Source organism: Felis catus, chromosome B3 (assembly GCF_018350175.1).
Source record: "Felis catus isolate Fca126 chromosome B3, F.catus_Fca126_mat1.0, whole genome shotgun sequence".
Classification (NCBI taxonomy): Eukaryota; Metazoa; Chordata; class Mammalia; order Carnivora; family Felidae; genus Felis; species Felis catus.
In genome coordinates, this window is record NC_058373.1 from 74,092,786 (window position 1) to 74,643,739 (window position 550,954).

General features: G+C 48.2%; 35 protein-coding genes, 3 long non-coding RNA genes and 1 pseudogene across 111 annotated transcripts in view; 20 read left to right on the forward strand and 19 right to left on the reverse strand.

Moving 5' to 3' along the window:
* Positions 1–131,460: 131,460 nt before the first annotated feature.
* LOC109500771 lies at positions 131,461–134,125 on the forward strand. Its single transcript, XR_006599423.1, has 3 exons — positions 131,461–131,975; positions 133,680–133,841; positions 133,937–134,125. It is a non-coding gene; the product is annotated as an uncharacterized LOC109500771 (long non-coding RNA).
* A 5,905-nt stretch (positions 134,126–140,030) lies between these two features.
* Positions 140,031–142,434, reverse strand: LOC111560861 (annotated as a pseudogene).
* Positions 142,435–142,915: 481 nt separating this feature from the next.
* On the reverse strand, positions 142,916–164,058 carry LOC105260637. Its single transcript, XR_890426.3, has 4 exons — positions 163,916–164,058; positions 163,486–163,608; positions 145,740–145,922; positions 142,916–142,975 (listed from the first exon to the last, which is right to left on the reverse strand). It is a non-coding gene; the product is annotated as an uncharacterized LOC105260637 (long non-coding RNA).
* On the forward strand, positions 163,953–174,430 carry LOC101098145 (dehydrogenase/reductase SDR family member 4). 3 transcript variants are annotated; one of them, XM_045059702.1, is made up of 9 exons: positions 163,953–164,086; positions 165,199–165,376; positions 169,104–169,205; positions 171,223–171,293; positions 171,391–171,442; positions 171,746–171,880; positions 172,304–172,359; positions 172,876–173,050; positions 173,913–174,430. In XM_045059702.1, exons 1-8 carry the CDS (start codon positions 163,956–163,958, stop codon positions 173,045–173,047), a joined length of 897 nt encoding a protein of 298 aa, XP_044915637.1. In that variant the 5' UTR covers positions 163,953–163,955; the 3' UTR covers positions 173,048–173,050; positions 173,913–174,430. The 3 variants fall into 3 exon arrangements, with proteins under 3 accessions (XP_044915637.1, XP_003987542.1, XP_044915638.1); XM_003987493.5 differs by lacking the exon at positions 172,876–173,050; XM_045059703.1 differs by lacking the exons at positions 171,223–171,293; positions 171,391–171,442.
* Positions 174,431–174,576: 146 nt separating this feature from the next.
* Positions 174,577–192,084, forward strand: CARMIL3 (capping protein regulator and myosin 1 linker 3). The gene is given in 41 exon segments (XM_011283152.4): positions 174,577–175,295; positions 176,805–176,899; positions 177,239–177,289; positions 177,392–177,451; positions 177,537–177,652; positions 177,868–177,965; positions 178,206–178,276; positions 178,375–178,448; positions 178,670–178,745; positions 178,829–178,917; positions 179,391–179,485; positions 179,712–179,798; positions 180,011–180,120; positions 180,257–180,334; positions 180,878–180,954; positions 181,036–181,140; positions 181,235–181,304; positions 181,762–181,843; positions 181,961–182,057; positions 182,220–182,274; positions 182,355–182,527; positions 182,797–182,865; positions 183,079–183,172; positions 183,259–183,357; positions 183,780–183,908; positions 184,084–184,197; positions 184,616–184,791; positions 185,570–185,657; positions 185,796–185,933; positions 186,223–186,286; positions 186,428–186,601; positions 186,604–186,635; positions 187,021–187,121; positions 187,774–188,089; positions 188,454–188,582; positions 189,243–189,309; positions 189,412–189,501; positions 190,999–191,117; positions 191,201–191,381; positions 191,540–191,650; positions 191,767–192,084. Coding segments are annotated over 41 exon segments (4,116 nt in total). The 5' UTR covers positions 174,577–175,255; the 3' UTR covers positions 191,793–192,084.
* Positions 192,085–193,887: 1,803 nt separating this feature from the next.
* On the forward strand, positions 193,888–200,440 carry CPNE6 (copine 6). The gene is made up of 17 exons (XM_006932755.5): positions 193,888–194,001; positions 195,344–195,515; positions 195,933–196,112; positions 196,449–196,523; positions 196,688–196,762; positions 196,909–196,992; positions 197,084–197,173; positions 197,531–197,635; positions 197,862–197,948; positions 198,169–198,228; positions 198,493–198,626; positions 198,713–198,767; positions 198,861–198,912; positions 199,241–199,374; positions 199,519–199,755; positions 199,962–200,136; positions 200,253–200,440. Exons 2-16 carry the CDS (start codon positions 195,348–195,350, stop codon positions 200,097–200,099), a joined length of 1,674 nt encoding a protein of 557 aa, XP_006932817.1. The 5' UTR covers positions 193,888–194,001; positions 195,344–195,347; the 3' UTR covers positions 200,100–200,136; positions 200,253–200,440.
* A 1,749-nt stretch (positions 200,441–202,189) lies between these two features.
* On the reverse strand, positions 202,190–231,744 carry NRL (neural retina leucine zipper). 4 transcript variants are annotated; one of them, XM_045059706.1, is made up of 4 exons: positions 231,610–231,744; positions 207,658–207,735; positions 204,508–204,915; positions 202,190–203,597 (listed from the first exon to the last, which is right to left on the reverse strand). In XM_045059706.1, the coding sequence occupies exons 3-4, from the start codon at positions 204,886–204,888 to the stop codon at positions 203,265–203,267; spliced, it is 714 nt and encodes a 237-aa protein (XP_044915641.1). In that variant the 5' UTR covers positions 204,889–204,915; positions 207,658–207,735; positions 231,610–231,744; the 3' UTR covers positions 202,190–203,264. The 4 variants fall into 4 exon arrangements, with proteins under 4 accessions (XP_044915641.1, XP_023111367.1, XP_023111368.1 ...); XM_023255599.2 differs by lacking the exon at positions 207,658–207,735 and having other exon boundaries at positions 231,610–231,738; XM_023255600.2 differs by lacking the exons at positions 207,658–207,735; positions 231,610–231,744 and adding an exon at positions 216,380–216,516.
* Positions 214,145–222,890, forward strand: PCK2 (phosphoenolpyruvate carboxykinase 2, mitochondrial). 2 transcript variants are annotated; one of them, XM_019832846.3, is made up of 10 exons: positions 214,145–214,385; positions 216,396–216,641; positions 217,091–217,275; positions 217,363–217,566; positions 217,946–218,133; positions 218,441–218,603; positions 218,851–219,069; positions 221,491–221,628; positions 221,907–222,002; positions 222,202–222,446. In XM_019832846.3, the coding sequence occupies exons 1-10, from the start codon at positions 214,357–214,359 to the stop codon at positions 222,309–222,311; spliced, it is 1,578 nt and encodes a 525-aa protein (XP_019688405.3). In that variant the 5' UTR covers positions 214,145–214,356; the 3' UTR covers positions 222,312–222,446. The 2 variants fall into 2 exon arrangements, with proteins under 2 accessions (XP_019688405.3, XP_003987545.3); XM_003987496.6 differs by having other exon boundaries at positions 214,148–214,385; positions 222,243–222,890.
* DCAF11 (DDB1 and CUL4 associated factor 11) lies at positions 230,767–240,048 on the forward strand. 9 transcript variants are annotated; one of them, XM_006932758.5, is made up of 15 exons: positions 230,767–230,923; positions 232,310–232,677; positions 233,563–233,690; positions 233,946–234,073; positions 234,351–234,415; positions 234,724–234,824; positions 235,054–235,200; positions 235,413–235,467; positions 235,824–235,892; positions 236,224–236,281; positions 236,380–236,565; positions 237,002–237,155; positions 237,559–237,711; positions 238,987–239,093; positions 239,189–240,048. In XM_006932758.5, the coding sequence occupies exons 2-15, from the start codon at positions 232,523–232,525 to the stop codon at positions 239,321–239,323; spliced, it is 1,641 nt and encodes a 546-aa protein (XP_006932820.1). In that variant the 5' UTR covers positions 230,767–230,923; positions 232,310–232,522; the 3' UTR covers positions 239,324–240,048. The 9 variants fall into 9 exon arrangements, 8 of the variants coding, with proteins under 8 accessions (XP_006932820.1, XP_019688406.1, XP_044915640.1 ...); XM_019832847.3 differs by having other exon boundaries at positions 230,769–230,923; positions 232,471–232,677; XM_045059705.1 differs by lacking the exon at positions 230,767–230,923 and adding an exon at positions 231,213–231,417.
* Positions 240,049–244,830: 4,782 nt separating this feature from the next.
* On the forward strand, positions 244,831–246,128 carry FITM1 (fat storage inducing transmembrane protein 1). The gene is made up of 2 exons (XM_003987500.3): positions 244,831–245,111; positions 245,491–246,128. The coding sequence occupies exons 1-2, from the start codon at positions 244,846–244,848 to the stop codon at positions 246,101–246,103; spliced, it is 879 nt and encodes a 292-aa protein (XP_003987549.1). The 5' UTR covers positions 244,831–244,845; the 3' UTR covers positions 246,104–246,128.
* Positions 246,129–248,801: 2,673 nt separating this feature from the next.
* On the forward strand, positions 248,802–251,597 carry PSME1 (proteasome activator subunit 1). The gene is made up of 11 exons (XM_003987501.5): positions 248,802–248,972; positions 249,599–249,631; positions 249,776–249,838; positions 249,954–250,064; positions 250,153–250,198; positions 250,314–250,411; positions 250,656–250,724; positions 250,810–250,877; positions 250,980–251,034; positions 251,112–251,198; positions 251,372–251,597. The coding sequence occupies exons 1-11, from the start codon at positions 248,934–248,936 to the stop codon at positions 251,450–251,452; spliced, it is 750 nt and encodes a 249-aa protein (XP_003987550.1). The 5' UTR covers positions 248,802–248,933; the 3' UTR covers positions 251,453–251,597.
* On the reverse strand, positions 251,594–253,861 carry EMC9 (ER membrane protein complex subunit 9). The gene is made up of 5 exons (XM_003987502.6): positions 253,355–253,861; positions 253,136–253,212; positions 252,171–252,240; positions 251,987–252,081; positions 251,594–251,833 (listed from the first exon to the last, which is right to left on the reverse strand). The coding sequence occupies exons 1-5, from the start codon at positions 253,550–253,552 to the stop codon at positions 251,653–251,655; spliced, it is 621 nt and encodes a 206-aa protein (XP_003987551.1). The 5' UTR covers positions 253,553–253,861; the 3' UTR covers positions 251,594–251,652.
* Positions 253,862–254,867: 1,006 nt separating this feature from the next.
* Positions 254,868–258,614, reverse strand: PSME2 (proteasome activator subunit 2). Its single transcript, XM_003987503.6, has 11 exons — positions 258,456–258,614; positions 258,113–258,145; positions 257,635–257,697; positions 257,312–257,398; positions 257,177–257,207; positions 256,993–257,090; positions 255,909–255,977; positions 255,685–255,752; positions 255,468–255,522; positions 255,084–255,170; positions 254,868–254,992 (listed from the first exon to the last, which is right to left on the reverse strand). Exons 1-11 carry the CDS (start codon positions 258,501–258,503, stop codon positions 254,912–254,914), a joined length of 720 nt encoding a protein of 239 aa, XP_003987552.1. The 5' UTR covers positions 258,504–258,614; the 3' UTR covers positions 254,868–254,911.
* Position 258,615: 1 nt separating this feature from the next.
* Positions 258,616–271,053, forward strand: RNF31 (ring finger protein 31). 5 transcript variants are annotated; one of them, XM_006932761.5, is made up of 22 exons: positions 258,616–258,728; positions 259,399–259,812; positions 259,900–260,046; positions 260,199–260,354; positions 260,589–260,657; positions 260,758–260,833; positions 261,063–261,240; positions 261,906–262,308; positions 262,505–262,795; positions 263,052–263,300; positions 263,409–263,594; positions 263,706–263,912; positions 266,846–267,019; positions 267,103–267,201; positions 267,298–267,387; positions 268,552–268,666; positions 268,782–268,900; positions 269,173–269,286; positions 269,436–269,493; positions 270,213–270,309; positions 270,639–270,807; positions 270,917–271,053. In XM_006932761.5, exons 2-22 carry the CDS (start codon positions 259,621–259,623, stop codon positions 270,968–270,970), a joined length of 3,243 nt encoding a protein of 1,080 aa, XP_006932823.2. In that variant the 5' UTR covers positions 258,616–258,728; positions 259,399–259,620; the 3' UTR covers positions 270,971–271,053. The 5 variants fall into 5 exon arrangements, 4 of the variants coding, with proteins under 4 accessions (XP_006932823.2, XP_044915642.1, XP_006932825.2 ...); XM_045059707.1 differs by having other exon boundaries at positions 263,103–263,300; XM_006932763.5 differs by having other exon boundaries at positions 262,508–262,795.
* Positions 271,054–271,738: 685 nt separating this feature from the next.
* On the forward strand, positions 271,739–276,734 carry IRF9 (interferon regulatory factor 9). Of its 2 annotated transcripts, none has more exons than XR_006599424.1 (9): positions 271,739–272,211; positions 272,480–272,660; positions 272,975–273,158; positions 273,411–273,541; positions 273,632–273,713; positions 273,817–273,888; positions 274,768–275,109; positions 275,207–275,404; positions 276,030–276,145. XR_006599424.1 is itself a non-coding variant. In XM_006932767.5 (9 exons), the coding sequence occupies exons 1-9, from the start codon at positions 272,099–272,101 to the stop codon at positions 276,427–276,429; spliced, it is 1,350 nt and encodes a 449-aa protein (XP_006932829.1). In that variant the 5' UTR covers positions 271,747–272,098; the 3' UTR covers positions 276,430–276,734. The 2 variants fall into 2 exon arrangements, 1 of the variants encoding a protein (XP_006932829.1); XM_006932767.5 differs by lacking the exon at positions 275,207–275,404 and adding an exon at positions 276,301–276,734 and having other exon boundaries at positions 271,747–272,211.
* A 4,807-nt stretch (positions 276,735–281,541) lies between these two features.
* REC8 (REC8 meiotic recombination protein) lies at positions 281,542–288,738 on the forward strand. Of its 4 annotated transcripts, none has more exons than XM_045059708.1 (19): positions 281,542–283,056; positions 283,151–283,219; positions 283,351–283,493; positions 283,579–283,654; positions 283,976–284,096; positions 285,008–285,092; positions 285,433–285,512; positions 285,765–285,855; positions 285,985–286,057; positions 286,137–286,222; positions 286,367–286,416; positions 286,733–286,882; positions 287,228–287,294; positions 287,400–287,545; positions 287,728–287,776; positions 288,019–288,085; positions 288,180–288,311; positions 288,389–288,495; positions 288,590–288,738. In XM_045059708.1, exons 1-19 carry the CDS (start codon positions 283,001–283,003, stop codon positions 288,679–288,681), a joined length of 1,740 nt encoding a protein of 579 aa, XP_044915643.1. In that variant the 5' UTR covers positions 281,542–283,000; the 3' UTR covers positions 288,682–288,738. The 4 variants fall into 4 exon arrangements, with proteins under 4 accessions (XP_044915643.1, XP_003987613.1, XP_044915644.1 ...); XM_003987564.5 differs by having other exon boundaries at positions 286,736–286,882; XM_045059709.1 differs by lacking the exon at positions 283,579–283,654 and having other exon boundaries at positions 283,151–283,493.
* Positions 288,739–288,782: 44 nt separating this feature from the next.
* On the reverse strand, positions 288,783–297,443 carry IPO4 (importin 4). The gene is made up of 30 exons (XM_003987507.6): positions 297,180–297,443; positions 297,013–297,099; positions 296,806–296,885; positions 296,679–296,720; positions 296,100–296,229; positions 295,826–296,005; positions 295,533–295,598; positions 295,326–295,427; positions 295,156–295,239; positions 294,749–294,913; positions 294,608–294,661; positions 294,341–294,450; positions 293,928–294,036; positions 293,635–293,764; positions 293,297–293,410; positions 293,075–293,188; positions 292,704–292,824; positions 292,437–292,548; positions 292,214–292,326; positions 292,027–292,104; positions 291,893–291,950; positions 291,691–291,796; positions 291,406–291,599; positions 291,208–291,252; positions 290,744–290,869; positions 290,435–290,643; positions 290,197–290,329; positions 290,004–290,108; positions 289,246–289,315; positions 288,783–289,146 (listed from the first exon to the last, which is right to left on the reverse strand). The coding sequence occupies exons 1-30, from the start codon at positions 297,246–297,248 to the stop codon at positions 289,016–289,018; spliced, it is 3,237 nt and encodes a 1,078-aa protein (XP_003987556.5). The 5' UTR covers positions 297,249–297,443; the 3' UTR covers positions 288,783–289,015.
* Positions 297,444–297,597: 154 nt separating this feature from the next.
* On the reverse strand, positions 297,598–303,216 carry TM9SF1 (transmembrane 9 superfamily member 1). Of its 3 annotated transcripts, none has more exons than XM_011283157.4 (6): positions 303,079–303,216; positions 302,292–302,653; positions 300,871–301,492; positions 300,399–300,584; positions 298,840–299,113; positions 297,598–298,264 (listed from the first exon to the last, which is right to left on the reverse strand). In XM_011283157.4, the coding sequence occupies exons 2-6, from the start codon at positions 302,634–302,636 to the stop codon at positions 297,871–297,873; spliced, it is 1,821 nt and encodes a 606-aa protein (XP_011281459.1). In that variant the 5' UTR covers positions 302,637–302,653; positions 303,079–303,216; the 3' UTR covers positions 297,598–297,870. The 3 variants fall into 3 exon arrangements, with proteins under 3 accessions (XP_011281459.1, XP_011281458.1, XP_011281457.1); XM_011283156.4 differs by having other exon boundaries at positions 302,949–303,081; XM_011283155.4 differs by lacking the exon at positions 303,079–303,216 and adding an exon at positions 302,912–303,061.
* A 93-nt stretch (positions 303,217–303,309) lies between these two features.
* On the forward strand, positions 303,310–310,225 carry TSSK4 (testis specific serine kinase 4). 6 transcript variants are annotated; one of them, XM_023255606.2, is made up of 5 exons: positions 303,310–303,461; positions 307,203–308,173; positions 308,525–308,739; positions 309,125–309,518; positions 309,944–310,225. In XM_023255606.2, the coding sequence occupies exons 2-5, from the start codon at positions 307,949–307,951 to the stop codon at positions 310,124–310,126; spliced, it is 1,017 nt and encodes a 338-aa protein (XP_023111374.1). In that variant the 5' UTR covers positions 303,310–303,461; positions 307,203–307,948; the 3' UTR covers positions 310,127–310,225. The 6 variants fall into 6 exon arrangements, with proteins under 6 accessions (XP_023111374.1, XP_006932832.1, XP_003987557.1 ...); XM_006932770.5 differs by having other exon boundaries at positions 303,329–303,957; positions 309,871–310,225; XM_003987508.5 differs by having other exon boundaries at positions 303,329–303,957.
* An 859-nt stretch (positions 310,226–311,084) lies between these two features.
* Positions 311,085–315,631, reverse strand: CHMP4A (charged multivesicular body protein 4A). Of its 8 annotated transcripts, none has more exons than XM_045059713.1 (7): positions 315,394–315,536; positions 315,060–315,198; positions 313,286–313,435; positions 313,020–313,197; positions 312,171–312,279; positions 311,865–312,000; positions 311,398–311,668 (listed from the first exon to the last, which is right to left on the reverse strand). In XM_045059713.1, the coding sequence occupies exons 2-7, from the start codon at positions 315,169–315,171 to the stop codon at positions 311,589–311,591; spliced, it is 765 nt and encodes a 254-aa protein (XP_044915648.1). In that variant the 5' UTR covers positions 315,172–315,198; positions 315,394–315,536; the 3' UTR covers positions 311,398–311,588. The 8 variants fall into 8 exon arrangements, with proteins under 8 accessions (XP_011281461.1, XP_019688419.1, XP_044915648.1 ...); XM_045059717.1 differs by lacking the exon at positions 315,060–315,198 and adding an exon at positions 314,746–314,833 and having other exon boundaries at positions 315,394–315,523; XM_045059715.1 differs by lacking the exon at positions 315,394–315,536 and adding an exon at positions 314,746–314,833 and having other exon boundaries at positions 315,060–315,206.
* Positions 315,612–317,689, reverse strand: MDP1 (magnesium dependent phosphatase 1). Of its 2 annotated transcripts, none has more exons than XM_003987512.6 (6): positions 316,953–317,689; positions 316,779–316,839; positions 316,599–316,709; positions 316,151–316,258; positions 315,975–316,060; positions 315,612–315,814 (listed from the first exon to the last, which is right to left on the reverse strand). In XM_003987512.6, the coding sequence occupies exons 1-6, from the start codon at positions 316,987–316,989 to the stop codon at positions 315,723–315,725; spliced, it is 495 nt and encodes a 164-aa protein (XP_003987561.1). In that variant the 5' UTR covers positions 316,990–317,689; the 3' UTR covers positions 315,612–315,722. The 2 variants fall into 2 exon arrangements, with proteins under 2 accessions (XP_003987561.1, XP_019688422.2); XM_019832863.3 differs by having other exon boundaries at positions 315,965–316,060.
* A 140-nt stretch (positions 317,690–317,829) lies between these two features.
* Positions 317,830–327,398, reverse strand: NEDD8 (NEDD8 ubiquitin like modifier). Its single transcript, XM_003987511.6, has 4 exons — positions 327,259–327,398; positions 319,184–319,231; positions 318,934–319,016; positions 317,830–318,193 (listed from the first exon to the last, which is right to left on the reverse strand). The coding sequence occupies exons 1-4, from the start codon at positions 327,274–327,276 to the stop codon at positions 318,097–318,099; spliced, it is 246 nt and encodes an 81-aa protein (XP_003987560.1). The 5' UTR covers positions 327,277–327,398; the 3' UTR covers positions 317,830–318,096.
* Positions 327,399–327,688: 290 nt separating this feature from the next.
* Positions 327,689–334,264, forward strand: GMPR2 (guanosine monophosphate reductase 2). Of its 5 annotated transcripts, none has more exons than XM_003987513.6 (10): positions 327,694–327,860; positions 328,237–328,357; positions 328,495–328,614; positions 330,781–330,864; positions 331,240–331,413; positions 332,164–332,245; positions 332,334–332,440; positions 332,625–332,667; positions 333,268–333,427; positions 333,630–334,264. In XM_003987513.6, the coding sequence occupies exons 2-10, from the start codon at positions 328,271–328,273 to the stop codon at positions 333,817–333,819; spliced, it is 1,047 nt and encodes a 348-aa protein (XP_003987562.1). In that variant the 5' UTR covers positions 327,694–327,860; positions 328,237–328,270; the 3' UTR covers positions 333,820–334,264. The 5 variants fall into 5 exon arrangements, with proteins under 5 accessions (XP_023111372.1, XP_003987562.1, XP_044915646.1 ...); XM_045059711.1 differs by lacking the exon at positions 327,694–327,860 and adding an exon at positions 327,901–328,062; XM_023255604.2 differs by lacking the exon at positions 328,495–328,614 and having other exon boundaries at positions 327,689–327,860.
* On the reverse strand, positions 331,675–337,768 carry TINF2 (TERF1 interacting nuclear factor 2). Of its 4 annotated transcripts, none has more exons than XM_006932775.5 (9): positions 336,860–337,764; positions 336,618–336,722; positions 336,402–336,503; positions 336,215–336,322; positions 336,033–336,129; positions 335,410–335,872; positions 335,253–335,320; positions 335,064–335,155; positions 331,675–332,700 (listed from the first exon to the last, which is right to left on the reverse strand). In XM_006932775.5, the coding sequence occupies exons 1-9, from the start codon at positions 337,049–337,051 to the stop codon at positions 332,614–332,616; spliced, it is 1,314 nt and encodes a 437-aa protein (XP_006932837.2). In that variant the 5' UTR covers positions 337,052–337,764; the 3' UTR covers positions 331,675–332,613. The 4 variants fall into 4 exon arrangements, with proteins under 4 accessions (XP_006932837.2, XP_003987563.3, XP_019688417.2 ...); XM_019832858.3 differs by lacking the exon at positions 331,675–332,700 and adding an exon at positions 332,704–334,071 and having other exon boundaries at positions 336,860–337,766; XM_006932774.5 differs by lacking the exon at positions 331,675–332,700 and adding an exon at positions 334,692–334,934 and having other exon boundaries at positions 336,860–337,768.
* An 8,386-nt stretch (positions 337,769–346,154) lies between these two features.
* On the reverse strand, positions 346,155–361,156 carry TGM1 (transglutaminase 1). Of its 3 annotated transcripts, none has more exons than XM_019832869.3 (15): positions 360,290–361,156; positions 359,347–359,676; positions 359,031–359,219; positions 357,789–358,037; positions 357,291–357,409; positions 357,076–357,183; positions 356,449–356,623; positions 355,929–356,067; positions 355,693–355,796; positions 352,775–352,863; positions 352,076–352,229; positions 351,687–351,968; positions 351,403–351,563; positions 350,893–351,029; positions 346,155–346,558 (listed from the first exon to the last, which is right to left on the reverse strand). In XM_019832869.3, exons 2-15 carry the CDS (start codon positions 359,672–359,674, stop codon positions 346,330–346,332), a joined length of 2,463 nt encoding a protein of 820 aa, XP_019688428.1. In that variant the 5' UTR covers positions 359,675–359,676; positions 360,290–361,156; the 3' UTR covers positions 346,155–346,329. The 3 variants fall into 3 exon arrangements, with proteins under 3 accessions (XP_019688428.1, XP_003987564.1, XP_044915653.1); XM_003987515.5 differs by having other exon boundaries at positions 360,351–361,148; XM_045059718.1 differs by lacking the exon at positions 346,155–346,558 and adding an exon at positions 346,861–349,050 and having other exon boundaries at positions 360,351–361,152.
* A 1,687-nt stretch (positions 361,157–362,843) lies between these two features.
* Positions 362,844–369,240, reverse strand: RABGGTA (Rab geranylgeranyltransferase subunit alpha). Of its 5 annotated transcripts, none has more exons than XM_011283162.4 (17): positions 369,090–369,240; positions 368,710–368,775; positions 368,450–368,560; positions 367,980–368,104; positions 367,607–367,794; positions 367,166–367,369; positions 366,785–366,868; positions 366,613–366,695; positions 366,422–366,523; positions 366,211–366,316; positions 366,061–366,112; positions 365,821–365,909; positions 365,594–365,682; positions 365,383–365,499; positions 364,161–364,274; positions 363,808–363,895; positions 362,844–363,053 (listed from the first exon to the last, which is right to left on the reverse strand). In XM_011283162.4, exons 2-17 carry the CDS (start codon positions 368,719–368,721, stop codon positions 362,905–362,907), a joined length of 1,713 nt encoding a protein of 570 aa, XP_011281464.1. In that variant the 5' UTR covers positions 368,722–368,775; positions 369,090–369,240; the 3' UTR covers positions 362,844–362,904. The 5 variants fall into 5 exon arrangements, with proteins under 5 accessions (XP_011281464.1, XP_011281467.1, XP_003987566.1 ...); XM_011283165.4 differs by having other exon boundaries at positions 368,719–368,775; positions 369,090–369,239; XM_003987517.6 differs by lacking the exon at positions 369,090–369,240 and adding an exon at positions 368,942–369,082 and having other exon boundaries at positions 368,719–368,775.
* A 12,126-nt stretch (positions 369,241–381,366) lies between these two features.
* DHRS1 (dehydrogenase/reductase 1) lies at positions 381,367–387,230 on the reverse strand. Of its 2 annotated transcripts, none has more exons than XM_006932779.5 (9): positions 387,011–387,230; positions 386,409–386,583; positions 385,097–385,240; positions 384,857–384,936; positions 383,410–383,542; positions 382,954–383,100; positions 382,343–382,412; positions 381,947–382,027; positions 381,367–381,762 (listed from the first exon to the last, which is right to left on the reverse strand). In XM_006932779.5, exons 2-9 carry the CDS (start codon positions 386,556–386,558, stop codon positions 381,626–381,628), a joined length of 942 nt encoding a protein of 313 aa, XP_006932841.1. In that variant the 5' UTR covers positions 386,559–386,583; positions 387,011–387,230; the 3' UTR covers positions 381,367–381,625. The 2 variants fall into 2 exon arrangements, with proteins under 2 accessions (XP_006932841.1, XP_003987567.1); XM_003987518.6 differs by having other exon boundaries at positions 386,808–387,230.
* Positions 387,231–387,275: 45 nt separating this feature from the next.
* On the forward strand, positions 387,276–392,541 carry NOP9 (NOP9 nucleolar protein). 3 transcript variants are annotated; one of them, XM_003987519.5, is made up of 10 exons: positions 387,276–387,646; positions 387,860–388,318; positions 389,080–389,190; positions 389,434–389,575; positions 389,692–389,884; positions 390,573–390,713; positions 391,102–391,227; positions 391,382–391,618; positions 391,831–391,936; positions 392,270–392,541. In XM_003987519.5, the coding sequence occupies exons 1-10, from the start codon at positions 387,412–387,414 to the stop codon at positions 392,425–392,427; spliced, it is 1,908 nt and encodes a 635-aa protein (XP_003987568.1). In that variant the 5' UTR covers positions 387,276–387,411; the 3' UTR covers positions 392,428–392,541. The 3 variants fall into 3 exon arrangements, with proteins under 3 accessions (XP_003987568.1, XP_044915664.1, XP_006932842.1); XM_045059729.1 differs by having other exon boundaries at positions 389,080–389,106; XM_006932780.4 differs by having other exon boundaries at positions 387,520–387,662.
* CIDEB (cell death inducing DFFA like effector b) lies at positions 392,524–398,285 on the reverse strand. 3 transcript variants are annotated; one of them, XM_019832873.3, is made up of 6 exons: positions 397,340–398,285; positions 396,678–396,825; positions 394,714–394,858; positions 393,717–393,866; positions 393,274–393,464; positions 392,524–393,107 (listed from the first exon to the last, which is right to left on the reverse strand). In XM_019832873.3, the coding sequence occupies exons 3-6, from the start codon at positions 394,843–394,845 to the stop codon at positions 392,969–392,971; spliced, it is 612 nt and encodes a 203-aa protein (XP_019688432.1). In that variant the 5' UTR covers positions 394,846–394,858; positions 396,678–396,825; positions 397,340–398,285; the 3' UTR covers positions 392,524–392,968. The 3 variants fall into 3 exon arrangements, with proteins under 3 accessions (XP_019688432.1, XP_019688433.1, XP_003987569.1); XM_019832874.3 differs by lacking the exons at positions 396,678–396,825; positions 397,340–398,285 and adding an exon at positions 395,154–396,316 and having other exon boundaries at positions 392,524–392,937; XM_003987520.5 differs by lacking the exons at positions 396,678–396,825; positions 397,340–398,285 and adding an exon at positions 395,154–395,376.
* On the forward strand, positions 397,827–399,654 carry LTB4R2 (leukotriene B4 receptor 2). The gene is given in 3 exon segments (XM_023255609.2): positions 397,827–397,929; positions 398,278–398,390; positions 398,393–399,654. Coding segments are annotated over 2 exon segments (1,074 nt in total). The 5' UTR covers positions 397,827–397,929; positions 398,278–398,284; the 3' UTR covers positions 399,361–399,654.
* Positions 399,655–403,210: 3,556 nt separating this feature from the next.
* LTB4R (leukotriene B4 receptor) lies at positions 403,211–405,856 on the forward strand. The gene has a single exon (XM_045059733.1). The coding sequence runs from the start codon at positions 403,211–403,213 to the stop codon at positions 404,207–404,209; it is 999 nt and encodes a 332-aa protein (XP_044915668.1). The 3' UTR covers positions 404,210–405,856.
* A 661-nt stretch (positions 405,857–406,517) lies between these two features.
* On the reverse strand, positions 406,518–422,197 carry ADCY4 (adenylate cyclase 4). Of its 10 annotated transcripts, XM_045059722.1 has the most exons (26): positions 422,054–422,197; positions 421,540–421,749; positions 420,065–420,262; positions 419,787–419,948; positions 418,978–419,127; positions 418,392–418,540; positions 418,203–418,314; positions 417,382–417,509; positions 417,070–417,228; positions 416,679–416,811; positions 416,303–416,476; positions 413,521–413,564; positions 413,316–413,402; positions 413,045–413,114; positions 412,584–412,681; positions 411,828–411,912; positions 411,594–411,731; positions 410,668–410,778; positions 410,225–410,409; positions 409,945–410,029; positions 409,314–409,472; positions 407,859–408,005; positions 407,457–407,564; positions 407,249–407,363; positions 406,812–406,936; positions 406,518–406,725 (listed from the first exon to the last, which is right to left on the reverse strand). In XM_045059722.1, exons 2-26 carry the CDS (start codon positions 421,696–421,698, stop codon positions 406,573–406,575), a joined length of 3,234 nt encoding a protein of 1,077 aa, XP_044915657.1. In that variant the 5' UTR covers positions 421,699–421,749; positions 422,054–422,197; the 3' UTR covers positions 406,518–406,572. The 10 variants fall into 10 exon arrangements, 8 of the variants coding, with proteins under 8 accessions (XP_044915657.1, XP_044915660.1, XP_044915658.1 ...); XM_045059725.1 differs by lacking the exon at positions 420,065–420,262; XM_045059723.1 differs by lacking the exons at positions 421,540–421,749; positions 422,054–422,197 and having other exon boundaries at positions 416,303–416,422; positions 420,065–420,634.
* Positions 422,198–423,364: 1,167 nt separating this feature from the next.
* Positions 423,365–427,363, reverse strand: RIPK3 (receptor interacting serine/threonine kinase 3). Of its 5 annotated transcripts, none has more exons than XM_045059730.1 (10): positions 427,220–427,363; positions 426,826–426,966; positions 426,378–426,482; positions 425,783–425,922; positions 425,610–425,656; positions 425,232–425,399; positions 425,056–425,123; positions 424,451–424,813; positions 424,247–424,307; positions 423,365–423,693 (listed from the first exon to the last, which is right to left on the reverse strand). In XM_045059730.1, exons 2-10 carry the CDS (start codon positions 426,859–426,861, stop codon positions 423,545–423,547), a joined length of 1,137 nt encoding a protein of 378 aa, XP_044915665.1. In that variant the 5' UTR covers positions 426,862–426,966; positions 427,220–427,363; the 3' UTR covers positions 423,365–423,544. The 5 variants fall into 5 exon arrangements, with proteins under 5 accessions (XP_044915665.1, XP_006932847.3, XP_003987615.3 ...); XM_006932785.5 differs by having other exon boundaries at positions 424,592–424,813; positions 426,378–426,687; XM_003987566.6 differs by having other exon boundaries at positions 426,378–426,687.
* Positions 427,364–453,042: 25,679 nt separating this feature from the next.
* NFATC4 (nuclear factor of activated T cells 4) lies at positions 453,043–462,206 on the forward strand. The gene is made up of 10 exons (XM_023255611.2): positions 453,043–453,279; positions 454,379–455,474; positions 456,890–457,052; positions 457,640–457,839; positions 458,170–458,342; positions 458,805–458,945; positions 459,846–459,901; positions 460,179–460,305; positions 460,498–461,079; positions 461,830–462,206. The coding sequence occupies exons 1-10, from the start codon at positions 453,180–453,182 to the stop codon at positions 461,895–461,897; spliced, it is 2,706 nt and encodes a 901-aa protein (XP_023111379.2). The 5' UTR covers positions 453,043–453,179; the 3' UTR covers positions 461,898–462,206.
* Positions 462,207–482,292: 20,086 nt separating this feature from the next.
* Positions 482,293–505,471, forward strand: NYNRIN (NYN domain and retroviral integrase containing). Of its 2 annotated transcripts, XM_045059734.1 has the most exons (9): positions 482,293–482,380; positions 483,003–483,216; positions 493,705–494,372; positions 494,494–496,056; positions 497,019–497,149; positions 497,292–497,388; positions 499,046–499,147; positions 499,360–499,461; positions 500,783–505,471. In XM_045059734.1, exons 2-9 carry the CDS (start codon positions 483,019–483,021, stop codon positions 503,631–503,633), a joined length of 5,712 nt encoding a protein of 1,903 aa, XP_044915669.1. In that variant the 5' UTR covers positions 482,293–482,380; positions 483,003–483,018; the 3' UTR covers positions 503,634–505,471. The 2 variants fall into 2 exon arrangements, with proteins under 2 accessions (XP_044915669.1, XP_011281473.2); XM_011283171.4 differs by lacking the exon at positions 482,293–482,380 and having other exon boundaries at positions 482,464–483,216.
* Positions 505,472–515,559: 10,088 nt separating this feature from the next.
* CBLN3 (cerebellin 3 precursor) lies at positions 515,560–519,219 on the reverse strand. The gene is made up of 3 exons (XM_003987522.5): positions 518,137–519,219; positions 517,710–517,829; positions 515,560–517,353 (listed from the first exon to the last, which is right to left on the reverse strand). Exons 1-3 carry the CDS (start codon positions 518,434–518,436, stop codon positions 517,156–517,158), a joined length of 618 nt encoding a protein of 205 aa, XP_003987571.1. The 5' UTR covers positions 518,437–519,219; the 3' UTR covers positions 515,560–517,155.
* Positions 519,220–519,316: 97 nt separating this feature from the next.
* KHNYN (KH and NYN domain containing) lies at positions 519,317–528,179 on the forward strand. Of its 4 annotated transcripts, none has more exons than XM_003987523.6 (8): positions 519,317–519,418; positions 520,193–520,413; positions 521,516–522,627; positions 522,755–522,885; positions 522,971–523,067; positions 525,881–525,988; positions 526,198–526,299; positions 526,852–528,179. In XM_003987523.6, exons 2-8 carry the CDS (start codon positions 520,213–520,215, stop codon positions 527,102–527,104), a joined length of 2,004 nt encoding a protein of 667 aa, XP_003987572.2. In that variant the 5' UTR covers positions 519,317–519,418; positions 520,193–520,212; the 3' UTR covers positions 527,105–528,179. The 4 variants fall into 4 exon arrangements, with proteins under 4 accessions (XP_003987572.2, XP_006932850.2, XP_023111381.2 ...); XM_006932788.5 differs by having other exon boundaries at positions 519,370–520,082; XM_023255613.2 differs by having other exon boundaries at positions 519,370–519,555.
* A 1,213-nt stretch (positions 528,180–529,392) lies between these two features.
* On the reverse strand, positions 529,393–532,542 carry SDR39U1 (short chain dehydrogenase/reductase family 39U member 1). Of its 2 annotated transcripts, none has more exons than XM_045059735.1 (6): positions 532,446–532,542; positions 532,000–532,106; positions 531,823–531,905; positions 531,313–531,434; positions 530,389–530,532; positions 529,393–530,141 (listed from the first exon to the last, which is right to left on the reverse strand). In XM_045059735.1, exons 1-6 carry the CDS (start codon positions 532,525–532,527, stop codon positions 529,729–529,731), a joined length of 951 nt encoding a protein of 316 aa, XP_044915670.1. In that variant the 5' UTR covers positions 532,528–532,542; the 3' UTR covers positions 529,393–529,728. The 2 variants fall into 2 exon arrangements, with proteins under 2 accessions (XP_044915670.1, XP_003987573.2); XM_003987524.5 differs by having other exon boundaries at positions 532,418–532,526.
* A 17,303-nt stretch (positions 532,543–549,845) lies between these two features.
* The window catches only part of LOC123386021, a 20,339-nt gene continuing 19,230 nt past the window's right edge, over positions 549,846–550,954 (forward strand). The window contains exon 1 of the long non-coding RNA XR_006599428.1: positions 549,846–549,909. This is a non-coding gene — a long non-coding RNA (uncharacterized LOC123386021). The remainder of the gene's footprint in view (positions 549,910–550,954) is intronic.

The following is a 550,954-nucleotide window of genomic DNA, read 5'->3' on the forward strand; positions in this document are numbered from 1 at the left end:
GTGTGCAGGATGTAAGGAGATGTGCACAGGATGTTGACAGCAGCATTTTATGGAATAGGTAAAAATTAAAGCAATGCAAATGTCCATCAACATGAAAATGGATAATTGTGTCTGTGCATACAATAAGATGCTCTGCTGTATGCAGTGAAAGTGAGTGGACTAGAGATGCGAGGGTTGCGTATGGTACAATTCCAAAAACGTAAAGTTGATGAAAAGCAACAAATTGCAGCATGATAGGTACAGTGTGGTAATACTGTTTTTGTTAAAGTGTAAAAACAAGCAAAACAATCCATATGATTTATGAATGTAAGTGTAATAAAAATGTAAAAACGTGGACAAGAAGTATGCACACAATTTTAGGATGGCAGCCTCTTCTGGGGAGAGTGGAGGGACGGGAACAGTATCTTAGAGAAGCACAAAAGGGGATTTCTACTCAATTTGTAATATTTTACTTTTTTTTTTTTTAAGTAGGTTTGGTGCCCAGTGTGGAGCCCAACACAGGGATCAAACTCATAACCCTGAGATCCAGACCTGAGCTGAGATCAAGAGTCAGACACTTCACCAAATGAGCCATCCAGGCACCCCTGTAATGTTTTACTTTTTTAAAAAAATGTATGAAATAGGGAAAAATGCTAATATTTGTGAAATATGGGTGTTGGTTGTATTACACTGTTCTTTTCCATTCATTTGAAATATTTTACAATAGAAAAGTCCATGGCATATGTAAGATGACAGCACTTTCAGAGATCAGATAAACATATTTTTAAGGCTCATGTAATCCCGCTGTTCAGCAACAATCTGTCAATTTGTAAGGACTTCTGGAGCACCTAAAAATTGCATAACAGTGCTCCTGGTGTCAGGACAGCCACAGAGGATGAGCAGAATTTGCAAACAGATGTCAGGAATATGAACCTGCCACTTGTGGAAACACAGAATTCATCATGACAAATGTACATCAAGAGGAGATGGTACTGGTAGCTTGGTCTAGAATGGGCTGAAATGGACAAAAACCTACTGAAAGATTTCTCTGTGGCCACAGCTCTCCAGTGCTCCAGTCTGTGACTCTCCTTTCCCCTCAGGCTCTCTCTAGGCCATTCACGGGCATTTGGATACTTGCCTCTCCTTTTTCTGTGTGACATATAAATATTTATTTAACAAATAGATACTTTTGGCTTCCTGTCAGTCTTGTGCGTGTGCACACACACAGCCCATGCACTGTGCACTCCCCTTCCTGGGTCCTCTCCCTATTACTGCAACTATTACCCCATGCCCCCTGTCTGCACTCTCCTGGGAATGTGAACCCCTGTCTTCCTCCAGGACTTTTTGCTACTAGGAATCTAGTTGGAGATGCAGGACCTTGCCCTAGGAGGGGTTATTCAGGGATATTACAGGTGACACTAAGGATATCACATTTTGATTAGCGTTTTCATGACTCAAAAAAGGGCTAGGGAATGTGGTGGGCAGGGAACAGGGTGAGCTTAAGGGGAGTGTCCCAAAAGGTGAGAGGAAATGGGATGAAGCTCTTTTTTTTTTTTTTAATGAAATTTATTGTCAAATTGGTTTCCATACAACACCCAGTGCTCATCCCAACAGGTGCCCTCCTCAATACCCATCACTCACCCACCCCTCCCTCCCACCCCCCATAAACCCTCAGTTTGTTCTCAGTTTTTAGGAGTCTCTTATGTTTTGGCTCCCTGCCTCTCTAACCACTTTTTTTTCTTCTCCTCCCCTATGGTCTTCTGTTAAGTTTCTCAGGATCCACATAGAAGTGGAAACATATGGAATCTGTCCTTCTCCGTATGACTTATTTCACTTAGCATAACACTCTCCAGTTCCATCCACGTTGCTACTAAAGGCCATATTTCATTCTTTCTCATTGCCACGTAGTATTCCATGGTGTATATAAACCACAATTTCTTTATCCATTCATCAGTTGATGGACATTTAGGCTCTTTCCATAATTTAGCTATTGTTGAGAGTGCTGCTATAAACATTGGGGTACAAGTGGCCCTATGCATCAGTACTCCTGTATCCCTTGGGTAAATTCCTAGCAGTGCTACTGCTGGGTCATAGGGTAGGTCTATTTTTAATTTTCTGAGGAACCTCCACACTGTTTTCCAGAGCAACTGCACCAGTTTGCATTCCCACCAACAGTGCAAGAGGGTTCCCATTTCTCCACATCCTCTCTAGCATCTATAGGCTCCTGTTTTGTTCATTTTAGCCACTCTGACTGGCATGAGGTGATATCTGAGTGTGGTTTTGATTTGTATTTCCCTGATGAGGAGCAATGTTGAGCATCTTTTCATGTGCCTGTTGGCCATCTGGATGTCTTCTTTAGAGAAGTGTCTATTCATGTTTTCTGCTCATTTCTTCACTGGATTATTTGTTTTTCGGGTGTGGAGTTTGGTGAGCTCTTTATAGGTTTTGGATACTAGCCCTTTGTCTGAAATGTCATTTGCAAATATCTTTTCCCATTCCGTTGGTTGCCTTTGAGTTTTGTTGATTGTTTCCTTTGCTGTGCAGAAGCTTTTTATCTTCATGAGGTCCCAATAGTTCATTTTTGCTTTTAATTCCCTTGCCTTTGGGGATGTGTCAAGTAAGAAATTGCTGTGGCTGAGGTCAGAGAGGTTTTTTCCTGCTTTCTCCTCTAGGGTTTTGATGGTTTCCTGTCTCACATTTAGGTCCTTTATCCATTTTGAGTTTGTTTTTGTGAATGGTGTGAGAAAGTGGTCTAGTTTCATCCTTCTGCATGTTGCTGTTCAGTTCTCCCAGCACCATTTGTTAAAGAGACTCTCTTTTTTCCATTGATGTTCTTTCCTGCTTTGTCAAAGATTAGTTGGCCATACTTTTGTGGGTCTAGTTCTGGGGCTTCTATTCTATTCCATTGGTCTATGTGTCTGTTTTTGTGCCAATACCATGCTGTCTTGATGATTACAGCTTTGTAGGAGAGGTTAAAGTCTGGAATTGTGATGCTTCCTGCTTTGGTCTTCTTCTTCAAAATTACTTTGGCTATTTGGGGCCTTTTGTGGTTCCATACAAATTTTAGGATTGCTTGTTCTAGCTTCGAGAAGAATGCTGGTGCAATTTTGATTGGGATTGCATTGAATGTGTAGATACCATGCATACTTTCAGACCATAATGTGATGAAGCTTGAAATCAACCACAAGAAAAAGTCTGGAAAACCTCCAAAAGCATGGAGGTTAACACCCTACTACAGAATGAATGGGTCAACCAGGCAATTAGAGAAGAAATTAAGAAATATATGGAAACAAATGAAAATGAAAATACAACAATCCAAACACTTTGGGATGCAGCAAAGGCAGTCCGGAAAGGAAAATACATTGCAATCCAGGCCTATCACCAGAAACAAGAAAAACCCCAAATACAAAATCTAACAGCACACCTAAAGGAAATAGAAGCAGAACAGCAAAGACACCCCAAACCCAGCAGAAGAAGATAAATAATAAAGATCAGAGCAGAAGTAAACCATATAGAATCTAAAAAAACTATAGAACAGATCAATGAAACCAAGAGTTGTTTTTTTGAAAAAATAAACAAAATTGATAAACTTCTAGCCAGGCTTCTCAAAAAGAAAAGGGAGATGACCCAAACAGATAAAATCATGAATGAAAATGGAATTATTACAACCAATCCCTCAGAAATACAAGCAATTATCAGGGAATACTATGAAAATTATATGCCAACAAACTGGACAACCTGGAAGAAATGGACAAATTCCTAAACACCCACACACTTCCAAAACTCAAACAGGAAGAAATAGAAAGCTTGAACAGACCCATCACCAGCAAAGAAATGGAATCAGTTATCAAAAATCTCCCAACAAATAAGAGTCCAGGACCAGATGGCTTCCCAGGGGAATTCTACCAGACATTTAAAGCAGAGATAATACCTATCCTTCTCAAGCTATTCCAAAAAATAGAAAGGGAAGGAAAACTTCAAGACTCATTCTATGAAGCCAGCATTACTTTGATTCCTAAACCAGACAGAGACCCAGTAAAAAAAGAGAACTACAGGCCAATATCCCTGATGAATATGGATGAAAAAATTCTTGATAAGATACTAGCAAATCGAATTCAAAAGCATATAAAAAGAATTATTCACCATGATCAAGTGGGATTCATTCCTGGGCTGCAGGGCTGGTTCAACATTCGCAAATCAATCAATGTTATACATCCCATTAATAAAAGAAAAGATAAGAACCATATGATCCTGTCAATCGATGCAGAAAAAGCATTTGACAAAATTCAGCATCCTTTCTTAATAAAAGCCCTCGAGAAAGTTGGGATAGAAGGAACATACGTAAACATCATAAAAGCCATTTATGAAAAGCCCACAGCTAATATCATCCTCAATGGGGAAAAACTGAGAACTTTCTCCCTGAGATCAGGAACACGACAGGGATGTCCATTCTCACCGCTGTTGTTTAACATAGTGTTGGAGGTTCTAGCATCAGCAATCCGACAACAAACAAATCAGACAACAAAATGACAACAAAAAAATCAAAGGCATAAAAATTGGCAAAGATGGAAGTTAAGCTTTCACTTTTTGCAGATGACATGATATTATACATGGAAAACCCGATAGACTCCACCAAAAGTCTGCTAGAACTGATACATGAATTCAGCAAAGTTGCAGGATACAAAATCAATGTACAGAAATCAGTTGCATTCTTATACACTAATAATGAAGCAACAGAAAGACAAATAAAGAAACTGATCCCATTCGCAGTTGCACCAAGAATCATAAAATACCTAGGAATAAACCTGACCAAGGATGTAAAAGATCTGTATGCTGAAAACTATAGAAAGCTTATGAAGGAAATTGAAGAAGATATAAAGAAATGGAAAAACATTCCGTGCTCATGGATTGGAAGAATAAATATTGTTAAAATGTCAATACTACCCAAAGCTATCTACACATTGAATGCAATCCCAATCAAAATTGCACCGGGATGAAGCTCTTAAATAGCAGAATACTCAGGGTGATCAGCAGAGTTTCATGACTGCTATAGCCCCAGGCTTCTGTTCAAGGATCAGAGAAAGGCACCTGAGTTCATCGGCCCCAGGAGCCTCTATTTCATCCACCAATATCCCTGAAGACAAAGGGCTATAGAGACTGGAGAGGCCAGAACCTCATCTCAGCACAACCCCTGCTTTGAAACGCTTAAGATTGGCTGGATTGGTGGGTGGGCTGGTGGGCATTGGTCACCACCAGGAGGGCCAGACTCAAGTCCTTATCAGAGGAAGAGCTAACCTCCTTATTTCTAGTGTACCCAGAGATATCAGCTCAAAACCCTACTCCCTGTTGTGGCAGCAAGTATCAGCCATGCCAGAGACACCAGAGGGCCAATTGTCCCCATCCTCAGCATGCCAGGAGGGCTCCTGCATGGGAGGAAGGAGAAGGTTCCATCTGAGCCCTTCTGTGAATCCTGCCGCCTTGGAATTATGTCTAGATGTTTCCATGGTGTAACGGGAGCATATTATTTCAGAAAGTTTAGGAACAGTCCAATTTTCATGAAAGTTACCTAGAATCTCTAAATGTACAGCTAATTTAAAGCTGTAAAATTTTAGTAACAGATTTTTACTATTCATAGCTTTAATAATCATTGCCAAATTCTATATTCAAAATCCTCTAAGGTATGTATAGTTGGTAAAAAAAAAAGTTTTTTTTAATTAGCTTCTTATTTTGGAATAATTTTAGATTTACGGAAAAGTTGCAAAGCTAGTACACAGAGTTCCTGTACACTCTTCATTTGGTTCCTCTAATGTTAACATTTTATGTAAAACAATGGCACATTCATAAAAATTAAGAAATTCACACTGGTACAGTATCACACTAAACTACCTGCTTTATAGGTAGCTCTCCAATTTTTCCACTAATGTCCTTTAATTATGCCAGGATCGGATCCAGGATGCCACATTGTATTTAATCCTCATGTCTCCTTAGTCCTCTCCTTTCCCAGACATTTCCTCAGTCTTATTTTTCATGACCTTAACAGTTTTGAAGAGTATTGTTCAAGACATTGTAGAATGTACCTCAGTTTGGGTTTGTGTGATGTTTTCCTCATCATTAGGCAGAGATGATGGGCTTGGGGGAAGAATACCCTGAAGGTGAAGTGCCCTTCATATCTCATCATATCAGGGAGTACATGACAGCGCATGACTTACATGATGATGTTAACCTTGATCACTTGGTTAGGGCAGTGTCTGCTGTGTTTCTGTACCGTGAAGTTAATATTGTTCCTTTTCTACATTTGATTCTTTGGAAGCAAGACTCCAAGTCCAGCCTATCATCAAGCTGGGGGAGGAGGGATTCCTCTTCAGCTCATGCAAAGGAAATATTATTTAGAATTCCCCTAGATAAGGGTGCCTGGGTGGCTCAGTCGGATGAGCATCTGACTTCGACTCAGGTCATGATCTCATGGTTAGAGAGTTTGAGCCCCATGTCGGGCTCTGTGCTGACAGCTCGGAGCCTGGATCCTGCTTCGGATTCTGTGTCTCCCTCTCTCTCTGCCCCTCCTCCACTCATAGTCTGTCTCTCTCTCAAAAATAAATCAACATTAAAAAAAATGTTTAAAAAATAATTCCTCTAGATAGAAGTCTTTTTCTTCTTCATCATTTAGTTATTTACTTAGTCATTTTTTGGTATCAATATGGACACACATATATATATTTATTTTATATATTAGATTAAAATTCAATACATTATTTTAAAAAATTTTTTTAATGTTTATTTATTTTTGAGACAGAGAGAGACAGAGTGTGAGCAGGGGAGGGGCAGAGAGAGAGGGAGACAGAATCCAAAGCAGGCTCCAGGCTCTGAGCTGTCAGTGCAGAGCCCGATGCAGGACTTGAACTCACAAACCGCAAGATCATGACCTGAGCCGAAGTTGGACACTCAACTGATGGAGCCACCCAGGCGCCCCAATACTACATGATTTATTTTGTTGCTCATCTGTTTCAGCTTTGGTCACTGGGGGCTCTTTCAATTTGACTCCTTTGCCCTTTGACATCCCTCCAACCTTTTTTTCTTACTTTCCCTTTTTTTTCCCCTCTCTTTTTATTTTATTATTATTATTTTTTGCAATTGTTTACTTTCTGACAGAACACAATGCTGCAGGCTCACCTTGTATTTTTCTTGCTCCAGCCCTAGCATCAGCCATTTCTCTAAGAAGGAACTGGGTATTTTATTTTATTATTATTTTTAGTGTTTATATGTATTTTTGAGACAGAGACAGAGATAGAGCACAAGTAAGGGAGGGGCAGAAAGAGAGGGAGACACAGAACCCAAAGCAGGCTCCAGGCTCTGAGCTGTCAGCACAGAGACTGATGTAAGGCTCGAACCCTGAACCGTGAGATCATGACCTGAGCCAAAGTTGGACACTCAACCAATTGAGCCACCCAGGCGCCTTAGAACTGGGCATTTAAAAATAGTCGACTTCTAAATATAAAAGCAATGTATACTTTTTATAAAAAATTCTGGGAAGTAGATAAGAGTAAAAAATTCAAGTGGAAAAAAAAATCACAGTCCTACTACCAAAGGAAAACCATCTTTAGAATTTGGTGTATTTCTTTTCCATTCACTTGTTGATTTTCTTTATTTTCAATTTCATAATTTCTGCTTTTGTTTATTTATTTTTGCTTTTATTTATTTATTTTTTATTCTTGCCACTTTGGGTTTATTGGTGTTTTTCTTTTACTATCGTCTTGAGTTGAAAGCTTATGCCATTATTTTCAACTATCTCCTGTCTGAAAAATTGTGCTTTGTCCTCCGACTAATGCTTTGACCATATTCCATAGGGTTTTGTTCTTCTGCAAAGTGCTGATGTTATTGTTCATTTCTAAATAGTGATTTCTGCTTTGATTTCCCCATTTTTTTTTAAGGAACACATTTTATTAAAGTTTATGGATTATTTTATGGAAGACAAAGATAGGAAGGTCTTTCAAGGGATGGAGCCAGATCCTGGAAAATCCTTTTTTTTTTTTTTTTTTAAATAAATTCTTCTTTACTAGTGTTTTCCTTTTCCTTTAATTTTAATTTTAATTTTATTTTTTATTTTTCAAAATTTACATCCAAATTAGTTAGCATACAGTGCAATAATGATTTCAGGAGTAGATTCCTTAATGGCCCTTACCCATTTAGCCCATCCCCCCTCCCACAACCCCTCCAGTAACCCTCAGTTTGTTCTCCATATTTATGAGTCTCTTCTGTTTTGTCCCCCTCCCTGTTTTTATATTATTTTTGTTTCTCTTCCCTTATGTTCATCTGTTTTGTCTCTTAAAGTCTTCACATGAGTGAAGTCATATGACTTTGTCTTTCTCTGACTAATTTCACTTAGCATTATACCCTCCAGTTCCATCCACGTAGTTGCAAATGGCAAGATTTTATTCTTTCTGATTGCCGAATAATACTCCATTGTGTGTGTGTGTGTGTGTGTGTGTGTGTGTGTGTGTGTGTGTATATATATATATATATACCACATCTTCTTTACCCATTCATCCATCGATGGACATTTGGACTCTTTCCATACTTTGGCTATTGTTGATAGCGCTGCTATAAACATGGGGGAGCATGTGTCCCTTCGAAACAGCACACCTGTATCCCTTGGATAAATGCCTAGTAGTGCAATTACTGGGTTGTAGGGTAGTTCTATTTTTAGTTTTTTGAGGAACCTCCATGCTGTTTTCCAGAGTGGCTACACCAGCTTGCATTCCCAGATTTCCTCTTCTGAAAGTCATTTTAAAAGGGGACTTAAAATTGTTATCCATATAATATTTGGGGGGGGGGTGGTTAATTTCTGTATTTATTGCATGTAGTGAATGTGGATGACCCACATGATTTCTGCTCTTCAGAATTTATTAAGATTTCTCTGTCAATTATTATTTAAATTCCTCTATATTTTCTTACTTATATCTTGTCTATTGAAGTGTGATTTCAGAAACATACATGTTACAGTTACTAACCTTGTGAATTTGCCAATTTTAAACTTACATGTTAAGGACATAAAGGTTAATGACTATTATAATTTTTATTTCTTATATATTTTATTAATATCAATTATTAATCAGTTTCCATCTTAATGTTTTTTGCCTTGAATTATATTTTGTCTAATTATACTATTGTCATACTTGTTTGCCTTTTGATATTTGCCTACGATTCCTTTCTTGTCAATCTTGTGTCAATCGTGTCAATCTTCCTATGCCATTTTGTTCCAGCTGTGTCTCTTGTGAACTATATTTAGCTGGGTTTCAAAAAGATTTCATATGGGGGGCACCTGGATGGCTCAGTCGGTTAAGTGTCCAACTTCAGCTCAGGTCACAATCTCATGGTTTGTGAGTTTGAGCCCTATGTCAGGCTCTCTGATGTCAGTACAGAGCCCACTTCAGATCCTCTGTCTCCCTTTGTCTCTGCTCCCCCCTCCCCTCAAGAATAAATATTTAAAAATAAAAAAAAATTAAAAAAAATATCTCATTTGAGAAATGTAACTTTTAAATAGAGGAATTTAACCCATGCTCATTTATTGTGAATATTCACATACATTCAGAATTATTCCCTTTTTTTGTTTTTTTGAGAGAGAGAGAGAGCACACGTGAGCATGAGCAGGGAGAGGGGCAGAGGGAAACAGTGAGAATCCCAAGCAGGTTCCATGCTCAGCACTGAGCCTAATGTAGGGCTTGAACCAATGACCCTGGGATCATGACCTGAGCTGAAATCAAGAGTCAGACACTCAACCCACTGAGCCACCCAGTAGGCCATCCAGGTGCCCCTGGACTTATTCTTAAAATCTTTTTTTTTTTTAATTTATTTATTTTGAGAGAAAGAGAGAGAGCATGAATCGGGCAGGAGTAGAGAGAGAGGGAGAGAGGGAGAATCCCAAGCAGGCTCCAGTGAGGTCAGTGACTGACAGGGGGCTCCAAACCATGAAACCATGAGATCATGACCTGAGCTGAAATCAAGAATTAGAAGCCTAATTGACTGAGCCACCCAGGTGCCCCTATCTTATTTTGTGCTTTGCATTATGCTTTTTATTTCTTCTTTCATTCCTTTAATTGTGTTAACCAAATTGCTTCTGGCCTTCTTATGATTACCTTCTTAGCATTGATGTTTTTTCTGAAGAGGTGCTTGGCAAAATGGCAGTGATTTGGAGAAGAGATCTAATGGCCTGGCTTCTCCAAATCCAAGTACCTGTGTTGTGACAGTTGCCTAGGCCCCTCCTCCTCTGTCTGTTGCCTCTGAGCTTGGAGCTCCTACAGCTGCTCCTGCTGTTTACTATTGTCCTCCCTGAAGGCAAGTTGGACTGTGGTTTTCACTTGCAAGGTGACCCCATCTATCTTTCAAGAATTCTTCATAATTTTTATAAAGTTTTTTTAAACTGTATTGCTTTGGATTTGTTTTCTTTCTTTCTTAAAAATATCTTTTCATCTAGTGATTTGTGGTGAAGGGGGAGGCGAAGTACATATTTAATCTGTCACTTTTATTCCATCACAGCTTATTTACTTTCAAGCCTTTTTCTACGTAGACATTTATGTTAATATAATTTCAGTCATTCTGTATATAAAAGTTTGTGTCGTGATTTTTCAGCTAGCGTTTTAACCGAAGCATTTCCATATTATTATAAACTACTTATAAACACCATTTTTTAATGGCTGCATATATCCCATCAAGTGACATACCATATTCAGCATTTAAATTTTATCTATTTTTCACCTGTTACAAATAAGACAATAAATGTTCCTGTTCATAAATCTATTTTTTACATAGAAAATGTTTTGGGTGGATGTCAAGATTTTTGCAGATTCCCAGCAAATCCCAGTTAGGTCATTACAGATCTACTAACAAACAACATGTAAAGACATGTCATATATTACACATATTTGTGCATTTATGTACATTACATGTACATAGCATGCATAAAACCTATACACATATTTCTCAGAACATACAAATCTCTGTATGTTATCATGGTTCTTCTGGATTCTATGTCTTTGAAAACTAACATAGTAAATCAACTCTATACTAGGCAGAGTCCAAGAGTGAGAATGAGAAATATTATATCGAATGAATGAACCAGCAACCACTGGTTATGTCATTCTCTTTGGGAGGGGGAGATGCAGCAATAGTGACCACATTTTCTGGACCAAAAATGGGGACACGTATTTTTATGATCAGTGTCAGAAGATCAGGGATGGAATTTGAAAACACAGATATGTTTGCTTTCTACCACCTCTTGCCATATACCTTTGACATTCTGATCCTATTCTATACTATGGAAGCTCAGTCCATTTTACTTGCATCACCAGAGATACCTTTGCTTTCTTCAAATTTGTGAATCTGAGGCTCACAGTTTCCTTTCTTTCTTTTTTTAAAAAAGTTTATTTATTTATGTTGAGAGAGAGAGGGAGAGGGGCAGCGAGAGAGTCCAAAGCAGGCTCCACACTCTCAGTGCAGAGACTGAGTCGGGGCTTGAATCCACAAACCATGAGATCATGACCTGAGCTGAAATCAAGAGCCAGACACTTAACTGACTGAGCCACCCAGGAGACCTTCCTTTCTATTCTCTATCTCCTGGATTCTTTTTGTTTGTCAGAAACCTGTAGTGTACCTTTTTCATTAAGAGAAAGGTTGAGGGAGATTAACTGGTAATAACGTAAGGTTATTATAATATTAAGGAATATTATTGAGATTTGTTCTTATATTAGTCTCCTAGGGCCGCCATAATGAAAATGCCACAGATGGGGCTTAAACAACAGAAATTTATTTCTCATAGTTCTGGAGGCTGGAAATCCAAGATCAAGGTGTTGGCAGATTTGGTTTCTCCTGAGGCCCCTCTCCTTGGCTTGCAGATGGCTGCTTCTCACTGTGTCCTCACATGGCCTTTTCTTTGTGTGTGCACACATCCCTGGTGTCTCTTTTGTGTGTCCAAATGTCCTCTTCTTACAAGGACAGCAGTCAGATTGGATTAAAGCCTATCCCAGTGGCCCCATTTTAACTTAATCACCTCTTTAAAGACCCCATCTCCAAACACAGTCACACTCTGAGGTAATGGAGGTTAGGGCCTCGACATATGAATTTGGGGGTGGGGGTGGGGGGGGACACAATTCAGTCCATAACACTCTTGAAATCAAGATTGTACTTGTTTCAAAACCCAGAGATTTAAGGAGAAAGCACATGGTTGTTTCAAGCTTTTATGTTGAATACAAATGTGACCTTGTCTGTTCTCAGAGTCCTATGATTTTATTCCCTAAGAAGGGTTAGGTTAGCTATCTGCATTAATGCTCCACTTGTGTAGGAGTTTCATGCTGGTAGAAAGTCTGTGACAAACCACTCAGAAAGTGGAATAAGAATTAAGACTAAAGAAGGAGCACCAGAGAAACAAGTATTAGCTATTTCAGCCATATGCCTCCTCGAGTGTGATCATTTATATAAAATCATTTATCGATTTTTAAAACCTCCATGAGCTTTTTTTTTGTCCACCAGAGAAAGCCCCAAATCCCATGGCCTTACCTCAGCATCCTACCTTACCTAGGCCCTCTGCTGTATCTCTGCTGGCTGCCTCTCCATCCCACCTCAGGTCCACTCTAACTAGACTCTTCTTGGAGCATTCTCAGCCCTGGCTACCAGGATTAGGTGGCTCATAGCTTCAAGCTCCACCCCATTTCTTTTCACACGTGCTTTCTTACCCCTTCTGGCTCTGGGTGCTCACTCTGAGTCTCACTTCATCTGCTGGAGACCAGGCGCTTGTTTGTATGGTGCTATGTTTCAACAGCCCAGCCTGTGCCTCATTTCCCAGCTCTGTCAAATTGTAAAGACTCACAATTAATGGGGTTCTTCCCCTGTTAAGAGGCAGGGGCTAAATATTGCAGAGTTGATGTCTGCTTTAATAAACTAGTTGCTTTAAAATGATTCTAGAAATATAAAAATAGCCCCGATGGATGAATTTGTATTTTATTCTTCTATAGATCTTAGTTCAGTTGTTTCCTATAAGTCAAAGCCAAGTGCATTTCTTTAGAAGCTTTTAGTTTGAAATAGTTTTAGATTCAGGAGAAGTTGCAAAAATAGTACAGAGAGGTCCTGTGTACCCTTCATCCAAAATTTCCTATTTTCTATCCATCTTCTAAATGATAGTACAGTATTTAAAAAATATTTTTTTTAATGTTGGGGTGCCTGGGTGTCTCAGCTGGTTAAGCGTCCGACTTCGGCTCAGGTCATGATCTCACCGTTCGTTTGTGAGTTCAATCCTAGTGTCGGGCTCTGTCCTGACAGCTCGCAGCTCAGAGCCTGGAGCCTGCTTCAGATTCTGTCTCCATCTCTCTGCCCCTCTCCTGCTCGCACTCTCTCTCTCTTGCAAATATAAATAAAACATTAAAAAAAAGTTCTGGGGAGATCAAGGAATAATTGTCTTAGGTTGGCCCTGCCAAAAATTTTTAATGTTTTATTTATCTTTGAGGGGGGGGAGGGGCAGAGAGAGAGGGAGACACAGAATCCAAAGCACTCTCCAGGCTCCGAGCTGTCACCACAGAGTCCAACACGGAACTCGAACTCATGAAGGGTGAGATCATGACCTGAGCCAAAGTCAGATGCTTGACCGAATGAGCCACCCAGGTGCCTAAATGATAGTACAGTATTAAAACCAGGAAATGGACACTGATACAATCCACAGATCTTATTCAGATTTCACCAGCTTCATGTGCAATCATTTGCATGTGTAACGCTGGCCTATCATCACACGCAGATTTGTGAAGCCACCAGTACAACTGAGATACAGAATTGTTCCAGCAGCACAAAGATCCCTCACGCTACCTCTTTATAGCCATACCCATCTGCCTCATCCTTAACCCCATCCTTAACCTCTGGCAATCACAAATCTCTTCTCCATATGTATAATTTTGTCCTTCGAGAATGCTATATTAATGGGATCATTAATGGAACTGCCTTTTTCACTCAGCATAATTTCCTTGAGCTATATCCAAATTGTTGCTCCTATCAGTAATGTGTTCCTTTTTATTGCTCTGGAGTGTTTTCTCACACCAACCAATTCTGCTGGGTGTCCAATAATCTAATTCAATTGTGACATTAACTAGTTAGTGTCAGATGCCACAGGTTTAAGGGTTTGGTCCCACACAACTGCCTCTAGTTTAGAAACCAACTGCAAGTCCCAAGTCTCTCATGCTTCTGACCAACCAGCTATAAATCAGGAATCTCCTTGGGGTGCCTGGGTGGCGCAGTCGGTTAAGCGTCCGACTTCAGCCAGATCACGATCTCGCGCTCCGTGAGTTCGAGCCCCGCGTCAGGCTCTGGGCTGATGGCTCAGAGCCTGGAGCCTGTTTCCAATTCTGTGTCTTCCTCTCTTTCTGCCCCTCCCCCGTTCATGCTCTGTCTCTCTCTGTCCCCAAAATAAATAAACGTTGAAAAAAAAATTAAAAATAAATCAGGAATCTCCATAACATCCTCCTCAGGTCTGATGATTTGCTGATATGACCCTGCAAAGCTCAGGAGAACACTTTACTTACTTGTGTTTATTGGTTTATTATAAAGGATACAACTTAGGAACAGCCATATGGAATTTATGTACAGGGCAAGGTACAGGTGAGTGAGTGAGTGTTTAGTTTTAATATCTTTTTCTGGAAGCTCTCTGAATCTCATTATTCAAGAGTTTTTATAGAGCTCCTCCTCCAGCTCCTCTCTCTCTCTTCCTGAGGTGGGTGGGTGGAGGTGCCGTTTCCAACTTTCTCATTGTAGATCTTTCTGGTGACCAGCCCCATCCTAAGGCTATCTAGGACCTCCACCTTAAGTCACCTGACTAGCATGAACTCAGGTTGTGATTGGAAAGGGACTCCTATGAATAACAAAAGATATCCCTATCACTCAAAAAAAAAAAAAAAAATCCCAACGGTTTTAGGAACTCTGTCCCAGAACCAAGGATAGAGACCAAATATATTTTCTTTTTTACCATTGGGTAGATGTACCACACTTGGCTCAACCATTCATTGAAGGACTTTTGAGTCATCTCCAGTTTTGGTTAATACAAATAAAGCTTCTATAAATGTTCATGTGCATGATGTTGTGTGGACATATGTTTTCATTTCTCCGGGATAAATGCCCAGGAGTACAATTGTTGGTCATATGGTAAGTATATGTTCATTTTTAAAGTTTGAGGGTAGCCAAGACAAATATATAAGTTCTGTGGGCTCAGAACAAGTGGCCCCTCCCGTAGAACTTAGATATTAAAATTGCAAACTATATTCAGTAGACTTGGTTTTGAACCTGAGGTTTCTCTTTCTGGTGGGAGATTGAACAATTTATCTCTTTGTTTCTGTTCACAGTTCTGCAACATGTGGAAGATAACTGTCCTTCACTCAAAATGCTATCATGAGTATTAAACTTAAAAAATCATATAAAGTACATAGCACTATGCTTATGGTGTAACGATCCATAGATGTGACCTATGTAACAGACGCTGTTGGTGCCCTGCTTACGTCCCCTCAGCACTCACCTTGCTGTACATGGAAGCCCAAAGTCCAACAGCAAGCAGCTATGACTTTTCCTGAAGGTTTCTGAGCACAGGAGGGGCAGGTTGAAAGTGCTATGGGATTAATGCTGCTCAGGAACAGTCCTCAACAAATGACTGACAGGAGTTGGATATAAGCTCTCATGAGATTAACCAAATGTCCTGGTTTGACTAGGACTGAGCAGTTCCATGGAATATGGGTCTTTCCGTGCTAAAACTTGCAGTGCTGGGAAACTGGAATGGTTGGTCACCCTAAGTCCTCATTGCCCATGCCTTTTGGGTGGGATAACTCTGAAACTCAAAACTATCGCTCGGAGTTCCTCAGCCCAATTGACTTTCAGATCCCCATCGAGGTAACTAATTTGATAAGGCACCTCTTATGGACAATCTTCCCTTCTGTCTCTCTCCCTCCATTCCCCTAACATTGCTTCCCCAGGCCATCTGCAGAGCCAACCTAAGACAATTATTCCTTGATCTCCCCAGAAGGGGGTGAAGGATATGGACTGAGCGAAAGTTGTGGGAGAAACGATGTGTTGCTGATGCACTTGCAATGACGTAGGTGTCATGGGATCTTTGGCAGGTGGACCAGAACTGTAATGGAGGAGGGGTGAGGGTAGAGACTCCACAGAAGTTTTGGAACCAGAAGATAGTGGTTTTATCTACAGTTCGATAAGAGTCATTTGTGATTGGGGGGGGGGGGGAACCAACTTGCCTGTCAAATGCTGACAAGTTTGGTAAACCTGGTGCAGGGGCTAAAGCTGTTACTTCAGTCGGGAGCTGAGAAAAGAGGAGGCTGGGGCAGATTGGAGAGATGACAAGAGCTTGGGCCATGTGGTTGCAGCAGGCTGGGGAAAGTTGAGAAAAAGTTCAAAGCTGTTTTTTGTGGAAGAATGGATGTGTGGAGGGAAGTACAGAGGTGACTCTAAGAAAAATACAGTGATATTCCTTGTTTGGGGGTGTGGAGGAGTTAGGCAAGTATCACTCAGGCATCTACCAGGATCCCAGTACCATGGCTAGCCACATGTGCTGTGGCGGTGTGATGCACTGTGACGACGAAGCCCACTAGGGGATAAGTAGTGGAAAGGCATGAGATGCTCTACCACCCTGGGAAGTTTGAAGGATAGGTAGACATCTATCAGAGACGTCAGTGGAGCCCTCCTAATGTATTGCACAATGTGATTGTCTTCCCAGGTTTGTCCTTAGTGTGGGTACAGATGGAGAAAGGCCAATGATCACCATGTTCAGAGAGCTGTGTCGTGGGCCTTCAGGGGTCTTCATCGCTTCTCGGCCCCTCTCCCAGCAAGAACAAGCAGCAATATGGCAGACAGGAGCTGTGCTCCAGCCGAGAAAGTGGCTGTGATCACTGGGTCCACAAAGGGGCGAGCAAATAGGAATCCCTCACTGGTGTACCACCACAAGATGTTAGCATCCCCATCCCAGAGCAAGCTCCAAAGTCAATGGCCTTCTCACACATCCCTGCCTGACACCCCCACAGCACTAGCATTTACAATGAACTCTTCCCTTATCACCAGCTCTCACCTCTGAGACCTTACCCCCTCCTCCTTTCCTTCTCACCCTTCCCAGGGAAATCAGAAATTGAGCAGGATACTTTCTATCTGCCCCTGCTTTATTTTTTACCTTTCAGGTCTCAGATCAAACAGAACCTTCTCTGAGATACTTTCCCGTGATCACCCTATGTAATGTTGCTCCCACTTTCTATGTCACTTTCTATGACATCATCTGCTTTCTTTTCTTCACAGCATTTTTAACTCTTTGACTTTACTCGAATGTTTGCTTGTTTGTTATATACTTTATTCATTCAAATGTAGGTTCCGTAAGACCAGGCATCTTGTCGGTTGTGTTCATAGAAATGAACACTTTGCATAAAAAGATGCTCAATAAATATTTGTTGAATGAATTCACTGCCATCTTCCATTCTGGCTCAGGGTTTCTCCTTCTCGTGTTTCAGACTGAGGCTCATCCATCTACTCAAGTCATCTACTAAAGGTCATCACAAATAGATGAAACACTCATTTCTGGATTGGCCAAGATTTTTCTTTCTCTGATGTCCCACCTTCCAATATAATTTTGACTTCTAATATCATCTGGCAATCTTTCTACATGGTCTTACTCAGGACCATCTCCCTTTCCCTTCAACGTGTGTTGAAACAACAGATATTTTTTTCCCCTCACAGTTTTGGAAGTTAAAAGTCTGAGATCAAGGTGTCAGCGGGATTGATTTCTTCAGAGGCCCCTCTCCTTGCCTTGCAAATGGCTGCCTCTTCCCTCTGTCTTCACATAGTCTTTCCTCAGTGCACCTCTGTGTCCTAATCTCTCCCGATAAGGACACTGGTCATCTTCGGTTATGCCCCCCCCCCCTCCCAAGACCTCCTTTTACCTTATTTCCCCTTTAAAGACCCTATCTCTGAATATGCTCACACCTAGAGGTGCTACGGGTTAGGACCTCACCATAGGAATTGGAGGTGGGGACACAGTTTAACCTACAACCTCAATCTCCTCAAGTCCACTGCTGTACCACCCCAACCCCATATGCATAGAGGAGGCAGAAACAATGACTTGGGAACTCCAACTTCTTGTCCCTCCTGCTGCCTTATGAATTCGTCTGTGAGAAGCTCTCTCCCTTCCCCCCTCCCCTCAGTGAAGGGCGCCCTCCCCCATTCCGCCCTAACCCAAGGTGGCTCCCGTCTCTGCTCTAGCTGGTCTTCTCTTCCCATCCCCTTGAGGTGAGTGAGCTGCCAGTTACTCTCTTAAGTGTTTCTTCAGGACCTCAACTGGCAAATTTCAGCCAGAGTGCTTGATCTACCGCACCTGGCTCCACAGATCTCTGCACCCACAAAGGGCCCTTTTCATGTTATTTTGTGTTTCGGACGCTGCTGTGGGCTATGGGCTTCTTGCCTGGAGCAGGTGTTCCATGCAGTTATTTCCCCACAGTGTCTCGGAGTGGAAGGAAGCTCACCTAATGGCTTTTCCCTTCCAGTGCCTATATTCGCTCTCCCTTTGGGGATGGGGGTAGGTGGGGAGGCCCAGCTGGGCAGTTCAGTAAGTACTAGCTCACTCCTGGTTTGGGGGGCCTCTGGCAGTCACTCTTCTTCCTGAGTCAGGAGGAAGAGCTGTGGGCTCCCAGAACTTTTTGCTCCCTTCTTGGCTTCCTCGTTTCCAGAACCAGCCACACTATCCCCTCCCGTACAAAACCGTGTTCATTCCATGTCAGAAAAATCATTTGAAATTTGCAAATAGGCAGAAGAGCTGGCAGGATATTTTCTGTGCACTGCTGGGCTTGACTTACTGTCATCTCTGAGCAAAGGATAACGTGGAGGTTTTTATCAGAGATGAAAATCATTCTATTAGAACAGATGATCCCAAAAGTTACGGTTTATTGTCTTGTTGGACATCAAGCAGTTTTCTGTCTAACCCCAAAATGTTATTCTAACATTCTCTATAAGACCCTAGCTTCTCAAATGTTCTTTGAATTAATCTTAACATTTTATTGGTTCTCCCACTAATTGATGAGGTGAAGAAGATTTTGACACCTGTTCATTTTATATTTGTATGAGAGTCATGATATTATTATTATTTTTTTTGGAAAATTACGTTAACACTGTTTTATTGTATTCAGGGATAAACAAAAAGGAGAGGGTTAGACTTTGCAGTATAACCATTTTTATAAATTATGCTGCTGAACTTCTCTCTTCCTATTATTTACTTTTCACATGAAAAATTGTTTAGGGGCACCTGGGTGGCTCAGTCGGTTAAGCAGCCGACTTCGGCTCAGGTCATGATCTCACGGTCCGTGAGTTCGAGCCCACGTCGGACTCTGTGCTGACAGCTCAGAGCCTGAAGCCTGTTTCAGATTCTGTGTCTCCCTCTCTCTGACCCTCCCCCGTTCATGCTCTGTCTCTCTCTGTCTCAAAAATAAATAAGCGTTAAAAAAAAAAATTAAAAAAAAAAAAGAAAAATTGTTCAAATCCTCCTTTCATTTATAAAGAGAAAGCCCCCAGTAATCTTCTACCATTCTGTAGCTGCCATATAATACTCCCTTTGTTCGACAAAGTGGTTTTAAAAAGTTGTGTGAGTTGTTTAAAAAGTTGTCTCAGACCAAAATCTAAGGCAATCCATGAAAAATATCATTGAATATACAAAGTTAGTGGTAGATGGGTGTGAAAATTTTCATGCCTACGTGAGGTAATTACAACGACAAGAAAGGAGTTCTTAATGCTTTCCCACTGACTCTGCTGCAAAGTTTTGACCTCAGCTGGATAGTTTCAGGATCTCCACTGACCCTTTACCTCAGTCAGTTTTAACTACCTCTCATAGTAAGTGAAAGTTTCCAGTTGCAACACCTCTGCACAGACTTTCTCTTGTATCACCATAGAAACAAGACCCTCACTGTAGGGGAAAAAAGAATCCACATTATAATGAGGAAGACTGCTGTAAGATATGGATTAATGAGCTGAACAGCAAACACAGTGGAAGTTGTAGCAGGAGGGAACCGAGTGACAGCAAGGACGGTTGGAGGAAGGAGACAGGATGTTTTGTTGACCTCGGAAGAGAGAGACAAGATGTAGAGTCTAACTCCTGTGCGCCTGAGTTCTCACACATCGTGATACTTACAAGGAGGCTCCCGCTATGGTGATGGACCAGTGATAGCAAGAAGCATACTCATGACCCTGAGTGGCTTCACATTATTTTGGGGGATCCGGCAAAACTGATACATGCGATTTAATAAGTGTTATGGACTGAATGTTTGCGTTCCCCCAAAATTACATGTTGAAATCTAATCCCCAGTGTGGTGGTATTTTGGAGGTGGAGGCTTTCAGAGGTAATTTGGTCCTCCTGGTGAAGCCCCCACAATGGGCTCAGTGCCCTCTAAGAAGAGGACAGAAGGCTAGCTTGTTCTCTTTCTACCCTGTGAAGGCACAATGAGAAGTCAGCAATCCGTAACTGCAAATAGGGTTTTCACCAGAACCTGACCATGCTGGCACCCTGATCTCAGACCAACAGCCTCCAGAAATGGGAGAAGTAAGTTTCTGTTGTTTGTAAGTGACCCAGTCTATAGCTACTTTCTTATGGCAGCCCAAATGAAGATAATAAGCTTAACAAAGAGAGTGTGCAAATTAACAAGAAAAATAATTTTTAAGCAGACAAGTGGGCAAAATTTATGAAAAACAGTGCATAACGAGAAAACGTAACTGGCCAACAAACATATGAAAAAATTCAACTTAATTAATAATTAAGGAACTATAAGTAAAACTCACAATGCTTTACCATTTTGCCCAACAAATCGACAAAGATTTTAAAAGGATAATATTTAACCGTGACGAGGGATGAGATGAGTACATTCCTACATTTTTGGTGGAGATGGAATCTCTGCAACTTTTTGGGAAAGTGATTTAGTATTATAAGTCAAGAACTTCAATCCACTTATTTGTTTGTTTAAAAGTTTATTTATTTTGAGGGGCACCTGGGTGGCTTAGTCGGTTGAGCATCCAACTTTGGCTCAGGTCATGATCTCTTCGGTTTGTGAGTTTGAGCCCTGCGTCGAGCTCTGTGCTGATAGCTTGGAGCCTAGAGCCCGCTTGGGATTCTGTGTCTCCTCCTCTCTCTGCCCCTCCCATGCTCATGCTCTGTCTCTGTCTCTCAGTAATAAATAAACGTTTTAAAAAAAAAAGGTTTATTTATTTTGAGAGAGAGAGAGAGTGTGTGTGTGTGTGCATGCACTCGTGCACACATGCAGGGGAAGGATAGAGAGAGGGAGAGAGAGACTCCCAAGCAGGCTCCACTGAGCTGCAAGCGCAGAGTCCAATGGGGGGCTCAAACTCACAAGCCATGAGATCATGACCTGAGTTGCAATCGCTTTGGAGACTCAATCGACTGAGCCACCTAGGCGCCCCCAAAACTTCAATCCATTTAATCTAGGATTTCCACTTATGGGAGCCTATACTAGAGAAATAATTTATGAACTGTTGAGTGTAAAAATTATTTATAAAATCAAAATATTGGTAAAAGCCTGAGTGCTCCCAAATAGGGAAACTGTTCATTGTGTATATTTGCCAGTCTCCCCTGGCTCACTTCACTTCAACCACGTTGCGCCCCAGCTTCTCTGTGAGCAGGACAGGCTTGCTCCAACATTAAGATAATTGCTCTTGCTGTTCGCTTTCCTTGGAATACTCTCCCCCACAGATACCTGTGTGGTTGGCAACCTTCCCTCATCCAGGTCTTCATTCAAATGTCATTTTCTATGTGACACCCTTTTAAAAACTGCACCCCTCTACTATAGTCCTTTCCCTGGCTTCATTTTTCTTCCTAGCCTTTATCCCCATCTAACATGCTATGTAAGACTTCGATTACAAGTCAATCTATCTACAAAGTTCATCATTGTCTAGTAGCCTTGAAAAAGGTTTTAAATTTTAAAGCCCAATTAAATTCTACATTTCATTGCACTGCAAGTTATTGCATGTTTCTAAAAATAAGCCAGAAAGATGGACCTTTGAGTCAAATCAAGATTTAAAAGGGCAGAGACTCCAAAATGTGAAATTGGCTGAGTGAGAAGCCATCTTTCCTTGTGATGTGATAGTGACGTAGCTGGTTAAACTATTCCTTGCTGCAGTCCAGGATATTAGAAAATACTGGCTGCGTAGAGGAGGAAAAATAAATTTCCCTCTATCCTCCTAGGTTTTCGGCTGAGATACCCCCCTGGAACAAAAGAGAGATTAACAGGAGAAAAACAAATTTAATTTCATACCTACAGGACCCCAGAGATATGAGGCCCAAAGAAGTGGCCAAAGCAGGCAGCTTTTATTTTATGTGTTGACAAGTAAAGGATAAATTTGTGAAGAATGGACAAGACAGAGAAGTTAGAGCTTGGGGTAAATTAGAGAGAAAGTAAAAAGGTTTGTTTACACAGTCTTCTCAGCTCCAAATTCCCTGTCTCTGGTGATAAGGACGTTCCCTTTCCTCCTGGCACAAAGAGGGTACATTTCCCAGGGGAGATTTCTTTTCTGCTTTTAGGGAGACAATGGACGGTCAGAGTGTCCTTCTTATATGGGCTGTTTCTTACGCAACTCTAATTCAAACTAATCAATATGCACATTTTGGGGTGGCCTGCCCTGAATCCCCTCAGCTGTTTCTTGCCGCTTTTAGAAAGGTCTTACAAAACAGAAACAAGCTTTGATCTGAACTGACCTGGTTGAAAGCAAAAAGGAGACAGCACACAGCTTTGTTAATAGAGACCCCTCTGCCCATGGCAAGATTGCTAAGGCTCAGTGAGTTACTTATGCTTCTTGTGGAACTGCAAAACCCAGACTTTCTGCCCTGTTCTAAAATTAGCATAAAAGGCAAGCGGTGGGGGGAATACCACAGGGACACCTGAGAGGCCAGAGAAATGAAGGAAGCCAGATTCCTTGGGCCCTTCCCACATACCTTCTTCTTGGAATATGATTTAGGTAATCCTTCCTGCTGTCAGGGTCAGACAGTGGGCTATAGCCTGATCACAGGCACAGATTATTCTGCCTTGGCTATTGTTTCACAATGCCAAGAGAGAAACAGTTGGATTTATAAGAGCTCCTCCCAACTCCCCCTTTCCTCCATAAAAGAGTGTTCCTCTCTTTCGTTCTCCAGACTTGCTGATGGTTTTGCTGTAGCTTGCATGTACCAAACTGCAATTCTCTGTTATTCCCCAATAAACCCATCTTGCTGGTCGAATAACTGTCAGTTTTATTTTGATAAATTTTCATAAATTTTATAAACTTGTTTTCTAATAAATCCCTTTCTTGGTAAATAAATATGAGTTGGATTTCTGATACTTGTAAGAGAAAGGCTCCTGCCTCATACAGTAACTGACCATCCGATCTTCCATGTACCACAACCTGGCTTTGGTCCCAGGATGTCCACAACTGCTTTTGCCATTCACATTGACTTTCTGGTTTCTAAATCTGATGAACCCTTTTCGATCTTTAACTCCCTGGATCTATTTATTGAGTTTGATGCTATTTATGACTTTTTTTTCTTCCTTGAAATTCTCCTCCATTGACTTTGAAGAGACATTGGCTTTTTTTTTTTTTTTTTTTTTTTTTTTTTTTTTGGTGGTTGTTCCTACTTTTTTGTTTCTCCTTAATTTATTTTCCAGACCAGTGCTTTTCTCTAAAATGATTTGCTCCCAGTGTTATGCTCTTGACCTTTTTATTGTCTCATGAGACAAGTTCTCTCTGGGTGACACCGCTCATGTCCAGAGCTTCAGGATCTTTACCTTTTGACTCTTGACTTCTAGACTCATATAGTCCACTGCCAACTGGAGGTCTCCTCTCAACTTGCCTCAGACATCCTCAAAAGTAACATCTCTCAAATCCAATCTCACTGTTTATCAACCCAAATACGCCCTTCTTCTTGCGTTCCAGTCACAGTGACTGGTACCACATTTAAGTATTTGTCTTTGTTAGAAATCTGAGTGTTGTTGCTGGCTCTACCTCTTCTTTAGCCTTTCATCCAATTCTGTCAAATATTTCTCAAATCTGTAGCTGAATCTCTTACTGTTTTTGCCTTAGTTTGGTCCAGGACTATGTAGGCTCTGCATCGCATGACTCCAGGAGCATCAAGGTAACCTCACCGTGAATGGAGTTATGATGGTAATGGCCCTGATTTAGGCCCTCATAATTTCTCACTTGGGCTTCTACTGCTTCTTTCTAATGTTCTCCTCACCTCCAGGCTCATTTCTCTTTAACCCTTTATCCAGGTGGGGTGAAAGATTTCTTCTAAATGCAAATGGGTGTATATTAATTTTCTGCTACAAATTTCACTGCTTGCCATACTTTTCTACCTTAATCTTTCACCAGTTCAACTTTCTTTCAGTGCTTTAGTCTTACCAAGTATTTGGATTTCCCCAAATGTTCCCTGCTTTTTTCTGCTCGATGCATTTGCATGTATGCCCCTAGTGCTTTGAAAATACATCCTTCCATCTTGCTAACTTATTTAACTACCTTCCTGATTCAGTCAAGGATTAGTGTCCCAGACCACCCCAGTTTGAATTGGTAACCTTTCCTATCTATGTTTTACATTTATCTCCATCATGCACACATCACACTGTGTTGAAATATGTAGTTACTTATCAGTCTTGTCCATTAGATGTAGAGGGAAGAGACCTTGTGTTATTTATCTGAGTTATTTATTCTCAGGTCTTGGTATGTCACTTGGTGCCTATTAAATGTTCAATAATTTTTAAAAAATAGTAAAAAGTTAACAATTTTTGGCATCTGGCATCTAGCCAGTCCAGTCACATATGTTGTGAATATATGTATGAAATTATCTATATCTATATCTATATATCTATATGACAAAATCCATAAAATTTAAAGATAAAAATATAAACAAAATTAAAATCTAGAGTAATATTTAGGGATAACCTTAAATTGGATGAGATTTTTTAAAAAAGATTTTATCTTTAAGTAATATCTACACCCAACTTGGGGCTCGAACTCATAACCCCAAGATCAAGAGTCACACGCTTCACTGACTGAGCCAACCAGGTACCTCTGGATGAGATATTCTTAAATATGGCATGAAACCCAGAGCTCATGAATGAGAAAGATAAATGCAAAAGATAAATATATTTGGCTACATAACAGTTCAACATTTTTGCATAGCAAAAGACACCATAAACAAAGACAAATGATAGCCCTGGAGCAAATATGTGCAACACATACAACTGATTATATAACGAGCTCCTATAAATCGATTCCCCCCAGACCCCAAACAGTTCAATAGAATAATGGGGAAAATATGAAATAAAAAACTCACAGAAGCATATAATCAAAATGATCAATAAACATGAAAAGATATTAATTTCTAGCAGTAAAGAAAATTCAAATTTAAGTAAATATGCAATACCAGTTTTTTTGAGATATATATTTTACTTCTCCTTCCTGATAAAAGCATCCTCCTCCTCAGCCTGCTTTTCTTTTTTTATATTGCCTTTTATCTTATTTTTCCTTCCATTCCCCTATGTTCATCTGTTTTGTTTCTTAAATTTCAGAGATGACTGAAATGATATTTATCTTTCTCTGACTGACTTATTTTGCTTAGCATAATACCCTCAAGGTTTCATTCTTTTTGATTATGCAATAACACTATTAATGTATGGCATAATCTTCACCCTCTTTCCTAAATAAAAAGGAATCTGAAACTAAAAGCCTGGTGTCTACCTTTTGCAACTTTCTCTATGTTCAAAAATATATGCAAAGTATGATTACAAATACATAGAGTTTTGTTGCTGATTTTTTTTTAGTCGTAAGGATTTATTCGGTGTCTCATATTATCTTTTTTATTGAGGTATGGTCTATATACAATATTATATTAATTTCAGTGTACAACATAGTGATTCAACTTTTTTTTGAGAGAGAGAGAGAAAGAAAGAGAGTACGTGCGAGCATGAGAGGGGCAGAGTCAGAGGTAGAGAGAGAATCTCAAGCAGGCTCTAGCCCAGGGTGGAGCCCAACACAGGGCTTGATCTCATAACCATGAGACCATGACCTGAGCCAAAATTAGGAGTCAGGTACTTAACTGACTGAGCCGCCCAGGTGCTCCATGATTCAACATTTATATACATTACAAAATGATTCCCATAATAAGGTACATACCATCTGCACCATACAAACTTATTATATTACTGACTATCTTCCTCATGATGTACTTCACATCCTCGTGATTTATTTATTCTATAACCAGAAATTCATATCCTTTAATCCCCTTTATCTATTTCACACACCTCCCCACACCCTCACATCTGGCAACCACCTGTTTGTCTCTGTATTTATGACTCTGTTTCTGTTTTTTTGTTTTGTTTTGTTTTTGTTCTTTCAATTCCACATGTAAGTGAAGTCATAATGGTATTTGTTTTTCTCTATCAGATATTTGTTTTTGTAAAAATGGTACCCATGTCTCTGCAATTTGCTTTTCTCACTTGATAATATATAAGGAACATCCTTATATATAAGGAAATATATAAAGAAATAATATATGCATGATTCATTATTTTGAAATCCTGCATAATAATCTCTTGAGTGGATATGTTACAGTGTATTTAGCTTTTTGTTAATTTATCCACAGAAAAAAGAGTAAGTAGTTTACAAAAAATAAGAATTAGATTGGCATCAGATTTGTCAGCAATAATGGATGCTAGAAGACAATGTGTTTAAGGAAGGATGTTTTCAACAGATAAAATTTTACAGTTCCTGAAGAAGCTGCAACAGTTATGAACGTTTATGCCCCCAATACAATGGCAGCCTAGTGACTTTTGCAAGGCCATGTAACCCAGACATGACCATACTGGGCTTGCATACTCTGAATTTCTGTGCACATCAATACCAAAATAAGCAAAATTTGAATAGCCAGTGTTACAAATAGTAAAGGAAATGGGTCCTGTTTCCTGTTTTCACTGCTGTTAAGGATAAAATGGTACATGGGGCGCCTTGGTGGCTCAGTTGGTTAAGCGTCCGACTTCGGCTCAGGTCATTATCTCACAGTTCCTGGGTTTGAGCCCTGCATAGGGCTCTGTGCTGACAGCTCAGAGCCTGGAGCCTGTTTCAGATTCTGTGTCTCCCTCTCTATCTCTGCCCCTCCCCTGATCATGCTGTGTCTCTGTCTCAAAAATAAACATTAAAAAAAATTTTTTAAAGGATAAAATGGTACAGGCTTTCTGAAAAGTAGTTGGACAGCTGCTTCAAGACTTTAAACTATTCATACCTGTCTCCTAGAAGTTCTACTTATCTGTCTTTAGCCTAAAGATTTAATTAGGTGGAGAAGCAAAGCTTTATCAACAAAGATGAGCACAGCATATATGTAATAAGGAAAAACTGAAAAAATGTAAATAATTCAACAACAGGGCAATTGCTAATTGCAGATCATTTATGAGGTGGCATATACATCTTCTAAAAACCATATTTTTTAAGACTGTCGAATGCTGTGAAGACTGCTCAGGGTACAATATTAATGGTAAAAAGAGCAAAACCAAAAACAAACATGGGTTTCATGGTAAAATATTCTGTACCCTGTAAGTATGTTACTGTAATATCTACTTAATACTTGGTTATAAAATTAAACAAACCATCACAGAACACTAGGACCAACCGCAAACTTAGAAAAACTAGATATTCAAGGAGAAGGTGTTGGAAAATTTCATTGCATATGAAGGTACATTGATTGGTGTTTCTGCAGAGAACAAGAGGGCCCCTTTCACTGAATTGTAGTTTGTTCTGTTAATCTGTTAAGCAGCTAGAAGTGCATAACAATGTTCTGGGTATGGTGCTAACACCACACACAAAAAGCAGTCACTGTCTCAAAGGCATTTAATGTCAAATGTCAGAAATACAGATGAGTATGTTACCAACTGAAATAAGTAGTTATAGTCTTTACAAACATGCACTGAGTGAAATAGACAATTACGGTTGTGTTGGTGGCTTGAACATGAAATGACACTCCTGATGCGGGACTCACATAGCTTCTAAAATCTTCCCATCATTACCATTTTCCTCCCCTAACTTTGCACTTATTCCCACTTGGGGCTCTCCCACTATGAATATGAAGCAGGCTCCAAGCTGTCAGCACATAGCCTGATGTGGGGCTTGAACTCATGAACTGCAAGATCATGACCAGAGCCGAAGTCTGACGCTCAACTGACTGAGCCACCCAGGCACCGCATGAGACAGGCTTCAAGCATAGAATACAGACTAGTTTCCAAGACTCAGTATGCAAAATGAATCATTTTTATATTCATTATATATTTAAATGGTAACATTTTGGATATAATTAAATAAAACATTAAATTTCATATGCTTCTTTTGTTTTTTAATGTAGCTGTCAGAAAAATTTTAATTACATATGTGTTTCCATTTCTGGATCACATTAATCTATAGCCGTTTTAAAATTTGAACTATTAATTTCAGAGATAGGTGTGTTAAATTAATCTGCTAAGATTGGGATTTAACAACTTTGAAGTTACACTGCCAGGTCCCAAAAGATTCGTAACATATTACCTTGGGGGGGGTGTACCTTTTACTAATATAAAAAACTATCCTTATTTGTCCCTTTTTAGTGCTTCTTGCCTTGAATTCTGTTTTCTCTGATTTTAACATTTCTATTTGCTTTCTTTTGGTTAGCATTTTACGTAGTTATCTTTCCCTATTCCTTTTCAAATGTCCTGCATCATTTTGTTTTAGGTATATGTTTTGTAAACTGCATACAATTATTATTTTTAAATACAATTTGACAGGCTCTTCTTTTCAATCTATTAATTCAATTCATTTGCCTTTCTTGTGATTATTAACGCATTACAACTGGTTCCTGAACATTCCTTTTGCGTTTCTGATTACAGAGGCATTGTTCCCTCTTTCCTGACTTCTGATTTATTGGATCAGTGCCCTTCCCTTCTCATTCTTACATTGGAACTGACACCTGTGCTCCTGGCTGCCTGGCAGAAGGGCAGAGACTAGAGAAGAAACATCCTTCCAATACAGCATCTGCACAGTCACCCTAACTACTGGCCTCTCCTGCTGCCTCCCATGTCTGCTGCTTCCTGGCTCAGAGCACCATAACCTTCTCACCTTTTGACAGAGTCCTCTTTTCTGGGACTTGGGACTATGGTTCCATCTTTAAGATGGCTCCTCATTCCTCACAAATTCTAGATCATCAAGAACACCACTTCATATTTATATGTGCTTCTATTGATTTTGTTAACCTTAAAAATAAAACTGCCTGGGGCGCCTGGGTGGCGCAGTCGGTTAAGCGTCTGACTTCAGCCAGGTCACGATCTCGCGGTCCGTGAGTTCGAGCCCCGCGTCAGGCTCTGGGCTGATGGCTCAGAGCCTGGAGCCTGTTTCCGATTCTGTGTCTCCCTCTCTCTGACCCTCCCCCGTTCATGCTCTGTCTCTCTCTGTCCCCAAAATAAATAAACATTGAAAAAAAAATTAAAAAAAAATAAAACTGCCTGTTATTTATCAGCAACAGTGGGTTTATTCAGGAATAGTAGAGAATTGCAACTCGGGACATGTAAACTACTACAAAACCACTGGGAAATCCCAGGAACAAGAAAGGAACACTCTTTTATACAGGAAAGGGGGAAGTTGGGAGCAGTTGGAAGTATCGTGGCTTCTCATTGGCTGAGTTGTGACTGTCTCTCATTGGCTGCACCATTACTGGGGGAAAAGAAAATCTTCCTTCTGGTGGGGTTGTAAAGTAGCATAGGCTTGCAAGGTAAGTCTCTTCCTGTTGGTGTCTACAATTGTCAGTGAGTGGTAGGGCTGAGAGTTTCCCTTCTGGCCTCCTGACTCCTCTTTAGTGAGGTTTCCTTTATTAATTTTCCCAATTTTTTCTTTGTTCTCTTAATATTTTTCACAATATCTAGTGATTTCATGTGGAGAGACAAGCAGAAGTATGGTTTAATTTATTGTCATCTCACTATGATATATTTACTTTCTGCTTTTTTCCTGTATCTGTTTTTTGTCTTAATATAATTTTAGTCCAATATTTGCATACATAATTTTGTGTCTTGATTTTCCACTTAGTATTTTAAGTTAACTATTTTCCCCATACTATTATACATATTTTAAAACTTCATTTTAAATGTCTGTATAATAAATACAGGGCACCTGGGTGGCTCTGATTCTTGGTTTCATCTGATTCTTGGCATCTGATTCTTGGTTTCAGCTCAGGTCATGATCTCAAGGTTGATGAGATTGAGCCCCACATCAGGCTCTGTGCTGACAGCATGGAGCCTGCTTGGGATTCATTCTCTCCCTCCCTCTCTGCCCCTCCCCAGCTCTCACCCTTTATCTATCTCTCTCAAAAATAAAAAAATAATATATGTTTGTCTAATGCCTCATTAAGGAAAAATATCCAACATTTCCCTGTTATTAGGAATTAAGGTTATTTGCATTTATCTGCTGTTAAAAATGATAAAGTTACTGGTACATATAGCTATATTTTATATTTTGAATTGCAGTCTTGGGTGGGGTGCTAAGGTTCGTATAATTGCTAGCAAAGAGTTTAGGTCTTTCCAGATTTACTCTAATTTTAACAATTAGACAATATATGTGTGTGCTTAGAGCATGCAGGTTTCTCTGTGCTATTGCAGTTCTTTTAGATCACCTGTCACTGAACACCAGGAGATGAGAACAACACCTCCATAGGCATAGATCTGGATTTGGGATATAGTATTCAATCTATGTGGATGCCCATGGGTGCAGAGTGTTCTCTGTTTCAAAACTCTCAGAAGGGTGAGTTATAGCAACGTTGACCACATTTTTCTGGACCACAACAGGAACACATCTCATATATTGTCCTGGTCTGACAAATGTTCTATATCTGTACTATTCAATAGGATAGTCATTAACCACATGTGCCTAGTGAGTGCTTGAAATGTGGCCAGGATGAGTTCAGAACTGGGGTAAATGTAAACTACATACTGGATTTCAAAGAGTTGGTATGAAAAAAAGTAAATTGTATCATTAATAACTTTTTACATTGATTACATATTGAAATAATAATATGTGGCTCACCTTGTAGTTCCATTGCCAACATTTTTCTATTTCATGCCATTTGGGATCAGGGATGTGTGAAACTATGGATACAGCGGTTTCTTATCTCTTCTTGCCATAACACTTTGTCATTAATTTCCTGAAACTCCCAGTCCACACTGCAGAGGCTCACTCTATCTCACTTACATCAGGGTCAGCTTCTGCTAGCCCCACCCCACCCCCACCCCTGCTTTTTTTTGAGAGAGAGAGAAAAGCATGCTCACATGCACACACATGCACTTGGGGGGGGTGGGCAGAAGAGGGGAGAGGGGAGAGAGAGAGAGAGAGAGAGAGAGAGAGAGAGAGAGAGAGAGAGAGAGAATCTTAAGCAGGCTCCATGCTCAGTGTGGAGCTTGATGTGGGGCTTGATCCCAAGACCCTTGGGATCATGACCTGAGCCAAAAATCAAGAGTCAGACACTCAACCAACTGTGCCACGCAAATGCCCCTCTTCTGCTAGCCTTTTAGCTTGAGCATTTGAGAATTTGAGAATCTAAGGATCATGACTTCCCTCCTGCCCTTGACTTCCTAGCATTCCTGCTTGCTGAAGGTCAGTGCAGGAAGTTAGTGGGCCCTAATGTTAGGTGCTGAGGAGCATTCTTAAGTTTTTCTCCCTGAGGTATACAAGTTTGAAATAACTGAAATTGAGAGCTTTAGATTAAAAGTGCACAAATACAGAAAGCTCTTGTATAGGAATATGTAGATTGGCCCATTCATTTATTCATTCACTTATTCATTCAACAAATATTTATTAAATGCATACTCTGTGTCAGTCACTGTTCTAGGCACTTGGGATACATCAGTCAACAAGACAAAGAGCTTACTTTCTAGCAGGAGATATAGACAATAAACAGGAGACATTATAAATAAGTAAATTAAATAGTATGTTGGAAATATAGTATAGTGGAAAAGAAAAAGTAAAGTGGTTTAAGAGGGATCCAGTGCACTAGAAGGAGAGAGGAATACAGAGTGGCCAGGCTTGGCTTCATTGAGAAGTGACATTTCAGCAAAGACTTGCAGAAGGGGAAGGTGATAAGTGTGAAGATATCTTGGGGAATGGCATTTCAGGAAGAGGGAACAGTCAATGAAGAAGGCTTAAGGCAGAAGTATGTTTGTCATGTTTGAGGAACACAAGGCCAGTGTGGCTGGGAGGATAGTAGCAATGAAGTCAGAGAAGTAAGGAGACAGCACAGTACATTTAGACCCTTCTAGAACATGGTAAGAATTTGGACTTTGCTATGATGTGAATGTTTGTGACTCCTCAAAATTCATATGTTGAGATGAACCCCAAGTTGATGGTATGAGGAGGTGAGGCATTTGGGATGTCCTCAGGTCATGAGGGTAGAGCCCTCACTCTCATGAATGGGACTAGTGCCCTTATGAAAGAAGCCTGAGAAAGCTGTCTATGAACCAGCAGGCTAGCCATTACCAGACACCAAATTTGCCAGCACCTTGATCTTGAACTTCCCAGCATCCCAATGGCAGAAAATGAATGTTTTGTCACTTAGAAACCACTAGTCAATGGTAATTTTGGTATAGCAGTCCAAGTGGACTAAGAAAGACTTCTACGCTGAATGATAAAACTGCAAGTCTTTAAGAAAAGGAATCACCTGGGGGTATCTGGGTGGATCATTTGGTTAAGTGTCTGACTCTTGATTTCAGCTCAGGTCATGATCTCACAGTTCATGGATTAGAGCCCCGCTTTGGGCTCTGTGGGTGCTGGTAGCATGCAGCCTGCTTGGGATTTGCTCTCTGCCCCACCCCCACTTACACGTGCCTTTTCTCTCTCTCTCAGAATAGATAAACATTTAAAAGAAAGAAGGAAAGAAGGAAAGAAGGAAAGAAAGAAAGAAAGAAAGAAAGAAAGAAAGAAAGAAAGAAAGAGAAAAAGAAAGAGAAAAAGAAAAAGAAAAAGAAAAAGAAAGAAAGGGAAGGAGGGAGGAAAGAAAGAAAAGGAATCATGTGCTCTGGCTGATGTGTTTAAGGATAACTAGACCCCTGTGTCGAGGAGGGACTTTAGACAGGCTAGGACAGAAGGGAGAGAGCTAGCGGTGGCTCCTACCAGCTGGTAGCAGTGCAAGTGGTGACAGTATTACATTTCGATAGAGAGAGAGGGGTAGAATCAATAGGATTTCCTGACAGAGTGGATGTGAGGTATGAGACAGAGAGGCTGTTGACATCCTGACGTCCACCTTATAAGAACACCCGAGCCAGAACCACCAGGTTAGCCACTCCTGAATTCTTGCCCCATGAGACTCTGAGATAATAAATGATTGTTGTCCAAAGTCACCAAATATCAGTGTATTTTGTTATGTGGAAATTGGATAATTAATACGGTCTCCAAACCAAACTCCTCCTTTTTCCCCCAAACGTGTTCTAGCTGCAGTTTTCTCTACCTCAGATGATGGTGATGTCATTCTTACAATTGCCCACGCTTCAGACTCTGGAGTCATTCTTGGTCCCTCTCTTTGTAGCTGGCATCTGAAGTGGGCAGTCTGGTGGGGCCGAGTCCTTACCTCGTAGGGTCTGCGCTAACTCCTGTTCATGTCAAAATTGGATTGAATTGTTGGACACACAGTTGGTGTCAGAGAACTGGAGATTGGTGTGGAAGAATGACAAGTGTTTGGTGTTGGAAAAAACCACAAGTTCAGCGTCAGAAAACATCGCACATTTCCCACCGGGGAAGGGGGAGTCTTTGGTCCCAGCTGGTAATTTGTCCAGGCAGCCAAGAGTGGGGTCCCATGACCATTTTCAGACAATGAACTTGTTATATGACAAGCGTAGCTTTCCTCCTGGGCAGGGTTCTTGAGAGCACTGTAAAAGACTAGGACGGACCATCCAGAAAGGGGAAGAAAATTAAATGTATAAAAGATGGACTACAGAAGAAGAGTGATTAGCCACTTCTATTAACTGGGACCTAGAATAAATTTTGAGTATGATGATTTGTCATTTATCACACTGAAGGAGATCAGCGCTTCCCTGACAAGGATCATGCCTTACTACGTCTGTTCGAGGTGCTATAACAAAATACCATAAACAGGACTGATTAAAAACAGCAGAAATGTATTTCTCACCATTCTGGGGGCTACAAGTCTTGAGATCAGGGGCTAGTGTGGTCGGGTTCCAGCGAGGGCCTACCTCCCCACTGCAGGGGACTGACGTCTCATATCCTCAGAGAGCAGGGAGAGGAAGCAAGTTCTCCCATGAGTCTTACAAGGGCACTGATCCCATTCTTGAGGGTTTCTACCCTATGACCTTGTCTAATCCTATGACCTCCCAAAGGCACTCCATCCTGATCCCATCATGTTGGGGTAGGTTTCAACATATGACTTGTGGGGGGACACAGACATTCAGCCCACAGCACCCACTCCTCTGTCCTAGCTGGTGAACATTCCCACCTCACCATTCTACAAGTGAATGGTGCCTGGAGGGCCCCACAGCCCTCTCCACCAAAATATATCCTGCTCTTTCCTCAAGCCTCTTCCTGCATAGGTCCTTCCTGCCCTCCATCCCTGGGGGATCACACTTGGCCCTTACACTAGACATTTGGACATCTGACTAGTTACTGTCACGTTATTGTTAATCACTTCCCATGGGATCAAATGAGACCATACATGTCCCAAGGGCAGAGAGGAGGCTTTTATGTTGCTTGTCCCCAGGCACCACCTGTTGAATCTCACAGACAAAAGACTGAGCATGAGCCTGGTTTCTTAAGAAGCAGGAGTTGAATGGTACAAAAGAATAGATGCTTCTTCAAACTAAAAAATGGCTTAAATAGATTTTAGAAATATCAGTCAACCCTTTAAATGAAATTTTATAAGGATTTTCTTTGATAGATTTTTTTTTTTTTAACCCACAAGTGTTCTACACGTCAAAAGTAAGTGACTTCTTAGGGTAACAAGGATAGAAAGATCATTTGTAGGTCTTCAGGAAAGGTTGACCCAAGGATTGCACTGCCAGGAGTGAGAGGACGTATTGAACCTGAATTCTGACTGGCCTCTGGCTGAGTTAGTGCTCCTCCCCTTATGGCTTTGAGAGCTTGAGCAAGTTAGCAAACTTCTCTGAGCCTCAGTATCCTCATCTTTGAAATGGGAGTGATAATAACAATGTCTACCTCACAGGACCAAGGAGAAGATGACAGAAGAAAATGCATGTGGAATGCTTAGCACGACGGCCCCTCCCAGGGAAAATGCTCAATAGAAGAGAGCCATTATTATCGTTATTACTATTTTCCAATCTTCTCCAGGAGGCAGGGGAAGCTGGAAGGAGAGGGAGTGGAGCCAGGGCGGCATTAGGAGGGAGACTTGTTTTGAGACAAGGCTGTGAGAAGGACAGCAAACTCCCAGTGGGATCTTGGAGCAATGGGCCTGAGCTGTTCCAAGGGCATGGCCTGGGGTCAGTGGGGGTGGGGGTAGGGAGGAGAGGCCTGGAGGGCTGCCTGGAGCACCCCTAGGAAAGTCTACAAGCCAAGGGGAGTGGCTGGGCTTTGTCCACAGCTGGATGAGAGCCATCAGAGAGGAGGGGATAACGTGGCCCCTGAGGCCCATAGAGAAGACACGTCTGGGGTCCGGGCTGAGGTGAGGATGGTGGGAAGAGGAAGTTGCCATAACATGAGGAGAAAATGAAGACAGGGGCTGGGGCGATGGCTACACAATGTAGAGGAAGGATAGAAACAAGAGATAAGCAGAACAAGGGATGTGGTCAGGTAATGCGGTGGGGGGGTGGCGGGGGTGAGAAGGAATGGAGAAGTGAGCTCTGCTCCTTGCATGGGACTTTGGTGACCCTCTAAACAAGAACCACTTGGGTGTGACCATGTTCGCTCTGATGATGGAGTGGTCCACTGAGAAGTGGGAAGCTGGTCTGAGGGCTGGGTTGAGGACCACTCTGCATATTCCCTGTGAGACTGCAGGGAGTTTAGGGGATCCATGGGAGATACCACAGAGACACCACCATAAAGACACAGCTTCCACCATGCCAACTGCCTTCCTGGGGTTGGGTTCAGCAAGAGGGAGGCCTGACAACTGGCCACCATGCCTGGGGCTGCGTCACGGACTTTAGGGCTCTTCGTTGCTCCTTGGCCTCTCTCTCAGTGAGCATGCACAGCAGCAAGGCAGGCAGGAGTGGTGTGCTGGCTGATAAAGTGGCTGTGGTCACTGGGCCCACAAAGGGGTGAGTAAATGGGGGACCCTGGCTGGCGTGTGCCAAAGGATGCAGTGTCCCCATTACAGGGTGGGCTCTGCCATCAACTCCCTTCTCCCACGTCCCTGTCCAATCCCCCCATTCCATCACCAGCTCTGGTAATCATCATCTTTCCAAGGGTGAGCCCTCTCATTAAACTCTCCTGTATCCCAGGAGCCAAGTAAGAAGGTGGAAAGAGCAGGTGCTTCGGACTCAGACCTGGATTTGAATGGGCTCCACATTTATTTACCTGAGCAATTTTGACTTTACTTGACCACTTCTGTAAAATATGATAGTAATTGGATAATAATGCCTTTATGATAAGAGTGGATAATAGGATGGTGTGAAGGCCTATAAATGTTAGTTCTTCTTTCCTGCTCAAAAGATTTGGAGGCTGGGACGCAGGAGAATGTATTAAGATCAGGATCCCAGGAGGAGGGTGGGAGGGGTTTTGCACATGGCTTGGGATGGGTCACGTGGTGGTCAGCAGCTGGAAGCAGCAGAACGTGGACCAGGCAGTGGCGGCACTGCAGGAGGAGGGGCTGAGCGTGGTGGGCACCGTGCGCCACGTGGGGAAGGCCAAAGGCTGGGAGCAGCTGATGGCCACGGTGAGGGGCCACAAGGGCCTGGGGGTTGAGATGAAAACACACAGATCCAGTCTGGGGGAGGAGGGCTCTAAGTTAAAATGCTCCTCTCCTTAACATATTTTTGAATATTTACTATGTGCCAGGCATATACTAACACCCTGTCACATTAGTATGTGAAGCACTCGATGTTGTTATAACAGCTTTATGGTGGGAAACAGACCTGGAAAGGTTAGGTGGCAGGGATAATTTTGAACCAAGGTCTGCCTGACTCCCAAACCCACGTTCCTAACCACCACTGTGGCTCTGCACCTGGGGGACACTGCAGGGAACCGACACTGGAAGCCCAGTGAAGCTGGGACGACGTCTGTGACAGGGGCAGGTCTGTGGGCTGGACCAAGGGAGATGCCAGGTTGGGGAGCCCATCGTGGTCACGGCGGGAGTGGGGATTGTCCAGATATGTTTTCCAGAGAAGAGACTCCAGGTGTATGGGGCTTGGAGAGTGAAGATTTTCAGAAATGAGGGAGAGTTAAGAAGAGCCGTCTGCCTGGAAGGACAGAGGGGCAGAGGAGAGAGCTCAGCAGGGCTGGGAACATGGAGCTCAGGTCAAGTACAGGGTGGTGACTTAGGCACTGTCCATTTTTCTCTCAGAGTTAAGTGTTAGGGTGAGAGAAATCAGCATGAGGCCCCATTGGAGGCTGCAGAAATGCTGCTCAGTGTTCTAGGACCCATCCGACAGGGAGCCTTCTCAGATGACTGTGGAGGGAAGGAGAAGGTTTCTGGTCCAGAGTTTCGACTCTTCCTCATCCTCTGTGCTTCCTCTGCCTCGTCCCAGGCCCAGGAGCACTGTGGGGGTGTGTAACACTGAGGTCAACCCCCTGGTGTGGGGGTACCCTGGGGGCCATGGGCAAGTATGGGACAAATTGAGGCCTGGGGAGCATGGAGCTGGGAGGTTTTTCCCTGTCTCCCATCTCTGCTCACACACCTGCAATGTTCCCAGCTGGTACCCGTGTATCTTGGGAGCCCACAGTCCCTGGTTCCGTTGGGTGGAGCGCACCTGGGTCAGTCTGCCCAGGTGGCCAATGATACCGCAGATCTCTTCCAAGATCTGAAGGGACACACCCTGCTCTGGGCCAGAGCTTCTCTGCTGCCTCAGGGTTCTGAGGCTGTCTCAGTCTGGACTCACCAACACCCACTCTGATCTACCCTGGCTGTTCCAGGGACGCCTTACCCATCCACAGACACAGCAGAGAGGAGGGACCCCCATCCACACCTGCCATCCCACTGGAGCCCACCAAGCATTCTAGGGGCTCCTGCTGCTCCTGCTGTATGAAGGCCCCCTGAAGGGGGGTCTGCACAGTCCTGGCCCACCCCCTCTCAGACCCTGTCAGTAGAGATGGGTCCAATGGTCAGGGTGAGCCATTTCCTCCTCATGGAGTCTTGTTCTTCTGACCAGCCCTGCTGTTCTGTTCTTAGACCCTGACCCACCTTCTCTGTTCAGTTCTCACATTCCCTGGCCTTCCTGGCTTAGCTTCTTGCTCACCCTCCTCAGCCCAGCCTCCAGCTTCTATAGGATACTCATATTTCAGCACCAGCCTTGAACAGTGCCCCACACAGAACTGGTATTTACACAGTGTGAATTCTCACTCTCCTTATGAAAGCAGACGTTAATACACCAGCTTTCCTAATGTCCTTTCCTGATACTATTTTCACCAATGTGCTTTTCTGGAGAGTGATGTGCCCTGCAGAGAATCTGTGCAGTGAATAACAGTGAGGGGGTTCTTAGGCTAAGAATTCCTGGTGGACAGAGCAGGCCCCTCAGCCCCCTTCTCTTCTTCCACTCTGGGGCCACATGGAGAAGAGCAGTGCACACCCCCAGCTCCCTTCCACAGCCAATCTGGCCTGTGGAACTGCAGGACAGAGAGGCCAGGGTACCTCACAGATCCCCTCTGCCCCCTCCTCTGATTTCAGATCCCAGACATGAAGGTGAAAGCCCAGTCCCGCTGCCGAGCTGGCTGCTGCCATACATGGACAAGAGGAAGTAAGGGTAGGGAGGGTCCATGGAGTTGGGGTGACTGCCTTGATTTCCTCTACGCCAAGGGGACCCTTGGAGAAGGGGCCACTAAGTAGAGTAGCCCAAAGATAGCAGGTCTGGATGCCAGACCCGTCTCCTGTCACCTCCTGAACCACATCTTTGGGGTCCCCAGGGGATGTGGCCAACACAGTGAAAGGGAACATTTGGAGGGAACGTGGAGGGAAGATTCCAAACCCACAGAGGAGCCCCTGGTCATCTCTGATGTGCTCTGTCCTTGAGAATGGCAGAGGCAGCTGCAAGAGACAGGGGACTCATGGTATAACCCAGAGTGCTTAACCCCTCCAAAGAGGCCAGAGGAAGTATTTCCCCTGCTCGCCAACTTTCTCCCTACTTTTGCTCTTCATCTCTTCCTGTGACCATCAGCAACTAGTTCCTGCTCTTGCTCTCAATTCAGACTTGGAACTTGGGTGACTCTACATGCATTTCCCTCCTATGGAAGTGGCCTTCCCTGGGGCTGCTCTGACCTTGTACATGGCTGATTCCATGTTCCTGGATCTGTTCTCCAGAGATCTAGCTGCTTATTGATCTCTGCTCACGGGACTGGTTCCAGCGAGTCCTGGATTTCCCAGCCAGGGAAACTGTGGCAGCACCCTCCCAGGTCCTACCTCCCCAGAGACCCTGGCACCATCTCCACTCTCCCTTCTTCTCATGCCTCAGTTCTGCCTCCTCAGCACTTGGGAGCCCATTTTCTGGAAGCATTGGGCTTCTCGGTTATGCCTACCTTCTACCTCGTCACACCTGTCTGTCTCCTCACAGGGAAGGCTCTGTGGTGCTGATCACCACTGCTCACCTCAAACAGTGAGTGGGGAGCTTTGGAAAGGGCGGTGTGGTAGATGCCATGGCATAGGGGAAGTGAATACTAATCCTGTGTTGTAATAAAATTCAAATGAATTGAATGCCATCCTGCCCACATTTAAAATTATGCTCATTGCCTTTATCTCATCCAGTCCCCACAACCCCAGGATGACTACATATGATTATGAGGCTGTTCACCATGCAAGAGAATCAAACCCAGGGACAAGCCGGGGCTGAAATCCAGTCTATGCTCTCCCTGCTGAGCCATGCACTGTGAGCGGGCACTACATTTGCCGGAAGGAAGGAGATGTCTTTAACATTTGTATTTACCAAGTCAGGCTTCTGTGGAGCTGTAGTGTACATTAGAGAGTTCTTTTTAAAATTCACACGAGGGGAAAAACAGGAAAAAAAAAAAAAAAAAAGGAAAGGAAAGGAAATTCACACCAGGGGGCAGTATAGGCTCTCAGTGTCCCTACAAAACACTCTTGTGACTATCTGTAGCAGAGCTCACATATTCCATGTGGCAGATGAGGAAATTGAGCCCTAGGTTGGCCGGTTCCTGGTACAGCAGGGATCCGGCCTCAGGGCTTTGCAGCCCAGTTTCCCTGACCTGGCCCGGGGAAGCTCCTCTCTCTGGGTCAAGGAAACATGGGCAAACATGGCCTCTGCCTGGCTGACTTTTCTTTAAGCCCAGGCTTCACCCAGCTCCTGCTCAGAGTTTGTTCCTTGGTACTTCCCAGGGGCAGATTGGGAGAAAGGTCTGAGCAGGGCCTAGAAGTGAGCAGGTTCATCCTCCACAGCCCAGGAGGTCTGGCCGGAGCCTCTCCTCCCACCTATTGTGTATTTGTTCCGATTCATGTTCCTTCCTAGATGTTGGGGGCATGCACTGCCAGCAAAACTGCCCTGCTATTTACCAAGTCCTTGGCTGTGGAGCTGGCACCAAAGGGGATGCCGGTGAACTGCCCATCTCTAGGACTTCAGCCTTGTTGTGAGGATTCAGTAGCTCCCAGGCCAAACACCCTGTGCGTTTCCTGGCCTAGCCACACTCCCTGAGACACACGCTTAGGCTGCTCACTCTGAGACCCAGGCCTGCAGACACTGAGACCGGCCACTTCTCACTTCTCTGTACAGAATCACACTTCTGCCAAGGGCAGTCTCTCTTTTGCCCTTCACAACCTTATCTAGTACTGACCCTCTGAATTTTTTCAGGTTGAAGATAACTTGGCACTGCAAAATTCTTTTAAAGAAAAATCTCTATAGATGTAGTAGGGGGGTGCCTGGGTGGCTCAGTCGGTTAAAGCATCCGATTTTGGCTCAGGGTCATGATCTCGTGGTTTGTGAGTTCAAGTCCTGCATGGGGCTCTGTGCCGACAGCTCAGAGCCTGGAGCCTGCTTTGGATTCTGTGTCTCTCTCTCTCTCTGCCCCTCTCCTGCTCGCACTCTGTGTCTCTCAAAAATAAATAAACATTAAAAAAAAAATCTCTATGGATGCAGTGGAAGGTGGTCTCTGCAGAGGAGACAGGACTGTCTGACTGCATGCTTGTTCATTGGCCCTTCCTCTCACAGTATCTGGGGTTGCACAGCCCAGGATCTGGGATCTGGAGGGCAGGAAGGGCCCCACTATATCCCTTGAAATGGGATCCAGGGGTGGAGGGTATGCTGGGCCTCCAGCCAAGTTAGCGGGGCCACAGGTCAGAGTTCATTAGCACAAGAGCCAAGACCTCAGGGCTGTCCTCCTTCCATGGAGGCAGGGCAGCCAGAGGACCATGGGGACTTATGCCCTTCCTGGGCTCTCTAGGCACCAGCTACATCATCTGTAGAACATTGTGAGGGTTGGCTTCTCCTTGAGGCCTTGATGTCCCCCACCAGGACTGGAAGCTCTCACTCTGGGTATAGATACCACATTTTGCCCTGGGAACCAGATGGTGATTGGATAGGAGAACAAAGTCCACCTAGGGGGTGTCCCAGCCCCAGGCGCTAGTTGACAAACAGAATTCTGAGACAGATCTAGTGTAGGACATGATAGGTTATGGGACAGAATTGCTGCTGAGCAGTTACTGTGGTATAATCTATCTGATCTTTTTTTACTGGCCATTAACTTGTTTTGAAACTCTTAACCTTGTCTTCCTGTGAGGCTGGCAAATACAAGCAGCTGCTTTGCCTACAAATGCTGGCCCTACGTCAGTGTTCCCTTTCCTCCACTGTCCCCATCCTTAGGAAGCCCTTCCTCCACCCTTGTTACCAGCACTTGAGCATCCTGAGAAGTGGGAGAAGAGAGGTTTTTTTGTTTGTTTGTTTTTTGGTTTTTGTGTGTGTGTGTGTGATTTTGTGTTTTGTTTTGTTTTGTTTTGTTTGTTTTTTGTTTTTTTGGCCTGAGAAGCTGAGGCGTGGATAAGTAAATGTCATGCCCACTGGCCCACCCAGGAGCATGAACAAGAGCTTGTCCCTTGGAAGGCTGGTGGCTCTAAGAAGAGATTCACCCAGTTCTCTCCCTCCCCATACCCAGCCTGGGAGCCATAGAAATAATCCTGGGTTAGGAAAGGGCCATCTTCTGAGAGTCCCTTCTGCTACCGCCTTTACCTCTCTGGGCCTCAGTGTCCTCAGCTCTCAAACAAGGGGTTGGATTGATAACCTCCACGCCCGCTTCTCTGGCTTTCTGTCAGACTCACTCAGTGTTGCCTGATCCTGTAACCTCTAGGTCATGATAGTCTCAGTTCTGGCTCCCTTTGGCACATGCCACTTAGTCTTGCCATCATTATGAGGTGATGGCCTCTCTCAGAATCAGGTTTCTGTCAGGGAGCAAAGAAAATGGGGGAAATCTGGGGCTGTCAAAGGGCAGCTGGCTCAGACCCCCAGCCTCACCCCACATAGGGTTGCCCTTCTGGTCCAGGCGCTGTGAAACTCCAGCCCTTGTCCAGTTCCTCCCCTGAGCTCTCACCACCGGCCCCACCACTTTGCACTAATGCCTTGCTGTGACCCTTCCCTCACGCCCCTCCCTTGGCTGGCTCAGCCCCTCAGGTCTCTCACTGTTTTCCCCAATGGCCTTTTAAAACTGCCATCGCTTCCCCACAGCTTCACTTCTGCTCACTTTAAGCAATGACCTTGTTACATACTTCACAGAGAGAACAGTGGCAATAAGATGCTACGTGTCAACTTTCCCCACTCTGTTCAAGACATACTGGTGTTTGCTTCTATTCTTCTCTGGAAGGCATCAGTGGGAATAGGTGTATCTTTCCTCTGCAAGGGAACCCTTCCATATCCCCTGGGGATCCTACCCTCTCTACCCCCTCTGCACACCTCATTCCACAAACCATCTTCTCCCTTATCTGCAACTTGATTGATCGATTGATTGGTTTCACTTTAGAGAGAGAGCTCAAGCAGGGGAGGGGCAGAGGGAGAAGAAAAGGGAGAATCCTAAACAGGCTCCACGTTCCACAGAGCCCAAGGCAGGGCTCAATCCCATGCATTAGCTGAGCTGAAATCAAGAGTTGGACAATCAACCGACTGAGCCGCCCACACGCCACCCACCCCCCCACATCTGTAGCTTTAAAGACAAAAGCAACCAACAAACAAAACTCAGACTCTCATCTCTCTATCCTAGAGCTGCTATATTGCTTCCCCCCTTCTTGTAAGTAGTCCCTCTCTCTTGTGCCTCTGTAGGTTTCTTCATTATCAACGTACATGCTGAGGTTCCATTTTCCTGCCTTTGGGGCATTTAGGAATTTAACAAGCAGGTCCTTGCTGCTCTCCACATGCTCAAATACTCAGTAGGGTCTTCAAGGATTCTTCCCCAATTGTAGCCTCCATCTAGCCTCCAAGCCTGTTGCTCTCTTATTTTTTTTTTTCTCTTCCATCCCCAAAATTGGTCATTTCTGCACTATGTCTACAGTGTGGCTGCTATCATGGGCTTAACTGCCTGCCCAATCGCCTATTCTATCATTTCAGTCCCACTCCAAGGAAACTTTTCCTAGGTCTCTGGGGAGTGAGGGAGAGGATGTCTGCAAAGGATTTCCTTTGTGGAGACAAGTTAGTGTCCATAAATGTCACTTTCCAGATGAGCTTCCAAGATATACTCCTGATCCTTCTGAAGAGAGTGTAAATCATCCCACCCCTTAGCTCAGTAGGCTCCTCTGCCTGATGTTTCAGGGCCTCAGTGGTCCATCCCTGGGCTCCAACTAGGCAAAGAGGTTTCCCCTACTCTCCCCTGGTTGGCATCTTGAGACTCATGAAAGGGCAGTCTGAATCCTAGGGCCCCAGCGATAAAGCATTTTGTCACCATGATTAGGAGTCATGCCTGAAACTGAGAAGCAGGAAATCTCACAGCCACCTGGGAAGCACCGGAATTTACAATGTTAGAATCCCTTCGGTAGGGCCTCCAAAATATGGACTGGGATTTCGAAGCTATCTAGATGTCTGTGTGTAGAAGAAGGGTCGTAACAAGAGTCACAAATCATTATTTCTTTGGCTCTACCCTATCAGCTCCCAAGATGCTCCATGGGCCTCACAGACTTATACAGGAGGGACCTTTCTCATCTTTTCTACATACTCCTGCTTTTGTTCATAAAAGAGGACACACTGTACAGTAATTCAGCCCTTTCACAAATGTTGGTGAGGAAACATCCACCCTTCACTCCACTGCCTTGTTTATCTCTCCCTGTAGTCTGAGGAATAGCTAAACTGATTGGTCCACTTTACTGGTGGGGGCTTACACAAGCAAGGCAGAGTGCCCTGTCTCCTTCCCTTGGGCCACCTGCACTTAGACGTGGCAGGCTCAAGTAACGTTTCGAGTCTCCGGCCAGCAGGGCTTGCTTCTGCTCTATCCATCCAGGTCTCTGCTCTGGGTTAGAGACATTTTACCTAAAACTTGCTGGGTACATCAGGTCAACTCTACTCTGCCAATTACCTTCAATTTAGAGAGGCAGTGGTAGCAAGCTTTGCTCTCCAATTCAGTACTAACGGTGTGAAGGTGACCTTGGCTTTGATTCTGTCTCCTCTTAGCTACTTAGAACCCACTAGGGAAGGAGGTAAGTGACTAGCTCCTTCTATGACTATCCTGTGGTAGGACACATTCCTCTCTGCTCCATTTTGATGTTGTAAGAACTCCTGGCTCTGCCAAGGTTGTCCAAAGATGAAACTCCTGCTGGAGCCACCTCTGCTTGTGGCCACAGGCATTGGCACAAATGTGAGGTATGCATGTCTGAGCTAAGTGTTCTACTTCTCATTTGCTGCCAAAACGTTTCATGCAGTCTCTTATTTTTGTGAAAGCCAAAGGACTTGGCTTCCATTGCCAATGGATACCAGTTCTTGGGAGGGATTGTGTTCTCACACACAGCACCTCGATTTATTTATTTGTTTCTTTATTTGTTATCACATTGCTTCAGAAATTATATAGCTTCATTTCTGGAATTCCTTGAAGTTTTCAGGAGTGTCTGGCCTTAGATTGGAGGAAAGCTAATCAGTGCCGCCCAGGATCAGTGGGAAGTCAAAGTTCTTCTAAGACTGCTTGTTCAACTGGGCATAATCATTGCTCTTTAGATGATGAGTCTGCTTCCTTTGGGCTGGCCTGCTTGCTTTTCCAGAATTATATGTTAATCTGAATGTTTTTAACAACAAGGATGTCCCAGCTCCATCTTGATTTTTCTGTCCTGTAAGGCAGCACTTGGAGAAGCTATGATTCTTGCAGTAAAATACAATGAAATGCAATGGGCTGCAGGGATGCTGCAGAGGCACATATGAACACATGGTGCTGAGAAAAATAAGAAGCAGAGTGAAATCTATATCACTGTATCATTTATGTAATAAAAAATATGGATAGAAAGTGACAATACAGATTTTAATAAGAATGTATACAAATCCAGAGCTACAAATCAAGTATATTAGATTAGAATCCTAGGGGTGCCTAGGTGGCTCATTCCTGTTAAGTGTCCTGCTCTTGATTTTAGCTCGGGTCAGGATCTTATGGTCAGTCGTGAGATTGAGCCCTGTGACACTTAAGATTCTCTCTCTCCCTCTACCCCCCCTCTGCTTGCACATGCATTCATGCTCTCGAAAGAAAGAAAGAAAGAAAGAAAGAAAGAAAGAAAGAAAGAAAAAGAAAGAAACAGAATGAAATCGTTTGAGGAGAGGGAAATGGGAGTGGAGGTTGGGGATTAAAAAAAAGAAGTAAATAAGTAAAAGAACAGTGGAGCCATGGACAGACCAGTGGTAAGAATGCACCCCAAAGTCAGGAAAATGAATGCTAACCCTCTCTTCCTGTGATTTAAAAAAGTTGGAAAGACAGAATAAACCCTGAGTCCTGGGATTGGACATTACAGCCAAATGAGGTCCCCAAACAGTGGAACCATAGAACTTACAACTCCTCCCCTCAGTCCCTCAGGAAGTAAGGATCCTGTTGCTTGGCTGTGGGGCCACTGCTGTACCATGAGAGTTCTAGCAGAACTGTGAAGTGAGAGGAGACAGACTGTCCCATAAGCAGAAGGCAGGGAGCTACTGCAGAAATAAAAGCAAACAGCCAGACGTTGAGAAAAGTTCGCGGGGAATGGGGAGGGGAGAGAGAGAGAGAGAGAGAGAGTTGTATATATGTGAGAGAGAGCCATCAGTTGTACATATGTGAGAAAATACTGATATGTAGAACTTGAAGTTGCTGGGCCCCAGAGAGCAAGGACCCCAGGAGCATTCTGGGAGGAGAGCAGTAAGACCCACATTCCTTCTTGATGGATTTAAAATCAGGCTACCCAAGACAACTTAACCAAAGCCCAATAAAGCTTCTAGCATATAATATAGGAGAATATATTCATGATCTCCTGGTAAGAAAAGATTTCTTTAATGGGATAGAAGAATACCAACCATACAGAAAAGACTAAAACATCTGATTACATTAAAAGTGAGAACTTCTTTTCATCGAAAGACAGTAGTAAGACGGTAAAAAATAAGCCCCTGCATGGGAGAAAACACAACCAAGAAACAACTCAAGGGGCACCTGGGTGGCTCAGTCAGTTAAGCATCCAACGTCAGCTCAGGTCATGATCTCACAGTCTGGTCTGTGGGTTCGAGCCCACATCAGGCTCTGTGCTGACAGCTCAGAGGCTGGAACCTGCTTTGTATTCTGTGTCTGCCTCTCTCTCTGCGCCTCCCCTGCTCATGTTCTGTCCCTGTCTCTCTCAAAAATAAATAAACAAACACTAAGAAACAACTCAAAAGAAAATGGGCAAAAGATTCAAACACTTTACAAATTAGGATTTCCAAATGACCCACAAACATATGGAAAAGTACTCAGCCACATTGGTAATCAGGAAAATTCAAATAAAAAAAACACAATGAGGGGCACCTGGAAGGCTCTGTCGGTGCACGTCAGACTCTTGATATCAGCTCAGGTCATGATCTCATGGTTGTGAGATGAAGCCCACTGTTAGGCTCCATGCTTGGTATTCTCTCTCCCTCCTCTCTGCCCCTCCCTTCCTCACTGCCTCTTTCTCTCTCAAACTAAATAAATAAACTTAAAAAAAAAAAGCGCACAGAATGAGATGAAAGTTAGAAAAAACCTGACAATTTCAAGTGTTGGTAGAGCAACCAGAATGCAAATACACTTGGGCCAGTTTAAATTGATGCCACCACGGAAAACAATATAGCATTGTCCACCGAAGTTGAACATTCCTTATGGAACAGTGATTCCACTTCTAGGTACATAAACAACAGAAATGTGTGCACCTATGTAGCTTTGTCTGTAATAGGCCTAAACTGAAACAACCCATGCCTATCAAGAGTGGAATGTAGAAATCAATTGTGGTCTAGCCATATAATGGCATACTCCACAGACATGAAATGAAATGAACATGGACTGTTCCTTAACAAGGAAAGAACATATAGTAACATGGACTCTGTATTTTCTCAAATGTAACATTGAGTCGAATTAGTGAGTCACAAAAGAGTACATATTGTATGATTCCATTTATGTGAAGTTAAAAGAAAAAATGCAAAACTAAACCACAGGGTTTAAAGATGCACTGAGGGCTTAGATGGTAGAAATATAAAGAGAAGCAAGTCAGGGCACCTGGGTGGCTCAGTCTGTTAAGTGCCCACCTTCAGCTCAGGTCATGATCTCACGTTTCGTGAGTTTGAGCCCCACATTGGGCTCTCTGCTGTCAGCACAGAGCCTGCTTTCGATCCTCTGTTTCCCCTTCTCTCTCTCTGCCCCCGACTCCTGGTACCCTCTCTCTCAGGATAAAACAAACAAATTAAAAAAAAGAGAGAAGCAAAGTAATGACTGCCATAGCCCTCAGAACACTGAGGGAGTTGTTGTGGAAAGAAGGGGTGCAAAGTGCTTAGGAAGGAAGATTCAAGGGCTTTTGGGGTGCTGGCAATTTCTGTTTATTGGCCTGGGTGGTAGTTGTTTGAACTTGATTGTTCATTGTGCTTGCTGTGTATTTTTATCCTGGGCTCTCCTTTTGTATGTGTGCTCTACTTGGCAATTTAAAAGTAAAAAAAATTACTTTACCTTAATAACAAAGGAAATACAGTTGCTTGTAGTGGACCTGCTTACAAAACTCTGGTAGTTGTAGGTTTTTGTTTTTTGTTTTTCTTGCGGGTTGGTAGGAGAAAGTGGTGGCACTTTATTCTTGGGAGCTGCAGTTGGAGTCACTTTTCTCTCCACCATCTTTCTGTTGGGGCTTTTCAGCACCCATTTGTGGCCTGGAAATCTGGCTCTGAGTGAGCATAAAGGACCTGGTTATACACCTAAAGAAAATGATCCATTCTGACCATGTTCAGAGTATACATCAAGGATTCAAGTTCTCTAGACATGGCATTATACTCCATAAATGCTGCTCCAAAGTGTCTATAAAGAAACCAAAGCCATTCTCCCAGAGCCCAAGAATAGTGTATGGACATGGAAGCTTGTTGCCTTATAGCATGGCTGCAAATGTTGATTCTGTTGGTTTACATTGGGTCTCAGATCTGGTGCTCTGAGACAATAGACTTTGAAATCAAAACTGCTAAAGAAGATGGTAAATCATTTTTAAAGGCTGTACGGTATAGGATTCTTGGAAGTATGGGCTAGCTTTCATGTTTGTCCCGAATGACAAATTGTAGAAAGTAGATATGGAAAGAGAACAAATTGATTGGGTTTAATACTTACCATACATCATTAGGAACCACTGACCAAAAAGAAATTCCTCTGTGTCTTTATTCCGGTCATATCATGTTTACACAGTGTTTAGGGGAAACTCCATAAGAGAGGACTGTTATCAATTGTTTATACATTTTAACTAATGGCCCGGAATACTTCTTATATTTCACTTTGGGAGAAAGTGATAAATAATAACTGTGACTCCATGGGGGCAGATTAACTCAGGCAAGTTGATAAGCCATCACATTTATGAGCTATTTTACAAAACCCTAAGATGTACTTATAGATTATTTAAAAATAAAATATCCTATTTGTACTTAAGTGGTATATACAATTTTGTACAGTTCAATTACTAACAGTTCAGTACTATTAGAGATTTTGTTATAAGTGTTGAAGTGAGAGTAGGTTAGGAATAGGGTTGGTGGCATGGATTGGCTGTCATGAGTGCTGATGTTGGTCTCATGGACTTCTGCCCATCTCATTTTTTGGTCCTTGATCTCCCTCAGACCAGCCTTTGCTACTAGAAAGAGGCACATGTGCCTTAAATAACTGATGTATTGTCAAAATAAATATAATTGATCTGTACATGCCTAACTTACCACTTCTTTGTTTTTATATCTACCTACCTATGCATATTTCTTTTTTTTTAATTTTTTTTAATGTTTATTTATTTTTGAGACAGAGGGAGACAGAACGCGAGTGGGGGAGGGGCAGAGAGAGAGGGAGACACAGAATGTGAAACAGGCTCCAGGCTCTGAGCGGTCAGCACAGAGCCCAATGCAGAGCTCGAACCCATGAACTGTGAGATGATGACCTGAGCTGAAGTCAGATGCTTAACCGACTGAGCCACCCAGGAGCCCCAGCATATTTCTTTTTTAATTTTTTTTTAATTAAAAAAAATTTTTTTTAAACAGGCCTCAAGCCCAGCATAAGCCCAACACAGGCCTCTGAGATCAGGACCTGAGCTGAGATCAAGAGTTGAATGCTTAACTGACTGAGCCACACAGGCACTCTTACCCAACAATCATATCTATCTTTTTATCTATTTATCTTCTAGATAACTGGCAACTTCCTATGGTTCAGCTAAATGTCTATCCTTAATCCATCCTGCTATTTGTTCAGATAAGGACCTGTTCCCTTTAGGACCCACATGCTCCAAACAGCCATCTCATCCCCTCCTAAAAGGGGTTGTGGAGGGGGGTGATAAAGGCCTGTCTGAGTCTGAGCTCCAGGGCCGCTGCACCTGTCCGTCTTACACCTCACCCTGCCAAGCATGTGTTTGGCGCTGAGGGTGACAAGTAATCCACCAGAAGTGCCCAGAACAAGTGGGGAGGGATTCACAGGCTGGATGGCTCTGGGAAGAGGAAGTGAGGGTATGTGTGAAAGGAAAAGGGGTGGGTGGAAATGTCTCCAAACTTCAATTCTGTTCCTGAATGGCTTACCCTGTGGGGTCCAGATCCTAACAGAGGCTCTCTTTGCTTCCTTCTCTTCTGCTCCTGGCTATTCCTGGGGGCAGGCAGTCACATCCCCAACAACAGCCAGATGAACGAACAGGAGCCACTACCCACCCCCCTCTCCAAGTATCCCCTGTCTTCCTAACCTGACCTGGGGCTCCCACCACATGAGCACTGGGAATGTTGTTGTAACATTTGGAGGTGAAGATACCTCAGTCTTAAGCGTCCTCCTATCTTTCTTGCTAAAAGTAAGGTCAAATATTCCATTATGATTTTGGGTAAGAGGCAAAAGACTAGCCCTATTTGTGCCAAATTAGTCAGAATGAGTAGCTGATTGACAATGAGGTTTTTTGTTGTTTTTTGTTTTTTAATGTTTATTTATTTTTGAGAGAGAGAAAGACAAAGCACGAGCAGGGGAGGGGCAGGGAGAGGAGGGTAAGATACAGAATCTGAAGCAGGCTCCAGGCCCTGAGCCATCAGCACAGAGCCCAATGCGGGGCTCGAACTCACGAACCGAATGGTGAGATCATGACCTGAGCCAGTCAGATGCTCAACGGACTGAGCCACTCGGGTGCCCCAAGACAAGCCCCAAGTTTAAGGAAGGCATTTTACTCATCTTTACTAATACAACTTCAACAATTGCAGTTAAATCTTACATGTAGTCAAATGGAGATACAAACTTTAAAAATTGTAGGTGCTGTGAAATTTCTAAATGTTTACAATAGTGATACATTTTTAAACGTTTTTAGGTCAGATGCTTGGTTAAATATAAGGCTGCTTATCATGAACCTAACATAGCAGTCAGGGCTGAAATTGGATATTTAACAACACTCACATTTTCTTAAACAAAATAGAGACATATGGTTCAAAAACTGTATGCTTATTTGTGGGGAAAATGGAACAAACACTGGAAAGTGGAACTTTTCTGGGAAAACTGGGTCATATAGTTGTGTATTTTTTAGAGGATCCAGGTGCCATCAGCAGAACCCAAATGGTCTAAGAACTGAGCCTTCCCACTTGGCTTTGTGCTGAGCAAGCCCAAGTGCTCCTGCTGCTCTGGGCTAAGGTGCAGCTGAGGATAGGTTGGCTTCAAAGGCGAAAGAAATTAACATTCTCTACCCGCTACTAAAAATTCAAATCCAATATAAGTTATATGTAGTTCTTTTAAATCAAACATCCATAAATAAGAGTAAAACAACTCTTCTACACATGTAGTTGTTGTTATATTCACTAGGGCTTGGATTCTTAGCAATTCACTGAGCCATTTACCAGTTTCTATTGAGAACCAAATTAAGTGCCAAGTACTGCCATGAGGTTTAGGGATATGGAATACAGACTGGTCCCTGACCCTGGGGTGCACCCAATGTACTAGGTAAACAGATATCTTGGCACATCAGAGTAAGTGTTGCAACTGAGGAGTGTGCTGGGTTTGAAGGACAAGCACGTAGGAGGGAGTACCACCTCCTACTCCAGGTGGCACAAGAAGAGTTGGAAGGTAAAAGGTGCAGGCATTCAGCCAGGGAAACAAGGCAGAGAATGGCACTCCTACAGAGGAAACATCACGTGTGAAATCACGAGGCATTTATGGAACTTGCTTTGGTATACCTGGGGCTCAAACACAACGTAAAAGGGGCAGTGGGAAATAAGGATACAGATGAGAGCAGAAGCCAGAGCAAGAAATCCCTTAATGTCAAGCCAGGGATGTTGGACCCAGTCTTGAGGACAATGAAGAGCCAATGGAGGGTTTCTCTTATCTTTGTTTCATGCATGAGACAACCCTCGGGGGCTCCCAATTTTATGCAAGGAGCTCAGATTGAGTTCTTGGCCATGCTCAGGCCTGAAACATGATCTTCTGCCCCATAGGGTTGTTAAAGCACTAGCCTCTATGTTTCTAGGCTCTCCATTCATTCATCATTGAGTATCTACTCTGTGCTTGGCATCACACTGGATACTGTTGATACAAGATTAATAAGAAAAGTGAATTGACTAAAGTAGTACTCTGCTATAGTATACAAACTCTAAAACTGTAATAGCTTTTTCAAAAAAATGTTTGTATATTTTTCAGAGACAGAGCATGAGTGGGACAGGAGCAGAGAGACAGGGAGATAGAATTCGAAGCAAGCCCCAGGCTCTGAGCTGTCAGCACAGAGCCCAGCACGGGGCTTAAACCCATGAACTACAAGATCGTGACCTGAGCCAAAGTTGGACACTTAACCGACTGAGCCACTCAGGCACTCTGAACACTGCAGTAGCTTAATACAGGGGTCTGTCTATTTCTATAGATAAAGATTTATGGAACATGGCCATCTATGCTCATGCATTTATGTAATGTCTGTGGTTGTTTTCACATGATGATGGCAGAGTTGAGTAGTTGCAGCTGAGATTGCATAGCTTGCAAAACCTAAATATTTACCATCTGGCCCTTTACAGAAAAAGGTTGCTAACCCTTGCCTTAATACGATCTTAATATGATAGAAGTTTATTTTTCTTTCATGGAAAGTCCAATTGGAGTCAGAGAGTAGTTCTGCTCCACAAAATCACTCAGAGATCAACTGGGCTGATGGGAGCCATTGTCAACATGTCAACACTTCCAAGCTAGCACTGACACCAACGTCTGGGAAGCCAAGAAGTGAGAAGGGGAGAGGAGGACAACGTGTGAAGGTTTTATAGGCCCTCCCCTGATAGGTGCTTCTGGGGTGAAGCTGACTCAAGCTGAGAAGGGAAGAAGCATTCACTTGGAATAGATTCCAGAAGTTTTATTATTATATTGGACTGAAGCAATCAATTACTAAAGTGAGACTATGCTGTGACTGATGGGGACTGGAGGGCTTTATTAAGAGGCACTCCATCCAGCATCATCAATGCTGTGCCTCTGAAAGCCAGCTGTCTCTGCAGCCACAGTAGCGGCAAAATGAGGAACTTGTGCGTGCTTATTTCATTCACATCTGGATGGAAGTCTTGCACGGGGTCCTCTGATTGGCAGGGCCAATGCCCATGTCCTACTGCAAAGGAGGCAGGGACGTTGTTTTCTGGCTCATTGGTCAGAAATTCTCCAAACATTAGAAGAGTCTTCAAAAGGTGCCAGGCATCCAGAAAGACTTCAGTGGTCCAAGTTTTAATATGAGTTTAAAAAAATAAGTGTTTATCCAGGATATGCTGGACACAGTTGGTATAGTACAAAGATCAGTGACTCTGCACTCAGAAGTAGTTTAATCTATTAAAAGGAGAGACTGAGCTAAATAATTTCATCCTATCTTCAGAAGGAAAGAGCTGTATGTGCACTTGTCAAACACTTTTAAGCCAATCAGAACCTGAGGACAGGCTTGTGTCCTCCCACAAGTTTGGAAAGGGGACTTGGGGCCTAATGCAGAAATGGGGACAACTTCATCAAAGATTAGTCTAATCTCAGAGAATATGACAGTGAATTATAAGGACTCACCAAATTCTGATTTGCACTTTGAGATGTCACTTAATTTGCATTTGGGCATATCTTTACTGCACTTTTTTTTTTAAATTTCTTATTTACATTTGACATGTGGAGAGAGAGAGAGAGAGAGAGAGAGAGAGAGAGAGAGAGAAAGGGGGTGAGGGGCAGAGAGAGAGAGGGAGACACAGAATCTGAAGCAGAGTCCAGGCTCTAAGCTGTCAGCACAGAGTCTGACATGGCACCGAACCCACAAACCGTGAGATCATGACCTGAGCCGAAGTCAGACGCTTAACCGACTGAGTCACCCAGGCGCCCCTGCAGTGTCTCTTCCACTCACTGCTGGTGAAGACGGTGGTGGCTAACCCACTGAAAACAGAATCAGACTGAACCTTGTTGAGCTTGGTTTTCTCCTCCTCCATCCCCACTCCACCTCCCAGTTTCCGTCACCTTCTCCCACTCCCCAGGAGACCTCTGTTCCCTCAGGTAATTTTAGCTGTTGATTGCTAGAAACTCAGAATTATATGACATGCCTTCAAAGATTATCTTAAAGCAGTATAGCAGAATTCCTTAGGAATAGGGGCAAGTGCTCCTATAAATGCCAGTGGTATCCCAGAAAGGGCTGACCTTTGATTTTGTTTTTGTTTTTTAAATAAAATCATGCTGGACCTTCCTGGTTCTAGAACAGTTCCCTTAGGTCAACAATGGTGATGCCCATTGGTCTCTGAGTCTTTGGACAGGAGGGTACTGATGTGGCAAATGAGTTTCTGACATGCAGTCCCCATCCTCCCTCATGTACCTTCAATTTCACACTTGAACTATGGGTCTAGAGGAGTAAGTGCATTGAATGTGCAAGGGGAAGGCACAAGTGACCAAGACCCACTTTTTATGGTCAGGAGGACATTTAATGTTCTGAGTAAGGATGAGATGTCAAACTGATTTTTACCATCAAATCAGTTGCCCAGCAGTGTGGGAAGCAGCAGAGAAGTAATGTTGGAATATGTAAAAGCCTCTTAGGAAGGTGGAAGTCCATTTTAAAAACGAGTTAATTGGGGGTGCCTGGTGGCTCACTCTGTTGATCATCTGACTTCAGCTCAGGTCATGATCTCATGGGTGAGTTCAAGCCCCACATTGGGCTTGCTGCTGTCAGCATAGAGCTCACTTCATATCCTCTGTCCCCCTCTTTCTCTGCCCCTCCTCTGCTCATGCTCTGTCTCTCAAAAATTAAAAAATAAATAAACAGTGAATTCGAATAACTTAGTGGCAAGTGGGGACCTTAGAATTATAAGACACAGAGATGAATTTAGCAAACCACTTTCCTTGATGAAAGTAACTGTAGTAACTTATGTTCAGTGCATTTCGAATGAGTAGAAATCTAGTAATACCGTCTAAGATATCATGTCCACAGGAAAGTCATGGGAACTAGAAATCCAAGACTCCATAGTTAATTGGGCTCAAATTATTTCTACATTTTTTGCACTTCCAATGAAAGGCCTTTAGATAAGAAAGAGGAGCTTAGTGGATTTGGGGTTTGCAAAGAATGGACAAATATATATGCTGGGAGCATTGGTAAATGCAAGGGGTTGTTGGTACTTCCTCTGAAGTCATTATTTGCCTTTGAAAGAATTTATCATATGACTCAAACCAATGGCAAGAGATATGTCATTGACAATGTCTTCAAGAAGATTCCTACAAGAAATGGAGTATCTGGTTTTATAACCCCCAGTCTGCTGATTGATCACAGAAGAAAGACCAGATCTGAAGTATAAACATAGAAAAGATATATGCTTATTAGAGGTGTTTGTCAAACAATTCTGGTAGGGAGATAAAATAAGTGAAAGGTGGGATAAGTCCTTCCACACTCATAAAACTGGCCGTTGTGCTCCCAATGATTTCTGTTACTCAGCTCTTTCTGGCCGGTCAGGCAATGCTTGTCAGTCCCTGCCCAATCTCAACTATTCCCATCTTCCCTCCCATGTCTCAATCCTGCTGGTCCATGGATGCATGTGGCCAGCTCTCCCACCATCTTTCAACCCTCCAAGTTGGCTCAGCCAACAGCCAGGGCCTCTAGGTTCAGGATCGAAATCTAGGACTTGCCCTGAACCCCACATAGGTAGATAAGATCCTTCTGCCCATGGATAGATAGCCTAGGTCACAATCATGTGACCCATGAAACAATTAAAACAATCAGGATAATCCCTACTGATGACCGCACCCCCCCCCCCAACTAGAAATGCCACTGCAAGCCCTGGTGTGACTCACATCTTCATTTGCTGTGTTCTTTGCACACTTTACTTCACACACGGAGCTGAACTTTCAGAGTCCCCTTTGGACAGTTTGGTCATGTCAAGAACTTACCCATCATTGCCTTCTAATTACATCAGATATATTTTGCAGGCTTATGAAAAATTTCTTAAAGACTATGGAGAAGTGAGATCTGCAACAGATTCCACCTGCTCTGTGTTTACCTACAGTTGTTCACCACCTTTAGCAAAGGAGGAACCTGTAAATCCTCTGCCCTGTTTGAGAAATGGATCAATGGCCCAGCTGCCAACATCATTCCAGATTGAGCCAAACAGGTGTCAGCTGGTAGTCATTAAAATAAGGCCTCCCTGTTTGACAATTGTCATTCTATGTAGCTGCTTTCTATTAAAGAATCCATTTGCCCCCTCTCCTCTTATCCATAATTCCAATATTCAGAATTGAAAAGGAATGGAAAAAGCAAGAAAACAATTCAAGAGAAGCTGTTAAATTTGGAGACTGAATTCTCAAATATAAGGGGTTTCCAACAGTGGGGGGGAAAGGATCAAAATCAATACTCAAAGAAAACAAGAGAAAACATATTATGTTTGAAAAAAATTCAGAGGGTATGTCCAAAGTCCCAGGCAAAATCAATAACAAAAGCAACACTATGACATAGTTTCATAAAAATTTTAAACTATAAGGGGAAAAAAAAGAATTCTGCAAGTCTCCAAGCAGAAAAAGTAGGTCATTTTCAAAGAGCAAAATATGAGACTAGCTTAGGCTTTTTCCACTGCACTGAGCAATACCAGATGACAATGCGATGACATCTTCCATGGGAGGGGTAAGCTGCAGCTCAAGAATAATGGGCAACATCAAGCCCCTTGTACAGGGAGGCAACAGAAGGACATTCTCAGACAAGCCCGGTTTCAAAAACTGTGGCAGCTGGGGGCCCTTTTTTGAAAAGATTGCTCAAAGCTACAATACATATAGTATGCAAGGCTAAAATTAGAGAAAGAAATTTGAATGGATAATGGCTAGAAAAATGAACCCATGATAATTATTGATACCAACTATTGTTTAAGAAGTAAGGATAACAGTGGAAGAGTTATTTCTGATACCAGGGCAATCATTTGAAGAAAAGTAAGACACAGAAAGCATGAAAGAAACATGAAAGAGAAAAAAGTGAGAACTATCACATTTAATTATGAATGTGAAATTAGAGTAGGCAGTAAAAAGAGCCGACAAAGAGCAGTGTCCTTTGTCTTCTGTACAGGAAAGCAGAGGAGGCTTTTGATTAGGAAAAGAGACCTAGAATACTTATAGAATGTTTTAAGATATTGAACACATATGGCTTTAAAATGGGGGCTTTTTGGGGGCACCTGGGTGGTTCAGTCGGTTAAGTGTCCAACTTTGGCTTGGGTTGTGATCTACAGTTCGTGGGTTAGAGCCCCGCACTGGGCTCTGTGCTCACAGCTCAGAGCCTGGAGCCTGCTTTGGATTCTGTGTTTCCCTTGCTCTCTGCTCCTCCCCCACTCGTGCTCTGTCTCTCTCTGTCTTTCAAAATAAATAAACATTAATTTTTTTTTTAAATAGGGGCTTTTTGTCCTCCAAAACATATTAAAAGATAAAGGGGAAAATAGAGTCCATATAACTTAAGAGATAATAAAGATACCTATTATACTTCAAAAGGATCAAAGCCAAGTATACCAAATACTAGGTTTACTATAAATAATTAAAACCCACTATTAACAGGCTGCTTCTGCCTAAATCATAAGCAAAATTAATACCCCAAAAGGTGATAGCTAGAAAGGTTGGTGCAAGATAGGTCGTTTCAAAACAGTAAAGAAAGTAACAACAGAGAAAAAAAGAAATTAAAGTTGATAAAAAAATATCAGATAATAGAGCTGAGAACAAAACTGATTAAACACGATGGAAAGTTTCAATAATGAAAGCTACAAATATCCAATTAAATGGAACTGTAAGACAACAAACGTTAGGAATACAAGAAATTTTCCATTGCTATATTCTACCCTATAGTAAACTAAACCAAGCACAGCAAAAGATTGCTTTTTACTTTCATTGGTCTGTTATACACCTCTTTTGTGATTCTATGGGCAGAAACTAATTATATGAACAAGATGTTATTCTTGGCTATTAATATTTCTGCAAACTTGTATGCTAAGCTCAATACAGTTGTGAGGGTCAGGAGGTGGACACACATAAAGACTACAATTGAGTCACGTTGATTAAAGATGGTTAATTTTATAAACTATTAAAAACATCATAGAGTGATGTTCACCAGGCTTTTGGTAAACTTGATAAGTATTTCCATGAACTCTGGTTTAGTTTAGTGAAATGGCCAAAGTGAATATTGAGGTTAGAAATAGATCTTTCTTGGGTATCATTGTATAGGCACTACTTTTCTCATTTGGGTTAATATTAAGGTAACTGGAAAGACAGTATCACTCATTCATAGCTTTTTTGTGTTTTTCTGGGTGGGTGGCGTGGTTGGATAGAAGAATAATATATCCTCACAGGAACAACCCCATTCCATTTACAGAGATTACCAGAAAATAGAGACTCTGCAAAAGAATGACCCTGCTTCTCAAATAAGAAAAACTTTAATTTGAAAGGGTAAATGGTCCTGAAACGCATCATTTATGAAGCCCTGAGGCATGTTCCGAAAGAAGCAGTGTGAACAAAGGGGACCATCCAGGGTTCTACATAACAAAGAGCCAGGTCTGGCTTGGGTCAGGGTGAAGGAGCTAAGGGAACATTCTGCTTAAGAATCTTCATTTAGGCTGTAAAGTCTTGAGCTATAACGTCTCCTTGGGAGGTGTGTGTGTGTGTGTCCGCGCGCGCATGCACGTGCGGTCAGTAGTTACCCATGGCATGGTTAGCATTAATGAGAAGATATATAGGCTTCACAATGCAAGAGCCTCCGGGAGGACAGGCTTTGGAGGTGAATCTCACCCAGACATTTCTACTAGACTTCCTGCTACTAGAAGTGCTTGTGATTATTGACACAGCATAGCCAGCCTTTGGAAAGTGGGCTGTGGGGTTATTACTGTGTCTCACTGATAGGGGGAGAGGGAGTTAGGCCATTAGATCCGGCTTTCTAATAAACATTAAAAATCCAGAGGTAGTAAAAAGATACCAAAAAACAAGCAAACCAGGGCTCCCAGGAGAAATGGTTGATTCCAGGACCGGGATAGGGAAAATACACAATGATCCTGTAATATGTTGCTGGGACAGTAAGAAAGTTATTAAATAAAAGAAAGTTGGAAATATTTTGAAAGGACACAGAAGCCCACCTGAAAGGGCTCCCAGTGGCCAAAGCTGGATTAATCTGAACATCAATGCTGATAGCATTAGATTACAACCCATAGTATAAAATATATGTCCATGAGTCCATATTGATACCAATGAATGACTGAATAAATAAGTTAGGGGGGAGAAACAGGAAAGTGCAATTATTAAATGTAGGAGTGAAGAAATAGAGACTTATCACCAGGCAAACAGCACAGTATAATTGTTGCAGGCATGATCCGTTTACAGATTCTAAAATTAGTGGGGCGCCTGGGTGGCTCAGTCGGTTAAGCGTCCGACTTCGGCTCAGGTCATGATCTCGCGGTCCGTGAGTTCGATCCCCGCGTCCGGCTCTGTGTTGCCGGCTCAGAGCCTGGAGCCTGTTTCAGATTCTGTGTCTCCCTCTCTCTCTGACCCTCCCCCGTTCATGCTCTGTCTCTCTCTGTCTCAAAAATACGTTAAAAATTTGTTTAAATTAGTGAGCAAGAGTTTCAAGAAAAACTGGATATTTGCATAGTTTCAAAGATTCTCTGCACAAGACAATTGTGAATTACAAAGGGGAAAATAACAAAGGGGAAAATATTCTCTGTAATTGGAGAGAAATTTGGCAGACACCATCTTAACCAAGTGATCAAGGTTAACATCACCAGTAACAAGACATTGACATCACACACAACCTGTTAGGATGCACTGGAAAGGGCACAACATCACATCCACGGTATTCTTGCTAAAAAGCATAACTTTAGCCTAAGAAAGCATCAGACAGACCCAAACTGATAGGCATTCTACAAAACCACTGAACAGTACTCTTCAAAAGTATCAAGGTTGTGAAAGGCCAAGAAAGACTGAGGAATTGTTAGAGAGTATAAGGCACTAAGGAAACTAGATCAACTGAATGCAGTATGGGATCCTGAGTAGGATCCTGGGCCAGAAAAATCTGGTAAATTTTGAATAAGCTATGCAGTTTAGTGAATAGTACTGCATCAATGACAATTTCTTAGTATTGATCCTTGTACCATGGTTATGTAAGATATTAAGATCAGGAAAAGGTAGGTACGGGCATATATGAACTCTGTAATAGTCTTGCAATTCTTCTGAAAATTTGAAATAATTTGAAAATAAAAAGTTAGAAATCTAAAGGCATAAACTCTTCTAACTGCCTTTTGAAAACAGCATTAGGGGCGCCTGGGTGGCACAGTCGGTTAAGCGTCCGACTTCAGCCAGGTCACGATCTCGCGGTCCGGGAGTTCGAGCCCCGTGTCAGGCTCTGGGCTGATGGCTCGGAGCCTGGAGCCTGTTTCCGATTCTGTGTCTCCCTCTCTCTCTGCCCCTCCCCCGTTCATGCTCTGTCTCTCTCTGTCCCAAAAATAAATAAACGTTGAAAAAAAAATAAAAAATAAATAAAAAATAAAAACAGCATTAATATATTAAGCACCTATAAATGAGAAGAACAAGAAATTCAAAGATTTATAAAAATCCTTTCTATTTCTTATACTTTAAATATGTAGTTCTTTAAGGAAATTTATCTCCATAAAACTGTAACAAAAAAGAGATTTTAATTGTGAGTTTAATTAAAAGTCTCAGTTACTAAAGAAGTAAATATAAATAACTTTAAAGCTTTAATATCTGCTATATAATTGCACACAAAACATGCAATATTCCTAATTGAGATATCTCTTTGGACAAATTAAACTGATTTACTAATTTTGATTTAAAAGCTATTCTACATCTTCTCCCTGACTTACACCCTGTCAAAATGTTAACACATTCTAGTTTACGAAAGTCCTGGGTTTATTTTCTCATGAAAAGCTTTAGTAATTTGAATTTCCTGAATTTCCTCTACTAATTTTGCTGGTCAAATAAACTAACATCATTTTACATTTATAAAACTGCAAAAGTATGTGTTCAACTCAATTACTTGATAATATGTAATGTCCTTCTAAAAAGAGGTTAATTTTTATGATCCTACAAATGACTTAACACGTCAACTAAAACTGTAGATTCTAAGTTAATTTTCAGTCCTTAAGCCAATGTAAATTTGTGTTAACTAATAAATAATCTTTGGACAACATAATTTTAATAAACCTGTGCTCTTTAATTCTTTATACGGTAGCATCAATCACTAGATTTAAAAGGATGTTAAAATACCTTTGGGTTAAAAACAGATACTTGTTTTTATAATGGGCCTTCTTGGGGCGCCTGGGTGGCTCAGTCGGTTGAGCATCTGACTTTGGCTCAGGCCATGATCTCACGGTTCATGGGTTCGAGTCCCGTGTTGGGCTCTGTGCTGAATGCTTGCTTAGAGCCTGGAGCCTGCTTCGGATTCTGTGTCTCCTTCTCTCTCTGCCCTTCCCCTGCTCATGCTCTGTCTCACTGTATCTCTCAAAAATAAATAAATGTATAATGGACCTTGTTCGTCACCACGAGTTAGTACCTGAGACTAGATCTGCCCCCACATCTTTCATTTATATTCCTGACTAGAATGTAAAACAGTCGTATAACTTGAGATTTTTGATGTGTGGAGGCTGGATTTGGGAGGACGCACAAGTATTTAAAATAATACATGATATCAGGAAGTTTGTAGTGATTGACTGGAGATATTTGGAAGCAAATTTTGGCTTTTGCTTCATTAGAGTATCAAAGAAGAGTTACGGCTCCTACTACATGAATACCAAAAGCTTCTCTTCCTGAAAACAGGTGCTACACACCCCAGTGCTGGAGGGAAGGTGGTATAGCGTTTGTAGGGAGTCATTTGGCAATATTTATTCTAACCGGTTTGTTGAATATGCTGGTCTTAGTGGGATGCAAGCTGCAGGAGAAAAATCATGATATTTATTTATTCACAACACTAACTTTCTTCCATGCTACATTGAATCTCCATTCTGTCCACTCTCCACTCTAATGAAATCTTGGGTAGATTCAATAGCTTTTCCAATCACTTCCAGTTATTAGTTGAAATAGTCTCATTTTCCAGGTGTTAACAGGTTTGGTCCAGTTTCATATCAAAGCTTTAATCTTGTCCAGCTTAAAATTTCTCCTCAAGCTCTGGCTTAGTCCTGACTCAGGCTCAGAAACCTGAAGCCAAAAAAGGGGGTCTTGGTCTGCTTTTCACTCTTTCCCTCTTGTCATTTTCCTCTATTTCTTCCTTACTCACTCTGTGACCTCTGGCTCCCTGAGGGTTGGTGCCTGGGGAGCAGGACAAGCAAAGGGTGGGAAATGTCCTCAGTGACCGGGATAGGCATGGTGTGGCTCTGGTGCCCTTTGGGTGTGGCCAGCGTCCAAATGCTTCTCTTTTATGGGATGATTTTGGGTTCGTTGGAGATGGACATTCACCTGAATGTTCCTGACCCTTCCAACACACCACCCTGTTGACTGTTAATGACTCTCACACTCAAACCTTGGCACTCTGCTCCCCTCCCCACACGAACGCCCCTAGTCTGTTCTTGGTGGGATCCTTGGTGATTCCAGCTCCCTTTCGTAGCACCCACATCAGGTCACAGGAAACACACACCTTGGCCCCATGGTTGGAGGAGATACAGCTGCTCCCACACTGCCCACAGAGGTAGCTTTACCACAGATCATGGCCATAGGGTATTCACACAGCAGTGACTCAGGCACTAGTCCCTACATTCCCCACATTCCACGGGAAACACAACAAGTTCTCTGAGTGGCTCTTATGAACCCCCTCCTTGAGTTTAAACTAAGAGGGCAACAAGCTCTGGAGAGGAGAAAGCACATTCCTGACAGCTCTCCACTGTCTCCTCTCTCCTTCTAACCTTCCGCCCTCCAGGAATTCCTAGCCTTGTCTTAGGTAAGCTGGAGGCAGAGGGGACGCTAAGGGTGGAGGCAGAACTGGTACAGGTACCCCCCGCTTTTTGGAAGTTCACATTACAGTCCCTTCCATATATGAAAGATCTACATTAGTATCTGTTTTCACTAAATGACAGAAATAGGTGGTCTGTTAGTTTGGTCTTTGACACCTTTGCTGAAAATCTAAAACAACAGGAAAAGTCAAGACTAATATCCTATCACTCTATGAAAATTTAAAATGCGCACTTCCAGGGCACCTGGGTGGCTCAGTTGGTTGAGTGTTGAGTGTCAACTCTTGATTTTGGCTCAGGACATGATCCCAGGGTCATGGGATTGAGCCCCTCCTCCCTGCCCCTCTCCCCTACTCATGCCCTCTTTCTCTAAAGTAAAAAATAGATTTAAAATAAAAAGAAAAATTAAAATGCACATCCTTGAGTATAACAAGGATAAAATGTTATCCTTGAGTATAACAATTCTACTATGCATTTATATTACAGACACATATGTATATGTATAGAAAGACATATGTACAAAGATACTCATTGTAGAGACACCTGGCTGGCTCAGTTGGTAAAACATGTGACTCTTGATCTCAGGGTTGTGAGTTCAAGCCCCACGCTGGGCATAGAGATTACTTAAAAAAAAAAAAAGTATATTTACTGTAGCTCTATTTATAAAATCAAGCGTTTGGAAACAATGTGAATGTCTATTGATAGAGAATGTATTCAATAGAGAACAATAGAGAATGTTCAATAGAATACTATGTATGCATTAAAAAGAAAGAGGCAGCCTTAGCTTTTGTCTGGGCTGCCCACACACCATCCAGACTGAGGAAGACCCAGAAACTTCAGGGCCACCAGAGCCACAGCCACATCAGCAAGCGCCAGAAGCATGCAGGAGGCCAGGGTACTGCTGGTAGCATGCATCACTACAGGATCACCCAGGTTACTGTGGAAAAGTTGGTATAAGGCATCACCACTCAAACAGAAACCAGAGCTTCTGCTCATCTGTCAACCTTGACAATCAAAACTGTGGACCTTGGTCAGTAAGCAGACATGCGTAAACATTGCTCCTATCACTGATGTGGTGATATCCAGCTACTGCAAAGTTTGGGGTAAGGGAAAGCTCCCCCAACAGCCTGTCATTGTGGAGGCCAAGTTCTTGAGTAGAAGAGCTGAGGAGAGGGGCTCCTGGGTGGCTCAGTTGGTTAAGTGTCCGACTTCGGCTCAGGTCATGATCTCATGGTTTGTGAGTTTGAGCTCCACATCAGGATCTGCTCAGCAAAAAGCCTACTTCACTTTGGTTCTTCTGCCCCTCCCCCACTTGTGTGCACACGCACGTGCGCACGCTCGCGCTCTCTCTCTCAAAAAAAATTAAATAAAAAAAAAAAAAAGAGCTGAGGAGAGGATTAAGAGGGGTGGGGGGCTGTGTCCTGGTAGCCTGAAGCCAGGTGGAGGGAGGTCCATTAAATGCTAACAAGAGAAACAAATGAACAAACAAATAGAAAAGAAAAAAGCAGCTTTAACCTACCAATATAGTATAATCTCCAAGATACATATTTAAGTGGAAAAAGCAAGAGAGTAACAGGAAAACATTTGTGCAACCACCTGTGTATATGAGTGTATGTTGGTAAATACACAGAAAATCATTGAAAAGATAAATAAGAATTTGGTAACAGAGCTTGTCACTGAAAGGGGGAAATAGGGAGGATGTAAAAAGGTGATTTATTTTTCACAATGTACAGTTTGTTATGTTTTAAATTTTTTACCATGTACATCTATTACCCTTTTAACATCTAAATTAATGGCTTCCCCTCCTGTCCCTTGCTAAGCTAACCCTTGTAAGGTTCTGCACTCTATTTAGTAGCAGAACTGTTTGCTTATGATTCCTGTTTATTTTCCTACCCTCCTGACCTAAGCCAGCTAACGTAGAAAGAGGCCTCAAAGTCCACTTCTTCCTTCTGTCTAAAAGCCTAGCTTCTAGGACAATTATAATCAACCCAGTTGGTGGGCTCCCCTGCTACATTCCAGAGTTCTACAGATATGTGTACCCCTAAATTGTCCCCTCTCCCTATACTTTATCACTCCAGAAGGCAAAGAGAAGGAAAGTAGAGAAGGTCCTTATAATCTCTTGCTCCAAGGGTGTCCAACTCTCAACTCTTCAGGCTGTCATTGTCCATTAGTGACTTTCCTGTACGTTCTGGATGCCAGAATAATTCTTTCCTCCTCTCCTTAGGAAGGAAGGAAGGTAGAGGATGAAGGAATAGACTAGGAAGCCAAGTCTTGGTTCTAGTCCTGGCTCTGTCTTGAGTTAGCGACAAGTCCTCGTTAGTAACGGTAATAATAGCATATTGTCACAGAAACCCACCCGGGCCAAGCAGTACACCAGGTGTCTTATATATATTACTCATTGAATCCTCACATGGACCCCATGAAATAGGCACCATTATTAATTCTGTGTTATAGACAAGTTGACGACCTTGCCCAGGGTCGCAAGGCAGAGGTACTCATCAGACGTCTGAAACTGTTTCCCCACACTCTCTTGTACTGTCATCGTGTTTGTATGATGCCAGCCTTCTGGGCTGAGCAGGAGAGTCCCATATCTAATATTTGGGAGGCCTCCAGTGACAGAGAAGCGAGACAAAGCCCAAGCTCTAGGGGTCTTTGCATTAAGGTCTTGGCATCGTCTGGGCCGGGAAGGGCCAGGGAAAGCCTTAATGGCTCAGCCCAGACTTCATTCCTCTGACACTTCCCTCTGCACTGCTGACTCTCAGTTTAGAACTCCAGCTTGGCTTGTTTGTTAACTGTGTCTCGGTGGCTTTTTCTTCCCTTTCCCACCAGGTCTGCGGCAGATCTCACATCCCCTCAGGCCCCCCAACCCGCCCCACCGCAAGGTCCCCACCCTCTCGTGTATGGGCCCTGGGTGTGTGGAGATGTTTGAGGCAATCCCCTGGGAGGTGCTTCAAGGACCTCCTCCCCTGAACTTGTCCATGAATTTTTCTGATTACCCAGGCAGAATTAGGTGTTCCTTCCTCTATGACATTTGGCACGTCTCATTCTGTAAGGAAGGCCCTAGAGATCATTCCCTGCATCACAGTGAATTCTGGCTGTTTGTCTTTGTCTTCATCAGATTAAGAGATAATTGAGGGCAGAGACAGGGTCATGTTTACCATCCTATCACAGCAAATTAGCACGGGGCCCCATACACGGCACAGCCTCAACGGTTGTGGCAGGGATTTGTGCAGCATAAAAGCTCAGTAATAAATGCGTCTTAGAAGGATCATTCTGGCTGCAACGTGGAGAGTGAAATGAGAGGAGATGAGAGACAAGAACAGCCAAAAGGCCATCACCCAGGCCCCACATACCTGGACCTGATTAGGTTAGTGAAATGAGGGAGAAGAGTAGAGGGTAGATATAGCAGGATGGAAACATTGACAATTCTTGGAATTAATTTGATTTTGAGGCTGAGGGAGGTGGAGCTTTCTACACTGATGCTGTGGTCTCTAGTTTGCGCATTGGATGGATGTGCTTGCCACTAATTGAGATAAGAAAAAGCAAATTTACAAAAAATATCAAGTTCAGTTTTAGTCAGGTTGATTTTGAAGTTACCTTTTCAGTAGAAAATTAGCTATTTGGATTTAAAACAGGAGGGGCACCTGGGTGGCTCAGTCAGTTAAGCATCTGACTCTTAATTTCAGCTCAGGTCATAATTTCAGAGTTCGTGGGATTGAGCCCTGCATTGGGCTCCACACTGACAGTGCAGGACCTGCTTGGGATTCTCTCTCTCTTCCTCTCTCTCTCTGCCTCTCCCCTGTTCATGCTCTCTCTGTCTTTCTCAAAATAAATAAACTTTAAAAATAAAAATAAAAGTAAAACAGGAGAGAGGTTCAGGTTAATATATTTGAAAGTCACCAGTACCTGCAAAAATAATGCTATCAGTAAGAATTTTTAAGGCAGAAGAAAACAAAACCATGAAGTCATGATTGATAGTATTTGATGAAAAAACAAAAAACTAGGCCCTTAGGAAGAGTTTTCTGTTGCCTTATTCCTTTATTGGACAGTCTGCCATTCCTATAAGCTTCTGGCATAAATCATCTAAAACTATGAGAAATGGGTGTCTCTCACCTGAAACAGTTCTTCAGGGACCCAGTCAGATTCCCTTTGCTGGATAGGAGATGTCAGACAGTAACCCAGAGCTCCAGTGAAAAGGCACTTGTCACTAGAGATTCAAAGAATCTCCTTCACAAAAGGAAGGAAGCTAGATTCTGATAAACCAAGTAAGCTTTAATGCTGAAAAGGTTTTTCTGGCTATAAATGTGAAGAAAATGAAAGGATAAATCCTGGCTGACCGTGTGGTTACTTTGCAACGATGACACAATGTTGTAGCCAGCGGGTTGTCCCAGACACTTTGTGTACCCCGGACTGTAGCAAGCTTTAAAATGTACTCAAAAAACTTAAATTCCAGTCTTAGCAAATCTGTCTAAAATTAGGCCCATCATTTAGAAGTTGTTGGGACAGACGTCTCCTATCAGTAAGTGGTATCTTGGTTCCAGTACAGAAAAAGTTCAGAGTATTTGACTTTGGCCAGAATGGACCACCACCCCCAACAAAATGCCCATGACATTTCCTTGCATGTATGGGACAGAACACCCACATTTCCAGAATCTGAAGATAGGGAAGTAGATGAGTTGTTAGAAAACAATGCACATAATCTTTTGAATGTCTACACCAATACCCACTTATCTGTCCATCCTCCACAAAGGGAAGTTAAGTCATCAGTTAAGAGGAAGAGGATCCTGACTAGCTAGAAGACTCTTAAAATTGCAGAATTTAGAAGCACAGAGAAATGATGAGATTGTGGGCTCTCTTTGCCATGAATCATGGATGAACTACTGAAAATTGAATCATCTCTTGGAACTGTTTGTAAAAAAGTTAAGGACAGAGAATTTATTTATTTAAGGAGAATTTATTTAGAAATTTTAAACAGCCAACATGCATGGCCTTAATTTTATTACTATGTCAGTAGACAAAGTAGCAAAACTCAAAGAAAGAAGAATTTGATGCACCAACGGATGATTTTGGTGGAAAGCAAGATGTGACAACAAATGTGTATTGTTAAATTATTGTGAGAGGAATTTTCAGAAGCAGATCATTTCACTAGCAGAACATTATAAGCACCAACAACTGAAAAGAAATGGCAAATATGGTGCCAGGCACAAATAGTGGAATGGCATTCCAAGTGCAGTTTCTAGAGCTGTTATTTCTTTTAATTTTTTTAATATTTAAATTTTTAAAAATGTTTATTTTTGAGATAGAGAGAGAGAGAGAGAGAGAGAGAGAGAGAGAGCACAAGCAGGATAGGGGCAGAGAGAGAGGGAGACACAGAATCGGAAGCAGGCTCTAGGCTCTGAGCTGTCAGCACAGAGCCAGATGCGGGGCTCGAACTCACGAACTGTTAGATCATGACCTGAGCCGAAGCCTGACACTTAACCAACTGAGCCACCCAGGAGCCTCCTGTTATTTCTTTCAAATTACAAGTTTCTCTTATGGTCTCATGTACAACAGTTCAAGTATTCTTAGTGCCAGCTGATACCCCTTCCATACAGGGACACACCTAGCTTGAGCTGCCCATATTTTACTACAAAAGAGGTCTTGCCCTCTATAAGGCTGAAATGACTTTCATCTTGTTACATTCTGTATATACAAAGGATGTTTTCTGGTGTTTCTTCAGCTTTACCCCCCCCCCCCCCAACAAATGGATACAAGTAAACATATTGCTTTGCAACTTGATTATGTAGTATCTGGCTACATGGATACCTTAAGTTACTAAAACTTTTATCCATTGTTACATGTTCAGGTTGTTTCTATATTCTGCTATTGTGAAAAAGCTGCCATGAATATCCTCATATATACATCTTTACACACACACACACACACACACACACACACACGCATGCACACATGCAAGCACCTGCGTGTGCATTACTGTAGGATAAATTCTGAGATGGGGCGCTTGGGTGGCTCAGTTGGTTAAGCATCTGACTTCAGCTCAGGTCATGATTTCACGGTTTGTGAGTTCCAGCCCTGCATCAGGCCCGGTGCTGATGGCTCAGAGCCTGAAGCCTGCTTCGGATTCTGTGTCTCCCTCTCTCTCTGCCCCTTCCCCGCTTGTGCTCTGTCTCTCTCTGTCTCTCTGTCTAAAAAATAAATACTTTAAAATAAATAAATAAATTCTGAGAACAGAGATTCTGAGTGACATGTTAGTCATATGCATTTTGACACAAAATAATTGAGTAATATTTGCTTTAAATTCTTTAAGGATTTTGCATTTGAAATATTCTTTGTTTATATAAGGATTTTGCTGCTATAAATACAAGTGGGTTTTTTTTCCAATCACTCCCATGCCCTAGTTTTGACTAATTAAGAATTACACAAACTTTCTAATAGTATGCTCAGAAATATGTAAAGCGTATATTTTTCTTTTAAGAAATACTTAAAAAACAAGACTATTAAAACAACGACAGGGGCGCCTGGGTGGCGCAGTCGGTTAAGCGTCCGACTTCAGCCAGGTCACGATCTCGCAGTCCGTGAGTTCCAGCCCCGCGTCGGGCTCTGGGCTGATGGCTCAGAGACTGGAGCCTGTTTCCGTTTCTGTGTCTCCCTCTCTCTCTGCCCCTCGCCTGTTCATGCTCTGTCTCTCTCTGTCCCAAAAATAAATAAACGTTGAAAAAAAAAATTTAAAAATAAATAAATAAATAAATAAAACGACAGAGATATGATCTGTCATTTGGTATTAAGCTTATAGCCTATTATGTTTTGTTTTTAAATGTAAAAAAGAAAAATAACAGCTTTAGTTGTAGATGCATTAATTAAATAATTCTCCAATGAGGAGTTGCAATAAATTCTAATAATACCTCCAGATTGAAGGTCTCAAACATTTTTCTCTAACTTCATTTTTCCAAAGCTTACACATTTTACTTGATTTTCTTTTACTTGATTTAAAAATAAGTAAATAGGGGGACCTGGGTGGCTCAGTCAGTTAAGCATCTGACTTTGGCTCAGGTCATGATCTCACAGTTTGTGAGTTCAAACCCCACATCTGGTTCTGTGCTGACAGCTCAGAGCCTGGAGCCTGCTTCAGATTTCATGTCTCCCTCCCACTCTCTCTCTGACTCTCCCCAGCTCGCTCGCTCTCTCTCTCTCTCTCTCTCTCTCTCTCTCTCTCAAAATTAAATAAACATTAAAAAAAATTTTTTTTAATAAAACAAGTAAATAAATTCAGGGGAGATACAGGTCCAGAATTACTGGCATTTAGTGTTTAAACAAAAGCTGATACAATACAAATATTGTTAATTGTCTTCATCAACAATAATGAAATTGCTTTCAGTAATTAAAGTATATTATCCTATAATAAATCCAAAAACTACCTCTATTTACTTTTATAAAAAGATGACTTTTCTAGTAGTACCCTTGAAAGGAGATGCTGAAGAAATAGTGGTAGCGGGTAGATATGTGAATGTTGCAGTATAAAAATATTCACATGCTTAAATTAATCTTTCATTGCACAGGAAATGCAAAAGTGAAATCATGTTATTTCATACATAAATTTCAATAAGTAAGATTGAGGGGCTAAACTTTTAAATGGAAGAAATCACAGTAAAAGTTTAACTTTTAAAATATTCAAAACTTCTATATGTCAAAAACCCATAAATAATAAAACAGTCTGATATTGGTAGAGAAATAGAAAAGTATAACCATCAGAACAGTCAAGAAACAGACCCAGGTGGATATGGGAATCTAACAAATGATGAAAGTAGTATTTTAAATCAGTGAGGCAGGAATGAGTTCTTTGGGGAAACTGACCACTGAATGGAAAATCAATGGAGTTAGATCCTTACTTCACATCATTTGTACAAGTAAGTCCAAATAGATTAAATATTTAAATGTAAAAAAATCATAGATGTGCTAGGTAAAAATATAGGAACATGTTTTTATAATCCTCAAATGGGCAAGAAATTTCTAAGTATAAATTCAACGCCCAAAATCAAAAAAATAAAAGATGTATAAGATTTGATTGTAACAAAATTTAAAACTTCTACATATTAGAAAATAAGCAAAATAAAAAGACAAATGACCAACCTGTAACACATGTAAGTGTTAGCTACTATTACAATATAGAAAAGTCATCCTCATTAGTGCTCACAGCAAGTCAAAAGGAGATGAGACATGCAAACTCATTGCAATTTCCATGTACACTTATTTGCTTGGTGTATGCTAAGTGCCAATCATGGTCCAAGGCACTGGTGATACACACCTTGTTAAGACATTGAACTGTATGGTGAGGGCAATAGGGTACCATTAAAGGATTTAAAGGATTCAGCGAGGTTCATGTTTGGATTCGAATTTTTAGAACAATTGTGCTGGCTGTGGTGGTTCAGAGGGTGGTTAGGAAAGGAGGTTTGAGGATTGGAAAACCAACTGAGAAGCTGTGACAATAACCTAGGTGGAGATGATGGTGGCTTATATGGGACTAAGTATGGGATGTGGGGGTGGGGAGAGAATGGTGTGAGCTGTTCAGATGGTAAACTAGACAAGACCTTGTGGATTGCATATGGGGGTTGATGTAGACCCAGGAAGAAAATATGATACACAAGTTTCTGGCTTGAGCAACTGGGAGGAAGTGGTGCTGTTTTATTAAGATGAGGAAGCCGGGTGGAGAAGCGTGTAGGGGAAGATAATGAGTTCAATTGCTGTCCTGTTGAGTTTTTGGTCACGTGGAACATCTAAGTAGACAGGTCCCGAGTATCGCTTAGTAGAGAATCTGAGCTGGAGAGTGATATATCCCAAGTGTCTCAGGTTTCAGCATCCAGGGGGAATAGATTTAGTCCCATTATTATTATTTCCCACATTTCATGTGTTCTACCATACACATCTATCATCTGTATGCTTATAGGAATTCTAGGCTCCAGTACTAACTCCATCTCCAAGAATCTCCAGGAATTCTCATGGGATGCTTACAAGTGCCCAATAATTGAACCTATATGTGCTTTTCAGAGTTAGAACTATTCTCATTACCCACTCCTACCACACATATAGTTGGCTGATAGGGAATTCACAACACACAATGCTGGAGAAACTGGGAACTCCAAGAGCTACACTGCAACACGGTCCACACTCAGGCTGCGACTGGGTATTTGAGCATGTCTGTTTCAGTGTCCACACTGAATTATTCAGTGTTTCAGTGTCTCTCCTGTAGCACACACACTCTGGAAAGGTGATCAGATGAGGAGTTCCAGTGTCACCTGCTATTCTCCTTCCAGACCCAGCCCTTCCCTCTGATCTGAGGCACCAATACTGATCCCACTCCTCTTTGCCTGACTCCATGCTATATACAGTGAATTCTCTTCTGGCTTTTTTGATGTCTGTCCCTGCAACCCACCTCTGAGGCTCCCCTGGCCGTCAGACATTTTTCTATATATCTGAATCAGGGAGCCCTTCAATCCTTATGGAAATAAATGGCTACAAGTAGATAGGGGAAGAACTGTCATTCAATCTACTTCACCTGCAACATCTGAGCTCAGACTGTTGCCAGGACAACATTGTTTTGTAATTAGTATGACAATGCCTTTGTCTAAGAGTCCTGCTTAAAAACTTCGGAGCCTCCAAAAGTTTCATTCAAGAACTTCCACATTCTGGGGGTCCGTGGTGGCCCAGTCGGTTAAGCATCTGATTTGGGCTCGGGTCATGACCTCCCAGTTTGTGAGTTCGAGCCCCGCATCAGGCTCTCTGCTGTCAGTACAGAGCCAGCTTCAGAGCCTTTGCCTCCCTCTCCCTCTGTCCCTCCCCTGCTCTCTCTCTCACTCTTTCTCAAAAACAAATAAAAACGTTAAAAACAAGAAAAGAACTTCCACATTCTGGCAGGGGTCTATGTTTACAACCATCCATCCATTTCACATCCATCTGCTGTCCATCAACCCCAGATCACATCCTTTTCACTAATGTGTCTCAGACTCTTGATGTGTCCGTGGCCATGGACAGCATCATCCTACTGTGTCTGTTCCTCTGACAGCTACATATAGAGCCAAACGCTCTCATTTCATAGGCCTACAGCACTTAGCTTGAACTTGAGTCACCTTCTCATTTATTCGTGCCACAAATATTCATCAAACAAAATTATTAAAGGCAATTAGTATAGCGGCCAAGAACGCTGTAGTAACATTGTCTGGGTCCACAGCCTGATTTTGCCAATTGCCGGTTATATAAGGTCTGGCAAGTTCTTCATCTCTCTGTGCCTCAGTTTCCTGATATGTAAAAATGGGAATAACAAAACACTTCCCTTTCTGGGTTATTATGAGAATTAAATCAATTCATTCATGCAAAGCACTTACAGTAGTGCCCACACAACTAAGTACTCAGCAAATTTTAGTTGTTGTTATATATTGTATGTTTAAAATACAGCACAGCACCTGCTATACTAAATTGCCCCTTGGTCACTTTCTCTGGGTCAGCATGTAGGACAAATACAAAAGCTTAACATCTGCCTCTGATTGTACTGAACCTGACATGCTTTCTTGAGGAATCCTGTGACACCTTCATTTTTAACAATTTTTACCCTGCAGAGAATTGTCCCAGAATGAGCTGATTTTTTTTTTTGTTCTGACTGCATCAACTTTTTCTGGCTTCAAATCTCATTGAATGGTAATTATTTGAAACATGCTACATGCCAGGGCTCTGCCAAGACTAGATATGCCATTATTGCAAAACGTCTGTGATCCTGTCCTCTGTAACACTTAAGGGAGACAAGCATCAAATAAATATAAAAATAATCACACAAATAAATATATAACAAAACCGTAGTGAGCACTTGAAGCAACAGGGTAAGAAGGGAGCAAAAGAAGGAGCAACTAATTTATGTCGGTAGAGGTAGGGGGGTTAGGCTTAGGTCATGATCTCAGGGTTTGTGAGTTCAAGCCCCACTTCGGGCTCTCTGCTGTCAAGCCTGTCAAGTGCAAAGCCCTCCATATCTTCTGTCTCGTCTCTCTGCCCCTCCCCCACTCGTGCTTTCCAATAAGTAAGTAAGTAAGTAAGTAAGTAAGTAAGTAAGTAAATAAATACATAAATAAATAAGATGTTTAATAAGAAACCTGAAGTTTGAGCAGGAATAGCCAGGTGAGGGACGAAAAGGGGCATCCAGGCATGCGGGAAGTCCATAAGGAAAACAAGAGCTTACTGGGATCAAGGAAATGGATCTCAGCCCAGGGAATGAGATGAGACCCTAGAGGGAGGTGGGGTCAGATGACATGGGGGCTCTGGGCCATGCCAGGGATTTGTGGTTCTATTCTAAGGGTTGTGGAATGCCTGAAGGGTTTTATGCAGAGGAGTAACAAATAATTGGGTTTAGATCTTTAGAAATTGCTCTGGCTCTGGTATGGAATATGGATTGGAAAGCAGGGAAAACAGATGAATTACAGCTCCCTGCAACAATGGATATGGCTTCCAAGACATATAGCTAAGAAAAAAAGCAAATCACAAAATGCATTCAGATTGACCCCATTTATATAAAGAGCAAAAAACAAAAAACCATCAAGGATCTGTATATATATGCTAAAAATCTAAAGAAATGCAAGGAAACAGTTATCTCAAAAATCAGGATAGTGGTCACTTCTGAGAGGACATGGCAGAGTTCCCGATTTGGAAGGGGCATATGGGAAAGTTTAAAGGCATGGAAATATCCTATTTCTTAAGCTGAGTAGAGAGCAGAGGAGTATTTGTTCTTTAAAGTGTTCATTCACACTATATATACTCTTCTCTATGAGTGATATATTTCATAATAAACATTTAGGTTACCTAACTCCAAAAATTTGTGTAAAATGTCAAAATACAAAAAAGTTTGGCAATGGACACATGAGTATATGTTATATTACTCTTTATAGTTGTCTGTGGGCTTGAAATATTCCAAAAATTATAGTAAATAGTAAAGGGAAAATAGATACAAGAAGGGAGAGCAGCAGGAGCAGTGTTGCTCAACTCCCAGGGCACCTTGTTGTTGTAACCATTGTGCAGGTGGAGGTGTGAGCCCGGAGTGCTGACACAGGCTGTACGATGTCAGTGCTGCTCCCCAGGGCTCTGCCAGGCAATGGCTCTTTTCACTAGTGAGGATGCCACTAGTGAAGACTAGACTAGAAGTCTAGTCTTTAGATAACAATGACTTGGGTTGGAATGGCAGCATAGAGAAAGAGAGCCATATCCCAGTTATATTTAGGAGGTAGAAGAATGGAATTGATAACAAGTTGGATGTCTCACTATATCAAAGGGGCAGGAGACACACCTGCTTTGTGTCACCTGGCTTTGCATAAAATGTTATTCCAAGAGCTGGGAGCTACTAGGTCACGAATGCTTCACAGAGGCTACCTTGGAGGCTTTGAAACTTTGATACAACTCTCCCAGGCTGTGGCTTTTCCAGTCACCCCAAAGACCTGTGAATTCTGTCCTTGGGCCAGATTTCCCAAAAGCAACTGCCAAACAGTTGTGGAGGGAGTGTGAAACAGAGAAGGGACTCCCACAGGACCCCAGAGGCTGGACCGACTTCAAAATACCTATGGAACTCCACCTGTGTGTCCATTCCTGCTAAGCACCATAGTTTATACTCACATACTTAACATCATTAGGTTGTAGGCTTCAATCATTCACACAGGCATGTACTGCAATTCCTGCCCCCCGCCCCCCACTCCGCATGTGCACCCCACAGTTGGTTATCACCTAGTCCTGCTTCCTGAGCCCAAGGCAGCCAGCCCTAGCAGCCATTCCATTAAAGTCAAGACAAAGACACTGAAGGGTACTATCACTGCTATTTAAATTGTGCATGTTCACAGGCTGGAAGACTCAGAATGTCATTTCTTCCCAAACTGATCTATAGACTCAATGCAATCCAATAAAAATCCCAACAGCTTTTTTGGTAGAAATTGACAAGCTGACTCTAAAGTCCATATGGAAATGCAAATGACCTGGAAAGCCTAACAACTTTGTAAAAGAACAAAATTGGAGGACTAACACTACCAGATTTCAAGGCTTACATAAAGCTATAGTAATTAATACAGTGTGGAGTCGGTGTAAAGATAAACATGGGGCGCCTGGGTGGCGCAGTCGGTTAAGCGTCCGACTTCAGCCAGGTCATGATCTCGCGGTCCGGGAGTTCGAGCCCCGCGTCAGGCTCTGGGCTGATGGCTCAGAGCCTGGAGCCTGTTTCCGATTCTGTGTCTCCCTCTCTCTCTGCCCCTCCCCCGTTCATGCTCTGTCTCTCTCTGTCCCAAAAATAAATAAACGTTGAAAAAAAAAAATTTTTTTTAAAGATAAACAAATAGATCAGTGGAGCAGACTAGAGAGTCCAGAAATAGACCCACTTATACGAAGACAACTGCTTTTTGACCAAGATGTAAAGGCAATATAGAGGGAAAAGGGTAGCCTTTTGGCAAATCGTGTTGGAACAAGTAGATACCTATATGCAAAAAAAAAAAAAAAGGAAGGAAGGAAGGAAGAAAGAAAAAGAACTCTAAGCCATACTTCACAACATATGCAAACATTAACTCAAAATGGATCACAGACCTAAGTGTGAGGCCTAAAACTATATCATTCTAAAAGAAAATATTCTAAATTCTAAAAGAAAATCCCTGGGACCTTGGGTTAGGCAAAGATTTCTTAGATACATGCCCCAAATGCTTACAATAATCATCTCTTCTGGGAAGCCCTGACTAATTCCTGGACAGTTTTTTGTTGTTGTTCCATTCTGTTCTTCCTTAGCACTTTATATATGATAGCCATCAAATTATATTGCAAATATCTGTTCATATTTCCCTCCTCCACAGAGCACATGTGGAATAAAGATTATGTCTTAATTATTTTAACGTCTCCAGAGTCCAATAATGCTACCTACATGATGTCCCCAACTCCAAGCTTAATCAGGGAGAAAATCTTTCCTAGAAGCCATCCAGTATAACTCCCTATTGTCCCATTGGCCAAAACCAGGTCATGGGGTTACCTCTAAGCAAATCACTAGTTAATGGAATGACCATGATTTACTTGGAACAATTATGCTTCACCCTTTTGGGATAGGTTTCCTTTCCCCAAGGAGCAATGGCTGTTGGGCAGGCTAGCTGCTTAGAACTCAGCAAAAGTATGGTGATGGTGGAGTCGGTAACACTAACCAGGCTGCTTCACTTTCCATTGTGACAGTGTAATTCACAAGCAACCTTGCCTTATGTCTAGATTTCGGAAGGAAAAACTGTTAGATATTACTTTATTTAAAAATAAAAAGAACAACATAGCTCCACTACAGTAGGAAGGAGGAAATTATTCATCTGAAACAGCAAAATTTTGCACGGAGCTTTTTATAGCTTTTTAGATAATGCATCTATAGAAAGAAGCAGGGTAAGCTTTACTGCTGAATCATTTACATGAACTCATACCATTTTGAATATTCATTATTTTTCACAATAGCCATTGTCTTAGAACATATGCTATTATATAAACATTCTTCACAAACCTTAAAGCTAATTCAAATAGAAGTATTTTTATTGTAAGTGTCAGCAGCAAAAAAAAAAAAAAAAAAAAAAAAAAAAAGAAAGAAAAAAAAAATCTAGCCAGTGTTGTGAGTATGGGAGTTTGTATTTTCTCTGTGAATATAGGAGCTTGGAGAAAACAGAGTGCAAGAAAAAAAAAATGTGTACATGTTGAGAGTTGTTTCTAGCCTCACAAATCTGGCCAGCAAGCATTTCCCTGAGAAAAACTGGTTTCTTAAAGGAAAAATTCTTATTTCTGATTTTATGTGTTTTTGTTAGTTGGTTTTGTTTTGTTAAATAGGATCTTATATTTTTCTTCCACACTCTGAATCTCAGGCATTATCTCAACCAGCTCAGGCTATGGAAGCACCAGAAACAACCTCTCAGACCAGAGAACAGAAAGAACAGTTTTCAAGTCTGGGAACAAGCAAATGCGGGAGAAGAAAAGACTCTGGAGCTCCGTTTTCCATCCCCTCGTTCTACAATGATTTACATTTTTGTGCCTTGAGAAAAAAATGTGGATAATCTGTATTCAGCTGCTCTTCCTCCAAGACACATGTCAAAGGGAAATCTCCTAGCTCCAAGACTGAACTTCCTGGCTACTTAGTTCTCCTCAGAACCATCTGGAAGCTCGCAGATGGGTTGAAACTGCCATCAGATTCACCCTAGTGGATCCACAAGGTTTGACAGGCCCTTCTTGTTTTGACCTGAGCAGCATCAGTAGCCAGGAGTGCTGACCTCACAACAGGTCTACATGCAGCACCACTCTAGAGTGGTCCTCTTGGGACTAAAGGGTCAGCAGTAAGTAGGATTTGTAGCTTCAGCTGTCTCTGAGGAGTTGGGAGAAGGCACAACCTCAAGTAGGAAGACCATGGAAGACTTTCTAGCTAACTGGCCATTCCTTTTGCTGAAGTTCAGGACAGCATTATCTGAGGCTGGAGTCTAGAGGACAAAAGTGGTACTGCCGAGTACCATGTTTCTCCATGGACCCCAGCCAGTGCCATAAGATATCTGGAGCTGTAGGGCCCCAATAGTTGAATGTGTGCTAGACCCTTCACCCAGAGCAGCAGAGCCAGAGGCCAGACCTCATCAGTTATCAGTTTATTCACTGATCATCCAGGATTAGGAAATGGTAGACTGATCATATCATACTCTCCAGATGCTTACAAAGCATCACTGTGGCTGCATTTTTTTCAAAGCTCTAAGGCTTTCAGGATGTCATACTGTAGGATCCTGGGTTCTGGAGGGAAGATGGACTGGACAGTGAATCTGGAAAGCCCTGGACAATGATATCCGGACAGGTGTAATTGGTTGTAATTGTTGCACAGTTATCTTATATTCCCTACGGTAACCAAAGGCTTGTAAAAATAATTTGCAGTATTTGCATAATCCAGATGTAAGCTGAAATAACTCTGCCATTTCAGAGGAAAATAAAATTATATTGAGGGTCACAGCATAAAAACTTGCCTCATTCCTAAAACTATAGTTCTCAATAAAGGTGACTTAGTCAGTGAAAACAAAAACAAAAACTTTCCTCAAATCCTTGGCTATCTCTAGAACTGTGCATGAACAACGCAAAAATCTAAGAAACTCAATGGAAATCAACCACTTGGGTTTATGGCACAGATTTCAACAGTTGTCTGGTGCTCAGGAGAGGGGTTTTCCATTGACCTCCAGAAAGGCCATGTCTTAAGAATATGCTCAAAGACTAAGGACTTTACTCTAGGACAAAGGGTAAAACTGAAATAGCCTTATCCCAATAAAGTTTAAAACCAAACTTCTATAAGATCAAGGTAATCTTCCAATGACTTAACTGCTACTAGAACAAACCCAGCGCTCTTCAAAAACCATAAGAGAATCCACAGTCTCTTACAATATATCACCCATAATGTAAAATAATATTCAGTCAAAAGTTAGCAGATACGTGAAGAAGCAGAATGTGACCCATAGTGAAAAGAAAAAGTGGAAAAAGTCATTAGAAATGGACCCACAGACAACCCGGATGTTTGGATTAGCAGATAAAAATTTTGAAATGACTATGAAAAGTATGTCAAAGAACTTATGGAAAAAGGTGAATAGAATGGGTGAAAACTGGGAACTCTAAAAAAGAATCAAATAGAACTCTTAGTACTGAAAGATACAATATATAAATTTTAAAAATCATTTCATGGATGAGATTAGCATCAGATTAAACAATGCAGGGGAACAGATTGATAACCTTGAAGATAAATCAATAAAAATCATTCCAATTGAAGTACAGAAAGAAAAAACATTGAAAAAAAAAAAAAAAGAAGACATGTCTCAAAGACCCGTGGAACAATCTTAAGTAGTCATAACTGGACTCTCAGAAGGAGAAGAGAAAATATATTTGAAGAAATAATAGACAAAATTTTACAAATTTGATGAAAAACATCAAGTCATAGATCCAAGAAGTTTGATAAACTCCAAGCACAATAATTGCAAAGAAAATGACATCTATGTACATCATAACCAAACTACTAAAAACCAAAGATCAAGAGAAAACCTTGAAAGCAGCCAGAGGAAAAAAACACATTATGTACAAAGAAACAACAATAAGAATTAAAGCTGACTTCTTTTTTTTTTTTTTAATTTTTGAAGTTTATTTATTTTTGAGAGAGAGAGAGAGCATGAGCGCCAGAGCATAAGTGGAGAGGGGCAGAGAGAAAAGGGAGACACAGAAACTGCAGCAGGCTCCAGGCTCTGAGCTGTCAGCACAGAGCCCGATGCAGGGCTCAAACCCACAAACCGCACATGACCTGAGCCCAAGTTGGACGCTTAACCGACTAAGCCATCTAGGCACCCCAAAGTTGACTTCTCATCAGAAATAACAGAGGCCAGAAGAACAGCCTCCTCAGAGACCTGGACGAAAAACAACAGCAAAACTATCAACTTAGAAGTAAAAACACCCTTTGAAATGGAGGGAAAAGTAAAGACATCCAGATAGTCAAAAGCTGAGAATTCATCCTTGGAAAACTTGTACTACAAGAAATGCTAAGGAAAATTCTGGCTGAAGGCAAACAGTACCAGATGGAAACTTAGCACTACAGGAAGGAAAGAAGATCACTGGAAATTATAGATATATGGGTAAATATAAACACTACTTTTTCTTACTTTTGTTCAATTCTTTATGAAGTAGTTGAGCTCTCAAAGGAAAAAAAAAACAATAACCTGAGGTTTATGATTTATGTAGAAGTAAAATATATGATCACAATTGCACAGAGGATGGAAGGATAAGTTAAACAAATTATAAATAAAATTATACAGTAAAGTGGAATAATATAAAATTAAGCTACACTATCATAAGTTAATACAGAGTATAATCACTATAGCAATCACTAAAAACATAATACAAAAAAAATTTTTTTCTGGTAGGTTCTACACTCAATATGGGACCTGAACTCACAACCCTTAGATCAAGAGCTGCATGCTCTACTGACTGAGCCAGCCAGGCATCTCCTCTTACCCCCCTGCCAAAATTTTTTTTTTGTTTAAAAGCTAATAGAAGAAATAGAATTGAATAGTTTAAAAAAATACTTGACTAACCCAAGATATGGGGGAAGGAGGAAAGTAGGCAGGAACAGAAAGGACAAATAGAAATCAAACAGTGAGTTGGCAGACTTGACTCCAGTCATTTCTATATCTATGTTAAATGTATAGGAATTAGTCACACCATTTAAAAAGCAGAGATGGTCAGATAAGTAAAAAAAACCAAAAACCAAAAAACAAAAAACAAAAAAACCCACAAGACCCAATTATACATTTATAAAAGACACAAATACAAAGGCAAATTACATTGAAAGCAAAAGGATAGCAAAAGATATATCTTTAAAATACTAAGCCTAAGAAAGCTGGTGTGGCAATGTTAATATCATACAAAGTAGACTTCAAATAAAGAGTATTATAAGAAATAAAAGGATTATTTCACAGTGATAAAAGGATCCATTTATTCAGTAAATATAACAACCCTAAATTATATGAACCTAAAAACAGCTTCACAATACATGGAAATAAAAGCCATAAAGCTACTTGAATTAATAACTAACAAGTAAGTCAATGTTTATGGAATCTCTGGATGGTAAAGCCTTTTAAACAAACAAGCACAGACAGACACTCCATAAAGGAAGATCTGACCTCAAATATTTAAACTCTGATAATAAAAAATAACCATAAACAACAGATGAAAAATTACGAATTAGGTGGGAAAACTGTAACATCTATAAATGGCAAAAGATCTATGAGCAAAGTCTAGGGATATTGCCAAATGTAGGCTTTTGTCATTTTAGGAAAAATAAATTTCAAAGTGAAGATCTGCACCTGATTCCATCTTAGGCAGGTAATGTCATTACTTCTTTAGTGGTGACAGTACTCACTTGACCACCTAAGAATCATCACAAAAATTTTATCAGTTAGCTACTGCCATGTAACAGACCATCCCAAAACTTAGTCACTTAAAACAACAATCATTTATTATTTCTCAGGAATATACAGCATGAATGAGTGATTCTGCAAGTCTGGGCTGGTGTGACTGATCTTACCGAGGCTCATTCACATGTCTGTAGTCATTTGGCAGGTCAGTTGTGAGCCATCCTGGATCATTGAGCCCCAGCCAAATCAGCAGAGACTGGAATGGCCAATCCAGCCAACACACAAAATTGTGAGATAAATCATAAATGTTTATTGGCTAAAGCCACTTAGTTTTGAGATGGTGTGTTATGCAGCAACAGTTAACTAATACACCCTGTCAGAAAAAGCTTTTTGACTATCCACAAGTTATATGATGAACAGGATGATGATACATGAGAGAAAATAAGCATGTCCCTTCTTTAAAGACCCTTACAACATTCCAGGAGACATAAGAATTAACATGTAGTTAGCTGAGATATTTTATTAGAGTCTTTACAAAAGTACATTCTAGAGATAGAAGTGAGCCAGAGATTCTCTTGATTACTTGGAGTATGGGTTAGACTTTATAGAACCATCCATAGGCCGCTAATATATTTCATGCTGGGCTCCCCGCAACCTCACTTGAAGCCCTGCAAACTTCTTTTAGAATAGGAAGAGCTAAGTAAACTCAGGAGAGACTTAAAATCATCCATTAGAATGCAGAGAAAACTATAACTCCTTTTTTACATTTATTTTTATTGCATCTCTTTAAAATTTATGTTTTTGCTTAAATTTCATTATATACAAAATGTATCAGTACAGTACTATAAACATAAAATGTAAAAATTTATAAATGCTCAAAATAACTTTAATTGATAGCATTATAGACATCCAGAGACCCCTAATATAGACACATCCCTAAATTTTTATATTCCAGACATCCCAGCACATAGAATATATAGCTTGCTGTAATCTATCTTCAAGAAAATGCTCTTCAGTTACTATAGCCATCACATACCGCCCTCCTGTGCACCTTCTTCTTCTCATGGGTCTTAGAGCTTTTCCTTTATCAGTAATTAATTGAACACATGTTATGTGCTAGGCATTGCGTAATGGTGAGTAAGAGTCACAGCCTCTACCCTAATGGAACTTATAAGCTGTTTAGCCTGTTTGGGCTACTATAACGGAATACGGCAGAAAGAGTGGCTTATAAACAACAGAAAATTATTGATCACAGTTCTGGAGGTGGGGAAGTCCAAGATCAAGTCTCCAGAAGATTCAGTATCTGGTGAGGTTCTGCTTCCTGGTTCATAGACAACTGTCTTCTCACTGTGTCCTCACATGACAGGAGGGCAAAGAAGAAGAAAGCATTCTTGTGGCCTTTATAAAGGGTACACATTCATCCACGAGGGCCCCACCCTAATGACCTCATTCAATCTTAATCACTTCCCAAAGGCACCACCTCCTAATACCATCATATTGGAGGTAGGGTTTCAATATAGGACTTCGGGAGGGACATGAGAATTCAGACTGTCTCTGATCACAGAACCCCATGTCTCTTCCTGGGAAAGGCAATATATCCATCTTCGTGATGCAGAATTGTGCCTTCTGATCTCTGATCCTGAGAGGGAAGAACACCACATGGTTTCTGTGGAAAATTCAGATCAATTTTGATGCTCTAATGAACCAGCAAACAGGATGCAGAGAGAAAACATAAAGGGAAATTGCCTGAAGGAAGAGAGCAAATAAAACACTCTCACTGTCTGACACTGTCTCACTGTATACCTGGAAGCAGGCTTTCCCTGGTTGCTGTGGACAGGCAGGGGGCAGGGGAATGTTAGGGTTGTCAGAGGACAAGCAAAGATGCTAGCTCCCCCACTCCCATCTCTTTCTGCTCTCATGGGAGGGTGATGCCAGAGGAGCTCACTGAGCACCTGAGTATACCCACAAGCTGAATACCCGATGGTGAAAGATAACTCATACGTGCACATAACTGAGCAGAAGAAAGGAAAGATATGAACGTGGTACCATGAAAGAAGGAGAAAAGTGCTTCCCTTTTTGATGGCGTCAATTTTACTGTCTCTTTTTGAAGGTCAAATGGCTTCTGAACCACTCAATCACTTCTTCCCTCTCTTCCTTGCCTTTTACCTGTTATTTTCCTTTCTTCTGTATTGTCCCCCAAACCCAAAGCTATACAGGAATGGAAGAAGGAAAACATGGGTTTTATAGGATGCATTTAATGAATATTGGTAGGAAAAAAGACAAATCACTTTGTTTCATTTTCTTCCCACATGCCAAGGGGAGTAAACAACAGAGCAGAGGTGACTTTATATTATAGTATTTAAGTACTGTTAACTTTACATCATGGTGTTTGATTTACAGAGTATCAAAGAGAAGAGTAAACATCAGCCAGGGACTTTGCATCCTCTTCTGGGTAAACAATTAGTTGTGTTTTTGATTATACACAAGATAGTTGTGTCATGTCAGGTGGAAGTATGACCTTGTCATTGTCTTTATTTAGAGATTAAGTATGGTTAAAGGAGACCTGTATGGGGTACCAAGTTAACAAAAGACAGGCTTGTGATTATTAATTGTATGTGTCATCTTGGTTGGGCCATGGTGTCCGGATATTTGGTCAAATATCATTCTGGATGTTTCTGTGAAGGTGTCTTTTGGATGAGATTAACAGTTAAATTGGTGGACTTTATTTATTTATTTATTTTTTCAACGTTTATTTATTTTTGGGACAGAGAGAGACAGAGCATGAACGAGGGAGGGGCAGAGAGAGGGAGACACAGAATCGGAAACAGGCTCCAGGCTCTGAGCCATCAGCCCAGAGCCTGACGCGGGGCTCGAACTCACAGACCGCGAGATCATGACCTGGCTGAAGTCGGACGCTTAACCGACTGCACCACCCAGGCGCCCCTAAATTGGTGGACTTTAAGTAAGGCGTATTATTCTCCATAATATGGGTGGGCCTTGTCCAATCAGTTGAAGGTCTTGAAAGAACAAAGCAACAAGGGATTCTGCCAGCAGACAACATTTGAACTTAAACAGCAATTCTTCCCTGGGTCTCTAGCCTGCTTGCCTACCTCATCAAATTTTAACTTTCCAAGCTCCACAATCATGTGAGTATATTCCATACAATAAATCTCCTTTTGACATACTTGGCAAGATGCATAAAGAATTTCTGAAAACCCCACACTTGTGTGAGCTGCCCTCCCAGTCTGCACTGGGTTGCAGGTGCCCACCTGTCTTCACCAAAGGAGAGGTAAGCCTTGGGGTCTGCATGGAAAGAAGACAGGATAGGTCAATTCTCAACCCCTTCTAATTTCTTGTCTTGCCAGTCAAATATCAACAAATGATTCTTAAAGCTTCTTGCTTATTCATTACAAATCTGCCAAGTTTCACCATTTCCTAACCATTTCAGAATTTTTTAAGAAATTAATAAAGGATACAAAAATATTTTGGGAGATGTTGTCAACATAGAAATACAACAAAAAGGGACACCTGAGTGATTTAGTCAATTAAGCATCTGACTCTTGACCTTGGCTCAGGTCATGGACTCACAGTTTGTGAGATCAAGTCCCACGTTGGGTTCTGCACTGACAGCGCAGAGCCTGCTTGCAATTGTCTCTCTTTCCCTCTCTGCCCCTTCCCTGCTTGCACTCTGTCTCTCAAAATAAATAAATAAACTTAAAAAAAAAAAACAAAAAGATGAATCATCAATCAGCAGAAGCTTGCAAAAAGATAACACAGGAACAAAAGAAGTAGAACTTCCTTAAATAAAAAAAAGAAAAACTCCAGAATTGCAAAAAAGAGATCACAGACTGAAAATCATACTAACAGAGTCTCTGGAAAAGTTAACATCACAAGAAACGCTAAGACATAATTTGTTCAACATTTTAAACTTCAAGGAAAGATAAACTGACACATTTCCAGGCAGGAAAATAGGGGTCATGTTCAAAGGAGCAAGCCCTCAGGCTTAGCTGTGGATTTCCCACCTCTCACAGCAATGCCAGAAGATGGTGGGTGATATCTTCCACTCAGGACTGAGTGCCAAGGTGTGACCCACTATACCTAGTTTACATTTTTGTTGGAAGGCAACAGAGAGAGTCTTCATACTGTCTTAACAGAACCTTGGTTGCCTAGCAGCCTTATGCCAAGGGTGCTCAAAGAAGCACGATAAGATGCTTAAGTTAGTAATTAGTTAGATAACATACCTTGGCATAGTTATTTTTACTGAAAAGAATGTGTAGGGGAGCCTGGCTGGTTCAGTCAGTGGAGCATGCAACTCTTGATCTCCGGGTTGTGGGTTCGAGCCCCACACTGGATGTAGAGATTGCTTAAAAAAATAATATCTTTTAAAAAAAATAAAGGAAAGAATGTGTAATAACTTCCAAATACCATCAGAAAAGGAATTGATTTTGCGTTAAATGTTGAAATCAATAAAGGTGAAAGGCAAATAAACCAATTTAAAGAAGGGGCGCCTGGCTGATTCAGCTGGAAGAGTGCCGGACTCTTGATCTCAGGGTCTTGAGCTCAAGCTCCACGTGGGGTGTAGAAATTACTTAAATAAATAAAACTTAAAAAAAAAAAGGCAACCTAAAGGAGAAAAAAAAAGGGAGATGAGGAGATACTCAGGTTCTTTTTAAATGTTTTTTTTTTTTGAGAGAGAGACAGAATGCGAATGGGGGAGGGGCAGAGAGAGGGAGACAGAATCTGAAGCAGCCTCCAGGTTCTGAGCGTCAGCACAGAAACCAACCAGGGGCTCCATCTCATGAACCGTGAGATCATGACCTGAGCAGAAATCAAGAGTCAGACGCTTAACCAACTAACCCATCCAGGTACCCCAATTCTCAGGTTCTTAAATTATAAAGAGGAAAGTGAAGAGAAGTGACAAAGTGTTGACCAAATGGGCAATGTTGCTTGTATTCCTAAAAAGAAGTGCCCCAGATTGCAACTAATTCAGTAGCTATAAAATTAAGAATGATTATGAAATATTTTAAGATATTAATCAGAATTTGGAGGATTTTTTCCTTCAAATGCTTCATAAGGCTAAAGGGAACAGCCAGTCAATGCCCAGCCTAAGAGTCCAAAAGTGAGCAGGAGGGTGGCCTCAAAGCCACTGCTGGTAGCTTCACTTTACACAGACAAGAAACATCGCCAGATTTGCATTTTAAAATGTCATGAGTGTGCAGAAGAATGAAACTGGACCACTTTCTTACACCATACACAAAAATAAACTCAAAATGGATGAAAGACCTAAATGTGAGAAAGGAAACCATCAAAACCCTAGGAGGAGAAAATAGGCAACAACCTCTTTGACCTCAGCCATAGCAATTTCTTGCTCGACATGTCTTCAAACAAGGGAAATAAAAGCTTTTAATGAACTATTGGGACCTCATCAAGATAAAAAGCTTCTGCACTGCAAAGAAAACAATCAACAGAACTAAAAGGCAACCAATGGAATAGGAAAAGATATTTGCAAATGACATATCGCATAAAGATTTAGTATCCAAAATCTATAAAGAACTTACCAAACCCACCACTCAAAAAACAAATAATCCAGTGAAGAAATGGGCAGAAGACACGAATAGACATTTTTCCAAAGGAGACATCCAGATGGCCAAGACACATGAAAACATGCTCAATGTCACTCATCATCAGAGAAATACAAATGAAAACCACACTGAGGTACCACCTCACACTGGTCAGAGTGGCTAAAATTAACAATTCAGGAAACAACAGATGCTGGTGAGGATGTAGAGAAATGGAAACCCTCTTGCACTGTTGGTGGGAATGCAGACTGGTGCAGCCACTCTGGAAAAGTGTGGAGTTTCCTCAAAAAATTAAAAATAGAACTACTTTACAACCCAGCAATAGCACTACTAGCAATTTATCCAAAGGATACAGGAGTGCTGATTCATAGGGGCACACGTACCCCAATGTTAATAGCAGTGCTTTCAACAATAGCCAAATTATGGAAAGAGCCTAAATGTACATCAACTGATGAATGGATAAAGAAAATGTGGTTAATATATACAATGGAATACTACTTTGGCAATGAGAAAGAATGAAATCCTGCCATTTGCAGCAACGTGGATGGAACTGGAGGTTTTTATGCTAAGTGAAATAAGTCAGTCAGAGAAAGATATCGTTTTCACTCATATGTGGAACTTGAGACACTTAACAGAAGACCTTGGAGGAAGGGAAGGGGAAAAATAGTTTCAGAGAGGGAGGGAGGCAAACCATAAGAGACTCTTAAATGAGAACAAACTGAGGGTTGACGGGGGGGGGCGGGGAAGAGGGGGAAATGGGTGATGGGCATTGAGGAAGGCACTTGTTGGGATGAGCACTGGGTATTGTATGTAAGCAATGAATCACGGAATCTACACCCAAAACCAAGAGCACACTGTGTACACTGTATGTTAGCTAACTTGACAATTAATTATACTTTAAAAATAAATAAATAAAATGTCACAAGTGGACACCGATCATTCCTATTGCTTCATTCATGCTCCTGGTCTCTCACTTAAGCTAATATTGAGATAAGCATGTTTCCTGAATCAGAATATGTATGCATGTTGGCAGCATATCTCTGGGAAAGGTACCCTTTGCCAGTCTGTGGGGCAGCAGTGTCCTTATTGTCACAAAAGATAAACAGTAAAACCTCGGATGGCAAGTAACTTGTTCTGCGAGTGTTCTGCAAGACGAGCAAATATTTCTAATAAATTTTAACTTGATAAATGAGTGATATCTTGTAATACGAGTAGTTATATGACACCAAATGTCACATGATCACAACTGAGCCAATGGTTCTCCTCTCTCTCTCTCTCTCTCTCTCTCTCTCTCTCTCTCTCTCTCGCTGAGGAATTGTGGGTGATCATCTACCATGCTCAGATGCTCAGTCTCAGGCTGTGGTGTTTGGCAGAAATCAGTGATTTTTCAGAAGGTTGGAAGGTGCCCACAACTGGCACTAGTGTATTTTTTGTCATTTCAAAGCACCTATGGGCAGTCCTTTGCTTTTCCATATAAGAGTGAGCTTAGGAATGCTGCGCTTCATTCTAGGTCAGGCTGCCTGCAGATATAGACCCTTTCCTCTGCTGCCTTATTGCAAGTTACATTAAATACAGTATGTGACAAGAGTTTATTAATACTGTACTGTAGTCAACATCCCTGCGAGCATATACAATGGCCCCCATGCAGAAAAAGATTCCATTGAGCCAATAGACTGCAATGATTCCATCAGTGATAATGAAAGTTATCCTACACAATAACCCTCCTCTCTCTTGTCTGCCTCATACCAGCCATGAAGGTCCAAAGGTAAGTGCAGATTAATTTGTTTTTCTTTATATTTTGTATTTTCTTTATTATTTTGTATTATATTACAGTATTGTGATCATTTTTATATGAACATTTTTGGGTTGTGGAATGAATCCTCTCAGTTTCCATTATTTCTTATGGGGAAATTCACTTTGACATACAAGTGCTTTAGATGATAAACCTGTTTCCGGAAAGAATTATGCTCACAAACCAAGGTTTTACTGTATTGCCTTTAACAACATTGGCCAGTAAGATCTGATTCCAAGATCACCAAACAACCTTTGGATTATAACTAACTTCCCTTATAGATTTGTCCCTACCAAGATAGTAAACTGATCAATAAACATTATTTTTCACTGTAAATCAAAACATAGCATATGGTTTTATTTTTTTTAAGTGGGCATTTCTATAAATCCCCAATCTGCTGTTTTTCTTTATTATTTTGATACAGGGCTATAATCTCTTATCCACTACTCTGAAATCCAAAAAGAAAGTTGTTTTTTTCATTTGGCAGCAAATCTTGACATGAACAGATGCAAAGCTATTTATAGTCTCTATCCTACTCAATGAGAATACTGGTATATTTTGCTGCAGAAATATAATGTGTTTGATTACAAAGTATCTTTAATCTGTATATACTGAGACATGGCTTTTGTCTTTTTTTCTGCATCTATTGAGATAATGTAGTGTTTGTCCTTTATTATGCTTCATGGTAAATTATGTTGATCGATTTCTTAATGTTTGACTGCACCCTTCCCCCAATTTTTGCCTCTTCTACACCTCTATAGTCCATCAATTGTAGTGAACGTTCTTGAATTAAAGGTACAAATGTGTTTAATGAGACTTCTCACAATACCTGAGTCAGATGCCTTTTCTGTCCAAATCTAGCCTGCATCATCAAGGAACAGGATGTGGCTGTGATTCAGGAAGACTAGGGATGCGTCTGAGCATCTCTATACAAAGCTCTACAGGCATTGCTGACATGCTCCTCCAGCTGAGAACCACTGCTCCAGAGAACTCTGTATCTGCTTCTCCCTGTGTCTCTGCTCCAGGCCCCTCACTACCAATCAGACATTCCCGCATTCCATCTAGCAAAGGACATTCCATCTAGCAAAGTGGGCAAAAGACTCACCATCCAAGAACCACCTTGGTTCTGGGGTAAATCCCACATTGGGTGAAAGTGTCCTTTGCAATCAGAAAAGCTTAAGTAACACAACTAGTATGCTGTGATGGCTAATTTTATGTGTCAGCTTGGTTAGGCCATGGTACTCAGATACTTGGTCAAACACCAGTCTGGATGTTGCTGTAGAGGCATTTGGACATGGGAGTAACATTTGAGTTAATGGTACTGTGGCTACAGGCTCTAATGTATTCCCAGAATAACCGTGTGGGAGACTTGCTGCCTCCAACACTCAGGAACCTGTCCCTAGCTTCTCAGCCTGATGGGGAATGCTGGGGAAGCAAGGATTTCACTGTATGTGTCTGCTTCTCACTGACCTTCCTAGAGCTCCCACTGCAGACGATAGCCCTTCTCACCTCACCCAGTGATTCAGTCATCACGAAGTCCAATCTACCTGCATGAAACACTTTGTCAAAAGGGCAAGGAAGACAAAACTCTCCATTTTTTATTTCCGCTGGAACAGGATCATAAACATTCCAACTTCTAGCCTTCTTACTTAAGTGCAGTGAGTTAGTGTTCTGATGATCTAGACAGAAGCTCATTTGTACCTAAATCAAGTCAGTGATATACATCCAGCACCTTCACCATCACACTTTTAAAACGAAAACCTGGCCTTTCTATGACCTCAACTATCTTGATGCAGTAGCAAGAAAATTGCGACTCACACTAAAAGCTACCTTCACATACATCAGATATGTTTACCTTCACCCATTCCTGCCACAATGAGGCTTTGGGAGTTGAGTTGTGGTCCTGTGATATCTAATGCATACATGACCTGGAAATTTAAACAAAGCCCTTTGAGGAAGGGATTGCATGATAGGTTTGGAAAGCCAAGGCTTTAAGGGAAAGCAGTGCTTGCTTAAATTACAAAAAAAAAAAAAAAAAAAAAAAAGATGAAGAACCTCCTTCCTCTTCCTAAGATTCAGGGTGGGTTGGGTATTAACAGTAAGAGATCATCTCTTTTAAAGAAACATCTTCACGAATCTCGTCAGAAATGGAGTATTTGCCTCCCCATATTCTGATCCCTTTTTTATGTCCTCAAACTCGGAGAAAGCTTTTTAAAGTCACAGAACAGGTTTTTGATTAAACATTTTTAAAAAAATATTTGCATATGGTGACCTGGCTTTGGAATTTCTCATCCGCATTATCTTGGTGCCTTGATCAAAATCTCAATTTTAATATCCTGTTAGATAGATAGATAGATATAAACAGATACAGATATATAGAACCTATCTATAAATAAAGGTGAACCCATAAACATAGGAGGAGATCTTAACACATTTTTTGGAAACTGACATCAAGTAGACAACATCAATAAATATAAAATATTTAGAAATAAACAACAAAATATGCACAAAATCTTTATAGGAACAAATAAAAAATCAATAAATATATATAAAATATTTAGAAATAAACAACAAAATATGCACAAAATCTTTATAGGAACAAATAAAAAACCTTACCAAAAGATATAGAACAAAAGGTGAGTGTAAACAGATGTTTCTGGATGAGAAAACTTAACATTGTAAAGATATCAATTATCCCTCACATTAGTCTATTAATTCAATGCATTATCAATTGAAACCTCAGCAGGATTTTTAGGGAACTTAATTAGACTGTTCTAAAATGGCAGTGGGAGGGAAAAGGCACACTAATAGTTTAGACAATATTAAAAGAGAAGAACACAGGTATGTGTGTGGGAGGGAGGTCTGCGTGCCCCATTACACCAGACATATTGAAGGCTCTAGAATTTAAAACAGAGCAGTATCATCATGAGAGAAGAGAAATAGTTTAGTGGAACAAAATAGCCTGATGTGGGGCTCAAACTCACAAACTGTGAGATCATGACCCAAGCCAAAGTCGGAAGCTTAACTGACAGAGCCACCCAGGTGCCCCTAGAATGACCAAAATTTAAAAGATTGCTACTACAAATGCTGGCAAAGATATGGCAGTTATGGGCTACAAATTAATACAATATTTTTGGAAAACAATTTGACACCACTTAAAACTTTAAATGTTTTTACCCTTCAATAGAAGGAACCATCCATTCTATGAACATCTAGTTAATTCCTCGTCCAAACCAGGACACCCTTGAAGGCCTGCTGACTCTCTTCTTTCAATTTCTGTGACTCAACCTAGACCAGTGGAACTTGATACCTTTCCTTACCTGTCCTGGCCCTGGCCCAGGGCCTTGGAAAGTATAGAACTGTGTCTGGCCTTCACTTGCCCGAAATGCAAAGCACCATTTGTCTGTATGATTCCAGGCCTGATAGCCACAAAGGTGTCTTCCTGTTGATCAAAAGTATGACCTGGTTCTCTATTCTCAGATCCTAAGCATTAAGGGGAATGTTATCAGGTAATTGGTTTATCTCTCTCTAGACTAGGCAGGGACAGGGTGTTTACATCACCCCCATTCTGCCTCTCTACTCCAAATTCTTCTCTTACACCTGCTCATGGGAGTTTTCTAGCCTATTCTATTGGCTTGCATCTTTTTTTGATCTTTTCTTGGTCTAAGACCAGGATGATCAGCCAGAGTCTAAAAATGTGGTGCTTTATTCACTGAACCTTCCTAATTTCTACTTCCTCACTAGGTGCTGTTTCAAAATATGTTCATAGTTTCATTGACACACCTTCCCTCAAATGGTAGAGCAGAATTCCCAACCCTTCAAGTGTGGGCTGGGCTTAGTAACTTGCTCCTAATGAATGGAATAAAGTGGAAGACAATGTGCAAACTGGGAGAGCAGTTCACAAAAAGTAGAGCCACTTTCTGCTCACTCTCCTTTGAATAACTTACTCTGCAGCCAGCCAACTGCCATATTGTGAAGTCATTCATTCAAGCAGCCTATGGCAAAGGCCATGTGGTGAGAACTGAGGCCTCCTCCCAATAGCCATGAAAGCGAGCCATCTTGGAGCACATTACTTTAACTCCTTTTAGTCCCAGTGGTCATCCTGATCACAACAACACAAGAGATTATGAGGCAGACTACACAGATAAATTGACCTACAGAAACAGTGAGCTAATAAATATTCTTTTAATCCACTAAATTTGGGAGTAATTTGTTATGCAACAATATATAACTAATAACACTGGGGGAACTGGCAACATCTTGTCTCATGGCCAGAATGGAGGTAATCAAAAGGAGAAGAGAACCCAGACTGATATTTTTTATGAGCTGGATTGCGTTCTCCCTCCAAATTCATAGTTTGAAGTTCTAAACCCCAATACCTTAGAATGTGACTACATTTGGAGACAGGGTCTCTAAACAGGTAATTAAAGTTAAATGAGGTCTTTGAGGTGAGTCATAATCCAGTGTGACTTATAAGTGTCACTTATAGTGTCCTTATAAGGAGAGATTAGGACACAGATACACACAGAGGAAAGACCATGTGAAGACACAGGGAGAAGACTGCCATTTCCAAGCCAAGAGAGAGACCTCTGAATGAAACTAAACCTGCTGGCGCCTTGATCTTGGACTTCTAAGCTTCCAGAACTGTGAGGAAATAAATTTCTGTTAAGACACCCAGCCCATGGTATTTTATTATGGCAGCTCTAGAAAACTGATGGAATATTTCAAATTGTTATTATATCATATTCTTCTGTTGGTAAATTTTTGCCTCACAATGTAAAGAACACTTATTCTCATACAGAAAGTTCTAAACTACCTTCCAAACAGTTAAAAATTAAGTCTTTGTCTAAAACTGTACTGTCTAATAGATTAGCCACTAACCACATGACTACTGAGAACCTGAACTGTGCTCAGTTTAACTGAGAAACTAAATTTTTAATTTTAATTAATTTTAATTTTAACTTATAACTGAAAGTTGTTATTGGAAAACTTTTAGGTGTGTTTGGAACAGCTTGGATATGTGAATCTACTTTTTCAACAATAGATTTTATTAAATCTAAACACATGCCAAGTATTCCCGGTGAAATTTAGCATCTGAATTGAGATGTACTGTAAGTATAAAATATATCCTAGATTTCAAAAAATTAAGATGAAAAAAATAAATGTGAAGTACCCCATTAAAATTCTTATATTGATTACATGTTGAAATAATATTTTAGATAAATTAAGTGAAACAACATGTATTCTTTTATTTTATTTTGTATTCCTTTAATTCTATAAATTATCATGTTTCTTTTTAATTTTTTTAATATGACCACTAGAAAATTGTAAATTATATATGCAGTTTATGTTATATTTACATTTTTCTCATTGGTTAAATATTGCCCCACAGGGCATGATCTTCTTCCACCTCTTACTACTAATTGTGTCACTTGGTTCCTCTGGGCAGTGGCACAGCAATACAGCACTTTATCTGGGTCCAGAAGTGATGAGTAAAGCCAGGGCCGTGTTTAGTCATAACCCGGAAATCTCTTGGCACAAGCAGAGCATCAGAAGGCAGAAACGAGATTCAACCCAGAGAATCTTCTGGCCATAGACTAGAACATAGGCAGAACTGTGGACCCTGGTGCAGGTCAAGTTGCAGCTGCTCATCAGACTGGGTGTAGGAGGTGTGGTGCATCTGCCCAAATTTGCTACCCACCTGCTGCTTGAGAAGCCACTGCCCAGCCACAGCCCTCACGCACTGGCAGTACCCTCCATGCAGCTGATGGGTATTCACCCAACTTGGTGTGGGATGAGATGAGGAGGACAGTATTTCATTTAGCAGAGGCCTAGGTCTGCAGACAGTGAGACTGAATGAGTCCTGGAGGGGGGTGCCCAACTGGCTGTAGTACGTCCTATGACACATCAATTCCATTTAGAGGCATATACTCTAAAGAATTCTTCATACATATGCATGAAATAGTATGTTAATTACAATATTACCATAATAAAGGGAAGCTGGAAACATTTATCTTTGTCCATCAATAGATTGTGTGTATTCATACAATGAACACTATACAGCAGCTCAAATAAGCAAATTAACCAAATGGAAATTTTAGAACCAAAAAATCAATAACTGGAGACTAAAAACTCATTTTGATGGACTCAATAGCAGAATGGTGATAACAGAGGAAAGAATCAAGGAACTTGAAGACAGTCCTGGAAGGAAAAGAGAAAGAGATCAGTGCTAGGAAAAAAAAAAAATGTTTAAAGAAATAATGGCTAAAATTTCCCAGATTTGACCAGAGACATAAATCCACAGATTCAGGAAGATGAGAGAATCCACCAATAGGAAATCAGCAAACAACAAACAAGGAAATCTACACCCAGGCATATCATAATCCAACTGATGTAAACTAGACAAAGAAACAAATTCTGAAAGCAGCCAGAAGAAAACAATGTATTTATTACCTAGAGGGGACAACAACTCAAATAACCATAGATTTCTCATCAGAAACCATGGAGCCAAAGGAAGTGAAACAGCATTTTTAAAGTGCTGAAGAGTGTAACCATCAACCCAGAATTCTGTTTTCAGTGAAAACATCTTTCAGGAACAAAGGTGAAATAAAGATATTCTCAGATGAAGAAAAACTAAGAATTCACAGCCTGCAGATTGGCTCTAAGAGAATTTTGAAAGAAGTTCTTCAGACAGAAGATAAATTATGTAAGAAGGAAACCTGGAACATCAGGAATGAAGTAAGAGCAACAGGAAAGATACTGTATAAATATATTAGACTATTCTTCTTCTTTTAAATTCTGCAAAATATGTTTGGGGTGCCTGGGTGGCTCAGTTGGTTGAGCATCTGACTTCAGCTCAGGTCATGATCCCACAGTTTGTGAGTTATAACCCCACGTCAGGCTTTGTGCTGACAGCATGGAGCTTCAGATTCTCTGTCTCGCTCTCTCTCTCTGCCTCTTCCCACCACCCCCCCCCCCACTCTCTCTCTCTCTCTCTCACTCAAAAGTAAATAAACATTTTAAAAATTCTGCAAAGTATGTTTGATGGCTGAAAGCATAAATCATAACATTGTTTAGTGGGATTTTTCATGTATATACAAGTAATACATAAGGCAACTATAGCATAAAGTAAGGAGTGTAGGGGTCTTGTAAGGTAGTAAGTTTTCTATATTCCAATTAATGTGGTAAAATAATGATTCTAAGTAGAGCAAAAGAAGTTATGTATTTTGTAATCCTTAGAGCAACCAAAAAAAAAATACAAGGAGATATAATCAAAATCATGATAGAGGAACTGAAATAGAATATTTAAAAGATATTCAAATAACTCAAAAGAAGGTAAATATAAGAAAACTAGTTTCTTCCACATGCAGACCATTCTGACAAAATGTATGATGTTTTGTCTCCAATCAGTTTTCCAATTCTCTGGGAATGCCAACTGGGTATCCTACAATTTAATTCAATTCAGACATTAACTACCCCAAATAAGTAAGTGCAGACCCTACAGGTTAAAGACTCGGTCCTACAAACTGCCCCACTTGGGATGCAGACCACAAGTCGAGCCCTCCCATACTTCTGACCGACTGGCTATAAGTCAGGGGTTCCCACATTCCTCTCCCAAGTTTCAGAAATATGCTGTAAGAGTTCATAGAACTCAGGGGAAACTTTACAATTACTGGTTTATTATAAAGGAGACAATTCAGGAATAGCCAAAAGGGAGGGCAAGGTATGTGGGAAGGAGCATGGAGCTTCCATGCCCTCTCAGGGCATGCCACCCTCCTAGCACCTTCATGGATTCACCAACCAGGAAGTTCTCTGAACCCTTTTGGTTAGGGTTTTTATGAAAGTCCCATTATGTAGGCACAATCAATTAAATCATTGGCCACTGGTGATTAAGTCAACTTCCTCCAATCCCCCTCCAGGTGTGGGGTGGGACTGAAAGTTCCAATCCTCTAATCACTAGGTTGTTCCACTGGCAACCAGTCCCCAACCTCCATGGGTGATCTCATTAGCACACAAAAAGACACTTATCACCATGGAGATCCCCAAGAGTTTTAGGAGCTCTGAGCCAAGAACTGGGGAAGATGATCAACTTTGTATTTCTTACATCACAACATCACAGCAAACAGGGGGAGACAGAACAAGCAAAAACACATTTATAAAATGATATACCTAAGCCCAAACATATCAATAATTACATTAAAAAGAGTGACATATGTCTATATGCACTAATGCAGAAAAATCTCTATGACATATAATGTAAGAAACTAGTTACAAAACAAAATGTTATAACAAATTTTTAACATATTCCTATATATTCATGTACGTGTATATTTTCAGCACAACACAAATGTATTAGAAAAGGTCTGGAAGTAGGGCGTCTGGGTGGCTCAGTCAGTTAAGTGTCCGACTTCGGCCCAGGTCATGATCTCACAGTTTGTGTTTGAGCCCCACGTCAGGCTCTGTGCTGACAGCTTGGAGCCTGGAGCCTGCTTCGGATTTTGTGTCTGCCTCTCTTTCTGCCCTCCCCAGCTCATGCTCACACTCTGTCTCTGTCAAAAATAAATAAACTTAAAAAAAAAAATTTTTTTTTAAACAAAAGGTCTGGAAGTATCTTCAAATTTAAATCATTCTTGAAAAGTCAGTGTGATTGAAGAGAAACAGTATCAAGAGGAACTTTTTTCTGTATAATTTTAATTTTTAGGACAAGAATGTATTTATGTATTACTTTGTCAATGAAAATAAATGAAATTGAATTAAATTTAAAAGAACATATTGTTTCACAGTGTGCTGGTGATACCATCTGGGAATCAGACATTTTTAGGTCCCCTGACTCAGGAATGTACCCAACTGTTATCAGCAGAATTTGTGAAATGGAGTTATCGGTGTTTCAATCTATTTCCTATCTGTGCCATTTATCTTCTATTCCCATTCTTATTCCCCTTCCCAGATTTAAACCCTACAACCCAAGGGTGATGGGTTTGATCTTCCTTTCCTTCACCCACCCCAACATCATGCCACTTTTCTAGAATTTAATATATTCAAAATTTTAAATATTCCTAGGTATGGCATTTATATTAAATATATTAAGCAGTCTTCCAACTAACATTTTTAAAGTAACTTTAGAACAGTGTTTTTCAAATTGTAGGCCTTGATCAGTAGTGGGTCATAAAACTAATGTAGTAGGTCTCAATTCACATTTACTTCTAAGAAATGAAATAGAATAGAAAATATCCAAGTTAACTGAAACTGTAGTGAAGCTGAAAATTGTTTTGTGAAATGTTTGTTTCCTTGGTGTAGGTGTGTGTGTGTGTGTGGTTGTGTGTGTGAGGGGGGCTGGGAGGTGTGGAGGGTGAGGGTAGGGCTGGGTGGGTAAGGGTGGGGGTAGGGGTGTGTGTGAGGTGGCTGTAGAGGAGGGGAGATGTGTGGGGTGGGGATGTGTAGGGGTGGGGGGTAGGGATAGGGAGTGTGGATGTGTGTGGGGGGTGGGTTGCAGTAGAAAATGTACTTCTTTCTCTGGGTTGAGGTAAAGGAGGAAGCAGAAGGAAAAAGGTGAAAAAAAACACTGTTTCAGTGAAAACATTTTATTTATTTATTTATTTATTTATTTAGGAGGGGGAGAGAGAGAAAGAGTGAGTGAGAGTGAGAGAGAGAGAAAACATACTGTCAGTGCAGAGCCCAATGGGGGGCTTGATCCCAATGAACCATGAGATCCTGACCTGAGCCAAAATCAAGAGTCCGATATTTAACCCACTGAGTCAGTGAGGCAACCGTTAGTGAAAACATTTAAAAGGTACTTGATGCAGGGTGCCTGGGTGGCTCAGTCATTTAAGTATCAGACTCTTGATTTTGGCTCAGGTCAGGATCCCAGAGTCATGGGACTGAGCCTCACATAAGGCTCTGCACTGGGTGTGGAGCCTGCTTGGGATTCTCTCTCTGTCTCCCTCTGCCCCTCCCCCGCTCATGCTCTTGTGTTCTCTCTCTCTCTCTCAATAAATAAAAATTTAAAAAAAAAGAAATAAACTTGATGCAATTTACCTTTCCTTCTGATACTGGCACAATTGTAGATACTCAAACATTAAACAAATGACTAGCCAAAAGATTCTTCTTTGTGGGGGCCTACAGATGTTAACTGAAATTTTTATGAACAATGCCATTTAGTCATTCTTTCATTCAACATTTATTTAGCATCTATTATGTGATAGGCCTCAGTGAAAGAATCTTTGGAAATTTCAGGGGGAGAAAATAAATCTCCTGCATAGAATAATGAACAAAAATAAATAAGGAGTTTGCATAGGGATTTAAGCTGGTTTTGTTTTGGTTTTTTGTAAATGGATGTTTTTAGGATGTAGTCTAATTCTTTTTTTTTTTATGTTTATTTATTTATTTTTGAGAGAGCGAGCACAAGCTGAAGAGGGGCAGAGAGAGGGTGACACAAAATCCGAAGTGGGCTCTGGGCTGTCATCACAAAGCCCAATGTGGGACTCAAAGTCACAAACTGTGAGATCATGACCTGAGCCAAAGTTGATGCTTAACTGACTGAGCCACTCAGGTGCCCCGTAAGCTAGTTTTGTAATACAGATGTAGCACAGTGAGCAGAGGCATGACCCCTGAGAGAAAAAAGGAGCAATCAAGCATTCATACCCAGACTCCCTGTCTCTGCATGGAACAGGTGGGTGGCCAGAAAGGACTGTGGGAGAAGAACGGGTGCCATGGTGGAACCGCAGCTCCATGCAGCATAGACCCCCTGGGCCAGGATGTGGATCTGCTGGAGCCAGAGAAGATTCTCTCCACCAGGACAGGTGTGGCTCTTGCTTACAAGGCTGACTCAAAAGGGTGAGAAACCATGATGATTGGGACCATCATTTGGAGAGGTGAGTTTTGAAAATAAAGGAAAGGTGAGGGTAGTGAAGAAAGGGAGACAAACCCACAAGGGAGGTAATGTTGTAGGGATGTGGAAAAGAATTACTCCTGAGAACGGCCTGTGTCATGCCACCATTGTTCTCCCACGGTGACCCAAGGTGAGCCATTACAAGGTTGGCAAAATATGCCAGTTCGTAGCTGAGTTGAAAGATATAGAAAAGGGACGGTCTTGGAATGACTTCAGTGTGGGAAGACGAAAGAAGTTCTGGAGACGGACAGGGGTGATGGTTGCACAGCAATGTGAATATACTTCATGCCCCTGAACCAAACACCTAAGAATCATGCTACAACAGCAACCATAAAAAAACAATGAGATCTTGCCATTTGTGAGAGCATGGTTCGACCTAGAGGGATTATGCTAAGTGAAATAAGTCAGACTGAGAAAGACAAATACCATATAAATTCACTCATATGTGGACTCTAAAAAACAAAACAAACAAACAAAAAGCAGAATCAGACCTATAAATACAGAGAACCAATGGTTGCCAGAAGGAAGTGGGAGGATGGACAAAATGGAGAAGGGGAGTGGGAGACACAAGCTCCCAGTCATGTAATGAACAAGCCATGGGAATGAAAGGCACAGCATAGGGAAGAGACTCAATGATTTTCGAATAACTTTGCATGGTGACAGATGGCAGCTACACTTATGGTGAGTACAACATAACAGAGACTTGTCTGATCACTGCGTTGTACATCTGAAACGAATGTAACACTGTATGTCAACTATACTGAAAATTTAAAAAACTCAGTCATCACTATAGTAAATTTTATGTTCTATGTATCTTGCTACAACAACAAAAAAATAATAAGCTGAGGCTTGAAAGATGAAAGTGTAAGGCAGACAAGGAAGGGGGACACAAAGAGACTTTTAGGCAGGGGAACGGAATATGCAGCCTTGCGTGAAGTCTTTCGATTATGAGAAGAAAAAAAAAAGGTCAGTGCCACTGGAGGGTGGTGTTGGCAGAAGGCAGGGGATAGGGTGACAAATGAGGCTGGGAGGTAGTTACTCTTGGAACCAATCAGTCACTAAACCTCACAGACCAAACCAGAGAAATATACCCTGGATCCCTGCTGCCCCTGCTTTAATGGGGACCCTAAACAGTTTTTGGTGGTAGAAATAAAACCATCTCTTAACTGGGCTCCTCCTGCCTTCCAGTCTCTCCTCACTTGGCTACCAGTGGATGTGACCACAGGCTCTGGAGGTAGATGGCCTGGGCTCGAATCCTGGATTTACCACTTGCTAACTATGACCTTGGGCAAATAACTTGGCATTCTTTTTTTTTTAATTTTTTTTTCCAACGTTTATTTATTTTTGGGACAGAGAGAGACAGAGCATGAACAGGGGAGGGGCAGAGAGAGAGGGAGACACAGAATCAGAAACAGGCTCCAGGCTCCGAGCCATCAGCCCAGAGCCTGACGCGGGGCTCGAACTCACGGACCGCGAGATCATGACCTGGCTGAAGTCGGACGCTTAACCGACTGCGCCACCCAGGCGCCCCAACTTGGCATTCTTAAATGGCCACGGGTAAGAGTGGCAAATATTAGTTCCTGTGCCATAGTGGTTTTGTGAAGACTCAAAAGCCAATACAAACATATATAAAACTCAGGCAACAAATTCAGGTCTACAAAAAATGCAACTTTATTCTCCTGTCATCAAACTTCTTATCTTAAGCAATCATTCTAATAGTTGCCAGAAAGTTAAGTTGTCAATACAAGGCATCTCCGAGGCTTTCATTTCAGAGACTTCCCAGAGCCACAGCATTGGTCTGGCAGAAGCCATCTGATCACACTCTTGAGAGCAGGACTGAGGGAGAGAGGTGACTTCCCTGAAGAACCAACAAGTGAGGGTGATGTGGGTCACAGAAAGGAAGAAAGACAGGGTGCCCCAATGAGCAAGTAACTGATTTGGGCTCCTGGTAGGTTTTGCCAGATAAAATACAGAACTCTCAGTTAAATTTGAATTTTGGATAAACCATAAATAAGTTTTTAGTATGTCCGTGTTCCAAATATTGCAAGGGACATAATTTTACAAAAAAGATATTTATCATTTATCTGAAATTAAAATTTAACTGGATGTCCTGTATTTTTATCTGCTAAATCTGGCAACCTTAGCTACTGGGGCTCAGTCCCCATGAGAACCTCTCATGGGGTATGCTGCAGAGATGGAATATGACCCAGAGTTGTCCTCAGTGAAAGGTAAAGCAGATGGGGGTATTTATCCCCCCAGCCCCATTCACCCTTGTTTGAAGCCTCCCCCAGCATTTCTGGCCTCCCTTGCTCCCAAGCTGAACATCCTCTGGTTGGCCAAAGCTGTCAGGCGTCGTCACCAGAATGCTGGGTGCTGCCACAATGGTCCTTACAATGTGACAAGGCACTGAGTCATTGCATCCCTATGTTTTCCTTTGGCCCCCAAGGCCAACTTACCCATATGTTTGTGCTAAAATATATATATATATATATATATATATATATATATATATATATATATATATATATATAAATAAATATTTAGGAAGGAATTGTGGGCCCATGATAATGGACAAGAGTTCTTGCATGACATATACATTCACACCTGTTCTCTCGAGGAAGCAGTCCCCATCCCACCCAGACACTAGCAGTGGCCGTCTGTCCCTCTCCTTTGGTATCATCCACTGCAGTAATCTTAGACTACAGCCACATCACTCATCAGCCAATCAGCCCATCTTAAGTAGAGGGCCTCAGTCAGGCTGGGATCCAGCAAAACAAAGAAGGCTATGAGAGGAGAGGCAGTAGGAACTGACTCTAGTTGTCCTGTTCCATTAGAAGTGACTGTCATTGTACAAGAAGGACCTCTGGTCACAGAGCTGGAGGAATTATCCAGAAGCTGCCTGGCCTGCTATATTAATCAATCTGTCAGGAGTGAGGGTTGCCCTCTACCACCCTGGGACCACCCTCGTGGAAGGCAAGGGGGCACTGCAGCATTGGTCATTAGTCAGGGCTCTCGGCAGAGGAGAAGCACCTCTGTATCCCAAGGAGAAAGGTCTTAGAAGCTTGCACAATGGTTGGAAGGTGTGGGAAGCAATATGGAGACTGTGGCTGGTTCATGAAATCAGGAAGGGGGTTAGCCTAGGGAAGCTGCTGACAGTAATCCAGCTGTCTACACCAAAGCAGGTGCTTCTTAGGAGGTCGCTGGAGGCTACAGCAAATCGTATGTCTACCATATGTCCAAGCATCTGTTCACAATGGCCAACAGAGACAATGACTTGTCTTCTGCCTTCCAAATGTCCTGTGTGTACCTTTAATCGGCAGACTGTAACTCAGAGGCATATAGGAAAGTGATAGGGGAGAATGGAGCTCCAGACTTCCCTACAGTGCCAAGGACAACGGGGAAAGGGACAGGGATGACACCAAGTTGACCAAGAAAACTTGGTGCAAATAAATTAAGCCATATACCCATATCAAGGGTGGAATGCACTCAGGATGCCGTCAAAGCCCATGGCTCCTCATGTATTAGGGCAGAATCCCTAGAGCAAATTAAGCCCAGGCCAACGTGGTGGCTTTGTAATTCTGCCAGCTTCTATTTCCCTCTCAAATGTCAAACTGCCTGAAAGTCTCAGATACGGATCTACCACACACATAATTCCCATGTGGCACAGGCCTTCTTTCCCTCGGCCTGGTAGTGATCTCAAGTATGACTAGACTCTTCAAAGCCTGTGCCCAAGAGACCAAGGTCCAGAAAGAGAAAAGAGTTTTCCTCTCCCCCACCTAAGTACTCCCTAGGGCATTCCTTTGCAGGGCCCAGAGCCTCCCTGATAATTGACGTAAATACCCAAAGCCATCTGCTCTCAGTGACACCAGAGGGGTATGGCCTGAACCCGTGGCCGCACAGGACAGCCACGTCATTGTGCAAACACATAACAAGTCACCATAGAAGACATAAGCATACACAGTAGCAGGGAGTTTATTTTGTTACTCTCTCAGAGGTCTCACAGGGAAGATGGTGGAAAATGAGCCCAAGAGAGGAAGGAGATTCAGAGGAGGAAGGTGAATTCAGGGGGCATGCTGAGATACAGCTGTCTGCAGAAGAGCCAGGCAGGTATTAGCAGCAATAGCTTTCTGGAGCCAGGATTCTGGGCATTCTTCTTGCTGAGAATGCACAGTAAGCTCACTCACCACCCTGCAAGTTCCTTAGTCTTCCAGATTCCCTCTTGTTCCTCCAGGAGTTTCCCACCCTAGGGGAGCCCCTGCAGATCTGTCTCATCTCCACCACCCCTTCCCCCATCTCCCCTGCCTTAACAATAGCCATTCACGGATGCACTGAGCATGTGCTAGGCCTAGGGTACTGAGTATGATAACTTGGTCATCAAAGACCGGCCACTTGATAAATATTAGTTGATTGAATTGAACTGATGGGAAAGGCTCAAGTTGATTAAATTATTTTTATTTAAAAAAAATTTTTTTAAATGAAATTTATTGTCAAATTGGTTTCCATACAACACTCAGTGCTCATCCCAACAGGTGCCCTCCTCAATGCCCATCACCCACTTTCCCCTCTTTCCCACCCCCCAACAACCCTCAGTTTATTCTCAGTTATTAAGAGTCTCTTATGGTTTGGCTCCCTCCCTAACTTTTTTTTCCCTTCCCCTCCCCCATGGTCTTCTGTTCAGTTTCTCAGGATCCACATAAGAGTGGATATGGTATCTGTTCAAACATACGGTATCTGTTCAAGTTGTTTAAATTATTATACCTTATGCTGTTTCCAGTCAGGGTCAGACTGAACCAAAAGCAGGAAGAGACCAGTTATGCCTGGGATGTAGGCCCTATACTCTCAAAGTTCCCGTTTGTGCTGCCACATCCAAATCTACCAGCTAGCTGGTCCTAATCCACCAGCTAACTGCTGTGATGTCAAGAGAAGAATGACATCAGGTGACACCAAGGACTGTGGTCATTTCTAGAGGCATGAAGTTCTGGCTCGGGAGGAAGCAAGTCACTCCTCCCCCTCCCCTGCCATACACACTGGCCTGGTTATGCTTTCTCCATGCCTGAGACAAAATGTGGTTAGTAATCTTGGTCCTCTGCCTCCCTTTTAACTTGATTAGAAGGCCATCTCTGTGGTTCTGGGCTGGCTTTTCCTCCCTGAATATAATCAAGAGAAAAGATCCTTACTGGTCTCCACTGTAGGAAGGCAAACCCCAGAGGCCTGAGCTAGACTGAGACTGGCTAGGCTGAGCTCCCTCTGTGAGCCTGGCCCTTGAAGGTACAGAAGCACTGACCATCTAGTACCTCTCTGCCTCTTTTGGGCGTCTGAAACTCACAGGACAGAACTGAGCAGGACAGAACTTGAAGGCTGTGATTTTGCTTTGTCATTATGTTGAGAATCCAAATCCCAGCCAATACCTGTTATCCCACTATGTCTTGATGGGAGCCTTAGAAATCGGAACTCAAGGCAAAGCTTACATGCTAACACTTTATTGAATGGCAAGGCAGAGAAAGTGAAGGACAAAGGGCAGTGAACGGGGGACGGAGGGCAAGCAAACTCAAGACGGTGTGTTGCAGAACTGTCCACAGCCTCACAGAGAACATTGACAGTTGCTCAGTCATGCACAACAATTGGGAGAGGCTGCAGAGAATCACAATGCTTCAGAACCATCTGTCTGGGACAGAAAGGACAACAACTTTATCTGTCAGCTCCTGTCTCTTACTGGTCCAAGTTCACCCCAAGAGGTATGAACTCTCCTCTATTTCCTGGTTTGTTAGCAGCTTCTGGGGAAGCCAGAGCACCACCACCCCCAGGTCTGATAGAATCAGGTTGATTTTCTAGAATTCTTGTGGTCATATAATATGGGACAAAGAACAACATAGTCTTGCTTCCCTTTGCTTTCACCATATTTTTTTAACTGAGCATAATATGGGGTGTGCTTGTGATGATATAAGAGTCTCCTCCAATAGATTCTTGGTCTAAAGTGTCTGGAGTATTTCTCAAGTACTTGAAAGTACTTAAGTTTTAAGTAACAGGATAAAAATATTAAAGAATCTATTATTTTATAATATATTTAGGTATTTTTAAATAATACGTATTAAAGAAAAAATTTTTTAAGTACAAAGATGGGGCACCTGGGTGGCTCAGTCGGTTAAGCATCTGACTTCAGCTCAGGTCACAATCTCATGGGTCATGAGCCCCACATCAGGCTTTGTGTTGACAGCTCGGAGCCTGGAGCTGCTTCAGATTCTGGGTCTCCCTCTCTTTCTGCCCCTCCCCCACTCATGCTCTGTCTCTGTCTCAAAAATAAATAAATGTTAAAAAAAATTTTTTTAAGTATAAAGATAACCACAAAGTGCCAGAGAGCTGTACACAAGCTCTTTACTCCTCTTTATTCTTTCCGTTGCTGCAGCAATAAGTGTCATGCAGGTGTAAACTGACACCACCTCCCTCAGCTGCACCACATCCCTCTTGCTCTCTTCCCAGTGTGTTCCTAATGCTGTAGCATGGGACTCATGGATAGTCTGAAACTGCAAGGAGGTTAACAAGCCCTGGGACAACCCTTAATCCATGGGGAAGGGAGCTGGTGGATAACTGATCCTGCTCCCAGCTTTTGAGTGGAGATTCAGTGGATCCCAGTGGCTCAAGCCCCAGCCTCCCACAGTATAATCTGGGAGACTATGTATAAGTGGCTCTTGAGGGTGTTGGACCAAGAGGAGAAAGACAACGTTGGACAGGGGGCAGTTTATGGATTTGGGAGCACTCTTCCATAACTCAGATTTAACATCCTGGCAAGGTCACCTAGTGCTGATTCTATACATTGCTGGGATGGCTCCTTGAAGCTTGGACATGACAATTAGCCTACAATAAGTGTGGTGAAGATGCTGGAACTGCTTGGCCAGTACTGAGAAAGGAGTCAGAGGCTCTGATAGGTGGGAATTTGAGAACAGATTATTACATGAGGCCAGAGAACTACCACCTAGCATCCCAAGCCAAAGTGTGAGTCACTAACGGGGCTTGACTGAGAGTTCTGCGTCAATAGCTAATAGCTATAGTGTCCTGTGGTCAATAGAGATAAACATCCAAGTAGAGTGTTATTTGTCCTGTATAATTCAGCAGGAAGTGTGGGGTGGGGTGGAGGAAGGAAGAGGGAAGAACTGTTGAGCAATCACCACAGCGAAAAATCACAATCACTTATTAGTTTCTAGACCCAAAGCCCATTGATTGAAGGAATAACCCATTGTGGAAAGACATGCCATAGCATGCAAACATACATAAGTATTTCCTAAATTCTTCCCCAGTAGGAACTGCAACCATTTACAAAAAGAAAAAAAAAGGCATTGACAAAAAGGGAATACCCACAACTTTTGAGGGCTATTGAATTCAAGGGGTGAGCTGACACTGAACCAGGGAATCCAAAATACCATCATGGTACTCCTGTTAGAGGGGGAGAACATCTGCTGTAGAGAAGCGTTATGGAGGCCAGGTGATATATTGGTGACCACCACCTCACTGTGTCGCCCTTCAGGACAGTGGTGAGGGATGTTCTCCCAGCGGACAGTTCTTCAAACAATACTCTTGGATGTCAATTTGGTATAGACAGAGAAGTGTCATGAGGTAAGATTCTTGGATGATGAATGGCCTGCCTAGTTGGTCAGGGACCTGGAGGTCCCTGTTCATTGTTCTTTGTTCAGCCCTTCCAGAGCAAACTGTCTCAACAACTCTCCTTTTCTCCCTTCACTGAAGACATTTTAATCAATGATCTCAAGACTAAAATATCTAATCTTCCAAGCCACGAAAGACTGGCCAATTTGTGAAAAAATGTAGAATTTCTGGTTGGTAATGACAAAACAAACTGAGACAGAATATTCAAAACGCGGACAATAAAAGGACTAATTTCTTCAATGTATGGAAGTGAGGCAAGTGGAAAGCATTAACAGCAATGTAGTAATGCACTATGAACTGAAGTACCACATTGTGGTTTAAGGGGCCATTCTACATGTCACAAAGTGGCAAATCTAAGTACAACCCAAATTTTTATATACAAACTTGAAAAATTATAACAAGTTATGAAGTATTGAAAGACATGGTTGATAGTGGGAAAAATGCAAAAGATTCTCAAGCAATCTGTAAGGAGGAAGACAATAGAAACATGTGGCCCCCATGGAAAATCTCTTACTTGAAATGGATGACAAACTGGCATTCAATTTGAACAAAATGTCTCCTAAAATAATCCAATCCCATATGGTAAGTTCATATTTCCCAAACAAATTTCTGATTAGAATTAGGTTCTCAGGGGTAAAAGGTTCTGACTTGGCTGACATGACATCATCAACCCTTTAGTTGGTAAATTTACTGGAGCAAAATATCCTGCCACAAATCCATTTCAGTAAATTTATAAGCCGGGGCATTTGCCAATGGTCCGAACATCATGAGTAAGAGGACAGTGAGGACCTGGGCCTGCTGAGCTAAAGACTTCAGACTGGTAGTAATCCTACTAAGGTAAGATGTTTCAGGAATCCCAGCGCCAAGCAGAACAGGTGGTCCCACGTGCTCATGACTTCTCCCTTGGAGACATTTTAGTTCATTCTGTTGCTGTTATGAAAGAAGGCAGGAAGTCCAGGCTCTCTTTCCAGCCACATGCCTTTCCCATCAGATGGAAGTACAGCTTCTTCACATAGGGGAATGGCCAGTGAGGCTTTGCAGAGGTAAGAAAGGTGACAGGAGTAAGCACTGACGATAGTGAAAAGGGACAGGAAGAGGATAACCACTCTGAACCTCTTCTTTGTATTTGTTTTATGGGCCACATTCATATAAACCAAAATACATTTTCAGGTGATTCTGAAAGATGAAATGGTAATCTCAAGGGCTTTCAGGTACAATGACCTAGTACGTGTCACAATATCTGAAGGAGTAACTGTAACAGTGCCAAAGTCTCTGTGGACTATGAGAAAGGAGTATCTCTGTATATTGGGTGTGTATGGACATAAGGATTGGGGCCAGTAGAGTTCTTTTCTAGGGGAGACACTAGAAGACATTTGTATTAGTTGCCCTGAGACAAGTTCTAGGACATTTGACCACTACAGTGGATTATTACCTAATATAAATTCAAATATTTGAAAGTACAAGATGTCAAGAACATGATTCATGCCATCAACTCCAAACATCCTTGCAGTAGAAAACAAATATTCACACCCTCTGTGCCTGAGACTGAGCAGTGGAAGACAGGAAGTTTTCCCAATACTACCTATTTACAAGCTATAACAGAAGAACACAGATACTCTTCCTTCCTCTAAAACTAGATCTGTGTCCTCCTCTGACACACTCTCTTAGTACACGGGCACCTCCTTTCTTCTCCTCCCCTTTCCCTTCCTCAAACAGACCCCTAGACTGGCAGTATGTCAATCAGATGTATTTTGTAGACCCAAACAATTGTTTTAAAAGTTGAATTGGTTGTCAACATTTTAGAAAGCACATAAACCCCCATAAAACTCTAGATTTCCAGCCCATTTTATTTTTTAGAATACCTGCCTGAACCCTCTGAAATATTAGAGTTTGAAATCTCTACCCCTGTGGCCGTGTTTGCCTCACCCAAAAGACAAAGTCTGCCTTCTTGTTTTGTTTTGGTTTTTTTTCCTACTTACTGTTAGCGTCATAGACCATTGGGATGGGAAGACTCCAGAATATTTGTCATCACTCTTTACTTCTTTTAACAGATGAGGAAATTGATGGGTAGGAGATCAGAGAACATGGTCAAGGTTATACACTGATTGGGAGTAAAAGCAGGGGAGAGTTTAGAACCTTGTTTTCTGAGTCCATAGCATGTTCCTTAATGTACCCATCATGTTTCAGAGGTGGGAAGTAAGGAAACATTTTTCATATCTCTCTTCATCTCTTATATCCATTTGACATCTGCTGTGCCCCAACCCAAAGCTACCTTTGCTGCCAAATTTAGGCACCAATAATCTACCAACATATGGCCCACTATTGGGTAATTAAGCAATTATTTTTAGATGTAACCCAGATATTCCTACCTTCTCTAGCTACCAGGGATCATGCTTCCCTTGGTATGAGAACCCTGAATCCCCATCCTGCCTACTTATAGAAAAATCTCATCTTTTACCAGGTTTCCAAAACCTTCCTAAATATTTCTGATTATGCCCGAAGAATGCTTAAAGATGCCACAAATCCATCCCAATTGTCCCTTGTCCCCCTTGCCTGTGTCTGGACTCCTGCCCATCTCTGCCACAGGTCCATCTTTTCATATTATCACTAGCTTCTCCACATAGATAATTCTCCCCTCAAATCACTTTCTTCCAAGTCTGTGTCTGTCCACTATTACATTCCTCAGGTATAACACAAAATTATTCCTCAGGTATAATTTCACAAAACTATGCTTTTTATGAAAACAAGATCCAGTAACACTGCAGAAAAGAAAATGTAAACTAGTAACTAGTTGCATCTTCTCTAGATTCCCTAGGTTAACCATTCAGAGGAGATTACCCATTGACCAGTGCTCTTCTTTGCACCGCCACCCCCCACCCCACCCCCCTGCAGTACAGTTGCAGGGGCCAATGATTTCTCTGCCTGGGAACTAGACCTTCTAGCTCCTCCGAGCCCAGTGAAAAAGAAAATCTAAGTTTAAGGCCAGCTTTCCACCAAATATGGTCATCTGCAATAAGAAGTCTACCCACAGGGAAAACAAACTGCAGAGTTACTTGCTTAAGTTTGTTTCTTTGCTCTCTTGTACCTCTCCACTCCAGAATGGTATTTTAGCTTGGCTTCACAGAATCAAAAAGCCCACTGAAATTTTTTCACAATATCAAACAAGCAAGCCCTCTGCTTCCCAAAGATGAATTCTAACTTGCACCTTTAACAGAACAGAAAAATTGCTGGCATTTTAAAATATTTTCCTTTATACTTCTAGCCAATTAGTTTTGTTGTTGGTGTTGCTTTTCAATTTAGGGTTTGAACCTTAACTAGAAGAACCAAGAAAAAAAACGTCTTACACAATTTCCTGGGAAGCAAAAGTTTATATTTTTAATATTTCAAGGTCAACATGGTTTGTGGGGAGTCAGTGATCCCTGAAAGAAATAATCAATAAGGTGGACTTAGTTAAAATAAAAAATTTCTGCTCCACAAAACACAATATCAAAAGAATTAGAAGACAAGGCACCCACTGGGAGAAAATATTTGCAAAAGCACATCTGATAGAGGACTGTTATCCAAAATATACAAAGAACTCTTAAAATTCAACAGTAAGAAAACAAACAACCCAATTAAAAATGGACCAGGGAGGAGACAAGATGGCAGAACAGCATGGAAGTTTTTTGTGTCTCACGTGCATGAAATACAGCCAGATCAACATTAAACCATCCTGCACACCTAGAAAACTGATTTGAGGATTAACACAATAATCTGCAGAACCTGAACCACAGAACTCACCAGGTACACGGTGCCGGAGAGGTGAACTGGGGGAGGGAGAAGCCATGGAAGACAGGGGCAGTTTTTGCATGTGGAAAAAGGACTGAGCCGGTGGGGAGAATATGGGAAAAGCACCTCCCCCCACCCCCCCCCACCCCCGCCAAAAGCAGTTGGAGAGAAAGTGGAAAAGTTGAAACAGCCGCAGGCACTGAACTAAAAAAGGAGAAAGGAGAAAAGAGAGGGTTTAAGTTCCATTAAGACTCTACAAACGGGGAGCGCAAAGCCTGAAACTCCACAGCTCAATACCTGGTGGTGCTCTGGTGGGAAGGGCGAATCCCCAGGAGCAGAGTGAAGTCTGGTGGTCTTCAGGCCACGCGGGGACAGGTGATTCTCCTGCTGGGAGCACATCTGGTAGAGGCTGTGTGGACCCCACAGGAAAAGGCCCCAGGGAACCCCGGAGAACAATCACATTTGCTGGTGCTGGAACAAAGTCGTTGGGGGTGAAGCCTGATCCCAGATGCATGTTGTGATTTGCCATAATCCCTGAAACACTGCTGCTATACTATCTCACAAACTTTTTCTGGGGTGGGCTGGCACCCCGCCACAGTCTCTGGGCACCGGCAGCAGCCCGGTCCCGCAAATATTCCTGGGTGCCGCTGGCAGACGGCCATTTCTCGGTGAGACCCTCCCGCAGGAGGGCAGAACGGGTCAAAACCGCAGTTCCTCACAAGTAAGGGGCCGGGGGAAAACAGCCGCACCAGAGACAAAAATCAGGAGGGAGGTGCTGCCTGGGGCTTGGTCAGGAACAGTGTAAAAGCGCTGAGTGGACAGAAGACAAAGGATGGGTGCGTTATTGCTGGGTCGGGGAGAGCACAGTTCCAATACTAGAGAACGGGTAGCTGGGCGGCGCCATGTTTATCGGTCTCGCGCATGCGCATACGCACCTACAAGCGCCGCAAGAATCCACCCCATTAAGCTAAGCAGCGCCATCTACTGGAGAACAAAGTTGTTACACTAAGCCCCGCCCAACTAGGCCAACCTCTCTCTTCAGGAACAAAAGTCTCTCCGCATGCTTAGTTTATGCACTATAAAGCATTTCATAGTTTGACTTCTAGGGGAAAACGAAGTAATTTCAGTAGTATTTCAGTCTGTTCACTGGTCCATCTACACAACTTTGTTTCTTTTCTTTTTTTTCTTTTTATTTCTCTTTTGTATTTCTTTTCTTTTTCCTGAATACAGAAAGAGAAAAAATTCATGTTTATTTCCAGTTTTTATTAAAAATATTTTTCTTTAATTTTTTTCCACTATATTTTTTACTTTTGTGTAAATTTTTTCAAATTCTATGTTACTGCCATAATTTCATTTTAGTCTACTTCAGTGTATTCAATTTTCAAATTCTCAGACGATTTCCTTTTTTTCTCCCCCCCTTTTTTCCTCTAATCTCTCAAACCACTTTCAACACCCAGACCAAAACACACCTAGGATCTACCATCATTTATTTGATTTGTGTGTGTGTGTGTGTGTTTTTAATTTTTTAATTTTAATATTTTTAAAATTTTAATTGTTTTTAATTTTAGGGTTTTTTTTACCTCATTAATTCCTTTTCTCCCTTCAAAATGATGAAACGAAGTAATTCACCCCAAAAGAAAGAGCAGGAAGAAATGACAGCCAGGGACTTAACTAACACAGACACAAGCAACATGTCTGAACCAGAATTTAAATTTAAAATCATGATAATAAGAATACTAGCAGGAGTCGAAAATAGATTAGAATCCTTTTCTGTGTAGATAAAAGAAGTAAAAGCTAGTCAGAATGAAATAAAAAATGCTATAACTGAGCTGCAATCTCAGTTGCCACAGTGGCAAGGATGGATGAGGCAGAGAATCAGTGACATAGAGGACAAACTTATGGAGAATAATGAAGCAGAAAAAAAGAGGGAGACTAAGGCAAAAAAGCACGATTTAAGAATTAGAGAAATCAGGGACTCATTAAAAAGGAGCAACATCAGAATCATAGGGGTCTCAGAAGATGAAGAGAGATAAAAGGGGTAGAAGGGTTATGAAAGCAAATCATAGCAGAAAACTTTCCTAACCTGGGGAAAGACACAGACATCAAAATCCAGGAAGCACAGAGGACCCCCATTAGATTAAACAAAAACCGACCATCAACAAGGCATATCACAGTCAACTTCACAAATACTCAGGCAAGAAAGAATCATGAAAGCAGCAAGGGAAAAAAAGTCCTTAACCTGCAAGGGAAGACAGATCAGGCTTTCAGCAGACCTATCCACAGAAACTTGGCAGGCCAGAAAGGAGTGGCAGGATACATTCAGTGTGCTGAATCAGGAAAATAGGCAGCCAAGAATTCTTTCTCCAGCAAGGCTGTCATTCAAAATAGAAGGAGAGATTAAAAGTTTCCCAGACAAACAAAAATTAAAGGAGTTTCTGACCACTAAACCAACCCTGCAAGAAATTTTAAGGGGGACTCTCTGAGGGGAGAAAAGATGAAAATAAATAAGTAAATAAATGAATAAATGAATAAATAAATAAATAAATAAATAAATAAATAAATAAATAAATACCAAAAGCAACAAAGACTAGAAACGACCAGAGAACACCACCAGAAACTCCAACTCTACAAGCAACATAATGGCAATAAATTCATATCTTTCAGTACTCACTCTAAAGTCAGTGGACTAAATGCTCCAATCAAAAGACATAGGGTAACAGAATGGATAAGAAAACAAGATCCATCTATATGCTGTTTACAAGAGATCCACCTTAGACCTAAAGACACCTTCAGATTGAAAGTAAGAGGAAGGAGAACCATCTATCATGCTAATGGTTGACAAAAGAAAGCCAGAGTAGCCATGCTTATATCACAAAATCTAGACCTTAAAATAAAGACTGTTACAAGAGATGAAGAAGGGCATTATATCATCATTAAGGGGTCTATCCACCAAGAAGACCTAACAATTGTAAACATTTATGTGCCAAATGTGGCAGCACCCAAATATATAAGTCAATTAATCATAAACATAAAGAAACTCATTGATAATAATACCGTAATAGTAGGGGACTTCAACACTCCACTTATAGCAATGCACAGATCATCTAGTCAGAAAATCAACAAGGAAACAATGGCTTTGAATGACACACTGGACCAGATAGATTTAACAGATATATTCAGAACATTTCATCCTAAAGCAGCAGAATATACATTCTTCTTCAGTGCAATGGAATATTCTCCAGAATAGACAACATACTGGGACACAAATCAGGCCTCAACAAGTACAAAAAGATGGAGATGATACCGTGCATATTTTCAGACCACAATGCTATGAAGCTCAAAATCAACCACAAGAAAAAATTTGGAAAAGTAACAAATACTTGGAGACTAAAGAACATCATCCTACTAGAGAATGAATGGGCTAACCAAGAAGTTAAAGAGGAAATTAAAAAGTACATGGAAACCAATGAAAATGATAACACCACAACCCAAAATCTCTGGGACACAGCAAAGGCAGTCATAAGAGGAAAGTATATAGCAATCCAGGCCTTCCTAAAGAAGGAAGAAAGGTCTCAGGTACACAACCTAAACTTACACCTTAAAGAGCTAGAAAAAGAACAGCAAATAAAACCCAAAACCAGCAGAAGACAAGAAATAATAAAGATTACAGCAGAAATTAATGCTATCAAAATGAAAAAAAGAAAAAAAAAAAACAGTAGAACAGATCAATGAAACCAGAAGCTGGTTCTTTGAAAGAATTAACAAAATTGATAAACCACTAGCCAGTCTGATCAAAAAGAAAAAGGAAAGGACCCAAATAAGTAAAATCAAGAATGAAAGAGGAGAGATCACAACCAACACAGAAGAAATAAAAACAATAATAAGAGAATATTATGATAAATTATACACCAATAAAATGGGCAATCTGGAAGAAATGGACAAATTCCTAGAAACATATACATTACCAAAACTGAAACAGGAAGAAATAGAAAATTTGAATAGACCCATAACCAGTAAGGAAATCGAATTAGTAATAAAAAAATCTCCCAAGAAACAAGAGTCCAAGGCCAGATGGCTTTCCGGGGGAATTCTACCAAACATTTAAGGAAGAGTTAACACCTATTCTCTTGAAGCTATTCCAAAAAATAGAAATGGAAGGAAAACTTCCAAACTCTTTCTATGAAGGCACCATTACCTTGATTTCAAAACCAGACAAAGACCACACTAAAAAGGAGAAATTTCCCTGATGAACATGGATGCAAAAATCCTCAATAAGGTATTAGCCAACCGGCACCAACAATATATTAAAAAAATTATTCACCACGACCAAGTGGGATTTATACCTGGGGTGCAGGGCTGGTTCAATATCTGCAAAACAATCAATGTGATTCATCACATCAATAAAAGAAAGGACAAGAACCACATGATCCTCTCAATAGATGCAGAGAAAGCATTTGACAAAATACAACATCCTTTCTTTAAAAACCTTCAAGAAAGTAGGGATAGAAGGATCATACCCCAAGATCATAAAAGCCATATATGAAAGACCCAATGCTAATATCATCCTCAATGGGGAAAAACTGAGAGCTTTCCCCCTAAGGTCAGGAACAAGACAGGGATGTCCACTGTCACCACTGTTATTCAACATAGTATTGGAAGTCTTAACCTCTGCAATCAGACAACACAAAGAAATAAAAGGCATCCAAATCGGCCAGGAGGAGGTCAAACTTTCACACTTTGCAGATGACAGGATACTATATATGGAAAACCCAAAATATTCCACCAAAAAACTGTTTGAACTGATTCATGAATTCAGCAAATTGCAGGATATAAAATCAATGCACAAAAAGTTGGTTGCATTCCTATACACCAACAATGAAGCAACAGAAAGAGAAATCAAGGAATCCATCCTATTTACAATTGCACCAAAAACCATAAAGTACCCAGGAATAAATCTAACCAAAGAGGTGAAAAATCTATACACTGAAAACTATAGAAAGCTTATGAAAGAAATTGAAGAAGACACACAAAAAAATGGAAAAATATTCCAGGCTCCTGGATAAAAAGGACAAATATTGTTAAAATGTCAATACTATTCAAAGCAATCTATATATTCAATACAATCCCTATCAAATTAACACCAGCATTCTTCACAAAGCTAGAACAAGCAATCCTAAAATTTGTATGGAACCAGAAAAGACCCTAAATAGCCAAAGCAATCTTGAAAAAGAAAACCAAAGCAAGAGGCATCACAACCCCAGAGTTCAAGCTGTATTACAAAGCTATAATTATCAAGACAGTATGGTACTGGCACAAAAACAGACACTCAGATCAATGGAACAGAATAGAGAACCCAGAAATGGACCCACAAACATATGGGCAACTAATCTTTGACAAAGTAGGAAAGAATATTCGGTGGAATAAAGACAGTCTCTCCAGCAAGTGGTGCTGGGAAAACTGGACAGCAACATGCAGAAAAATGAACCTGGACCACTTTCTTACACCAGACACAAAAATAAACTCAAAATGGATGAAAGACCTAAATGTAAGATAGGAAGCATCAAAATCCTCGAGGAGAAAGCAGGCAAAAACCTCTTTGATCTTGGCCGCAGCAACTTCTTACTCAACACGTCTCCAGAGGCAAGGGAAACAAAAGCAAAAATGAACTATTGGGACCTGATCAAAATAAAAAGCTTCTGCACAGCAAAGGAAACAATCAGCAAAACTAAAAGGCAACCGACAGAATAGGAGAAGATATTTGCAAACAACATATCAGACAAAGGGTTACTATCCAAAATCTATAAAGAACTGATCAAACTCAAAACCCAAAAAACAAATAATCCAGTGAAGAAATGGGCAAAAGACATGAATAGACACTTCTCCAAAGAAGGCATCCAGATGGCTAACCGACACATGAAAAAATGCTCAACATCACTCATCATCAGGGAAATACAAATCAAAACCACAATGAGATACCACCTCACACCTGTCAGAATGGCTAACATTAACACCTCAGGCAACAATAGATGTTGGCGAGGATGCAGAGAAAGGATCTCTTTTGGACTGCTGGTGGGAATGCAAACTGGTGCAGCCACTCTGAAAACAGTATGGAGGTTCCTCAAAAAATTAAAAATAGAACTACCCTACAACCCAGCAATTGTACTACTAGGTATTTATCCACAAGATACAGGTATGCTATTTCCAAGATACACATGCACCCCCATATTTATAGCAGCACTATCAACAATAGCCAAAGTATGGAAAGAGCCCAAGTGTCCACTGATGGATGAATGGATAAAGAAGATGTGATATATATATATATATATATATATATATATATATATATACACACACACACACACACATACACACACACACACACACACACACACACACACAATGGAGTATTACTCGGCAATCAAAAAGAATGAAATCTTGCCATTTGCAACTACGTGGATGGAACTAGGTTATTATGCTAAGTGAAATTAGTCAGAGAAAGACAAATATCACATGACTTCACTCATATGAGGACTTTTAAGACACAGAACAGATGAACACAAGGGAAGGGAAGCAAAAGTAATGTAAAAACAGGGAGGGGGACAAAACATAAGAGACTCTTAAATATGGAGAACAGAGGGTTACTGGAGGGGTTGTCGGAGGGGGGGATGGGCTAAATGGGTAAGGGGCATTAAGGAATCTACTCCTGAAATCATTATTGCACTATATGCTAACTAACTGGGGTGTAATTTTTTTTAATTTATATTAAATTTTTAAAAAACATTAAAAAAAATAAAGTTGAAAAATCTAAAAAAGAAAAAAAACCAAAATGGACCAAAGATCTTAACAGACCCCTCACCAAAGAAGATATACAGAAGGCAAATAAGCAAATGAAAAGATGCTCCACATCGTGTATCATCAGGGAAATGCAAATTAAACCAATGAGACACCACTATACACCTTTTAGAACGGCCAAAATCTGGAACACTGACAATAGCAAATGCTGGAAGGATATGGGATAACAAGAACTCTCATTGCTGGAAGACCGCAAAATGGAACAGCCACTTTGGAAGACAGTTTGGCAGTCGCTTGCAAAACTAAACATACTCTTACGATAATGATCCAGCAACTGTACTCCTCGATATTTACCCAGAGGAGCTGAAAACTTATGTCCACACAAAAACTTGACCATAGGTGTTTAATTTTTTTTTTTCAACGTTTATTTATTTTTGGGACAGAGAGATACAGAGCATGAACGGGGGAGGGGCAGAGAGAGAGGGAGACACAGAATCGGAAACAGGCTCCAGGCCCTGAGCCATCAGCCCAGAGCCTGACGCGGGGCTCGAACTCACGGACCGCGAGATCGTGACCTGGCTGAAGTCGGACGCTTAACCGACTGCGCCACCCAGGCGCCCCGACCATAGGTGTTTAAAGCAGATTTATTTATTATTGCCAAAACTTGGAAGCAACCAAGATGTTCTTCTGTAGGTGAATGGATAAATAAACAGTGGCATATCCAGACAACGGAATATTAGCCAGTGTTAAAAAGAAATGAGCTATCAATTTATAAAAAGGCAGGAAGGATCCTTAGAGGAATATTACTAAAGGAAAGAAGCCAATTTGAAAAGGCTACATACTGTATAATTCCAATAATAGGACATTCTGGGGGCGCCTGGGTGGCTCAGTCAGTTAAGCGTTGGACTTCAGCTCAGGTCATGATCTCACAGTTTGTGAGTTTGAGCCCCACATCGGGTTCCACGCTGATAGCTCAGAGCCTGGAGCCTACTTTGGGTTCTGTCTCCCTCTCTCTCTGGCCCTCCCCCATTCATGCTCTGTCTCTCTATCTCCCTCAAAATTAAATAAACAGTAAGAAAAAAAAATTTTTTAAATAGGACATTCTGAAAAAGGCAAAACTATGGAGATAATAAAAAGATCAGCAGTTGTCAGGGCTTAAGGGTTGGGAGAGATATGAACAGGCAGAGCACAGAGAATTTTTAGGGCAATGAAAATACTCTATATGACATTATAATGATGGATACATATCATACTTTTGTCCAAATCCGTTAAATGTACAACACCAAGAGTTAACTCTAAGGTAAACCACAGACTTTGGGTGCTTAGAATGTGTCAAGGTAGGTTCATCCTTGGATGAAAAAAAAAAAAGTAACATTATGATAAGTGAAGCTGATAATTGGAGAGGCCATGCAAGTGTGGGGTCAGAAGCTATATACGAAATCTCTGATTCTTCCTCTCAACTTTATTGTAAACCTAAAACTGCTCTAAAAAAATAAAATCTGTTTTTAAAAAAAACAACCAATATAATTCACCATATGATTCAAGGAGAAAAATCACATTATAAAAATTAATGTAGAAAAATCATTTGCTAGAATTCAACATTTATTCATGACAAATAGCAAACTAAGAATAAAACTTCCTTAACCTCATAAATAGTACCTACAAAAAAAAAAAAGAAAAACAACACACAGATAATGAAGCCATTTGAAAGCTTTCCATTTGAAGTCAGAATAAGACAGATACCTGATATTATCACTTCTATTTGAAATTATAATAGAAAAAGTAGAAGGCAAAAATAGATAAATATGAAATATGATATGGTCAAATGTATCAACCTTTCCTTTTATGGCTTCAGTTATTGAGTCATGCTTAGGAAAGTGTCACACATTAAGAATATTTTTCAAAATATGTTTTTTCTTATGTTTTCCTCTAGTACTTTTATAGTTTCATTTTTATGCCAACTTGACTTATGCGTAATTAATTTTGCTATAAAAAAATGAAGTAGTGATCCAGCTTTCTTGTTTTTCCTAATCTCTAGCCTCTGGAAGAACTGAAAATATAAGGGGGCTAGAGATTTTATTTTTCTTTTAAAGAAAAAAATTTTTAATGTCTATTTTTGAAGGAGAAAGAGACAGAGCATGAGCAGGGGAAGGGCAGAGAGAGAGGGAGACAGAATCCAAAGCAGGCTCCAAGTTCTGAGCTGTCCGCACAGAGCCTGATGTGGGCTCAAACTCATGAGAGCATGGCCTGAGCCAAAGTCCGACCCTTAACCGACTGAGACACCCAGGTGCCCCAAGATTTTACTTTTCACTTGATATTTTTCTGGATTATTTCATTTTTTATTTAAAAAAACATTTTTTTTTTTTAAGTAGGCCCCATTCCCAGCGTGGAGCCCAACACAGGGCCTGAACTCATGACACTGAGATCAGGACCTGAGCTGAGATCAAGAATCTGACGCTTAACTGACTATGACACCCAGGTGCCCCATGGGCTATTTCATTTTTAAAACTGGATATATATATCTTTTATAATTTTTAAACCCAATTTTTAAAAACGATTCCCATGCTTTTCATATTCTTTACTTGAATGTGGCTAATCTAAGATTTTACATCTCCTGTGACAGTTTTAAAAAGTTTTTTTTCCATACCTCCTCTCACATGATGGATCTACTAGTTCCCCTGACTCCTTTCATTAGCCCTCCTACTAATGTGAATGCTGAGAAGATGTAGATGAGAGAGATCCGGATGGAAGTCAGGTGGAGGAGAATGAGTCAGGTAGAGGTAGGGGGCCAGAATGCAGACACCATGTCCTAAATCAGGGGTGGGAGGTGCATGCTATTTCCATGGACATGAAACAAAGGCAGAGCTAGGACCTTTCCCCAGATTTTTTCTGCAGGGAGCCCAGAAGGCCAACTTCAGCATGATTGACTTGCTCAAAGGTTGTGCTAACTCAGGAAGAAAGATGCATCCAGAAGAACTGAGAAAATCTTCCATGAGACACATAAATTCACCTCCTCTTGATGAAGCAAGCAGCTGCATAGGACTAAGAGTCATGGGAACAGGCCACTGCAACTGCACGCAGTAACATTCATTCTAGTTAAACAGCAGAAAACCCTAGATCCCAAGATCCCATGGTAGTGGAGTGGTTTGAAATATGTGAAGCACTTCAGTCAGCTGGAGCTTCAGTGCAGAGAAGAGGATGTTTGTGACAGAGGATTAAAGCATTTAGCCCTATTGTCTTATTCTTCTCAGAAGCTGGTTTTGGTACAATGTGGTCTCAGGTCACAGAGCTGAAAAAATGAATCATCAAGAAAGTGCCCCAGTTGTGGTGGCACTAGATGTGGCCTCAGCACCCATAACAACACTGGTGAATTTGTGGACCTGTACATTCAGCAGAAATGGTCAGCCAGCAACCACATCATTGGCACAAAGGGCCATGTGTCCATCCTGATGAATTAGGCCAAGGTTGACAAGCTGATGGGCAGGTTCCAAAGCCAGATTAAACCCTATGCTATCTGTGGGGCCATTCACAGGATGAATGCGTCAGATGACTTCATTCTCCAACTACCCAAGGCCAACAGCTCTCATTCTGACTGGAGAGGATCACAGATGTGGAATATTTGTCAATAAATAAATAGTGAGACACCCTCCGCCAACAAAAGACAAGAAACTGCTCAGTTCATCACACTAACAAATATTCCAGGAATAATGAGAGACACCCTTCCCCAGACTACAACCATCAGCAGCAGACAGGAGGAGGTGAGTGAATAGTACACACAAGCAAAGGCCACACCAAAGAGAGGTAAACAGGACCTCATCAAGTCCCAGGGTTTTACATTTATTGATAAAGCTCCTTATTGACAATAATGGTAAAGAAGCAGGAAGCACAGGAATAGCAGGAAGCAGGAGCAGGAATATCAGATGTGTTGATAATTCAGGCAGCCACTAAATGGTTTATAACTCAGCACCTATTGGGGTCAGGTTTATGCTGGGACCCCAGCCTGGCCAGGCTCAGGCTACCTCAGGCCTCAGATACCCACCCTCTCTCTGCAGTGACGATGATCAGCAAGGATCTGTTTGGTTGATCCAGAGAAGCAAGGCCAGGTCAACACACACAGAGACAAACAGAATCAAACAGGGGGCTGAGGACTGCTGTAATTAACCCTGGGTTGGCTCAAACACAGGGAATCATCACCAGGCCCATGTGCAAGGCTGGCAATGAAAAAAGTTGCCACCTTTAAGCCAGAACTCCATGCTTCTATAGTTGACCACAGTTCTTCATGTTCTGTGGACTCACTGTACCACAGCCAGATTCCAAAGGATAAGGATTTCTGGGGGCATCTCTGGGCACAGGCAGAACTGAAAGTCTCTTCTTGCCTTTAGCTCAGTCTGACCCCTGAGACTGGCTTTTCTTCAAATCTGATGTGGAGACACCTAAATCCAAACATCCTTAGCCTTCTCCATTAATTCAATTAAATATTATGGAACAACGACTATGTGGTGGCCATGTTGAGACCTCAGATCTCAATTGTTTATGTGCCACTAGTAAACCAGTACCATTAAGGTTTGAAAACATCAAGAAAGCTGGTAGACTGTGATGGGGAGAGAGAGAGAGAGAGCTGCATGAGTGCCTGAAAAACTGGAAGCAGTTGCAGTAACCATGGGGGGTAAAGCCCTGCGTGAACACGACAAAGACTGGATCTGCACTCACCAATCCCATTTCTTCTCCTGCAAAGGTACAAAGGATAGAGCTCCAGCCTTCGGGGCAATTCTGTTGAAGCTATAACAATTTCTGCCTGTGCCTGACCTCTAAAATTTCCTACAAAAACCTTGGCTCATCTTCTCCCTCCTATTAGTGTGGTTGGAAGTGAAGGATTCTGAAATGATTAAGTTGCAAGATGGAAGCAGCCAGAGTCCTTGAGTTGGTATTTGAAGAAAAGCTGCCTGGGAGTGCCACAGAGCCTGCACTGACACAGGCAATCAATTCTTATTGAGTTAAGTCACTAAGATTTGGGGATTGTTGATTACCCAGCACAGCCTGGCCTGCCCTTTTACCATGGACAAGTGTAGAGCAGGGAGGGTCAGGCAGCCACTTTCCCCCGCCAGTGGTAGTGACTTCAAGAATAAATAGACTCCTTGAAGCCCAGAAAAAGGAAGGAATTAGATTCCCAAGGCAGGTCTTAGAGGGCAGGCACCTCTGCATGGCCATTTCCATGAGCCTCCATGGTCATTGTCACTGGGATGGTCATGGCTTCCCCTCCTGTTTATAGGGCTATGGACTCCTTAATTGCCCTCACTGATATATGGCAGCACCACCTGCCACCAACTGCAGGAGAAAGAACAGCTTTAGGGGAGAAGCAAATTCAGAGACTCAAATGTCGTACTACTACAATAGACAGCTATCCACCAGAACACTGTAGCTAGGAGGCTATTTCCAGAGGTCATCCGAGGCATAAATTAAGTAGATTTCTTTATCCCACCTGTTTAGAACTTTCCCTGATCCTCCCAGCTCCATCCTAACTATCCTGTGACTTCATGCCCTGTAGGCATTGGAGCTATAAACAGATTCTCAGGTACACTCTGATGCCCCTGGACACCTGCCTGGTTTTTTTCACTGTTTACCAATAGCATATATACTTTCTAAGCTTAAGGCAGTGTGGGATCATTTGACCATCATAGAGTTGCCAATCCTGTTGAGTTAATATGAACAACTGAGAGAACATGAGTTAAAGGCACACCCTTAGTACCTTCAAATCAAATCTGAAGAGGAGTCACTGGCCATACTAATCCCAAGGCAGAAAGAGAATAGCCCAGACCCACAATAGGACCAGGGGTACCATGGTCAACTGCAGAGTCATGAAGTTCTGGGTTAGAAGGAAGAAAATGCTCTTCCTTTCCCCAGCCCCTTACACAGTCCTCTTGTGTTTTCTGTGTCTGAACCAAAATGCTGGAGATGTAGCATCATTAATACCCTGTGCTCCTGAAAAATTGGCACTTTCTGGGAAGACATGAATTTTCCAGGGAGAGTAAGAGAGACAGAACCCAAAGGCACTGCCCAAACCTGGTAATTTTGTGAGGAACCAATCCCGGTTACCAGGAACGTAACAAGATTTGACAGCGGAGCGATCCATCCCTTTGTGAGTTATATGCATAGCAGTAGAAGGGTATTAAACTGAATGGGGGCTTGGGTTCAGACTCTATAGACAAATGGAGTTGCATCAGCCCTCCCCAGATGTACCAAATGGAATATGACATATGGTTCCTGAACGCTACCCAGAATCCAAACAAACCCAAACATAACTCTCTTTGCTCTCATACATTTACATGGAAACAGAGCTCCTAAGAGGAGAGAACCAGAGTCCCTCTGACAGCCAAAGTCACTACAGCATGCCTGAGCAGGTGGAGTATCCCTGACTGAGACCAGCTGGCAGGACCACTATTGAGACCATGAGAGAGAATCCAGAGTGGAAAACAAGGAGGAGGAGCCACTGGGGAGCTCAGTCGGGTTAAGGGGTTAAGCGTTCAACTTCGGCTCAGGTCATGATCTCGCAGTTCACAGGTTCCAGCCCCACGCCGGGCTCTGTGCTGACTGCTCAGAGCTTGGATCCTGCTTTGGATTCTGTGTCTCCCTCTCTCTCTCTGTTCCTCCCCCACTCACACTCTGTCTCTCTGTCTGAAAAATAAAGAATAAAAAAATTAAAAAGAAAGAAAGAAAGAAAAGAAAGAAAGAAAAAGAAAGAAAGAAAGAAAGAAAGAAGGAAAGAAAGAAAGAAAACAAGGAGGAAGTCACAGTGATTCTGACAGCCCGAAATCAGGCTTATTCCTGAGGCTCAGGGCTGCTCTGAGTGGTAATATGGGAAGACTGTGCCCATTGTTATATGCTACTCCTTTGGCCAGGTATAATCCAGGACACACACACACACACACACACACATAACTATACATAACCCAGTAAGAAGTGGCTCCTCTTACTGGGAATGCGGAGGTGGTGAGGTAAGGGATTAAGGAGTTTCCGGGCAATGACACGTAAATGGATTCTTCACTAGGCTGCTTTTTCTGAAGTCCTACAATGTAATTCACAAATGATTTGAAGCCCAAAAGCGGGGAGAAAATATTAACCTACTCTCCACTTCTTTTCCTGATTTCTGGATGTTAAGTAGCATGCAATAATTTGTAAGACAAAAATTGGAAAGAATAAAATTTTAATGGCCTACCACTTCTCAGACATTTGCTATTATATATAAGTGAAAGCAATAAAATACATGGATATGGTTAGATAAGTCAAATATTACAGAAAGATATAAAAAAAAAATTTTTAACCTGCCAATTTCACTCCCTAAAGGCAACCACTACTTTTAAAAAACGTTTATGTATCACTCGGAAAAATACTGTGTGCGCCTATATCAGCATGCATATTTATATTTTTTTCTTTATATCAAAAGATTTATGTAGACTACTCTGCACATTACTTTTTGCACTGTATGTCTTGGGAGATGAACACACAGAGATCTACTTCATTCTCTTAATAGATGCATATGATCCATAATAAGAGTAGATATAATCTACTGAACTAACTCCCTATTAATTAGTATTAGTTATTCTGTTTTGTTCTGAGTCTTGCAATATAAATAATTCTAACATATATAAAAGAATGTATATATAAGGTAAATTTCTGTAACAAATAGAGTAAGGTTTGTATTTGAAGAGACTTCCCATTGCCTCTCAATGTGATCCTTCCCACTCCCACTGTGTAATAGTAGCTCTGTCTTGCCTAATGATCAGGATCAGTTAGTCCTGTCAGGATGGTGAATCCTCTATTTGCCTGCTGTTCCTTGTCACAAGTAGCCCAAAGTTTCCAGATGGCAGCCATAACTTACAGTTCAATAGAATGTTTGCCTTTTCCCAAATCGAAGAATTTCCTCCTTGGGAATGCTTTATATTCACAGAAGCCAGAGGTGTAGGAGTGGGAAAGAGATTGTTCCCAAGTTGGTCACCAAGAGTGATGGCAAAAAGGGCCACTCCTGCTTCTACCCATTGGTTCCCAGGGAAAAATGAGGATTCATAATTCTGGGCTATCACCTCTGACAGCCTATCTCATGTACAGGGTCCCATTCTTTCCCATCAAAGGTCTGTCCTTGGCATAGCAGACTTTCCTCAGTTGGGAGTCAAACCTTCTTTGGAGCTCCTCTACTCTTGTGGTTAAGCTCCAAGCCTGATTCTCAGCTTTCTCTGCCCTCTCACTGCAGGAGATAAGAGCCTCTTTACATGCCTCCAAAGAGGTCCTCCAGGTCTGACACTTAGCTTTTAATAACAACTGACTGATTACCCTCAGCTTTTGTATCCTTCTCCAGAGCATCAATATAGTTGCTATTTTCCCTATGTGTGTCAAATGGCTTGCAACAGCTGACGCATTCCCTTCCACCAGCACACGATCACAGTTCATAACCAGAGGACGATTGCACTGCCACCTTCTATCAGTGTTCTGTCTACCACACGTGACACCAGCTGGGTGCCAGTCATCCAACTCTAAAACCTCACCTCATCCTCATCTGCTTTCTTAGAATATTCCATCCCTGCTTGGGTTTCCCAGGAAGCAGACTCTAAGATTGAGACTAACATGCAGGAGGTTTATTAGCAAGTCCTTCCAGTACCAATACCTGTTAAAGGGATGAGTGGGGAGGCAGAGTGGGCAGAGGATGGAGTCTAGCTGCAATGCAGTCTTAGCGGAATGCCTCAGGCAATCCTGCAGGGGAATCTGAAGATGGCATACCCTGCAGAGCTCTCCTGAGCTGGGGAGAGAGGGCTGGGCTCCATACCACTCATTCGTCAATCATCAGATGTGGGCTGTGAGAAGGGGTCAAGACCTTGGGCATGGTGTCTCCTTCAGCTAAAGAAATCCTGAAGGGTTTGACTGTTGAGGGTTTTCTGCCAGTAGCACTCCCAGCAACCGAAGTAATAAATCCTCTCCTCCTGGAGGATAGTACTAGCAGCAAGTATCAGAAACCACCACATAACCCGAGCTCTGGAAGTAGACATGCCTATTATATAAACCCTTAGGGACTCTTTATCAATAGAAAAGCACACCTGGGGAATATGTGCTCTTATTTCCAAGAGAGGGAAACCCTGAGGAGCACAGTGCCTGACATCAGAGAGCCTGTACCCTCAGAGGTGGTAGAATCTATTAGAGTCATTTCTTAATGGCTCAATCATATGGCTGTTGGCAGGAGGCCTCAGTTCCCCACCACACGGGCCTCTCATTAGGTCCACTGGAGTGTCCTCACAACAGAACAGCTGGCTTGCCCCAGAGCAGGTGGTCCAAGAGAGTGACAAAGAGAAAGACCTAATAACACTCAAGTCCTAATCTCAGACATCACAAACCATCATTTCCACCATATTTCATGCTTTAAAAGCAAGTCACTAAGTACATCCTCCACTTAAGGTGAGGGGAATTAGGCTCCACCATTTGAAGGAAGTAGGATCAAATATTGTGGACATATTTTCAAACCACCACATATACAGAGAAGGATATTTCCCAAACCAACAATAATAGATTCTCCCTTCTTAGGAAGGGGTAGACTGGAGGAGTCAAGTAAAATAGGTTTTTGTTCTTTCCTCTGTTTTTTTTTTTTTTTAATAATAACAGTGTGTATTCTTGTCATACTTTTGTAATCAAACAACAGAAACATTATTGACAATTGAAAATATGGCAACCAGTGAGACTGGAAAAGAAGCCAGATGCTCATCAAAGGGTCAGACTGTGATGAGCTGCCCATCTCTGTCAAGGTCTCTTCTGCCTGTCCCCACGCAAATAGACACAGACAACAAGGAACAAAACGATCATTGCTAAGAGCCTCTCAGAGAAGTCATCATTTCCTAGCACACAAACAAGGAGTCAGATGACTGTACTTTATTGAGTAGTGAAAGTTGAGGAAAAAGCATTAGAACCATTAATCTGTTTCCTGCATCCCCATTCTTCATCCACAATTTCATTTTATGCGGAAATCATCCTATTAGCTTTGATGGCTTGATTACAGGCTCTGGCTAGGACATGGACATCCCAGGGGAAGTATCCAAGAGGGCAGAGCTGGGGGATTCTACACCGACGTGGCTCTCCTCAGTCGGGGGCCTTGGGCCCACCGCCTTTCCCGTATCCCACACAGACTCCCATTCTCCAACATCCAAGGCCTGCCCCAATATCTCCAGGCAGTTAGGGGAACACTGTGGGAGGATCTGTCTATGTGCAAGCAGAAAAACTAATAACACAGCAGCTCAGTAGGGACTGTCTCCTGGACCTGATGGCCTATTAGGAATGGTCTCTCCTGGGAGTCAAGATGTCTCTACCCTTCCTGGGCCTTTGCTGACCCCTTCAGGCAAGGGAAGGAACTTCAGCTGTGTCCACACTAGGATAACATTTTTCATCTCCCTTACCTGACCCTTTGCATAGGACAGACCACCAGAATCCCCAGGCTACATGCTGCATGGAGGAAATCCAGCATGTTACGGCAGCAAAAGGAACAAATAGGACCATCTCCCCTGCTTTAGGAGAGTATTTTGTAGATGGAAGCTACCCCTCTCATTTTACAGCCTGAGAACCATCCTCTGGGCCCCAAAGGCATTGCACCCAAGTTTCAACCACAAACTTCCTAGTCTAGATTCAAGTCTTGCCATTTGTCTGCCTTTTGGAGGCAATCGTACATTGGAGAACTCCCAGTTTGGAGATATTTTTTGATTGAGTAGATTTAGGCCTCCTGTGGGTGTAGGCCAGAGTGCAGATCTGAGGCAGCCACTCCAGAGGCTGTGAGCAGCAAGCAACAGCATCTCTCTGATTCCATCCGCTGCCCCGTGGGGGGGGGGGGGGGGGGGGGGGGGGGAGGGGCTTCTTAAAAGGCAAAGTCTCTTCCTGACCTCACTCCCTAGCACACCAAACCCTATCCACAGCCTCTCCACTCCTCTGAGAAAGCTCCAAGAGGCTAGGGTTGAGGGTCAGCAGAGCCCAAGGGTCCATCCTTTTTTAGGAATGACAGCTCCATCTCAGCAGCTTCTCTAGAAGCATCTCTACAAATGGGCCCTGATGTCTGCTTCCTACAGAGAGTGAGGTGGGGAGCATTTTCCTAGCACCTCACCAGTCAGACTGGAAAAGATAGTATGTTAAAGAGGGGGGTATGATTAGAGACGAGTTAACAAAGGGCAGATAGGAGCCTGTAAAATAGGGAATAGCTTTGGGCAGAATGGCAACATTTGTCTAAAGGATCATCCTTCCCGTAGCCATCTGAGCCCCTCTCTGCAACAATGCATGGCCCACGCAAGAATGGGTTTGAGAGGTTTAGGCTGCTACACTGGGGATGCCTAGTATTGTGCACAGAAGTAACACAGTTAGTGATTCCTGCCCAGTGAGATTTTCAGGGAGTATCCAACCTGGAAATTATCCTCTTCAAGAGCCAGGGCTACTTATAAATACTTCAGTGCAAAACAGAAAGAGAGAAGCTATTCCCAGACACTAAGCAACATGAATTTTTGCAGAGCAAACAGTACACCATCTGAGGCAGGCTTAGTAATGGTCCCCAAAGATATGGATGTCCTAATCCCCAGAACCTGTAAATGTTTCCTTATATGGCAAAGATCACATTGCAGATGTGATTAAGAATCTTGAGATGAGGAAGCGCCTGGGTGGCTCAGTTGGTTAAGCATCCAACTCTTGATTCCAGCTTAGGTCATGATCTCATAGTTCATGGGATTGAGCCCCACATGGGGCTCTGTGCTCTGTACTGACAGTGTGGAGCCTGCTTGGGATTATCTCTCTCCCTCTCTCTCCACCCCTTTTCCACTCATGTGCGTGCACATGCACTCTCTCTCACACAAAATAAGTAAATAAATAAATTTTTTAAAAAAAGATCTTGGGCACCTGGGTGGCTCAGTCTGTTAAGCATCTGACTCTTGATTTTTGCTCAGGTCATGATCTCACAGTTTGTGAGTTCCAGCCCTGCACTGGACTCTGTGCTGACAGTGCAGAGCCTGCTTGGTATTTTCTCTCTCCCCATTGTTCACGTTCTCTCTCTCTCTCTCTCTCTCTCTCTCTCTCTCTCTCTCCCTCTCTCTCTCTCAATGAATAAATAAACTTAAAAAAAAATTTTTAAAGGATCTTGAGAAAGGGAGATTATCCTGAGTTATCGGGATGGGCCCTAAATGTGATCACAAGTGTACTTATAAGAGGGAGGCAGAGAGAGCTCTTACTACAGAGAAGGTGATGTGATGATGATAGCAGAGATTGGAGCGATGCCCTTTGATGGTGGAGGAAGGGGCCACAAGTCAAGAGACACAGATAACCATTAGAAGCTGAAAAACACAAGGAAATGGATTCTCCTCTGAAAACCTCCAAAAGGAACCAACTATCTGAAACCACCAGAACTATCAGAGAGTAAATTTATACTATTTTAAACCACTACATCTATGGTAATTGGTTAATAATAGACCATCTTTAAGCCCATCACTGTGTGTTATTTTTAACAGCTTTATTGAGGTATAACCGCACATATTTAAAGTGCACAATTTGATAAGTTTTGACATGCATACATTTGTGAAACCATCATAACAAGTTGGTGAACATATTCATTACTTCCAAAAGTTAACCCATGCACCTCTATAATCCCTCTCTCCTGGCCTCTCTCAGCCCCCTGCCACCTTCAGGCAACCACCAATCTGTTTTCTGTCACTTAGTTCATTTTATATAGATTAAATCCTACAGGATGCACCTTTTTTGTCTGGCATCTTTCACACCACCTAGTTATTTCTAAAATTTTTTAAAAATGTTTATTTATTTTTGAGACACACACACACACACACACACACACACACACACACACAGAGTGCAAGTGGGGAGGGGCAGAGAGAGAAGAAGACACAGAATCCAAAGCAGGCTCCAGGCTCTGAACTGTCAGCACAGAGCCTAATGTGGCACTCAAACCCACGATCATGACCTGAGCCAAAGCTGGACGCTCAACCGACTGAGCCACCCAGGCGCCCCTCAACCTAGTTACTTCAAGACTCATCCGTGTTGTGTATATCTCAATGGTTCATTCCCTTTGGCTGCTAAGTAGTATTCCATTGCATAGATATCCTACAATTTGTTATACACTCACCTACTGGCAGATATTTGAGTTGTTTCCATTTTTGGCTATTATAAGTAAAAATGCTATGGATACTCATGTAAAATCCTTTCTTTGCTTTCAATTGGGGGTGAGGGTGGCAAATAATTATCAATGGAATGGCTAGATCATATTATAAATGTGTGTTTTACTTTTCAGGAAACCGCCAGACTGCTTCTCAAAGTGGTTATACCATTTTACATACCCGGTAGCAAGAACAGCTTGCTTTTATATTTTTCAAAACTATTTAAGATTTTCATTAAGTGAAACTCATCTCCACCCCCCGAAATAAGGTAAATAATGCAGTATTACTGTAATGAAAAGCATGAATATAAGTGTCAGAGAGAAAAAGAGAAAATGAAGATCAGGGAAAAGAGATATGCATAGAAATTAAGAATGGTAGTCAGAGGGAGGAAATTAGGGAAGAGGAAAGGGTCAAAGGTGAATGAGAGACAGCAAAAAGAGAGAGAGGGGAACACAAAGAATGGCATCAGACCCATCTAGAAACAGATGGCTCATGCAAAACCAGGCTAGTTGAGATTTTGATAAAGGGACTATTTACAGAGGCTTAGGCAGGGCTTATGAAACCAACAATGGAAACTTCCTACCTTGGTTACCACCTTCTAGGCCTGAAGGGTCTCAGGAAAGGGAGATTCTGAGTACCCACAGAGCACAGCTATAGGGAAAGGGCCACTCATTGGAAGCAGGATGCAGCCATCCCTCTTGAACTAGAAGGAAGCAAGCCTCTGGAATACACCTCCACCGCTTTTGCACCCATCATCTCTGTCTCCTGATGATGGCTTCCTTTAGCCAAACCCACCCAGAGCCAGAAGGCATCAGAGTATGTTGATGACATCCATATGGACCAGCCTCCCTGGTTGGGAATGGATAGGTCTGGAGGGGCAAAAAGAAGACCCCGGGTATAGGAGCCAACAGAAGAAAGGGACAAGGAGCTAAGCTGTTTTTCCATCTTCCTCTATTAGTGACACGCACAAACTGAGAACACCATCTATAACTATTTAGAAATATGGCAAGGGAAGACAGCGCCTTGTGATGTGCAGGGCTGTGCACCAGAATTTTGAGTACAATTGGTCCATTCCGTTTTGAGATCTATTTTGAAGGGGCTATTAACTTGGGCTTTAAAAACAAAACAAACAAAATGATTAATTCTAAAACTGCTGCTGTTGCTGATCTTATTCTGATTGGATCCTTGTTAAAAAGGGAAAAACTCTTCTAAATCATGAAACACAGTACCTGTGGATTTGTGTGAATATGAACAAAGGAAGCAGGTATCTCCGGCATGAAGGCTTGAGTCTGAAGACTCTGGAGAGGCTTCATGAGAAAGACACAAATGTCTTTAAACCTTAGAGGAGATGCAGAAGGTTTAGTAGGACAGGTCCTCTTGGCAGATGGTTATTCCTCCTCTTTGTCAGATGACCTGCCTATTTCTGAGTTAATCATCTCCATTCTATTCGTTTCAACATGAGGACTGCTGGCTAAAGAACAAGATAATCAAGGGAAGAACTCAAGCATCCATCAGATTGACTGGAAGAGCTGGAGGCTTTCTGTGCATCCTTGTTTTTTAATCTCATACAACTTGGAACTACATCTCCCTTAAATTATATCCACATCCCATCTTTTATGGAATCTTTTGGGTGTCCATAAGCAAGTAATTTAAAATAAGATGTTTTTAGAACACTCTCTTTTCTCAGAAGGGAAAACTGAGGTCTTCTTTCTCACTCATTTTTAAAATAGAAGGTATAAACATCAGCGCCTGGTATGGATGAATTCACCAGCCACTTTTTACAAAGTGGACACTGAAGAGAAACCTCTGGATAATTGGTAGCAGTTTTGTTATCTGGATATGCAGTCAAGTTCCCTTAATTGGCACTTTTGGGTGATCTGGATCCTTTGCTGTCTTTGCTCAGAACCTCTAAAGGGGAACGTTAAGAAAAATCGAGCTTATTGCTATTAAGTTCTTCTTCCGTTTCTTGCAGTTCCCAGAATCTAATGAGGTGACACTAACAGGACAAGTAGTTTGCTCTGGTTCCACACATTTTGAGAGAGGTGGGAAGACTGTCAACAAAATGTTTCTGTTCATTTAACTCACAAATGTGAGACAGTTCACGGGTAGAGTGGAAAGCAGAGTTAAACATGAGGTAAGAGCTTGATATTCAAATTTCACTTATTTTACCAACTAGCTATATGTGCTCAGGTAGAATTTACCTAATTCCTCTGCATCTGTTTCCTTTAGCTTCCCAACAGAATGATTATACTTGACAAGACTAATCCACCTGACAGTTGACATAAGACCATTTAATGAAAGCAGCCCCGGGGCGGCTCCAGACAGGACAGATTTAATGGGATGAACAAGAAGTCTCACAAAATGCAGGTAAGAAATAGCCTCAGATAGCACAGCCGTTAAAAAAAAAAAAAAAAAGGATAGAATCGAGCACAGAAGGGTCAATGCAGAATAGCAGCATGGGCAGAGTCCTCACACCTACAAAGAGTCAGAAACCATCCCCACGCTGACAAATTAGCAGCAGGCATCTTGTAGGACATCTTAGAGTCTCCTCAGGAATACAACTGGCAAAGACTCTAGAAAAGCAAACTCTGAGGAAGTGCATAAGCAAAGGCACTGTATTAGTCTGCTAAGGCTGCCATAACAAAATATCACAGACTGGGTCCTTAAATAACAGAAATTGTATTTCTCACAGTTCCAGAGGCTGGAAGTCCAAGATCAGGGTATTAGAAGGTCTGCTGTTCCCTGACACCTCTCTCCTTGGCTTGCAGATGGCCCTCTTCTTGCTGGGTCATCATATGGACTTTTCTCTGTGTGCTGGCTACAGTTTAGAAGACCTATCGGAACCCTCTGTATATCATTTAAAGTTCATTATACAGAAATATGCCCATATCACCTGTCTTCTCATGCTATAACAGAGTTTGTCTGGTCTTTGTCCCAGGTTCCTGACACAGAGCTTCTACAATCCTGGGAATTTCCCAAGTAATAGAAGTGTACTTGTTAGTCATGAGCCCCTGGATCACACCTGAGTTTATGCTAATAAGATGACGAGCTGGGGGGGGGGCGGGGGGGCGGGGGCAGCTTGTGGATAGCTTCAGGATGAAGGTTAGTCACTAGAAAGACCAACCACCTCATTAGAAGGTTGGGACTTTGAATAATAGCCCTACCTCCAGGGTGAGGAGGAGGGCTGCAGATCACATTCAATCACTTGGTCAATGATTTAATCAATCACACCTACGTAATAAAATCCCAATAAAAACTGTACACTGAAGCTCAGGAGGGCTTCCTGGCTGATGAGCACATGGCTGGGCCAGGAGGGTGACAGCTTCTGATTCTCCCAGAGAAGGCAGGGAAACTGCACTCAGGACCCTCTAGACCTTGCACCACATGTCTCCTCATTTGGCTGGTCTTGTTCTGTATCCTTTTATAATAAATGTGTAGTCCTTAATTATAGTGCTTTGGGCAAATTATCAAGCCTGAGGGGGCTGTGGGAACCTCCCAAATTTGTAACCGGTTGGTCAATAGCACGGGTGGCCTGGGAACCCCAAAGTGTGCCTGGCGTCTGAAGTGGGAGCACCCTTATGGAGGATCGAGCCCTCAACTCATGGAGTCTGCACTAATTCTGGGTGGCGGGTGCCAGAACTGGATGACAGTACACCAGGTGGGGTCAGACTAATAGGGGATGAAACAGAATCCAGGCCATGTTTTGTTTTAGTTATCCTTAATTTCATATCAAAGAACCTCTTGTCAAAGGGAGTAAAACATCTTGTCCCAAAGCTAAGATATAGGCAGATGTGTCCACATTTGAGAAAAACCACAGGCTTTGGGCAGCTCAAAATTCAGATCTTGTTACCTGGTGGCCAGGTAGACCCCATGTAGCCCCCAGAGACTTAGTGCCATTCACGCTTTCTGCATGGGCCCTAACACCACTTGAGGGTGAAGCCTTGATATTCCCACTCCTCGGCACAGTGCAGCCACTGGTCATGTGTGTCTGGGAAACATCACCTTCCCTGACCTCAACGTCAGCACATCTGTCACCTCATAATATCCTGCCACAAACTTCCTCCTCAACAACCAATGTGCGCTCGATGTTTAGTGACTTCTGAAATGAAACCACAGCCTTTTATACTCTTCCAAAACCAGCTGATGACAGAAGCAGCATTCACCAACACAAACCCCTCCTTTCACACCCCTTCTGGATCAGCACACTCCGTAGCTTCCCTGCTAACAAACTAGCAAACGTTGAGTTGCGCTTGAGATCGGTTCATCTAAGAAATTTTGTTGAGTATATTTTAGGATTGATTACAGTAAAACTTCAAGTCAGGGGTGCCTGACTGGCTCAGTCAGTGGAGCGTGTGACTCTTGATCTCAGAGTTGTGGTTTCAAGCCCCACATTGGGTGTAGAGATTACTTAAAATTTTTTTAAAAATCTAAAAAACAGACAAACAAAAACTTCAAAGCAGTAGTGAGCAGGGGGAAACCTCCTTTTCCAAAATGCTGTCTTAATAAGGCCTGTTTGAGTCCAGATGGATCATAGTTTACATATTCAATATTGCCCAAGCAAGGCACATGAATTAGAAAGATCTGGTATTCATGAATACATCATTTACCAAATTCTGCCATTAACACTCTTTAGGCCTTTTTAATCATTTGTATTGTGAATTTGGTTATCAAATTTTTTATAACCAGAAGTAAAATCCCATTACAAATGACTCTTAATAATGCTTCTCTTTCAAGCCATCCACAAGTGGCAATGCTTTGGATCCCACTGGTAGTCCGTGTAATAGTAATTGTCCAGGAGGAAAATCCCCAATTGTGTATTCTCTTTATCATAGATACAGCTGGAAGAACTCAACCAGCCATGCACCGAGCAATTCAATTTTTCTCCCATCGCTTTGTAGCAAATGCTTTCTTAACCACTTTCCTCTGTCCCTGACCACGTCAGGCATCCCAACCATTCTTCCAAGAAAAACACATTAAAACCTAATGTGTTTCAATGTTCAGAAGTTGGAGAAAGAAAAGACATGGTGTGGCTAGCACTTTCCTCCTTGTTGTACTGGGTGCTGAGCTCCTGATCATGCACTTCAGGGTCTGAAGCCTCGTCCTGATTCAGCCCCAGGTTCTATAACCCTGTCACCGCTGTCTTCTGCCTGAACTGGTTTTATAAGAACCACATAAAACCACAGGGTACAGAAAGAGCTAGTAGACCCTCCCTGAGCTTCTTGAAATCTCTCCTTTATTTTGAATAAAGATGAAGTTTATCTACAGGTTCCCATTCTTGGTTGACCTTATCAAGATGTCTAGAGCTCTTTAAAAATCCATCATTACTAATTGTGTTCCTGAGTATATAAGAATAATATTCTCTATTGCAGAGTGGATGGTAGAAAATATATGGCATATATAATTTACACACACACACATACACACACACACACACACACACACAATCTTATTTACATATTTTGCCTCTGTTTTATTTCTATGAGATTTGGGATTATGCACCTTCTCATATAACTTTCCACTTTTTTCAAAACATTTTCCCTTAACATAGTATTCAGAGATATTTTTAGGTAGCAGTTGCCAGAAAAGAAGGAAGTCAAAGTGCTTTAATAAGCATTTACAGTTTTCATCAAAATGGGTGTTTTTATATACAACTGGTCCTTCTAAGTATATAAATGTAGTCATACTAAACCTGAAAATGTCATTGATGAGATTTTTTTATCCACCAATAATTGGACCCACTACGAAGCCAACTAAGATTGTTAAGCATAATTTTTTATTCTCCAAGAAAAAATAATTTTTTTTAAAAGATAAAAACCTCTTGGTCACAGCAAGAACCCAAAGGACTACTCTACCTGCCTCTTTGCATGTATTTTCCCTCAAACACACACATACAGAAACCTACTTCAAACAAACCACTACCATTAACTCAAACCTGATCAATAAAGTCAGCAGAAGAGGGCCTATGTCCATGCCATTAGAGAGAAAATACACCACCATTATTTGGGAGGCCTGGGGAGAAAAAGATCTAAAAAATCCCCCCCCCCCCCCCAGAAATAGTTAGAAAAGTAAATACCAGTCTCTTAGATTCTGGGAATGGGGCAATGTGGGGTGGAACTTATTATACAGGATCTTCATAAAATCCTTGTGCTACTTTAAATTTAACGTTAGAGTTTTGTTAAATCTGGTGGTAGAAAGAGCTAAAACACATGCATTGTGAGATGAAACAGTAAATTTTGCTCTGCTCGCTGCAGTGGACTTCAGAGCTGTCGGCCACAGGCCAATTTGTCTTTTCATCTACAGAAAGCACTTGTTATTTCCTCAGGAGCTGGAATAAGACAACATGGCAGTTCTGTAAAGGGCTCAGGATGGACACCAACCAGCATCATTTGATGCAGGTGGAACAGGGGGTGGAGTCAGCAGGGCCAGCGGCCTGCCCTGCCAGCCTCCTGTTGGAGCAATGTGTGTTGGGGCCAGATGAATGGAATGTGCTGTGGAGATGTCCAGCACAGTGCCCACCCCTTGTTCTCTGCCATTTTAGGAGAGGTGTATAAAAGTGGCGGCATGTGGGGAAATAAACATTTTTTTTTCTGAGAGAGAATGAGAGAGAGAGAGAGAGAGCACAAGCAGGGGAGGAGCAGAAAGAGAGGGAGACACAGAATCCGAAGCAAGCTCCAGGCTCTGAGCCATCAGCACAGAGCCCAATGTGGGGCTCTAACTCAGGAAGCACAAGATCATAACCTGAACCGAAGTCAGACGCTTAACCCACTGAGTCACCCAGGCAACCCAGAATAAATACTTTAGATATGCACACCGAACAGTTTTCATCTTAAGTGCCTACTGTTTAGGGGGATTCTCTAATATGCCTCAGCTTCCTTCGAAAACTTGAGAGCCCTCAGTCCTGTGGACAGTGAGTCTGCTAGCTGGCTCATTGCCACACAACTTAAAGATTCCAGAGGCAGGATCCCACCCTAGATGGTCCTGTTTGTCTCCACTGCAGATAGCTGTACACAGTTGTATATGCATATAATCACAATGTATACTAGTATACACTTGTATCGAGTTTTTTTTAACTAACAGATTTTATATTTTAGAGTAATTTTAGATTCACGAGTTGTAACAAATGTGCTACTCTGGTGGCTGATGTTGACAGTGGGAGAGGTTGTGGCAGGGGGGACGGGGTGGGGAAGTAGAGGGTATAAGGGAAATCTCCAGACTTTCCATTCAGTTGTGTATTCATAGTGTTCATAGTTCAATAGTTAAACACATATGCTTATACTTGCCCCTTCCAGAGATGTCCCATCATACACATGACCTAAAATAATACAGGTGATCATTGCAACGTGATTTCTTTAATCCTACCTTGAAACTGAAACTCTGGGTCCCCTCAAAGACTCAGAAGAGTTGATCAGCAGCATTAACGATGACAGCCTTGTTTTCAGGCAAAATTCTGAGAAGAAAAATTCATTTATGCCCACTGAGCACTTCATACTGTGGTGGTGTCCTAGATGTTAGCATATTGGTTCTTCCCCCTTGTTTCTTTCAATTTTTAATAGCTTTGCCATCACCCTAGCTAGAAATCATAAAGCCATCTTTGCTTTGTCTTCATTCATCAGTGCCCCCACCACAGCCAGTCACCTAAAGGTCTAATTTTACAAGTCTCAAATGTGGTCACCTCCTCCCAAGCCCCAATGCTCCCCTTGCTCACACGCTCAGCGCCCCCACCTGGCCTCCTTAGTGGTCTCCCTCAGACCCATCTATCCTCCATAGCCACCACTGCTGTCTTTCATTCATTTACCAAATGTGGATTTCTTACCATGAATAAAATTGTACATCTCTTACTAAAGACACAAGGGTAGATAAGACACTTCCTCTGCTCTCAAGACACCTGGGTGGTTCAATTGGTTGAGTGGCCAACTGTTGATTTCAGTTCAGGTGATGATCTTAGGGTCACAGGATCGAGGCACACATTGGGCTCCGCACTGGCCATGGAGCCTCCTTGGGATTCTCTCCCTCTACTCCTCCCTCTACCTCTGTCTCTCACTTTCTCTCTCTTTCTCAAAAAGAAAAAAAAAAAAAAAAACACCTCTCAGACTCTCAAGGATCTCACATCTAAAATGCAAATTCCTGGGGCACCTGGGTGGCTCAGTCAGTTAAGTGTCCAACTTCCGCTCAGGTCATGATCTCACATGATCATGAAGCCTGCTTTGGATTCTGTGTTTCCCTTTCTGCCCCTCCCCTGCTCATGCTCTGTCTCTCTCAAAAATAACTAAACATTTAAAAAACTAAATAAATAAATAAAATGCAAATTCCTTTTTGTCACTCACCTGCCTGAAATTCTTCAGGGGATCCCCATTGCCTGTAGGATGAAATCAAAACCTATTAGCACAGCACAATTTGTCATTGTTCATACTCATGGGATCTGGCCCCCATCAGATGGTTCTGCCTCATCTCCCAGCATTCTGACACACACACCCAGGCTGCAGCCACCTCAGCTCCCTGTAGCCTGTTCACCCCTCCAAGACTCACGAAAACCACCTCCTCCATCTGGAAGCTCCTCCCTCTAGGAAACTCCTGGAATTTTCTTCAAAACAAACAAAATCTCCCCCCTGCCTCCCTCCTCTGATACAATAGAGTCCTCCTTCCTCTTCATATGTGGCTGTACAATTTCCGCACATGTCTGTCTCCCTGGGGACTGCCAGCCCCGGAAGAAGGGATGAGCAGGCAATTTCATTCATTCATTTATCATGTATCATTTATGCCTGCTGTCTGCAAGGGCTTACAGACATCCCGTCCAGCCCTCTCAACAGTCCCGAGTGGCATTAAGATGTGGAAGAAAGGAAAGAACGCAGGAGGCAAGCAGAGGCAGCCCTCTGGGTCACTGCCTACGGTCCCCACAAGGCATTACTTTGGAGAAGTCACCATGGCTGAATGTCTTCCTCAGACTTATAGGCTCAGAAACCTGATTCTACCAGCACAGAGAGAATGGGACAGCCTCTCAGGGGTGCCAGCATCTCCGAGACTCTAAGCTCCCAGCGTGCAATGTGGATAAACAAGAGTGCCAAGTCAGTCATTTCCCACATGTACCACAGCATGTGCACAGCACCTACTATGCGCCACGCGCTGAGTACTCTTACATGATTTACCACACTATTCCTCACAAGTAGGAGCCAAGTACTATTAACATCTCCATTTTATAGATGAGAAAACTGAGGCACAGGAAGGTCCAGTCACCTGTCCAAGGTCAACAGCTAGGAAGAAGCAGAGCCAGAATTTTTTTTAACACTTCCGCTTCTTACTGAACAGGCTACAGAAGAAGTTTAGTCAGACAGACCAAAGCACACGTCCTCCTCAGACTCCTCAGCTTCTTCTTCTTTGCTTCCACTCCCTCCTCAGCTGAGACGGCAGCAGTGCAGGGCACAGGTCCACCAGCCCTGAACTACGCAGATGGGGCTCCCGATGTTGACATCAGCCAGGGCCTTTGCAGACAAGCCTGGCCAAAAAGGCTGAAACCTTTACACCCGCTGCTTCAATAAGGGCACTGATCCTCTCCTCCATGACTGTCACCTCATTGTCGTGCAGGATGAGGGCCGAGTACATTCAGGGGAGCTCCCAGATGAAGGCCTTGGTGCAGGCGTGCTAGGCCAGTGTACCTGGCCCAGTGCTAGTCATGGAATGAGGCAACGCCCTCACCCAACGCAGCCTTAGTTTAACTTCCTCACAAAGACCAAGCACCTTGGTGGCAGCTGAAGAAAGCAGCGAGTAGAGCTAGAACTTCGGGAACGTGGTCCCGAAGTTGCTGTTTTTAACTATTTTAGTGAACAATGAGAAACAACTTTCAAAGGGACCGGGTATTTTCCTCCTCTAATGGAAAGGCTTATGCCTGTGGGGCAGGCTATGTGGGAAGCCAAACAGTGCCACACAGAGGGTCACAAGAGGGTTACCTGCCGAGCAGGTTACCGTGACTCAAGGCTTTGAGGGGGTCAGAGAAGCCTAATGCATCCCTGTCAGCGAAAAAAAAAAACACTACACCTCTCCCTCACCCGAGCAGTGCTTAGCCAGTGTAGACACCTGCCACTCTTCAGGGCTCTGTGGTTCCTCAAATCCTGTTCTCTAACAAGTTAAGGTCTTTATTCAGGCTTCAGTCCATCTCAAGTGGCCTTTCTGCCTCCTTCATGTGACATGGCACTTCTCTGCTTCGAGCTGTTTTGTGCTGATTGTAGGTACAGCTCAGAGAGCACGTAGCTCCCCATTCCCCGGCTCACTGTTGTCCCCTCATTCTGCCTCCAGGTAATATGACCCATATTTGAGGATGACAGAACAGTGATCAAGGTCACAGAGCTGGTCCCCAAAGCAAGACTTGAACCTAGGCCTTCTGAATGCTAATCCTACTCTTTCTCCCTTGCCAACTATGTAAGAGAAGAAACTGTTAAGATCTGCAGCTACCCTAGCACCACTGGCCCCGGATCCTTGGACCCAGTCAGGTGCATCTGCTTCCTCCCACCTAGCCCTGGCCTCAGCAGCCCACCCCAGTAGGCTCCCCTTGTTCCGAGCCTCTGTGGTGTCCCTCACCTCATACCCCCAGAGGCTCTGGCTCCACTCCATGCCCTACCCTTGGTTTCTATCTGCACCATACCTCATGGGGTAGTCTTGCCTCCCTTGCCACTCGGCCCACACCTCCCTCACCTCCCTCTCCTGCCATCTGCAACACAAGCACTTTGTCACTGGCTCTGCTCACCTTCAACCTCCGCACTGCAGCTCTCTGTTCCTTGGCCTTCAACCCCAAGATTCCCAGATCTCCACCACTTCAACTGGACTCCCAGGCGGGCCCACCCCCTACCTGTTGCCCTCTGTCTACCTTCAGGATGGCTTCAACTGCTCACCCTTCCAATTATTTGGCACACTGACTGAATGCTCTGGATTTTCCAAGGCCACCCTGATTTTAACTATTCTGTCCCATCTTCCGACCATTTGGCCCAATTCTGGAATCACAAAAATAGTCAATGGAGATTTGTCGCACCTGGATATCATTTTCAAAATTGGTACCACATGCATAGGATACAAAATTCAAAAGGCATCAAAGAAGATAGAGGACGGGGTGCCTGGGTGGCCCAGTCAGTTAAGCATCCGACTTCGGCTCAGGTCATGATCTTGAGGTTCGTGAGTTCAAGTCCCGCATTGGGCTCTGCTATCAGAGCAGAGCCTGCTTTGGATCCTCTCTCTCCCTCTCTCTCTGCTCCTCCCCTGCTCGTGTGCACATGCTCTCTCTTTCTGAAAAATAAACAAACATTTAAAAATATTTTTAAAAAGAAGAAGAAGACGATGACGATGACGACGGAGGGTAAATTAGGTCTCTTCTCAGCCCTGGTCCCCAGGCCCACGGGCCTCATCTCTCCTACTCAGACACCATGCCTATGAGCACTTTCTCACCCTTCCAAAGAGGCCACAAATCTCTGACCTGGATGGGACTGGCCATGTTTCAGCAACAGCATTGGTCATTTCTTAATCATTTATAAATTAAAAAATTATTTAAAGAATGAAATTAGAAAGCTCAACTTCAATCCCACTCCCTAAATGAATTCATGTCGTTTCCCTGAATGGCATTCCACTTTTTATCTATGTGCACACGGTTTTCGTTGTTTAATCAGGGTAATGTGAAAAGTTTAGTTCTACTCCCATCGCTAATTTCATACACACATTTAATTTTCATTATTTTTTAATAGCTTACATAATATTCATGTGGGCTAAAACCCAATTACTGGGTTTTTATTTCAAGTTTTAACAACTATAAATAATATCAGTATACCCACCTATATAACTTTTTCTTCTTTGCATTATTGCTTTAGGATAAGTTCCCAGACTGGTAGTATTGAGTGTAGGGGACAGTTCCTGTCATATTTAGCCAAATAATTCTTAGAAAGTTGACAGCAGTTTGTAATGCCTCATACAGGAATGAGGATACATCTTACTCTCATTCCATCAAATACAATAATTGTACTTTATCAACAAAAAAATGCTTTCTCATACTGTTCTCATTTACATGTTTTTGTAATAGATAATGTAAAAGATAAGAATAGATAATTCAGGTCAATGCCACCTATTTAGGTTTCTGTGTTTAATGCAGACTTCTGTTAGAAGCAGTCCTCAGAACTAATTGGAAAAAGATGACTGGTTGGGTTTCTAGGACCTTGAAGAGGTCTTTGTGGCATCCCACATGGAGGGCAGTTTGGCAAGGTTATGAATGAATGGACACATTCTCTCTCACTCTGTCTCTCTCTCTCTCTCCACCCACCCTCATCCTTGGTGATATCTTTCCATATTCACCACGCTATTTTTATGTTACTAGAAAGGGCAATAGTCTTTCCAATTTGCATTCTTTTAAAAGTGATCTTTTCCAGCGGTGCCTGGGTGGCTCAGTCAGTTGAGCATCTGACTTCAGCTCAGGTCATGATCTCACAGTTCGAGAGCTCAACACCCACACTGGGCCCTGCGCTGACAGCTCCGAGCCTGGAGCCTGTGGCCTGCTTCAGAGTCTGTGTTTGCCTCTCTCTCTCTGCCCCTCCCCTGCTCATGCTCTGTCTCTCTCTCTCTCTCTCTCTCTCAAAAATAACTAAACATTTTTAAAAACATTTTTAAGTGATCTTTTCTTTTTGCATGTTATTGTAGATGTTTTTTCCTTAGTATGCAAAATGTACATAAGATCCTCCCACTTTGGAGAGCAAAACTTGGACTCTTCACTCACTAGTTATATCCCTTGGACAAACCACTCAGCCTCTCAGAGGCTAATTTCTGTCAGCAAAATGAGGGAATAATATTATCTGTCTACCTCATATAGTTGTTGTGAAGGGCAAATGAGAACACGCACGAGTGTGAGAGCTATCTCATAAATCACAAGTCGCTCTTGAAATGTTGTAAGGACTCTATGAGACCATAGGTTCTTCTCATTTCAAATCTACCCTCTTATTGGTTCTGGGGAATATATTACTGCATCTTTAATTATTGATTTAGTCCCTTTTATTTTGTCTACTTATCCGGAAAATCTAACTATGAAGAAATTGCAATGCTGAGCTCTAGTCCCCAGAATGGCCCTCCAGTTAATTTCTTAGTTCAATTTCTTGAAATTCTGGATATATCGCTGAAAGTTTTTTTAGTGTTTTTTAAACTGATTTAAGTGCAATTTCTTCTTTGTACAGCTTAAACAACAACCTCAGTTTGTCTTTGCAATGATCGTTACCTTCATTCTTTTTAATTCTGACCTTCTCTCACTTGAGAGGATATCATTATCCGTTTCTTTGAAAAGGGGCTCCAACTGTTTTCTGAATTCTTTGTGTGGTTCCCTGTGGTTGCTCTTTTTCAGGATTAATTAAAATAAAGTTTTTTGTACCTCCTTTTTTCTTTTTTGAGTGATGACACTTTTTCAGAGAGGCTACATTAATTTTTCCAGTTTAATGCATTCTCCCTTAAGTTACCTTAGTGACTGATCTCTGTGGTACTGCTGAAATTTCTTTAGTAAAATTTCTGATTGATTTTAATACAATTTGTGATGAGGAGTTTGGCTGGGTTTCTACTCACTCCACCATCTTCCTGGATAATTTTCCTACAATGTCGGGTCTTTCTATCCTCTGGTTCGATCTTTCTTTCCAGAAAGAACACAAAGACCAAAGATGGGATTAAAACCAGAAAGCCAAACATTTTCAACAGAAAACTGGAAAATGTCTTTTTGTGCTTTGTTGCTGCTGTCTTAACAGTTCAGGTGGAACCTAAGAAAAGGGGAGCAAGCATGGAATACTGAAAATCTTACCACAAACCCCTTAATAACTCGACGTATTAACTACATTCCTAAAATTTCTGAACCTTCCAGGCATCTTGCAAGCAGCAAGATGTTGGTTTCTCCAGCTATAAATGAGGGAGGTGCTAAATTATTTCCAAGGTCTTTTTCCAGCTCTGAATTTCTTCAACATTAAATAATATTTAAGCTGTAGGTTTAGGCATTGATTGATGTGACCACAATTATCCCCACTTCCTGCTACCTCACCTTCAAAATAGCCACATGTGGGGGCTCAGTCCATTGGGCAACTGACTTCTGCTCAGGTCATGATCTCATGGTTGGTGGGTTCGAGTCCCGTGTCGGACTCTGCGCCGACAGCCTGGAGCCTGTTTCGGATTCTCTGTCTCCCTCTCTCTCTTCTCCTCCTGCACTGGCACTCTGTCTCTGTCTCTTAAAAATAAATAAATGATTTAAAAAAATTCAAAATAGCCACACGTATTTATGAACATGCACAGGAGTGTACACACACACACACACACACACACACACACACACACACTTCCTACTTTGATTTCTTCATTTGTAAATGTTTTAAATCAACTGTTATTAAATGTAAAATGAACCAGCAAAAGGGACAGTGAGGAAACTGAATAGGAAATTCCTATCTCTGAATCATGGCAGCTCTGCTACTCCAGATCAGATCCAACACATGAGGTGCCTAAGTCTAGACCCCACATAGCAGCGCCCCCATGGAATATGGGTGAGGTACCAAGTCTCCACCCAGTCTGGACTCTGAGGGGAGGCCCTGTGGCCCTCTAGTGGAAACACTGTAGAATTGCAGCCTTCCATGTCTCCAAAAGGGTACATATAGGAGCCCAACTGAGAAGAAAGCCTCTCAGCCCCATTGACCTGAAACCCTAACCACGCACCTACCTGTAAGGGACAGGCTAGGTCTTTGCCTCAGAAATGGTGACCTGTGTCATTTTGAGGCAGCTATCCCTGTAGCTGCTAGATTTGAGGCTCAAGAAAACTAGGCTGGATTTCAAACTGGGTAATGTTAAACAGCCTACATCTTTACTAGTATTTTGGGTAATCCCTGCAGAACATTTTTTTAATTCAGGCAATTCAGAATGAACTAGAGCTCTTGGCTATCCTTTGAACTTCAGTTACCCTTAGCTTACACTGTCCAAACTTGCGGCTCAAGAAGACATCTGTAGCAGCTGGTAGCAGAAAAGTGAGGGGTGGGATAGTTTTGACAGGTTGTGAATGGGAGGGTGTGGCTCCCTTAAATATTGATCAGCCAATACTTAATGCATGTCTCTTTGCCTATTCATTCATTTTTTCTATTAAAAATTGTTTTATTTGTTTTTGAGACAGAGAGAGACGGAGCACAAGCAGGGGAGGGGCAGAGAGAGAAGAACACACTGAACCTGAAGCAGGCTCCAGGCCCTGAGCTATCAGCACAGAGCCTGATACGGGACTCCAACTCACAAACCACAAGATCATGACCTGAATCAAAGTCAGACGCTCAACCGACTGAGCCACCCAGGCACCCATGCCTATTCATTCATGTAAGCAACGAGTATTTGTTACTTCATATTGTGCCAGTCATTGCCTATTTGCTCTCAGATCTCTTCCCTGCCCTTCTCCTGCAAATCCTGTTCCCTCTTTACCCTCTCCAATTGCCTTCCAGTTAGAATGGCCCGTGGAAGGCAACAGTAACAGGTTGGACATTGGGAAGCAAGAGAAGCCAGGTTATTTTTCCCATCCCTCTGTACCTTGAGTATCATTTTCCTGCAATGGACCCAGCTCCTCACCACACAGCTCCTCCCATCAGGGTCCTTGGCAGTCCTCGCCATGGCACAGCCTCAGTTTCTGATTCTAGGGACACCATCCCTCTCCTGTGTTCTTCGAGTCTCCATGGTAGCAGCAGCTTTCTGCTGGCACTAATACCTGATTATTTCTCCAGCCCATTCAGCTTCTCACCTCTGTCCATTACATGTAATCAACTCCCTGGTTTGTTTTGTTTTGTTTTTTTAATGTTTATTTACTTATTTTGAGAGAGAGCAGGGGAGAGGCAGAAAGAGGGGGACAGAGAACCCCAAGCAGGCCCCATGTGGTCAGCACAGAGCCCAACACAGGGCTCGAACTCATGAACCGTGAAATCATGAGCTGAGCCAAAGTGGACTGAGCCACCCAGGCACCCCTCAATTCCATTTTAAGTCCCCTCTTTGAAGTGTCCAGGAGGAATCTGTTGTACTTGGTAATAGGGATACAGCAGTGAGCAAGATAGGCTCAGTTCCTGATCTCATGCTGCTCATACTCTACAGCAGAAAACCAGTTTAAATAAACAATCTTAGTGTAAGTATTTCAAAAGGGAAGTACATAAGAACATACAGCAAAGAGACCTGATCTAAAATAAGGATACATTTTGTAGCTCCACACTAGAAACTCTAAGTGAATCTTTACACAGAGATGCAGTCCTGCAAGCTACGGTTGCAGCATGGCAAGTTTGAATGCTACTTCTCAGCCTCCCCGGATCCAGCCAGGAAGAAAGGAAGGGTCTCTAGCCAAAGAGAGAAGCTGGGGGTTTCAAGCAGGAATGCAGTTATTCTCACAGCCTGCAGAGGCCCAAGAAAACGAGGCTCTGCCTGGTCCATTAAGGGTAGAAACCAGAATCTCAAAGGAATGTATTGTCCCCTGGCAACCTCCAAAACACAGGAGTCAGACAATGTACAGGCCAAGCCTGCATCAGAGAAAATGCTTTCCCGAACATTTAAACTCCAGCATGATAGTATTTCCTAGGCATCCTCCCAACCCAGCCCTGCATGGTGAGAGTGAGGACAGGAGAGCCAGTGGCTCCTGTGCTCTTCTGTACCGACAGGTCCCTATGCTTATCTTGTTGAGCTCAAGGCACCCTTACCTTCTCCCTCTACCCCATCAATTCTGACACATTCCAGACTCACTCAATACCTTGACTCCCCTTGCCAAATCAGAAGATCTCTTGTATATCAGATGGGGCGGACATACTTCCTTCACCTTTGTTATTTAAATCACTGTTTATAAGATCTAAAGTATGCTTTTTCTTGAAATGGAGGTTTTCCAATTCCATACTACAGAGAAGAGTCATTACTCAAATGTACGGCCATTCCAAGCCACCCTGCCTTGCAGAGCTCCCTGATACAGAAGGAGGGAGAGAGCGTGTTTGAAGAGTCTTCTCTTTCCAAGCTCACTGCCTAATCTAGGTTCATATTAGACCTTAGTACAGCTAATAACATTATAACTCAACATAATACTACCCACAGGGCTCTGGTCTCACCTTTGAACTCCAATTATTTATGGTCTACATCGTCAAAACTCATGACTCAAGAAGTCATTATGGGTCACTTATGGTAAAGGAAAGGAAGGAGCTCAGGTGTTGCTTGAGACCCTGGTCTCCATGAGAAACCTAAGTCCTAATGCCCTAGGGCAACAATTGTATGTAATAAATTAACTTGTATCTCTTTTGCTTCTAGACTGGTACTAGCTATATACCATCCTTGAGAGAACTGAGAAAATAATCCTTCAAATACTATGCTACAGGCCTCGATCCTCTTCTGGAGCCCCTGTTGAGAAAGGCCAGCACAATAGCAGAAGCTGGTTCCAGTAATACTTCTGTCACTCTCGTGAACCTGCCTTGTTCAAAGGACCACACCCAAATGATGACACTCACAGCATTAGCACTAGTCTGGGAGGAATGTTTATTTTAAGAATATGGGTATAAAGACAGAGTGTCAGAACCTGGAAAAGCAACCAAAGAAGCCCCCAAGACGTCCACACTCTGATCTCCTGATGGCCTTTTATCTTCTTTCGGCATGTGTGAGACTTCACAGATGCTCATCAATTTAATAAGGTATGCCTGACCCATCCAACGAACCAAACTCATTCAATTTTAACAGAAAATGATAAAAAACATGAGACCTATTTTTGTCCGACCCATTCACCTTTGCAGGGTCCATTTTCTGGAGATCTCTCCATACGAACCCCTACTCCCAGCCACCCCCATAGAGCCTTATGGGAAGGGAGGGGACAAAGACAGGTGGACTGAGGAGCGGGTGGGGCACAAGAGGAAGGCTTGTGTTATGTGCCTAGAGCCTCCAGAGTCCCACCCCCTGGGGCTGGGGAGAGCTTCCCTGTGGGGAGACTCAATGGAAGGGTAGGAAGAGGTGCAGATAAATAACACTTAGTTTAGCTCTTTTTTTCGGCGGTTGTTTTCTGGATGTTTCATTGACCTGTCGTAGCTCCTCAGTTAGATTGTAAATTCCTTGAGTGCAAGGACTAAGTTCATGCTGTAAATCTTTAATATCCTACAGCATTTAGCACAATGCTTCTCCTGCAGATGCTTAATCAGCATACTGTTGATTAATTAGAATCTGCTTTGGGGAAAAAATTGTGTATCTTTGCAACAATTACGGTATGAGGTTTATGTGAAAGTACTGTATGAATATTATAAAGCTTAAAATATTTAATACTTGTGCACTATGAGCCAAGGAGCCCCCCACATCCCGCCCCACCATGCCTCATAGGAGCCACCCCACCCCACCCTGAATGTCAGACAGAGATAGAACCCCTGAGCCTGGGAGCCTGTTGTCACCACTGGAATTGAGCACAGCTTCCCCTGGAGACAGAGCCCAAAAGCTTCTTTATCACTTAATTTTCCAGAAACAGTGGTCAAGACAGAAACTGAAGACCAAACTGACCCTCGCCCAACACACCTCCAATTCCACCCCTGCTCAGCTCCCTCGAGCCAAAGCTCTCTCTCACCCCACCTGCCATGTGAATGTCCTCTTATGGCTGAATTCTAGAGTCTTACCAACAGTCAGGAACCAGCTTGTAATGCCTGCCCCCAGGTTTTCAGGTCAGCTGGGCAGGGGTCTGATGCTCTTCTATGGTCTGGGAACCTATGAGATCTGACTGCACATTTCAGGCTAGGACTCTCAGGGTCCTGACCCCTGGTGTGACTCTCAGACCAATCAGCCTGGAACTTGGATAGTCAACATCTTAGTTCTTTTCTAAAACTTGTGGGGGAATATGATACTGACTCTCACAACTCAAACTCACATGAAATTGATTTAGTCTCAAAAGCCAATGGACTAGGTTTCGGTGGGGAACATTACCTCCCAGTAATGAGAAAAGGTATCATCTATGATCCACACCTCCTACCTGGAGTAAGAATCGGAAAGCAATGGAATGAATATGTAATCAGCTGGAAGGGAGTTGGCTGGTAGTGAAGGATCCTTCAACCAGACCTTGATGGTGCTAATAAGCACCCACCTCCCACACTGCAGCACACCTTTGCGGTGACCAGAATGGCCACATCTACCAGAAAGCATGGCTCTTCCCTGGGACAATAACCAGAGACCCTATAAATTCTTAACTCATGGCCATCTTCATCCAAAACTTGATAAGCTGAGATCTCTTTCCTTTTTTCTTAATCATTCCATTGAATTTTCAACACATGTTAGTTCTTTTCTAAATATGGAACCAATCTTATATCAGGTACTAACAAATAAAGGTCTTCAATTGACACCATCATGGCAGGGCTCCTGAGGCTTTTCTGGGAAGGTGGGTCTCTTGCTCTTTTTTTGCACTGCCTTCCAGATTTCATGTCTGCTATACTTTGGGAGTTGGTGCTTCCTTCTCTCCACTCATGGCCTCCCTCCAGTGGATTCTGGAAGCCACGTCTACCCTGGGATCGCTACTGATAAGACCAGCAGAAACTTGCCTGATCTCTTTGCTAGGTCTCATTGGCTGTTAGTGAGTATTGTGATATGTTATCTTCCTTTCCTTTAACTGCACTGTCTTGGGGGTAAATGCAGAGCAATTTTGTACACCCCACCTCTCTCCACCAAAGCCAGGCTTAGGGCCAGAGCTCTGGGCTGACTATCCCACCGTATGGTCAGGTATACTGTCTGGCTCTGTTACAAGGCAAACTTGGTCTTCCTATTCCTGCTAGCAGAAAATTAACAATCAAACATCATGACCTTTATACCGCATTTATCAACCTTAGCAAAGGGAAACCTGGACTTTGAAAGCTGTTCGGCAGGCTTGATGGCCCAAAGAAGTTCAAAGAACAGCCTAGTCAATTGTGTCAAAGTTGATGGTGTTCTCTAGACCCATGACTAATACATTTTTATTCAATGTATTTTAAGTCACTGTACTCAAATAGGCAGTAAGACCTGGAAAATTATCTGCAGTTGTGATTGGAGCACCCAGGAAACTTTCCAGTTCAGTGAATTCTACACAAATAGAGACAGTTTAATGTGGTATAGGACAGTGGCTTTCAAGCTTTTTGCCTCCCTCCCCAGTAAGAAATGCAAGTTAAATGGCAACCCAATACACAGACACACAGACGCACAGACACACACACACACACAAAGACACACACACACACAAAGACACATACACACACACACACACCTCTATATCACTAAAAGTTTTCTTGGAACAATACTGCCTTGGAGAAAGATACATGTGAAAAAGATTTATTAAGAAATATTTCCAGGGCGCGGTGCCTGGGTGGCTCAGTCGGTTAAGCACCCGACTCTTGATTTCATCTCAGGTCATGATCTCCAGGTCATGATCTCATGTTTATCAGGCTCTGTGCTGACAGCGTGCAGCCTGCTTGGGACTCTCTGTCTCCCCGCTCTCTCTGCCCCTCTCCTTCTCATCCTCTCTCCATTTCAAACACAAATAAATGAACATTAAAAAAAAGAAGAAGAAAAGAAGTATTTTCAGGAAAAGGTTAGAGTGAATGAGGAAGTTGGGCTCCATAAGGTGCAATATCAAGCCAAGTCACACAGAGGGTAATTTACACTCATTCCCACAGAGGGCTTGGGGGGCACTGTGGGTCATACCTCAAAAGCATCCCAGAGAGAGGACAAGATCTAGAGTATGTGTATCTCATCCCCATCAGTCATTGGTTAAGGGCTGTGGAGGGAGGGAAGGGACACAAATTCTTAGGCCCCTCTGGCTCTCCTGTACCTTCCAATAATATGCTGGCTTTGGGGAATGAGCTCACACTGGAATTCACCTGCTGTGCACAGAAGCAAAGGGATCCCAGGTGATGTGGGCAGAGCTATATTTTCTATTCTAGTTTCTCGTAGGTGTGACTGGTTTTTTATTTGCTGGCTATGGATTTGAATCTCAGTGCAGCCATTTATGATCTGTTATTTAACCTGAGTGAGGCTTTTCCTCATTGCTAAAAGAGAATAATAATAACAATCTTGCTTATCGTGGTGAGAATCAGAATTGACACAGATATTCCTAGCAAAGAGTAGGTGCTCAACTTGTAGCTATTATGGTTAATAAACATATCCTCAAAATGATTCAAATAAGTAGTACAAAAATTTATTTATGCTCTTGACTGTATTCAAGACATGCATGCATAAACTCCCAAGTGGTGGAGTATGGGCTCCTTTGCAGAGATACAACAGGCATCGGCACAAATATTCACCACCTCCTCCCTCCAAGTCTTTGTTTTTTTTATTTCCTTTGACTAAAGAAGCTCATTTAAGCTCCGTCTTAAATGTCTCTCTTTCATAAAGCTTTTCCAGACCACCCAAACTAAAAATACCTTCTCCTTCCTCTGAACTGCCATGCCATTCTACTTGAAATTATTTGATGGTACTTTTTCCACTTTCTTTTTTCCTCTCTGCAATAGCTATTAAAATCCCGACTTGAGAGCAGATAGACAAATCAATGGAATGAAACAGAATCCAGAAATAGGCTCAAAAACATATGGGAATAATAAAGAAATCAAGGCATGGGGGAATATCTCCAACAATGCTGAGATAACTGGCTAACCATTGGGGAAAACTTTTTTCACAAAGTTAACCTGGACGTCCATCTCATTTCTCATACAAGAGCAAATATCATATGGCCCAAAGATTTAAATTTTTTTACTGATGTTTATTTATTTTTGAGAGAGAGACAGAGACAGAGACAGAGACAGAGACAGAGACAGAGACAGAGTGTGGGCAGGGAAGGGGCAGAGAGTAAGGGAGACACAGAATTTGAAACAGGCTTCAGGCTCTGAGCTGTCACAGCACAGAGCCCAATGCAGGGCTCCAACCCATAAGCTGCAAGATCATGACCTGAGCTGAAGTCAGACGCTTAACCAACTGAGCCACCCAGGCGCCCCCATATGGCCCAAATACACACACGAGCGTGCACACACACAAATACTGAATAACTACATGAAAACATGAGTGAATTTTTAATACTGTTAGAGTAAGAAAGGCCTTTCTAAGAACAACATAAAACTCAGAAGCCATCAGAGAAAAGATAGAGTTGATTCCATAAAAATTTAAAACATCTAAATGACATTAAAAAGACATAAATTTATTAGGGCACCTGGGTGGCTCAGTCGGTTAAGCGTCCAACTTTGGCTCAGAGCATGATGTCAAGGTTCGTGGGTTTGAGCCCCGCATTGGGCTCTGTGCTGACAGCTCAGAGCCGGGAGCCTGCTTTGTATTCTGTGTTTCCCTCTGCCTCTGCCCCTCCCCTGCTTGCACCCTCTCTGTCTCTCTCTCTCTCTGTCTCTCTCTCTCTCTCTCTGTCTCTCTCTCAAAAATAAATAAACATTTTTTAAAAAAGACACAAATTCAGGGGCGCCTGGGTGGCTCAGTCAGTTAAGCGTCCGACTTCAGCTCAGGTCACGATCTCGCGGTCCGTGAGTTCGAGCCCGGCGTTGGGCTCTGAGCTGATGGCTCAGAGCCTGGAGCCTGCTTCCGATTCTGTGTCTCCCTCTCTCTCTGACCCTCCCCCGTTCATGCTCTGTCTCTCTCTGTCTCAAAAATAAATAAACGTTAAAAAAAAAAAATTTTTTTTTAAAGACATAAATTCAAAAGTCAAACTGAGAAAAATATTTGCAACACATCACAGTCAAATGGTTAACTTCCTTTCATAAAGAATTTATAAGAATAAATAAAAAACAAAGTAAACAACCTAATAAAAGTGGACAAAGGAGGGGCGCCTGGGTGGCGCAGTCGGTTAAGCGTCCGACTTCAGCCAGGTCACGATCTTGCGGTCCGTGAGTTCGAGCCCCGCGTCGGGCTCTGGGCTGATGGCTTAGAGCCTGGAGCCTGTTTCCGATTCTGTGTCTCCCTCTCTCTCTGCCCCTACCCCGTTCATGCTCTGTCTCTCTCTCTGTCCCAAAAATAAATAAAAATGTTGAAAAAAAAAAAGTGGACAAAGGACATGAATAAGCTGTTTATGAAACAAGAAATACAAATACCTGTAAACATATGAAAATATACTCCATCATCTTAATAAAGAAATGTAAATTTAAAAAAAAATTTATTTTCACCCAGACTGGCAAAAATTAAAATGTTTGGTGAAACTATGTGCCGTGAGGTTGTGATGAAATGGACACCTGCACAATGAATTGCCCTTTTGGAAGGTTCCCTGAGACCGGAGAAGGGCAAGCTTTTCTGGAGGTCAACTGCCAATTTCTATCAAATGTCAAAGGCACATACCCTTTGCTTTATGACTTAACTATTTACCTGGGCTTAGTACAAGTTCTTCTAGTTATGTGGACAAAGACACTATTGCATCATCAGCTGTATTAGAGAAAAGCCAAAAACAAGTAAAGCAGACATCAATAGGGGACCGACAAATGACAGTTCATCCAGATAATAAAAGAAGGAACAAGAATGAAATAAATCTATACTGCTCACTAGTCAAAGATCTCCAAAATACACCAACAAGTTATGGAGCATGTGCACACACTCACACACACACTGACACACACAAAAATGAGCGCACATAAAAAATGAACACTGTATAGGATCTTTGCCCTAGTTAGCAGTATTGTATCAATGTCAATGTCCTGGTCTTGATATTGTATTACAGATATCACCTCTGTAAGGTGTCATCATTGGGGGAAGTTGAAGGAAGTGTACACAGAGACACTGTGTACTACTTTTGAGTCTATAATTGCTCCAAAACAAAAGGTTAAAAAAAAACAAAACAAGGTGCAGAACATGTGTAGTGTATGATTCTTGGGGTTTTTTTATGAAATATCAAAAGGTAAGAACAGTCCCTATGTCCTGACATTCAAAATGAGTGGGTAGAGCACATGTACCTGGAAGGACAAAAACACCCATCCCCTTCATTCCCAAGGGTTTGCTTGAGGTGGAAGGACAATAAATTCTTAAACTACCCCCATTTCCTTTGCAGAGATTAAAAGAAGTACAGTTGTGCTCAAGAATTTGATCTGGCCCAATAAGGAGAAAGCCCTCAGAAGTACACTGCTCTGTCCCTTGGCAAGGCTTGTGACAGGGCTTATTCATGTCATACCATGGGCCTCTCACACAGTTCAAAAAGCAGGGCAAAAGGACTGAAACTGCTTTTGCATAATAATGTCCCATGTAATCTCCAGAGGGCAAGCTGGCACCTCTAGGGACACAGTCCTCTTTCTAAATGTAGCTTGGACTGCATTATCCCTAAGAATTGCTGTTGGTTCTTGGAAGCTGTGTGTGTGTGTGTGTGTGTGTGTGTGTGTGTGTGTGTGTGTGTGTGTTCAGTTCCTCACAGGAAAATGGAGTATCTCAGGAGAGGCAAGAAAACACATGGAGCTCCAGAACAGGACTTGCACTATTGTACTGGCTTGAGACAGTCAAAGCCCACCGTGCAAGTTTCTACTAATGCCCCCCCATCAGAAAAGTCAAACTGGCAGGAATTAATAGCTTCAGGAAACTTGCTTCAGAGTGCCCTGATGCTCTGATTCTAGGGCAAGGACAGATCCTCTGGGAGAACAACTGTTGTTGCATTGGAAAGATTCTGAAGACAATGTAACTATGCTTTCAGCAGCCCTAAAGGCTATCTATCTTTAACCCATTGACCTGTGCCCTCTAGTTTATAGCTTGACTAATTGTAGCTTCTTAGAGATTTCAACAGAACACTCACTCTAAGGAAATAAGGAACCAGATGTTCTAAGAAGATCAAGTTTGACCACACTAGAAATTAGCCTTCCCTGATGCTAGCCAGTCTGCTTGAGATCATATCAAGAATAATTAACTGCTGTACCATTGCTTGTGGACTCTCACCACTTCCCAGAGCTTTCCCCTTAAAAAAAAACCCCTTTGGAGATGGTCTTTGGACATTAGTCTGCCATCTTCTCAGGTTACCCGCTTCCTAAATAAAGCAACCTTTCCTTTCCAACCAACACTTGTCTCTAGAATATGGGCTTTCAAATGCCAAGCAGCCAAACTTGGGTTTTGGTAACAAAAGAGACTGCCAGTGAGACCTCAGCAAAGCAAAGCCTGGTTGGAGTCAGGAGTCAGAAGGGTTGAGTTGGAGTAATACATGTGAAAGGAGAAGGGGAGGAGGAGGAGCTGTTAGACCTCATGCAGATCTGACAGCAATGCCAGTCCAACAGGAAGCTCTAAAGCAAAGATGGCCTGTTAGAGGAGCCCCGTGTTAGGCAGAAATGGAAAGATCTTTTTCTGGACCCCAGAATTGTCTGGGGCCAGCCTAAGAAGGTGTTAACTGTCAGCTGAAGGCTGACAGCTAATCAAGCTCCCAAGAGCCAGCACGAGTGCTTTCTAGAAAGAGGATCTGAGCTGTTTTCCGCATCTCTGTGTCTGCCACAGGGACTGTCTCTGTGGGAGGAGAGGGGGAAACAACAATTTCGAAAACAGGGCTCGGAATTTGATTGTGCCCATAAGGGACCCAAGAGGAAATCATATTAGGCATCCCTTTTGCAGGATCTGTCCCTTTTTTTATATTGTAATTTGCACTACCCACAATTCCCCAGTGAATTTCTTGGTACAAAGGAATCATGACGAATGAAGGATAAGACATCTGGAGAAGTGCAGCATTCCCCATCTTGTCCCTGTCCCAAAGCCAGCATCTCAGTACCTACACGGAAACCACAGGAAAGCTATAATCCTGGAGTTCCCAGAAGTGACCAGCTGCAGAGAGCCCTGAAGCCCAGGATAGAACCAACTGCTACTTGCTGATAAGACTGGGGACCACCACCACCACCTGTTGCCAAACACAGCAGCAGAAAGCAATCCTGGGCATGAGGGAAAAACGAAGCCAATGCCTGTCTTACAAGAACCTTTTGCCCACTGCTGCAGAGTCCCTGAAAAGGATCTGTACAGTGACTGCATGAATGAAACTAAAAGGCGTTCATGAACAATTGCCTAAATACAGAGCCATCAGGGACAAAAACTGAGAAACCAGAAATTGAATAAGCTATACAATAGAGTTATGAGATTCTAGATAAATCAATTATCTCACAAAATTAATAAGCCATTGCATGTATACTTTTTTTTTTAGTTTTTTCTTTAATGTAAGCTCTACACCCAACATGGGGCTTGAACTTACAACCCTGAAATCAAGAGTCATATGCTCTACCAACTGAACCAGCCAGGTACCCCAAGACATTGCTTTTAAACAGGCACAGACCAAGTCAGTCTCTGGCACAGACAGATACATTCATTGCTTTAGTTTGGGGGTTTTTGTTTTGTTTTACCTTTAAAAAAAAAAAAAAGTAAATTAGTTGCCAACATTCAAAAATCAAACAGTTCATATTAAAATCCAGATTTCTACCTTCTGTTTAAAAAATCCTAAGATCTGGCAACACTGGCTGGCATCTTCAGTGGCAAATATGGACGGAACTGAGTATGCCTCAGGTCTGCAAGTCACAGGTCAGGAGTGCTACAGGATTTTTTTTACCTCAATATCCGGGATTCATTGTCTCACTACTTCAAAAAATGAAGAGGTGGACACAAAATAAGCAGTAGGCAAAAGTTTATAAGAGAAATAGATTAGAAAGGAAGAATAGTAGGAAAGCTCTCTTTACAGAGAGGAGACATTCGAAAGCGAATGCCTGAGGACTCCAGGTGAGGGTTCTTGTTTTATAAGGTTCTGGTTGCCCACCGCCCCCTTGTTCCTTCTCAGGTTCTATCTACCCTTACTGACTGGATAACTCTAGGTGCTTGGTTGGCTCGACTCCATTGTATGAAGGGTGGTCTATGGCCATACAGTTCCTTGTGGGTCATAGGCTTTACTCCTACTTAGTATTAATCAGGTCTTTTGTCAAAGCCCTGATGGGAACATGAGGGGGAGTAAGTGGGACCTGTTACATTCTTAAGAGGAACCTTAAGCCTGAGGGGGTTTGCTGTTCAGACACTCCCAGCATTGTTCCAAAATATGTGTTTTTCCCCACCCAGGGACCTCAAGTCCTAGTGTTTCCCTCTCTGCCTACTGAATTCTACCTTTTACTATCACAGCAGGACCCACCAATCTCTATGGGCTCCCAGCCACTTAGGCCAGGGTCTATTGCCATAATTACTGAGTTTTATGCCATCAACCAAGGTTTAAACCATTCTATATACTATGTGCAAGAGGGTAAGACAACAGGCAAACTCACTTTAGAAAAACAAATCCATCAGATCTGGTCAAACCATTTTTAAGGTAATTTGACCTTGGCCATCAATTTAAAACATTTGACCCAGGGTACAAACGCATTTGCACCAAACACAAAAAACACAGACACCCAAGGTTGTATATTATTTGAAATAGCACACGACTGAAAGTGACTTAAATGTTCATCAGTAGGAGGCTGGCTAAATAAATTATGGAATATCCACATAATGGAATACTGTACAGCTATTTTTAAAAGGGAGAGAGAGAATAAAGTAGATCTATTGTGTACCACTCAGAACATTTTCTAAGAATGTATTTTAAGAAATGAAAGAAAGGTAGAAAAAGGGAGAAAGGAAAGAAGCAAGCAGTTTGAAGGACAGCATATATAGTGTTATTCCATTCATGGGAAACATTTTTAAGGGAAAAATATACGTAACTGCATAGAAACTTCTAGAAGGATACACAAGACCAGGAGCTATGTGGGGAGCAGGCAGAAGCATAGGGAAGAGTCACTTGTTTACTTTTCACTTTAAAACCTGTCTCTTTTTAAAATCATGAACATGTGTTATTTTTATAATTTAAAGACTAGATATTTAATGATTAAAACAACAGTGCACTGGTGCTGACAGTAAAATTCCAACTCAGAGGAAATTAATTTCTATGAAATCTGTCATTCCCCAACAAAGTCAGAAAAATGAAGCATAGCTATTTAACATACACAGCAGGTTGGCTTGTCATGACTCACTCTGATTTCACAAATGGAGATAAAAATGCCTACCTTACCAGATTAGAAATGGTCTACAAAATGTATAAAAAGCACCAAACACTTGCCACACTTAGTAAGTGTTCAGTAAAGGTGGTTGTTATCCCACAGCCCTCCCCTGCTGCCCAGTCCTGACTAGTGTCAATGACCAATCGAGGATGATTATTGCAAAATGGAAGATTTAAATTCCATCCCAGGTGGGGGCACCTGGGTGGCTTAGTCTGTTAAGCATTCGACTTCGGCTCAGGTCATGATCTCGTGGTTCGTGAGTTTGAGCCCCGCATCGGGCTCTGTGCTGACAGCTCAGAACCTGGAGCCTGCTTCGGATTCTGTGTCTCCTCCTCTCTCTCTCTGCCCCACCCCCACCCCCACTTGCGCTCTTTCTCTCTCCCAAAAATAAATAAACATTAAAAAATATGTCAAAAAAAATTGCATCCCAAGTGAATGTCAGCCCTCGAGGAAGATCAGAATATACTCCTCAATAATGAAGGCATTTCCTCAGGATCTGCACATGGTATTGATGGGGTTTTGGAGTGACTGGGGATTGGAGCCGCCAGCCAAGAAAGAATTCTTGAGCTGTCTTTGGTATCAAAAAGGTGATTTTAGGGGCGCCTGGGTGGCGCAGTCGGTTAAGCGTCCAACTTCAGCCAGGTCACGATCTCGCGGTCCGTGAGTTCGAGCCCCGCGTCAGGCTCTGGGCTGATGGCTCGGAGCCTGGAGCCTGTTTCCGATTCTGTGTCTCCCTCTCTCTCTGCCCCTCCCCCGTTCATGCTCTGTGTCTCTCTGTCCCAAAAATAAATAAACGTTGAAAAAAAAAATTAAAAAAAAAAAGGTGATTTTATGAAAGCACGGGAACAGGACCCGTGAGCAGAATGAGCCTCACTGGGGTTGTGAAGAGTGACTGGCTATATACATGCTATGGAGTTTGGGGAGGTAAAGGCAAAAGTGAGGTCTCCAGAAGGACTTTCATATGCTAAAGAAGACTCCTGAAATACCACAGGCCTAGCTATTGTCAAGCTAAGGTTGTTTTCCCTCTATCAAGGCATTAACATTATGACTGTAGGGGGTGCCAGGAGAAATGCTGTACCCCATATTGGCCTCAAAGTAATTGTTAATGGGCTGCAGGTTAAAAGGAAATTTAGTTTTATGTGCCATTTCCTTTTGCCTTTGTTCCCCACATCACTACTGGGGCTCCAGGAAACTGAGTCCATATTGATGAGGGAGCATAAGGCAGGCTAAGGGCAGAGTACAAGCTAGCATCCCCCCCTCCCCAGTACCTCCAGGTGGGATATGTGTGACAATTCCTCAGGCACTCCTGGCTACCCAAGAACAAAGCAAAGGACAGAAAACAGATGGTTAAACTATTAAGAGTCTCCATCAGTTTACAAATATTTTAGGACAATGACAAAAATAAGGGGGGGGGGCAATCTTATCAATAGCCTAAAGTCCACGAACTCCCTACTGCCTTAATATGAAGGCTCTGCCAGAGGGAAAAACAACCTTAGCTTGACAACAGCTAGGCCTCCAGTAATCTGTGAGTCTTTAGCATATGAAAATCTCTTTGGAAACTTCCCTTTGGACTTTACCTCCCCCAAGTCCATAGTATATAACCAGTCACTCTTCACAACCCCAATGCAGCTCTTTCTGCCCACGGGTCCTGTCCCCATGCTTTAATAAAATCACTTTTGTACCAAAGACGTCTTCAAGAATTCTTTGTTGGCCATCAGCTCCAAACCCCCACTATCACCCCAAAGCCCCATCAATAGGTCTTGGAGATTAGCCTATTGATAAGATTGCTTTTTTTCTTATAATTTACTAAGATATTTGTAAGCTGAAGGAGACTCCTGTCCTGCATGACTGTGATCTCTATCAGTTAACCGTTTGTTTTCTCCTTTCCTTTGTTCTTGGGCAGCCAGGAGTGCCTGAGGAAATGTCATAAGTATCCCACCTGGGGGGGGGGGGGTAGCTCTGCTTTGCCCTCAGCTTGCCTTATCCTTCCTCATCAGTACCACCTCCATACATACAAAAGCAATCCCATTGCCTATTACAGTTCCCCATTTAAAGAGACTCCTACACACCCATGTTTTTCCCCCAAAGATTTCCTGTCCCCATCTCCAACAAATCAGCTTGATGAAGAGTAGCAGCTAGAGACTCCCACACTCCTTGCCTTCCCTCTACCCTTTTCAGTTCACGGATCCTCTCGCTAATGTCCCAAAAGAAATGGTGCCAGAGGTCATATATCAACCCTGCCCAGACAAGGAGGGGTCATGTGATGTTCACCAAGTTTTCTGACCAGAATTCTCTTTTCAAGACCCTTTGCTCTTTGAAGTATGGTCTCCCTCACTCTCTACCCAACCTCAGCCCCTCTGAGCAAGAGGTGAAGAGAGATCAGATATGCCCTGAAGGCCTGTCCCTTTGAATCCAAAGCCCTGAGAACCCTTCTCCAGTCCTACATACCCTCCCCACAGGCCCACAGGTGGAGAGCACTGGGAAGGGTTCCCACAGTGCATTAGCTCTGAACAGGGGAGGAGGAAGAGGAGTGTCACGCTATCCAGCCTCTGTCATCAATAATTCATGAGGTTCAGACACAGGGGCACCAGTCAGAGAGTCAGTTTTCCCCGGGCATGGGGAAAATTAGACGTAAGCTCTCTTATCTCATCAGGATATGCTGAGTACCAAAGCTGAGTACCGCAGCTGTAGCTTCTTGGTTGAGGAATATACTATAAATCCAGTGCATGCCTGATAGATCACTTGCTACCCATACATCCCCTTCTGAATGTTGAAATCCTTTATTAGCTGCTCTGCAGAACTATACATATACTAAGTGAATCTCTAGCAAGCATGAATTCTATTAAACAGCGATCCCCAGAATTTCACAGACGAGGATTCTCTCTCCTCTAATGGTATGGACTGACACAGAGTTGCCAAACTGGTGATTTCACCAGATAACAATACATTTTTCAACTTACCCATCTGCTTTCATCATCTTTTCTTAACAAAATGATGAACCCCCCCAAAAAAAAGAAGCAAAATAAAGAACTATTAAATTAAATAATATTAGTTTTATGAAACTCACTATATTATCTTTATTTGTCTCAATTTGCCTTGAACGAGTGAAAACTTTGCCATGGATCAGCACATCTCAGCCTGGCATTTTGGAGGCCACTGGGTTAAACCAATTCAGACACTAACACTTGGATCTGTTGGGGCCTTTGTACAGCATCCCACAAGCCATCCAGATTTATTAATTCTCCCAGACACCCAGAAGGGAGATCATTTCAGCCTGCTCCACAGAAGGGTAGGGTGAAGTCTTGGAACAGAATTTACAGCTAGAGAGGACTTTATTCATCATCTGCTCCAGCATCCTCTGTTTACAGATGAAGAGCCTGGCCTGTAGCAACAATAATAATTACTCCATGGTGGCAATAATAACTATGTGTTTAGTAGTTTCCAGTTTTTAAAGTGCTTTTACATTCAATAAATATTTATTGAACTAGGATGGAGGCTAAGACCAGGGGACATGGTGATTATGGAGAATTGAGTACTCCTGAGTTTGTATTTCCACCACTGGCTGGGAGATCCTCTCACCTCTTGCTACCACTTAGGCCCTGTACAATGGGTCAGTCCTCTTACGGTAGAGGGTATGAAAAGTCCTGTCCAGTCAGGATCTTTTTCCCTGCATGCTGGTTACCACAGGGATCCGAGTCAGCCCTCCAGGACTGTGAGCATGGAGGAGACCCTGAGCCAGTGTGAAGTGCTAGACCCAGCCCAGCTACTCCTCCCCATCACATCTGTCTCCCAGGCTCTTCCACCCTCATCTGAGACCCTCACCTGGTGACTCTGCGAGGACCACAGGCTTCACTTCCATGGGCAATCTCAAAGCATTTGCCCTCTTGTGAGCTATCACACACGTAGACCCAGACTTTCTTGGAGAAGGAGGTCCATCTTGAAGTTCTGGGAAAGAAAAGCAACCAATTCAAAGCTCTCTCCGCCACCCCGACAAATAATAGGGTCAAGCAGATGGGGGTGGAGAGCGTTGCCAAGGGTGGGGAAGTCTGTGCGGAAGTCTGAACGGGCCCCTGGAGGAAACCCTGACAGACAGCACTGTTCCACAGCCGCCGAGGACGGCGGGGCGCGGCGGCCGTGCGCCAGCAGGGGGCGCCCGCGGCCACAACTGGCTCCGGGTGTGAAGGGCCCACGCTGAGCCGGACTTGCCGGGCGGGGGGCGGAGAGCGGGGCGGGGAGCGGGGCGGGCAGTCACCTATCCTGAGCGGCGCAGAGCCCTTTAAGGTCCGGCGGCCATGCAGCAGGCGAGGCTGCTGCTGAACTGCTGCGCGCCGGCGTGGAAGTCTGTGCGGAAGGCCAGCTCAGGGATGGCACGCCAGGGCCCGCTCGCCAATAAGGTGGCCCTAGTAACGGCCTCCACAGACGGGTGAGTGCCCGGGCCGGAGTCTCTGAGACCCCCCACTATCTGGAAACAGGTACTATCCCCTTGATCTTTGCTTCCCGGCCCAAGTCCTCAAGCGTCACTCCCGGGAAGAGTCCGACCCCAGAAGAAAAGAACCACGTGGTCGGCCTGCAGCCTGACCGAATCCTCTTGCCTTGACTCCACTTCTGCCAGTCTCCTCCCACTGTTGCCTCTGGCTCAATTGCGCCACCTCAGTACTGCCTGCATAAATCCAGTCTCCCAGTAACTCCGGGCTGCCCCAATCAAACGGCCCCCCCTAGAGTCTGGGAAGACCAAACACCAGAAATCCAAGACAGTCAAGATTTCAAAAATCCGGTCCCTCTGCCTCCATCAACTATGGAAATGTTCCAGACTCCCCATTTGGAGCCCTTCACCTAGATGGGACACAAGACCCATGCGTCCAGGTTTTTGTTTAGCTCAGTACATTTTGCCCTTGCCCAGCCTGTTTCTCACCCACCGTTCTTGTCTATCCCTGTTTCTCATCCCCACAGGACTTTGCTAGATGCCAGCAAATCTAAAATGCAATGTATGCGAAATGCTAATAGCCAACAGTTGCAAAATGTGTAACCCTTACTCCCAGGAGAGTATTGTAAAAAATTTACATTTTTTTACTAGAGACCCACCCTTTCACATACACCCCAAAACATAATTAACAACAGAATTTTAAGATGATGTAGACTAGTAAGGAAGGTATCTGGGGGGCAGGGGCTCTTTCGAGTGAGACCCTCTAATCATTGAAGTGGCTGTTGCTACACCCCTAGCTCATTTCTCTCCCTTCAGTCCCTACAGGGCATGGGGACTGTCACTGTGAAGGTGCCTGTGGAAGGTAATGTCAGTGCCTGGGAATGTAGCCTGACAGCCAAAACCATAGGAAAAACAAGTAAATGAGTGTTAAAAACATGTGAAGCATGTCCATCTGTATGGTAATGGCTATGCCATTAGCCCTCTTACACGTAAGGTAGACACCAGGTCATACAGATGGAGAGCTGGAATTCAAGCCCGGGCATTCTGACTCCAGGGCCCATCTCTCAACCATTTCCCCCATACTGGCATTGACTCTCTCTCTCTGCCCATAGGATCGGCTTTGCCATCGCCGGGCGCCTGGCCCGGGACGGGGCCCACGTGGTGGTCAGCAGCCGGAAGCAGCAGAACGTAGACCGGGCAGTGGCGGCGCTGCAGGGGGAGGGGCTGAGCGTGGTGGGCACCGTGTGCCACGTGGGGAAGGCCGAGGACCGGGAGCGACTGGTGGCCACGGTGAGCGGCAAGGGTATGGGCAGAGAGCCAGGAGGTGGCAGAAGGGAGCCAGTCTAAGCTTACTTCCCTGCTTTCCTAGATAACACTGGTGTGATCCAAGCCCGCATTATTAACTAAAACATAACCATGCGTTATGCACCAATCCACCAGCACATTTTTGTGTGCCTTTCTATTATGTCTCTGAGAATCATCCCATCCCAGTCAGAGAATCAAAAACCACTCTAATGTTTCAACTCTGCATCATCCCTTGGGTCCCCCAGAAAACCAGCTGGTCCTGGGTCTCCAGTAGTTTCCAATCTAATTGGGCAGAAGAGAAAGGTAAATACAATCACAAAATAGATGTTCCCACCCTTGGGCTAATAATCAATCCCATGGTCTTTAGTTTATAGATTCGAGTGCCTTCTCTAGGAGGAACCCCACCATGTTTCAACCACCTACTATGTGCCATTCACTTTGTTCAGAGCCTTCATGGGTTATCTCTAAACCTGACAACAACCCAAGCAAGGCAAGGACTATTCTCCCTGTTTTGGAACATTCAGAACATTCTGCTCTGAAAGCTGCAGCGACATCCCAAGTTCCCACAGCCAGTTAGGAAGAGCTGTAAGTCAACCCAGACCAGCCAAGCTGACTACAGACCACCAGGCATTTCTCCATTAGCATCGGGTCAGGCCTTTGGTGCACAGTTGGACTTTAGTCTCAGAGAAAGTGTCTAAGGGGTACCTGGGTGGCTCAGTCAGTTGAGCATAAGACTCTTGGTATTGGCTTAGGTCATGATCTCAGGGATCATGAGTTTGAGCCCCACCTCAGGCTCCTCGCTGACAGCACAGAGCCTGCTTAGGATTCTCTCACTCTCCTTCCCTCTCTGCCCCTCCCCTGCTCGCATGTGCTCTCTCTCTCTCAAAATAAATAAATAAACTTGGAAAAAAAGAAAAAGAGTCTAAGCCAGTGTCAGAATTGGTATTTGGCACCAACCTCCCAGCTACCCAAGAAAATAGGAATATCTGGCAAAGGAGGCCACTCTTCCGTCAGGCTCAGGGAGAATCTACCCTAGATGGAAAGTAAGGGATTGTGTGAACAGATAGGAAGGCTGGAAGAAATAATTTGGTAATCTTAGAAGAGGGATACCTTAAACAACGGTAAACTGTGATATAATAGACCATATAAAGTCATTCCATTTTTAAGGAACCATCTGGCAGATACTCGAATGAGCTTTGGAGAGAGCCAAATGTGTGTCCAAGAAAGTCACCTTTCCTGGAATAGGCTGCTGGACAGTGTCTGAGATTAGGACCTTGATCCCAAGGGTGAAGGGAGCCATCTAGAATCCTGGGCCAATTGCTGACTGGCCATATGAAATGTGCATAGCAATTTAATGTCCAAATCCTGTCAGGGAAACAACCTCTCACCCTGACCAGCTCCACTTAACCAGTCCTACAGCCCTGGCTCAGAAGTGGGGTTTGAGCTAGACCTCGAGGAGGGCGTGAGACTGGATAGATGGAGTTGGGACAGGATTTCAAATGACCCCGCAAAATGAGCAGCCAACCAAGGAGGGACTGAAGGGTAGAGGAAGCCCTGTGAATTCACAGCAGAGAGCATAGGCTCAGGAGTGCTGGTGGGAAGGGCAAGCGACAGGGGCCTCCAGAGCTTGCCAAAGGTGCTTGGATGTTCTTGGAGAAAATAAGAAGCCACATGAGGTTTGAGCATGATGAAAATGGTCACATTTTAAAAAGATAATCTGGCACTGGTAAGAGGATATATTAGAGTAGAAAAGACTCTGAGCCAAGGATGTTAGCAAGGAAGCTGTTTCTGTCATTCAGGTCTGGAGCAGCAGCAGTGGGACCAGAATGGATATGCCTAAGAGACCTCTAGTGGGAACCAACCAAGATTTTTTTTCTTCCTAACCCGGTGTCAAGAAATGGGAAATAGGAAGGATGAGTCAAAAAACAACTCTTCGGTGGAGAACAGCATAGGGTACTTGTTAGCAATCTGAGATGGGTTCTGCCTGTTAAGAACTGTTAGCCTGCATTGGGAAAAGCTCCTCCCTTAAGGATGGTTACTATCCAGCAGCTTCTAAATCTGCACAGCGAAGCTTCTCAAAGGTGTGGAGAGCAGAAACTAGATCGGCTGCTTCTCCACTTGATGGTATTTTTTCTAAAAAATATATCTATCAGAAAACAGCACCCAACTCCTAATCACTTTTGTGTAGTGATCACACAATTTAGAACAGGCTTAAGAGACACCTGGGTAGTCATAATGCCTTTCTCATTAATCTTCTATGGTTCTCTGTCTGTTTGGGCAAAACCTAGACTTCTCCCCTCTCCAAGCTGCTAGGCTTCCCACCCCCAACATCCCTTTCTAGCTTATTCTGCAGTTTGCTTGTCCAAAATCCATAGGCGAAACTTACACAGAGCCAAAGCAGGTGGCTGGGGCCTTGTGCCGGGACACCAAAAGTTACAGAGCACCAGATAGTATTCATACTGATTTTAAAAGCTTAGGTGGTTTTAAATTTTGTTAAATTTACATGTTGACAGCCCAAGCATTCTTTCAGCAGTGTAGAAGCAACTGAGCTTAGCACCTAGTTAGCAAGAATAATTAGTTAAAACGGGAGCTAGCAGATGGAACACATTGTTATTAACACCCCTCTGTGCGCCAAATCATGAAGCACAAAGTTGATTGAGGGCCCGTTTAGTGCTGCTCGCCCAAGGCATCAGAATTGCCCATTCTGGGCAAATGCATCGTCTGGTTTCAGAGTCACGTATTGTTGGCAGATTCTGTTTGGCCACTCATTACTTTGGCACATGCCTCCGCCATCTACTTACAATTTATTAGCGAGGTGAAATGTTCCCTTTCTTGGCTTTCCCTGTTTAAATCTCAGTTTCTGCCTTGAATCTTCCATGCCTGTAAGCCAAAAGTGGGGGGGGGGGGGGGCGGGGAGAGAAAATGACATCATAACCAAGTGTGAAACCGCTTTAAACCCAAGCTGGTGCCTTCCCCAGTGTGGCTCCTGGGTAGTCAGTTTCATAGAGAGCTCAACTCACTTTCAGAGGACTCTTATGTATTACCTCTGTGGTAGAAGGGATGCTGACCTCAGATCTGCCCCCACTAACTAGCTTTGTGCCCTGAGCAGACCACTTGCCCTCTCCCAAAGTCCCAGGGAGCAGGCCTCCTGTTCCTGGCCAGCCCTCTTATATCATTACTGAGAAATTCACTTCCCTAGACTACAGTTTGTTACCTTCACCATGAGGACACTGGGCTGGGTGGTCTAAAGGCCCTTCCAGGGTTGACTTTCTGTTGGCCTATTTAAAACCATTTCTCCATTCAAGTAGGTGTGGACAGGTTGAGTTTGAGATAACGGTAATTCAGTCAAGGAGAACTGGACAGTAAACTGGAGAAATGGGGCTGGGACTGGGTGTGAAACGAGAAAGCGTCTAGAAATGGATTTTGAGGTGGGACTGAAGAAGCCATGAGCATCGAGGAGCTCCCCAAAGGGAAAGTGTGAAGAGTAAAAGGTCAGCAGCAGCCCTAGAAGTGGGGGCAGGAAGAAAGAAACTAGACAACCTGAAACATTTAGCAGCAGAGCTTAGGGTAGCTTGGGAGAGAAATGTTTCATGAAAAAGAGACATCATTTTGACATCATTTCATTCCTAAGAAGGAATTCTTCATCAACATTGATAAGTGCACCCCCCTTACTGACCTGCAGTCCTAATTCAGACCTTACTCCTCCTTCTAGGCTGTGAACCTCCATGGGGGCATTGACATCCTAGTCTCCAATGCCGCCGTCAACCCTTTCTTTGGAAACATTTTGGATGCCACCGAGGAGATGTGGGACAAGGTGAGAGGGGATTAAAGGAGCAGGGGACAGGCCTCAGAAAACGGCCAGAACAAACTCAGTCTGCTTTTAGAATTCATTTGTCAAGTTCACTGTAAATGTGAGGAATCCTTGTGATTTGCACACACCTGGAGTGCACCTGGTAAAGGGCAAGTGGGGGGTGGCTTCTTCTATCCTTGCCCTTCTTTCATTTCTGCTTCTCCCCAGTTTTGTTCTTCCATTTGCTCCTTGCTAGCCTTCTTGTGATTCATTCCCCAGCTCTCTCCCCCTACATGCTTATCCAGGCTCTTCCTGGTTTATTTCCAGCAGAGACATGGCAACTATATGCCAATAGCTAATACACCTAAACTTATCCACACCCCATCCCCTTTCCAGCTTCTAAAAAGGAACTATTTCTCATTAGCTGGAAAATGTTAATAGCTGCTAGTTAAGTGAAATATCAATTCTGGTGAAATGACCTAAGTTACCGCTTTATAACTTATAATCTTGGCAAAAGACCTGTGCCCTTTTCTTCTTAACTGCAGTGTCAAGAAAATCTGAGATCCAGATGTCTAAATTCAAGTGTGGAATATTGGTTTTAATGTGAGCGTGTATAATTATATTTGTGATATATTTCACACAGTACAGTTTTTAATTATAAAGCCTTAATTAAAATATTTGTCTTTGTTTACTAAGGTTAATATTCGCACATGATTTGGAAATGCTAAATTTTTTATGATCTCCCATGGTTTTGCTTTTTACTCTGATGTCATCAATAATTTCTCAACACTGAAGTTTAAGGATACTAAAATATTATAGTTTGTTTATCAGTGTTTCACAGACATAAAGACCAAAGTGCCAAATGCTCTTCAGTGACTCAGTTCCTGATTGATATTCTTTAAAGTAGAGAAACATCTTTCATGAGCAGTCTGAATAAAGACCACATGAAAATCAGTTTTAAACCAAGTAATTTTTCTTTTTAATTTGCATTTTTTAAAATGTCACAGTACATCAAATATAAATTCAGTGGTTGATCCTTGATTAAACTCTGGATTTTTTAAATAAGGACATTTGGGGAGACAACTGGGGAAATTTTATTATGGACAGCATATTAGGTAAAATCATTATTACAAATGTTAAATTTCTTGGTGTGATAATGGATGGTAGTGTGTAAGAATGTCCTTATTCTTTGGGAAAAAATGCTAAAGTTTTTACTGATAGAGCATTGTGATGACTGTAACTTATCTTCAGTGGTTCAGGGGGAAAAAACTATATAGATACACAGATAGGACACATCGGGCAAAATGTGAACAATTGGTGAATCTAAAGTGTACCTTCTGGATATTCATTGTTTTTCTATTTCAACTTTTCTGTAAGATTAAAATTTTCAAAATAAGAAGTCAGCATGGGGGTACGGGAGGGGAATATCCCAGCAGTGCCTAGAACTACATAAATGAGGGTTATGCATTTGTTTCAAATTACGGATGCAGGGTTTTGACTGTAGCTTGTGCTCTAGCTCCTGCAAAAGTGCTCCCATCATGATCCCACTTTCCAATAAATATCCAGCCAGACAGTCCATCCTGGAGGGCCAAAAACATCTCATTCCTTAAGCTCAGAAGCCAGGGAAATAGTGCCCAAGGTCAGGCCACATTTTCCCTGAGCAGCATGGCCCACTCTGGGGCAGGTCCAGTAAGCCAACCCAATTCCGAGTTCTCCCTAGTTGGAAGGAACACAGAAAATCCAGCTCAAGTCCAAAGCAGCCCTGTTAATATAGGTCAAATCATACTTGGCTGGTTAGGAGACAAGAAGAACCAGGTTCCTTTCCTTCTCACCCGAACCTAATGCATCATTCTCTAGCTGAATAAGCCGGTGAGAGGTGCTTTTCCCCAGGCCTTGGCCTCTGTACTTGTATGGTCCAAGTAAACCATCTGAGATCTGCACCAGGCCCAACAAACATCCCAGGAACCCTGCTATAAGTCCTCCTCGCCCTGCCTTCTCCAGCTCTTCCCTTATGCTCTTTCTCCTTCTCTCTCTGTTTCAGATTCTGAACATTAACGTGAAGGCCACAGCCCTCATGACAAAGGCAGTGGTGCCAGAGATGGAGAAACGAGGGTACAGACAGTGAGAGGGAGCGTGGATGTGATGGACCTTATATGGGCTGAGGGCCAGGGTTCCCATTGGGAAGAGGTTCATTCTCTTCTTTTTCCAGAGGCGGCTCAGTGGTGATTGTGGCCTCCATAGCGGCCTACACCCCATTTCCTGTAAGATCCCCCCTTCTTTGCTACTTCCATCTGTCCCCAGTCCTGCATTTTCCACTCCCCCAGTGATCCTAATTAGTATGTGTCCCCTTTTGGAGTCACACCACCAAGCCCCCTCCCACAAAATAGATGCCTTGCCCCCACAAATCCTAACCTAGGGGCGGGTTAGCCACAAGACAGTTTTCTAGCTGGGGACCCTCCCTTATAGGAGATGCCCTATTATCTACTGCCCTTGGTCCTGTCTTACTATAAGAACCAAGAATGAACTGTAAACAAAGACACTAATGCATTGTCTCCTTTCCCCAGGGCCTGGGCCCCTACAATGTTAGTAAAACAGCCTTGCTAGGCCTCACCAAGAACCTGGCCAAAGAGCTGGTCCAAAGGAACATCAGGGTGAACTGCCTGGCACCAGGACTCATCAAGACTAGCTTCAGCCGTGTGGTGAGGACCCCTGGGACCCCTAGGACCCCTAGGGGCATCTTCCCAGATGGGGAAGCCCAGTACCTTCCGCCCTGATCCCTGCACTTTTTTTGACATTCCTCCCCGCCCACCCATACCAGCCACTGGTCCAGATCAGACCCCACATGCGCTTTTCTTGAGGTGTGCACTAGAGACAGGAATTCAGCCTCTGCTCATGTGGTTTCATTTTTCCTTAAGTGGATGAGAACTGGGGACACCCAGCAACAACCTCACTAGCACCTGAAAAGAATGGAACAGAGGAGGGAAACAACTGGGAACTGAGGAGGACTAAGAAGTAAAAGGGTGTCCTCTCCAGCCTTCCTCTCAGCTGACATAAGGGTGGCACTTTCTCCTCTCCCTGTCCTCCTCTTCTGCCACATAAAGAGATGTCCCTTTTTCCTGCAGTTGTGGATGGACAAGGAAAGGGAGGAGAGCATAAAAGAAACCATGCAGATAACAAGGTAAGACTGTCACAGGGGAGGGTTAGGAAGGACAAAGACAAAAGTTCCACTCCCTCACACAGCCCACAGCTTGCTGTCTTTTGGTCCCACAGACAACATGAGCACACACAGACTTCCCAAGTCCATGAACACTGTGTCACTATGGTGGCATGTGCTAGGGATCCACCTGCATTGCAAAAACCAAACACAGGCATCTGGGTTTCAGCAGAGCACCATTCTGAGAAAAACCCTGACTCCTCTCTCCACCTGGGTGTTCCCTCCATCTCTGGGCATCCCTAGCATCCAGGGAACAAGACCAAGACCAAAACCCTGCTTTTTAGTTCCCCTTGAATAAAAAGCCATGTTTCCAGAGCTCAGGTTGATGATCCTACAATCCAAATAAAAGGAATGAAGAGCTTTACTAAGTCCCAAAACTCCCCTTGCTAAGAAAACTCGCCTCTTCCCCATAGGGCTAGCCAAACTGTTCAGGTATCTTTGTCTGGTTCCTTTTCCTCTAACTTCCCTTCCTCTCTCCAGCTTGTGGCTTCTGGAAACTCTCTTCTCTTTAGCTTCTCCATCTTGTTCTCTCAAGAACACATGCCAGCAAGGCCTACTCTTTGCTGCTCCAAACATTCCAGATCCCCTCAGGTGCACCCAAAGCTGTTCTGATGTCAGGCATGAGCTGCACACCTACTTCACAACTCACTAACAAGTAAGGGCATTGTCATCCTGGAGCCTCAGTGAATGTCTACACCCATGCTTCTTGATCTTGGATGTGCGTTAGAATCAGCTGGGCACTTGTGAAACTACAAATGCTCAGGCTTCACTCCCAGAGATTCTTTTTTAATTGGTCCAATATAGAACCTAGGCTTTTTTTTTTTTTTTTTTTTTTTTTTTTTTTTTTTTTTTCCCCTTCGCGAGGTGAGAGGCCAGGGTGGGGAGGAAGTTAAGCCTCCAAGATGATTATAGTGTGCAGCTATGATGGAGAACCACTAATCCAGGCCTTCTAAGTTTGAGGTACCTACTCTACCCCCACCTCTAGAGCATTCTTTGGTTAGGTTACAGTGTTCCCTAACTATGCAATCACTGATACAAACACCGAGAATTAGCACATTCTCACAAAATGAACCTAACTTTAAGGGACAAAAACAGATTCCTGAAAAAGTTGTCTGTGAATTGAAGCAATACAAATGGAATCATTTTAAACAAACCATTTACTGTCTCACAGACTACCTGACACTTGAATAGTATACACACATGTGAAACAAAATAGCTGCTCACCAGATTATCTGTATGACTTTGGATTGTGGTGTCCTGATTCTCTAAAACACAGAGTGTCTCTGTATTATTTGAATATAATGTGTGGTGGTTTTTACAGCGTGCAGTATTTAGGCAGTATTTATTATGACAGCTTATCTTCACGGTAACCCTTTTTGATTGACAAGAAGCTTATACACTGGTCCTGATAAATCATCTGATACTTTTTGAATAAGCACATTCATGCCCTGAGGGCCAGGTCAGGGGGTCTGGCCTGTTTGATATTTACTCCGTTCCTTGTTTCTCTTATTCCTCAGGATAGGCAAACCAGATGAGTGTGCAGGCATCGTGTCTTTCCTGTGCTCTGAAGACGCCAGCTACATCACTGGGGAAACAGTGGTAGTGGGTGGAGGGACCCCATCCCGTCTCTGAGGACCTGGAGAGAACTCACCAGGGCAGAGATTGGGCTCTAACTCCTGAGTACTGTTCCAGCACTTATCAGTCTTTCCCACCTCTGCCTAATATACTGCTCACCTTACACCCTACTTCACCCCCAAAATCAATTCTGCCCTCTGAAAAGATCCAGCCTTCCTTCTGGTCAAGGTGTGGTCCTGTGAGGATTCACCCTGTTGCTGTAGCTTTAGATAAAGACTTCCCCTGAGAACATAGGGCAGGCCTGCTGAGAAAGCTGAGTCTACCTCGGCAAAAACTAATATTTTTTTCCTGGGCATGGGGGAATTTGAGGGAGATGGGATTGAAGGAACCTGGGTGGAAAGAGCAGTTGGAAAATCAACGACTTGCAAAGGGAGGTGCAAATAAAATGCAGATGACTGTATTGCTTTGAGTAGGTGTGTTCATTTGTCATTGCAGGGTACATAGATGTGGTAGCCAAGCAGAGATTGAGTGAGCTACAACCCTGGATCCCCTTAATCCTCCTCCCTGTCTCCAGGACCTAAGCGTGATGCTCAGGGGTGGATGTGTCTACAGAACTGCCAGCTGGAAGGAGGTGGCACGGGAACTCCCGGGTGATACTCTCGGCCTCACACCCGTGGGGATGGTGCCAAAGACGCTGCAGGGATCCCCGAGGCTGGGCAAGCTGGAGGAAGGACGAACACCCCCAGATCTAGCCAGGACCTCTCCTGGCATCGCCCTCGGCCCTGAGTTTCCTCGCCAGTCAGCAAGCAGGAGCTGGACGCTTCCCAAGCAGTAGGGCAAAAGGGAGGGGCATTGCAAGGATGACCCGGGGAGGGGTACCCAGGCACACAAACAAAAGAAATGGGTTCTGCTCACGGTGCCCGAGGAGTGGGTGGCACGGAAAGTGGACGCTAGTCCCGCCCGGGAGATGGCCCAGGCTCCAGGCGACACGCACAGGGCGTCGCACGCGGGAGCCGGCGGGAGGGGTGGGCGCGAGCGCGCGCGGGGTCTCACGCGGAAGGGAGGCGCGGCGCGCATGCTCAATCCCACACCTCACCGGGCGGGGCGGGAGACCCGGGCTCCTAGGCGGGGGGAGGAGCGCTCGCGCAGCCGCCCCTGACAGGAGCGGGCTCGGCGGCTGCTGCAGCGCTCAGCGCCGGGGCCCTGCCGGAGCCGGGTCTAGCATGTGCCGCGGCTCCCCGGCGGCGGCGGCTCCTCTGCAGCAACGGCAGCAGCAGCGGCCGCCATGGCCAAGCCCAGCGCGGAGCTCACCCGCGAGCTGCAAGGTACGAGGCTGCGGTGGTCTCCGGGACGCCCCGTCCGGGAGCATCCCAGACCCAGTGCGTTCCTCCCCGCGGTACACCCCAGCCCCGCTGCCTCCTGCCCTCCCCGCGCCCCATGCATTCCGGCTCCAAGGCGGTCCCCTGCCCCTGCATCCTAGCTAGGGGCATCGCTGTCCCCTGAGCATCCTCCGCTGCCCGCCTCGCCTCACCCTGTCAGGACCTTCCAGTCCCAGAGCCGCCCGTCCCGATCTTCGGTGACAGGTGCAGTCCCCTGGCGCTCCGTGGGGCTGACTCTCATTGATCCTAGCCCATCCCTCGGCGAGACGTCCAGTCTCCCCTCCAGAGAGTCCCGTTTCCCCGCCGGGCGGGGCCCGGTCCGCCCCGCCGGGCCATGGGAGCTGCCCCTGGTCCTGACCGCCTCTTGGCTCAGCACCCTCCCTCCTCCCGGCCCCGCCCCGGAACTGGCCCTGAAAGCCCCTCTGGCAGCCTGGCAGCTCCCAGGGCAGTGGGGCAAAGAAGGGAGTCAGGGAAGAGGGCCCGAATTGGAGCTACAACCAAGAGCAGTGTCTCTGCAGCTCGCTTCCCACAGCCCCCGTCTTAGACTGCCCCTTCTCCCTACTCACACTCACACCTCAAGGTCTCTCCTGTTTGCAAGGTTCTCAGACTCAGCCCAAACCAAGGCCTGACACCACACCCCCCACCCAGCACTACCACAACCCTCACTGGCCCCCCGCCCCAGGCAGGAGCACAGGCTAGCCCACGCAGAGACCAGGACGCTCAAGGATACTCAGAGGCATGCTGCACCATGGCAATTTCCCATACCTACACACACACACATAAATACAATCATCAGATATGTGTACACACATCTTTACAGAAAATGCACCCCCACCACACACACACACATACACATATACACACTGGGATATCCGGATGGGTTCTGCTAGGAAGTGGGTATTGGGCTCATTTAAACACTAACTCTTTCTCACCCCCCACTTCCCACCCCCACCCCCACACCAGGGCTGTCTTTCACAACTACAAGCACAGCATACTCATTCACCTATCCAGTCCTACCAATGCCACACACGGGCTCCCTGGCATCTTCAGAAGGCGTGCACACATGCATAGTAAAAGGCAGACACTCACACCCAGACCACCTAGAATATAGTCAGAGGGACACCCCCACGCCCCCACACACTGACTCACTATGTATATGTCGATGGCTGCTGGAGTGCATGGGTTGGAAAAATCCTTCACACCCTCAGAAGTGTAAGACACACCCTCCCACAGACAGTGTCACTCAGCAACTGTCCCCTGACTCAGGGACATCAGGAGCCAGAGTTTTCTCCACACCCCCCTCCCTCTCTAATAGGAAGAGAAAAGCCACCCAAGAAGGAAAGCTCTCTCTGTGCTTATTTCTCCTCTCATCTGACCCCACCCCTGGAAAGCCCTGGGGAGGTAGGGGTGGCCAGGGTAAGGGGAGCTCTGAGCAGGCCCCCCACCCACCTGCAGACAGCATCAGGAGGTGCTTAAGCCAAGGGGCTGTGCTCCAACAACATCGGGTGAAGCTGGAGACGAAGCCCAAGAAGTTTGAGGATCGAGTTCTGGTGAGGGTACTGGGCTTCGGCGAGTGGGGGGAGGGGGAGCAGCTGAAGGGGTGTCATCAAGGGCAGCTGGGCTGCTGAGAGCAAGGAACCTGGGAGGCAGGGGAGACTGGGGGTGGGGGTGGGGGGAGAGCTGAGGAGACCAAGCCTGGGGAAGGGGCAGGCTAGACTGAGTGGATGTCCAGGAGCCCAGGGTGGGGCATGAGAGAGAAGGAGGATACCGGGAGCAGAGGGCCACTGCTGACAGGGCTTGCACACAGGCTGAGGGGGGTGAAGGAGGGCAGGCAGCCTAGGGCCCAGGAGCGGCCATTTGCTGCTGATGTTCTTTTCCTCTCTCTGAAGGCCCTGACCTCCTGGCGCCTCCACCTCTTCCCCCTTAAAGTCCCAGCCAAGGTGAGTTGGGCTGAGGAGCAGAAGTACACCTGGCATACTCCCTCTGGAGCCAGGCAGCCAGGCTCTTACCTTAAGATGAGCACCCCCATGCCCCTCCCACAGGTGGAGAGCTCCTTCAATGTCCTAGAAATCCGCGCCTTCAATACGCTCAGTCAGAACCAGGTGAGGACCCCAACTTGGGCCCTACTATTGGGTCAGCAGGAGGACGGACTTGATGTCTAAGGCCCTGATGCTCCCTTTCCTCTAGATCCTAGTGGAGACAGAGCGTGGCCTGGTGAGCATGCGGCTCCCATCGGCTGAGAGTGTGGACCAGGTGACACGACATGTGAGCTCTGCCCTCTCCAAGGTCTGCCCTGGCCCTGGGTGAGTGGCAAAGGAGGAGTCTCTCAAAGGGTTAGACAACAAAGAGACTTCTTCCTCCTTCCCTCCTTCCCCTGGACCTGGGCTCCTGGAACACTGAGAGCAAGAGCCCTTATGTCCCCACTGCTGCTTCTTCCTAGGGGCCCAGAAGCTATAACAGGGGAAGAATGGAGAGTTTCTTTACACCCCTCTCTGAGATGGATTTGGTCATTTTCCAGGTGTCTAATCCGTCGTGGAAATGCTGACACCCCAGAAGGGCCCCGAGACACGTCCCCTAACTCTGAGACTTCCACATCGACCACTCACAGTGTCTGTGGTGAGCAGGGGCAAACTTGGCGGAAGTGGGGCCTAAACTACCCTGCCCTTGTCCAGAGTCCTTTGTGCATGGGGCTGTGTCTGCCCTGAGGACTCCATAGCTCCTAGACCTCAGAGGTTCATGGTATAGCAGGAACCCAGGACACGGGCCACATAAAATGACCTTGACCTTTCCTTGAACTCCAAGCCTATTCTCCACACCCTTACTCCTCATGGAACCAGCTCACATCCTGCCCCACAGGTGGCTTCTCTGAGACCTATGCTGCCCTGTGTGACTACAACGGACTGCACTGCCGTGAGGAGGTGCAATGGGTACGTTGGGCAGGGACCCAGCAGGCGGGCAGGTGGGACCCAGAGGGAGGGGGCGGGGGAGGAGGGGAGCAGGTGTGAGCCAGTTCCACCTCTCCAAGGATGTGGACACCATCTATCATGCCGAGGATAACCGGGAGTTCAATCTTTTGGATTTCAGCCACTTGGAAAGCCGGTAAGCAGATGGAGCAGAGACTCAATCCCCCCATTCCAGCCTCAGCCTCCAGGCTCCCTCTTCTGATCCTACCTACAGCCCCAACTCTATCTCCCCAACCCCACCCCCCTTTGCCTTCTACCCATCTAGACTTTCCCCAGTCCATCACCCCATCCTTAAACTCTTCTTTCCTGCCCCAACCACCGGCTCACCACTTTCCTGGCCCTTCAATCTCCCCACAGAGACTTGGCCCTAATGGTGGCAGCCCTGGCCTACAACCAGTGGTTCACCAAACTCTACTGCAAGGATCTGCGGCTGGTAGGGACTACGAGGGGTGGGAGGAGGGGCTGGAGAGTAGTGCCCTCTCTGGCTCCTGATCACAAAACCTCCTCTGTCCTCAGGGCTCTGAAGTGTTAGAACAGGTGCTACATACCCTGAGCAAGTCGGGGAGCCTCGAAGAGCTGGTGCTGGACAATGCCGGGCTTAAGACGTGAGGCCAGCCTCCTCCCTGGGCAGTGGTGCCCCAGTGATGTAGTCTTAGGGTCCCAGAACATCAGAGCATGATACGGATCCCCAAGCTATCTCCTCCAGCTCTTTACTTTACAGAAAAAAAGACTAAGGCCCAACAAGGGCACAAAGCAGGTCAATGGTCAAGCTGGGACTCAAACCTAAGTCTCCTAGCCCCCCAGCTCCATGGCCTCTCCCAGTATGCTCCATGCCCTATCCTCTTCCATCAACTACCCAATGGGGTGGACTGCTCTAATCTCAAGGACCCAAAGCTAGGCTTTGTTTCGGCACAACTTCCCAGGTACTTCATAGTGATGACAAGCTTCCTGGCAGGCCCCAAGCTCATCCCCACCTATGTAGGCCTCTGACCTTTGCAGCCCCAACCAGGCAGGCAGGTGGAGGAAGAGGGGAAGTCCGGGGCTGGGACAAACAAATCCTTCCTCCCCTTCCCTGAAGGGACTTTGTCCAGAAGCTGGCCGGGGTGTTTGGGGAGAACGGGAGCTGTGTGCTGCATGCCCTCACTCTGTCCCACAACCCCATCGAGGACAAGGGTGAGCCCCAGCCCTGAATCCTACCCCCACCACAATATAGACCCCTGCCCTAGCCCAGAGCCCAACTGGGGCCGAACAGGGACTCTCCAGCCTGATGCCAGCCCTTGCCCCAATACTGCTGTCCTTGACCCCGGGCCTGTACCTCCTTCAAGCCCCCCTCTGACTCTGCACCACCTATGCCCACTGCCCAGCCTCTCACTGGGCCCATTTCTCTCTCTACTCCCAGGTTTCCTCAGTCTGAGTCAACAGCTCCTCTGCTTCCCCACTGGCCTCACCAAACTGTGCCTGGCCAAGACTGCCATTTCCCCTCGAGGTACTTGCACCAGGACCCCTGACCTCTGACCTCTAACGTCCTCCAGCACCCTCTGGATCCTCGAGTCCCAGAGGTGTACCTACCCATTCACACAGCATCCTGGGGATCTGAGGAAGGGAAAGGAGACACACTTGGGGGCTGGGGGAAGAGTTGTGTGGAAGGGGAAGAGGTGGGGATGGGGGCCAACCCAGCCCAGTGCCCGCTGTGCTCAGGGCTCCAGGCACTGGGCCAGACCTTCGGGGCCAACCCAGCCTTTGCCAGCTCCCTTCGCTACCTGGACCTGAGCAAGAACCCTGGGCTGCTCGCCACAGATGAGGCCAATGTGAGTCCGTGGAACCTAGCTCAAGCCCCACAGAAGCACACTCAGGTTTCAGGACCAGGGAGTCTCTGCCCTATAGCTTGGGGGTGGTGGGGCTCTATCACCTCTTCCCTGGCAGCCCCTCTGTCCTTATTCCCAGGCCCTCTACAGTTTCCTGGCCCAGCCTAATGCTCTGGTGCACCTGGACCTGGCAGGAACCGACTGCGCCATTGACTTGGTGAGGGGTCGGTGATGGGAGAACCAGCCTGAAGTGATTTAGGGAGGCCAGGGTGGCCCCTGTCTCATCGCCCCTGCCTTGAGTGGACAGAGCTGGCAGGATGACTCCAAGTTCAGCTGAATTATAAAGCAAAGCCCACAGCTCACACCTGTGGGGCACGCTATCCCGGTCACCGCCTAAGGTTGTACTGGCTGTCCCTAAAAGCCAGCCCTCCCTCCATTCCCAGCTGTGCTCCTGGCTGAATCCACCAAGAGGAAAGGATTCTTCCCCTGACTTGAACAAGGCACCTTATGAGCCCCTAATGGCTCGCTCTGGCTTTACACATTCACTGCCTGTGAGTCGCTCCGCCACCCCTGGGGGTCAAGCAGGGAGTAGACCCACTTTCCACAGAGTGGAAACTGAGGCATTAAGAGGTGAAGTGGCCATTCATAGAAGGGATCACACTGACTGCCAAGGGTGAAGAGCCAGGACTTTGATGGGGAGGGAGGAGTCCTTGCCAGCCCCTCCCAGCCCATGTGAGACCCACCATGTCTTTCCCCACAGCTTCTGGGAGCCCTGCTCCATGGCTGCTGCTCCCACCTAACCTACCTCAACCTGGCGCGCAACAGCTGCTCCCACAGGTGGGAGCACAAAGGGCACAAGGAGGGATGGGGTGAGCCATGGGCATCCCCCTCCCTTGCTGACCCCGGGAGTCTCTGCAGGAAGGGCCGAGAGGCCCCGCCGGCCTTCAAGCAGTTCTTCAGCAGCGCCTACACACTGAGCCACATCAACCTGTCGGCCACGAGGCTGCCCCTGGAGGCCCTCAGGTCGGGTGGGTGCAGGGTTGGGGGGCGTCCAAGAGGGAACCATGAGAGAAGAGGGTGAGGGGTAGAGGTGGGCCTGCTGACCTTCCTCCCACAGGGCACTGCTCCAGGGCCTCTCCCTCAACAGTCACCTCAGTGATCTGCACCTGGACCTCAGCAGCTGTGAGGTGAGCCCTTGGTCACCTAACGCCCACTGCCGGTCCCCCACCCAGTCGCCTCACTGTTCATTTCTCCAATGGCTCCATCTTACCTCTGTGCTGCGCCTCTGTGACCCCCAGACCCGACCAAACCTCCACTTTCCCTTCTCAGTGTGTCATCTGTGTCCCTCTCTTCCAGAGGTCATTTTCAGCCTCCAGTTTGCCCCCTGAAAGCTTTGGGGTGGGAGATACCAGACTTTCCCACCAGAGGGCAGGAGCGAGCTATCTCCGGAGCAGCAGTCTGGAGATATTTCTGGCTAAAGGGAGGAAGGGAGAGAGCCCTAGGAAAGGATCTGGTGGAGAAAGGACCTCCTGATTTTACACCTGAGACCTAGCATGGCCATGAGTCCTGGTGTGACTAATCTCTAAGCATTAAAGGTGCCCCCACCCCTGCCTTCCCCACCCCACCCTCACCGTGTCCCTGCAGCTCCGCTCAGCAGGAGCCCAGGCTTTGCAGGAGCAGCTGGGGGCTGTCACCTGTGTGGGCAGCCTGGATCTGTCAGACAATGGTAAGTAGGGACACTTCCATTCCTGAGGACCAATGGGGCCGGGGGCCTGGGGCACGGCCCCCTCACCCCCTGCCGCCCTCAGGCCTCAAAGCCAGACCTCTCCCATCTATTGGCCAGGGTTCGACTCGGACCTCCTGACACTGGTGCCCGCACTTGGCAAGAATAAGTCCCTCAAGCACCTGTTCCTGGGCAAGAACTTCAATGTCAAGGCCAAGTGAGGTCCCCTCCCCATACCCACAGACCTCACTCCATCATCCACCTATCCTTTTGGCTCACTGTGTTACCTCTGGCCCCTCCCTGCTCAAATCACCTCCTGCTCCTCCAGTAGCATGACCCCAACCCCTCCCCTCCTGCTCTGAGCCCTGACTCCCCACAGGACCCTAGAGGAGATCCTCCACAAGCTGGTGCAACTGATCCAAGAAGAGGACTGTGTGAGTGACTCGGCTTGGGAAGGGATCCACAGTGGCAGGGGCTGCGGGGACTGGGCTCAACCCCACTCTTGCCCACATAGTCCCTGCAGTCACTGTCAGTGGCGGACTCAAGGCTGAAGCTCCGCACCAGCATCCTCATCAATGCCCTGGGCAGCAACACCTGCCTGGCTAAGGTGGATCTGAGTGGCAATGGCATGGAGGACATCGGGGCCAAGATGCTGTCTAAGGCCCTGCAGATAAACTCCTCCCTCAGGTACGGTGCACACCTTGATCTCTGACCTGAAGTCCCAGTACCCCCTCCACACACACATGCACGCACACGCACGCACGCACGCACGCGCGCATCCTGCTTGCTGTGTTGCTCTGTAGCCCAGTTTCTAGAACACCTTCAGGCCCAGAACCATCTTGGAGTCAGCCTCATTACCCAGGAAAGGAGGGAGGACTCCAGAAGGGGGTGCGTGCCTACCCCTAAAAAAGGACCCAGAGGGAGGGGTAACCAGCTACTGTTCACTGTCTCCCTAGAACCATCCTATGGGATCGAAACAACACATCTGCCCTGGGCTTTCTGGACATCGCAAGGGCCCTGGAGAGGTGAGTGGACCAGAGCTCTGCCCTGACCCCAGCCCCAGCCTCCCTGGGCCTGGACCAAGCCTGCTACATTAGCCCCACCCTGGTTCACTCAACTTGTTTGCAGAGATATGTTAGGAAAGGCCCGGGTGACGGAAACTGTTAGCAAGGAGAGTATGGAGAGCAAGGGCCTCTCCCCACCTTTCCCTAACCCAGCTGTGTCACTGTGCCTTACAGCAACCACACACTGCGCTTCATGTCCTTCCCCGTGAGTGACATCTCCCAAGCCTACCGCAGCGCCCCGGAGCGCACCGAGGATGTCTGGCAGAAGGTAGAGGCCTCAGCAGGGTGGAACAGAAAGGGGCAGGGGCCAGCCCATATCCCAGGCCCTGACCCCTCCCACCCCATCGTCTCCAGATCCAGTGGTGCTTGGTGAGGAACAACCACTCCCAGACATGCCCTCAGGAGCAGGCCTTCAGGCTGCAGCAGGGCCTGGTGACCAGCAGCGCCGAGCAAGTAAACGTTTCCCTCTGGGACACGTGGGGCATGCATGGGGCACACAGGGCTCAGGTGTGATGTGATAGAGGGTGCACACACAAGGGTGGGGGCATGAAAGAGGCATTTTGTGGTGTCCACAACTGGACTGAATGCATGGGAGAGCAAAAGACGGGACATTCAGAGTATGGCTTAAACATGAGAGAACGTGTAGGGGGGCCCCAGACCAGGAGTCCCTGGGACCGCAGGAACTCCCCTGAGCATTCAAGGGCATCCCAAGAAGAGAGAACAGGCCATCCAGAGACACCACTACTACCCCATCAGTGCCAGCACCAGGAGCACTGCCCAAGGGGACCCAGAAATGGGATGCCTGGGGTCCCACCTGGGAAGATGAGGGTGCGAGGATCCCCCCACCGCTGACACTTCTGCCGGCTGTGCTCCAGATGCTGCAGCGGCTGTGTGGCCGGGTGCAGGAGGAGGTTCGGGCCCTGAGGCTGTGCCCCCTGGAGCCTGTGCAGGATGAGCTGCTTTATGCTCGGGACCTGATCAAGGACGCCAAAAACTCACGGGCGGTGAGCCCTCCGCAGCCCCACCCTCCTTCGCAGTCCGAGAGCCCAGGAAGGCCGGCCACACTACCCCAGGAGTACCCGCGCCCTGACCCATGCATCTGTCCTCCCAGCCCAGGGCCCCCAAGGACCTGGTCAGGCCCGATTCTGACCTTCTGATGATAGCCCTTTCCTTCTGCAGCTGTTTCCCAGCCTCTATGAGCTGGGCCACGTGCTGGCCAATGACGGGCCTGTACGGCAGAGGCTGGAGTCAGTTGCCAGTGAGGTGTCCAAGGCTGTGGACAAGGAACTGCAGGCAAGTCCTGAGGGAAGAAGCCCAGTGTTGACCAAGGCTCAAAGCTGAGGGCTGAGGTCAGCATGGGGAAATTACTGGGGACAGGAAGGAAAGGCAGAGTTGAAGCCATCCACACTCCCAATGTTTCTGGCTTTGCTAGAAAACAGGGCTTGGATTTTTTCTGCTAGCTTCCATGTTGACCCCTGAACTCTGACCTCTCCCCTGTCCATATGGCAGGATGGAAGGAACACTTACCAGGATGTGGGGAAGCCTGAATGTCCCAGGCTCTGCTGGTAACCAGCCCCAGAACGTTGGTGGGCCCCTTAGTCTCACCATGGGGGGCTGGAATAGACAGGCTAGAGTCTCTTCCAGTGTGGTGCCAGCCCTGACCCTGCGCCCCGCCCCCCCCGGGGCTCTGGCCTCCCCTCCCCCATACTAGGTGATCCTGGAGTCGATGGTCAGCCTTACGCAGGAGTTATGTCCTGTGGCCATGCGAGTGGCTGAGGGACACAACAAGATGCTGAGCAATGTGGCTGAGCGCGTCACTGTGCCCCGGAACTTCATCCGAGGGGCGCTGCTGGAGCAGGCAGGACAGGACATTCAGAACAAGCTGGAGTGAGAAGTGGAGGGGGTTGGCACTGGGAAGGGGCTGGATTTGTCCCAGAGCACTTAGGAACCTGGGGCCCAGCTACAGCAATGAATAATGAATGGCATAATCTCCATTACAAGGGATAAATCTTTAACTAACTGCAACCTTGCTATTTAGGGTCTAACTGGTCTTTGCCCTAGAAATCTAAGTGCTGAGCCTGGGTTTAGGAGCCTGGCAGTGCACATGTAGGTGTACACACACACTCAGCCACACACATCCACCGAGAATGGCCTCCCAGAAACAAAGCACAGCCTCCTCGGAGGCATGGACAAAATCGATGTGAGTAGGGGTGCCTGAACTATGCTCTGCCCTCACTCAGTTCTCGTGTTCCCCTCCAGTGTTCTCTCATCCTAGGTGCCACTGCTCACCAAAGCAAAGGAATATTATCACTCATATCCATGAAGTGGCCAGCTCAAGAAGAGCCAGTTTCTGGGCTTCCAGCAGAGACCAGCAGGGTTCACTCAGCACCCCAATTTACCCAGCTCTGTTCCACTGGAACTCCAGGAGCCTGGCCCAGAGCCCCTTTGCTCTTTCTCCTCAATTCCTCTTTGCCCACCCTCCCGATCTACACACACCTATGCGGGGTGTCAGTGGGTGGGACAGAGCATGCCTTTATGGAGACACAAGGGAGACCTAAGGTGCCTCCATGGATGTCCAGGCCAGCTGCCCACTCCCTTAGGCACCTGGGGAAAGGCTTAGGGGCCAGGGAGCAGGATGACTGAGTAGTCCCACCTGTGCCCACAGTGAAGTAAAGCTCTCAGTCGTCACCTACTTGACCAACTCCATAGTGGACGAGATCCTGCAGGAGCTGTACCACTCCCACAAGAGCCTGGTAAGGCTTCTGAACCCCAGCCAGGCTCAGGCACACTCTCCACCCCACATCATCCCATCTCCCCCAACCAACCATCCCCCAAAGCCCCTGAAGGTGAGCAGCTTCCTTGGGAACCTGTTCACATCTGTCCTTCCCCAGGCCCGGCACCTGGCCCAGCTAAAGACACTATCAGATCCACCATTGGGGCCAGGCCAAGGGCAGGATCCGTCCTCCCGGGGCCGAGGCCGGAACCATGACCGTGAGGAGACCACAGATGATGAACTTGGGACCAACATCGTGAGTGCCCCAACCCCCACTCCCCACCTTAAACTAGGTCCTGACCCTGAACCTGCAAAACACTGTCCCCGTCCATTTCTCTGGACTCCACTTTCCCCTGACACTGGGCCTGGTCTCATCCCCCAGCCCCAATCCAGCCCAGCCTCTTCCCTTGTCCCAATACCTCAGCCACCCAAAGAAAGTGAGGCAGGAAGGGCTCCAAAGAGAAGGCTTTATGAGGAATAAGAGGCTTCAGATGAGGCTCCTGGGACTTTCAACTTGGCTCCACCATTGGTTTCCATTTCTGCAGGACACCATGGCCATCAAAAAGCAGAAACGCTGCCGCAAGATCCGGCCAGTGTCCGCCTTCATTAGTGAGTCCCCAGCCTCAATTCTAATGTCCTCCAGGTCCCTACACCCTTCCCAAGCCCTGGCCCCTTTCTTTTTAATTGTCTTTCCAGCCTGCTTTCTCCCTGTGCCTCTTGCTACTCCCTCTAATGCTGCTGTGCCCACAGGTGGGAGCCCTCAGGACATGGAAAGCCAGCTGGGGAGCCTGGGGATCCCCCCTGGCTGGTTCTCAGGACTCGGAAGCAGCCAGCCCACAGGCAGTGGCTCCTGGGAGGGTCTATCCGAGCTGCCCACTCACGGCTATAAACTAAGGCATCAAACACAAGGCAGGCCTCGGCCCCCAGGACCACACCTCCAGGACCTGGTCGGCCCAGTGTGAGTCCATAAGTCCTTGCAAAAGGACCCACACCACTTAGCAATGCCAGAGCCAGGGGTTCTAGCCTTAGGACCAAAATGCCAGAGACATCAGCCTTGGGGGATCAGGCAGGGGCCCAGGCAGGCCACTGAAAAGAGGATGGGATTAGCCAGTTTTCCCAGATAGGAAATCTGTCTGCCAGTCAGTGGCAGTTCCCATTTGGGTGAGGGATACAGCCAAGAGCCACCATGCCTAGGAAATGCCCAGGCAGACTGAAGTCTAAATTTTCATGGGGCCAACAAGAGGCAAGTCCAAGTCCAAAGGGGAAGGCCCTGAGTGAATGGAGGGAGTAGGGAGGACTTCCTGTTCCAGATGAGATACCCTACAGGACTTTCCTCCCAGCAGGTGCCAATAACTGGGACCCGACAGGAGAATGGGATGGCCACCCGCCTGGATGAGGGGCTAGAGGATTTTTTCAGCCGAAGGGTCATGGATGAAAGCTCCAGGTGTGGCACCTAGGCACAGTCCCATTTTCTGCAGGCCCAGAGGCCCTGAAGGGCTCCTTCCCAGCAGTCATGGAGGCCTCTCCAATGGCAGTGTCCCAAAGCCAGTCTCTCTGAAACATTTCCCCCACGTTCTCGTCCTTCCCCACTCAGCCCTTAACTCCCATGTTCTCTGACTTTCCTCAGGACAGCTGGGAAGCATGGGGCCAGGGTGAACCACCACGGTGGGATGGTGGGGGGGGGTGGGTCGCAACAGGCACTGGGATGGGATGACAGTGGTAAGAGCCCTGGAGGGTATATTCTCTGTCACAGTCCTGCAGACTCTCCAGCACCTGTCCAGAAGAAACGGAGTCACTGGGAGAAGCTGAGAGAAGGATGGGGGGATGGGGGTGCCTGGGAGGAAGGAGTTGCTGGGGAGACAGAGGGAAGGAGGCTGCTGGAGGATGACGGAGAAGGTGAGGAAGCCATGTCTCCTGAGACCTAAGTGGAAAGGGTTACGGGGCAGCAGGAGAGACTGGATGAAAGGAAAGTTGGAGGCTTATTAGACCCAGGGCTAGACTAACACTAGCACCAGCCTGGGCCCTGAGTGACCTCCACATCTGGCATTTTGCACCTGCCTGCGACTTTGTCAGTAACTCACCCCAACTCTGCTCAGCTACCCCCGGACTCTGCGGACCCTGCGGCCAGGCCTCTCAGAGCCGCCACTGCCTCCACTCCAGAAGAAGAGACGCAGAGGCCTGTTTCACTTTCGCCGGCCCCGGAGCTTCAAGGGGGATAGGGGACCAGGGTCCCCCACCACTGGGCTCCTCCTCCCTCCTCCCCCACCCCCACCCCCAACTCAGGAGAGCCCCCCAAGCCCAGATCCCCCCAGCCTTGGCAATAATTCCTCCCCCTGTTGGAGCCCAGAGGAGGAGAGCGGCCCCCTCCCTGGATTTGGGGGGAGCCGGGGGCCTTCCTTCCGCAGGAAGATGGTAAGTGAGGTGAGGTGCTGTATCCTCGCTTGTTGCTGTTCCACACGTAGCCCACCCACTTACCCTGTCCCAGGCAGTTAATGGGAAAATGACAGGACTCGAGGTTCTGGGGAACTTTGGTCTTCCCAATGGCCCCACTCCTTGAGTGATCTAAGCCTGGTGACCCAGAGCATGCTGGGAGTGCTGCATGCAAAGAAGGACAGAGGAAGGACTCCTCAGAGGAGGGGTGGAGGATCAGAGGGTTGCGGCAGGCCAGTCCCAGGGCTGGGGTCTCAGAGGGGTAGGGGCCCTCCCTCACTCCCTTGCAGCCTATGGAGCCCCTTCTCCATCAGGAACTGCTTATAAACCCACGGCCTTGTTCCAGGGCACTGAGGGGGCGGAGCCAGGGGAGGGGGGCCTGGCCCCTGGGACGGCACAGCAGCCAAGGGTCCATGGTGTTGCCCTTCCTGGGTTGGGAAGAGCCAAGGGTTGGAGCTTCGACGGGAAACGAGAGGTGAGGGGAGCCCAGGCACCCAAGTGTTTCTATGGATCCCTGTCTGCCTCCCTTCTGTGCCCTGTCCCTGCTTGGGCCAGTGGAGAGAGTGATCCTCTGGTGTTAGAAGGTGTTAGCTGCAAGTCTGCTCATTCCACACACTCACCTGCCGTGAAAGGCTGAGGAGGTCATTTAGCCTCCCGGAGCCTCTACCTCCCTGGAAAATGGGCAGTTGTAAAAATACTTACCTCTAGAGTTCTGTTTCTGAAAGTTTGGTGACTAGATTATCACCTTTATGACTGATTTTCCCCTTCCCCACATACCACCTGGATTATTATTCACATATTTTTATTTAAATCAACTCACCCTTTTAACTTAGTGTTGTCCTAAGCATTATCATTTTTTAAATCATGGACTTATTGTACTAGTCATGTTTTTTTTTTTTTTCTACCACACATAAAATAAACACATAACTGCTAAAATGACAACATGCTCATTCGTGTAAGCCGTTTCTTACACCCCCTAGGGTGGTAGGGGTGTGACTTTTGGGGGATAAGGGTACAAGTGTCCAGGGACTAATGCCATGAGAATGGCATGAGATGCTAGAGCAGAAGCCCCTTGTTAACTGCAGTCTCCATGTAGAGGGGACTTTCTTATGAGCTGACTCAGCTGTCCTTTCAGGGTGCAGGCCCAGACCTGGAGGGCAGTGTCCAGGCTTGGCAGAAACGGCGCTCTTCAGACGATGCAGGTGAGACAGTCCCCCTCACTTCCTTCCCTTGACCCCTCTCTCAGGGGCCCCTTCTAATTCGCCTTTCCCCTTCCCCTTTCTCATCTCCTCCCTGCACCCCAGGGCCGGGAGCCTGGAAGCCCCCACCACCACCCCAAAGCACCAAGCCAAGCTTCAGCGCCATGCGCCGAGCAGAAGCCACATGGCACATAGGTATGGAACGCCTCTTCTCAGGCAGCAGCACTGAAGGCCCAGGGTGTGTCCAAAGAACCAGAAGCCACAGCCCCCATGTTTACAGCCAAGGTGGGGCAGTCAGGAAGTCACCACAGTAAAAATGTTTTGAGGATATTTACAAAGCCTCATCCAAAGGAAAGGAACAACCCAATGCAAAGAAAGATCTTACAGAACAAAAGTGGCTTTGCCAGGATTAGCAGAAAGGAAGAACACTTTGTGGATGGTTCCAGGGAATTCCGTAGAGCAGGGGCCACCTCTGGCCACCGTCAGCAGAGTGGCACCTCTATAAAGAAGGTCTCTCTCTGCACCTCAGCTGGGAAAGAGGGTGAGCAAGTACCAGCCATGCCAGACCCACCTCGAACATTCCAGTCTCCTCCAAAAGTAGCTCGCCAAGCCATCCACAGTTCACTCAGAAATGTGCCACAAGAAAAGGGCAAGAGCCATGCCTTGGGGGGCAGAAACCCTGGGTGTTGGTCCCGGTTCAACCACCACCAGCAGTGTTGACCTTAAGCAAGTCATTTACCTTCTGGCTTCAGAACTCTGGAGGAGTAAATGAATTGTGGTAGGATGCTTTCTTTCTGCTGGGATCAGAGCACTTAAGGAGCCTCTAAAGGAAAGCTGGTCAGCTCGGCATCAACTCACTTGCCCACAGGCCTGGAACACAACCCTCCGACAACACTGACGTGGGCAAATCTCCCCATAGAGGCAGACACTTACTCACCCGCCCCCTCCCATCCCAAGGCTGGGGCACAAGGGCATGGTGCAGAGTCCGTGCCCCTGGCCAATCCTCCAAGGCCATCCCAGCACTGAAGGCATCTTTGCTGATCATCCCATCCCACTCACAGACTAGTTAAAACACCTAAAGCGAGGCTCCATCCTTCATTTAGGAAAGCACAATAGTCAGATGCTCCACTGGGCACACACCTACCACCAGCACCCTCCAGGTCCCTCTTACTCACACCTCACAGATACACACACAGACAACACCTTCCAGGTAGTGCACCCTCAGGCTCAGATTGCATGAAGCCACAGAGGCAGCGGTGGGAGGGTGCCAGGGCATCTCTCCCCAAGGCTCTCACCATCTAAATCAGACTGGCAGAGTCCTGGGAATGCCAGGCTGCAGCCTTGGCAGAGCCTCGGGGCACTGCGGCCTTGGATGGGCAGCCATGCCTGTGGACCCAGCAGTCCCTGTACCCTGGCTCTGCCCCAGCAGGCATGGGCTCAAGCACTGCCCTTCAAGAGGAACAGCCACACCAGGGCCCCCTCCAAAGGTGATGGGCTCAGGACAATCCTAGAGACCATACCAAGGATACAGAAACACTTAGAGCAGAAGGGGACATCCAGGGCAGAGGCAGAGGAGCAAATGGGCTTGGAGGGGAGAAGTCCTGGCCTCCAGGGCTTCGTAAGGAAGAAGGTCAGGGAGAGCTATGCAAGAATGCCTTTTCCTACAGCTTCTCCTCTCTTCCCATCCCCCAGCTGAGGAGAGTGCCCCCAACCACAGCTGCCAGAGCCCCAGCCCAGCCTCTCAGGACGGGGAGGAGGAAAAGGAGGGGGCCCAACTCCCAGAGAGGACCGTTCCCACTAGGAATGCCAAGGTGAGGGCCGGCAAGGCGGAGGGGAAGGGCCCTTGGATGAGGTGAAGGGACTAACTGACCCAGTCTTTTCCTTCTTTTGCCAGCTGCAGGACCCCCCTTTAGCTTCACGGCCCCCCAAGCCAGTGGCTGTGCCCCGGGGCCGCCGGCCCCCCCAGGAGCCAGGGGGCAGGGAGGAGGCTGAGGCTGGGGGTGCAGTCCTAGGAATGAACAAACCCCGGCTGAGGCTGGGCTCACAGCAGGATCAAGAGGAGACCGAGGTCCAAGGTCTACCACCTGGCTTGGGGCGGGGTGCTTGGGGTGCCTCTGGGACCTCATTGCCCACCTCAGGACCCCTCCCGGGCTTGGAATGAGTCACAGCTTGGATGAGCACCCAGCCTATGAGCCCTACTCATGTGCCAGGCCCACCTTGACTGTCATTTCAGGGCCCCCAGATCCAGGCCGCCGGACTGCCCCCCTGAAGCCCAAGAGGACGCGGCGGGCACAGTCCTGTGACAAGCTGGAGCCTGACAGAAGGCAGCCCCCTGACCCCACAGGTGCCAGTGGGGTGGGCAAAAGGGCAGTCCCCCTCTGCCAGATATGGTATAGCCCACACCGAGAGGCTGGCTCTCCCTGCCTAGGAAACAGGACTCCCTGGATTTGTCCCCAGCAGGAACCAGTGAGCCAGGAACAGACTGACAGCCGCTACAGCACCCTGCCCAGCCCTCCTCTCAACATGTGCCTCACAAGGACTCAGACCCCCACCCACCCCCCACACCTCCAGGCCCCTCTGCCAGCCCATCCCCCAGGGGCAGGATGGCAGGATGAGGCCTGGGGACAGGAGGTGGGGGACAGGATGGGAGGGAGCAACCTGGAGAGAGGGAGGCAGAGCTTGGGGCAGGGCCGTCTCCTCTCCTGGAAGGGCAGATCTGTCCCTCTATCCCCAGGGACTCTCTCCCTCCTTGTATAGAATAAAAAAAAAACAAAATCACTGCCTGCTTTGTCTCTGCTGTCTTCCCCATTCACTGCCACCACCCCCCACCATCTGCTCCCCCTCAGTGCTCAGTGCTTGGCCACAGTGGGGAAAAGTAGGGAATACTCCACAGGGATGAGAATGGAGCTCTGACAGGAGAGAGATGGGCCCAAGACGTGCTAAGTGGGAGGGGACTGAAAAGTCCCTAAGTGTGGGGTGAGGGAGTGTATGTGCAGGATCTGGGCCTAGCTGGCTGAAGGAGAGACCAAAATGACACAAATCAGCACCAGTGTGTGTCCAGCTCTGGGGCATGCGGTGGGATTGGAAGGTCCCGGTGTTCAAGAGAAGGTTGGGGGGCAGCGTGCTGTGTGGTGTGTGTGCAAGTTTCCACACAGGCAGGCTCACTAATGGCGGAATTAAATGATGTTGCATTATCTTAGGGGTACCATCAATAGTCAGAATCTCAACGGTAGAGTGGCCCGAGGGAACAGAAGTGGCCACAGTGAGGGATGATTAAATCAATTGTTTCCCATTGGTGTACTAACAAATACTACCTCAGCATTCCAGGCTCCATTCAGGAACCTCTTCCTCTGGGAAGCCCTTCCGATTGTCTTCTCCTGACTCATCAAAATTAAACCCTCCCTCTCTGTGTCCCATTGCATCCTGAATAAGTCTGGAACATTGCACCTGTCACATTTCATTGTGTATTTTTGTATTAGCTCATCATCTCTCTGTCTGTGGGTCTGTTCTTTCTACATGCACCTCCCCCAGGGGCAGGACCTAAGTCTCAATCACCTGTGCCGGGTGATTGCCTGTTCAGCCCCAGCCCCTGGCACGCAGATGTTCAACAAATGGCCGTTAACTTAGAGCAGCTTAGAGAATGGAGGGTCAAGATGTTCCGGTGAACCCTCTCGTGTACTCATCCCAGGTCACCATGTACCCAAATGTCCTCATGTGTGGATGCAGCTCCCCAGGGAATTGCCTAGTTTCCCGGGTGTCACTGGGGAAGGACTAACGTCTTGTTTCCTCAAGATCTGTGTGTGACATGGCCCCTCCCACAAGGATGTGACCACACGGGTTGAATCTTGGGGGGTGAGGGGTGAATTGTGAGCACCAGAAGATGCTTCGGGAATCAGTCCTTTAGCGCATGTCCCTAGTGGCAGCCCTGCCTCAGGATGGGAGACTGTGTGTGTCCTTAAGCAATTGTGTGCATCTCCTTGTGTGTCCCTGTTGAAAAGCAGCGAGGGAACTGGACCTCATTCGCAAAGCTATGAGATTTAGCGTGGTATGGGATGGTTTTTAAGGAGCACGTGAAGATCTCCATTCTGTTGTATTTGGGTTGGTGTGAATGAGTGTATGTGTGTGTGACAAGTATAGCCCAGTGTTCTTTTATGAGTTACTGTGAATATCCTTCACAAGCGCGATGTGGAGAGTGCTGAGACTGGGTGTGTTTCCTTCTGTGTATCCGTAGGGCTGTAACTGTCGTGGTGTCACAGTGAGTTTATGGTGCTGGCGCCTGTGTGTGTCAGGATACGTGTGAGCCCACGAGCCGTGGGTGCGTGTGTCTCCATCGTCTCCTGGTGTGAATGTGTGTGCGTGCACACACTGCCACAATGTGTGCATGGGCGTGGTGTGAAGGGTAAGATGTGTGTCACTGTGTCTGTGGGGGTCCTGCCTCTGAGCCACCCCCGGCCCGCCCTCCTCCCCCGGCTCTGTGGCTCCCTCCCAGGCAGTGGCCCTGCCCCTCCCCTCTTCTCCCTCCCAACCGGTCTGTGCGGGGGGGAGCTGGTGCTGCGGCCCCCCCACCCCTCCCCATCCAGGCCCCATAAATAGCAGCAGAGCCAGAGCCGGAGCCGGCGCCAGCGGCTGGAGAAGCAAGGGAGTCAGGGCCAGGGCCAGAGAGCCGGAGAGAGGAGCCCCCCGACTAGAGCCCAGGTGAGCCTCCCCTTCCTCCCTAGCCCAGCCCCAGCCTGGCCCAGCCTGGCCCAGTCTCCATAACAACATCTCCCCCCAGCCCCCAGAGAGGTCTCCAGTCCTGCCCGATCCCCTCACCACCACATGCACCTGCCCATCTCAGGGGCCCTGCGAGAACTGGGAGACTTGTGGCAGGAAGGCAGAGACCCCCACCCGCCCACCCAGACCCTCCCTCACATATCCAGAAAGGCACGCGCTATGGGGAGGGGGGAACCCAGCCAGAGAAGGGTCCCGGTTCTGAGGGAGGTACGGGAACTGGCACACCCTCCTGGATACAGACACACGACTAGGGCACAGACACACAGGGTGGGGGCATTCAGACACACCAACGCACACTCGCTTGGGGGAAGCACGACATGGGATCAGACAGCCTCACCCTGAGATGTGGACAGACACAGATAGATGGACTGACCAGCCGTGAACTCGGGCCAGCATACCCCTGCCTGCTGCTGCCCGAGGCTTGATACCACTGCTGGGGGAGGGTGGCGTGCGTGCATCCCACGGGCAGCATGGAGGGGGTTGTGGCTCCCCAAAAATCCTGTCGCTAAGAGACAGTGCCAGTGCTGCCAAGAAGTGTGAGAACAGGGGAGGTGGGGAGGGAAGCGGGAGTTGTCATAGTGGGAGCCCCTGCCAGGAACCTGGAGGAGCTCTCAGCGGGGACGGGGCTCTGTCTCTAACTCCCCAAGCCCACCACCCCTCCCTTGCCGTAAGTCACCCAGGAGATGAGTAGGGGGAGGTGGATAAGGACAGCCCCGCAGGGCATCTTACAACCTGCCTCCTCCTGCCCACTGCAGACTCCATTCTTGCGGCCCATCCCCTTCAGACTTCCAGGGGCTCCTCCACCCATGTCCCCACCCCCTTGCCCCAGTTCAGCTCCCTCGTGCCAAGACTGAGTGCAGTGCTGGCTCAAACATCAGTCGGGAAATAGCAGAAGGTGCTGAGGTAGCAGAAAGCATGGATCAATCGATGGCCTAGGAGCCAAGACTGCCAGGAACCCCCCACATCCCCAGCCCTCTCCAACCCCATCCATGCATAGTAGGTCAGCAGGGGTGACAGAGGCATAGGGCTGTGCAAGAGTGGGAAGCTCAGGTCCTCTGCCCTCCTTGTCCACAGCTCCAGCCAAGGAAGCTAAGCTGAGGGCAGGGGTGGGGGTGGGTAGGGGGGAAGCAGGAGATCCATAAGATCCCAGGGCCTCAGGAAGCAGGACAAGGTGGGGCATGGGGCCCAGGTTCCCAGAAGACAGACCCCTCCCCTGGCAGATGTTCCCTTTCCAGTGTCCAGGCCATCTGCTCTGTCCCCACAGTGACATGTCGGACCCTGAGATGGGATGGGTGCCTGAGCCCCCAGCCATGACGCTGGGGGCCTCGCGGGTGGAGCTGCGGGTGTCCTGCCATGGCCTCTTGGACCGAGACACACTCACCAAGCCCCACCCCTGCGTGCTGCTCAAGCTCTACTCTGATGAGCAGTGGGTGGAGGTGAGAATGGGCTGGGTCTTATCTTAACTAACCTCCTAGCCTGGGAAGGAGGAGGGGCTGGGAAGGGGCAAGGAAAGCCTCACAGGAGAATGTAAGGACTCTGAGGGGCCTATTCTAGGCTGTGGGGGTAACCTTGGAGACAGGTGGGTCATCATTACAAACACAAACCATTTTAGAGCCACAGAGTCCTACAGGGTCCTGGTATCGGCTGTGGCACAGCTCCCAAAGGCCTTATCAGAGCCTCAAAGGACTGAAGGTCCAGTGGGCTGGCAGCAGCCTGAGCTCGGGGGTCAGCCTAACAAGGGAAGAGCTCGTCCCTGGGGATACAGGAGCCTGAGGAAACCTGGCATGAGCAGGGTGGTCCAGGGCAGGGAAAAGTAGCCTGGGTTCCCAGAGGGCCCTTGCCCCCTGCCGCAGGTGGAGCACACAGAGGTGCTACGCTCCTGCTCCAGCCCTGTCTTCTCTCGGGTGCTGGCCCTCGAGTACTTTTTTGAGGAGAAGCAGCCCCTGCAGTTCCACGTGTTTGACGCTGAGGATGGAGCCACTAGCCCCCGCAATGACACCTTCCTCGGCTCTACAGAATGCACCTTGGGCCAGGTTTGCCTTCTCATCCACCCTACCCCCAAAATAACAGAGAATAAGCTCTGGAGCTAGTTCAATCTGGGCTTGGACCCCATTCCACCATTCACTGGCTGTGCAGCCTTGGGCAAGATGTTTAACCTCTCTGAGTCTTAGTTTCCTCATCTAAACAATGGGGGTCGTATGCCTACCTCTTAATGTTGCTGTGGAAATTACATCCAACCCTAGCCCAAGTATAGCCCCTGTGAGCACTCTAAGGATATTTTTACCCTGTCCCTTGTTCCTTGGCCAAAGCGGGGGGGGGGGGGGACGGGGGCGGGTCACAGCTGGATCTCCCTCTACCTTCATCTCCAGATTGTGTCACAAACCAAGGTCACTAAGCCATTGCTGCTGAAGAATGGGAAGACTGCGGGCAAGTCCACCATCACGGTAGGCAAGGTCACCTATACTGACCCTTGGGCACGTCATTCAATGCCCCTGCATGGACATCCATGGTAACATCATGCCCAGGACTGGCTTCCACCTAAGGGAAAGGGCATAAGGTGGCCCTTTGTGTGGTAGGGGGGAATCCTGCACTTGTTTCCCCTTTGCAGATTGTGGCTGAGGAGGTATCTGGCACCAATGACTATGTGCAACTCACCTTCAGAGCCCACAAGCTGGACAACAAGGTTGGAAACCCAGGGTCCAGGCCCTCATCTTCCCTGTTAGAGAGCCGAGGCCCCCACTCAAGATAAATCAGTGCTGCTCCCTACTCAGTGTTAGCTGCCTCCCCTTGCAGACCTCATCAGGCCCATGGGTCCTTTCCTCTGTTTAGGATCTGTTCAGCAAATCCGACCCTTTCATGGAGATCTATAAGACCAATGGGGACCAGAGTGACCAGCTCGTCTGGAGGACGGAGGTTGGTGCCTGGAGCTGTGGGGAAGGAGGGAGGAAGAGCAGAGCAGGGAAACCTAGAGAGGAGGTGACCAGCTCTCGGGTGCCTCTCCAAGGTGGTGAAGAACAACCTGAATCCCAGCTGGGAGCCATTCCGCCTGTCCCTGCACTCCCTATGCAGCTGTGATGTCCACCGGCCTCTCAAGGTGAGGCCCCCCGCCAAGCAAGGGCAGCCTACTGGAGCATCTAGCCTCTGTCTGAAACATTCCTCCTGAGCGTGTCAAGCCCCTTCCCCTCCCTCATGTGATAAGCCCTTCCCACTGTGGGGTAAAGACCCAGTCACAGTTCAGTGTTCCTACAATGTGTGCCTTTTATCAAGGCCAAAGTCCCTGCCAGATTGAGCCAAAGAATAAAGTTCAGCAGGTAGCCTCTTTAGGCAGCTTAAGGACATCTGTTTGGGCCTAGGGACTATTAGCCCCCTACCTCCCTAAGTCCATCCCCTGCCCCCAGGAACCACTGCAAAGCAACCCTGACCCTCTCACCTCCCCTCCTTGCCTTCTCAGTTCCTGGTGTATGACTATGACTCGAGCGGGAAGCATGACTTCATTGGCGAGTTCACCAGCACATTCCAGGAGATGCAGGAAGGAACGGCAAACCCTGGGCAGGAGGTGCCACAAAGACCCTAGCTCCCAGAATCCCACCCAGATCCCTGGGAGAATTCTAAGGGTGCTGAAGAGCCCATTACATGCAATAGGACGAGGGGGTGGAAAGTTCCTAGGCTCGGTCTAAGGACTGAGCCATGGGGGTCTTGCTCTGGGAGGCTCTTCTGGAAGGGAGACCAGGGGTTGCCTGATGGAATTGTGACTGTAGAATTGTGGGGTGTGTGGGATCTAGATGCAGTGGGACTGTATCAACCCCAAGTACCGGGACAAGAAGAAGAACTACAAGAGCTCGGGGACCGTGGTACTGGCCCAGTGCACGGTAAATTCCAATGCCTGCCTCAAGCTGGCTGCGCAGATTCAATCCTTTTTACAAAGACCAGCGTCTCCTCCTCTGGGAACTGAGAAGGCTTGCCCTATCCCACTGGGAACTTCAACCTCAAACACTTTTGTCCCTTCCACTTTCCCCACAGAAGCCCGCCCCCCTCAGCTCCCTCCTCAAAGGACCATCCTGCTACTTTACCTCTTCCCTCTCCTGCTAGGTGGAGAAGGTGCACACCTTCCTGGATTATATCATGGGCGGCTGCCAGATCAGCTTCACGGTAAAGACCCAGGGGACGGGGGACACAGGCAAGAGGAAGGGGCTAAGCACATCATGAACAGAAGGAGCCCCAAATCCCCACTGCCCCTGCTGGGGCCGCTCATGAGCCTTAGCATTGTCATCCTGTACTCCTCACCCCACTCCATGATGAAGCTACCTGTGGGCTTGACTGGACTTACCTGGGTCCTCCCCTACAGACCTTAGCTCTGGGCTAGCCTCTGTTAGCTCTCATAGATGCACTGAGACCCTTTTCCACCTCCACTAGGTGGCCATCGACTTCACGGCCTCCAACGGGGACCCAAGGAGCAGTCAGTCCCTACACTGCCTCAGCCCCCGCCAGCCCAACCACTACCTGCAAGCCCTGCGTGCAGTGGGAGGCATCTGCCAAGACTACGACAGGTAGGAGGCGGGGGGAGGTAGGGGAGGGGGGTGATGGGCACAGAGGCCTTGCCCAATGCCCCCCCCCCGGCTTTTCTTCTCCCCAGTGATAAACGGTTTCCAGCATTTGGCTTTGGGGCTCGAATCCCCCCCAACTTCGAGGTAGGCTGGGTTTGAGAGGAAGGGAGGATTTGGTGGGAGAGTCAGAAAGGAAGGAAAGGACATCTTCTCACTGCCCTCACCTTACCCTCACAGGTGTCCCATGACTTTGCTATCAACTTTGACCCGGAAAACCCTGAATGTGAAGGTAAAGAGGGGAGATTTTCACCAGCCCCGCCTCCCCCCATACACCATTCGCAACTGATACACCCCATGCAGGGGGATAGATTCCATCCTCATGGGCCGGCCCCCTGCCCTTTGGCCCACTCAGCTCCTGTCTTCATTTGGGACTCCCAGCTCCTGACCCAGCATCTGCCCACCCTCCTCTCCCAGAGCCTGGACCATCCAACTCTCCTGCTTAGTGAGGAACTTAAGGGGCCAGGCAGTCCTGAGATAGGGAAGGACCTCCTTGGTTGGAAGGGGTGTCAGGAAGGGCTCCCTGCTAATCTCTGCTGGTCTCACCTCCTGGCCTACAGAGATCTCGGGGGTCATCGCCTCCTACCGACGGTGCCTACCCCAGATCCAGCTCTATGGCCCCACCAACGTGGCCCCCATCATCAACCGCGTGGCAGAGCCAGCTCAGCGAGAGCAGAGCACCGGCCAAGCCACGGTGAGGAGATGAAGCAGGCAACCAGGCACTACCCCACTGGGTGTCCCCTGGTGGGCCCAGGGCCAGGGCCAGGGCCGGGCTTGGGGTGGGTGCCAAAGCCCTTACACACAGAGCCTACCCTTCCTCCCTTCTGTCTGCTTTCAGAAGTACTCGGTGCTGCTGGTGCTCACCGACGGCGTGGTGAGTGACATGGCCGAGACACGCACAGCTATCGTGCGGGCCTCCCGCCTGCCCATGTCCATCATCATTGTGGGTGTGGGCAATGCGGACTTCTCAGACATGCGGCTGCTGGATGGCGACGACGGTACCTTGCGCTGCCCCCGAGGGGTGCCCGCGGCCCGCGACATCGTCCAGTTCGTGCCCTTCCGGGACTTCAAGGATGTGAGTGCCTGGTGCCCCCCACTGGCCAAAGGACTCCCCAGCTCCTCAGGCCCTCCAATCTGACCAGCCTCTCCCAAACCGGGTTGAAGGCTTGTGAGGGAGGCTGGATGGAGCCCATCTGGCCACCCCGAAGCCCCGCCCCCTCGCCTGGCCTCTCCCCCCCAATCTTCGCCCCACCCCAACCACGTCCCCGCCCCTACTCCCAGGCCGCACCCTCTGCGCTTGCTAAGTGTGTCCTGGCTGAGGTGCCCAGGCAGGTGGTGGAGTACTACGCCAGCCAGGGCATCAGCCCAGGGGCTCCCAGGCCTTGCACACCGGCCACGACCCCCAGCCCTAGCCCGTGACTGCCTCCTACCGGACCGACACTCCCTCAGCCTCTCAGTGAGTCCTGGGGGCCCAAAGGGGTGGACAGGGGTGCAAGGTGGTGTTTGGTGGAGCCCATCTGGGCTCAATGTTGTGTAGAGGAAGGTGCTTATGACTATCCCCCCCTGTCCCAGGTGCCTGTCCTGACCCTTGTGATTCGAGTGACCAGTGCCTCTCCCTCTTGGACCGGCTGTGCCCCCTAGGTCCTGGAAGTGTGTGGTGAGCCCTGCTCTATCTCTCCAGGCCCCATACCCCTCAGCCTTGTGACTTTCTTCAGTGATCCTGACTTTCTGGCCATTAATAAAGGGAACCACTCCTAGCACCTCAGCCTCTATCCATCATGTCTCAGATGCCCAACACCCACCCAACCATACACGCCATTAAGAAATGAGGACCAGCACCTTTCAAAATCTGAGCCAGAGCTCCCCAGCAGCTTGGTATCTCAGCAGTTTCACGCCAACTGTGTGCCAGTGGGATCTGATGAGCCCTTACCCTCACCTCCCAACCCCAGGGGGCCCAGCACCATGAAGGTTAATTACCAGAGATGGGGGGGGGTGGGTAATAAGGGGCTGTCAAAGGGGCAGGTTGATGCCCTCTTACAGCTGCCTCCAGAGAAGCCCAGCTGAGTCCCCCATGAGCTGAACTCCAGCCCCCACACAGCTGTGGGGCGGGCCGAGAAGGGGTGTTGGGCGGGGACTGAAGGAGGGCAGCAGGTCTGTTCATGAATTATGAATATAAAGGGAGCATCTAAGGTCTGTGCAGGCTGGTTTTCCTGGGTGTGCGAATGTGTGTGCTCATGCACTGCACATCCCGGCCTGTCCATGAGTGTGGTCTTAATGTAATGGTTCAGGAAGTCAGGCTGGGTACTCTTAATAACATTAACAACAGCAGTAAAACGTTATTGTTTGGCATGTGCTAAACTTTGTGCTACGTGCTTTAAATGTACCCACTCTCACAAATCAAGTGACGTTCCATTTAAATTCACCCATCATCAAAGAACTGGTGGGCCTGGAACTTGAGCCCAAACCCATCTGTGCCCACACTCTTAATCACTAGTGTGCAGCTTCTGTGAAGTGTATCCATGTGAGCCTCATCTTGAGATTCAGGTGTATGCTTATGTGGGCTGATTGCGTGTCTGGGAGTAGGTGCCTGTGAATGGCATTTCTGCCCATGTGTGTGCTGTGCAGGAACCCAGCCAGTTAAAGAAGGTGTGCAAGAGCAGTGTTGGGTCTGGACTGCAGCTCCAGAGAGCAGGCGAGGACACAGGTGATATCCAGAGCAAGAGAAGAAGAGATGGGACCCTGGAGGGACCCTCCCTGCCCCAGCCTCTTTCTTCAATGATGCATGTGGAAGGAGATGAAGGAGGAGAGGCTCTGTGAGCCACTCAGATAGAGGTGCCAGAGCCAGAGAGGGTGGCCGGTGGCCAGTGGTAGAGAAGGAGAGGAAAAGAGAAAGAAATCCTGGGGGAGATGGAGGAGATGCCTCCCATTGCAGGCTCCTGAGTGGAAGAGGGATGAGCTGGGCTAGAGGAGGGGGAGGAGAGAACAAGAACTGTGATGGGAAGAGACAGCTGGGGAGGGGGTGGATAGAGGGGGCAGAAAGGAAGAGAGACATATGGGAGCCTCTTCCCCACCCTCGACTGCTTCTCCCTATTTATTATGTCCCTTAGAGGACCTACGACAGTGGCTGGTGAGGTAGCTGCTCCCAGCTCAATGCCTCTGCTCTGCCCAGAGCCCCCGCCTACTCTCTCTGTAGGCAGATGAACCAAAGGGCTGGGTAACCATGGCAACTGTGGGACCTCAGGATAGCCATAGGCCTGGCCCAGTCACTGATGCTCCTCGGCTTCTGTGCAGTGGTGGTGGGAGGAGGAGGCTCCATCTGGCCCAATCCCCACGCTTCCACCCCATTTTCATTGGGCCTCCAGAACTGAGACACAGTGCGCGCACGTGTGTGTGCGCGCGCGCAGACACACACACACACACACACACACACACACACACACACACAGGAACCAGGAGCCAGGCTAAAGAATGAACACTTCTTAAATTGCAAGAACATTTAGCCAATAGTGTAAAGTTCTGCCTGAACTTCAAGTTTAATTCACAAAAACCACACTCTTTCAGCATCTTGTCATGCTGGGCAAAGGCTCACCTCAGCCCTCAGCAAGGCAGGAGGTAGCAAGGGTACCCTATGCAGGTCTGGAGGCCAAGGCAGCTTGGAGAGAGCAGCAGAGGAGCAGCGAATGGGCTCATCCACCGCCTAGGCTGCAATCAGGAAGCAGGAGCAGGACAGGAAGTCCCTTTGGTGAGGTTGTCTTGGGGGGTTCTTGGGAAGACTCTTGGGGCTCCTACACCAAGGAGATGCCAGAACTGGAAAGGTGTCAGAAGTCATCCAATCCAGGATTAGATGAGGTAACCAAAACCCAGGGAGCAAGTGATTTTCTCAAGGTGACAGAGGTATCCTGTGGCAGAGCTGGGCCTAGCACCCAGGTCTCCAGACTCCTGCCCAGAATTCTCTCCCAGTCGGCACCAACCACCCCTACAGTTCCTCAGGCCTTTGCTGTTCTGGGCCCTGGAGGCCACTGGGTTGGATAGGATGAAAGCCTCATGGATAGAGTTCCTAGTCTGTCTTGTTGGTGATTGAAATCTTGAAAAATGCAGTAGTCTTAAAATGGGGTGTTTACAAGCCTCAGAATGAAAATACTGCTTCATTGCTAATTACCACCTTAATGCACTACAGGTTGAAAACCTTGAATTAAAATCTAAACTGAGGGGGAAGTCACACCACTCCCTCTCCTCCCATTCACTGTCACCCAGCTATCATCCGCGCCTCTTCTTACCCGCCCCCCACCACAACAGTCCGGGCACCGGCTCCTCCAGATCTCAGTGTCCTGGTCAAGTGGGGCGGAACAGGAGGTGGAGGGCTGTATATGCTGCCTGCCTGCGAAGACCTCTCTCCCAGAAAATGACCAGCCTCTAACGTCGGAGCATGCCTTGAGGGTCCAGGAAGTTCGGGCATATTTATGTAGTCATACAACAGAGTGTCTGGCACCAGAAGGCGCTAGTAACCATCTAGTGAATGGCAAAGTGGCCTTCTAGGTGGTGTCCCCCACCCACCTACTACACCACTCGGCGGCCCCTAGCAACTCAGAGGAAGAAGTGGGCGTGGTCCCCGGCCCCGGGGCCGCTCGAGGTCAGCCGGTCACAGCGAGCCTTGTAGAGGTCGCGCTCCCTGGCCAGGCGGGCCACCTCGGCCCGCAGCGCGTCCAGCTGGGCGGCCAGGCGGGCGCGCTCAGCCTCTAGCCCCCGCCGCTGCTGCAGCCGCTTGGAGCGGCAGGCCTGCGCGTAACCGCGGTTTTTCAGCGTGCGGCGCCTCTGCTTCAGCCGCAGCGCCTCGTCGCGCCCGCAGCCCCGCAGCTGCCGGTTTAGCTCCCGCACAGACATCGACACCAGCGCCGCGTCCGAAAACCGCTCCGCCAGCTGCAGAGGGAGAGGGCAGAGAGCGGGTCAGCGCTGGGTCCCTCCCCGCTCCACACTTAGGTCGCGAGCCAGACTACCCCGCCCCCGGGAAGGCTCCGCCCCCGGCCCCCACCTTTACCAGATGCTCGCCCGCCCTTCCTCAGAATCTACCCCGCAGTCCAGACCCCGCCCCAGATCCCAACAAGCCCCTCCTCCCCGAGGGGCGCGCTCCCCCTTTGGGTCCGCCCCGCACTGCAGGCCCCGCCTCCCACGGTCTGGCTAGCGGGTCGCGCGCCTGAAATCCGCGCCGCTGCAGCGAGGTCCTTAGCGTCCTGCTCCAGGCTCACCGGGTGTCCGGCGGACACGGCCCAGATGGAACCCGCCCCGCCAATGCACCTCGCTCCCCTGTCCTGAAGGCCGCAACCCTGTGACCCTCAACGGATTTGGATTACATCCTAATGCCCTCAACACCCCCATCTGTGTCTATAATTAATAGGATGAGTCCCAATCCTTCCTGAGAAGGTTGGGGGCTGGGGAAGCACGATGTCTTGAAAAGGCCAACCTCATTCCCGTGCCCGCTGTCTCAACTCCACTCAATTCCAAGCGCAACTCTTTCCCTGGTTTCCACAGACGGAGTATATTTGCCTCCCGTAATCAACGGCTCTCCTTTAATTCTCAACTCTCCCCTTTTGGTCCTCTTTTAATCTTTTCTCCCTCTTCCTCCTGGTTTAGACTACTCATTTTTCTCCATTTGGGGAAAAGGGAGGGGGCAGAAGATAGTTTTCTCTCTCTCATTTTTTTCAAGGGCCCTTGTCTTCTCCTGCCCTCTGTCTCTTGTCCAATCCATAACCCTCTTCAGGAATTCTCCTTCCTCTCTTGGGCTGTCCTCCCTCACCCTGCCTCCCCTCAAACCAACTCACTGATCACTCACCTGGGCATGCTGGGCTCCTGTCTCCTCCGGGCTTCCTGGGTAGTAGCTGTGGGGCCCCTCAACAGGGACTGGCCCCTGACCCTGCAGCAGCTCAACAGCCTCTTCAGGACTCAGGCCCAGTGCCTCCCCAGCCCCCAGCTGCTGCTGCAAGGTGGCCAGCCAGTACAGCTCCTCCAGGCCTGGCCGGGGGGCCTCAGTGGCCCCCACCATGCCTGGATCACTGAAGGTGGGTGAAGGAGGCACTGAGCTGTAGGGTGTGGAGCCCAGTGAGGCTGTTGGGGGGCCAGATCGCCCCTCAGAGGGTTCCCGCTTTACCTCAAATTTCATCAAGTCAAAGTCATTGACGTATTCCATAGCCAGGGGGCTGGGAGGCAGTGCCATTCTGGGGCTGGATTGGGAGGGGTGCACCTGCAAAAAAAGAAGAGAGATTTGGAGCACCTGGAGGCTGCCTGCCAGCCTCCTTATGGGAACCTCCTTCTTCCAAAGTCCAAGTGTTCTGGAGAGCCACAGTTCTGGAAAGCAGGGGCGATGGTGCAACCCTGTTCCCTAAATAGTCACCTCTGGACTGAGGCAACTTTTCAGGTTGGCAGGGGCTCCAGCAAGCAGCTTAAAGGCCTGATTGAAGAAGATGAAAGCATGGAGTCTGGTCCCACTGTTGCCTCTGGGAGCTTTGAAAAACAAGAGGAATATGGCAGTACTCCCAACTCTAGTGCTGGGACAGACTGAGAGGCTCTGTCATCTCAAGAGACATCATTCCATTTCCAAGCAATCAAAAATTTTTGCTTAATTAACTGTAATAGAGTAGGTGTCTATTTTAGGACAATGGGAAGGTATGTATGAGGTGAATTTTAATATATAGGGATAACATTGTTATATCTCTCTCTCAGAATACCTAGGCCAATGCCTTGCACTAGAAGATCCTCAATGCACATCTATTCTGTGGGTTAATCAATCAATTAATCCCTTTCATAGGAGCATGAGACTTTCCAAGGGAAAAAGAAAGGTCCTAGAGTCAGTTCTAGCAAGATCAGGACTGAGTGGTGACCATCTTTCCCCAAGCCAATCTCTCCAAAGAGAACCAACCAAGATTGGTTTTCCTCCTTCTATTCAGAACCTGCTATGTTGTATGAACTTGGACGGATCACCTGACCCCAGTTTCCCCTTCTGTTCAATAAAGGCAATTAGACCTTCACATTTCCCAAAGAGTGTTCCAGGAAACACCAAGTGTGAGAAATACCCAAGAAGAAGTCGATGCTCAGATACATTTGAGAAATGCTACCTCCTATCCCCACGTTTTGCAGATCCACAAAGCACAGCAACATATTAATCTATGAAGTCCTTCAGTAAACCATCTGTTCAACCTCAACCCAGAGCATCCCAAACTTAATGTCACCCAGGAGCTCTCCTCCCTGTTATCATGCAGAGTGTGTGCTCACCTGAGGAACCTCAGGCTAGATGACCTCAGGAATCCTTCCTGAGCCAGAAGTCTCACACTCTAGCCCAGCTTCCAGTTCCAATAGCCCCACTGCCAGCCCCCGAAGGGGCAAGGCAGGGAGTGCTTATCCCCAGTGCTTGGCATCTGGTCCCATCTTGATACCCCAAGCCTACGTAGCTCTCTCTCTAGACATCTCATACCCTCAGGCTCTGCCCAGAGAGGTGAGAGGAAGGACAAGTCCTTGTGTCTTCCTGTCCCAGGGAAGGGTTGTTGCCCTATCTACTGAACCCCTCACCCTTGAGAGGACAGGGGTGGTAGGAACAAAGACACAGATTGAAGGAATGATCCTTGGCAGGAAGGCTATGGTGAAACAGTGAGAGAGGTGTCCAGAGAGAACTGAACGAAGAGATAAGTGAGGAGGGCTATTTATCTTTCTGATGTGATAGCAGTAAGGGACATAAAGCCAGCCAGGGTGGGAGTGGGGCAGGGGAAAGAAGTGTGAGGATTCTTGACAATAGACAGCAGAGAGCAGACAGCAGGTGACAGAGGCGGAGGCTATAGGTGAGAGGCCTGGCACCCAGGTAGGCCCCAAATATACTCACTTGGGGGATGGTAAAGATGATGTGGTCAGTGTCAGAGCCAGGCAGGCACAGTTTCCTCAGAGACTGGAGACCCCATTGATCAGGGCCTGGTGCCTCTGTGCTCAGAACAAGGCGCTGTGGGCACTGAGTCCACAGGGCACTCTTAAAGGGCCAGCTCTCTGAGGTCATCTGTGGTCCTCAGGCCTGCAGCCAATGAGGTAAGGGGATCATTTGCATATCTCATTGGCCTGGGGGGTTGAGGGGGGAATGAGAAGAGGGAAGACGATGAGTATGCCTGTTCTCAAGGAAGGAAAGGGGGCATTTTCCCCAATAAAGTTCCTCATTGATGGTCCATCTCACAGGTGCTCAGTTCCCTGGTACAGAGAGCTGCATTGACCCAGTCAGCCACCCTCATGTGAATACCACCCGCAGCCCTCAGTGATTGAGAACCTGGGACTGGAAAAAAGGCCCAGAGAAGCTCCCGGCGCCCTCACCCTCCAATGCTCTACAGTGCCTTGGCAGTTGTTTTGGGGAATACAAACGGTCTGAACCCACTTTCACCTAGCCAGTTGGGTCAGTGGTTCTGCTTTCAGGAATCTTCACATTTCTGGCCCCCTGCCTCACTCCCACTGTGACTGGCCACACACTCCTCACAGCTATCCTATCAGAAGGACAGGCAACTGTCCCCACGGTGAATCGCTAGGACTTGGCTACCCAGTCTGCAGCCTCTCCCACTCTTGATGACCAGTCCCAGGACAGGCACGCCAGCGGGAAGGAGCAGGAGAAGGGAGAGTGGGGATTTCTGCTCCTTCTTTCCGGGCCACCTCGGGACACTGAAATCTAATCACCACCAATCCATCTGACTTCTGTAACTGCCCTCACACGCCCTCTGCTTCCTCTCGCCTTTTCCCTGCGTGTGTCTCTGTCCCTCTCTCTTCCTCTCTCACTCATCCTGGTTCCCAGATGGCTAGGGGGTGACCTACATTTTCAGCCTAATCCCCTAACACCTCTTAGAGCTCTTATCCCTGAGTAGAAGTTGGAACAGGGATACTAGGAATTAGCTAAGGAGGTGTTTAAACCTGTCTGAAGCTGTTTAAAACAAGGTGTGTACTAGAATAGAACTTTATTCCCTACCTGGTGAAGATATCCAAATGTTCCTGTGGGGTTCACAAGTCCTCTGTCCCAAGTCAGAGATCTGGGTGTCCATCAGCCCTAAAGATCATCAGTTATAAAAATTAACACGGTCCCAGTCTTAGGTGTTGGGTGAAAAGCTGATAGGTTCAGATGGCCTAAAACAATGGTTCTCAAAGTGTGGGCCCCAACCAGCAGCATTACCTGGGAACTTGCTAGAAATGCATATTCTCTGGCCTCACCTCAAACCTACTGAATCAGAAACTCTGGTCTTGGGACCCCCCCCACCCCCGCCCTCAAAAATCTGTGTGTTAATAAGGCTTTAGGCAACTTTGATGAACACTGAAGTTTGAGAACCACTGGTCTACAGAATACCTACAGTCAATTCAGCTTCCCTGTATGTGTGCATGGTCTCTCCCATCATGCTCTGTACGCACATATAAGACGATCTAGATCAGATGACATCATTCTTTTCCCACATGTGTTCTGCATTTCGTGGAGCAGAGACCATGGTCGTTATTCAAGTAGTAAGGCTTCTCAGTGTGATTGCCTGGATCTAGTTGTTTTTGCAGAAGAACAGAGCCTAGGAACAAGGCCTCTTAATGGGAATGGGGATCATAGAGACCAGGGAATCTCACGTACATGTCCATGGAATGTGGCTTTGAGGCACATAGCCAGGAAAGAGACCCCAGAACTTCCTGTGCTGCAGAAAGAATAGGAAGTGTTGAGTGCAGCCCCTTTCTCATGCCTGGTCTGTCCAGACACTTGCCCCCGAGCAGCTGTCAGGTCTGTGCTGATCTTCTTGTTTACTGGAGGGCTCAAAGGAAAGGTTTGGAGGAGGGGGTGGCTAAGCTGCTAACGGGCTAAAAGAGTCAGACTAAACAAGCTCAGGCAAGCTGAGCCGCTCAGGGCTCAGACCAGGTGCCACTGACTAGGGAAAGGAGTCCGGGAAGTGAGGGCTAGGCCAGAGGAAATGGGCAAGGGCACAGAGATGAGAGGCCACGGCAGCCAGTGGGGACCCAAGAGGTAGTTAATGGGCCCCCTTGGTGGGGGTGGAACCAGGGCCTGGGAGATGCGTACTGAGACTGACTGGCTCGAGGACATCTGGGGACCGGGAAATGAAAGTGAAAAAGATGAAGGCAGGTGGACTTCAGAAATGACAGAACAGAGAAAGGGAGGCAAGAAGGCTTAGCTGAGGGGGCAGTAGGTATAGACCTGGGATGGAAGGCAGAACAAGTCGGTGGCTCCCCACAGATTTGTACGAAAGGAGTTGGAGGCATGTAGGCACATGGAAGAGGTGGGCAAAGGGCCATGACAAACTAAAAGAGAGAGGAGGTCTTCTGGAGAGCACCAAGAAGGGAGTAGGGGTAAAAAGAGAGGTGGTAGGAACAAGGGACCAGAAGAACAAAGGCAGTAGAAGGAAGGGACAGAGGAAAGTAAGACTGGGGCCCAAGAATTAGAAACAGATGCAGAGGAACAGACAGATAGATGGTCAGGCCATAGAGAAAACACAGCGGGCTGTGGGATGTTGGACAATGGGGGAGAAGGGCCAGGCAGATAAAGGGCCGGGAGAATGGGGATATAAAATGAGAGGGAAGGCAGGAGACGGAGTAATTCAGGGTGCCATCACTATCTCCTCTGTCCTGCACTCCCATATTTGTCCCATATTTGGAGCCCATAATTCACTGTAAGCCCTAGAAGTTCTGGCCTTTGGTGTCCAGATCTTCGGTAATGGATCCAAATCTTCAAACCTCTTCCTGGCCTGCCTGGTATGTTCATTTGACAAGTGTTTATTAAGCACCAGGCACTGTGCTAGGCTTTAGCGATACCTCGGTACATCAGACTGACACCAGCCCCGCCTTCGTGGAGTATACAGACTGATGAAACAGAGAAGCATCAATTTATTGCCCTTAGGCCCAGGCAAGAGTAGCCCCTGCCCTAAGCCCTGTGCTTTTGGAAGACTCCATTCTGGCTCTCCTCTGGCTGTGTCCCACCCCATGGGGTGAGCAGTTCAGGCCTCCTCTGCCCACACCCAACCCCATTCTGGACCACACTCCAGATACCCAGGAATTCCCTGTCCAAAGGGCTCCAAGCCCACTTCTAGGCCTACCCCAGGTAGGCCCTTCCGGAAGTGGACCACACTACAGTACACACATCCCTAGACCCAAAAGCCGGCTAAGGGTGACTATTTATAGGAGGTCATGGACAGAATTGGGATGTGTAGACAGGGAGGTCCACAGGTATGCATATGAGGCCCCTCACAGGACAAGACAGTGTCAGGGGTGGGAAGAGAAGAGGGCCCAAAGGCCAGTGGCCCAGTGCATCCTCTCCCCATACCACCCACCACATTCTGCTGCAGAATCCCAAGGACTCCAAATAAAATCCAAATCTGCATTCAATTTTGAACCAAATTCCAGGCCATCGTGTACATATTATCAAGGGATAAGAATAGAACATATTTTATTTAATAGTTTGTTAGCATGAGTTCTACATTTTAAATATTTAAAACACAAGGTTTGTGACCCTCTGTTTGTACTCTTGCCCCAGGCCCCACATATGTTAGGCAGGAGCCTATGTGAAAATAAACTATTATAACTGAGGTGAGTCCTATGAAGGAGAAGGGCAGGCACTATGAAATTGTATTTCATGAAGACCTAATCTAATGAAGGGCAGCATTGAGGGGACAGCTTGCCTAAGGAAGACACATTAAACTGAGACCAGCCAGGTGAGTAAGAAGTGACCATGTCCGGAGGTATGGAGAAGGTGGGGATTCCAAGCTGCAAGAACAATATATGTAAAGGCTCAGGCAGGAAGGAGACATGAGTACAAAACAAACAGACAAAAAGACCAATATAGCCAGAGAGTAGAAGAAGCCAAGGAAGTGGGAAGAATGGTGGTAGGTGACGGTGGCAATGTCAGCAGGGGCCAGATCCAGCACAGCCTCATGGTCCAAGGTTAGGATTTGGTCTTTATTCAAAGAACAGTGAGAAGTTACTAAAGAATTTTTGGCAGGGCCATGATGAGATCAGATTTTGTTTGGAAAGATCACTTTGGATCTAGAAGGCAAAATGGAATCAGAGTGGGATTAGGGGGCTAATGCAGTATCCACGTTGAGTTTGGGGGATATCTTAAGCTGGAAACAAACTCTGAGATGGAAACCTGTATACAGGTGGTTCACCAAGGAGGATTTTCAAAAGGAGTGAGAAAAGCAGGACTGGGCAGGAGGAAAAGTGGAAATACACTGCATTAGAACAGAGACTTCAGCCGATCCCACAGGAGCTCTGGAGCTCAGATGGACCAAATTGAGGAAAGGGGATCAGGCTTTGTACCCTTGCGTCAATCAGTCACTGGATACACACTGCCCCAGGAAAGGGGTATTGTGTTTGGTGACACCACTCCCTTCAGCCACAGGTAGGTCTCAGGGAAGTATTCAGCTGTGAGCCATTAGCAGCCACCACTCCGAGGCTGGGACAATGAAAACCTGGATCCTGAAGCAGGGATCTAGGCAACACACCATAGCATCCACTACAGGAGCTCGGGAAGGTGTCCAAGGGCCAGACCCAGAGGGCCTTGGGAAGAAAATGCAGACCAGGTCAAGGCTGGTCACACCCTGCCCCCTGGTGGTGTGCTTCGAACACTGGGCCAGCTGGTAGACCTGGGAGGCTGGGAGGAGGGCCAGGGAACTGAATAAAAGTGTAGCAAATAAATGAATAAAGGGAATCGACACTACAAGGAAATCCTCATGGGAGCCCCTTAAGCTAAGAAAGGACACAATGGGGGAGAAGTGTTCAGAAACATGAGACTTGTTTATTCTTCATTCAAACAGCACTTATTAGCTGACCAAATGAGGCCAAATTAAGATAAAATAACAACAAGACTAAAATTTGGGCCCTCCTTTCAAGGAGCTAACACTTAAGTGAGGATTATAAAGATACAAAAACAACTATAATAAAGTGTGATAAGTTAAAAAATATAGGTATGTAGGGGCGCCTGAGAGGCTCAGTCGACTGAGCATCCAACTTTGGCTCAGGTCATGATCTCATGGTTCGTGGGTTCAAGCCCGTATTGGGCTCTGTGCTGACAGCTCAGAGCCTGGAGCCTGCTTCAGACTCTGTGTCTCCCTCTCTCTCTGCCCCTCCCCCACTCGTCCTCTGTCTCTCAAAAATAAATAAAAACATTTATATATATATATATGTATATATGTATATATACATATATATATATATATATATATATATATGTACACAGTATAAAACCAACACGGATGAGATAGATGTTAATTCTAAGAATCAAACGGACTTCACAAAGGAGGTGATGTTTAATTTAAGTCTGAAGAGCAGAAAAGGTTCACAGAAGTGCTCTGGAAACTGCAGTTTGGTGTATAGGAGAGAAGGTGGCAGGGATAAAGTTTGGATAAATAGGAGTCAGATTATAAAGGACATCAGTTGCCATGTGGTAGGGAGCCTTGAGGGATTTTAAGTCTGAGTGATATGATCTCATTTTCTTTTAATGATAAATCAAGGGAACAGTATAGGATTGGAGGGGGGAAATAACTTGGTAATTAGAGTCAGACAGGTTTGGATTCAGATTTCATTTCTCCTGCTGACCAGCTATATAAGTTTGAGCAAATGACTTAACCTCTCTAAGCCTCAGTGTCCACATCTGTAAAATAGGATGGTTGTGAATCTGAATGAAATAATGCATGTAAAGCTGCTGACACAGAGCCCAGCCTAGTGTCCACACAATAAAAATTACCCCTTTCTCTCTTAACTCATCAAAGTGAACTTCTGTGCAGAGTTGGAGGGTAGCTTGGTGGGAGGGAGAAGGAGTGGCATTTGGAATGGTGGCAGCCCAAGAGGTGGCTTGGAAGATATCACTTGAAGCCAGGTGAGAGGTAAGTCCTGAACTAAGGCAGTGGCCATGGGGATAGACACAGATTTGAGAGCTAATTATGAAGTACAAATCCAAAGGTCCTAGCATCTGATTGGCTATGGAAGAGAAGAAAGGAATAGCCTAGACTGATTCAGGTTCCTCTGGAGCAGCTGCCTAGATGCTGGTGCTATTCACTGAGATAGGAAACCATGAGAGCAGGTGCAGCATTAGGGAAGAGATGACCTTCAGTAGATCCATGCTGCGACCAGCATGCACACCTTTAGGCCCAAAGGGTTGCCAAAGAGGCAGTTGTCTGAAGTGGAATAGGTGTGGACGGAGTTTGAATGTAGGAACTGGAGGAAAGAATCCAAACACGTACACATAAGGTTGAGTCCAGGATGGAGCCTGGGTGGAAGAGATAGAGAGCCAATAGCAAGCCCAAGGCTTGAGGCCAGCTCTCCTTTTCCTGCTGTTTTAGCACAGAACTTTGAGAAACCTGAGAATCAGCATTATTTCTGTTGCAAATGGCAGAAATCCACTTAAAATTAGCTTGAGCGAGAGAAGAAATTAAGAAATTTGTTGAGTCCTATAATCAAAATCAGGAATCTGTAGCTCTCCATTCCTCTGCTGCTTCCTTTGGGCTGGCTTTCACTGAGGGCAGGTTCCTGCTTTGCAGTGCCGAGCTGATACCCTGCAGCTCTATGCTTATATCCCACCAGCTCAGCAAACCCAGCAGAATGAGCTCATTTTGAAAGTCTACAGAAAAAGCTCTAGAGAGGGATCTCATGCCCATCCCTAAACATTCCCAATTGCTGTGGCCAAAGTGAGGAAGACACAAACTGGTCAAACTGAGAGCCTACCCACAGGAGACCTATATGATTTCCTCCATGGACTGAGGAGGTAGTTCCATAAAGGAACATCAGGGTGATATTACCAGAAAGGGGGAGTGGATGCTGGGCAGGTGCCTACTACAGGCATGTTGAGTCTCGGGTACTATGGCATTTGGGGTGGTACCCAATGGTATCAAGTTGAAGAGAGATGTCTGGATGGAGACATAACTTGACAAATTACCTGAGGACTTTATGGTGGTGGTTGGGTGGGACAGACTAGTTCTTCAGGGGAATGTGGAGAGAATAGCCAGGGCAGAGGCCCAAAGAAGAGACTCGGGGGTAGAGAGACGCCATCATTTTATGGGAAGGCAGAAGGGAACCCTCATCAGGGGGAGAAGAAACAGGTATTTAGGAGTTGGGGACAAAGAAAACGTTAGCTTTGGGACCCTGGAAAACAGAAAAACATGGGTCTTACGGTGTCCAGTCCCCAGGAGAAGAGAAAAGACAATGCCCAACCCTCGGTTTCTGGACTCCCAGCCTCCGTGGGCCCTCGCCCTGGCCTCCCCCCTCGTTCCTAGCTTGTTTGCCACCCCGTTGTCTCCCAGTCGCTATCTCTCGGGAGCAAGAGTCCTCAAAGTTACATCATGTGCAGGGGGCGAGGCGGAGCGGGGGGTGGAGCCTCGCGGAGGCGGGGAGACGAGTAGGGGGCCCAGCTGTCCAATGAGAGAGATGGGTGTGGGGGCTAGGATGCTGGGGGAGGGGAGGCGTCTGGTCCGGCCGGGGCCTGGTGCCCTGGGGGAGCGGCAGTACGGCTAGGGCGTAGAGAGGGTCGCGCGGGCCCAGCGAGGTTCCGCCCCTGCGCCCTCCCGCCCGCCTCCTTTTTAAGCGCCTCCCGCCCAGCCTTCGCTCCCGCTCGCTTAGCAGCGCACCCTCTTTCCCCGCCTTCCTTATCTCCCCGGCTCCGCTCGGTTCTCGTGGCCACCCCGCAGCCCCAGGTGCCATGGCCGCTGTGTACCGCCCCGGCCTGCGGTGAGTGAGCCCTAGCCCGGGGCCGACCCGCACCTTCCGCCGCGCTCGCCCCCTCGGGGCTGCCAATGGCGCTCTCCTGCCCGCCAGCCTCCGGCCGGCTTTCTCAGCCGAGGAGGAGGCGGGCCCGGGGCGAGTGTGTCTCCATCCCCAGCCTCTCCGGCCCGTGTCTCGCGGGAGATCTGGGGCGGCCGCCGCCGCTCCGAGTCTCTCCGCTTCCGTCCCCTCCTCCCCCGTCCCTGCTTTGCTGATCTCTGACCGCGCCGTCTCGATCTGCCACTCACAACTTCCTCCCCTCCTCGCTCGCCCCCACAGAGCCCTGTCTCCTCGTCTCCTCCTTTTCTTTAAGATGTAACTCTTGTGCCCCAGCTGCGATTAGAAGCGCGGTAGGACCCTGGGGTCAAGGGTGCATGAACCCCTGGGGGATTAAGCTCAGAACTCCCCAAAGAAGGCACAAGGTAAACCTCCATTTCCGACCTCCCGCGAACTGGAACCTGGAGGGAAGCCTGGCGCAGCCAAGGGACCTGCGGCCAGGGGAAAGAGGGAAACAAGGTGGAGGAGGGGGACAAGTTGCCTTCAATTCTAATAGGTTGGCGTCGTCCTCTGGGACGGAAGCTCCTAGGCCCTGCTCCCTTTTCACAGCTTCCTGTCGTTCCTCTGTGGCCTCCCTTCTCCCCAGCATGTGTCCCAAAGTCTGAGCTAACCCCCAAGTCTCTCCCACAGCTGGTTCCTCTTGGCCAGCCCATGTGGGTGGCCTCTGGAGCAGACGAAAAGGAGAGGGTCCCACTGGTAGAGAGTCAGAGAGGATCACCAGAGACTTCCTGAGCCAGGCCCCCTGCAGGGAGAGGGACCTGCCAGGTCCCAGGAGTCCTCTTCCTCTGCCCCTGAGGCCACACTGGGTTTGAATCCTGCCAGCCCAGGTCCACTCTAGCCAGGTTCCAACTCCCATATCCATGGTCCGAGCTGTCTCCCTTCCCCAGGCTTACAGCCTAAGTTTAACTGAGCTTTCTGCAGTCTGATGTTACCACCTACCACCAACACCCAAAACTTTCTAGGCATTTGACCTCTAAGGGGAGGAACAGGGGCATGCAGTCTGATGTGTGGAGCAGTTTCTGGTGGGCGAGGCCCTGGCATCAGAGAAGGGCAACTTACCTCTCTTGGCCTTTGCTCTCTCTGAGTCACTCCACCCTGGGTCCGGGCCAATCAGAGCAGACCCTGCTTCTCCCTCTCCCAGGGGTGTGAAGGGACAGAGAACAGGGACCCTGCCCTCATGGGAATGGGCATGTACCCCAGCCATTGACATTCCCCAACAGTCAGCCTTCCACCCAGCTCAAAGATACCTACCCAATAGCAATATCTTATGCAACCCTTGTTGGCCCAGGTGGGCAGCCCTAGCTCTGATGCCTGGAACCCCAATACCCAGTTACTAACTCTCTGTGCAAGAGCCCTAATCTGGAAACCTGGGACTGTACCATCTCAAAGACTGGGTCCTTTGCTGAGGCTTTCACAGTCTTATACACACCAGAAGAAAAAAGTAAAAGCAGCTGCTTTTTTAACTTATAAAAACTATACTTAAGAATGGAAAGAACAGGGATGAGGGCTTTAACTACCAGACCCATGAAGCTGTCACCAGGGCACAGTTTATCGACACTGGGTCATAGGGCACCTCCTCATTTCCAACCTTGACCAGACAGAGTTAAACGTGGGCATGGGTTAAGACTACAATAACCTCAGCATGCCAACATACACCCTCCATGCCACCAGGCATGTGCCTTTATGCTCCTTTGGCAATATTCGTCCCTTGCTGACAAGAAAACACCCTCACTGAGACTCATGGAGGCCACAAGGTACATGTGGTCTGAACCTATCCCACACACCTACTCTCACCTGCTCTTCAAGGTGCCTGCGCCAAGACCTGTTTTAGCATGCTCCATGGCAGCCCAAGCTTTCTGTCCCCTTGACTTGCCCATCTTCCATGAGAACACCCAGCCCATTACCTATTTTTTGTCGTAGGCTTAGCCGGCCTGGGCTGAGCCCCTGGGGCTGGTCATCATGGCGCAGCATCCAGACCCTACGAGTACTCAGTGGAGATCTGGGCCAGCTGCCCGCTGGAGTTCGAGACTTTGTGGAGCGCAGTGCCCGCCTGTGCCAACCAGAGGGCATCCACATCTGTGATGGCACCGAGGCTGAGAACACTGCCACACTGGCCCTGCTGGAAAAGCAGGGACTTATCCGAAAGCTCCCCAAGTACAACAACTGGTAAGCCCTGAGCCCCGTGACCCATGGGATGGGAACAGCTTATTGGACAGAGGCCACGTTGGGTTTACCAAGACAAACATCAAATTTACTAGACCATCCCAATGGAATGAGCAAGAATGGGAGCTCTGGGGGAAACAGAATCAGGAATTAGTGAGATTGGTCTATATTTTTTATGTTAAGGAAAGAAGCTAATACAAATAAAAACCTTTGCTTCCCCCCCCCCCTTCCAAGTTCAGAGTTTTTGCCGAGGGCAGAGGCCTTTAGAAGGCTGGGCCAAAGGAACTACCCCTTAGATGGGACAAAATCTGGAGCAAGCAACTGAGGTGCAAATGGATGGGCAAAAATAAGACCCACAAAAGACGTAGAGTCAAAGTTGGACTTGAAAGATTGAGTCTGGGGATGAGGGAGATCATCTGGCCACGTCTTCCTGATAATCCTTTCTCCCCCAGCTGGCTGGCCCGCACAGACCCCAAGGATGTGGCACGAGTAGAGAGCAAGACAGTGATTGTAACTCCTTCTCAACGGGACACAGTGCCCCTCCCGGCTGGTGGGGCCCGTGGGCAGCTAGGCAACTGGATGTCCCCAGCTGAGTTCCAGCAAGCTGTGGATGAGAGGTTTCCAGGCTGCATGCAGGGTAACCGGGGCAGGGACACAGAAGCAGGGGCACTGAAGATATTAACAGGTTAGAACCCTTCATCCTGGTGGTATTTTTCCTCCACAGGCCGAACCATGTATGTGCTTCCATTCAGCATGGGTCCCGTGGGCTCCCCACTGTCCCGAATCGGAGTGCAGCTCACTGATTCGGCCTACGTGGTGGCAAGCATGCGCATCATGACCCGGCTGGGGACGCCTGTGCTTCAGGCCCTGGGAGATGGCAACTTTGTCAAGTGTCTGCACTCTGTGGGCCAGCCCCTGACTGGGCAAGGTGAGCGCCTACCCTGCCTAGGGGAGGCCACAGAGACCTGCTTGCATTCAGAGAAAACCCTCAATCCTACCCATCTGAATTAGTGAAACACCTCATTCCCAAAATCTAAAGCAGCAGTCTGGGCTGGGGTAATGCTGTGTTGGCAGAGCAATTTGCACAAGATTGAGAAAAGTCACTTATCCATGTCCTGTCCCAGAACAGGGACGTAGGAGCTGATAGATACTGGGGGTGCGGGGGGGTGTTAAGCTACTCATTGGCACCACCACCGCTCCTCAGTGTCTCCCCTGCCAATCCCAATACCCTCCAGCTCCTAATGCCCCAGTTCCTCATGCCCCTACCAACAGCCGGCCCCATGACCCCATAACCCCATTGTCCCCAGGGGAGCCGGTGAGCCATTGGCCATGCAACCCAGAGAAAACCCTGATTGGCCACGTGCCTGACCAGAGAGAGATCGTCTCCTTCGGCAGCGGCTATGGCGGCAACTCCTTGCTGGGCAAGAAGTGCTTTGCCCTTCGCATCGCCTCTCGGCTGGCCCGGGATGAGGGCTGGCTGGCGGAGCACATGCTGGTGAGGGCCTGGTGAGGACCTAGGCAGCTGCAGGGAGCAGGGCAGGAGTGGAGCCTGGCTGGTCAGCCTCACCTCCCCACCGCCAGGTGCCGGGCCGGTTGGGAGGGACTCTGCCCAAATGACCAAAGCTTTGGCCCCAGGCTGCTGAACATTGAGGGGGCTTCAACTTGCTGCCACACCAGCCCTGTGGCAAGGTGGTGCGCCTGTTTAGACAATAATTATTTGTCCTCCCTGTTAACCCCTAGCTGTCCTTTCTGTGCAGACCATAACTGACCTCCTCTTTGTTCCCTCCCTCCTCGACACGTAGATCCTGGGTATCACCAACCCCGCAGGGAAGAAGCGCTACGTGGCAGCTGCCTTCCCCAGCGCCTGCGGCAAGACTAACCTGGCCATGATGCGGCCAGCACTGCCAGGCTGGAAAGTGGAGTGTGTGGGGGATGACATCGCCTGGATGAGATTTGACAGTGACGGTGAGAGGCCCATGGATCATACTCAGTTCTGGCTCATACCAGAGCATAGGAGTCTCCCCTTCACTGCTCATGGTGGACCCTGCCCTATACCTCCTGGCAGTCTACCCACCCTAGAGACAGAAGGGCTTTCTCCATAAGATCTGGGGGCCAGCTCAGGGCAAGAGGGAACAGAATAGGACCTTCCATGGACGCACCTCTCAACTCTTACTGGTTGATCCTTCCTTTCCTTCACTTCTGCTCCTGACAGGTCGACTCCGGGCCATCAACCCTGAGAATGGCTTCTTCGGCGTGGCCCCTGGCACCTCTGCCACCACTAATCCCAATGCCATGGCCACAATCCAGAGTAACACTCTTTTCACCAATGTGGCTGAGACCAGTGATGGTGGAGTGTACTGGGAGGGCATTGACCAGCCTCTTCCACCTGGTGTCACTGTGACCTCCTGGCTGGGAAAACCCTGGAAACCTGGTATGTATGATGGGGGAGTTGTGATACAGCCCCTAGGGCTCAGCACCTTGATGACGTAAAAGGCTTCTCCACAACCTGTGGCTGTCCTCCAGGACCTCTGGGAGTCACAGGAAGTTATAAATATTCCCGGTTTCTAACCCCAGGTGAGATCTCAGGTCAAGTCCCAACTCCAGGTATTGGCTTTGGGACCTGGCTAAGCTGCTTACCCTCATGAACTTCAATTGCCCCATCAGCTAAATGGAGGCAGTTACCAAAGTACCTATCTTGGCTGTTGGAGAGTTAAATTAAATAACGCATGCAGGAGTGCCGTTGGTTAAGCGTCCGTGTCTTGATTTTGGCTCAGGTCATGATCTCACAGATCGTGAGTTTGAGCCCCTGCTTGGGATTCTCTCTCTTCCCTCTCTCTCTGCCCCTTTCCCCCTCAAACTAAATAAATAAACCTTAAGAAATAATAATGCATGCAAAGTGTTCAGCATAGTGCTGAATATATAGCAAATTTTTGGTAAAAATAAGCTGGAGCTTTTTTTTTTTAAGTTTATTTGAGAGAGAGAGAGAACAAGTGGGGAAGCACTGAAGCACAGACCCCAAAGCAGGGCTCAAACTCACAAACCCTGAGATCATGACCTGAGCTGAAATCAAGAGTCAGACACTTAACTGAACCACCCAGGTGCCCTTGGAATTTTTTTAAAAAGGAAAGGGAAGGACTGTTTTGAAAATTTTTACACAAGGACTTGGGCTCAAAGCATAGTCCACAAAGTTTGACCCATTAGGGAGGAGGAAGCCTGCCCCTCCCCCTGCCACTTGGCTCCCACCATCCCTTGTATAATAATTATTGTCTAAAGGTCAGCGTTGTTACCCTCACCCTTCTCTATCCCTCTAACACGCACACCCAAATCCTTCCAGGCGAAATCAGACCAGCTCTTTAGCCTCTTCTAACAGCTAGTTTCTCAACCCTGTCATCGCCCCTGGTGCCTAGCAGCCCTGCCCCTCCCCCAACCCTGCACTCTGGACCTTCTGCAGTTAGCCCAGAGACCTAAGAATGGAAGCAAAGAAGGGCATGCTGGGGAGGGTGGCCTTGTGGTCACTGAAGCCTACATTCACGTCTTCCAGACTGACCAAGCATTCTCCCTCCTTATCTAATCACCCCTTGCTTTCTCCACCACCATCATTAAGCCCTCCTTGGCCTTCCCACCCAACTGAGAAACCCAAGAAACTTTCATACTTCCCCGCAGGCTAGTTCCCCAACCCTTTCATCATCTCTAGATTCACGGGTATAACTAGGGCATGTTGTGCCCAGCTGCTATTCCCAGAATAATACCCTGTGCCAGGGTCCTAAATTGGGGGCTGCTGGAAGTGCAAGAGGCTCTTATATGCAAGTGGAAGCAGGAGCTGGGCAGGTTGGGGGGGGGCGCGCGGCAGGGAGAGATGGGCTGGCTGTAGAACTCCCTTGCCCCCCTTCCCAGGTCTAACCAGCAACCTCTAGCAGAGAAGCTTCTGTGTCCATTTAGGACCCCCATGGTGGTGTTTTATACACATGCCACTGACTTGGTCCCATTCTCTCCCTAGGGACCAAATGTCCTATGCTCCTCAGGTTTCACCTGCCCAGGTTATATGTGAGGTCTTCAAGACATATTGTTCCCTCTGGGTCTAAGGAGACCCAGGGAAATCACCAAAATTCTTCTAGCTTCAAAATCGATTGCTGTTTACATTTTGAAAGCTCAGAAGACCCCATCTTCCTCTATTTGCTGATGGAAAGTCAATTGTCTGAAGTACTCATTGACAGCCTCAGTTTTTGCTTTAGGTTTGAATGTTTGTTTGAATAATAATCCCACAGTGGGGCGCCTGGCTGGTTCAGTTGGTTGGGTGACCAACTTCAGCTCAGGCCATGATCTCACAGTTCGTGGGTTTGAACCTCACATCAGACTCTGTGCTGACAGCTCAGAGTCTGGAGCCTGCTTCAGAGTCTGTGTCTCCCCCTCTCTCTGCCCCTCCCCTGCTCACGCTCTGTGTCTCTGTCTCTCAATAATAAATAAACATTAAAAAAAATTTTTTTTAATCCCATATATAAATCATTTCTGGGATAAAATTTCTGCGAAAACCTTATGCCAAGATCTAAGCCCATTCTCTTGAGCACTGGCCAATGCCAAGTAGCTACAGCTTGGCATAGACAGTAGTGTCCTGCTAAACCCCAATTCCTTGCCCATTCTTTCTCACATAGCACAGCTGGTAGCACCATTATGGATAAATAACCTGATCTTTTGGGAAAGATGTCCTGGCTCCCTTCTCCCTGCTCCTTACCACACAAGGTTGCAGGGAGTTGATGACGCAAACAGAAATTTTGCAAGAGTGCATGCAAATATATGTGTGTGTTGGGGGTGGAAAAGCCCTTGGAACTGGAAGTATTTGTATTTCCCCTGCCAGGAGACAAGGAGCCCTGTGCACATCCCAACTCTCGCTTTTGTGCCCCGGCTCGCCAGTGCCCCATCATGGACCCAGCCTGGGAGGCCCCCGAGGGTGTCCCCATTGATGCCATCATCTTTGGAGGCCGCAGACCCAAAGGTAAGCATTGTGTGGGCTCCATGCCTTCTTGGTAAAAGGTCTGTCTCCATCTCAGGGCCTACCTCCCTCTTATACTTAAAGCTCAGCCTAGATTGCCAACTGTAGCTGTCTGTCTCTAGAACTATCCCCTGGAGAATGCAAAATATGGGGAGGCATGGGGTTTGAAAATGGGAAAGCAGAGATACTAGGAGAGAGACCAGGAATCAAGATCACCAGGAGGGAGGAGGTGAGGGCCCACAGACAAAAGCTGCCTGTGACCCTGTTCACTGGTGTTCTAGGAGTACCCTTGGTATATGAGGCCTTCAACTGGCGCCACGGGGTATTTGTGGGCAGTGCTATGCGCTCTGAGTCCACTGCTGCGGCTGAACACAAAGGTGAGTGCCATCCCTATACACCCACATGGCTGCTTCTCTCCCTTCCTGAGCCAGACCTTCCTCCCTTCCTCCTGCCTGCCCTTTCCACGGGTCTCTTTTCCCAATCCCTTCTCTTCACCCTACTCTTGAGGATCTTCTGGAGCCACCAACATTTCCCAACTTCCTCCAGCTGGATGCAGGGTGCCCTTCTCTTCTCCAGTTAGGAGGAAGATTCCTTACCCATCCTGCTCCCCTCCCCAGGGAAGGTCATCATGCACGACCCATTTGCCATGCGGCCCTTTTTTGGCTACAACTTTGGGCGCTACCTAGAACACTGGCTGAGCATGGAGGAGCGCAAGGGGGCCCGGCTACCCCGCATCTTCCACGTCAACTGGTTCCGGCGGGATGAGGCGGGCCACTTCCTGTGGCCAGGCTTTGGAGAGAATGCTCGGGTGCTAGACTGGATCTGCCGGCGGCTAGAGGGGGAGGACAGTGCCCGAGAGACGCCCATCGGGCTGGTGCCAAAGGAAGGTGCCTTGGATCTCAGTGGTCTGGGAGCCATAGATACCACACAGCTGTTCTCACTCCCCAAAGACTTCTGGGAACAGGAGGTGCGTGACATTCGGAGCTACCTGACAGAGCAAGTCAATCAGGATCTGCCCAAGGAGGTGTTGGCTGAACTGGAGGCCCTGGAGGGACGTGTGCGCAGAATGTGACCTGAGGCTCCAGGCTAGCAGGAGAACAGAGCACCCCCCCATCTGTCCCAGCCGCCATCTAGGGATAGGAGAGCCACCAGGCTTGCAGAAAGTATGAGCAATTGGATAGAACTAACATCTGGGTGCCATGAGACCAGGCCACAGGCCTTCTCCAACATGCTAATAATAAGAGATGCTCATTTATTTTACACAACTTTTGTGCTGTTTCATTCCTGCCTGTCTTCACAGGCTTCTCTCTAACACCAATTTCGTAGACTTCTTGCAGCTCTCCAAGCAGCCAGCACCCTGGTGCAGCCTGGCCTGGCGCAGCCCGGTGATATCCAGGACCTCTCTCACAGGCAGCGCTACCACTGGGCCATATAAGTGGGAATTTCTGGGAGAAGGCACATCTGCTGTGTGTCCCCAGTTCTTAAAAAGACAGGGGCCTCTACCAGCTACTCCGTATAGCCTCCAGGCCTTAAATTTCTGACCTCCCACTTGGAGACCAGAAGCCTCTATAGTCCCATCCCCAGTGAAGCAGTTCCATTGTCAGTCGTCAAACCTGTTCTTCTTCCTGCTTGACCTGACACTGGGACGCCAAAGCATTCATGAAAGCTCATTCAATATTAAGAGAGCTAACACTTATAGTACCTTCTGTGCGCCAGGTACTGTTCTGAGCACATTACAAAACAACCCTTTGAAGCAAGTACCACATTACAGATGAAGAAACAAAGGCATACAGAGGTCAAGTAATTGCCCAAGCCCACACAGCAAACAGGAGAACCAAGGATAAACAATAACGGCATAGACAATAACGGCATAGACATCTCTCATAGCAGCATAGACTGGAGAACTATAAGGATTTTAGATGTCCCCTATTCCATGCTTCTCAGACTTAAAAGTGCATATGAATCACCTGGGGATCTTGATAAAATGCTCATTCAGCAGGTCTGGAGTGGCCAGGAGATTATTTTTCTTACAAGCTCCTAATTGATGTTGATGCTACTGGTCCAAGGACCATAGTTTAAGTAGCAAGGCCTTGGCCTAAATCCTCAGAAATCAGCTTTATAGGAAGACCACAAAGGGAGCGATGATCCTCCATAAATCAGGGGCACTGGCTGAGGGATAACTTCACCTCTGATCTGAATCAGGCTGAGGGCATGTATAAACAGACTGGTAGGATGGAAGTCCACACCCAGAAAATGAGAATAAACTCCAACAAATAAAATGGAGTTTCTGGGAATTGCTGCAAAAGAAAAAACTGGAGGAGGAAACACCAAGTGTTTCATAGAGAACAGCCAATAACCAAACAGGGTCGGGCCTGGTTAGTACTTGGATGGGAGAACAGCCAATAACCAGCTATCATGTGTAAGCAGAGAAGAAGCTAAGGTCAGAGTGGATCACGTGTTAATGTATAATTAGTAATGGAGTCTATTATACTTAAAAATATACAGCCAAATCTTCAGCTTCATGAATGGCATGCAATACCTGAGAAAATGATCAGAGGGCGGCACAACAGAGATGTTAGGCACACGGTAGAGTCAGGTGCCTCTGGGTTTCTTCATCTGTAAAACCGGGATGTGCCTGCACCTCGGTGTTGTTAGAAGGATTAAAGGTCAGTGGAGCCAGCACTCAGAACTGTTCCTGGCATGGAGTAACCACTGACTGTATGTTAGCTGCTCTCACCTTTCCACTCTATATTGATTAGAGTGTGTCCTGTAAGCCTATGTCATATATTGCTGATGCTACAGTTTAAGAGGAGAGTGAGCAATGTAAATAAAATTTAGAAGAGAAAGAAAATTGGTTTGGAAATAAGTCCCTCCAGGAAAGAGGCAGGGAACTGGGGTTCCAGAGCCCTCCAGGTATCTAAATGCCCAGTGATTTAAAGGTATTAGCCTTAAAAATTATTTTGACAATTAGAATAAAATTAGGCTACATGCCCTGCAGAGAAATGATAAAATGTAGTTAACACACTATTAATTTTTTTTTAAGTTTGTTTATTTTGAGAGAGGGAGAGACGGGCAGAGAAGAAAAGGGAGAGAGAATCCCAAGCCAGCTCAACATTAAGCACAGAGACCAATGCCAGGGCTCCATCTCACTGAACTGTGAGGTTATGACCTGAGCCAAAATCAAGAGTTCGGCACTTAACCGACTGAGCCACTAAGGTGTCCCTAACACATTTTAGTTAATCTTTTTATTTTACTTTAAGTTTTTTATTTATTTAAGTAATGTCTACAGCCACCATGGCGCTTGAATTCACAACCCCAAGATCGAGTCGCATGCTCTTATGACTGAGCCAGCCAGGCATCCCTCATCTTTTTATTTTACGTTAAAACACAGATACAGAAAACCATGAAAAACAAAGGTATAGCTTAATAAACTAACAGAAAGTGAACACTTGTAAACCATCATCCAGAGAAAACAACAGAACTTTGCAGACACCCAAAGCCCAGCCACCCCCTCCCTACATTCTTCACCTTCATCATAGCCCCTCCTTCCTGGCATAGATGGATATTGTGATGCATGATAATTATGTCCTTTAAGTTTATTTTTGTAGTTTTATCACCCAAGTGTGGATCTGTAGACATTATGGTTCAGCTTTGCCCATTTTTAAGAATTTCATATGCCTTTTAAGTATCAATATAGAAGTTCCCCCTCCATTCCTTTCTTTTCCCTTAATTTAATCATTGAAGCATCCAGACCTAGATGCTTAATGCCTAGATTCATTAATTTACCAGGGATTTCAAGACAGCTATATTCAAACTGTCATAATTGTTGGAAGTTTTACAAAAGGACACTCCCTTTATATTCTATTTCATTACCTCCAGGTATAGTTTATAGAGAAGCAACAAAGTAATTGATTCTTTTCCTTTATTTACCATCTCCAATATGATTTAATTTTCTATCATCCTGCAAAAGGGCAAACAATTAGTTACTTACACACACATACACCATTATGAACTCATGGATTTAAACATACTTAATGTTTATGAAGTTACCCTTTTATTTTTTTTTTAAGCTTTATTTATTTTTGAGGGAGAGAGAGAGAGAAAGAGCGTGAGCGGGGGAGGAACAGAGTGAGAGGGAGACACAGAATTTGAAGCAGGCTCCAGGCTCTGAGCTGTCAGCACAGAGCCCAACGCAGGGCTCAAACTCATGAACCGCAAGATCATGACCTGAGCCAAAGGTGGACACTTAACCGACTGAGCCACCCAGGCGCCCCAATGAAGTTACCCTTTTAGTGCTCAAATTATCCCATCTTTGACCATGAGAACTTGGCTCCTGAGTCCTTTTTTTTTTTTTTTTTAATTTATTTATTTTTGAGAGAGAGCAGTTGGGGATGGGCAGAGAGAAGAGGCCAACACAGGGCTCAAATCCATGAACCGTGAAATCATGACCTGAGCCAAAATCAAGAGTTGAATGCTTAACCGACCAAGCCACTGAGTCCTTTTGACATTACCCTGATAGTGTTTGCTGGCTTCTTGCTATCTGGTAAAATAAGCTGTTCTGTGTTTGTCTCGTACATTTTCTGCCCCAGACCTGGAATCAGCCATTTCTTTAAGCTCTGGTGGCTTTCCATGGGAAATGGCATTTTAAGATCTACTACTGGTGGGGCGCCTGGGTGGCTCAGTCGGTTGAGCGTCCGACTTAGGCTCAGGTCATGATCTCAGGGTTTGTGGGTTCAAGCCCCGCCTCAGGCTCTGTGCTGGCAGCTCGGAGCCTGGAGCCCGCTTCAGCTTCTGTGTCTCCCTCTCTCTCTCTGCCCCTCCCCCACTCATTCTCTCTCTCTCTCTCTCTCTCTCTCTCTCTCTCTCTCTCACTCAAAAATAAATAAAATATTAAAAAAAAAAAAAGAAGATCTACTACTCGATTGGTCATTGTTTCTAGACCTTTTCAACAGATATAGTAAGATAAAACACTTCATGAGTTCACACTGATAGTTCCTATTCAAATTCCTGGCTAAAGAAAGGGTTTTTAGCTTCTGTATCACATCTGTACCTCCTCTCTGCCACACAAAAATTTCTGATTCTCAAGGTCACAGGACATGAGAGTATTAGAAATCCCATAATTACTCAATTGCTTTTTGGTCAACAGAATTTAAATCCTAGGTAAATTAACATACTTCCCCTTTCCTTCTACACAGAATGCTACAAGAAGATAATGTAATCAGTCGCTTAGGAAGACAACTTTCCCTTGTGTAGCCCAGAGCTGTACACGTGTCCAAGAAACTCTGCAGTTGCCAGCCTGCAAGGTGGGGTGGGGGAGAGGGAGGCCAGGGTTAGCCAGAAAAGAAAAATCTGCTCCCCTTCTTCCTCTCTAGCCCAGCCTGCCCTCTAGTGGGGATGCTAATGAACAGGAAATAGCACAAGGCAGGTCACAAAGAAAGTCAATTAGCTGACATTTACTTAGCAATCACTAGAATAAGTCCTAAAATGGGTGCTGAAGGTAGAAAAGTTCTCTGTGGCATTAAGCGGCTTCAAGTGTGGCTGGGAAAACACGAAGCTGCCCAATGAAAAGCACTTCACAAAATGTCACCAAGCAACATACCAAATTTCAAAATCATGAGAGGGAAGGTCAATAGTTTCTCAAAATGACTTAATTGTTTTAAAAGAAATGGTATATTTCTTTCAATGGAACACATAGCATATCCTAAGACATAAGTGTCCATATGCATTTAAAAAGTATTATAAAGGGCGCCTGGGTGGCTCAGTCAGTTGAGCCTCCAACTCTTTGATTTTGGTTCAGGTCATGATCACAGGGTCATAGGGTAGAGCCTTGAGTCCAGCTCCCACTGAGTGTGGTGCCTGCCTAAGATTCTCTCTTTCCCTCTGCCCCTCTCCCCCACTCGCACGCTCTCTCTAAAATAAAAAATAAAGGTATTGTAAGTCACAAGTGACAATTACATTCAAAAGCTTAATATTTACATACAAAAATCAATCAATCGGGGCACCTGGGTGGCTCAGTTGGTTATGGTTTTGGCTCAGGTCATGATCTCACGGTTTGTGAATTCCAGCCTTCCAGCCGTGTCAAGCTCTGTGCTGACAGCGCCAAGTCTTCTCGAGATTCTGTCTCCCTCTCTCTGCCCCTCCCCCACTCAGGCGCCCGCAGGAGCTCTCTCTCTCCAAATAAACTAAAAAAAAATCTATCAATGGATCCAGAGATAAAATCCTATATCCTTTAGTATTTGACTTAATTTTTTTAATGTTTGTTTATTTTTGAGAGAGAGACAGAGCACGAGCGGGGGAGGGGCAGAGAGAGGGGGGAGACAAAGAATTTGAAGCAGGCTCCAGGCTCTGAGTTGTCAGTACAGAGCCAGATGCAGGGCTCGAACTCAGGAACTGTGGCATCATGATCTGAGCCAAAGTCAGACACTTAACCGACTGAGCCACCCAGGCGCCCCTTGACTTTTTTAAAGATTTATTTATTTTATTTATGTAATCTCTACACCCAATGTGGGGTTTGAACTCACAACCCCAAGATCAAGACTCACATGCTCTTCTGACTGAGCCAGCCAGGCACCTCTGACTTAATATTAAGACTCAGTTTGGTCACAGAATCTCAGATATTTTTAAATGTTTATTTATTTTAAAAAAATTTTTATATTGTTTATTTATCTTCAAGAGAGAGCGAGAGACAGAGCTCAAGCAGGGGAGGGGCAGAGAGAGAGGAGACACAGAATCTGAAGCAGGCTCCATGCTCCGAGCTGTCAGCACAGAGCCCAACGTGGGGCTCGAACTCAAGAACCGCGAGATTATGACCTGAGCTGAAGTTGGATGCTCAACCGACTGAGCCACCCAGGCGCCCCTATTTATTTTTGAGAGAGAAAGAAAGCACAGGGGAGGGGCAGAGAAAAAAGGAGATAGAGGATCTAAAGCAGGCTCTGTGCTGACAGCAGAGCCCAATGAAGAGCTCAAACTCGGGAGCCACAAGGTCGTGACCTGAGCTGAAGTCAGCCACTTAACCAACTGAGCCACCCAGGCACCCCTCAAATTTTTTTTTTTTAATATTTAACATGACTTTTAATGATTTGTTCAATAATGTACAAGTTCTGAATTTAAAAAAAAATTTTAAGGTTTATTTTTGAGACAGAGACAAAGTGCCCCACAGTTAGGTTTTTTTAAAAGATGGTATTCCAAGGCACCTGGGTGGCTCAGTTGGTGAAGCATCAACTTTGACTCTGGTAATGACCTCTGAGTCCATGGGTTCCAGCCCTGATTTGGGCTCTGTGCTGATAGCTCAGGGCCTGGAGCCTACTTTGGATTCTTTGTCTCCCTCTCTCTCTGCCCCTCCCTCCCTCTAAAAAATAAACATTAAAAAAAAAAAAAAAAAACCCACAAACCTGGGGCACCTGGGTGGCTCGAGCATCTGACTTTGGCTCAGGTCATGATCTCATGGTTGGTGGGTTCGAGTCCCACATCATGAGCCTGTCAGCACAGAGCCCACTTTTGGATCCTCTGTCCTCCTTTCTCTGCCCCTCCCCACTTGCACTTTGCCAAAAAAAAAAAAAAATTAAAAAAACACTTAACAATATAACTTGCACAATTTCCCATAGCAAAAAAAAAAGACTACATCATTTTAATGACTACCTGATATTTCTGTGTCTACCACATGGAGCATAATTTGCTTAACCAATATACTCCCATATTACAGTATATTTAGACTATTTTGTTTCCAGTGTTTTACTATTATCATTAATTGATGTGTTGAACATATCCTTTTAAATTAATTTATTTTTGAGAGAGAGCAAGCAAGCAGGGGAGGAGCAGAGAGAGGAAGAGAGAGAATCCCAAGCAGGGTCCATGTCAGCACAGAGCCCAAAGTGGGGAGCCAAAATCAAGAGTACAGACTCAGAGCGCCTGGGTGGCTCAGTCCGTTAAGCATCTGGCTTCGGCTCAGGTCATGATCTCACAGTTTGTGGGTTTGAGCCCTGCATGGGGCTCTGTGCTGGTTCTGTGTCTCCCGCTCTCTCTGCCCCTCCCCTGCTCATGCTCTGTCTCTGTCTTTCAAAAGTAAATAAATGTTTAAAAATATTTTTAAAAAGAGTACGGACTCTTTTTTTTTTAATGTTTATTTTTGAGAGAGACAGAGTGTGAGCGGGCGAGGGGCAGAGAGAGACAGAATCAGAAGAAGGTTCCGGGCTCTGAACTGTCAGCACAGAGCCAGATGCAGGGCTCAAACCCACGGATGGGAGATCATGACCTGAGCCAGAAGTCCTTTGCTTAACCAACTGAGCCACCCAAGCGCCCCAAGAGTATGGACTTAACTGATTCCAGGCAGCCCAAACATACATCTTAAGGCTAGATTTAGCATATAGGTCCCAGCTAGATTCCTGTAAGTGGTACCATTGGGTCAGGAGGAAGGGAGTCTACAAAGTTTCCCCCAGGTAAGAAATTCTCCTGGGAAGGTGCAAAGGTGGAAACAGCACAGAATTTATGGGCATATTGCTTGGCAGAAGTTACAGTAAAAAGGCCGATAAAAAAATAAGACAACCAGATTTGGAAGTTTGTATCTGAAACAATAAACAAAAGTGAACCACTTGTAGGTTCTTTAGAACTAAATGCTATCAGAGAAAAACACTTCCAGCAGATCAAATAGGAGAGGCATGAAGTAATGAAATTTTGATTTTGGGTGGTGACGGTGAAAACAACTTCAACTAATCTTTAAGAATTGAAGAACTGTATTAAAAGGGCAAACAGAAAATAAATTCTTCTTTTAATGATTTTAGATTTTCCAGGCTGGACAGCCCAGAAACGACACAATCCTAAGGTCTCAATAAACGTTACAGGGAAACTGTTAGTAAGCTACCTGACAATCAGAGATGGGGTACCGGCAGAATCTACTACATTAGTACAGCCCACAGCAAGATGAAAGTGCGAGGTGCTTGTTCAAAAAGCAGGCATTTCAGTCGGCGAGAGCAGACCATTAAACCAAGAGTAGGGTCCAGTACAGAATGCACGCCCGTTAAGATGCCGGCTCTAGCGACCAGAAACAATAAGCTTGCATCTAGCGGTCTAGAGACCTAGAGGCGTCCTCGGGTCTGACCACACCCATTCCTGACCTCAGGGGCCCAGGGAGAGTTAACACTTATAAAAGAGCGCGGACTAGAGGCGCTGAAGTGCAGCTTGGACTCCGGACCTTTGCACTTGGCGCGGCGAGGACACTCGACTTCCAGCCTGGGAGAAGATCCCGAGACGTAGCACGTCCTGGCCTTGGACTCAGCCGCTTACTCATAAACCCGGAGGAAGGGTAGGAGGCGGCGCTCGCGCACTCGCCGGACTCCCAGAGCGGAGGCGGCACGCCGGAGACCTAGGGTCTAGGGAAGGTCTGCAAATCCCGGAGAGCCGAGAGGCTTCCAAGGGGAACAGACGGAACCGGAAAGGCCCCTAGAAACCCACGGGTGTGTTAGGGAGCGTCTGCAAAGACCGCGAAGGGAAGCCAGGAGTCATCTGAAAAGTTGCCAAAGCAACTAAAGGGTGGTCTAGAAAGGGTAGTCCCCACAAAACAAGGCTTCCGGAAGCTAAACCCGGAAGCGAGGGTGGGGAGGCCTAGATCCCCTTGTGTGACGTGATCACACCCCAAAGGCACCGGTCACCCCTCAGGGCCGGGCTGACTGAAGCTACAGCCAGCAAAATAAGGCTGGAGCCGGGTCGGGAGGAAGGCGAAAGGGAGGCCCTTAGAGATCGTCTGAAAATTGCGAAGGCAAAAGAACTTTAGGGGCCGACGGCAAATGGTATCCCTCGGTAAGACACCTCTAGGTAGCGAACCACCAATTTATTGCAAGCCCCGCCCCTCACCCATCAAGCCTAGTTCCGTTGTCTCCGAATCAGGAAGTAGCCGGTTCCCCACTACTCCTCCCAAGGAAGAGCGAATGCCCCACCTCGGTCGCGCGCTTTTCCTCCCCTCCCACCCTTCACGCACTTTCTCCCGCCCACCTGTCAATCACTGTGCTCAGCTGTCCAGTTGGCGGGCCAAGGGGGCGGGGCCGTCAGGGGCAACGCGTGACGTCTGCAGTCCTCCGGCCGGGAAGCCAGGAGATGCATGACGGAGGAGGCGCGTGACGGAGGAGCAGTTGGCCAACGCTGCGGCCGCAGTCGGTGTAAACAAGGCCTCGCGCCGCTGCGGGTCCTGCGACCGCTCCCGGCTGGTGGGTGGTTTCGCGCGCGGCAGTAACCGCCGGCTTCAGTGGGAGGGGCTTCTCGGCTTCTCCCTGCCTCCCCCACTTGGCGTACACACCCCCAGCACACCACGTGGGCGTGAGGCGAGGAAGGAAGGGGTGTTAGGCTGAATTCTAACTTCATTGGTTGTCGCTGCTGCCGGCTTTCGCAAAGAAGCGCTCTGATTGGTCGGTAAGGGGGGCGTCGGGGGTCTCAGAGCCTTAAGGCTTCTGATTGGTTACATGAGATAAGCTAATGAGGCGCTTTCTTCCGCGAGGGGTTTTGATTGGTCGGCCAGAGAGGTTACCTGGGAATTCACCCACCTACTCCCCCCAGGGACTTTGATAGGTGAGTTTGAGGTAGAAAACTGAGAAATTCCTCTTCAAAGGATTCTCATTGGTGAGCTAGGGTAGCTCCTTAGACTTCACTCTCTGATTTTTTTTTTTTTTTTTTTTTTTTTTTTTTTTTTGCTTCACAGGATTGGGGAAGGTTTGTGGTCCTGAAGCCTTGGGAGTTGTCACAGGCTAAAGAGAAGGGATCTCAGTCCCTAGGAAGGGTCGCCCTCCTAGAGATAGCTACCGCTCTATCTCAGGAGACACTGGTGTTTCTAGAGCAGGCTTTGCTTTCATCAAACCCAAGGAGGTGACACGAGGAGTCCCTGCACAGGACCTAATGATGCTGTGATCAGAAGATGGGATCACGGAACAGCAGTAGCGCAGGAACTGGGTCCGGAGACCCCTCCGAGGGCTTGCCCCGAAGAGGGGCTAGCCTGCGTCGGAGTGAGGAAGAGGAAGAGGAGGATGAAGATGTGGATCTGGCCCAGGTACTGGCCTATCTCCTCCGCAGGTAACTTACCCTCTGATGTGTCCCCACCAGGGACCACCACAGTCCCTTGATCCCAACTCCAGGCAGTGAAGTTAAAGAGGATAGGGAATGGGATTAGCCCAGACCAGCTGTTCTGTTTGAGCTTCCCTTCTGGACATTCATGGCACTCATCTCAATACACAACAAGAGTAGTTCTTAATTAGGGAGGGTCACGAAGACAAAGTCACTTCTGTGTTTGAGGGAACTGTTCAGGGGAGCCTCTCTAGCTGTTTCTACACAAATGTAAGCTATTTTCCAAGTAAGTAAAAAATAAAATGAAAATGGGGCCCTGATGGAAGAGGAGTGATGTGAGGGGTAAAGAGAAGAGCTGGGGAGGTGTGTGTTCAACTTCTGTGAAGTTATTGACATGTGATATGAGGCCATGTGGACTTACTTGAAAAACAAGTTTAAATTAACCTAACTCTAACCCTGTTCTTGAGGAAAGAATGCTTTGAGGAAATTGACCACCAGCACTTAACCAAAAAGGTTTGCCACTGGCTTTATTGTTTAGCTGTAGCTCCTTGGGAAGAAGACAAGCCTGGGGATCCCTTTAGTTCTATTCTGGACTCCTCAGGCCAGAGGCTCAGAAGGAAATGCTCTTAGAACTTTTAGCTCTCTAGGAAGTCAGTTTAGTAGGTTTGTCAACATCCACGGAATGTTGCGGTTCTCCGCTCCTGCTGTAAGCATGAAGATTCGTTTCCTACTGTATCTTATAGGAGACTGAAAATTACAGCCAAGGTCTAGTCAGCCTCAAACTTCAAAACAGGGACAGTGTAGGGTTTGAGTAGTAGGTGGATAGCCACTGACTCTGAATTTGGTTGGTTTGGGGAAGGGATCCTCCCTTTTATCATGGGCATCTCTCCATAGAGGCCAAGTGAGGTTGGTGCAGGGAGGAGGTGCAGCAAATTTACAACTCATCCAGGCCCTCTCAGACTCGGAGGAAGAGCATGACAGTGCCTGGGATGGCCGTCTTGGGGACCGATACAACCCACCTGGTAAGAGGAAAGGCAGACTGAGACCCTAACATTGGAAGACTTTCATTAGAAAATCCTTTCTCTTTTCTTTTTCTTTTCTTTTCTTTTTTTTTTTTTTTTTTTTTGTAAGAACATATGTTAAACTGAAATAAGATGAGATAACTCAGGGAATGAGGGAGACTTCACAGCTGTAGTATATTCGGCCACATTGAGTGGGCTGGAGCACAGTTCTGCGGCTGCAAAACCTAGGATGAAACTTCTCCTTGATACTCACAGTGGACGCAACTCCTGACACCCGGGAGCTGGAATGCAATGAGATCAAGACACAAGTGGAATTGGCCACAGGGCGGCTGGGGCTTAGACGGGCAGCCCGGGAGCACAGCTTTCCTCAAATGCTGCACCAGGTAGGCCTCTCAACCTCCACCCAGCCTGGCAGCAGGCCTCCTGAGGTAGCCAGAAGCTCTGTCTGCCCCAGAGAAGAGGGAAATAAACTTTCCAAGGAAGCCTCAAGTGCTGGAGCTGGAGACTTCTTAGCCAGTCTACGTCGGAGTTTGGTGGGACACACTAGTGTGTGTGGTGTCTATTTCTGTAGCGAGAGCAATCTCTTTGGAGGAGGGGGCTTGGTGTGGCTGCAGTGGCCCTCTGTTTGTGCTAGCAATATTCCCCAATCCCTTCCTTTAGAGAGAACGGGGCCTCTGCCACCGGGGAAGCTTCTCCCTTGGAGAACGGTCTCGAATGATGTCTCAGTGAGTATGGGGCTTGGTGGAGAGACTCTAAGGGCCAGATAGGTTTTATCCCCTAAACTTTGAAGGGACAGGTATAAAAGGATGGTCAGGGATATTAAAGTTAAATGGGGTCAAAGTTTGAGAGTAAACAAACTGGAAAAGCGTAGGAACTGAGAAGACAAACAAATGAATGTAAGAACAGGGATTATACCCCAGGCCAAAAGGGAAGTTCGCCCTCGTACTCACACCCAGCTCTGTTAGGATTCTGCTAACCGGGATAATCCTCATCCTCAGCTCCCTTTACCTTCACTTTCCCTCTCCCTCCCCAGCTTCTTGCCCAACGATCTGGGTTTCACTGATACCTACTCTCAGAAAGCTTTCTGCGGCATCTACAGCAAAGATGGTCAGATCTTCATGTCTGCTTGCCAAGGTACCAGTCCCTGGTCCTACGAACTACCCTGAAACAAGGAATATACCCCCTGACTGAGGCTAGAAAGCCCCAGACTGAGGGAACACTGACCCTGGGTTAGGATGCTTAGCCAGAACACATTCCCCATGATCAAGGGAAGATTCCACAGATGTACAGAGAAGGAGAGGTCAGATCTAGAGAGGATGCAAGAAGAGGGTTCCCTAATTCTGCCTGATCCCCACTTACCCAGACCAGACAATCCGACTGTATGACTGCCGGTATGGCCGCTTTCATAAATTCAAGAGCATCAAGGCCCGGGATGTAGGCTGGAGCGTACTGGACGTGGCCTTCACCCCTGATGGGAACCACTTCCTATATTCCAGCTGGTCTGATTACAGTGAGTATGCCCCAGACTTCTACTGGCTCTCCAGCCCAGGACCCGAGGTCTCCCGAATGCCCACGTCCATTGTGCCAGGACTTTATCCCTTCTCCTGGGAGGATCACTCCCAGGGTCTGACATCCTTGCCCTTTGTTCCTCTCCTGCCCAGCTTCACTTCCACCCTCCTTCCCCCAGCTCTGAAAGATTCTTGTCTCTCTTGCCTTTCTTAGTTCATATCTGCAACATCTACGGGGAGGGAGACACACACACTGCCCTGGATCTAAGGTACTGGCTTCCCTCCTTGGGCAGACTCATCAGAAACTTCTCAAGAGGAAGGCTCTCCAGGAGCAAACCTCCTGAACTGGAACTCCTTAGAGGGAGAAAGTACACTGGTTGCAAGTGTCTCTGTACGGATTCCTGGGAGGGAAGCGCCCATCCTTTTCAGCCAGAGGACCAGGGTAAAACAGATGGTTGCGGGATTATTTCCGCGTCCTCACTGAGGTGATCCACATTCTGGCACGCATTAGCCGGACTTCCTTTTCCCCTTAGAAGTGTGCCTTATAATCCTCGTCAGATTCTGTGCAGATCAACAAAGGCTGAGGGGAGTCCACTTAACCCAGTTCCTTCTATGCTCTTTTCAGGCCAGATGAGCGTCGCTTTGCTGTCTTTTCCATCGCTGTCTCCTCAGATGGACGGGAAGTGTTAGGAGGGTGAGTATTTGTAGGGGATGCACTCCTCAATTAATGAGGTAGGAGTTCTCCCAGAGACTGTACTGGACCCCACTATAGAGAAACAACCAGCCCTTCTCCAAGGTCAGGGTTTACGAGTTGCTTCACCTCTTGCTCACTGTTTCCCCAGCATGAGATGGGACGTCTCAAACCTGCTTGCAAAAACACAGCTAACTTTTTTCCCACCTCCTGTGTAAGAAGAGACCAGGGCTTGCCCCTCAGCAGGACTTTACAACAGGGACTCTCTAGAGCATACACAGCATAAGTCCTCTCAGTTCTGGCTCCAGGACCCTCTTTATCCCTTCCCTTTCAGGGCCAATGATGGCTGCCTATACGTCTTTGATCGAGAACAGAACCGGCGCACCCTTCAGGTAATGTCCTTGAAACTTAGAGCCTCTGCTTCCTGGTCTTTGGCCTATTAGAAGACCTAGAAAGAGGTCCTAGGTGTTCTGGCTTCCTTCTTCGCTAGATTGAGTCCCATGAGGATGATGTGAATGCAGTGGCCTTTGCTGACATAAGCTCCCAAATCCTGTTCTCTGGGGGTGATGATGCCATCTGCAAAGTGTGGGATCGACGCACCATGCGGGAGGATGACCCTAAGCCCGTGGGTGCACTGGCTGGACACCAGGACGGCATCACCTTCATTGACAGCAAGGTGGGCAGGGAAGCAGAACCGCACAGCCAGGTTACAGTTGTCAAAGTGGACTGGCATGGAAACTCACCAAGCTCCTTATTAGCTAAGGTTTGCAAGAGCTGGAGTTTAGGGAAGGGACTTAAGCCAAGAAACATGAGCTCCATCTGTATTCACCAGTCCTCAAGGAGCAGGGCAGGGCTTTCTGTGGAAGGAAAGAAGACAATTAATCCAGGATAGAATAGGAGGCCCAGCCAGTCCCTGGGCAACGAAGGGGAAAGCTAGCCAGGGGGCCGGGTCTGTGTTAGAATACCAATGGTGAGCTCACCTGGATGAAGAAAGAGGCAAGCTAAGTCAAAGGACTGACATTCTTCCCCCTCACCTGGAGAAGCAGAGCTGGACTGACAGACCCCGATATTTGCAAACTCTGATACCTTGTTCCCCATCTGGGGATTCACAGGGTGATGCCCGGTATCTCATCTCCAACTCCAAAGACCAGACCATCAAGCTCTGGGATATCCGACGCTTTTCTAGTCGGGAAGGTATGGAAGCCTCACGGCAGGCTGCCACACAGCAAAACTGGGACTACCGCTGGCAGCAGGTACCCAAAAAAGGTGAGAGTGGAAGGTAGAACCTGAGATCTGGAGAATAAAGAGTCAGGGGTGGTAGTTAAAATAATTAACCCCTGGTAAGGCCTGGCATGGGCACAGTGGATGTGACCGTAGCCTGGGTCCCTCCCCCCAACTCCCTCTTGCTAGGCATGAAGTCTTTGCTGAACTCTGGGGAGAATTGGGGTTCCCGGGGCTGGGGCTCACTCAGAAACAACCAATACAAAAAGTATTTCAGTATCTTCACAACCAGCATGCTGAGCCATATTGGTGAACATTAGGTGGGGAAGGAGCCACCAGTCGGAGTCTGGAAAGGCAGTCATCTGTAAGCATCAGTCTTTGCTGAGGACTGATGATACAGGAGAATCCAGACTCCCTAACCTAGGGCTCTCCATGCATCCCTACCCAGCCTGGCGGAAACTGAAACTCCCAGGAGACAGCTCCTTGATGACCTACCGGGGCCATGGGGTGCTGCATACCCTTATCCGTTGCCGATTCTCCCCCACCCATAGCACCGGCCAACAGTTCATCTACAGTGGCTGCTCTACTGGCAAAGTTGTCGGTAAGGATTGTGTCAGAAGAGGGGGCCTTGGGAAAGGCAGGAATATTTCTCTGGCATTTCACCTGTTACCAGTAACCACCTTAAATGTCTTGATGGTGACTATAAGTGAGATTTAATTCAGTTTGGAGCAAGTTAGGCTTAGGGAAGTAGAAAACATTGTATTCACTAGCACTTTTTTTTTTTTTTTTAAGAGAGAGTACAAGTGTGGAAGGGGCAGAGGGAGAGGGAGAAAGAGAATCTCCAGCAGGCTCCACGCCCAGCGTGAGCCAGACGCAGGCTCAATCCCATGACCCTGGAATCATGACGTGAGCCGAAATCAAAAGTCAGACACTTAACCGACTGAGCCACCCAGACACCCTAACATGTTAAATTAGGAAAAGGAACATAGGGGCAGCTGAGTGGCTTAGTCAGTTAAGCGTCTGACTTTCGATTTCGGCTCAGGTCATGATCTCATGGTTCGTGAGTTCGAGCCCCACATCAGGCTCTGTGCTGACAGCTCGGAGCCTCGAGCCTGCTTCAGCTTCTGTGTCTCCCTCTCTCTCTACCCCTGCCCACTCACCTTCTGTTTCTCTCAAAACAAATAAACATTAAAAGAAGAAACATAGGCTTCTATTTAGTAAATATAATAATAGATTGCCAAAAATATACTTAGTTCTATTTTTTTAGCCTGTCAAGGAAAGAAAGAGATTGCAGATGAAAAGCCGGGGCGGGGGGGGGGGGGAAATGGAGGGCAGGGACAAATAGGATGACACAAGAAGACAAGCTCATAGTAAAGGACATGCAGTCATTAAAGCAGAAAGTGTGCAGAAAGACACAAATACATGTACAGCTATGAGGAGCCTAAGACAGTGCCATACCTAGGGAGGCACTCAGGGGCCCACTCAGAAAGGAAGATGCACCCCTGTCCAGAAGACTCCAAAAGACTCGGGTGTCTGTGCAGATAGCCCATTGTTCACTTTTGTTGTGCCTTCCATATCTTATGGGTTTCATAGAAAATTGTTGTAAAGAGCTTTAAAGCCACATTACATTTTCTTAACTTTTGGCCCTGTGAAGTTTAGGTAAGGGCCAGGGAGAGGTATCCAAGCTCTGCCAGACCACACACTCAAGCTGAGGTAGGGAAAAGAAAGAGAAATTACATCATCCTCTGGTGTGGGCTTTGCTCCCTGCGAAAGTGGGGAAATTGCCCTAGAGGTAAGCAGTACAGTTCCGGAACTGTGAGGGGTATTTAGAAGGTACTCTGGCAGCCCCGTCTCCACTCTGACCTTCCTTGGACAGTGTACGACCTCCTCAGCGGCCACATCGTGAAGAAGCTGACCAACCACAAGGCCTGCGTGCGTGACGTCAGCTGGCACCCCTTTGAGGAAAAGATTGTCAGCAGCTCGGTGAGGTGGCAGGGATTGGGAGGCCAGTGCATGTCTGGGACTTGGACCTAGGCAGGGCAGCACCCCCTGACTACTTGCCACCTTCTGCCCTGCAGTGGGATGGGAACCTGCGTCTCTGGCAGTACCGCCAGGCCGAGTACTTCCAGGACGACATGCCAGAATCTGAGGAGCCCCTCAGCGCCCCTGCCCCAGTGCCCCACCCCTCTGCAGCCTTTTCCTCACCCCAGTAGACCTGATCTCCAGCCCCATACACCGGTGAGCCTCTTACAAGCTCTCTGCCTCCTCCCTTCCGGGAGATCTGTGGGGGAATCCCTGGCATTGAATGGGGAGGAGCACAAGCCCAGGCTTTGGGGCCCTAGCTGAGCCCTAGAAGGGCCTCCCCAAGGGGCAGAGTAACTCTGTCTCCTCATGTGCTCACACCCAGTGGCTTGGGTGTCTATCTCTGGCCAGGGTTTGGCAGGACTGCCATTATCTGGGGTGTGGCCTTTGTCAGCAGGAGAACTGTCCTGAGTGTTTTTAATCATGTTTGGATGTTAAGTGTTAGCTCCTAGAATAGATGCCCGGGGCCAGGTCTGAACTGAGCTGTCAGCCAGACCCTTCCCTGGCCTTCATGTTGAGGATTAGACTGGCCAATCCGAGGGCCAGGCATCCTGGCCCTTCTTCCAGAGGTCCTGAAGGCTAGAGCTCTAGCCGTTTAGGGGAGGGTGGGATGAGTAAGGCATATCATTAGCACCCTCCTGGGTGGGAATTAGATCTTCTCTCTCTATGTCTGGGTCTTTGAGGTGGGACAGGTTGTGGTGTGAGAGGCTCCATGTGGCCCCACACAGGGCAGGCCCTCCCTTCCCAGACTTCCATCATGCTGGAGGCCAGCAGCTTCAAGGAGGGATGTTGAAGTAGGACTCCTTCGTCCTCTCACTGGCTTTGGCTCCCTCAATAAATTCTCTGTGGGAACCTGGCTCAGTGTCTGTCTCTGTCTCATTCTTTTTCCTGTCTAAGGCCTTTTATCCTCTCACTTCAAGAAAGTAGTATCCACAAAGCCTTCAGATATGCTTCTCTGTGGGAGAAAACACCCCTTTGATGCCCCCAAGATGAAGAGAAATGCCAAAATCATTTGTTAACTGTGCTCTGCAACAGGCAACTCCCTCACTGAACTCAGAAACTTCCAGCAAGTAGAAATTGAGATAGCAGGAAGTAAGTGCATTTTAGATTAGAACCTGGAACACCCACATCAGCTTTGTTCTGGGGCTGTCCTTGGAGCTGGTCCAGTCTATGAGAAGTAGCTCAGAGCCAGAGAGAACTGGATGGGCACTGATGCCAGGCCCCATCTGGGTGCTTCACACCGAGGACCTCATCCACCCTCACAGCCACCCTTTGTACAGGTGAGGAAATGGCAATGTGAAGAGGTCAGGCAACATGCCCCAGATATAATAGATTGCCAAAGATATCTTTGGGGTGGGACAGAGCAAACCCATGGTTTATGGTCAGAAGGAGAGTTGGTTAGGGTCCACACCCAGCTCTGATCTACCTTTCTTTGTGATATTTCATTATCCCTACTGCAATTTGCAAACCAGCATACACACCTCCAAGTGTTCTCAAAGACACAGCAAGGGGTAAAAGGGATTCGTCTTTCACAGCAAAACAGGTAGTTTTAAAAGAGTAGATTCTCCAGCTGCTCGGCCCACATGTGATCTCTTTCCTCTGACTGATCTGCCTAATGTGGAACTATCATGCCTGTCTCCCTTCCTACTGGCCCCCCTCATTCCCCTTCTGTCACTTCACCCCAGAGATGCCACCCATCTCACGCAGAACCTGTATTACCTCCAGAGCGCCAAAACTTAGAAGCAAATTACAATTTTTAATATCCTCAAAGTCTCCTTTAATCAAGGCCTCAAGGACCATCCATTCTTCTTATCAAGAGATGAATTTCCAGGGCACCTGGGTGGCTCAGTCAGTTAAGCATCTGACTTCGGCTCAGGTCATGATCTCATGGTTCATGGGTTTGAGCCCTGTGTCAGGCTCTGTGCTGACAGCTCAGAGCCTGGAGCCTGCTTCAGATTCTGTGTCTCCCTCTCTCTCTGCCACTCTCCTACTTGTGCTCCATCCACCTCTCTCTCTCTCTCCCCCTCTCTCTCTCTCTCAAAAATAAACATTAAAATTTTTTTTAAAAAAGAGATGAATTTCCAATACAATTTTAGCTTATTAATTATCAGAAATATGTGAAATCTGACTGATGATTGGATAAAGAAGAGGTATACATATATATACAATGGAATATTACTTGGCGATCAGAAAGAATGAAATCTTGCCATTTGTAATGATGTGGATGGAACTAGAGTGTATTACGCTAAGTGAAATAAATTGGTCAGAGAAAGAAAGACAAATATATGGTTTCACTCATATGTGGAATTTAAGAAACAAAACATGAACATAGGGGAAGGGGTGGGGAGAGAAGAGAGGGAAACCACAAGAGGCTCTTAATGATAGAGAACAAACTATGGATTGATGGAGGTGGGTGGGAGATGGGCTAGATGGGTAATGGGTACTAAGGAGGGCACTTGTTGGGATGAGGACTGGGTGTTGCATGGAAGTGACGACTCACCAAATTCTCCTGAAACCAATATTGCACTGTATGTTAACTAACTAAAAAAAAATTTAAAAAAAAAAATTTTTTTTAACATTTATTTATTTTTGAGACAGAGAGAGAGCATGAACAGGGGAGGGGCAGAGAGAGAGGGAGACACAGAATCCGAAGCAGGCTCCAGGCTCTGAGCTGTCAGCACAGAGCCTGACGTGGGGCTCGAACTCACGGACCGTGAGATCATGACCTGAGCCGAAGTCGGACGCTTAACCGACCAAGCCACCCAGGCGCCCCTAAAAAAAATTTTTTTAACTAAAGTTTAAATTAAAAAAAACCAAAGCTACAAAAAAAAAGTGAAATCTTTGCTGTACTAATTATACATTTTATATTACTAACAATTATTATGAAAACTTTATCCAGAAGAAAAACGTTTTAATTTCAGGGCCTTATGAACACAAGAAATATTTAAAAATTAACTTTCAGGGCACCTGGGTGGCTCAGTCGATGAAGTGTCTCACTCGATTTCGGCTCAGGTCATGATCTCACAGTTCATGGGATTGAGCCTCATATTGGGCTCTGCATTGGCAGCACAGAGGCTGCTTGGGAGTCTCGCTCTCAAAATAACTTTAAAAAAATTAAGTTTTAAGTTACAGACTTTTTTTGGCAGAGACGTGATCAATAAAAGACTTTTAGAGGGCGACTGGATGACTGAGTCGGTTGAGCATCTGACTTTGGCTCAGGTCATGATCTCACAGCTCGTGAGTTTGAGCCCCGTGTCCGGCTCTGTGCTGACAGCTCGGAGCCTGGAACCTGCTTCGGATTCTCTGTCTCCCTCTCTCTCAATGTGAAACTATCTCTCATTCTGTCTCTCTCTCTCTCTCAAAAATAAACATTAAAAAAATTAATAAAAAATAAACTTTCAGGCACAAAAACATTAGGATAAATTCTGTAGGGGACGTCTAATAGAAATATGATTTCTGACTACTAAGATCTTGTCACGTGTTTTTTTAAGTGGATAATGGTAAGATATATAGTCACTAGGGTTTCGATTCCATTGGGTATATTTAAAAGTGATCTATAGAAAATGCGTTGGAAATTATGTTCTGTGTAACTATTTAAAGTTACAATGAGGGGCGCCTGGGTGGCTCAGTTGGTTAAGCGTCCGACTTCGGCTTAGGTCATGATCTCACGGTCCATGAGTTTGAGCCCCGCGTCGGGCTCTGTGCTGACAGCTTGGAGCCTGGAGCCTGATTCTGTGTCTCCCTCTCTCTCTGACCCTCCCCCGTTCATGCTCTGTCTCTCTCTGTCTCAAAAATAAATAAAACATTAAAAAAAAATTTTTTTTAATTACAATGAAAATTTTTTTGTCAACTTAAAAATGTGTGAGAGGTTCTATAGGTCTTCATATTGGGGTCCATAAACAGGAACTATGTCGAGGTATGGCTTTAGGATCTGGAAGGAATCAGATTGATTAGTCAATGTTGGTCAGTTTATGAATGAGGGCACGGAGGACCAAGGAAGATTAGTTGATTTTCCCAAAGTCACACAGTTCAGAACCCAGGGGTACTTGCTTGCTCATTCTTTTCACTACTTCATGGGCCTCCACTGTGCTCTGAAAACCCACCACAGTTTTGTGGAATGAGGAAGGCAGACAAAAAAAGTATCCCAAAACAGTTACTGAATAAGAGGGATGTCCCTTGGTTAGGTTGCTCTCCTCCTTGTGGTTCTAGCCCCAGGGGTCAGGCTGGGAGGCCAGTGTGGGGCTTAGGACCCAGGGTAACTGGTAGGTGGACATAACCTAAGGTTTTGATGGACTCCAAGCTGGGGATTTTTGTAGGGTCTCCACTCCCACCCCCATCACATGGTACTAAGCCTAATCTTTGGAGTTCTGAAAGTCCAACCGGGGCTGCCACCATCTCTCATACAGTACGCCTTTCATCAGACATTTGGATTTCATGTGTTGGCCATCATAATAAACACCAAGGAATGGGGGGTGCCTGGGTGGCTCAGTCCATCAAGTGCCAGACTCTTGATTTTGGCTCAGGTCATGATCTCAGCTTCATGGGTCTGAGCCCTGCATCCAGCTCTGCACTGGCAGTGCAGAAACTGCATGGGATTCTCCCTCTCCTTCTCTCTGCCCCCCCCCCCCACTCATGCTGTCTCTCTCTCTCTCAAAATAAATAAACTCCAAGATTCTCTCTCCCTCTGCCCCTCTCCCCCCGCTCACAGTCTCTGTAAAATTAAAAAAAAAAATCTGGGTCTGTTTCATCCTGAATCAGGATGCATGAGATGTCTGTGCACGGCACGGTGTCCAACTCAGGCAGAGGAGGCACATCAGCAGGGGTATCCACTTAGGTGCACCATGACCCGAGGGGCTTGACCCAGACCCAGCCCCTGTCTGGTGTGAGGAGCTCTGAGGGGCTAGTTTGGCCCTACATAAACCATGGTGGTTATGCAATGCACCAGACATCAGATCTAAGGTGAGACAATTCTTTGTGGGGGGTTTTTTGTTTGTTTTTTAGTTTAAAAAAAAAAAAAAAACTTTATCATTTTGAGAGAGAGAGAGATCATGCAAGCTAAGCCAGAGCTAGATGGAGGGCTTGATCCGACAACCCTGGGATCATGACTGAACCACAATCAGGAGTCAGACGCTCAACCGACTGAGCCACTGGGGTGCCCCCAGACACAGATATTTTTAATGATTTCCAAAATTTAGTTAATCTGAATCTTCATGACCCCTGATTTCCCTGTGGAGCAAACAAAGTAAGTTTGGGGTGGGGTGGGGGTGACTGGCTGATCAAACAAAGACAGGCAGACCCAGGCAGACTGTGGACAAAGACAACACTGAACAGTAGACCTTACCCTCCAACAAGAACTAGAACAGGGTTGGAGCTGGGGACACAGACCTAGAGAGTCAAGGGGACACAGGGCTAACAGGAAAGGACACAGGCCACTGTCAGGACACACATCTAAGGCTAGGACCCTGCTGACGTGGCAGCCCTCCGCCCTGGCCCCTTGCTGCCCCCCGCCCCTCTCCCCCGCCTGCCAGCTGCCAACAGGGCTCTGCCCTGTGTCTGCCACACCTGTCACTGCCTGTCCTTGTCCAGGGGGGGCCCCATCAGCCCCTCCTCAGCTGCCCAGCAGAGCAAGCAGTTAGTGGGGAGGGGAGGGAACATGGAGCGGGGGCCGGTGGTGGGGGCAGGGCTGGGGGCCGGGGCCCGAATCCGGGCACTGCTGGGCTGCCTGGTCAAGGTGCTGCTCTGGGTGGCTTCTGCCTTGCTGTACTTTGGAAGTGAACAGGCTGCCCGGCTCCTGGGCAGCCCCTGCTTACGGCGCCTCTACCATGCCTGGTTGGCAGCAGTGGTCATCTTTGGGCCCCTTCTGCAGTTCCATGTCAACCCTCGGACTATCTTCGCCAGCCACGGCAACTTCTTCAACATGTGAGTCCACTTGAGGCTGTGGGCGCCGGCTCCCTGTGCTCTGAGATCCCAGCTCCCTCCTCCAGGCTTCTGTCCTCCTGCCAGTCTGGACACTAAAAATAGGCTAGGAGGTTGAGGAGAAATTGGGAGGAGGGGGAGGGGAACAGAGTTGTGGGGTACAGGGGAAATCAGGAGCAGGGCTGAAGAGGAAATATGGGTCCTAGAAGGCTGAATGGGCCTCTAAGGAGATGGCAAAGTTTAAGTGAATGGGGGTGGGTAGGGGGAGGAAATGGAACCAGAGATGATATGCAGGGCTGGGAACAGCAGTGATGGGAACACAGATGGGGTGGGAGATGGGGCTTGAGGGGTCCCAATAGCCTCCCTTCTCCTGTGCCCACAGAAAGTTTGTGAATTCGGCATGGGGCTGGACGTGCACCTTCCTGGGGGGCTTCGTGTTGCTGGTGGTGTTCCTGGCTACCCGGCGCGTGGCGGTGACTGCCCGGCACCTGAGCCGGCTGGTGGTGGGGGCCGCAGTGTGGCGGGGGGCCGGCAGGGCCTTCCTGCTCATCGAGGACCTGACTGGTTCCTGCTTCGAGCCTCTGCCCCAGGGCCTGCTGCTGCACGAGCTTCCCGACCGCCGCAGCTGCCTGGCAGCCGGCCACCAGTGGCGGGGCTACACGGTCTCCTCCCACACCTTCCTCCTCACCTTCTGCTGTCTGCTCATGGCTGAGGAAGCCGCTGTGTTCGCCAAGTACCTGGCCCATGGGCTGCCAGCCGGGGCGCCCCTACGCCTAGTCTTCCTGCTCAACGTGCTGCTGCTGGGCCTCTGGAACTTCTTGCTGCTCTGTACCGTCATCTATTTCCACCAGTATACTCACAAGGTGGTGGGTGCTGCAGTGGGGACCTTTGCCTGGTACCTCACCTATGGCAGCTGGTATCATCAGCCCTGGTCTCCAGGGAGCCCGGGCCACGGGCTCTTCCCTCGGCCCCACTCCAGCCGCAAGCATAACTGAAAGAAATAAAGGCAAATCAGGCCTAGGTCTGGCTCTTCTCATCATTTGGTTGGGGGGACTCAGAAACGGTGGGAAGGATAAAAGAATCAGGCAGTCTCGCGTTCCTCAACCATTCCTTGCTGTTATGGACTTTGAATATCCTTCCTTATGCTTGATCTCCATCCCTCCTGCTGTCCTTTTAGTCTCCCAGTCCTTGCAGACTTCAAGCTACATGGAGGGTTTTGCTGTCAAGGAATGGTGATGTTAGAGCAGGTAAAAGTGCCCTTAGGTATGGGCAGCACTCCTGCTGGGCAGGTGCTTCATCTCTAGCCTGGCTGATTTGTTTTTCCTGCCTCCTGCACTGAATCCCACCCTCCGCCTTCCTCGGGGGCCTATCTGGGCACATTTATTTAACAGGTATTTATTGACCCAAGCAGAGTTCCATGCCTTATGAATGAGACAAGGTTTCTGGAGGACCTGGGTGGCTTGGTCAGTTAAGCATCCTACTTGACTTCAGCTCGGGTCATGATCTCACAGTTTGTGAGATGGAGCCCTGAGTCAGGCTCTGCACTGACAACACAGAGCCTGCTTGGGATTCTCTCTCTCTCCCTGTCTCTGCCCCTCCCCTGCTCACATTCTCTCTCTCTCAAAATAAATAGACATTTAAAAATAATAATTATAAGTCAAAAGCAAAAAAAAAAAAAAAAGACAAGGTTTCTGCTCTTTGGAGGCTTATGGGTTAATGGGGGAGGCAGATGATAAACTCACAAATAATAGCAAATGCTTCTATTGTGCTTACTATGTGCCAGGCACAGTTCTAAGTGTTTCTAAGTTCTTCATATAAATTAAGACATTTAGCCCTCATAACAACACCAACACTATCAGGTAGGTTTGGTGGTATTCCTACTGTACAGTTGTGAAAACTGAGATACAGAGGTTAAGTAACTTGTTCACAGCTAGTAAATATCAAAGTCAGGATTATAAACCCACACAATGTGGGTCCATTGTCTGTGCTCTAAACTGAGGACCAGCAACTACAGCCCTCCTGTGGCCAGTTTTTGTATGGCCTGAGAGTTAAGAAAAGTTTTTACATTAAAAAAAATTTTTATTTAGTTTATTTTTGAGAGAGAGAGATTGAACACAAGCGAGGAAGGGGTGGAGATAGAGGAGACACAGAATCCAAAGCAGGCTCCAGGCTCTGAGCTGTCAGCACAGAGCCTGACGTGGGGCTCAAACTCACAAACCCTGAGATATGACCTGAGCTGAAGTCTGACGCTTAACCAGCTGAGCCACCCAGGCGCCCAGATTTTTAAGTTTTTAATGATTGAAAAAAAGAATATTCCATGATATGAGAAAATTACACAGAATTCAAAGTCCATTGTCCATAGATAGTTTTATTGGAACCTAGACATACTAATTCATTTAGGTATTCATTCATTCATACCTGCTGCAATGGCAGAGTTGAGTCGTTACTACAGACACCATTGACCCACAAAACCTAAATTATTTACTATCTGGCTTTTTACAGAAAAAGTTTGCCAACTCCTGGTCTAAACCACACTATCCGTGGAGCACCTGGGTGACTGAGTCAGTTAAACATCCAACTTTGACTCAGGTCACGATCTCACCATTGGTCGGTTAGAGTCCTGTGTCAGGCTCTGTGCTGACAACTCAGAGCCTGAGCCTGCTTCAGATTCTGTGCCTCCCTCTCTCTCTGCCCCTCCCCTGCTTGCTCTCTTTCTCTCTCTCTCTTTCAAAAATAAACATTAAAAAAAAAATCTCTTAAACTGGCTAATATCAGAGAGCTAAGTGCTATGAATGTACTAAAACAGGCTGGTTTGTAATAAAGACTTACTGGAGAGAGTTCCTTCTGGAGAGGTGACATTTGAACTGAGAACCTAAGGCAGGGAAAGGGTGTGTCAAGCAAAGGGATTATAGTAAGGGCAAAGGCCCTGAGGTAGGAATGAACACCAGACAGATTTAAGCAACAATGGAAGGCCCAGGTATTTGCAAGTGTAATGAAAGGGGAAAGCAGTGGAAAGTGAAGTTGAAAAACAGGTGACTGGCAGGCCAGGCAAGCCTTATGAGCCAGGAAAGCCCTTTAGATTTCATTCTAAGGTCAACAGGAAGCTGAGAAAGGGCTTTAAGCCAAGAGAGGGGTCTCATGCCACCGCTGTGCGGAGAGTATCGAGGGGTGTAGTCCACAACAACGGCCAGGAGAGAGTTGACCGGGGCCTGGGTTGGAGTGGTGACAGTGTCTTATGTCACCGCATGGGCCAGCAGATACCCATGGAGCCAGGGCTATGTAGGGAGGCCAGAAAAGACGAAAGAGCGCCAGATAAGGCTTATCACGGTCCCAGCAGAGCAGGAGCAGAAGAGAACCAGCGGAACGCGGAGGCAGGGAGATGGGAGGCGGGCACTGGCCTTGGCCGGCCTATGGGCTCCGGGAGGCGGGGAGGAGGGCCCGCGGTACGTGGGGACAGGAGGAGTTGAAAAAAAGCGGGGGGCGGGGCGGTGGCAGTAGGCTTCGAGTCCAAAGGCGGGAAGCTAGGCGGCGGGGTGGGAGTGGCTGAGCGTCGGGGGGCAGAGTTGCGAGGTGGAGACGGGCTGGCGCTGGTCGCCCCGCGGAGGTGGCGGTGGCAGTGCTCCTCTCGGCCTCCAGGGGGAGCCCCGCCGCGGCTGCAGCCCTCCCCCGCTCCGCCCTCTCCTCTCCCCGTCTGGCCCCGCCCCCTCCAGTACCTCCACTCCCCGATACCGAGGAAGGCAGTGGTGGGGGCGAGCGTTTGCTTTCGCTTTTCCTTCCCTGTGCGCACTCCGCTTCTCGTGCGGCGCTAGGCCCCCCGCCCCGGCAATGGCCACGCTCAGGGTCCAGCCTGAAGCCCAAGCCAAGGTGAGCTCTGCGGGTTTGAGGAAGGGCCCATTAAGGAGGCGTGGCTCTGAAAGGCTGCAGGCGTCCATGACCCACCCCCCAACCCCCGTCGCGAGTCCAGTGGAGGTCGAATGGAGCCCACGCGAGCCTCTGTGCCAGGAGCACCTGTGCCGGAGGGAGACGGGCGAGGTCCACCTGCCGGGATAAGCTAGGCGGCTGAGGTTCAGTGGGGTGCGGTGAAGTGGAGAGCTGGCGTGGAGGGGAAGTCCGCTGGCGCGGGCCTGGGGCCACATACAGACAGGATGCTGGAGCTGCCCTGCCACCTCATGACCTTTCCCACCGGAGGGCCCCGGGCCCTCTCCACAGAGCATGCCGTCCCTGTGCCAGTCGCAGAGGCTCTTAGACCCCTCCTTGTACAGCCCAGGAGACCTGGGCTCTGAGTCTGAGGGATCTGTTCTCACTTGGACCACCTGCCATTCACGGCCAGGAATGTTCTCATCCCCCGCATCCAGCCCCAAGGAAATCCACTTCACCCTCCCCAACCCAACCCCCTTCCCCATGTCAGGCCCTATACAACCCTAAGGGAACGGTCCTCAAATGAACTGGCCGTAAAGCCAGGTGTGTGAAGGGCTGCCTGTGTCCCACAGGTGGATGTGTTCCGTGAAGACCTGTGTACCAAGGTAGGTAACCTGGCCCATAAGCACCCCACTCCTACCTAACCCCCACCACTCAGCCCTTCCTTGCTGGGCAGTGTCAACGCTGCTTCACTGCCAGAAGAACATTTTATTCTGACCTCCATCTTCCCCCACCCCCACTTCACACAGACAGAAAACCTGCTGGGGAGCTACTTCCCCAAGAAGATTTCTGAGTTGGATGCATTTTTAAAGGTACTGGGGGCAGCAGGAAGCTAGAGAGTAAGGATCGAGGGGAGAGTCTGGGGGGCCATCAGAGTGAGGTGAGAGGGATGCCCTTGCCTCCAGCCCTCCTCCCACCCTGCACCAGGAGCCAGCTCTCAATGAAGCCAACCTGAGCAATCTGAAGGCCCCATTGGACATCCCAGTGCCTGATCCAGTCAAGGAGAAAGAGAAAGAGGAGCGAAAGAAGCAGCAGGAGGCAAGCCAGGAAGAGCTGGGAGGAGGGACCCAACCATGGGGAAAATAAGCCTTAGGCCTGACTCCCAAGAGCCCCTATCTCCCTGCAGAAGGAAGACAAAGATGGAAAGAAGAAAGAGGAAGATGAAGACAAAGGTACCACTATGAAGGGACTTGAGTCTCACATCCCAGGAACTCCTCTGTAGGGATTCCTCTTTCCTGCTCCTCACACAGTTCCAGCCTGGTGACTGACCTGTTGCCCACTGCGTAGGTCCTCCCTGTGGCCCAGTGAACTGCAATGAGAAGATCGTAGTCCTCCTTCAGCGTCTAAAGCCTGAGATCAAGGATGTCATTGAGCAGCTCAACCTGGTGAGCCCTCCCACTCCCACCCCCAGGCTTCAGATCTAACCCTTTGTCCTCTTTGGTCTGGGCCAGGTAGCACTTGGCACCTGCCAGGTCTTAGCAGGAGAGGGCACAGCAAGTGAAGCCAGAATTTTAGGCCTTGGGGCTCAGGACAGACTTGGCATGCCTTCCCTCGCCATGGGCAGGGAAGCAAAGGACAGAGAGTTAGGTTGGGAGCTGATGTGGCTTTGATACCATTTCCTCCTTCCAGGTCACCACCTGGTTACAGCTTCAGATACCTCGAATTGAAGATGGGAACAATTTTGGAGTGGCTGTACAGGTGAGAGCACTACCCCACTCCTCTGCCTTCCTTACTGCTTCAGTCCGCACTGTTTTCCACTTTTCCCCTTGCATTCTTTCCCCAGGAGAAGGTGTTTGAGCTGATGACTGCCCTTCACACGAAGCTGGAAGGCTTCCACACGCAAATCTCCAAGTGAGTGCCCACTTGCACCTGCATGCATACCCTGCCTTTTCCTTGGACAGAGGCTTGGGCTCCCTCTCTTCCTTCTGCTCCCAACCCTTCTGCTTCCTACAGGTATTTCTCTGAGCGGGGCGATGCTGTGACCAAAGCAGCCAAGCAGCCCCATGTGGTAGGTGAGGCCCAAGTCAGGGTGCATGGTGGGGGAAGGACACATCTGAAGTCAGACCTGATCCAAGTCTCCCACAGGGTGATTATCGACAGCTGGTGCATGAGCTGGATGAGGCAGAGTACCGGGACATCAGGTTGATGGTCATGGAGATCCGCAATGCTTATGTGAGGAAGCAGGGGCAGGGGTGGGCAGAGGCAGCTTTCCCAGGCCACCTACTCCCTGACCCTACAGGCTGGGGGTGAAGGGTGACAGAGCTTAGCCTCTCCACAAGACTAGAAATGGGGTATAGGAGCCACCAGGGGCCTGTGGCTACCCACACTCCTCTCTGGCCTTGTAGGCTGTGTTATATGACATCATCCTGAAGAACTTCGAGAAGCTCAAGAAGCCGAGGGGAGAAACAAAAGGAATGATTTATTGAGAGCCTCTTCTCGTCCTGTAATGGGTCCAGCAGAGACCTTCCTATCTTTTACACAGGACTCCAGACTTTCCCCACCTTCAGCCTGTTGAGGTTTCTCCCTCCCCTGCCTCCCAGGCCCAATAAATAGTCATACCATTGCCCTTCAGCCCAAGTATCTTTATTGGATCCTGACCCTTTCCCTCCCACCTCCCAGCCCTGACTCAGGTATTTCCATTGGTGGGACCAACCCATTGGGTGATTTGGGTGTTGAGCTGTTGGTTGGTCCAGTCCTGCCGGATGTCGTCAAGGTGGCAGTCAAAGTCCACAAGGTGCTGGTGGGCCCGGCCCTCCAATAGTGCTCCCACCATCTGCCGTGACTCTTCCCAGTCCCTCCACATCACTCTGAAATAATAACCCCCAAACTCAGTAGGCAGTGGGGCCAGATACTTGGCAGAGGTTAGGGTCTAGAGAAGGACCCTTGGGGCAAGATCAAGGACAAAGGAGGCCCAGGAGCTGTGGGTTTCCAAGAAGAGGTGGTGGGAGTGGGGCACTCACAAGTTCTTGTCCTTGGGGACCCAGCGGAGACCATGGTTTTCCAGGACGATGACTGGGGGCACATGAGGCTGAGGCACCAGTTTCTGATTATCCAACTGTATGGACAAGGAATGGCTGGTGAGGGTTTCAAGGACCCCACGTCCTATTTTCTCACCAAGTCCCCACCCTGAAACCCAAGCCTCACCATAATAAGTACTGCATCAGGGAAGAATTCTGCAATCCGCCCAGCGATTTTCAAGGCCAAGGGCCCAGGGCTGTGTAGAGGGAAGATCAGAGGAGTGAGGAGGTGACTAGAGTTAGACCCTGTCCATCTGAGGTGGGCCTCACAGGTCTCCTAGATGAAGACACAGTGGTGGGCTTTCCCTGTAACTGGTCTGAGGGGTCAGGCCTGCTTGAAGCTTCATACAAGACTGCTTAATGCTTGGGTGCTGTGGAAAACAGGTGCTCAGACTGCTGGTCAAGGTGAAAATCAAAGGTGGTCTTTTGGTAGGGTAATTTCGCATAACCACCCAGATTTAAGCAGTATACTATACGTATGCTGACCCAGAAATTCCACTTAAGAGAATTTACTGTAATAATTGGACAGTGTGTGTATTAACAAAAAAAATAGAAACAACCTCAATGTTTAAGGCATGAAACAAATCATGGTATATCCATCCATACTCCTACTATATAGCTGCCAGGCTAAGGTAAATCTTTAGAGATGGAAAGATGGCACATATTTACTAAGTGAGGAGGGATAAGCAAATCACAAAACTGTGTATAATTTGATCCAGATAGGGGATTCATATGTAAGTATATAACTTTTTCTATATATAAGGAAATCCCCCCCCCCCCGAAATTGCTGGTTGGGCTTCCTCTGTGTTCTGCCAGCGCTCGGCGGGGAGGGGGGTTCACCTCAGTTAAAGCCAGGTGTCAGCTTGTTACTTATACACAGCTATCCCCCCGAACCCCCACTACAGCTCCTCCAGGGATCGCCTTCATATTTCTTCATATGCCTTCACTCCAGTACTCAGCCTAGTGCCTGGTGTATATAGTACCTGCTCCTAAGCATTCGACGAAGGACAGATGGGAGGAACGACCAAGAAGGGTTCTCTTGATCCCTCATCCCATAACCCTTAGCCTTCTGCCTCTGGCTACTCCACTCACCTCTGATCGTCCAGAGCTGCATTGGCATGGTAGTACCCAGCCACTACCAGACCGGCCTGCGCGCCCCACACATCCACCTGCCGTGGGAAAGGGGCCATCAGAAACCCAATCGTGCCGCCCGCCCTGTAGTTGCGCACTGCTGCCCAGAGACCGGGGATGGGCTTGGGCTAGGGGTGTTAGGGGGTTTCCCGGTGGTCAGTGGGAGTCCAGCGACGGCACCTGGTTGAGGGCGACCTCCAGCATGACGGACAGGGCTAGGTGGCTGTGGAACAGGGGCACACAGTCGGTGAGACACAGGCATTCTCCTGACCGCGGCGCGGGCGCCAGCAAGAGCCCGTTGACAGCGGCGTGCGGGTACCGGGCGGCGTGGAGACACATCTTCACGTAGGCCCGAGCCGAAATCTCCACCTCCCCCATGGCGAGCGGGGTCCCAGCTCTCGTCCGCGAAGCTCCCTCCAGTGCCCCGAAGCCTTCCTTGTCCCTTCCCTCTGCCTCCTCACTTAGATTCGGCCGTGACGCTGACTCGACTCGAAGGCAGCCAGCCGGCTCTGGGGGACTTGGGTCCCAGCGCCCGGTCCCCACCTGGCCTGGGGCGCAGGCGGTGGGAATTGCACGCTGCAAAGCCGAGCTCCGCCTCCGCCCGCCCGCATCGGGAGGCCGCAGATCCCCGCCAGTCTGGGGGCTCAGAGCCTGCTGCAGAGAGCAGTACCAGCTTCTGGAGTCCCGCCCACGTGGTGCCCTTTGATAGGCTTAGAGGTTCTCATTTTGCCCAATCATCGGCCGCGTCCACACTTTGCCCCACCTTGGTCGCCCGAGCACTGGAAAGAACCCACACCTGAAAACTGAAGAGACCTGCTCGCTCATTGATTGGTTAGGCTACTCGACTTCGGCCCAGAATTGCAGGATGGCTGGGTGTGATACCTGTGCATCTTCCCCCACAGACCCCGCGAAGCCAGAGGGGGTGGAGCGCGTGCCCGGCGTCGGGTGTCTCCGAGCGCTGGATCTCCGAACGTGGGCACGAAGCGGACTGCCTTGCTCCTACTATGGAATGAATGGATTTGTACTCTAGACCAGCTCCTTCACCAAAGACCCGTGTTACCTTTGCCACTACAGGATATATGCCCCTTGGTTTCCTTAATGTATTCTCTGCAGAAATAAAGACGGCAATCGGCTGAAGGAAGGGGGAAAGAGAACAAAAAGGAAAATTTACCGACCCATCCTTCCCTTAATGAATGTCCTGCAGTATAATTTCCTTCAACATAATGCCTTGGGAGCGTTTTTCTCCGTCATCCCTTGAGGAGTCCCACCATTCACCCCTAATTCTCCCAGTGAAACGCACCCCCTCTTCAGGCTTGCTCTGAGCTAATGACAAGTGTTGTTCCTTCCTTCATTCTCAGATCTCAGCCAGAGCTTTCTACTTGTCTGTTCAAAGCCTGATTATTCCTATAAGGGGTCTTCGCAAAAGCCATTTCTTCCAGTAGGCACTCATGAGCCCCCTAGATGGAAATAATCTTGTGAAATCCCCAAATACGGGCTATCTGTGTAGCTGTCATGACATGTCACAATTTCCACTCTGTTCTTTAGGATGACTTCTTAAGAACAGGATGGGCTTCCCATTCATCTTTGCCATTATGGCATCCCCTCTCTTTCCCACCACCACATTCACATCCAGTGGCTGCATAGGTGGCACTCAATAAATGCTTTTTGAATGAATGACACACACCAGAGATAATCCACACAAAGCATAGATCATTTATTTCCCTTCTGGCCCTGGGCTCAGTACATAGATGGCTTCTCTTCACCCTTTGGGTTGATAATTTTCTCTAGGTTGCTGCTGATGATATGATAAAGCTCAGCCTGGAAGAAGGTCAGAAGGGTGGCAGTCAGGTTCTTGGCCTTTCCCCTATCCCCTTCAACCATCTCCCCTAGGGGCTTACTCCACACTCACGTAGAAGGCCCTCAGGTCCAGCACCATGGCCCTGAGCTCCCCATAGGCTGCCTCATCTCGCTCATGTACCAGGGCCCGGTAATCCATCTGGGATGTGGGAGGCAAAGCTGAGTCAGCCCCATGGGAGATTGGGACATTAATCTGGTTTCCCCATATAGGGAATAGGTAACTTGAGGATGAGTCCCTTCTCAGCACCAAGAAATGGAATCCCACAGGATCAAGCAGAGAAAAGGGTCAAGGTTTTGAAGCCAAATCAGTTTTTCTAGCCAATTCTCTTGGTTTAATATTCTCTACATTGGGAAGATCAGAAAACAGACAAGGAAGACCTCTATCCCCTCTTCCTTGCCCCACCTCAGCTAAAAGACGGGTGGACTATCCACTCACTACATGAGTCTCCTTAGAGGCCTTGGCCACAGCATCCCCGCGTTCTGAGAAGTACCTGTCAAAAGCAAGGGGATAATGACAAGAATGGGTAATGAGAGAGAGATATACCCTCAGAACCTTCCCAAAGCCCTCCATCATCCTGATGGAACCGCCCAGCTTTGGCAATCCCAAAGAAATGTTCCTTTAGCCCCTCTTCTGGCCCTCCAGCTGCCCTCACTTGGAAATGGTTGTTTGGAAGGCTTCCACTTTAGTCTTGACTGCATTCACCCTCTCCAGCACCTTCTCCTATGGTAACAAAAGAGATGGGAGGCAAGAAAAACACTTCATTTCCTCTGTCCTTCATTCACCATCTTCCTCCTCCTCCTAGTTCATGTCTAGCTCCTATCCCTCACTCCCCAAGTCTCTCCCTGCTCTCAGTGTCCTCACACACAGTTTTCTTACCTGGATTGCCACCCCAAAGTCATTTCCATCCTCAATCTTGGGGATCAGGTGCTGGATCCATGTGATCACCTATATTAATGATCATGTAGGAATCATTCAACAAACGTACTGGGTTCTTACTTTTACCGCCACTTCCTAATAACAGCTATATTTAATTGAACACTTATTATATGCCAGCTACTGTGATATACATATATATATGTATATGTAATTTAATCTTCACAGCAGTCTTAGGATGCCTGGGTGGTTCAGTTAAGCATCCGACTTTGGCTCAGGTCATGATCTCACAGCTGGTGAGTTCGGGCCCTTTATTGGGCTCTCTGCTGTCAGAGTGGAGCCTGCTTCAGATCCCCTCTCCCCTTCTCTCTCTGCCCCTCCCCCACTCTTTCTATATCTCAAAAATGAATAAACATTAAAAAATATTCAGGGGTGCCTGGATGGCTCAGTCAGTTGAGCGTCCAACTTCGGCTCAGGTCACCATCTCACAGTTCATGGGTTCAAGCCTTGTGTCAGACTCTGTGCTGACAGCTTGGAGGCTGTTTGGGATTCTTTGTCTCCTCTCTCTCTGCCCTTCCCCCACTCATGCTGTGTCTCTCTCATTCCCTCCCCAAAATAAATAAACATTAAAAAGTTAAAAAAAAAAATCTTCACAGCAGTCTTCCAAAATATTCTTATTGTACCCGCTTAGCCGATGAAAAAGCTGAGTTGCAAAATGTCCAAGGAACTTATTTAAGGTCACCAGCTAGGTAAGTGATAGAGTCAGGCTTTGAACCCAAGCAGTCTCCCTCGAGGGCCCAAGCCCCCAACTCACTATGGCATAGCACCTGCATGGTGTACCTGGTACAGAGGTGGGTTCTGACACTATGGAGGTGGATACAGCACAGTCTCTGATTACAGAGACACCACTGTGGTATCAGAGGTCTAGAAGAATGAGAACACAAAGTATCTAACCCCAAGGCACAGAGGAAGTTTCCTATTTCAGCAAGAGGAAGGTTGAAGGACTGGTTGAGAGACTTGTATCTCTAAAGACTAGGGTCTAGCCTGGCTTTTCTTCCCTTTCTCTTTCCCCAGTTCCCAGGCTTACCAGAATGCATTTTTCTTTGAGAGTCCACACTTCTGGCTTAACCAGGGCAAGTAGGGCGAGAACCTTCTCATTTCCAGGGAGAAAGCCACACTTAGGGACTGTGAAAAAGAGGGCATTCAGGCCCCTTCTCATCCAACAGTCAATGTGCCATTTCCTCTTCCCTAGCCACCCCTTCCTCTCTTACCTTCTTTCTTCTCCTGCTTATCTGTTTCCATCTAAGGTAAAAAGGGGGACAGCAGCTTTAGAAATGTCTTGGAGGTTGCAGGGTTATCCTCCCCACCTGGATTATAGTTTGACCCCTGCACACTGAGTGCCTCACCTCATCATCCTTGGGTGGGGGGTCTGGGATGGGGATGTCTAGTGGGGCCCGGAGAGAGGTCAGGTCAGCCACATTGAGGGAGTCCTCCTGCACAGAGCTCAGCGTCAGCAGCTGCCCAGCCTATTCCCCTCATTCTGAGTCACAATCTTCCCTCCACACAGCCCACCCACCCACTGTCTAGGCTCAGGCCTCACCCCATCCTACCATTTCCAGTCCACTACTCATAACTGTTCTCTGCAGGCTGAGCCCAGCTGTTCGCTGGAGGGGTTGGGTGGAGAGGAGAGAGGCCTTGGGATGGAGTGAGAAGGGCCCACACTACTCACTTGCAAGAGTTGATTCAGGTATATGATTTTCTGTGGTAAGAATCTGTAGAGGAATTCCTCTGCCTGTGGGTTACATTGCAAGGGTGGGGAATCTCAGAAGATGCTCAAGAGATGTCTGAGAAGTAGGACTGGAAGGGCCCTTGTAAATCATTGACTCCAATAATTACAAATAAGGAAACTGAAGCCATAAGAAGTGAAGGGACTTGCCCAAGCTGGGAAGTGGCAGAACCAAGGTTAGGGCTTTGGGGCCACAGCTTTTCCCTTCTACACTAAAAGAGGGGAGAGGAAGTGGCAGAAGTGGAGAGAACATTAAGAGGGGTCAAATTAAAGGGGGAGATGAATAATTAGCCTTAGGTAAAGGTTTGAGAAGGGAAGGAAGGAGGGCCCAGGGTGGGTCTGGGGGTCAGTCTGAGAGGTTGCGGCCCTCAAGTACTGGTCTAAGATTCCGAGTCAAACCGCTTGAATCTAGAAGACTTACCTCCTGAAAAAGATTTTGCCTGAAGATATCCACCTGCACAGAGAGCAGTACCCGGATGTTGGTTAAGGGTCTCAGTTGTCAAGAGTAAGATCCCACCCACAAAGGGATGCCCTCCAACTTGGCTCAGGCCTTTCCTACCACAAGCCAGATTTCCCTGGAAGCTCATGCTCAGTGCAGAGACTGGTCAGAGGACAGGAATCTGGGAATCCCCCGGCAGAAGTGAAAGCACTAAGAAAAGGTTGGGGGAGTTCTCTGGCACGGCCTTGGTCCCCTGGAGCACCCAGACTGGCCTCCAGCCAGGAGGGCTCCCCGACCCTTTCCTGGCTTCCCGATCCCCCATTACCTGTTTGCGGGCTTCCCCGCTCAGGCGCACCCCACAAGGCTTGGCCATGCTGCTCCAGTTGCAAGATCTCCGGTCTCCCGGCTCTCTGCCCGGCCTTTCGCTTTCACTCCGCACGTCCAGGCCCGCCCCCCTCGGCCCCGCCCCCTTCCTTCTTTTCCCCCTCCCTCTGGCAGTCTGCAAACTGTAGGGAGCCCCTCAGTCATTCTCAGCCTGCTGCGACTAGTAAAGGCGGTACGGACTCGGTCACAAGCCCAGGGGCTGTCCGAGGGAGGGGTTAGTATAAAAGTGGGACCGCGGAGACAGTACCGGGGCTGTCCCTCGGAGAAGGGGAGGGGCTTGCAGGGAAGGGCAAGGGCGGTCCGGGGAAAATCCAGGGTTGAGGTGGGATGGGTAGGAGTGGGGAAAAGGGGGTGTTCAGTGGTGGGGCTCCCTCTAGAAGGCTCAACTGCAAGGAGGGCCCAGAGAGGGATCAGGATGGGAGAAGTGGGAGGGCGGGCCTGGGGCTGAAAAGGGAGGGATAGCAGGATATAGAAGGGAGCAGTCTCGGGGGATTCCTCCGGGAGGGTTCCCTGCCTTGAAGGGCGGCTGGAGAAAGGGCAGGACTCGCTTGAGTGGGGCCCAGACCGGCCAGAGTGGAGTCCCTACAGAGTGGGGCTTTCCCGGTGGGGACCAGAGCAAAGCCGACTGGTCTAAATAGAGAAGGCTTTGAGGGAAATAAGGTAACCCCTCGCCTAGGGCTACCCGGAAAGGGGAGGAACCAGCCTAGAGGAAGGCGGGGAGGGGCGCTAGTTTGGAATTTAAGGTCGAGATGCTCTGGGGGCGGAGTCAGGGACCATTTGCCCTTTTCATTGGCTGGGACCTGACTTCCCTCCTGCTCACGCCCCCTGATTTCCTGACCCCAGCCTGTCCTAAACTTAAACCCCTCCCCTTCCCCTGAAACCAGGTTGCAATCCCGCCCTCTTTGCTAGTACTTCCTGTTCCCGACTAACACTGGCGCGGAGCCCGGGGCCGAAGAGTGACCGTGGCCTGAGTGACCTGCGGTGGCTTCGTCGACCTAGTCAGGCCACGAAGCCCGACACCGGGCGGGAGGGGCAGCGCTCAGGCAGCGCACAGCCTGCGCCAGGTCCTGGCGGGCGGCGGGGCTGGGGCTGACTCCTGTCTCAGGATGCCGGGGGAGGAGGAGGAGAGGGCCTTCCTGGCGGCCCGCGAGGAGCTGGCGAGCGCCCTGAGGAAGGATTCCGGGCAGGTGTTTTCCCTGGAGCAACTCCAGCCGCTACTGGTCACGTCTTTACCGCCAGCAGCCCGTTACCTGCAGCTGGACGCCGCACGCCTGGTCCGCTGCAATGCTCTTGGGGAGGTGAGGCCCGGCCCCCGCTCGGGAGGGGGACGTAGGACTTGAGGCCTGGGCGGGGCTCACAGCTCTCCGCTCTCTGACTGCTCCCAGCCCCGAAACTACCTCAACACCCTGTCCACGGCCCTGAACATCCTGGAGAAATACGGCCGCAACCTCCTCAGCCCTCAGCGGCCCCGGTACTGGCGCGGGGTCAAGTTTAATAACCCTGTCTTTCGCAGTACGGTGGATGCTGTTCAGGTGAAGCCCCTGGGCCCCTTATGGGAGAAAGGGACTTGGCCTGGTCTGGGGGGGTTGGTAAGAAAGGGCCTGACGCTGTGCTTAATGGGGAGGGCTCCAGCCCTAGTGGGAAGGGGGCCTGCCTGGTGGTGACTGGTTTGAATGTGTGGTAGGGGGGCCGGGATGTTCTGCGATTATACGGCTACACTGAGGAGCAGCCAGATGGGTTGAGTTTCCCTGAGGGGCAGAAGGAGCCAGATGAGCATCAAGTTGCTACAGTCACACTGGAAGTACTGCTGCTTCGGACAGAGCTCAGCCTGTTGTTACAGGTGAGATGTTGAGGTGTCTCTAGTCCTGAGGACTTAAACACCAGGCCTGGGGAGCCCAGCCTAACTCCACAAGCAGTCTTGCGGACCCTCATGCTGCTGAACCATGGGCATAGTCCACATAGCAACCTGGAAACTCCCCATACTCTTCTTCCTGTGGATGTTGGGAGACCAGGGCTTTGAGGGAGGACCTTGTCCTAGGGCTCTAGGTGGGAACTCTTCTTACCTTGTTTGCAGAATACTCACCCAAGACAACAAGCACTGGAGCAGCTGCTAGAAGAAAAGGTTGAAGATGATGTAAAAAAGGTAGGGATGGGGCTCTTAAGACCTGACGAACAAAGGGGATAGGGGTTGTGGGACTGTGTGTCCCCAAACTCTTGCCCATTCCCTGCCCTTTATTTCTCAGATACTGAAGCTCTCCGAGTTTGCCCCCTTGCTGAGAGAGATTGCTCCTGGCCCCCTCAACACGCCCTCTGCCCCAGGTATTATTCATCCTGTAATGGGAGGTGGGGGGCAGTTTCTAGTAGACCATATTGATGGAAATTTGGGGCCCTCCTCTGTTTATCCTTTTTGCCTTTAAAAAGAGATTAAAATTGTTTCCTTGGGTCTGGATATGTTGAATAGTAGTCTGTAATTTGTTCCCTTCAGCAAATTCAGATTAACTTGGTCTCTTTCAAAAGGATGTTCAGTTTTTCCTCTCCTGTTCTCCAGGCTCCACTCCTGGTCCCTGCTTCCTTTGTGGCTCTGCGCCAGGCACGCTGCACTGTTCAACTTGTAAACAGGCCTTGTGCCCGGCTTGTGATCGTCTATTCCATGGACACCCATCCCGTGCCCATCACCTCCGCCAGACCCTGCCTGGGGCCTCACAGACCACCTGCCTGACCCCCAGGTAAGAGATCTTCTCTTCTGAGTGGGAATGAAGTTAAGAGAACTTAGAATTACTTATGTACTATGTGTCAGTTTCTCTGCTAAAAGCTGCTTCATAGAAGGCAGTTAGTTACTGCTTTGCAAGAGGTCACAGACATACATATGAAGCAAGTAGCAGTCACAGCCAGATGTTGTGCAAATAGGTAGGAAGAGGAGGAACCTAGCCTAAAGGATCAGCTCAATCAGTAGGATTTTAAGCACCTAGTGTGGGTCAGGCCCTATGTTAGGGGGATAGCTATCACAAGATATGAACTTTAAGATATAATTTTTTTTTTAAGTTTATTTATTTTGAGAGAGCACAAACAGGTGAGGGACAGAGAGAGAGGGAGAGAAAGAGAGAATCTCAAGCAGGCTCCATGCTGTCAACACAGAGCCCAACACGGTGCTCAAACTCACAGACTGTGAGCCAAAATCAAGAGTCCGAGGCTCAACCAACTGAGCCACCCAGGTGCCCCTAAGATATAATTAAATGTTGAACAGTCTATGGGTATGGAGCATTCCAGACAGAGAACAACATGCACAAAGGACAGGGCTTGTATTGTCACACAGAGAATGAGGGATGCCTAGGAATAAGGGACCCAGGCACCAGGGCCCCCTCAGCAGACCATCTCTGCTTTTTCGTTACAGCTTACCTGCCTCAGCATCACCACGGCCTCAGTCAGCCTCCTTGCTGGCCCTGGGAGACAGCTCTCTCGTGCTTCCCCTGAAAGCTTCCTCTGATCCTGCAAATGCCCGCCTGCCCTGGCACTGTGCTGCCTGTGCCATGCTAAATGAATCTTGGGCAGTGCTCTGTGTGGCCTGTGATCGGCCCCGAGGCTGTAAGGGGTTGGGGCTGACAATGGAGGGTTCCCAAGGAGCTGGGGGCCTAGAATCTGAACTTGCACGGGGTCGGTGGGCCTGCCAAAGCTGCACCTTTGAGAATGAGGCGGCAGCTGTGCTGTGTGCCATATGTGAGCGACCTCGGCTGGCTCAGCCTCCTAGCTTGGTGGTGGATTCTCGGGATACTGGCATTTGCCTGCAGCCCCTTCAGGTAACCTGTTCCTGGCCTTCCCAGCCGTCCCCGTTCTTTATTTGCACCTGTTACCACAGGCCATTCTCGACTTCTTCATCTCCTGTTTTCCTTCAGTTCTTCTGAATCTTCCACCCTCCCCCCTCCTAAACCTGTCTGTATTTCCATCTTGAGCCTCAACCGGCTTTCAATTGGATAATTCTTTTTGCCTTCCCAGCAGGGGGATACTTTGCTCTCCTCTGCCCAGAGTCCAGTCTGGTACTGTATCCACTGTACCTTCTGCAACTCTGGCCCTGGCTGGGTGTGTGCTATGTGCAATCGGACCAGCAGCCCCATCCCAGTACCGCACGCCCCCCAGCCCCAGGCCAGCTCTTTGGAAGAGCAACTCCCTGAGCCAGGGCCTCCACGACGCCTCAGTGCCCCCCTGCCCAGTTCCTGTGGGGACCCTGAGAAGCAGCGTCAAGACAAGATGCGTGAGGAAGGTCTCCAACTAGTGATCAAGATCCGGGTGAGGATTTGGGCCTGGGATGAGGTAGGGTTGAACTAATGGGGGAAAGGAGGGGCTGCAGTTGATTAATACAAGTTCTTGTAAACCTAGTCATTAGCAGCAGCTGCCTCTTATTGAACACCGCCCGTATGCTGTGCGGTGCTCACGTGATCCATATGTCTGAGCTCAACCACTGTCAGCATTTTGGTTTGGGCTGAGGGTGGGTGGAAGGTGCCCTTCCTGATGGGCCATCTGTCTGGGTGGGACTGTGCCTTAGGAAGGGGAAGCTGCAGGTGCCTGTCCAGAGGAGGTTTTCTCGGCTCTACAGTACTCAGGCACTGAGGTGCCCCTGCAGTGGTTGCGCTCAGAGCTGCCCTACGTGCTGGAGATGGTGGCCGAGCTGGCTGCACAGCAGGACCCGGGCCTGGGTGCCTTTTCCTGTCAGGAAGCCCGGAAAGCCTGGTTGGATCGTCATGGCAATCTTGATGAAGCTGTGGAAGAGTGTGTGAGGGCCCGGCGCAGGAAGGTACCGGCTGTGCTGACAGGGCAGGCAGGGTTGTGGGTCTCAGAGCCTCTCACACTCTCTTGCTTGCCATTTCCCTCTTCACTCCTTCTCTCTACCCCCAACTTTCAGGTGCAGGAGCTCCGGTCCCTGGGCTTTGGGCCTGAAGAGGGGTCTCTTCAAGCATTGTTCCAACATGGTGGTGATGTGGCACGGGCCCTGACTGAGCTACAGCGCCAGCGCCTAGAGCCCTTCCATCAGCGTCTCTGGGACAAGGGCCCTGATCCCACCCCTTCCTGGGATGGGCCAGACAAGCAGGTGCTGGGAGGAGGTGAAGAATCCACTTAGAGGAGCCGGGGAAAGGCCCAGGGGTAGGACTCCTGGGGCCTGACAGCCACTTCTTCCCTCTCCACCTGAATCACCTTGCAGAGTCTGGTCAGACGGCTTTTGGCAGTCTATGCGCTCCCCAGCTGGGGTCGGGCAGAATTGGCACTGTCACTGCTGCAGGAGACACCCAGGAACTATGAGCTGGGCGATGTGGTGGAAGCTGTGAGGCACAGCCAGGACCGGGCCTTCCTGCGCCGCTTGCTGGCCCAGGAGTGTGCTGTGTGTGGCTGGACACTGCCTCGCAACCGGGTAAGCCTCTTCCCTCTGGGACGGCCTTAGAATGACTCTTCCCTTTGGGCCCTGCTCCACTTCTCTTGTCCCCCCTGTCTCTTGTCCTGTCTTTTGCTCTGCAGTTGCCCATGTGCTCCCAGCAGTTTCTAGGAAGGGGAGGGCAGGAATAGGCTACCTCCCGCCCCCCCCCCCACTTTTTTTTTTTTTTTTTTTTTACTATTCCACTATAGGAAGTTTCATACGTAGAATAGTATATTTCTTCTCCGTGCCCACCCCCCCGCCCCCATGTATCATTACTAAGATTCTGCAATTATCAGTGTATGGCCAGTCTTTATTCCACTTACACAGAAGATTATTTTGAAACAACTCTTACAGTCTATTTATAAATACTTCAGTATATATTTCTGAAAGGTAAAAGTCTTTGAAAACATACCCACAGATACCATTGGCACACCAAAAAAAATTACCAATAATTTTTTTAATTACCAATTTATTTATGCTGGCTTTGTGTGTTTTTTGTTATCGTTTTACTCTTTTTTTTCTTTCTTAAAAAAATTTTGTTTTTAAAGTTTACTAATGAATCTTGAGAGAAAGGCAGGGGGTGCCAAGAGAGGAGAGAGAGAATCCCATTGTCAGTGCAGAGCCCGATGCAGGGTGAAGTCAAGGGTGATGAGCTGAAGTCAAGAGTTGGATACTTTGGGGCACCTGGGTGGCTCAGTCGGTTAAGCATCTGACTTTGGCTCAGGTCATGATCTCACAGTTCATGAGTTTGAGCCGCGCATCGGGCTCTGTGCTGACAGCTCGGAGCCTGGAGCCTACTTCGGATTCTGTGTCTCCCTCTCTCTGACCCTCCCCCGTTCATGCTCTGTCTCTGTCCCAAAAATAAATAAACTATAAATAAATAAAATAAAAAATTAAAAAAAAAAAAAAAGAGTCGGATACTTAACCAAATGAGCCACCCAGGCATCCCTTTACTCTTTATTTTAAAATAATTGTAGAGGTGCCTGGGCTGGCTCAGTTGGTTAGGCATCCGACTTTGGCTCAGGTCATGATCTTGTGGTTGGTGTGTGTCAGGTTGGTGGGTGCTGACAGCTCGGAGCCTGGAGCCTGCTTTGGATCTGTGTCTCCCTCTCTCTCTGCCCCTCCCCTGCTCGTGCTCTGTCTCTCTCAGAAATAAATATTTAAAACAATAATAATAAAATAAAATAATTGTAGATCCACAGGAAGTTGTAAAAATAGTAGAGTCCTGTGTGTGTGTGTTTTAATAATTTATTTTTTAATTTATATCCAAGGTAGCATATAGCGCAACAATGATTTCAGGAATAGATTCCTTAATGCCCCTTACCCATTTAGCCCATCCCCCCTCCCCGCAACCCCTCCAGTAACCCTCAATTTGTTCTCCATATTTAAGAGTCTCTTACGTTTTGTCCCTCTCCCTGTTATATTATTTTTGCTTCCCTTCCCTTATGCTCATCTGTTCTGTATCTTAAAGTCCTCATATGAGTGAAGTCATATGATATTTGTCTTTCTCTTTCTCTAATTTCACTTAGCATAATGCCCTCTCGTTCCCTCCAATAGTTGCAAATGGCAAGATTTCATTCTTTTTGATTCCCGAGTAATACTCCATTGTATATATATACCACATCTTCTTTATCCATTCATTCATTGACGGACATCTGGGCTCTTTCCATACCTTGGGTGTTGTTGATGGTGCTGCTATAAACATTGGAGTGCATGTGCCCCTTTGAAACAGCATACCTGTATCCCTTGGATAAATACCTAGTAGTGCAATTGCTGGGTCATAGGGTGGTTCTATTTTTAATTTTTTGAGGAAACTTCATACTGTTTTCCAGAGTGGCTGCACCAGTCTGCATTCCCACCAGCAGTGCAAAGAGATCCTCTTTCTCTGCATCCTCTCTAACATCTGTTATTGCCTGAGTTGTTAATGTTAGCCATTCTGGTAGGTTGAGGTGGTATCTTAATTTGGTTTTGATTTGTATTTCCCTGATGATGGGTGATATTGAGCATTTTTTCATGTGTTGGTGGCCATCTGGATGTCTTTGGAGAAGTATCTATTCATGTCTTTTGCCCATTTCTTCACCAAGTGTTGAGTTTGATAAGTTCTTTATAGATTTTGGATACTAACCCTTTATCTGAATTGTCATTTGCAAATATCTTCTCCCATTCCATCGGTTGCCTTTAAGTTTTGCTGATTGTTTCCTTCACTGTGCAAAAACTTTTCATTTTGATGAGGTCCCAATAGTTCATTATTTCCCAAGTCCTGTGTGTTCTTTACCCACCTTCCCCCAATGATGACATCTTATATAATTATATAACATATATATATATATATATATATATATATATATATATATATATATATATATATAAATATATAATCTTATATAATTATTGTACTGTATCAAGACCAGGAAATAAACATTGGCACAATGTTAGCAAGATTGCAGATCTTGTTCATTTTTCACATGGATGTGTGAGTGTGGCTCTGCAGTTTTATTCCACTTACAGGTTCATGTAACCACTGAGACACAGATTGTTCCATCACCACAAAGGAACTCCCTCATGCAACCTCTTTATAGTTGTAACTTTCTTCCCTTTCTCCTATCACCTGACAATATCTAGCCTGTTCTCCATCTGTATGGTTTTGTCAGTTCAGAAATGTTATTTGTTTGTTTCCTTTTAATTGAATGTGAATGCCTTTGGAGGGCAGTCTTCCATTTACTTTAGGCCTCACCATTCTCTTTTCTTCCAACTAATGACAGTCTTTAGACATTTGGATTGCCTGCCAGGCACTTGTTGGCATTAAGGGTTGCTACCTTGCCCGGTTGTTAATTAGACCCTGGTTTCTCAGTGGACACCTGGCTAATGCCTCTTCCCCAGTCTGGCGGCTATGGCTTCAGACCCCCTCCTCTCCCTGCCTCACCCTATAGATGCAGGCCCTGACTTCCTGTGAGTGCACCATCTGTCCTGACTGCTTTCGCCAGCACTTCACCATCGCCTTGAAGGAGAAGCACATCACAGACATGGTGTGCCCTGCCTGTGGCCGCCCTGACCTCACCGATGACACACAGTTGCTCAGCTACTTCTCTACCCTTGACATTCAGGTACTTCAGTCCCTAGGACTTGGGGTGCCCTGGGCTTTGAACAGGAACCCTGCCCATCCACCACTTCTGCATCCTGTCCTCAGCTTCGGGAGAGCCTGGAGCCAGATGCCTATGCACTATTTCACAAGAAGCTGACTGAGGGTGTGCTGATGCGAGACCCCAAGTTCTTGTGGTGTGCCCAAGTAAGTGGCCTACCCAGGGCAGCTGACTGGAGGGATGGAGGAGGGATGGAGGTGCCAGGTCAGGCCTGAGATAGCTTTATGCTCTTGCACCCACAGTGCTCCTTTGGCTTCATATATGAACGAGAGCAGCTGGAGGCGACATGTCCCCAGTGTCACCAGACCTTCTGTGTGCGCTGTAAGCGCCAGGTGAGGCACATTCATCCTTTCAGAAATAACTTGCTAAAGCTGCTAGCAGGTCCTATGTCAGACTTGGGGTGTGCTGAAGCACAGAACAGACATGAACTCCGGGCTCAAAGAGCTTACAGACTCCAGGAAAGGAGGGAGGGAGGCTGAGGAGGAGGGGCAGTGAAAGAAAGGTAAGGTAAAGGAGGAAGGAAGGGAGAGAGCATAAGTACACGTGGCATTAAATTCTACAAAGAAAACACAGGACTCTGAGATTAGGAATAACAGAATGGACCTACTTAGGATGGAGAGGTCACACTGGTCTTCTCTCAAATGGTTTAATTTAAGCTCAGGCCTGAAAGTTAAGAAGAAGCCAATTATGCAAAGGATATTCAGGACAAAAAGAGCAACACATGGAAAGGCCAAAGTCAGAAAAAGTGGTGTGTGGTTGGAGCCCCAAGATCAAGGGTGAGAGTGGTGGGTGGTCAGGAGCTAGCTGCCAGATCAGGAGAGGCCATGGGGCCAAGTGAGAAAGGTATTTGCCTTTTATTCTAAGACGAAGCTAGGGGTGATACTCTTTCATTTACCTGTTAAAAAGTTTAATATCTGAAAAAAGTTTAATATTTGAGTGCTCACTTTGGCAGCACATATTCTAAAAAGTTTAATGTTTGATACCAAAAAGTTCTATTACAAAACACGTTAATAAAATGAACACCTGAGACCCTACCACTAGACCTCAAGACTAGAACACTCCAAAAAAACCCCAAACAAACCACACACGCAACTAGAACACTCCCAGTACTGCTGAAGCTGCCTGCCTTACACTCTGAAAGACATTTTGGCTGCAGGGTGGAGCATGCACCATAGGGGAGCAGGAATGGAGGAAGAGAGACCACTAATTGAGGCAACACCTGACCTGGCCTGGAGTAGAATGGCCAGAGGAGGGATGAAGAAAAAGGGGACAGGGTTGAGATAGGCCTGGGTGGTGGGAATAAGACCTGCCGGTGAACATGTGCTGGTATGAGGAGGCCAAAGAACCAAGGCTGGCCCCTCAGTTTGAGATTGGAGCAAATGGTGAATGGCAGTGCCATAAACGAAGCCAGGGACCTCTAGATCTGAGGGCAGGGGTGGCCCTTAAGAAGGGCCCGGGGTGGGGTTTTCATGTGAAGCTTGCTTTCCCTCCTGCAGTGGGAGGAGCAGCACCGAGGCCGGAGCTGTGAGGATTTCCAGAACTGGAAACGCACCAACGACCCAGAGTACCAGGCCCAGGGCCTGGCCATGTATCTTCAGGAGAACGGCATTGGTAAGGTTGTCCTGTTAGGCCTGTGTGCCTACTCATATGTCACTGCCAGTGGCTCTCTTCCTGAGGACCTTGCGGAGCAGTGACAGCCCCAGCCCTGACCTGCTGTACCTTACAGATTGCCCCAAGTGCAAGTTCTCGTACGCTCTGGCCCGAGGAGGCTGCATGCACTTTCACTGCACCCAGTGCCGCCACCAGTTCTGCAGTGGCTGCTACAATGCCTTTTACGCCAAGAATGTGAGCCCAGAGAATGGGGGTGGAAGGGATAGAAGGGTGGGAGGCTGCTACTGGGTGTGAGGGGCAAAGACATTGAGGAGTCGCCTAGGGGAAGAGAAGAGGAAGCCAATGGGGTGTAAAGCACCTCTCTCTGTCCCCTCTCCCCTTTCGCTTGCTCCAGACCCTCCAATGTCTCCATCTTCCCCCATCCCTACACCCCTCATGCAGGGGTTCTGAGAAGCCAGGACCCCAACAGTCTCCAACTTCCTCTCTCCCATCTGGGTTTCCGCCAGAAATGTCCAGACCCTAACTGCAGGGTGAAAAAGTCCCTACATGGCCACCACCCACGAGACTGCCTCTTCTACCTGCGGGACTGGACTGCTCTCCGGCTCCAGAAGCTGCTACAGGTCAGGGGTGGCCAGCCTGGCTGGGTTTGTGAGTTGCCCAGGGTAGGAGGCAGGGCTCAGGGTGGCAAGAAAGGAAAGGTTCTGTGCTGGGAAATTCAGTGGGCTGGCATCAAGGGGATCCTAATGCCCATCCATCTGCCCCTCCTCAGGACAATAATGTCATGTTCAACACAGAGCCCCCAGCAGGAGCCCGGGCAGTTCCTGGTGGTGAGTGTCAGGACAAGCCTTGGAAAAGGGGTGAGGGTGGGCTGGGCTTCGACTGTATGGTGGGTAAAGGGGACAGTTGGGTCTGTGGTCAGAGTCCATCCTGTGCTTACTTGTGGGCTTCTTAGCGAGTTAACCTCTCTGGACCTTGTTTCTTCCTCTGTGACATGGGAGTAATATCTCCTTTGCAGCTAAGCTATTTTACCTGGGGGCCTAGCAGTTGATACTAATTTTCTTCTCCCATTCCCAAAGGATGATGATTCATTAGTTAAGCAGTATTTAATGAGACTTGCTAGTTGCACTGTTTTAGGTTCCATGAGGGTGACAGAAAGATGTTACATATGGTTCTAACCTACCCCACCTCTTATTTCCATAAAGTAAGACCTTCACAGACTAAGTTAACTGGGCAAGAGCTAAATCGCAACCAGAAGAGTTGTCCCAAGAGAGTATGTGATAATAAAAAAAAAGAGAGGAGTATGTGATTATGGACCCAAAGCAAGCCTAGATAAAAGCAGGGCCAGCAAGGCCCCTGCTTCTGTTATCAGACTTGGTCTGTTGCGATGGTATCTCTAAGTGCATCCCTCCCCACCACTACCACTGTTAAAGCAGTCCCTTCCCTGGAGGCTGCCTCCCATGCCTCCATTGATACCCCAGTTCTCTCGGGGCTTTGTGGTCAGTGACCTCCTCTCAACAAAAGGGTCCCTTCCTTCCCTTACCCTTAGGTGGCTGCCGAGTGATGGAGCAGAAGGAGGTTCCTAATGGGTTCCGGGATGAAGCCTGTGGCAAGGAGACTCCAGCTGGCCATGCTGGCCTTTGCCAGTGAGTATCAGCAGGAGCATAGTGTTGGGCGGGGCGGTGTTGAGGGGCGGTGCGGGACGTGCAGGAGGGCTGAGGATACACATGGGTAGTAAAGGAGGTCTCTGGGAGTAGTAGGTCCTGCTGGGAAAGTGAGGGAAGGGCTCTCTGGGCAAGGGCATGGCTGGGTAATAGCAGGCAGTGTGCACAGGGGGACAGTGCCTACAAGTGCAACTGGGAAGAGTTGTCAGTCTTGTTCGTCTGAGTATGCCAGTGCCCAGCAAGGTGTTGGGCACACTCAGTTAATACTAGCCAAATGGAAGAACAAATATTCCATCCTGTCATCTCCCCAGGGCACACTACAAAGAGTATCTTGTGAGTCTCATCAATGCCCACTCACTGGACCCAGCCACCCTGTATGAGGTGGAGGAGCTGGAGACGGCTGCTGAGCGCTACCTGCATGTGCGCCCTCAGCCAGCAGCTGGGGAAGATGCCCCTGCCTACCACGCCCGCCTGTTACAGGTAAGGCTTCCCTCCAGCCTCGCCTCTGACCCCACACTCTAGAAAGAAGTCCCTTGTCCAGCTTGTGTCTGAGTTTTAAACTTCCAGTATCATCTCTCTCCTTCTGCAGAAGCTGATGGAAGAAGTGCCCTTGGGACAAAGTATCCCTCGCAGGAGGAAGTAGCTGAGGGCAGGGATCCTCATGAAGGTCTCATGGCCCAGCCTCCTCAGGAACAGCTCCAGCACCAATAAAGAGGCATCTCCTTGCCCAGGCTTCTTGGTGGTCCTTCTTCCTGGCCCCACCATCTGGGGCACCAGGGAAAGAGGGGGGTGAACACAGCTTTGCCGAAAGGGTCACCTGCAGCCTACCGCCTGACCATTCTTGGACTCAGGGCTAGGAAGGAATTGACACCATGGATGGCCAAGGAGCCCGTCTCCCCAGCCAGCCCCTTGGCCTGGGCATTTTCCCCCCCTGCCTCCTTTGTTCTTTCATGGAATTCAGTTGATATTTGAGGTCACCTAATAGACACCAAGCAGGCACGATGGGGGAACACAGATGCACCGGTAGTACAGAGCTAGCCAGAGGCCTCAGGCCAGACTCCACGACACTGGCCTCCCTGGGAAGCAGTAGTGTTAACAGAGATCAAAGAGCATCTAAGGGAGTAGGGGACTGAGCCTGAGCGGGAAGGGGGCCCTCTTGTGTCCGACAGCGGGATTCCAACAGTGAGGTTCTCAGATGCTGCTTCCCCCTGGCGGCAAGCCGTTGCCCTGCAGCTCAAGCCACGTGATTTCTGAGAAAAGGCCCTTCCTGGAGGAGAACTGAAACTTAGGGTGGGGACTGTAGAAAGGGGCGGAGAGATCAGGAAGCTGCCTAGAAGGCTGCCGAGCTGAGGTCAGCTGGGTCCTGGGACAGCCAGCAAGCCGCTCAGGTAAGATCAGCGGACATCCGGATGTCAGCGTGGGTCTAGAGCTAGAGGGCCCCGCCGGATTGGAGGTGGGGGGGCGGGGGCTCCTGGGGCCCCTCTGCCAAACAGGAATATAGAGACCGCCTGTGAGCCAGGACATAGGGGGTTTGGCCCGAGTGAGAGAGTGACTGGGGACCACTGTCCCCAGCCCTATAGGCAAAGAACAGGAGGTCCCTGCTGTGGGTTGTTCAGGGAAGTCAGCCCCGGCTCCAGCTGACCCTGTTTGTTTTCTTGCTTTCTGGCCCTGCCCACTTCCGCTGGAGCTCTGCCCCACCTACCCCAGAGGCAAGAGGAGGGGACAGATGGGGGTCAAAGGATAGGTTGTGGGGGTGGTGGGTGAGGGATCTATGAAGCATCTTGCAAACAGATACTGCCTTCGCAGATGCTTGGGGCAGAGACCGGGCCTCTCCCCAGGAACCACCCCAAGGGAGTTCTCTTCCAGACAACAGATTCCTGAAAAGTCAATTTTAAGACAGTTTTAAGACCAGCGCCTAGGGTTTCCTTCCAGTTGTTGGAGCTTGGGATGTTAGGGTGTGTTTTTTGGTTACTAGTGATGGCAGAAAGAAACGGTTTGGCCTCAGGGAATTGTGAGAAATGTCCACAGGCAAAAGGTGGATGGGGTCTCTGGTGGCCCTTGCCAGAATCCAACCCCAGTGGTCAGGATCTCTGCAAATGTTCCCTCCTGAAGTATCAGTTCCACTGATGCTGCCTGCTGCTCTTGTCCCCAGGATGGCATCGGGCCGGGCACGCTGCACCCGAAAGCTGCGGAACTGGGTGGTGGAGCAAGTGGAGAGCGGGCAGTTCCCGGGGGTGTGCTGGGACGATGCAGCTAAGACCATGTTCCGGATTCCTTGGAAGCATGCAGGCAAGCAGGACTTCCGGGAGGACCAGGATGCCGCTTTCTTCAAGGTGAATGGGCCTGGAAACCAGCCCCTCCGAAGAGGGGTGGAGTAGACACAATCTCTCACCCTCAAGAGGTCTGCCTGGGTTTCAGATAAAGGGGAGATGGGAGGGTAGAGCCAGCCGCATTGTTGTCACAGCCCAAGACAAAATGAAAATTCAAAAATTGTTAAGGATCTCAAGACGGCAGCAGCAGAGCGGGGACCTGAGCACTGGGCCTTCTGTGCAGGTGCTCAGGCCGCAGGTGCCCGCAGCCGGCTGTAGGAGAGGGTCAGCTGGGCAGGTTAACATGCTGTCTCCTCTTTACTTCCTGTGTTTCTCAGGCATGGGCGATATTTAAGGGGAAGTACAAGGAGGGAGACACAGAAGGCCCTGCTATCTGGAAGACTCGTCTGCGCTGTGCTCTCAACAAGAGCCCCGAATTTGAGGAGGTTCCTGAAAATGGCCATAGGGATGGAGCTGAGCCCTACAAGGTGTATCGGCTGCTGCCATCGGGGACCCTCCCTGGTGGGTGTCCCCTTGCCCAGCCGCTCCTAGAATCAGCAGACGTGGACAGGGGGAGGATGGAGATAGGAGGTTTCTGGGAGGGTGGTGGGCCTCCCTCCAGGCCCCTCAGTCAGAGTTCTGCCCTGTCCCTGGGGTACTCCTACCCACGTTCCCCTGCCTGGTCCTGCACATTCTTTCACTGTCTCCTCTCTCCTTTACCCTCTGTTCCCACTTAAGGCTCTGACCTTTCTCCCCCTCCACAATATTCCACAGCCCAGCCAGGGACCCAGAAATCACCATCAAAGCGACATTACAGTTCTGTGTCCTCTGAGAGGGAAGAGGATGCGGGTACCACAAAGAACTGCATACTCAGTCCCTCTTTGATTGAGGACCCCCTCAAAAACGTAAGAGCTGGGGAGGGAACGGAGTGGGCCTGAGGGCAGGAGAGTAAACTAGGGGAGAGGTCAGCCAACGAATAGACACTGTGTCTGCAGGAGGAGGTGGGGGCCAGTGGGGAAGCAGGCCATTCAGAATTTGGGAGCAGCAGCAGCAGCAACAGCCCTGAGCCTCAGGAAGGTACCACCTCCCCTGCCTCTGTGTTGTTCCCCTACAGCCACTCCCTCTGGCCCTTGGATTCCCCAGTCCCCATCTGAATGACATGCCTCTGCTTCCCTTATAGGTACAGACACAACAGAAGCCCCTTTCCAAGGAGATCAGGTGTCATTGGAGAGTCTGCCTCCTCCAGACTCAGGTGTGTGGTGTTTCTGACTCCTCTCTGCTCTCTGTCCCCCCAGGTTGTCTCCCTGTAGCTACACATGCATTATCAAGGATGTCGGGGCTTGCAGGAAACAGGGCCCACCTTATCCAGACAGAGGCATTGCTTTCCAGGTGGGACACCTGGGCAGACTCCAACCTCCCAACAGCTCACTTCTCAAAAATACTCCTCATGTTCTCTCTCTCTCTCTCTCTCTCCCTCCCCCCCCCCTTTTTGCTCAAAATGAATAAATAAACTTAAAAAAGGGGGGGGGATGGGTGAAGGGAGCGCTTGGGTGGCTCGGTTGGTTAAGCGTCCCACTCTTGGTTTTGGCTCAGGTCGTGATCTCATGGTTTGTGGGATTGAGCCTGGCGTTGGGCTCTGAGTTGAGAGCGTCTAGCCTGCTTGGGATTCTCTCTCTGCAGCCCCCCTCAAAATGAATAAATAAACATTTTAAAAAGTATCCCCTATGCACTCTGTTCCCTGGAAATTCACTTTGAGACATTCATTTCTGTGGGTCAAGTGGAGACCTAGTCTTCGGGACCTTCTTATAAACCGTAAGACCCTGGGCATTAAGCCTTGAGGCCTCAGTGGGCATCAGCTACCCTTGTGAGTGATGGCAAAGCCTCACAGGATGCCCCCTGGCTGGTAGGGTTGGTGAGAGGGCAGATGGGGAGGGAAGTGCCTTCTCTAACCACAGAAGGTCAGACTGCTACCCCTGCCCTTGCTTGTGTTCCCCTGGGCCTCACGTTTCTCACCAGCAAAATGAGGATGTGGGGTTTGCCGGTGGCCCCTCCTCATTCCCCAGGACCTGGTGCTGGCCGGGTGGACCCCTGGGGTGAAGCACTGGTGCAGCTGGCCATTCTCTGTTCGCAGACTACTCGCTGCTGCTTACCTTCATCTACGGTGGGCGCGTGGTGGGCGAAGCCCAGGTGCAGAGCCTGGACTGCCGCCTTGTGGCTGAGCCCTCAGGCTCCCAGTATGGGATGGAGCAGGTGGTGTTTCCCAAGCCTGACCCACGAGAGCCCACCCAGCGCCTGCTGAGCCAGATCGAGAGAGGTGTCCTAGTGGCCAGCAACTCCAGAGGCCTCTTTGTGCAGCGTCTCTGCCCCATCCCCATCTCCTGGAACGCGCCCCAGGCGCCACCCGGTCCAGGCCCGCATCTGCTGCCCAGCAATGAGTGCGTGGAGCTCTTCAGAACCACCTACTTCTGCAGAGGTGAGCCTGTTCCAGTTGAGCTGAGCCCCTGCCCCCTTCTCTTAGGACCCCCTGGGACCTTGCAGGCTCTGCCACCACCCTGTGTTCCTTCCAGTAGATCCTTCGTTACAGCCCAGGCATGGCACCCTGCACTTGAGTGGTGCACACACATCCTGTGGGGCCCTGTGCTCAGCCCTGGCAGCTGTCTGGCAGCCAGCCTTCCCCAGCCAAGGTCTCGGAAGATGAGGCTCGGATGCAGCTCAGCACACGAGTCACATGTTGGGGACTGCCACCACATGGCAGCATGCAGTAAAGGGAAGGTGTACCTCGCGGCCCTCTCCTGCATATGCACTTGCACGAGCTGACCCCATATTTGGGAGAGCTTGCACACCTCCCACACACTAGCCCTGCTGCACCCCAGGCTGCTCCTCGGGTTGTCCTTCTCCCGTCCGCCCCTGCCTGAGATTCCACTTCCTGCCTCCATTCACCTCTAAATCTCACCTTGGGAGTGGAGGCCAGGAGTACAGGGGACGCAGAGTGGGAGTGTTGCAGGGCCACGCATGCCCTCGGCAGGGAGGGTGCGAGCAGACAATAGAGGTGGGGACACTTCTGTGTTAGCAGCCCAGGCTGCTGCCTTGAGGACTCTAAGCTCTTCCAGCAGAGAGCTTTGAGGGTGTATAAAAATCGGTTACCTCTAAATACTTCTTACTTGAAAAAGGGGCACCTTTTCCTACTTGCACATGGGTGAGTAGCAGCTTAGTTGCTGGCATCCCTCCTGGTATGAGGCAACAGCCGTGACCCTGCAGCTCCTGCTCTGGCCTTGGTCTCCGATTGGCCCCACACCCACCCCTCTTTCTCCATGATGGGTCCCTCTCTATTCCCTCCCTGCCTGTGGCCTCTGCCTTCTTTCTTCCAACCCTTGATCCTTTCTCTTTCATCAGACCTGGCCAGGTACTTCCAGGGCCTGGGCCCCCCACCCAAGTTCCAGGTGACTCTGAACTTCTGGGAGGAGAGCCCTGGCCCCAGCCACACCCCGAAGAGTCTTATCACAGTGCAGGTGAGTTCAGGGCAAGGGAAGACTAGCCTGCCTGTGTGAGTGGGGTGTAGGGGGTTCCAGGTGGAGAAGGGCCTTTGGTTGGCAGGGAGGAACTCCTGGGGGTATGTCTGCCCCAGCTGTGCTCATGATACTCTCCCCCACCTTTCCTGGCACAGATGGAGCAGGCCTTTGCCCGACGTTTACTGGAGGAGACTCCTGAGGAGCAGGCAGCCGCTCTCTCCCTGCTGCAGAGCCTGGGAGACCCGCCTTCCTCCTCTTCGCTCTGTTCCTCCTATCTCCTTTGAAAGAAACTCATTCTCCACACTGTTGACCTGGCTCCCTTGGTGATCATTCTTGGTGGTTGTCTGTGATGGTTGTGTCCTTGAACTGCTCGTGTACCTGGCTGGTGGAGAACTGAAGGATGATTTTTATCCTTTTTTTAAGTTTGAGATATACCCTCTTTCATTTCTGAGAAACTGAATTGGGAAAAGTCCAAATGGTGTGAACTCAGAGGACCTTTCCTGCTTCCCCCAACCCTAAAGCCAAGCACTTTATATTTTCTTCTTAGATGTTCACTGGGGATTTAAAATAAAACTTTATTGAAAGAGGAGTCATTATCTGCTTTGTTGGGATGAAAAGGTAGGTAGCAGGGGTCACAGGGAAATGATAGAGATGTAATTTCAGAGCGGTGTACTTGGGTTTTCTTCCTGCTGACCTCTCCAGGCCCCTTTCCCCTCCTCCACCCGCAGCTTCTGGCTAGGAAGCTGTCTGGCCTCTGTGGGTTCTGAGTTTGGGGAGAGGATTGAGGTTAGCCACCCAGAAGAGCACAGCCTACAGCTGCTGTAGCCACCAACTTCACATGGAAAAATCTGGGCTCCACGGTTCTTGGCTAGAGGCCTCTGATTCGGGCCTTACAAGCGGCTTAGGGTTGGACTCTGGCTGGAGGTCTAAATGAACAGGAGAACTTGAAGTTGACCTCAAACTATGGACTAGAGGTGCTGGGGTCTGGGAGGGGAGGGGAAATCAGAGGGAAGAAAGAGCTTCTGTGCCTCCTGTGCCGAGGGCAGACCAGGCCCTGGTATCTCTTCTCCCAGTATATGGGGCACTGTCGCCCCAACATAAGGGGACTCCCAAACTGGTTTCCTTGCTCTACCTAGACCCCACCAAAGACCATGTGGCCTAGACTGCCATGTCACCAACACTCTGTTCGTTGAGATGTGAGGGCCCTAAAGCAACTGACACTTCTTTCCCATACCCCCTGTGTTTATTTTGCCACCAAACTGGAAGTTCTTCCTTTACAGGCAACTTGTCATCTTACCTCTCCATTCACATCCAGCAGATTAGTTCAGACGTAAGTCCGACTTAACCAACTGCCACAGCATCCAGCTTCCCCCCTCCTATATGTGACACCAGCTTGGAGGAGGAGGAGCCTCCCAGACCAGACTTTCCTGTCCTTTCGCTCTTATAAGCCTTCCCTGGCTCACCTGTGTGATCAAGCCTAGATGCCTAGATCCTCGAGGATCTTCTTGCTGTCTCACTTGACAAACTTCAGTGCTGCTTTTGAGCCTTTCTGCCTCCTTGGACCTTCGTTCTCTTCAGTCTTGCCCATCATCCTCCTGAGAAGCCAAGAGTCCAAACAGGAATCTGCATTAGCAGGGAAGAAAGCAGGTACTGGGTGCACAGGTACGCAAGCCTTATTGTGCCCTTGATTTTCTAAGATTCCTCCTGGCCTGCCTTCTTTGCACTTGCTGTCTCCTTGACTTCCATTTTATTTCTTTTCTTTATAATTTTAATTCTAGTCTAGTTAACATACAGTGTTAAACTAGTTTCAGGGGTACAATATAGTGATTCAACAGTGCTATACATTGCTCAGTGCTCACTGTGATAAGTGTACTCTTTTTTTTTTTTTAATTTGATGTTTATTTTTGAAGGAGAGAGAGGCAGAGCATGAGTGGAGGAAGTGCAGAGAGAGAGGGAGACACAGAATCCAAAGCGGGCTGCAGGCTCTGAGCTGTCAGCACAGAGCCCGACACGGGGCTCGAACCCACAAACTGTGAGATCATGACCTGAGCCGAAGTCGGATGCTTAACCGACTGAGCCACCCAGGCACCCTGTGATAAGTGTACTCTTAATCTCCACCTAGTTCACCCATCCCCCCCACCCACCTCCCCTCTGGGAACCATCTGTTCTCTATAGTTAAGAGTCTGTTTTTTGGTTTGTCTTTTTTTTCCCCCTTTGTTCATTTGTTTCTCAAAATTGCACATATGAGTGAAATCAAATGATATTTGTCTTTCTCTGACTCACTTATTTCATTTAGCATATATTCTAGATCCATGTGTGTTGTTGGAAATGGCAAGATTTCATTGTTTTTTCTGGATGAATAATATACCAATGAATAGGTATACCACTTCTTTATCCATTCATCTATCGATGGACACCTAGTCTGCTCCGTATCTTGGCTATTGTAAATAATGCTACAGTAAACATAGGGGTGCACACATCCTTTTGAATTAGTGCTTTCGTATTCTTTGTAGTAGTGGAATTACTGGATCATATAGTAGTTCTATTTTTAATTTTTTTTTTCAACTTTTTTTTTTTTTTTTTTGGGACAGAGAGAGACAGAGCATGAACGGGGGAGGGGCAGAGAGAGAGGGAGACACAGAATCGGAAACAGGCTCCAGGCTCCGAGCCATCAGCCCAGAGCCTGACGCGGGGCTCGAACTCACGGACCGCGAGATCGTGACCTGGCTGAAGTCGGACGCTTAACCGACTGCGCCACCCAGGCGCCCCTATTTTTAATTTTTTAAGGAACTTCCATACTGCTTTCCACAGTGGCTGCATGAGTTTGCATTCTCACCAACAGGGACGATGGGTTCCTTTTCCTCTACGTCCTTTCCTTGTTTCTTGTGTTTTTGACTTTAGCAATACTGACAGGTGTGAGGTGAGATCTCATTGTGGTTTTGATATGCATTTTCCTGATGATGAGTGATGCTGAGCATCTTTTCATGTATTTGTTGACCATCTGGATGTCGTTGGAGAAATGTCTGCTCATGTCTTCTATTTTTTTAACCAGATTATTTTTTTGGTGTTGTATCAGTTCTTTATATTTCATTTTCATTGTCTCCATGTATTTTTTTAATTTCCTCTTTGATTTCTTAGTTGACCCATTCATTGTTTAATAGCATGTTATTTAACCTCCATGTATTTGTGGTCTTCCAGATTTTTTCTTGTGGTTGGTTTCTAGTTTCATAGTGTTGTTGTTGTTAGAAAAGATACTAAAAAGACTTTGATGTTTTCGAATTTGTTGAGACTTGTTTTGTGGCCTAATATGTGATCTGTTCTGGAGAATGTTCCATGTGCACTTGAAAAGAATGTATTCTGCTGTTTTAGGATGGAATGTTCTGACTAGACCTGTTAAATCCATCTGGTCCAGTGTGTCATTCAAAGCCACTGTTTTCGTATTGATTTTTTGTTTAGATGATCTGTCCATTGGTGTGAGGGTTAAAGTCCCCTACTATTATTGTATTACTATTGATCACTTCGTTTATGTTTGTTATTAACTGCTTTATGTACTTGGGTCCTCGCATGCCAGGTGCATCAATATTTATAATTGTTACATTTTCTGGTTGCATTATCCGATTTATGATTATATCATGTCCTCTTACATTTTCTGTCATAACCCACATCCAGGCCATCAGCAAATCCTATCATTATTCCTTTAGAATCTTTCCAGAATCTGACCACTTTTCTCTGTTTCTACCACTAACACTTTTTTTTTTTAATGTTTTCTTATTTATTTTTGAGATAGTGAGAGTGCAGGGGAGGGACAGAGAGGGAGAGAGAATCCCAAGTAGGCTCTGTGCTATCAGCACAGAGCCCAAATTAGGGCTTGAATTCACAAACTGTGAGATCATGACCTGAGCTGAAATCAAGAGTCAGACGATGGGGTGCTAGAGTGGCTCAGTTGGTTAAACATCTGACTTCGGCTCAGGTCATGATTTCACAGTTCATGAGTTCGAGCCCCACATCGGGTTCTGTGCTGACAGCTCAGAGCCTGGAGCCTGCTTCGGGTTCTGTATCTCCCTCTCTGCCCCTCCCCTGCCCATGCTCTGTCTCTCTCTCTCAAAAATAAACATGTAAAAATTTTTTTTAAAGAGTCAGATGCTTAACCTACTGAGCCACCCAGATGCCCCTACCACTAACACGTTGGAACAAGCTACTATCATCTCTCACACCTCTTTCTGCTTCCTTCCACATCTTCTTTTCTTCCTCCACTCTTGTCCACCTTCAGCCTATTTCCAACACAATAGAGATCCCCTTAACACATAAATCTCATCATGTCAGTCAAAACCCTCCATTGGCTCTTAACTCATTCAGAGTTAAAGCCCAGATCCTTAAAGTGGCCTCCAAGGTCCTTGTGCTGTGTGGCCCCTATCCACCTCTCTAACCTCACCGCTTGCCATTCTTGTTCCAGGCTTCTTGAACCCACCACATTTCTGCCTCAGGACCTTTGCACTTGCTGGTTCTTTGGTCTAAAATATTCTTCCTTTAGGTAGGTGCATGTTGTCTCCTCTCTTCAGAGGGGGCTTCCCTAAGCACTCTACCTAAATAGCAGCCCTCACTACTCTCTATTCTCCTATGAGGCCTCATTCTCATAGCACTGATCACCATTTCACATATTTCTGTTTGTCTCCTTGCTTATCATCTCTCTTACCCTAATGCGTTAGAACAGGGACTTGTTTTGTTCACTGCTCTATCTCCAGTGCCTCTATAGAGGAGTGTGTGGCATGTAGTAGGCATCTCATAAATGCTTGTTGAATGGAGGGATGGATGAACAAATTAGTCTATTGCTTATTTCCTAAACTAGGTTCTAAGTACCTTAAGGGTAGATGCCCCCACCTTATCATCTCTGTGCTCTAATGTGAACTTATAAACACTGACAACATATGTACAGTGACTGAAACAATTTGTATTATGCAGAAACCATCTTAAACAAGCACAAGTTGACTAGGTACTGGAAATGCTGGAATTCGAGAGAGCAGAGTTCCCAGCCAGGCTGTCATTAAAGAGCTGTGTGGTCTGGGAAAACCTGTCTTATATGGGCCTCTGTTTCTCATCTGAAAGGCAAGTCTTAGACTAGATTTTGAAATCCCAGTCAGCCTTGAATTTTTGTGGTTGTAAATTTAGGGTAATTGCATATTCACTTGACAAATGTTTTTGGTTTTTTTAAATATTTATTTTTGAGAGAGAGAGACAGACAGACAGAATGCAGGCAGGGGGGGGGCAGAGAGAGAGGGAGACACAGAATGCAAAGCAGGCTCAAGGCTCTGAACAGTCAGCACAGAGCCTGACTCAGGGCTCGAACTCTTGAACCACAAGATCAGGACCTGAGCTGAAGTCAAATGTTTAACCAACTGAGTCACCCAGGCGCCCCAACCACTTGACAAATGTTTACTGAGCTGGGTTCCAGGAACTAGTTGGGGGAAAAAAAAAAAATCTCAATCTCAAGAGCTCCCAGACTGAAGGAACAAAACAAAATAGGGTCAGCTCAGCCACAATAATTGAGTGTTAAAGAGGCAGAGAAGCATGCCCTGGGGAAGGGCATTCTAAGCCAAAGAAATGGCTGTACAAAGGCAGGAGGCATGGAGACAAAGAATTGTTGGAGCCAAATGGCTTTTGTATGCAGAGAGGTATGCCCTGAATCCCACAAAGCTGAAATCTATTCCAGCCAGGGGAACATTCACAACTGGAAAATAGCCAGATGGGGCAGGCCCAGAGCCTAAACTGTTCAAATTTAGGAAAGGACCCAGCAAGTTCTCTCAGGGCTTCCTGTGAGATCTGACTTTTTCCTCACCGGTCTGTGGCGCCTCCAAGGCCACCCACACCGTTTCCACCTCCCCAGCTCACGACAGGCCCAAGTCTGGGCACAAAAGGCAGACCAATTTTTGGTATTTTGTTGGTGCCTGGTTGGATTTGGGGGAAAGGGCAACTTCTAACTGCAGATCGGGCGCCCAGAGTGGGGTAGGGCAGTTGCCCCCGGCATGACCCGACCTAGTCTAGTAGTTGAAGTGCCCTTGTTACCAAGCTTGCTGAGGGGGGGCGAGACTGGGACTTGCTCCACTCTCATTGGTCAGCAGAGAAGTGCCACCGAGGAACCCTTGTTGCCAGAGGCAAGAACGAGAGCCCATTGGTCAGGACACCTCACAATGGCCCCGGCAGCGCACAGGATTCTTCCGATTGGTTCGCTGTCTGCCTCGGGAGACCCCTGTTGCCTCGACGCCCAGCAGTTTCCTTGGCGCCCTGGAAAGAGCGCTTCCCAAGCCCACCCCCGTTCCCCATTGGCTGTCGTGGGGGCCGCCGCCATCTAATGACGGAGGCGCAAAGCACCCGTGGGCGCGCTCCCTGCGGCAGGATCTAGTCCCGCGGGAGGGCGACCCTGCCGGGACTACAGGTGCCGAAGCTGAGTGCAAGACTCAGGCGCCCGGCACTCCTGCGGAGGACCCCCGTTCTCCCTCGGGACCTGATCTGGAGCCCAGCCCGGACCTGCCCTCGGGGAGCTCTGCACCTCCAACCTGGAACCCAACCCGAAAGGCCCCAGTAAGTTCGAAGCACCCACGCGGCGTGTGAACCCGCTCTGGGCAGATGGAGAGGAGAATCCCAACTGTTGTGTGTGCGGTCCGCGCCTCCATTTGCTTCTCGCCTTAATCCTTTATCCACCGATTATTGGCTCCTTTATTTGGCATTCGGGGTCCACCTCGGTGCCACCTCTCCAAACCCTTCGTTCCAACGGTGTTGGGAAGTCCCTCGCCGCAAAGAATTCCGATTGAGATCCGAACGGAGGAGTGGCGGAGACGGGGGTGAAACCCCTGTGGGACAATGTTCTACTATCCCAACGTGCTTCAGCGCCACACCGGCTGCTTCGCCACCATCTGGTAAGGGCAGGGCCCTGCGCGCCGGGAGGGGCACCCAGGGATCCCAGCCTGACACCCCCTCCCCACCGTCCATTCACACCCCCGACCCCTCCAGGCTGGCAGCGACGCGTGGCAGCCGGCTGGTGAAGCGTGAGTACTTGAAGGTGAACGTGGTGAAGACCTGGTAAGGCCCAGGAAGGGGAGGAGCGGCCGGGCCTGTGCGGGCAGGGTGGCAGGGCAACTGGATGGATCCGGTTGGCCAGGCTACGGGGTTGGTCCTTGGCGCAGGGGTGAGTAGGGCGTTTTTACCCCCAGCGAGGAAATCCTCGATTACGTGCTGGTACGAGTGCAGCCCCCGCTGCCCGGTCTACCGCGGCCCCGCTTCTCCCTGTATCTCTCAGCCCAGCTGCAGATTGGCGTGATCCGGGTCTACTCCCAGCAATGCCAATACCTCGTAGGTAAGTCCGGGAAGGCTCGGAGATGGGGCAGAGCTGAGTGGCCCTCGGCGAGGCGGGCCCTCTACCTTGCCCTCCCTGCCCACAGAGGACATCCAGCACATTCTGGAGCGCCTGCACCGTGCCCAGCTGCAGATCCGCATTGATATGGTAGAGACTGAGCTGTGAGTGCCCCCCTGGGACCGGCCCGTTAAGCTTTTTTTTTTTTTTCTTAAATTTTTAAAATCTTTTTTGAGAGAGCACGTGAGCAGGGGACAGGCAGAGAGAGACACACACACAGAATCTGAAGCAGGCTCCAGGCTCTGAGCTGTCAGCACAGAGGCCAACACGGGGTTCAAACTCACCAGCTGTGAGATCATGACCTGAGCCGAAGTCAGAGGCTTAACTGACTGAGCCACCCGACACCCCCCACCCCTGCCCTTCAGCCTTTAGAGGGCAACCTTAGCCCTCTGCCTCAGTACCTGACAGCCCACACTCTCTCTCAGACCCAGCCTGCTGCTTCCTAACCGCCTGGCCATGATGGAGACCCTGGAAGATGCTCCAGACCCCTTTTTTGGAATGATGTCTGTGGATCCCACACTTCCCAGCCCCTTCAGTATCCCTCAGGTAGGGCTCCCCAGAGACAGCTCAGGGGGACTGTCGTGGTGGACCCACCCAGACAAAACCCATTCCACTTGTCTATTTAAGGCCAACTTAGAAGCAGCTCTTATCCGAACTTATTTCCACACAGTTCCCACTGCCAAGGCTCTAATCCAGGCCCTCATTATTTCTCAGCCCTGGGTTTCCCTATCTATGTCCTCCTCTATCCACATTCTAACACCTCTACAGCTTAATACAATGCTACTTCCTTCAAACACCTCCTGTGGCTCCCCACTGCAGATAGAGTACTAGCATTAGAGCTCTCCATGCCCAGATCTAGAACTAGCTACCGTCTCTTAGCATATCCCTTAAGCATCTTTGGCTCCCAGACACTGGTCTGGCCCCCATGTCCCAAAGATGCCATGTTCACTTCTTTGCTTGTGCTGTTTCCCTAGTCCATAAGGGTCATCCTCATTTTCTACTAGTTAAGTCTTACACATCCTTAACAGACCTGGCTCAAATACTATCCTTTTCTATGAGACTTTATCACTGGCCAGAACCAAATGTTTTGGAACTCAGCGCATCGCTAAGGGGCTTGTTTCACCCTTTGTGTTGACTCTTGCCCAGGTCCTATACAAACCTGTCATCATGTTGGACCATAAGCTCCTTAAGACCAGGAATCTTTTCTGTTCCTCTGTCCCCAACAACACTTGACATAAGGGTGCAGTGCTTCGTGTACAGACAGATGGACAAAGAGTAGATAATGGCAGGAATGGGAGGAAAGGTGTGCATATGGTGAGTTCACCGCATACGACTGTCAGTGCCACAGGGCTTAGGCATGAAGGAATATTTTCGTCCATTGTCTGAATAAGGCTGTGGAAGTGAGAAAACAGCAGCTAAAGATGAACCCTTCCTTTTGTCCCCAATCCTCCCCAAAGATTCGACACCTTCTTGAGGCTGCAACCCCAGAGAGACTTCTTGAGGAGATCCCTCCTGAAGTCCCTATGGAGCCAACGAAGCCAGGTGAGCAGAGAGGGTTCTTTCCGGGGAAAGGCATAGGAAGGCCCCAAAACTGAAGAAATGACCATCATTGAGCTTCTCTTAAGGGCCATGCCCTTTGTGTAACCTCATCTCTGCCTCACAGGAGTCCTATGAGATCAGAATCTTACCCCTTTTTACAGAGGAGGAAAGTGAGGCCCCTAGTGGTTAAGCAGCATAGTCAGGTTCAGATTGGCAGTGACTGGCCTGGGCCTGACCAGAACCCAGATTGACTTGATTGTAGAGTCCATGTTTTTGCCTCACCACATGGGGTGGGAACCTGGAAAGAAGTAGAGGGGCTGGGGTGACTTTCCTGCCCCTCCAGACAGGATCCCAGTCACTGTGCTGTCCCCAGAGGCCATCACCCTCCAAGAGGCAGAGCCCATACGCATGCTGCAGATTGAGGTGAGTTGTACCCCTACAGTGGGGCCTGAGGCCTGCCTCTGGCGGCCCAGCCCACCTTGCATTTATCCACTCCTGTCTGCCCCGAGTCCTGCCTTCTTGTTTCCATTTCACCACTCCCTGCCCCTGTTCCTTGAGCGCCCCGTGGGCCTCCTGCTGCCTGTCTTTCAGACCCAGTCTCCTAGATCCACTTGCCTTTTTCAGAAATGGAACTGTGTCCTCTTTCCCCTCTCCTTACTCTCCCTCTTTGGACAGGGTGAACGGGACCTTCCGGAGGTCAGCCGGCGAGACTTGGAGCTGCTGATTGCCGAGGAAGAAGAAGCTATCTTATTAGAGGAACGTGAAGGTAGGCCTATCTGGCTGCGTACGGCCCGTGCGGCATGGATGGTCAGAGCCCTGACATGGGCAGTCTGGGCCTGGGCAGTGCTCCCATCTCCTCTCTTCTGTGCTCTGAGACCTGATCTTCTCTCTGCAGAGTACAAGGAGGAGCCCCGGGCCCTGGAGGGAGAAGCCATATTACCCTCGCTTTCACCTCCAGCTCTTGTACAGTAAGGGCAGGACCCTCTGGGCCAGGTAGGGGGTCAGTGCTGGGAGGGGTGTCTTCATTTCTCACCCATTTTCCCTCAGGGTGGAAGGGGCAGCAGAGCCACTTCCGGTCCCAGTCCCCGAGGAACCGAAGCCAGCAGGCTGGGAGCCTGAGGCCCTACTTACTGGTGAGTGCCCATCGTGCCTGTACAGCTACTGCACACAAGGGTCCTGGATTCCAACTTGCTGAAGGGAGGCCTTCTAGCTGGTGGCTGGGTGACTGTAAGGGCAAAGGCTGTGTGGCAGAGCCAGGACCTAGAGTGTTTTTGCAGAGGTGACCCCTCCACCAGAGCTGCGTCTGCCAGCCCCTCCCAGCCCAGAGGTGAGTAGTGCCCCTTCCAAGTCTCTTCCCCTCCCAGAGCTGCTCATCTGTATTCGGCTTCCCCAAGCCCTGGGCCACTGCTAGCCTGCCTGGGCCTTTGGGCAAATGGGTAAAAGGTACCCCTGCTCATACTCCATTTATCTAGACCGCCCTTCTCAGCTGGGCCCCTCACATGAGGTTGGAACTGCATGTACTCAGAGGCCGTGTCCAGCTCTTTCCTGGGGCACCTCTGGGGTGGGGATATGGGGCTTGTACCACTAAGGTGGTGGGAAAGGGAATCATGGGCAGCCTTGCCCCCACTTCCCCTCCAACTCAGCAGAGGAGGCCCCCAGTTGTCCCATATCCTGTGAGCCCACCTGCTCGTCGCCGTCGCCGCCGCCAGTTACTGTTCTGGGACAAGGAGACTCAGATTTCCCGGGAGAAATTCCGGGAACAACTGCAAACCAGAGCCCACTGCTGGGAGTGTGTGAGTGCAGCGTAGGCTCTGCTGGGGATGGAGGGAGGCAGGGCGGGCCTGGGGCAATGCATGCTGGGCCTTCTAAACTCTGGGGGGATGGGGGGGGTTACACAGGGAACAATCCCCAAAGTGCACGTGTTCCGGGGGTTTGAACATACACAGCTCTGTGTTCCTTGAGTGACCCCACCTAGCATATCCACAGGCCCCAGTTAGTAGTGAGTGGGGCAAGCAGGGGCATGAACCTGAGAGTTGGAAGGTCAGAGGCCTTGGAACAAAGTATTGCAAAGAAGTGGAGGAGGGGCGGTGAGGAGTGGCTCCCTCCTAACTGGGCTTCTGGCCCTCCCTGCCATGCAGCCAAAGGTGCAGCCTCCTGAGAGGACCATCAGAAGCCCCACGGAGCTATTCCAAACCCCAACTCACTGTAAGGAGCGGTGGGAGTTGGCATGTGGGATCTTCTGAACCCACATTCCTCACTTGGTGTTCCTCACACCTCAGACCCCATCCCCACTGCCCACCCCCTCCCCAGCTGGCTGGTTACCCCCAGAACTGCTGTCTTTCTGGACCCGCTGTGCCCAGCCACCCCCAGAAGCACTCAGGCGAAGGCCACCCCTGGAGCCTGAAGAGGAGGCTGAGGAGGAAAGGAGGAGGACTGAAGCTCTGAGCGATATTGAGGTTACTGCACCCTTCCTCCTTCGTCAAGAGGCTGCCTTCTCCCCCGTGCCCCCGCACCCCCATGGGAGCCATTGGTGCTGGGTCCATCCCCTAGTGCAGGCCGGTTCAGGGCTGGGACTGCTTCACCCTACCCCAGATGTTTCTGACACTCGGGGTCTTAGTTCTCGCTCTCCCACCCCCAGGTCCTGAGAGAGGCCCAGGAGCCCAGCGGGCCCCTCATGCTGTCTTCAGGTAGGTACCTGGAGAAGGGAGAGGACCACCACCCCAGCCCCGGTCCCGGAGAACTGGTACCCCAATGCTCTTATTAGAAGGGAGTGATTAACATGAGGGAGCATAGATCTCTTCAGCTCTCCCACTGGGCACTTTTAATAAGTCACTGCACAGCCACGGTTTCTGGGTCAACCAGGTGGCCTCAAGGTCCCGCTTGCTCAGATCTAAGCAGATCCACTCACGACCTCCCCATCCCCCAACAGAACTCTCTCTAGAAGCGGCCGAGGAGGAGAAGACCCGCATCAGCCTCATCCCTTCGGAAGAACGGTGGTAAGCCACCAGCCCCGGAGAACTCAAATATTCCCCCTTGTTGCTGTCACAGCTGCCACCTTCCCTGTTCCACCTGACTCCCATGTTCTCCCAGGGCCTGGGCCGAGGCAGAACAGCCAGAGGCCCCTGCACTGCCTGTGGTACCCGAACTCCCTGAAGTGCCTATGGAGTTGCCTTTGGAGCTGCCCCTGGAGCCCGAGCTGCTGTCGCTGGAGGCTGTGTATAGGTATTAGGGAGACAGACGGTGTCTCGGTGGGGCGGGCCCAGGCTGAGACTTCAGCTGACAGTCCTTGATCCCTACAGGGCAGTGGCACAGGAGCTGCAGGCCAACAGGGAGCCCGATTTCAGCAGCCTGGTGTCCCCTCTCAGCCCTCGCAGGGTGGCTGCCCGGGCCTTCTATCTGCTGCTAGGTGAGTGTGGGCACGAGGTGCAATGTGGGGGACGAAGACACACAGGCCCTACGCGGACTCCCCCTGACTGGCCCTGTCTTCTCCCCTTGAGCAGTGCTTGCAGCACAACAGATCCTTCGCGTGGAACAAGAGAAGCCGTACGGGCGACTCCTGCTGCAGCCGGGGCCCCGATTCCACTGCGGTTAGAACTAATTCACAAGATGCCAGGATACTGGTTACATTAAATATGTCTTGCCTGCCTCATTTCTGAACATCTATCTCCGTGCTTTCTGCTGTCAGAGCTACTGTTTTTCAAGCAGAAATTGAACTGCCTTTATTTAGGGTAGGATGTCAAGGCTCCATTCGTGTTGTTCCAGAGCAGAACACATCCAGAGACGCCTCTGCAGGGCAGCAGGCAGGGCTGAGACTCCAAATGGCTACGAGGCCCAGAATCTTTGGTAAGGCATGAGCTGCACTGGGCTGAGAGGTGCTCTCGGGGTCTGGGCAGGCTCTGTTCTCTCTGGCCCGGCTGCAGCTCAGTCTAGGTGAGGCCCAGGACGGCCTGGAGCTCCTGAGCTTTGTCACCAGGCAAGGAGCCCAGTGCTGAGTGGAAGCTGTCGGTGTGCTGTCTGGCCAAGAATGTCAGGAGCAGCAGCAATGCGGCCTTGGTATCTGGGTGGAAAGTGCAGAGGGAGAGATCCCGCAAGGACTGGCCCTCCCCCACCCCCAGGCCCTGTGACCCCTGGCCCTGCCCACTACTGCCACCCTCACCTGGTGGGATCTTATTGTCGGCCAGAATGAGGCTGCAGATGCGCAGGAGCTCAGGAGCCACATCTACAACCTGTGAGAAAAGAAAGGCTGACTTAGGGGTGGCGGCACCTTTGGGCCCGGGTCCAGGGGGGGCAGTGGTAGAGGCCAAAGAGAGGGAGAATCTCCCACCAGGGATACTTTGAGTGTGATACCAATTCACATCCAAGATAACTGTGAAACATGAGAAGGACCCAAGAAACATGGTAGTAGTAATCGTTTTTGAAGGAGACAGGATTGTGACCAAAGAGGAATGAAGTTAAGAACAAAAGAATCCCATGGTTGCTCTTCAGATCTATTAAGTCTTTCACCTTTTATTTTAAAGAAAGACCAAAAGAATCCCAGACACTTGGGAGCCCCACCAACAGAACAGTCTCTACAGAAGCACTGGAACAGGAGTCCAAACCTAGCTGGTCAGTTCAGACGAATTCAGGAAGCAGGGCTGCTCTAATTGGAAGGGATGGTGGGGCAGCCCGGGGATACCCACGCCCCATGAGCATCCTGAAGGAACCCTGGTATAGGAAGTTAGCCTAGGGAAGCTGTGATTTCTAGCTCCCCCCAGAGTGTGCAAATGGCCAGGCACGATGGAGCCTCCCTAGGAAAAAGCACTAAGGAGCATCACAGGACAGTTTAAACTGTTACTCTGCGTCAGCTACAAGCGAGGCCAATTCTGCCTGTGACGAGCAGCAAGCTCCCCAGAGGGCCGCCAGCATCAGCATTACCTGGTCAGGGCTGCTTTGGTACAGGAAGCTGAAGAGGTGCCCTATGGTGACCCATTCCTCCAAGTCCTCCTTCAGTGGCAGGGCATGCAGCAGGGCAGCCAGCACCTGGACACAGAGATGCCTCAGGCCCCTTGTTCCGCACCCTCGCACCCTCCTCAGCTTCCTGGCTGTGCCTGATGCCCCTGGGTCTCACCTGGGGCTCCGGTTTCCTTGTGGGACTGGCCATCAGCAGGCGGGCAAGTGCCCCACAGATGTTGTCACGGACGCGATCATGGCGCTCCCGTGCCAGGAGGGGCAACAGAAGCCCCAGCAGCTTGGGGAAGTGTCTGGTTCCACAGTCAAGGAAGAGGCACGCGGGCAGACCTCTCCCATCCTCGAGTTCCAGGGATGCTCCCAACCCCACCCAGGCCCTTTCTGCAAACTAAGGATACTCCTGAGCGGGGCGGCCCCCATGTTCTGCCAGCACCCCCAGCCCAAAGATGGCATTGCTCCGCACCTCAGGGTCTGCCTCCCGGGCGGTGCTCAACAGCACAGGGAGCAGCCGAGACACAAACTGGGCTGAGGCGCCACCCAGGCCCTGAATAGACTCCGCCAGGGTCCCCACTGCAAAAGACTTCTCTGCCACTGTGCAGCCCTGCTTCTGGTGGGGGGAGGAGTGAAGTCAGCAGGGACAGAGTGAGGGGCTGGACACAAGGTGCACGGATAGAACGGGTTTCGAAGCCAGAACACAGAGCACTCACCGTCTTGCACAGCAGCAGTGGCAAGAAGCCAGCAAAGAAGGGGGCGAAGGCATCTCCCCCGGCTGCAGCTGCCAGGGCTGGGATGGCCTCTCCCGCGTGCTCCAGCAACATGGCATCATACTCAGCCTGCGGAACCAGGTCAGGGGCTAGAGCACCAGAGCTAGTTCTGTAGCCGTGGGTGCCTCCCACAATGCCCCTTCCAAGCTGGCCATGTTTGAAACACAGCTTTTTCTCCTGGTACACCTACTTTTAGCTATCGATCCAAGCCCACCCCAATCCCCACCTGCCAGCAGCCTTTCCTGAACCTCCAATGCCTTAGTGGGAGCAGGGCTGCATCATTTGGAGCCATTACCAGCCGTTTAGTGCCCCTGGCCTCCCTAGGCCAAGCCCAGGTGCACTGTCCATCTCTGCCCTGTGCAGACTACCCGGACAGCCTGGTCCCAGTTTGCATCCATGGCCCTTACCTGGTCCTCCTCTTCTTCCTCCTCGTCGGTGTCCTGACAAGCTATCTGCAGGAAGAGAGTTCAGCTCAGCCTGGATCTCCTGCCCCTTCCCCTTTCCATGGAGGGGAGATAGGGAAACCTGGACCTGTAGTACCCTCAGACTATCCCCACTTAGGGCTGAGCCATCTCCTCAGCCCACAGTCCACCCATCCTGCTCACCTTCCTTTGCAGCACCGCCTTGAGCATGTTGCAGAGCTCAGCAAGACGCCCAGGGGGCTGCAACGCGAGGGGCCCGCAGCCGCGCAGCACCCCCGTCAGCGCCTCCAACACGGCCATCACCACCTGGCGCTCCCGCTCCACATTCACTGCCTGCATGTAGGATGGCACCACCCGGGCGAGGGCAGTCTGCAGAGCTGGGGACATTATTAGCTGAAGCCCCGATCAGACCCTGTCCCTCCCTCCAATCGCCCCCTGCTTCCAGGGGCCCTAGCCTCCCCTGCTCACCTGCAGTGTTGGGTTCTGAGGGGCAGCTCTGACAGGCCTTGTGCAGTGCGCAGCAGAACTGACCCAGTGCCTCGTGGGCTGCCTTCCGCACATTCAGGTGAGGGCACTGCAGGGTGAGGAGGGGCAGGATGTGCCTGCTGTGTTCATGGCCAACGCTGGGCCCTGAGCCCTTGGATCCCACCCACTCTACCAGCCCTCTCACCTCTAGCAGCTTGAACACTTCTTCAAAGACAGTCTCCATGTAGGGAAGGAAGGCCACACTGTGGACAAACATATGGCCATTGGGGAAGGAATTCCCAGGCAGGGTTCCCAGTGCTGGGGAAGGCCAAGGCTCACCTGGTGTTCACGGAGATCTCCCCCAGAGCAGCACAGGTGTCTTCCTTCTCATCGAAAAAGGCATTTTCCACGCTGTACCTAGGGTCAGGTGGGGAGGCAGCAGCCATCAGGCACCAGGAGGGGCAGATCTGGCACTGGGCCCTTGCAAAGCCAGGATTCCTCTGACCAGAATGGCAGCCCTCCGCACCCTGAGATCTCTGAGTCCTCCTCCTCTTCCTCATCCTTGTCCATGAGCTCCTCCTCTTCCTCCCCATCGCTCTCGTCAAACAAAAGGAAGGAGGCACTTCCATCGTACTGAGGCTGGACAGAGGAGGCACAGCAGGGACTCGAGCTTAGCTGAGCCTGGGAGACAAATGCCAGTCCCGGGCTGCCCTTCCCCAACTGGCCCAGCCCACCCGTTCTCTGCTCACCACAATGCCTTCAGTGGAACGCAGTGACAACAGCATAAGTGTGGTGATTTGTGGCAGGTGTGGCGCCAGGCCCTCACCCATGAGCCCTGATAAGGCTGCAAACAGGCTGTACCTGGGGGAGGCAGGCAGAAGCTGTACAGGCAGAATGGGGAAGCCCAGGAAAACCCCTGATCCAGAAACAGAGAGGACAGGGTTCTCAGGTCAGGGCTGTGGATCCAGTGGGTGGGCAGGAGACATGGGACAGGGGTGGGGTGAGGGCTCACTCACGTGCAGCGCCGCAAGTCAGGGTCGTCTACCTGGTCACACAGGCCCAGCCCTAGCTGGCAGCATTCCTCAGCCAGGGGCCTCATGGGCTCCCCCACTGCTCGAGCCAGCACCCCCAGTGTCTCTGTGGGGACAAGGACTTGGTTAACACTAGGATGTGAAGATGGGTCAGAGGTGTGCGAGGCCAAGACCTAGGGGACCAAAGATGGCAGCTGGGGGGTGATTCAGGAATCCCAGTTGTGTTTCTAGGCACAGTAGGAAGGGTGCTTCCTTCGATGAAAAGGAAAAAGCCTGTGTTACCCGGGGGGAGATCTCTGTGAACACCTTGGCCCTTCCCCTGCACTGGGAACCTTGCCTGAGAGCCCCTTACTCACCCAGGCTCTGGATCTGCACAGGCTGAAGGTCCTCATGGCCAGTTAACAGGAATTCCCGCAGGTGCTCCATAATGGTGGGGAAGTAGGGCAGCAGGGAGGCCTGGGCAGCTGTGGCTGGGGAATGGAAGGCCAGTATCAGAGCTGGAGGGAGGACCACCGGTCCATCTGTCACGGACACCCTAGGGAAACCCTGTGCCCTGCCTCCTGCCTCCTTGTCCTCACCAATGGCCCCCAGGGCGCTCACAGCCAGCTCCTTGGCCCGGGAGCTGCTGGGATTCCTCAGAGGCTGCAGCATACATTCCATCAGCTCCGGAAGGTAGGGCTGCACTTTAGGCCCTGTAGGAAAAAGCATTCCTCTAACACCCAGGCCAGGTCTCCTACTTTCTGGGGGCCCACTTCCCTCTAGGCTGACCTCTAACATCTAGCCCAGACCTCTTTGGGTGCCTGCCACACCCCTTTCTCTGCCGCCGACAGTGGTTCAGGGAGTTGCACATCCCGTCGCCTTCATCCAAAGCTACAGCTCCGTCCCCTCCCTCACATACCCGATTGCCATCACCTACCCAGGTTCTCCACGAAATTCTCCAGGGCATAACAGGCCTTGGCTAGGTGGTTTGTGTGCCCAGAAGGCACCGATTTCAGGTAGGCGAGGAGCAGTGGCATCACCTCCCCTGAATAGCTGCTGATATGGGGCTGAAAGAAGGGGAAAGGAGATCCCGAGTCAGCTCAACCGCGGGTATGACCTCAAAGCACACACCTAAGTGCCAATGGCAGCAGGGATGCCTGAGGAGGGGAGGCTGGCCCCTGGGAGGGGTGGGGACTCTGAAATGCTGACTGCCCATTCAGCCTTGCTGACCTGTAGGTTCTCTGAGAACTGGCCCAGGGCAAACAATGCAGCATTGCGTACAACTTGTGATGGGTCCTCCAGGCCCTTGCACACGATCTGCAGCAGTGGGGACAGCAGTCTGGGTGGGGCAGAACAAGAGAATGTAGTCTGAGGGGCAACACCAGAAAGCCCTAGGCTGGGCCATTCTCATTTCCCCTGGGAAAAAGTCTTTCTCTGTCACCAGACAGTAGGCGCCACCCCTGGTCCCTATAGCTGGGGAAGCCATTTAAATTATTTTCCAAATCAGGACGCCTTTTAGAGTGGCGGAAAGCACTACTGATAATTAAGCTCCAACAATGAGCACAGACCAGGACTGCCACGTGCTGTGTGGTGGTTCTCTCCACTGCCCAGCCTCCCTCTAGGAAAAAGGAATAGACACCTACCTCTGTCTGATGTGGTCACCAGCTCCATCGGACAGTACGGCCAGCACCAGGAGCCCGGCCTTGCGCTGGTACGGTCTCTCACTCCGCAAGGCCTCTTCCAGCATGGGCATCTAAGGGAGCAAATGGTACTCTCCAGAAACCCTGGCATAAGCCTGCCATTCCTCCGGCAACTGGCCCTCCACACCTACTAGGGCCCAAACATCTTCAGCAATGGGAGACTAGGCACACCTGGGGGTAGGGGCGCCAGAAAGGCAGAGCCACACTTACCAACAAGGGACAGAGCTTCTCAGGGGGCAAATGTAGTGCCAGCATGTCCACGACCTGAAAATGGACAGAAGACTTTGCTGGACTCCATCTCTGCCCCACAGCTACCTAACACCCTGTTACTACCCCTGTAGAATATCTCACCTGTACAGCAAAGTGCTTGGGAGTCTCCCCCACCAGCCCAATCTCCACCTCTTCCTCTTCTGAATCCTGGTCTTCAGGATCCAGCTGGCCCAGTGGGGGCTCGGCAGCCATAATGGGGAAAAGGGTGTGTAGTAAGGGTGGCAGAAGATGATTCTTCAACAAAGCCTTGAAAGGAAGGTGGAATGGCGTCCCTGAGTATCTGCTCTCAAGATGGACTCACATTAAAAATTCTAGCCTTCTAGGCCATAAAGGGTCTAACAGAAGATTCCCAAACTCCCAGCTAGGAGCTGGGGTGAGGCCAGATCAATTTTAAATATCTAAAGATACCCGGAGATAGACAGAAAGCCCCAGCAGTGAGGTAAGGGATGGAAATGGGGGTGCACTAATGTGCGTCACAGAGTACTCACCTTGCTCTTGACTTTAACCAAGAAAGTGAGGCAGCAGAGAATACGAACACGTATTGCATCACCCAGAGCCACGTTTTTAGCCACCTGCCCAGAGACTAACTTGAATCAGAGACAGGCAAAGAAACTCCCAGCAATATAAGCAGCAGAGGCTGTGCCTGTCCCCAGCTCACCTCCAGGCAAAATGTGAGGACCTCAGAGAGGTGGGAGGTGATGATGGGCACCTCTGACTCTAGCAATTCATCCAGGGCCTCCACAGCCTCACAGGCCTTTGCCTGCCAGACAAACAAGTCATAGGGTTACCATGCTCTTCTTCAGTGGACCAGGCTGGGTGCTCCTACACTCTCCTTCCAATAGACCTCTTGCCCACATGTCCTCACCTCATCTACAGGGATCAGAGTCTGCATGGCCACAATGAGCTTGGGCACCAACATCCGCGCAAGAGGCTAGAGGACAGAAAGCATAATACGGGCTCATCTCAGGCCCCAGAAGCTGGCAGCTTCCTCAAAGCCTGGGCACAAGATGAGCCCAGGTACAGCCACCCACAGTATCCCCTCTCAAGTGTTAGGAAGCACAAATGGCAGAGAACCTGAAGTAGTTCTGCATCCTGCAAGAATGAGAATATGAAGACCCAAGAATAGGGAACCAAGAAAGGTGAGGACCCACATCTTACCACGTCATCGGTGCCCAGGTAAGGGGCCATGGTGGTCAGCGTGCGCAGGGAGTAAAAGAGGAGCCCAGGAGAGCCCACCTCACCAAGAGTCTCATTCAGAAGCCGAAGAAGCTCCCGGTGGTGGGGTTGGAAGGCCTCAGGCCGGGAGGTCACCACCACACTTAGCAGCAAAAGCCCCATCTGTTCAGGAGTAGGGGACGAGAGGAAAGCTTACATGGTCTATCCAGCTTCTTGGTCCCTCCATCCCTCCCTCCCACCGACAATGTGCTAATACCTCTCTCTCTGGTATGTGAGGGCTGTGGGTACTGTGCTGAAGAAGTTGCATGAGCTGAGGCCAGGCCTCCAGGCCTTCCTTTCGAAAAATGGTGGCTGAGAGCTGGGCCAGGCTAAGGCTCACAGAGTGCCTGCAAACAGGAGAGATTCCCCCGCCACCCCCAATCATCCTCCAGTACCCTCCCCAGCACACGCTGGGCCTGCCTCAATGGTCTGTCCAGGAAAGAAACCTTCAAGTGTGGGCAGAGTGTTTGCCAAGTTGGGACACATAAGACCACTAGTGGCTAACAGGGAGACCAGCAGCATGGTGGGTATGTGATCTGGTGAGCCTCGTTTCATGCAGACTGAATTTCAGTTCTGTTCTTCTGAATAGGATATGGCAGACCTTCACAGCCCATTCTTATGAAGTTTAGTCTTCAACACGGCCTGAGAACCCTTGCTCCACCCTTGGTCTAGAACTGAAATCTTCCCTTCTCCCTGCCCCAGGCCCTGCCTGGAGCTGAAAGACAAGGCAGAAACCCAAAGAGGGTCTCATTAGGGGGTCAGTCAGGATCCCAAGAGGAGGCAGGTAGGAACTTACTGGGTCTCTCTCTGGAAGGCCGACAGGACCAGGGACTTGAGGCTGGAACACAGGTGGCAGGTGTTGGCACTTGGCCGGCCCAGGAGCCGCCTCCGCCTGGCCCCGCCCCGCCCCTGGCCCTGCCCACCTCTCCCGATGCTCAGCTGTCAGCCGTCGCCAGTGGGTGCTCAGTCGTCTACGGGTCAGCACTGCCGAGAACTGGCGGATCTGGGACAAGGAAGCACGCACGTGAGGGTTTGGGCAGGAAGGTGCTGAACGGGCCGCAGGGGGCAAGCTGGGGGCGTGACCAGTGGCGCACTATGGGACGCTCAGCGGGAAGGGGCAGGAGCCTCACCTGAGGATCGGCCGCGGAGGCCAGCAGGTCGCAGAGCGCGGGCAGGGCGGCCGGGTCCCGAAGAACGGTCTGGAGCTGCTCAGTGGCCTGGCGGATAGTTTGGGGGTCAGAGTAGGGCTTTTCCCGCAACCTCCCGCTCGCCCCGGCCGGGTCTACCCTGTCCGTACCCGGCGGATACGCTCGGTGTCCGGCAGCAGCAGCTCCCGCAGGATCTGCTCCAGGCCGGCGGGCTCCATGGCAGCAGCCGAGGAGCCGCTACTGGGTGGGGAGGGGGGAGGGACAGCACGTGGAGGCCCCGAAACCCATTTCCGGCGGAAAGGGCGTTGCTCCGAGCCCCTCCCGTCACCAGGGTGATTCAACTCGCTTCCCACCCGGAGCTCTCTTTGCCACTTCCGTTGGCCTCAGCGCCGGCTGAGCCGCGGAAACAGGCCCTGGCAGTGAAGGTTCCCCCAGTCGAGAGTTCCCAAGCTCCGCGTAAAACTCGAGTTCCGTGCGTGCCGGGCCGACCCGGTTTTCTAAAGGGACACTACCCTTAACCGCAGGGCTCGAGTTCCTATATCCAGACCAAACCCTCCAACTACAGGATCCTTTTTCTTAATAAATTTTATTTTGATAATTGTAAAAAGAAAAATCAGGACCAAAACTAAAGGCAACTTAAAAAGTTCAAATATATACTCCTTATATAATAGAGATTTGTAATTTCCAGGCCCTCTGGGGGAAGAGGGGCCCAAAGGGCAAAGGGGAAGTAGATAATGCCATCACACAATTCAGTCAATCAGAAGAGACGTTGGTAAGAGATCAGTGGGTCTCTGGACGTGAAGAATGGGAGAAAAGATCAATAGTTTTGCCACCCAAAACTTAGTCCATCTTGAGGTTAACATAGATATAACGGATGAACTTTAGGGAAGAAAAAAAGGAGATGGTGCCTAGCATGAGGAAGAAGACATAACCAGTGAGTAAGGAGTAGCCAAAAAACTCTACTGTCTGTACTGCCCCTGACATGTTGGAGCGCCGAGCATAGTAGAAAACCGAGTAGAGGAAGATGAAGAGCCCAGTGGAGCCAACACTCAGCACAGATCGCCACCACCAGCGGTAATCCTCCCCAGACAACTGGAAGTAGGTGAGTGCAATGGAGATGCAAGCCCCCACACTCAGCAGGATGGCGAAGACAAAGAAGAGGATGCCATACAAAGTGTACTGTTCCCGACCCCATACTGTGGCAAAGATGTAGTACAGCTCCACAGAGATGGCACTGTGAAGAGAAGAGAGGATACACAGCATTAAAGGGCTGTGCACTGCCAGCACAGTGGCCAGGTCAAAATCCAGCCACCCCCCTCCATGTTACCGGGTCACTGTGGAAAGTGGGTCCACTCCACTCCCTGCCCTACAGTTCCTGGCTCCGTGGGGACTCTTTTACCCATGACTAGCTGTGCTCATTTCAAGAACAGCTTCCCTGATAGGTTGAGAGCAAGGATCCTGTCTGTTTTATTTTCTGCTCTATATTATCTGCCTGGCACTAGAGGTACTCAAAAAATTGGACAGACAATCACATGGGCTTTAAGCCCCAGCTGGTGCCTGTGGACACTAAAGTCAGAAACCAGGAAGGCAGTGAATGGAGAAATGTCTTTGGAGAGCTTTATAAGTGAGCCACCCTCATCTTTGAGTTGATTTAAGCTGAGTCCTGCTTGGATACAGGAGGAACTATTTAATGATCTCTTAATTGTGCACCTGAACCAGGGATCATCACTCTTGTTGGGTCAGGGTACTGAGAAAGGCAGTTAAAGTCGGGAACCTGAGAATGATGGCCAGAGCATAAAGGGAGGATACCTGAAAGGCAGGAAGCCTCCAACCGTCATGTGGATGAGCGTAGACTTGTACCAGGGCTGGGGCGGGATTTCCCGGGCGATGTTCTTGGTGCGACAAGGTGCATCAAAGGAGCTAGCGTTGTTCTTCCCGAAGATGCCTCCAATGACAGTAAGGGGGAAGCCCACCAGCAGCCAAACCGTCAGAAGCAGCAGGATGGTGGTGGCTGGCAGAGCCTGTGTCGAACCATTAGCCCAGTGCACTGAGTTCACCACACTCCACGTCAGGAAGAAAGGCACTGCAGGGATGGGCCCCCAGAAGGAGGGTCAGCTGTAGGAACATCCCTGGGGCCACCCACTCTGACTAGACCTAACAGGGAGAGAGGTGAAGCATCCTGCTCCCAGGCTGACCTCCCCTTTTCACATCCCATAGTTCTCAGTTCCTTATCTTACCAACATCCCTTCCCCCATCCATTATCATTAAGGGTCAAGGCAGCTGTTACATAATGATCAAAGAGAAACACAATCCACCTGCCTCCCAGGGCTTGTTCTGCTGTAGCATTGGTGATTCCTAGCATGACCCATTCCTTTGGCTTAAGGCCCTATTTTCAGAAAATCCTCTTCAAACATAAATGTGACGGAGTATAAATCAGACACTCAAGATTGGGAACACGAAAGGTTCAAAATGCATACTACTACTGCTGCCTTTGAAAGGACAAGCTGGCTTGTAAGGCTAGAGTGGGGTAGCCGCCTGCAAATAAAAAAAAACAAACTTATTTTGGCGGGGACACCTGGGTGACTCAGTCAGTTAAGCGTCCGACTTTGGCTCAGGTCATGATCTCATGCTTTGTGGGTTCAAGCCCCATATTAGGCTCTCTACTCAGTGCAAAGCCCACTTCAGATCCTCTGTCCTCCTCTCTCTACCCCTCCCCCACTGATGCGTGCACATGTTCTCTCTCAAAAATAAACGTTAAAAAAAATTTTTTTTTTTTTAAGTAGGCTCTAAGCCCAGCGCAGAGCCCAATGTGGGGCTTGAACTCACAACCCTGAGATCATGACCTGAACCAAGATCAAGAGGGGGACACCTAACCGACTGAGCCATCCAGGTGCCCCCCAAAAAACTTTTAAAAAGGGACTATCAAGAAATATGTTCAAGAAAGAGTGTTATTTCACTCTTAACATAATGGTTAAGAATACAGGCTCTAGAGTCAGACTGCCTGCATCTAAAACCTGGTTTGCTTCCTCTTAGGAGTGTAATTTCAGGCAAATTGCTTAACCAGCCTTCAATTTCCTCATCTGTAAAAATGGGGACAATATTAACTCCCGCATAGGGCTATTGTGGAGATTAAATCGATGAAGGCATGCAGAGTGCTTACCATGCTGCCTAGAATATTTTAAGGACTTAATTTTTAAACTATGCAAAAGAAATGCAGTCTTGTCTTTTGAATGGTTTTCTTGTTTCTTTTGCCCATTTTCATTCCCTTAAGGCCTTAGCTCTAACTCTATCCCAGGTTCCATGATGTGTTGTAAGTTCCTAAACCCTCAGTCGCCAGGCCAGCCCACCAGGGAAAGGGCAGTCCTCACCAGAGAAGAGGCTGGTGGTGAGAATGATGTTCCACACCCAACGCTCGCCTCCAATTTGCCGGTAGAAGTGGCTGGACACGTAGCCAGAGATGCAGCAGGTCAGGGCATACAACAAGATGGCTGCCGAGTTAATGGCCCCATGACGGTGCACATTGAACATGCCCAGCAGTGCCATGACAATAATGCCTGTAGGGTAGTAGTGGAAAGCCTGTGTCAGGTCTCCCCTGTCCCTTTTCTGACAACTTCAGAGGAATCATCCCCCTTTCTCCCAGACCCAAGGAAAACAATATCCCCTAATTCTGTTGTTCAGCAAACCTACAACTGAATATACACATGCTTGTTAAAGCCACCCACCCCTTAGGTTTGCCTCTCACCTTGGAAAGAAGAGAAGATCTGCAGATCTTTCCAGAACAAACCACCAACTTAGTTCTACCCCTTGAGAGAAATCCCTGATTAATTTTTATCACCTCACCAGTGCCAAGGGCCAGGAACTGGGCACCCACACCAAGCACAGCACAGAGCAGACCACGGTATGGAGGGAAGCGGAAGACATCTGTATGGATAATTTTCCAGCCATTGTCACCTTGATCAAAGTCATCACCAGAACCTGCAGAGGTAGTCTCCTCATCCAAGTTGTATCGAGCCAGGTCGTTTCGAAGCACACGCATGAGAATGACAGCCACAAAACCCACCAGTAAAAACACAAGCACCATGGAATTGATGATGGACAACCAATGGATTTCCAGTGTTCGGGGAAAGAAACCACTGTCATCGCCACGGCGCCTGTCACTCCGACGTTCCACTGAAGTCTCAGACCAGCGCACGCTGTAGGTGTGGGTGAGGCCTAAGAACTCATCAGGTCGTAACCCATCTAAGCTGTGGGGCTTGACATCCCGCACAGAGACATTGGCAAATATAATTCGGTCTCCGTGGAATTCTAGGTGGAAGTCCAGATGGGTCCAAAGCCCTATCTTGTGGCTGTGAGGCAGGAAGCCACTCTCCTCCATGTAGCCCACAAAGCCACGGATTGGCAAATCATCCACTACAAATTCAAAGTAATACAGTTCCTCAATGGCCTGGCGCAGTTGCTCCACCTACAAAGAGCAAGTCAGGAGTCAGATACGGCCTCCCCAGGCATAGCGTTAGAGCAAGGTTCCACAGCCTGGACACTTCTGACATTCTGGGCTGGATAATTTTTATTGTGGGGAGCTGTCCTGTGCACTGTAATATGTACCATCCCTGGCTTCTTCCCACTAGGTGTCAGTAGCACCCCCCCCCAGCCCCCCTCCTGGCAGTGACAACCAAAATTATCTCTGGACATTGCCAAATATACCTTGGGAGACAAAATTGCCCCCTGCTGAGAACCACTAGGTTAGAACCTAGTATGCTGGGATTCTCCAAAACGAGCAATGTGACTTGACAGGGTTAAGGTGTAGAAAAAGGAGAAAGGCAAGGTGTCAGAAGGTCTGGAGTAGACTAAAGAAAAGTGCCCTAAGATAGGATTTGCTAAAGAAAAAAAAGCATCACAGGAAAGAGTAGAGTGTAAAGGAGCCAGTTAAGAAAGCCAAGAGGTTAAGTATGGAAGGAAACAACTATATAGGAGTGATAGTTGGGACCTTGTTACCAACAGAGCAGCCTGGAGTCCGGAGCCCTGGGCTCTAATACCACCTCTGCAATTCAGTATCCATGTGGTCTTGGAAAGTCACTTTTGAGCAAGTACGTTTCTTCCTCAACTGAATGCAAATAATACCACCTGTCCTGACTACCTGGTGGGATTGTAGTTAGAGTTAAGTCAGATCATTTCCATAAAGGTGCTATAAGACCATAAATTGTAAGACACCGTTTAGTCCCTGGGAGGGAGGGCTGACTTCTAGCCAATGTGGAGAGGCTGACCTGTGCAGAACTGAGCTGCATGTGGCACAGGATTCTCTTCTCCACATTCTCCCGAAAACGTATCTCGTACAAAGACTCAGCCATTCGGTCCCCATCCAACACTTCACCCAGGCTAAGGCTTTTGTGTCGTATCTTCTCAGGGCAGCAGACCGGAAGCTGATAGTAGTGGTAAGTCTCCTGAGGGTTGTGGTAGGGTCCCACTTTGTTGACATATAGAATGACGGGGTCACCGGCCTTGTAGTGTGTCACACCTTCCACCCCAGGCTCATGGCCTGTGCCCAGCAGCAGCATCAGAAGTGACAACCACTGGTAGCTCCAACTCCGCGGGTGCCCTAGGACTGTCATCCTTAAGGCAGCAGTACCTGTTTGGGGGAGTCCTGCAGTTATGGAAACCAATTCCTGACGCCCCAGGTCAAGTCGTTCGAACCGCTCCAATTCCTCCCCTTGGGTTCTCCAACCCTCCTTCGGGAGGCCGCCTCCCGACCCCCAGACAACACTGTCACACTGTCCTCCTTTGCTCTCCTGTTCTCTCAGTCTGGGGCCCCCCTCCCGCAGCCCGCCTGCCCGGGACCTCCCCGCGCCCCAGCCCGTTTCCATGGCAACGCCACGCGGCCTCGCACCTCAGGCACCTTCCCGCGGCCCCCGCGGGGTCCTCACCGCACGGGAAGGGCTGGCCGAGGCGGCGCCCGCGGCCTCTGCGGCCCCGTAGCTGCCCTTGGGTTCCTGCCGGGGTCTCCCCCCCTGAGCGGCGCGCTAGCGGCGGCCCGGGAAGGACCTGACGACCGACCTCCACGGGGTTGGCCGCCGCGGTGCCTGATTGCAGCGGCTGTTGCCACACCATACGGTAGACCGCACTGAGTTCAGTTAAGTGTTCGCCGACTAGCTTTCTCCAGTCGGGAGCCCGGCCCAGCTCTGGAGAGCCCGCAAGGCCCGGCTAGCCCGTCCCCCGGCGGTGGGCCCTCCCGGCGATCTGGAGAGCAGCCCGAGACACGTCAGTCTTACCACTTCCGCCTCACCCGCGGGGACCTCAGCCGGGCGGAAAGCTCCTTTTCTGGAGCCTAGTGGGGACCACGCCCCCGATGCTGCGGCCGGTGCGCTCCTCCGCCGACGGTCTTTCGGGCAGGGACTGAGGCTGAGGCCTGGCTGCGGGGACGCGGACGCCACTTTGGGGTAAGAGTCGCTGCCGGGCCTCTCGCCCGTCCCAGGGAAGACTTGGGGGCACCTGCCGGCAGAGGCCGGAGAGCCGTGCCCGCCGCACGCGCCCAGTAACTGTCCAGGAAAAGGAGCCCGGTTGGTAGACGCCCAGGAGCATTTGCCGGCTGAACCGGTGGGTCTCGCCACCGAATGCAGAGGGCGAGCTCAGAGAGGCGGTTGATGGCCCCCAACCCGGGCGAAGGTGAGACTTTGGGCGTCGCTGTGCTGGGACATCGAGGGCACAGTACGTGCACGTGTCCTGGAATCTGCATCTCATCTCACTGCTCCTCTTCCAACCCGTCACGAGTGGCCTCCCGCCAAAAAATAAATACATAAGTAAAAATGTCTTCCGGAGGCTGTGCTGGAAGCCTCCCGGCCAAATAATGACAGTCCCATGTTCGAAGACAGGCAAGCCTGAGGCAGGTCTGGTGCAGAGACACGCAAAGAGACAGGGTGTCAGCCCTTTTATCGGGTGAGTTGGGCAGCCTGGCAGGGTTATTGTTAACCTGCAGGCAAAGAATCTTGGTATATGTTCGACTCTTTCGGTGTTCTTGTTATTTACGTGTGTGTGTGTGTGTGTGTGTGTGTGTGTGTGTGTGTGTGTGTACGCGCGCGCGCATGCGTTTGGGCTTCTCAATTTTATATTGCAGATTACTCTGGAAAAGTTTACCCTTGCCTGTCTTGGCTATTTTAAGGGTATCTGCCATTGGGAGAGTTTTGAAGCTCAGACCCAGGGGCAGTGACTTCCGTTTGGCCACTTGGGGGCAACATGTAAGGATGCAGATTTAAGGTTCCCTTTCCCTGGGTAAAGAAGTAGTGCCTCACCTCCCTGTAGGAGGAGGTGAGGTTCCAGGAAGTAGGGGATTGAGTTTTTTAGATAATCAGTGGATTTTGTAATTAGAAAAGTAATTTAGAGAAGCCAGAAACCTGCGACTCTCTCACTCCCCTGTCCCCAGGGGACATCCTCTTCAGATCAGTGCCACCAAGCCCCCCTGCTTATTTCCTGAATATTTTCCAATACTTGCCCTCGTTGCAGCTGCCTTGGTTCAGGTCCCACCCTCTCTCACCTAAATTACCATGATAGCCACCTTGCTAGTGTCCTGGTCACCTCCCAACTTGGATCCATTTTCCATACTGCTGCTATAAAGATTTTTTTAAAAATATGTGTCCTATTTCCAGCAACAGTGGTTCTGAAATCTTGGTGCTCATCAGATTGAACCAAAAGCTTATTTAAAACATAGAGACCTGGGTCCCACCAAATCAGGATCTTAGAGGAGGGGGTGACTGGTCATTATTTTTTAACAGGCTTTGATTTTGACTAAAATTTGACCATGAGTACATAGGATAAATTCTTAAAAGCTTGGCATATGAGACCTGTCAGACCTGGATCTTTACTTCTCCAGGTACATTACCCTTTTGGAACCCTGTCCTGTGTTCAAACTGGAATCTTGAATGTCGTGTTCTCTCAAGTCTACAAGCTTATGTAGCTCCTTTTGCCTAGACTGCCCAGTCTACCATTCCCTACTTACCTGCCTGGAGACTTCTAACAGTGCAAATGCTTCCCCTATAAAGCCTGCTTTTACATCTTCCAGTCTTTGATTATAGCACTTTACCTCACTGGACTGTTATTTTACTTCTGTGTCTGTCTTCCTTGTTAATTGCTAACTACTCACAGGAAGACTAAGTTATACATCTTGATATCCTTGGCAGTGCTTTTGTATAAAGTCGGCAGCTTAATACATGTTTTTCAAATGAACTGGTTTACCCCCTGCACAATGATAACACAGCTGCCACCAGGCTGCCCATCCAAGGGCCAGCAAACCATCCAGAGGGTGGGGCTGTGTGGCTCTCCTTACCATGGTGTGCCCTGGACAACTCATCTTGGTAGATCGAGGATGTAGATTAGGCTTCCAACAAACTTTGGAACCATCCTGCCAGCAGGATCAGCAGGCTGTCAGTAAATAGGAATTTACCAGTAGTCTATGGCATAATCTTTTGTTGGGAGTTGTTTTGCTTTGGAAGATAGAAATGTGATTCTTCCCTGAGTGTCACTCCCCACCCCCACCCCCCCATCCCCCCCCCACAGTCTTAAATCCAGGTTAACCCTTCAATGACCACAATCTCTGTCATTCCCTGCAACCTGCTTTTTTCTAGCTTGTCTTCCTTACCCATGCAGCTTAGATTTGGCATTCCATCATTTCAGCCACATTCTTGACTGTGTTCTTGATGCCTCTCTTCCATTATTGTTTCATTCCAGCTGCCAAGTGAAACCTTAATCTTGGGTTCATATTCAAGAACTGTCAGTATTCAAGCACCTATACCCAAGATGAATCTTAACATTGTGTTAAAATCGTGTGTCTATAAATTGTGTTTTTAACCTCAGTTGGACCCCCAGTGCTGCTCAGTGATCCTGTTCATTTTCCAGATCAGCTCTCTTATTCTGCACAACCCATTCTTCTCAAACCTCTGACTTCATCTCCCTCTTCTTGCCAGTTGACCTCCCTGACAGCCTAGTGGGAGATGCAAGCAGAAAAAAAAACACAGTTACAGGCACTGTGACAGAGAAAGTATTGGGGCTCTGGGAGCACCCAGGAGGGAGGAACATCCAATTTGCTCTTGAGCAGTTGGTAAAGGTGTCCTTAAAACAGCTTATGAGCTAAGTCCTGAAGGGAGAGTAGGGGTTTGCCAGACAGAGAAAGCAATGAAAGAAAAGTAATTCTGTTTGACTGTAGCATTGCATGTAGGTTAAAAGATAAAATTGGAGAAGTAAGCAGGGTCAGATATATAAATATATAAATATAAATATAAATATAAATATAAATATAAATATATATATATATATATATATATATATATATATATATATAAATTTGGACTTGATCCTGAGGAGAATGGGGAGACACTGAATTGTTTTAAGTGGGCATAAAATCAGATTTACACCTTGGAGTTGAGGGTGAAGACTGGAGGGGAGCAGAAAGCTTGCCAGAGCGATCAGTTGAGAACTGAAAGAGGCTTCAGCTAAGGCAGTGACAGCTGCTCCGGGGAGCCTGAAACATACTGTTAAAAATACTTAGGAGGTAGAAGAGACAGAATTTGGTGACAGATTGGATGTAGGGGCTGAGGTAGAGGGAAGGGTCCAGGTGACATTTGGGTGTGTGAACTGAAAACAACTAGTATAGAACTTACAGAAAGAGGAAACCTAGGGCAAGAACATACAGACTTCAGTTTTGGACATGGCACGTTGAAGATACAAACATGTCCATGTGAATCCAGCAAGCAGTTGGATGCTGGATCTGGAACTCCAGAGACATCTGAGATAGACAAGATTAGGAGCAGTCAGAATGGATGTAATAAATAAGGTGTTGGGAATGGGGGAGATCCTAAAGGATGAGGACATAAGACCTATGGTAGAAACTTTGCGGTATGATTAAGGGACAGACAGAGAAGATAAGGCTCCAGTGAAGTGTGAGGAGTGGCCAGAGGGATAGGAGGAATCCTACAGAATTTAAGGTCATGGAAAGCAAGATAAGAATGCATTTCAAGGTTCAGAGGTGGAATCAGGTGGAATCTATTCCACCCTTTCAATCCGAGTGATCCTTGTAATCTTGCAACCATCTTTACTGGTGTAAAGCTATGGAAGTGATGCTTTGTGGTTTTGGAGCCTAGGTTTCAATTGATCATACAATTTCTGATTTTTTTTTTTCTCTTGAAATTCAGTGCTACTGTGTGAAGGAACTCTGGCTAGTCTGCTGGATAGTGAGACCATATGCAGCAGAAACAAACGATCCCAGCAAAGATGAGACCGCTGGAAGAACCACCCAACTGAGCCCAGCTCAACTTGCAAAAAAAAAAAAAAAGGTGGTTGTTTTAAGCCAGAAAAACATTTTAAGGTTAAGATTCCTTAGAATATGTTTCTACAACACCTTATAATGCTCTGTAATATTCTCACACGTGGGTTTCTCATGCTGGATAATAAAACTCTAGGAGCCTAGGGTCTCTATTGGTCTTCTTATTTTATCCCAGTACTCAGCCTGGTACATAGTGGGTGCTCAATAAACATGAATGGTTGAAGGGATTAGATCTATGGTGGGGGCAGGCAGGGTGGGGGGAGTCTCACCAAATTGCAGAAGTTGCCTCTAGGAATATGTTCCAAAGTGCACTTCATTCTCAAGTCTTATGGCCAGTGGTGGAAAGAAGGTGAATTGTGATGTATGTGGAACATGGGACCTTGAGGAGTTCCGTAACCAGGAGGAGAAAGAAGTAACAACAGCTAGTGGAGACAAAAAGAACTGCTTCTCCCTTCTTCCCCCTCCACGTTTCTAGTGAGAGTTGAGCCCAGCATCCCAGACTTGTGTGACTATATAGGCAAGCTTTCAAAGACTAACTTTACTTTGGTACCCTAGCCCTCATGGCTTTCTGAGCAGATAATAGGCTTTTTCCCTGCTCTCAGAAAGCCCAACACCATGCGGAAGGGAGACACCCTGGAGGTAGCACCACCCACCTCAGCCTACCGCTCTGTCATGGAGGAGTATGGTTACGAGGTGGGCAAGGTCATTGGCAATGGCTCCTATGGGACGGTTTATGAGGCTTACTACACAAAGCAGAAGATCATGGTGGCTGTCAAGATCATCTCAAAGAAGAAGGCCTCTGAGGACTACCTTAACAAGTTCCTGCCCCGTGAGATACAGGTTGGAAAGGGGGCTAGAAGAGGGAACTGGTACCAAGCTCATTAAGACTTCTGGGCATGGTCTGGAGGGGATAGAGCCAGAACCCCACCCCCAACCCCAAATCAGTGAATGTCTTACTATGCAGCAGGAAGATGACTTGATACAAATTCAACCTCTTTCCACCCACCCACTCACCTCCAGCCTCACAAAGTAAAAGTACAAAGCATAGGGTCTGCCCACAAACCACCAGCCCTCTGGGGTTTAATCCTGCTGCAAAGTTCTAAGTAGGTTAGCAGCAGGACAGTAGGAGGGCTGGGAGCACAGCCAGGGTTCTCCCTTCCCAGGTTTGATGGGTCCCTCTTCCGGGGCCAGGTAATGAAGGTCCTGCGGCACAAGTACCTCATCAACTTCTATCAGGCCATCGAAACCACATCCCGAGTATACATCATTCTGGAGCTGGCTCAGGGTGGTGACGTCCTTGAATGGATCCAGCACTATGGGGCTTGCTCTGAGCCCCATGCTGGCAAGTGGTTCTCCCAGATGACCCTGGGCATCGCCTACCTGCACAGCAAGGGCATCGTGCACCGGTGAGGGCGCTGCCACCCAGGCTGGGGCCTTTGGGCTCTCAAGGGGGTTTTATGCATATTTTCCATTTTCTGCCCTCTTTTTCCCTCCCTTGGCCTTCCTCAGTTATCTAGGCCCATCCATCCCCTCTATTTTAATTGTCTGGTCAAGAACATTTATGTAGTACCCACCGTGAACACAGCACTCTGTGAACTACAATGATGAGCCCTCGCTGGTCCCCAGGTACCATCCTCTCTCACCTTTGGGCTCTGTTCATTAACTCCATGGTTCCGTCCTCTCAACCTTGTGTCCTCATAACGGCACCTGTCTCCCACTTTGCCTTTTCTATCTCTAGCCTCTGACCCCTGGCCCTTCAGCTCCTGGTCTAATACTAAGCCCTCTCCCCAGCCTGACCCCCAGCCTTTCTGCTGCTGGTAGGGACTTAAAGTTGGAGAACCTGTTGCTGGACAAGTGGGAGAACGTGAAGATATCGGACTTTGGCTTCGCCAAGATGGTGCCTTCTAACCAGACTGTGCGTGGTAGCTCTTCTTACCGCCATATGAACTGCTTTACCCACCTCAGCCGGACCTACTGTGGCAGCTTTGCTTATGCCTGCCCGGAGATCTTGCTGGGCTTGCCCTACAACCCTTTCCTGTCTGACACCTGGAGCATGGGCGTCATCCTCTACACTCTAGTGGTGGCCCGGCTGCCCTTTGATGACACCAATCTCTTAAAGCTGCTGAAAGAGACTCAAAAGGAGGTCACTTTTCCACCTAACTACTCCATCTCCCAGGAGTGCAAGGTGCTGGCTCCCCCAGGAGGGCTGAGGCCTCAGGGATGACCCACAGGGAGGGAATACCTAATGTAGGCCTCCCCACCCTGGGGGAGGCTCTTCCCCACCATCACTGTCTCACACTGTAGCCCCTGCCCCAGAGTAGTTGGTGGGGAGGGAGCTTAAAGGGCCATTCCTGGGCTCCACACCTTAGATGTGAGTGATGAGCTGGTTTCAGCAGGATAAGGCAAGGATTTCCCCCCAAGGAACCCTTCCTTCCCTTCTGCTCCAGGGAGTTACATGCCAGGCTCATCAGGATAAAATCAGGGCCACACCCCCTTTTACCAGAGTGGTGTGATGGGCTATCCTGCTTCTCTCTCAGGTCCAACTGCTCATTGCCTGTGTGGCACAATGGGAGGCAAGCTCAGCCAAGACCTCTCTCTCCCCTGCCCTAGAACCTGGTCTTCCAGACGCTATGCCAAGCCACCAAGCGTGCCACCATCCTGGACATCATCAAGGATCCTTGGGTGCTCAAGTTCCAGCCTGAGCAACCCACCCATGAGATCAGGCTGCTTGAGGCCATGTGCCAACCCCCCAGCACCACTAATCGGCACCAGTCCTTGGAAATCAATACCTAAAAGTGGTTAAGGGAGGGAGTTGAGAGAGGAGCAAAGCAGGAGGGTCTGGGGCTAACGATCTTTTCTACCAAAAATAAATCTATACCTGATTTAGTTTCATCAGCTGGAGTCAAAGACACTCTTTCCTCAAGGGAACTAGCAGGGAACACTACTGAGTCCAAGAGGTGGATTTCTAACCAGTCTGTAACTGGTCATCTTGACACCTATTAAAGTCAACACTGTAATTCAGTATATAGCTCACATGTGGCTCAGGGGGAGAGGGTGCTCAGATGAACATCCCTTTCGGGAAGTTTCATTATTCTAAGTAAATGCTTATTATTACACATCTCTGTGCATTCTAAATGTTCAAGCAGTGGGGCAGAGGCCCTGGTTGCTGTTTGGCCATGGCTCTCCCTGTTTATAACCAAAGGGATGGCATTATTTTCTCTCTTAGAAATGGGTATCAGGGTGTGTGAAATGCCTGGTTTCTTCTCCTTCCTTCAAATGCCACCTTAACCACGACTGAAACGATCCAAGTGAATCATGCACACTATTGCTCTTAGAAACAGAAATGACAGTTCAAACCAAGCCTGTTGGCTATGGGTTCTGAATAATGGAAAGCTCCTTGCTCCTTTATCCCTGTATTCTCCCTCCCTGCCCTTGAAAATGGGCTTTGCAAAGGGAAAATGAGTAGTAAGTCATGGGGCTGTCTTAGCAGAGGCATGACTGGGGGAAAGCAATGAGAGAAGACTCAGAGACAGCTCCACATGGTCCCAAGATAAATAATAGGTGGCAGTTTAACCTTAACCTCAGCACCAGGCAACTCTAGGGCAAACCAATGTGAAAGATGAAACAGTACATGCCTGGAACACAGTAGGTCAAGATATTGTCAGTGCCCACTTTCTCTATGTTCCAATGCCCCTTCTTACTCCCACTATGATTCATCGCTTGAAACAAAGCTCCAAAGACCAGGGAAGAGTTTCAGGTGTAGATGAGGCAGTATAAACACTAGGGTTCCATCTGCCTGATTTTATTGGGAACAAGGGCACTGTAACTGTTATCAAAGAGAAGGAAGCCAAGGGGCTCCTCTTGCACCAACATTCTCTTTCAGAGTTGAGCCAGGGAGGGGAGGGCAACAACCCTTTTTCAGGCAGGGTCACTATCACCCTCAGCAGGACCCCCCCAAAAGGCTACGTTCCTTTGCTTAGCACTTGGCACTTAAGGAAAAGAGACCAATGAAGTCAGCGCCAGGAAAACAAGCCCAGACACATCAGGACACCCACTCGGCCAACTGCTTTAGTGCTTCTTCATCTTCATCCGCTTTGGGAGCTTGGGGGACAAGGATACCCGGAGAAAGAAAGAAGTATTAGGGCTTTGGCAACGTCAATAATCCCCTGCTGTGACACTGAGAGTCTGCTGAAACATCTCTCCCTCAGCAAAGAACGTAAAGGTGTGGTCCTTCTCGCTGGGCTGCTGCAAATTCCTAGAGCAGCTCTGTACAAATTGGGAAGATGTGCTTCTTTCTCCCAGCACTTGCAGCCCCACACCAGGGTACACAGCTTGCTGAGTGAGGCAGAGGCTGGACTTAGTCTTCATTCCCCCTCAGCCAGGTACCCTTATGCAGTCAACAACCTGTGCAACTGTAGTAGCAGCCCTCTCTGCCTGGCTCCTTTGAGGCAGGATGTAAGAAGAATATAATCTTTCCCCATATCTATCCCACCCTCTCAAGTCCTTGAGACAAGAGAATAACCCTGAGTACCTGGCTCTTCAGGTAGATGTGTGGAAGGTACACCAGGCAGTTTGATGGGGGGTTCTTCCTCCTTGTCGCCTACATGTAACAACTCCCGGGCCAATTCCTCCTGCTCCAGCTTCTCTAGCTCCTCCAACAGTTCATCCTGGACATGGGACAAGAAGACTGTTAAAAATGAAGAAAGGAAATGTCTACTTCCAAAAACATACCATTTTTGAATCCCCCCTCCCAAATTTGCCCCACGATTCTCTTGGGCATTCCTTCCGGCTAGTGTCATGCTTTCTCCATAATTCCCTGACCCCTTGCTCCACTCACCTCATCCATATCAAAGCCCACAGGCCGAGAAATGGCATCTGAGATCTGCTGGGCCACCTCCTGTTGTTCTGTAATGTCGGCCATCAGTTCATCCACCTTGTCAATGTCCCTGAGAACAAGATACATAGCTATGAAATCAGGCAACAACGCTCCTGACTTTCCCATCTTGCATGGATGAAAACCCTCCTGTCTGTGGCCTCAGACTGATAAATCCATGGCTATCAGAAGAGATCCCTGGGAAATTATGTGGAAGCAAGTCTGGGCTGAGAATTGGCAAGAAGCCACTTTGGGGAGAATAGGCTGTACTCCTCTTCCTGAAGGATCTTTAAAAATTAGGAAAATCCCTCCTTCTCTCTCTGCTCTTCTCCAACTCACACTCTTTCTTTCTCTCAAAAATAAATAAACATTAAAAAAAAATTAAAAAAAAAAAAAAAAAGGAGCACCTGGATGGCTCAGTCAGTTGAATGTCTGACTTCGGCTCAGGTCATGATCTTACTGCTTTTGAGTTTGAGCCCTGCGTCGGGCTCTGTGCTGACAGCTCAGAGCCTGGAGCCTGCTTCCGATTCTGTGTCTCCTTCTCTCTCTGCCCCTCTCCCACTCACACTGTTTCTTTCTCTCAAAAATAAATAAACATTTAAAAAAACTTGTTTTTAATTAGGAAAATCCTCTTTCCTCCCTAGAATGCTTCAGCCAGCAAAGAGATCTTCCAAGAAGCAAGGAGACTGACAGAGGTCTAGCTGTCACAGACATCTATAAATTTACATTCTGAGAGGTTTTAAGATTCAAGAGAAAATACCAAGCTACTTTCCCCAGTGCCTGGGCCCCCTGCTTCCCTCCCCCCGTACCCACATGTCCTGGTAGGCCTTCTTCATGCCTTGGGCAGCAAGCTCCATGGTCCGAAGCACTTCTGCATTGGTGGTGGCATTCTCAATGGCCTCACGCTGAAACTCCAGGGTAGATAATGTCCCATCGGTTTGTGCCAGCTGCTGTTCGAATCTTTTCTTCCTCCGCAAAGCCTGTAGGGCAGCTGACCCAGCCCACACCCTGAGCATCAGAGCCAGAAGCCCTTATGCTTCCCACCTGGGCCCGCCCAGTTGGCACCTCTCCCCCATTACCTCTCTTATTCTTGGTCCCATGCTTCTTGGCCATTTGTAGCTCCTGTTGAATCTTCTGCTCCAGAAACTCTTGTTTCTTGATCAATATCTTCTCTGTCTCCTTCAGTTTCTGTATTGCCTCTTCAGGGGTTGGCCCCTTCTCCTTCTTCCCTGGAAGTGCAATCAAGCAGGCCCATATCGTGTGGAGGAAATATATTAGCCACCAATCACCGAGAGCAGAGTGTGTGCTAGGCACCTGTCTTACTCTTAATCCCAAAATGACTCTCTATAATGAATACACTATCTTCACTTTACAAATGTGAAAAACAGGCATATATGTGTTAAATAATCATTTGTTTAAAATCACAGCTAGAGAGAATTGAGCAGGAATTGAAATGTGGCAGCATGACTTCCAAATCCAGTATTCTTTGCTATTTCAAATTGCCTTGCGGGGCGCCTGGGTGGCTCAGTCGGTTAAGCGGCCGACTTCGGCTCAGGTCATGATCTCGTGGTCCGTGAGTTCAAGTCCCGCGTCAGGCTCTGTGCTGACAGCTCAGAGCCTGGAGCCTGTTTCAGAGTCTGTGTCTCCCTCTCTCTGACCCTCCCCCATTCATGCTCTGTCTCTTTCTGTCTCAAAAATAAATGAACGTTAAAAAAAATTTTAAAAAATAAAAAAAAAATAAATAAAAACCCAAAAAACAAAAAACAAATTGCCTTTCAAGTCATTCCCAGGCTTCCCCCCCAACCCCCGCCCCCGAGAAGTTTTAGGTTCACAGCAAATCTGAGTGGAAGATACAAAGTTCCCATATACCCCCTGCTGCCACATATGCATGGCCCTCCTATGAGCACATCCCCACTGGAGTTTGGTCACTTTTTATAATCGCTGTTCCACTTGCTGTCCTAGGAGATGCCCAAGGTCCTAACTCCACACCCTCAAAATGAATGAAGTACAGGGGGTAGAGAAAAAAAAAAAATCTGATCTCCATTTTCCCCTTCATCTTCTGCACTTCTGACAGTAATTAAAATTAATAAGGCAGGCCCTTGCCTGCTTAAAATCCTTTCACACTCTCCATTGCCTGCAAGATAAAATCTAAAACTTTAATGAGACATACAAGGCCCTTCTTGACCTGGCCCTTGTTCACCTCTCCATCCACACTTCTACTTTCCTCTTCTTCAGCTGGCGTGGGTATGTGCGCGCGCGCGCACACCCACCAGCCAGAACTCCTCTTTCCCCTAAGTATTACTACCATACTCGTTCCTGCCTGTTTTGCACACAGTTACCTCCCCCCTGGAGTACCTCAATTCTCCACCTGGCATACCTTAGCCCTCTGGATCACAACCCCTCACGCCTCTTCTGTGCTCCCCCTAGTTTTTAGGAAGGAACATCTCCATCATGGAGTTCCCACACTACACTATTACCAGTTTTTGCTGGTCTCCCCCCACCAGATGGGAGTTTTAAGTAGACAGTCTTTTTTCATCACCTCGGATTCCCCCCTTGGCCAGCATAGAGGAAGCACCAGTGTTTTGGAAAGGACTAGATGATGACAGTCGGAAACTCAACTCCCCAGCCTAAACAGTGGAGACCCTCCATTCACGTTCCGGCCCGACCCCGAGCTCTTCTCCCTGGGGCGGGGGAAGGAAGACAGCCAGAGCCAGACAGCCCGACAAGGCGGGGCCTCCTGGCACGTGAGGAGGCCTGGGCCCTGGACGGGGTTTTCGCAACAGCCGGGGGCCATGGCCTTCCCCACACCCCCTTGGCCAGCACCACCAGCCCACCGGGCTCACCCGGGCTCACCCCTCCCGAAGAGTCTGCCGAGACCACTCATCTCCACCACCCTTGCCTCTCCTGCCTCCTCTCCGCGGCTTCTTGCAACTTCCGCCTGGCTCCCGGGCGGGTGCGGTCTCATCGCTCAGAGACCGGCCTGGGCCAATCCCTCCATGGGGCACCGCGGCGACATCATCAACATGAGCCAACGAGGCCACTTCTGCCACGTGACCCGAGCCACCAGCCCCCAACCCATTCGCTCCTCTTAAAGCGGCCGCTCCGTTTTTGATTCTTTAAAAAGGCCGCCCCCCCCCCCCAAAAGCACAGTATTTGTTTTCCTGAAAGGGAATGTGCAGGGCCTTACATCCCACTTCTTGGGGCCAGTGGAAGAGTTCTCCTGGCCCTTGACAGAGTTCAGGAATTGGGGCGCGGATGGTGTGAGCACAAGGGGGCCACAGTCGGGTGTGCCACAAGTTTCTTTGGCAGAGCCGGATGAAGTCTAATTCCACTCGCTCTGGTCTTGGCACCTCCGAAAAGCCAATGCCGGCTACAAAGCTAGGAAAACAAAAACCAGCCAGAAGATTTCTGTCACACACAAACATACTTTAATAATTTACAAATACACCTGAAAATGCCTTCATGATTTCCTTTCAGTTTTATGCTTCAAATGAGGCTCATCCACAGGACTGGACCTCAGGGCCCAGCTTGGGCCTTTGCAAATGTCTCCAGTCCCTGACTTAGGGTTTGAAGATTCATTCCATTCTGAACATGAATGCAGGTAACTCCTAGAAAGAAAAGAAGCCACGTTTCATCAGGCCTGTTGTTACTCTCACCTTTTTTGGGTGCACCCTAAAATTGCATGCAAGCTACCCATCCTGGGCCTATCTAACCGCTCCTAGGAACTTTCTCCTCATTCCCCAAAAGGCTAATCTCACCACTCTGTACCCAATTTGCTGACGTCTAGGATATTCCGCTTCTCGTCATCAAAGAAGATCATCTGGGAGAAGACAACTCCTGTCTTCTGCTGCAACCTGTGCAAGGCAGGGCAGGGGGTGACCACACTGGCTTCTTAGCTCCTGCAGCCTCTCTGGCCTCCCAGCTTCTACCTTATCTCTGCATACCTCTCAAAGTGGGTGACCTTGCTGCCTGGGTAGATTTCCCGATGAACAAAGTATCTGTCAAGGTCAAAGAGCTCCAGTAGCTGGTTGGCCCCTTCAATCTCCCCTGTTCTGCAAAAAGGTGTAATAATAGATGGGATCAGCAGGGCCAGGGGCTGCAAGCCAAGTTATGTTTAACCAAGGGGAAATCAACTTGCTGTTTTTCCAGGATAAGTAGGCACCCTCGGTCCTTATTCGATTCCCTAGGCTTCCCGTCTGACACAGGCGGCGCTAAGCCAGTCAAGGTTTAATAAATAAAAGGCACAGGAAAGGGTACAATTAGAAAAATATGCAAATACGTGCAAATCTGCACCGCCAAAGTTTTTGTAGCCAAGGGGTTACACGAGACGCCTCCTCATGCATGCGTCTCTCAGCATGAGACCGACAGCTTTTTTTCAGTCGCTCTCCTTACCGTGAAGCGGCCGCGACGGGTACCTCAAGGCCCTGCAACCTTTCCAGGACGTCACGCACCTCTGGATACAGTCGGACTGTCTGGCCCCGCCTATCCCGGACGGCCCCGTCGCTGGAGGGCGAAAGCGCGCTCAGCGGAGGCCGGCCCCGCCCGGACCCGGCCTCCCCGGCGCCGCCTCACCTGCCCTTGTGGAACGGGGGGTCTACGTGCGTATCCACCCAGAACGGCCAGAGCGTGTAATCTGCAGGAGGACGGAGGGAGGGCTCAGGCTCGGAGCGCGCAGGGCCCCGAGAACTGCAGCGGGGCTTTGGAAAAGGAGAGCACGCCGCAAATCTCCCCGGGCCGGTTCCTCACCCAGATCGAAAACCACCAGCTTTGGGAGCCGCGTCATGACCGGCGCTGGCAGGCTGCGCGATGCGAGGCGAGGCCTTGCGGCTGCAAACCGCCCCTCCTGCCTTAGAGAAACAGCGACTAGAGCGTCGCCGTGTGGAGCTGCGGCCGTGGGTCTGGAGGCCGCGCAAGAGCGCCTCCTGACGGCGGAGCGGGGGAAGGACTGTAGCTAAGTGCCCACGCCACCACCCACGGCACCGCAGTGGTCCATCTCTCCGAGACACCTTCTTCCCTTTCTTCTCCACCAAGCGTGGCGGGAATCGGCTAGAGACGCCAGGGAAGGGAGCCCTTTCATCCGACACCTCTCTCATGTTATCTTACCAGCTGAGACCCAAGTTATCCGTAGCTTTGTCACTCACTCTTCACTCAACCTTTCTCCGAATCCGCCTCTCTCCAGAACCCAGAGCCCTCCCCCGCATTCCAGCCATAAACATCGTAGTGTCTGTGAAGCCCTTGAGGCCTTTCTTGAATCGGGCCCAAATGGCCAGTAGGGCTACAATGGGAGAGAATTCACTCTCCTGGTTTCTACTACCTACATCAGTAGTACACCGGTAAATGTGTAACAACCAGTTTGGGGGGAGGGGCTGATTTGTATTGTTTGGCTTCTATAAATATTCCTATCATGGCCAATTTCAAGCTACAAGCACGAAACCAATTATGGGGTTGGGAAGAGATGACAATAATTAGATCTCCTGAGCTGATAAGAACTGGCTCCACACCACTTAGAGCTGACTTTCCTACAGTCTGATAATCCCCCTAAGGGCACATTCCCTTCCGTTGTCCTTCAGAAATGTAAAAGAGTATATACTGTGATGTGCACTTTTGTGCAATACAAGAAAGATTCCAGGAGGTCAGGAAATATTTTATTGGCAACTAGGGACATAGCCATAAGAGAGGGAAGCACACAGGACTGCAAACTAAAACCCAATGGCCACCAAGGGCCCTTTGGGTCAGGAACACCGCATCCTGGGGTCCTCACGGTCTTCCGCCAAACAAGACTGGGCATCCAGGAGAGGGGGCAGTGGCTCTGGTGTCCCACAGAGTGAGAGGGCATATGATGCCTCATTAGGAGCGACAGGGTAAGGAGGTAAAATGGAGGGAGGGTCCATCACTGCCTAAGGCCACCTCCTCCTCTCAGAGCCAACACCAGGTGAAGGACTGAACCACCTAGGATCTTGTAATCAGCTGCTGTCTTCTCATCATTCCTGCAGGAAAAGGCGGCAAAAAAAAAAGGGGGGGGGGGATTAGAAATACCATCTAGAACAAGATTCTTATGCTTAGTTTTTTGAGTCTTTCTGGGGGGTCTATGAATGCAGAAAGAATTTACATCTTTATTTTTACTAACCCCTTAAATGAAATTTGATAAATTTTTTTAAATGTTTATTTTTGAGACAATGTGGGAAATAGAGTGCAAGCGGCGGAGGGGCAGACAGAGGGCGACACAGAATCTGAAGCGGGCTCCAAGCTCTGAGCTGTCAGCACAGAGCCTGATGCAGGGCTCGAACTCACGAACCGTGAGATCATGACCCGAGCTGAAGTTGGAAGCTTAACCGACTGAGCCACTCTGGCACCCCTATATTTAATTTTGAACATAGACAAAAAACCCACAGTGGTATTAGCAACATGGGTGACCTGTGGACAGAAATTTCATAACATAACTGTTTGCAAGTATTTTGAAAATATATCAAAATTATGGTAATTATTCCTACCATTAGATCTTAATGTATTAATAAACCACATATGTTATTTTTTCACAAATTTGTTTTTAGTATCTTGAGAACCGTATCTCATTATCATTGTTTCCTTTGTAAATCTATGTATTTTATTTTATGTGTGCAAAAATCTTATCCGAGAAGGAGTTCATAGGATTCACCAAATCACCAAAGGATCTCAGGCTCCTCCTCCAGTATTTGCTCCCTCAACCTCACAACTATGTCCAACTTACATCTGTTTTCCACTGTAGATGAGCCGCTGCTGCTGTGGGGGAATTCCCTCTTTCTCCTCCACACGCTCCTTGATTCGCTCCACCTTTAGGGGTACAAGTAGTCAGGGGCTGCTAAGGGGTAGAACCATGGAAGTGGAAAGAACAAGAGCTATGCAGATAGCATGAGAGTGAAAGGACTAAGTTCATCAGCACATCCAAACAAATGTGCATGTAGGGAGACACGCATGAAAAAGTATTGGCCATACATTACCTTGTCTGTGGGTTCAATGTCAATCTCAATCTCCTTTCCGGTCAGCGTCTGCAACAGGCAAGGGTTTCATGAGTCCTACAGCCTAATATACAACTGGTTTTCTAGGTAAAACACCCTGTCTTAATCTCTGGGGAATCTACATCTTCTGAAAGAAGCACATTGTCAGCAAAGCTGCTTTGAAGAATCAGAAGGCTTTGACCATATCCGTATTTATCAAACACTTTTAGGCAGTAGACAGCTTTGAGAGGGCATTTGACCATTTGACTCTCTTAATCCCACACGTCATTTTACCCATCTTCCCACGCCCACCCCATTAGAATCCATGAGAATACTGGCATTCCCTTGGATGAGATAGCAATAAGAGACGTCCTAAGGAAAGCATGCCTTTGTTCCCTGTATCAAAGTTAGAAATTAACATTCAGATAATTCAAAGAATTCTCAAGGACCCCAGAGACCACTTATGACAAGTTTTTTCAATTAACACTAAAATTCAACATTCTATTCTGTAACTTCTCCAGACTTCTACCTAAATACTAAATTTCAGCTGTAGCTTCTTGACCTCTTCCACAGGCTCAGGGCTGCTGATAATACACATAATAATTACACTGATCATACACTTACAAATGTACTTCATCCCATCGAGAATGAGAAAGAGAGAGAGAAGTGGAGCTCACCCGAAGGGGGACTCAAACTCATGAACTGTGAGATCATAGAGCCGAAGTCAAATCCTTAACCAACTGAGCCACCCAGGTGCCCTGTCATAGCCAACGTTAAAAAAAAAAATTTTTTTTTAACGTTTATTCATTTTTGAGAGACAGAGAGACATACAGCATGAGCGGGGAAGGGGCAGAGAGAGGGAGACACAGAATCGGAGGTAGGCTCCAGGCTCTGAGCCATCAGCACAGAGCCTGACATGGGGCTCGAACTCACAGACTGCAAGATCATAACCTGAGCCGAAGTCGGTCGCTCAACTGACTGAGCCACCCGGGGGCCCCAATCATAGCCAACGTTTAACACTTTCCAACAGTCAGAAACTACACTGAGTGCACCAACACATTTAATCATTGCAACTAAGTTAGGAGATATATGTATTATTGCTATCACCATTTTACAGATGAGGAAAATGGGGTTTGGATAGATTAAAAAGCATATCCATGAAGTCAAAAGGAGAGTGTGGACCCAAACACAGACTCTCTGGCCACAGAGCCTGAGGTTTTGTTTGTTTCTTTTCCAGCTCTGTACTCAGTACCGCCTAAGTGTCTCTGGTCTGATATTAAAATCCAATGTATAGGATTGTAATAGGTTCACAAAACAACAAATGGTCTCTACTTATGGTATTCACATAGACCAGAATGATGACAGTACTTAGGACCTAATTTCTCAACTATGAGAATCAGTTCAGTACTAAGAATATTTAAAAAAATATAAGAGTAGTTCTTTTAGAGTTACCTCTTTGGGTGAAAAAGAATACATCACAACAGTGATTCCCAAGTTTCTACCCCAATCCAAGCTGGCTTGTGAAAATTTATGGTAAAATGGAAAAAATAATGACAATAGTGAGATTTTCATAAAGCTAAATATATTCAGCTGCTAAAATATCCTTTCATGAAGGGGTGCCTGGCTGGCTTAGCTGGTGGAACATGTGACTCTTAATCTCGGAATTTTGAGTTTGAGCCCCATGTTGAGTGTAGAGGCTACTTAAGAAATTTTTTTAATTTTTTAAAAATTGTTTTTATTTATTTTTGAAGCAGAGAGACAGAGAATGAGTGGGGGAGGAGCAGAGAGAGAGGGAGACACAGAATCCGAAGCAGGCTCCAGGCTGTCAGCATAGAGCCCGACGTGGGGCTCGAACTCATGAACCATGAGATCATGACCTGAGCCAAAGTCGGACACTCAACCGACTGAGCCACCCAGGCATCCCAAGAAATTTTTTTTAAAATGTCCTTTTATGAAATGACAGAAACAATATATGGTGCTTTTTTAAAGCCCTTTCCTAACAAAATGAAAAGTTAGCAATTCTGTGTCATCCATAAATTATTTCACTTTACTGATCTTAATACTTTAAATGCAAAGATTCTTCAAGCAGATAATCTATTTCTAGGTTAACTAACTTGGAGGAAAAACTTGAAACCTGAGCAATGTATTCAAAGAGAAACATGTGTTTACTCAACAGAACAGGTTTACTGTAAAACATTAGGAAAAGCTTAATGCCTGTCAATAAGAAAACTATTAAAACTATGGTACATCCATAGACTGATACACTTACTATGCAACAATTTATACACTAATGTGGAAAGATCTAAAGAATGTATAATTATATGTCATTTTCCATATATAGCAATACACATATGTATATGTATAGAAAAAATGATTAAAAGCATACATATCTCCTATAGTAGTGATTATCTTTGAGAAGGAGAATAGGACTAAGGGAAGGGTTTATCAAGGGTAACTCTCCCTTTATCTGCACTATTAAAGTTTCTAATAAAAATATACCCCTTTATCACATGAATAATAATAAAACAAATATTCATTCTGATTTAATAAAAAATTTTAAAGAGTAAAAAAGACCCTTAGAGAAGGCCTAGAACTGCTCCCCCAAGGGTAAGGTGCTTGGATCTAATGACAGTAAAAAAAAATTACTGGCTTGTAAAATTTAAAACTCTAAGACTGGCCCTTTGTTTCTGACTGTAGAAACCCATGAATGTATCCAGAGAACAATCTGGTAAAGCGGTGTCCCAGCAGCATCACTTCTGGGAAGATAATCATGACTACGCTAAAAAATATACCTATGATAATGGTCATTACAGTCTTTTGACACTCAAAAATTACAAGCAATCTAAGTATTAAATAGTGGGTTAAATAAATTATGACACAAACATAGAAGAAAAATTACGTAGCCCTCAAATAATCTGTGGAATAATGGTATAATTCCAGTTTTGTTAAAAAAAAAAAACAAACAACACCACAAAACACATACGTGTATTTATACGCTTTCAAACGAGTGTAGAAGGGTATATACGTGAATGTTTTTGAGTTATGACATTATGGATGCTTTTAATTACATTATTTATGCTTTTCTGTATTTTCCATTTTTTATACCGTGAATACACTGTAATGAGAAAAACATTATTTTTAAAATAATGTTCTTGATGGGAGTATAAGGAAATGATTTTGTAAAGCAGCACTGTCCAAAAGATATAAATGTAATGCAAACCACATTACAATTTAAAATATACTAGCAGCCACATATTTTAAATTTTTTTTTTTCAACGTTTTTTATTTTATTTTTGGGACAGAGAGAGACAGAGCATGAACGGGGGAGGGGCAGAGAGAGAGGGAGACACAGAATCGGAAACAGGCTCCAGGCTCTGAGCCATCAGCCCAGAGCCCGACGCGGGGCTCGAACTCACGGACCGCGAGATCGTGACCTGGCTGAAGTCGGACGCTTAACCGACTGCGCCACCCAGGCGCCCCAACAGCCACATATTTTAAAAGTGAAATTAATTTTAACACTCTTAAACCCAATATATTCAAAATATTATTACTTCAATGTATAATCAATATAAAAATTAGTATTTTACATTCCTTTGTTCTAACCAAATGTTCAAAATCTTGTGTGCATTTCATACTTATAGCACATCTCAATTCAGATGGTAGATTTCCATCTGATGTACTGTATTTATACTGTGTTTAAATTTCATAACTTACAGTTGAAAAAGTAGACTTACATACCTAAACTGTTCCAAGCAGACTTAAAAGTTTTCCCGATAACTGAATAAAGTCTCAGGCTTTATATTTAAATTAAGTAAAATTAAACACAAATAGATAATTCATAAACTTAATTCCTCAGTCTTATTAGCCACATGTCAAGTGTTCAATAGCTCACGTGGCTAATAGCTACTGTTGGAGCGTTCCAGCTAATATATCAAGCAAAAATAAAATTAGATATACCCATTTTGTAACCTCCAATGAAATAATAGATCTAGGCAATAATAGGTCTATAACATCATAGAAAGCAAAAAAGGTGACAGAATTACATACCATACACCATCTATGACTTATTCTCACAAGTACACATACAAAAGACTAATCAAGCCTCTAGATCTTATATGCCAATCGACATGAAATACGGGGAAACATGGGAATATAATCAGCAAAATCCAAACTGTGGGAGACTCCACTGGAAAAACCACCTAGTTTATTCAACATGAAAAGGGGGAAAAAAGGGGAATTACAGGTTTTTTTTAAAGAGGCTTAAAATCCGTATCAACCAACTGCAATGTATGGCTCTTAGTTGGACTCACATTCAAACAAACTGTGTAAAACAAAAGAGAGAATGGGAAAAATTTGATGACAGTGATAAATCACTGTTAATTTTTTAGATATGATAATTACAGTTCCATTAGGAAAAAAAGAATCGTTTTTTACAGATATATACTGAAACACATACAAATAACATATGCTATCTGGGATTTGCTTCTTAAAACATAAGGTAACGAGAGTTGGTGAATATAAGTAAGATTGGCCATGAGGTGACAGCACTTGAAGCTGGATATGGGGTGCATTATATCCTTCTCTCTCCTGTTGTGTATGTTTGAAACAGTTCATAACTAAAATTCAAAGTCCTGTAAAATAAGCATCAACCTTTCAAACTGGAAATATCAATCCCATTTTTTCATTCTTATAACACAATGTATCAATTGGCAGTGTAGGTGATGGACCCCATTGTTTTATTCTTTATTGGTTGTCATGAATGAAGTGGCTTGAAATGGAGAAAAGTGCTTGTAAACACTGAAATGCTATTCAAATAAAAAATATGTTCGGGTTTAAAAAAAATCAGAGTAACTGAACAATTTTAAAAGATATTCTTGATATCTCATATTGTGTTTCTTCCTCCAAATCTGGTCATTGTCACCTGGGAATACATTCAATGATGTTTGAACCTAAACTCAACATACTGCTTGCTTTAGGCACTTGAGGGGATATAAAAAGAAATTAAGGGATCCAGCCTTTGCCAACAATGTTTTTCAAGTCAAGATTTACTACCAAGAAACGACGAGACATATAATTAATAGAACTAATATAAAAGGAAATGCCATATTGAATAGGACTATCCAAACACAAGGTATGACGACAAAGTGCTATGGTGGGTGAAATCAACATCAATTTAAACCTGAATGAAATTAACATTTCACACCCATTATAATAGCTAAAATAAAAATGACTGATAGGACTAAAAGTTAGCTAGGGTACAGAACAGCTGGACTGCTTATTCACTGCAACTGGGAATGTAAAATGATACAACCCCTTGGAAAACTGGCAGCTTCTTTTAAACTTGCATACATTTACTACATGATCCCAGTAATTTTGTTGCTAGATTTATAACCAAAGGAAATGAAAACATAGGTCTACAAAAAGACTTGTATAACAATGTTCATGGAAGCCTTATTTATAATAGCCAGAAACTGAAACAATCCAAAAGTCCATCAACAGGAGAATGGATAAACAAACTGATACAGTCATTCAATTAAATATTACACAGTAATAAGAAGGAACTACACAGATATAACAGACACAATGCTAAGTGAAAGAAGCCAGACACAAAATTATATATTCTTTAACTCCCTTTATATGAAATTCTAAAACAAGCAAAACTAACCTATGGAAATTTCATAGGGAAGGGGTGAAAATGTTCTAGATCTTGTTACATGGATGTATAACTGTTGTTAAAAACTCATTCAACTGAACCCTTAAGAACTCCGTTGGTTTAAAGTTAAAAACACAAATGTGTTTAAAAAAACAAACAAACCATGAATGAGAAAACTGGGGCTTAGATAGTAAAGAAGACACTAATGCAGAATCTGGGGTTAGGGAGTACTATAATGAGAAAGAACTATAAAGAAAACCTGTACACTATGATTTTTTTTGTACGCCATGTCATGGCTTAGACTAAACTTTAGAGGGGGTATGTGGTAGGAAAATCTGGTTAGAAGTATTACAGAGAAATAAAGACATAAATTAATGAGACTTCGGACCAGGATAAGGATAATGGGAATGGAAAGAAAATCAGGCAAAAAAGAGGTTATCGAAGGAAAAATTTGGTTCTATAAGCAAACAATGATTCTAAAGAATTACATTCCAGATACCTGCTAGATTGATGGGATCGATACATGAGATGAGTACTGGGAAGATGACCTAAAGCAGAAAATGATGTATTTAATTTTAGAAAGACAGAGACGAGGCATCAAGACAAGATTTAAATCAGGAGGCATTCACTGTAAAGGACTGCAAAAAGAGATATAGAAAAAGTCAGCTACGGGGAGAAGACAGTTGAATTCGCAAAGGAACCCTGCTAAATAAAACCTACCATTTGTACACTAAGAGCTAATTGCTTTTGTATATACTTAATATATTAAAAAATGCAGCTAACAAAAAAGAAAGAGAAAGATGAAAGGCATAGGAACCTGTTTGTGGAGGCACAAAGAAAAGCATTTCAGGAAAGGAGACTAACAATTTTAGAGAAACACTAAACAAAAATGGATTCAAAGAGAAAATCTAGAACCCTGCTACTCCGGGTAGTCCCTGACAAGCAGCATCAGCATCACCCGGGAGTATGCTGGAAATACAGAATCTCAGGTCTCATCCCAGACCCACTGAATTAGAATCCGCATAACAAGATCCCCAGGTGATTCTCATGCACTTTTAAATTGAGAAGCCCAACCAGAACACAGTATTTTCTTAAACTGCAGGTCTCAACCCATTGGTGGGTTACGAAATCAACACAGAACAAAACTGGAAATATCAAAGCATATCACACATGGTAAGTTTTTTGTGTTTGTAAGGCACGTGAGGTAAACATTTTTAGAGTAGGTTGAGATTTTTTAAGAAGTTTACAAAACATTGTACAAAGTAACCTCTTCTTTGACTAAGAGGATGTGAGAATTCGTATCCAAAAAGCATTTTAGTGTTTCTCAGACTTTGACAGTGACTCACAATAATACATATGTACTAGTAATACATACATGTGTTTAACATACATATAAAACGAAAACCAAAATTCGTGAAATACTCTAATCCAGCAGTATACCCTGATATTTCTATGTTAACGTTGTTTGCGACCCATTAAATGGATTTTATAATTAGTGACTCTTGTAGCCACTACTAAAGGTTTGAAAAACAAAGATTTTCAACAAGCTGGCCTCCATCCTCAGCCAAGAAGTGGTTTGGAAAGAATGAAGAGGTTAACAATGGCTGGTAAGCACGGTAAATTCACTAAAAAGCTGATGAAAGAACAGACTTACTCAGCAGGAAAAGGCCAAACTAACGTTGCACTGCGTCAGTTTTTAGTTTCTGTCTCTCTGTCTGAAGGTACGAAAGAAGCAATAGCAGATAGGACTAATGAGTGTTGGCAATTGGTATAAAAACCACGGGAGAGACAGGGATGAAGGAAAACACCACCAGTACCAAGAACTAGGGCAATGATAACTAACCTGCCTCAGTCACAGAAGTGAGGCTGGTCCAGGAGGCCCGGCTCAGAAAGGCAGGTGCTGGCTGAACACACTCCCAGCTTTGGTTCCTGAAGGCCGGCTGTCACACTGGCGACAACCAGAAAGGCTTACAGTCTAGCTCCTAGGAGGCCCTCGGTTCCCCAAGCTAACGTTTTTGTACTGTGCTTGGAGAAGCAGGTAAGCTGGGCAGTGCAAAATGGAGATCACAGCTTATTCCAAGAATCCGAGAAGGGGAGCCAAGCTGCTGCTAGGCCTTCTCTATGACCGCGGGGGTTCGCATACAGCGATACCCCGGACAAAGGCAGCTTCCTTCTGAGTCACGGCACAGTCTTGGCCGAGAAACCAAGACAAGCAGAGACCCTGGGGTGATCTGGCGGGGCCAGTGCCCAGCTCTCAAACCCTTCTTGGGGCCCCCCACTTCCCATCACCCCTCGCGCGGAGCCCTGAGGCTGTCAGCACCCTCCAGGCTAGGGAAAGGCGTGGTTTTCCTTCCCCGCTTCTCCCGTAAGGCACAACGGCCAGCCCAGTACCACAGCGTCTTGGCAAGGCCGGAGGTGCTCCCACCTTCACTTTAATTAGCATCTTCTTCCCAGTTTGGAGCTGCACACAGATAACTTGATGCTTCTACCGCTGCGGTCGCCGCTGCCGCTCCCCAGCAATCGCCTCTGGGAGTCACTTCTGCTTCCGGGTCACTGCCTGGCTCCACCCCTCTCACCCCGCCTCCTTCCTTTCATCGGGTTGCCGAAAGGCTCAAGAATGCTCCTGCGTTTCGTTTTTGTGGTGTCGTAAATAAAAAGAAGGCGGTGGTTTCGTTACGGCAGAGATGATACCTCCGCGATACTTAGAGTCCCTAGCGAGCCAGGGCTTGGAAAGCGGTGGGCGGAACGAACTACTCCCATCATGCCGGGGGACAGCTCCGCGCGTCCCATCCTGGGAATCGTAGTCTCCCGCCCCTAGGGTCCAACGGCAACCTCGGTGTGTGAACTCTGTTACCCAGAAGGCCTCGCACGGCCACCGCCGAAAATAGAATGCCTCAGTTAATTCTTTTCGCCGGCAATTAGCGGAACCTGTTGGCGTGGCCCACAAGGCTCAGCGGGGCTTCACGAGCCTAGTTGCTAAGCAAGGGCGACTTTGGTCAACTGCCACCTGTGCCACGGCGACAGGAAGTGAGTACCCCTATTCCGGAAACTAGTTGTGGGAACCCCCTATTTCTTCTTACCCGCAAATCAGTCTCTTACCCCAAATTGCTCTTTGCAAGGGTGGGAGAAGGAAGAGTAGTGGGGGGAAGGAATACACATTTTTAGGGTCTCTCAAGACTCCATCCCAATTCTTCTCCCCAACAACTGGTACCTGGGATGGAGATACCGGGTAATTGTAACCATGAGACAGATGAGATGACAGTCAATGAGCTTCAGCCAGTGCCCTGACCTTCCACAATTTAAGCAAGGAGAGAGATGAGTTATGCAGTTAGCTCTAAGAGGGCATTAAGGCCTATGGGGAAATTGGTTCAGCTCCCCCCTCCTGACTTTCCCTACCTTCCAGCTCTCAGATTGGTCGCTATCCCGAGGTCCCTGCCATGCCTCACATCGATAACGACGTCAAACTGGACTTCAAGGATGTCTTGTTGAGGCCCAAACGCAGTACCCTTAAGTCTCGAAGTGAGGTGAGACTGCTTTCCTAGTTGCACTTGACCCCAAGCTCCTGATGGGCCAGTACTGAGAAAGAGTCCTAGTTCTTGTCCTCCTGCAGTACTCATTCACCTGACGAATAAAATGCTCAGTTTCCTGTTCATATCTGCAGGTGGATCTCACAAGATCCTTTTCATTTCGGAACTCAAAGCAGATGTATACTGGGATCCCCATCATTGCTGCTAATATGGATACTGTGGGCACCTTTGAGATGGCCAAGGTTCTCTGTAAGGTAGGACTTCCCTCATGCAGGTTCCTCACTGGTGTCCAGTTATATGGGCTGACTGCAGAGGTACCTGCATCCCCATCCCCACCCCCACCCCAAGTCAGCTCTCCGGCAAGTAACAGGATGTTTCAACTTACTATTTTATCCATTTTCTCCAATACTAATGCTCTTTATATGATAAGTTCAAAGGCATGCCTGAAATAGTAAGATTCAAAGCTAAGTTTCCCCCCATTTTTCTGATAGATAACTTTCACTTTTGTTCTGACCAGCAGTTTATATACACCCTGCCAACTTTTTCCACCACCCAGGTCACCCGCTCCAAATCACATTCATCCTTCCAGTTACACCATCGTTCAGGACACTAAATATTCACTGTTTTAGTCCAGAAACTAAATACAGTGTGAGCATTCAAAAATTCCTAGCTAGAAGATCCTAGAGAAGCAGCTTACTAATTTTCTTTCTTTTATATATGCTATACTTTTTTAATTTTTATTTTTTAATCTTCCTCTTCTTTGAATCCTAGGTTCCTGGGAATTCCTGTGCTCAAAATGGAATGTGTTTTGTTTTTTTTTTTTTTTAATGTGTTTTTCTTACACACAGGTTATTGTTCACTTTGAAAATAGAAGATGCTGCTCCCATCAGTAATATTACCTGCCTCTATACTTGTAGCTGAAAAGGTAGATAGTTATTCTGGGCACTCAAGGAACATATGCATTCTTCTGGTTAATCTATGTAGCCCTGATTGATGGATTCTGCTGCTGCTTGTGGCTCTGTTAGCCTTAAGGACTTCATCTCCCTTTGTCTATTTTTGATTGCTGTAAGTCTTTGTGGAATGTCTGTTGTCACTTCTCTGAAGTTGATAGTTACACAGTTTTAGTACTTTTTTGCTGTTGTCATTCACTAACTGCTTAGGAATCTTCTTGTCCATTGTCCGCCTGCTCTGCCCAGTAGAGTTGAGGAATAGTGACTCTGACTTCAGCATTAACAGACATGCTATAATACATGGACTTTGTGGGGACTGTTTTAATGCTTTATGTTGAGACTGGCTTTTCAGTACTGCTGATGAGTGCTAAAGAAATCAGGTTTTAGCGACAGAGCCAAGTTTCACAGTAATCATAAAGCTGGATATAAGCGTCTTTCTTCTAGGTCTCTAGCTCGGTACATAATTGGATGTACTCATCATGTCACACTATATCAGTATATCTCCAAGGTCTACTGACCTTCTAGGGTGATTTTTCTTTATGTATCAGCATGTGGATAGCAGAGTGTTGCTGAGAAAGCGGAATTCAATACCAGATTAAGCGAGGTAGTGTTGATGAGTTAAGTATAGCAATAATATGTCCTTACTGCTGGCTGATACATGACTTCCTTGGATTTCTTATCAGTTGCAAGATTTGGGTTGTCTCTGCCAACTGCTCTCTTGTCTATTTGCATGTCTGGACTTTTAAAGCACAAGTACCAGTATTCACAGCTGTCTTTGAATGCCTTTCTCAAAGCATTGGGATATTGTTTGCAATTTGATGACCTAGGGAATTCAAGTCTGAGGAGTTAATTGTATCCTTAAACTTGGTTGACCGAAATAGATGGAATGAAATAGACTTTTTAGGTTGGTCCATGTCTCCAGAAAATTTGTCCTTTACTCCAGTGGAGATGGAGAAAGAATGGGGTAGCAGTTTACTGGCTCCATTAAGGTCTGACCTCTTGTGAACATTTAGACTCACTGAATTATTGGACCAGAAGATACCAAAAACTAGGTTGATTCAGTACTGGGTTACCATAGGAGGAGGGGCTGAGTCTGTGCAGGCAGACACTGGCTCTGTCCACCCTCTTCATGGTTATGTTCTTGTCTGCTGCTTGTCCCACTGCAGCAGGAGCTCGTCTCTGTCACCTTTTAAGTCAGAAGCCCCTGTATCTTCTGACAGGTGAAATCCAGTCCAGATGACTTAGTACTTGGGTCAGGGTGTCGGACAAGCACTAGCTTATGACAGAATGCCCTACTGGTTATTTATAGGGAGAATAAGGGCTAAACTAAACCCAACTCAACCAGTGGCTTCTTCAAGTTGCTTTCCAAAGTTCATTTTCTTCCTCAGAGAGAATACTTACTATAAAGGTCTATGTCTAGAAAAAGAGTTGTTAGTTCTCTCCTTTTTGATGACTCTTTCTTCTCCCCAGTTCTCCCTCTTCACAGCTGTCCATAAACACTACAGCCTCGAGCAGTGGAAAGACTTTGCTAGCCAGAATCCTGACTGTCTTCAGGTAATCTTAGTCTTTTCCTGGTCCCTTCTTCATCCCAGTTTTCCCGGAATCTTTGTTTGTTTGAGAGAGCACATGGGTGTGCATGAGTCGGGGAGGGGCAGAGAGAGAGAGAGAATCCCAAGCAGGCTCCACGTTGTCAATGCAGGGCCCAACGTGGGGCTTGATTTGACAAACCATGAGATCATGACCCGAGCCAAAATCAAGAGGTGGACATTTAACCGACTGAGCCACCCAGGAGCCCTTCTAGGAATCTCTGTTTGGCTTTCTGAGGACTAACCCTCACCTTCCTAGCCTGCCGGCTCCTCACTGGGTCTTTTGTGACATGCCACAGACTGTCTCATGCCTCCCATGCCAATGGCTCTGTTTCTCTCACAGCATTTGGCTGCCAGCTCAGGCATGGGCTCTTCTGACTTTGAGCAACTGGAACAGATCCTGGAAGCTGTTCCCCAAGTGAAATATATATGCCTGGACGTGGCAAATGGCTACTCTGAGCACTTTGTGGAGTTTGTAAAGGATGTACGGAAGCGCTTCCCCAAACACACTATTATGGTATGTTTCTATTACTCTGTAGTTGGTATGTTCCTCTTCCTCCCACTCTTTCCTGACACTCCCATTTTGTTACATCATTTCTCCTCCGTTGCATTTTGATTTTCCTAGACCGCTTAATCATGGCTCTGGGTGATCATCCATGGTCCCATACTTAAAATATATAGATTGGTTAGTGCAGTTATCTCTGTCCCTTTTCACATGCCTTGTGCCCACCTATGGTGTCCACTGAAGTGGACACGTACTAGAATCGTATTAAAGGAGTCGCATGAAAATAAGTTTTATTTATTTATTTTTTTACAAGTTTTGGGGAGTGATAAGGCCTTATTTTCTCCACAGCATCAAGGGGTCTCTGTACTGTCCACCAAAAATAAATAGAGCTGTGCAAATGGGTATTTAGCTTATATTACCACGTTTTCCCCTTTGCCTGAAGCCAGAGATTTTATGATATAACAGATGAAGGACAGGATATGTTTGGGTCTCTTGGCAGGGACGGGGAGATAAATCTACTGTAAATCAGCTTTGGCCTTGGTCCACTTGTACCCCAACTTCACCTTAGTGCAACAGCGCCACTGGCCACTCACCTCCTTACCTCAGCTTGGGAAGCAGAGTTCGTTCCCAGTAGAGGGACCCTAGGTACCCTCTTTGTAATACTGTTGGAAGGTCATGGTCCAGGCATACCGTATATGAAAGCGTGCAGCCTCCTCTCGTTTCCAACCCCAAGAGTGCTCTGTTTTGATTGCTCTGTCTCAGGCAGGGAATGTGGTAACAGGAGAGATGGTGGAAGAGCTGATCCTCTCTGGGGCTGACATCATCAAAGTAGGAATAGGACCAGGTAAGTTGGTTTACGGGGGGCCACTGGCTACCTCTCCAGTGGCGAACGCCTGTGGAGCATGCTACTCTTTTCATTGTGTTCTTCTCAGGTTCCGTGTGCACCACTCGGAAGAAAACTGGAGTGGGGTATCCACAGCTCAGTGCAGTGATGGAGTGTGCAGATGCTGCTCATGGCCTCAAAGGCCACATCATTTCAGTAAGGCCAAGGGCAGGGGAGGGAATGAGGCTGCCAGACAGCTGAGTGTTCTGGGTGTGGAGGCTGTGGTAGCGGTGGATCAGAACTCCCGGGTTCCCGTCAGCTTTGAGGTGGGCCGTGGGGACATCGCTCCTAGTACTTGGGAAATCCACGTTATCTCTTCACAGTGCTCTTCACTTTGCAGGATGGAGGCTGCAGCTGTCCAGGGGATGTGGCCAAGGCTTTCGGTAAGGGTGCTGGGAGAGTGTGGACGGAGGGTCCTGTAGAAGAGGATAAGTCACCTCTGAGGGCCAAGGATCAGGCTTGGAAAGACTGAGAAAGCCGTTCAGATTTTTTGACAATATGAACTAATGACCCTGAAGCCCGTGGTGTCACCTGGGGCAAGCCAGCAGGGGAAACCCTGAGACTCTGATACAGACTGCACAGCATGCCAGCTCCATCTGTAGCATCCCTCAGACTGTTGGACTAAAGTTAGAGACCTTTGCCCCTAGGACACTTGGAGTCTCTTGTTTAGCTGCACATAGTACAAAGAAATGACCAGATGGTAAAAGCAGCAAAAAAAAAAAAAAAAAAAAAAAAAAGAGCAAAACCCAGGCAAGGAATCTCCAGAGGCTCTTTTTAAATTCTTGGGGAAATCAGGCTTACTCAGGAGTAGAGGCCAGAGCAGAGCAGGCCTGTGTGGGTTGTGGGTCAGCTAGGGAAACAAAACCAGGAAGATGTTAGAATCATTGTCAGGACTGAGAATTTGGCATGAGTTGCTTCCAGGGGTGGGCATATGGGCGCGTGGGCCAGATTCAATTCTCTTTTCCCCTTGTTGATGCTGGCAGGGGCAGGAGCTGACTTTGTGATGCTGGGTGGCATGCTGGCTGGGCACAATGAGTCAGGTGGTGAGCTCATCGAGAGGGATGGCAAGAAGTACAAGCTCTTCTATGGGATGAGTTCTGAAATGGCCATGAAGAAGTATGCTGGGGGCGTGGCTGAATACAGGTATGTGCAGAGGTCCAGGAGCTGAGGGTTCCTGGAAATTGTGACTAAGCAGGGTGGTGGCAGAACTCTGGCTGCTGGGAAATGCTTGATACATCCTTGGAGGAAAAGTGGTGAACTGGGGCTAAATGCTAGAGACTGGGGAGGTGCTGTCGGGGTTAAGAAATCCAAAAAGAAAAGGTTAGAAAATTTTTCCTCCTCTAAGGGCCTCAGAGGGAAAGACAGTGGAGGTGCCCTTTAAAGGGGATGTGGACCATACCATCCGAGACATCCTTGGAGGCATCCGTTCCACATGTACCTACGTGGGAGCAGCTAAACTGAAGGAGTTGAGCCGGAGAACCACCTTTATCCGAGTCACCCAGCAGGTGAATCCAATCTTCAGTGATGACAGCTAGACCTGAGCAGCAGTGCCCTCTCAAAGCACTAGCAGCCTAGCACAGGGCCTCCTGATGGGCTCCTCACACACGCCAGCTACTATGGCTATTTATCACTCGGTTATTTCCTGTTGCCTTACTCCTGAGGGCTTCTGCAATAAATCTGTACTCTGTATGCACAAAATGCCCAGGGTACTCACTGGGGAGGAAGCAAGGAAAGCAGGCTGAGAAAATGAAGTAAGGTAATCAAATGCAAATCTGGGGACGCAGCATCTGGAAGATTATGGAAAGGAAAAGATAATGACTCCTGCCTAAGTGTTTAATATGGCCTTGGTCTGGATGAGTTACTCTCCTGATATCATGTTTTGTTAATGAACTTCATTAAATAGTATCTTTGAACACCTAAAAAGCTCAGAAATGTTGATGTGTTTTAAGTATCTCAATAAAGAGATCTCAATGACTATAAGAGATTCTGTATCTTTCTGCACAAGGCTGGCATCTGGGTGCTGCTCCGGGACAAGTGGAAGTGGAGTTGGCACTGACCCAGTAGAGTCAAAGACAGTATTTTTCCATGAAGTATCTCCATTTCAGTGCCACCACCCCCAGGTAACCTGGCAGCATGAGAATTTACAAAGTACATTCTGGTATCAGGGCACATAGATATTTTTAGAATAGCAAAGGGAAATTTCTCTTCCAGGCTATCAACCCTTCTTGGCACATCTGAACAACATTTTCCATCGGAAATAAAAAGGCAAAGGAATTCCTCCAGCCCTGGAGAAGCCAGTTCTAAGGAATGACCTACACTGACTTTATAGAAGCCTTAATTCCCCTTTCTCACACCAAGACAGTATTTTAATAAATCCAAATCTTAATTAACAAGTATTACAAAGTAATTTTAGCAAGGCAGTCAGGGAACCCAAACCTGGGCTTCCACTTTATTTCCACTAAACTGTATGTAGAGCTCAGGGAGACAGGTGGAGTGCAGAGAGAATTCCAGTCCTATCATAAGTGTCTAGACCTGTCTGCATGGTCATGGAAGGGACAGACACAGCACTGGGGCCAGAAGTAGGGAGGTATTCATAGAAGGTGGGGATCAAGGTGTCAAACTTTGTCTTCTGATAGTTTTCCAGAGACTCCTGCAGAGAAGGGAGCAGGGAGATCCTATCATCGTCTTATTCCCTGAGCCCTCCATATTCTGGAGCATGTGGGGTTTCTGTCTTGTTCTGCTCATCCTCTTCCCCAGCTTTCTGTTCCTTCCTACTCACCCTTCCTTCCCTCTGGTCATTTTCTTCTTCATCAGAGTCCAAAACCAAGTCCCCTATGGTAATGACAGAGCTGCACAGAGATGGGGGACACACTGCAAGAAGGAAACCAGAGTCAAAGTACCCTTTTAGGTGAACAGGCCCTGAAGAATCCCCAGGAGAGGAGGCTGGCTCCTGACCCAAGACACTTACCTGGCTTCCTAGCCTTAGGAGGTGATAATGACAGTCTCAGGGGGTCCATGGGGCAAACCAAGCAATTCCTGAAGTGGGAGCAAGCAAAGAAGATAAGGTAACGGAAAAACAGGCAAAGAATGGGCTGTTTGCAGGGAGAAGCAACTGTTCCACTCACTCTTCTTTCTCTGAAGCAAACAAGTCAACTGGGTTCTCCTTCAGAGCTCTTCCCCCCAGGGTCTGGGATGGACTCTTAGACTTTCCAGTGGAAGCTGCTCTCATGCCCGCAGCACCTGCCAGATCTGACGTGTGTGTTTCACGTTCTTCCCTGCTCTCAGGCTCAGATATGATCTGGCTTGGTGAACCCAGATTCCTAAAGGGGAACAGCATGACTGTAGGGCGCTCCTTATGGTCTCCCTTAGTGGATGCCCATCGGGACTGGATTCTTCGCCGGCCTAGAGGGGCCAGATTGAAGTGGTGGCCAGCCAAAGGTTCTGGGTTCTTCCTTGAGGCTAGTCCCCGAGAAAGGTATGAGCTAGGCCTGGCTTTTGGCGATGGATCATGAAGTACTAGCTTTGGTTGCTGAGGAGGACTCTGCTCCATGGGCTCTGTCACGCTCACTGAATCAGTAACCAAGCGCTCTGAAAAAGAAAATGAAGCTCCTTATAAATAAGAGATAGTAGCACAGCTCCATCTGGTTTCTTATGCCTCAGGCCCATGTAACCCTTCAAACAGCCCATCTCAAAAGGTCTCCGGCCAGTCTACCCCCAAGTTCCTAGTTCTCCCAGATGGTCCTAGTACCTGGAAGTGGCCACCCCATGTCCACACCATATTGGCTCAAGGCAAAAGAAGACGTGATAGAAACTCCAGGCTGCATCCAGCTCAGCACATCTTGAAGCTGTGGGCAGAGGGTGAGAGGCATGAAGACCACAGTCCTTGATACAACCATCCCACACTCTGCCCTTATTTGGCCCCAACAAAACCTGCTGTGCCTGCAATGCAGGCAGTGCTTTTTCCAGCTGACACAGGTATTCAAAAAACAGCTTTTCCATGGCAGCCAAAAAGGGTTCCCCATACTCTTGTTCAAGTTCCTGCAGTGAGGAGAGAAGCAAGTCAGAAGAGGGCTAGGGAAATCAGCCACATAACAGCTTCCAAACCAGCCAGTCTCACCTGCAGCTTGGAAGCCAAGTCCACTGGGGTCTCTGCTAGTTGCTTCACCTGTTGGCAAAAGGTTTTCTGTGCCTCTGAGATCTTCCTCAGATCCTGCTTTGTCTGTTGAGGATAAGGAAAAGCAGAAAACTTAGGGTCACCAGGATCCAGTGGCCGGGAGAAGCCACTTTGTGGCACCGTGTTAACGGGAAAGGGCTCGTACCAGGGATTACTCACAGCTTTCGGGTCCCGCACTACAGGTCCAGACTCTGGGAAGTGGTGATGTAGAGCATTCAGAACTTGGGCCCACGGCCGGCCCTGCAAGATCAGCTCCACCACTACCTGTGAAGGGTACTAAACTCAGAATCTCAGGGCAAGCTGCCCTTTTCCAACCAGTCCCAACGCCAAGCAGTCGGCCCTGTCTGGTCCCCTCGCATCCCGCCCCTTTCCCGTCTTCCAGTTCCTAATGGCTCCAATACCTTGGCCTTTAGGCCCATACACAGGCGTTCATGGTGGCGGTAGCGAACCAAGCCAGGGGCAGCAGCGCGCAGTGATCGCAAAAACTCTAACACCCGGGGGAAATGCTCCACGCGGCGTCCCCGCACCACTTGCCAGGTGGCCGCGGCTGCGAAGCGCAGAGCCGCGGGACCGGCCCCCGGGGGCGTGGCCATGGTCGGCGGGCTCCGCCCCGGGGGCAGTCCCTATGGGTTCCTTCTTCCAAGGCGAGCCTTCTCCACTCCTCCTAGAGGCGAAGCTTCCGGTGCCTCTCAGCGGCTAGGCTATTTGGATCTGCGCCGGATAATTCACGATCCGATCCCTTCCATAGGTCACCAGAATCCTGGAGGTCTTCAACTCGGGATGGAGCCTGAATGAAGAAGCTGGCCAGCTACAATAGCACCAGATTCGCTGTTTTCCACACCGCCGCCCCTGCAGCCGAGGGCTACCCCACTTCCGGCCCCTGCGGCCAGTCTATCGGCCCCGGAAAAGGGCGGTAATGGAGAACCAATAGGACATCACACAGGGAGACGTGACATCGCGTCATAAGGCCACGCCCCAACAGATAGGGCGTCCCTTCCGCCCCCGCTATCTCCGTCCGGTGCCACAGCCGATCGTGGCTCTCCGGACCCCCGCCGTTCTTCGCGGAGCGTACAAAGTCACGTCCTTCGGCAAGGCGTGGCTTGGTTGTGTGGAAAGCGAGGATCATGCCTTGCCCTTCCCCGTCGTCTTCTCCATTGAAATACGATTCTTCAAATCCTGGCCTCAAAGCAGCGCCAGCAAAGCCTTCCCGGCGACGAGCCACCTCCAGTAAAAAATTCGACTGTTTCTTTCACAAAACAGGAGAGGGCGCCCGTCTTTAAAAAATAAAGTACTGAGCAAAGTTTGAAAAGATACATCAGGTTGTTAACTTGGTTTTCTCTGGATGGTCAGACTGTGCTTTTCTGTGTTTGATATCTTTCTTTTTTTTTTTTTTTTGTACCCTGTAATTTTAAAATAAATGAAAAATTAGTTTTCCTTTTTCGGATTTCTGTTGTTGGCTTACTCCAGTCAGCCCCTCAATGTGATCGACTTACTTGTCTGTCTCCTTGTCACTCTTCCTGGTGCCTCTCCTTTATTTTCATCACCAAGTACAGAACCCGGCACACAGGTTGTATTCTTTAAATGTTGGTTGAATGAGATGCACCTGGGTGGCTCATTCCGTTAAGCGTCTGACTTCTGCTCAGGTCATAATCTCACAGTTTGTGAGTTCCAGCCCCATATTGGGCTCTCTGCTGTCCGCACGGAGCCTGCTTGGGATCTGTCTCTCTCTCTCTCTCTGCCCCTTCCCCGTCACACTCTCTTTCTCAAAAATAAATAAACATTAACATTTTTTCTTAAAAAAAAAAAAAAAAGTTGGTTGAATGAATTACCTTCCCTGACTACATTGTAGGGATTTAGTGGAACTACCCTTGTCTTGGACCATCTCCTCTCTTAGAGGTAGTACCTGCAGGATCCCTCCTTGAGCCACCCAAGGTCATTCTGCTGAGGTGATCCACAGAGATTTCTGGACAGAACACTGGACATTATCTTCCCTTTTAAATTCTGCTCTTCCTCCTGGGCTTTATATTTCTGTTCCGGGCACCTCTCCTCACCTGTGGGTTAGAAACCCAGACCATAGCCCTTAACTCATTCCTCCCTCCTCTCCACATCCAATCCATCATCAAGTCTAATCAGTTCTACTTCCTATGGAAACTTCCAACCCACCCCCATTTTCATTCTCACTCCCTCTTTCCTATTTCAAGTTTTCCTGTCTCTCACCAACCTCTCATCTTCAGTCCAACTCTTTTCTTATTTCTTTTCCACGTTGCTTTCATCATGAATCTTGTGAAATGCAAAACTGATCATATCATTCCTAACTGAAAGCCCTCTCTTACATTCAAAAGAAAGCCCAAGCTCCGAAATATGGCAAAAGGATTTTTAATGATCCGGCCAAACTTCTCTTCATCCATACTCCTTGCCACTTTGCCCTTATGCACCTATATGCCAGACTTCATCAAATTGTTTTCATTTTCCAAATATACCGTGTTGTCTTACATTTCTGTGCATGGTGCATACTGGATGATTCCTCTGTCCTCCATGCCTCTTGGACTTCACTTTTTCTCATCTTTTGTGGTTCATCCACCTCCATGAAGCCCATCATAGTCCTCTTCTTGGGATCCTCAATACATCTTTTTATCACCACCATTGTCACACAGAACCTATCTTGGAAGGTTGTTGTAAGGATTAAATAAATTAGTAAATATAAAGCACTCGAAACAGTTCCTTGGGGCGCCTGGGTGGATCAGTCAGTTAAGCGCCCGGCTTCAGCTCAGGTCATGATCTCTCCGTGGGTTTGAGCCCCACATCGGGCTCTGTGCTGACAACTCGGAGTCTGGAGCCTGCTTCGGGTTCTGTGTTTCCCTCTCTCTCTGCCTTTCCCCCACTCACACTGTCTCTCTCTGTCTCTCAAAAATAAATAAATGTTAAACAAAAAAACAATTAAAAAAGAAAAAAAAGAAAAGAAAAGAAAAAAGAAAAGAAAAGAAAAGAAAGGAAACAGTGCCGGCTCATAGTAAGTACTACATATGCATTGTATTCTGAATGTTTACATGTCCGTCACCCCCACTGGGTGGGAGCCTCTTGAGGGAAGACCTTGTTTCTTTCTTGTACATACAGCACCTTGTTTGTATGTTTACAGCTAATACAAACAGCTTCTTTTTTAGCCTTCTCTTTTACTGCCTTAGAAAACCCCTTGTCTTACAAGTCTTCTTAAATTTGAAGGTTCAAGAAGACAAGTGGTCAGAACTGAGAACTTTGGGCACATAGTCTCATGGCTACTGCTGGCCCCAGAAGGGTGTGGGCAGGGAGAACAGTACAGCAGAGAAGAAAAAGAGAAGGTGATTGTTCTCAGTCCTTACCGTGCATAGGAGTCAACCTCTTCGTGATCTTGTTAAAATACAGACTTCTTGGCCTCTGCTCCAGGGATGCGGGTTCATGAGGTTTATGCTGGCACCCAGAAATCTGAATTCTTGATTAATGTCTCAGTTGATTCTAATATAAGTGGTCTAGAGACTATGCTCAAAGAACCCCGGGGTAAGGGAACAGTTTCATTCAAACCAAAACCAAATCTTCCAAGTCACCTGAAGGAAAATTTCCAGGTAGAAGAGAGCTATACAAAGGGTATTGACTCTGTATCTCCGAACCTCAACTTCCCCTGCAGTTTCCTGTCTCTGATGAGGGACACCTGTCCCTGTATCAGTGGCTGGCACTCAGTTGGTCCTCTTCCACAAACCTGAAACCCGGGGGTTTTCTTATTACTGCTCCTCTCCACCCTCCACACAGCTACATCCCATCCTTCCCCAAGTCGTGTAAATTCGATCTCCTAGGGACTCCTGCAAGCTTTCCACTCTGTCTCCAGCACCACCACGCTGGCCCAAACTACCATCTCTAGCATAAACAACTAGAGTTGCCTTCCAGTCTGTGTCTCTGCTTCCACACTAACCCTGCTCCAATCTATTCTTGACACTACAAGCAGAGCAATCTGTTCAAAACACAACCTGGCCATGTCATCTCCAATTCCTTAAAGCTTTCAAAGGTTTCTTACTGCTCCAGGGAAGACAAAGATCCTGAATCTGACCTATGAGGCGCCTTGTGTGGCCCTGCGCCCCTCAACTCCTCAACTCCACCTCCTCCACTCTGCCCTTTGCTCCTCTGCCTTGGCCACATTATCCTTCTTTGAGTCTTGCTTACTCTTCCAGACTCCCTCCCACCACGGGATCTTTGCAGAGGCTATTCCTTTTGTCTGTAGTGATCTCCCTTCCCTTTCTGCCTAAATATGGTCCAGGGTCACCTATTTAGGGAAGGCTTTCCTAACCACCACAACCAGGCTAGGTCACATGCCTTTACTATAAACTTTAGAGCTACTTACTTTGTCTCATGCAGTTATTCAGTTCATCTGTTTCTTTCTCAGACTGCAAGCTCCACAGGGCAAGAACTAGGGTTGTCCTGTGCGCCACCACTTAGTTAATTGCTTGACACACATCATTAAATGTTTGTTTAATAAGTGAAGGAATGGGTCCATTAGCCACCACCATGGCTGGACCCTGCCAGTCAATGTCACCTGTAAAACTCGGGTCCAAATGTGGACAAACATTCCCTTTCCAGGGTAGACCTTAGAACAGTTGAAGGTAGCCATTATTTTAAAAAATTAACTTTATTTTAAATAAAGTTCAGGGGTGTCTGGGTGGCTCACAGTCAGTTAAGTGACTCTTGGTTTTGGCTCAGGTCATGATCTCACAGTTTGTGAGTTCGAGCCCCCAAGTCGGGCTCTGAACTGACAGCCACAGAGCCTGCTTGGGATTCTCTGTCTCCCTCCCCTGCTTGCTCTCTGTCTCTCTTTCTCAAAATAAATAAATAAACGTTTAAAAATAAAATAAAAGTGCAGGGGCAACTGGGTGGCTCAGTCAGTTAAAGCCTCTCTTGATTTCAGCTCAGGTCATGATCCCACGGTTTGTGAGATTCGAGCCCTGTGTCAGGCTTCTGCTGACAGCAGGGAGCCTGCTTGGGATTCTCTCTCTCTCCCTCTCTCTCAAAATAAATAAATAAGCTTTAACAAAAAAGAAAGAAAAAGGTAGGAAGGGAGGGAGGGAGGGAAGAAGAGCAACCATTATGGTCTTATCCATAAATCTGGGAAACATTTATAAGTCACATCTTGTAAATTTTTGCTTTTGTATTTGTAATTAGCTCCACCTGGCTTACTATCCAGAAAATAAAATCTTCCTTTTGGTGTTTTTACTTCTTTTAGAATTTTCCAAGCACTCCGTCCAAAAGGCCCAGCCTTCTAGCCTCCATGTTTATCTGGGGAGAGCCCTGCTGTCCACAGGGTCTGCCATACTTCTATCTCCTCAATGGCCTCTTACAAAATCAAGTACAGAGGTTGGTACATGTACTCTCAGGCTTCAACACCGAGGTCCGGACTTTGCTCCCTGGGCCAGGGGGCTGTAGGAGCTTCTAGCATTAGCCATCAGCCTTGCCAAATCAAACCCACTCAGCTGGGATTCAGGGACCCTGATATCAAGCTTGGTTCTCCAAGCCTGGGATGGTCCCCTCCCTGCTTTTAGGCCTCAGTTGAAGCTACCACAGTCCACATTAATGTTTCCAGCTGTAAATGTTAGGGCAGAAGGAATTAAAGAGAATACTGGTTCTTTACACTGGGTTACTGATGCAAAGAATCCACCTCCTCCCTAGTGATCAACTTTGTATACCAGGTGTCCCAGGAGAACCAAAACAGGTCACAAAGACTCCGAGACAATGACCTGCCTCATCGGTGCTGGGGCACCAACTAAGAGGGCAACTCTAGTGGATTTTGTAAAACCAAGACTCATAACACCTTCTTGTTATTTAAAAACAAAACAAGACACTCTGTAATACAGAGGATGATGTCAAGGAAATAATCATATAAACGAATATAAACTAGCAGGAAACAGGGTTCCCTAGTACAATTTTCTGAGGTACAGTCTCAGTAGGAGTCTGTACTGATGGTTATTACTCAGCTCCCCAGGTGCCCACTGATCTTGCTTTTCTAGAGCTGGTCCAGTCATGCACCATGCATTCTTCCAACAAATGCTCCAAAACACAATCCTCCACTGCTCCCCCAAGCCCTCAGACTCCCCATCACCGTCAAATTTAGTTCATCCTCCATTCGACAGATATTTATGGAGCACCTGCCGCATGTCACAGACTGTGTGAATCTCCCGTAAGTAAGAGAGAGGTGGTCCCTGTCCTCAGGGACTTACATTCCAGTGGAGGAGAGCTAAAGGTCCAGGGCCAGAGCACAGTAAGCCAAGACACTAGGGATTCTAATGCCTAACTCCACAGAATTAAAGGAGATGCCCCTATCAAGCACCCAATTTGAACTTAACTCACAGTAGGACCTCGGTAGGTATGTATTCGCTTCCTTCCCCCAAGTGTTTGGAGAACAGCTGGCCCTCCCCCTTTTTTTGTGTTTGTGTTTTCCTTTTTGAGGATTTCAAGTATGTTTCAGCTCTAACAAACCACAGGGGACCAGGGTAAAATGAACAAATGTGAAGCAAGTTACAAAGTTGTTAGAAATCTTAAGCTGGCCAGGTGTTCAATAAAAAGAGATACTATTGTGTTGCTGTTCTTTCTGGAAACCAATTAACAAAATGTTTTGACCACCTTACAGATGCTCAATCCCTTTCCCCCAATAACTCTCACTTTAAGAAGTTATTTTAGGGAAATAAAAAATGAGCACAAAGATACATGCACTTGTACAAGGATATTTATCCCAGCTCTGCATGTAAGAGCAGAACATTGGGAAGACTGAAATTTCCAGCAAGGAGGGATTAATCAAATAAATCATGGCACTCTATGGTAGACAGTGTTTGTTCATTTGTTATTAAAAATGTAGGGATACCACTGGAGTTTGCTCCATAAATTCAAAGAACAATTAAAGATCACATCTTGCAAGTTGTTACTTTAAAAAAAAATTTTGGGGGCGCCTGGGTGGTGCAGTCAGTTAAGCGTCCGACTTCAGCCAGGTCAGGATCTCGCGGTCCGTGAGTTCGAGCCCCGCGTCGGGCTCTGGGCTGATGGCTCAGAGCCTGGAGCCTGTTTCCGATTCTGTGTCTCCCTCTCTCTCTGCCCCTCCCCCGTTCATGCTCTGTCTCTCTCTGTCCCAAAAATAAATAAAAAACGTTGAAAAAAAAATTAAAAAAAAAAAATTTTTTTTGGAGGGGGGTGGTGCCTGGGTGTCTCGGTGGGTTAAGCATCCAACTTCAGCTCACATCATGATGTTCTGGTTTGTGGGTTGGAGTCCTGCATTGGGGTCTGTGCTGACAGCTCAGAGCCTACAGCCTGCTTTGGATTCTGTGTCTCCCTCTCTCTCTGCTCCTCCCCTTGCTCACACACACACATACTCTCTCTTTCTCTCAAAAATAAATAAACATAAAAAACATTTTTTTTTAATGTTTATTTTTGAGAGACAGAGCACAGGCTGGAGGGGAACAGAGACAGAGAGGGAGACACAGAATCCAAAGCAGGTTCCAGGCTCTGACCTTGTCAGCACAGAGTCCAATGTGGGGCTCAAAGTCATGAGCTGTGAGATCACGACCTGAACTGAAGTCAGATGCTCAACAGACTGAGCCACCCAGGCGCCCCCTTTTATTATTATTATTATTATTATTATTATTATTATTATTAATGGCAAGTTGTTGCTTTTAAATGGCAAGGAGCAAATATCTCTTGTGCAGTCCTGTGATTGGCCCTGTTATAAGTCCTGGGACAGGGGTGTGAACCAGACAGATAAAGTCTCTGTTCTTACTAAACTCACATTTCAGAGAAAAGAGACAATTTAATAAATAAACAAACATGCTAATGCCAAGAAGTGCTTGGCAGGACATGAAATAAAATTGGGTGATATGCTAAAGAGACCAGGGGGCAGGAAAACAAATTAGATTGAAGGTCAGGGAAGAGCTCCCTGAGGAGATGGACCTGTGAGCTGAGGCCTGAATAACAGGAGGGGACTGGGCTTGCAACCTGGGGGCAGTGTTCTTCCAGAAGGAAAGTCAGGGGCCAGGCCCGTAGAAGGTTGTTGGGTTTTGTTTGTTTTTAATGTTTATTTATTTTGAGAGAGAGTGCCAGTGCGGGAGAGGGGCAGAGAGAGGGAGATAGAATTCTAAGCAGGCTCTACGCTGTTAGCACAGAGCCCAACATGGGGATGGGTCTCACAAACCTTGAGATCATGACCTGAGCTAAAATCAAGAGTCAGATGCTTAACTGACTGAGCTACCCAGGTTCTACCCCCCGCCCCCGCAAATGTTTTGAGCAGAGGACTGACACGATTGGATTCACCCACCCATTCTGCACAGCAGAGTATCAGAGGGCATGAACGAAGTGGGGGAAATGATTAGGAGACTGGGGCAACAATCCAGGTGAGAGATGAAGGGAGTTCTGGGAGATGAAGAGGTGATAGGTGGTCAGACTCTGGACATCTGTATATGGAAGACAGACCATCAAGACTTGCTGGGAGGGGCGCCTGGGTGGCTCAGTCAGTCAAGCGTCCGGCTTCAGCTCAGGTCACGATCTCACGGTTGGTGAGTTCGAGCCCCACATCGGGCTCTGTGCTGACAGCTCAGAGCCTGGAGCCTGCTTTGGATTCTGTGTCTCCCTCTCTCTGCCCCTCCTCTGCTCATGCTCTCTTTCTCTCAAATATAAGTAAACATTAAAAAAAAAGGAGAGAGAGAGAATAACATTAAAAGACTGGCTGATAGACCAGAAGTGGGATATGAGAGAAGGAAAGAAGCCAAGAGTGACTTCATGCTTTGGGGCCCATGAAACTTGGAAAGATGGAGTTGCCATTTACTGATATGGGGAGGCCGTGGGATATGCTGGAGGAGGTCAGGAGTTTGATCTCAGACAGTACATGGGGGGCATCTGTGAGTCTCCAGCAGACGCGCTAAGAAGGCAATAGATAAGGGAGTTTAAAGTTCAAGGAAAACAGATGCAATTTGGGGAGCCAGTGGTCCTTAAGACCACGTGACTGGCAGGACTCACCTAGGCAGAGTGTAGCTGGTTGGGGGAGCGCCTGGCTGGAGGCCTGAGTCACTCTGACACCCCAAGGCTGAGCAGGGGCTTCAGGAGGACCAGGAGGATGGCCTGGAAGTCAAGACTACTGCCTAGTCTGTAAACATGATGGTTTCAAAGATTATTTAATGCTGTGAGAAAATGCTCACCACAGGTTACACCGTGTGGGGGGTGAGGGGGGATCAGCATGTGAAACACAATGTTAACGGCTGTCTGTTTTCTGTACCCGGTGGTAGTTGAAGCTTATTGTTCTTTTCTCCTTTACAGTTTTCCGTGTCTTCTGAATTCTCAACATTGAACATGTGTTGCTTTTATAAATATTCTCAGCCAAACACATTTGAAAACAAATATTGGAAAGTGGTTTTTGCTGCTCAGAGAGGACTCCAGCCTAGTTCTACCTCAAACGTGTGCCTACAAGAGGACACTTCGATCCTTCTCACCCACCGTGGGTGCCATGGAAGGGAGGCAGTCCCGCCTCACTCCGGGGGCCTTCAGAAGGGTTTTTGGTCAGTTAGAAGCATCTTGGAGTGGGGAAAGACCAGTCAAATGTTCAAGGTCGTCCTGACGCCAAGCAGGCCCTATCTCAAGAGCTGCTGCGCTGGCAGCAGGGACAGACGAACTAGTAGATGGACAGAACGGTTTCATTAAAAACGGTTCATTAAAAAACAGTTTATTAGCATCTGTGCTGCCCAGTGCAAGTGAAGAGCGGCCCCCTTCCCAGGTGCCCCGGCCTCCCCACCTGAACCTACGGAGAGCAGCTCTGCGCTGGGTCCCTGCGAGGCAATGTCCTTGCTCCTCTGACTCCAGTCCCATTGCTCCTAGCCAGGGGTTAAGCTCCACCTCGAGATGCCATAGGGATGGTCTCCCCTGAGTGACTGTCGCCTCCAGCATCTGAGAAGAAGCCTCCGCTCCCAGGGGCAGGAGCCACGTCCACCTGGATGACACCATGCACCTGGGAGAGCTGGGGGCTGTCCAAGCTGGCGATGAGCTGGCGGGGGCCTGGTCGCACAGGCACAAACTTCTGGTGCAGCGTCACTGTCTCGTTGCCCCCAATGTCCCTATGGGCAAAGATAGAGTCATGGACCTGGGTGACTGGGGGTGGAGTGGGGAGGAAGGACTGATGGGGCTGCCAGGAAGGAAGGAGCAGAAGGTGGAGCCCTTTGGGCATTTCTGGACTCAGCTGGAATCTCCACACCAGCGGCCAGGACGAAGCCGGAGCCCCAAGGCCTCCTTGCCCTCGCCTCTGCATAGCCAGGTCAGTGGCCACCCACCGAGCTGCCTGAGCTGGAAATCTTCCCGTCATCTGTCATCCAGGGATCCATCCCTCCCTCCCCACCCCCACAAACACCTGGACAAAGACTGCACGTTGTGTCCCCCACCTCTCCATCGCCAATGCTCCTGCCCTAACCAGACCAGCCACCCCATCTCATCTGGGGGTTCCAGGACCAAGGAAACTTTAAAATGAGACTTCGGGGCTCAACGCAGTGTTGCCAAATAATTTCAGTTTTGCCAAGAAAGAAAGTGGAAGATAATTAATCAGCCTCTGCAATATAATCATCTTACCAAAGAGGAAGGAGCATCTTTAATACCTCCAAACACTGGAAAGATGTTATCTCAGAGAAAAAGGAAAGTCCTTCCCAAGAATAGACAATTAGCATCTTTAAAGGGACAACGTGTGTGTGTGTGTGTGTGTGTGTGTGTGTGTGTGAGAGAGAGAGAGAGAGAGAGAGAGAGAAAGAGAGATACATGTGTACATGTGCACACATACATACTATGGTGTCTTCATTTCCCCCCTTCTCCATGGACCTCTGGAAATTTAGTCCCAGACCCTCCCTCTGGGAATCACAATTTCACTAGCCTTTCAACTGGCCTCCTTGCCTCCTAATGTCCTATCTTATTTTCCCACTCTAGTTTCTAGTCACTTGGAGGTGAACTGAATCCGTCAAGGGTTTGGCTTCCTCGGTGCTTCTGGGATGAGACGGCAGCTCCCTAACCCGACACGCAGGCTCACTCTGACTCAGCCCCGCCTGCAAGGCCTCATCATCCCCCACCATTCCTCCTGCCCACCAGCCCCAACAATGAGCTCCTTCCCCTCCCCGAACTCACCTCTGTTTTCATGCTTTGCTCCTGGGCTGGCTCCAGGCCCAGCTCACACCACCCCTTGGGCACCTCCTGCCCTCAGGGAAGTGAACCTTGTCCTGCTCTGAGCTCCTGCAGTAATCAGCCTGTGCACTGTATACACTGAACACGATTGCATTTCTATCACACCTGCTTGTGCCTGTTAGCATCTGTCCTTTCCTGCCTCTGCCTGAACCCTTGCCTCTGGCCCCCTCTTCAATCCAAGCCTGCCTTGGGGGATCCACTCTGGAGCCGGACTTTGTGCAGACATCTCAGTCTTCTAAGGGGAAGAGCCAACACCCCAACTTCAAAGATGGGCTCTCCTTGGGGCAAAACATTTAGCTTGGAGCCTGCTTCCAAAGGGCTGCCCTGGACCACATTGGACTCTTTCTTCTACCGCTGTTAGCTGTGTGGTTTAGGACAAATTATTAAACTTCTGACTCTCACTTTTTGGTCTGTAAAATGGGAATGAATATAAAATGAGGGGGTGGAATCAGATGGCCTTGAAGGTGACTCTAAGCTCCACAAAGGAGGGAATAAGTGGAAGGCAGGGAGATATAGATGGTCTCCCCATTAAGTTACAGACCTAATTTCTAGACTTATTATAATATATAACTAGACATTAAGTCTATAACTTAACAGGTAGGCTATACTGTGGCCGGTTACAAATTCGCATTTTTAACTCATGCCCATTTTTCCAGAGATACAAACTTCAAGCTGTTTAGGCTCAGGTCAGCCTTCAACACTGTACTTAACTCATACTAGAATTGAACTGTACTAGATCGGAATACAGCCTTTACTTGTAAACGTTATTTCTAAGAGAAATTGCTTTTCAGCTTCCAGCTAGGAATGTCAAGATCTCTCCCAGCCCCGGCCTCAGTGTCAGGCAAGACCTGACACACCCAGGTCTGCTGGTTGAAGTTGAGCGCATCAGCTGCTACAGCTGGAATGGGCCTGAAACAGTGCAGGTAATGAAACCGGCTCTCTGACAAGGACACCAGAAATTAGACATCCAAATGAGCATTGTGCTTCACTTATGGATTGGTTCAATCACGTTATCAAGCCTTGAAACGAATTTAAAAACTCCTCTCAGATTTGTCTTCAGAGCCACGGAAAACCACACGTACACCACGTCTGTCTCTCTCTCCCTCTCCCTGACACGCGCCGGGTGCATCCTGTTCCTCCCTCACAGCCGAACCTCATTTCTGATGGAAAAGGGCACACTACCCACCTTTTCCACCTACCTTCTTAATTAGTCTTAGCTTTGAATGGCTTCAGGCTGTTTCTCCAAAGTCAAGTCTACCCCAGAAGGCCACCCTTAAGGACATTCTAGAGAATATGATTCAGGCTGTGGAGCAAATTCCCCAGAAGGGTTTGGAATAGACTTCAGCCTCCCCTGGTGACTGGCTTGGCGGTGAGTGACAACAGCCATCTGGAGGAGTAAGTTTGGAATGTTTATTAAGTGGCCAGTCACCCCACTGGGTGGCACACCTATGCTTAATGGGGTTTCCATACCACAGCCTTTGATGTGCAAACGAGAGCAAAGTAATATCTGTCTTGGAATCTAATATATCTGAACCAACAGCCCAGGGACTTCCCCCTTCTCCATTGCTCTGTAGACCCCCCCCCCCCCCACCGGGCTTGCAGCAGAGAAGAGCCACAGAATGTCTAAGGAGGACCTCCCTTGGGAAACCATCATCCAACCTACTCATTTACTGGAGAGAAGACTAGGGCCTTTAAGGTGGGGGGTGGGGGGTGAGGGGTGGGGTGTCACACAAGCCCCACAGCTACAGAGCGGGGCTGGACCTCCCCATGCTCAGCACAGGGGTCCTCTTTTTACTCCCAGGCAGGGGCAAGAATCAAAGATGTGGTGGAGTTGCTGAGGACAGTCCAGCTCCGGGGAGCCCTCTGAACAGGGGAAACCCTCGTCATCTGCAGGTGAGAGATGGCCACAGAGTGAGCTCACTGGGAGCCCCAAGGTGCACAGTCTAAGCTGCTGGACACTCTTGCAAGGTGAAATGGGGAAGGCACTCCTTTGTGGCATATCACGTCACGCAGGGTCAAGGTGGGGCAAGGCTCAGGATAGCAACCTTTCAGCTTTGACCTATTGGCAAAAGCGGGGGCCACCACCGGGCGGAGCCTGCTATATGTCCGGGGAAGGAAGAGGCAGGGCGGGCAGGGACCCTCTGCTTCCCCCACCCAACCCCTCCACAGGGGCCATCCCTTTCCCTCAGGCACTCTTTGTCAAAAGAGGAAAACACCTGCCCCCGTCACCAGAAGTCTGATCTTAAAGGTCAGCCAGCCTCTGGCCTTCTCTGCTTTCCCTCTGTGCTATTCCAGGGAGGGTCACAGCAGCATGTGTGGCTCTGTGTCAGAGATGACAGCCCAGGCCTAGGCACACAAGCGCTGGGTGTGCCCTCCCTGGGTGCAGAGCCTCTCTGAGCCCAGGGTGAGGCCCAGGTGGGCTGGCAGAGGACCTACGGGACAGGGCCCTCTCCTTGGGAACCGCTGCTCGAGCCCTCTTGGCACAAACGAAGCCACAGGCCTGAGAGCCTCCGTGTTGGGTGGGCCATGGTGGGAAGAGCAGAGTGTGCCCCTTATGGGCTGGGAGACCTCATGAGACACGGCCACCAGCTTCCCTGTCATAAAGCGGAGGTGACGGCAGCAATAATCAAAGTAAGAACTACCAACAGAGCCTCACGTTGTGCCAAGCCCAACACCAGATGCTTTATGTGCATAGCTCACCGAATTCTCACAACCGCCCTTGGAGCCAGGGACGGTTGCTATCCCCACTTTCCAGCTGAGAAAACAGGCTTAAAGGAGATAAGTCACTTGCCCAAGGGCACATAGCTAGTGAATGTTGGAGCTGAGACTTGAGCCTAAGTTTTCAGGATCCCAAAGCTTTGCTTTTAATCATACGATGCTCTCTAATGTACTTTAAAGGGTTTTTTGTGGTCTGCAAATGGGATAATAATCCTGAAGTGCCTGCTCAATTCCTGAGTGGCGGGCGCATGTTAGTGATGAGCTGCTACGGATTCCTAGGTGAAGTGTTGGTTCCGCAGAGGGACAGTGAGGAAGGACAGGCCCCGCACTAGGCACATGGTGGGTGTTAAATGCTGCTCCCACTGAACTAAGTTAGAAGCTGGCTGGCTCCAGGCTGCTGTGTTGGGTCCTGACTACTGTCCTGACCCAAGACAGGAAGCAATGTGGGACCCCTGGCAGTCTGGGAGAGCAGAAAAGGGCAGGGGTGGGGGCGGGGAGAGGCCAGACTCACCCCACATTGAGGATCTTGGGTCTCTGTAGCCCGGAGCCCTCAAGCCGGAAGACGACATTGGTGAGGGTTATAGGCAGCGGGTTCTTGAAGACAATCTGTACTTCGCACTCCTGACCAACCACGGCTGCCCCCAACAACTAAGAGAAAAAGAGACACCCCCCTCCGCATCAGAGACCCTGGCCAAATACAAGGGAATCATACACTCCACCAGAAAGGGGAAAATTCCAGAATCAAAACCTCCCCCCAAGCCCCACATGGGCACCCCGGAGAAGAATGGGGCTCCGCGGATGCCAGAGAAGAAACTCCCACCCACTCCCCCACTGAAGCATCTGCAGGATTGGGAATAGGAGATCTGATTTTACAGGGGAGGACATTGGGGCCCAAGAGCCCACAGCCAGTCCCTGACCTTCTCCGGAACTGGTGGCCAGGCTTAGCGTCCTCTCCCCTCCCCCTCCGACTTCCCTTAGCCCCAGGGCATCCCTCGTGCCCAGCCCAGCAGGCTGCACTCACGGTGAGGGAAAGGTCAGGGGTGCGCAGACGGAAGGTGTGCTGCTTGGCCAGCACCTGCCCGTTCTCCTTGACGTGGCCCGAGACGTTGAGCAGCATGGACCCCTGATCTACGAGGTGGGGCCGGTATTCCTTGTAGGCCACGGGCATGGACACGCGGTCCGCTGGGGAGAAGAGGCAAGGTGTCACCTAGGCCCGCTCGCCCAGACACGGCCTCCTGGGGCCTCCGTGTCCACAGCCCGGGGTGCCTGGCCATCAGCGGGGCAGGGTGGGAAAGGAGCACTCACAGGCCCCTGGCGCCAGCACCACTTCTTTCTTGCTCTCCTTGAAGACAGACCCCGTGACACCGGTGTAGAAGGTGACCGAGAGGTAGAGGTGCAGCTTCACGGTGCGGCGGCTGCTGCTGCGATTGGTCAGCACCACGCAGACGGTCAGGTCCTGCCCCATCACCGCGTCCTGTGCCTCCACCTGCATCGCCACATCCTCTGCTGAGTCACGCGTGGAGTACACGTTGGGTTTGCTGCCATGGGCGGCTGCTGTCTCCACTGCCTTCCGCTCTGCTTCCGAGCCTGAGGGTTGAGGGTAAGGGTGAGGTTACAGTCACTGCCGGAGCGGGCAAGTGCTCAGTGGGAACACTTGGTGTGGGCCAGAGCTGGCCAGGTTCGGGGAACGGTACCTTCTGGGTGTTTATAAATGTGGGTGACATCATCTCGCATGTTGGATCCAATGGCCTTTGTTATGATGAGCGTACCAATGGCCTTCTCTTCCACATACACGATCTTAAAGCTGCCATCATCCTGTCGCTGCCAGTAAACTTTGTCACTGTTGACCTGTTGGGGGATTGTGGGGGGTGTGAGCCAAGAATGAGATAACCAGAGGGTCTGAGGCTGGGCCTGACCCCCTGCTCCCCCCTCCCCCACCACTAACCCCCCCCCCCTCCACCCAATGCCTTCCCCTGAACCTAGGAGCTGCAGGGAGGGCTGGATCCAAGGGTTAGGAACTTCCTGGCACAGCCAACCTGGGAGACTTTCCAAGCTGAGCCAGATGAGGCCAGAGAGAAGGGAAGAAGTTGGGAGGCTCCTTGCAGTGCATTTTGGCATTAATAACAGTAATCCCTTATGCTCATTCACGGACTTTATGACTTATAAAGCAGATTCATACCCATTATTTCTTTTGATCCTGAGTACAGGAAGCACAGCGGCCATTATTATCACCCTTTTACAGTTGAGGAAACCTAGACTCTAAATGAGTGACTTTCCCAAGGTCACACAGCTACTCGGTCAGCGGTGAAGTCAGGACCAGAGAACCGAGGCCTGACACTTGTGCTCTGGTCTCTCCAGACCACCCAAGAAGGCACCTGGAACACAGTCCTCACCTCGGCAAAAATGAAGGGTGTGTCGTATTTCATGTATACCAGGCCATTCTTGATGGACTCCACAGAGCATGGGCCGCAGCAGAAGATGCCTAGGGGACCAGGACAGAGGTGAGAGATCCCAGGAGGCTGAGGGGATCCTCTGATCCTAGGGAGAGGCCCACCCACCCAGACCCTGGTGCCTTAGGTCAGCTGCCACCTGGTCCAACCCAGGGAAGGAACACAAAGAAAAGCACAGTTCCATTTGGCTTCAGTCAACAAGGGTGAGGCCAAACGCGGGACAAGCTGGCCTTGATAACCAAGTTATCAACACATCTTTCCTCTACTGGGCGAAGCTGGATATCAACTGTGACCCCTAGAAGTCAGGAAACCCATCCTGCATCAAGACAAACCCAGACCCCAGGGTGACTCTCTTTACTGGCTGGGAAAGCAGCCACCATTCCAGAAAGATCCAGAACAAACCCTCAGCTCTACAGCCTGCAGTGTGTCCTCTCTGTGGGGAGGTGAGAGGGGAGCTGGTGGGAAATAGATTCTTCTCTTGGCATGCTTGGAGGGTTTTCTGGAGGAGATGGGCTGACAAGGAAAAGGCTTGACAAGAGAGGGCACAAAACAGGAAGTGAGGGCCACCCAACAGGAAAGATTCTTAGAAAACACCTAACTATGGTTTCCTTTTACAGATAGGGACATAGGCTCACGGAAGCCAAATAGATGTCAAGATCTGCAAGACAGTCAGACAAAGAAAGAATGGAAGAAGCTACTATTTACTGAAGAGCTACTCTGTACCAGGCATGCTGCTATCCTCTCTGATATATGATGATCTCACTTAATTCCCCCAACAACCCCATCTGGTATACATTATCCCCATATTATAGAGAAGTGATCAAGCTAGAATCAGACCTGGGTCTGGCTGGCCTCAGAACCCCTGCCTGCTGTCCACCCCGTTACTTCCCAGAGTGGGGACAGGAGCTCAGATCCCCCAGTATCCCGGGCCAGGCTGTTCCAGCATCATGGGCAGTGCCTGGCTGCACAAGGCAGGGGGCACTGTTCACAGAGATGATTGAGAGGGAGGAATGCAGGCGAGGCAAGGGCTATCTGGCGTGGGGTGAGGAAGGGAGAGGTGGGGAGGAAGGCAGCAGGAGGGGCAGGCCCAGCTGCCTGGTGCTGGAATGTAAAGGTGGACGTGGACAGCTGTTTGAGAACAGTGCGTACAGCAGGTCTGGTGTTCGAGGGAATGTGTGTGCTGTGGAAAAGACATCAGCAGGTCATGCCATCAGTGATGATCTCTTAGGGCTTGGTTATGGGGCCTAGTTTCTTCCTCTGACCTATCCGAACTCTGGCATTTTCCATCCTGTACACACAACTCATAATGAGCAACAGAACAGACAAGAGAAGAACTTGGTGAAAGTCAGAATGCATAAAGGGAGTCAAGGCCTGGTGAGACTCTGCTGCTAACCTGATGCCCCTTGCCCTGGAGAAAGTCACTCTACCTCTCTGGGCCACCCCTTCTCATGTGTCCCACAAGGGCCTGCAGTGGTCCTAAACCCAGCTCATCTTCAGCGTCACCAAGGGAGCTTTCAAAAATGTAGATCTAGGGGCGCCTGGGTGTGGCTCACTCGGTTAAGTGTCCAACTCTTGAGTTTGGCACAGGTCGTAATCTTCCGGTTGATGAGTTCAAGCCCTGCATTGAGCTCTGTGCTGACAGTGTGGAGCCTGCTTGGGATTCTCTCTCTCTCTCTCTCTCTCTCTCTCTCTCTCTGCCCTTCCCCTGCTCATACTCTCTCTCAAAATAAATAAATAAATAAATAAATAAATAAATAAATAAATAAGTACATCTATCCCTGGAATGTCTGAAATGTCAGGTCTGGGGTGGGACCTAGACATTTACTCAAACAAAACAAAAACGGGGACGTCTAGGTGGCTCAGTCAATTAAGTGTCTGACTCTTGATTTCAGCTCAGGTCATGATCTCACTGTTTGTGAGTTTTGAGCCCTGTGTCACGCTCTGGGCTGATAGAGCAGAGCCTGCTTGGGACTCTCTCTCCCTCTCTCCCTGCCCCTCCCTGCTTATCTCTCTCTCAAAAATAAATAAGCATTTAGGGGCATCTGGGCGGCTTAGTCAGTTATGCATCCAATTTCAGCTCAGGTCATTCATGATCCCCCAATTTGTGGGTTCGAGCCCCAGGTTGGGCTCTGTGCTGACAGCTCAGAGCCTGGAGCCTGCTTTGGATTCTGTGTCCCCTCTCTCTTGTCCCTCCCCCACTCACACTCTGTCTCTCTCTCTCCCCCCAAAATAAACATATAAATAAATAAATAAATATTTAAAAAAAGAAAGAAAGAAATAAAACCAGAAACATCCTGAGAGAGAATAGGGAAATTTTATATTTTATCTTATTCAATTCTATACTTCCCCCCAACTTCCAAACATGTACTACTTATGATAATGACCTTTTTTAACTTAAACAAGATAGATAAATAAAATGGTCCTTCGATTAATTACCCCCAGGATGTGTAAGTAAAAGAGCAAAGGAGAAGAGCAGGTGTGCTAGGGAGGAAAAGCTCTCACCAAATTTTCCTACATCTTTTGCCTTTTGAGCCATCTGAATATATTAGTCATTGTAAATAAAGAAGATTTAGGCAAATAGAGAGTTATGTGGAAAGGCAAAAATAGTGAAAGGCTGGACAGTGATCCCATTGGTGAGCCTGTTTAAAGAAACACTGGGATCTATAATAAACTTCAAGAAAATAAACTGAATGTGTAACATCTCTAAAAAAAAAAAAAAAGAAGAAGAAGAAAAGAAACATGGGGGTTAAAGGGCCAGGTTCTACCGCCCAGATGGTGCTGACACTTGGGGCTTGTTACCCAGGTTGGGAGATGGGGATGGGGCCAAGGGGGGCACAGGAGCCAGGTGGGGCCCATCTCACCGCTGCTGGTTTCCTGGGGTGTGGCATCCACCACCTGCCACCCACCAAAGCCAGAGGGCAGATCTGGCCTCTTCATCCAGCAGTCGTTCCACACGTGGAAGTTCCTGGATGGACACAGAGGGAGGGCTGGGTCTGAGCAGCCTGCCCAGGGCCTCCCTGTGCCCTCAGTGTCCAAGTCTTGGTCACCATCCCTTGGTCACCAAGGATGGGCAGCCCAGCCCTGGCCCCAGCCTCACCAAACAGAATCATGGTTCAGGTGCTCGAGAGGCTTCATATTCTCGTCAAAGTAGATGTCCATGGTGAGGGATGTGTCTGTGTCATGTGCCGAGTTGAAATTGGTGACAGTGCGGGTAGCCAGGCCCAAGCAACGCAGCACTATGGAGGAGCCAGGGTTAGAGGTCAGGGCCCCGGTAGGAGTGGGGTGGTGGGCAGGTGAGGTATCACGTGAGGAATAGCAGGGGGACAAGGGCTACTGGGTTGCCAAGCTGGGTCAGGGCTCAGGAGGCCTTTGGGCCAGGGAGCGTTGGGGGTTAGGGGAAGCCAGGCCACCTGACTGGCCTTGTCCCTGCCCAGTGCTTCTCCCTCCTCTCCCCTAGGCCTCCCTAGGTAGTTAACACTAATTAATGCTAATTAAGGTCAGCCTACCATCCACCCCCCCACCTGTCCCTGCACTGTAGCCACTGCTGGGTGGGGTTCTGGTTTCCTTCCCTCTTCCTTGTAGGGCCCAGGCAGCTCCTGTCCCAGTCCCTCCACTACCTGTTGTGGTCACACCGGCGAAGACCCAGCACTGGCCATAGGGGACGGAATAGCCGGTGCGTAGGTAGCTGAGTAGGATCTCCACGCTGCCCACCCAAGCTGATGGGTTGGTGCCTCGGGAGTAATCACCAGACCAGTTTCCAATCAGGACCCCATTGTCATCCAAGGAGTTCACCTGCCCAGGACAGGATGGAGTTGGGTGGAGTTGAGGGAGAGGCTCAGGACCTTCCATGTAGTCCCCAGCCCTACCCCTGCCACCACCCCTTACCCCTAAATGCCTCAGAATCTAGCCAACCTGAGCCCCGCCCAGGCCTCCCAAAGACATCTGCCCCCCCCCTCCACTCCCTACCCCCCCACTGCCGGATCTGACACAGTAATGTGAATCCTGGGTGTGCCAAGTTTTGGGTTTGGCCCTACATTCCACAAGAGCTGGGACAGAAGCCAGAAAGGGTAGGGTGGGGCCAGGCAAGGAGAAGAGAGGGAGTGAGACCCCTCCTACAATACCCTTTGCAAGGGCAGGACAGGGCTGAGTTCCTGGAGAATCAGAAAGGGCAGGAGCAGGGGGCAGGGAAGGTGGGAGGCAGGAGGCAGACACGTCATAGCACTCAGAGACGTGCGGGTGCTCACCATGGCAGAGATGACCCGGGAGACACTGACCGGGTCCCCGCGGCCTCCATATGGCATGCCCCGCCTGTCTAGGATGTACAGGCAGGCATCCAGCACTCCATGGTCAAACTGGAGGGAGGGAAGGCAGAGGTGACCCTTAGGTCAGCACACGCTTCCTCACCCCACCCCACCTGCCTCTTACTTCCCCAAGTGCACGTGGCCCTGGCCAGCCATACCTGCCCATAGTTCCAGGTCCGCTCGCCAATCTGCGCTTCAGTCCCATAGTAAATTCTCCCGGATTCATTAAGCACGTACTCCTGTCGCCAATCCTCATGCTCCACGTACACGATGTCCTCTGTGTCCCCAAAACACATATGCCTGGTCCCCTCTAGACCTTTCCCTGGGCCCCACCTGCCCCTGGGCCAACTCTAGAGGACTCCTGTACACAGAGCAGGAGTGGGGACACCCCTAGCCCAACAGCACTTCTCCCTGGAAGGTCAGAGGGAGTATGACAGAAATGGTGGGAGGAAGGTGGCTGTAACCAGGGCCCTGGAGAGGTGAGGCCATGTGACCTTGGGCGGCCACCATTCTACACTGGAGCTAGGTCCCCTCACCTGAACAATAGAAGGCCGGCTTCTACTAGGCACATAGGCACCTAGCCAGATTCGAGGAAGGGGAGCTCTGAGCCCCCCTCCTTCCTGTCCACGCCCTGCTCCTGACTCCAGCAGGCTCACCTGGACACCATGGATTGAAGAGGATGTAGATCTCGTTGTGGGGGTCAAAAGGCAACAGGAACTCGCCAGCCTCTGAACGTGTGCGGACCGTGAACTGAAACTTGCCGATGATGGCGTTGGGGGAGGTGTGGACACGTAGGTCCAGATTCTGCCCACTGGCCTTGGTCACCTGGGCTTTCCAGCCTCCGCTGCCCCCCTTCCCCACTGGGATGATCACGTGCGTGCCCTTCCCCACCTCGGGGCTGTTTCCTGGAGCAGGAGAAGCAGCAATTAGCTGGTGAGGCTTCTCTGAGGGGAGATAGAGCCTTGGACTTCTCCCAGCCCAACCCAGAATGTGTATGACACACATCGGTGTGTGTGTGTGTCCCTGAGTTGGGCCATCACCTTAGTCTGTGACAGACTCTGAAAGCAGCTCTGTCCCCACCCGATGCTTGCCCACATGCCAGGGCAGAGCAGTCCAACATCCCAAACCTGTTCCCCTGACCCTGAACTCAGAGATGGGTAGAAAAGACAAAGCCACCGTCACCGTCTGCCTGCCTGCCTGCCTGCCTGCCTGTCCCAGTGCCTGGGCTGGAGGGGCAGAGCTGCCCTGGCTGGGTCCGGATGCCCCTACCCCCTGGTGAAAGGGCAGCCCAGATCCTGAAGGCCAACCCTGCCTACCCCCTGGGGCTGAAGCTTCCAGAGCCTTGAACATCCCTGGTGGCAGTGGTGGGGGTACCTGGGAAATTAGAGGCTGGGGTGGGCACGGCTAGGCCTTAATCAAAGGGTATGAGGAGTCGCCCGCCCCCGGCAGCAGCATAATCACCAGCCTGGGCAGTCAACGGCCACTAAGCAACGCGGTGAGAAAGGCACCTGCCCTGGGTCATGGGGACAGAGAGACAGAGTTGGACAGAGAGGAGAGAGCCAGCCACACCCTGGGGACGGAGAACAGACCCAGAAAGAAAGACACACAGAGGCAGCAGCAACGAAGGAGTAGCTAAAGCAAGCACCTGAAGAGAAAGTATTTTGAGACAGATGCCCCAGGAGCCCTGAAGAGGGTGAGCTTAGGAACATGGGACACCAAGACCCTCCCTGAGACACACTCCTGTGCTTGCACCTGTCTTGTCTGGCAGAGGTGAGAAGTGGGGTGAGGGTAGGAGCTTAAAGATGTCCCTCTGATCCTAATACCAGGGCTGGAGGCCCTGCTAGCCAGCACTCCCCAATTCTTGGGCTTTCACCCTCCCCACTGCAGGCCCCACTGACCGATAAGCAGCTCCAGGGCAACATGATCAGAGGACTCATAGGGCCGAGAGAGGTGGAGGACCATGTCGAAAGGCTGCCCACGGCGTAAAATCAGCTCGTCGTACTCAAACTCATCTGTGTGGTGCTCTCGGCGATTCTGGTCCGAGCGTGAACTCAGCAGATCCACACCGGTCACCACCAGCATGCCCTCTGCAAGGCCACAGCTCTGGGTCAGCGAGGCCCCATGGGAAGCCCAGGCCCCCAGAGATGTCAGGATGAGTCTCAGGCCCCATTAAGGCCTTTCAGCTCTCAGATAAGGTGGCTAGGAGAGCCTCACCTCTGATGGTGCCGTCTCCAGCTGCGTTCACACCACTGGCCCGGGAGCCAGGCCGGCGGGAATCTGAGCCCCGGGAGTCTGGTCTTCGACCCCCAGAGCTGGACCCTCGACCCCTGCCAGACCCTCGGTCTCCGTGGGGCTCAGGTCCCCAGTCAGCATCTGTTTCATTTCGGCATGAGCAGCAGCCGCAGCAGCGAGCCCAGAAGGAACGGCCTCCTCGACGAGATCGTCTGTCCGGCTCCGGCTCCGGCTCCGGGGAAGGTGTGGTGGGGGGCTGCCAAGGGTTCCCGCCCCAGCGGCCCACATCTGAACGAGGACCGTCCATCATGCCTGTGTGGAAGAGGTAAGGAGGCTCTTATCACCCACTCAGACTTCCTGTACTCAGAACGCCCCAGCTGGCCCACCCAGAAGCCCTCCACCTGGAGAGCTGGTTGGAGAGCCCAACCAGATGACTGAGATGATCTGATCTTGCCCCAGAGATTCCCCCAGACCCATCCAGGGACCCTCCCCAAAGACTCCCTTCAAACTCACCTAGAGAAACTTCCCACACTGCAGAGAAATCTTCCCCCTCTTACCCCCACAGCCACATCCACCAAACTAGATGACCCACTGAGAAACCTGCTCTTAAGGGCCCATCCCAGAAATGAGTAGACACTTGTCACAGCCTCGGGACCCAGGGCACAGACCATCCCCGAAACCCGCTCCCTCCCACCTGCCAGCTACTCTGCCTAGAGGTCCACGAAGCTGCCTGCCTCTAGAACCCATTCTTGGCAGAGATCCCCCACCCAAGGCTCCTTGTAGGAGATGGGCAGGTGATATGCAGGATCTGGGGTCCTTGGCATTCCCACGTTAGGTCAAACACCCACGCGGAGTGGCGGGCGCTGTGGGTTCGGGAGCCCGACGTCCCTGGGGTGCAGAGCCTGGGCGTCCGGGGCAGCCTGACCTGGGCTGGCAGGCTCTGGCTGGCCCACACCCCACCTTGCCGGGGCCTGCCAGAGCCTCACCTGGCGGCGGTGGTGGCGACAGCAGGGCTGAGTCCGGCAGCCGGGCTGGGACAGGTTGGGACTGCTGGGACCCAGGACGGTCGAGGAGGCACGAGTGGAAGGTGTGGGACGGGCAGGTAAGTGGTTTATGAGGGGGGAGGGCGGAGCCAAGCTGCAGGGAAGGGGAAGCCTGATTGCTTCATCCCCTCACTCTGCGGAAGAGGCCCGGCCTCTGGGGGCTGTCTCCAGAGGTAGGGGCGGGAAAGGAGACCTGGCCGCATCCCCTTTCCCCTTTCGAGGAACTGTGGAAATGAGCCAAAGCGGGGTGGGGCCGGGGTCTGTCAGGATTCAAAGCTGTGGTGAAAGTGGAAGGCCTTGTGAGACTGCCCCCACGGACAGACCCCACTCCAGGCTGGTTCCTGCCAGACCGGTGCACAAGGAGCCCCCTCTCCTGGGTGAGAAGACCCCACAGCTGTGGGGCAGAGTGTCCCTTCACCCAAGCCCCTAGGCAGCGGGCCCCCTGTTCCCAAGCTCACATTGCCTGCCTCTGCTCCCATAAGACCCCGGGTCCCTCTGCCTCTGCCAGGGTCTGGTACAGCCTGGGCCAGGCTCAGCCCTGTGAAACTGGCCCATGGGCCTGGTCCTGCCCAGGGAGGTCCTGGGATCCGAAGCTGCAGACTGGTGACATCAGCAGCCAGGCCCTCAGACTGGCTCCACCAGCCAGCCCCTGACCTGCCGGCTCTACCAGATCCTCTGATCCCCCCCACCCATCTGTCCTTCCTTCTTCCTCCAGCTGCTTCACAACCCTTGGCATGAATGAACTGCCCCCAGCTTCCTGTGTCCCTACAAGCTTGGGATTGGCAGGGGCGGGGGGGTGGGGTGGGGAGTGAGGGTCAGAGTAGGAGCAATTTCTTGTTTTCTGCCCCCAGCCTGGGAGCTTGGGGAAAGTTTGGGCCCTCGCTCTGAGGCTCAGGTGGGAAGTGAGGCCCTCTCCCCAGGCTGCAGACTACCCCTTTTCTCTCAGAGAGGGGTGGCTGGTCAGCTGGAGTCCAGGATTCTCCAACTTGGAATTCTTCCCAGAAATCCTGACCGACCGGCTCCAGGCACCTGCCCTGTGTGTATCCCAACTCCACCCTGGCACTGGAGGAACACCAGGGATGCCACTGAGGGAACCCTAAGGCAAAGAGGAGGTCAGACATCTCTGGGAGGCTCTCCTGAAAGTTCTTTAGGAAGGTTGGGGCCATTTCTTGGGGTCTCTTCCCTCCATCCTGCTGTTGTCCTTGCTCTGCCCATAGGCCACTGAAGAGAAGACAGTGAAAACAGGGTTGGCAAGAAGACACATGGAAACCGACTAGAGGAGAGGCTGAACTTGGTGATGCATCAGACAGGGAGGGGTCTTGGGGAATGGGGACTGAGACTCCAGGACCTGGCAGGGAGCTCTCCACACCCACAGTGACCTTTCCCTGTCTAGCTCCAAACCCCTGACCTGGCAGAGGGTCTGTCCCCACCTCTAACACCCGCAAAGGACACACAAGTAAAAATCAAAATCCCAGGCAGGCAGGTTAGCCAAAGGGCTTTGTATGTATCACCATGAACATGGGAAAGGGCAGGGCCCTAAGGGACCGGATGTGTGTGAACATTTCCCAGGGAACCAGAAAAGTACCTTGTCACTCTCTCTTTTGTTTTGGTCTTCTTCCCCACCTAGCCAGATTTGACTCAGTGCCCTAACCCCTGAGCCGCTCCCCTCTCCTCCCTCTAGGAGGCTCAAGTGCCTTGGGGCTCTAAAGTCAGGACAAGGGGTGTGTATAGCAGGGCACCATGGGAACAGATACCCAGTTCGGTACCTCGGGAGCTGAGACCAGTCTTGACCTATCATCCCATATCAATACAGAAGAACGGACACAAGCAGAATCCCAGACCAAGGTGCAGAGACGGCTTTGGTGCAGTTTCCTCATCAGTACAATGGGCCTCACCATCTCATCCCTAAGCACTTGTGAGGGTCAGCTGAGATATAGTACTTTCGAGGGCTGTTCAACCGCAGAATGCTACTCATGAGGATCGATACTATAGTCACCAGAGGGCGGAGCAAAGGCACCCTGACCAGCTCCTCGTGGGAACAGCCCTCTCAGCTGTAGTGAATGAGCCGGGGCACAGAGGGCATCTGGAAGGGGCAGGAGTCATGGGAGAAACTTTTATGAGTCCTTCTAGTTGGCGACTTATGGCTGCTTTGTAGCCCAGCCCCAACCAGAACCTGGACCCAAACTCGATTGCAGCCCCAGCCCCAACCAGAAGGTAAACTCTAATACAGCCCTTGCATTTAAGGCATCTGGGGCAAATTCTGCCCCAGAACAGAGACTCTGGTTCCCCATGGGAGGAAACAGCAGGACCGAGCATGAAATGAAAGGGCGAGGATGAGGTGACACACCCTAACTCTCTCCTTTCCTCTTCCAAAATAGGTGGCAGTAGTAATGGTGGCGGCGGTGGTGGCGGTGGCGGCAGCATAGCAGCCTGGGGGGCCTCTCCATTGTTTATTCAGTCCCAATAAGTTAAAAGAACAGGGGTGGGGAAGGATCTCCTAGGTGAGGATGCTGTTAACTGAAGGCAACAGCTCGGCCAGGTGCTCAGAGATGCCCGCTGCTTGGCACAGGGGGTTGCCCTGCAGGTCAAGGAGGACCAGCCTGGGGCAGGAGGCAAGAGGCTGGAGCGCTGTGGGCTGCTGGAGGCCTTGGGCAGAAGAGTCAAGGAAAATGAGGTACGTTCCCCCAGATCCACGAGCTCCCGTGTATCTATTCCTGTTCTCCCTCAAGACCAGGGGCTGCTGCCTGGTGGTCTGGCTGGCAGGCATCTTGCACACTTCCCTGGAGGGAATAAGACTATAGACTGCAAACACCTGCCCATGGGGCCAGGCCGGAAGCCCAAGAAGCAGGCCGGATGTGGTACGAGAAGGAGCGGTGGGCTATGGGCAACAAGAAAGCTAGCTCTGGCTCCAGGGACATCCATGACTCAACAACAGCCAAGGGTTGCTGAGTGGAAATGCAGGCCAAGGGTTGCTTTAACTTCCAATTTTTTAAAAATTAGGCTCCACACCCAACGTGGGGCTTGAAACTCATGACCCCAAGATCAAGTGTCTCGTGCTCTACCAACTGAGCCAGCCAGGTGCCCCTAACTTCCAGTTTTTAAGTAGAATCAGAATTCTCAAGTTTTTAAATATGAAGCTTCCTGATTTTTAAAGTACCATGGGGTACCCAAGAACATCTGGAGGCTGCTGATTTATGAACTCTGGCTTGAGGAAGTCACTTCTACCCTGCAAAACGACCAGTGCAAGTCAATGATGGCCCACACAGCCCCAAGCTATCCTCTCTCCTTAGCTTAGACCACCAGTGGCCCCTCTCCCACCCACCCTGCTTGCTGTCTGTCCCTTCCCAGCCCGGCAGCTCACCCTACCCGCTGTCTGAAAGGCACCCAGAAAGAAGGATACGGTTGTTGCACAGTGAGAGCTCCTGTAGTCGGGGCAGGTTGGTGACACCATCCAGGGACTCTATGGCATTATCATTGGCCTGAAGGACCTGGGGAGCAGGGAGGGCAGGGAAGACAAGGCCGGGCAGGCAGCTGTCAGCCTGGGACTGGTACAAGCAAGTAGGGAGCCTGGGGTGATCGGCTTACAGTGCAAGGAAAGGCTCCTGGGGAAGTCTAGGTGACCGAGGCAGAAAAGGCACAGGGTCATTTGCAGGGGCTGGGAGGATCTGGACACCTCTTTGTAGGGTGGGAAGACTTCTGAGGTGGAGAAAAGGGAAGAGGGCCACCCAGGACAGTGGTGACGGAGTGCTTTACCTCAAGGCAGCGCAGGGCAGCCAGGGCAGGGGGCAGGGCTCGGAGACGATTGTGTGACAGGTCAAGATGAGTGACCAAGAGCAGCTGTTCCAGATGGCAGAGTACTGTCAGATCCTGAGGAGGGGAATGAGATACCCGATGAGGCTTGGGGGAGGGGCCTCAGCCATCGGTCACGAGGCACCGACCCTCTGTGCTCCACACAGGCCCCTGGCGAGGAGAGGACGGGTAAGCTTACCTTACAACCACCCCCCCCACCCCGACAGTATACACTGCCCATCAAGCACATGGGACAGACAGGGGTGCAGGGGTGGGGTGGCCAGTGAGTGGATGGGGAGGAGGCAGCCTCCGGCAGGGACAGGAAATGCAGGAGGGTGCTGGGGTGGGCACAGACACTGGCAGGAGCGGGACTGCTGCGGCTGGGGGATCAGTCTGGTGGCAGGGGAGGCGGGCTGCGAGGACATGCTGAAGCCGCTGTGTTGGGAATACTGGCTGGGAAAGACCCCAAGGAGAGGAAACACAGAGTCTGGGAAGTTTGTCAAACATCTCCAGAAACTACTCAGGCTTTAGGTGCCACGGCCTGCTCCAGGGAGGGAAGCATCGGAGTGAGTGGGGGTGAGTGAGGGCTCGCTCTGAGGGAAGAAGGAAGATGTGACCGGTCCCGAAGAAGGGACGGCACGAAGAGGCCCTGATGACTCAGGATTTGAAACTGCGTAACAAGAATGATGGGGCAAGTAGGGCGCCTGGGTGGCGCAGTCGGTTAAGCGTCCGACTTCAGCCAGGTCACGATCTCGCGGTCCGGGAGTTCGAGCCCCGCGTCGGGCTCTGGGCTGATGGCTCAGAGCCTGGAGCCTGTTTCCGATTCTGTGTCTCCCTCTCTCTCTGCCCCTCCCCCGTTCATGCTCTGTCTCTCTCTGTCCCAGAAATAAATAAACGTTGAAACAAAAAAAAAAAATTAAAAAAAAAAAAAAAAAAAGAATGATGGGGCAAGTGACGGAAAACAAGGCCAGGAAGAACAGGCTTGAAGGAAGAGGAGTTCAATCTCGGCTAAGAAAAAAGTCCAGAAAGGCACCTGAGACTGGGGCCAAAGCCATGGGTTTGGTGAGACCAGACTGAGGGCCTCAGCTGAGCCCATGGAGAAGACACAAGAGCTGGCCAGGGGATGAGGAGGAAGGGAGGGCCAGCAGGGCGAGGGCCCGGGGAAGGTGTGCACAGCAGTCCCTACCTTGTGACCCAGGTGCAGCACGCGCACCTCAGCATACTCCATCTTGAGCACACTGTTCTCCAGCAAGAACTTGCTGCGTAGGTCATCCAAGTACGCTGCCCGCATCGGGTCCACGGCCTGGTGGGGACGGGGAAGGCGAGCAAGGCCCGTCAGTTGTCTTCCTGCGGCCCACCAGGCCTCCCCCTTACCTGTTCCTCCAGGTCCAACTTGCCTTGAGGGTCTGGAAGTACTGGAGCGTCTCTTTCTCATACAGCAGAGGATCCAGTGCCCGCATCAGCAGGATGATAGTGAGCAGGCACCCTGAGGAGAGGAGGGGGGAGGACTGTCTCTTCTAGATCCCCTGCTCCCATCTCTTGAGACCCTTCCTGCTCTCCCCAAGAGGCCTTCCTGGAAAGGGGCCTCCTTAGAGGAGCAGGACTTTGGGGAATGGGGCCTCACACTTATTCTCCGGCTCCAGCTCTTGCAGCTCCTTACAGGATTCAAGTTCGGACTGTAGCACCGTGGACTTCTCCACCGACAGCTCACACCTGAGGATGAGCAAGGCGGGGGATGGGATGGCGTCCACTCAGGGTGCTAGTCACCCCCAGTATCCAGTCTGAGACCATATGCCCGAGCCTCCAGCCTCCCGCCCCAGAGTCCAGACCCCCTCTCCTTGTCTGTGTGCTTCCCTGTCATCACCTGAAGAGCTGCTCATCCGTGGCCGAGTCCCGGCACCAGCCCTCCTGACGGCCTGAGAGAAGGAATGGGTGGTAGAAGGGGGCAACCATGAGAGGAGGAGAGGGACAGGGATACTGCTGCGAGGGGATAAAAACGTAGAGCTTGTGTCACCTTTTAAAAGCACACACTCCTTGTGGGCATCGCCTTCTGTCCAAATGACACGAAATGTATGCTGGGGCAATTGGTCATTGAGGGAGGCAGCAGGCAAGTCACAGAGCTGGGAGCACCAGGTTAAGGAAATGCTCGAGCCTCACCACTTTTCTGACTGTCCCACTCCAGCCCCACCCCAGTCCCCCACTCTGCCCCATCAATCCTGGGATACCCAGACGTGGCTAGGCCGGTTCCTGCCATCTGGGGTCCTCCACTCCACAGCCAGGGGTGACTCATCAACCAAGAGCAGCAAGGTCTCTGTCCTGGACCCCACCTGGCCCAGGAGACAAAGAGAGACCCATCAGCCCCAACAGCACCGGGCCCACATCCATGATGCTCTCCGGCAAAAGCTGCAGGACTCACTAGGAGGGGCCGAGAGAAGGAGACAGTCAGACAGGCCTCATCCCGGCTCACGTGCAGGCAGCGCAGGGCATCCTGGGGGTCAGCTGGGGGGGAGACACAACCTCAGGTCTCCTTAAATCCTCTTCCATTCCTTCCAAGCCTTAAACACCCAGCCTCTTTCCCCACTGCTCACCTCGTCCCAGGAGCCAGCGGTGATAGAACCAGGCACTCTGATCATTGGGGTCGGTGAAAAAGGCATTCTGTACCAGCTCCAGCTCTGCAGGGGCCAAGGAGGCACAGGATCCTGGTGGGCTCCTGGCCGCCCCAACATCCCACCCTCACCCAGGAGTACCTCCAGCCCTCAGTTTCATCTATCTGTGGGCCTTGCACAGCGGCTACATATATCAGCTGTATCTTTCCCACTCCAGAGGGATTGACTCTTATGTACCCCCAAAGCCAGGCACATAGTAGGTACTCAGTAAGCCCAAGTAGCAGGTTCAGGAACAGGGTTAGGCATCAAGGCTGGAAAGGAATCACTGCAGAGTCCTCCCCAGCACCCTCTGACCCTCCTTACCTTTGAGTAGCACATCCTCAGGGAGGCGTCCCTGTGGTCCAGAGTCCGGCGTGGGGTGCAGCTGGGGCAAGAGACAGGAGCGGTAATGCCAAGAGGAGTAGTTGGAAAAGTTTCGGGTGATGAGACTGTCAGTGAAGGCTAGCTCCTCTGCAGGGGGTACGGCTGCCTGTGCAGCCACAAACCGCCGGTAGTCCCAGCAGTGAACTAGAAAGAAGGGTGACAGCACATCTCAGAAGTCGGGCAAGAGGAGCTTCATAGCTAGAATCCCGAGTTCCCTTGGAGGCCCTTAAAAACACCTCTGTGTGTTCTACAGAGCATGCATTTGTCTCCAGCATCCCTTCTGCCATCAGCTCAGTGGGCCTGTCCTGGTCATCCCTCCCAACTCTGGGCTTTACTGAGGCCCCAGGACCACGAGGTGGGACACAACCAGTAGGCACATACAGTTCCGCTCATCGACCTCGAGGAAGCGGGCACATAACTCCAGCTCCCGGGCCCAGTTGGGCTCTGGCAGGCGGCCCAGCAGCCAGCAGCGGTGGTGCCAGGTACCATAGGACTTGGGGTTCACCCGCAGGCAACTCTCCAGGAAGCCCAGTTCTGTTTTCACCAGAGAAGCCAACTCCTCAGGGGACCTGCACTCAAAGGGAAATGGGGCTCAGGGCCCTACAACACCCAATCTCAGCTCACTCCTGACTTTCTGCGCTCAGCCCTCCACTCCCCTCTGCCTATGCTCCTCGCTGTTCCATTCTTCCTCCATCACTGGACCTGGGCAGGAGAGGGCTAATGCCATCTTCCTGGGCCCTTAACTCCTACGCACTTTTGGGCCTCCAGCTGCTGAAGCACCTCTCGTCGACAGTTCCAGAGGGTGGCAAAGTCAGGATTGGCTCCCAGAATCTGGCTTGTCAGTTCCAGGACAGACTCATCCAGCTCACCAGCCTGGCGCTTAGAAGGCAGGTAGCAGGGTCAGAGGTCATAGGCAAATAACAAATAGAACTACTGAATATTCTCGGAATGCCTTTCTATACAATAGGTAGCATGCAGAACGCTTTATGGGTTTACGTGTATTCTCTCATTTAATTTTCACAACAACCTTATGCAGTAAGCCCCATTTTACAGATGAACAAACTGAAACTTAAAGAAATTCAGTAACTTGCCCAAGATCACATAGCTTGTAAGTGACAGAACCCACATATGCAGCCAGGCAGTCCAACTCTAAGGCCCAGCTCTTGGCCTCTGTGCTATCCTAAGAGGGCCACTTGGCAAAGGGGCTACCTCTGAGGGCCCCACCTTCTGGAAGACAGTCTGGGTGGCTGACTGGTATAGCTTCAGCTTCTGCTCCCGCTCTAGCCTTTTGGCCTCCGCCTGCTCTTCCGATGTCTTCACCTTCAGGCGCCCGTGCTACAGGGATGAACGGGTTGGAAGGGCGCAGGCTGCCTTGCAGGGGCTGACCCACCGAAACCCCCAATGCGGAACCCCAGGTTTATACAGGGCAACGGAGGCAACGCCACGCGGGGCATGGGCATGGGGAGGTGAGGGGCTTTGCTCACAGTTCTCACCATGGTGCCGGCTCAGGGTTCAGGACCGGGGAGGGGTCCCTTGGAAGCCTGAGAAACCTGGGAAAAAAGTGTCAATCATGGGAGCCCCGCCCCCGCTAGCCCCGCCCCCAGCTGTTCCCCGGAAGCCGCACGCGAGCCTCGGAGGAGACCCCTGCGGTGTGAAAGGGTCGAGGAAGAGCAGCGCCCGTCTTGGAGGAGCGCTCACCCACACTGGGATTCGTACCCGTGCCGCCCTGCCCACAGCCCGATCTTCCGGGACCGGACCCGATCCAGGGCACTGAAGCAATAGGGACGACTCCGCGCCTAGAGACTGCCGCTACCCGCCCACCCCACAGATCCCAGACACTCCCGCCCCGCGCGGGCCGACCCACCTGCGCCGAGGGGAGGCGTGGGGGACGCTAAGCTGCCGCGCCTGCCACGGAGTCCGGGCGCAGGCTAGAGCGACGCCACGCCCGGTCTCTTCAAGGCGCAGCGCCCTCTGCAGGTGTGGAGAGGGGCCGGCGGCAGAGTAGGCGGGCTCGGTAGACGCGTGCGCCGGTACTCTGTAGAAAGGCCAAATCCCTGTTTTACTTCTTGTGTTTACGAGTGCGCGTGCGCAGTGGCGCGCGCAAGCAGTCGGGGCTGCAATTTCAGTCAGCTGGTAGAACTGCAGTCTAGTTGCATAAGTTTTTTGTACAGCCGGGAACTCACGCACTAGCCATCCTGCTGACCTCATTCTGGCCACTGGCCATCTAGTTGCCACATTTAACTGGTGGAGTTTCCTGTCCTTATCTCCACTGATCCCTGAAGCTTTCATGTAGCCGACTTCTTTACACTTGACACCCTTTCCTGGCTTCCCCTGCGCCTCTGCCCCAATCTTCTCATCTGTTCACCTTCTTCTCCCCTAAATGTTGGTGATGTCCAGGGCCCTTTCACCACCCTCTTTCACATCACACATTGTTCCTGGGAGAACATTTACAAATCCAAGCCTTCTCCTGCTTGGAGTTGGAGCTCCCCAGAGCTCTGTCCTGGGCCCACAGATTTTCCGGCCCCACACTTTCTCTGGGTGAAGTCATACACACTCATAGTTTTAATTACCACCTGGGAGTTGATAACACTCAAACTTGTGTCTCCAGCCCAGATGTCTCGCGAGCTGTAATAATAAACATATATATGTGCACACCTATTCAAAAGCCTATTGGATATCACCTGGGTGTTCCAGAGACACCTCAAACTCCGAAAGTAAAGAGGTATCGTTGTCTCCCATTCATTCTTTTCTAAAAAATTAATTATTTTTCAAAATTTATATCCAAGTTAGTTAGCATATAGTGCAACAATCATTTCAGGGGTAGATTCCTTGATGCCCCTTACCCACATCCCCCGTCTCACAACCCCTCCGGTAACCCTCTGTTCTCCATATTTAAAAGTGTCTTACGTTTTGTCCCTCTCCCTGTTTTTATATTATTTTTGCTTCCCTTCCCTATGTTCATCTGTTCTGTGTCTTAAAGCCCTCATATGAATGAAGTCATATGGTATTTGTCTTTCTTTGACTAATTTCGCTTCGCATAATACCCTCTAGTTTCATCCATGTAGTTGTAAATGGCAAGATTTCATTCTTTGGATTACCAAGTAATACTCCATTGTATATATATATATCACCTTTTCTTCATCCATTCATCCATCAATGGACATTTGGGCTCTTTTCATACTTTGGCTATTGTTGAAAGTGCTGCTAAAACATGGGGGTGCATGTGCCCCTTCGAAACAGCACACCTGTATCCTGTGGATAAATGCCTAGTAGTGCAATTGCTGGGTCGTAGGGTATGTCTTCCATTCATTCTTAAACTTTGGCCTTTATGTTTTCCTATTGTAGTGAATGGCACTACTCCCTCCCCATTTTTCCTTAGTATCTCTTAAATACTCTTTCCATTCCCACTGCACTAGAATTTAAGCTCATTTCTTCCCAGATTGTTGAAAGTCTTTTCAATGTCCCCCGTCTCCACTCTGTCCTCTCCATTATGAGTTCATTCTCTGTGCTGTTGGATCAACTTTCCTAGAATGCAGGTTTGATTATATCAAATCTCTGCCTAAAAGCCTTCTGTGGCTCCTGGGCCAGCTCAGAAAGGTTTCCTGGAGAGCCTTCATGGGGTTCAAGGTGGCCAGTGAGTGCATATGCATGAGTGAGCATATGTGATGTATTTGTGAGAAGTGTGTGTCCATGTGGCATGTGTTCATAGCTCATATTTAAGAATGCATGGCTTTAAATTCTTTATATTTCTTCCACATTTTTCTCAGGTCCTGGAAATGTATACAAACTGCCCACTATATAGTCTGTCCTTTCCTGGGCTCTGTAACAAATGACAGAGGAGAAGAGACACTTTTACTGGCCTCGTGTACTTGTGGTCCCAGTGAGGAAAGAGTCCCACCACTTCTTGGTTGTCTTTGTGCATGAGTTTTGCATGCACAAAGGATCACATGTGGAGGCAGTAAGCAGAGTGCTTATAAACATGGACTGTTGGGTACCTGGGTGCAGATCCTGGTTTGGCCACTTACTAGCTGTGTGATCTGGGAAAGGTACTTAACCCTCTGTGTTGAGTTTCCCTTGTGTCTCCGTTTCTTCAGTAGTAACATAGAAAAAATATCACTACCGGTGACAGTTCAAGTGAAGATTAGATAAAAGGACTTAATGTGAATGCTTAGCTTAGAACAGTGTCTATACCGAGTAAGGGCTCAGTAAATAGTAATAGTAGTAATATTATTATTATTATTTCTAATTTTTATGATAAATATTCAGGACATTGAGGCTCAGAAAGACTAAGTAACTTGCTAAGGGCCATCCATGTCGTAAGTGGCCAAACGGGACCTGTGTCTGGTCTGGTCCAGCTCTCCCACCTCACTAGCCCTTTGTTTGCTTCTGTACACACTCACATGTGCAACCAGACAGCTGGGAACACAGATGCCCACAGACACAGATTTGCCAGTCTTATATCCTAGTCACCAAGGGAGGAGGAAAGGGGATGGTTGAAAGCCAAAGTAGGCACGAAATACTTCTTAGTGATTAGCAATCTTGAAACTGGGAAGGTTGAATCAAGTAGGCTTAAGAGAGGAAGTGAGTCTCATGACAGAATCTGCTTCTGAGAAGGTAGGGCCTGGTTTAGGAAAGAGAGGGCAGGAAGGGCATTTCAGGCATGCACTGTGACGTGAAGGAGGGGGAGAACAGACTTGGCCAGCTGGCAGATAGCAGTAGAGCCAGGTGCCTTTGGAGATAAGAGCAATGGAATGAATGACAGGCCTCTTGCTTTAAGGCAAAGGGAGCTGTCAGGAGTTATATTTGGTCTCCTGTGTGTGATAAGTGGGAACCACACAGGTGCCTGAGGGTTATGATCTGAATGATGTTTAAGGAAGAGATTTTACTGTCCTCCATGTAGAAAAAGGAATAAGCAATAATTGAATACCAACTGAACCCTTAGACATCTTATTTAATGTAATCACTACCTATATGAAGTTGGTATTAGTATCCATATTTTATAACGAGAAAAGAATGCATACAGTGGTTTCACAGAGGTTAAGAGGCTTGCCCAAGGTCATACAGCTGGGAGGAAACACAGCCAGAATTCAACCCAAAGCCTGGATGGCTGCTCCCACCTATGTAGTGGGCATTACCAGAAGCTCAAATTTCAGCTTCTTGAGGCCTGGAAGCCTGGTTCTCTTCATGCTGACCACCTCTTCCCCTGCCGATTATTCCTCTGCAACCACTCCCCAATGCGCGCGCGCGCGCACACACACACACACACACACACACACACACACACACACACACACACATATTTACAATGTCCCTAGAACCCTGAGCCAGTCATGGACCAGAGATGGTTTGGAGGGAGGAAGCAGACCATGAGCCCTGGGTCGGGGCCCCATTTAAATCTTGGCTAGGAGCTAGACTTAATGCAGTGCTGGGCTAGACTAGACAACTTTCTGCCGTGTTGAAACGTTCAATGTCTGTGCCATCCAGTGTGGTCACCACTAGCCCTATGTAGCTAGTGAGCCCTTGAAATGTGGCTAGTGCAACTGTGGAAACACATTTTTAATCTAATTCAATTTTAATTTATTTCCATTTAAACAGCCACATGGGGCTAGTGGCTAGTACTGGACAGAACAGTTCTCATGGGTGAGACAGACATGCCAGTATGTAAGCTAAAGTAGGATAGGGGCCCAGGGGCCCACAGAAGGGACATTGACTCAGATTGAGGTCAAGGGGAGTTTGTTCTAGATCTGGTGATATATAACGTTTTACAATTTCTTTTCTTAAACTCCTAATGTTTCTTTTTTCTTCTTGTAAAACTTGTCAATGAAGCACAACATGTATACTAAAAGCGTACAGCTTTGATCTTCCTACTTTAAACTCTCCAGCCACAGGTACGGGGAAGGAGGTTATCATCTCCTAGAAATACAGGGAGTAGAGAGGACTGTGAGGAGGGGTCAATGAGTGGATATAGACTCGTTATAAGGAAGGACTTTCTAATAATTAAAACTTTCCAAAAATGGAGTGAGTTGTGAGCTTACCATCATGGGAGATAATCAAGCATATGTTGTTCAACCACTTTTTGACAATGTAGTAGAGGGCATTCAAGGACCCGCCCCAAAGTTCTGAAAGGTTCTGACCCTTGGGATGGAGCAGGGATCAGATGATTCAAAACCCAAGAAGATCCTCTATACTGCCCATTCCCCCAGAGTCCTGGGTTTCCTTGGGCACTTGGTCTGAGCGGTTGGATTTTTTTCTCTTTTCCCTCTTCCCTAGTTGCTTCTGCCAGGCTGGGAGAATTCCTCAATGGCCAGCAGTGCCACCATATGCCCATAGCACACTTCTGGGCTGGGGGAAAGGAGGGAACCAGCTAGCTGATGAGAAGGGAGAGCAGGCCCAAAAGACAGAATGGCCTCCAAGGGAAAGTCCCTATGATAGAGCCAGGGCACAGTGGATGCTGACTCATGTTGGTGTTTTATGGGGGAAAGAGATGCAGGGAAAGCAACCAGGAAGTGGGGCTGAAAAGCTGGAAAAACTCCCTGAGCCAGAACTGGAGCCTTTCTTTCTTACAGGAGCCAGGCACTGCACAGGTTTGGTGAAGAGGACAGCATTGCCTTAAAATTGCTCAGAGTGAGATAGGGAAGCTGAAAGGACTCCACTTTAGAAAGGCTCCATTTCTGCTGTTTCTGTGCTAGACCCCACTTACTCATGCTCTATATTTCCCCTTGCATCTGAGTAAACCGAAGACGCTGTGCTCCCTTTCCAAGAGGGAGGCTAGAAAGTTAATCATTCTTTGACTTTCATCCTAGACCCCTGCACACCTGATAACATCTGAGAAGAACCAGATCCTAAACATGTTCCAGGACATTAGCTTCAAACAAACTTCCACGGACACTGGCGTCAATTCTTGCTACCTTCTGTGGTTTATGGAATAACGCCTGACACTTGCCTTTGATGGGCCCCTACCCTGGAGGCCTGAAAGAACATGTCCCTTGGACCCCTTTCCAATATAAACCCCTAAGCCCAGGCGATGGAGAGACTCACTTCTTCTTTTCTGAGTCTCACAGATACCCCATCTGCTATACTCTATCACTTACACTGTTCAGTAAACTCTGCTCTTACCTCCTCCAGGCTCAACTTTGAATTCAATCCTATGTGAGGCCAAGGACCCTCTTAGCTGGTCCTGTGGAACCCCCTCTGGGTCCTGGGACCCGGCATGCCTATGTCAAGAGCATGGGTGGAGTTGGGAATATGGCCAAGAAGTTGCAAGTGGCAACCATCACTGCACAACTCCAGGGGGTGCTTTGGGTGTAGGGCATAGGAAATGTGAGTAGTGCCAGGAGGCAGCAGCCCTGAGGTTCTATGCCAATGTGAGAAACAGAAGCCTTGACTGTGAGTGTCTGGACCAAGAAGGGGTGATTGGTAAATGAATACAGAGGGTGAACAAGTAGTCCCAGAAAGAAGGTGGTGGGGGGACCTTGGGGTAGATCCAACCCTTAATCCTTCCCTGTCCCATTCATTCATTCAACAGATAGCAACTGAGTGCCCTCTGTGCTGGACACAATGATAGGCATGGGGGCCGTGGCGGTGAGGCAAACACAGGCCCAGCCCCTACCCTCATGGAGTTAATGGCCCAGAGTAGGGCTGTCCGGTAAAACTTTCTGGATGATGGAAATGGTGTAGAGAGGCAGTCACGTAACTGTATAAACAAGTGTAAGGCTACAGTTATGCCCTTAAAGAGAGGGATGTAGTGCTGGGTATGTCCCATGGGTGGGGGAACCTGCCCTATCCAGGGAAGGGGGTAAGATTTCCCAGGGGAGTGAGCTTAGAGCTGGGGCTGTTGGTGTGGGGCAGGAGCCCTGGCTTGGGGCTGGCGGCACACTTCCTCTATGCTTCTCTAGCAGTGGGGCCTGTGGTGCCTGCATTCTAGCTCATTCTGTGGGGTGAAACAACCCCATTTCTACTCTCACTGTGAACTACCCAAGGAGGATAGTTGGACTGCATGTCCCCTCTCCTAGCCTGGTGCCACAGTGGTTGCTCAACATTTACATAATCCAGCCAATAATGAAGCAATAATCACGGAGCCTCAGAACAACTTACCCCATAGCAGTGACCAAGACTGCCAAGGCCCCTGCTTTCACTGAGCTTATACTTGAATCTGGGAGACAAACCCTGTAGAGGCAAATACATACAAGAGATGATTTTAACCAGTCATAAGTGCCCCAAGGAGAATTAAACAAGGTATTGACCTAGAGTTGGTGGTGGTGATGGGAATCCTGGGAGAGAATGAATGACTGAATGAATGAATGGTGAGCAGTGAAGGTCAGATCAAGCACACTGAACCTCACTGGGCTGGGGCAGGGATTAGGAGAGGAGCCAAGACTCTTAGATCCCAGGGTGGGGAGCTTAGGGCAAGGTGGTAGGGAGGGGTGGTCAGGGATGGCTGCACTTCAGGCCTCATGGGCAGGTCTGAGTGACAGGGCAGGAAATGGACAGGGAGTGCTGTGGAACCTCAGAATTTCAAGCAAGGAAAGAGAATACGTGGAATTGCTGACAGGAGCAGTATTGTGTGCCAGTCCCCTTGTGCACTCAATCATGACTCAGGTTTGAGTTCAGTGGGGGGCGGGCGGGGGAGGGGTGCGGAGGGCAGGGAGGTCCTGGAGTAGAGGTTTTGGGAACTTGACTTGGGTTGGCCAGCCTCCAAGGGGCCTGCCCCCGCAGAGGTCCCCAGGACCTCCCCAGCTGGCAGTCCTGAGCACAGGGCATGGAGGCTGAGGTGTGTGTTGTGAGTGGGACGAGGCCAAGTGCTGAGGAATACTAGAGAGCAGCAGTCTGGGGAGGGTCGGTCCTGGGCACATAGGCTGGCCCAGTCCACCTGACTCCAGGTAGGGAAGTGGGGCCCTCACCTGTGGCTCCCATCAGGCTTGTGAGCTCAGCCACACACTGGGTGGTGTGGACACTCCAGGCGCTGTTCTGTTCTGTCTGCAGGGTTCAAACATTCTGTGAATGTATGTGTGTGTGTGTGTGTGTGTGTGTGTGTGTGTGTGTGTGTGTGTGTAGGAGATGTGAAGTGTCTAAGACCCAACCCCTGACCTGGGGGGCTGTCAGCCTTATCTAGGGGATTGTATGAGGACATCTATGGCTCTGACACTAGTCAAGAGGCAAGTGATTGTCATAGGTCCCCCAGAAAAGGGCAGGAGCAATGGAAGAGGGTAGAAGTTTCTAGGAGGTTGAGACGAGCCTCGTGAGAAAAAATTCTGGCAGGTAGAAATGGGGCTGGGGTTGGGGGGAGGAGACACCTCAGGGACCAGAACAGCTGGAGCAGAGGCATGGAAGGAAATATAGTCAAAATGAGAGAAGGGCAACTCTAAATTTGGCCAGGACACCTTTGGGTTGAGTGAACTTGGGAACGCTTTCACCATTCTGCCCAATCTCCAACCCTCTTTGCCAAAAAGAAAAGGTCCTCCAAAACCAAAATGAAACCAACTCCCAAAAAAATGAAGCAGCAGAGACAGGGGAATGTGGGGGAAAGACCTCGCCCTCTAGAGTCATACGTTGAAGCCAGACTCTTTTCCTATAAAGACTTGCAACCCAAGGTGCCTGGGTGGCTCAGTCGGCTCTTTCTCTCTCTCTCTCTCTCTCTTTAAAAAAAAATTTTTAATGTTTATTTTTGAGACAGAGAGAGACAAAGCATGAATGGGGGAGGGTCATGGAGAGATGGAGACACAGAATCCAAAGCAGGCTCCAGGCTCTGAGCTGTTAGCACAGAGCCCAATGCGGGGCTTGAACTCACGGACCGTAATATCATGACCTGAGCCGGTCAGACGCTTAACCAACTGAGCCACCCAGGCGCCCCTCTCTCTCTTATAAAGAAAGTTTATTTATTTGCAAGAGATAGCATGAGCGGAGGAGGGGCAGAGAGAGAGAGGGAGAGAGAGAATTCCAAGCAGGCTCCACACTGTCAGCATGGAGCCTGATGTGGGGCTTGAACTCACGAACTGTGAGATCATGACCTGAGTTGAAATCAAGAGTTGGACGCCTAACCAGCTGAGCCACCCAGGGGCCCCAAAGTGTCTGACTCTTGACTTCGGCTCAGGTCATGGGTTTGAGCCCCATGTTAAACTCCACCCTGACAGTGAGGACCCTGCTTGGGATTCTCTCTCTCTGCCCCTCTCCTGCCTTCTCTCTCTCTTGAAATAAATAATCTTAAAAAAACAAAAAACAAAAAAACCTTGTAATCTGGACAAGTACCTCAACTTTTCTGAGCCTCAGTTTCTAAAGCTGTAAGAGAATACTTACCTCATATGGCAGATGTGGAAAGATTAAGTAAGACTTAGGCAGAGCAGTTAGCTGGTGCTCAACAAACACGAATTCTCTCAGCCCCAACAATAACACAAGTCTCTGGCTGTCTCAGCTGTGTTAAAGGGACAGTGAAGGTCCAGAGCTGAGTCACCTTTGCTCCCTCCTACACGAACCCCTCTGGGGATGCCGGGCGCTGTTTGTTTATGGAGTTCTGGCTTTGCTTGTTTCTTCTGGAACCACCTCTTCAAGAAGGGGGGAGCCAAGATCTGCTCACTGGAGTACAGGTGCATACGTGTCTGTAGTTGCTAACAGAAACTGCACCAAGCTGACCCTACTTCCTCCCTCTGCCTCTTACACAACGTTTCTCACAGGCTCCTCCATGTCCAAGGGCCTAAAAAGGCGCCCTTTTCTTGCCTAGATTCTCCCATTATCAAGGTAAGCACAAGCAGCTTCCAGTTCCTCTGCTCTTCTGGCACACAAGTCGAGGCAGACCCTGGACCCCTTGACCTTACTCCAAGCAAGCCGGCCTACTTCTAAGCACCCTGGGGCACCTTGGTACAAGGCCAGTGGAACTCACCCAGAGAAGGGCCAGCCTGTTCCCGTCCTCAGGCCCCGCTCAGGGCAGATTCTGTCTCTGCAGCTCAACATGAGCTTAACATGGGCCAGGTCAGCCTGGTCAAACAGTAAGCCCCAAGGCTCTGTGAAGGTCCCTGGGCAGGGGCACCCGGGATTGCGTGTGGCGTGGGCGGCTGGCTGAGGCATAAGTCAGGAAGGGATCAGGGCTGAGATGAGCAACGGTGCCCCTGGATACCTGGTGGCAGGAACTGAGACAGAGATGAGGTTTTGCAGGGAAAGGCAGGGATGACAATGTTGTAATACTCCCCAGAAGGTGAAACCTGAAAGGAATTGGAGTTGGGTGTGGCCTCGCGGGGGCAGCTGGCTATGCTGACCCCTCCTGCTTCTTTGAGTCCCCACTCTGGGGCTCCCCGTGGTTGTCTGATTGTCTCCTGATGATAACCAAAAGCACTTTGAGAGCCAGACCTGTGTGTTACAGGCCTGCCTGTACCCATCTGCCCTTCCCTGCCCAGGGCAGGGCACGGAGGAGGCTGCAATCGACACCAGCTGCCTGGGAGATGGAAGGGTAGGGAGAAGACTCAGCACAGGGCCCAGGGAGAGGGCCGGGGAGGATGGGCCGGAGGGACAGCAGGAGCAGTGGAAGGATGGGGTGGGGGGCTGAGAGGGCATAGGCAGAGGGACCCAGGAGAGGGGCTTTGTGGAGGGGTAGACCAGCCAAGGGGACAAGGACCAGGAACCAGATGGGATGGGGGGCAGGCTGCAATGAAGCAATTTCTGAGCTCACTGTGGGGGCTCTGCCCAGGGATGGGGGGGGGGGCCAGGGAACTGAAGGGCCTCAGGAAATGTCTCAGAGAGAGTGTCAAGGCCTCTGGTTAGGACAGGGTGGGTAGGAACCAGGATGAGGAAGGAAAAAGGGCAGGCCTGGGCCCAACCACCTCATCTTGATTTGTCCACTGAGCTTGGGCTCCTGTGGGGCCCTCATGTGGGCTTTTCTTTCACCTTGCCTGGATCCCCACCCCACTCTCACGTCACCCAAAGGGGCCTTTAAGGGTTGATGGGAACTCTTCCTCAGTGACTTGTCCTGAAAGCTGGAATCCACCCCTTGGTCCAGCCCTTGCTGGAGGAAGTCTCTGGCCAATTTCACTTCCTTCCAGTTCTCTAGTTGCTTCTTCCTGTATTTTCGGGGTACTCTGTGTAAACTTGGCTATAGCACTGTTCTCACAGACTTAAATAGTCTTCCCTGGTGCCTGGCATGGTGCTGGGAAGAGGATGGGCATTAAATAAACTTTTTTTTTGAATGAACATTGATCCCCCCTCAATGTCCTGAGCCTCTCTACTATTCAGTTTCTTAGATCTTGTTTCTCTTCTACCTCCAATCAAAACTCACTGTCCACGTTTCATTCCCTCAGAGCTCTGTACTCTTGCTTATGTTTCCAAGCTTGTTGGAGAGAAGCAGGGTGGTGTTCTGGAGAGAACACTGTACCCTCTGTTTTCTGGGGATACCAGGACTGAGGTCTAACTCCACACAGTGTGGACCCTTGGGGCCTCAGTTCACTCACTTCCTCCCATCAGTGGAAGGTCTAGATGACTTCTAACGTCTTCCAGGGCTGAAGTGGAAGTCCTTTGTGGGCCAGGACCTGGTTTGTCTTATGCTCTGTGCCCCCAGAGCCAAGAATGGTGACTGGTGCAGAGCACGCTCTTAAATATTTGTTGTGAGAAGGAACTGACAACTTCGATGGCTACCTAGTGCCTGGCGTTTTATACATGTTATTTCATTTCATTCCCAGAGTGATGGAGTTAAAATTTGTATATACATTTGCATGACTCTGAAGCCCATACTCTTCCCATAATACTTTGCGGCCTTTAGGAGACGATACCATTGCACAAGGATTTGTTCTAATGATGGCTGTGAAAGGCTGCAGGAGATCTGGAGGCCCTTATTCTTATCATAGCATATAGGCAATGCCTCTGCCCCTCGCAGACCTTAGGAGATAATAGGAACTTAGGGTGGTAAGTGGAAGAGGGTGAGAGGGTGGTGAGGCTATCTGATCACTGTCATCTAAATGGGGTGCTTGCGGGGTGTCTGGATGGCTGTCAGTTGGGCAACCGACTTCGGCACGGGTTGTGATCTCGCAGTTGGGGGGTTCAAGCCCCACATCAGTCTCACTGCTGTCAGCGTGGAGCCTGCTTTGGAGCCTCTGCCCGCCCCCCACGCCCTGCATCTCCCCCACTCACACTTTCTCTCAAAAATAAATAAGCATTGAAAAAAATAATAGATGGGTGTTTGGTTAGTTCCAGTCACCTGCTAAGCCAGCTCTCTCTAAAAAACAAAACAAAACAAAACAAAAAGCCCTAATTAGTAGCTTTTGTTGGTTTCTACGGCATATACACTCTCACTGTGGCTAAATTCAAGCAACAAATATGAAGTCACCACTGACTGCAGAGCTGGAAGAGAAGCACATAGTCAGCTCTTTTGCAAGCCAGTGAGCTGCCCTTCGCACACAACTGTAACAGTAAGCAGTGCTGTCCCCAGAAAGCTACAGGAAGGTCATGGCTTCTGCACACGCTATGGGCAGCTTTGGGAAATGTCAGCTCTCACTTTGCCTTTTTCAAAGATTAGAAAGACTAGACTGACAGCAGCTGTCCCATTACGTGGATGGCCCTCTAGGCTGCTGCCAGGAAGTCTCCCTCAGAACGGTCCTGGGCTCCCCTTTGGAACACACCCCCTGTTGCCTTGCCTCAGGCTGGGACAGCCCCTGGAGCAGGCAAGGCTAGTCCTTGCAGTCAATTCCTCAGGGAGCACTTCAGGTGGAACCATCCTGCAAGGAAGGATGGGTGTGTCGGTGCCATCAGCCTCTGCCTCTCACTTGGATTCAGCCAGTACTTTCCTCCCAAATTCCAGGAAATCATAAATACCAAGGAATCTGCTCTTGCTGTGCCAAAAGCAGGCCCAGCTGGAAGGCAGCAGGCATCCCTAAAGAGATGGTGGAATGAGGGGGTGGAAAAGTACTGAGAGATAAGGGTGTGCCAGCTTCTGGTTGGGGAGGGACCCTGCTCCCCAGCTGAGGTGTGGAAACTGGCCTCGCAGCTGAAGAGCAGGTGCCCTTGGGCTGGGCAGCTCTAGAGGGAAGAGTAGGAACAGATGTGGAGGAAAGGGGCCTTGTCCTAGCAAGCTCCTTGAGGACCTAAACAGCTTGGATGTATGTCTTGGAGTCTTTCTCTCAAGTACTTAACACTGGCTAAGCACAGACAGAACCAGCAGTCAAAAATTTGTTGAAAGAGAAATGAGACTTTTATTAGCCTGCAGGATGTTTTTCAATACTAAGGCAAAAAGTAAAATGTAGGGGCAAGTAAAATTAAGGCATAAAGAAGTATCTAAGGGCCCCGAGGGCTCACCCAGGACATACAGTGGAGGTCTTCTCTTCATATCAAGGGTATGAGGTAGGCAGGAGAGGCTGACTTGTTTCACGGAGTCAGGCCCTACCACATAGCCCAAGGGAGAACAGTTGTGAGGTCAGGCCAGGAGGGTTAGAATTTGCTAGTGTAGAGGGTCATAATCCACTTGGGCATACGGAGGAAGCCAGGCAAGTAGGAGGCCAGCCAGCCCATGGTGGAGACATGAGAGAGAACTGAGCTCAAAGACAAATAGTCTTGGATGGGGCGGCCTGTGGACCACAGGAAGAAGAGAAGGGTTACACTGTCATTTCCCACTCCTCAGACACCTCCGCCTAGGCTGAAGAGCCTGAGTGGGATGTGAGGGAGGAATGGGGAGAAAGGGTGGGAGAAGGTGAAGTGAGCAGGGAACGGAGGAAGGGAGGTCCAGGCCGGCTGCTGGGCCAGAGCTCTTACCATCCACATCCCGAAGGCCATAGCGTCGAGCAAGGTCACAAGATGGCAGCACCTTCCCACTCAGGCTCAGGATATTGGGGTCTGTGGGCACAAGTACAGCTGAGAAGGCATGGCAGTGATGCAGTGTGACAAGGTTTGGGCCCAGTGGGACAGGGCACCACTGAAACAGGCTTCGGTGCCCAGAATTCTTTCTTTCTATTCCTAGGCCTCTGACTCCTGGCTATACTTCCTGCGGCTCCCAAACCTCAAACTGGGCCCACATAGGGTCTCCAGAAGCCGGAGAAAAGAAGGGCATATTCCTCAACCACCTCCTGAGCCAGGACCCAGAACTGGCTACCACCACCCTGCAGATTCTCCATGCCCTTTCTTGTTACCACCTGCCCCCAACTGCTTTACCTGTTGCCAAAGCCACCACACATTTGCCACTCATTTCTGTGGTCTCTGCAGAGCTGAAATCAGATCTGAACTGAAACACAGGGGCAGAGAAGTGAAGGGTTAATTTCCAAGAGAACTGCCCGAATTTCTTTCCCACTTTTAGCTTCTATTCCAAGAGAGACAGGCCCTCATCACTGCACCTGCAGGACCCAGAATCTTAGAAGATGCTTGAGCCACTCTTCCCTACATCCAGGTACATCCTGTACCCTGGCACCAGGACCCACTGCCTTTCCTAAGTGGAAGGATCTTGGGATGTCAACTATGTCTGGACCTTCTAGGTTAGTTCAGGGCAGGGGTCAACAGCATGGGCTTCGGGGAAGGAAGCTTTTCCATTTATGGCATACATGACCTTGAGCAAGTTTCTAACCTTTCCAGGTTTCAGAATTGCCATCTGCAAAATGGAGATAATATCTCCTTTGCTGGATGAAAGGACATAATGTATGTATGCTGCTCGGCCCTGCTCCTGCCACAGTAGGCACCTGGGTATTTCCTCTTTGTTAGTGTCTTGTCATTGAGGATGGAGAGGCTGATTCCTTTGTGTTCCCTGCCTCCCTCGCCCTCCCCCTGCCAACCTGCTTCAACAGGGGATCATCAGCATTGTTGTTTTTCATCACAACCTCCTTCAGTAGTTCTGTCTGCACCAACCCTGGCCACAGAGACACATAGCTGACCCCGTGGCGCCGCAGCTCCTGGGCACAGTCAGCAGCCAGCCTGTCGCACTGTAGAAGGACAGAAGGCAGGGGAGAGCCAGGGCGCCCGGCCACATCACCTTACTCCCCTGCCTTCCTTGCTTCTGCTGAGGATGCCCCAGCCCTTCTCAGGAGCCCTGTCTCAGCTGTCCACCTTCCCCAGTGTCTCAGCTTGCCACCCAAGGGGAGCCCAGGCAAAGGAACTGTTTATGAAGGGGCAGAGGGAGAGGTGGGGGCCAGTGGGCCTTACTACTCTGATCATTGGGGATCAGATCTCCTGAGCTATGGGTACCATCACTGTCTGATGCCTCCCTAACCCCTGTGCTCCTGGGTCCTCACCGCAGCTTTGCCAACACCATAGGGGACATTGAAGAGATACTGCAGCCCCCCAATGGAGGAGATGACCACGATGAGTCCCCGGCCAGCTGGTACCATGAGCCGTGCTCCATACACTGAGCACAAGTAGTGACCTCTAGAAGGTGGGGCAAGGAAGGAGAAGGAATACATTACGTTCACTGCTGGCCTGGCTGCTGTAGCCCTGGCAGCTTCCTCTGCCCTCTAGGGCTAGAGGCCACTTCCTGAGAGCAACAGTGGTAAAAGGAACCACCAATGGATGCGTGTAAAGGAAAAACTCAGTTTTCCATTCTCCTATGTAGGGAAAACCCAGCACACATATACTCGGTAACCAGAAAAACATTTCATTTGCATGGGAAACAGGATCCTCCAAGTGAAAACAGGTAGAGAGAATTATAGTTTCAAAAGGAAAGCCCAATCTAAGGTAATGCAAAGGAAAGGCACAGTAAATGTGTACGTGAGTGGGGGGAGAGGTGAGGACATGTTGGTGGGCTTCCCAGAGGCTCACAAAATGGCCTTTATCTTGGAAAATTCATCATGGCTCAGGGACCAAGGCCTGGGCCTCTGCCCAGGCTCAAAACTCTGACCTGCAAGAGATGAGGGAGTGGAAGGCCTCTCTTTGGAAGGCTAAGCATGTGGGCCATAATTGCCAATTATCAGCATTTTAGGTTTTCTTTTCTTGCCTCTTGGCTGACCATCCCTCTCTGTCCTCATAATCTTTCTTCTGCCTTGGAAATCACAACTGGATTCTAATCCTGCTTCCTTGGTATTTCCACAAGAAGCTGTGGGTGTTCTTAAAATGCTTTAGGCACAGATTTTAAGATAATCTCTTAGTTACTCCCACAGGTGGCTGATCACACCCCCATGGAATGCAGTTTCTGAGAGGGCACTACCGTTCCAACAATAAAAAAGAGACACAAGTGGTGCGTCATGCTAGGTGAACTCTTCGTGCTGTGTTTCATCTCACTCCCATGCAGATGTATGTGTAACTCTGATGTTGGAGTGCCCTTGCCTGTGGATCTGGAGTGAGGATGTGGAGGCTAACATGGCTGGCACTCACCCTCACTGACCTTCTCTTGATCTAAGACAAAAGAATTTCTTTTTTTTGTTAATATCAACTACAGGTGGTGTGCATTATTCAAAGAGGGAGGCTTCCTTCCGATCACGCACTTGGATGTGCAGAGTGAGGCCGGAGAGAGGCCAAGAGCAAGTTCAGTTGTGTCAGTTCTGACAGAAACAAGGTAAAAGTCAATGTTCCCAGGTACAGATCCACCCGGATGGAAATTTTCCAGAGGTGTGAGACAAACGGGACAAAAAGGAGACAAAAGAGATGGGGAGGTCAGAGAACAAGGGCGGGCATATGAGGAACGGTCCAGGCCCTCAGCTGAGTGAATGAGGGGAACCCAGACCCTGGGACAAAGGGAACACTTACCTGAGTCCAACATTGTTGATATCATCCCAGATGGAGGCAGGGCTTTCCCAGAATGCCTTCTTAGTGTTCTTTATAATTGCCTGGAAGGCAAAGGGAGTGTTGTAAATTGGATGATCTAAAGGCAGGCAGGTATGAGGGGCTGGATAATGAAAGGGACATGAGTGGGGATAAGGACTCAGGACTCAGGGGTCAGAGGGGGAGGTTAGGGATGTGGAGCTGGAATCAAAGTGTATAGGGTACCAGGACCCCAGCGTAGGCGTTGTTGACCAGCACATCCAGACGCCCCTGCTGTTCCCGATCCACTTGCTCAAACAGGCTTTGCACTTCACTCTCCTGGCTTGAATCGCATACCACAGGCACACACTGGCCCCCTCGAGACTGTGCCTGGAGAGACAGAGGGGATATGAGCTTATAGTTGCACATGAGTGTGAGACATAAGGCAACCCTCTTCAACTCCCAGCTTGGGAGGAGCTGAGAAGGGGAGGGGACACTGAGAAGGCAAAAGTAGGACTCAAAGCCAGCAGCTGAGGGAATATGGTGAGCAATACCGCCCTCTGGTGTCTGTTTGAGGAGTTTCAGGAATGCTAGGTCCTTTCTCTATAGAGGGAAACAGATTGGGATCTCAAGCTTAAAATCTACATTTACGGAGGCCTACCAGGTGCAAGTAGTTGTACACTCTTAGTGGAAGGCAAGGGACAAATAGGGAAGGGGGGATGCTCCTGGGAAAGGAATATCTCTCTTCTTCCTCATACTTGGTCATTTCCAACGTTCACACCCTAAGCTCCCACTCTTCACCGCTCACGTGTAACCTCTCCTCTGTCCCGGCCCTCTTACCCTCACATCACCAATGCTCCTGCCTAGTTACTGAAAAATCAAAAACTCTCAGGCATGAACTATTTCTACTTTCCGTTCTACCTCACCCTTCACAAATGAGTCCCCATCCTCTAACTTCAAAGGAAGAAGAAATACCTTATTCAGGACCAATCCTATTCTCCAGATCCATGCCCTAGTTCCCACCCTCTTACCTTCTTGTCTCCTAACTGCTCCCCCGTGCTCCCAGAGCATTCTGTGTCTACCTCTGATTTCCTGCTGGGTCCTATCTTTCCAAAGCAGAAGTGACATCTTATTTATCTTGGTAACCCCAGTGCTTCACCCAGTGCCTAGCAAACCAAATATATTTTTTTAACTGAAATCCAGTAAAAAAAAAAAAAAAAAAAAAAAAAAAGTCAAGTGAAAGTGTACAGCTCAATAAAGTCTTTCCTAAAATAAAGGAAAGCACAGGTCCACAACCCTTCAGCTGCAATTCCAAAATCCCTGAAGGTTTCAAACAGAAGGGTTGTTTTTTTTTTTTTTTTTCATAAAACTCACTTATTGGCAAAATTTGACCTGATCTGAAGTCATTTATGGGCTTCATTTATTCCAGTCTGAATAAATATTCACATTTCGTGGAGGAATATAATGGTTTCAGGTAAGGGATTAGTGGAAGGAGTGGTTAATGGGAAGGGCTACCTCAGGTGGTGTGTGTCCCACTTGTTCCAAAGGAAGCACCCACCTCCTCAGCAGTGGCCCGTAGCGTGTCCATATGGCGGCCAGTGATGTAAACTGTGGCACCTGCCTGGCAGAGTTGCAAGGCGATGCCGCGGCCAATACCTCTGGAAGCACCGGTCACCACGCACACTTGGCCCTTCATGGGAGCTGCCATGACTCACATGCAAAGGGGGTAAAATCTGTGGAAGCAAAGACTTGCTCTGAGGGAAGCCTGCATCTTGTGTATGTGTGGAAGGGGGACCCGGATAGCGGGAGGGAAGAGGAGCCAAGGTTGGGATCCTCTGAGAAGAGAGAAGTTTCAGAGCGGGACAACGGTGCAAACCCCAGGGCAAGGCTGTTCGTCCTTTTTGGCAGGCCAAGAAGTAAATAAGGGGGCTCGGTGGGACTGTCCAGGGCTACCCACCTATAAGGACTCTCTGAAAGGGGTTGACCGGGTGGGGGGCGCTCAGCGCGGCAGCCCCTCAACGGCGGGTCCACGCAGCGTCCTGGGCTATCCGGAGCTCTGGCCTCTGGCGTGGCCCTGTCGGGCTGAGCCCGGAGGGGCGGCTTCCGGGTCGGGGGTGAGAGCGGGGACCGGGCACGCAGGAGGGAGCTCGCGCCCTTTACCTGCGCTCCTGCAGTCCCGGCGCCGTCTAGCTGGCGAAGTCCTTGGACTCTAGGACTTTGATTCTGGCTGCGGGGGCGGGACCAGGTGACTGCAACTGGATCAGAGTGTGAGGCTGGGGTGCCAGCCCGCGTTCCCGTCCGGGATCAGCGGAGGGCTTGGAGGAGAGGGTCAGAGAGCACGGGAGGCGGTGCTGGGGCCAGGACTGGCGACTGGAGGCGGGGCGACCTGGGGACACACACAGTCACCCGGCTAGGGGCTGTCGCCAATACCGTGACGTATATGCTGCGCGCCGAGCACGCCGGCCTTCCTAAACTCCGTCCGGACCCGGCACGCTCCTACGTGCGTGACGTTCCTCTGCGACTGGAGACGCTTTCGCGGACGGACACGGCCTTGAGCACTCATGGGACTGGGTCCGCGCTCCCTCCACAAGGCTGGGCGCCGGTTTCCAGCTGGTGACAAACGGGGGCGCGGGGCCAAGGGGTCGGGGCGCCCCCCACCAGGCCGCCAGCGGCCTCCGGACAGGAGCTCGGAGCCAGCCCCAGACGCGCACCCTCACCTGAGCCCCGAAGCTCTGGGGTATTTCCGCCAGGCGCTGTCAGCCCTGAAAGAGGCTCCTGAGACCGGAGAAGAGCGAGGTGGGGAGACTTCAGGGTGAGACCAAGAGAGGGATTCGCTGGACATAAGTTCTGGGATAGGCAGGAGAATTTTCATGGGTCCCCAGGGCATAGGGACTTAGTCTGTGTCTCCCATATCCTCTTCATTGCTCCCCTCTCCCTCCTTTAGTTAACTAATGGAACCTAACCATCCTCCTCTTAGTCTCTAAAATATTTCTTTTCTTGTCTGTTCAGAACTGATGGTGCACAATGTTTTGAAGGAAGTGGAAGCTGACGCCCTAGCCTTGGCCACAAACAGGACTGGCAGTGAGATTATGCAGGAACTGCTGGGATTTAGTCCCCTGAAACCGCTGTGTCGAGTATGGGCTACTTTGCGCTCCAACTTCCGCTTTGTGGCCTGTCATCGATGCGGGGTGCATGTATTGCAAAGTGCTTTGCTGCAGCTGCCTCGATTGCTGGGGAGCCCTGCAGAGAAAGAGGAGGAGGACGTGGAAGAGGAGGAGGATGGCAAGGATGGTCCCTTGGAGACTCTGGAGGAGCTGGTTTTGGGACTAGCCTCCGAGGTGTGTGATGATTTTCTTTTCTACTGTGGAGACACACATGGCAGCTTCGTGGTCAGAACTCTGCTACAGGTGTTGGGAGGGACTCTTCTGGAGTCTGAGAGAGCCAGGCACCGTGGCTCTCAGTCACCTGGTAAGTATTACAAGAGGGAAGTGGATGTAGAGGAGAGGAGAGTTTAGGAAGTCCAGTAGAAGAGAGTAAGCAGAAGAGTAATTCTTGCTGACCTTAAAGAATTAGCAGAGAAATTAGGACAAGACTTAACAGGCCAAAGATTAGTGCACACAGAGGCCCAGACGTGAGGATGCATAGGTGTGTTTGGGGGACAGCTAGTAGAATAGGCCAGGGGTAAGAGGTGATTCATGAGGAATGGGTGTCAAATTTTTTTTAAACCACAACTCACAGATTTTTTTTTTGTTTGTTTGTTTTAAACATCACTGAACATGCGTCTGTCTGTGTATACATATATTGGACTCAAGTAGAACTTTGAGAAGTTAATATATATACAACCCATTCTGATACTTTCTTTTCTGTTTTATTCTATTCTATTCTATTGAAAAATTGCTGGTTAAGATCCACTAAAGTGATTTTATGATGCATTTGTAGGCAGCGACCTACAGTTTGAAAAACTCTGGGAAATAAGGTTAGAGAGTTCAGATGAGGCCTTGAAGTCCTGAGAGTTTGGCCTATCTTCTACGGACCACTGGGGAGCTGTTGAAATTTCTTAGAAAAATTAAAACAGAAACGTAGTCTCTGTTTAGTCATCCAGATGAGAAGAGGTATTCATATGTGTTCTGCATCTCCAAGCTGAATCCTTGCTCATCTATGGGATTATTCTCCCTCCTGGATGGTAGTTTGTGATCCCAGCACTGCACGTGTTCTTGGTCTTCTTTCAGAAGCACAAAGGGCCCCAGCTCGGGAAGGTAAGCCATCTGATTTTGAGGTCCCTGAAACCTTCTTGAATCGCCTTCAGGACCTGAGCTCCTGCTTTCTGAAGGACATTGCTGGTAAGAAGGGAAAAAGGAGGAGGGTCTAGGACCTGCTTTTCTGGAGGTGAACTGTCATCATCTGAGGCCCTTACTTCGATCAGTCTTATTCCTTTTCAAATCTGATCGGGTTTGATATTGCAAAGACTCTGTATAGAGCTTTTACGTCCAAAGTCCCTGATATCTTTTGCTTGAGGTTTGAGGTTGTACAGGTTGTCTGGATTTTGGAAGAGCTGCTTTTATTATTTCTGCCCTCTCCCTCAGTATTTATCACTGACAAGATCTCCAGCTTCTGCCTTCAAGTGGCCTTACAAATCTTACACCGCAAACTGCCCCAGTTTTGTGCTCAGCTCTGCAGTGCTGTGATTGGCTATCTGAGTAGCCGCAATTCCTCAGCAGATGGCAGGTATGGTCTAGGCCTCAGAGTCCACCAAAGTTGATGAGGCTGTGTGGAGTGAATGAAGTGATATGGATATTTTAGATGCAATAAAGGCTGCTTGATCACCTTCTCCTTGTCCCTAGCCCCCTACTGCTATTTCTGCGGGATCAGACGAGCTCCAGACTCCTGGAGCAAGTGCTGCTGGTGCTGGAGCCCCCGAGGCTCCAGAGCCTCTTTGAGGATCACTTCCAAGGGCAGCTGCAGACCCTGGCCGCACACCCCATTGCCAACTTCCCTTTGCAGCGTTTACTGGATGCTGTTACTACCCCTGAGCTGGTGAGTTGAGAGTGGGGCCGGATCTGTTTCTGTGCTCTGTTATTTCTGCTAGTTTTTGTTCATTGTGCCTTATTTTATTGTGTGCCTGCCTCTGCATCTCTGAGTGTGTGCTGGCCATTCCCCTTGAAGTTATTCCTGGGGGTTACTCAGAGCTTATGACGAAAGTGCCTTCTCAGAAAGGATTTGTTTTGGCTTCTCGGGTTCCAATACCAGCAAGCGACTGGCTTAATCCAAATATGCAGCTTGAGGTTCCATGACCCGTGTTTGTGGTGAACTATCTGTAGCAATACAGAGTTGGGAGTTGGGGTAGAAGGGTAGATTTTTTTTTTTTTAAGATTTTATTTTTAAGTAATCTCTACACCAAATGTGGGGCTTGAACTCACAACCCCAGATCAAGAGCTGTGTGCTCTGCTGACGGAGATAGCTAGGTGCCCCTAGAAGGGCAGATTTAATTCCAGTATCCCCTTATCTTGAGAGTGTGGCCATTTAAAGTATTGCTGCTTCCCTCATGTGAGGCAGCACCTCTAAGACTGCCCCTTGTCCTAGACTTCATCTGGCCAAACCCAAATCCTGATATTGGCCGTGCTTATCTAGCACTTCTAGTTGTTTTCAGCAGGAAGATTTCTCTGAATAACTCAGTCCACTGTTACAGAATGCCAAAGATTCCTCATTCTGTGCCTCCCCTCAGCTGTCCCCCGTGTTTGAGGAGCTGAGCCCTGCCCTGGAAGCTGTGCTGGCTCAAGGTCACCCGGGGGTGGTCATTGCCCTGGTGGGGGCCTGCCGCAGAGTTGGGGCCCACCAAGCCCGGGTCCTACAGCTGTTGTTGGAGGTGAGTAGGTGTTGCCCCCGACCTGTTTATGCCCTCAGTTCAAATTCCACCTGTTAGGACCTCTCTAATCTTCAGTGGTTGTATCTCTGGACTCAAGAGGCCTAATGTCCAAGGAGCTCACAGATCCAGGGAGAAATGAGGCCAAACCCATCTCATAGCCCTGGAATGAAAATTGTCTCCCAGAACTAAGAGAGCAGTTTATTTAAGGAATAAATGTTTATTCAACCCCTGTTACGTGTATAGGGGCTGGGGATACAGCAAGGCAGTTGAGATCCTGCCCTTATTCAGCTTACATTCTCACATCTCCTGAATGCTTTCCTCTGTCTAGAGAGTCGGGGTTCGGGATGAGGTAGCTCTCCGATTCATCGTGTTTTGTCTTCTCCTCTAGGCATTCCACTGTGCGGAGCCCCCTTCCCGGCAAGTGGCTTGTGTGCCTCTCTTTGCCACTTTGACGGCTTATGAGGTATACTATAGACTGGCAGAGGAGGAAGGGGCAGTGCCCGCAGAGCACCAGGTGAGGTAGGAGAGGGGCCAAGTCAGTGACTAATTGGGGCCAGGGTTTAAAAAGTCCTTCACCCTTGTGGTGAGGGTGTGGGGATCTCTGGCTTCATCCAGGTGGGGGTGGCACTTTGGTGGCTGCCTCCTAAATCCTGTTTCTGTCCTACCAGGTGGAAATGGCCACGGCCAGAGCTCTGGGGGAAGTGACAGTCCTTGGGTCTCTTCTGCTTCAGCATCTGCTGCACTTCTCTAGCCCTGGTATCGTACTTCGAAGTCTGGGTGCCTTGACGGGACCACAACTTCTGACTCTCGCCCAGAACCCTGCTGGCTCCCACGTGCTGGATGCCGTCCTGACCAGCCCCTCCGTGACGCGCAAGCAGCGTCGCCGCGTGCTGAAGACCCTAAAGGTTCTGGTTTCTGCTTTGATTCCCCCACCAACATCCATTTAAGAGAACATGAGCTTGCCCTGAGACTGTCCTTCAGAATCAGAGAGGATATATCGTTCCCAGACTCTTTCGACTCAGCCCATAAGCTTCTGAAACTTCACTTCCCCGTTTCCCTCCCCAGTGCACTTTTGTGGAATGCCCTAGAGGGACCTACCTTGCTTGTTTCACTGCAGGGACAATACGTGGCTCTGGCCTGTAGTCGTCATGGCAGCCGAGTGCTAGATGCCATCTGGAGTGGAGCAGCCTTGGGGGCCCGGAAGGAAATTGCTGCCGAGCTGGGTGAGTACCTGCACCTCTCTCTAACCTTTCCAAACTTCCCTCACTCCAGATGGCTGAGTGGCTGGGGGGGGGGACTTAAATACAGCAGAGGCTTCAGTTCAAAAGGGTGGTGTTGGCCATGGGTTCTTAGCAGTCTGCCCTCCTTTCCTCTGCTGATTATGCAGCCCTGTGCTCCCGCCCTCTCCTGGCTTCCGTTCTTTGGAGACTGAGGTATTATCCCTGAGGCCAACCCAGGGCCCAGGGAAAATGGAGGGACCTTCACCCAGGGAGTGTCGCTTTGAGCACGGGGGGTGACTGCATGATGATACTGAACATGAGTGATTCCCTTTGCAGGGGAGCGGAACCAGGAGCTGATAAGAGACCCTTTTGGCCACCATGTGGCTCGAAATGTGGCTCTGACTACTTTCCTGAAGCGCCGAGAGGCTTGGGAACAGCAGCAGGGGGCAGTGGCCAAGCGGAGGAGGGCTTTGAACTCAATACTTGAAGACTGAGGCCTTTGGACCTGGGACTGGGTGATGGGGAGGGTAGTGGGAGTATCTGTCCTGTCCCCTTCTTAGTTTAAGTTGGAATCAAAAGTCTTATTAATAAACATTTTTATATTTTTATTGGAAATGTTTTTGTTATTTTGGGGAAAAGGGTATAAAGAAATAGAGATCTCAAGGTAAAATCAGAAAGGGCTGAATTCAGTGCACTAGGAAGCTTAGGGACAGGAGGAGTTGCAAGGAATCTAGATGTAGCAATGATCAGGGTGGGGTCGACATACTTGGGGACAGGCTTGTGGCCTTTCCAGGTAAGTGGGATGCTGGAAAGATGGCTAGGAAGGGACAGCATTCTTCAGGAAAGGGTATAGGCTAGGGGTGTAAGGCGTTATGCTGATGAGGCCTGTCACAATGGGGTCAGAAGGCATTGGGGAAATCAGGTGAGTTACCTAATCTGCACTGTCTTCAGATCTCCAAAGCTGATGCTGTCACAATCCTCACAGTGTGTCTCTTGAAATGAATCTAGGGGCAGAAAGCAGCTTGGAGCCCCTTATCAGTAGGGATGAAGGCGACCCTGCCGCTGCCAGTGCCATTGTTCGGCCCCTTCTATTAAATGGCGAAGGCTGGAGGAAATTCCCAGCAACATATGGCCCAGCCCTTGCAGCAGTGCAGAGGTCCAACGGAGGAGCTCCCTGAAGGGCAGAGACAAGATGAAGTCGGATGGGTGGGGGAACGTGGGAGGAGGCTATAGAGGGGGTTTTCCACAAGGGAGAGATTATGGATAGGGAGTATAGAAGAAGGAATTAAGGGCGCTGCAACTGTAAGGGGATGAGGAAATACGATATGTTGGTCTCTGACCTGAGTACTTTCTTTGGGCCGAGTCCTTGAAAGTCACAACTCATGGAGTAGAGCCCATAGAATGTGGCTTTGATATTGAGGCTGCCAAAGAGGTCTCGAGGGTTTTGCTTGTATACATCAAAGGTGATACGGGCGATGTCCTTGCTGTGCTTGGGCTTCTCCCGGCCCAGGCCGTATGACAGCACCCCACTCTGTAGGGTACACTCATCAGTGCCACGCACCCTCACACCCTGACACCCACGGTGTGCACTGGGCACACAGTTCCCCACCAGCACTGGGTCAGACCCACCCTTGCCTGGACTCTTTGTCCCCTGTATGGTGTCCTTGGCAACCCCTTACCTCTCCCAGCGTCTCTGCCCCCAAGATCACGGTTGGGCTAGAGAAGCTTGGGAGAGATATAAAGGATTGGTGGCCTACAGCAAGCCCCACTATGGGCCTCTCACCCTGCTGGGGGTCCAGCTCTGCCCATACTCCAGCACCATCAGGCACGTGTCATCCTCCAAAAGCTGGAAGAAGTCCTCACTCTCCACGGCGGTCCCATCCTCCTCCAGCACCAGTGTTAGCATTCCACTCAGCAGCAGGGCCTCCAGTGCCTGCCCAGCCACAGGAAGCAGGAGGGAAGGGGCAGGGCTTATCCATGCCCCTCCCTCTCCAGCTGCCCCACATCCACTGGTTGGCTCTGGATGCTGGTTGACACCCCAACTCTACTTCCTGGGAAACTGCCCTTCTTCAAATGGCTCCAGCTCTTGGTGCTTAGTTGCTGGGGGACCCTCGCTAAGGGCTGACTTTTTTTAACCTAGTTGCTCCTCTGTCATTGTCCTCTTTCCCTGTTACCCTCTGAGCCAATCCTAGTGGTTTGGAATTGAAAAACTAGTCAGGTTCTCTTGAGGTCCATCCTTCTGTCTTCTCTCCAGTGTCTTACCTCACTGTCCCCCACTCTCAGAGAACTGTTTTCAGTAACAATGACCCTTAGCCTTTTTGAGTCTTCACTAGTGCCAGGTATCTATGTAGACTTTACATACATGTCCTCTTTGACTCCTTTCCACAACCCTAGGAGAAAGGTGTAACATTATTCCCTTTTTGTAGATCAAGAAACTAAAGTTTTGATAGGCTGAACAACTTCCTACAGTGTGACACTAGCAAGTGGTAGGATCTGGACTTGAACTTGACTTGTCATATGAGTCACCATTCCATACTGACTTCTGAATGCCATTCCCCCAACCCTCCCTAGCTATTCCTCCTCCTACCCCCTGGAAAAGAAATAACCTAAATACAGCATTGGTCATTGGGCTGAACCGCGCCCCCCCCCCCCCCCCACTACTTTAGCCCTCAGAGGGAGGAGCAGCCATGTAACTAACCTCAGCCTTTCTGCTCACTCACCGTAAGTTCTCACTCTTCTCTAGCCCCTGCAGTAGGAACTTAGGGATTTGGCTCACTTACCTTGTCTAGCAGTTCCTGGCGGGTGGCAGCTGTCAAACCTTTCCGGGTGGTTCGCTTGTGATCACAGACACGGAAAGGTCGCTGGGGTGGTGGAGGTGAAGTCCAGACTTTCCTGCCAAACTCAGAGCTCATACTGGATACTGACCTGGTAGTTGGGAAGAAAGGTCAAGAAGTGAGAAGTTTGGTGAATGCAGTAGGGATGATGGGGTGGGGTGCCTGGGGAGTTAGGGAGGGATGTAGGTTTGCAGATCAGAGTAGCCTAGGGAGAGACCATGGAGTGGGGGTGGTGAGTGGTGGTTCCATAGCTGGACAAGCCCGTTGTGGAAAGTGGGGGCAGGGAAGAGAAGGGGTGAGTATCAGAGTCTCCTGGGGCCGAATGGAATTTTGTTGCCATGCCCTATCCTCAGAGTTGGAGGGTAGAAAGGAGGGTTAAAAATCACCTGAGCAGGCCGCTGGGGTTCAGGGCTGAGAGGTACTCCATGGTGGAGGGAAGGAGCAGGGGAGTTGCCTCTCCCACTGAGTTCTGGGCTGTGTGGTTCTCTGCTGTGCTGGGGCTGAAATGGTGGTGTTTTCAGCTACACAGCTGGGATCTCAGCTCCAGTGAGGTGGGAGATGAGTCAACCCGGACTCTGGTCCCCCCTGCCTGGCCAGTAAGAAGGGCAAAGTCCAAGGGGAGGGAGAGAAGGAGGGGCCTAGATGGGAGAGTGGAGGAGAGATTGAGGCCCAGAGTTGCCCACAAAAGTCATGAGGCTTTTGTGCGTGCGTGCGTGTGTGTGTGTCTGTCTGTCTGTCTGATGGCAGTGTGTGCTGAAGATAAATGGGAACTATGTAAGGATGGAATGTGGTCTCTGGTGTTTTTCTTTCTATGGAGAGAATTTCTAGGAATAGTTCCTGGCTCCCAACCCTAGAGAAGCTGCGTTATACATGATTTGCACTGTACTTGCTGCCACCTACTGTGAAAGCCATAAACTGCAGCATTAGGAAAGGGGAAGCCAGGCTGCGGGTGGGATCATGGGCAGAGCTCGGAGGAAATGAAGGGTGAGACAGTGTGCCAGGGTGGCGTGTGAGGAGAGGATGGATCCTGCTCCCTGGATCCAGGATCACCAGGATCCTGTCTGCGACCCTGGCCTTCCTGCTTTCCTGCTTCTTCCTCCGTCTAGGGGAGGGGCCGGCTCAACATTTCTCTGGCTTCAATCTCCAGAACTGCTCACTTCAGCTACACTACATTAGTCACTTTCTCTCTCACCTTTCTCTTTTGGCCACTGAATGGGCGTGAAGGAGATGTGAAGGGGAAGGGGGTTGTCTTTTGATGGCATCAAGACTGGCTTTGGGTGCCCTGAGTCCCATCTCTGATTTCAGCTATAGTTGTGGATAGTTTGTATGGCAGCTCAGACTCTCACTAAGACTGAACCCCTCACATGAGTGTAAATCTCTGCTTTCCTGCCTAGGTGTTTGAGGCTGCGGCAGCCCACTCAGCCTCCTGACACGTATAGGCTGCAAGTGTGTATAATGCCTCTAGGACAGCCCTCAAACAGTGAAGAAGGGAAGCTGGGCATCAGTGCCCCAGTCTTCTGTCTTTCTGGAAGGCATTCTGTGTAATTCTGAGAGCTTCCTAATCCCTACTGAAGAGACTCAATAACACACTTATTTGGCTCTCTTTTTCCCTCTCCTCCCCTGCTCCCTCACTTCTACTTCCTGAGCTGACTTCCCAGATGCAGAATTACCTGTACCCATGCTAATTCAGGCTGTGCTTTGGAAGTAACCCAAACTGAGACAATACTGGTGTCCTGGCTCCCAAGGAGTGCCCAGTTTAGCTGGTAACTGGGCAGGGGCCTTTCCCCTGAGCTCAACTTTATCAGTGTACTAGGTCCCCCTCAAATTTCTGCATTTCCAGGCTTTGCCTGATCTCTTCACCCAGAGAAGGCTTCTTTTCAGTATGTCTCTACCAACGCATCCTTTCCTACCTTCTTATCTCGTAGCTCCGTAGGATGGTCTCTTTGTGGTTGTGTGTTATGATTCCTCAAAGAGCTGATAAGTCCCTTGTACCTCCAATGCATCCCCCAGAACTCAGCACTGTGACTGAAAGCTGTCATTGGTAGCCCTTTGAGAGCCCTGGGAGTAGAAAGAATGGAGCAGGGCATAAGGTAAGAGATGAGAGTGATGTGGGTGCATAAGGCAAGCTAAAGGCAGAGCACAAACTAACAACTCCCCTGCCCCCAGGTGGGATATGTGTGATATTCCTCAGGCACTCCTAGCTGTGCAAGAACAAAGATAAGAACAGAAAACAATGGTTAAACTGATAGAGATCACAGGACCTGAGTCTCCATCAGTTTACAAATATCTTAGTAAATTACAAGAAAAGGGCAATCTCATCAATAGTCCAATCTCCAGGAGCTCCCTACTGTCTTAATGATAATACTTTGCTAGAGGGCAAAACAGCCTTAGCTTGGCAATAGCTAGGCCCCCAACAATCTGTAACTCCTCTTTAGCATATGGAAATCCCTTCAAGAAACTTCCTCTTGACTTTATCTCCTTCAGCTCCACAGTATATAAAGGATCACCCCCTCACACTTATAAACTGCTCTTCCTGCCCACAGGTTCTGTCCCCATGCTTTAATAAAGTCACCTTTTTGTACCAAGGACATCTTCAAGAATTCTTTCTTGGCCGTCGGCTCTGGACATCACCCCATAACCTCAAAACCTCATCAAGAGGAGTAGGTAGCAGGCTGAAGAAAAAGAGGGCTCAGCAGAATCAGAAGTCAGGAAATAGGTCAAAATAGAGCAGTTGGGGGAACGAGTAGTTTGGGTCACCTTCTCTGCTGAGTGTAGGCCAGGGAAGCCTCAGCACGTGGTGACAACTGTCCCAACAACTGGGGCCAGAACTGCCCGAGGGATGAGGGCAGATGCAGGACCCAGGATTTTGTAGTGTCCCTACTCACCTACTCGATCAGGGAACTTTATCTGTATACCTGCAGATAGTCCTGTTTCCTAGGGAAGCAGCCTGTCACATGCCTGGACCTGTTAGTGATGGGAAAGGGTAGAGTGTGGGAGGAGCCCCAGGAAAGGCCTGAGAAGAACTCCACCTCGTCCCTCCCTATTCCTAGTCTCACACTGCAAATCTAACTGGCAGAGGACAGGAGTAGGCACCTCACTCACTGCTGCTGTGCCTTTCAGCTTCTCCAGCCCCCTCGTGGGCCTGATCCTACTAGCTCCCAGGTGGGTAAGTAGATCTGCGCATGCACCTTTACTTCCCACCACTCATTTTGCCCTAAGGTATAAGGAATGGGGCTGGACAGAGAAGAAGCCCAGCTAAAGGGGTAGAGGTGGAGGTAGTGGCAGCCTGGGAGTCAGGACTGGGGAGGTCGGCTGACTGACAGCAGGGGATTTGGGTTCCAAGAAGTAGTGATTGAGTAGGGGCCAGGGTAGGTCAGGAAGTCAGTCAAGGCTCTTAGAAGAGAGGAAAGTGGGAGGAAACGCAGTCCCTTCTCACCTGGCATGAGGGGTACCCCGGGCTTTTGCCCCACCCCCTAAATGCCCTCCATGGCCTTTTCCATCTCCCGGTAGGCACAGAATGCTGGCCTGTTACCGACCCCCGGGGAACGAGACGCTGCTGAGCTGGAAGGCCTCGCGGGTCACAGGCACCGCCTTCCTGCTGCTGGCGGCGCTGCTGGGACTGCCGGCAATGGCTTCGTAGTGTGGAGCTTGGCGGGCTGGCGGCCCGCAAGGGGGCGACCGCTGGCGGCCACGCTGGTGCTGCACCTGGCGCTGGCCGACGGCGCGGTGCTGCTGCTCACGCCTCTCTTCGCGACCTTCCTGGCGGGGCAGGCGTGGCCGCTGGGCCAGGCGGGCTGCAAGGCGGTGTACTACGTGTGCGCGCTCAGCATGTACGCCAGCGTCCTGCTCACCAGCCTGCTCAGCCTGCAGCGCTGCCTCGCCGTCACCCGCCCTTTCCTGGCGCCCCGGCTGCGCAGTCCGGCCCTGGCCCGCCGCTTGCTGCTGGCCGTCTGGCTGGCCGCTCTGCTGCTCGCCGCCCCGGCCGCCGTCTACCGCCACCTGTGGGGAGACCGCGTGTGCCAGCTGTGCCACCCGTCGCCGGCCCACGCCGCGGCCCACCTGAGCCTGGAGACGCTGACCGCCTTCGTGCTTCCTTTTGGGCTGGTGCTCGGCTGCTACGGCTTGACGCTGGCGCGGCTGCGGGGCGCCCGCTGGGGCGCCGGGCGGCGCAGGACGCGGGTGGGCCGGCTGGTGAGCGCCATCGTGCTCGCCTTCGGCTTGCTCTGGGCGCCCTACCACGTGGTCAACATTCTGCAGGTGGTCGCCGCGCTGGCTCCGCCGGAAGGGGCCTTGGCCAGGCTGGGCGGGGCGGGCCAGGCAGCGAGAGCTGGAACTACAGCTTTGGCCTTCTTCAGCTCCAGCGTCAACCCGGTGCTCTACGTCTTCACCGCAGGGGATCTGCTGCCCCGGGCAGGTCCCCGCTTCCTTACAAGACTCTTTGAGGGCTCTGGAGAGGCCCGAGGCGGGGGCCGCTCTAGGGAGGGGACCATGGAGCTCCGAACTACCCCTCGGCTCAAAGTGGTGGGGCAGGGCCGGGGCGATGGAGACCCTGGGGGCGGGGTGGAGAAGGACAGTCAGGGATGGGACCCTTGACACCAAACCCTACCAACCCAGCCTGCTCTTCCCTATCCCCTTCCGTCGTCCTTCCCCCAGAACTCAGGGAACAACTGGAGCGTTTGGGGAGCCTTCTCTGGCCACAGTTTGGATCTTTCTGGGCAGGCCCAGGTTCCTCCAAACTGAGGGATTGCAAGTGGTGGTGGTCCTTGTTAGTGAATATTGTGTGCCTGCAGGTAGGCATGGACCTACATGCCAGAACTGCTTACTTGTTGCCAATAGCTACTGTGAAATACACTGAGGAGGGGGGCATTACATGATGGGTTAAGCATGCCCACACTGGTAGTTCATTATGCCTGAGTTGTACTGAAGCCACCTGGTTCTCTGCTGGGTCAGTCCAAGGCTGGGTGCTGCCAGCCTTCAGTGGCATCTTGACTTGTCCTCCCGAGTCTGGGTGGCCTGGTTCCCTTCAGCCAAGCCATAGACCGCTCCGGAAATAAAGGGAGAAAGAGGAAGGAAAGGTATGGGGGCTTGAATGAGAAAATGGGGATGGGAGCCACTTTCTGCAGTCTGAAAGAGTTGAGTGGAGAAAGAGCCAGCTCTGGAAGGGGAAAGACAATGTGTGGGGTTAGAAAGGAAAATTTTCCTGTCTTGTGGTTGGTGCAGTGTGGGGAGGGAGGCTGGGAGCCCTGTCTTCCTCTCTGAATCCAACTCTTCCCCCCGAAGGTCACCTGACTCAAAAAGGAGCCCAGGAGCAGGCACAGGCTCACCCAGGGGACATTTGGGGCTTGGGGTGAGGGGTATGGGGATTGTGTGGATGACTGGAGGACAGGAAGTTCTCAGGGAGGTGACATCTCTCCTTGGTCTCCTTTTTCTCTCTGCCAAGTCTTGACTCCTCCCAAGACTCACTGCCCCCCCCCCATACCCCTTGGTCCCCATCTTTTGGAATCTCTCTATCGCTAGGTCCCCAAACTGTTCTGAATCCTGACGCTTTTGAGTTTGAGGATGTAGGATGGAGTTCAGAGGATGTCTACATGCACACACATGTGGTCGCTAGGGTGACTAACATCCCCGTTTGCCCAAGACTTTCCCAGTTTCACCACCAACAGTTTCTTGTCCCAATCCTCAGTCTCTGGCAAACCTAGATGGCTGGTGACCTGAGTGCTCACCCGGACCACCATCCCGGGTTCTGCTTTAGTGACTGTTCACATCACTCAGACAGAGGCCAAGAAAGAGTAAAGGAAATTCAGTCTGCAGGGTCACGCCAGGGGCACCCAAACTGGGGCAGGGTGGAGCTCTGCATCTGGGGGGCAGGAAGTATGCTTAGAGTATCTAGCCTGGGGTGGAGGAAGAAAGGCTATTGAGAGACATGGAAGTGGGGAGCAGTTTGGGAGAGGAGGCGAAGACAACCCAGTTTCTGTCAGCAGGGGCCTCTGGTTGACCCCTGAGCTCTGGGCCAGAACTTGCATCCTCTGACACTGACAGCGGGAACTTCTTCCTGTTCTCATGTGTCAGGGCAGAAGCTCCCTAACTTCCTCCCTTCCATAGTCCCTGTCTTACAACCTCTGTGGTCAGAAAGCCCTTCCTCAACTCTGCCTTCTTGCTGTGGTTTCAGCCCATTTCTTTGCATCACATCCTCTGTCTCACAGCTACTGGGTCAGCTCTGCACTGGCCCTTCTCAAAGTAGAGAGGGTAAAGGACCTCAGTGACCACCAAAGATGGACCAAAGTGCATCTTTCCTGGGAAGTGACAGAGTTGGAAAGGAAGCAGAAAGGCTCATGGTCAAATTGAAGGAAAGACTTTTCAGTTCTCAGTCCCTGCAGAAGAGGTCAAAGGGAGAGACTGCACTCCTTCCAGGAAGGGAGAAGAGTGACCATTCTTTTTTTTTATTAAAAATATTTTTTTAACGTTTATTCATTTTTGAGAGACAGAGAAAGACAGAGCATGAGTGGGGAAGGGGCAGAGAGAGAGGGAGACACGGAATCCGAAGCAGGCTCCAGGCTCCAAGCCGTCAGCACAGAGCCCGATGCGGGGCTCGAACCCACGAACTGCGAGATCATGACCTGAGCCGAAGTCGGACGCTCAACCAACTGAGCCACCCAGGCGCCCCGAAGAGTGACCATTCTTGGGGCTGTTCCTCCCTGTACATTCCTGGTTTCCCCTCCTGGCAGGGCAAGCATAACGCATCACTGCCCCTACTTCCTCTCCCTATGCTCAGCCTCCACTTCTCTGTGTGTCTGAGGTGGGACTGGACAGCCAACTATGAGAAGGTAGGAAAGAGGTGATGCTGACCTCCTTGCCCAGCGCCCAGATCTTCAATCCAAATTCATGTGGCAGGGTAGCCACATGTCCAAGCACAAGGGAAGTGGTTGGGCAAGGGGAAGAAATTGGCATTCTGTGTAATACAAAGGAGGTCCTTTGGACTTTGGCTTCTGCCAAGAAGAAGAATTGAACCAATCTTTTTACATGAGGGAAGGGATGGGGGGGGGGGGTTCTGGAAGAGCCCCACCCCCAACTCTGCTCATGGCTTGAACCCAAGCCAAGGACAGAGTGCTGTCCTCTTCAAGTCCTGATGTTACCTAAACCCAAAGCCATAACCTAGCCACATCTTCCTGGAGGACAGGAAGTTCCCAGGGAGGTGGCATCTCTCCTTTGTCTCTCTGCCAAGTCTTGATGCCTCCCAAGACTGTTAGTTGTTGCTCACTTCCTATTAATCTAAAAATTATTACATGATATTATTTACGTGACATGTAAAGATATCCAACATTCTGGCCTCTCAATATGAGCCCATTTCCCTTCTCCAGCTTCCTTCCCTCCTTCTCCTGTATGACCCAGTGCAGTTCTCCAGTCTAGACCTGCATCTGAGGCCACACCCCAGCCTACTCACTCCCCTCACCCCTCTTTCCTCTCCCTGCACCTTCTTGGGCTCTTCTCATCTGGTCCCACCCCTGAGGAGTCCTCCTCCCTGCTAGGCTCTTCTGGAACACAAAGACCATCCCTCCCCCCTCCCCAGTGAAGGGAGGGCTAGGAGTTTCAGCCCCACCCTCAGGAAGATGTGTCTTCCCCCTCCTCTGCTTCTTGGTACTTCCTCTCTGGCCAACGTAGCTGACAGCACCCAGACCTGGGCCAGGAGCCTGGAACTGGGACAGATCTGGTCATAGGCTACGCCACTCTGCCCTGGCCTTGGGATTGGCACCAGCTTCCAACCAGTACGTGGCAAAATCTGTAAGTAAGTACCCTGGGAGTAGGGAGGTAGTGGTGGGGCAGGTTACAGCGATCGAAAGGGCAAAGGAATTTCCAAAGAAAGCCTGGCTGGGGAGGATTTGTTCCTGTCTCCTATCCACAAACTCCTCCCCATCCCTGTTATTCCTGGTGGGCCCTGGGCACCTCTGGAGAGAGTGAGGTGATTGGTGGAAATCATTGGAACTGAGGGGGCTCGGGGCCTGGCAGGTGACCGAGAAGCTAGCCTTTTGAAGGGTGTGTCCTTGTTAAGGAAAGCATCCCCCCCCCCCCCCCCCCCCCCCCCCCCCCGCCATTTGGTTCTGGGTTTCAGAAGGGAAGGAGGCAGAAAGGGTCTGCTGTTGTTGCTCTGTATTTTGCAAATGGGTCTGTGGGCAGGAAGGAGCCCCGGGGCCTAGTTAGGAAATCAGTGTTTCTACTCAGCCAGATCCCCTTAAGACAGGTCTGTTGACAGTGGTGAGGATAGTATATTGCAGAGGTGCAACTGATGCTGCTGATTTGGAGATGGCTACAGCCATCAGGCTAGGTGTGTCCAGAGTGTCGGGAAACCTTGGTTCCCCACCCTCATGCCTGTGTTCACCCTCACCTTCCAGGTCCTTGCAGTGGCCCCGGACGCTACATCTTCTGCAGCACCTCCTCACTAGGTGTCATGTTCATCGCTCTGCTGACGATCATCCTCCTGTCAGTGGCACTGGTTGTGGGGCTTCCCGGCAACAGCTTTGTGGTGTGGAGCATCCTGGTAAAGATGCAGAAGCGCTCTGTCACTGCCTTGTTGGTGCTGAACTTGGCCCTGGCGGACTTGGCTGTATTGCTTACTGCCCCCTTTTTCCTCCACAACGTGGCCCAACGCACCTGGGTGTTCGGACTGGCTGGCTGCCGCCTGTTTCACTATGTCTGCGGAGTCAGCATGTACGCCAGCGTCCTGCTGATCACGACCATGAGTCTGGACCGCTCGCTGGCGGTGGCCCTCCCCTTTGTGTCCCAGAAGGTTCGTACCAAGGCCGTTGCCTGGTGGGTGCTGGCAGGCATCTGGGTGATGTCCCTTCTGCTGGCCACGCCCGTCGTCGTGTACCGCACGGTGACCTTGGCACCGAACAACTGGAGCCTGGTGTGCTTCCTGAAGTACCCCAGCGAACGACTCAACGCCTTCCATCTACTCTTCGAGGCCCTCACCGGCTTCCTGCTGCCCTTCCTGGTGGTGGTGGCCAGCTACTCCGACATCGGCCGCAGGCTGCAGGCCCGGCGCTTCCGCCGCAGCCGCCGCACCGGCCGCCTGGTGGCGCTCATCATCCTGACCTTCGCCGCCTTCTGGCTGCCCTACCACGTGGTGAACTTGGCCGAGGCGGGACGGTTGCTGGCCGGCGGAGAGGCGGGGCCGTTGCGGAACCGGCTGCTCCTGGCGCGCTACGTGTTCATCGCGCTGGCCTTCCTGAGCAGTAGCGTGAACCCCGTGCTGTACGCGTGCGCCGGCGGTGGCCTGCTGCGCTCGGCCGGCGTGGGCTTCGTCGCCAAGCTGTTGGAGGCCACCGGCTCCGAGGCGTCCAGCACCCGCCGCGGGGGCACCCTGGCCCAGACGGTGAGGGGCGCCCCCGCCACTCCCGAGAATGGCACCACCGAGAGCCTCACCGTCTCCAACCCTCTCCAGTGAAGCGAACTGAACTAGGTCTGGGTGGTGGTGGTGGTGGTGCTGCCGCTGTTGGTGGAAGGTCGGCTTTCCTCCTGGCGGAATGCCCCCACGTTGGCCTGGCCCAGTGCTGTACCCCTAGGAGGAGAACGCCAGTGGGGTGGAGCAGAAGAGGAGGGAGGGGCGGGGCAGGTAAGGGCCCAGTGAAAGCCTGGGGCAGCTTTGCTATTAAAACTGAAGCCTCAAATTGGGTCAACCCTGTGTGTGGGGCGTGTGTGTATAATGGGGAATTAGGGTTGCTGCTGGGCGCTCTTCTGGGGATCCTTCTCAACAGTTGAGAGGCACATCGCATCCTGTGCTTTTCAGTTTTGGAAGGGACACAAAGATACAGAAACCAGAATCCCCTCTCCTCCCCCATTCTGAGGCAGGTGCCCTGCCCATCATACTTAGAGCACAGGTCCTACAGACTCCTGAAGGAGCAGATGGAAGAAGGCCACCCATGTGGGCTTATCATGCCAGACTCCCTGAATCAGCAGATGAGCTGAGAAAATAGCACAGCTCTGGGACCTTTACCCTGAAGCTTATGATAGGTATCGCTGTTACCATAACTCCAACTTCCTGCCACTCAGCTTTGTCCTTTCAGTGGGCAATGTTCTAGGGCACTGCCTGCCCTCCCCTCATCTCCCAAGGAGGCCTCACTTAAGAACCAAGTCATCGGATCTTAGCCCCTGGAATTCTGGACATTAACATTCTGCCAGCCCCTAAAATACACTCAGAAGCAGGTTGAGGCTGAGGGCCCTCTGTGCCAGTCATCATTCTTAGGAAATTAAGATTCCTGTAAGTGAGAGGGATGAGTCATTCTTTCCGAGGGATGACTGTTTTAGAGAGCCTTGGACTGGCTCTGTCCTGACAGCATTTTAGAAAGATGGTAGCAGAAATGGCAGCGGAGTACTTTTTGAATCTCTCCCATAAACAAAGACCAACTAGGAGAAAGACCAAAAATCCAAAATGTGCAGTATCTGTAACAAACCTAGGGTGTCAAGATACCTCCCACAGACTGCTAAAAATGTGTGGGGAATAAGCTTAGGAATTCCCTGAGCTTGCACCTATGGGTTAACAAAGTCACAGGAGGAAAGCATCCAAGATTAGGTAAACAGGGCAAAAGCGCCCCCAGTATAGAACAAAGGCATAGAGGAATAGGAAGCCACAGGATGAAAGCATCCAACATTAGGCAATCAGGGCGGAAGTGCCCCAAAATAGTGCAATAGCAGAAAGCTGCTTTCACAGGAGGGAAGGACCAGAATAGGTAAGCAAGTAAACAAGGTTATAGACCTCAGCAGGGCGAAGTTGCCTGGAGCGGAGCTAATTAGCAAAAGAAAGGAGCCTTGTTGACCCTGAGGTAGCCTGCTCTGTCTTATCCCCCAGGCAAGCTAAGATAAACAGACACGTTGCCTTGTGCCTGCCATAAACAACCATCTGCCCGGCTCTGGGATTTTGTTTTGTATTGACCCAAACCCTAACACCGCATATCCTCAAAAACCCCTTTTCTCTCACACATATGAATTAATGTTCACGGTTTCATTGTCTCTTTGTGCACGTCCATCACGTTTGTAAGCCTTCTGATCCTAATAAAAACGGGGCAAGGAGGCTCTTGTCTCCTCCCCAACATTAGCCTCTCTCACATTTTAATTCTGCATCCTCTCTCTTACTGGACAAGAGAGAACTCCAGACCCAGAGTCTACGACAAATAGGAGGTAGGCGTGAACCTTGGATGCTTCAAGACCTACATAGTATCAGCATCTGCACAGAAGGATGCAGAAGGAAGCAAGAGGGCATTTGAGGGATCTGTGAACAAGAGAATCCCAAAACCGTCTACAGGTCTTGGCTGGAAAGTATGCGCCAACTTGACGACAGCAGCTGAAACAGGGAGGGACCTGATAGATCATCTCCTAAGCCTTTCATCCATGCTGTATAGTAAGCACATAATAGGTGCTTATTTAGTATATAGAGAATGAATAAAGGTCAAATGACATTCTCAGCTATTCCTTTCCAATATTTGTGGGTGGGGAGCAGGAAAAGACAAATCCCTATTTTGAGCCATGTGGCTAAATTTCTTTATGCTTCCAAGGTGTACAAAATACTGGAATCAGGCAGGGAGGCTGAGGCAGTCCTCTTCTTGAGCTTGTGAAAAAGAATCACTCCTCTCCAGCACACTCATGATCACCCTTGCATATACACAAACACTCACTTTAGCTTGGGAAGAAGCAAGTTTAGCTTGCTGAGAGGCAAGGAGAAGGTGATCTGCAGCTATACCAGAAGCTTCTGACACCAATTGGCTCCCATCATACCAGAGTCTTTTTATTGAGGATCTTAGGATGATGGGGGTCTCAGCCTAGGGTGGCCGAGGGAGGTCCAGTTCGTGCCAAATCTGTGTTCAGAAAGTAGGTGCAGAGCTGCCCTTTGCCTTTGACCTTGATGATACCCCGGCTGTAGCAGGTGTAGCCTAAGGACTGCAGCACCCGGGCCGTCTCTTCAGTCACCTGGGATTGAAAGGGTGTGAGTCAGAAGTGTGGGGGAGGCCCTATCCTTATCCCCCTACCCCATGCCTCCAATGCAGCCTCCTCACCTGGATCTTGCCCAGGACTCCTGTACTCTCCATGCGGCTGGCCACGTTCACTGTGTTGCCCCAGATGTCATACTGCGGCTTCTGGGCCCCGATCACTCCAGCCACTACAGGTCCGTGATTCAACCCTGACAAGAGGTATGGTAGAGAGGAGCCCTGGGTGGGTGGATTTGAGGAGGGAGAGGGGAAGAGGACACTCCAGGAATTAGGGTGAAGGGCCTGGAGGCCTTAGAGGAAAGGGCCTGGAGGGGTGTGGCTTAGGGAAGGGGTGGCTGAGCCTCAGAGCTCCTGGCCCAGCAGCTTCATGCTCCATCCCCAGGGATGAGGCTGGAGGGGGTCCAGGGTGAGCTGGGGAGTAGCTAACAAAGAGCCTGAGGGAGCCAGAGCTTGGGAAGGTGAGGAGGAGGTTCCAGACTGCCCTAGCGAGGGAGGGTCCTCACCCACACGCAAGCGGAAGTTGTTGAAAGAGTGCTTATTGATGACGTCCAGCTTTGATCCAAGAGCCACCGCAAACTCCACCATGGTGCCAAGGTGGCTGCAGCTGCGCTCAGCGTCCTAGCAACGGGGCCGGCCCACCAGGATGGGTCAATGAGGACCCCCCAGTGAGAGCCCAGACGAAGGTTGGTAGGTAAAGAAGGGATTCTGTACCTGCTGTGCGTCCTGTCCGGAGGTGGCATTTAAGCCTGTAGCTGCCATGTAGGTGCTACCGATGGTTTTGATCTTCTCCACCCCGCTAAACTTGGGCTTTGAGAGCAGCTGTATAGAAAGGAAGCTGTGTCCCCAGTCTTTCTTGCTCTCTCCTGCCTCCCTCTCAGAGGCCCAGCCCCAGGCCTTTGGAGACTAAAGGACCAGGTTGTGAGGACAGGGATGGTGGCAGGAGGGAGAGTGGATAGTGAGCAGAGTTTCCAGAGAGCTAGGGGATTGGAGGAGGAGTGGCAGGGCCGGGGAGAGGGGGATGGACCCCTGGCTGGAAACTAAATTGGCAGGAGGGACTGGTGGGAAATTCTAGCATCCAGGACAAAGGGTCCAGGGGAAGCTTGGAGTTGTCACCTCATCAAAATCAGCAATTATCTCATTGAGCAGCCGCAGACACTCTAGACCCTCGTGGTTTATGTTGGACTCAGAGTAAAACTCCTTGAAGTCTGGAACTGAGGCGAACAGGACACAGACACACTCATAGGACTGGTGGTAGAGGTCCTGGAGGGTGGGATGCTGGGTTGAGGGAGCAAGTCATGGTCTTCCCCCTTCTGAGCCTGCATGGGCCCTCCTCCCTGTGTCCGTACTCCTACCCCTCTATTTAAGAAGGATCGGAAAGGAGGGAGAGGGGTAGGGCCAGGTTACCCCAGGGATGTATGACTTGGGAGTCAAAGATTGGGTCTCATTATGATTCCAGGAGAGACAGGGGTTTGGAGTCAGGATCACCTCATAGCCACGTGAAGGGAGTCTCTTCAAGAGCTGGGATCCTGTCAGCGGGAATCATCTTTCTATCATATCTCATTGCCGAAAGGTGTTAAGTCAACTAAGTCAGCTTACAAAGATAGCTACAACTTGGAAGATAAAGTAATAGGGAAAAGGGGCCAAAAGGAAAATAAAGGTAAGATAAGGTAAGAAAAGGTAAGAAAATAAAGGTAAGATTTGAAGTCGGTTCACAAAATGGGTGCCATAAGGTCCCTGTGAGTCCTAGATTCTGGCTCTGAGCTTTCTAGTAGCCAATGTGAAGCTAGAAACAGGAGCAATGACAAGATTCCCAGTGTCTGTAAGAGAAGGAGGCAGGAGATGTAGACCTACTGCTGATCTTGAGAGCAGAGAGCAAGTGGTGGGGGCAGGAAGCTGTGAAGTAGCCCCTGGCCTGTTTCTTTTAACATTCCTCAAGATGGACCAAGAGCATTTCCACAGCAGATACGGTGAAGTAGTGGTGGCAAAAATAAAATGGTGCAACTATGTGGGTGACCTTCTGATGGTCTATGGCAAGATGTTTACGGATATAGATTAGCATCTTCCAATGGGAAACCCTGTGCTGATGGAAAGTTCTACATATGGGATGCCCAATACGGCATCTACTAGCCATAGGCAGCTGTTAGATCCTTGAAATGTGGCCAGTGAGACAGAGGAATTGAATTTTCCATTTTAATTCATTTAAATTTAAAGGGCCACACATGGCTAATGGCTACCATCCCGGATAGTGCAGGCCCAGAGAGATGGATGGACTGTGTCCTCCACACAACTCCCATCAACACTTGAAGAAGCTTCTGGAAGGCGTGGAGTGGTCATGAGTTGGAGAGGACGCTCCTTCTAAGTAAGAACTTGGAACAGAGGCTCTGTGCTCAGCAGACAAAGACTAAGAGCCTATGAAAATGTCAGGCGCCTATGTGACAGGGACAGAGACTTGGGTGACCACTTAACTACTGTGGGGGAGTCCAAAGAGGATGGGCTAAGGGCCAAGGTTTTCATCCAAAATTGGTCCCTATGGCATCTGAGGCTGAGGAGTCAGGGGCGGGGAGTCACCTCGTTGCGCCGGTTCTGGCCAATGAACTGGGGGGCCACATGTGCAGGGAGCACATTCTCCAACAGCAGCCGAGTTAGGTTCTCCATGGTCTCTGTCTCCTCCTGCTCCTGCCGCAGCTTCTTCTTCCACAGGAAGTCCAGCCGGCAGTAATACTCATTCTGGCAGGGTCAGCAGGGGCCCAAGGGGAGACACAGTGCACGGGAAACCTCAGCTCCTGTGTGCTCCCCCTTCCCCCATTCCTTGATGCTTAAACCACACCCCCTCCCCCGAGTCTAGAGAGAAGCCTCAAGGTGCAACTATCCCTGGGGAGGCTACCTTGAAAATAGATTCAAACTAGGGTAGACAGAATTGGCAGCAGATTCTTTCTTATAGGTGGGTTTTCCTAGGTTGGGGTGGGAGGGATGAGGGAGGGAGAATTTGAAGGCACCTCCCTTGGGGGGGGGAGGTGAAGGAGAAAGAAACGGAGCAGGAAGGTTCACTTAGAAGCTTCCAATGGGCACACTATTTCGCCTCAACCCCGAAGGCATAAGATTTGAGGGAAAGAGTGAGAGAGAGACCAAGTCACAAATATGGGGACCCCCACCTCACCCTTCAAAAGGAGGCCCTGGAGGGCTGAGATGGGTGACTTACCTGCCGAGCCAGGACCAGGAGGGTGAAGAAGAAGATGAAGAAGGAGATAGCTCCCATCAGTTTGGGCTCCTTCAGCACCCCTGGCCTGAGGAGGCCACGGATCAGGATTGCCCCTGCCCTGCACCTTCCCGATGGCCTCCTCCCTACCCTCAGTGCCCATGTAGCCCACAGTCACCCTCCCCCTTTGCCCTGTGGGTGGATGGTTCAGGTCAGGGAGGTAAGGACAGCTCTGCTCCGCTCCCAGGGGGCCTGAGCACCTCTGTCCAGTGGCCGTGCACACCTGGAGTCCGAGGGATCCGGATAGAGGCGGGCGATGAGGCAGTCGGACAGCCAGGCGTGGGAGTGCAGGAAGAGGGAGCAGGAGGCCCCCAGCCATAGCAGGAGCAGCAGCAACTTCAGCTCGAAGCTCATGTGCAAAAAGAGGGAGCAGGACAGGAACCCCAGCACGCAGCAGTGCATAGAGTACTGTGGGGCCAAGTAGGGTGGTCAAGAGGCGGGGCATATCCCACAGGTAGGGGTGGGAGAATATCCCGGGGCTCCTGGCCTGCCCCTCCCCGGGCCCACGACCTATCTGGGGAGTAGGCGGTGTCATACATACAAACACACACCGAGTGTAATTTACGTCTGTCCCAATCCACAGCATGGAACGTTCAACCAAGGAGGTGGGGGAGGGGCCAAGGAAGGCTCTGGAGAGAGAGTTTCAGGGCTGTGAGGAATACTCACGGGGACGCTGATGAGAGGCAGGGACCCAGGGAGCTCCCAGGAGATGTTGAAAGCCATGGAGGACACATTGAGAGTCCCAAAAGGGCAGTTTGATGCTGCCGGTAAGAAGAACTGCAGAAGGAAGTGAAGAGCTGAGGTGGGCAGGCAGCTCCCTGGGCACGATGGTGGCTTGTGCTGGGGTTCAGCTGACTTAGGGATGGGTCAGAGCCAGACCCCTCCAAAGAGGGGGATTATGCTATTCCTGGCTGGTGAGGGAGGCTTAGCGCAGGGGTCCTCACTGGGGGGTCAGGGATGGGAAGAGCAGGTGTCCTGAGCATGAGTCTGCCACGGATCCACTGTGTGATCTCTTGCCAGCCACTTAGCCTCTCTGGGCCTCAGGTTCCTCTTCTGTTACTTGGCTGGCGGGGGGGGGGTGTGATTCCTAAGGTGTCTTTCAGGGATAGAATTCTAGGAATGACTATAAATTCTGAAAACTCAGGGGCGCCTGGGTGGCTCAGTCAGTTAAGTGTCTGACTTCAGCTCAGGTAATGATCTCACGGTTCGTGGGACTGAGTCCTGCGTCAGGCTCTGAGCTGTCAGCACAGCTCGGATTCTGCCTCCCTTTCTCGCTCTCTGCCCCTCCCCCACCCATACTCTGTCTCTCAAAAATAATAAATGTTCAAAATAATCAAAACAAAACAAAGTCTGAAAACTCAGCCAAACTCAGCTACAAGGTCATAATGAGCAAGCTAAACAGTGAAGATCTGCCTCCACAGAATAGATATGCTCAGGTGGCAGATTAATTTTTTTCTTTTATACTTGTCCAACATTGCCAGAATGTTGGCCTTATTCCGGCTGTCCTCCCAAATCCCAGGGGTCCCCTTTCAGCTTCTGACAGCTCAAACAGGCCCTGATGGGGGTACGTAGGGCCCCCCCACTGCCCTCACCAGGCTGGGAATGGCCATCACAAAAACCAGGAGGATGGTAGCTGTGCCCAGGGCAACTCGCAGTCCGGGCCGTGTGGCCACCAAGCCAGACAGTGCCGGCAGCCAGTGCAGCATCTTGGGGCCTTTCAAGACACACCTCTGCAGAAGGAGCACAGGAATCTTAGCCGTGGGGCTGGGACACCCAGGTCACAGTGAGGGCCCAGCTCACCACTTCCACCCCCCAGCCCACCTCACCGTCAGGTGCTCTGAGAAGCAGACGAAGAGGAGGAGGAGGAAGAGGAGGAAGGTGATGCTATAGGTGATGGCCAGAGCTGGGGGCCTAAAGGGAGATAAGAGTGAGGCTTTGAAAGTCAGAATCAGCTCTGTGTGCTGGGAGGGTGCTGTGCCACCCAGTTGGGAGATGTGGGGAGGAGGAGTCCTGGGGATCTGAACTGGCTACCAGTGGGGACTGGGCTGATGAAAGGCATTGCCTGCTGATGCTCTGGGAAAGTTGAGGGGTCTAGGGCAGTGGTGGGGTAGGGCAGGAACTATAAGGTGGGGACAATAGTGGAAGGGGGCAGGAGGCTCACAAAGGGGCCAAGGCTACATCAGGCCAGTCTCTGGGCCTTCAGGGCAAAGCTCTTCTTCTACCTGGCTGAGTTCTGGACAAGTCCCTGCAGACCCTCCTAGCCATGGACTAAAAACAAGGACCTACTTTCTAAGCTCATTTCCTGTGAGATTTGGGCTTCTCAATGAAAATAGAACCTGCTTCATTGAAAAGTTGTTTGAATTGAGAGACAGGCTTGTGAAAGTGCTTGGGTTATATAGAAAGCCCACGAGATGTACGATAGTAAAATGAGGGCTATGATTATCACTGTTTCCCCAGAACACATGTTTCCTCTGTGGGTCAGTGTCCGAAACTAAGGGAAAGTCGGTAAAGAAGAAAATGTGGGTCAAGGATCAAAAAGTCTATACATGGGAATCAGGGCCCCTCTTGCCTGGGGCTCTCACCTGTTTGTCACCAGCATCTGGATGATGAAATTGGAAAGGAAAACCAGGAAGGTGCAGGCTGCATAGTATTTGAAGGCGGGGAGGGCAGAGAGTCGGTACTGGAAGGGAAGGGGGGGTCAGTGTGGAGACAGGGGCCACTAGGGCTGCCCATCATCTCGGAGGTGTCAATTCCAGGCAAGAACAGGTGTCTCAGCCTCCCCACCCACCCTCCAGTTCAGTCTCAGGTAGCCCCTACTGGTTCTCCAAGGAACTGCCCTCCTCCCTCCCATCCCCACCTAGAAACTCAATCTATAGGGTGACAGCCATTTGGAGAGAGGTACAAGCCCCTCACCCCAGGATCACAAACTGAGCAGACCTTGGAGGTGAGGTGGGACCACAGGGCTTGCCCCCTTCCCAAGGCCAAGGCACTAAGGTTGGAAAATTCTCTAACCTTGTGTCACCCCCCACCCACCCCAGCCCACCTCTTTCTCCAGTTCCTTCTTTCTGAAGTACAGTGTCAGTGGGTTGAAGTCCTTTGACTGCCTCCACTGTCTGGTAGGAGGTGGGGGGCCATGAGCCCCGGAGAGGAAAGGGCAGGGCAGGGTGGGTGGAGGGGTGGTCAGGTGCATGTTTCCCTGGAGTAGAGTAGGGAAGCCCCCCCCACTTCCCTCTGGGTCATTAGGGGAGCACATCCCTCCTGTACCACAGAAGCCCAGCTCCCAACCCCTCCCAGTCCTCTTCTGTTCTCCATACTTCTGAGAGTTGAGCTGTTCGATGACCTGGAAGAACTTGGCATCCCCAGTGTCCAGGTCATCATCTAGCCCCCGGGGGGTACGGCTCCTGCAGAGTGACAGCCCAGCCTGTCACCACAGGAGGCCCTCAACATATCTGGGTGAAGCAGGTACAGCCCCCCCACCCCCAGGAAGGATGGGGGCAGGTCACCCCAGGGACTCCTCACCGGTCCAGGCTCCACTGGGGGCTGAAGGAAGCCAGGGCCTTCTCCTGTTGGGAGAACACAGCAAAGAGGGGGATGAGGTGATGCTGAGCATCCCTGAAGCCTCTCTGCAGTGAGGGGTTCCATATCTACACATGTCCTTGGCCTTGAGCATTTGGCATGAGTGTTTTCCCTGCCTCTAATGACTTCCTCTCTCCATCAAATCCCATCTGCCCTTAAGGGAAGGATCAAACCACATTTATTCTTTAAATTTCTTGTGGACTTGGGGTGCCTGGGTGGCTCAGTCATTTAAGAGTCTGACTTCAGCCCAGGTCATGATCTCACAGTTCGTGGGTTCGAGCCCCGCATCGGGCTCTGTGCTGTCAGTGTGGAGTCTGCTTTGGATTCTCTGTCCCCCTCTCTCTCTGCCCCTCCCTGCCTGCACTCCTCTCTGTCTCTCTAAATAAATAAATAAATAAATAAATAAATAAATAAATAAATAAATAAATAAATAAATAAATAAATAAATAAATAAATAAATAAACTTTAAAAAACAGTTTCTTCTGGACTCTTTAGACACCCAGGCTCTTTATACTTTTATTTCCTCAGTCTCTACCCCTTGTGAGGCAACCCTGTATCTTCTGTAAGCTTGAGTGGCTGTCATCTTCCCTAAGGACTGAACAAATCCCAAAAGTCCTTGGTTTAAACTGAAGTGACAGTGAGAAAGTTCTGACTTGCTTGTGGTCAGGCTGAGCTGAGAAGTGGTGGGGGCAGAAGACAAAAAGTCTAGAAGAAAGGGAAAGAGAAAGGAAGAGAGACAAACCTGGTCACAGTCATTCTTTCCTGCACCAAAACAAATGCGCACCGTGAGCAAACATATGAAAATAAGCAGGCAAGTAAAGCAGGTGAGAAAAGCCCCAAAGAAGAGAACGAAGCCAACGGCCACTGCCCAGGGCCAGGAGTCTGTGACTGTTCTTTTCTGCTCCCCTGGCTCATGCGGAGGAAGCAGGGTCACAGGGGGCCACATCATCCCCCCAAATCAAAACCCGGTGTATGGGGGGGGGGGAGGGAGATTAAGGGGTGTGTTCTAGGTATGAGCCCATCTATGCATCCAGGACTGAGCCTAACGTTCTTCAAACTACCTACCTGCCTCTCCACCTTGCTCAATGACTGTTTCTTGAAAACAGGGAAAACAATTTATTCATTTCTGTCTTCTCTAGAACTAGCCTAGTGCCTGCCACATTGTAGGTGCTTTAAGAGTGTAGAAGGAACAGGGTGCCTGGGTGGCTCAGTCAGTTGAACGACTGACTTCAGCTCAGGTCATGATCTTGTGGTTCGTGGGTTCTACCCACGTGGGGATGGATGGATGGATGGATGGATGTTATATACTAGCACCAACACTGCCCCACCACCCCAAGGTTCCCCATTGTTTAAATGTAAGCTGATGTGATTCTCAGGATTTCTAACATTTGACTGAGGGCCTGGTTACTTCACGGGCTTGGAAGTGAATTTCTGGGCTGGTGAGGTCCTGCCTTGGGAGCTACCCTCGAACCAGGAGTTCCTACTTCTTCACCCTGACACTTCTTAGCCTGCACACGAGTGGGGTTTCAGGGAGGTTTGGCATGGGTTCTAGGGGGCCTCTCACCATGGGGATTGCACTTACACCTAACATTGTCTCACAATTCCTGGGCTCCCAGCAAAGCCCACCCTCTACTCTGCCTCCATGCTGGAGACTCTATCCTGCAATAGTCAGCAGAGTCTTGGATTCTTTCTTCTTCTCCCTCCTGCCCGCTTAACCCTTCTGACGTCTCCCCTACCCCGTGTTAAGGATTGGAATTAGGTACTCTCCTAAACCACTGCTGCCAATGTCCCCCCATACCACAGTGTTTCACGGATCTCTGGCCTGCTTTCCTGCTGGGTGGGTGGGGAGGGGAGATGGAACACAGAAAGGGTGCTCTGAAGTCATCCCATATATCCAACTGGGTCTGGCAGAGAAGATTCAGAGAGTAAGATCTGCAGAAAGGTGGCTGGGAAAGTTTGGAGAAGATCAGATAAAATGGAGAAGAGCAGGCTGAGGACCCTAATCTTGGGGCAAGCCTTTGGGGACACAGCCTCAGTAACTGTATGCATGGGTGTTCTGGCTGCTTGTCACCAAGCACCAACACGAAGAGCCAGCTGGTGGGAGAGATCCAGGCTCCTCCACCAGCTAGTGGGTCATGATTACCAGAAGGTGCTATGCACAAGGTCAGCCAACCAAGCCCTGGTTACCTCTCTTCCCTCCCTCCTCAATCCCTGCCTGCTCAGAGTGACTTCTTTCAAGACCACATGCGATTTTCACTGTCACCTCATTTAATCCTTGTATAAACGCTGAGAGTAGGGGCAACAACTGATTTGCCCCCACCTTCCCAATTCTAGTGGGGATTAAAAAAGAGAGTGTGCAGTTTCAGGAAGGGAATTCAACAGAGACATTTCCTGGTGGGACTGAGTGTGAGCGCTGGCTTTAGAGCCAAGAGGAAGTATGGTCTATACTTTTGGGGTACTGAGGGAAGGCTTCCTGAGTGGAGTTTGGGGAACAGTGAACATGGTGCCTATAGGATTTTGCATCTCAAGTGAGCTCAGAGGGCAGTGACCTTTGCCCTTTCTGGAAAGAAGGGTAAGGAAAAGCCTGAACCAGTGACTGGGGCAACCAGACAGTTCAGGACCTTAGGATGTCATCAAGTGACTCACTGGATGGGTGGGGGGAGGTTGGGAGAGGCAGTGGGGTGGGGTTATGTAAGTGCTAGGGCTCGCAGTGGAGTACACTTACCGGGAGAGGGGTAGAGGTGGACACAGGGCTCTCTAGGTGGCTCAGATGGGCAAAAGGCTTGGCGGCGCCCCAGGACTCCAGGTAGCGGGTCATCAGCAGCGACGGACGCATCTTGGGGCCCTCGAGAGAGGACAGCAACCCTCCTGCAGTGCCCTTCTCATCCTCCTCCTCAGCCTGGGGCATAGGAGGGCTGAAAGTCAATTTCACAAATGCTTTCCACATTCTCCCCACACCTCTTGGAAGGTTGTGTCACCTCCCCCTTGACGCACACACTGGGACCCAGGAATTCAGTCTCTGGTGTAGGAAAAGAGATCAGGCCTGTTGGCTGTGGGTGGTTAGGATGGGCCAGCCCATGGGGTCCAGGCTGGGCTTTTACCCGGGGATCGATGACTAGGTAGGTAGGCTCCCCTAGCTCCCGAAGGTATGGGTCCCGGTGTTCCATGGCTGCATCCTCCACAGCATAAGCCCCTGCCAGCAGGGCCAGGGTAGCCCCTGTAATATGCACTCGTCTGGAAGGAGGGGGCAATGGGAGTCAGGACGGAGGGCGTGCAAACCTCTCCTTTCTTTCAAGGAGCCTTCCTGGAGGTCTGACTTTAAGCAAGGCCCTGTGCTACCAGAGGTGTCTCCCGACCCCACTCCCTGCATGCCAGGATCTCCCTAAGCCCCACGTGGGATTGTGCTCATTTTAGGAAACTATGAACAGGATGACAGCATGTGGGAGGCCCGGTTGGTTTCCTCCTGTGGCCTCCTGCAGCCCCACATCTCACCCTGGCACGCCACCCGCCTCCATGTGGTTGGCCAGTGTGACATCATGGGACCAGACATCATACTGCCACTTCTGCAGCCCAATGACTCCGCAGAGCACACTGCCCGAATGCACGCCCACACGCATGTTGATGTCCACGCCAGTGGCTGCCCGGAGCTTCCTGAGCAGGGTATGTAGGGGACAATCTGAATGCTGCCTTCATCCCTACCCATGCCACACCCCTCCCTCCCTCTAAGAGGACTTCCACTACCCTGTCTGCTCCTCCCCAATATCCATCCCTTGTTACCCCTCCTGCCCGTCCACCTGAGCTGACCTGATGGCCCGGCACATGTCCAGCCCCATGCGCACGCAGTTGATGGCGTGGTCTGGCAGGGAGAGCGGTAGCCCAGAGACACAGTAGTAACAGTCTCCCAGGATCTTGATCCGCATGCATTCATGCTCCTGGGAGTGTGTGTGTGTGTGCAGGGGAAGGGGGGCACCTGGTTAGAGGCCAGAGGTACGAGGGAGCTGGGAGGAGTGGGAGCAAATGTGGCATTCCTGAAGAACCTCTGAGGCCGGAAGTCTCTGGGTCAGATCTAGGGACTCTCTCAACTTGCTATGGGACTGGCTGAGGTCTGTGGCTCTCCCCCAGCTCTGGCATGTGGAGGGTGTATTCAGATTTGAGCATATGAAAGTAGCCTCAAGACTGAGGTTTTCTGGGTGACACCCAAGATTAGGTTTGTTGGGGGCATCCCTGGGGGTCTGAACAGGTGGCTGGACTGGGCTGAGGTTACACAGGGCAGACATTTCCCTTGGAAGGGCTCCCTAAGGTTAGAACATCTGAACATCCCCCTAGATTTGGCTGTGGTGTCCAGAGACACCTACATCGGGGCTCTGAGCATATCTGGGGGTGTTGTGGTTGGGACATTTGTGGAGTTGTTGACAAGTCTCTTCCAGGTTTGAGGTGTGTGGTGAGCAGCTCCACAGCTGGGGTTGTTTGAGAGGGTTTCCTACTTCCATTGGAATATCTTCCATTGGAATACATGGGCTCTGAAGTGGGACTAGGATCTGAGGAGGCAGGTGTTTCCCTTGGAAGGGGCTCTCCAGGGTGGGGCACTTGAAGATCCCTGGGTGGGGAGGGAGGCCCCCTCTGACCTTGGCGATCTGGTCGAACTTGCCAAAGAGCTCGTTGAGCATGAGCACCAACTCCTTAGGAGAGCACTCACTGGCCAGCCGGGTGAAGCCCACGATGTCAGCATACAGCACACTGGGCAGGGCAGACTGTGTCGGTGGGGCCAGAATCTCAGCCCACAGCCCCCTTCCCTGGGCCATCCTTTCTCATACCTGACTCCCTGGTGCCTCTTGACATAGAGGCTGTGGAAGTTGTTGGTGCTTTCTGGCCGTGACCCCTGTCCAGCCTGCAGTCGTGCCATGATCTCTGCCTTCATCTCTCGGGCCAAGTAGGCAGGAAGGATGGACAAGAGAAGGTGTTCCTGGAGGAGGTCACAATGAACACCAACCCTCCTGCAACCTGCAGCCAGAAGTCCCAGCCTCCCAACGAACTAGGAACCCAGCACTTCCCCAGTCCCACTAGGTGTTCCCCAAAGTACTCCCCCAAGATCCTTCCCATCACATAGAGCTGGGGCTCCAACATCCCACCCTGCACTAATCACCTTTGGGGACTGAACTCCCAGAACCAATGCCAGAATTAAGAGTTCTTTGTTTACTATCATAAAAGTGCTTTCATAGGCTTCAGTTTGAGACTTAACACAACTTTCCAAGGTGGGCGGTAGCCACATTTTACAAAGGAGGAAAGAGAAGGGTAAGTGACCTGCCGAAAGTCATTCGGCTTGCAAAGGGGCCCGGCTGAATGATATAAACAACCCCTTTTCACACCACAGTCTGGCCCAGCCTCCCAGGCCCAGCGAACCTGGTGCTTCTTCTCGGTGTCCAGCCGCCGGCGCGAGTGCAGGGAGCTAAGTGCCTCGCGGAACGTGGCGCGCAGCGCGCGTTCCATCAGCGCCTTGTGATACGCTCCCGCCACGTTCCCGCACAGGAACAACACCGCGTTCGCTGCCAGCTGTGGGTGAGGGTCAGCCTCAGAGGATGCTGGCCATGGGTGGCGGTGGGGGTGATTAAGTGCATACCTGGAGTTGGTCTCCAAGATGCTTGAGGAGGACTCCACAGTTAGAGACCCAAGAATTTCCAGGCAATCTGTGCTACACTGTGGGGTCCTTAGGGGGCGCTTCTCCTCCCCCAATACCCCTGCTCTAGACTTGGCTGTGCACCAACATGGCCTCTTAGGTCTAGAAATCGTTCACTTATGTTTCCTCTGCCTGGAATACTACTCCAGTACTTACACCCCCCCCCCCCCCCCCGCCCCTCGCAGCGCAAAACCACTCAATCTCCGACTTTTACATTCTCTGTGAAGGTTCCATCATCCGCATCTGTCCCCACTACCCTGGTCCCCAGGTGAGCTCACTTGCCCATGGACCCAGGGGCCTCTTCTGGTTTCTGCAGGCATCGGGCTGCCCTGGTGTACCAGCCCCATGAGCGCACTGTCTGGGTGTGTATGTGTTTGTCCTCTGTGCTTAGCGGGCGCCTCACCCTGGAGTCCCAGCTCAGCAAGAAGTTGGTGGACGCTCAGAGGAACTAACGGCGCGCGCGCAGCGGGCCGCCCCCTCCCCCCCCCCCGCCCTCCTCCCCCCGCTGCGCAGCAGGTACTATGGGTGTGCTCACCTGTGGCAGCAGCGCCGGCTTTGAGTCCGGCTGAGGCCCAAGGTACAGCCCAAGGACCAGCAAGTGGGAGAGCGATGAGGCAAGGCCCGCAGCAGCGGCATCCCGCATGCCCAAGGGCAACATGGCGTACACGGTGAAGATGACAAAGAGGAAAAAGGACACCTGGGGGCGGGAGGGCACAGGAAGCTGCTGGCTTGGGCCAGCCCAGCAACTGGGCTGCTCCCTCCTCTTGGCCTGGCTGTCCTGCTGCCCCTTGCTCCACCTGCCGCTCCTCTCACCTGGTCCCAGGCGCTCACCAGGCCCCCAGTGAACAGGAAGCCGTGGCCTAGCCCGAGTAGCGCTGCCCATACGAGGCCCGACAGGGGACGTGTCCAGCGCTGCAGTCGTTGCTCCCGGGAAGCCAGGCCCAGGAGCAGCGAGAAGCCACCCAGCGCACACAGCACAGTGGTCAGGAAGCCTGGGTCTGAAGCTAGCTCCTGCGAGGAGAGGGTGCTTGCAGCAAGACTGGAGTGTGGAGTATGGGGGAGCGCCTCCAAGCTGAAGAAGAACAGGCAGTCCCCCCAGGCCACTTCTGAAATGTGTCTCAAACTCAAGTAGCAAAAGGAGACAGGGCACCTCGACTTGCCATTCGTAGTAGGTTGAACCATAGGAAGTCACTAATAATCTGTTTTTAATCTACAGAGCCTGGGGTCTCATAGGGTTCAACCTAATATCTCACTTGCATGCTGCAGGGGTGGTTGAGCCTTAGGCCATCTATCCAGAGTCCCTGGCTCAGAACCCATACTGCCCATTTGTGAATCTATGACCTTTCTGAACTTCAGCTTTCTCGTCTGTCAAATAGGAATTCCAGCACCAGCCAGGGGTCCTGAAGCAACCAAAGAATCCTACCTTACAGAAGGCACTTAGGAATGAACCAGTTTGCTCAGGAGATTCCCTGCCCTGGGGACAAGTCTGGGAGTTGATCCCCATCCACCCACCCAAGAAGTGCTCCAGCAGCAAGGGGCGCCTGGAACCTCCCTCCTGTCAGGCTAGGGGGGAGCACTACACTTTTGCCACCCACCTCTGGGTGTAGGCCTCCCACCACTGTCCCTGCCCTGTGTCCCCACCTCTTCCTGGACTTCGAGGACCAGCAAGAATTGGTCTGTTTATTGGCTTTCCCAACTTGCCTCCAAAAAGTGAAAAGAAAACTTGGAGCAGGATATTTCCAGAAATGGAATTGAAGACCCCCTTTCTCAAAAAAAAAAAAAAAAAAAAAAAAAAAGAAAGAAAGAAAAAGAAACTGGAAATGGGTTTATTTTGGGACTAAATGTGAGCGGGAGGGAGGGTGCCTTCTGGGAGACTATGGGTACAACTGCCCCACAACCCCTATGAAAGAAAGAAAACCAGGAAACGGATTCCCACAGGGCCCAGTGTAATTTCCCCTCTGGAAAATTGGAAAATCCGGTGTTGCATTTACTCTAGAACCAGTAGATCACAGAAGCTCAGAAGGCCTGTCAGTACCCTGAGAGAAATTAGAAGCACCCCCAGGGCTCAGCCTTCTCCCAGCAGCCCAGCGAATGTGGCCCCAGAGGTGGAGTGACTTGTCCAGGGTCACTACATTTCCTAGTAAGGCTTTCCTGGGTTCCAGCAAAAAAGGCATATGGAAAAGCAGGCCCCTCCCGAGCCCTAACTCCGAAAACGCCCCCTAGGCAGTGACCCTCCCACCACCCTCCAGAAGGCGCCCCTCACCAGAGCCGCCCCCCTCCCCGCTCACCCGGCCGCTGGCGGAGGCGACAGCCAGCAGCGCCAGGAGCGCGCAGAGCACGATCACCAGCAGCAGTAGCAGCAGCGGGTACTGCTGGCTCAGGCTGTAGTAGGTTTCGTAGAAGAGGTCTTCGCTGGGGGGCGGCCGGGGGCTGAAGAGGCGGGCCATGGTCTTCCCTGCCCCCCGCCTCGTCGCCCGGGTGGAGGGCGAGCCCCGGGGCTGGGGAGGGCCAGGGGCCGCGTTACCGCCTGCGGCCCCAGCCGGCCCCAACTGTGCCCCTCTCACTGGGTCCAAGCCACTTCCATCCCGTTTCCCCAACCTCGCGGCAATCCCACCTTCCAGGCACTCCCTGTGGCCTCTCAGCCTTTTCCCAGTTGGCGGTGAGGGGACTGCCCCATCCCTCGCTCCCCCTCCCTCGAACCCAGACTGCCTGAGGTGCCCTAGCAAAAGCCTCATGGCCGGGTGGGACGGGATTTGCGGTTGAAGCAAAGGAGCCTCGGGTTCCCCCTTTCCCCAAACTCACTGCCCGCGATGCTGCCGCAGCTGAATGGGTTACGCCCGAGGAGAGAGCTCGGGCAGCTGGTCGCGGAGTCCCGATCCCTGAGAAGCTAGTGGCTCAGAGCCCCGGGCGGCAGGCGCTTCCCTCCCGGCGCCTGGGGACCCCTCCCACTTCCCCCGATGCGACTGCCCGGCCCCTTCCCGTGCCGAGTCGAGTCGGACTCCTCAGGCCTCCTCCCTCCCTCATTGTCTCCCCTAACACTGTCACCTTCCCCCTTCTGCCGTCTCAAGAAGGGAATGCAGACCGTGGGAGATGCGATGGGGTGGCGTAGGCCGGGCTGAAGAGCAAGTGTGGAAATCGGAGCGGAACCCTTGGACGTGGGGAGAATGCAGGACAGCTGGAGTGAAAGCTGGCAAGAATGTAAGGAAGAATGTGGGGGCGAATGGGGGGTAGGATTCAGGTCAGGATGGAAGGGTGTTCCCATTCTCCTCTCCTCCTGCCTGTATGAGCTGCTGTGGTGGAGTCTGAACTGTCCATGCTCCCATGGAGTCCAGCTCCATGGGAGGAGGCACGTCTGTGTGTAGCTTTGTGGAGTCATGGCTTTCTACTCCTGACACCAGCTGGGAGTCAAAGGGCTCGGAAGCAAGGAGCAGGTGAGTGTAGGTGGTGAGTAATTGTGTTGGAGGCAAATAAGTACGGTGGCTGACCTCCAAGAGTCTGGGGGGTTTCTTGCAGGGCAAGAGATGTGCCTGGGTCTGCGGATGCCCGTAGAGAGCCCTCTTCCCAAGACCCCAGTGCGGAGTCTCCATAGCCCAGAAGAAAAGTAGGCAGGGAGACTATCACCAGAATTTTGGTTTAGGGTGGGCTCTTGCCTGATGTAGAGGAAGTGCTCCACCCAGAGATTAGAGCAGCCCCAGGAGCCAGGCTACCGGGATTCCTTCCTGCCGCCAGCTGGGCCCTGACCTTGTGTGCCATGACACTGCCCACCCCCAGCCCTGAGCATCCCGCTTCCGGCCTCTGCTAGACAGCAGTGCCTTGGGTTCCCTCTCTGTCAACTCCCAGATCTCCCAGCCACATTTCAGCTGCCAGGGCGTGGCCTAAGCATTAGCCTCCCAAGTATGACGCTTTGGTTAAAAATCCACCATGTGTGGGGGTGCCTGGCTGGTTCAGTTGGTTAAGCTTCTGATTCTTGATTGCTGCTCAGGTCATGACCTTGTGAGATGGAGCCCCCCCTCAGCGCGGACAGCACAGAGCCTGCTTGGGATTCTCTCTCTCCTTCTGTCTCTGCCCCTCCCCTCCTCACGTGTTCTCTCTCTTAAAATAAATAAACTTAAAAAAAATTCACCACGTTTATTGACTCCTCTTTGCACAAAGTCAGTTTGGCTGCAGGCCAGATGGCCCTTAAAGAAAGTCTCAGTTAATTGCTTCAAGTCCAAAAGGTAGCTCAGAACCTGCTTTGTACTGGCCCTGCAGCCCACTCCAGGCTTCTTGGTTCTTGTGGCCCTTCTTCCCCACCTACTTGTGGGGAGCACGCTGCCAGCCTCTACCCATGCCCCAAGGTGCCTGGCCCTGTGTGGATAAGGCAGTTCCTCCTTGTATAATCAAGTAGTTGTTGTCTCCCACCTGTACCGCATGGCTGTCACTTATGATAACAGATGGCGGCCCTTTAAGAGAAATTTGCAGGGTTAGTGGAAGGGGTAAGTAGTGAGGACCTCAAAATTAGGAGGAGCAGCAGGGTGGAGGGGCAGCGGCACCTTGTGTCCATCCTGGGGAATTGCAAGTATGGGGTCTCTAGGCTGGCCTGTGGCTGGGTCAAGGCATGCCTTGGCCTTCCCCTTCCTGTTGCCCCTTCAGAACCCATTTGCAGAAATTCAAAAGGAGTGGCAACTAATGTCTGAGACCCTGATATTTGGGTCTTTTCTTCCAGGAGCCCCTCTGGACCAGTATAGCAACAACGGAAGTTAGGGGTTCACAGAGCTGGTGCCGGGGAAAGTCAGGAAGCTCAGGGCAAATCCAGGCTTTGCTGTGTGACCTCAGTGGGATCTAGTCCCAGTGGGTGTCAGTTTCTTCATTATATGAAACGAGAAGTTTGGGGTAGTTGGCCACTAGCCCTTTCTCTCCCCTGCTACCCAAGGTACCCTGGATCTATATATGGTCTTGAGGAAGAAGCCAGTGGAAGAATTAAGCAGGAGAAAGGAAGGAGTGGGGAGTGGGTACCTGGTATTGGATTAAGCCCTGGTGCCCTGGTTGGCTGGTTGGTGCCATGTCTCTTAGCCCCCTGCGAACAACACAGCTCTCTTAGGCTCCCTGTCCTGGGGCCTATTCCCCTGCTGCATCCCCTTCAGCCCCAAATTTTCCCTGGCGAGGGGGACAGGATTCACAGGATTCCTAGTGCATCCTCTAGTTCTGCCAGGGTCTCACCCGATTCCCTTTGGGCCCAGGACCTGGGGTCCAAGCCAACTTGGGGCTGTGGGTATGATTTCTGAAAGGTGAGGTCTCTGGAGTTTGGGGAGATGGGGCTGTTGAGGCTGAAGGTATCCCTGCTCTCCGGGAAGGCTGAACCTTGTCTCCCTGTGTCCTGATCCTCTCAGGAAGATTTGTACATTTCTTAGGAACACAGCCGGGGGCCTCCTTCAGATTTAGTTTGTTCAACATTTCAGAGGCTATAGAATCATGGCTTCCTGTGGTTCCCCTAGGCTCATCCATTTCTGTCCCTCCTGGGCCTGGCTTGGGGGCAGACAACATCCTGTTGCTACCCCTGTGCTCAGACAGGAACTTCTTCACCTGCAAGGATAAAAGGAGCGTTCTGGGCATGGAAGTGGGAGAGCCAGTGTAAACCCAAGGAAAGAATCTCTTGGTCCATAATCCATTACCTGGGAACTCAGCGGTGAGGTGGGGAGAGTGGGGCCAAAGATTAAGGCATGCATAAAGAACAGTGGTCAGTGGGGAGTCATTGGGTGGCCAAGAGAGTCATGTTGTGCCATCCTTGCTCCGCTCTGGGGTTGGGGGTGGCATTGGACACTCACCATGGAGACTGCGGCATCCATCTCCTTGTTTACCAGAATGAGGGCTTCCTCGGTATTTGGTCGGCATTCTGGAAACAAGCAGAGTGGGGTGGCAGATGAGCCAAACCTTCCCAGGGAGAAGCCCCCTGCTGACAGATCCAGGCCTACCCTGGCTGACGGCTAAATGGCCAGTTCACCTTGGAAGGAGGGCCTGTCCTTGGGCTCAGGGCTCCAGCAGTGCTGCATTAACCTCTTCAGTCCTTCCAAACCAGGAGTCTCCGGGCTGGGCTGAGGCAGCTTGGTCAATGGGGGCCGGATCTGCCTCTCACACACTGCTTCCTGTACTGCTGATTTCTGGGCCACTACTGGAGTGGGGGTGGAGGATGTGAAGAAAAGACATTCAGGGTATGAGGGGCCACTTGCTCCACCATGGGAAGGGGAAAGGAGTGTAGTCCAAGGCAAGGTGAGGAGAAAGTCAGGCAGTCTGAGCAGGTAAGCTGGAAGAAGAGGGTTTGGAGGCTTGCAGGAGGAGGGCACCTGGAGTTAAGGATCCCAGTGTCTGCCTAGAGTCTTACTCTCAGCTTCTCTTCCAGCTAGCACTGCCCACATTAGGATCCCGAAGCTGCAGGAGACACAAAGCTGAGACCTGAGCAAACTGCTGGCAAGACTACTTTCCCATATACCGGCCCCTAGAAGGGTCCAGAGAGGTATAGAAATTTGGAATGTGTGTTTAGAGTGGGTACCTTACCTGTAGACATCGCTAGCCATGGAGGCTCTCCGGTTTCCATCAGCCAACAGTTCTGGGGCCAAGTAGGCTAGGGCTAACTCCTCAGATCTTGCCAGTGACGTTGAGCCTCCTTGAAATGTGAATAGGCCAAAATCTGCCAGCTGGAAAGGGAGGGAGGAAGGAGAAGGTTGGGGATGGACAGGTAAGGCGACTTTCAGAATTCCCTCTCCCACCACAAGGTGCAGGTCCAGCCTTGTAAAGGGGGTTTTGAGGGTTAGGGGAATGGGAGGACCAGTAGGGCCCTTGGGTTGGAGGTCTGGGTACCCTCTCATGGGGCTGGGTCAAAGTCTGAGTCTCCTCAGCTAGGTCAGCCATGAGGCTTTTGATGGACTGGTGGGTGGGCCTGTGGAACTGACCGTGTTGGTCAGGGTCTCAAACACCTGGTATGGTAGGGGCCATGGCTCCTGGGTGGGCTTTGACACCTGTGTCCCAAGGGAAATGCTGAGAGTATGCAGCAGACAGAGCTGAAGCAGTTTCTGTGTCTAGTGGGTGGGGCTAGAACAGTTCTGAGACAGGACTGTGTCCAGAGGCTGGGCTGGGCTATGGGTGGGCTGACCTTGGCGTGCAGGTCTGAGTCCAGCAGGACGTTGGAGGGCTTGAGGTTCCGGTGCAGAAGCACTGGATTCTGGCTATGCAGGTAACACATCCCCAGCACCAACTCCTGCAGCAGGCGACAGAGGAACGGCCAGGGCCGAGGACAGTGGGGCTGCAGCAGCCCCACCAGGGAACCGTTTTCCATGAACTGAGTCACCAGAGCCGGCCCACGCACATGTTCCCATTCTAGCTTCCCGGTGACCCCCAGCAGGTGCAGTACATGCTGGCCCCGCAGACTTGCCATGGCCTTCACCTCCCTGGATATCGTCTCCCTACATTCCAGGAAAGAGTTGGAGTGGGGTTCTGCTCTTGGAAGATCCCTCTTTTACCCAATCAGGCCCACAGCACAGCGGCCCCTCCTTCTGGGCCAGACCCCAGGAAGCCCCAGCCCCGCTGCTCAGGTCACTCACCTGTTCATGATCTTGACTGCCACATCTAAATCCCATGTCCTGTGTCGCGCCCAGAACACCGCCCCGAACCCACCTTCACCGATGAACTTCAGGTTCTCCAATTCCTCGAGGGGAACCAGGGAGGCTGGGGTACCGCTGGGCCTGAAAGAGGGGGCCTGGTCTTCCAGACCGCACCCCTTCCCCTGCCCCGTGACACCAGTGACTCTGCACGTTCACTTCAAATCCCAGCTCCCACCCCTGCCCACCCCCAGGGTCCCACTGTGCTCCGGCCTCAGTAAGGGGATCAATGGCATTCCCGGAGCTAGTCTGCGGAGGGGAGGGGAGGAGAGGGGAGGGCTGCATGGCTGCGTGTGTCAGGCTGCATATCCGTATCCGTATCCTGCTCTCCACTGACCATAACTTGATGCCAACATCAGACATCAGGCTGGAAGGTGGGAGTCCACACGGATGGAGTGACTTCTGGGAGCGGGGGGGGGGGGGGGTTGGGGTTGTGGCAGAGAGAGACAGGGGGTCGCGAGAGGGGTCACTGCAAGGATTCCACTTCCGGGTTTGCTCCTCCTCTACCCGGAGTGACTAAACCACTTCCTTCATTCGCTGGTACATCTAGGGTCCCGCCCCAGGGGCGCGTGTCTAGGGTGCCGCCCCAAGGAGGCAGGGAGGCAAAACCGAAAGTTAGTCTTTTTCCTTCCTAACTCATATTTCCTGAGCACCTGCGGCGTGTCACAGCCAGGTTAGGTGTCACTGAGACCTTAGGGTGCCACACAAGTAATCCTCATCTTTCAGGGACCCACAATCCACTCCTGCAGCCTGTGTCTCTCCCTTCTCCCAAAGGATTTCCGTCTCCACCACCTACCAGGCCTGCTGTGGGGAGGGGATGAGGCTGAGGAGGATTTTATGGTCCAAGCATTTAGCCCTCCCCCAAATGCCCTACGATCACCGCTAACAATTCTGTAAAGCTCGAATGTGCCAGGTACATGTATTAGCTTATTTAATTCTCACATCCACCCTAGGGGGATTGGTACTACTTTTATTACTTCTTTGTGGATGAGGAAACAGGCACAGGTAGCTTAAATACCTTGCCCAAGCCAGTATGGAGCTGACTTCAGGCCTAGCTCAGAACCATCAGGTTTGACGGACTGACTGAACCATCAGTCTGTACCTCTTAACTGGTTGTGAATGTGGCTAAAGAAGGTGTGAAGCATCTAATAGCGTAGTGAAGGGTCCCTGTCTGTATTTCTGCCCAGTCCCTGACAGCTGCTCTTGCTGAGGCAAGCCCTTGGCATTGGTAGTGATTTGACTCTCAGGGCGTGGTGGTCAGCTAGATGAATTGACCCAGCCAAGGGCAACTGACATTGTGGTGGACATTGGAGGGGAAACACATCCTTGCCCTCTCCCCACCACACCAATACCTCCACACAAATTCCCTGGTTAACACATGTGCCCAGCAAGCATGTATTCTGGACGAGGGCCTTTGGAAATGCAGGAATTTGGGGAGCCTTAAGGATTTAGGGTAGACAAAAGGTGTCTATGAAGACATACCCACTCCTTACTCTCCACTCTTGAGCTGGATACCGAAGGCCTCACCGTGGCTGGAGGCTGTGGAAACTATATGTGGCCAGTCCTAGCACTCAGTCCTTTATGGGGAGACCTGACTCTCACTGGAAGGTGCTCACCTTGGTATGCACTTTCCATTCTGTCCAGTGGTCCATGCACTCTGCTGGATGGAGCAAACATGGCCAGCAGTTAACTGTGATTTTTAGATCCATACCATGAATTCTGGTAGAGTCAGTTTGTGCTTTTTTTTGAGCTATTTAGGGAATTCTAGGACTGTAGTCTCTTTATTTTTTTTTCAAGTTTATTCATTTTGAGAGACAGAGAGAGAGAGAGAGAGAGAGTGTGTGTGTCTGTGTGTGTGCTCTGATGTGGTGCACACATGCAAGTGGGGGAGGAGCAGAGAGAGAGGGAGAGAGAGAATCCCAAACAGGCTCCATGCTGTCAGTGCAGAGCCCAATAAGAGGCTTGAACTCATGAACCGTGAGATCATGACCTGAGCTGAAATCAAGAGTTAGATGCTTGGGGTGCCTGGGTGGCTCAGTTGACTTCGGCTCAGGTCATGATCTCATGGTTCATGAGTTCAAGCCCTGCATCGGGCTCTGTGCTGACAGCTCAGAGCCTGGAGCCTGCTTCAGATTCTGTCTGTCTGTCTGTCTGTCTCTCTCTCTCTTTCTGCGCCGTTCCCCCACTCACCCTCCATCTCTCAAAAATAAATAAACATTAGAAAAAAAAAAAAAAGAGTCAGATGCTTAAAAGACAGAGCCACCCAGGTGCCCCTGTAGTCTCTTTAAAAAACCAGTACATGGTAGGCACCCAGTAAATATTTGTTGAATTGAATTAAGTGAACAACGAAGACTTTTGGGGATTCCTTACAACTTTGATCACTCCTGCTGGAGCTCCAAATTCATTGGGAGGAAAAAAGGAGGTTGCACTTTGTTAAGGTTTGGGGGCTCCCACCTGCACCTTCATGGCTGACAGAACCCACATGAAATCGACTTTATTGTTGAGACAGGATGGCATTTCACAGAATATAAAGGCAAGTGCAGCAGGTCCTCAAAAAAGTCTAGTCAGGAGTCAAGAGCCACCAGAGAGGGCAGCCATCTTGTTCATGAGTCTTTTGGGAGAAGACCCCAGGCTCCCCTTGAGGGGAAGCAGGCAGAAAGGCATTAGAAGGGTGCTTAAAGACCTTTTTATGGCCGAATATGTTTAGATTGGGCTAAGGCCCTGAGACTCGGGGGGTAAGCCACTATAAAGTGTGGATTTGGGGATAGTGTCATAGCCTGTACTACTTTTTGACTCAAAACAAACCAAACCCCTTTAAAAGAAGGAGGAGCAGGGAGAGGAGCCTGGAGTGAGTGCCTGAGAAGACCCTCTGCTTCTAGGTGGGGGGGCCTGGCAAAACAGAGCTGATCCCTAGATTTTGGAGCTGTGGCCTTTCCTGAGGCCTAGTGCTGCTGACCCCTAACAGAGCCTCTGCCCCTGTCCCAGGCTTTTGGAGAATTTGGGTGTTTCTCATCTCTTCAGTTTTTGCTCCTGATGGTCTTTGGTCACCTTCAGCACATTCCTAGTACCTGCTCTGGTTCCCTATCCTTAGTTGTGGGGGTGGGAGGGCAGAGGGTGTGGTTTCTCTTCTTACATATTCTAGCCAGAACTAATTCTGATCTGTTGTTTGATGAAGAGATTCCAGTTATAGATCAAATGGTATTAATTGAGGGGATGGTAAAAAGGATTATGGAGAATTTTCATTTTCCTTAGTGTTTGAACAGTTTATGTTAGCGTATATTACTTTTATAAACAGTTAAAGAAGGAAGAAGATCATGTGTATGCAATAACTCAGCTGTAAGGATATTCACTGAAGTGTTGTCTGACATAGTGATGAAAACAGAACCCTAAATATCCCATAACATGAAAAGGTTATACATAAATAAATATATATTACAAAGATTATAAATAAATTATGCAGTGGATGACTATGTAGCCATTAAAATGGTGCTCTAGACCCATATTTATTATCATGGCAGGTGTCTATCATATATCAAGTGGGGAAAAAAGCAGCTTATAAGGCAATAGGTACCATACAATCACATTTTTGTTTGATTGTTTCGGAAATTCTATCTACTCCAGTAGTGTGACAGAGTTCCCATAACAGGATAGCTAAATGCTATGTAAAGCATAACGAACACATTTTTTTCTTTTAAAATGTTTATTTATTTTTGAGAGAAAGAGAGAGAGAGAGAGAGAGAGAGAGAGAAAGAGAGAGGCAGAGCATGAGCGTGGGTGGGACAGAGACAGAGGGAGACATAGAATCTAAAGCAGGCTCCAGGCTCCGAGATGTCAGCACAGAGTCTGATGCTCTGGGAACTCACGGACCTTGAGATCATGACCTGGGCTGAAGTCAGACCCTTAACCCACTGAGCCACCCAGGCGCCCCATAACGAACACATTTTAAAAATTCCTTAGTGAGCTCCCAAGAAAAGAAAGGTAACCTCCCAATGGCTTCCCCTGAGACTAATAAAATAAAACAATACAAATCAAAAAGTAAACAGTAAGTAAACAGAGAGTCAACTAACTTGAAGCCTAGAGTTTTGGGGAGTGGGAAGGGGGTATGGAAGGTTGGGAGAGAACCACAGAGTGAGCCCTAAGGCCTAGGAAGATGAAAGCTAAAATGTGAGACACCCCTATTCCCCACAAAGCTAGGACCCTCAACTAGGCTACATTATCAGTGGAAAGGAAAAAATATTATCTGCTTACAGAGGGATCTTACAGGGAAAATTGTCTAGGCTGCAGATGTTAAAATTAATAAAAATGTTAGTTTCCATGTGAGATCTGCTCTAACAAGGATCTATGGTTGGAATTTTTACTTTCCCTTTGATCAATAAACCATAAGCTGAAAATTTTAACTGCCCCCAGATTATTAATGCCCTCTGGAATCCAACAGAAGGAAACTGAATCCTTCTTAGAGGAAAGCATCATCCACCCAAGCTTCTAGATTAAATTCTGCCAAATATAGACTTACACAAAAATAATTTTAATTTATTTTTTTTAATTTTTATTTATTTTTGAGAAAGAGAGAGAGCACGAGCAGGGGAGGGGCAGAGAGAGAGGGAGACACAGAATCCGAAGCAGGCTCCAGGCTCTGAGCTGGCAGCACAGAGCCCAAAGTGGGGCTCCAGCCCACAAACTGTGAGATTATGACCTAAGCCGAAGTCAGATGCCTAACCGACTAAGCTACCCAGGCACCCCTATTTTATTTTTTAGTGTTTATTTATTTTTGACAGAGAGACAGAGTGTGGGCAGAAGAGCGAGACACAGAATCTGAAGCAGGCTGCAGGCTCTGAGCTGTCAGCACAGAGCCTGACGCAGGGCTCGAACTCATGGACCTCAAAATCATGACCTGAGCAAAGTTGAAGTCGCATGCTCAACCAACTGAGCCACCCAGGCACCCCACAAAAAGAATTTTAAATATGTAAGGATTCAAAGCACCATGAGAGAGAATCAGCAAGAACAAAAATCAACAGGTTTGTTGATTTTTTTTTAAGGACTTCAGAGTTTGGAATAATCATATGAAGGATCTAAAGGTGCTTCTGTGAACTGTTTAAAGAAATAAAAGATGGAATAGAAAAAATTAAGCAAGGAATAAGTGATTATAAAAAATGCCCAGATAGATTTAGAAAAAAAAAAAAAAAGAATATCAAGAGAGAAAAAAAGTATGTAACGTTTAAGTTGAAATTGCAACACTTGGTTAAATAGAAAACACAGCTGAGGGGCCCCTGGGTGTCTCAGTCCATCGAGCATCTGACTCTCGATGTGGGTTCAGGTCATGATCTCATAGTTTGATTGAGTGTAAGATCCAGCCCTGCATCGGGCTCTGTGCTGACAGCATGGAGCCTGCTTGGGATTCTCTGTAGGGTGGGGAGGGAAGGGGGAGTTACCATTTAATGAGTACAGAGTTTTAGGTTGGGAAGATGAAAAAGTTCTGGAGACGGTGATGGTGGCACAGCAATGTGAATATACTTAATGCCATTGAACTGTACACTTGAAAATTATTAAAGTGGCAGATTTTATGTCATGTGTGTTTTACCACAACAAAGACCTGCTAAGATTATGATTCCATGTTTTAGATAGAGAGATGTGAAGGTTTATGTTAATAAACATTTAGTTATTTGATTTGAACATTAAATTTTACTGGGGAAAAAGAAAAATAAATATTTATATATAATATATATTTAGAGGGGCTCCTGGGTGGCTCAGTTTGTTAAGCATCTGACTTCAGCTCAGGTCATGATCTCACAGTTTGAGAGTTCAAGCCCCTAGAGTTCAAGTCCACTTCTTATCTTCTGTCCCCCTTTCTCCCTGCCCTTCCCCTTCTTGCGCTCTCCCTCTCTCTCTCAAAAATAAATAAACACTAAAAAATATTTAATGTAGGGGTGCCTGGGTGTCTCAGTGGGCTAGGCATCTGACTTCTGCTCAGGTCATGACCTCACAGTCGTGGGTTCGAGCCCCGTATTGGGCTCTGTGTTAACAGTTCAGAGCTTGGAGCCTGCTTCAGATTCTGTGTCTCCCTCTCTCTCTGGCTCTCCCCTGGTCACACTCTGTCTCTCTCTTTTTCTCTCAGAAGTGGATAAAAATTTTTAAAAATTAAAAAAATATTTAATGTATATTTTAAAAAATATAATATGTATACATTTTATATATTATAATATATAATACATATTTAGAAAAATACCTAAATGGACAAATAAAAAACTAATTTAAGTTATGGCTGGTAAGTTTACAGGTGATTTTTATTTTCTTATGTCTTAATATTTGTATTTTTGGGGGGCACCCGGGTGGCTGAGTCGGTTAGGCATCTGACTTTGGCTCAGGTCATAATCTCACAGTTTGTGGGTTCGAGCCCCATTCAGGCTCTGTGCTCTCAGAGCAGCCTGCTTCGGATCCTCTGTCTCTTTCTCTCTCTCTCTCTGCCCCTCCTTCGTTCACGCACTTTTTCTCTCCCCAAAATAAACATTTATATTTGTGTTATTTATCTGTATTTCCTAATTTTCCTAAAATGAATTCCCAGATACTACATTTCGGTCTCTTTTCCCCTCAGGACATCAACCAGAGGTGCGGAGACTTCCCTCTGCCACCTGCCTCCTACCCTAACCCGGAAATCTACTCAGCGAGCAGCTCGCTCTTGGTTTCTTGAAGCTATTTTTTTTTTAATATCTTTCTTTTTTTTTTAATTTTTTAATGTTTATTCATTTTTTTTGAGAGACAGAGCCCGAGCGGGGGAGGGGCAGAGAGAGAAGGAGACACAGAATCTGAAGCAGGCTCCAGGCTCTGAGCTGTCAGCACAGAGCACCATGCAGGGCTCCAACTCACGGACCAGATCGTGAGCGCATGACCTGAGCCGAAGTCGGACACTTAACCGACTGAGCCACCCAAGCGCCCCTCTTGAATCTTGGATAGCTGGTTGAAGTTAGCCCTTGGCAGTCCAATGATGAGCAGGATTTTGACAGACGTAAACCTGGGGAGAGCGGATTCCAGTCAGAGAGGATGTTGTGAGCAAAGGTTCAAAGTCATCAATGACGATAAAAGCTGATCTTTTTTACACTTGATAGTACACAAAGCACTCACTGAAAGTCACCGCAATTCTGTGAGGTTCGACGTATTGTCAAGCTCAGATGAAAGAAATTAAAAGGCTTCCTTTTTTGTCTGAATGTGAAAAACAAACATAAAGGGATCAGAAACCTTTTTACAGTGACAGTGCAGACCAGTCTCCCAGACACAAAGCTGCTCCAGCTCCTGGTTGGGGGGAGGGGACCCTTATCTCGGCTCCCAGCTGCTGAAAAACAAACCTTTATGGCAGGGTAAGCGTGAACTATGGGCAACTGAACTTTTGGGGACTGGGCTGCACTCAGCTTGGAAAGGTCACAAGCAAACCCCAGGATTTGAGCGGAGTTACGGGGAAAGTGTTCCACTTGGAAAGGGTCGTGATATTGTGATTTACAATAAGAAATATATTAAAATACATTCGACCCCATTCCTGGAACAGAGCTCCTAAAACCTTGGAATTTCCTGTGAGGAAAGCGGAAAAGGTGCCTTTTGTTATGTTAATGAGGTGACCTTCGGAAAGCCCTGAGATAACCTAAGGAGGGGAGCTAGTTGCCAACCTGTAATTGAAGGATTCATTGAAACTTCCCGTCCCGTCCCTGACCTCTGTGGGAGGGGAGATGAGCTGGAGGTTGAATCAATTACCAGCTCCTGTTTAATTCAGTCATGACTCTGTAATGAAGCCCCATAAAACCTAAAAGGTTGGAGTTTGGAGAGCTTCTGCGTTGGGGAACAGGAGGTGCTGGGATAGTGGTGCTCTCACAGTGCACGGAGGTTCTGTGCCCTTTTCCACATAACCTGCCCTATGTATCTCTTCTATCTGGCTGTTCTTGAGTTATATCCTTTATAATAAACCAGTAATCTAGGGGCGCCTGGGTGGCTCAGTCAGTTGACCATCTGACTCTGGATTTCAGCTCAAGTCATAATCCCAGGGTTGTGGAATTGAGCCCCATGTTGGGCTCTGCGCAGAGCATGGAGCCTGCTTAAAATTCTCTCTCCTTCTTCCCCTCTCCCCTGTTCGAGTGTGTGTACTCTTGAGTGGTCTCTCTCTTTAAAAAAACAAACAACAAAATAAACACGGTAATCTAGTAAGTAACCTGCTTCTCCATGCTCTGTGAACTGCTCGAGCAAATTAATTGAACCCAAGGTAGGGTGCACGGGAACCTCCAATCTATAGCTAGTCAGAAACACAAATGACAACCTGGATTTGCAATTGGTGTCTTGAAGGGTGTGTGTTGTGTGTCAGTCTTGTGGGACTGAGCCCGTAACCTGTGAGATCTGATACTGTCTCCAGGTAGATAGTGTCAGAATTGGGTTGAGTTGTAAGACACACTGTTGGTGTCCAAGAATTTCTTGGTGGTGTGGGAACCTCATCTTGCTACACACATGGTGGAAATGGGTCCAGAACTTTAGGATCCCACCTGCTGTAGCCCCAGCTTCCCTCTACCCTTGGGGTTCTTGTTTTGGGAGCCCCTTCCAGTGCCCAGGATGCGCTCTTCTTCTCTTTTAGCATTCTAAGCAGGTCAAAAGCCCCTTGTAACTTGTTTTTCCTTAGCAAAGCTGAAAGAATGATGATTTCACAAAGAGCCATGCTGCCCCTAGGGCCATCTGCCCCAGGAAAATGGAATACCTGCTCATTTGTCATCTGTTCCTACTAGAGGGCATGGAATGGTGTCCCCTTGGCAGAATGTAAGTTGCTGTTCTGCACCCTCAAGGCAGGGGAGCCTTGGAAGGACAACTTCTTTTTATTCTTTCTACCTTAGTGAGATGGGGTGAAAAAGATTTTGAGCAGCCGTCAATGATAAGTATCCGCCCACATGCAACAATCATAACGCACCCCGATCAGTGTGGAGTCCTTCTTTGCTTACCGTGTCTAGTTAATGCTTAAGATCTAATTTTGATACTCTCCCAGCCCCACTCATCCCAGGCAGGGCAGGGGGGACAGGCCACTGCTTCAAATTGCTTCTCTAGCTGGATGTTCTCCTTGTTTGTTTGTTCGTTTGTTTGTTTATTATGGGGAAATTGAGTATAGCCTAATGGTCAACAGTACAGGCTCTGAGGTCAGACTATGTGGGATTGAATTCTGGCTCTGAAAGTTATGGTTTGACATTCAATGAGTTGCTCAATGTCTCTGAGCTTCAGTTAATTATAGTACTAACTGGCTAGGATTGACTGTGAGGATGAAGTGAAATAGGCATGAGAGAACACCACACATTTCCAAGCACATATTATGTGCTTCATTAGTGATAGGCATTAATGCAATAAATATTATTGTGTTTCCAACCTGAGGAACATTTCCAGTTCACAAGGTATTTGTAGAGCAGAGAAAAAAACGATTTAACTCATGCTCAGTGAAATAACTTTTCCTTCTTCGGGTAAATTCCCAGCCCCACCCTTTCCTCCCAGGGCCCCTTTAATGACTGACTCACCCTTCAGGTATTCTCTCTTCTGCCCAGACAAATGTCCTGAGGGAGTGATTGAGGAAGTCAGTTGTGTCCCGGCCTGTAGTCTTGGGGAGAGAGGACTTTAATCCTGGGTTTCTAGTTTCTGGTACTTGAGTTGTCTGCCTGGCACAGAGGTGCTCAACGAGGTTGAAAATCTCACATTGTTGACCTGAGGATGGGCTTTGGGCCTGAGGCAGCTACTTTTGGTGCCCCATGCCACATGTCTTCAGGCCACCTTTGATTTGAGCTAAGGTTGTATGGATAGTTCCATGACCCTGCCAGTGCCTCAAGCAAAGGTACTCTCTGTTTGCCTCCCTCAGTTGACAGAAGTCAAGGAGAGGAGAGGGGAGGAACTAGGAGAGGAACTAATGCTGAGGGCAGAGGTCATGCAGTAGAGGACATGGGCCAGTGCCCCAGCCTCCTGTCCTTGGGAGGGTCAATCCTGAGGTGCGTGTGTTCTACAGTTCTGCAGAGGGTCTCTGGCTGGACTGAGCTACATATCAGTAGCTAGCACAATATGTACCTTTCTCCTCTGACTCACATTTTCTGCTCCTTCCCTCCTGATCCCTGGGACCACCCTCCAGGAAGTCTCCAGTTCTGTCCTCAGGCGTTGTTTTCAAGAGAACACAATCCAAGCCCTCTGCCCTGTTTCCTCCCCATTGTTTCTCTTCTGATTGTCTTTGAGACTAGGATCCCTCCCTGTCTGTAAGGAAAGAGGAAAGAAGGGGAAAGAAAGGGAACAGAAGGAATCTATTTACCTCAGAGATAAGGCCTGATTGTATTCTGGCATCTGGGATGTGCTAGGGATTCTCTGTCATCTCCCTCAGATTTAGGCAACAACCTGTGAGGCAGATTATTATTAGACCCATTTTATGGATGAAGAAGCTGAGGAGGCTGTGAGAATTTAAATAACCATCCTAATGTCATACAACAACTTTATGGCTGTTAAACCCAGATTTGTGCTCTTTTAGCTACTTGCCTTATTGAGGGAGGTCCTTTGATAGAATCTGGAAGCAGAACTTTGAATCAAGTGAGACTATTAGTATATATATATATATATATACACACACACACATATATGTACATATATGTGTATATATGTATATTGTACGTATATATATACACATATATGTATATATAATATACATACGTATATGTATATATGGGTGTATATATACGTATATACATATATGTATATATACACCCATATATACATATACATATATATGTGTATATATACATATACGTATATATGTATATATGTTTATATGTATATGTATATATACATATATATGTGTATATATATACATATACATATATGTGTGTGTGTCTATATATATATATTTGTTTTTGTTTTTGTTTTTGTTTTTGTTTTTTAGTAGCAGAGCTTGAACTCGAAATCCGAGTTCAAGACTTGAGCTGAGATCAAGAGTTGGATGTTTAACCGACTGAGCCACCCAGATGCCCAGAGACTATTAGTGTTTTTAAATTAAATATTTTAACAGCTTTATCAATGTAGAATTGACATTCAATAAACTGTACTTATTTAAGGTGTACAATGTGATGAATTTTGACATATGTATATGTCCATGAATCCATCCCCATAATTAGGATGGTGAATGTATTTATCACACCACAAAGTTCCTTTTCAATTTTTTCCTTCCACTCTTCTATGCCATTCCTTATTTCCTGGCAACCACTCATCTCCTTTCTGTCACATTAGTTTGGTGTGCATTTTCTATCTATCTATCTATCTATCTATCTATCTATCTATCTATCTATCATCTATCTATCTATCTATCTATCTATCCAAGCTCTATGCCCAACATGGGTCTTGAACTCACAACCCCAAGATCAAGAGCTGCATGCTCTACCTACTGAGCCAGCAAGTCACCCTGCATTTTCTATTTTATATAAGTGGATCATATAATTTGCATTCATTTTTGTCTGGCTTTTCACTCAATGTGATTATTTTGAGATTCACCCATATTGTTGGGTGTACCAGTGGTTCATTCTTTTTTATTGCTTTGTAGTATTCCATTGTACCACAATTTGTTCATCCATCCACCTGTTCCTGGACAAAATTTCTGGCTATTACAAATAAAACCTCTATGAATATTAATGTAACAAGTCTTTGTATGGGTATATACTTTCACTTCTCTTGGATAAATACCCAGGAGTGGAATGACTCAGTCATATGGTAGTATACATTTAACTTCTGAAGAAATTGATAAATGGTTTTCCAGAGTGGTTGTACTGTTTTACATTCCCACTAGCAATGTGAGAGCTCCCGTTCTTCTGTATCTTTTCCAGCATTTGGTATATTGAAGTCTTTTTTGTTTCTTTCTCTTTTTTTTTTTTTTTTTTTTTTAAGTAGGTCACGCCCAGGGAGGAGCCCAATGCTGGGCTTGAACTAACAACCTTGAGATCAAGATCTGAGCTGAGATCAAGAGTCAGATGCCTAACCGACTGAGCTACCCAGCCATTTGGCTATATTGAAGCATTAAAACATTTTTTAAGTGTTTATTTATTTATTTATTTATTTATTTTTAATTAAAAAAATTTTTTTTAATGTTTATTTATTTTTGAGAGACAGAGAGAAACAGAGCACAAGAGGGGCAGGGGCAGAGAGAAAGAGACGCAGGCACAGAATCCAAAGCAGGCTCCAGGCTCTGAGCTGTCAGCACAGAGCCTGACAAGGGGCTCGAACCCACGAACCGCGAGATCATGACCTGAGCCATAGTCGGACGCTTATCTGACTGAGCCACCCAGGTGCCCCTTAAAATTTTTTTTAATGTTTATTTATTATTATTATTATTTATTTTTTTAATTAAAAATTTTTCTTAATGTTTTCATTTATTTTTGAAGGAGAGAGAGAGAGAGAGACAGCATGAGCAGGGGAGGAACAGAGACAGAGGGAGACACAGAATTCGAAGCAGACTCCAGGCTGTAAGCTGTCAGCACAAAGCCTGACACAGGGCTTAAACTCACGAACTGCGAGCTCCTGACCTAGGCCGAAGTCGGACACTTAACTGACTGAGCCACCCAGGCACCCCATTTAAAAAAATTTTTTTTTAATGTTTTTATTATTTTTGAGAGAGAGAGACATACACACAGACAGAATGTGAGCAGGGGAGGGGCAGAAAGAGAGGGAGACACAGAATCCGAAGCAGGCTCCAGGCCCTGAGCTGTCAGCACAAAGCCCGCTACAAGTCTCGAACCCACAGCTGTGAGATCATGACCAGAGCCGAAGTGGGACACTTAACTAACTGAACCACCCAGGTGCTCCTGAAGTATTTTTAATACTAGCTATTCTGATGGTATCACAAAGCACAATGGATTTTAATTTCCATTTCCCTAATGAGTAATGATATTGAGCCTCTTTTCATGTACTTACTTGCCATTTGTAAATCTTCTTAGAGGAAGTATCTGTTAAAGTTTTTGTCTACCTTTTATTGGGTTGTTTGTTTTCTAATTATTGAGTTTTGAAATTTATGTATTCTGCTTTTTGTTTCTCTAGTGGATTGTGCTTTTGGTGTCATCAATAAGAAATCTTTGCCTAATCCAAGGTCACAATGATTTTTCTCTTGTTTTCTTCTACAAGTTTTATAATTCAGGTTTTACATTTATATCTGTTACTTTTGTTTTGTTCTGTTTTGTTTTAAAATAGATCTATTAATTTAAAAAAGTTCAGGGGTGCCTGTTTGGCTCAGTTGGTTAAGCATTGGACACTTTTTTTTTTCCTTTAAAAAAATTTTTTTTTTAAGTTCATTTATTTTGAGACACAGACATCACAAGTTGGGGAAGGGCAGAGAGAAAGGGAGAGAGAGAATCCCAAGCAGGCTCCACACGGTCAGCACAGAGATCAACCCAGGGGCTTGAACCCACAAAACCATGAGATCACGACCTGAGCCGAAACCAAGAATAGAAGGCTTAACTGACTGAGCCACCCAGGCGTCCCATTTGTTGGACTCTTGGTTGCCCAGGTCATGATTTCAAGGTTCATGAGTTCAAGCCCTTCATTGGGCTCTGAACTGACAGTGCAGAGCCTGCTTGGGATTCTCTCTCTGCCTCTCTCTAACACCTCCCCTGCTCATGCGCTCTCTCTCTGTCTCTCTCCTCTCTAGAAATAAATGAATAAACTTAAAAAAAAATAAAATAAATAAAATAAAAAAGTTCAGACATCCCTGATTTGAGTTTGTGTGTGTGTTTCTTTTCTTTGACCTTTTCACTTATTTCTAAGGAAATTCATTTAAAAAGTGTTAAGTTCAGGGCACCTGGGTGGCTCTGTCAGTTAAGTGTCTGACTCTTGGTTTCAGCTCAGGTCGTGATCTCACAGTTCATGGGATGTAGCCCTGCCTTGGGCTCCATGCTGACAGCACAAGCCTGCTTGGGATTCTCTAAGACCAGTGGTTGCTTGGGGCATAGGTTGAACTGGGAAGGCCTGGAGGCAGAGAAAACAGGAGATCACAGAGCAATTTAAGAGGTAGATGATGAGGACCTGAATGGAGATAATGCCAGTAGGGATGGAGAGGAGGGAAACCAGTCTGCAGATATTTTCTGAAGTATTAGTAGAAGGATCTGGGAGATGAGAGAAGGGATATTTGAAGTTTCTATTCTGGGACATTGAGAGAATTGTAATGCCATGAACTGAGATATGGAACATAAAAGGGACACAAATTGAGTGGGCATGGATTATGTTCAGCTGTGGGCACATTTGGGTGAGAGCCCTGTGCTTCAGACTCAGGGGATCCCCAGCAGGCAGAAGAAAACATGAGACTGAAGCAGGGAAGGAGGAAAGTACTAGGCTGAAATGGAAGGCATCAACCAGGAGAGTCGATGGAGGAAGAAAGGAAGAAGGCAAAGGACAGCGAAACCTGCATAGTCAAGGTCAGGTCAACAGAAGAGAAATGGATCAGAGAGGCAGAAGCAGAATCAGGAGAGAATCCTAATCCACTGCTTATTGAGAAGGCATCTAAATTTGGGGTTCCCCAGAAGAAGCCCCCGAGCATGGTTTTAGGTGCAGGTAGATTTTTGAGGAGGGATCACAGGAAGCAGGAGTGAGGGAACAGAGAGTGAGACAGGAAGGGAAGAAAAGCCAACTGAAGGGTGTTTTATTGAGATTGCAGTTGAAGGTTGGGGCTCCTGGGTGGCTCAGTCAGTTGAGCATCCAACTTCAACTCAGGTCATGATCTCGCGGTTTGTGGGTTCGAGCCCCATGTCAGGCTCTGTGCTGACAGCTTGAGCCCGGATCCTGCTTCAGATTCTGTGTTTCCCTCTCTTTCTCTGTCCCCCTCCCACTTGTGCACTCATGCTCTCTCCCTCTCTCTCTATCTCAAAAGTAAGTACATATTAAACATTAAAAACAAAACAAACAAACAAAAAAGTCAGTGCAGTCGAAGGCAACGGAAGGTGAATTTCAGTAGAACCTCCAAATTTAGAGAATGCCTCTAGGATTGTCCACAAGAAAGATGGGAGCCTGGAATATTCATCCACCAAGGTCTATAGCCACTGGTTGAAGATTGCACCTGGGGGCACTAATTACCTTGCATTTCCTGGCTGTGTTTGCATCAGAGTGGGCAAAGAGAGGGGTGATGAGCAAGCGCCCAGCCCATCGTGTGGAAAAATGACCAGTGATGGTTAATTTTATGTGTCAACTTGGAGGGTGTTTTGGATGAGATTAACATTGAAGTCAGTGAATTTTGAGTAAGGCAGCCTTCATGATGTGGGTAGGTGTCATCTTATCAGTTGAAGCAATTACCCAACAGCAGGAATTCATCAGCACTCCTGGGTCTTCAGTCTGTTGGCCTTTGGGCTGAACTGGGATCTCAGCTCTCCTGGGTCTCTACCTATTGGCCTCTGGACTGGCTCACACTGCAGATTCCGGACTTGGCAGTCTCCATAATTGTGTGAGCCACTTCCTTGTAATAAATCTCTAATAAAACCTATATTTACATACATACACACATGCACACACACCCTATTGGCTCTGTTTCTCTGGAGAACCATGACTAATATGGCCCTGAAGCAGAACGTAAGTCAGGGTTCAGACTCGAGATAGGATGCTGGCAGCGCAAGGTGAGTCTGGCCTCACACATGACTGTCCACCATAGGTGTGGCTGAACTCAGAGATGTGATGAGCACAACCAGGGGCATCTGCTGGAAATGATAAACAAGGTGAAGACAGCCTGCGGGTTTGGTAGCAAAGAGGACTTTGGTGATCTTTGTGAGAGGAGTTTTAGGTTTCATTTTGAGTGAGTTAATGAGTGAAGGATCTGAGGAAGTAGAAGCAGAGAGCAGACATGACTGTTGAGAAGTTTGGTAGTGAAGGAAGGAAAAGAGGAGAAGATGTTAGATTAAGCAAGCAGAGTATCAAGGGATTCTTTTCTGTTTCAAGGCGGGGAGGACTTTGGGCTGTGGAGAAGAGAGAATGGCAGTAGGGAGGGAAGAGTCACAGGCCTAAGAGAGGGAACAAGGACCCTGAGTCGGGACTAAGTATGGATTTCGGGGGCTCAGGTAGAAGGATTAGGTTCACACAGGGATAAAGATGTAATTTTATAAAAAGGAGAAATACCAAATAGGAATTAGGTGAAGATATTACATTGTGTTGAAGAGATAGAAAGGAAAGTAATTTCTATCTGCTCAGATAAGTAGGGAGGAGAGACGTAGTGTAGAGTAGTGGGTAGAACACAGATTTGGAGTCAGACTGGTAGATCTGGGCTGGGATTTAAGCTTCACCATTTCCGAGTTGTTTGTCTTTGGGAAAACTCCTTAATCTGTATCAATTTCCTTATGTATAAAATGGGGAAACTAGTATTTACCTAGGTGAACAGGTGGATAGAAGTATATGATGCATATGTTATTGTACCTGACACATAATAGGCATTCAAAGATAATCATTGTTAAGTAAAGCAATTTTCTAAGTGGGAAAAATTAAATGGGACTTGGTCATGGATCAGTTCCTGTGGGAAGTGAGAATAAAGGTGATCATTTATTGGATTTTTTCAGTTCTAGATTTTACATTTGGCTAATAGATTTCATTTCTCTGCTGAAAATTTCCATCCTAGCATCTATTTTCTCAAACTTATTGGTTGCAATTATTTCAAAATCCACGTCTTATAATTCTAATGTCTTGTTCAGCTGTGGGTCTGTTTCTGTTGAGGTTTTTTTTTTTTTCCTCTTTGTTTCCAGCCATTTGGTGATATCTTCTGGTATGCTTTGTTAAGTTTCGATTGAATGACAGGTATTTGTATGAAAAATTGTAGAGACAGTTTGTCTCCAGGGATAGTTCTTGTATTTCTGACAGGCAATTAGAATAGAGGAAAATCTCTTTCATCCAGTGTAGGCTGTAGCTAGCTGATTTGAAACTGTGTTTCAGTCTTCCTCTGGGCTCTTCTATTTCTTCTATTTCTAAATTATCCTTTGTGCCAATGATCAATGAACTCTCAGCTCCAAACCCACGCTTCACTTCCTGTTTTGCAATATTGGAGCTAGATTTTGTAAATGTTTCTTTTGCCAGCTGGCACAGTGTTAAGCATTGTCAGTAGAGGGTGCTGGAGGAACACTGGAGGAGGAGGAAGTCTCTTCCTAGTTTTGGTGTTCCTTTGGCAAGGCTCTAGTGGCATGTACAACTTCTCCAGTGCAGGCTCCTGCAAAGTAAGGCAATCAGCGGTGCCCAGTGGCCAACAGCCTCGCCTGTCACCTTCTTGGGTGGCTTCTCGGTGAATTGTAGGTGATGAGGCACTTTCCCCTAAATGACTTCCCTTGGTGCCTCCTTGGACAGTTTTGCAGTGATTTCTGAGGTGCAGTATCTCAGTGACTCCTCCACCAGCCAGTGAGTCACAGGTCTCTTAAATTAGGTCAGAATCTCAGCTCTGGGAGTTTGAGACAGGGTAGGTGGTCTTCCCTGACATTTTATTTTATTTATTTATTTTTTAAAGTTTATTTATTGGGGGGGGAGGAGAGAGAGAGAGAGAGAGAGAGAGAGAGAGAGAGAGAGAGAGAGAGAGAATCCCAAGCAGGCTCCATGCAGTCGGCGTAGAGCCCAGTGTGGGGCTCGAACTCATGAACCATGAGATCATGACCTGAGCTGAAATTAAGAGTCGCTTAACCGACTGAGCCACCCAGGTGCCCCTCTTCCTTGGTGTTTTATTTTAGCCTTGAGGTAGTGGTTTTTCTCGTATCTGTTATTCCTGTCTTCTTTAGAGTTCTCTTTTTTTCTTACAAGCCAATCTCTCAGTACTCTAATACCCCATTATAGTTGATATTTTATATTCAAGTTTCCTGGTTCAAATTCTTGTGTGATTTCTGTCTCTTGTGTGAACCCTTACTGATTACAGCTTTAGTCTGAGAGTATAGTTCTTCAGAGGTCCTAACTGAAATCCAGGAGTGTTAATCAGGGCCCTCCTTCTCAATAGGTCTTGAACTCCAACATTTGTTTTCTTGGTACCATGAGACTGGTGAAATTTCTTCTCAGACCCTTACCTAATAATTGGGGACCATCACTCTGCCTACAACATCTTGTTTCTCAAAACCATCTATTCTGGTATTGGATGAACAATACCATATATTAGCCACCAGGTCAAAGTACAAAGAGCTCTTAACTTCAATATTGTATCTCAGTAGTGGCGAATGAGATGATTGTTCAATAAGTCTTTTCATTAATCTATAGGCAGGACTGTATGCAGAGAATACGTGGGACATATGGAATTGGATATAGAGTAAAGACGGAGCAAAAGGAAATGAGGCTCCTTCCATATGCTATAGTAAAGCAAGCTAGATATGATTCTAAGGGGCCAGGTAGCAGTTCCTATAGAACAAGTTAAAGGTAATGAGAACAAGTTAAAGGTAAATGGTAATGAGGAATCCAATTTTAGGGTTGGATTTTGCTTCCTATGGTAGCTAAAGGGGGGGATAGCTAAAGGTTGAAGAATAAAAATCTCAGAATACAGAATATTCCATCTCAAAGCCCAGAAGAAAATACAGCATAGCTGTATGCATCTTTCCCTGTAGATGTCAGATATAAACTGAATTCTGAAGCTGATCTTGCACGTTGTTGAACTGCAGATAAGTTTACAACCTCATCAAGATTATGCAGTGAAAGTAAGAATAATGATCCGGAAAAAGATCAAGATCTTGACAATCCAAATATGGCCATAAGAAAAGAACTAGGGGTCTTGGGAAAAACCCAATCCCACAGACTCCTTTGAAACAGTTTTTCATTGTGTCCCTCTGACAGAGGGGAGAGTGCTTTACTATTTTCTACCCCACGCCTCATGTCCTTATACTCGTCCTGTGACCAGGATAAAGCAGAGAGTGAGAAGCAATAACATACCAGAGTAAATAGGAATGATACTCATAAGAAGCTGCAGGAAATTTCTGGGGCAAAATCTGGGGGATTCCGTGTGATTATAAAATTTAATGCGTGTGATCATGAATTTGTGAAAGACGACAGGGGGCACCTGGGTGGCTCAGTCGGTTAAGTGACTGACTCTTGGTTTCGGCTCAGGTCATGATCACAAGGTTCATGAGTCCCAGCCCTGCATCGGGCTCCGTGCTAACAGTGTGGAGCCTGCTTGGGATTCTCTCTCTGCCCCTCCCCAGCTTGCTCTCTCTGTCTCTCAAAAATAAAAATAAATAAATTTTTAAAAAATTAAAAAAAAGAAAAATGGCAGAAGATAATTTTAGATTGGACCAAATTAATTGAAGTAATGATCTACAATGTATATTGTGAGTGCTTAGCAGCCCACAAAAAGCTCAGCATCTGCCATTTTTTTCTTATTTAAAATGTTTTGTTTATTTTTGAGAGAGCACAAGTGGGGGAGGGGCAGAGAGGAAGGGACAGAGGATCCGAAGCAGGCTCTGTGATGTGAGGCTTGAACTCATGCACCAGGAGATCATGACCTGAGCCAAAGTCAAGATGCTCAACCAACTGAGCGACCCAGGTGCCCCAGGATTGGCCATTTTAAATGTCTCTATGGTTTTGCCTTTTGCGTGATGATTCAGGAGAAGCATAGTTGTTGTTGAGACTTGAGAGAACAGTGTCCCTGGTTGTAGAATGAGGGCTCTGTTGCTGTAAACAACATCGTGGATAGCATCCCTAAAATAGGATAACCAGAAATCTCATAAAATTGTTTCTTCTTAACTATAAAATGAACTTTATTTGTTCTGTATAATGCTTAATGAGGATAATTATGTGGTAAGTCAAGAAAATATCCTATATTATTTAAAATTTTTAAAAAATATTTATTTTTGAGAGAGACAGAGTGTGAGCTGGGGGAGGGGCAGAGACAGAGGGAGACACAGAATCTGAAGCAGGCTTCAGGCTCTGAGCTGTCAGTACAGAGCTTGATGTGGGGCTTGAATTCACAAGGTGTGAGATCATGACCTGAGCTGAAGTCAGATGCTTAACTGACAGCCACCCAGGCACCCCCAAAATATCTTATATTAGGGGAAAGAGACAACATGTGTAACTGGAATTTATGGATAATCCCCGAATCCGTTTCTTTAGTTTGCAGAGGCTGCTAATTGGCCCCAGTAGTCTTTCTCCCTATCTTTCTTAGTAACAGAATATGACATTTTTAGCTAGACTTATGTCCACTTGGAATAAATACATTTCCCAGCCTCCCTCACAGCTGTGTGTGGCCATATGACTAAATTCTGGCCAATTGGAATATATATGATGTGGGTAGGGAGAGGGTATGTATTCTTTGGCTTTTCTTTTTTCTTGTTTGTTTAAATATGGACATGATGGTTGGATCTTGAGCTGGATCCTTTATGGATCTTCTGTGAAGTGGAATGCTAGGGATGGTGAAACAGGAAGACAGAAGGAGCTTGGAAGCCAGATAGCTGTGGAGCTGCCATACTGAGACTTTGCATGCCTACCTGTAGAGCTTTTATATGAGAGAAAAATAAACTTCCATCTCATTTAAGCCACCATTATGTCAGGTTTTTATGTCATATACGGCCCATGCCTAATTCTAACGGATGCACCTAGTTATCTAAACACCATCCCTTACCAAGTCTTCAATTGGTCAACAACTATCTCCTATGAACCTATGTATCCTAGAGCTTAGCATGGTTTCTGACACATAATAGATGTTTGATAAAGGCTCCTATCTATCTGCTCCACAATGTCTGGTGGGGGACTTGAAGGCTGGGAGCTAGAATCCTCACATGTGTAGCAGTTGATATTGACTGTTGGCTGAGACTTTAGCTAGGGCAACTGGCTGTACCACATACATGTGACTTCTCCATGTGTCTCGGGCTTCCTGGAAATATGGCAAGCATTGAGAAAGAGAGACACAGAGAGAGAGAGAGAGAGAGAGAGAGAGAGAGAGAGAGAGAAAGGAAGAGAGCACACTCCAGACAGAATGTATATTCTTTTTATGACCTAGCCTCGAAAGTTATTGTACGCCATTGGTTAAGGCAGTCACAAGCCCCTGGTTACAATCAAGGGGGAGAACACAGACCTCCCATCTCTGGGTGGTAGGACTAGCAGTTACACTGTAAGAAGGGCATGTTGAATGGGATAAATACCTACATCTTTAGAAGGTAAAGTCTATCACAGTCTGCCTACTGGTCATAGCAATTCACATCCCTCCCACACTCATCCCCTGCCCTTAAAATCTTCAAGTCTCATCCCATCATGGCACAAAGCTCAGGTGCAAGGGCCCAGATCTCATCCTAGCTCCTGGACCTCAAGCCTGAGCAAATGTTGCATAACAAATCTTCCCAAAACTTAGTAGCTCCTTCTGGGTATATATTATCTAATTGGGAGATAAGATGTAAACATGCGAAAAGTTATATACTAATAAAAGGGTTTAACAATAACCAATGAAATAATGTTTTTTTCTAGCTATTGATATATCTGTTGCTTTGTGTGAAGAAAAATTTCAAAATTAAAATTGACATTTAGCCATAAAAAAGAACAGGTCTTTTTAATGATATCTACAACATGGATGAACCTTGAAAACATTATGCTAAGTAAAAGAAGACAGGCACAAAAGTTGACGTATTATGTTATTCCATTTATATGAAATGTCCAGAATAGGCAATCTATGGAGACAGGAAGTTGATTAGTGGTTTCCAGCAATTACGGGAACGGGGGAATAGAGAATGGCTACTAACCGCCCTTTTGGGGTGTTGGAAATATCCTGGAATTAGATATATATGGTGAAGGCTGCACGACTCTGTGAATATACTAAAATCTACCGAGTTGTGTGCTTTCAAAGAGTGAATTTTGTGGTAAGTGAATTATGTTTCAAAAACATGCAAAATTATTAAAAATTTTTCTTTGATCAATCATGAATGAAATAGAAGAACAAATTTGGCTCTATTGTCTATATGGGAAGATCAATTTTTACAAAGTCATTGACAAATTTGTAAAAATTAAGACCTGGAACAGAAATTGTCGTGTCATAATTCATTCCTATGGCAGATCAATATGTAAATATGTTTTTCCTTTTTATTTAAGATAAAAAATATATGTATATAATTATAATTATTAACCCATTGCTTTTTCTTTTCTTGTTCTGTAACATATATATGTTACTGGCATTGTTATGAACATACTAGGTCAGTAAAAGAAAATTTGTACTCTGTATTTCTTTTCTGGTCATGATTATGTTTCATATCATCATTGATACTGAAAATAATCTTTTGTTACAGAAGAGATGGGCTTTGAAAATCATATACTTCAGTTGTCAAATATGTAAGGTATTTGTTGTTACTGACAGTCTCAGTCAGGAAAAATCAGTCAGGAAAAAAATCAAGGTCTAAACCGGGGTAGCAATGAAGGGAATAAAAAGGAGGTAGATACTGCATGAATAAAACATACTTTTCTATGGGGTACCTGAGTGGCTCGGTTGGTTGGGTGTCTGACTTCAGCACAGGTCATGATCTCACCATCACACGGTTCATGGGTTTGAGCCCCGCATCGGGCTCTGTGCTGACAGAGTCTGGAGCCTGCTTCAGATTCTGTGTCTTCTTCTCTCTCTGCCTCTCCCCTGCTCACACTCTGTCTCTCAAAAATGAATAAACGTTAAAAAAATTAAAAAACAAAAACATACTTTTCTACGGTTATTGGAGCAAAGAAGAGGGAGATGTCAAGTACGAAATATATTTCCAGCTTGACAATAACTGGAAATCTTGGGGGCTTGGTTTATAAGTATAGGTACTCAATGCCTAGAACTGCCTCTGAACATAAAGGTACTTACTTCAATACATATTTTTTGTTTGAATGAATGATCTTGTACAGGCACATCTTAGCTGCCTCATATACTCTCCACCCATCTTTTTACTGTAGCTATTACTGCGGCAACTAACTGCTTGCAGGCATCACCTGACAGTATCTGCTCCCAACTACAGCACCTAGCTTTTGCCTTTTCCCTGGGGAATTCTTCACTGCAGCCTTGTGGGACACCTATCATTTCTGACACTTGTGTCAACTTGGAAGGGTGAGGGAATTAACAATTCAAGGGGCAACTTTTGACCACTGGGGTAAGAGTCAGTGGGTAAATATTCCTCTCTTTGTCTCTTGACTCGTATTCTATGTGGCTCCACAGAAAATCCCAGTGGGATAATGTTCCAGTTGCTCAGGGCAGTGACCAGCTTAGTACCACATCCTTGGACCTGCTTTCCCTCATTCCCACTTTCCCTTTTCCCATTCCTCACCTGCCTTGTCCCTTGCGATTGCTTTCCACAATAAACTACCTGCATGTCATTCTTGTCTCAGCCTCATCTTTTGGGGGGAGTTCAGCCTAACATGGATTCCTGTGTAAAATATGGCATGGGCCATATTAGCACTGGTAAAGGACCCACAGACCTAGCTGTGTCACTAACCTCACATGAAGAGATGGGCACTTTTGTCACCATTTTCAGATGCACATGTACCAACAGGAAAAGATCTCCAAGCCATTTGTTAAAATGAGGGGGAATAAAAGAACAAGTCATGAAAAATGCTTGCAGCATGGTCTCATGTTCCTGAAAAGAGCAGGTGTGTGTACATGTTAGGAAATGTACACAAAACGGTGGACTATCACGGTTTACTATATAGTTTTCTACGGCTTGAGTCATTTACAAGGAGAATGTACCTGTGATTTAAAAAAATAATAACGTCCACCTCCAAGGCCGTTCAATCAAGGTTGTGAAAGTGCAGAGCACTAGGCAAAGCGTTCCACTAACACAAGGTCAAAGAGAGCCGAACGGCGCTCAGGTTTGCCCGCTAGGGGGCAGCGGAGCGAGGACAAAGGTTAGGCGCGCGAGAAACCTGGGACTGCCGGAGCGAGGAAGGCTGGGTCTTTATGGGCGCCGGGGAGCAGAAGTGTACAGCAACCTAAACCTACAAATACTCGCTCTTCCCCAGGCGGGACGTTGCAGAAGTCATAAATTCCATCCCTCTGCTGTAGCCCAGGCAGATCGGAGGGTTTTCAGAATCTAGGGGATGCCCCGCTCCACTCCCCCCCAGAGAAGCTTGGCACTCTGAACAGTCTTCAGGCTCGCTCGTACTACTTCTGCTCTCAACAACTCTCCCCTCTGTTCCCCGCCCCCGCCCCCCCCCCGCCCGACACCCGCAGAGGGGAAATTGAGTCACTGGAAGGCGAGGCCAGAGTCGCGGGGGGAATGTGCGCCGACGCCAGCCTCGAGGGCCTTCCAGATGCTTGGAGGAGGGGAAGAGTTCTCCAGGAAAATATACAAAGGGGGGTGAGAGGGGGAGGTGGCTGGCTGGGCAGGAGCTGAGCCAGACACATGGAGAAACGCTGCCCAGGATCAAAGGAAATATGACATTTGAAAAGAATGTGCGCGTCTGCGTGTGTAGCGGAGGGGTGGGGGGCGCGAGGGCGACGTGTGGGGAAGCAGGGGCTGGGTTGGGGTCTCTTCCCTTGCCCTTCTAGCCTCCGCTTCCCTCCTCTCTCTGCAGCCCCCTCGGGTGGAAGCTGGTCGCGCGAGTCTCAGGGTGTTCCTCGCTCTCCCTCCCTGTAGGTCTCTCCTTCCTTTATTTCCGAGATGAAACTGGAAGGGAAATGTAATTTGAGGAGACCAACCAAAGGGGGAGAAAAAAAAAGAAAAAAAAAAGAAAAAGAAAAAGAAAAATCAAACCAGGCCGCCTCCCAGCTCGGCCTCGGAACATTCTTCTCTCCCCGCCGGCCCAGCCTCTTATCCCCGCCCCTCCAGCGTCGCGGTCCTGGGCTCGGAGCCGGAGCAGCTCCGCACGTCACTGGGGTCCCCGGGGGCTGGAGGGGGGGGGGTCCCCAGGGCGGGCCAGCGGGAGGATGGGAGGGAAGGGAGGGGAGCCGCCTGCGCCGCTGCGGAGCTCCGGCCCGCCGGGCCAGCCCTCCCCTCTTCCCCAGCCCCGCAGAGCCTGTTTCTCATTAGAGTAACGGGCGCGGTCCCCGCCCGGCTCCCGAGTGTTTGTAAACGTCTGACCCGAGGGGCGTCGCTTAACCCTTTAGGTGCGGGGCTGGGGCGCCGCTGAGGGCGCAGCCCTGAGCTGGAGGGATTTAGATGAAAAATCGCTGCGGCCTGTTAGAGAACTTTGAAGTACACATTCTTGCTTGGGGGGCGGGGGCGGGGATGGTACCCCGGCCGCCTTCTGAATCAAGAATCTCTGATCTAACTCCCACTCACCCAACCAGGCCCCACCATACCTGCCCTTCCTTGAAACTCCAGTCCAAGTCTTCCTTCCTCCCCCCCGCCCAGGTGACAGGTGTCCAACCCCGGGGCCCACAAGGTCGCCCGGCTCTGGGCTCCTAGAAAATCTGGCCAGGATTTTCAGGCGAGCCGGAGCGGGATGCCATCGGATCCGAGATTCATTCCAGACTGCATTTCTAGGGAGGAGGGAGCCGACTTCCCGCGGAGGCTAATTAATGGCCCCTCTGGGTGGCTGGGACAAGGGCAGCGGTAAAGTCCGGCCTGGATCACCGCCCGTCAGAGGCTGTGGACCTTTGAACAGTTCCCCAAGACGGCTAAAAGTTCTTCACCTTTGAGGGTTAGGCAGAGACGGTAGCTGGAAGGGCTGATTCTGCAGGGCAAAGGCTTCCAGGCAGGGCGGCCTCAGACGATGGAAGACCTTTTCCTTTTCAGAGCAGGCTGTAGCCGCTCTGCACCCCAGAGCCCGCTGGGCCCGAAGGCTTGGAGGCGAAGGAGAGAGGAGGTGTCCTTGCTTGAGAGTTGCTGGCTGCACAACTCTTCAGAACTTAAGAAAGGGTCTGCCTGGGCTCTCTACACGGTGGACCCAGGATATGGCCCCTTTAAGGCTCTCGGACCCGGAGCCTCAACTTAGACTAACAAGAGGGTGGTGGTGGTGGTGGAAATGCTCCCGGAGGGATATGATTGTCTCCAATGCTGGCCTATAGGCTTCAGTGAGGTCGCACCAAGCCTGAGGGACCGTTTTCCAATTAAGTTTTGTTCCTTTTTTTTTTTTTTTTTTTTGAGGGGGAGGGACTGGAGAGAGGACAGAGGGAGGGAGGGTGGGGGAGGACGAGGGGCGCGTGGTTTTCTCATCTCATCCCTGGAGGAGGGGCTGGAGCATCCCGGGCAGCCAATCAGGGACAGGCTGGGGGGGCGCTTTGAAGAAGTTTGGGGGAAAAAAGTTTGGAAAAGTTTCTATAATAACGAGGGGGCGTCCGGAGGGAGGCGGCAGCAGCGGAGGAGGGGGCGTCACGGAGAAGGGGAGGGAGGGAGCCACGGGTGTAGATACGGCAGCCTCCTGAGCTCCCCCCCTCCCACCCAGACCGGGACCTGGGGGCTCTGGCCGGCTCCATGGGGGCAGCGAGCTGCGAGGATGAGGAGCTGGAATTTAAGCTGGTGTTCGGGGAGGAAAAGGAGACCCCCCCGCTGGGCGCGGGGGGGTCGGGGGAAGGTTAGTGCGGGGCTGGGAAGTGGTCTTGGGGTCAAGAAAGGAAGGGCCCGGAGATCCCGAGACTGGGGATTTTAGGGCAGCGAGCCTGGGGTGGAGGATGAGGGGCTCAGAGGTGGGGGGAAGTCGCAGAGGCTGAGGGGTCTGCGGAGGTGAGGCTGGGGGCCGGGCACCACTTTCTCCTTTTTAGGTCGTGACTGGGGTGGGGGTGGGGGTGCCTTTGGCCGCGCGCCGCCTCTCGGCTGGGCCGTCTGTCACCGGGCTGGGGGGCGGGCGGGAACAGCGGCCCCGGGAGCCCCGGGCGCTGCCAGGGGAAGGGGAAGGGGGCCCCGGAGCGTGTCCCTCGCGGTCCCGGCCCTGGGCCGGCGGACCCGACGCCCGGAGCTGGGGGAGCTCTCCGGGCCCGCCAGGGCGCCCCTCCCCTCCCCCTCCCCCGCCGGCCGCAATGAGAGGCAGATGGCGGGGACTGAGCCGGGGGCGGCGGCCGCCGCTCTCACGGAATTCGCGCTGCCCGCGGCCCCCTCCCCCGGGCCGGGCCCGGCACGCAGCATCCCCTCGGCTGTACCCCCGCCCCCAGATGGGGGGAGCGAGGGAGGAGCCACCTCCCCTCGTTGCCACAGCCCTGGAGCCCCCCTCCCTTGGCCACTGTTGCGATGGCAACTGGGGCTCCTGCCAGCACCGTTTGGGGGTTTGGGAGCCGCTGCTAATTGGGTTCATGTGTGAGTCGCCCCCAGCCCAGCCCTGCGCTTCCCTAAACACGCCTCCAGGCCCAAATCCAGCTCCTCTCGAGTCGCCTTCCTCACCTTAAGACCCGCCCCGTCTGGTACCCCTGGTTCCAGGGCCAGGGGCTCAGGTTATCCCAGTGGGAAAAGGCCTGGGACGTCTGGATCTGTGCACTCCACCTTCTGAGGTCCAACTTTGCCTTTGTCTTCGTGGCTCTGAAGGGCATCTCAGGACCCAGCCCCCTTATACTGAGGAGGGGGTGGCATACGGGGCGTGGAGGGCTGGCCACTCGAGGAACCCAGACATCTCACCTGCTTCTCTTTGTCCGCATCTCCTGTGGCATCCCTCTCTCTGTTCCCCTCCCTTCCCATTTCGACAGAACTGGACTCAGAGGACGCCCCGCCATGCTGCCGTCTGGCCCTGGGGGAGCCCCCTCCCTATGGCGCTGCCCCTATTGGCATTCCTCGGCCTCCACCCCCTCGGCCTGGCATGCATTCGCCACCACCCCGCCCGGCCCCCTCACCTGGCACTTGGGAGAGCCAGCCCGCCCGGTCAGTGAGGCTGGGGGGGGCGGGAGGGGCTTCCGGGGGGGTTGGGGGAGGCCGTGTTCTTGAGTGCCCTAGCATCCGCATCACCTCCATCTCTCCCACGCCCGACCCGCCGGCCACGCTGGAGGACAACCCTGATGCCTGGGGGGACGGCTCCCCCAGGGATTACCCGCCACCAGAAGGCTTTGGGGGCTACCGAGAGACCGGGGGCCAGGGCGGGGGCCCCTTCTTCAGCCCCAGCCCTGGCAGTAGCAGCCTGTCCTCGTGGAGCTTCTTCTCCGACGCTTCAGACGAGGCAGCCCTGTATGCGGCCTGCGACGAGGTGGAGTCTGAGCTAAATGAGGCGGCCTCCCGCTTTGGCCTGGGCTCCCCCCTGCCCTCGCCTAGGGCCTCCCCTAGGCCGTGGACCCCCGACGATCCCTGGAACCTGTATGGTCCGAGCCCCGGAGGTCGGGGGCCAGAGGATAGCTGGCTACTCCTCAGCGCTCCTGGGCCCACCCCAGCCTCCCCGCGGCCCGCCTCTCCCTGTGGCAAGCGGCGCTATTCCAGCTCTGGGACCCCGTCTTCGGCCTCCCCAGCTCTGTCCCGCCGCGGCAGCCTGGGGGAGGAGGGGCCCGAGCCACCTCCACCACCCCCGTTGCCTCTGGCCCGTGACCCTGGCTCCCCTGGCCCTTTTGACTACGTGGGAGCCCCACCGGCGGAGAGCATCCCGCAGAAGACCCGGCGGACCTCCAGCGAGCAGGCAGTGGCTCTGCCTCGGCCTGAGGAGCCTGCCCCATGCAATGGAAAGCTGCAGTCAGGAGCAGAGGAGGCTGTGGCTCCTCCCGGGGGTCCTCGGAAGGAGGTGGCGGGCATGGACTACCTGGCAGTGCCCTCCCCACTGGCTTGGTCCAAGGCCCGGATTGGGGGACACAGCCCCATCTTCAGGTGAGGATTGTGCCTAGCACCGCCTGTGTCTCCAGCCATCTCACTTAGAGCAGGAGGGTGACGGGATGGGTTTGAAGAAAGGTCCTAGTTGTGTCCTTGGCATTTCAGAAGAGAATCTGCAACCAGCTTGGCTGCTGCCATCTACCCAGTTTTGGAGAGCATTAAAAAACAAAACAAAACAAAACAAAACAAAAACCCCACGCCCTCCAGACAGATAATTTACAAAAGGACAGTCACTCCCTGGGGACCAATAAGGAAAAACCTCTCCCCCACCCCCACCAAGAGGACCACTTAGGTAAAGAAGGAGCATCTCTAGGGTGTTCCCCACCCTTAGCTCTATGCTGGCACTGGCTGGGCATGGAACCTGGCTGGATTTCTGCCCTACACCCAGTAGCAGGGAGTCTCCCTTCTCATAATTTCTAGGGCCCTGACTTACTGATTAAAAGTGTAGCTGCTAATTTGAATAAAATAGCTTGCAAGTCAAGGAATTCATACTGAAACAAGCAGTTCTTGAAGTTCGTCCACCCCTTTCACTCAAAAACCCTGCACATTTCAATAATCCTAAATCTTGGGATGTCAGATTGAGTTGGCTCTACGCAGAAAAGTTTCCTGGGGAAAGAAACCTTTACACCAGCTCTCATGGGTTCCTGCGGGGCAGGGTTTCACTTCCGCAGCATGGTTGACATTTTGAGCAGGATGATGGTTGTATGGGGCTGTGGTGGGTGCTGTAGGATAGTTTAGCAACATCCCTGGCCTCTACTTTCTGGATGGTACCCTCTCCCCTAGTTTTGACTACTCAGAGTGTCTCCAGACGATGCCAGCCACCACCTGGGGGGGGGGGGTTATCTTTGAGTTCAGGACAGGAAAGTTGCCCATCTGTAACCCCCAGCTTTCTGGAACTGACCTCTCCAGCCCCAACTAGTGGAGAGGGTGCTGGCTTGGAAACAATCCTGGCTTCTGTCAGTCACTGGCTTGCTTGGCTTGCTGGATTCTACTCCCTGGGCCTCAGTTTCTTTATCTGAAAAATAAAGGGGTAACGTCTGAGGACTTTTCTGGCCTGAAGAATTTCTTTACTTGACTCTTCCCATCCAGGTCTGGGGATTAGGATTAGGTCTAGGTTCACCTCTGCCTCCCCATGAAGGAACCCTCGCCACCCCAAACCCTGTGCTCAGAACTGGAAAGAAAGGAGTCTCAGGCCTTGTGTCATCTTCCCCACCCTCATCTCAAGGGGCTCTGAGAGGGCTGTCTCCTATCTCCCCTTGCTTTCGGGCTGGTGGACTGTTTTATTTCTGCTGTGACTTCCTTTCTCCCACACTCACACCCCCTCCTCCCTCACATCCCAGGGAGCTGGGCCCAGCGCTGCTCCGACTGAGGTCTGAGACTGCATATGATCAGTGCTTTTCTCTCCTACCCAGGACCTCTGCCTTACCCCCACTGGACTGGCCTCTGCCCAGCCAGTATGAGCAGCTGGAGCTGAGGATTGAGGTGCAGCCTAGAGCCCACCACCGGGCCCATTACGAGACCGAGGGCAGCCGAGGGGCTGTCAAAGCTGCCCCTGGTGGTCACCCTGTAGTCAAGGTAAGGGGCAGAGGGCAGTCCTGATAGCCTTTCTCTTCTCCAGTCCCAGATCCCTGCAGATGGGCTCCAGCTGTGCAGACCCATGGCACTGCCCTTTCCCACACTCCCTCTCAGCAATGACCCTGCAGGCAGCCTGGGGGAGGGGCTGGAGTTAAGGGAGAAAGGGTGCACTTCCAGGACCCGGATATACTCTCTCCTTCTCTGTCCCTCCACCCCCGCTCCACTCTTCCCATGGGACACCCGCCTCATGTCTACTCTGGAAAATGGTAGCCTGCCAGATATGGGGGAGGAGTTAGGCTGAGGCCAAAGTTCACTGGGAGTTAGGTTGTCTGTTGAGTTGGGCCAGTCTCTCTTGGAAGATTTCCCCCTTTGCCCAGCTCAGTTTGGGCCTTATTCCAAGAGTAACACTGTAAACTCCAGGCCACGTTTTCTCCACAGCTGGTGCCCAATTCCCCCTGGGAATCCCTTTCAGGATATCCTTTATCTTTCACCATCCTCATCCCCTGGCGGACTGAAAGCCCAGGGATGGATGAAGGATGAGACAGTGGGGGTTTCAGTTGGGTGGCCTCTCTCTTTCCGTCTGCCAGCTCCTAGGCTACAGTGAGAAGCCACTGACCCTACAGATGTTCATTGGCACTGCAGATGAAAGGAACCTGCGGCCTCATGCCTTCTATCAGGTGCACCGTATCACAGGCAAGATGGTGGCCACAGCTAGCTATGAAGCTGTAGTCAGTGGTACCAAAGTGTTGGAGATGACCCTGCTTCCTGAGAACAACATGGCAGCCAAGTAGGTCCCCACTTCACTTCCCCTCAGTCTTCAGGCCTTAGGACCAGCCTTTTCCATGAGGTCTAAGCTAGGCCCACTCTTCCTCTTCCCAGAAGAGCTAGCTGGACATCACCTCTAGGAACAGGTTCCAGGCCTTCTCATGATCTAGAAGAGGACTTGGGGCCTAGGGAGCACCTTGGAGAGACCACCTGTGATTAGAAAATACCCCCCCTAGGTTCCCAGAGAAAGTCATTCAGGGCTTTGGATGAAGCGTGGGGGCTTCCTCCTTACAGGGGCCTCGCCATTTGGCTTCAGCTGGGTGGGGGCTTGCCTTCCATTCTCTGCCTTCAGCATTGACTGTGCTGGAATCCTGAAGCTCCGGAACTCAGACATTGAGCTGCGGAAGGGGGAGACAGACATTGGGCGCAAGAACACACGTGTGCGGCTCGTCTTCCGGGTGCACGTGCCCCAGGGCAGCGGGAAGGTCGTCTCAGTGCAGACAGCATCAGTGCCCATTGAGTGCTGTGAGCAAAGAGGCCCTGTGCCATCTCTATGTCTCTTGCCACTCCCTGTTTGCGTGTATGTCTGGCTTCCCATCTCTTCTGCATAGCGTCTTGTGTCCTGTCCTAGGTAGCGCTATAAAGGACTCAGCGCTTATTTCTATTATGGAGGGGTTGGGGGCAGTGTTCTAATTTGTCCCTGCCACAGACTCTGTCTCTGGGCTGGACTGTCTCTGGCCTGTCCTCCATCTGTCTCTGGGTGGCCCTGTGTACTTGTTTGGGTAGCTCCGCCCTTAGGTGACGCTGTTCATCTCTGTCTCTGCCCAAGCTCCTCACCTGGTGTGTGTGACCCCAGGGATAGTGTTGATTTACTTGTATGTCTGCTACCGAGGAGGACTCCTCCAGGGTCCTGTGGCAGTTATTCCAAGAAGGGTGGGGTCCTCTTGGACTCAGCCCAGCCAGCCTCCTTCCTGCACTGCTCTGCAGCCCAGCGCTCGGCCCAGGAGCTGCCCCAGGTAGAGGCCTACAGCCCCAGTGCCTGTTCTGTGAGAGGAGGAGAGGAACTAGTGCTCACTGGCTCCAACTTCCTGCCAGACTCCAAGGTGGTGTTCATCGAGAGGGGCCCTGGTGAGCACTCATGGGGGCGGGGGGCAGGCAGGAGGAGTTTGGAACGGGCAAGTGAGAGATCTCTGGCACTGTCATTAAACTAGCAAGTTGAACCTCAGTTTCCTTATCTGTGAAAGGGAACAGATGGACTGCCCTTCCTATTGTCCTGTCTGCTTCCCATGGGGAGATGGGTGTGACAGCAATCTGAAATGCTCAAGATGATGAACAGATGTGAGAAATCACATTCATTTTATCAAAGAGGAGTCAGCTTTGACACAGTTTACTCCCATGTAGATAGTCCATAGAGGAGAGAGGAAGAGGGGACTTATATCCTCCCAGACCCCAAGCCCCTCCTGAGTTATGGACCTGGTAGCACAACTGTGATTACAAAGCCTGTGAGGGGCCTCGGGTCAGTTGCGGGGCTGGAGAAGGGGACATTTAGGGGTCCAAGTAAACCCACCAACCTGAGCCCTTTGCCCTCCCCCACCCCTGCCCACCAAGAACCCCAGCACCTACACTCAAATGGAGCACCCTGGGACCATGTCAGAGAAGGTTCAGAGATTCTGGATCTTGAGATCAGGGTCTCACTGCCTTCCTTCAAGCTAGGACCTTTCTTACTCTTGAACTTCCTCCCAGCACTGTCATGGCAGGGGATGTTTGGAACTGAATGGGAGGGTTCCAGAGTCACCTCTGTCATGAACTCTCTCTGGTTCCCCGGGCTGGCCCTGCCACTTCTCTTGTTTCAGTTTGCTGCCTCTTCCATCCAATTGAGTAAACATGCAATGGGCTCCCCTGTGAGCCAGGCCTTGTAGGGGCCTTCTGAGTGTGGCCCTGACTCTAGCAGGAGGGGAAGTGGCAGGGGACTGGGCAAGGGGCATGGGCCCTGGAATTGGGCTGGAGCTCTCTGTTCCTCCTGCACAGATGGAAAGCTGCAGTGGGAGGAGGAGGCCACAGTGAACCGGTTGCAGAGCAATGAGGTACCAGTGTCACCTAGGGCACCCACCCTGGGCGGGTGGTGGGAGAGGTCAGGAAATTCACAGCTATGTCCCTTGCCCATGGGAATGGACTCCAGAAGCTACCTCTTCTTTTCTGGAGGAGGCAGTCTGGTCACTCTGGGAGCAGGTTCATCTCTAGGAAATGAAGTTTGCTGTCGAGCAAATGGAAAAAGCCAGGAGGTGGAGTTTGGGTCCTTGAAAGGGCTATGCCGAGCCAGATCCCCGAGGGCTCCCTGCCTCATCCTGTGTTCTTCCCCAGGTGACGCTGACCCTGACTGTCCCTGAGTACAGCAACAAGCGGGTGTCCCGGCCAGTCCAGGTCTACTTTTATGTCTCCAATGGGCGGAGGAAGCGCAGTCCTACCCAGAGTTTCAAGTTCCTGCCTGGTACGTTCTGGGACAGCCCACGGTGGGGGTGTGGGGATACGGGGAGCTGAGGCAGGGGCAGAGGGATGCGGTGCCCCATCGTGAGGATCCAAGGGACGGATGGAGCCTGGGGACAGAGAAGTGGGCAGAGGCTGTGTAGTGGGGAGACTGCCAGCCCTCTCACCAGTGTGTCCTGCTTTCTCATCTACCCAGTGATCTTCAAGGAGGAGCCTTTACCGGACTCCTCTCTCCGCGGCTTCCCTTCAGCACCTGGCCCCCCCTTTGGCACTGACATGGACTTCTCACCACCCAGGCCCCCATACCCCTCCTATCCCCACGAAGACCCTGCTTACGAAGCTCCTTACCTGTCAGAAGGCTTCAGCTATGGCACACCCCCTCTGTACCCCCAGACGGGGCCCCCACCATCCTACAGACCTGGCCTACGGATGTTCCCTGAGACTGGGGGTACCGCAGGTTGTGCCCGCCCGCCTCCAGTCTCCTTCCTTCCCCGGCCCTTCCCTAGTGACCCCTATGGAGGACGGGGCTCCCCATTTCCCTTGGGGCTGCCGTTCCCTCCTCCAGCCCCCTTTCGACCTCCACTGCCTTCATCCCCACCCCTCGAAGGCCCCTTCCCTCCCCAGAGTGGTGTTCATCCCCCACCTGCTGAGGGATACAATGAGGTAGGGCCGAGCTATGGCCCTGGGGAGGGGGCTCCGGAGCAGGAGAAATCCAGGGGTGGCTACGGCAGCGGCTTCCGAGACAGTGTCCCTATCCAGGGTATCACGCTGGAGGAAGGTGGGTGTGGGGCTGGGGGTTGTGAGTGTGAGTGTGTGCAAGAGATTGCTCTGCATGTTTGCTGAGGGCTGGAGTTTGGCTTCCCAGAGATGGGGCATCCTCGGGCCCTCAGGGCCAATTGGAGGGTCTCAGGAGGCAAGTGTTTGGTGCATGTGGCCACCTAAATCTGGTTAAACTCAGTTCTGAAGGGTGCAGAGAGTTCCTGCCCCAGCCCTTCTCCTGCCTCTGCCCTCTGTCCCAGATCACAGAATTTCCGGGCTAGAAGTACTTTGAAGACCATTCAGCCTAGCTCCCTCAATTGTCAGAGTCACGCACTGAATTTCAGAGCAGGGCAGGGGCTTGCTGAGGTCCCCGTCAGGCACATTCTCCCTTGCCTCAGCATCCCCCCACACATGGTGACTGTGGTCAGGTTTGGTGATGAGGAGCCTTCGTATTTTGCATCTCCTTCCTCCCACTGGCTACACCCACCTCTGGCCCCGATGACAGTGACTGCCCAAACACCGCAGGCCGAGCCAGCAGGAAAGGGCTAAGATGGGGGCCTGGGAGCCCACATGGATGGAATTGAGTGAGATTTGATTGGGGACAGGTATCAAGACACATTGGGGAAACTGAGGCCCTGTGGAAGAGAAGCCAGTGGAGGAGGAACCTAGAAGCATCCTAGACTGAGGCCTGCCTGGAATGGATTGGGAATTTCTGGAAAAGGTGGGGACCAGTCCCTAGCCCAATCTTTCAACTGCACCTCCTTTACAGTGAGTGAGATCATTGGCCGAGACCTGAGTGGCTTCCCTGCACCTCCTGGAGAAGAGCCTCCTGCCTGAAGCATCACCTGGCAACCCCAGCCCCCCTGCCCAAGCCCTGCCCACTTTCCCTTCATCCTGGGGTGGCGGTTCCAGAAGCTTGGGGCCAATCAGGATCCTCTTTCTCCAGCTTTTGCCTCCTCTCCCCTGCCCTTAGCTGAGGTGTGGCCCCTGGGCCTGGTGCTGCCTTGGAGGGGCTAAGATGGGAGTGGGGACCAAGGCTGGGTGTGAGAAAAGACTGGAGTGAAGGCTGTGTCTAGTTGTGTACAGGCCACGGTGCTGGGAGGCTGGGGACAGCTTGATGGATAATAAACTGCTCACTGACTAGTGCTTCAGGCTCCAGAAGTCTTTGGACAGAGAGATGGGGCAGCTTACTCTAGCCCTGTATCCCAAAGAGTTTCTCAGTGGAGGGTGCTGGGGAGGGTTTGAAGGGACTCCAGAGGCTCCCCAGCTGGAGTGAGGTTGGGGGCTTGAGTAGGCCTCTCCTCCCTGGGGATTCAGATTCCTTTAGGAGCTTTGGGATAGGGCCTAGGAATCTGTGTATTTTCAAGTTTCTTTCTCTTACCGCCACTCAGATGATTCGGATTCATAGCCAAGGTCACGAAAACCAGTCTGATCCCTTTTCCCCATTCATAAAGGAGAAATCCCAGGCTCAGAGAGGGAAAAGGGCTTGTCCAAGGTCACACAGCTAATCAACTAACAGGTTGAATGCCAGCCACACTCCTGGCCTCCTGCCCAGCCCACCCTCCCCAACCCACCCTCAGATACCTTTGGGCTCGGCCTGAGGCTTATCTCCCTCGAGTATGGTTAGGGGTGAGGGAGGGCTGGCATGGACCCATCCACACCGGATTCTCCCACCTTTGAGGACTGTGAAGATGTTCTGGAAACATCTGTGCTTCAGAGGTAGACTATAGGAAACCATCCACACCGGATTCTCCCACCTTTGAGGACTGTGAAGACGTTCTGGAAACATCTGTGCTTCAGAGGTAGACTATAGGAAACCAAGCAGCTCCCCACAGCTCTGGTCACCACTTGCCCGGGTTCAGGGCATTGTATGATCTCCTGGTCTATCCTGCAGGTACACCCACATGTCCCCACTGACAGGCCGGGGTTGGAAACCTGGTTTGCCCCAGTTAACAGGCCATGGGAGGGACCAAGTCTCCACTGGGCTGGGGAAAGTCAGACCTTATCTGCCCTGCTCACCTAGCGCCTGGTACACAGTAGGCACTGGGTACCACCAAGCTGAGTTGGAGAGGCCTGGCTGCAGGCGGCCATACTCAAAAGATATTCAGGGAATTCGTACTTGGGAAACTTGCCTCACCTAAGGCTGGTGGGGCCTCTCTATGCCCAGTGGGTCCAGACAGGCCTGGCAAGTACCTGTGTGTTCCGGGGCAGGTGTGACAGAAGCTGGCTCTAGATTGGAGGCCCAGGAAATGGGGATAATACCTTCCCCCACCCACCCCTCTCTGTCTGGTTGCTGCTCTGCAATGAATTTCCTTTGTCTTCCTGAATTCAAATTTTTGTGAACCAAACCGACCTCAAGTGATCAGATCACTGGGCTTTGGCTGCTCTTTTAAAGATACCCTCAGGGTGCCTGGCTAGCTCAGTTGGTAGAGCTTGCAACTCTTGATCTTGGGGTTGTAACTTTGAGCTCCACATTGGGTGTAGAGATTACTTAAAAATAAAATCTTAAAAAAAAAGTATCCTCCAGCAGGGGCCAGAGTCATTGCCCTGTAATCTCAATGTCAGGAGGGACCCTGGGGCACATGAGTCACAGGGAGCATTCTTTGGCTCCATCCCCAAGATCTCTGACAAGGGGTAGGTCAGCCTCTGTGAATGGAAAGCTGCATGGCGGGCACTCACTGCCTCCCAAGGCAGACCATTTCATTTTCTGTCAGGGCACTGCTATTCATTCATTGCCACACATTTCTTGAGCAGCTATAACTGCCAGCCAGTGGGTCCTGGAGGACTTCTTAGCCTCAGGGCAACAGTAGGGAAAGAGCTCACTATAAAAATTCAAACAGTTCAACTCCGTAAATATTTCTTATACAGACAGTATGTTGGATCTTGTTGTGGGGGAGGGCGGTGAGTAGTTTTAATATGGGGTGTAGAAGGAGCAGAGATCAGGGGCATGTCATCCAGTTGTGGGGGTGAGAGGGAACTAACTTCAGGGTGACAGAATTGCCCAGGCTGATTAGGGGAAGGGCAGGTTAGGCAGAGCTACCAGCATGAGAGAGAGACCCTGGAGAGAGGCAAACAAGGAAGGCTAACAGATGGAAGGCTTGGCATTCTTGGAGGAGCAGGAGAGGTTCTGTTTGGTGGGGATGGGGTACAGGTTAAATTCTGGAAGTAGGGGGCTGTGAGGAGGGTTTGGAGAAGGCAGCAGTGGCTAAGTTCTGAGGGCCCTTGTAGCTGTGCCGGGGAATTTAGTTATTCAAGGATGGTGGGAGCTTTCCTACTAGATGGTAGGCCTTAAGCCTGGGGTGATACAATCGATCTGCCGTGAAGGTCTTCCTGGGGTTGAGCTGACATCTGCCTCCCTGTGACTTGCTCTGCCAGGGCCTGTTCCGCCTTTTGGGCCCATTCTTTGTAGGCCTAACCCCTCTTCCTACTGGAATCCTGTTGTGAGTCAGCCTCCCAGGGTCACTGTCTCTTCCCAGGATCCCTACAGACATCTAGGTCCCTGAGGCTGGGGTTGAGAGAGAGAGAGAGAGAGAGAGAGAGAGAGAGGAGGAGACCAGATCTTCAGCTGGTGCCAGAAAAGACTTTCTTGGCCAGGGTTTCTCCAAGTGTGGTCTGAGCATTTCTTGTATTTGAATCACTGGGGAGAGTTTTTTTGTTTTGTTTTGTTTAAAGGTTTTATTTTTAAGTAATCTCTACATCCAATGTGGGCTTCAAACCCACAACCCGGAGATACAGTTGCAAGCTCTGACTTAGCCAGCCAGGTCCCCCTGTTTTGGTTTTTAATGTAGATTCCTAGGCAACCCTTGACCTACTCAATTATATTCTTTGGGGCCAGGGCCTAGTATCTGCATTTTAAGGAGTGCCCTAGGTGATTATTCAGCACAAGAATGCTTGAGATCTAGAGTCATTTGTCAATTAAGTGTCACTCCTTCCCACTCCAGACTCTAAAATAGCTCCCTTCTCCCAGATCTTGCCTGGGCTGTCCTGGGTGGAGCCTCACCTGGAAAAGTGTTCTTAAGGGGAGGGGAAGGGCACACACATTCATGACATTGCAACTCATCTCTCTCTATACCTGGCTCCATCTTGCTGTGCAGATAATCTCAGTTGTCTTGAAGGTTGCAAAAAACAAACAAACAAACAAACAAACAAACAAAAAAACTGCAACGCAGGGCACTTCCTGGAAGTTCCAGATGTAGGAAGTGCAAAGGGGTTTGGCTGCTTTTTTTGGGAGCTGGTTTTACTGGCCTCAGTGTCTGGTTGCTCACTTAGCCAACGGTCCACAAAGTCCTCCAGAGCCCCTGCTCTGTGCTGAGTTCTGTGCTAGGCACATAGGATACGGGAATCACACCGGGGCCTTGCTGTGGAGGAGCAGACAATCCAGGCACTAGAAGCGGACACTTTCCTGCCTGGAGACGGGGGTGAGGTGATTTTATCTGAGCTGTCCAAGAGGCAGAAATGGTACGTTGCTATGGAAACACAGGGACCAGAGCTTGAGAGGGAGGGTCAAAGAACATTTTACAGAGGTGGGTGATTTTGAGCTAGGTCTTCAAGGAGAAGTGGGAGTTTTCTGGATAAACAAGATAGGCATGCGAGAGGGGGTCATGCCTGAGAGTTAAAACATATGAGGTCAAGACCACACTGGGGGGAAGGAATCAGACTTTCGATGCTTTAATAGGTCATGAGAAGGAGTGTGGATAATAGGCAGTCTTTTACTCATTTGGTCAGAGGGTCTACAGGCATGAGTGTGGGTGTGTGAGCACATGTGATTTAGGATTTAGAAACTGTTTCGAGAAATAGTGGCAGGGAGACCAGAATGGATTTTGCAGTAGTTGAGGCAAGAGAAGTCTGGGCTCTATCTACTGCTTAGCTTAGCTAAACAGGCTCAGCTAGGGTGGGGGGTCAGGGAAAAGAAAAGGTCCTGGCCTGGGGTCCTAACTCAGCCATCAACTCTCTGTGTAATCTCTAGCACGTCCCTGGCCTAACTGGGCTCTAGATGCCTCATCTGTACATGTTTACTGACGTCCTTCTCTGTAGCAGCCTCTGTGATAGCTCGTGGGGATAGAACAATGAGTGAGACAAACACAGTTCCTTCTCTCACAGAACTCAAAGTTTATGATAAGCAGTTGCAGAACAAAGTGTAATGGTGGAGAAGTACTGGGGGCTATGGGATCTTTCAGAAAGGTCACTGAACCTGTCCTCTCCCACTGTTTGCATATCTCTTAGAGTAATGATGGACAACTATATTTTGAGAGCATCTATTGAATCCGTCCCTTTTGGGGGGGGTGGAACAAGACATTCCCTGAAAGGAATGGATATTCAGTGATTGCACCCTGGGTCAGGAAATGTGGATTTGTCACTCAGGCCTTGGGTACAGTGAGAAGGAGCATCTCTTTATGCTTTTCTCTCTTAGACCTCAACTCTGAGAGACCTAGTTAGAGCAGAGTGTGTCCCAGTCGTCTCTACCACAGTGAGGCAGGATCCTGGCAGGGCAGGAAGTCAGGGGCCAAGGTTGGGCAAGGTGGAAGCTCTGTGGTAGGTAGTACTACGTTTTATCTTCCTGAGTAATTCCTTTTGGCCCCCTCACCTTTTCTCAAGTTTATTTTGCTTTCTTTCTTCTAACAACAACAACAACAACAAAATATATATATATATATATATATATATATATATATATATATATTTAAAATCTTTATTTTTGAGAGAGAGAGAGACAGAGTGCGAGTGGGGGAGGGGCAGAGAGAGAGAGGGAGACACAGAATCCGAAGCAGCCTCCAGGCTCTGAGCTGTCAGCACAGAACCTGACACGGGGCTCCAACTCACAAACCAGAAGACCATGACCTAAGCTGAAGTCGGATGCTTAACTGACTTAGCCATCCAGGAGTCCCTTCCTTCCTTCCTTCTCTTTCTTTTTATTTATTTATTTATTTATTTATTTATTTATTTATTTATTTAAAAAAAATTTTAACATTTATTTTTGAGGCAGAGAGAGACAGAGCATGAACAGGGGAGGGTCAGAGAGAGAGGGAGACACAGAATCTGAAGCAGGCTCCAGGCTCAGAACTGACAGCACAGAGCCCGACGCAGGGCTCGAACCCACGGTTCGTGACCTGAGCCGAAGTCAGACGCTTAACTGACTGAGCCACCCAGGCGGCCCATCTTTCTTTTCAAAGATGTATTTGTTTATTTAAGTAAATCTCTACACCCAACATTGGGCTCGAACTCATGACCCTGAGGTCAAGAGTCACACACTCTTCCTACTGAGCCAGTCAGGTGCCCCTCCTTTTAGGTCTTTTTTAATATATTAGTTTCCTAGGGGTTGTCATAACAAAGCACCACTAACTAGGTGGCTTAAAACAATAGAAACTTCTCTCATAATTCAAGAGGCCAGAAGTCTGAAATCAAGTTGTTAGCAGAGTTGGTTCCTTCTGGAAGCTCTGAGGGAGAATCTATTCTAGTCCTTTCTCCTAGTTTCTCATGGTTGCTGGCAATCTTTGGTGTTCCTTAACTTGTAGAAACATCATTCCAGTCTCTATCTCTATCATTACATGTAATTCTTCCCCGTGTCTCCTCTGTGTCTCTGTGTCCAAATTTCTCTTATAAAGATACCAGGCATTGAATTTAGGTCCCACCCTAATCCAGTATGACCATATCTGCAAAGACCCTATTTCCAAATAAGATCACATTCAAAGTGCCAGAGGTTAGGACGGCATATCTTTTTTGGTGACCCAGTCCAATCTACTACACTGAATTTCATGTAAAGTTTTGTCAGTCATTCTGATCTCAGTTGTGTTATGGCAAGTTAAGCAAAAATGTCCACTTTGGGCCCCAGCAGTGCAAGGGAGAGCAGTGTCCTTTGATGCCAGCTTGGTGGATGCAGCCATGAAGTGTGGGAGTCCCAAAGGAAAGGTGATTTTGAAGTAGTTTCTTGACGTAGTGAAGAGCAGGCATTTTAAGGCCAACTCCCTCAATCCTCAGGAGATTCTCCTTTTCCTGCTGTTCTTGGACAATCTCCATTTTACTTGGGATGCTGAGAGATTATGTGGATTTACTTACAACTACGCTTCCAAACTGGAAAGGGTTAACAAAATGAACAAAGAGTAACCAGCTAAATGAGAATGGAAATTCTCAATGAGCTTTTAGCATATTAAAAGCTCTGAAGATTCCTCCTGTATATGAATTCCTTTAACTGTATAATCCAATGTTTCCTAAATGCAGTTGATCATGAAGATCTTTTTTTTTATGAAGATCTTTTTTTTTTAATATTTATTTATTTTTGAGATAGAGACACACACAGTGAGAGTGGGGGAGGGGCATAGAGCGGGAGACACGGAATCCAAAGCAGACTCCAGGTTCCCAGCTTCAGAGCCTGACACGAGGCTCTAACTCACAAACTGTGAGATCATGACTTGAGCCGAAGTTGGACGCTCAACCAACTGAGCCACCCAGGCACCCTGATCATGAAGCTCTTTTATTTAGGACAATACTATATTAGTTATCTGTTCCTGTGTAACATATTATTCCAAAACTTTGTGGCTTAACAAATAAAAAGTTATCTTTCACAGTTTCCAAGGGTCAGAGATTTGGGAGTGGCTTGCCTGAGCAGTTTTGGCTTGGAGTTTTTCCTGAAGCTGCAGTCATGTGAAGGCTTTGTTGGAACTAGTGGAAGGTCTCAGTTCCACATTTCATGGGCCTCCCCACTGGGCTGCTTGAGTGTTCTCATGACATGGCAGCTGGCTTTCCCCAGCATCAGCAACCCAAGAAGCCAAGGTGGAAACTTTATAACCTAGCTTTGGGAGTCTCACACTGTCATCTCCATCATACTCTATTGGTTACACAAACCAGCCTTGATTTACCGTGGGAAGAGCAGGAGGTGTGGGTCATATGGGCCATCTGGGAGGCTGGTACCACAAATATGAATATTCATTTATTCATTCATTCAGCAGATATTTACTGGTGCCTGCTATATGGCCAGACACTGCTCTAGACACCAAAAAATACAACCTCAAACACAACAGACACATCCCTATCCTCATGGAGCTCACATTCTAGTGACACCTCACTCAACATCTGCTTGAGAAATTTGGGAAATATTGCTTCACAGGGACACAGAAGAGTGAGAAGTGTGAATACAGAATAGTTAATGCCAAGGTAGGAGGAAACTCATAACACCATGGAAACTAGGGCTCCTGACCTCGGTTTGACATTCTGGAAAAGGCAAAATGATAGGGACAGAAAACAGATCAGTGGTTGCCAGGGGAAATAATTGGAGAACAAGGAGTGGTTGACTATAAAGGGGCAGCACACAGGAATTTTTAGCGTGATGGAACCGTTCTGTATGGTATGGTGGTCAATATATGACTATGCCATTGTCAAAATCCATAGGACTCTACAAAGACCAAACTTAATTGTATACAAATAAAAAAACCCATATGTAACATATGAATTTAACTGTATTACAAATATATATGAAAAAGGTAGTGCGGGTGGGGGTGGGGGTGGGGGGAAAGCTAAAATAAGTAAATTTGGAAAACAATGTTTTGACTGGATGCTATAAGGCTATAGACAAAAGGAACCATAGGTTAAAAAAAAAAGAAACAATAGATCAATATTATAGTTGGAAAATTTGTTACAGTTTAACAATTCTGAAACTATTTAATATATATATTAGTTTTGAACAAATAAGTAAATGGAACATAAGTTAGATGAATTGTAGCTATGGGATAGAAGTTTCTTATTGTCAGAGAAAGTGGGGAGAAAAGCTAAACAGAATAAACACTGTAGTGCTGGATTTGAATTGGGGGTACCAGTATGAACTCATGCTTGTTTTCTATACATATTTACATGGTATTATAGAATATATGTAATAGATCTATATATGTAGATATCATTCTATATAGAGCCATAAGCTACAGATATCTGTATAATATACATATATATGTATGTATGTGTATAGACATACAAAAAATACAGAGATAAATATATAGTGTGTATATGTGAGCTAATACACATACATGTATTTGCTAGTTTTGCCTGCTAAGAATCCCGAAAGAAGGGGGCACCACGTTAGCAATGAGCACACCTAACAACCAGATGTTAGGTTTCTAAATACCATTCTTCAATAAAAGGAACCAGGGTTCCTTGGAAAAATGACAAATTCTAGGGTTGGGGAAGGCATAACGCAAGACAATCCTGGAGCAAATTGCATTTCTAGAAAGTTAGGGCAAAAAAATAAAAATAAAAAAATAAGGAGGGGTATCAAAAGGATGCAGGAGCCAAATCAAAAAATGTCTCAATGGCCAGGGTGCCTGGGTGACTCAGTCAGTTGTGTCTGACTTCAGGTCATGATCTCACAGTTCATGAGTTCGAGCCCTTTGTTGGGCTCTGTGCTAACAGGTCAGAGCCTGGAGCCTGCTTCACGTTCGTCTTCCAATCTCTCTCTGCCCCTCCCCCACTCATGCTCTGTCTCTCATTCTCAAAAATGAATAAATGTTAAAAAAAACATTAAAAAATGTCCTAATGGCCAAAGTTGAAACAATTTGAGCAAATTAATAAATAAGAATATTAGATTATAACACAAGGAATAAAATAGGAGCACCTGGGTGGTTCAGACAGTTAAGCATCCAACTCCTGATTTTGGCTCAGGTCATGATCTCACAGTTGTGAGACTGAGCCCAGCATCAAGCTCTATGCTGAGCATGAAGCCCGCTTGAAATTCTCTCTCTCTTCCTCTCTCCCTCAAAAACAAAACAAAACAAAACACAACAACACACACACACACACACACACACACACACACACACACCCCTCTGTAATGGTTGAATAAGTAACTCACTGGAGGAGAAGGGACAAGTTTCCTTTAAAGAGAATTTCAGGGGCGCCTGGGTGGCGCAGTCAGTTGAGCGTCCGACTTCAGCCAGGTCACGATCTCGCGGTCCGTGAGTTCGAGCCCCGCATCAGGCTCTGGGCTGATGGCTCAGAGCCTGGAGCCTGTTTCCGATTCTGTGTCTCCCCTCTCTCTCTGCCCCTCCCCCGTTCATGCTCTGTCTCTCTCTGTCCCAAAAATAAATAAACGTTGAAAAAAAAATTTAAAGAGAATTTCAATTAATAAATGTATAAGGAGGGGTGCCTGACTGGCTCAGTGGGTAGAGCATGCAACTCCTGATCACGGGGTTGTAAGTTCAAGCCCCATGTTGGGTGGAGAGTTTACTAGGGGCACCTGGTGGCTCAGTCGGTTGGGTGTCTGACTCTTCGGCTCAGGTCACAATCTCACAGTTTGTGAGTTCTAGCCCCGTGTCGGGTTCTGTGTTGACAGCTCAGAGCCTACTTTGGATTCTGTGTCTCCCATTCTCTCTCTGCCCCTCCCCCACTTGTGCTCCCATGCGCGCTCTCTCTCTGTCTCTCTCAAAAATAAGTAAATAAACATTAAGAAAAATACAGTCCCAAATTCTTTGATACCCCTTGCTCTAGGAAATAGAGCTGATTTAATTCCTCTGAGCTGAGAGGAATTAAAAAAATGTTTATTTATTTATTTTGAGAGAATGAGAGGGTGGGAACGGGGAAGGGACAGAGAGAGAGGGAGAGAGAGAGAATCCCAGGTAGGCTCTGCACTGTCAGCGTAGAGCCAGACATGGGGCTTGATCCCATGAACTGTGAGATCATGACTTGAGCCAAAATCAAGAGTCAGACGCTTAACCGGCTAAGCCACTCAGGGGCCCCAGCTTGTATTCTGGACTTAGCAACTTGTTCTAACAAATAGAGTATGGAAAGGGAAAAATAGCCACTTAAGGGTAGAGAAACCAAGCAAACACCACTGTAACCGAGCAATCAAGGTTAACATCATGGGCAATAATTTATGTTGATATCTGAGGCCCCTGATATGATACATTGAGAAGCACACATTACCTTTGTGATATTCTTTCCCAAGGCCCATAACCTTAGTCTAACCTAAACTGTGCAACATTGTACGAAAGACCTAATCACAAATCTTGAAAGGGGTTGAGATGTCAGGTTTCGTTTTGAGGAAAAACACATGCATTTTTACATATTGGTGCCAGCAAGGGCAGGGAGGGGCAGTGCGTTTTAAAGTTTTGTGATTCTCTAACTTGTGGAGATGCAGCCCACGTACGTGCAATGCTCAGACCCTGAATCCATTCAAACGGGTCACAGGCACTCCACTGTCCACTGGACAGTAATCCTTGTTTTTTCCCTTGCCTCCACCTCCGCAGTTGCTGTTTGTGTCCTGGTCCAGGCTGGAGAATCCGAAGAAGAGACCTCCTTTCTTCCCAGTGGGACCCGGCTGAGCTTCAAGTCCTTTCCGGCTGTGCCCTGGGTGGGTGTCTGCCTCCTCTTCCAGACTGCCCCAGAGGTGAACGGTGTCCAGATTGCCGCGCAGGATTTCTGGGAAGGCGACTGACACCAGGGGGCAGCAGTAACAAAGTGGAAGGTGGGGTGGGCAGGAGGGAGGAGGAAAAAGCTTAGGAAAACAGGGCCCCTGTTCCTTTGTGAACTTCACATCTGATTCTCTTGTACATTTATTTATTTAATTTTTATTTTTTTAATGTTTATTTTTGAGAGAGAGAGAGAGAGAGAGAGAGAGACAGAGTGTGAGCAGGGGAGGGGCAGAGAAAGAGGGAGACACAGAATCGGAAGCAGGCTCTAGGCTCCAAGCTGTCAGCACATAGCTGGACGCCGGGCTCAAACCCGTGGACTGCAAAATCATGACCTGAGCTGAAGTGAGACACTAACCAACTGAGCCACCCAGGTGCCTCTCTTGTGCATTTTCTCAGACCACCGTTCACCAATTGGCTCCCACTTCTCAGAATCGTCAGTCATTTGGCCCTTAGTAATCATAGATTTGCCTTGTTAACTGTATTTTTAGGGTGCTTTCCCTGTTTCCCCTGCCAGATTGTAAGGTCCTGAAGAGCAGATTCCGTGTTTGTATTTATAACTCTTCGTGCCTCCTTGTCCAGTGAATAATAAGAGCTGCAATTTTGTGATGCTTATTAGGGAAGTGCTTTATGTGTTTTAACTCCAAGTTTGCTGCAATCCCAAACCAAGGCTCAGAGATGTTCACTGAGGATAGTAGAGACAGAAATAGATAACAGGGGTGCTCACTCTGTTCCCAACAGTCCTGGCAAGTTGTTCCTATTATTATCCCTATTTCATAGATGAGGAAACTGAGGCACAGAGGGCTTATGTAATGTCTACAGTCACAGCCTCCCAGGGACAACATGGGGTTTATCCTGGGGGGGACCCACCTCTAGGTCCAGTGACCTTTCCCACCATACTACAGCCAATTCCCTATCACATGGGTGAAATCACATAAAAAATAAACATTCAGGTGAGGTGCCTGGGTGACTCAATTGATTAAGTGTCTGACTCTTGATCTCAGCTCAGGTCTTGATATCAGGGTTGTGAGAGTTCAGTCCCTGTGTTGGTCTTCCTGCTGGTCATGAAGCCTACTTAAAAAAAAAAGAAAAAAAAAAGCTGTGGTTTGGGGCATTTGGGTGGCTCAGTCAGTTAAACCCAGGTCATGATCTCACGGTTCGTGAGTTCGAGCCCTGTGTCAGGCTCTGAACTGTCAGCACAGAGCCGGGAGCCTGCCTTGGATTCTGTGTCTTCCTCTCTCTCTGCCCCTCCCTAGCTCATGCTCGCACTCTCTTTCTCTCTGTCAAAATAAACAAACTTAAAAAAAAAAAGTAAATATCCAGGGCTCCCTTTGAATGAGGCAGCCAGACAGTCCAGAGATTGAACTTCAGACTTTTAATCAAAGGCCTTGGGATTCATGCTCCCTTTTGGATGTCATTCACTTTTTCTTCTTTTTCCTCCTCTTCTTTTTCTTCTCCTCCTCCTTCTTCTTTTTTAATATTTATTTATTTTTGAGAGAGACAGAGAGACAGAGTGTGAGCGGGGCAGGGGCAGAGAGAGAGGGGGACACAGAATCCAAGGCAGGATCCAGGCTCCAAGCTGTCAGCACAGAGCCCAACACGGAGCTCGAACTCATGAATGGTGAGATCATGACCTGAGCTGAAGTCGGACACTTAACCGACCGAGCCACCTAGGCGCCCTGGATATTGGTCACTTTGTAAGTAGTAAAATGCAGGAGTTGGACTGGTCCAAGCAGTGCCTGAAACCTCTTCTGATTCTTTTTTTTTTTTAATTTTTTTTTTCAACGTTTATTTATTTTTGGGACAGAGAGAGACAGAGCATGAACGGGGGAGGGGCAGAGAGAGAGGGAGACACAGAATTAGAAACAGGCTCCAGGCTCTGAGCCATCAGCCCAGAGCCTGACGCGGGGCTCGAACTCCCGGACCGCGAGATTGTGACCTGGCTGAAGTCGGACGCTTAACCGACTGCTCCACCCAGGCGCCCCCCTCTTCTGATTCTAACACTCCAGGAGTTTATGTTGCAAATGGCAGTGTGCGGAGGGGAGCCTGCAGAAGGAGACCACTCACTTAGGGTTGTTGAATAAATGACCAGACTTCCTTGCTCCTCTGAAGGGGTGGGGAGGGGAAGGGGTATACAGGCTGGTGTATGTAGAGATGAGACACAGATCTTGTTCTGAGCCCCCCATTGAGCCCTTTCCCCTCCATTCTTTAAGTCCTTTTAGGATGTTGCTCGGCCTCAGAGAGAGGTCTTCTTCATTCTTTGTCCCCCTGGTGGCAAAGGGCAGAGGAAGAAAGCTGCAATGCCTTTGCCTGCGTGGGTGTCTGACCAGCCCCACACCCTGGCTGTGGTGACAAAGCCATGGTACTTAGATTCAACCAGGTGTTGGCATGCTTTATGACCTCTAGCATGAGTGATACTATAGAGCATAAAAGGTTTTTCTAAGGCAAAGAAAGTTAAGTTTCTATTCCATTTTGGATTATTTTTGTATTATTTTCACCATCCTGAAAATCCCAGCTCCTCCTAACTTAGCACCCCATTGGCAGCTGACCATAACCTTGCCTAGTTTTGGGGTCTCCCGGCTTTGGGTGGCCCTGGCTCCACTCTGTTTCCTGCCTCCGTCAAGACTCCCCATGATTTCTTTGAGGTTGTGGTTGGTCAGGGACCTTCTCTTGCTCTCCCAAGATATAACACACTATCACCAAAATTCTTGTTGGTTTAACTGTTCCTTAGCCACCCAAAATTCCATCCTAAGTATGCAGTTTACACTACTAATCCATCATCTAGCAAACATTGTTTTTACAAGGAATATAGAACTGAGGGAGAAGTGTTGGTCTCCGTAGGGATTTAAAAGGCATATGTAAGGGCGCCTGGGTGGCTCAATCAGTTAAGCGTCCAACTCTTGATTTTAGCTCAGGTCATGATCTCATAGTTTGTGAGATAAGAGCCCTGAGTTGGGCCCCACGATGACTGCGTGGAGCCTGCTTAGGATTCTGTGTCTCCCTCCCTCTCTGTCCCTCCCCCTGCTTGAGGTCTCTCTCTCTCTCAAAATGAATAAACAAACATTAAAAAAAACTAAAGACAGAGGCTACCAAGATATTTTGCATTTATTTTTAATTTTTGATACAAAACATAGAAAACTCAAACTAAACTACACATTTTAATTTTTTTTTCAACGTTTTTTATTTATTTTTGGGATAGAGAGAGACAGAGCATGAACGGGGGAGGGACAGACAGTGAGGGAGACACAGAATCGGAAACAGGCTCCAGGCTCTGAGTCATCAGCCCAGAGCCTGACGCGGGGCTCGAACTCACAGACCGCGAGATCGTGACCTGGCTGAAGTCGGACGCTTAACCGACTGTGCCACCCAGGCGCCCCTAAACTACACATTTTAAAAAGCTGACAAATAACCACAAACACTCCAAAACCCAGAAAAATAGCACCGTATTAAATAAATCATTAACTGCTTAATGTACAGTCTGTATGACTTATAGCTTTGTGTGGCCATCCCAGGTGAGGTAAAAGGAAATTTTTTGAAAGCCCTTTCGGCACAGGGATAGCAAACAATAACTCAATTCGGTGTGGAAGTTACCGCAAGCCACATAAATCTATCATAATTAATGTATCTCCAACCCACCTTCCCTTCTGCTAGACACCAAAACTGCCCTTAGGCAGTCACCTGCCACAACATCACCAATGTCACCTGCCACAAGCGGAAGGGTGACAGAGGGAAGTCTGAAGGAAAAGACACAGTAGTCTTACACACTGGGGTTAAAATATCTTTTGCACAGGGGCGCCTGGGTGGCGCAGTCGGTTAAGCGTCCGACTTCAGCCAGGTCATGATCTCGCGGTCCGTGAGTTCAAGCCCCGCGTCAGGCTCTGGGCTGATGGCTCATTGCCTGGAGCCTGTTTCCGATTCTATGTCTCCCTCTCTCTCTGCCCCTCCCCCGTTCATGCTCTGTCTCTCTCTGTCCCAAAAATAAATAAAAAACGTTGAAAAAAAAATTAAAAAAAAAATCTTTTGCACATTTCACAAAAACCTAAGACCGTCTGAATACACGACAGGGGTCTGTGCTCTGGAGCGCCCCCTCCAGCCTCAGCTCCCTTACACACACAGCACATGTGCCTCTGGTGGGTGCTGGCTGGTGCGCAGGGGCAATCAGCAACTGGATGGTTCACCCCAGCCCTCCCTCTCTTGCACTAGGCTTTATAAAGTTCCCTTTTATATGTCTTGGACCTAGTTCCATATTAGGACAATTCTATCCCCTACTTCTTTTGAATGATAGCATTCCACTGCATGAATGAACATCCACATTTAGATGATTTCTAATGTGCCGTGACAAATGATGCTGCAAAGAATACTCATGCTCCTATTTTTTTATGCGCATGTGAGAATATATTTGTAAAACAGATTCTTAGAGTGTGATTGCTGGGCTCCAGAGCATATCCAATCACAATTTAATGGACATTGCTAATTGCTGTCCTTGGAGGTTGTGAGGATATGCCAGCAGGGTCCAAGCATGGCCAACACTGTGTGTTAGCAAACATTGCTAATTCTTGCCACTCTGTAGGTGAAAAATCTTGCTATAGTTTTAATTTGCATTTCTCTTATTAAGAATGAAAGGGAGGGGCGCCTGGGTGGCTCAGTCAGTTGAGCAGCAGACTTCAGCTCCGTCATGATCTCCCAGTCTGTGAGTTTGAGCCCCACATTGGGCTCTCTGCTGTCAGCACAGAGCCTGCTTAGGATCCTCTACCCCTTCTATGCCCCTCCCTGCTTACATGCTCCCTCTCTCTCTCTCTCTCTCTAAATAAAACATTAAAAAAAAAAATGAAAGGGAGCATCTTTTCATGAATTTGAGAACCATTTATATTTCTTCTTTTGTGAATTGTTTATATCTTTGTCCATTTTTCAGTTGAGTCGATCTTTTTCTTATTGGTTTAAAAGAGCTGTTTGAATATGAAGGAAATCAGGGGCGTCTGGGTGGCTCAGTTGGTTAAGCAATTTCAGCTCAGGTCATGATCTCATGGTTCGTAAGTTTGAGCCCCACGTGGGGCTCTGCTGACAGCTCGGAGCCAGGAACCTGCTTGGATTCTGTGTCTCTATCTCTCTCTGCCTCTCCCCCACTCGTGTGTGTGTGTGTGTGTGTGTGTGTGTGTGTTCTCTCTCTCTCTCTCTTTCTCTAAAAATAAATAAACCTTAAGAAAGAAATTTTAAAAAAATACGGGTGCCTGGGTGGCTCAGTTGGTTGAGTGTCTGACTTCGGCTTAGGTCATCATCCCAAGGTTTGTGGGTTCGAGCCCCACATTGGGCTTACTGCTGTGAGCACAGAGCCTGCTTCTGATCATCTGACCCCCTTCCCCTCTCTGCCCTTCCCCTGTTTCTGCTCTCTCTCTCACAAAAATAAATAAAATGTTTTTAAAAATTAAAAAAAAATAACTATGAAGGAAATCAGTTCTTGGTTTGAGATGATTGGCAAATCAATTTTCTCAGCTTTTCATTTGTCTATTGACTCTGCTTATGGGGTTTACATTCCAATGGAAAAAAATTCTGTATTTATGCAACTGAATATATATCTATATCTCTCTATCTATCTATATATATATATATACACACACACACATATATATATGATTTTCTTTTTAAGTAATCTCTACATCCAACTTGGGACTTGAACTCACAAACCTGAGTTCAAGAGCTGTACGCTCCACCAACTAAGCTGGCCAGGCATCCCTATGTGACTGAATGTATTAAACAAGTTTTTTTTTTTTTTTTAATGTTTATTTATTTTTGAGAGAGAGAGAAACAGACTGTGAGCAGGGGAGGGGCAGAGAGAGAGGGAGACACCAATTCTGAAGCAGGCTCCAGGTTCTAAGCTGTCAGCACAGAGCCCAATATGGGACTCCAACTCACAAAGCATGAGATCATGACCTGAGCCAAAGTTGGATGGTTAACCAACTGAGCCACCCAGATGCCCCTAAACAAGTTTTTAATGACTTCTGATCTGGTGTCATTCTTAGAAAGGCCTGCTTCTTCCAAACACAATATTTAAATTCTCCCATGGTTATGATATTTTTATGATTTCATTTTTAATATTTAAATATTTGATTTTTCAGGAATTTATTTTGCTGTATGAGGTGAGGTGTGGATATTTTATTTTATCTCAGAAGGCTACCCCATTGTCCCAAGACCTTTATTGAAAAATACATCCTAGGGGTGCCTGGGTAGCTCAGCTGGTTAAGCGTTTGACTCTAGATTTCAGCTCAAGTCATGATCTTGTGGCCATGGAATCGAACCCCCGGTTGGGCTCTGAGTTGACAGTGTGAGCCCTGCTTGGGATTCTCTCTCTCCCTCTCTCTGTCCCTCTCCTGCTTGTGCAAAGGAGCTCTCTCTCCTTCAAAATAAATAAATAAACATTAAAAAAAAGAGAGAAACATACATCTTATCTTCACTGAAAAGCTATCTTTGTCATATACTAAATTTCTGTATGTAGTTGCTCTTCTTTTCTACATTTTTGGTCTGTTCCACTCAACAGTTTGTCTATTCATGTGCCAAGTTGCTAATAGTAGCTTTATATGTTTTGATTTCAGACTTCTAGTTTCCGGAACTGTGAAAGAATACACGTCCGTTGTTTTAAGCCACTCCCTGGCTCCATTCCCTGCTCCCCCCATTGGTGGCAACTTGCTGATACAGTGACAGAGCTGGGATTTGAAGGAGAGTCTAAGTGTGCGCCTGAGCCTGAGTGCTGTGTTCTGAATGGGAGTGCACAGGTATTCAGCCCTGCTCCTGTGGGAGTGTGTGAGGGGAAAAGTAGGGGAAATTAGTGAATCCCCAATTTCCTTGGGCCTTATCAGCCTGTGGGTATAGGTATGGGATGAAGGGGCATGCTGGCCATTCTGTGTCCCTTCCAGTTCTCCTCTTTGCTCTCCAGTACCCTGCTCTGTGTCCAGGAGGCTGACCTCAATGCCCTGCCTCAACCCTACTTCCCTGCCCTTTGGCTTCTGATTGGGTATGGCCAATGCCGGGCACTGGCAGCAGGTTGGAAGTCTGCTCCCTCCGTCCTGGGTCGCAGCTTGTCAGTGGCTGTGTATCTTCATCTGAGGCCACAGCTCCTTCTGGTGGCCCTCTACAGCTCCAGCTCTGGTCCATTAGTTGGTTCCAGTAATCACATCTTTCCCTTTCCCTTTCAGGCATCTGGTGGTAATGGCTTTCCCCACACTAGCCCTAGAGTCTCTTACTGGTTTTCCTTAACCCTGCCCACATCCCATAAAGATCCATTCTTTAGACGTCCTTCAGCCATCACTTTTGAAAGGACCACGTGCTTCCTACTGAGATCCTGACCAATATGGGGAGCCATCACTCTCTCCCGGAGTAACTCCAGTTTCTTTGGCTCCTGCCTCTACTTGCTTGTTTGGAACGGGCCCGACCATTCTTGGTGCTTCGGGGAAGCCACTTCTATTCCAATGGGAGCCCACCAGGCCAAGCTGCTCTGGATTCTGGCAAAGTCAGGGAGGTGCCTGTCTCCCCACTGGGTTATTCCCACAAGCAGATCCCAAGCAGGCTGCCTGGGTCCCAGGGCTCCCCACCCCCCATCTCCAGAAACTGGAATAGGCCTGTCTGTCAAGCTTAAAGGGCAGGCCCCTCCTTTAATCTCCAAGAGCTTTCTCTGGAGGCTTCTCATTCTTTATGCAAACAGACTCCAGGCTCCAGGGTCCCCTGTTGTCAGACATGCCGAGACATATCAGACATATTGCATTCTCCTTAGACTTGAGCTGGGATCCTTCCATACAAGGTTGGGAAGGTAAGTTTGGGCCAGGGCAAGGAAAGCCTCCAACACAATTGAACAAATTTTAACCTAATGTTACAGGCAAGGAATCACCAAACATATTCATGCTGGGAGAGGCTTGGATCAAAAATTAAGAACTTTGCGCATTGCCATCCCCATGCTCTTCCTGTTCTCCCTCTAGCTGAAATATCACCTTGCCAGAGAGTCCCCATCAAGGCACTCTGCATTTATTTCCTTGCAGACCTTGCACACCTTGCTTTATTTCCAGTACAACATTCGTCATTCCCTGAAATCACAGCTGTTTTCTTCTTTCCACGAGGGCCAGGAGTCATGTTAGTCAATGCTATACTGCCAAGGCCTGGCTTATAGTAAACACTTAATAAATGTGTGTGGAATTTGTTGAATGAATGAATGAATTTGGCCAAGTGAATGAATTTAGATGAGGAAGCCCAGAGAGGTCAAGGACTTAGCTACCTGCTTAATCATGCACAACTCATCACTGGCAAAGTCGGGACTAGAGCCAGGCTATTTAACTAAATCCGATACATCCAGGAGGAGAGGGGGGAGGAGGAGGGCACTGGTTAGCAGGGAGGGTGAGGAGAGCCTGATCTAGGAGCCAGGCTGGTGGCAATGGGAAAGAGGGCCTCTCTGGGAAGGTATGGTGACATACTGGCCAGAGGTGAGGTGGGGACGAGAGACAAGATCTAGGAAGGGAAAATTAAAATGTATAGGGTATCTCTTCTGTGCCAGAACATGTGCTAGGCATGATACCTGTATCTGTGCATCTGTGTGGTCTGATTTACAACCTGTGCGGTCTGATTTACGACCTGTGCTGTAGGTATTATCAGCCCCATTTTTATGAGCTGAAGAAATGGAGGCACAAGAGTTTAAATAAATTACCCTCTTTTATCCATTTATCAAGTACCTGACTCTTCCGCCCTCTTTCCATCCTCCTTTGAATTTAGGATTAAACCAGAGAGTTTTCCTTGAAGATGCCACTGTGTGTGGGGTCCACAGTCCCTTAGAAAAGGGCAACAAGAGTTATGTATTTATTCAGGGAAGAGCAGGAAACAGGGGTAGTGGCTCTCACCTTGCTTCAGAGGAGAAACTGAAACACAAGAAGGCAGGAGCCTCTTCTGATACCGGGAGAGCAGACAGAGGTGGCAAGAGGGGAGAGGACCTGAAGTTCGCCCTGAGGGTCTTTTGCTTCAAGGTACTATAAAGAGTCAGGACCGGGACACAGATGGGGCAGAGCAGAAGATTGTGGAGCCAAAGATGACACAGATCACCTTTTCCTTTTCTGGATTCCAGTCTAGGGAGAAGCAGGGGTGGGACAGGATGGGCTGGATTCCAGTCTAGGAATAGTATGGGGATACTGGGAGTAGTATGAGAGTATGAGCCCCCTCCTCTCCCCAGTTGGGCCTCTTCCTTGCAGTGGGGTGCTCTTGGCCCCTTGCCTGCCTGGACACAAACACACCATGGCCCGACAGCCCAGATGTTCCTGGGCAGGCTTAAATTACAGTCCACTGCCCTTTGTCCCCGTAGGTACTACACTTGTGCCTGTCAGAATGCGGGGCTCATTTTGGGTTTGTAAAATAAAGGGCACTGGAGCCCAGGACCCAGACTGTGCCCTCCACAGAGCCAGGTTCTGTTCAGGCCCCAGGGCTGCATAAGGTGTTCTTTGTGCCGGGGATGCCTCCGGGGCCGGGTGTTGGAGGCGGGCCCCCAGCCCAGAGCTAGTCCCTGACCACTGATGCCAAGCGGTTGGCTGTGGATCAAGGGTTGAGGGAACCCTCAAAGCCTGCGTTACGGACCAGACCCTCACTCCCATCCTGAAGCCCCGCCCCTTCCCCCCCCCCCCCCCCGCCCGCCCGGCATTACTCAAACTTGCTAAAAGGGGCTTTCATTAACCACGCCAGTCTGAAAATTCAGGCGGCTCTCCCCGCCCCTCCAGCCCTGGGGGCTTCAGGAGGGTCTGGGCTGCCTGCCAGCCCCGGCAGTCCCCAGACTTGGGGGTGGGGTGGGGAGGCGGTGCTGTTACCCTCTGCTTCCTGCTAGGTTTCCAGCCCGGAGTTTCCTCAGGCCCCGGCCTCCCCCGCTCCCCACCCTGCTCTTCCTTAACCCTTTCCTCCGGGGAAGGAGTGGCACAGGTCCGGTTCTCTGCCTCTTCGGGGAGGGCTGGGAGGGGCGCGGTGGGAGGAGCTGGGAGAAAGTCCCCGAAACCGAGCCCCCTCTCCCCCACCGGAACGCCCCTCCTTCCCCTTCCTCTTCCTTCCACCCAGGAAAGGGGAACGTGGAAGGAAATTAACTTTGACCCCTGATTCTGGCTTCGGGCCTAAAACTTGGGTGGAAGACGGAGGTTTCCAGGACCCTCTCGCGCCCTCCCCCCGCCCTGTCGCCCCCTCCTTCGGCCCTCCGCGCCCCTTCAAGCCACCAGGCAGACGGAGAAAGGGTTCATCCTGCAGGGGCTGGCGCAGTGGTGAAGGGGGAAGGCTGGGGGCGGAGGGAAGGGCGGCGGGAGCCCAAGTGGTCCCACCCCCAGCTGCAGCCCCTGGCAGGAAGAGATTGTAGCGGGAGCCGCCGCCAAAAGCGACGGAACTCGGGCGGACGGGCGCCGTGGCCGTGGCTGGTGGGTCCGTAAGCCGAGAGGACTAGGCTGAGGTGGGGGGCGCGCCGCTCGGCGGAGGGGGCGTGGCCTGGACTCCTCCCGCACCCTGCTGGGGCGCCTCCCGCGCTGGGACCCGGTTGACACCGTCGGCGCCCTTCTTCCAGGGGCGCCGGGGCAGCCATGCTCCTGTCCGGGGGCGACCCTCCGGCGCAGGAATGGTTCATGGTGCAGACCAAATCGAAGCCCCGGGTGCAGCGGCAGCGGCTGCAAGTGCAGCGCATCTTCAGGGTCAAGCTGAACGCCTTCCAGAGCCGCCCAGACACCCCCTACTTCTGGCTGCAGCTGGAGGGGCCCAAGGAGAACATGAGCAAAGCCAAGGTAAACAGCTTGTCCCCACCCCCACCCGCCCCTTCCAGCCAGAGCCCTCTCGCTCTCCCCTGCCCGGGGGAGACAGGGGTCCCCAGAGATCCCTCGACCTGGATTCGGCACTATGGCGGGCAGGTAGTGGGCCAACGTCCTGCCTTTCCAGATCTGCAGGCTTGACTCCTTCCCTCTGGTTCCTTTTTTCTTTTCTGCCTCACCCCTCTTTGGCGTGTCACTTCTGTCCCTCAAGTGCGCTGCGAGACCCTCCATGGTACGTGTTCCCTCATGAGCCTTCCAGCATCCACAGCCTGCTCCTCCATCTGGGGAACAGCTTAAGGTCCTTCTATGGTCTCTGCAACACCTCTTTGTTCTCCACCAAGACACTGGAAGGCCCAGGTCCTTCTGTCTCTTTTTACGTCTCTTTAAATCCTGGGTTGCCCCTTGGAGGCTCTCAGAGTGCTGGACTGGAGGGGCCCTTAGAGATGCTTCTAGAGCAATGCAGGCATTTTACAAATCAGGCGTTGGGGATTGGAGAGGGTAAGAGGCTTGCCTGAGCACACAGTGTCAGGTAGGCAGGAGGGTGGCAGGTGCTGGGACCAGAACCCAGGGCTCTGGGCTCCCTGCCCCACACTCTTGATGCCCTAGGTAGCCTCTTGCAGGGGCTGGTGCTGGCGCGAGCATGTGTGTGCGCGCCCGCGTCCATGCACAGCTGCTCTGGAAGGCAGCCGTCCCTGGGGATGGGTGGGAATCTTGGAGGAGGGTTGTGGGCTTTCAGATGAAAGGGCCTGCTGTGTGGGACTGGGCACTGGACAGGCCAGGTCACAGCGTACCTCTCTTGCATACTCCCTGGCTTCTCTTAACAAGATTCTCTCTGGCCTCCAGTCATGGCCAAGGTCTCCCTCTTCCCCCAGATTCCCTTATCTTTTCCTAGTAGGAATGCTACAGTTTCTTCCCTGGGCCCCAGGCCATTCGCTTCCTGTGTATCTCTCACCCCTGCACCCTGCCCAACACACACCCCTTCCCCAGCTGGGTCTATACCAATATCCTAATTGGTCAAGGCCATGGGTGGGGGAGCCCAGAGTACACTGGCGAGTGGCAGGCAGGCAGGCAGGCAGGCTGGAAAGTTCCTCCCTCAGCCCCTCCACTGAGTTGCTTGGTCAGCAGTTTTTCCAGTTCTGACAGAGGTGCTGGGGGGGGGGGTGTGGGGGGAGGGGTGCCTGCCCAAAGAATGGATTGGCAGGCACCCCTCAGATTCAGACTTTTCAGTAGCTGGAATAGGGTTGGTTAACAACAGCAACCTTTGGGGGTGTTTTGGGTTCTTAATCTTTTTATTAATTTGAAACACAACAACTCACGCTTTTATGGGATTTGCACTTTCAGAGGTGCCCAGCTCCCCTGCCCCCTGCTTAGATCCCAGATCAGATTCTCTAGGCCTGTCTGCTCCTGCTCCTACTGCTGCCTCAGGGTTCCTTGGGCCACTGATCCCTCCCTTACACTCCAGGCCTTGCTAAGGTAACCAGTGGTTCCTTCAATTCCCCCACTCTGTCACCTCAATCCTCTTTGTCTTCCTTTGGGGAAAGGCCCTGTTTAAGATGGAGACAAGGTGAGGGGCTTCTGGGTAACTCCCTCTCTTATTGCACAGAATTTGCAGAAAGAAGAGATGGTTGGAGGTTTGGAGCAGGGGAGCAGGGTAGGTGGGAAGATAAGGCTCTGTCCCAGGAGTCAGGAGATCCGGGCTTAACCTGCTGTCACCAAGCTATGTCTGGGACAGAGGGGTGTGGCAGAGAGAGTTTGAGATTGAGGTTTGCTACTCTCTAACTGGGTGACCTGGGGCAAACAATTTACTCTCTCTTGAGCTTATTTCCTCATCTATAAAATAATATAACACCCACATCACAGAGGGATTGTGAGTCAGCTGAAATAATGCATGCTTAAGCACGTTTGCAGATGTGGAGAGCTATGGGGGATAGATGTCAGTTATTATTGTGTAGCTTTGAACGAGTGCTTTTGTTTCTGATTCTGGGTCTCCTTGTTTGTAAAGTGAAAAGCTTAAATTAGAGTAAGAAGATTAAATGCTCTCTAAATTCCAGCAATCTGATACGTGACAATTTCTCAAGTATAAGGATGTCTTGTGGCTTCCATGGGGAGATGCTGTGGCTGACCCCAATCCCAGCTGCAGGGACATAGAATCCTGCACTTTGATAATGTCGTACTATACACAGGCCACCTGGCAGAGAAGACCTAGCGAGATCGGAGACTGAAGGATGGGAAAGGGGTGAGCATGGGGATGGCTGGCTTGTGAGGGGAGGGGAGGTGAAGGACACAGGCTTATCTGGAGAAGGAACTGGGTATGTTTCTAAATTATATGCACTGGTTTTTCAGGAAAATCTCTGTAGAATTCGAGTGCTTTTATTTTATTTATTTAAAAAAATTTTTAATGTTTTTTTTAATGTTTATTTATTTTTGAGAGAGTGAGAGAGAGACAAAGAGACAGAGCGTGAGCAGGGGAGGGGCAGAGAGAGAGGGAGACACAGAATCTAAAGCAGACTCCAGGCTCTGAGCTGTCAGCACAGAACCTGATGCAGGGCTCAAACTCATGAGCTGTGAGATCATGACCTGAGACGGAGTTGGACACTTAGCCGACCGAACCACCCAAGCGCCCCTCAAGAGTGCTTTTAATTGTTATCTTGTAGTGGGATTTAAGAAATAATGAGGACAGGGGCACTTGGGTGGCTCGGTTGGTTAAGTGTTCGACTCTTGATTTTGGCTGAGGTCATGATCTCATGGCTTGGTTCTTGAGAACGAGTACCACATTGGGCTCTGTGCTGACAGTGCAGATCCTGCTTGGGATTCTCTGTCTCTGTCTTTCTCTGTCTCTGCCCCTCCCCTGCTTGCATTCTCTCTCCCTCTCTCAAAATAAATAAATAAACATTAAAAAAAGAAATAATAAAGACACTGCTGGAAATCACCTTCCCAGGCAGCAAAAACAAACACTGGGGTAGCCTCACCTCTCTAAGGTGAAATCAACAAGTGGAAAGGAGGGTTTTAATAGTGACAGAGTTGCCCAGGGACAAGCCCTGCTCAGCGCTCTGTTCTTGGCAACAATGTGAGGAAGGGTTGAGCACAGAGAGGAGAGGTGACATTTCACTTTTCCCCTTTTTGGAGATGATGGAGGGAGATGAGGGGGAGCCAGAGACTGGGTTCAGGGAGCTGTGGGACAGGGCGTGATTTGCTGACTTTTGGCTTGGCTTGTCAGATGGAAGCCGATCTGTCCCTGCTCCACACTGAGCAGTAACATGTAAGTTGGTGGCCAGGGGCATGCTGGAGCTGGCTGCTACTTAACCCACTGTTAAAATTTCAGGAAGTTTGGAAGCCAGTGGAGTCCCATTGGTAATTTGAAATTAGCCTTGGTGGGAATATTTATGCCACAGAAACTGTCAAATGCTACAAATCATGTCTATCCCCCCACTTGGCTGATTGCTAAACACTTCCCGGCACATCTAATTGTGTTTTGGGCAACCGATCCTTCTCCCTTTAAAATTTTTATTTAAAAAAGTTTTTGTTTAAAAATGTGTTTGAGAGAGAGAGAGAGAGAGAGAGAGAGAGAGAGAGAGAGCGAGCACTCGAGCAAGGGAAAGGGGCAGAGGGAGAGGGAGAGAGGATCTTAAGCAGGCTCCATGCTCAGTGCAGAGCCCAACTCGAGGCTTGATTCCATGACTATGGGATCATGACCAGAGCTGAAATCAAGAATCGGATGCTCAACCGACTGAGCCACCCAGGAACCCCTTCTCCTTTTTTTAAAACTTAATTTTTTCTTTTATCAAAGTAATGCACAATGTAAAAGTCCAATAGTTTTTAAAAAGCTCACACTAGGACACCATGATTGCCTGCCTTGTCCCTCCCAACTCCCTCTTTGGTGCTCTTCCTTGTAGGCAGTATTTCCTTTGGCATTTCCTCATCTCCACATTCCTAAAAACATATATAGGTACTGTTATATTTTGACTAATCAATTTTAGACATTAAAAAAAAAATCTTATATTTATTTATTTATTTATTTATTTATTTATTTATTTATTTATATTTTTATGTTTTACTTTTTTTTTTATTATTTTAAATGTTTATTTATTTATTTTCAAGAGAGAGAGAGAGGGAGAAATTTAATCCCAAGCAGGCTCTGCATGGTCATCACAGAGCCCGACTCTGGGCTGGATTCCATGAACCGTGAGGTCATGACCTGAGCCAAAATCAAGAGTTGGTTGCTCAACTGGACTGAGCTACCCAGGAGCCCCTTATTTTTTATTTTGAGAGAGAGAGAGGGAGAGAGAGAGAGAGAGACTGAGAATTAGGGTGGAGGAGAGGGGCAGAGGGAGAGAGGGAGGGAAGCTGACACAGCGTCTGTGTTCCGCGTTAAGATTTTATTTTGATATAATCTTTACATCCAACATGGGGCTTGAACTCACAACCCTGAGATCAAGAGTCACATGTTCTACCGACTGAGCCAGCCAGGTGCCCCAGTTTTAGATACCTTTTGACATACCATTATTGTAGGTGAGCCTTTAGTCCCTTATATCACCATCCCTTCTTTTTTTCTCAGTATAGTTCTATTTCAGTTTTCTCTCAAACCTGTATTTACTGTTTGCATCATTATGCCTGTGCAAGCATCACATGTATTTGAGCACTGCCATGTGCCCTGCTTATGTTTTCTTACTTTTATTTCAGTGACGTTAAGAACTCCTTGTTTTTTTAATGTACTTATTTTTCTTAGTACCTGTAGCCAATTCTAACAACTTCAGTGGCTTCTCACTACACTTTTCTAGGAGGTCAGTCTATGGCTTCAGGATGTCCTTGCAGTTCTAGATGTTTTCCTGGAGACATCCTTCTTTCTGTCTAGTCAGGACTGCACAGTTGTCTTCCTAGACTTCAATTTGCTGTCATTCTTGGCAGCCCTTCGCGTTTTTTCTTTGTTAAATGCCTTATTTCCTGGACCGAATGCCTTTCTCTTTCTTGGGTTGGTGGAGCACGTCCACCAGTTGAGTCGTAAGTTAAAAAGATGGTGCAGGGGCGCCTGGGTGGCGCAGTCGGTTAAGCGTCCGACTTCAGCCAGGTCACGATCTCGCTGTCCGGGAGTTCGAGCCCCGCGTCAGGCTCTGGGCTGATGGCTCGGAGCCTGGAGCCTGTTTCCGATTCTGTGTCTCCCTCTCTCTCTGCCCCTCCCCCGTTCATGCTCTGTCTCTCTCTGTCCCCCCCAAAAAAAAAAAAATAAAAAAAAAAAAAACAACAAAAAAAGATGGTGCAGTGCATGGGGCTCCTGGGTGGCTCAGTTGATTGAGCCTCCAACTCTTGGATCTCAGCTCAGGTCTTGATCTGAGGGTTGTGAGTTCAAGCCCCACGTTGGCTCCATGCTAGGTGTGGAGCCTATTTAAAAAAAAAAAGAAAAATAAGTAAAAGATGGTGCAGTGATGAAGAATATACTAGTAACATGCTTGCCTCTTGAGTCTTACCCTCCAGTTTGAACTAGTTGTCCCCCATGCCTGACGATGCTTTTGGTCCTAAAACAGTGCCTAGCAAATAGTGGGTGCTCAATGATGATTTGCTGAATGATGAATACATTCTGAGATTTGTCTTCACTGTCATCCTGGAGATTGTCTTTGCTTTCTTCCTCTGTCAGATCTCCTTTCTTAGTTTCCATTGTTGATTCGCTGGAGAATGCTCTCCAGCAGCTTCCTGAGAAAGGGTTTACAGGAGGTAAAATGTTGGAGGAGGTAAAATGATATGCATATTTGCATATCTACATTGCATAGCTGAAGGTCGCTCGATTGACAGTTTGGTTGGTATTGAATCATAAATGGAAAATTATTGGTGAGATTGGGCCCTGTTTCGGGTGAGCATGAGCCTTGCATCGAGTGAACATGAGCCCCACTTTGGGTGAACTCCGCTTCTCTTTCACTCTCTCTGTCTGCCCCTCACTCACTTGCACCTTCTCTCTGTCTCAAATAAATAAATAAATGGAAAATTATTTTCCTTCAGAAGTGTGGAGGCATTATGCCATTGATTTCTTGCTTTAGGACTTTGGAAGCTCTTTAGGTCCCAGGTCCTTTGTGTGTGAAGTGTTTTCTCTCTGGAAGTATGTTGTTTTCCCCACTGTTTTGAGGTTTCTCAGTGAGACTCCTCTGTGTGGGTCTGTGTTCATCCATCATTGCTTATTATTGCTATATTCTGGGGGCCCGTCTATCTGGACACTCGTGTTCTTCAGATCTAGACAATTTTCTAGATTGGTGACTAGATTGACTAGATTGGTGACTAGACTGGTGATTGGAAAGTTGGTGACTTTCCTCCTTGTGTTTTCTCTGTTCTCCTTTTCTGGAACTCCTTTTTAGACATTAATGTCCCAATGTACTGGCCCAATGTACTTTTGCTTATTTTTTCTCCTGTTCTCCAATTCTGACTTTTTGCTCTGTTTTCTGGAGAATTCCTGAAGTTTATCTTCCAAACTTTTTATCGGGTCTTCCATTTCTGCCGTTTTATATATATGTGTGTATGTATATATATAATGTAATATTATATATATACATACATATATACATATTATATATATATTATATATATTATAAATATATATTTATAATATACATATATATTAGTGTTTATTTATTTTTGAGAGAGAGAGTGTGCACTCGCACTCGTGCTAGTAGGGGAGGGGCAGAGAGAGAGGGAGACAGAGGATCCAAAGCGGGCTCTGCTGGGCTCTGCGATGACAGCAGACAGCCCCAATGCAGGGCTCAAACCCACAAGCCACTAGATCATTACCCAAGCCGAAGTTGGACAGCTAACTGATTGAGCCACCCAGGCGCCCCTGCCATCATATTTCTAATATCTAAAGTCATTTGTGGGGGTACCTGGCTGACTCATTCGGTGGAGCATGTGACTTATTCTCGGGGTTGTGGGTTCAAGCCCCACATTTGGGTGTAGGGATTACTTAAGAATAAAGTCTTTTTTATTTTTATTTTTTTTAATTTTAATGTTTATTTTCGAGAGAGAGAGAGAGAGAGAGTGGGGGAAGGACAGAGAAAGATGGAGACACAGAATCCAAAGCAGGCTCCAGGCTCTGAGCGTCAGCACAGAGCCTGATGTGGGGCTAGAACTCAGGAAATGTGGGATCATGACCTGAGCTGAAGTCAGTCGCTTAACTGAGCCACCCAGGTGCCTCAAGCATAAAGTATTTTTGTAAAAAATCACTTATGTTTTTTGAATTCTCTTTTCAAAAATAACACCATATTCTTGTTTAATGTGTGCAATGTTCTCTATCATCTCTCTGAGACAGCAATGGTAGTAAACTTTTTTTTTTTTTTTAAAGTAGATGCCATGTCCGAGCATGGAGCTCAAGGCAGAGCTTGAATTGATGTCCCTGAGATCAAGACCTAAGCTGAGATCAAGAGTAGGAGGCTTAACTGACTGAGTCACCCAGGCGCCCCAATAGTAAACTTTTTAAAGTTTTCTTCTCCCTCCCGAGTTTCTCTTCCTTCAAATTGTTCCCCACCCGTTTCTGTATGTTTTCTGTATATTTATTTCACATTAGAAGTTTTCCTTATCTATCATGATAATCCTTGCTTGAGGCTGACACTTGTTGATTTAGAGCTTGGTTGTACACAGATCTGAGGTCACTGTCTGTTAGGAAACTTGTTTGGTGATCTTTAGGTCTTGGTTCTCCAGCTGTCCAGATTTCCAGAATGTATTTCTCTTATTCTCTGTCCTGGCTGCTAAATCGCTGAATGGGAAGAATGAGTTTCTTGGCATTCAGCTTTCGTTGTAGACTTCATTATTCATCTGTCCTCCCTTCCTTCATGTTTTTTGTATGATACCCACACCCTCAAGTATGGCAATCCACCTCTAATCCTGGGACCTTGTTTCCCGCCATCTAGAGAACAAACCTCACAGCCTTTGTGTAGGGGGGCAGTTGGTCTCCCGTCTTGAGCTGCTCTTCAAACAACTTGACCTCAGTCTGCCTTTTATTTATTTATTTTAGTTTAATTATTATTATTATTATTATTATTATTATTATTATTTTAGATCTTATTTTTAAGTAATCTACACCCAATGTGGGGCTCAAACTCACAATCCCAAGATCAAGAGTTGCATGCTCTACCGACAGAGCCAGCCAGGAGTCCCTTGGTCTGCCTTTTTAAAGGTTTCCCATCACTCTCAATTCCAGAGTTTCTTGGTGCTGCCATTTTCTGAGCCTTTTGACTATTCTGCAGGGTAATTTAGGGGTGGTTCTGGAAAGCAGACAATAAATGGTAACTGCCTTAGGAAAAAGGAGATTTCTAAGTCAGGTGTTAAATGCTAGAACACCTTGATCAAGTATAGGCCAATATTAAACTGTTTCCTGTTACTGTTTTTATTTAACTTACTAATTGACAGAGGACCTGTGGACACTGCACAATGTATTTTGACAAATACACAAATCTTTTTCTGTGCTTATTTTGTTCCTGCCTCTTTTCTCCTTTTTTCCTTCTGGAGGAAAAAGATTGGGGTGGGCTTTAAGCAGGCAGATGGCTCCAGAATTTTCTGGATGTCATTGGCTGTTGTTTCTTTACATTTTCTTGTTGTAAGGTACAGACGGCACTATGGTTAAGACCCCAGACTTTGGAGTCAGAGTGCCCGAGTATCCCAGCCGACAATCTGTTTAACCTTGGACACGTGCCCTTCCTTGCTCGTCTAAAATGGGGATGATAGCAAATTCCTTATAGGGCTGAGAGACAAATAAATGAGATCATGTGTGTAAAGAGCCTGACACACAATAAGTATTCAATAAATATTAGTTCACACTTATTATTTGGAAAACGATTTTAGTTTTTATATACTTGTTAGTTAAAAAATATTGAACAGTGAATGGCACAATAAATATTTTCAGCTCTTTGCACAAAGAGAAAGAAACCACCGACAATCTTCTTCCTCAGCACCTCTCTTCATTTCTACATGTTGTTTTCAAGTAATCGGAATATAGGGTGCTGGGGTGGGGATTTGTTAAGGTCTATGACAGTTATCCTGCGCCCGGTCAGATTCACCCTCGCCAGACAGTGGACCAGATGAGGTTCTTGGTGGGAGGGGTTGGCTTGGGGTGTCTGTCAGGTTTTGAGCTGGTTTTGGACTGATCGAAAAGGGGTTAGACCTGGGCCTAAGCCTAGGTGTATTTTAGACCCTTTGGGGAAGGGGCTGGAGGTCTGTGGCCTGGTCCTGGTGGAAGAGGTAAACATAGGCCTGAACGGGATGGCCAGGGTACCGAGCAGAGGGGCTGGAGCCGTCTTCAGGATGGCTTTTGGTGATCTAAGAGGGAGCCTTTGTTCCCTGTTAGGGAGAAACAGGGACCTTCAGAGACACGGGGATGTAAAGGGACAGGAGGCACATGAGGGCAAATACAATCAACATGGGTTGACTGATTAACAGGGAGCGCCCACGCTCCCTTGGAGCTCACGGGGGTCGTGCTGGTGCAACTCAGCCATATTGGGGAGAAACCCAACCTCTTCCATCCCAGTGACTGCCAAAGACTGAGTGGTTGAGCCCTGTAAACATGAGGACTTGGTCTGCCCAGAGAGCCAGAGGCCTTCCTTTTGGTTCCGCCACTGTGCATGTCTGCGGGGTTCTCCTGGATGCTGGCCCAGTGACTTACCTCCTCCTCTGTTCCCTCTGGGCAACAGAGTTACCATGGTTACAGGTACAGGTTGTGCTAGAGACCTTCTGGAGGGGGATTAAGCCAGAATCCCACAGGATTACCCTATAGTCACTCTGCAGTCTGAGGAGGTAGAAAGAACTCTGGTTTCGGAGTCAGACACATGTGGGCTGTGGTCCTGGCCCATCGCCCTCTAGCTGTGTGCCTTTGGGGACACAGCCCTCTAGCTGTGTGCCCTTGCGAATAGGATGGGCAGACGTCAGGCTAAGCGCTTCCTTCTTATTAACTCATTGAAGCTTCATAATAGCCTGATGAGGTGGGAAACTGTTGTCCCCATTTGACAGATGAGGAATCCAGACACAAGGAAGGGTAAATAACTTGCCCCCTGGTCACATAAGTTCCTGGCACATGGAGGATTCTCAGTAGTATGCAATTCCCCTCCTCTAGCTGTCTCACAGTTCTAGAATGTCAGGGTAGGACTGGACCCTAGGGGTATGTCACTGTCACTTAACCTGCCATCTTACAGGGGAAAAGACAGAGGCCCTGAGAAGAAGGTAAATTTCCCACAGTTGACCTAACCTGTTGCAGTCAAGTTGGAACCAGAATCAGGTCCCTCGACTCCAAGCCTAGGTGCTTCCCCCTTCCCCCCCAGGCCTCCCTCATTCAGTCAGAGAGCTCCCTGAAAAGAAATGCGTGTGTGAGGAGGCAGGCCTAGAGAGAGGGGCTGGCTGTGTGTGTGTGTGTGTGTGTGTGTGTGTGGGCGGGGGGAGGGTGCAAGCCAGTGGCAGGCCCATAAAGGAATGACTTCCTTTGTGTTCTCCCCACTGTGACTTCAGGAGTATCTGAAGGGCCTGTGTAGCCCGGAGCTGTGGAAGGAGGTTCGCTACCCGCAGGCCCTGCACTGCGCCTTCCTTGGGGCCCAGGGCCTCTTCCTCGACTGCCTCTGCTGGAGCACCCTGGCCTACCTGGTGCCTGGTCCCCCCGGCTCCCTGATGGTGGGGGGACTGACCGAGTCTTTCATCATGACCCAGAACTGGCTGGAGGAGCTGGTGGGGCGGCTGCGCTGGGGCCCTGCCGCTCTGCTCACCCCCCGGGGAATCTGGGAGGCTGAGGTGACCAGGGCTTTTGGGGCCCTGGTCTGGATCCGTGGTGACCAGTATGCAGGGGATCTGCTGCAGCTGCCCCCAGCGGTCCAAGAGCTGCTGCTGAGCCTGGTGCGGGACGCTGCAGGCAAGGAAGACATCATCGAATGGCTCGGCCGCATCGGCACCTCTGAGTCCTGCCCTGACCCCGAGGTGCTGATCTGCCCTCCCCACCAGCAGAAGGAAGGCCCGGCCATGGTGTCTGTGGGAGACGGTCCTGGGCCCTTCCTGGAGGTGGGGACTCTCCAGAACAGGAGCCCAGAACATTCAAAGAGATTAACCAACCTGGGAGCCACCAGGGCCCTGGTCTCGGGCACCCCAGGCCAGAACACACAGCAGGAAACAACCAGCCAGCTGGTAAGGTAAGTTCTGAAGAATCAGTTTGGTTTCTCTAGACCCTGTCCCTGTTCCCCCCGCCCCACGGAAATGGTTTGGGATTTACCTGGCCTAACCACCTTTCCAACAAACTTGGATTTCCTCCAGGGTCGATTCCAACAGCCAAGGTAGTACCGACAGTGCTCGAGAGGAAGGGCCCGCGCAAGCCACCAGCAGCCAGGACTCTGCAAACCACACGCAAGCCCCGTCACAGCAAAGGCAGGTCCAGAGAGTGGAAGATAAACGCCCCTTCCAGCCTCCCGTGTCAGCCCTGAGCATGTGCCCGCCCTGGAAGGCCTGGACCCCGGGGCCAGCGTTTGGGCCCTTGTGGCCAGGGGCTATCGCCGCAACCTTCTGGAGGATCAATGAACTGCACTCTCTCCACCTGGCCTGGCTCCTGTCCCAGGCGTGCTTCAGTTTTCCTTTCTGGCAGAGGCCCCTGGGCCCCATTCAGTTCAAGCTACCAGGGCAGAATCCTTTGCCTTTAAATCTAGAGTGGAAGCAGAAGGAGCTGGTTCCTTTGCCCAGCATGGAAAGCCCAGACTGCAGACCAGATGGGGGACCAGGAGGAGATGCAACCCTACAGAATTGCCCGAGGCCAGAGACCCCCCGAAAAGTCATGAGTTTATTGGTGGTCTCAGGGGGCTCGGGTGTAAAGGACAAGACTAGCCCAGGACTTCCACAGATAGGGCCCCCCTTGACCTCTGCACCCCAACTGCAAGCTGGAAGCGAGCCAGGGGATCAAGGAAGTGTGCAGTGGGATTGTAAGGAGCCAGAAGAGGGCCCTTCTGTGCTGCCAACAGGGCAAGGCGTGCCTACAGCTCAGGGGGGGTCTGTAGCTCAAGAGGGGCTGACAGGTCAGTCAGCACCCGATGCTCAAACAGTGCCTGAAACTCTCGAAGTGCCCGTGGCTGCGGCAGTGCCCACAGCTCAAACCCCACCCACAGATCAGGGGCTGCCTGCAGTCCCCAAAGTGCCTACAGCGGAGATGATGCTGGCAGTCCCCACAGAACCTGCAGCTCTCAAAGTGCCTTCGGTTCCGACAAAGCCAGCAGCTCAAGGGGGGCCTGCAGCTCAGAAGGCAGCCGTGGGTCAACCGGCATCAGCAGCTCAAATCGTACCTGCGACTCCCAAAACTGCCACAGCTCAGAAAACGCCTGCAGCAAAAACGTCACCTGCAGCAAAAACACCCAAAGCTCAAACTGGGCCTGCAGCTAAAACAGGGTCTACGGCCCCCAAGGGACCTGTGGCCCCCAAAGCACCTGCAGCTTCCAAAGCCTCCAGAGGCCCCAAAACACCTGCAGCTCAGAAGACGCCCACAGATCCAGGGCCAAGCCTGGATGCCGCCAAACTCCTGAGCGAGGTGCAGCCTTTGTCAAGGGGCAATGCCTCCTTGCCAAAGGGCCATGGGGAGTCCAGAAGGCAGGGTCCTCAGTCCAGCAGCACCTTGACTTCCGGTAGTCAGCACCAACCTCAGATGGAGGGGCTCCTGGGGGCTTGGGAGGGGGCCCCGAGGCAGCCGCCTCGTCACCCACAGGCAAACAGCACAGTGACCAGCTTCCAGAGGTACCATGAGGCCCTGAATACACCCTTCGAGCTGAACCTGTCGGGGGAACCTGGGAACCAGGGGTTACGGCGAGTGGTCATTGATGGCAGCAGTGTGGCCATGGTGTGAGTAGCTACAGGCATGGCATGGGCTGGGAAGTCTGGGGAGCTGGGGCAGGGCATCCCCGGGGGGGACAGAGCGTGGGCATCCCCTCGGTATGTGGGTGACATGGGCTCAAATGGGGAAACGATAGGATGGAAGTGGCAATGGTGGGTGACTGGGGCATGGTAGGAATGTGCACGGAATCATGCAGACAGTCCTGCCAAGGGACGTTTCTTTCTCTCTCTTTGATAGAAACAGAAACAGGCTCACAGAGGTAAGGCATCTGGCCCAAGATTCCAGAGCCTCATAAGGGACCTGGCTGGCCTTTGAGTTCAGATCTGTCCACTGCCAAGGCCCGTGCTCTTCCCACCGCAGCCCGCCTGTCTCACATAGCACAGCGTCTGTCAACCCCAGGCCAGCTACCAATGCTTAGCCTGAACCTTAAGGCCCAGCCCAGGTGTCCTTTATGGAGCTTTTCCCGAGTGTGCCAATCAATCCTTAGAGACTGTCCTCCTGCATTGCGCTTACTGCTCTACACATGCTAGCATAAATGTGTGCAAGACCACTGAATTTGTCCCCATGGGACAGTAGTTATCTGTGCTGAGCACACTCCTGGCCCACAGTAGGTGGAATGAATGTTTGTTTGCTTCTAGCCCTGACTTAAGTTCTTTGGGTGCAGAGGTTGCCTTTTTTTTCCTGTTGCCCTGGAGTTTCCCGCACACACACACGCACACACGCATTCACCCCACACGTGCACACAGCTGATCACGTGCAATAGCCCCCCGACATGTGTGCACACACATGCACACGCAGAGTAGGTGAGTGAGCCCAGTAGGTGCTTACAGAATGTTCGATGATGGAGGAGAGGGAGAAGGGCATTGCCGGTTGCTGACGCAGGCGTGTGGCATTGTCTGAGGGAGGAGCAGAAAGGCAGGGCCACTCGTCAGGAGGAGGCTGCTCCCTCATTTCCCACCACCCCCCACAGGCACGGCCTCCAGCACTTCTTCTCCTGCCGTGGCATTGCCATGGCGGTGCAGTATTTCTGGAACCGGGGACACCGAGAGGTCACTGTGTTTGTACCCACCTGGCAGCTGAAGAAGAACCGGAGGGTGAGAGGTGAGCTGTCCACTGCCCACCCCCTCCGCCAGCCCCTGCAGCATCACCAAGCTTTGCCTTTCCCTGCCTCTCTGTCCCTGCCGTGGCCTCTTCCACTTCGCCCTTCCTCTGAGCATCTCTGTCTTCTGTCTTTCACCTCCAGAGAGCCACTTCCTGACGAAGCTGCACTCCCTCAAGATGCTTTCAATCACCCCCTCCCAGCTCGAGAACGGCAAGAAGATCACCACCTACGATTATAGGTGTGCCAGTCCCAGGCCTTTCTGGAGGGTTCCAGGGGCTGGGCTGGTGTGTCGGGTGGAGTCCAGCCTCACCTGCTCTGGGGAGATGGAGGCCACCATGTCAGAGGGTCATGTCAGAGAGGATGGCGTGGTGCACAGGCCCTCTGTAGGCAGAGGGAGGCACACAGTGAGGAGAGGGCTCCAGGATCGGCTCTACCCAAGGCTAAGGGGGATTCCTGACTTTGGGACTCTCCAGCTCCATTCCCTCAGTCTACAGGCTTTCTGACCTAGGGGCTGGAACCCACTACTTTGGATAGGACCCGCCCAGGTGACTCCTGGTGTTTCCAGTGAGCTGCTTGCCCAAGTGACTGATTTGGGGCCTCGGTTTGGGCTAAAGTTCAAGTCTCCAGGAACTGCTTCAGTTTTTTTCCTCCCCCCCAGCCCTGGCACTGGGAGGAGGTATGTGGTTGGACCCCTGGCAGGGCTCTGAAAATGGAGTTAGACTGGCCTTGTCTCCTCGCTAAAGCCCCAGTGCCTCCCTACTTCCCTACGTGTCAATCCTAAGCACCTAGTCCCCAACATGGCTGCAGGACCAATATGCACAGGGGGAGCCTGTGATGCTGCCTCTGTTGGGGCAGGGAAGGCCCTGCCATAGTCACTGGTCCCAGGCTGGAGTGTGTGCCCGGTCTTGGCTGCACTTAGGCACCTCCTATGCTGGCCAGTGAGAAGTTCTGTTCTTCCCCACTTTTCTCAAGACCTGGCATCCATTCAGCTGGAAGGGCCAGGCATGGCAGCTCAGGCATCCCTCCTTCAAGAGCTAGGCCCCCTGGTCTTTAAGTGCCTCTAAAATTTCTGGTCTGGGTTTGAGGGAAGATGGTTGTTCTGCAAAGGTCCCCTGCTGGGCACTTGTGGAATAGCATGCTTGGGGCCGCCGGAATGGCAACCTTCCCGGGAATGCCGAGAAGTAGGTGGCCTTTGCTTTCTTTCCTGGTCACAGCCCTCTTTCAAGGAGAGGTGATCCTTGGAAAAGTGGATTTGTTTATTCAGGTATGTGATTTTATATATGTTTTATATGTATATACATATGTATATACATACATACATTACATACATATCGGTGTATGTATGTAGTGTGTATATGTACATATGGATGTATGTATGTATGTCTTGGCATGTATGGGAATGTGGTGCATTGGTGAAGAATAGTAATGGAACATGTGTGTGCATGCTGTGTGGCAGGCACCGAGGTAGGCACTTCAATGTACTGTTTGTCTCATTCCGTTTAATCCTCACAGCAATATAGGGTAGGTATTTTATGTCCATTTTACAGATGTGGAAACTGAGCTAGTAAAAATGCATGTGTGAATGTGGGCGAGTGTGCAGGTTTCAGCGTGTGTGTCTGTGCATGTGTATGTGAATGCCTGTGTGCTAGATAGGGGCGTGTGTTTGTATCTGTAGATGGGGGTGTGCATTCAAGTTCACCCTCCCGGGGGCTAGTGGTGATCTCGGATGGCTGCACAGACGGACGAGGAGATGGGCTCCTGAGCCCTGGCTCCCCGACCACCAAGGGCAGCATTTTTGTTCAGCACATCTCCACGTGAAACTGCAAGTTCATTTTCCCCAAAGACCTGGGAAGTAAGGGTTTCTGGGTGACTAGCAGCAACCCCTCTCCCTGCAGGTTCATGGTAAAGCTGGCAGAGGAGACAGACGGCATCATTGTCACCAATGAGCAGCTCCACATCCTGATGAATAATTCCAAGAAACTGATGGTCAAAGATCGGTGAGGTGATCCCAGGGACTTGAGCTGTTCCTTCCCCGTGGATGGATGTCAGCCAGCCCCTGGCAGGGGGTGCTGGGCTTGGGAGAGGGCCCTTAGAGCTGTGCTCACCAGACGTTGGTCTCAATTCCTGTTCAGACATCCAGGGGTTAACGGGCTGTATGAAGGGCTCCTCTATGACCTCTATGACCATATCTCCTCTCTCCCGGGTCCAGCCTACTGCCCTTCACCTTTGCGGGGAATCTCTTCATGGTGCCGGATGACCCACTGGGCCGTGATGGCCCCACCCTGGACGAATTTCTGAAGAAGCCAAACAGGTAATGGGCCAAGCCTCTGCCGCCTCCCAGTTCCTCTTGGGACTGACCAGAAACTTCCCCTTGGTGGTAACCAACATTTGTCTAGTGCTTAACCATGAGCAGAGTGATTCGATTTTTCAGGTTTATGCTTTTACAACATATTTTTAAAAAATATTTATTGATTTTTGAGAGAGAGAGAATGCACGTGAGTGGGGGAGGCAGAGCAAGAGGGAGAGAGAATCTTAAGCAGGCTCTGCGCAGAGCCTGACGCGGGGCTGGAGCCCATGAACCGTGAGCTCGTGACCTGAGCCAAAACCAAGAGTCGGACACTCAGCTGACTGCGCCACCTAGGCGCCCTGACCTCTACCACATGTCGATGCATCCATAAGCCACTTACAGTATGGTTTTGCAGCTTTACAGTTTTGCACATGTGCATCTTTCCACAGTTGGCATTTGTACTCAGCATTTTATGGCTCCCCACCCCCCGCCCCGCCCAGATACATGCCATGTTAATTCATATGGCTCACTTTAATGGCTGCGCGGTATTCCATTCTAGAAGTACCCGGGGGATTTATCGAATCTCTTGTCAAGGGCCGTTTGACATTTTCCATATTATGCTGTTGGCAGCAGTGCTCCAGGGGAGAGCCTCATTCTTGCTGCTGTAGGAATAAAGGGAGCTGGGCTAGGGGACGTACTGCTGAATTTTTTCCATATTTATTGTCTCCTTGGCTTCTCACAACCTGGGTTAGACATACATGACTTCTGTCCTGGTCCAGGTTTGCAGCAACTCAGACGTTCTGGCCTCCTTCCGCTCTGGGCTGCCTTACTGCCCCCCTCTTCCTAGTTCCCAGCAGAGGATGGTGGCAAGGACCTTATGGACAGGGCATTGCTTTCTGGACCGGGTCCCTCAGTTTCATTTCCCTGGTTTGAGAAAAAGTGCTGTGGAGGTTTGTCTGCTGTGCCGTCTCTCAAGTGCCTTGTCAGGCCGCCTTCCTTCTTGACCTCCCCCTGGCTTGCTCGTCCTAGGGACAGGTTGGAAGTGCCAGTCATCTAACTCGTACCAAGTCATTGGCTTAGAAGTGGTTGAAAATGTTGCTTGGTCAACAAGGGTTTGATTGGGTGAGGCTTCACATATGGATGAATCTCCAATATGGAGGCCTGGCACGTGCTGGAGATAGAGGAGGTACCTGCGGGCAGGGTCCTGGTGGAGGCTCTGGCGCTTGGCCCAGCCTCAGGGGGACTTAGCAGTGGGGTGAGGCTCCGCAGATGTGGTTTCCCCCTTGGGTGCCCCTCCCTCCTTCAGCAGGCCCCTGAGCCCCTCCGCTCTGCTCTTCTGGGGTAGGCTAGACACCGACATCGGCAACTTCCTGAAGGTGTGGAAGACGCTTCCTCCCAGCTCGGCCAGCGCCTCTGAGCCAAGTGATGGTGCTGACCCTGCACCGCCGGAGGGTCTGCGGAATATGGAAGAAGTCCGGGAGGAGAAGGAGGAGAGGCAGGACGATGAGCAGAGGGAGGGGCAAGGGGTGCAGGAGCCGCCTGAAGAAGATGCCCTGGACTCCTCACTGGCATCAGTGTTCAGGGCCGAGTGCCCTTCCCTTTCAGAGGAAATCCTCCGGTGCCTCAGCCTCCAGGACCCCCCTGACGGTGCCCTAGACATCGATCTCCTGCCGGCGCCGGCGTCTCCCTACCTGGGCATCCCCTGGGACGAGAAGGCTCCCTGCCAACAGGTTCTTGCCCACCTGGCCCAGCTGACCATCCCCAGCAACTTCACTGCACTCTCCTTCTTCGTGGGGTTCATGGACTCCCACCAGGATGTCATCCCTGACTATGAAGCCCTCGTGGGCCCCCTGCACAGCCTCCTCAAGCAGAAGCCGGACTGGCAGTGGGACTGGGAGCATGAGAAGGCCTTCTTGGCTCTGAAGCGAGCCCTGGTGTCTGCCCTCTGCCTGACGGCCCCCAACACCCAGCTGCCCTTCCGCCTGGAGGTGACAGTGAGCCAAGTGGCCCTCACGGCCGTTGTCTATCAGGAGCACTCGGGGAGGAAGCACCCCGTAGCCTATACCTCGAAGCCCCTCCTTCCCGATGAGGAGAGCGAGGGCCCCCAGTCAGGGGGAGACAGCCCCTATGCGGTGGCCTGGGCCCTCAAACATTTTTCCCGCTGCATTGGAGACACCCCAGTGGTCCTGGACCTTTCCTATGCCTCCCGGGCCACTGTGGACCCCGAGGCGCCAGAGGGCCGCAGACTTTCCAAAGCATGGTTGATCCGATGGTCCCTCTTGGTACAGGACAAAGGCAAGAGGGCCCTGGAATTGACCCTTCTCCAGGGCCTGCTGGGAGAAAACCGACTGCTGACGCCCGCGTCCTCGATGCCTCGCTTTTTCCAGGTTCTGCCTCCTTTTTCCGACCTGTCCACTTTTGTCTGCATCCACATGTCGGGCTATTGCTTTTACCGTGAGGACGAGTGGTGTGCTGGCTTTGGTCTCTATGTCCTGTCTCCCACCAGCGCCCCTGTCTCCCTTTCCTTCTCTTGCTCCCCGTACACACCAACCTATGCCCACCTGGCGGCCGTGGCCTGTGGCCTGGAGCGCTTCGGCCAGTCCCACCTCCCTGTGGTTTTCCTCACGCATTGCAACTGGATCTTCAGCCTCCTCTGGGAGCTCCTGCCCCTGTGGAGGGCTCGAGGCTTCCTCTCCTCGGACGGGGCCCCGCTACCTCACCCGAGCCTGCTGTCCTACATCATCTCGCTCACCTCTGACCTCTCGTCCCTTCCATTCATCTACCGAACCTCCTACCGGGGCTCCCTGTTTGCTGTGACAGTGGACACCCTGGCCAAGCAGGGAGCACAGGGGGGCGGGGAGTGGTGGAACTTGCCAAAGGACGTGCCGATCCCTGTAGTATCTCCTCACACCATGGGCAAGAGGCCCGACTTGCTGGCATTACAGCTGAGCGACAGCACTCTGGCCGATATCATCGCCAAGCTGCAGGCCGGGCAGAAATTGTCTGGCTCCTCACCCTTCAGTTCTGTCTTTAACTCACTCAGCCTCGACAAAGAGAGCGGCCTGCTTATGTTCAAGGGGGATAAGAGGCCCAAGGTCTGGGTAGTCCCGAGGCAACTCCGGAGGGACCTGATTTTCTCCGTGCATGACCTTCCCCTGGGCGCCCACCAGAGGCCCGAGGAGACCTACAAGAAGTTGCGTTTGCTGGGGTGGTGGCCCGGGATGCAGGAGCATGTGAGGGACTACTGCCGAAGCTGCCTGTTCTGCATCCCCCGAAATCTCATAGGCAGTGAGCTGAAGGTTATCGAGTCCGTGTGGCCCCTCAGGTCTACCGCCCCCTGGTCCAACCTGCAGATTGAGGTGGTGGGCCCAGTCACCATAAGCGAGGAGGGCCACAAGCACGTGCTGATTGTGGCCGACCCCAACACCAGATGGGTGGAGGCGTTCCCCCTGAAGCCCTACACGCACACGGCAGTGGCCCAGGTGCTGCTCCAGCATGTGTTTGCCAGGTGGGGTGTTCCCGTGAGGCTGGAGGCTGCCCAGGGCCCCCAGTTTGCTCGGCATGTCCTGGTGAGCTGTGGGCTGGCCCTGGGAGCCCAGGCAGCCTCCCTGAGCAGGGACCTCCAGTTCCCCTGCCTGACCAGCTCAGATGCCTACTGGGAGTTCAAGAGGGCCCTCAAGGAGTTCATCTTCCTGCACGGCAAGAAGTGGGCGGCTTCCTTGCCCCTGCTGCACCTGGCCTTCAGGGCCTCCTCCACCCAGGCCACGCCGGTCCAGATCCTGACGGGGGATGAAGTGAGGCTGAGCGAGCCGCTGTGGTGGGAGATGAGCAGTGCCAATATCGAAGGGCTCAAGATGGATGTCTTCTTGTTGCAGCTCATTGGGGAGCTGTTGGAGCTACACTGGCGGGTGACCGACAAGGCTAGCGAAAAGGCAGAGAATAGGCGTTTCAAGCGGGAGAGTCAGGAGAAGGAGTGGAATGTGGGTGACCAGGTCCTCTTGCTGTCGCTCCCCAGGAACGGCAGCAGTGCCAAATGGGTGGGCCCCTTCTATATCGGGGACCGGCTGAGCCTGTCTCTCTACAGGGTCTGGGGCTTCCCGACTCCAGAGAAGCTTGGGTGCATCTATCCCAGCAGCCTGATGAAGGCCTTTGCCAAGAGCGGCACACCCCTGTCCTTCAAAGTCTTAGAGCAATGACCGGGGTGCCGGGAGAGCCCCCACTCCAGGGTCCTGGGCTTTTGCTGCTAGGCCTCCCCCAGCCTCGAGAAGTGGTCTCATAGCCCCCTGGGGGCCTCGGTTGTGCCTTTTGCGGAGAAGTCAGTTCACAAAGCTTTGCTGAATTGCCTTGAACTGGGGATCAGCGTCCCTATGGAAGCATCCCCAGTTTGGGATATCGGGAGAGTCTGTCAAAGGCTGTGAGATATGGGCCTCTGGCAGTTTTACCCTGGGGGGCAGAAAGTCCCCTTTTTAAGGTAGGCCAGGCTCATTGTCTTTCCCGGGGTATCCCTATCGTCCTGTCACACGTGTGCAGGTACATACACACGTCCCCCCAGAATGTTACTCCTGCCTCTCGTAACGGTCAAACGGTGTTGGCTCTGGGCCTCAAAATCGGAACCACATTCCCTTATCAAACAGAAATCTCGAATATGGACTCTTCCCCTGAACTGTCCACCTGGGGACCCTTTGCTCTTCTCGCTGTCACAGCTGACCCAAGTCCATGAGGGCTGTGGAGAGGCAGCCCATTCCCAGCCTCACAGCCACCTTCCTCAGGCCAGCCTAGGCCTGTCCAGTTGTCGAGGAGGGACTGGCAGTTCTGGGCCCAAGGCTCAGAGCTGGGGTAGAAGTACGGCCAGCCACATAGAGCATCCCGATTGTCAGCAGGGGAAGGGCAAGGAGAGACAGCCTACCTCAACTGGCTCTAGCCAACGAAGACAACCCGTCCCCTGCTTCAACGGCGTCAACCAGAACAGGAATCAAGGATCTCGATGCCGAGTGTGGCATCTCTACCTGACAAGCTACTTCAACTAGACCGAGGGGCCCAGGCCTCTGTTTGAAGGGGGCAGGGCGTCTGAAATGAGCAGTGCGGCACGCGGTGAGGTACTGGCACGGCTCTACTTTCCCACCCTGCCCCAAAGTCCACAGCCCTCTCTTCCCATGTCTACTGTACCCCGTATCCCCAGACCCCGCACAATGTGTGACCGCTTTGGTTGGATCGTCCCCTTCCCCTGCACCTGCCTTCTGCGTAGAGCAAAACCCAGCTCCCTCGCAGCCACTTCCTGCAAAGATCATCTTGTAGGGACAGTGAATTCCTCATAGGTGTGTGCACTTACACTCGTCCTCTGAGTGGCTGCTGCTTCTGCTGACTGTAGTTTCCTGGTGAAGGCTAGCACTGTGTCACTCTCCTCTAAGTAGTTTTATTTTTCCAAAGCTGAGCCAGACTCCTGGCCCAGCACAGGTTGCCAAAGCGCTTGGCATTGCTAGAGCCAGAGTAGGACCCACCATCGAGTCCAGTTTGCTTGTTTCACAGCCAAGGTGAGAGGCCCGGAGGGGAAGTGATGTGCCCAAAGTCACACAGCTGGTTCGCTGGTGGCTGAGTTGGGACCAAGACTAAGCTTCCTAGCTCTCAGTTCACCCTAAACAGGTTTCTGGCGACAGGTTCAAGGGAGAGACTCCCTCAGAACCCTATCCCATCCCCCATCTCCCAGTTCTTGTAGACAAACTGCTTCGTTGTTGCCCTTAAATCATTTCCAGCTGTTAATCCTGTCCAGGAGAGAATGGTTGGGTGACAGCTGAAAAACTGAAAGGTGAGCTGTGGGATTGTTAGCAGACACCTTCTTTCCTCCTATTTCCCCCTTTCTCCCCCTCTTCTCTGCTTCTCCCTTTAGTGGTATGCCCAGCCTCCTCCCTCCCCATGCGGTACCCACATCCCAACTGCCCTCCTCCGCCTGCTCCACGTGTTAACCACATTTATGGTCTTATATCCTTTTATATGATTGTTTTTCATTCGATTTGTCAATAAACGGATCCAAATGGAACCAAGGTCTAGTTCTCTTTAGCTGCAGGCTCACTTATGGGTGGGGAGGGTGGGGGGCAGTTGTGGGGTGCTGCTGCTGCATGTTTCCCAGGCTGAGTTGAAGATTTGAAGGCCTGGGTAGTACCCTTTCAAGCTCACCTGACGCATGGTCTCATTTTATAGATGAGGAGACTGGCACCCAGGTAGTGAGATACATAAGGCCCACGGCTGGTTTGTGGCAGGGCTGGGAGGGGAGCCCAGGCTATGGGCTCCCACGCAGCTGCTCTTTCCAGTCCCTGTCATGGAAGAACTGGGTGAATGAAGCCTGGCGTGAGAGAATGGCATCAGCGCTGACCCAGCTTAGTTGTATTGGAAACATGCCAGAATTGGGGCGCCGGGGTGGCTCAGTTGGTTAGGCAACACACTTCGGCTCAGGTCATGATCTCACAGTTTGTGGGTTCGAGCCCCACATCGGGCTCTGTGCTGACAGCTCAGAGCCTGGAGCCTGCTTTGGATTCTGTGTCTCCCCCTCTCTCTACCCCACCCCTGCTCATGCTCTGTGTCTGTCTCTCAATAATAAATAAACGTTAAAAAAATTAAAAAAAGAAAAGAAACATGACAGAATTAGGTTTGGATATTTACTCTATATCTGCTACCTGTGTGGCTTGTTTCTCGAGGCCTCGGTTTCCCCATCTGTGAGATGCAGGGTGATGACTCCCAAGTTACGGGATGGCACAAGGATTACATGAAATAATCTGTGCAAAGAGGCTACTGTGGTGCTGAGTATGGTGTGAGCTTTCATCTCTGCCGTGGACTGTATGTTTGTGTCCCCACCAAATTCATATGCTAAAATCTTAAACCCCAGGAGGATGCTATTAGGAGGTATTAGGAAGGCCCTTGGGAGATAATCAGGTTTAGATGAGGTCATCAGGGTGGAGCCTCCATGGTGGGATGAATGTCTTTTAAGGGAAAGGGGCCACTCCTTGCTCTGTCTCCACCATGTGGGGTACAATGAAAAGATGGCCATCTGCAAGCCAGGAAGTGGGCTCTCACCAGACACTGGATCTGTCAGCACCTTGATCTTGAATGTTCAGCTCCAGAATTATGAGAAACAGGTGACTGTTGTTTAAGCCCTGCCCCACCCCAGTCTATGGCATTTTGTTATAGCAGCCCGAGCTGCCTGAGACAATCACATACTAGCTAACATTTCTCTTCTTCCTGCCCCTGGAACTCTTGCCGTTTTTGATCCTCAGGTTCAGAGACCTTCCTAATGTAGGCCCAGCTTCCCGACTCTGGGCCTCTGCTTCTTGGTGCCTTCCTCACCTGCCCAAACTTCTGTTCAGCATTGGCAGGGGTATGGAGCAGCAGGAAGGAAACTTCTTTCCTGAGAACTCCCCAGTGTGTGTCATTCATTATTCATGGATTATTCAATCCATTATTCATGGGTTCAACGCTGTCATTCATTATTCATGGAGCACCTACTATGTGCCGGGCCCTGTCTAGGTGTGGGCTGGGTAGCAGGTCATGTGAGTCATAGGGTCTCTGCCCCTTGGAATCCTCAGTTAGGTGAAGGAGACAATTCAACAAGCAAATGCAGTGCAGGGGAGTAAGAGAGAGAGAGAGAGCATGGTACATGAGCTTGGGGCTCAGGCACCTGGGATCTCAGCTCACATGCCATTCAGACAGGTCATGGTCTTCCCTGACCCCCTTCACCAGGAATAATGCACATGCCCTTAGTACAAGGCAGCAAGGGAAAGGCTCAGAACTCCTAAGTGGAAAGCCGAGCAGAACGCTGGCTCAGCAAAACCTCTTTAGTTTTTACTCAGGATGACTTTAAGCAATAATCAGATTTTACCCACATTGGCTTCTGAGCGCTGGGATGGTGAGATTTTTCTTCTTCACTGTTGAACAATTCTGAGCAGGATTTGAGATTCCTCCTACCTTTAGGGGAGGGCATAGTAAAAGTTTGTCTAGAGTTGACCATTATGGGCATCACAGCCTACCAGTCACTGCTTCTCTCGTTTATGCCCATCACGATTTTCCCTTCTCATATGGGGCACTGGAAGGTGGGCTTTCCCCAGAGAAATTACAAAGCAGCCAGTATGCAGATAGTTCTGTGACACAACACGAGTCATAAAGACAAAGCATATTTACACGCTGTATCCTGTTCCCACGTTAAAACTTAACATAAACTAGCTGGTGAGATTAAGACCCCTAAGCTTTGTGACACCACGCTTTCCCAGCAACCATTTACTAAGTTCTTGCATTCACCGGTAAAAGTGAACACATTTGAATGAAAGTCACGGGTAAAAGTGAACACATTTGAATGAAAGAAGCATTGTAACAGGTAAATGGCCACTATAAAACCAAATAAAAATCCTACATGCCTTTTAGTTTTTAATTTTTATAAGCTTATTTATTTAATTTGGCAGAGACAGAGACAGTGTAAGTGGGCGAGGGGCAGAGAGAAAGAGAGAGTCCCAAGCAGGCTGCTAGCACAGAGTCTGTTGCAGGGCTCGAATTCATGAAACTGTGAGATCATGACCTGAGCCAAAACTAAGAGTCAAACGCTTAACTGACTGAGCCACCCAGGTGCCCCCCTACATGCTTTAAAATTATTTTTCAGTTAATTTATTTATTTTGAGAGACAGAGAGACAGGGAACGAGAGAGAGAGAGAGAGAGAGAGAGAGAGAGAGAGAGAGTAATACAAGCAGAGGAGGGGCAGAGAGAAGGAGAGACGTGAGCCAGTGGCAGCCCCCGATGCGGGGCTCGAAGTCACACACTGAGATCATGACCCGAGCTGAGCTCAAGAGTCAGATGTTTAACCAACAGCGCCACCCAGACGTCCCACCACCCCCTACATGCTTTTTAAAGATTGCCAGAGAATCCTTGGGACATGCACCCTTTTTAATTTATTTACCAATCCAAACAGTAACGGTAACTTACACATATTGAGTACTTGCTTTGTGCCAGGCACTGTTCTAAGTGTTTTCCAACCCTGTGGGGTAGATACAATTGTTTTCTCCATTTTATAGAGGAAGAAGATGGGGCACAGAGAGGTTCAGGCATGGAAGGTCATGTGCAGCCACTAAGTGAGAGGCTCCTGTGCCACCGTCTTAACCACTATGCTCACTGCTTCTCCTGTGAGCATATTCACTTCGTTGCTACGGTTACTCTGCCTTGCCCCCCTTCAATCTATGGCCTGTCTTTCCTTAACGTGTTACACTGTGTCCGTTAAGATTTCTCCATTTCAGGTTGGTCTGGATCAGACTGCTGTACAAACTAAAACCCGTCCCGATTTACCTTAGGTGGGTCCAAGAACGATTCCCTTGGCCTTGATAAATTTTGACTTGAAGGCCAGGCCTTCTTTTCTCTGAGGTGTGATGAGAAAACAATGATTTAGAGTTGCTGCCTGGGTATTTCACAGTATGACAACCCCCGCTCATGCCCAGAGGCTGGATGGTTTTCAAGGACCAGAGCTTAGGATACTCACCCCAAATTCCCACTTTGCTTTTCCTGGGGGCACCATTTAAAATAACCACTTGAGAGCTGAGCACACAAAATTTTAGTGACCTCTGTGCCAACCACCTTATGAATAGTAGGTGCTCGTTACCCTGCTCTCTACGTCCTGTTCATTCACTCGTGACCGGGGACAAATGCCTGCCCTTCCCTTGGTTCATTGTGTGCACCCCCACCCCCGTTTCTGGGATCTGTAATAAATCTTGTGTCACTACTTCCTTTGTGTGCATGTACCGAAACTGCACCTTTAATGAAAACGGCCCTGGGGTTTTCACTTTCCTGAGGTGAGAGCTCGGTGGAGAGCCGGCTACCTGCCTACAGTGCCCTGTGTGAGTGGCTTGTGCCTCCTCATTATGACCTCCTCAGCAGGTCATGAGCCGCATATTCTTTTTTTTTTTTTTAATGTTTATTTATTTTTGAGAGACAGAAGGACAGAGTATGAGCAGGGAAGGGGCAGAGAAAGAGGGAGACACAGAATCCAAAGCAGGCTCCAGGCTCTGAGCTGTCAGCACAAAGCCCAACATGGGGCTCGAACTCATGAAGTGTGAGGTCATGACCTGAACCTAAATCGGATGCTTAACCGACTGAGCCACCCAGATGCCCCATAAAACTGCATATTCTTGACTTAATACACCAGCTCTGGGTCTCCCAACACAGGATGGTGTCACTTTCCCTCATCTAGTACCTGGTGCTACTTTGCAAGCTTCCACATTCTTGTAGATGGTCAACATGAAGCAGGAGCTTGTAGCGGCTGGATTGCCAAGGATCTCAAAACCACACTAGGTAATGTCTCATTCTGAGACTCACCGATTCCCTAAAGGGCTATGCAAGGAAGTTCACTTACATAGATCAGTATGGCAGCCCCAGTGTGGAGAGTGGACTGAGGGAGGCAAAACTGGAGGCCAAGGGGTCAGTTAGAAAGCTTCTGGAGAACTCTATCTAGGAGACTGGTAATTTGAGTCAGGGGGGTGGAACACAACAGACAGGGCTCCTGGTTGTGATTGGCTATGGGGTATAAGGGAGAGGGAAGAACTGAGGACAACGGCTAGTGTTGGGTTGGGGAAACAGGGAGGTTTCATTCATGGAGGACAAAGACACAGAGAGAGAGAACAGATGTAGGGAGGAAAGAGTATAGTTGACTATAAAGTGGGGCGTCCAATGTATGCATCAGGGATAGAGATAACAAGTGTGGAAGCTGTCAGCACATGGATGGAAATTCAAGCTTTTGAGAATGTATCAGGCCAGAAGGAATCCTAGGGCAGAACCTTGAGGAAAAACATTTAAGACTTGAACAGAGGGGTAGAGGAGCCCGAAAAAGAAACTGAAGCCTGGGCAGAGAGTGGAGGGCAAGCCCAGAAGGTGCACAGTCAGGGAAATTGGCACAGAGAGTTCTGGCAGGAAGATGTGGCCAACAGGGTCAAATGTTAAGGAGGACTTGAGTAACAGAAGGACTGGAAATGTGCGTTGACTTTAGTGACACCAAAGTTGGGAGTGACCAGGCTGAGAGCAGTTTAGGTGGAGCAGTGGAGGCCACAGTTGACTTAGGAGGTGAGAAACTGGCGAGCATAAATATTTGACTCTAAAGAGGAGGAGAGATGACGTGAACATAGAGCCGGGGACATATAGAGTTCTGTATCTACAACTATTTCCACACCTGTCATTTTCTTTTTCAGAGTCAAGAGTCTTGAGTCTATTTAACTACTAAAGGGAAGGAGTAGAGAGGGAGAGGTTGAACCTTAAGAGAGAAGTGAGACTAAGGAAAGGGGATGTTTGGAGGAAGTGAGATCCGTGACTGGTGGATGCAGGTAGCTGCCTTGACAAGAAGAGGGACACGTCTTCTACTGAACCAGACAGGAGGGAGCAGAGATGAGAATGGTGAGTTTCCAGATGTGGTGGTGGGAAGGGTTCCTACCTGGTGTTTCTGCTTCTTCAGTCAGGTTGAGGGTGAGCCCATTTGCTGCTGATGACAGGGGCAGACCTGGCGGTGTAAAAGGTTTAAGGAAAGAACAGAAAGCTTCAGTTGGATGCTGGGGAGGATGAAGAAAAAAGCTGGCAGAGGAAACCACAAAAGATTTGCACAGAGGATTGGGGACAGGGGTGACTGGACACCATGGGTTTAAAAAAATTTTTTTTTAATGTTTATTTATTTCTGAGAGAGAGAGAGACAGAGTGTGAGCGAGGGAGGGGCAGAGAGAGAGGGAGATGCAGAATCCAAAGCAGGGTCCAAGCTCTGAGCTGTCAGCACAGAACCCGACAAGGGGCTCAAACCCACGAGTTGTGAGATCATGACCTGAGTCGAAGTTGGATACTTAACTGACTGAGCCGCCCAGGTGCCCCTGGACAACAATGGGTTTAGATCCACAGTGCATCCTTCAGTAGTGGGACTTTCTCTGCTGAGATTGGCTGCCAGGGTGTGGGCTCAGGGAGGCAGGACAGCTGCATTCTTTTTTTTTTCTTTTTAATGTTTTTTTTTTTGACACTGAGAGAGACAGAGCATGAGCGGGGAGGAGCAGACAGAGAGGGAGACACAGAATCCGAAGCAGGCTCCAGGCTCTGAGCTGTCAGCACAGAGCCTGATGCGGGGCTCGAACTCACGACCGCGAGATCATGACCTGAGCCAGAGTCGGATGCTCAGCTGACTGAGCCACCCAGGCGCCCCAGGACAGCTGCATTCTAGTCTTAGGATTCTTAAAGTCTGAGGAGCTTTTTGTACCTGGAGAGGAACACTAACCACCATTGGTGTTTATTTATCGTTTAATCTATTTACCTCATAAACCTACTTAAGCAAAATTGTTTAAACATTTAAACATGGTTTGTATACCCAATAAATCAAAACCTACCTATTTTACAAATCAAATTATTTAAACATTTCCTGTAAACTTAAAACCTCCTACATATTTTGATAGGATCACCAGTAATATATTAATTTCTCTAAAAGCATGATTTTGGTAAACCACACACATCTTACAAGGACCATGAAATTTATTACACCTATACTATGTGTATACACATATTATAAAAATGGGTTTGTAGACCCAAGAGATGGACACTACCTCAGTTCAGACCAATTTCTGAATTTAGATAATCCCAAAGAACATTATCTCAGGGCAGATGAAGTTTTATATGATTAATCAATGAATGATTGGCTGGGACCTGGGAACTGGAGCATCTTCTGAAATGACTAAAATTTGGGGCGCCTGGGTGGCTCAGTCGGTTGAGCGTCTGTCCAACTTTGGCTCAGGTCATGATCTTACGGTTCATGAGTTTGAGCCCTGCATGGGGCTCTGTGCTGACAGCTCAGAGCCTGGAGCTTACTTCGGGTTCTGCGTCTCCCTCTCTCTCTCTGACCCTCCCCCCACTCTCACTCTGTGTCTGTCTCTCTCTCTCTCAAAAATAAACATTAAAAAAAATTTTTTTAATTAAATAAAATGACTAAAATCTGAGCCAGTGTTTACCTTGTATACCATGGGAATTTCTTAAACCCATGCTTTTTCCATGTGATTTGTGTGTCGTAACTGGATGCCTTTATTTTATTTTTAAATTAAATTAAATTAAATTAAATTATTTTATAATACATTAAAATAATCTTTTTTTAACATTTACTTATTTTGAGAGAGAGACAGAGTGCGAGTGGGGAAGGGGCAGAGAGAGAGGGAGACACAGAATGTGAAGCAGGCTGCAGGCTCTGAGCTGTCAGCACAGAGCTTGACATAGGCTCGGACTCACAAACCACGAGATTATGACCTGAGCCGAAATCGTGCGCTTAACCGACTGAGCCACTCAGGCGCCCCAATACATTCTTTAGATGTTTATTTATCTTTGAGAGAGAGAGAGAGAGAGAGAGAGAGAGAGAGAGAGCACAGAGGAGGGGCGGAGAGAGAGGGAGGCAGGACACAGAGAATCCCAAGCAGGCTCTGTGATGTCAGTGCAGAGCCCAACACTGGGCTTGAACTCACAAACCTCCAAGTCATGACCTGAGCCGAAACCAAAAGTTGGCTGCTTAATCAATCGAACCACCCAGATGCCCCAGAATGCCTTTCCTTTAGATGATGCCATCTTTTTTTTTTTTTTTAATTTTTTCAACATTTATTTATTTTTGAGAGACAGAGACAGAGCATGAGCAGGGGAGGGGCAGAGAGAGAGGGAGTCACAGAAGCTGATGCAGGTTCCAGTCTCTGAGCTGTCAGCACAGAGCCTGATGTGGGGCTTGAACCCACAAACTGTGAGATCATGACCCGGGCCGAAGTCAGACACTTAACTGACTGAGCCACTCAGGCGCCCCTAGATGATGCCATCTTAAAACTTAATGACTAGGATATTTCAAAAATGTCCATGTTCCCTGCAGATGTTCCAAAAATGTCCATGCCCTGATCCCTGGAGCCTCTGAATTATGTTTCATAGGAAAAGGGACATTTTCATATGTAATTAAGGTTATTTATTTATTTATACTTTGAGAGAGAGAGAGCGAGCAAATGAGGGAGAGGGGCAGAGAGAGAATCTTTTTCTAAATTAAAAAAATGTTTTTTAATTTTAGAGAGAGAGTGAGCAAGTGAGTGGGGAAGGGGCAGAGAAAGAGAGAGAGAGAGAGAGAGAGAGAGAGAATCTGTGCTCAGCGCAGAGCCTGAGGCACAGGGCTTGATGCACAGGGCTCCAACCCAGGACCATGAGATCATGACCATGCGATCTTGACCTGAACTGAAATCAAGAGTCGGATGCTTAACTGACTGAGCCACCCAGATGTCTCATGTAATTAAGGTCAAAAGAGGAAGATTAGCCTGGATTATCTGGGCAGGCCCAATCGAATCACATGAGCACTTAAAATCAGAGAAATTTCTCCACTGAAGTCAGAGACTTCTGACTCTCAGAAGGATAGGTCAGAGAGATTCAAAGTGTGAGAAGGACTTGGCCTGACATTGCTGGCCTAAAGATGGTGGGTGCCAGGGATCTCAGTCCTACAGCCATAAGGAACTGAATTCTAAATGCTCTTGAAAGTGGATTCTTCCCCTTCAGCAGGGAAGGCAGCCCTTGCTTTCACCCTTATGAAACCCCAAGTAGAGAAGCCAGTCACGCTCTGCTGGACTCTGACCTACAGAAAACTGTGAGATAATAAATAGGTGTTGTGTCAAGCTGCTGAAGTTGTTATATAGCAACAGAAAACCAACACAGTAACTTCCCTGCCATTATTTACGAATTTATGTAGCCCATTTGCACGTTCAAAAACATCTAGTTGTTTTTCCTCAATATCCAGTCTCCTCTTTTTCCACATTATAAAACTCATGATGTTTAGCTCAGCATGGCTGTCTGGAATAAAGACTCGATTTCCTAGCCTCTCTCCTTGGCCTGGTGTGGCCAGGTGTGCCTAAATTCTAGCCAACGAGATGTAATCAGCATGTTGGGGGCAACTTTCAGAAGGCTTCTATAAAGGAAGGTGGTGTAGGGGCGTCTGGGTGGCGCAGTCGGTTAAGCGTCCGACTTCAGCCAGGTCACGATCTCGCGGTCCGTGAGTTCGAGCCCCGCGTCAGGCTCTGGGCTGATGGCTCGGAGCCTGGAGCCTGTTTCCGATTCTGTGTCTCCCTCTCTCTCTGCCCCTCCCCCGTTCATGCTCTGTCTCTCTCTGTCCCCAAAAATAAATAAAAACATTGAAAAAAAATGTTTTAAAAAAATAAACAAATAAAGGAAGGTGGTGTGCTCTTTCTTCCTTCCTGCTTCCTGGGGGGCTGTAAGGCTAATGTAATGGCTGGAGTGCAAGGAGCCATCTTGGGCCATGATATGGAATGCTAACGATGGTAGAACAGCAAGAAGGGAAACTTGGCTGCAATCATCATAAAACTGTGATCCAGCCCTACTCTTTATTTGTGAATTCTTCTATGTGAGACAGAAATAATCTTCTTTGTTGGTTAACCCGTTATTATTATTTGGGTTTGCTGTTACTGCAATCTCATTGAAATTAGTTTGGTGACATACAGGCTCCCTTTCCCAAGAAATGAAGGATCAAATTTGAGCTGTGAGCAGTTATCTTTTGGACGTTTGACTAATTCATCATCTTGCAACACACTGTTGGGCTCCCTTTCTTCCTGGTTGTGATATATGACCAGATGGTGCCAATCAGTCTCCTCCATTCTTGATACAGTTCCAACTTTTTCTGGAATCACTCACAGCTCTATGTGTCCACCCTTCCCTACTTCTACAGATAAAGAAAAATAAGTATACTTTACGAAGAGATAAAATACTCACTATATTTACACTCTTCTAATCAGAATTAGCTAAATATATATGATTATATTTGTTCTTCTTCACTTGATAAATTAACTATCTTTTTGCACATTTTATAGTGACTTTTTCCCTTTTAAATATCACTACAGAGTCATGGATTTTAAAAATTCACCTTGTTCCAATTAACTGTATTGTTTTCCTTTCGATGATCAAATTGTCACAGCATGTCAAGGGGTGGGAGAATTTGAATGGATTCCTTTGCCTTTTCGGCTCTACCCGATACAGTTTAAATAGTATCCTTGCTTTTTGTCATTAACAACATGTTCCAGGCATAGAGTTATTTAAGAGATGGAGTTCTGTTCTTTTTATTTTATTTATTTATTTATTTATTTATTTATTTATTTATTTATTTATTTATTTATGACTTTTATTTTTAAGTAATCTCTACACCCAATGTAGGGCTCTAAACTGCAACCCCTAGATCAAGGGTCACACGTTCTACCAACTGAGCAAGCCAGGCGCCCCGCCCCAAGTTCTTTTAAAGGTGAATCATATTTGAGGCAAAGATCCAGGTGCTCAGAATGCATATCAGATTTTTTCTAATATTGTTTCTAGGCTACTTTAGTGACAAATTTTGAAAAAGTTACTTCTTTTGAAAACCACAAATCCGCGTTGGTGTTTCCTATGTAATTTAAGCATTACTAATTTCCTTTTGTATTTGACTCAAATATACAATTTTACATTTCTCTTCTCTAAACATACCTGCTTGTATCCTGTAACCCCTGATCCAAATTGTAAATGGCATCTTGTCTCTTCAGGGCTCCTGTGGTTTCTCATTGACCGTCATTCTCTAGTTGCTTTACTGATAGGTTTACCCATGCTGGGAGAATGGGGCAGCGTGCGGTAAGACATAGAGATTTTATAACACTGGCAGGAGAGTGGCTGAAGGGATGAATCCTAGCATCTAAGACAATAGGAAGTTTAAGAAGGAGGACAAAACAGCACAAATCAGGAGAAAGAAGAGAGGCTAGGACTAGTTTGGGACAGGTACAGTGAAGGTAGCTGAGAGAGCTGGGAGGGTGGCAGTGGCAGTCAGAATGTGGAGTCGTTGAAGTTCAGATCACAAAGGTTCTAGGAGGTGGCCGCATCATTGACGTGTGTCATGCTTGGAGATCAATACTTGCCCACGTGTGACTGTCTACCCCTACCTCCAGCTGTCCAAGGAAGCTCAGTACACCCACTCTTGGCTGCAGCAAACACACACACCCCACGTCTTAGGTGGGGAGGTGAGGGCCAGAGTCCATCGGGGACCTTGCACAGATGGATGCCCAGATTCACTGTCTGCTGGCTGCCCCAGTGTACATGAAAAGTGTGTACCATGTTCAGTCTGGGCACATGGCCTTCCTGCCCCACCAGCCACAGGCTCTGGGCTGTCCTGTGGTCCTCCCCACACTTCTGCTGGTCGCTAAGCCTCCTGCCCTAGCCCACACTGTGCTGGCTCGGCTTCTGACTGTGCTGGCCAAGATCCGTGATGCTGGCACACCTCATAGGAAGGAGCCTGCAGGGTACACTGAGGCTGGTCCATCTGGGTCCCTGTGGGGGGGCCTGTCAGGCTCACCTGTGCCACCTGTCCCCAAATAGCACTGAGCAGAAGGCTGGGGGTGGAGGAACAGGAAGAACAGAGTCTGCAAAGTAGCACAGGCCTTGCCACCTGCCATACCTTGCAGGCACAAAGAGACGCAGTGGGAGGATGGGGGTGGGAGGGTAGGTGAGGGGGGCCAGGTCCCCAGACACCACAGCTCTACTCTTCACCTTGGGTGTTAGGCACAGGGTTCCATGCAAGAAGGTGGAATACAGGCAGCCAGAGGGAGCCTCTCTCCTACTCCAAAGATGCTGCTTCTGGGGCAGGAGAGGGCAGAGGGCAGAGGGCAGAAGGCAGGGGTTAGATTCCAGTCCTTGAAAGGCCTGAACCCTTAGAGTGGGAAAATGAGGAAGCCAGAGAAGCTTGAGTATTTCCAGCCCCCTAGTAGGTTCCCCCGACGCAGGCGCAGGGACACTCGGTCCCCAGGGTCCAGGGGCAGTAACACAGAGCTGGTGGCTGCCTCTCGGGTCACATCAGGGTCGTTGGCAAAGGCTGAGATGACGGGCCATGTGTTCAGCATCAGGCTCACCTGGTGAGATGAGCCCAGTTAGCACTTCTCCCTTTGTCCCAAGATCCCCCACTTGCCCGAGGTCTTCTTTTCTCCAGCTCCCAAGGGATACTCTGCAATCCTGGGAACTTGGGACTCAGCACACGCTCAGTGGGGGGCTGAGGGATGGCCAGGGTTGGACTCAGTACCTCCTCCACACTCTCTGCTAGACAGGTCCTTTCCTCTCTTCCTCCTGCCAGCCGCACCACCCCCACCCCCCACCCCCACCCAAGGACACCATCAAGGGAGGGACTGCCTAGGAGTCAGCAGGACTCTACTTATTCCCTCTCCCTTCCCTCCCCTCCTGAGCCAGGACAGGGCCCCAGTACACCGGTCACCTGGACAGTCTGGCGGTTGTACACCTTCACCACATGGAACCGGAAGCTATAGACACCACGAACAGGGGCCACAAAAGAGCCCGAGGCCCGGTCAAAGCCACCACCCTCATTCACCAGGACCTGTGGGAAGCAGACTCTGCTGAGTGGGGATTGAGGGAAACTACTGGCTTATGGGACAGGGCAGTGAGTAAGGAAAAGAAGGGGTGGCAGGTAGATAAGAACAGGAGGAATGCACAGATTCACAAGAAATGATGAGAACGGGCAAGGAGGAGTGTGGGTAGGGGTGTAGGGAAGGGAGACAGGCAGCAGGGCAGAGGAGCGGAGGAGCACCTAGTCACAGTAGGGGGATTTTCCTTAAGAGCCAAGTGGGTTTGAGTAGTTGATTTCAGGTCATTACACGTCCCCTGGACAAGGGTAGGGGGATTACCTGGTCAAAGTAGATGGCCCCACTGGTGCCATTGCTGATCTCCCCTGCTGGCTCGTGGTGGTGGCTTCGGACTGCAGCAAATGCCACTCTTCCTGGGGGGGCCTCTCCCAGGGCTGCTCCCCCAGGCCCCCCTGCAGCAGCTCGGCCAGGCTCACAGACCACCAGGCATTCCCCCTCCAGGAGGACAGGCTCTGCCCCCTCTTGGGCCCACCCATTCCCTAGGGTCAGAAGTATCAGGGCCAAGGGCAGCCTGGGGCTGGGTGGGAGTCTTGGTCGCCAGTGTCGCTTTGCTCCTGGCATGGCTGAGTTGTTCTGTGACCCACAAGTCTTGCTGTCTTGTCCCCTCTTGCCGCTCCTTTCAGTTCCTGCTTCCCCCGGGGCTCTCGCCACCCCTCACCCTGCTCCTCAGCCCCCTCTCTGGGTCTCACTGTTAACCCGGTCTCAGCATCTCCCTCTCCATACCTCTCTGTACCCCACGACTCTGTCCTGCCTCTCTCTCCTGCTGTCACTGCAGTTCCCTCCTCCTTGGCAGGGCACGAAGTGACAGCAGTTGGGCGCTAGGAGGGAGAGGAGGGATGAAGCAGAGAGACAGAAGGGCTACAGCCAGAACCCAGGGCAGCCCCTCTGGAGAGCACTGAAGGCTGGATCTGGGACCATAGAGAACTTGGTGTGTAAAAGTGTACATGTGCCTGTGAGAATGTGTGAGAGCCTGTAGGTGTATGCCGGTAAGCGTGCATCTATGCGCCAGACAGCTCGTACAGCCCTTCCTTTTCCTCATTCCTCTCCTCTTAAAATCCCTCACTAGTCAACAGCCCTCTCAGTGGCCCCTTTCCGCCATTAGAAGAAAGCGGGTGACCTTGTCTTTCCCCTACGATCGTGGTGGAAAGTGCTTGGGCCAACCGTATCAGACTTGTGACCGTGGGCCAGTCTCTTTCTCTCCTTGATCTTCCACATCTTCATCCGAAGGGATCCTCTTCACCTCCAGCTCTCAATGAGTGGTTCCTCTCTCCCGAGAAACAACTGCGCAGAACGAGCGAGAACCCAGATTTACCGGGAGAGGTGAACCCATCAGGCAGGCTTGGAAGCTGAGCCCAAGCGAACTCCGGGCGAGTGGGCGGGGCCGGGAGGCGGGTCGGGGGCGGGTCAGGGAGGGTCCCGGCGGCAGGCGCGCGCTAGGGCCCGGAGCCCGCCCTGCGCCGGGTGGGGCCTGGCTGACTCCGCCCCGGGCCAGGAAGTGACTCAAAAAACTGTTCGAGATGTGGCGAAGACAGGTCCCCGTTGGGTGAGGACTTCGGGAAGGCCCGCCCAGTTTCGGGCTCCCAGCCCTTCTCCGCTGGGCCTGGGGCGCGGGTGAAGCTGGGGCCTGCAGGCACCGAGAGGCGCCTGCTGTACTGAGGCCGAAGCAGGCGGCCAAGGCGGGTAGGCGCGCTCTGCCCCGTGCCCCGGCGGCGGGAGCCGAGCCGGAGGCCCCTGTGCTGAGCGCGGCCGGGGGAAGGGCGCCGGGGGCGGTAGCAGCTGGCGGCTGTGGGCGGGACCCGGCTTGACCCCTGGGCCCCGGGTGGGGCCTTGGCGCTACCTAGAAGAGCGGCGGACGGCGGAGGGAGGGGGAGAGGTGGGAGGGGCTAGAACCTTGGAAATGGCAGACCAGGGACTCCAGAGGACATCCCAGTTCAAGCCCTGGTGCGGATTCATCTTTAAGAGGCCGTCTTGGACGCGGAGACTGCAGAGATCCTGAGGAGAGGGACTCTTTTGTCATCTATCCACTTCTGGCCTCCAGACCGAGCTGGAGCCCCCACTCTTCCTGCTTAGGGCTGTGGTCAGCCTTTTCCAAAGGCCAGATGCCCATCCCCAGTAGGCAGCCTTGTTTGCCCATGACTTCCTCTCCGGAGAGAAGACCTGGTTCCGGATAATCTGACGTTCTCTTCCTACCCCCAGGATGGACCCAGGTTGTTTACTAGATCGGTATCGCGACCTGTTGATAGCTGGTGTAGGGTGGGAGACCCAAGATTTGGGTTAAGGGGACAAGGAGGCTCTGAGCTGCCTTCCCTCCTTCCAGGGCTGGGTGGCCAAGCAGCCATGCCCACCTGGGGGGCTGGCTCCCCGTCTCCTGACCGCTTTGCCGTGTCTGCGGAGGCTGAGGACAAGGTGCGGGAGCAGCAACCCTACGTGGAGCGCATCTTCAGCGTGGGGATGAGTGTCCTCCCAAAGGACTGTCCTGAAAACCCCCACATCTGGCTGCAGCTGGAGGGCCCCAAGGAGAACGCCAGCAGAGCCAAGGTGAACACCCCTCTCTGACCCTTTGGGGAACAATGCCTCCCTCCCCTACAGGGAGGCAGAGCAGAGGAGGGGCCGCTGGGGAGGAGCTCCACTCACTCCTTGGTTGTCTTACTGGCAACCTCAGTGACTGTCATCTTTTGAGGGACTTTGCAAATCTGTATTTATCTGGAGTTTTGGTTTCATTTGAGCTATGCTGAGCCAGGTTCTGCCAGGACTTAGAGACAGGTGATTCCACTCAAATCAGTTGTGCTGTTTTTGAAGACTAGAGATAATCCGGTTGGGCAAGCAGGCCCCACCAAGGAATTCACTGGGGGATGGGAAGCCAGGCCCCATGGCTTCCTGCTGTCAGAGGTTCTAGTACAGCTCCACTTACCTCATGGGGTGGCCTCATGACTGAGTCTCCCTTTCCTTATCTATGAAATGTGAATAATAGCAGTATCCACTTCATTGGACTTATTGTGAATGAGATAAAGCATGAGTCCAGCAAAAGTTAGCAAATGACAGTCCTTGTGATGGAAATCTACAACACGCATACGCACGCATACATATTTAGCACGAATACATATTTAGAGAGATGGCCTTGTGATCAGTTTATTATAATAATATCTTTTTTTTTTTTAATTTTTTTTTTCAACGTTTATTTATTTTTGGGACAGAGAGAGACAGAGCATGAACGGGGGAGGGGCAGAGAGAGAGGAAGACACAGAATCGGAAACAGGCTCCAGGCTCTGAGCCATCAGCCCAGAACCCGACGCGGGGCTGGAACTCACGGACCGTGAGATCGTGACCCGGCTGAAGTCGGACGCTTAACCGACTGCGCCACCCAGGCGCCCCTATAATAATATCTTAAGTTGAGTCAGGTTCTAAGTGGAAATATTAGCCGTAGCCCTATCAGCTGAAAAGGGAAAAGAAGTGAGATTCTTGATCCCTTTTTAACCCTCACCTTTGTCAGGCTCTGTGGGGCCCCATTGCTCTGTCCAGGCATCCTGGAACTCAGGGATGGGGTGGTGGTGGTGTGCAATGGGCCTGAAGAGGCTACTGGGCCATGTAGAATTCCAGAAGTCTCCTTTTTTCCTATCCCCTATCCCCATTCCTCCCCCAGGAGTTCCTGAAGGGTCTCTGCAGCCCAGAGTTGCAGAATGAAATCCACTACCCACCCAAACTGCACTGCATCTTCCTGGGAGCCCAGGGCTTCTTCCTTGATTGTCTGGTCTGGAGCACATCAGCCCACCTGGTGCCTGGGCTGCCCGGCTCGCTAATGGTCAGTGGCCTGACTGAGGCCTTCGTCATGGCTCAGAGCAGAGTGGAGGAGCTGGTGGAGCGGCTGAGCTGGGACTTTCAGCCAGGGCGATCCCCCAGAGTCTCTCAGTGTGCTGGAGTGCTGAGAGACTTCTCCGCCCTGCTGCAGCCCTATGGGGATGCCCATAGAGAGGCCCTGCTACAGCTGCCCCTGGCTGTCCAGGAGGAACTGTTGAGTCTGGTGCAGGAGGCATCTAGAGGGCAGGGGCCCCATGCAATACCCCCCTGGGTGGGGGGGAGCCCGGACCCACTGGGTGCTCAGTACCAGGGAGTCAGAGCTCTCTCGAGTGAAGGCAGGGAGTCCCTGCACGCTGGACCTGCAAGGTGGCAAGAGTCAAGGGGAGAGAGACATGTTATGGAGAAGGAGGGAGGGAAGCAGGGTGGTCCCAGGGAGATGGATTTGGGGTGGAAGGAGCTGCCTGGGCAAGAGGCCTGGGAGAAAGAAGGGGCCTTCAGATCACAGCCAGGAGGAGGAGAGGCAGGGCAGGTAGGGCCCCTGACAGGAAAGGGCCTGGGGAAGGAGGGGGTGCCTCAGGACAGAGGACGGTTCTGTGTCCAGAGTGAGCCTCCTGGTGCCCAGGGTCCCTATCCAAGGGCCGCTCAGCCCCGGGGAGCCTCCCTCCTCCAGCGGTTACACAATGGGAAGGCCTCACCTCCAAGGGTGCCTAGCCCTCCACCTGCACCCGAACCCCCGTGGCACTGCGGAGACCGAGGAGACAGGGGAGACAAGCAGCAGGTCGTGGCTCGAGGCCGTGGGTCTCCGTGGAAACGAGGTACCCGCGGGGGCAACTTGGTGACTGGCACGCAGCGTTTCCAGGAGGCCCTGCAGGACCCTTTCACCCTGTGCCTTGCCAATGTGCCTGGCCAGCCAGACCTCCGTCACATTGTCATTGATGGCAGCAATGTGGCCATGGTGTGAGTACCTGGTGGGCCTGAGGATCCCAGGGAGGGGGATGATATGAACAGTTTTATGGACCTTGGGGACACATACTGAGAGGCCCCGTCTCTGGGGCCCTAGAGCGCTGACCCCTTCCCACTGCAGGCATGGCCTCCAACACTACTTCTCCAGCCGGGGCATTGCCATTGCTGTGCAGTACTTCTGGGACCGGGGCCACCGTGACATAACTGTCTTTGTGCCTCAGTGGCGCTTCAGTAAGGATGCCAAGGTCAGAGGTGAGTTGGGCACGATGTTTTGTAACCCGGGATAGGCCCCGCTTCAACTTGAGGATAACCCCATTGTGCTCCTCTGTTTCTCTAGAGGGCCACTTCCTGCAAAAGCTATACTCCCTCAGCCTGCTCTCTCTCACTCCCTCCCGAGTCATGGATGGCAAGAGGATCTCCTCCTACGATGATAGGTACTTGCTTCTCTCCTGGCCCCAGTATTGAGATTCAAGAAGCACAGCGGGGGCAGCCGAGGCGGGGATGGAAGCCCCTGACCCTTTGTGCGGTCTCTAAGTCTGGGCAGCGGGAAAACGGCCAGTTATTCCTCCGCGTACCTGGATGAATCCAGGCCAGAGGAGACAGAAGGTAGACAACTGTGTTTGCCCATTCATTCATTTTTGATTCATCAGACTAAGTGATGCCTTGTATTTATATAGTGCCTTACTGTCTAGAACATACTAGTTTAATGGGAAGCTGGGAAAGCTGGTGACATAAATAACTTCTTACAGCCCAAATTTCCAAACATGTAGAGAAATCCCCCTGGAAGTACCGGTGTAGCTGTTCAAAATAACAAAGGCAAAGGAAGAAACACAACGCGGCCATACTAAGATGATACAAAACGTGTTACAATAGGAACATCACTGGACTTAGAAGTTGAAGATCTGAATTTGAGCCCCAAGTTGTACCTACTCCTTGACTCTGACTACAGACCAGTCTCTTAACGGGTTAACCTCTTTGTCCCAGGGTCCTCTTCTATCTGTTCACCCTCCTTGTGAATATCAAAAGAAGCTAAGGTATGTGCTTGCCTCACTCAAGGTGCCAGGCAAGTGTACAGTGATAGTCCTTGACTTGTCATGGACCCCCTCAACTATAGCAGTAGGTCTCATGTCTGTCACACAGAAATGCAGACATAGGGTAAGAGTGGTTACCTTTTTAAAAAATTTTTACGTTTTGTTTTTGAGAGACAGAGCCTGATCGTGAGTGGGGGAGGTGCAGAGGGAGGGAGACACAGAATCCAAAGCAGGCGCCAGGCTCCGAGCTGTCGGTGCAGAGCCCTATGTGGGGCTTGAACTCATGAGCTGTGAGATCACGACCTAAGCTGAAGTCAGATGCTTAACCGACTGAACCACCTAGGCGCCCCAAGAGTGGTGGTTAACTCTTAACAAACAAAGGCTATACTACATGGCAAAGGCAAAGTGAGAAGTTAAAGCTGTCAAATTGTTTAAATAAAAAATCCAGGGCACATTCCCTCCCCAGGGTACACACATAGAGGGGGAAATGGGCAGATTTTAAAAGCCAGTTAGTTATTTGCAATTACAAGTTCTTTATTCCCTAGGATTTTCAGTCTTAAAGAAAAAAATGAGTTTCCAAGCCACAGTGATTATATATTTTGTCTTTTCAAATACTTTTTTCTCTCTAACGAACAAATGGTATTCTACAAAAAGGCAGTTCACTTTCCCCCAGTGCTCTTCTGTTTTATGTCTAGATTTCACAGATTATCCAAGACATGGAACCTTTCCACACCAGCACTGACACAGAATTGAAACTGAAGAGCGAGTCAGTTGTAATGAATGTTAAAGGCACGTGTCTGTTATGTAGGTCCCAGTAGGCGGACAGCACAATATGAATTTGGAATTTTGTCTAGTTACAGTGAGTAGTAGAGTGGTGCATAGCATAGGCCTACTGAATGAATACTGCTGAGCAACAGAAGAAGTAACATGACAGTAAAATACCCTTAACCTGCAAATACCTTTTCTATTATCATATGACACCATGTACATTTATATGTCGTCTCCTTCATGTGTTTCCCAGACAGAAACTCAGAACCAGTCATGTTACACCTAATGCTTATCACTCGTTCCCTGTTCACCACACTGTCTTTCAAATACTGCCTGCCCACTTAGCACCTAGCAGTAGGCACATGGCCTGTATAAGGAGGTGGGGGTGCTGGGAATTAGAGAAGGCCTGATTATTGATTTCAGAGCCCAAACAAACCATAAACCGAACACTATGGCATCTCAGAGGAAAGGGAGCCCCCTTCTGGTGGGGATTTTGTGGGAAGGGAGAGATTCGCAAGTTTTTTTGTTAATTGAGGATGTGGGCTGGGCCCCCGCCTTTTGGTTTCTAAACCTGTTATAAAAGACCCCCACCCATTGCCTCAAGAGTCCTATCCCATCTTGTGGAATCAGAATTACTAAAGTGAGGCCCAGGCATCTCTTTTTTAAAAGTTCCCTGGTGATCCTGTTCATCCAGTGAGGTTTGGGAAGCACCTCCCGATGGAGGGAATCGTCTGAGAAGCACGGTGGCAGTCAGACAGCACAGGGCATGTTTGGAGAACAGGGTGTTATCTGATCATTGATTTCGTCAGAGTTGAGAGTACATTAGAGAATACCAGAAGAGATACGGCTGTACAGGTAGATTGAGCTGGGTTCTAGAAGGCCGTAGCTGCCAGCCCTGTGGACTTTATTCGGTAGATAAATGGCAAGGAGGGAAGAGTTTTGTTTGGGGGAAACGCGTGTTCTTTTAGGGGAGGGCAGGAGAGACTTGAGGGTGGTAAATGGCTGGGGTCAGGGCACCCCTTATCAGGAGGCTATGCCGTATCTCAGGTGCAACGTTCAAATAGCTAAGGGTAATGGTAGGACTGGAAAGGAAGGGGGCAGAGTGGAAGGCTCTTCAGAGGAAGAGCTTGATGGATTTGTGACTGATGGGGGAGGATGGAAGGAGACAGAGCTGGAGCCAGATCTCACGGTCTCTCATGAATGAGGCACAAAGTGTTGGGTGGAGGGTTGTGGTGGATAGAGGGGATGCTCTTGGGAGACCATGTGGATTTGTCTCTGTTTCCTCTCTTAACTATGGCACCCGAATCTGGCAGTCACCTAGTGACTGGGTCAAGGTGAGGTGGGGGGGGTCAGATCTCCATGGCCAGAAGTGGGTCATGGAAGTCGATGATACTCTGGGGTTGGGGCCTTGGAGTAACCCAGAACGGCTGCCGTGGTTTTTGAGACAGGTTCATGGTGAAGCTGGCTGAAGAGACCGACGGGGTCATTGTCTCCAATGACCAGTTCCGGGACCTGGCGGAGGAGTCTGAGAAGTGGATGGCGATCATCAGGGAGCGGTGAGGGAACCCTCCCCTGAGAACAGGGCGCATACTCGGACCTTTCTCTAAACCAGTTCTGTTCTGCCATCGGGTGAAGACTCTGGGAAGGGGCTTGATATTGCCTTGAAGAATACGGTGGCCAGTAATTTTCTGGTGGTGCTGGTCTCAGCTGTCTGGGAGGTTCTTAAGGGTCCCTCTGTGACCATACATTCTCTGTCCCCATCCAGCCTACTGCCCTTCACCTTTGTGGGAAACCTCTTCATGGTTCCTGATGATCCATTGGGGCGAAACGGCCCCACGCTGGATGAGTTCCTGAAGAAGCCAGTCAGGTAACGCCCCAGCTTCTCCTAGACAGCCCCCAGCCCTGGCCCTCTGTCTGAAGGGCTTTGTGGACCTGGAGACTTGGGGGGAAGTGTGACCTCAGTCTGGGCCAGCTTAATTCTTCAGTGGTTCAGGTTGCGGTGGGCTTGGCCGTATTTAACTGCTTTTCAGGGAATCCTGACATAGACCCTCCAGGCTGGGAGGGAAGCTTCCCCTGATCCATGTTTGGTGGATTATTTGGAACATGGTTGCTTTTACTTATAGCCAGTTGTATTTAGCACATCTGTGCCGAACCATGAAGTAAGTGGTCAATGTATTAGACTAAAACTAGATCATACCAGTGGCAGGGTTCATCTTCCTGGCTCCAAAGGAAATGTCCTCCCCTTCAGAAGTGGGTTGATACTGCCGCTCAGTGGTCATCTTGGGGAACTTCAGGACCATTCCCCACCTCCCCCCTCCCTCCAAGCCAGGAATAGGCCAGGCAGTTAACTGGGATGCCCCCTGGGCTCTAACTTCCCTCCGTGATGCTCATCAGCTTTTCTTGTTCTGTTTCTTCCCAGGGCTCAGGGGTCTTCTAAGGCTCAGCATCCTTCCAGGGCTTTCACAGAACATGGTCATCAGCAGCAGGGGAGAGAAGAGGAGGAAAAAGGCGGTGGTGGCATTCGGAAGACTCGGGAGACAGAGCGGCTCCGGCGCCAGCTGCTGGAGGTGTTTTGGGGCCAGGATCACAAGGTGGACTTCATCCTGCAGCGGGAGCCATACTGCCGGGACATCAACCAGCTCTCGGAGGCCCTACTGAGCCTCAACTTTTGAGTCTCACCTGTCCGAGTGGCTGCTATACCGTCAGCTCCAGCCTCACCCAGCTCAGCATTTTCTGTGAGGGTCCTTGTGCTGCTCAGATCCTGACCTAGACTCACTCTGAGTTGGTGCGACTTGATCTCATCTGGAGTCAGGACCTCAAATAGCTCTCAGGAGGTTCTGCTCAGCCTTAACTTCTCAACCTTGCCATAGCACAGGGTTTCTGTAGGGAGTGGGGGCTGCTGGGAAGAGTAGGTCCTGGAGATTGGGACTGCTAGCTCCTCCTTCAAATTGAGTTGGGGATGGAGACGGGGGTGGGGAACGAAGAGCAGGTGGCAAGAAAGCTAAGCCTTTCCTTGCCCTGGCTTTGGCAGGTCAGAGGACAGGTTGCTTCCTAGGCCTGGCTGGGAAGGGGGATGCTGGGCTCTGGGGAGGCTAGTGTTATGGGGTCTGGGTCACAGTGGGGCAGCAGGGAGCTGGTGAAGGCAGAGGGAGACTTGGCTTCCGGTCTCAGCTATGCCTGTCTGTGACCTTGATTGAGCTGCTTGGCCCTTACTTCTGTGTATAAATCAGGAGCAAAAATGCCAGCTGGGAAGAGAAATGAGAATGTGGGGGAAAGCTCCTTGGAGGAAAGGTACTTGCATCAAGTCTCAGGTGTGTCTGCCTGTGGCTGCACAGGCTTCCTAACCAAAACCTCACTTTCAGAGAGCTGAGGATCCTCAGTCCCCAGGGCCCGTGCCCTAGATTTTAACACTGTGTCCTCAGTATAATGTGCCCTATCATGGCTGCGTCCCTTTTGGGCAACCCCCCCCAAATCCACATTTATAAAACAGTTAATTAGGGGTGGCTGTTTGCATTACCAAAATACTCTCAGGGTTCCTATAAATGGCAGCTCTCCTGTTGCATTCAAGTGTTTGTTTACAGATTAACGAATGTGTCAGAAAGTCCCCGTTGAGATGCACTTGCTGAAGTGTTGAGCGTTCGCCAAACTGATGAAGCCATGCTCTGTCTGCAATGACAATGTTAATGTGATCTGACCCCAGCATTTTCTCTACAGAACACATTTACTGCATAAAGTGAGGCCCCCTTCTGCTCTGTGTGCATGTGTATGGGGATGGAAGGGTTTATAGAGGTGGTATTGAGATGAACCAATTATCTGGAAAATGAAAACCAAGGGGTCCAAGTCAGAAGGCACCTGACTGGCCACCAGATCGACCACTGTCATCCTGATTCCTACATCCTGTCCTTTATCTGCTTCAAGTCCTCCTGTGCCAGAAAATTGACTACTCCAAGGTTGTACTTTCATCTGTGGACAGTATTGGTTGCAGCCCCCAAATATGCTTTTCTGTTACATCTACCTTTGGGTGGGTCATTCTCTCAGGAACAATACAGAGCCCGTCAACTTCCTGAAGAGTCCAAGACCAGATAAAGAAGTAGGACAAGTGCCCCTGGATTCTTTGCTGTCCGGGCTCTGCAGCAAGTCCCTGGACATGGTTCTTTTACGGCTGTGGACATCTCCCTGAGTGGCACACTGCGAGTTAAGTACTGCCATCTCCGTTCTTCATTCCAGCAATTAGTGTTGGGGAGCTGGATGATGGAGAGTGTCTTCAGCTCTTCTCCCATTAGGGCTTTATAGCACTAGCCTGTATGGACCTGACCTAGGGGCAGGTGTGTGGCAAAGAGGCTAGTTGTGGGGTAACTGACTCACAGACAACTAGTCCTCTGGGAAGAAAGGAGATTGGGTAATCTGGCCCCAAACTGGGGGCTAGGGGGAACTACTTCTGGTCAAGGCGTGGCACACAATCAGGACAGTAGGCCAGAGGGACCCAACTGTCCTTTCGTGCTAGGGACTCTGGTTGCTTGAAGTCAGCCCAATCAGATGAGAGGCAAGTCCCAAGCTTCTTACAGACGGGGATGTTGGCTTTGTCCTACTGCAGCTTCATGAACTAGGGCCAGCGGGATTGCTTTATTAATTCACTGCTGTTCAGTGACAGACTGAAGGCTGTCCTAGACTGAAGCCTTGTCTCTTCCTCTGCTGGCACCCTAACGGCACTGTGTGAACAAGTACACAGGGTGACCGTAGAACCCACTGGAAATGGATGATCACTGCGCTCATTTTCTGGTCTCTACCTTTATAATAACCTCATGCCCCAAATTTGTTACTGGCTCTTGGCAAGGGAGGGACCAAGAAGAGAGATGCCCAGTATAACTTTCAAAACCCCAACGTAGGGAAAAGAATCATCTGGCATTTCCTTAGAAATAAATTCCAGAAGAATCTAGGCCAAAGAGGTGAACGAAGCCTGTGAGATAATTTATCTTTATTGCCTCAATCACAGAGAATTCTCTACACAACATAAAGGGTAACTGGGACAGTAATGGGACACACAGGGAAACCAATCTGGAAGTTCTTTTCCAAGGAGTTGAAGAGTTTAAGGATCCAACTTGATGAGACTGCAACCTTGAGACACTGGACAGTCTCTCAGTTAAATCAGGTGGAGCAAAGGAACCATGAGGAGGGCAGGGAGAGGAATAAGGACTAGATGGTTTCAGGTCTCAGTACCTGAGCCTACTACCTGAGTCTCCAACCAGGAAGCCTCTGTTGAGGGACAGGACTCCGGCCCTGCCAGAGGCCTCCCCGCTTAGGCTACAACTTCCTTCAAGGCGGCCTCTAGCTCTGGGAAGGAATACTGGTAGCCTGTGGCCAGTGTCCGCCGTGGGACCACCTTCTGGCCCTCCAGCAGCATGATGGCACGCTCTTGCCCAAAGACAGCTTGCACCACCATGCTGGGGAGAGGGATGAAGGCTGGGCGGCCTAGGGCAGCGCCCAAAGCCTTGGCAAACTCAGCATTTGTAGTAGTGGGGGCTGGAGCCACTCCATTCAGGACCCCCTGCACGTGGCTTGCTTCAAGGGCATGGGCCAGGATTCCTGTCAGGTCTCTGATGTGAATCCAGGGGAAGAACTGGTGGCCGGAGCCGATGGGGCCCCCCAGGCCCAGGCGGAAGGGCAGCAGCATCTGACCAATGGCACCGCCCCCACGACCCAGCACGACCCCTAGAGCAGGCAAGAGATATGGTCAGATATGGTCGGGGAGGCTCCTCAGCCTCCAGCAGTTCCATAGTTCCTCCTGGTTTCCTCTTCCTCCCCTTTCCCAGGCCAGCTTAGCTCTGTAGTAGCTCAGAGGTATGGCTCTCTCTGGGACTTCCTGTCCTCCCATCCACAGCTTGGCCACAAATCTGCCACTCCCCGAGCCCAGGAAGACATTCCAAACCTGTCTGATACCCAGGCCCCTGGTTCTCACCGGAACGCACCACCACCTGGCGTGTAGACTCTCCAGGAAGCCTGGCTGCAGTTTCCCATTTGGTTACCAGGTTGGAGAAAAAGTCAAAATCCCCTCCTGGGCTGTCCTCATCGTACTCTGCAGTCGGGCTGGGCTGGTAGTAAGCTGCCGGTGGAATAACACTGGTTTGCCCCAACATCCTTGGTCCTGCCTGGCCCTTTGCACCTGATGTTTCCCTTGGTCTTGCCCTCCTAGGTCTCTGGGATCTTCCCATGGGAAGACAGAGCCCTAGTTTTCCTTTGAACTACTCCACGAGTTGACCTGTTCCTGCCCTAGAGTAACTTATCTTTAGTTGTAGCTAAGCTGAGTGACTGCTAGAGTGTAGTGCTTAAGAGCAAAGACTTCGGTGCCAGGCTGCCTGAGATTTATTCTTAGCCCCACCATTTATTAACCCTGTGAGTTCAGGCAAGTTATATAACCTCTCTCTGCAGAATGTCTGCATCTTTACAACAGGAATAACAATAATACCTATCTCTCATAGGGTGCTTGTGAGGGTTAAATGCTATAATATGTGTAAAACACTTAGACTAGTGGCAGATATATGTTCTATAACCGTTTGCAGTTCTTTGGTCCCAATGGTGAAATACAAGAATCAAATTCTGTTCCCAAAGAACTGTGCTGTGAGAAGCAAGGGACTTGGGAGTAGATGAGGCTTTTTCTGGCACTGAGAGCAGTGCCACTATCCCCTCTTCCTCTGAGAATCCCGGTTTCTCAGAGAAAGTACACAAAGGTCAGGAGAAATATGCATGGACTGAGGGCCTAGGAAGTTGTGCTTGGAAAAGATCAGTACTCGGGTGTGTATAGCTAGAAGGGCCTGAGCTAACCCCTCGCTGTGCAACCTCTCTTCTTCTGGCTAATATAAGGGGCTGGTGATTTGGGACATACCTACACCAGTGACTAAGACCCAGGCCTTGGGGGGTTGTGGGGCCTTGGTGATGGCTTTAGCCAGTATCTGGGTGGTCTCCAAGCGGCTGCTGAGAACCTCCTTCTGGAAGGTTTCATTCCACCTGCAGGAGGCAAAAAAAAAAAAAGGGAAGTAAGTCACTAAATACAAACACGCATATCCCTTCCTCTTTCCCTGGGGCTCATCCATACCCACTTCTAGGAAACCCCTGCACTGTGGTTTAGAGGAATGGCCCATCTCTCCTGTAGGAAAAAAAAAGGCATGTATCTTGGGTATCTTGAGTTATGAGTGAGGACTAAAGTCAATGGCTGAGGCAGGCAGAAGGGCAGGTGGGTGTGGAGGGAGGAGTGGGGCGGGATGAGTAGTTTGGGATAGGAATTTAGTTCTCAATCGGACATTTCCATTCGCCACCGCTCACAGGTTCTCCTAATCAGGGTCACACCCGTCCTCCCTCTGCTCTGAAGGACATCAGCTTCGGGGCCCTAGCTGACCTTCGGAGAGGGTTGAGGATGTTCTCTCCTGCCAGGTTGACAGCCGCATCACAGCGCGGCAGCCCCGACGTAGCGAGCTCATCCTGTTGAAGAAAACAACGAGGCAGGTACGGGTGGTGGCTTGCCCTGCGCCGCCAAACCAGACCTTCTCCCATAGCTTCCAGAGGATGGACATACCCAGGTGATCCGACCGGGCCCGGGCTTTCGGGAGACCAAGGTCACTTCGTGGCCCCTGGCTTTCAACAGCTGGGTTAGGGCTGTCCCAATGAAGCCCGTCCCGCCACCTGACCAGAAATTACGAGCTATTTATCCTCTCGGGGGGGTCACCTTCCGTCCCCGCATGTGGCCCCCTCCTCTGGTGCCATGCTATCTGACTCCAGACTTCTCCCCCCTCCCCCCTCCCGCGATGCAAAAGTGACACAGGTCACAGGGACTGGGGGAGATTCGGCTTCCTGAGATAGGAAGCCAAGGCTGGTGCACCACTACCAGTGCACGATTCATTGCCCTCCCTCAAAAACGGTCTCCCACCTCCCAGTCTTTTGTTTCAACCTTTCCATAAGCCCGCCCCCGATTCTCCCTTTCTGCCCTCCCTCACCCACAAGCACCCGCATAGCGACAAGGACCTAACGCGCCCGCGCAAGATTTAGTGGGGAGTTCCCAATCTGGAAACGACCGCCCAATCCTGGAAGCGACATTTGTGCGCATGTGTCTCTCGGAAAGCGCGCTCCAATAGGGGGGCGGGCAGGATTGAGACTGGGCGTGGTCCTGCTTGGCGACCCGGAAGAGTTCATAGAGAAGGCTGTGTATTTCAGCGCGAGGAGTGGCTGGGACAGGGCCGGGGTGGGAGGTGATAGCCTTAGACCCAGTGGGCGGGGAAAGAAGGTACGAAGGCAGAGGACGCAAGGTTTTAGAGTGGGGAGCACACAGTCAGCCACCCACCCATGACCGAAAGCCCGTAGAGATTTGAATGTCCTTTCAGCCTGGCGGATTGGTAGTAACGCAAGAGGATTTCTCTATCCGTACTATGGATTTCTTTCGGCCTGGCCTCTTCATCCTTTCTTCTCCCTGTTCTGCTTCCTTCCTATCTTCATTTGAAATTTTTTAAGTTACTCTCCTCTTAACCCTTCTCCAGCCTATTTCTTCGGATGTTAATGCCCTCTGTCTTCACCTGCATAGCCAAACTTCTCCAAGGAGTGGTGTCCATTTTTACTCCCCAATTCACTCCCGTCTTTTGCCTTTATTGTTTATTGACTCTGTCGTCAAGAGCAGTAATTTCCTATGTGTCACCAAAACAAATGCCTAGTTTCCAGTTATTTTTCTTGACCTCGGTTTCACTGGACACTTGCCGACTTCTCCCTCCCTTTGGAAATCGTCATCTCTCAGCCTTCGTGAAAGCCACAGCTCTCTTGTGGGTGTTTCTCCAAACTTTTCAGTTTCTGTTGCTTGCTCTGCTTTGAAGGTGTTAAAATGTTGGTGTTTCCTCAAAGCTGGGACCTAGGACCTTCCTCTCTTCGCTCTGCACTTTCTCCCAAGTGTATGTGGGTGAATTTGAGGCTGGACACCTAGTTCCTGAACGTGCTTTGAAAGCGTAAGCAGCACTATAGCTGTGTTAGTTGCATTAGTAACTTAGGCCCACCTTCTGTTTTGTTCCCTACTTAATTATGTTTCAGTACTGCTTATCATTAACTTTGCCCTTTTCGCCCCTACTCCCTGTTTACTCACTGATTGTAAAAAACTAATGAGGACCAGACGGTAACATTTGTCTTCAAAATTATCTGACGTGCCTGATATACCAAGTCCTGCTCGGCCCCTCATTTTCCGGAAACATAACACCCCTCCATCCCTCTTTCAGGATTTCAGGAACCTCCTCACCCACCTCTCATGTATTCACCTCCTTCCCCATTTATAAGCTGTCCCTTCACTCAACAGAGCAAGGCAGCTTTATGAATGATCCTCTTCCTTCTCGTTGGGCTGCTCTGCTAATAAAACTTCTTTGCTTCAAAACTGGTGTCTCAGAGACATTGGCTTACTGAACATCCGGTGCACCAAGTGTGAGTTCAGTAACAAATACAGTTGCCAGTTTTTCAGAGGCTTCCCAACATCCTATGCAACTTGAATTTCTCCTTTGACCTTTTGACTCTATAAAAACTTGTCACTAGACACTTCTTCTTGGATGTCTGAAAACTTGTTGATTTTATTTACCAAGTATCTCCCACATCCATCTGTTTCTGTTTGTCTCTGCCACCACCACTCTCTTTTAAGTTATTATGCTCTTTTGTGTAAATTTCTGCAGCAGGCTCCTAGTAGGTCTCCCTGCTTCTGAGTCTTTCTCCTCTCCAACCTGTTCAACACATTGCAAACTGAATGATTTAAAAAGCTGCGCAGAGAACACTATGGTGACATACAACTCCTGAAAACAAAAGCAAAGACAAAAAACAAAAAACCCCAACCCCCCCAAAACCTCCCATTGTAAGTTTCCTGGATGTGCTGGGTAAAATGTAACACATCTCCATTTAAATACATTAAGGCAACTAGAAAATACAGGAAATCCTCAGAGACCAAAAAACAAGTCTTGGAACTGAGGCTACCTTGTGGTTGTTTGTCAGAGTAACCTAGGGGTGTGGGTGACAGCAGAGAATGCCTCAGACTCCTGCATAAAGCTCTTGGTGGGCTATGTTCTTAGGGGAAAAAATGAGTTAAAAAAAGCCTACTAGTGCCTGGTTGGCTCAGTCAGAAGAGTGTATGACTCTTGATCTTCAGGTTGTGAGTTTCAGGGCAGCGTGGGGGGGGGGTTGCTGGGAGGATGGGGGGGAGCAGAGATTACTTAAATAAATGAAACTTAAAAAACAAACGCCCACTTAGTATCAAAGAACATGACCAGGAAACTTGTTTCGGCAGGCTTGGCTCTCCCCTAGGATTGGTTGTAAAAAAATTTCCTTCCCTGAGAATTTGTACCTATTGTCTGGCCCTCCTGCAGGTTCGGAGTTTGAATTAATTGTTGCCTGCTTGGACTAGAAAGCCCTGAGCCAAAAATTTAAGTGTTCCAGGTATGAATAGAAATAAATTTTCCCTTGGTTTCACAGGATCCCAATTGATAAAATCCTGCCAATCACACAATCCAAAGCACACGAAAAAATCCAAGCTACTCTGGGGAGGGGTCAGCTGAAATAATACATAGCTGAATTAGACCAAAAAAGGATTTCAGATATTAGAATTATGAGATCTAGAATATGAAACTACCAAATCCAAAATGTTTCAAGAGGAGACATTAAAAACATGAGAAAGAAGATACTATTTTAAAAATTCCAGCAGAATTGATAAACCAATTAGAATTTCTAAAAATTAAAAACATAATAACTGAAATTCAAAAACTCTTTGAATGAGTTTAACATCAGGGAATAGATTTAGCATTGGTTAAGAGATGATTAACTAGATATGAAGACATTACCCAGCATACAGCACAGAGAGACAAAGAGGTAGAAAATATAAAACAGAGGGTAAGAGACAAGGAAGATAAAGTGAGAGATTCAAATTCTTTCTATTTGGAGTCTTGGTAGAGAGGAAACAGAGGAAGGGACAGAGAAAATGTTTAAAGAGATAATAGCTGATTATTTTTCCAAATTAATGAAAGGTATGAATACTCAGATTCAATAAGCAAAATGAATCTCAAGTAGAATAAATAAAAAGAAAAGAAATCCATACCTAGTCCCATCATAGTAAAAGTATAAAAACCAAGAAGAGATATTAAAAGAGGGCAGAAAGACAGATTATCTCTAAAAAAAATAACAATTAGACGGACAACAGACACCTTAGCTACAATACAAGCCAGTGGAGTAATACATTAAAACCTTCAAAGGCGAAGAGAAAATAATGGCCAACCTAGAACTGTTTACAAGCTGGCATTCAAGAATGAAGGGAAACCATGGTATGTTTAGACAAGCCAAAGAAGAGAGCATTTGTTATCATCACACTTACAAACTTTGTCAGGAAAAAAGAAAAGGGTCTCAAAAGGAAGGTGTGAGATGCAGGAGAATAATGAGCAAAAAGCTGGTAAACAAATGGGGAAATATAAACAAATATTGGCCGTATAGAGCAACACAATGATATATAATTTGTGGGTAAAAAATGAAGCAGAACTAAAATGTTAGTCACCAGTAATGGAGCTGGAGCTGAGTTGTTGGGGAAGGGTAACAGTCCTGAATAAGACTAAACTTTGTTAAATATCCATTTAACAAATGAAGGGCAACTATTATATATTAGAAACAAAATGTGCACTTATAAATCAGTAGAGACAACAAAACAATCTAATCAATAAAAAAGTCATCGAGAAACAATAAAAAAAGAAAGTTTAGACAAAATTAGAAGATTCAAAGTAAGATAATAGGAATAATCGGTATCTATAATACATTTAGACTAAGAAATTGAATTAATTACATGCACTGGAATTCTAGATTTCAACGTGGATGAATCTTACAACTGTAATGTTGAGCAGAAAGGAAGTTGGAGGAAAGTATTTATGGTATGATACTATTTGTTTAAAGAGTAGAAATTGGCCAAATAATGCACTCTTAATTGGGGAGGTAGATTTAAAGTAACAAGAAAGGCATGAAAAATCCTCAGGATAGCATTTACCTGTGAGAGTGAGTGGGAAGGCAGTCAGGGAGGGGGACTCAAGGGACCCTGACTTCTTACTTCTTAGGCTAGTTGGTGGGTACATGAACCTTCGTTTTGTTTTTCTTTGTAACTTTTAGTTGTCTGAAGTATAAGAAATAAAAATTTGTGGTGGATTTAAAATTTATAGTCCTGTCTCAGATGTGCAGAAACAGAACTTTAGTTTTTATAACCGAACCCCACTTGCTCATGAACGTTTTTCTTTGGCAGTGGAATAAACTCAAACTCACCCAACCAAAGTAACTTCCTAGTTACTTCAGTTTTCTAGGAGTAAATTCGCAGTCTTTCAGAGTGCCTCGTTCCTCTTCTCCCTTCCCTCTTCCCGCTGGACACCAGGGTGTAGGAGGCCCATGGTCCAGGCACTGCCATCCAGTCCTCAGAGATTTGAGAAGGCCAAATCTCTTCATGTTGCCTGCTGTGGGCTGAGACACGGCTGGTTAGGCTGGGCCTCTGGGCATAGTTGTTTGATACAAACTCCCATGCTTCTGGGTATTATATCTTCTGCCTGTAATACCCGTGGTCCTGGCCGAGATCCCAGTGTTCTAAGAATGTCTGCTAGGAGATTGAGGAATAGTAGGCTTGTCTTCTGACCAATAGCATAGAACGTGTGGGGCTTGGTAAGTCTCCCTGTAGGCCCCCTCCTGATTTTCTGCTACAGTCTTTACTGCCTAGGCACCGCGCTGCAGTCTATCACTGTTAGTTATATACTGCTGTTAACAAATGATCTCAAAACTTAGTGGTTTGAGGGGTGCCTGTCTGGCTCAGTCGGTAAAGTATATGACTCTTGATTGATCTTGGGGTTGTAAGTTTGAGTCCCATATTGGGGGTAGAGATTACTTAAAAGAAAATCTTAAAAAAAGATACTGGCTTGAAACAACAATAATAATATTTATTATCTCATACAGTTTCTGTGGGTTAGGGATATGGGAGCAGCTTAGCTAGGTGGTTGTGGCTTAGGGTCAGTCATTAAATTATGGCCAAGATAACAAGGCTGCAATCATCTGAAGACCCGGAGGGCCCTTTCCCAAGGTGGCTCACTCCCTTGGCTGCTGGCAAGAGGCCTTGTGTCTTGCCGGTTGTTGGTAGAAAACTTCAATTTCTTGCCACGTGGATGTCTCCATAGGGCTTCTTGAGTACCCTTATGACACAGCAGCATGTTTGCCTGGATCTAGTGATCTAAGAGAGAAAGAATGAAGAGGAAGCCTCAATGCCCTTAACGACCCACTTAGACTTGGAAGTTGCTTTTATCATAATCTGTTTCTTTTTTTAAAAAATTTACTTATTTATTTATTTTGAGAGAGAGAGAGAGGGAGAGAGAGAATGAGCAAAGGAGGGGCAGAGAGAGAGAGGGAAACAGAGGATCCGAAGCAGGCTCCGCACCAACAGCAGTGAGCCTGATGTGGGGCTTGATCTCACAAACCACGAGATCATGACCTGAGCTGAAGTCAAATGCTTAATCGACTGAGCCACTCAGGCGACCCCCATAATCTGTTTCTTAGAAGTGAGTTACCAAGTTCAAGTAGAGGGGAATTTGGCTCCAACTTTGGAAGGCAGGAGTGTCAAAGAATTTGTGGACATATTTGATGTTTTATTTTTATTATTTTTTTAAGTTTATTTATTTTTGAGAGACTCAGAGACAGTGTGAATGAGGGAGGGGCAGAGAGAGAGGGAGAGAGAGAATCCCAAGCAGGCTCTCCACCATCAGCACGGAGCCTGATGCGGGGCTTGAACACATGAAACCATGAGATCATGATCTGAGCTGAAACAGAGTTGGATATTTAACTGACTGAGCCCCTCAGGTGCCCCTTGTGGACATATTTTAAAAGCATCACAAGCTCTGTGCTGCAATTGGGGCTTCTGGGAGAGCCTTGCAAGCTCTCAGTTATGCTTGGGGATTGCAGCACAGTCTTGCAGTTTTCAGATATGCCCTCTACCTCTCTGGGTTGGGTGTCTCTCCCTGCCACTCTAGTTGAGTTCCTTTTCAGAGAAGCCAGGCAGCATTTACAATCTAGTTTTGACTTTTCCAAGCCTCCTTGACCTCCTATTCCCGGCCCAGGAAAAGCTATGTGATGGACAATAGCTCTGATATCATATCCTGTTTCTTTTCTATTCTTTGATTTACAGAACAAATTCTTTGCTCCATCTTCTAAGATCTAGTTTGTTGGAACACTTAAATATTTTCTTCTCTAAAAACTTTGCTCTTGCAAGTGAATCTCCTACTTTCCAGGCTATTCCAGGCTCATCTCTATTGTAATTTGGCTTTATTTTCAGGAAGATTTATCCCCTTGATCACAAGGATGGATTCTTGGCTTCTAATCCTAGAAAAAAAAATCTCTCATTGGACTGAATTTGTTCATGTGTCCATCTCCAAACCGACAATTGTGGCCAAGTATGGAGTGTTCTGATTGGCCAGGCCTGGGACATGTGTCTATTGCTGGACCAGGGTGGCGGGGAGTCCCTATTCATCGTCCTCAGCCAGGTTTCTGAGGTATCAAGGGACTCCTCCTCTCTTCAACCACACTCTAGTTATTGACCAACCCTTCTTTCTCTCCTGGCTCTCTTTTCTTACAGTGAGTTGGGGAGGGAACTGGGCAGAGGGAAAGGAGGTTCTGCTAAATCAGATGCCCTAGACCATGGATTCAGGGGGGTGGAGTTTCATCAATATCCTCATGGAGGTGAGGCAGGAGTTCCTTCCAGAGCTGTGTATCCTTTGTGGGAGGGAATATACATAGGGACAGTGCTAGCTCCCAGCAACCACTTCTCTCCCAGTAGGCTGATGGGAAACAGGTCCTGTCTGAGTGTACTCAATTTCTCCTGAAACTCCTTAAAGTCGTTCTTCTTCTGCGTCCTGGGGGTGAGTGGGTTGACTTCTCCTTCTTTTTTAGCCTCTCCTTTTACAACTGAACTAAAGTGAAGCTGTTTGCAGCGCTCACAGTACATCTGACACTTCAGCTGTGAAAACATTCAAATCGGAGCCAGACAACAAGACATGAGAAATTTCTGTCTGCATCTGGGTATTGGTGCAAATGCAGCTGGTTTGCCTTTCAGGAAGACAAGGGTCTCTTCTGAGTCTGTAGCAATCACAAGGGTTTCATTCATTGAAATGGGACTGTTTCCCCCACAGCTGCTTTCTGAAATAGCAAAAGAAGCCGAGCACAGTCCCTCTGGGTGGTCAGGCCATCACCACAGGGTGCGACAGGAAGCCAAAACTTAGGGGGGGTATCCTGGCTGCTCCCCTCAACTTGGGCAGGGGCAAAGTGGGTTGGGGGTTTGCTGGTGACAAGCACTTCTTCCTTTCTCCCATGCTACCTCTAATTGTGTGATGTCCCTCTGCTTCATTTTCTTTGGGCAGATTTTTGCAACTTCTCTCAGGCTCTGGAATGTTGCTTGCTAAATGCGATTCACATCATCATGTCACATGGTTTCTTATTAAAATATGATGCAACCATCCAACCAACCATCCAACCAAAATCTTAATACTGGAGACACAGCAGACTAAGGAACCTAGAACCTCCTCCCTCCCTTTAAAAATAGTCTTCTCTGGGGGCGCCTGGGTGGCTTAGTTGGTTAAGCGTCTGACTCTTGATTTTGGCTCAGGTCATGATCTCACGGTTCATGAGTTCGAGCTTCGCATCTGGTTCCATGCTGACAGCACGAAGCCTACTTGGGATTCTTTCTCCCTCTCTCTTTGCCCCTTCCCTGCACACTCTCTCTCTCTCAAAATAAATAAATAAACTGAAAAAAAAATGGAGATAGTTTCCTCTGACCCCAGGGTTTGTGGTGATAGAAGCAGTGTTCTGATAGAAGCAGAGTCTCGCCGTTTGTGGAAAGGCCAGGTTTTCTCCTAGGGCTCCATCTTCTCTTCTCTCTCCTCCATGAAGAGTTCTAGATGCCACTCCCTCTAGTCAGACCCCTATCCAAACATCTGTTCCCAGTGGGGCCTTACTCAGGAGTTAATACCTTTTCACCTCCCACATTAGCCCTATCTCCTTCTGTTCTTGTTCTGCTGTGAAGACCATGTGCCCCTGAGATCTCTCTGAGTCTTGTTTCCAGAGCAGTGAGTGAGAAATGAGTTAAGGTTTGCCTTCCTGTGTGCTCTGCCAGTGCTGGAGTGTGTGTGTGTGTGTGTGTGTGTGTGTGTGAGAGAGAGAGAGAGAGAGAGAGAGAGAGAGAGAGAGAGAGAGAGAGAGAGGAAGGGAGAGGTACACACATAGAGAAACACACACAGATTAATTAGCCTTTTGTCAGGCTGAAGGGAAATGTTCATCATGAGCAACAGCTCTTGCACCACCAGAGGCCTCACTAGCCCAGAACCAGAAATCCCGTTTCCTGTCCTCTCAAAGGGAGGGCCACCATCTGCAGACTGTCATCAGTGTTCCAGTCCTGGACTGTAAAATGGCCATCAGGGGGCTTTTCCTGGGTTTGCTTTTCCCCCTGGCCAACAGCGTAGCAAATAGATACAGGCAGGAAAAGCCACGCCAAGTCAGGTGACAAAATGGTCCTCCTCTCTCATGGCCGGGTCATGGCTTACTAAACAGGAGATCTGAAACCCTTAATGGTGTATGAAGAACTTATGAAGGCTTATCTGATCAGCAGGGACTGAGCGGGAAGATGATTAATGGGACATACTTCCAGAGAAAAAGAAGGAGACGGATGGGCAGATGAGAGTTGAAGTGGCCCTGTATGTGAGGAAGACATGAAAAATCTTAAAGCAAAAGCTTATATACGGTCTCTGGGAGGAGATCACATTCTCACGGGATTCTCAAAATCACATTCACACATAATAAAATGTTTGCCGATTTTATGACACGGCACATTCTTGCGGTTGCTGTAGAAGGCAGATCACCGCCAGATGAACACAGGTTATTTATTCACTGGCCTGCTAGAACTATTTGGCACCCTTTTGGGGAACTCTTGAGTGAGTGGGTGAGGGGGTGAGAAGCAAAGCATATTTTTATTGTTCAAGATGTACTGGATGAAACAGTCAAGGGTGAATGGAAAACAGCAGAGCTCTGTCCACTGTGGATCACCTGACCAGTTCGAAGAGTAAAGAGAGAGGCTGGAGCAGCTGTCAGTTTATTTTCATTTTTTAAAATGTTTTACTTATTTTTGAGAGAGAGATAGAGAGACAGAGCATGAGTGGGGGAGGGGCAGAGAGAGAAGGAGACACAAAATCCAAAGCAGGCTCCAGGCTTTGAGCTGTCAGCACAGAGCCCGACACGGGGCTCAAACCCACAAACCCTGAGATTGTGACCTGAGTTGAAGTCGGATGTTCAACCGACTGAGCCACCCAGGTGCCCCTGGAGCAGCTGTTAGTTTAATACGGACTGTACTGCTTGAGGAAAGGCTGGAACATGGTTTGTTAGGGTGGAATTGGAGGTGATGTCTTTACCTTGGGTGTGGAACTAGACTGCGGTATAAACCAGGCCAGGTGTGAGCCATACTTTCTTTAGTAATAGTGTTTGTGCCCAATTAACTCCAACATTTTTGTGGGAGAACAGAGATCACACATAAAACAGGAAAATTAGTTAATGAATAATTGCAAGGTAAAATATTAAAAGGCAACAAACCTGTAAGTTAAGAAATAAGATGTCTGGATTAATGTTTCCAGGCATTAAAAAAAAAAAAGTCCTCACTGGTGATTAACCAGCATCGTAAAAGAGGCTTCTATGGGTAAAAATCTGCCTTTAAAATATATGGTCAAATTGGCTGGGTGAGGAGAAAGGGAGCTCACTGAATAGCAAGAGTTTTATCTATCTATCTATCTATCTATCTATCTATAGATATATATAGAGTGGGTATATATATATAATAGAAATATATTAAATATATATTTAAATAGAAATATATATATTTAAATATGTATTTAAGTTCATTTATTTATTTTTGAGAGAGACAGAGCAGAGAGACAGGGAGAGGGAGAATCCTAATTCAGGGGCCGCACTGTCAGCACGGAGCTCAATCTCAGGATCCATGAGATCAACCTGAACCAAAATCAAAAGTCCGATGCCTAGCCAACTGAGCCACGCAGGTGCCCCAGCAAGAGTTAGATATTAACTAGTAATAAGGTAACCGAAACACTGAGAGGGACTGAGAACCAACTTAACAACAACAACAAAAATTCAAACTTTTAATTGCAGTGGGTAACACTACTGTAACTCAGTGAGTTATCACAGAGTGAGCGCGTCTCCGTAACCACTACCCCAGTCAGGAATAGAACATTACCAGCTCTCCAGAAGGCCCTCATTCCCCAACCATGTGCCTTTTCCTAATTCTTTTTTTTTATAATTTAACTTTATTTTTTATTTTTTTAAATTTACATCCCAATTAGTTAGTTTATAGTGAAGCAATGATTTCAGGAGTAGATTCCTTAATGCCCCTTACCCATTTAGCCCATCCCCCCTCCCACAACCCCTCCAGCAACCCTCAGTTTGTTCTCCATATTTATGAGTCTCTTTTGTTTTGTCCCCCTCCCTGTATATTATTTTTGCTTCCCTTCCCTTATGTTCATCTGTTTTGTCTCTTAACGTCCTCATATGAGTGAAATCATATGATTTTTGTCTTTCTCTGACTAATTTCACTTAGCATAACACCCTCCAGTTCCATCCACATAGTTGCAAATGTCAAGATTTCATTCTTTTTGACTGCCGAGTAATACTCCATTGTATATGTATATACCACATCTTCTTTATCCATTCCTCCATGATGGACAGTTGAGCTCTTTGCATAGTTTGGCTATTGTTGAGAGTACTGCTATAAAAATGGGGGTGCATGTGTCCCTTTGAAACAGCACACCTGTATCCCTTGGATAAATGCCTAGTAGTGCAATTGCTGAGTCATAAAAAACTGAGTCATAGTCATAAAAAAAAACCTATTTTTAGTTTTTTGATGAACCTCCATACTGTTTCCAGAGTGGCTGCACCAGCTTGCATTCCCACCAACAATGCCAAAGAGATCCTCTTTCTCCGCATCCTCGCCAACATCTGCTGTTGCCTGAGTTGTTAATGTTAGCTATTCTGACAGGGTAAGGTGGTATCTCATTGTGGTTTTGATTTGTATTTCCCTGATGATGAGTGATGTGGAGCATTTTTTCATGTGTCGGTTGGTCATCTGGATGTCTTCTTTGGAGAAGAGTCTACTCATGTCTTTTGCTCATTTCTTCACTGGATTATTTGTTTTTTGGGTGCTGAGTTTGGTAAGTTCTTTGTAGATTTTGGATACTAACCCTTTATCTGATGTGTCATTTGCAAATATCTTCTCCCATTCTGTCAGTTGCCTTTTAGTTTTGCTGATTGTTTCCTTCACTGTGCAGAAGCTTTTTATTTTGATGAGGTCCCAGTAGTTCATTTTTGCTTTTGTTTCCCTTGCCTCTGGAGACGTGTTGAGTAAGAAATTGCTGCAGCCAAGATCAAAGAGGTTTTTGCTTGCTTTCTCCTCGAGGATTTTGATGGCTTCCTGTCTTACATTGAGGTCTTTCATCCACTTTGAGTTCATTTTTGTGTCTGGTGTAAGAAAGTGGTCCAGGTTGATTCTTCTGCATGTTGCTGTCCAGTTTTCCCAGCACCAGTTGCTGAAGAGCCTGTCTTTATTCCTTTGGATACTCTTTCCTGCTTTGTCAAATATTAGTTGCCCATACGTTTGTGGGTCCATTTCTGGGTTCTCTCTTCTATTCCATTGATTTGAGTGTCTGTTCTTGTGCCAGTACCATACTGTCTTGATGATTACATCTTTGTAGTATAGCTTGAAGTCTGGGATTGTAATTCCTCTAGCTTTGGCTTTCTTGTTCAAGATCGTTTTGGCTATTCGGGATCTTTTCTGGTTCCATACAAATTTTAGGATTATTTGTTCTAGCTCTGTGAAGAATGCTGGTGTTACTTTGATAGGGATTGCATTGAATATGTAGATTGCTTTGGGTAGTATCGACATTTTAATAATATTTTTTCTTCCTATCCAGGAGCATGGAATCTTTTTCCATTTATTGGTGTCGTCTTCAATTTCTTTCATCAGCTTTCTATAGTTTTCAGTGTATAGATTTTTCACCTCTTTGGTTAGATTTATTCCTAGGTATTTTATGTTTTTTTTGTGCAACTGTAAATGGGATCGATTCCTTGATATCTCTTTCTGTTGCTTCATTGTTGGTGTATAGGAATGCAACCGATTTCTGTGCATTGATTTTATATCCTGCGACTTTGCTGAATTCATGAATCAGTTCTAGCAGTTTTTTGGTGGAATCTTTAGGGTTTTCCATATAGAGTATCATGTCATCTGCAAAGAATGAAGGTTTGACCTCCTCCTGGCCGATTTGGATGCCTTTTATTTCTTTGTGTTGTCTGATTGCAGAGGCTAAGACTTCCAATACTATGTTGAATAACAGTGGTGACAGTGGACATCCCTGTCTTGTTCCTGACCTTAGGGGGAAAGCTCTCAGTTTTTCCCCATTGAGGATGATATTAGCGTTGGGTCGCTCGTATATGGCTTTTATCATCTCGAGGTATGCTCCTTCTATCCCTGCTTTCTTGAGGGTTTTTATCAAGAGAGGATGCTGTATTTTGTCAAATGCTTTCTCTGCATCTATTGAGAGGATCATATGGTTCTTGTCCTTTCTTTTATTGATGTGATGAATCACATTAATTGTTTTGAGGATATTGAACTAGCCCTGCATCCCAGGTATAAATCCCACTTGGTCGTGGTGAATATTTTTTTTAATGTATTGTTGGATCCGATTGGCTAATATCTTGTTGAGGATTTTTGCATCCATGTTCATCAGGGAAATTGGTCTGTAGTTCTCCTGTTTAGTGGGGTCTCTGTCTGGTTTTGGAATCAAGGTAATGCTGGCTTCATAGAAAGAGTTTGGAAGTTTTCCTTCCATTTCTATTTTTTTGGAACAGTTTCAAGAGAATAGGTGTTAACTCTTCCTTAAATGTTTGGAAGAATTCCCCGGGAAATCCATCTGGCCCTGAACTCTTGTTTTTTGGGAGATTTTTGATTACTAATTTGATTTCCTTACTGGCTATGGGTCTGTTCAAATTTTCTATTTCTTCCTGTTTCAGTTTTGGTAGTGTGTATGTTTCTAGGAATTTGTCCATTTCTTCCAGGTTGCCCATTTTATTGGCATATAATTGCTCATAATATTCTCTATTATTGTTTTTATTTCTGCTGTGTTGGTTGTGATCTCCCCTCTTTCATTCTTGATTTTACTTATTTGGGTCCTTTCCTTTTTCTTTTTGATCAGACTGGCTAGTGGTTTATCAATTTTGTTAATTCTTTCAAAGAACCAGCTTGTGGTTTTATTGATCTGTTCTACTGGTTTTTTTTGTTTGTTTGTTTGTTTGTTTTTTTGGTTTCAATAGCATTAATTTCTGCTGTAATCTTTATTATTTCCTGTGTTCTGCTGGTTTTTGGTTTTATTTTCTGTTCTTTTTCCAGCTCCTTAAGGTGTAAGGTTAGGTTGTGTATCTGAGATCTTCTTCCTTCTTTCGGAAGGCTTGAATTGCTGTATACTTTCCTCTTATGACCACCTTTGCTGTGTCCAAGAGGTTTTGGGTTGTGGTGTTATCATTTTCATTGGCTTCCACATACTTTTTAATTTCTTCTTTAACTTCTTGGTTAGCCCATTCATTCTTTAGTAGGATGATGTTCTTTAGTCTCCAAGTATTTGTTACCTTTCCAAATTTTTTCTTGTGGTTCGTTTCGAGTTTCATACTGTTGGGGTCTGAAAATATGCACGTATGATCTTGATCTTTTTGTACTTACTTAGGGCTGATTTGTGTCCCAGTATATGGTCTATTCTGGAGAACGTTCCATGTTCACTGGAGAAGAATGTATATTCTGCTGCTTTAGGATGAAATGTTCCGAATATATCTGTTAAGTCTATTTGGTCCAGGGTGTCATTCAAAACCATTGTTCCTTGTTGATTTTTTGATTAGATGATCTGTCCATTGCTGTGAGTGGGGTGTTGAAGTCTCCTACTATTATGGTATTACTATTGATGAGTTTCTTTATGTTTGTGATTAATTGATTTATATATTTGGGTGCTCTCACATTTGGCACATAAATGTTTACAATTGTTAGGTCTTCTTGGTCTATAGACTCCTTGATTATGATATAATGCCTTTCTGCATCTCTTGATACAGTCTTTATTTTAAAGTCTAGATTGTCTGATATAAGTATGGCTACTCTGGCTTTCTTTTGTTGGGCATTAGCATGATAGATTGTTCTCCATCCCCTAATTTTCAATCTGTAGGTGTCTTTAGGTCTAAAGTGGGTCTCTTGTAAACAGCATATAGATGGGTCTTGTTTTCTTATCCATTCTGTTATCCTATATTTTTTGATTGGAGCATTGAGTCCATTGACGTTTAGAGTGAGTACTGAAAGATATGAATTTATTGTCATTATGATGCCTGTAGAGTTGGAGTTTCTGGTGGTGTTCTCTGGTCCTTTCTAATCTTTTTTGCTTTTGGTATATATATATATATATATATATATATGTATATATATATATATATATATATATATATATATATATAATTTTCATCTTTTCTCCCCTCAGAGAGTCCCCCTTAAAATCTTGTGGGGCTGGTTTAGTGGTCACAAACTTCTTTAATTTTTGTTTGTCTGGGAAACTTTTTATCTCTCCTTCTATTTTGAATGACAGCCTTGCTGGAGAAAGAATTCTTGGCTGCCTATTTTCCTGATTCAGCACACTGAATGTATCCTGCCACTCCTTTCTGGCCTGCCAAGTTTCTGTGGACAGGTCTGCTGCAAACCTGATCTGTCTTCCCTTGTAGGTTAGGGACTTTTTTTCCTTTGCTGCCTTCATGATTCTCTCCTTGCCTGAGTATTTTGTGAAGTTGACTATGATATGCCTTGTTAATGGTCGGTTTTTGTTGAATCTAATGGGAGTCCTCTGTGCTTCCTCGATTTTGATGTCTGTGTCTTTCCCCAGGTTAGGAAAGTTTTCCGCTATGATTTGCTTTCATAACCCTTCTATCCCTATTTCTCTCTCTTCCTCCTTTGGGACCCCTATGATTCTGATGTTGTTCCTTTTTTATGAGTCCCTGATTTCTCTAATTCTTAAATCGTGTTCTTTTGCCTTCATCTCCCTCTTTTTTTCTGCTTCATTATTCTCTATAAGTTTGTCTTCTATATCGCTGATTCTCTGTTCTGCCTTGTCCATCCTTGCCGCTGCTGCATCCATCCGTGATTGCAGTTCAGTTATAGCATTTTTAATTTCATTCTGGCTATTTTTTACTTCTTTTATCTCTGCAGCAAGGGATTCTAATCTATTTTCGACTCAAGCTAGTATTCTTATCATTGTGATTCTAAATTCTGTTTCAGACATCTTGCTTGTGTCTGTGTTGGTTAGATCCCTGGCTGTCATTTCTTCGTGCCCTTTCTTTTGGGATGAATTCCGTCGTTTTGTCATCTTGAAGGGAGAAAAGGAATTAATGAGGTAGAAAAATTGAAATTAAAAAAATTAAAGTTAAAAAATATTAAAATTAAAAATTAAAACACACACCCACACAAATCGAATAGATGATGCTAGATCCTAGGTGTGTTTTGGTCTGTGTGTAGAAAGTGGTTTGACAGATTAGAGAAACAAACAAACAACAACAAAAAAACAAAAATAAAAAACAAAAAAAGGGGGGAGAGAAAAAAAAGGAAATCATTTGAGAATTTGAAAAAATGAATACACTAAAGTAGACTAAAATACACAAAAGTAGAGAATATAGTAGAAAAAATTATAGAAAAGTATTTAAAAAAAATTTTTTTTTCAACGTTTATTTATTTTTGGGACAGAGAGAGACAGAGCATGAACGGGGGAGGGGCAGAGAGAGAGGGAGACACAGAATCCAAAACAGGCTCCAGGCTCTGAGCCATCAGCCCAGAGCCCGACGCGGGGCTCGAACTCACGGACCGCGAGATCGTGACCTGGCTGAAGTCGGACGCTTAACCGACTGCGCCACCCAGGCGCCCCTAGAAAAGTATTTTTAATAAAAATTAAAAATAAATATAAATTTTTTTCACTTTCCATGTTTAAGAAAAAAGAAAAGAAATGAAAAAGAGAAAAAAGATAAAAAAAAGAAAAAAGAAAAGACAAAAAAAAAGAAATTGTTTGAAAATTTGAAAAAGTGAATACACTGTAGTAGACTGAAATAAAATGATGGGAGTAAGATAGAATTTGAAAAAATTTACATAAAATAAAAAATATAGTAATAAAAATTAAATAAAAGTATTTTAAAAAGAAATTGAAAGTAAAAATGAAGTTTTTCTCTTTCTGCATTCAAGAAAAAGAAATGAAAAAGAGAAAAAAAGAAAAAGAAAGAAAAAAGGAAATTGTTTGAAAATTTGAAAAGGTGAGTACACTGAAGTAGACTAAAATAAAATGATGGGAGTAAAGTAGAATTTGAAAAAATTTACCCAAAAGTAAAAAATATAGTAATAAAAATTAAAGACAGATATTTTTAATAAAAATTGAAAATAAAAATGAGTTTTTCTCTTTCTGTATTCAAGAAAAAGAAAAGAATTGTAAAAGAGAAAAAGGAAAAAGAGAGACAAAAAAAATTGAATAGATGAACCTGCTAACAGATTGAAGTAGGACTGAAATTGCTTCGTTTTCCCCTAGAGGTCAGTCCAGGTAGCTCTTTGTAGTCCATAAATTAAGCCAGGGGTGAGGTTTGTGTTCTTGAAGAGTGAAGTTAGCCCAGTTGGGCAGGGCTCGGTGTAACAGCTCTGCTCTCCCGTAGATGGCGCTGCTAGCCTACTGGGGCGGATTGTTGCGGTGCTCATCGGTGTGCATGCGCATGCGTGGGAGCGGTGAAAAATGGCACCACCCAGGCACCCTGTCTGTTCTCCCGGATCAGCAATCGCGCACCGGTCCTCCGTCTTCAGCTCTCATCCACTCCTCGCTTTTCCACTTTACGTGACCAGGCCCCAGGCAGTACCTCTCTCCCAAGTTTTGTTTCAGATGCAGCTGTTTTCCCCGGCCCCTTACTTCCAAAGGACGGCGGTTTTGACCCGCTCTGCCCCTCTGTGGGAGGGTCTCACCGAGCAATGGCTGAATGAGCAGTGGCCGAATGTCGACTGCACCCAGGAACGCCCACTGGACCCTGCTGTTGCTGGTGCCCCGAGACTTCGGCCAGGTGCCAGTCGTGAGACAGTGTAGCCTCAGCATTTCAGGGACCATGGAAAATCGCAACACACATCTGGCATCAGGCTTCATTCACCCTTAACGACCTTGTTCCAGCACCAGCGAATGTGGCCGTTTTCTGGGGTCTGCTGGGACCAGGTGGCTTCAACCGTCTCTACCAAATGTCCTTCCTTCAGTGGAACCGCTTTTCCCCGTGTGGCCCGCGAGAACCTCCTGGACCCCACTCTGTTCCTGGGGATTCACCCTTCCCACCAGAGCACCACCAGGTATGGAGATGCGGAGTTGCAGCCTTTGCGCTCCCCTTGTTTACAGTCTTAATGGAATTTAAACCCTCTCCTTTCTCCTTTCTCCCTTTTTAATTTAGTTCCTGTGGCTGCTTCCAATTTTCCACGTTCTCTCCGGCTGCTTTTGGGGACGGGTGCTTTTCCCGTATGCTCCCCCCGTCCCCAGTCTCTGTCCTCTCTCGCCCGCAAAAGGGGTTACCTACCTTTTGGGGCTTCTTGCTCCCCAAGTTCAGCTCTTCGTGTCGCATACCTGCTGAATTCTGTGGTTCAGGTTGTGCAGATTATTGTGTTAATCTTCCAATCGGTTTTCTAGGTGTGTAGGATGGTTAAGTGTCGGTCTGGCTGTATTTCATGGACGCAAGACACAAAAAGCTTCCATGCTGTCTCGCCATCTTGGCCTCCTTTTCCTAATTCTTGTACCTCTGTCCTCACCAAAGGTAACTGCTATCTCGACTTTTAACACATAGATTGGTTTTGTTTCTGAACTTTATATAAATAGGCTAACACAATGGGTCTTCTTTTAAGGTCTGCTTTTTTTTTTCTCCTTTTCAATATTATGTTTGTGAGATTCATCCATGTTCTTGTATGTAACAGCAGGTACTTTTCATTGCAGGGTAGTATCCCATGTAATGTTACCATACCACAATTGTATTTATTCATTCTGCTGTTAATGGACTTTTGGATTATTTCCAAGTATCATGTTGCTATGAGCATTCTTGTTCATGCTTTATGATGTGGGTATTTCTTTTGGGTGTATCCCTAGAAGTGAAATTGTTAGGTCAGAGGATGTGCCTATTTTTATTTTGTCAACTGATGCTGTCAAAGTGGTTGAGTGAGTTTACATGCCCTCCGCACTGTAGGAATGTTCCTGTTGCCCTCCTTTCTGGTATTGATATTATCAGTCCTTATTTTTAGTCATTCTGGTGAGTTTGTAGTGGTATTGTGTTGTGGTTTTAATTTGGATTTTCCTGATTGCAATTGAGGTTGGGTGCCTTTCATACGTTTATTGGCCATTTGGATATCTTAT

Excerpts from the sequence above, each read along its gene's own strand:
- RIPK3 (XM_003987566.6), bottom strand. The coding sequence starts at position 427,245 with ATGTCTGATGTTGGCATCAAGTTATG. Across the intron at positions 425,400-425,609 it reads AGCTGGAAGAGAAGCTGAGA|TAGTGGCCCAGAAATCAGCA; the intron begins GTAAGACTCTAG and ends CCCCCACTCCAG. Across the intron at positions 425,124-425,231 it reads GGACAGGCCCTCCTTCCAAG|AATGCCGACCAAATACCGAG; the intron begins GTGAACTGGCCA and ends GCTTGTTTCCAG.
- TM9SF1 (XM_011283157.4), bottom strand. The coding sequence starts at position 302,636 with ATGACAGTCCTAGGGCACCCGCGGAGTTGGAGCTACCAGTGGTTGTCA. Across the intron at positions 301,493-302,291 it reads TGCAGCTCAGTTCTGCACAG|GTGGAGCAACTGCGCCAGGC; the intron begins GTCAGCCTCTCC and ends TGCTCTTTGTAG. Across the intron at positions 298,265-298,839 it reads GGAGGCTTCCTGCCTTTCAG|TGCCATCTCTGTGGAGCTGT; the intron begins GTATCCTCCCTT and ends TTCTCTTCACAG.
- FITM1 (XM_003987500.3), top strand. The coding sequence starts at position 244,846 with ATGGAGCGGGGGCCGGTGGTGGGGGCAGGGCTGGGGGCCGGGGCCCGA. Across the intron at positions 245,112-245,490 it reads CACGGCAACTTCTTCAACAT|AAAGTTTGTGAATTCGGCAT; the intron begins GTGAGTCCACTT and ends CTGTGCCCACAG.
- GMPR2 (XM_003987513.6), top strand. The coding sequence starts at position 328,271 with ATGCCTCACATCGATAACGACGTCAAACTGGACTTCAAGGATGTCTTG. Across the intron at positions 328,358-328,494 it reads CCCTTAAGTCTCGAAGTGAG|GTGGATCTCACAAGATCCTT; the intron begins GTGAGACTGCTT and ends TCATATCTGCAG. Across the intron at positions 332,668-333,267 it reads GGATGTGGCCAAGGCTTTCG|GGGCAGGAGCTGACTTTGTG; the intron begins GTAAGGGTGCTG and ends TGATGCTGGCAG.
- LOC101098145 (XM_045059702.1), top strand. The coding sequence starts at position 163,956 with ATGCAGCAGGCGAGGCTGCTGCTGAACTGCTGCGCGCCGGCGTGGAAG. Across the intron at positions 164,087-165,198 it reads GTAACGGCCTCCACAGACGG|GATCGGCTTTGCCATCGCCG; the intron begins GTGAGTGCCCGG and ends CTCTGCCCATAG. Across the intron at positions 171,881-172,303 it reads AGACTAGCTTCAGCCGTGTG|TTGTGGATGGACAAGGAAAG; the intron begins GTGAGGACCCCT and ends TTTTTCCTGCAG.
- CHMP4A (XM_045059712.1), bottom strand. The coding sequence starts at position 315,631 with ATGTTTGTGTGTGACAGAAATCTTCTGGCTGGTTTTTGTTTTCCTAGC. Across the intron at positions 313,198-313,285 it reads TGGGACCAAGAATAAGAGAG|CTGCCCTACAGGCTTTGCGG; the intron begins GTAATGGGGGAG and ends GGGCTGGGTCAG. Across the intron at positions 312,001-312,170 it reads TGGGCTTTGATATGGATGAG|GATGAACTGTTGGAGGAGCT; the intron begins GTGAGTGGAGCA and ends TCCCATGTCCAG.
- ADCY4 (XM_045059721.1), bottom strand. The coding sequence starts at position 420,433 with ATGGTTCAACCTACTACGAATGGCAAGTCGAGGTGCCCTGTCTCCTTT. Across the intron at positions 413,115-413,315 it reads GAACAGCTCAACTCTCAGAA|ACAGTGGAGGCAGTCAAAGG; the intron begins GTATGGAGAACA and ends ACCTCCTACCAG. Across the intron at positions 412,682-413,044 it reads AGAAGGAACTGGAGAAAGAG|TACCGACTCTCTGCCCTCCC; the intron begins GTGGGCTGGGGT and ends CTTCCCTTCCAG.
- RNF31 (XM_006932761.5), top strand. The coding sequence starts at position 259,621 with ATGCCGGGGGAGGAGGAGGAGAGGGCCTTCCTGGCGGCCCGCGAGGAG. Across the intron at positions 263,913-266,845 it reads GGACACTGCCTCGCAACCGG|ATGCAGGCCCTGACTTCCTG; the intron begins GTAAGCCTCTTC and ends CTCACCCTATAG. Across the intron at positions 269,494-270,212 it reads AGCCCGGGCAGTTCCTGGTG|GTGGCTGCCGAGTGATGGAG; the intron begins GTGAGTGTCAGG and ends CCTTACCCTTAG.
- CIDEB (XM_003987520.5), bottom strand. The coding sequence starts at position 395,194 with ATGGAGTACCTCTCAGCCCTGAACCCCAGCGGCCTGCTCAG. Across the intron at positions 394,859-395,153 it reads AACCCCAGCGGCCTGCTCAG|GTCAGTATCCAGTATGAGCT; the intron begins GTGATTTTTAAC and ends CCCAACTACCAG. Across the intron at positions 393,867-394,713 it reads GCCAGGAACTGCTAGACAAG|GCACTGGAGGCCCTGCTGCT; the intron begins GTAAGTGAGCCA and ends GTGGCTGGGCAG.
- NOP9 (XM_003987519.5), top strand. The coding sequence starts at position 387,412 with ATGGGACTGGGTCCGCGCTCCCTCCACAAGGCTGGGCGCCGGTTTCCA. Across the intron at positions 387,647-387,859 it reads TGAGACCGGAGAAGAGCGAG|AACTGATGGTGCACAATGTT; the intron begins GTGGGGAGACTT and ends TTGTCTGTTCAG. Across the intron at positions 389,885-390,572 it reads CTGTTACTACCCCTGAGCTG|CTGTCCCCCGTGTTTGAGGA; the intron begins GTGAGTTGAGAG and ends GCCTCCCCTCAG.
- CBLN3 (XM_003987522.5), bottom strand. The coding sequence starts at position 518,436 with ATGCCAGGAGCAAAGCGACACTGGCGACCAAGACTCCCACCCAGCCCC. Across the intron at positions 517,830-518,136 it reads GGGCCATCTACTTTGACCAG|GTCCTGGTGAATGAGGGTGG; the intron begins GTAATCCCCCTA and ends TGCTTCCCACAG. Across the intron at positions 517,354-517,709 it reads ACAACCGCCAGACTGTCCAG|GTGAGCCTGATGCTGAACAC; the intron begins GTGACCGGTGTA and ends TCATCTCACCAG.
- PCK2 (XM_003987496.6), top strand. The coding sequence starts at position 214,357 with ATGGCCGCTGTGTACCGCCCCGGCCTGCG. Across the intron at positions 214,386-216,395 it reads GTGTACCGCCCCGGCCTGCG|GCTTAGCCGGCCTGGGCTGA; the intron begins GTGAGTGAGCCC and ends TTTTTGTCGTAG. Across the intron at positions 221,629-221,906 it reads TGGAGGCCGCAGACCCAAAG|GAGTACCCTTGGTATATGAG; the intron begins GTAAGCATTGTG and ends CTGGTGTTCTAG.
- REC8 (XM_045059708.1), top strand. The coding sequence starts at position 283,001 with ATGTTCTACTATCCCAACGTGCTTCAGCGCCACACCGGCTGCTTCGCC. Across the intron at positions 283,655-283,975 it reads GATATGGTAGAGACTGAGCT|ACCCAGCCTGCTGCTTCCTA; the intron begins GTGAGTGCCCCC and ends ACTCTCTCTCAG. Across the intron at positions 286,883-287,227 it reads GAGCCCACTGCTGGGAGTGT|CCAAAGGTGCAGCCTCCTGA; the intron begins GTGAGTGCAGCG and ends CCTGCCATGCAG.
- DHRS1 (XM_006932779.5), bottom strand. The coding sequence starts at position 386,558 with ATGGCAGCTCCCATGAAGGGCCAAGTGTGCGTGGTGACCGGTGCTTCC. Across the intron at positions 382,028-382,342 it reads TGTGGTGGCTTTGGCAACAG|ACCCCAATATCCTGAGCCTG; the intron begins GTAAAGCAGTTG and ends TTGTGCCCACAG. Across the intron at positions 381,763-381,946 it reads TGGCCTTCGGGATGTGGATG|GCCGCCCCATCCAAGACTAT; the intron begins GTAAGAGCTCTG and ends TGTGGTCCACAG.
- LTB4R (XM_045059733.1), top strand. The coding sequence starts at position 403,211 with ATGTTCATCGCTCTGCTGACGATCATCCTCCTGTCAGTGGCACTGGTT.
- NFATC4 (XM_023255611.2), top strand. The coding sequence starts at position 453,180 with ATGGGGGCAGCGAGCTGCGAGGATGAGGAGCTGGAATTTAAGCTGGTG. Across the intron at positions 457,053-457,639 it reads GTGGTCACCCTGTAGTCAAG|CTCCTAGGCTACAGTGAGAA; the intron begins GTAAGGGGCAGA and ends TCCGTCTGCCAG. Across the intron at positions 461,080-461,829 it reads GGGTATCACGCTGGAGGAAG|TGAGTGAGATCATTGGCCGA; the intron begins GTGGGTGTGGGG and ends CCTCCTTTACAG.
- EMC9 (XM_003987502.6), bottom strand. The coding sequence starts at position 253,552 with ATGGGGGAGGTGGAGATTTCGGCTCGGGCCTACGTGAAGATGTGTCTC. Across the intron at positions 252,241-253,135 it reads GCAGCTCTGGACGATCAGAG|CCCTGGGCCCTTGGCCTTGA; the intron begins GTGAGTGGAGTA and ends CCCTCTACACAG. Across the intron at positions 251,834-251,986 it reads GTCCCCAAGGACAAGAACTT|AGTGATGTGGAGGGACTGGG; the intron begins GTGAGTGCCCCA and ends TTATTATTTCAG.
- IRF9 (XM_006932767.5), top strand. The coding sequence starts at position 272,099 with ATGAAGCATCTTGCAAACAGATACTGCCTTCGCAGATGCTTGGGGCAG. Across the intron at positions 272,661-272,974 it reads AGGATGCCGCTTTCTTCAAG|GCATGGGCGATATTTAAGGG; the intron begins GTGAATGGGCCT and ends TGTGTTTCTCAG. Across the intron at positions 273,542-273,631 it reads TTGAGGACCCCCTCAAAAAC|GAGGAGGTGGGGGCCAGTGG; the intron begins GTAAGAGCTGGG and ends CTGTGTCTGCAG.
- PSME1 (XM_003987501.5), top strand. The coding sequence starts at position 248,934 with ATGGCCACGCTCAGGGTCCAGCCTGAAGCCCAAGCCAAG. Across the intron at positions 250,412-250,655 it reads TCATTGAGCAGCTCAACCTG|GTCACCACCTGGTTACAGCT; the intron begins GTGAGCCCTCCC and ends TCCTCCTTCCAG. Across the intron at positions 250,878-250,979 it reads TTCCACACGCAAATCTCCAA|GTATTTCTCTGAGCGGGGCG; the intron begins GTGAGTGCCCAC and ends TGCTTCCTACAG.
- DCAF11 (XM_006932756.5), top strand. The coding sequence starts at position 231,716 with ATGACGGAGGAGGCGCGTGACGGAGGAGCAGTTGGCCAACGCTGCGGC. Across the intron at positions 235,468-235,823 it reads CACACTGCCCTGGATCTAAG|GCCAGATGAGCGTCGCTTTG; the intron begins GTACTGGCTTCC and ends TGCTCTTTTCAG. Across the intron at positions 235,893-236,223 it reads GGACGGGAAGTGTTAGGAGG|GGCCAATGATGGCTGCCTAT; the intron begins GTGAGTATTTGT and ends CTTCCCTTTCAG.
- RABGGTA (XM_011283162.4), bottom strand. Across the intron at positions 366,524-366,612 it reads CCTTCTCTCGGCCCCTCCTA|GTGGGGTCCAGGACAGAGAC; the intron begins GTGAGTCCTGCA and ends CTCCTGGGCCAG. Across the intron at positions 366,317-366,421 it reads ACCGGCCTAGCCACGTCTGG|CTCTGTGACTTGCCTGCTGC; the intron begins GTATCCCAGGAT and ends TGGTGCTCCCAG.
- NEDD8 (XM_003987511.6), bottom strand. Across the intron at positions 319,017-319,183 it reads ACATTGAACCCACAGACAAG|GTGGAGCGAATCAAGGAGCG; the intron begins GTAATGTATGGC and ends GTACCCCTAAAG. Across the intron at positions 318,194-318,933 it reads ATCTACAGTGGAAAACAGAT|GAATGATGAGAAGACAGCAG; the intron begins GTAAGTTGGACA and ends CTTTTCCTGCAG.
- TINF2 (XM_006932774.5), bottom strand. The coding sequence starts at position 337,051 with ATGGCCACGCCCCCGGGGGCCGGTCCCGCGGCTCTGCGCTTCGCAGCC. Across the intron at positions 336,504-336,617 it reads TAGTGCGGGACCCGAAAGCT|ACAAAGCAGGATCTGAGGAA; the intron begins GTGAGTAATCCC and ends TATCCTCAACAG. Across the intron at positions 335,156-335,252 it reads TCCTAAGGCTAGGAAGCCAG|TGTGTCCCCCATCTCTGTGC; the intron begins GTAAGTGTCTTG and ends TCCTTCTTGCAG.
- NYNRIN (XM_045059734.1), top strand. The coding sequence starts at position 483,019 with ATGCTCCTGTCCGGGGGCGACCCTCCGGCGCAGGAATGGTTCATGGTG. Across the intron at positions 483,217-493,704 it reads AGAACATGAGCAAAGCCAAG|GAGTATCTGAAGGGCCTGTG; the intron begins GTAAACAGCTTG and ends CTGTGACTTCAG. Across the intron at positions 497,150-497,291 it reads GAAGAACCGGAGGGTGAGAG|AGAGCCACTTCCTGACGAAG; the intron begins GTGAGCTGTCCA and ends TTTCACCTCCAG.
- TSSK4 (XM_023255606.2), top strand. The coding sequence starts at position 307,949 with ATGCGGAAGGGAGACACCCTGGAGGTAGCACCACCCACCTCAGCCTAC. Across the intron at positions 308,174-308,524 it reads TCCTGCCCCGTGAGATACAG|GTAATGAAGGTCCTGCGGCA; the intron begins GTTGGAAAGGGG and ends TTCCGGGGCCAG. Across the intron at positions 308,740-309,124 it reads AGCAAGGGCATCGTGCACCG|CCTGACCCCCAGCCTTTCTG; the intron begins GTGAGGGCGCTG and ends CCCTCTCCCCAG.
- PSME2 (XM_003987503.6), bottom strand. The coding sequence starts at position 258,503 with ATGGCCAAGCCTTGTGGGGTGCGCCTGAGCGGGGAAGCCCGCAAACAG. Across the intron at positions 257,698-258,112 it reads GGCAAAATCTTTTTCAGGAG|GCAGAGGAATTCCTCTACAG; the intron begins GTAAGTCTTCTA and ends TGTAACCCACAG. Across the intron at positions 255,523-255,684 it reads TTCCAAACAACCATTTCCAA|GTACTTCTCAGAACGCGGGG; the intron begins GTGAGGGCAGCT and ends TGCTTTTGACAG.
- CPNE6 (XM_006932755.5), top strand. The coding sequence starts at position 195,348 with ATGTCGGACCCTGAGATGGGATGGGTGCCTGAGCCCCCAGCCATGACG. Across the intron at positions 197,636-197,861 it reads CGGCAAACCCTGGGCAGGAG|ATGCAGTGGGACTGTATCAA; the intron begins GTGCCACAAAGA and ends TGTGGGATCTAG. Across the intron at positions 199,375-199,518 it reads AGAGCACCGGCCAAGCCACG|AAGTACTCGGTGCTGCTGGT; the intron begins GTGAGGAGATGA and ends GTCTGCTTTCAG.
- TGM1 (XM_019832869.3), bottom strand. The coding sequence starts at position 359,674 with ATGATGGACGGTCCTCGTTCAGATGTGGGCCGCTGGGGCGGGAACCCT. Across the intron at positions 352,864-355,692 it reads ACCCCAGGAAACCAGCAGCG|GCATCTTCTGCTGCGGCCCA; the intron begins GTGAGATGGGCC and ends CTGGTCCCCTAG. Across the intron at positions 351,564-351,686 it reads GGTGCTGGCGCCAGGGGCCT|CGGACCGCGTGTCCATGCCC; the intron begins GTGAGTGCTCCT and ends TCTTCTCCCCAG.
- MDP1 (XM_019832863.3), bottom strand. The coding sequence starts at position 316,989 with ATGACGCGGCTCCCAAAGCTGGTGGTTTTCGATCTGG. Across the intron at positions 316,259-316,598 it reads CCCGTCGCGGCCGCTTCACG|AACAGGGGAGATTGAAGGGG; the intron begins GTAAGGAGAGCG and ends ACCTTTTTGCAG. Across the intron at positions 315,815-315,964 it reads AGCAAATTGGGTACAGAGTG|GAGTTACCTGCATTCATGTT; the intron begins GTGAGATTAGCC and ends TTTTCTTTCTAG.
- NRL (XM_045059706.1), bottom strand. The coding sequence starts at position 204,888 with ATGGCACTGCCTCCCAGCCCCCTGGCTATGGAATACGTCAATGACTTT. Across the intron at positions 203,598-204,507 it reads CAGGAGCCCAGCATGCCCAG|CTGGCGGAGCGGTTTTCGGA; the intron begins GTGAGTGATCAG and ends CTCCCTCTGCAG.
- SDR39U1 (XM_045059735.1), bottom strand. The coding sequence starts at position 532,527 with ATGCGCACAAATGTCGCTTCCAGGATTGGGCGGTCGTTTCCAGATTGG. Across the intron at positions 531,435-531,822 it reads ATCCTCAACCCTCTCCGAAG|GTGGAATGAAACCTTCCAGA; the intron begins GTCAGCTAGGGC and ends TGCCTCCTGCAG. Across the intron at positions 530,142-530,388 it reads CCAGGTGGTGGTGCGTTCCG|GGGTCGTGCTGGGTCGTGGG; the intron begins GTGAGAACCAGG and ends TGCCTGCTCTAG.
- KHNYN (XM_006932788.5), top strand. Across the intron at positions 523,068-525,880 it reads ATCTCCTCCTACGATGATAG|GTTCATGGTGAAGCTGGCTG; the intron begins GTACTTGCTTCT and ends TTTTTGAGACAG. Across the intron at positions 526,300-526,851 it reads TTCCTGAAGAAGCCAGTCAG|GGCTCAGGGGTCTTCTAAGG; the intron begins GTAACGCCCCAG and ends GTTTCTTCCCAG.
- IPO4 (XM_003987507.6), bottom strand. The coding sequence starts at position 297,248 with ATGGAGCCCGCCGGCCTGGAGCAGATCCTGCGGGAGCTGCTGCTGCCG. Across the intron at positions 294,662-294,748 it reads CCAAGCACTTTGCTGTACAG|GTCGTGGACATGCTGGCACT; the intron begins GTGAGATATTCT and ends GTCCATTTTCAG. Across the intron at positions 293,411-293,634 it reads GAATTTCGTGGAGAACCTGG|GGCCTAAAGTGCAGCCCTAC; the intron begins GTAGGTGATGGC and ends TTTTTCCTACAG.